This window comes from Candida jiufengensis (assembly GCF_024610255.1).
Source record: "Candida jiufengensis strain CBS 10846 chromosome Unknown scaffold4, whole genome shotgun sequence".
Taxonomy (NCBI): Eukaryota; Fungi; Ascomycota; class Pichiomycetes; order Serinales; family Debaryomycetaceae; genus Lodderomyces; species Lodderomyces jiufengensis.
Window position 1 is genome coordinate 1 of NW_026261559.1, and position 447471 is coordinate 447471.

The 447471-nt window shown below is 27.1% G+C and overlaps 177 protein-coding genes across 177 annotated transcripts; 89 read left to right on the plus strand and 88 right to left on the minus strand. All coding sequences in view use genetic code 12, as the record gives it.

Annotated features, from left to right (window-relative positions):
• Nucleotides 1-62: 62 nt before the first annotated feature.
• Nucleotides 63-639, plus strand: KGF54_001950 (TPS1; the record flags this gene model as incomplete). The annotated part of the gene is made up of 1 exon (XM_051762376.1): nt 63-639. A coding segment is annotated over one exon (577 nt), but the record flags the coding sequence as incomplete, so codon positions are not given.
• A 2605-nt stretch (nt 640-3244) lies between these two features.
• KGF54_001951 (ribosome biosynthesis protein) lies at nt 3245-3712 on the minus strand (the record flags this gene model as incomplete). Its single annotated transcript, XM_051762377.1, has 1 exon — nt 3245-3712. The coding sequence occupies one exon, from the start codon at nt 3710-3712 to the stop codon at nt 3245-3247; it is 468 nt and encodes a 155-aa protein (XP_051620463.1).
• A 105-nt stretch (nt 3713-3817) lies between these two features.
• KGF54_001952 (U5 snRNP complex subunit) lies at nt 3818-4996 on the plus strand (the record flags this gene model as incomplete). Its single annotated transcript, XM_051762378.1, has 1 exon — nt 3818-4996. One exon carries the CDS (start codon nt 3818-3820, stop codon nt 4994-4996), a length of 1179 nt encoding a protein of 392 aa, XP_051620464.1.
• Nucleotides 4997-5000: 4 nt separating this feature from the next.
• KGF54_001953 (origin recognition complex subunit 5) lies at nt 5001-6458 on the minus strand (the record flags this gene model as incomplete). Its single annotated transcript, XM_051762379.1, has 1 exon — nt 5001-6458. One exon carries the CDS (start codon nt 6456-6458, stop codon nt 5001-5003), a length of 1458 nt encoding a protein of 485 aa, XP_051620465.1.
• A 174-nt stretch (nt 6459-6632) lies between these two features.
• Nucleotides 6633-13256, minus strand: POL2 (DNA polymerase epsilon catalytic subunit; the record flags this gene model as incomplete). The annotated part of the gene is made up of 1 exon (XM_051762380.1): nt 6633-13256. One exon carries the CDS (start codon nt 13254-13256, stop codon nt 6633-6635), a length of 6624 nt encoding a protein of 2207 aa, XP_051620466.1.
• Nucleotides 13257-13808: 552 nt separating this feature from the next.
• Nucleotides 13809-14738, minus strand: KGF54_001955 (protein transporter YIF1; the record flags this gene model as incomplete). Its single annotated transcript, XM_051762381.1, has 1 exon — nt 13809-14738. One exon carries the CDS (start codon nt 14736-14738, stop codon nt 13809-13811), a length of 930 nt encoding a protein of 309 aa, XP_051620467.1.
• A 1090-nt stretch (nt 14739-15828) lies between these two features.
• TPS1 (alpha,alpha-trehalose-phosphate synthase (UDP-forming) TPS1) lies at nt 15829-17250 on the plus strand (the record flags this gene model as incomplete). Its single annotated transcript, XM_051762382.1, has 1 exon — nt 15829-17250. The coding sequence occupies one exon, from the start codon at nt 15829-15831 to the stop codon at nt 17248-17250; it is 1422 nt and encodes a 473-aa protein (XP_051620468.1).
• Nucleotides 17251-17302: 52 nt separating this feature from the next.
• Nucleotides 17303-18796, minus strand: KGF54_001957 (uncharacterized protein; the record flags this gene model as incomplete). The annotated part of the gene is made up of 1 exon (XM_051762383.1): nt 17303-18796. The coding sequence occupies one exon, from the start codon at nt 18794-18796 to the stop codon at nt 17303-17305; it is 1494 nt and encodes a 497-aa protein (XP_051620469.1).
• A 683-nt stretch (nt 18797-19479) lies between these two features.
• Nucleotides 19480-20607, minus strand: PTC4 (type 2C protein phosphatase; the record flags this gene model as incomplete). Its single annotated transcript, XM_051762384.1, has 1 exon — nt 19480-20607. The coding sequence occupies one exon, from the start codon at nt 20605-20607 to the stop codon at nt 19480-19482; it is 1128 nt and encodes a 375-aa protein (XP_051620470.1).
• A 708-nt stretch (nt 20608-21315) lies between these two features.
• KGF54_001959 (uncharacterized protein) lies at nt 21316-22350 on the plus strand (the record flags this gene model as incomplete). Its single annotated transcript, XM_051762385.1, has 1 exon — nt 21316-22350. The coding sequence occupies one exon, from the start codon at nt 21316-21318 to the stop codon at nt 22348-22350; it is 1035 nt and encodes a 344-aa protein (XP_051620471.1).
• Nucleotides 22351-22698: 348 nt separating this feature from the next.
• KGF54_001960 (uncharacterized protein) lies at nt 22699-24285 on the plus strand (the record flags this gene model as incomplete). Its single annotated transcript, XM_051762387.1, has 1 exon — nt 22699-24285. The coding sequence occupies one exon, from the start codon at nt 22699-22701 to the stop codon at nt 24283-24285; it is 1587 nt and encodes a 528-aa protein (XP_051620472.1).
• A 1126-nt stretch (nt 24286-25411) lies between these two features.
• VMA2 (H(+)-transporting V1 sector ATPase subunit B) lies at nt 25412-26965 on the plus strand (the record flags this gene model as incomplete). The annotated part of the gene is made up of 1 exon (XM_051762388.1): nt 25412-26965. One exon carries the CDS (start codon nt 25412-25414, stop codon nt 26963-26965), a length of 1554 nt encoding a protein of 517 aa, XP_051620473.1.
• A 156-nt stretch (nt 26966-27121) lies between these two features.
• Nucleotides 27122-29494, minus strand: ACO2 (aconitate hydratase; the record flags this gene model as incomplete). The annotated part of the gene is made up of 1 exon (XM_051762389.1): nt 27122-29494. The coding sequence occupies one exon, from the start codon at nt 29492-29494 to the stop codon at nt 27122-27124; it is 2373 nt and encodes a 790-aa protein (XP_051620474.1).
• A 377-nt stretch (nt 29495-29871) lies between these two features.
• On the minus strand, nt 29872-30689 carry KGF54_001963 (uncharacterized protein; the record flags this gene model as incomplete). Its single annotated transcript, XM_051762390.1, has 2 exons — nt 29872-30239; nt 30680-30689. The coding sequence occupies 2 exons, from the start codon at nt 30687-30689 to the stop codon at nt 29872-29874; spliced, it is 378 nt and encodes a 125-aa protein (XP_051620475.1).
• A 757-nt stretch (nt 30690-31446) lies between these two features.
• Nucleotides 31447-33843, plus strand: KGF54_001964 (chromatin modification protein; the record flags this gene model as incomplete). Its single annotated transcript, XM_051762391.1, has 1 exon — nt 31447-33843. The coding sequence occupies one exon, from the start codon at nt 31447-31449 to the stop codon at nt 33841-33843; it is 2397 nt and encodes a 798-aa protein (XP_051620476.1).
• Nucleotides 33844-35473: 1630 nt separating this feature from the next.
• RBR1 (Rbr1p) lies at nt 35474-35782 on the plus strand (the record flags this gene model as incomplete). Its single annotated transcript, XM_051762392.1, has 1 exon — nt 35474-35782. The coding sequence occupies one exon, from the start codon at nt 35474-35476 to the stop codon at nt 35780-35782; it is 309 nt and encodes a 102-aa protein (XP_051620477.1).
• A 2436-nt stretch (nt 35783-38218) lies between these two features.
• RBR2 (putative lipase) lies at nt 38219-38824 on the plus strand (the record flags this gene model as incomplete). The annotated part of the gene is made up of 1 exon (XM_051762393.1): nt 38219-38824. One exon carries the CDS (start codon nt 38219-38221, stop codon nt 38822-38824), a length of 606 nt encoding a protein of 201 aa, XP_051620478.1.
• Nucleotides 38825-38970: 146 nt separating this feature from the next.
• KGF54_001967 (uncharacterized protein) lies at nt 38971-40683 on the minus strand (the record flags this gene model as incomplete). The annotated part of the gene is made up of 1 exon (XM_051762394.1): nt 38971-40683. One exon carries the CDS (start codon nt 40681-40683, stop codon nt 38971-38973), a length of 1713 nt encoding a protein of 570 aa, XP_051620479.1.
• A 518-nt stretch (nt 40684-41201) lies between these two features.
• KGF54_001968 (uncharacterized protein) lies at nt 41202-43754 on the plus strand (the record flags this gene model as incomplete). The annotated part of the gene is made up of 1 exon (XM_051762395.1): nt 41202-43754. One exon carries the CDS (start codon nt 41202-41204, stop codon nt 43752-43754), a length of 2553 nt encoding a protein of 850 aa, XP_051620480.1.
• A 368-nt stretch (nt 43755-44122) lies between these two features.
• On the plus strand, nt 44123-46963 carry SEC26 (coatomer subunit beta; the record flags this gene model as incomplete). Its single annotated transcript, XM_051762396.1, has 1 exon — nt 44123-46963. The coding sequence occupies one exon, from the start codon at nt 44123-44125 to the stop codon at nt 46961-46963; it is 2841 nt and encodes a 946-aa protein (XP_051620481.1).
• Nucleotides 46964-46998: 35 nt separating this feature from the next.
• KGF54_001970 (uncharacterized protein) lies at nt 46999-47871 on the minus strand (the record flags this gene model as incomplete). Its single annotated transcript, XM_051762398.1, has 1 exon — nt 46999-47871. The coding sequence occupies one exon, from the start codon at nt 47869-47871 to the stop codon at nt 46999-47001; it is 873 nt and encodes a 290-aa protein (XP_051620482.1).
• A 264-nt stretch (nt 47872-48135) lies between these two features.
• NHP2 (snoRNA-binding protein) lies at nt 48136-48693 on the plus strand (the record flags this gene model as incomplete). The annotated part of the gene is made up of 1 exon (XM_051762399.1): nt 48136-48693. One exon carries the CDS (start codon nt 48136-48138, stop codon nt 48691-48693), a length of 558 nt encoding a protein of 185 aa, XP_051620483.1.
• A 406-nt stretch (nt 48694-49099) lies between these two features.
• Nucleotides 49100-50641, plus strand: KGF54_001972 (uncharacterized protein; the record flags this gene model as incomplete). The annotated part of the gene is made up of 1 exon (XM_051762400.1): nt 49100-50641. One exon carries the CDS (start codon nt 49100-49102, stop codon nt 50639-50641), a length of 1542 nt encoding a protein of 513 aa, XP_051620484.1.
• Nucleotides 50642-50771: 130 nt separating this feature from the next.
• Nucleotides 50772-54071, minus strand: PIM1 (ATP-dependent Lon protease; the record flags this gene model as incomplete). Its single annotated transcript, XM_051762401.1, has 1 exon — nt 50772-54071. One exon carries the CDS (start codon nt 54069-54071, stop codon nt 50772-50774), a length of 3300 nt encoding a protein of 1099 aa, XP_051620485.1.
• Nucleotides 54072-54405: 334 nt separating this feature from the next.
• On the minus strand, nt 54406-55782 carry KGF54_001974 (uncharacterized protein; the record flags this gene model as incomplete). Its single annotated transcript, XM_051762402.1, has 1 exon — nt 54406-55782. The coding sequence occupies one exon, from the start codon at nt 55780-55782 to the stop codon at nt 54406-54408; it is 1377 nt and encodes a 458-aa protein (XP_051620486.1).
• A 254-nt stretch (nt 55783-56036) lies between these two features.
• Nucleotides 56037-56825, plus strand: KGF54_001975 (uncharacterized protein; the record flags this gene model as incomplete). The annotated part of the gene is made up of 1 exon (XM_051762403.1): nt 56037-56825. One exon carries the CDS (start codon nt 56037-56039, stop codon nt 56823-56825), a length of 789 nt encoding a protein of 262 aa, XP_051620487.1.
• A 58-nt stretch (nt 56826-56883) lies between these two features.
• On the minus strand, nt 56884-59031 carry KGF54_001976 (tRNA (cytosine-5-)-methyltransferase; the record flags this gene model as incomplete). The annotated part of the gene is made up of 1 exon (XM_051762404.1): nt 56884-59031. One exon carries the CDS (start codon nt 59029-59031, stop codon nt 56884-56886), a length of 2148 nt encoding a protein of 715 aa, XP_051620488.1.
• A 1335-nt stretch (nt 59032-60366) lies between these two features.
• HGT13 (Hgt13p) lies at nt 60367-62263 on the plus strand (the record flags this gene model as incomplete). The annotated part of the gene is made up of 2 exons (XM_051762405.1): nt 60367-61658; nt 61858-62263. The coding sequence occupies 2 exons, from the start codon at nt 60367-60369 to the stop codon at nt 62261-62263; spliced, it is 1698 nt and encodes a 565-aa protein (XP_051620489.1).
• Nucleotides 62264-63542: 1279 nt separating this feature from the next.
• Nucleotides 63543-65525, plus strand: KGF54_001978 (uncharacterized protein; the record flags this gene model as incomplete). Its single annotated transcript, XM_051762406.1, has 1 exon — nt 63543-65525. One exon carries the CDS (start codon nt 63543-63545, stop codon nt 65523-65525), a length of 1983 nt encoding a protein of 660 aa, XP_051620490.1.
• A 27-nt stretch (nt 65526-65552) lies between these two features.
• ZCF19 (Zcf19p) lies at nt 65553-67592 on the minus strand (the record flags this gene model as incomplete). The annotated part of the gene is made up of 1 exon (XM_051762407.1): nt 65553-67592. The coding sequence occupies one exon, from the start codon at nt 67590-67592 to the stop codon at nt 65553-65555; it is 2040 nt and encodes a 679-aa protein (XP_051620491.1).
• Nucleotides 67593-68139: 547 nt separating this feature from the next.
• KGF54_001980 (uncharacterized protein) lies at nt 68140-70254 on the minus strand (the record flags this gene model as incomplete). The annotated part of the gene is made up of 1 exon (XM_051762409.1): nt 68140-70254. The coding sequence occupies one exon, from the start codon at nt 70252-70254 to the stop codon at nt 68140-68142; it is 2115 nt and encodes a 704-aa protein (XP_051620492.1).
• A 4645-nt stretch (nt 70255-74899) lies between these two features.
• KGF54_001981 (uncharacterized protein) lies at nt 74900-76960 on the minus strand (the record flags this gene model as incomplete). The annotated part of the gene is made up of 1 exon (XM_051762410.1): nt 74900-76960. The coding sequence occupies one exon, from the start codon at nt 76958-76960 to the stop codon at nt 74900-74902; it is 2061 nt and encodes a 686-aa protein (XP_051620493.1).
• A 570-nt stretch (nt 76961-77530) lies between these two features.
• KGF54_001982 (uncharacterized protein) lies at nt 77531-79645 on the minus strand (the record flags this gene model as incomplete). Its single annotated transcript, XM_051762411.1, has 1 exon — nt 77531-79645. One exon carries the CDS (start codon nt 79643-79645, stop codon nt 77531-77533), a length of 2115 nt encoding a protein of 704 aa, XP_051620494.1.
• A 4797-nt stretch (nt 79646-84442) lies between these two features.
• Nucleotides 84443-86503, minus strand: KGF54_001983 (uncharacterized protein; the record flags this gene model as incomplete). The annotated part of the gene is made up of 1 exon (XM_051762412.1): nt 84443-86503. One exon carries the CDS (start codon nt 86501-86503, stop codon nt 84443-84445), a length of 2061 nt encoding a protein of 686 aa, XP_051620495.1.
• An 8017-nt stretch (nt 86504-94520) lies between these two features.
• KGF54_001984 (uncharacterized protein) lies at nt 94521-96611 on the minus strand (the record flags this gene model as incomplete). Its single annotated transcript, XM_051762413.1, has 1 exon — nt 94521-96611. One exon carries the CDS (start codon nt 96609-96611, stop codon nt 94521-94523), a length of 2091 nt encoding a protein of 696 aa, XP_051620496.1.
• A 4870-nt stretch (nt 96612-101481) lies between these two features.
• On the minus strand, nt 101482-101766 carry KGF54_001985 (uncharacterized protein; the record flags this gene model as incomplete). Its single annotated transcript, XM_051762414.1, has 1 exon — nt 101482-101766. The coding sequence occupies one exon, from the start codon at nt 101764-101766 to the stop codon at nt 101482-101484; it is 285 nt and encodes a 94-aa protein (XP_051620497.1).
• Nucleotides 101767-112872: 11106 nt separating this feature from the next.
• KGF54_001986 (uncharacterized protein) lies at nt 112873-113568 on the plus strand (the record flags this gene model as incomplete). The annotated part of the gene is made up of 1 exon (XM_051762415.1): nt 112873-113568. The coding sequence occupies one exon, from the start codon at nt 112873-112875 to the stop codon at nt 113566-113568; it is 696 nt and encodes a 231-aa protein (XP_051620498.1).
• Nucleotides 113569-113645: 77 nt separating this feature from the next.
• Nucleotides 113646-115949, minus strand: KGF54_001987 (uncharacterized protein; the record flags this gene model as incomplete). The annotated part of the gene is made up of 1 exon (XM_051762416.1): nt 113646-115949. The coding sequence occupies one exon, from the start codon at nt 115947-115949 to the stop codon at nt 113646-113648; it is 2304 nt and encodes a 767-aa protein (XP_051620499.1).
• Nucleotides 115950-119587: 3638 nt separating this feature from the next.
• On the plus strand, nt 119588-121660 carry KGF54_001988 (serine/threonine protein kinase; the record flags this gene model as incomplete). Its single annotated transcript, XM_051762417.1, has 1 exon — nt 119588-121660. The coding sequence occupies one exon, from the start codon at nt 119588-119590 to the stop codon at nt 121658-121660; it is 2073 nt and encodes a 690-aa protein (XP_051620500.1).
• A 653-nt stretch (nt 121661-122313) lies between these two features.
• On the plus strand, nt 122314-123306 carry CDC28 (cyclin-dependent serine/threonine-protein kinase; the record flags this gene model as incomplete). The annotated part of the gene is made up of 1 exon (XM_051762418.1): nt 122314-123306. The coding sequence occupies one exon, from the start codon at nt 122314-122316 to the stop codon at nt 123304-123306; it is 993 nt and encodes a 330-aa protein (XP_051620501.1).
• A 189-nt stretch (nt 123307-123495) lies between these two features.
• Nucleotides 123496-124752, minus strand: KGF54_001990 (uncharacterized protein; the record flags this gene model as incomplete). Its single annotated transcript, XM_051762420.1, has 1 exon — nt 123496-124752. One exon carries the CDS (start codon nt 124750-124752, stop codon nt 123496-123498), a length of 1257 nt encoding a protein of 418 aa, XP_051620502.1.
• Nucleotides 124753-125671: 919 nt separating this feature from the next.
• On the plus strand, nt 125672-126553 carry KGF54_001991 (uncharacterized protein; the record flags this gene model as incomplete). Its single annotated transcript, XM_051762421.1, has 1 exon — nt 125672-126553. One exon carries the CDS (start codon nt 125672-125674, stop codon nt 126551-126553), a length of 882 nt encoding a protein of 293 aa, XP_051620503.1.
• A 251-nt stretch (nt 126554-126804) lies between these two features.
• KGF54_001992 (ketoreductase) lies at nt 126805-127887 on the plus strand (the record flags this gene model as incomplete). The annotated part of the gene is made up of 1 exon (XM_051762422.1): nt 126805-127887. One exon carries the CDS (start codon nt 126805-126807, stop codon nt 127885-127887), a length of 1083 nt encoding a protein of 360 aa, XP_051620504.1.
• A 194-nt stretch (nt 127888-128081) lies between these two features.
• KGF54_001993 (uncharacterized protein) lies at nt 128082-130376 on the minus strand (the record flags this gene model as incomplete). The annotated part of the gene is made up of 1 exon (XM_051762423.1): nt 128082-130376. The coding sequence occupies one exon, from the start codon at nt 130374-130376 to the stop codon at nt 128082-128084; it is 2295 nt and encodes a 764-aa protein (XP_051620505.1).
• A 5258-nt stretch (nt 130377-135634) lies between these two features.
• RPL7 (Rpl7p) lies at nt 135635-136474 on the minus strand (the record flags this gene model as incomplete). The annotated part of the gene is made up of 1 exon (XM_051762424.1): nt 135635-136474. One exon carries the CDS (start codon nt 136472-136474, stop codon nt 135635-135637), a length of 840 nt encoding a protein of 279 aa, XP_051620506.1.
• A 2890-nt stretch (nt 136475-139364) lies between these two features.
• Nucleotides 139365-142109, plus strand: RFX1 (Rfx1p; the record flags this gene model as incomplete). The annotated part of the gene is made up of 1 exon (XM_051762425.1): nt 139365-142109. One exon carries the CDS (start codon nt 139365-139367, stop codon nt 142107-142109), a length of 2745 nt encoding a protein of 914 aa, XP_051620507.1.
• A 304-nt stretch (nt 142110-142413) lies between these two features.
• KGF54_001996 (uncharacterized protein) lies at nt 142414-144345 on the plus strand (the record flags this gene model as incomplete). Its single annotated transcript, XM_051762426.1, has 1 exon — nt 142414-144345. The coding sequence occupies one exon, from the start codon at nt 142414-142416 to the stop codon at nt 144343-144345; it is 1932 nt and encodes a 643-aa protein (XP_051620508.1).
• Nucleotides 144346-144354: 9 nt separating this feature from the next.
• On the minus strand, nt 144355-145362 carry KGF54_001997 (TOR complex subunit; the record flags this gene model as incomplete). The annotated part of the gene is made up of 1 exon (XM_051762427.1): nt 144355-145362. The coding sequence occupies one exon, from the start codon at nt 145360-145362 to the stop codon at nt 144355-144357; it is 1008 nt and encodes a 335-aa protein (XP_051620509.1).
• Nucleotides 145363-145654: 292 nt separating this feature from the next.
• SIS1 (type II HSP40 co-chaperone) lies at nt 145655-146725 on the minus strand (the record flags this gene model as incomplete). The annotated part of the gene is made up of 1 exon (XM_051762428.1): nt 145655-146725. The coding sequence occupies one exon, from the start codon at nt 146723-146725 to the stop codon at nt 145655-145657; it is 1071 nt and encodes a 356-aa protein (XP_051620510.1).
• Nucleotides 146726-147092: 367 nt separating this feature from the next.
• On the minus strand, nt 147093-148544 carry ADE13 (adenylosuccinase; the record flags this gene model as incomplete). Its single annotated transcript, XM_051762429.1, has 1 exon — nt 147093-148544. The coding sequence occupies one exon, from the start codon at nt 148542-148544 to the stop codon at nt 147093-147095; it is 1452 nt and encodes a 483-aa protein (XP_051620511.1).
• A 4158-nt stretch (nt 148545-152702) lies between these two features.
• KGF54_002000 (uncharacterized protein) lies at nt 152703-154163 on the plus strand (the record flags this gene model as incomplete). The annotated part of the gene is made up of 1 exon (XM_051762433.1): nt 152703-154163. One exon carries the CDS (start codon nt 152703-152705, stop codon nt 154161-154163), a length of 1461 nt encoding a protein of 486 aa, XP_051620512.1.
• Nucleotides 154164-157718: 3555 nt separating this feature from the next.
• Nucleotides 157719-160151, plus strand: SOK1 (Sok1p; the record flags this gene model as incomplete). The annotated part of the gene is made up of 1 exon (XM_051762434.1): nt 157719-160151. The coding sequence occupies one exon, from the start codon at nt 157719-157721 to the stop codon at nt 160149-160151; it is 2433 nt and encodes an 810-aa protein (XP_051620513.1).
• Nucleotides 160152-160963: 812 nt separating this feature from the next.
• On the plus strand, nt 160964-162148 carry KGF54_002002 (uncharacterized protein; the record flags this gene model as incomplete). The annotated part of the gene is made up of 1 exon (XM_051762435.1): nt 160964-162148. One exon carries the CDS (start codon nt 160964-160966, stop codon nt 162146-162148), a length of 1185 nt encoding a protein of 394 aa, XP_051620514.1.
• Nucleotides 162149-167516: 5368 nt separating this feature from the next.
• SFL1 (Sfl1p) lies at nt 167517-168968 on the plus strand (the record flags this gene model as incomplete). The annotated part of the gene is made up of 1 exon (XM_051762436.1): nt 167517-168968. One exon carries the CDS (start codon nt 167517-167519, stop codon nt 168966-168968), a length of 1452 nt encoding a protein of 483 aa, XP_051620515.1.
• Nucleotides 168969-169088: 120 nt separating this feature from the next.
• On the minus strand, nt 169089-172982 carry KGF54_002004 (ubiquitin-specific protease; the record flags this gene model as incomplete). The annotated part of the gene is made up of 1 exon (XM_051762437.1): nt 169089-172982. The coding sequence occupies one exon, from the start codon at nt 172980-172982 to the stop codon at nt 169089-169091; it is 3894 nt and encodes a 1297-aa protein (XP_051620516.1).
• A 247-nt stretch (nt 172983-173229) lies between these two features.
• KGF54_002005 (bifunctional AAA family ATPase chaperone/translocase) lies at nt 173230-174570 on the plus strand (the record flags this gene model as incomplete). Its single annotated transcript, XM_051762438.1, has 1 exon — nt 173230-174570. The coding sequence occupies one exon, from the start codon at nt 173230-173232 to the stop codon at nt 174568-174570; it is 1341 nt and encodes a 446-aa protein (XP_051620517.1).
• Nucleotides 174571-174765: 195 nt separating this feature from the next.
• KGF54_002006 (uncharacterized protein) lies at nt 174766-175176 on the minus strand (the record flags this gene model as incomplete). Its single annotated transcript, XM_051762439.1, has 1 exon — nt 174766-175176. The coding sequence occupies one exon, from the start codon at nt 175174-175176 to the stop codon at nt 174766-174768; it is 411 nt and encodes a 136-aa protein (XP_051620518.1).
• Nucleotides 175177-175602: 426 nt separating this feature from the next.
• Nucleotides 175603-178758, plus strand: ADP1 (putative ATP-dependent permease; the record flags this gene model as incomplete). Its single annotated transcript, XM_051762440.1, has 1 exon — nt 175603-178758. The coding sequence occupies one exon, from the start codon at nt 175603-175605 to the stop codon at nt 178756-178758; it is 3156 nt and encodes a 1051-aa protein (XP_051620519.1).
• A 99-nt stretch (nt 178759-178857) lies between these two features.
• On the minus strand, nt 178858-180081 carry CEK2 (Cek2p; the record flags this gene model as incomplete). Its single annotated transcript, XM_051762441.1, has 1 exon — nt 178858-180081. One exon carries the CDS (start codon nt 180079-180081, stop codon nt 178858-178860), a length of 1224 nt encoding a protein of 407 aa, XP_051620520.1.
• Nucleotides 180082-181935: 1854 nt separating this feature from the next.
• KGF54_002009 (uncharacterized protein) lies at nt 181936-184074 on the minus strand (the record flags this gene model as incomplete). The annotated part of the gene is made up of 1 exon (XM_051762442.1): nt 181936-184074. One exon carries the CDS (start codon nt 184072-184074, stop codon nt 181936-181938), a length of 2139 nt encoding a protein of 712 aa, XP_051620521.1.
• A 1355-nt stretch (nt 184075-185429) lies between these two features.
• On the minus strand, nt 185430-186362 carry KGF54_002010 (uncharacterized protein; the record flags this gene model as incomplete). Its single annotated transcript, XM_051762444.1, has 1 exon — nt 185430-186362. The coding sequence occupies one exon, from the start codon at nt 186360-186362 to the stop codon at nt 185430-185432; it is 933 nt and encodes a 310-aa protein (XP_051620522.1).
• Nucleotides 186363-187708: 1346 nt separating this feature from the next.
• Nucleotides 187709-188854, minus strand: ARC40 (Arc40p; the record flags this gene model as incomplete). Its single annotated transcript, XM_051762445.1, has 1 exon — nt 187709-188854. The coding sequence occupies one exon, from the start codon at nt 188852-188854 to the stop codon at nt 187709-187711; it is 1146 nt and encodes a 381-aa protein (XP_051620523.1).
• Nucleotides 188855-189146: 292 nt separating this feature from the next.
• On the plus strand, nt 189147-189626 carry ARC15 (Arc15p; the record flags this gene model as incomplete). Its single annotated transcript, XM_051762446.1, has 1 exon — nt 189147-189626. The coding sequence occupies one exon, from the start codon at nt 189147-189149 to the stop codon at nt 189624-189626; it is 480 nt and encodes a 159-aa protein (XP_051620524.1).
• A 110-nt stretch (nt 189627-189736) lies between these two features.
• On the minus strand, nt 189737-192583 carry KGF54_002013 (uncharacterized protein; the record flags this gene model as incomplete). The annotated part of the gene is made up of 1 exon (XM_051762447.1): nt 189737-192583. The coding sequence occupies one exon, from the start codon at nt 192581-192583 to the stop codon at nt 189737-189739; it is 2847 nt and encodes a 948-aa protein (XP_051620525.1).
• Nucleotides 192584-194765: 2182 nt separating this feature from the next.
• Nucleotides 194766-196268, plus strand: KGF54_002014 (uncharacterized protein; the record flags this gene model as incomplete). Its single annotated transcript, XM_051762448.1, has 1 exon — nt 194766-196268. One exon carries the CDS (start codon nt 194766-194768, stop codon nt 196266-196268), a length of 1503 nt encoding a protein of 500 aa, XP_051620526.1.
• A 2427-nt stretch (nt 196269-198695) lies between these two features.
• CLG1 (Clg1p) lies at nt 198696-199853 on the plus strand (the record flags this gene model as incomplete). The annotated part of the gene is made up of 1 exon (XM_051762449.1): nt 198696-199853. The coding sequence occupies one exon, from the start codon at nt 198696-198698 to the stop codon at nt 199851-199853; it is 1158 nt and encodes a 385-aa protein (XP_051620527.1).
• A 3283-nt stretch (nt 199854-203136) lies between these two features.
• KGF54_002016 (uncharacterized protein) lies at nt 203137-206751 on the plus strand (the record flags this gene model as incomplete). The annotated part of the gene is made up of 3 exons (XM_051762450.1): nt 203137-203335; nt 203429-205743; nt 206218-206751. 3 exons carry the CDS (start codon nt 203137-203139, stop codon nt 206749-206751), a joined length of 3048 nt encoding a protein of 1015 aa, XP_051620528.1.
• A 54-nt stretch (nt 206752-206805) lies between these two features.
• On the minus strand, nt 206806-208932 carry KAR9 (Kar9p; the record flags this gene model as incomplete). Its single annotated transcript, XM_051762451.1, has 1 exon — nt 206806-208932. The coding sequence occupies one exon, from the start codon at nt 208930-208932 to the stop codon at nt 206806-206808; it is 2127 nt and encodes a 708-aa protein (XP_051620529.1).
• A 793-nt stretch (nt 208933-209725) lies between these two features.
• DIM1 (putative dimethyladenosine transferase) lies at nt 209726-210697 on the plus strand (the record flags this gene model as incomplete). Its single annotated transcript, XM_051762452.1, has 1 exon — nt 209726-210697. The coding sequence occupies one exon, from the start codon at nt 209726-209728 to the stop codon at nt 210695-210697; it is 972 nt and encodes a 323-aa protein (XP_051620530.1).
• A 79-nt stretch (nt 210698-210776) lies between these two features.
• Nucleotides 210777-212684, minus strand: KGF54_002019 (uncharacterized protein; the record flags this gene model as incomplete). Its single annotated transcript, XM_051762453.1, has 1 exon — nt 210777-212684. One exon carries the CDS (start codon nt 212682-212684, stop codon nt 210777-210779), a length of 1908 nt encoding a protein of 635 aa, XP_051620531.1.
• A 158-nt stretch (nt 212685-212842) lies between these two features.
• On the plus strand, nt 212843-213133 carry DAD1 (Dad1p; the record flags this gene model as incomplete). Its single annotated transcript, XM_051762455.1, has 1 exon — nt 212843-213133. One exon carries the CDS (start codon nt 212843-212845, stop codon nt 213131-213133), a length of 291 nt encoding a protein of 96 aa, XP_051620532.1.
• A 259-nt stretch (nt 213134-213392) lies between these two features.
• Nucleotides 213393-215186, minus strand: ACT1 (actin; the record flags this gene model as incomplete). The annotated part of the gene is made up of 2 exons (XM_051762456.1): nt 213393-214513; nt 215177-215186. 2 exons carry the CDS (start codon nt 215184-215186, stop codon nt 213393-213395), a joined length of 1131 nt encoding a protein of 376 aa, XP_051620533.1.
• A 1712-nt stretch (nt 215187-216898) lies between these two features.
• On the plus strand, nt 216899-217347 carry KGF54_002022 (SNAP receptor; the record flags this gene model as incomplete). Its single annotated transcript, XM_051762457.1, has 2 exons — nt 216899-216985; nt 217099-217347. The coding sequence occupies 2 exons, from the start codon at nt 216899-216901 to the stop codon at nt 217345-217347; spliced, it is 336 nt and encodes a 111-aa protein (XP_051620534.1).
• A 604-nt stretch (nt 217348-217951) lies between these two features.
• On the plus strand, nt 217952-218497 carry GCV3 (glycine decarboxylase subunit H; the record flags this gene model as incomplete). The annotated part of the gene is made up of 1 exon (XM_051762458.1): nt 217952-218497. The coding sequence occupies one exon, from the start codon at nt 217952-217954 to the stop codon at nt 218495-218497; it is 546 nt and encodes a 181-aa protein (XP_051620535.1).
• An 87-nt stretch (nt 218498-218584) lies between these two features.
• Nucleotides 218585-220588, minus strand: OSM2 (fumarate reductase; the record flags this gene model as incomplete). The annotated part of the gene is made up of 1 exon (XM_051762459.1): nt 218585-220588. One exon carries the CDS (start codon nt 220586-220588, stop codon nt 218585-218587), a length of 2004 nt encoding a protein of 667 aa, XP_051620536.1.
• Nucleotides 220589-221631: 1043 nt separating this feature from the next.
• Nucleotides 221632-224163, minus strand: RAD54 (DNA-dependent ATPase; the record flags this gene model as incomplete). Its single annotated transcript, XM_051762460.1, has 1 exon — nt 221632-224163. One exon carries the CDS (start codon nt 224161-224163, stop codon nt 221632-221634), a length of 2532 nt encoding a protein of 843 aa, XP_051620537.1.
• Nucleotides 224164-224314: 151 nt separating this feature from the next.
• On the plus strand, nt 224315-225541 carry KGF54_002026 (uncharacterized protein; the record flags this gene model as incomplete). Its single annotated transcript, XM_051762461.1, has 1 exon — nt 224315-225541. One exon carries the CDS (start codon nt 224315-224317, stop codon nt 225539-225541), a length of 1227 nt encoding a protein of 408 aa, XP_051620538.1.
• Nucleotides 225542-225645: 104 nt separating this feature from the next.
• On the minus strand, nt 225646-227403 carry CUP2 (Cup2p; the record flags this gene model as incomplete). Its single annotated transcript, XM_051762462.1, has 1 exon — nt 225646-227403. One exon carries the CDS (start codon nt 227401-227403, stop codon nt 225646-225648), a length of 1758 nt encoding a protein of 585 aa, XP_051620539.1.
• Nucleotides 227404-229186: 1783 nt separating this feature from the next.
• CYB2 (Cyb2p) lies at nt 229187-230869 on the minus strand (the record flags this gene model as incomplete). The annotated part of the gene is made up of 1 exon (XM_051762463.1): nt 229187-230869. One exon carries the CDS (start codon nt 230867-230869, stop codon nt 229187-229189), a length of 1683 nt encoding a protein of 560 aa, XP_051620540.1.
• Nucleotides 230870-231519: 650 nt separating this feature from the next.
• Nucleotides 231520-232314, minus strand: KGF54_002029 (uncharacterized protein; the record flags this gene model as incomplete). Its single annotated transcript, XM_051762464.1, has 1 exon — nt 231520-232314. The coding sequence occupies one exon, from the start codon at nt 232312-232314 to the stop codon at nt 231520-231522; it is 795 nt and encodes a 264-aa protein (XP_051620541.1).
• Nucleotides 232315-233295: 981 nt separating this feature from the next.
• KGF54_002030 (ERG2 family protein) lies at nt 233296-233946 on the plus strand (the record flags this gene model as incomplete). The annotated part of the gene is made up of 1 exon (XM_051762466.1): nt 233296-233946. One exon carries the CDS (start codon nt 233296-233298, stop codon nt 233944-233946), a length of 651 nt encoding a protein of 216 aa, XP_051620542.1.
• A 1964-nt stretch (nt 233947-235910) lies between these two features.
• MYO2 (myosin 2) lies at nt 235911-240539 on the plus strand (the record flags this gene model as incomplete). The annotated part of the gene is made up of 1 exon (XM_051762467.1): nt 235911-240539. One exon carries the CDS (start codon nt 235911-235913, stop codon nt 240537-240539), a length of 4629 nt encoding a protein of 1542 aa, XP_051620543.1.
• Nucleotides 240540-240635: 96 nt separating this feature from the next.
• Nucleotides 240636-240965, minus strand: KGF54_002032 (uncharacterized protein; the record flags this gene model as incomplete). The annotated part of the gene is made up of 1 exon (XM_051762468.1): nt 240636-240965. One exon carries the CDS (start codon nt 240963-240965, stop codon nt 240636-240638), a length of 330 nt encoding a protein of 109 aa, XP_051620544.1.
• A 95-nt stretch (nt 240966-241060) lies between these two features.
• KGF54_002033 (uncharacterized protein) lies at nt 241061-241990 on the plus strand (the record flags this gene model as incomplete). The annotated part of the gene is made up of 1 exon (XM_051762469.1): nt 241061-241990. The coding sequence occupies one exon, from the start codon at nt 241061-241063 to the stop codon at nt 241988-241990; it is 930 nt and encodes a 309-aa protein (XP_051620545.1).
• A 20-nt stretch (nt 241991-242010) lies between these two features.
• NIT3 (putative hydrolase) lies at nt 242011-242916 on the minus strand (the record flags this gene model as incomplete). The annotated part of the gene is made up of 1 exon (XM_051762470.1): nt 242011-242916. One exon carries the CDS (start codon nt 242914-242916, stop codon nt 242011-242013), a length of 906 nt encoding a protein of 301 aa, XP_051620546.1.
• Nucleotides 242917-243808: 892 nt separating this feature from the next.
• KGF54_002035 (uncharacterized protein) lies at nt 243809-245824 on the plus strand (the record flags this gene model as incomplete). The annotated part of the gene is made up of 1 exon (XM_051762471.1): nt 243809-245824. The coding sequence occupies one exon, from the start codon at nt 243809-243811 to the stop codon at nt 245822-245824; it is 2016 nt and encodes a 671-aa protein (XP_051620547.1).
• Nucleotides 245825-246128: 304 nt separating this feature from the next.
• Nucleotides 246129-248237, minus strand: KIS2 (Kis2p; the record flags this gene model as incomplete). The annotated part of the gene is made up of 1 exon (XM_051762472.1): nt 246129-248237. One exon carries the CDS (start codon nt 248235-248237, stop codon nt 246129-246131), a length of 2109 nt encoding a protein of 702 aa, XP_051620548.1.
• Nucleotides 248238-249856: 1619 nt separating this feature from the next.
• Nucleotides 249857-251701, minus strand: KGF54_002037 (MFS transporter; the record flags this gene model as incomplete). Its single annotated transcript, XM_051762473.1, has 1 exon — nt 249857-251701. The coding sequence occupies one exon, from the start codon at nt 251699-251701 to the stop codon at nt 249857-249859; it is 1845 nt and encodes a 614-aa protein (XP_051620549.1).
• Nucleotides 251702-252943: 1242 nt separating this feature from the next.
• Nucleotides 252944-254710, minus strand: KGF54_002038 (MFS transporter; the record flags this gene model as incomplete). The annotated part of the gene is made up of 1 exon (XM_051762474.1): nt 252944-254710. One exon carries the CDS (start codon nt 254708-254710, stop codon nt 252944-252946), a length of 1767 nt encoding a protein of 588 aa, XP_051620550.1.
• Nucleotides 254711-255608: 898 nt separating this feature from the next.
• SUC1 (transcription factor) lies at nt 255609-257096 on the minus strand (the record flags this gene model as incomplete). The annotated part of the gene is made up of 1 exon (XM_051762475.1): nt 255609-257096. One exon carries the CDS (start codon nt 257094-257096, stop codon nt 255609-255611), a length of 1488 nt encoding a protein of 495 aa, XP_051620551.1.
• Nucleotides 257097-257480: 384 nt separating this feature from the next.
• HAT2 (Hat2p) lies at nt 257481-258620 on the plus strand (the record flags this gene model as incomplete). The annotated part of the gene is made up of 1 exon (XM_051762477.1): nt 257481-258620. One exon carries the CDS (start codon nt 257481-257483, stop codon nt 258618-258620), a length of 1140 nt encoding a protein of 379 aa, XP_051620552.1.
• Nucleotides 258621-258888: 268 nt separating this feature from the next.
• KGF54_002041 (polyamine acetyltransferase) lies at nt 258889-259539 on the plus strand (the record flags this gene model as incomplete). Its single annotated transcript, XM_051762478.1, has 1 exon — nt 258889-259539. One exon carries the CDS (start codon nt 258889-258891, stop codon nt 259537-259539), a length of 651 nt encoding a protein of 216 aa, XP_051620553.1.
• Nucleotides 259540-259699: 160 nt separating this feature from the next.
• SAM35 (SAM complex subunit) lies at nt 259700-260428 on the plus strand (the record flags this gene model as incomplete). The annotated part of the gene is made up of 1 exon (XM_051762479.1): nt 259700-260428. One exon carries the CDS (start codon nt 259700-259702, stop codon nt 260426-260428), a length of 729 nt encoding a protein of 242 aa, XP_051620554.1.
• A 33-nt stretch (nt 260429-260461) lies between these two features.
• On the minus strand, nt 260462-261400 carry KGF54_002043 (proteasome regulatory particle lid subunit; the record flags this gene model as incomplete). Its single annotated transcript, XM_051762480.1, has 1 exon — nt 260462-261400. One exon carries the CDS (start codon nt 261398-261400, stop codon nt 260462-260464), a length of 939 nt encoding a protein of 312 aa, XP_051620555.1.
• Nucleotides 261401-261770: 370 nt separating this feature from the next.
• On the plus strand, nt 261771-263162 carry KGF54_002044 (putative Xaa-Pro dipeptidase; the record flags this gene model as incomplete). Its single annotated transcript, XM_051762481.1, has 1 exon — nt 261771-263162. The coding sequence occupies one exon, from the start codon at nt 261771-261773 to the stop codon at nt 263160-263162; it is 1392 nt and encodes a 463-aa protein (XP_051620556.1).
• A 259-nt stretch (nt 263163-263421) lies between these two features.
• GDI1 (Gdi1p) lies at nt 263422-264747 on the plus strand (the record flags this gene model as incomplete). Its single annotated transcript, XM_051762482.1, has 1 exon — nt 263422-264747. The coding sequence occupies one exon, from the start codon at nt 263422-263424 to the stop codon at nt 264745-264747; it is 1326 nt and encodes a 441-aa protein (XP_051620557.1).
• Nucleotides 264748-264812: 65 nt separating this feature from the next.
• Nucleotides 264813-265811, minus strand: DDI1 (Ddi1p; the record flags this gene model as incomplete). Its single annotated transcript, XM_051762483.1, has 1 exon — nt 264813-265811. One exon carries the CDS (start codon nt 265809-265811, stop codon nt 264813-264815), a length of 999 nt encoding a protein of 332 aa, XP_051620558.1.
• A 263-nt stretch (nt 265812-266074) lies between these two features.
• Nucleotides 266075-266356, minus strand: KGF54_002047 (RNA-binding protein; the record flags this gene model as incomplete). Its single annotated transcript, XM_051762484.1, has 1 exon — nt 266075-266356. The coding sequence occupies one exon, from the start codon at nt 266354-266356 to the stop codon at nt 266075-266077; it is 282 nt and encodes a 93-aa protein (XP_051620559.1).
• Nucleotides 266357-266554: 198 nt separating this feature from the next.
• On the plus strand, nt 266555-267961 carry SSK1 (mitogen-activated protein kinase kinase kinase; the record flags this gene model as incomplete). Its single annotated transcript, XM_051762485.1, has 1 exon — nt 266555-267961. The coding sequence occupies one exon, from the start codon at nt 266555-266557 to the stop codon at nt 267959-267961; it is 1407 nt and encodes a 468-aa protein (XP_051620560.1).
• Nucleotides 267962-268067: 106 nt separating this feature from the next.
• Nucleotides 268068-269447, minus strand: MODF (Modfp; the record flags this gene model as incomplete). The annotated part of the gene is made up of 1 exon (XM_051762486.1): nt 268068-269447. One exon carries the CDS (start codon nt 269445-269447, stop codon nt 268068-268070), a length of 1380 nt encoding a protein of 459 aa, XP_051620561.1.
• A 429-nt stretch (nt 269448-269876) lies between these two features.
• Nucleotides 269877-270887, plus strand: DOS2 (Dos2p; the record flags this gene model as incomplete). Its single annotated transcript, XM_051762488.1, has 1 exon — nt 269877-270887. The coding sequence occupies one exon, from the start codon at nt 269877-269879 to the stop codon at nt 270885-270887; it is 1011 nt and encodes a 336-aa protein (XP_051620562.1).
• A 336-nt stretch (nt 270888-271223) lies between these two features.
• LCB2 (serine C-palmitoyltransferase) lies at nt 271224-272900 on the plus strand (the record flags this gene model as incomplete). Its single annotated transcript, XM_051762489.1, has 1 exon — nt 271224-272900. The coding sequence occupies one exon, from the start codon at nt 271224-271226 to the stop codon at nt 272898-272900; it is 1677 nt and encodes a 558-aa protein (XP_051620563.1).
• An 800-nt stretch (nt 272901-273700) lies between these two features.
• DOA4 (ubiquitin-specific protease) lies at nt 273701-275830 on the minus strand (the record flags this gene model as incomplete). Its single annotated transcript, XM_051762490.1, has 1 exon — nt 273701-275830. One exon carries the CDS (start codon nt 275828-275830, stop codon nt 273701-273703), a length of 2130 nt encoding a protein of 709 aa, XP_051620564.1.
• A 382-nt stretch (nt 275831-276212) lies between these two features.
• CSK1 (mitogen-activated protein kinase) lies at nt 276213-277395 on the plus strand (the record flags this gene model as incomplete). The annotated part of the gene is made up of 2 exons (XM_051762491.1): nt 276213-276494; nt 276559-277395. 2 exons carry the CDS (start codon nt 276213-276215, stop codon nt 277393-277395), a joined length of 1119 nt encoding a protein of 372 aa, XP_051620565.1.
• Nucleotides 277396-278066: 671 nt separating this feature from the next.
• On the plus strand, nt 278067-278468 carry KGF54_002054 (uncharacterized protein; the record flags this gene model as incomplete). The annotated part of the gene is made up of 1 exon (XM_051762492.1): nt 278067-278468. One exon carries the CDS (start codon nt 278067-278069, stop codon nt 278466-278468), a length of 402 nt encoding a protein of 133 aa, XP_051620566.1.
• Nucleotides 278469-278568: 100 nt separating this feature from the next.
• Nucleotides 278569-279495, minus strand: KGF54_002055 (uncharacterized protein; the record flags this gene model as incomplete). Its single annotated transcript, XM_051762493.1, has 1 exon — nt 278569-279495. The coding sequence occupies one exon, from the start codon at nt 279493-279495 to the stop codon at nt 278569-278571; it is 927 nt and encodes a 308-aa protein (XP_051620567.1).
• Nucleotides 279496-279651: 156 nt separating this feature from the next.
• Nucleotides 279652-281460, plus strand: KGF54_002056 (uncharacterized protein; the record flags this gene model as incomplete). Its single annotated transcript, XM_051762494.1, has 1 exon — nt 279652-281460. The coding sequence occupies one exon, from the start codon at nt 279652-279654 to the stop codon at nt 281458-281460; it is 1809 nt and encodes a 602-aa protein (XP_051620568.1).
• A 2-nt stretch (nt 281461-281462) lies between these two features.
• KGF54_002057 (ATP-dependent 3'-5' DNA helicase) lies at nt 281463-284817 on the minus strand (the record flags this gene model as incomplete). The annotated part of the gene is made up of 2 exons (XM_051762495.1): nt 281463-281488; nt 281532-284817. The coding sequence occupies 2 exons, from the start codon at nt 284815-284817 to the stop codon at nt 281463-281465; spliced, it is 3312 nt and encodes a 1103-aa protein (XP_051620569.1).
• Nucleotides 284818-285143: 326 nt separating this feature from the next.
• KGF54_002058 (17-beta-hydroxysteroid dehydrogenase-like protein) lies at nt 285144-286649 on the plus strand (the record flags this gene model as incomplete). The annotated part of the gene is made up of 1 exon (XM_051762496.1): nt 285144-286649. The coding sequence occupies one exon, from the start codon at nt 285144-285146 to the stop codon at nt 286647-286649; it is 1506 nt and encodes a 501-aa protein (XP_051620570.1).
• A 576-nt stretch (nt 286650-287225) lies between these two features.
• On the minus strand, nt 287226-291711 carry KGF54_002059 (uncharacterized protein; the record flags this gene model as incomplete). The annotated part of the gene is made up of 2 exons (XM_051762497.1): nt 287226-290896; nt 290958-291711. The coding sequence occupies 2 exons, from the start codon at nt 291709-291711 to the stop codon at nt 287226-287228; spliced, it is 4425 nt and encodes a 1474-aa protein (XP_051620571.1).
• Nucleotides 291712-293211: 1500 nt separating this feature from the next.
• KGF54_002060 (uncharacterized protein) lies at nt 293212-295944 on the minus strand (the record flags this gene model as incomplete). Its single annotated transcript, XM_051762499.1, has 2 exons — nt 293212-294962; nt 295095-295944. The coding sequence occupies 2 exons, from the start codon at nt 295942-295944 to the stop codon at nt 293212-293214; spliced, it is 2601 nt and encodes an 866-aa protein (XP_051620572.1).
• Nucleotides 295945-297309: 1365 nt separating this feature from the next.
• Nucleotides 297310-298869, minus strand: KGF54_002061 (uncharacterized protein; the record flags this gene model as incomplete). The annotated part of the gene is made up of 1 exon (XM_051762500.1): nt 297310-298869. The coding sequence occupies one exon, from the start codon at nt 298867-298869 to the stop codon at nt 297310-297312; it is 1560 nt and encodes a 519-aa protein (XP_051620573.1).
• Nucleotides 298870-299059: 190 nt separating this feature from the next.
• Nucleotides 299060-299764, plus strand: PDX3 (pyridoxamine-phosphate oxidase; the record flags this gene model as incomplete). Its single annotated transcript, XM_051762501.1, has 1 exon — nt 299060-299764. The coding sequence occupies one exon, from the start codon at nt 299060-299062 to the stop codon at nt 299762-299764; it is 705 nt and encodes a 234-aa protein (XP_051620574.1).
• Nucleotides 299765-299802: 38 nt separating this feature from the next.
• KGF54_002063 (mitochondrial 54S ribosomal protein bL32m) lies at nt 299803-300363 on the minus strand (the record flags this gene model as incomplete). Its single annotated transcript, XM_051762502.1, has 1 exon — nt 299803-300363. One exon carries the CDS (start codon nt 300361-300363, stop codon nt 299803-299805), a length of 561 nt encoding a protein of 186 aa, XP_051620575.1.
• A 612-nt stretch (nt 300364-300975) lies between these two features.
• On the plus strand, nt 300976-301956 carry CDC10 (septin; the record flags this gene model as incomplete). The annotated part of the gene is made up of 1 exon (XM_051762503.1): nt 300976-301956. One exon carries the CDS (start codon nt 300976-300978, stop codon nt 301954-301956), a length of 981 nt encoding a protein of 326 aa, XP_051620576.1.
• A 52-nt stretch (nt 301957-302008) lies between these two features.
• Nucleotides 302009-303550, minus strand: ALK8 (Alk8p; the record flags this gene model as incomplete). The annotated part of the gene is made up of 1 exon (XM_051762504.1): nt 302009-303550. One exon carries the CDS (start codon nt 303548-303550, stop codon nt 302009-302011), a length of 1542 nt encoding a protein of 513 aa, XP_051620577.1.
• Nucleotides 303551-305335: 1785 nt separating this feature from the next.
• On the plus strand, nt 305336-306481 carry KGF54_002066 (multifunctional nuclease; the record flags this gene model as incomplete). The annotated part of the gene is made up of 1 exon (XM_051762505.1): nt 305336-306481. The coding sequence occupies one exon, from the start codon at nt 305336-305338 to the stop codon at nt 306479-306481; it is 1146 nt and encodes a 381-aa protein (XP_051620578.1).
• Nucleotides 306482-306547: 66 nt separating this feature from the next.
• On the minus strand, nt 306548-307355 carry PRE6 (proteasome core particle subunit alpha 4; the record flags this gene model as incomplete). The annotated part of the gene is made up of 2 exons (XM_051762506.1): nt 306548-307265; nt 307321-307355. 2 exons carry the CDS (start codon nt 307353-307355, stop codon nt 306548-306550), a joined length of 753 nt encoding a protein of 250 aa, XP_051620579.1.
• Nucleotides 307356-307871: 516 nt separating this feature from the next.
• GLK1 (glucokinase) lies at nt 307872-309317 on the minus strand (the record flags this gene model as incomplete). The annotated part of the gene is made up of 1 exon (XM_051762507.1): nt 307872-309317. The coding sequence occupies one exon, from the start codon at nt 309315-309317 to the stop codon at nt 307872-307874; it is 1446 nt and encodes a 481-aa protein (XP_051620580.1).
• A 638-nt stretch (nt 309318-309955) lies between these two features.
• KGF54_002069 (uncharacterized protein) lies at nt 309956-310921 on the plus strand (the record flags this gene model as incomplete). The annotated part of the gene is made up of 1 exon (XM_051762508.1): nt 309956-310921. The coding sequence occupies one exon, from the start codon at nt 309956-309958 to the stop codon at nt 310919-310921; it is 966 nt and encodes a 321-aa protein (XP_051620581.1).
• Nucleotides 310922-311119: 198 nt separating this feature from the next.
• KGF54_002070 (uncharacterized protein) lies at nt 311120-312331 on the plus strand (the record flags this gene model as incomplete). The annotated part of the gene is made up of 1 exon (XM_051762510.1): nt 311120-312331. One exon carries the CDS (start codon nt 311120-311122, stop codon nt 312329-312331), a length of 1212 nt encoding a protein of 403 aa, XP_051620582.1.
• A 99-nt stretch (nt 312332-312430) lies between these two features.
• On the plus strand, nt 312431-314245 carry KGF54_002071 (uncharacterized protein; the record flags this gene model as incomplete). Its single annotated transcript, XM_051762511.1, has 1 exon — nt 312431-314245. One exon carries the CDS (start codon nt 312431-312433, stop codon nt 314243-314245), a length of 1815 nt encoding a protein of 604 aa, XP_051620583.1.
• A 174-nt stretch (nt 314246-314419) lies between these two features.
• On the minus strand, nt 314420-316831 carry FLC2 (flavin adenine dinucleotide transporter; the record flags this gene model as incomplete). The annotated part of the gene is made up of 1 exon (XM_051762512.1): nt 314420-316831. The coding sequence occupies one exon, from the start codon at nt 316829-316831 to the stop codon at nt 314420-314422; it is 2412 nt and encodes an 803-aa protein (XP_051620584.1).
• Nucleotides 316832-318316: 1485 nt separating this feature from the next.
• Nucleotides 318317-323983, minus strand: STT4 (1-phosphatidylinositol 4-kinase; the record flags this gene model as incomplete). The annotated part of the gene is made up of 1 exon (XM_051762513.1): nt 318317-323983. The coding sequence occupies one exon, from the start codon at nt 323981-323983 to the stop codon at nt 318317-318319; it is 5667 nt and encodes a 1888-aa protein (XP_051620585.1).
• Nucleotides 323984-324317: 334 nt separating this feature from the next.
• KGF54_002074 (translation initiation factor 6) lies at nt 324318-325055 on the minus strand (the record flags this gene model as incomplete). The annotated part of the gene is made up of 1 exon (XM_051762514.1): nt 324318-325055. One exon carries the CDS (start codon nt 325053-325055, stop codon nt 324318-324320), a length of 738 nt encoding a protein of 245 aa, XP_051620586.1.
• Nucleotides 325056-325665: 610 nt separating this feature from the next.
• HSP104 (chaperone ATPase) lies at nt 325666-328368 on the minus strand (the record flags this gene model as incomplete). Its single annotated transcript, XM_051762515.1, has 1 exon — nt 325666-328368. One exon carries the CDS (start codon nt 328366-328368, stop codon nt 325666-325668), a length of 2703 nt encoding a protein of 900 aa, XP_051620587.1.
• A 722-nt stretch (nt 328369-329090) lies between these two features.
• On the plus strand, nt 329091-329867 carry KGF54_002076 (uncharacterized protein; the record flags this gene model as incomplete). The annotated part of the gene is made up of 1 exon (XM_051762516.1): nt 329091-329867. The coding sequence occupies one exon, from the start codon at nt 329091-329093 to the stop codon at nt 329865-329867; it is 777 nt and encodes a 258-aa protein (XP_051620588.1).
• Nucleotides 329868-331527: 1660 nt separating this feature from the next.
• KGF54_002077 (regulator of G-protein signaling domain-containing protein) lies at nt 331528-332640 on the minus strand (the record flags this gene model as incomplete). The annotated part of the gene is made up of 1 exon (XM_051762517.1): nt 331528-332640. The coding sequence occupies one exon, from the start codon at nt 332638-332640 to the stop codon at nt 331528-331530; it is 1113 nt and encodes a 370-aa protein (XP_051620589.1).
• A 4926-nt stretch (nt 332641-337566) lies between these two features.
• On the plus strand, nt 337567-339138 carry KGF54_002078 (QDR1; the record flags this gene model as incomplete). Its single annotated transcript, XM_051762518.1, has 1 exon — nt 337567-339138. The coding sequence occupies one exon, from the start codon at nt 337567-337569 to the stop codon at nt 339136-339138; it is 1572 nt and encodes a 523-aa protein (XP_051620590.1).
• Nucleotides 339139-339421: 283 nt separating this feature from the next.
• On the plus strand, nt 339422-340914 carry KGF54_002079 (QDR2; the record flags this gene model as incomplete). The annotated part of the gene is made up of 2 exons (XM_051762519.1): nt 339422-339588; nt 339846-340914. 2 exons carry the CDS (start codon nt 339422-339424, stop codon nt 340912-340914), a joined length of 1236 nt encoding a protein of 411 aa, XP_051620591.1.
• A 142-nt stretch (nt 340915-341056) lies between these two features.
• On the minus strand, nt 341057-342259 carry YDJ1 (type I HSP40 co-chaperone; the record flags this gene model as incomplete). The annotated part of the gene is made up of 1 exon (XM_051762521.1): nt 341057-342259. The coding sequence occupies one exon, from the start codon at nt 342257-342259 to the stop codon at nt 341057-341059; it is 1203 nt and encodes a 400-aa protein (XP_051620592.1).
• Nucleotides 342260-342881: 622 nt separating this feature from the next.
• SRV2 (adenylate cyclase-binding protein) lies at nt 342882-344519 on the minus strand (the record flags this gene model as incomplete). Its single annotated transcript, XM_051762522.1, has 1 exon — nt 342882-344519. The coding sequence occupies one exon, from the start codon at nt 344517-344519 to the stop codon at nt 342882-342884; it is 1638 nt and encodes a 545-aa protein (XP_051620593.1).
• A 217-nt stretch (nt 344520-344736) lies between these two features.
• KGF54_002082 (uncharacterized protein) lies at nt 344737-347076 on the plus strand (the record flags this gene model as incomplete). The annotated part of the gene is made up of 1 exon (XM_051762523.1): nt 344737-347076. The coding sequence occupies one exon, from the start codon at nt 344737-344739 to the stop codon at nt 347074-347076; it is 2340 nt and encodes a 779-aa protein (XP_051620594.1).
• A 29-nt stretch (nt 347077-347105) lies between these two features.
• Nucleotides 347106-348992, minus strand: KGF54_002083 (rRNA (cytosine-C5-)-methyltransferase; the record flags this gene model as incomplete). Its single annotated transcript, XM_051762524.1, has 1 exon — nt 347106-348992. One exon carries the CDS (start codon nt 348990-348992, stop codon nt 347106-347108), a length of 1887 nt encoding a protein of 628 aa, XP_051620595.1.
• A 221-nt stretch (nt 348993-349213) lies between these two features.
• KGF54_002084 (tRNA 1-methyladenosine methyltransferase subunit) lies at nt 349214-350593 on the plus strand (the record flags this gene model as incomplete). The annotated part of the gene is made up of 1 exon (XM_051762525.1): nt 349214-350593. One exon carries the CDS (start codon nt 349214-349216, stop codon nt 350591-350593), a length of 1380 nt encoding a protein of 459 aa, XP_051620596.1.
• Nucleotides 350594-350634: 41 nt separating this feature from the next.
• KGF54_002085 (uncharacterized protein) lies at nt 350635-353147 on the minus strand (the record flags this gene model as incomplete). The annotated part of the gene is made up of 2 exons (XM_051762526.1): nt 350635-351556; nt 351793-353147. The coding sequence occupies 2 exons, from the start codon at nt 353145-353147 to the stop codon at nt 350635-350637; spliced, it is 2277 nt and encodes a 758-aa protein (XP_051620597.1).
• A 188-nt stretch (nt 353148-353335) lies between these two features.
• EAF7 (Eaf7p) lies at nt 353336-354667 on the plus strand (the record flags this gene model as incomplete). The annotated part of the gene is made up of 1 exon (XM_051762527.1): nt 353336-354667. One exon carries the CDS (start codon nt 353336-353338, stop codon nt 354665-354667), a length of 1332 nt encoding a protein of 443 aa, XP_051620598.1.
• A 343-nt stretch (nt 354668-355010) lies between these two features.
• KGF54_002087 (mismatch repair ATPase) lies at nt 355011-357878 on the plus strand (the record flags this gene model as incomplete). Its single annotated transcript, XM_051762528.1, has 1 exon — nt 355011-357878. The coding sequence occupies one exon, from the start codon at nt 355011-355013 to the stop codon at nt 357876-357878; it is 2868 nt and encodes a 955-aa protein (XP_051620599.1).
• Nucleotides 357879-357921: 43 nt separating this feature from the next.
• KGF54_002088 (RNA-binding snoRNP assembly protein) lies at nt 357922-359865 on the minus strand (the record flags this gene model as incomplete). The annotated part of the gene is made up of 1 exon (XM_051762529.1): nt 357922-359865. The coding sequence occupies one exon, from the start codon at nt 359863-359865 to the stop codon at nt 357922-357924; it is 1944 nt and encodes a 647-aa protein (XP_051620600.1).
• Nucleotides 359866-360902: 1037 nt separating this feature from the next.
• Nucleotides 360903-361517, plus strand: RPL15A (60S ribosomal protein eL15; the record flags this gene model as incomplete). Its single annotated transcript, XM_051762530.1, has 1 exon — nt 360903-361517. One exon carries the CDS (start codon nt 360903-360905, stop codon nt 361515-361517), a length of 615 nt encoding a protein of 204 aa, XP_051620601.1.
• Nucleotides 361518-362158: 641 nt separating this feature from the next.
• ADE17 (bifunctional phosphoribosylaminoimidazolecarboxamide formyltransferase/IMP cyclohydrolase) lies at nt 362159-363931 on the plus strand (the record flags this gene model as incomplete). Its single annotated transcript, XM_051762532.1, has 1 exon — nt 362159-363931. The coding sequence occupies one exon, from the start codon at nt 362159-362161 to the stop codon at nt 363929-363931; it is 1773 nt and encodes a 590-aa protein (XP_051620602.1).
• Nucleotides 363932-364217: 286 nt separating this feature from the next.
• Nucleotides 364218-366242, plus strand: KGF54_002091 (protein-transporting protein; the record flags this gene model as incomplete). Its single annotated transcript, XM_051762533.1, has 1 exon — nt 364218-366242. The coding sequence occupies one exon, from the start codon at nt 364218-364220 to the stop codon at nt 366240-366242; it is 2025 nt and encodes a 674-aa protein (XP_051620603.1).
• Nucleotides 366243-366299: 57 nt separating this feature from the next.
• NAT5 (peptide alpha-N-acetyltransferase subunit) lies at nt 366300-366824 on the minus strand (the record flags this gene model as incomplete). Its single annotated transcript, XM_051762534.1, has 1 exon — nt 366300-366824. The coding sequence occupies one exon, from the start codon at nt 366822-366824 to the stop codon at nt 366300-366302; it is 525 nt and encodes a 174-aa protein (XP_051620604.1).
• A 617-nt stretch (nt 366825-367441) lies between these two features.
• DAP1 (Dap1p) lies at nt 367442-367915 on the plus strand (the record flags this gene model as incomplete). The annotated part of the gene is made up of 1 exon (XM_051762535.1): nt 367442-367915. The coding sequence occupies one exon, from the start codon at nt 367442-367444 to the stop codon at nt 367913-367915; it is 474 nt and encodes a 157-aa protein (XP_051620605.1).
• Nucleotides 367916-368238: 323 nt separating this feature from the next.
• On the plus strand, nt 368239-370137 carry MEX67 (Mex67p; the record flags this gene model as incomplete). Its single annotated transcript, XM_051762536.1, has 1 exon — nt 368239-370137. One exon carries the CDS (start codon nt 368239-368241, stop codon nt 370135-370137), a length of 1899 nt encoding a protein of 632 aa, XP_051620606.1.
• Nucleotides 370138-370397: 260 nt separating this feature from the next.
• Nucleotides 370398-371372, minus strand: TAL1 (sedoheptulose-7-phosphate:D-glyceraldehyde-3-phosphate transaldolase; the record flags this gene model as incomplete). The annotated part of the gene is made up of 1 exon (XM_051762537.1): nt 370398-371372. One exon carries the CDS (start codon nt 371370-371372, stop codon nt 370398-370400), a length of 975 nt encoding a protein of 324 aa, XP_051620607.1.
• Nucleotides 371373-373179: 1807 nt separating this feature from the next.
• Nucleotides 373180-375003, plus strand: KGF54_002096 (uncharacterized protein; the record flags this gene model as incomplete). The annotated part of the gene is made up of 1 exon (XM_051762538.1): nt 373180-375003. One exon carries the CDS (start codon nt 373180-373182, stop codon nt 375001-375003), a length of 1824 nt encoding a protein of 607 aa, XP_051620608.1.
• A 2747-nt stretch (nt 375004-377750) lies between these two features.
• Nucleotides 377751-378779, plus strand: KGF54_002097 (uncharacterized protein; the record flags this gene model as incomplete). Its single annotated transcript, XM_051762539.1, has 1 exon — nt 377751-378779. The coding sequence occupies one exon, from the start codon at nt 377751-377753 to the stop codon at nt 378777-378779; it is 1029 nt and encodes a 342-aa protein (XP_051620609.1).
• A 274-nt stretch (nt 378780-379053) lies between these two features.
• On the plus strand, nt 379054-379578 carry KGF54_002098 (peptidylprolyl isomerase family protein; the record flags this gene model as incomplete). Its single annotated transcript, XM_051762540.1, has 2 exons — nt 379054-379141; nt 379202-379578. 2 exons carry the CDS (start codon nt 379054-379056, stop codon nt 379576-379578), a joined length of 465 nt encoding a protein of 154 aa, XP_051620610.1.
• Nucleotides 379579-379774: 196 nt separating this feature from the next.
• On the plus strand, nt 379775-380596 carry KGF54_002099 (nicotinamide-nucleotide adenylyltransferase; the record flags this gene model as incomplete). Its single annotated transcript, XM_051762541.1, has 1 exon — nt 379775-380596. The coding sequence occupies one exon, from the start codon at nt 379775-379777 to the stop codon at nt 380594-380596; it is 822 nt and encodes a 273-aa protein (XP_051620611.1).
• A 52-nt stretch (nt 380597-380648) lies between these two features.
• On the minus strand, nt 380649-382249 carry KGF54_002100 (uncharacterized protein; the record flags this gene model as incomplete). Its single annotated transcript, XM_051762544.1, has 2 exons — nt 380649-382111; nt 382177-382249. The coding sequence occupies 2 exons, from the start codon at nt 382247-382249 to the stop codon at nt 380649-380651; spliced, it is 1536 nt and encodes a 511-aa protein (XP_051620612.1).
• A 676-nt stretch (nt 382250-382925) lies between these two features.
• KGF54_002101 (H(+)-transporting V0 sector ATPase subunit c'') lies at nt 382926-383519 on the plus strand (the record flags this gene model as incomplete). Its single annotated transcript, XM_051762545.1, has 1 exon — nt 382926-383519. The coding sequence occupies one exon, from the start codon at nt 382926-382928 to the stop codon at nt 383517-383519; it is 594 nt and encodes a 197-aa protein (XP_051620613.1).
• Nucleotides 383520-383627: 108 nt separating this feature from the next.
• On the minus strand, nt 383628-386531 carry RPN1 (proteasome regulatory particle base subunit; the record flags this gene model as incomplete). Its single annotated transcript, XM_051762546.1, has 1 exon — nt 383628-386531. One exon carries the CDS (start codon nt 386529-386531, stop codon nt 383628-383630), a length of 2904 nt encoding a protein of 967 aa, XP_051620614.1.
• Nucleotides 386532-387227: 696 nt separating this feature from the next.
• ECM25 (Ecm25p) lies at nt 387228-389174 on the plus strand (the record flags this gene model as incomplete). Its single annotated transcript, XM_051762547.1, has 1 exon — nt 387228-389174. The coding sequence occupies one exon, from the start codon at nt 387228-387230 to the stop codon at nt 389172-389174; it is 1947 nt and encodes a 648-aa protein (XP_051620615.1).
• A 185-nt stretch (nt 389175-389359) lies between these two features.
• On the minus strand, nt 389360-391108 carry KGF54_002104 (uncharacterized protein; the record flags this gene model as incomplete). The annotated part of the gene is made up of 1 exon (XM_051762548.1): nt 389360-391108. One exon carries the CDS (start codon nt 391106-391108, stop codon nt 389360-389362), a length of 1749 nt encoding a protein of 582 aa, XP_051620616.1.
• Nucleotides 391109-391515: 407 nt separating this feature from the next.
• Nucleotides 391516-392520, minus strand: KGF54_002105 (spermine synthase; the record flags this gene model as incomplete). Its single annotated transcript, XM_051762549.1, has 1 exon — nt 391516-392520. The coding sequence occupies one exon, from the start codon at nt 392518-392520 to the stop codon at nt 391516-391518; it is 1005 nt and encodes a 334-aa protein (XP_051620617.1).
• A 2999-nt stretch (nt 392521-395519) lies between these two features.
• Nucleotides 395520-397448, plus strand: STP2 (Stp2p; the record flags this gene model as incomplete). The annotated part of the gene is made up of 1 exon (XM_051762550.1): nt 395520-397448. One exon carries the CDS (start codon nt 395520-395522, stop codon nt 397446-397448), a length of 1929 nt encoding a protein of 642 aa, XP_051620618.1.
• A 404-nt stretch (nt 397449-397852) lies between these two features.
• Nucleotides 397853-398671, minus strand: RMP1 (Rmp1p; the record flags this gene model as incomplete). Its single annotated transcript, XM_051762551.1, has 1 exon — nt 397853-398671. One exon carries the CDS (start codon nt 398669-398671, stop codon nt 397853-397855), a length of 819 nt encoding a protein of 272 aa, XP_051620619.1.
• A 290-nt stretch (nt 398672-398961) lies between these two features.
• Nucleotides 398962-400137, plus strand: KGF54_002108 (uncharacterized protein; the record flags this gene model as incomplete). The annotated part of the gene is made up of 1 exon (XM_051762552.1): nt 398962-400137. One exon carries the CDS (start codon nt 398962-398964, stop codon nt 400135-400137), a length of 1176 nt encoding a protein of 391 aa, XP_051620620.1.
• A 268-nt stretch (nt 400138-400405) lies between these two features.
• KGF54_002109 (U2-type spliceosomal complex subunit) lies at nt 400406-401383 on the plus strand (the record flags this gene model as incomplete). Its single annotated transcript, XM_051762553.1, has 1 exon — nt 400406-401383. One exon carries the CDS (start codon nt 400406-400408, stop codon nt 401381-401383), a length of 978 nt encoding a protein of 325 aa, XP_051620621.1.
• Nucleotides 401384-401537: 154 nt separating this feature from the next.
• Nucleotides 401538-404954, minus strand: SPA2 (Spa2p; the record flags this gene model as incomplete). The annotated part of the gene is made up of 1 exon (XM_051762555.1): nt 401538-404954. One exon carries the CDS (start codon nt 404952-404954, stop codon nt 401538-401540), a length of 3417 nt encoding a protein of 1138 aa, XP_051620622.1.
• Nucleotides 404955-405709: 755 nt separating this feature from the next.
• KGF54_002111 (uncharacterized protein) lies at nt 405710-407599 on the minus strand (the record flags this gene model as incomplete). Its single annotated transcript, XM_051762556.1, has 1 exon — nt 405710-407599. One exon carries the CDS (start codon nt 407597-407599, stop codon nt 405710-405712), a length of 1890 nt encoding a protein of 629 aa, XP_051620623.1.
• A 956-nt stretch (nt 407600-408555) lies between these two features.
• MNN2 (Mnn2p) lies at nt 408556-410403 on the plus strand (the record flags this gene model as incomplete). The annotated part of the gene is made up of 1 exon (XM_051762557.1): nt 408556-410403. One exon carries the CDS (start codon nt 408556-408558, stop codon nt 410401-410403), a length of 1848 nt encoding a protein of 615 aa, XP_051620624.1.
• Nucleotides 410404-410513: 110 nt separating this feature from the next.
• On the minus strand, nt 410514-413061 carry SEC18 (AAA family ATPase; the record flags this gene model as incomplete). The annotated part of the gene is made up of 2 exons (XM_051762558.1): nt 410514-412904; nt 413041-413061. The coding sequence occupies 2 exons, from the start codon at nt 413059-413061 to the stop codon at nt 410514-410516; spliced, it is 2412 nt and encodes an 803-aa protein (XP_051620625.1).
• Nucleotides 413062-413391: 330 nt separating this feature from the next.
• Nucleotides 413392-413679, plus strand: KGF54_002114 (uncharacterized protein; the record flags this gene model as incomplete). Its single annotated transcript, XM_051762559.1, has 1 exon — nt 413392-413679. The coding sequence occupies one exon, from the start codon at nt 413392-413394 to the stop codon at nt 413677-413679; it is 288 nt and encodes a 95-aa protein (XP_051620626.1).
• A 63-nt stretch (nt 413680-413742) lies between these two features.
• KGF54_002115 (uncharacterized protein) lies at nt 413743-414342 on the plus strand (the record flags this gene model as incomplete). The annotated part of the gene is made up of 1 exon (XM_051762560.1): nt 413743-414342. The coding sequence occupies one exon, from the start codon at nt 413743-413745 to the stop codon at nt 414340-414342; it is 600 nt and encodes a 199-aa protein (XP_051620627.1).
• An 866-nt stretch (nt 414343-415208) lies between these two features.
• MPT5 (Mpt5p) lies at nt 415209-418469 on the minus strand (the record flags this gene model as incomplete). The annotated part of the gene is made up of 1 exon (XM_051762561.1): nt 415209-418469. The coding sequence occupies one exon, from the start codon at nt 418467-418469 to the stop codon at nt 415209-415211; it is 3261 nt and encodes a 1086-aa protein (XP_051620628.1).
• A 3280-nt stretch (nt 418470-421749) lies between these two features.
• On the minus strand, nt 421750-423570 carry KGF54_002117 (ssDNA endodeoxyribonuclease; the record flags this gene model as incomplete). Its single annotated transcript, XM_051762562.1, has 1 exon — nt 421750-423570. One exon carries the CDS (start codon nt 423568-423570, stop codon nt 421750-421752), a length of 1821 nt encoding a protein of 606 aa, XP_051620629.1.
• A 179-nt stretch (nt 423571-423749) lies between these two features.
• Nucleotides 423750-425114, plus strand: NUP49 (FG-nucleoporin; the record flags this gene model as incomplete). The annotated part of the gene is made up of 1 exon (XM_051762563.1): nt 423750-425114. One exon carries the CDS (start codon nt 423750-423752, stop codon nt 425112-425114), a length of 1365 nt encoding a protein of 454 aa, XP_051620630.1.
• A 39-nt stretch (nt 425115-425153) lies between these two features.
• Nucleotides 425154-425912, minus strand: KGF54_002119 (uncharacterized protein; the record flags this gene model as incomplete). The annotated part of the gene is made up of 1 exon (XM_051762564.1): nt 425154-425912. One exon carries the CDS (start codon nt 425910-425912, stop codon nt 425154-425156), a length of 759 nt encoding a protein of 252 aa, XP_051620631.1.
• A 237-nt stretch (nt 425913-426149) lies between these two features.
• Nucleotides 426150-427982, plus strand: KGF54_002120 (uncharacterized protein; the record flags this gene model as incomplete). The annotated part of the gene is made up of 1 exon (XM_051762566.1): nt 426150-427982. One exon carries the CDS (start codon nt 426150-426152, stop codon nt 427980-427982), a length of 1833 nt encoding a protein of 610 aa, XP_051620632.1.
• A 157-nt stretch (nt 427983-428139) lies between these two features.
• PET100 (Pet100p) lies at nt 428140-429834 on the plus strand (the record flags this gene model as incomplete). The annotated part of the gene is made up of 4 exons (XM_051762567.1): nt 428140-428149; nt 428306-429223; nt 429515-429525; nt 429586-429834. 4 exons carry the CDS (start codon nt 428140-428142, stop codon nt 429832-429834), a joined length of 1188 nt encoding a protein of 395 aa, XP_051620633.1.
• Nucleotides 429835-430002: 168 nt separating this feature from the next.
• On the minus strand, nt 430003-432111 carry PDC2 (Pdc2p; the record flags this gene model as incomplete). The annotated part of the gene is made up of 1 exon (XM_051762568.1): nt 430003-432111. The coding sequence occupies one exon, from the start codon at nt 432109-432111 to the stop codon at nt 430003-430005; it is 2109 nt and encodes a 702-aa protein (XP_051620634.1).
• A 2654-nt stretch (nt 432112-434765) lies between these two features.
• KNS1 (serine/threonine protein kinase) lies at nt 434766-437297 on the plus strand (the record flags this gene model as incomplete). The annotated part of the gene is made up of 1 exon (XM_051762569.1): nt 434766-437297. The coding sequence occupies one exon, from the start codon at nt 434766-434768 to the stop codon at nt 437295-437297; it is 2532 nt and encodes an 843-aa protein (XP_051620635.1).
• Nucleotides 437298-438662: 1365 nt separating this feature from the next.
• On the minus strand, nt 438663-438989 carry KGF54_002124 (uncharacterized protein; the record flags this gene model as incomplete). Its single annotated transcript, XM_051762570.1, has 1 exon — nt 438663-438989. The coding sequence occupies one exon, from the start codon at nt 438987-438989 to the stop codon at nt 438663-438665; it is 327 nt and encodes a 108-aa protein (XP_051620636.1).
• A 1335-nt stretch (nt 438990-440324) lies between these two features.
• Nucleotides 440325-444221, plus strand: KGF54_002125 (chromatin-remodeling ATPase; the record flags this gene model as incomplete). The annotated part of the gene is made up of 1 exon (XM_051762571.1): nt 440325-444221. One exon carries the CDS (start codon nt 440325-440327, stop codon nt 444219-444221), a length of 3897 nt encoding a protein of 1298 aa, XP_051620637.1.
• A 50-nt stretch (nt 444222-444271) lies between these two features.
• KGF54_002126 (uncharacterized protein) lies at nt 444272-446866 on the minus strand (the record flags this gene model as incomplete). Its single annotated transcript, XM_051762572.1, has 1 exon — nt 444272-446866. One exon carries the CDS (start codon nt 446864-446866, stop codon nt 444272-444274), a length of 2595 nt encoding a protein of 864 aa, XP_051620638.1.
• Nucleotides 446867-447471: the final 605 nt, after the last annotated feature.

Here is a 447471-nt window from a genome sequence, read left to right on the forward strand (position 1 = left end):
ATAGATAAAACTTAGAACTAATTAAAAATGGTTGAAGGAAAAGTATTTGTAGTATCAAATAGATTACCAGTTACAATAAAAAGAAAAGATGATGGATCATATGATTATTCAATGTCATCAGGTGGGTTAGTAACAGCATTACAAGGATTAAAAAAATCAACTGAATTTCAATGGTTAGGTTGGCCAGGTTTAGAAATTCCAGAAAATGAACAAAAAAAAGTTAACCAAGATTTAAATTCAAAATTTAATTGTACAGCAATATATTTAAGTGATACAATAGCAGATTTACATTATAATGGATTTTCAAATTCTATATTATGGCCATTATTTCATTATCATCCTGGTGAAATGAATTTTGATGAAAATGCATGGGCTGCATATATTGAAGCAAATAAAAAATTTGCTTTAGAAATTTCAAAACAAGTTGAAGATAATGATATGATATGGGTTCATGATTATCATTTAATGCTTTTACCTGAAATGTTAAGACAAGAAATTGGTAAACTGAAAAAAAATATACGTATTGGTTTTTTTTTACATACTCCTTTTCCAAGTTCAGAAATTTATAGAATATTACCAGTTCATTTTCAAATTTTGAAAGTAATAACTTTTCTTCTTTGCTATGATTGTTATCTCTGAAAGTGAATAGTGTTTCAGGTGCTCTTAATGAAATCAATTGATCATTTGACTCATTTACCCTTGTATCTGACAAATTGTTTCTGAAATCTTGTTGATAAAATTTTGGATGGGAATTTAATTGTTGCTGACTGACTTGTAAATCTTCATCAATTACCATTGGTGTTAGTTCATTGTCATTGCTTTCATCGTGATTCAAAAGATCACTTATTAAAGGCTTTGAAATATTGTTTGGTTGATTATTTAATTTACTCTCATCTTTATCCATCTTACGAATGATCTTGTTCAAAGCTTTAGCAATAAATTTACAATGAACTAACTCTATTAATGCAAGTCTATGTGAATTTACAATCTTGGAAAAATTAGTAAATATATACTGATAAAATGCTTTTAACTAAACTATGAATGCAAAAAGAAAGAGAAGAAATTTACCAATAACAGTCAAAAAGAGTATTTACCATGATATAAGTACTTTTACAAATCTAAATTTTAGATTCATTTCTAATCGCAAATTAAACATTTTAAGATTTATTACCAACCCTTGTTTTATCTGTAATAAAATATTTAATTATTATCATAAAACAGAAGAAAAATATTTTGAAATTATTATAACTCGATTCATCATTCTTTTAAAAAATATTTGAAGGAGATTTGTTAATAATTATTTATTTTTGGAAATTATTATTATTAACTTTATTATTTTGAATTAATTATGAAATTAATATTTTGTATTATTTAAATACTAAACACTCAATTGAACTTTAATTGTAAAGAGTTCATTTGCATTGATTGAATAAATGAAAACTTACTTTATTATATATGTTGTAAAATCTCCAAACTGCAAAATAATAACCCTTTCATCTTGTGGTATTTGATTTCTTCAAGATTTATTTTAAGGTCTAGGTATTAAAGTATATTAAAAATACATTTGAAACAATTTGTAATGTCTTTCAAACTCTATGTTATCTTTGATTTTTTCATATGATCAATTCTATATTTTTATTTACATTTTTAAAAAATTGTATTTAATTTTTTAGGGGTTTCTATGGGTGGGGCCACAAGTCAAAAAAATAAACTTTTGCTGAAATTTTCTTTTAATTTCTTAATTAGTTGTTATAACAATATCATTGTCAAATATTTTGAGTAACTTGTTAAGGGATCTCGTAATAACATCAACTTCTAATTAAATTAAATGATTGGGATGCGTTCAGGCTACTCCATAAATGGCAAAATCATTCATCACCTCACTAAACTAGTCTGCTTGTTTAAGTAGCAAACCCACGAAAACAACATTAGATGATAATCATCAATTAAATTATTATCAATAAGCTTTATAATTATCTAATGTTTTAGTAATGAGAGTTGTTTATCAAAAGTTGTGCTCTCACCATATTATATTTCGAGAAATATTATACTTTGAAGTTTATAAGTGAATAGGAATACAATCACAATACTCAAAATTTCCAAAACCTTATTTGTAACAGAGCTATCACCTTACTTTTTTAGTAGAGCGGGTACTTGTTTGATTTTTTGCAGCCAAAAATATGTAGTAGTATCATCGGCGGCTATTATTTTGGACTCTGCATAAAACTCAAGTTTTAAAATCCATTACAATTTATTTTTTCTTTCTTTTTGAGTTCTTTCGATTTTTAAGTTTTAAATTTTATCATCAGTTTGTTTAAAAAAAAGTTTAATTACAGGAGCTAAAAGGTTAATCTATTGTTTACTAATCACAAACAAGCAAAAAGATAATAAAAATTGATAATATTCAAAGTTTATTAGGAAAAAGCTTATTACTTTTTATCTTCTACCAGATACGAAAAAAGAATTAAACTCTTTGTTTTACTGACTAAAGTATTGAGTGCAAGTTTTCCAATCTTTTTCGGGCTAATGTATCATCCGATTATGCTTAACGTCGGATGACTTAAGTAAAGTTGATGACCAAATGTGCATACATGTTCAACAGCTAGATCGTTATATACGTCTTAATTACGAACTGAATCAAGCATAAAAGCAATTGAGATAACTAACATGAACAAGTTGAAAAATCTGATATGCAAAATCCTATAAGCAATTTAAAAAACCCTTTTCCTTGATAATTCTGAAACAACTTGGGGAAATAATTGATATTCGGGAATGTAAAGTTTTGATAACTTAAACAATGTACTTGTAAAAGAAGCAATTACAAGTGGTAAGCCATGACGATAGGAAGAAAATTCAAAATGAATCAGTTTATTAATTCTTTTGACATCTTAATTGATTCAAATTTAAATCTGGATATGTGAGAGAATACGGAATTATGCGTCTGCTTTAACAAAAAAAGTTGACATGTCGGAAAATATATTTCAATGTCTCAATGTAGATTTTACGAAACTCTAAATTATTTCTCGTATATAAATACTAAATGAGACACTTATTTAAAAGTATGTTATCTATTAATATATCAATTTACTTTATCATCTATAATTCTTAATTTGAAACAGTATATACGGATTTATGACAGACTTCTGATCTTTTAATGTTTCAATTCAATTCAAACGACTTTATGCTTGTAAAAAATTTTTTAATCAATTTATTTATCGTCTTATCTTAATATTGTTTTGTTATTTTACCACATATCATCAACATTTTCACTAATTTGCATATTCCCACCAACTTTATTAATCAATTCGTCTAAATTATCAATCTTCCAACTCTCTTTAGTAATCCCCACTAGTACTCTTAATTTATTCCTAGATTTTCTCAAATTAATTTCGAATTTCTCAACTTCTTTATCATTATTGACTAAACTAATTTTATCCATACAACTCTTTATTTGGCTTAAATGGTTATTTAAAGATTGTTGATTATCATATTTCTTCAAATTTAATTCCCAATCCTGTATCAATCCCCGTATATATCCAACAATCAAAAATCTTTGAAATCCAGTTTGATAACCAAATTGTTTTCCCTCGAGGTATTGTTCCTTAGTTGATTGGTCTATACCTTCTTTGTATCCTATATCATAATACTGTCTTTCTAGTCCTAATGTATCATCTGTTTCAATATCTATGTCCAAATCGTCTAAATTTGGCATTACCACTGAAAATAAAGATGAATAAATAGCCTTACGTCATATATTCAGAAAATAATTTTTTTTTTTCGATCGTAAATAAACCAGTCTGAGTATCAAGTCAAGTAGATGAATCATATTTCAATAGATGAAAACAATAATGAATATGATATAGCATTCAACTCAAAGCGAAAACCAAAACCTTTTGAAGACATAGAACCAATTGATAGTTCAGAGGAGGAAGATGATGAAGTACAAGATCAAAATGAATTAGAACCGAACAAACTACCGTTGGCAAATGATGTAGACGAGGACGATATGTTCGCAAGTGAAGAAGAACAACTACTTAAGAACAATCTACCGACAGTTGAAGTTGAAGATGATGATATGTTTGCAAGTGATGAAGAACCATCAACCACGAAGAAACTTCAATTCTCAACCCAAGACCAGATCGAAGAACTATCAGACATGTACTCAAACGAAGATGAATCAGAGCCAGAAGAAGAAGAACATGACGAAGAAACGATCAACTATTATACAAATGCAGAAAACTACGAATCAAACAACCACAAGAAGAAGAAAAAGCAACCCAAAATTGAAAAATTCGATCTTTCGGAAGAAACTCAATCAGGTATAATAGATGAAGAAGGTAATCTTTTGAAAAATGAATCAGAGGAAGAAATAGACGAAGAAGATGAATATATATCTCAGTTTTCCAAAAGTGAAATTCGAAAAGCTAAAAAGGCAGAAGAGGAAAGAATTAAATTTGCCAACAATCAACAAGAAGATACAGAACCGATTGAGAACATTCTTCTATCACTTATAGAAATACTAGAACCTGCTGAAACTTCACTTGAAGCATTAGCTAGACTAAACACAACTTTAAAACGTCAAAAAAAGCAAAAACTAAATATCAACAAAGCAGAGAATGATATAACCATTATAACTAATAGTTGCTCAAAACTACTGAAAAAATCATTGTTTGAAGATGTATATGATGTGACTAGAGAAGAGTTCATGAGAAAATACCAACAAGAAACTGGGGTTGAGTATAAGAATAGAACAAAACGACTAAGAGAAGAAAAAGAAGAAGAAGAAGACGAATCACTAAAAGAAGAAGAAATAGATTATGGTGAGAAAATATGGGAATTCAAATGGATAGATGACCTTACAGATACAATAAATGGACCATATTCAGAATACGAAATGTATCATTGGAAACAAACATATTTCGAAAACAAAGTAGTTGTACGTAAGATCGGAGAAGATTCATTCAAACACATACAAGAAATAAATTTTCAAACTTAATTAATTATTCATCAATTAAATAATCTAATATGGGAAAATTAACAGAATCAGCAATCAGTTTAGCCATACCCCAATCAATATTACATTTCCATCTAATTCTAGCTGCTAAAATATCTGAAGATGAAGTTTTACTTAAGAATCCTAAACTATATAATGTTGCAATTTGATTATTTAAATCTATATTTTTAGTTAACGTAAAGTTGGATTTTTCCAATTCTTTCTTTTGTTCAATTTCTATTACTTCATCTCCCAAGTATAACAAATCATCTTTATCTGATTGATTAAACGATGGTGCAAAATTTCTATAAATCACTGATAATATAGCCAATATTCTTTCCAAATCAACAAAATTTGCAGTTAATAATCGTGAATCAATATCATCTTTACTTAAATGCCCCTGTTTGATAGCTTTAGTACTTGCTCTTTTTTTATATTTAAAGGCTTTAACTTTAGAATACTTATGTAAATCATTTCTTTGATTACCAAAACTTGCTAAATAAGAAGCTAATAAAAAGAATTTTGAATGTAATGGTAAATCTAATATATTTCCATAACTTACTTCTTCTTCTTCTCTTAATGTCTTGAATTCAATAACGTTACAATTAGCTATTATATTTTCATCTGTAAATAACGTAATATTATCTTTATAAATTTTTAAAAATTCAGTAATATTATAAACTCCAAACATTAATGGTTCAATAAATTTATCCCATAATTTAACAACTAAATCTTTTAATTTAGTCAAATCAGATCCAGTATACATAAAAAACAGATCCACCACGGCTTTAACATACTGATTATAAAATTCTAATCTTTGTCCCTCAGTAGAGTTAACAACTTCAAATTCAAATTCACACAACTTCAAACTTTGCAAAATTTCAACAACTTCATGCTCTTTATAAACGGGTAGAAACACCGTAGGGACACTATATGTTATAATTTCTCTTGGTATAGAACCCCCAAACACAGCAACAACAGTTAAATTTTGAATCTCTGTAAATTCTCTAATTTTACAAAAACTCGCTAGTAAATCATCACAATTTTCAAAACATTCATCAAATCTATCCAACACTAATACATGAGGCTCATTATACTTATACTCCAATATAAATGACTCTAGCGAAGATATAAATGTTGCAATTTGATCAGTTTGCAATATTTCTTTTGGTGCTTGTTTTTTAAATTTACCACTATCTTGTCGTATCTTATTATAACATCTTTGTAATAACATATGTTGAGTAATACATTCATCACATTGAATAATTGAATGATTTATATCTAGAACTTCCAAAAATTCTTTTATTAGTAATGTTTTACCAATTGGTTTGAATCCATTTATTAGTACTAACGGTGATGATAATTTTGAGTCTCTGTTTATGAACGCGTTTAATGCGTCTATTTCTTCATCTCGATATTTTACAGTTGACTTTAGATGTAGTAGTTCTTCTTCTGTTAAACTCATATATGCATATGTAAAGTAGTTGAGTCGTGAATTGTTTGTTGTTTGTTTTGATCTAAAAGTAACAAAAAAAAGTGTTGCAAATACTTTGGTATGATATTTTATATGTAGAGACTAAACAAAACAAACAAGAAATACAATTTTAATGCAAATGAATAATCTATTACTTTTAAATTTCTAAATACTATTAACAACTTCTTCCAATAATCCTCTAAGTAATTGTAAATTATAAAAATCAGAAACGTTACTAAAAATTTGAATCTTTTTATCCACTTCACCGTTACTAATAGTTTCAATCCAATTACCAGAACATTTACAAAACAAATCCAAGTTTCCCTGTCTTATTGATCCACATTTATCACATTTTAAATCTTGGTTGAAAAAATCAGCAAAAATTTTCATTAGTTGTGATATAAGTTCTTCTTCTATGGATATTTTGTTATATGGTTTATGACATGATGTACAATTCCAAATTTTTGATTCTTCTTCTTTACAAATATCTATATCTCTAATGTGATTACAATAATCACATATAACATGAGGTATGATTAATGAAGTACTTGGATTCTTAAAAGTTGCTTGTGAACTAAATTCTTTTATGTCAAATATTTGTAGTAATTCTTTTCTCAATACTCTAACTTCAATATACCTTTTTGATGATAATGAAAAAACAGCACATATGAATTTTACAAGTTCTAATGTTGGATTTCTCATCAACAAGTAAGAACCAGGTAATTTGGGGAATTCATATTCTTTTTTAAATTCAGGATTCAAGATTGCATCAATTTGTTTCTTATATAATTTTTCAATTCTTTTGAAAAGTGGTTTTCTAAAAATTTCAATGACTCCATTACTTAAATCTTCAGTTTCAATTTCTTTTGATTGTAATTTTTTTTGACCATTTAAAATATGAGCAATCTGAGTTATTCTTGGTGTTGATGATTGAGTTCCCGTAATGTTTTTTATCTTGAATTGAGTTAATGCATCTAAAAATATGAACATCCAATCCTCAAATTCATCTTGAAATACTATAGGTAAAAATTTCTTCAATTGCCATACACTTTCAATATTTAAGTTTTGAGTTTCTTCACTTGTTATTTCTGTACAAGTTCTACCACCATAATTATATTCATCCATCCATACTAGTATATCCCAATATTTAGTAACATTTAAATCCAAGAAATTAAATAATGGTTTTGATCTAGCAGCTTTTAGTATATATTGACCATAAGCATATGAATTTTCAACAGATACTTTGGTAGTTTGTATAATCATTTTATTCCTATTTGCAAATACAACCAGTGCACCCATTCTTTTTAATTCACTAACTAATTGCAATAACGCTTTTGAACTTAAATTATGAACATGATAATGTAATGATGGATCATACAAATGAGAGTTTTTTCGTTGAACCCAAGTAATTAAAGCATTCATAACAGAATCAGCATTAATGTTATTTTTTAAAGCATCATCCCACCAATCTTTAACCATTGCTCTTAATATCAATAAAGCAGGTGTTGAAAACGAATCTTCTGAGAAAGTTGAAGCACCATTATTATTATCAAATTGTAAAGATTCATCAGCTAAATCAGTTCCTTCAGCTTCATTAATTAATGAGCTTGTTAATATTGTGTTTATAGTTAATGTACCAATTTCAACCTCTAAACAAGTTGTTTCATAAATTTCAGGATTATTTATTGTGGGGAATTCTAATTTTTCTATATCATTTGATTGATCCATTTCAAACCCACCTAAATCTGGTAATGGATTTTGTGACCACCATAAAACGATATTATTTTCACTTAATCTTCTTGCATATTCAACATCAATTAAATAACCAATATTTTCAATTTGAATATTACAAAGTGGTATACGACCATATTTTGATAATGATATAAGATTTTGAATCCAAGATGCTAAAACAAAGTAATGGTTAATAACTCTTTTTGAGATTAAAACTTGCCAACCAACAGCTGGTAGTACTAGTTCACTAATGGCCATTTTAATAGTTGGGAAATTAGATAATGCAGTTAAAAGACCTAAAAGTTTTGAAGTATATGGTGACTGAATTGCAAGTAATGCTTTACTACTTCTACCTTCATGAATTTTATTTATAGCTTGATTTAATTTTTTCAACAACCTGGTTTTATCATGATAATAATTAGTTTCAAATGCCATATCAGAAGGATAATCAATAATTGAAGTTTTACCCAACTTATCTTTTTTAGTGTCAAATACTTCTCTATAAATTTTTGATATATTATTAGGTAATTCTTGAGCATTAGCGGAAGGTTTCAACACAAACATATGACTTTGATTCTCCCATGATTTAAAAATTGTATAATATTCGTAATTGTTAGTAACAATATGAAGTAAATAGATAATATCCATATCAAATTTTCTCAAGTATGCATCATTTTCAATTTTCAATAATTCTTTAGTGTTGAATCCATTTTTCAAACCTTTACCTAATGCACCCACTTTAGTATCATCAAATCTAACAGTATTACCTAAATCAATAACTGCTCGTTCTATAGCACTAACATTACTTTCATAAATCCCCAAAGTTTTGCAACTCTGTATAATACTTTCAACGTCAGATAATTGCTCTTGATATATAGATTGAGGCATAGTTAATTTATATAAATTAGAAGCATCATGACCATTTGGTAAAATGGCATTTGATTTTTCAATTTCACAACCAGTTATTGAATCTCTAATAGTTAAAGGTGATTTGAAAGATGCATAAATCTTTTTGGGAACATGAAAATTAAAAGTGTGAATTTTATCTTCTGCTGAAACATAAACTTTTAAATCTCCCGGATTCATTGGATCATTTTGATATTCTAAAATTTCCCAATTACTACCTGCAATATTTTCAGCTTGTTTTCTAAACATGCCACCAACTGTAGATCTTTGAGAACTTTGAGTTTGAGCTCCAAATAATTTTCGTCTTCTATCTCTACTTGAAGCTTGTACTGTCCATTTTGCCTTTTGGTAAATCAAAAAACCTCTATAATCTTCAGTAATGGAAGGACATTCACCATTTAAAATAGCTTGATTTTTTTCATCTTCTTCAGCATCGACTACCAAATTTGCACGTCCAGCTTTTCTCTTCTTAAGTCGTACAGTGCTTACTTTAGCTTTTATTGCTTCTGTATCAATTTCTCCAAAATCTTCAATATCTTTAACTTTAGTTTCATCTTTTGAACTTTTACCAAAAAAATTTGCAATAGAACTTTGTTGTTTTGAACTATCTCTATTTTCAACTTTTTTCTTTAACCAATCTGGATGAGCTACTCTTGGAACTGGATTTTTAACATTTTGTAGTGCAGCAGGTATAGTTATGATTTTTTGAACAACTGATGCTAATCTTTCATAATAATAATCCCAATCAATTATATCTCTAGGACTGAACTTATTTAATGATGGATCTTTAAGCCATTTCTTCAAGTACATTTCTTTTTTTTCTGAGGAGAATATTGAAACTGGAACAGCTCTTTCAGTAACTGGAGCACCAATTGGTTTAGCACTAATAATATATTTTGTAGCTAAACCTGCATCTTTTACCATATCTTCACCTAAGAAATCACCCAATCTTTTAGCTGTTGTAATTGAAGTAGATTTTTGATCTCCATATTCTGCTAAACTTTTGGACATACTTTTATTTTCACAAATTAATTCAATTAAATCTTCATCTTCAAGCATACCACCTTTTGTATCCAATACGTCTAACCAATTATTTGCAACAGTTGCAACTGCTTGATAACATGAATCTAATGAATCACCTTCTAAAAATAATTTAAAAATATCAGATTGAAAATTTTTGATCAATTGTAATTCACCTCTTCTTTTCAATTCAAACCCCTTTAATTCAGCTAATGAGCCATCGTCATTGAAAACAGCGTATCTTTTCTTCAAACCTTTACCTTCTTCTTTTGATGTTGGTAAAATCATAGCTTTATAAGGACCATCAACTTCAAAAAAGATAGAATTATCTGATCTTGTTTTATACTTGTAATTATCAGGATCAACTAAATCTTGATATTGGTTATTTGTAAATTTTTCATGAACCAAATAATTCAACATAGAACATGGGTATTCTAAAAAGATCTTTTTACCATCTTTACATCTTAAATTGAAATTTTCTGGGAAACTCTTTGGCAATATACACCAAATACCATCAGTATCTAATTCCAAGGGTCTACCAATTCTTTCAACTAATGCTCTAGCCATTTGGATAATTGTTGCACCTGTCAAACAAGTAACACCTGCCATTTCCATGGAATACCATCTAGATCCTTTTCTCATAACATAACCATAAAATGAATTCAAAATAACTTTATGTGCCAATTGTAAAGAATCATATAAAACAACCATTTTATTAGCTTCATCTCTTCCAATTTTATCAGAAACATCAATTTTGTTTACTTTCCCCTTCCAAACTTTTGCCAAACCTTTAAATTCATATCTTCTATCTCTAAAACTTCTAACAGTATCAACATAAAATGGATTTTCTCTTTGACAAATAATAGCTTCTCTAGTAACAACTTGACTTTGCTTAACTCTATGATAAACTTTTCTTGAATAATCACTTAATCTTTTCTTAATAGCTGAGGCCTGCTCTGCATAAGATAATTCATCTAAGGATCTTGGTGGTAACCAAGGTCTTTGTGGTGGGAATTGTTCATTTTGTAATGTACGTTTTATCATATTATATTCATTCATTTCAGCAGGATAATATTCACCTCTCCAAGACCAGGGTAATCTTCTATCACAATTTTTACCAGGTCGATTAAAATCACAGGCTGCACAATCTTCTTCAGATTTCATTGAATCAGGTTGTAGACGATTTGAAGTCATAATATTTGGATACATAGAAGCAACATCAACATGATAAATTAATGGATTTTCCTTCCTTTTGGGATTATTCTTCAAATCTAGTAGTGATTGTTTTATATTATTATAAACTTCATCAAAATTTTCAACATCTTCCATTTTCTTATTATTTTCCACTTCAACACAAAATTTAATTGAGTTATGTAAATCTCGTAACAATTCATCAATAGCTGAAGGATCAACTTTAAAATCAGTAGCTATATCACTTCTGAAAACACCAGCTTCTAAAGATTCAACATGACCACCGACATAAGTTTCAGACTCCAACAAATGACCATCATAAAATCTTTCAATTGGATCAGTGTATTTATTAGGTAACAAGATATTATTTTCATAAGCTTGAACTGATAAAAGCATTTCGCAAAGGGTACCTGTACCTTTTCTTAAAACTTCATCAGGATTTAATGGAATAATCGTACATAATGAAAAAATAAATGGATGTACATATTTATAATACAAGTAATAAGTTGCAACAGCATCAGAAACTGAATATTCAGCTAATAATTGTGGTTTTTCATAAGCATATGGAGTCATTAATTCCGGATCTAATTCAGTTGGATTATAACCCAACTTAACAGTTGTCACTGCTTTTAAACCTTGAGAACCTTGAGGTAAATATGAATCTCTTTTAACCCATCTAAAACAATCCATATGAACACAATATTTTGATTTATATTCGTCTTCATTATCTTTTGCAAATCCAATTTCTTCAAATAAATCTAAATCATGAAATCTTGATCTATTTTCAACAAATGGCCAATCGAAAAAATCACCATTAAAAGTTGCTATTACTGTGGGTCTAACTTCTCTTATATGTTCAAAAAATCTCAACAAAACATGTTTTTCATCAGGTTCATTAAAAATTGTAAATAATCCTGGATATTCTGCTTTTGGAGTATACTCAAAATCTTCAATATCTTCAGATATAATTTCTCTATTTGTTATTAAAAATCCTTCTCCATCAATCATATATGAAATCATCATAATTTGATCTATTTTAGCATCTGGAAATTTTAAAGGTGCTTTTGTAGTTTCAATATCAAAAGCTAGTACAACAGGATCAGCAAATGCAATTAATTCTTTATCTTCTACTAATTCAACTTTTGAATGTTTTGCATATACATTATACCATTTCCCAACTCTTACTTGTTTATCAATTGAAACTCTAACATGATACGGTACATCATATTCCTTGATGTCACTAACTAATTTAGATGGATCTGATGCATCAATTTTCTTTGTGAAATTAAACATATCTCTTGATTCTTTCTTTAATTGATTTTCTTTGATTATAGGGTTTAGTAGTCTTCTTGCAGCTAATAAATCTTGAATATTATGAAATGTCAACTTAATTAAATTCTTTTTAAGTCCCAACAAATGATTAGGTAATGATAAATCTTCTTTTATAACTCTTCCAAAGCTTTTAACATTACAAGTTTCAAGGTACTTTCTCATCCATTCTTCAACTTCTGATTGGAATTCACTTGATATTATATCTATAAAAAAATAAGGATCATATTGTATAGTAGCTTTAAAAGTACCACCTTCTTCATCTAAAAAATAATAGTCAACACCAGAATAACCAGTTAAATAACTTTCACTTGGTATTGTAGTTGAATGCATATTAATTAACCAACCCTTTTTAGGTTTATTACCATCTTTTTCACCATGTTCTAATCTATCAAATCCCATAATTGAATCAATTTGATCTATTCTTGTAACCATTTCCTTTTTTTGAATTGAATCATTTAACATTGGATTATTGGCTTTATATGGATCTATTGGTTGCAGTGGTTGTCTATTTCTAAATTCTGATATTTTATATTTTGTTTTACCATCATTATTCTTAACGTATCTTGCAGAAGTTGAACCTTTAAATTTGGGTTTAGGTAGTGACGGCATTGTCGATTTATATAATTTTTTTTATTCTATGCTATGTTATGCTAATTTAATGCTAATGCTATATGATCATGAGGTTGTTTTAAGTTATGTAGATCTATTGTAGTATTAAAATTATTGTGCTGCAAAATAAAATCTTTTGTAAGTAAAAAAAAAATATTATAATATTAAGACGCGTTTGTGTCATAAAACAATTTTGACAGCCAAATTTTTGAATCAAGACATCAACATTTTGATAACAGACATTCAGCTCTATATTTTGCTTGTAGTCAACTATTGGATTTATTGATTGATGAATTAAAAGAATTTTTTTGACTAGGCTGTTTTTAAAAGTTTTTAAGTACTCTTTTTCAGCAAAAATTGTAAATACTGTGTGAAATAAAAAAACAACCTCTGGTCATGATCAAATATAAATAGAGGTCTGAGTATGAAAGATTTACGTTGCTGAGCTGACTTTGGATCAAAGCATAATGTTCCACTAATGATACTATTATAATGTTTCTATTTAAATATATACATCTCATACATAACTATAACAATATACAACCAGTAAATTTATTTACTCATATAAAGTATAATAACACCTTGAATTAAAACAGAATAAACAAATAAAAATTGTATTCTTATTTTCCTTTGTTTACTAGTAACATTATTATTAACAGTTGAATTAGTTCCATTAGTAGGTAAAATAATAAATCTTAAAGATCTCATTAAAAACACAGATAAACAAATTATTAAAACAAATACAACCAAATAATAAAAAATTCCCAAATATGAACCCACAGTATGTTTTATTACTAAAAGCATTATAATTGAAACATATTTATAACCTGCAAAACTTACAATATCGTAAATTTTAATTTGTGAACAATTTAATAAATATAATCCAATTTTAAAAATTACAACATCTAATATAGAAAATGCTAATGTTTGAGAAGCTAAATATCCAAACAATTGTGGATGAAATTCTCCATTAAGACCTTGAAATGCAGCCCATAATAAAATATAAGTAATAAATGACATTATTGGAATATATAAATCAGGTGCATTTATATCATGAGATGGAGGTAAATATTGATTTATACCAGTTTCTTTTGTACTTATTCTACTCCAATCCTTTTGTTGAAATGGAAACAATATGAGTAAAATCTTTTTAAATACATATGAATTACTAACTTGAAAATAATATTTAATATCTCCTGATATAGTACCAAAATTATCTTGAATATATTGATTTGATTGTTGAAATCCTGATCTTGCAAATTGTGATGCTAATGCTGCTGCTGGATCATTTAAGAAATTAAATTGATTTGGATGTTGTTGTTGTGCACCAGTAGATTGTTGACCTGGATGTTGTTGTTGTTGTTGTGAATGTTGATGAGCATTTGAGTTTGGTAATGGTTGTGAATATTGAGGTTGTGGATGTTGTAAATTAGATTGTTGTTGTTGATATACATCATTGGAGTATCCATATGGATTTGACATGATGAAATTTATGCTATATGAATTGATTGAATTAAATTAAGATTATCAATGAGGTATGTAGAATGTGTTGTTTCTAGACTGTTTGTTTTGTATTGAATATTCGAATTTTGTATGTGTTAATTAATTTTCAATTAACAGATTTGACTTTTTTGCTGTAAAATTCTAGACTTCCTAATTGGGTAGTGTATGATAATACTAATACTATGCCCTGCTCATTTTATTTAATTATTGTTTCAAAGCAATTTAATACGAGATAGACGCATCTAGTGCAATTAATTTAAAAATGTCAAACCAAACAAATTCAAATTTTAGTCCAACGTGGTACTAGTATAAATTCATCTCTCCCCACTCAGCAAAGTATAATTCGGTGTTTGAAATAAATTATCATTAGACTATTAGCCGTTTCTTTTTTTACAAAGAAAGATCGTTGTAATTCAAGTCATGAATTACAAAGAATAGTACAATCAGGAGTTTATTAGTTGACTAAAGCTGAGATTGTAAAAGATATCAACAAATTTGGTCTAACTTTTTAATTTTAAAACAGTAGCAATAGAATGTAAATTTTCAACAAAACTGATTTTGTTCTTTCGATTCGTAACCCCTTAAATTTTTTAAATTTTAAAATATGGTTTCGCCTCGAGGTATAAGATATAATTTTTTAATTAAAATAGCAAAGATAGTAGAAAAGTAATTAAGGTTAAAGTTGAAATGTTTTAAATCAATAGTTCTTTCAATTGTTAATCTCAATTTTAAAAAATTTTTCATAAATCTTCTTAATAACAAGTTTTTAATTGAATAAGTAGCAAACATAAAGAAAACCATTTGATTTTAAATATTTAATTTTAATTATTATTGTGTAATTATTTGAAATATATTTTTTTTAGAATCAATTCATTACAGATTTCTTTTAATCATATCAAAATTTATATATTCTTTAATCAACTATTCAATTCTTTTAACAATTGATATCATTGAATCAAATTCATCACAATCCTCAAACTATCAATTCCTCAAAACTCAATTGATCTCAATTAAATTACTGTTCAATAATTATTCACATTTAATAGATAAAACTTAGAACTAATTAAAAATGGTTGAAGGAAAAGTATTTGTAGTATCAAATAGATTACCAGTTACAATAAAAAGAAAAGATGATGGATCATATGATTATTCAATGTCATCAGGTGGGTTAGTAACAGCATTACAAGGATTAAAAAAATCAACTGAATTTCAATGGTTAGGTTGGCCAGGTTTAGAAATTCCAGAAAATGAACAAAAAAAAGTTAACCAAGATTTAAATTCAAAATTTAATTGTACAGCAATATATTTAAGTGATACAATAGCAGATTTACATTATAATGGATTTTCAAATTCTATATTATGGCCATTATTTCATTATCATCCTGGTGAAATGAATTTTGATGAAAATGCATGGGCTGCATATATTGAAGCAAATAAAAAATTTGCTTTAGAAATTTCAAAACAAGTTGAAGATAATGATATGATATGGGTTCATGATTATCATTTAATGCTTTTACCTGAAATGTTAAGACAAGAAATTGGTAAACTGAAAAAAAATATACGTATTGGTTTTTTTTTACATACTCCTTTTCCAAGTTCAGAAATTTATAGAATATTACCAGTAAGAAAAGAAATTTTAGAAGGTGTATTAAGTTGTGATTTAATAGGGTTTCATACATATGATTATGCAAGACATTTTTTAAGTTCAGTATCAAGAATTGTCCCCAATGTTAAAACATTACCAAATGGTATTGAATTTCAAGGTAGAAATATTAAAATTGGTGCTTTCCCCATTGGAATTGATGTTGATAAATTTGTTGATGGATTAACTAAACCAGATGTACAAAAACGAATTACCACCCTAAAGAAAAAATTTGAAGGTGTTAAAGTTATTGTTGGAGTAGATAGATTAGATTATATAAAGGGAGTACCACAAAAATTACATGCTTTTGAAATTTTTTTACAACAAAATCCAGAATGGATTGGGAAAGTTGTATTAGTTCAAGTTGCAGTACCATCAAGAGGTGATGTTGAAGAATATCAAAGTTTAAGAGCAACAGTAAATGAATTAGTTGGTAGAATTAATGGACAATTTGGTACTGTTGAATTTGTTCCAATTCATTATATGCATAGATCAATACCATTTGATGAATTAATTTCACTTTATAATATAAGTGATGTTTGTTTAGTTAGTTCAACAAGAGATGGAATGAATTTAGTAAGTTATGAATATATAGCATGTCAACAGGATAAAAAGGGGGCATTAATATTATCAGAATTTGCTGGAGCTGCTCAATCTTTAAAAGGTTCAATAATTGTAAATCCATGGAATACTGAAGATTTAAGTGATGCAATAAAAGAATCATTAACATTACCTCAAGAAAAAAAAGATTTTAATTTTGCTAAATTATTTGAATATATTTCTAAATATACTTCAGGATTTTGGGGTGAATCATTTGTTAAAGAATTATATAAATGTAATTCTGACTAGTTAAAAAAGAAAATATATATTGTACATTAAAAAAAAAACTAAATATAATTAATTAATCAAGAAGGTCGTTATTTAAATGTAGTATATTTTCTTCAGTTAATAATAACCTATTGTTGTTATGTTGTTGTCTTTTATTATGTAGTTCTTCTTCTTTATTTGTGACAAGTTGATCTTCTGGTACGCTTATTATTTGAGGTCGTATACCTAATTTTCTTAACAAATTATTATTATTATTCAACATTGAATTAGTTGTGAAATTAAGATTCAGTTGCCTTAATACGTTACTTTGTGAATATAATGAAGATTCAGGTAAATTTGATTTTGGGAAATATGGTTTTTTTGGTGAATGATTATATTGATTTAAATCTTCTGATGTTTTCGTTTGTTTCTTTTTTTTGATTTTTTCATCATCTTTTTGTTCTTCTTGTTCATAATGACTAATATCTTCTTTAATATTTTTAGCAGAACTAAAAGCCGTCATTAAATAAGGTAATTCTTCAGATATTGTAGATTTATACATTTGAGAATTATAATCATAAACTGAATTTCTTTTTGTGTTGTTGTGAGTAGTTATTGAATGAACCATTGGCAATTGAGTAGATGAAGTTATTGAATATTCTGAAAATGTTTCATCAGGACTTTGGGGTTCTTTTCCTGAATTTGATGAAGAATCATCATCAAACAATGATTGATGATGGATATGTTCTGAACGTGAACTATGATGCTGTAGTCCGTTGTGGTGATGATGTTGTTGTGGTATATGTTGTGGTGTTTGTTGTTGAGATGAATGAGCACTCTGTTCTAAAGCTTTCAATTGATCATGTTCTTCAATACTTTTATCAATCATTTTTTCTAATTTATATTTTTCAAACATTTTTTCTAAATCATTAATAACTGCTAAACATTCATATTTTTGATCAAAATCATTTGCTAAAATAGCATCATTTAATTGTTTCAATAAAGAAACAATAAAAGTTTTATAATAATCTATAGTATCATCATCATTATCATCATCTTGATTTAAAATTTCCAAATCTCTACCAATTAGAATTAATTTTGATTTTGAATATGATATTGATAATTGTTCAATTACTTCATTTTTCAATTTAATTATTCTTAATACAAGTGAAGTCAACATAGTACCATCATCAGACATTAAATCTTTAATAGATAAAATTTTAGAACTTTTACTAATTAAATCAATATCAGATGATATTTTAACCATCTTATGATTTAATTCAATACAAGCAGACATAACTTTATCAGCAATTCCAGTATTAAAAATTTTTATATTATCATTTAAATTTTCAAAATGAGTATCTGAATTATAATCTAATGATAAAAATTCCCAACTTTTAAATTTTAATTGAATATTTTCTAATGTTTGTAATATTATAAATGATGATGAACATAATTTATTTAATTTTCTTTCAGTTATTTCTTGAATTAAATGAATTATTTGTGATGATTTGTTTTGATCTTTATTTAAATTTGGATCTTTTATTAATGATATTATTGGATCTTTATATGGTTCTATTTCTGTCATGTAAAATTGTATAAATATATATTTAAGTATGCTTAAGTTGTAGTAATGAGTATAATAAAAATGCTAGTGAATGTTTATGCTAATGATGAATATGCTAATTATGATATGAAATAAATGTTGAGCTTAAAAAGTAGTAGTAAATGTTCATGAATTGAAATTGCACATTGGTCGAAAGGAGTAAAACTTAAATAGTAAATGCTGTACTTGCTATGTGATAACTGAAGTCTATAAAATAATTATGAAATTTGAATAAGAAATTTAATTGAGTTGATAAGATTAGCTATAATTGGAGATAACAAATAATGTAGTAAAATGATAAAATAAAAATGAAAGTAATCAAGTATAAAAAGCTGGTATTTAATTTGTTTGAAGTTGGTTGCAAAGTTGTATTGTATAATAAATAAATATTATTATAAAAGGGTTCTTAATGAATCAAATAGACAAAAAAAAATAAAAATTATTTCTAGTCTAATAAAATCAGTTCATATCAACAAGAAATATATCACGTGATGGGGGTCGGTAATATAAGATTAAACCATTATACAATCATTTAATATTTGCAATTATTTAGATGAATCAATAGAGTGTCAATTCTACAATTCCAACTTGAAGTTACCATAAATAAATAATAAATTATCTAATTATATATATACCAAGTAGTATAAGTATATATATAAAATTCTCTAATGTAAACCTTTTTCTTTTTCAATTTTATAAATTATATCATTATACCAATCATCTAAACTCTTGGTTGGATGTAATGCAATAATCATTAATGTCATATTATCAAATCCAATACCTGTATAATTATTAGCCATAGTTAAAGTATCATTTAAAATATATTCTATAATTTTATTCAATTTCCAACCTAAAACTAATTTATCACGTATTAATTTTATTAGTTGATCATTTTTAAAACAATCCCAAATTCCATCACATGCTAAAACTATAAATTCAGGTTGTTGTAGTTGTGACATATCATAAATTAAAATATCTGGTTCAACAGTTACTTGAAATAATTCTGGTGGTAAATGTATAAAATCTTCATCTGTTTGTTTACTAGTTAAACCATTTTTCAATTTTTGTTTTGTAAAATTTTGTTTATTTTCAATAATATATTTATTTAATGATGATGTCAAAAATGGGGTTTTAAATTTAAAATCCCCCACAGCTCTACTAAGAGCTAATATTTCATTAATTCTATTATTTATAACGTAACCATTTGAATTTTCAATCCGTACTCTTTCTCCAATTAAATTTGGTTTTTGATCAAATGATAATGTTTTGGAACATCCATCATTTGTAGATAGTATACATCTTGAATCTCCTGTATTTGCTACATATATTTTATTATTTATTATTATTGTAATTATACTTGTTGATCCACAATTTATCATTTGTGAATTATTTGATAAATCATTATCTATTTTAAAAAATGAATTTTTTAATATATTCATTACTTTTTGATTATTTGATATTGAGGTATGTTTTGTTGTCCCATTTTGCTTAAATTCTTTATGCTCTATCTCTTCTTTTGTACTGTTATTTTCAATTGAATTTTGTAATTGAATTAATTGTTTGAAAATTAATTTAGGTAAATGATCTGCTAAAAATTCTGAACATTGTTTACCACCATGACCATCAAATACTCCAAATACTGCAATAGATTCATCTTCATTTATTTTAATTCCATGAGCATCTTCCATTGACATTCTATACCCTTGCATTGATCCAACACAATATGATAATTTTGTATATGATTTATAATCTAATTCTTTTTCCTCTATTGGGTGTGATAATAATTGCCCCATCTTTGATTAATGTTTTATATATGTGATGATGTAGAAGTTTGGGCAAGTAGTAATTATTTGAATTATATATGAATGATTGATCTATATGATAAATTAAATGATTATATTATATTATGTATAATTTTTTGTTTTGATGGTAATAATTTATACGTATTATGATTAGTAACTTGATAGATTTTAATAACAAAATTTTTCCCTTAAATAATAAATAAACAAAGAAAGAACTCCGGAATATTTGAATTGTAAGATGAAATAGTTATAATAAAATTAAATCTTTTGATAATTATATAAAATATTAGTTGGTATAATTGGTTGTTGTTAAAATAATTTATTATATGTAAAATAGATCTACTACTTTATAAAAGAAATAAATCGGAAGATAGTTTAACTATACAATTTATTTATTTATTTATTAATTACATCATAATTAATTTAATAAACACCCCTTAACAATAAATTAATATAAAGCTACCAAATAAAATACCCCTTAAGATCTTAATTTTTACCCCAATAAAAAAAAGATCTCGAATAATTTTAATTAATATTATTCTCTAATAGAACAATTATAATATTATTTATTCATACAATGGCAACCAAACAATCAAATATTTTATAATACATTATTCTTTTTCAATTGACAACGTTTTTATACGAAGTTCAGATAGAAACCAACAGCTACATATACATTAATTTTATCCTCAGTAACCAATGTTGTTCCCAGTAATCAATAAAAATTCAAAAGATGGACATTATAAACCACCAACTACATTTCCTATAGGACCTTTCAAAAAATATAAACATAATCCAATAATGGTACCTGACCCAAACATTGAATTTGAAAGTGCTTATTTATATAATGCAACAGCTATAGTAGTAGAAGATCATGTAATAATGTTATATAGAGCACAAAACTCATCAAAATTATCATCAGTTGGAATAGCTTGGTCAAAAGATGGTATTAATTTTACAAAATATAAAAAACCAATAATATATGCTACTGAATCATATGAAAAAGGCGGAGGTATAGAAGATCCAAGAATTATACGTGATCCAAAACTGAAACTATTTATTGTAACTTATACTGCTTATGATCTAAAGACAGCAAGATTATGTGTTGCAACAAGTGAAGATTTATTTCATTGGACTAAAAAAGGACCTATTGTCCCTTCAAATTGGAATGATATAGCATGGACTTCTAACGGTAAAACAATTATAAGAAACAATTGGCTGAAATCTGGTGCAATTTTTAATGAAAAAAATTCAAAAGATGGGAAATATTATATGATTTTTGGAGATTCTCAATTACATTTAGCTGAATCTAATAATTTAATAGATTGGAAAATTACAAATGAATTTAATAATAATATTTGGGCCAAACATATTTTTAATAGAGAAAATAAATTAATTGAAAGTGGACCAGCTCCAATAAAAATGGGAAGTGGAGGTGGGAAAAATTCAAATCAATGGATATTCATTTATAATTCAGCAACAACAGGTGGAGAAGATTTACCAAAAGATACATATACTATAAATGCAATGTTAATAGATTATGATGAAATTAAACAAGGTCCAATTGCAAGATTAGAACATCCAATATTAAAACCTGAACTGATTAATGAAGTTGAAGGTCAAGTTAATAGAGTTGTGTTTTGTGAAGGTATTGTTCAATTTAAAGGAAATTGGTTTTTATATTATGGTCAAGGTGATTCTGAATTAGGTGTTGCTATTGCTCCTGTAACTTGAATAAATTTAGAAAAGTTTTGAAGAATTTAGAAAGTTTAGAAATTTATAGTAGAATTAAAATAGATAAAATGTTAAATTAGAACAATTTTTTTTTAGCCATATTCTTCAAATATTACTCTCTAATAACCATCTCTCTAATACAACTTATTGATATTCAAATGGTTGCAAATTAGAATCAGCTAAATAGATAAGATAAAGACTAACAAGTCGTGTAGAAATCCACAATTATTGATAACAGAAAATTGTTTCACAAAATGGAAAATATATTTACTTACCAACTTTTACATACTTACAAACTAATTTATAAAGCACCTACTACAACCAACAATCAAATGAAGTTAAAAGGTTATGCAAAATCAAAATTATGATCTTGACTTACACAAAGATCCATTAAATGTAACAAATTTAGAAGATTTGTTAGATCAATATCAACAACAAGCAAAAGAAGATGATAAATTATTAAAACATTATGGTAATCAAGTTAATAATGTATTTAAAATAGTTCGTTCTTTACATAATGATGAGTTTCAAGATTTTTCAAATTTTAGAACTGAAGTACCATTAAGTTCTATCAAATTGCTAGCGTTACAATTAAATAAGTTGAAAATTTTGGATTTAAAATATAGAAATGAATCAATTGATCATAAAATTCAACAATTGTCTAAAAGAAACATCAAATTAACTAAAGATAATAAAGATATAGAAAATCAAATAGATTCATTAAGATTAAAACTTTTAAAAAAGGAATCAAATCTAATAAAAAATTACGAAAATGAACTTTTAAAATTAAACAACAATATTCAAGATTACGAAACAGTTAAAATCCAACAAGTAATTACTCAATCTCATAAGCTCCAACTAAACCAATTCCGTATACTTATCGATTCAACATTACAAAAATCAGATAAGAAATTAAAGTTGGGTTATCAACCTATCCTTAAAATTCAAGAATTTTTAGGTTATAATTTATTGTCAATAAATCAATTTTTAGAAAGATTAATAAATTTTCAAATTCAACTTAATTCTATTTTTAGATTGAAATTACCTTATTTAATTCAATTAGCAAAATATTTACCAGATTCTAAATTTTTTGATCTTCTCAAGAGAAAAGAAATGATGATCACGGGTGAATATCAACAACAACAACAACAAAAACAACAACATCATCATCATCAACAACAACCATCCCCGCCAAAACAACCAACTTCAGAAAACTTCTACGAAGAACCACCACCCCAATCACAAGATCCAAAACCAAAAGAAATATCAAACGTAACTGAAAAAATCATAAAATTAGGAGAAGAATATCAACTTCCATTATCTTCAAAAACATTAAATTATCAAAGAAGAGTAGCTAGATCTTCATCAGTTACATCAATTGATCCAGCAGAATTTAATAGTATTCCTACTATAAGAGAAAATTCTTCTCCTATTTCAACAAACACCAAGAAAATAACTATTCCACATAAAATCATTAATAAACCATTTAATAAATTATCTATAAAAGATTTCATTGAATTTCTTGTAATTATAGTGAAAATCATAATTAATTTCCAAATCATTCTTAAATACTTTCAAGTAAATACAGATCAATATAAATTAGAAGATTGGTGCGATATAGAATTAATTCTATCAGAAATCCACAATTACAGTAACAGTAACTTAAATCTACGACTTAACTCAACAGATTCAAAATCTTCAATAAAAACCAAAAATTTCCAACAAGTATTAGAACAAGTTTATTCATTAATAATAAAATCATCATATGCTGAAAAATATCACACAAGTAATAAAATTTTAAATTTACAAAATTTAAAATTTCAAAATTTATTTTTAAATCAACTGAATTCTTTAAAGTTTTATGATGATGATGAATTTGATGAATTTGAAATTAATAATAAAGATGAATGGGATTTAATTAGTGAGATTTTATAAATTCAGGAGAGCTCGTCTTATAAGTAATTTAATATATATAACATTTTAATACCATCATTATCTTCTATGCCATTGCCCTTGCTTTTGATTAGAATGGTTGTTTTAGTGATATAATTGGCACTGTTTTTCAAGTTGTGTAGGAGCTTGTAGGATTCAACTTGTGAGTCAAAAATCATACTAATTAACTGGATCATTAGGAATATGTATCATTCTCATTAACTTCAAGACATTATGTCAATCATTTTACATTGGGATTGTTCTAACTGACAGTACGTTACTCATCTAACCTATTTTGTTACCTCAATGTAATTCTAAGTTCTCAAACTTTCAAATCAGTAAAAACTTTAAATACTCTTACTATTATTTGAGTGCTTATAGCTCGTTGAAATGACCTGAATCAAAGTTGAATAAAAATCAGCTATCCATCTCTACCAAGCAACCTGCCCATTTACAGACATGTATTTCAAGTACCAAAGTCAAAAAAGGTTGTTAGTCAATAAATATAACAAAACACCAAAAAAATCACACTTGCTTCACTCCAGTGTCTAATCTAAAACATAGTCCAGTCACTTAATCACAAAGGTTGGGTCTCAAATTTAGTAAAAAATTTTTATTGGTCCATTTGGTCGGGAAAAAAACGTCTCAGGTAATCAACTTAGATTATTCCCATACTTATGTTGGTGAAACATCTCCCATATATTTATCAATTAATGATAAAAGCTAAAATTTCGAAGTTAATAGATTAATAAATAAATAGCTTTACAATTGTATGGATGAAAGTAGGTTTTAGTGATCAATTAAAAAAGCAAAAGTGTTAAGAATGATATGAAAAAAAAGAGAAAACTATATCTCAATAAAAGAAGATTATTTTGATATGTTAATATTTAGCTGCAAAATATTTATTGTAAGAGTAGTAGTGTTAGATTGATAAAACATATTATATAGATTAAGAAGTTACTAAGTTTTGTGTAATTGTAGTAGTGTATTTCAGCAACGAACAAAAAAATGTCAAAGAAATTTAAAGATTACAACCAAAGAAGATTTCACATTAATTCATAAAAGATCTCATCAATATTTATCATCAATCTATTCGCATCATACCAACTCAATTGAAACACCACCAAAGATGTCACTTTCAGATAAAGAATTATATGAATTAAATAAGAAAGCAGTAACACAAAATTTTAAAATTAAACCAAGAATTAATTATAATACAGTACAAGGAGTAAATGGACCATTAGTTATATTAGATCATGTAAAATTCCCAAGATTTAATGAAGTTGTTAGTTTAACATTACCAGATGGTACAGTAAGACAAGGTCAAGTTTTAGAAATTAGAGGTTCAAAAGCTATAGTTCAAGTTTTTGAAGGTACTTCAGGAATTGATGTTAAAAAGACAAGAGTTGAATTTACAGGAGAAAATTTAAAAATTCCAGTAAGTGAAGATATGTTAGGTCGTATTTTTAATGGATCAGGTAAAGCAATTGATAAAGGTCCAAAAATATTTGCAGAAGATTATTTAGATATTAATGGATCACCAATAAATCCATATGCAAGAATTTATCCAGAAGAAATGATTAGTACTGGTATATCAGCAATTGATACAATGAATTCAATTGCAAGAGGTCAAAAAATCCCAATTTTTTCAGCTTCTGGATTACCACATAATGAAATTGCTGCTCAAATTTGTAGACAAGCAGGTTTAGTTAGACCAACAAAAGATGTTCATGATGGTCATGAAGAAAATTTTTCTATAGTATTTGCAGCAATGGGGGTAAATTTAGAAACTTCAAGATTTTTCAAACAAGATTTTGAAGAAAATGGTTCTTTAGAAAGAACTTCATTATTTTTAAATTTAGCTAATGATCCAACAATTGAAAGAATTATTACTCCAAGATTAGCTTTAACTACTGCTGAATATTTAGCTTATCAAACAGAAAGACATGTATTAACTATTTTAACAGATATGTCATCTTATGCAGATGCATTAAGAGAAGTTTCAGCTGCAAGAGAAGAAGTTCCAGGTAGAAGAGGTTATCCTGGTTATATGTATACTGATTTATCAACTATATATGAAAGAGCAGGTAGTGTTGAAGGTAGAAATGGATCTATAACACAAGTTCCAATTTTAACTATGCCAAATGATGATATTACTCATCCAATTCCAGATTTAACTGGTTATATTACTGAAGGACAAATTTTTGTTGATAGACAATTAAATAATAGAGCAATTTATCCACCAATAAATGTTTTACCATCATTATCAAGATTAATGAAATCAGCTATTGGTGAAGGTATGACAAGAAAAGATCATGGTGATGTTTCTAATCAATTATATGCTAAATATGCTATTGGTAAAGATGCTGCTGCTATGAAAGCTGTTGTTGGTGAAGAAGCTTTATCAACTGAAGATAAATTATCATTAGAATTTTTAGAAAAATTTGAAAAAAATTTTATTAATCAAGGTGCTTATGAAAATAGATCAATATTTGAATCATTAGATTTAGCTTGGTCATTATTAAGAATATATCCAAGAGAAATGTTAAATAGAATTAGTCCAAAAATATTGGATGAATTTTACGGTAGAGATAGAGATCAAGATGATGATGATGATGAAGAAGATGATGATGATGATGATAAAGATGATGATAATAAGAAGAAAGATTTAATTGATGCTTAGAAATTTTCACTACAAAAGAATTAAATAATTTTAAAATAAATAAAGATTATATAGCTTTTTCAATTCATAAATCACCAACGTACTTTTTTATCATTTGTTGTTCTAATATACAAAATTTACATTAAACAAATAAAAATCACACTATCTAAATCCACTCTATTGTTCAAGTCTTTTTTGATTACCAATATAATTAATAGCAGATCCAGCTTTAAAAAATTCAACTTGATCTTTAGACATAGTATGTTTAGCTTCAATTTCAAAATTTGACCCATCTTTTTTAGTAATTAACAATTTTAAATTCCCACCATTATTACCATTTTTAGAAATCATATCTTTTAAATCAATAGTTTCAATTACATCACCAGAAGATATTAAATCATAATCAGATTCATTTGTAAAAGTTAAAGGTAACATTCCTTGTTTTTTTAAATTTGTTTCATGAATTCTTGCAAATGATTTTACTAAAATTATGGATCCACCTAAAAATCTTGGTGATAATGCAGCATGTTCTCTAGCTGATCCTTCTCCATAATTATGTTCAGCTACAACTATCCATGGTCTTTGTTCAGATTTCCATTTCATCATTAATTCAGGAATTCCATATTGATCACCATTTAAATCATATGCTTTATTAACTTCTCCAGTTTCTTTATTTACTGCTCCAATTAAAGTATTATATGAAATATTTTCTAAATGACCTTTATATTTTAACCATACACCTGCTGCTGATATATGATCAGTTGTACATTTACCTTCAACTTTTAATAATACATTAGTTGATAATTCTTCACCAGACCAAGGTTTAAAAGGTTCTAATAATTGTAATCTATCTGATTCAGGACTTACATTAACTGAAGTTTCAGGTTTAGGTTGTGGATTTGATTCAGGATAAAATTCACTTCTACCTTTTAAAAACCCTTGTTGTGGTAAATCTTCACCTTGAGGAGGATTAAATTTAAAATTTTCACCACCTGGTAAAGTTATTGAATCAGTTATTGGATTAAAATTAACATCACCTGAATAAATCATTGCAGTAACCATATCAGGAGAAGTTAAAAAATTCATAGTATTTCTATTTCCATCATTTCTTGCTTTAAAATTCCTATTAAAACTTGTAAAAATTGCATTATTTTCAGTTGAATCTTTTGAAATATCAGTTCTATCCCATTGTCCAATACATGGACCACAAGCATTTGCTAATACTATAGCACCATTTTTTTCAAAAGTTTCAATTAGTCCATCTCTTTCAATTGTTGCTCTAATTTGTTCTGATCCTGGTGTTACAAAAAATGGTATTTTGGGTTTTAAACCTGCTTTTTCAGCTTGTTTTATTATTGATACTGCTCTTGACATATCTTGATATGATGAATTTGTACATGAACCAATTAATCCTGCAGAAACTGTATTAGGCCAGCCTTGTTTTTCAGCAGTTTCACCAAATTTTGAAATTGGAGTTGATAAATCTGGTGTAAAAGGTCCATTCACATGTGGTTCCAATTCAGATAAATTTATTTCTATTACTTTATCATATTGTGCACCTTCATCAGCTTGTAAAAATTTAAATTGTTTATTTGCTTCATCTGCTGCATTTGCTATTGGTTCTCTATTAGTTTGTTGTAAATATCTTTTATGTGCTTCTTGATATGGGAAAATTGAAGTTGTGGCACCAATTTCTGCACCCATATTTGTTATAGTTGCCATACCGGTACATGATAAATTTGAAACACCTTCTCCAAAATATTCAACTATATAACCAGTACCACCTCTAACTGTTAAAATACCTGCTAATTTAGTAATGACATCTTTTGGTGAAGTCCAACCAGATAATTTACCAGTTAATTTAACACCCATTATTTTTGGTGCTTTTAATTCCCATGGAGTACCAGTTAATGCATCAACTGCATCAGCACCTCCAACACCAATTGCAATGGCTCCCAATCCACCAGCATTTGGAGTATGAGAATCAGTTCCCAACATCATTAATCCAGGAGCTGAGAAATTTTCCAATACAATTTGATGAATTATACCTGATCCAGGACCCCAAAATTGTATACCATATTTTTCACCACAACTTTGTAAAAAATCAAAAACTTCTTTATTTGTAGCTATTGATTTTGTTAAATCTTGAGATGCACCATCTTTACCAACTATAAGATGATCACAATGTATAGAAGCAGGTACCGCAGTAGAACTCATCCCACAAGTCATAAATTGTAAAAGTGCCATTTGTGCAGAAGCATCTTGCATTGCAACTCTATCAGGATTTAATTTTAAATATTGTTGACCTCTTATATCTGCTAAATTAGAAGATGTTAAACTTTCTTCAACATTACATAAATGAGAATATAGAATTTTTTCAGCTAATGTTAATGGTTGATTTATAATTTTTTTAACTGTTGATAATTTATCAATTAATTTTGAATATGGTGGAGTTCTTGATTCAAATTCTTTTGGTATTTGATAGTTGAAAGCTTGAGTCGCCAACCCTCTTGAACTAGTATTTTGTATTATATGTCTAGCTTTTAACATCTTATATTTTGAGATTAGTTGGTGCTTGTAAAGTGAATTGAAAATAAAGATATTAAACTGAAAATGTAATAATAATAAACCAATAAATTTAATAATAGATATGATTACTTACATTAAAGACACATACAAAACTGATAAATTTTTTTATTACACAAAAAAGAAAATTTCAAATTTTTCACTTTTCTCAATCTTATGAGTCAGTTGGTTAGTATTGTAATTGCCGCGTTTAACAGATTATTACTTGATTAGTTTATTCAATACTAAAGAAAATCAATAGAGTATTTAATGACATGAGAGATCTTCAATACTAGTCTCATTGACATCTCATTAAACCTATTCTATAACAATTTTTCGTATAATACATGCTCTCTTCTAACCTATTCAAGTCCTCTCCAAACTCTATTAACCCAACCACAATCTCTTATATTATCATCTTTAGCATCAATTTTGAAATTATTATTAATATCATCATATTTATCACTTATTCCTTCACCTGCAGGTTTCGAAATACATATATATCTACCATCAGGTAAAAAACATCTGAGTTGAGATGAAGGATAAGGACATGGACAAAATTTTGGAGATTCAACACATATACCAGTATCTGGACATAAATATTTATTACATTGTTTATTTAACATCATTTGTTCATATTCTTGTGGATTTCTAACTCCTTGATTTGTTCTTTGATTATTTCCTCCTGTTCCAAATTGATTATTTATAAAATCAAATAAATTGGCGGATACTAATGATATAAGTAATAAATGTATATATAGTATATTTTGAAGCATTTTAATATGTGCGATTGATACAGTAGTTGATGTTAGTTATGAAATATGTGAAAGTTGAATGATTCGTTATGATGTTTTAATAATGACACGTAAATAGTGAAAAAATATGGTACTGCAAAACTGGAGCTACCAAAATGCTTCAGAATTTGTCAAATTTGTGAGGTGATTCTGGAACTAAATATACGAAGAAAGAACTATCTATTGAAAATGAAGACTTCCCAATCTTTTCTATTACATCAATCTTGTAGAAGGTATGCTCATTTGTGTATAAAACTTATAGTTGTAAATGTAAAAAAAAACAAATATGTTCCATCCTAGGGGCGAACTGGGAATCGAACCCAGGGCCTCTTCGAAATTTATGCTCAGGTGAGATAACCCAAACGAAGAATCATACCACTAGACATTCGTGCTCGAACCGTGGGCCTCTTCAAAATTTATGCTCAGGTGAGATAACCCAAACGAAGAATCATACCACTAGACCATTCGCCCTAATTTTAAGCAAAAAAAATTGCTGGTTTTTTATATTTTACAGACAGCTGTCCCTCAAAAAAAAATTTAAGTCTACAAGTCCAAAAGAACAAAGAAAGTTCTCATGCTTTTATATTCGATATAAAGCTATATTCAGTGGTTCTATGAGGACTAAAATTCAAAATTCATAATTGAAGAATCTATACGAGCATCAGCCATAAAAAGAAGTAGTTCTGAATCCTTGCTAGTTTTAAAATTTTCTTTTACCGCGATCTCTTGTCAGGATTTGGACTTGAATTTGCTGCAAAAACTAAGTAAAAGAGTTTAATTTTCAAAAAATTTTGTGATGATCGCCAATTATCACTTGTTATGAAGAAGAAGATTCTGAGAAAACACTTCTTAGACATGCTTTTTTAAATAAGACTTGCGCCTATTAACCAATGTTGTTTTCCTAAATATTGTAAAAGTTTTTTTTAGATGAAACATTTAAATTTAATGTATACATTGAGCTATCACACCAACATAATATTACTATAAAAAATCAAAAAGTCGTGTGAAATTTGAAAAATATATTTATTTTTAAAACAAAAATAAACTACATAATCTAATAAATTTAATACATTACCACTTCATTAATCATTATTCAAAATCAAATTCAATTCATTACAATAATCAGTCCAACTACCTTGAAAAATGGCTGGAGAAAACAAGTCACCTGCGAATAATTCATCAACAGCGGCTCAGCCCGTAAATAACTCCGCAATTCCATCAACTTCAACACAAGCACCAAATCAACTACAAGCACAACCACATGCACAAGCACAAGCACAAGCACAAGCACAAGCACAAGCACAAAATCAACAGCAACGTCCACAACAACAACAACAAGTACGAGCTAATCAACCACAATATTCTCAAGCAGATTTGAATCGAATAGTTTTAGAATACTTAAACAAAAAGGGATATCATAGAACAGAAACAATGTTAAGAGTAGAAAGTACAAATACACCAACACCAGCACAACCAATCCCAACAACACCAGCAACTACTACACTAGCAGGACCTAATGAATTGGAAACAAATCAAAATTTAAAAACCAAAATAGATGCAAATGAAAAAGAAATTAAAGATTTAAGAGATAAACAATTAAAAATTGAAAAAGAATTACAAGATACTAAAGATCGAGAAATTAAATTTCAAAAGGAAGCAGAATTAAAAGAATTAAAAATTTTGGAAGCTAAAACTAGAATTGAAAATGATCCAGATACTTATTTTTTAGCTTATTCAATGTTAAGGAAATGGGTTGAAAGTTCATTGGATTTATACAAACCAGAATTATCAAGAGTATTATATCCTTTATTTATTCATTGCTTTTTGGATTTAATCACAAAGGGGTACGACACTAAAGCAAAACAATTTTTTGATAAATTTAAAATAGATCATGAAATTTTACACGGAGTGGAATTAAAAAAATTTGCAGGATTATCATTACCTGAACATTTAAAAGATAGTGATATAGCAGTAGCATACAGGAAATATAAATATAGAATATTAGTTTCCAAAACATCATTAAATCTTTTATTATATTTTTTACATGAAAATGAAGCAGTTGGTGGAGCAATATTAATCAGAATTATAAATCAATATTTAGATCCTGTGCTATCCAAAAATAGACCAGATAAAATAGATCAAGAAGGTGAAGCAAACCCTGAAGAAGGTATATCTGAATATATAGCAGATACAAATGAATTAGAAAAATTTAATGGTACAAAAGAAGTTAAATTAGGAAAATTACCATTAGATGTAGAAGATACCAAAGAAATTGAAGCAGAACTTAAAATAAAAGATGAAAAAATAGAACCAGTAAATGGGAAATCATTAACTGAAGAATTTTTAGAAATGACAAAACCAGATTCTGATTCTCCAACAAAGGAATCATTACCATTACCTATAAAAGATTCAACAGATATCAAAAAATTAATAATGCAAGTTGAAGATTCAAGATCAAAATTAAAATTAGGAGCTATTCAAGCAAGTTCGCCTTCTGTGTGTATGTATACTTTTCATAACACCAACAATGATATGACATGTATTGCTTTCAATGATGATTCAACAATGGTAGCTGCTGGATTTCAAGGTAGTTATGTTAAAGTTTGGAGTCTTGATGGTAAACCATTACAATCAGTATTGAAAAAAGACAGGAAGCAACAATTATTACCAGAAAATTGTAAAAAATTAATTGGTCATAGTGGGCCAGTATATGGAGTTTCTTTTTCACCAGATAATAAATTTTTAATTACATGTTCAGAAGATAAAACAATTAGGTTATGGTCATTAGATACTTTTACGGCTTTAGTTTCATATAAAGGTCACAATCAACCAGTTTGGGATGTTAAATTTTCTCCATTAGGTCATTATTTCGCAACTGCATCACATGATCAAACTGCAAGATTATGGGCAACTGATCATATTTACCCCTTGAGAATATTTGCAGGCCATATAAATGATGTTGATTGTGTTGAATTCCATCCAAATTCAAATTATGTATTTACTGGATCAAGTGATAAAACATGTAGAATGTGGGATGTACAAAATGGTCATTGTGTTAGAATATTTATGGGTCATACAAATGCAATAAATTGTTTAGCTGTTTCACCCGATGGTAGATGGTTAGCTAGTGCTGGTGAAGATAATGTTATAAATTTATGGGATATTGGAACTGGTAGAAGATTAAAAACAATGAAAGGACATGGTAGATCATCTATATACTCCTTAAGCTTTTCAAAAGATGGAACTGTTTTAGTTAGTGGATCTGGTGATAATAGTGTTAGAGTATGGGATGTTCGAAAAAATACAAATGATGCAGGACCAGAACCAGAAGCTTTTATTAATGATAATCAACAAAATGGTAGTGGAGAACACACTGAGGAAAACAAACAACAACAACAACAACAACAACAAGTTAGTAGAAGAGATGTAATTGCAAGTAGTGATCATATGACTGCTTTTTTCACAAAAAAGACACCGGTTTTTAATGTTCATTTTACAAGAAGAAATTTATGTTTTGCTGCTGGAGCTTTCCAAGGTTAATGAAAATGTATCATTTCAGCAAGAGGTTTTTCCAATTTGTAATAATTATGTATAAATAAATTAATGATAAGAATAATCAAATGATAATTTATGTTATCTATCTCGAGCCCTATATTTACAAATCTAGCAACTTTGCCTATTATATATCTATTAAAATTTGAAATTTAAATGTATTGTGACATTAGAATTCAATCAGCTCTACAAAATTCCCCAGATAATTAAGATTAAGATTTTCGAGCCATCTCATAAAAATTTCTAGTTATCATCTTTACGTTACTTCGTTTGCTACTTGCTTATCCACAATCTGTATGTTTCGGCCAAAGAAAATTAAAGATAGTCGCACAAAAGAACTTCAAACAGCAAATAAGCAAACTTTCAACATGGATAAGTGAATTCGTTTAAAAAAAATTAGGTCCACTCATATGAATTTACAATAATTGATTGCATCATAGATATGAGATTTTATGTTTTTTTACAATTGAAAGAATTTTTTGTAACAGATCCATTTGCTCGAATATTTTATTGCTAATTTCATCTTCCTTAAAATAATTTTTGTTTTTTTTGAAATGTCACAATTATACATAATTTGCTTATTTTGTGACAAGTTTGATTGCTTGACATTTCAAACATTGACCGTGGAACCGATCAATTTATTTATTACTTTGTTGAAGTAGCTCAATTGACTTCAAAAAACAGATACAAGTTAAGTAGCGTTTGGAATAATGAAAATTTAAAATTAATGACGACAAAATCTAAATTTTTCAGTTTTGGGGTAATTAATAAACATTAGAATAAAACAATTAATATTTAGGTTGAAGTGCATTAAGATTTCAAATAATTATGGATTTTCAAAAAAGATTGAAACTTAATTAAACATGTGGAGACAAACTCATGTGTCTAGCTTGATTAAGGAAATTAATTGAATTTTCAATTAGCAATGAATCACCCAAAATTTAAACATAATGGAATTGTACCAAATATTTTAATTTGGTTTTATTCGGTTATCATAGATTAAATTTAGATTTTTAAAAAGTATTGTTATTTTTTATATTACTCCTATTTAAACTCTGTTCAACTTATACATTAAATGTTTTGCTATTATCATGATTCAAAGCTAATTTAAATATCAAATTCAAATTAAAATCACGGTATAAAAATTCTTTAATTTCGAAACTTTTCCATATTATCCTAAATTTGATTCTAAAAATAGAACTCGTAAGAAGTCTTCAATTGTAAGCCTACTTTATAGATTTCAATTGGTGAAATTTATAGGAGTAACAGCTATTTATAGTAACTAATATGATATTCTCCTAAAAATTATGGCATGGCTTTTGCTAGTCATAAAATAATTAAAATACTCATTAAATTTTTTATTTTATATGCATAATGTTTTAAAATGTATACAAAAATTATTTATAATACAAACAATTTTAAATAATTCAGAAACTTAGCAAACTAAGGCAGAATTTCGAAGTTTCAATTATATTACGATTATCAATTTCACCTTTACAATATAAATATTGACTCAATTCCCTAAAATTTATCTATCTAACTCTCCTCTTTTTTTTTATTTCGATTTTTCATTCAATATACTACATTAGTTACAAAAACACATATTCAATCATTTATAATGCAATTCTCAACTACTTTAATCTTATCAGCTATCTTTGTTGCAGTCAATGCCGCTGATTCATCATCAGGTGGTGTTTTAGCAAAAGCTACTTCAGCTGTTTCATCAGGAGTTTCATCAGTTACTGGTGGTGCTGCCTCATCAGCTTCATCAAAAGCTTCATCAGCTACCGGTGGTGCTGCTTCATCAGTTTCTTCAGCTGCTGCTTCTAAAGTTTCATCTGCTACTGGTGGTTCAAAAAACAATGCTGATATTGCAGGTGTTGGTGCTGGTTCATTAGCTGCAATTGCTGGTTTATTATTATTATAAGTTTAATTACAAGATATTATTTGCTTTATTTTACTGTTATAAAGTTTTTATTTCATGTTAAATTATATTTAGTTCACTTTAATAAAACTCAATTGTTCCAATTCTAGAATAAATATGAGTCTCTGATTTGTAGAAATTATAATGTCGAGATCTTTTAACTTTATGAGGCACGTTCACTCATTTTCTAATTTTAAAATTTAAAACAGTCGATCAGCAGTTTCACTACATGTAGTACCAGTTCAAAAATAATTCACGTTAATTTTAATCGAATTGAATTGCTAACAATTATTTTGCAGTTGATTAATTAATTATTTTAATTTCTCTCTTAATTAAAATTTACGAGATTTAAAGTAAAAACGTTTTAGAATTTTTGTCTTGGCAAAGAACAATATGATTTTGTACAATGAAAATTTATCATTTAAACCATTGTGGTACCTTAATGACAAGAAAAAGAATTTACGACTCTATGTTATTACATGAGAGATTCAATCAAAAGTCTTGGAATACATTGGTGAGTAGCAATGGAAGTTGTAAATCAATAAATCTGGTTCTATTTTTAGATCTCGATTTAAAGTCTCAGGGGGGCTTTTGATATTGAAAATAACATTCATTGAAAATGTTACAAAACTTAATGAATATACTATAAAAATTAAACGTTTTTGGGTCTAAAAATAGGAGTCTTGCAAAAGAGTTAGCTTAAAATTTAGTGTCTAAATTATAATTTCTAAGCCATATTTTTTACAATAAATGGACCTATTTTGGTCTACCAATTAGTGAGGTATTTTTTTTTAGTTTTCAGGCGGTTGATGATTTTAGTTCATGTTCATAACCACAGTAATCAACATCATAAAGTATATTGTAGTGGGTAATTTTTGTCTTTTACACAGTTTCTCGACTCTATGAATTTTGAAAAATTCTTAAAGAAAATGCAGATTTCCTAAAGCTGAGCTCAAACCACGTTTTAATTACGAAACCTTAAAGATGTTGATGTCAGAGGCAATAGCACAACACAGACTAAAAATCAAAAGCTCTCTGGAGCTGAAAGAACTAAATATGAGTCTGAAACGCTTCTTTAGTCAATTTGAACAAACTAGCTTCGTATCTCTATAACCGCATGTTTTGAATACCTCATTCAGCTTAATGCTCGTGACTAATACTACTAAACCTTTTCCATGGTATCACTGACTCTTTGAAAGCCTAGCAAATAGTCAAAAAGATTGATCCATACTCATTTAGAGGTCAAAACTCAAATTTAGAAATTTATACCCTCATGTTCAAGCTAAAAAGTGTCTTCATGAACAGGCGCTTTTAGCGCTCTTTTTTGTCAATTTTGAAACCATGGCTTTTGCTCTTTAAATCCAAATACTTTTCAAAACTAACTTTCTTTGAAATCGTTCTGCAATTGAGCTTTTAGTTGGAGGTATTAAATCAAACCCTGTTGCAATATTTGATACCGACATCCTAACTGCAAAATCCGTACCTCAATTTTCTAATCCGTATTTATCCGACGCTTAACTATTATTGTAAGGGACAAAGACGGAAAATATTCAAATATTAATAACTCCATCAAGAGTAGCTCGACTTCTCTTTTACGGAGTTCGTTTTGACCAACTATCAAGGAAACTTAAGAATGGACAACTGGAACTAAATTGACGGAGTTATAAATGATTTGTGAGGGGGTAAATCTATTCACTTTTTACTGAATTTAAGGGAATAAATGGTTACTTACCTAGAATCATAAGTGACTTGAGGTTGTCACGTTTTCAATGATATCGAAGTTTCTGGGTGTTCAATCTGATACTTTAGCTTCATAGGTGGGGTAATTAGTGGGTAAAATACGGTAAATATGGCAAATTAATTGTTTGATGCTGTCAAAAAAAAATACTAAAATAATATACACAAGACCACTAAGATGACCAACCAACTTAATTGAAATCTGGGGAAGGTTATAATGCAAATTATATATTCGTGATACTTATATAAAATTGATTATGAAACATTGATTAAATTTTATATAGACTACTAAAATTAGAATATTTAAAACATCAATCCTGTATACAACACACTTGAATATTTAATATTAAATTTCCAAATCAGGAAATAACTTGGGCTTTCAAGAATTTATTTTATTATAACTTCATTATTTCAATATATGAAATATATATTTTTATATAGCCTTGATTTATAATTGAATAAACTAATTTAAAGTTATAATAATATTTTTCAAACATCATTTCTTTTACAACAGTCCTAAAAGAAACTTTATTTTGTGTTTATCAAAAAGGATTAGAAAAAAGTTCATATTTAAAGTTCATAAATTGCACCATTTTTAAAAAATTTATAAAAACTATTTACAAACGTATTAATTTTATACCCACCCGTCAGCTAATCACAAGACTTTCACTATTTTCATAACATATTTCACAACTACAAAAAATGAGATTAACTTCAATAATAACAATAATATCTTTACTTTATACTGTCAAAGCAGCAGATCAATCAGATGTACAATTTTTCACAGCATTAGTTGGAGATTTTCAAGATCATAAAACAGATTATATACGTTTCTTTGGAACTGCAACAGGTATACCAGGAGCTTTATCAACTTTAGCAACTCAAGTTTTAACATATACTGATACTTCATATACAACATTATTAGATTCAAATCAAATAAATGTGGGAGAAATTGAAAGTTATGCATCAAATATTCCTTGGTATACTAGAATTCAAGCTGAGGCTGGTGAGGGAGGTAGTGGTAGTGGTTCAGGAAGTGGTAGTGGTTCAGGAAGTGGGTCATCTAGTCAAGCTACAAATGGTGGTTCTTCTACTAGTACATCTGCAGCTCAATCATCACAAAATAATGGAGCATCAGCTACTTCAGCACAAACTTCATATGATCCCCAAAATTCAATAGATTCTTCAAAAGCTGCTGTAGCTGCTGCCAAATCAGATGAAGCAGCTGAAAGATCTACTGCTTTAGCTGCTGGATTATCAACTAGTTTTGGAGCTATAATTGGTGCTCTAGCTATTGCTTTATTGTAAAAAAAAAAGTTTTTCAAAAAGTTCAAGTCATTGTTTGAAAAAAGACTACAATCGTTTTCAGTTCGTTCAAAGTTTATAGGTTTTTTGAAATACCCATATGTATATTATTTAAAAATTACACACATTTTAATTCACATTTTCAAAATTTAAGCAGTAATTAATAACTCTAAATATTTCAAATTCCATAATAAATTATCATGACAATCAAAAGGTAAATTATTCAAGTCTTTATAGGGTACATCATAAATATCTTGCTTAATGTAATCTATCAAATTTTTCAAATTAATGTTTAATAATTTTAATCCATATTCATATTCTTGATTCATTATTATAAATTTCTTATTACCAGTAAGAATCCTTTCATTAGTTTCATCTTTCGGATCATACTCTAGTAGAAATTTGTATGGTTTTGTAGTTGATGTCTTACCTAGTATGGGATAATTTATAGACTTATCGTCCACTATATAATATTTAAAGTTAATGTATTCTATTTTATGAGTTAATGGAGTTAATGTTGTTCGTGATAGAATTTCAAGTAATTTTATAATGAATGATATGCAAGTGTTGATTTGATTGATTTGAAAATTATGTAGTTCTGAATCATTTTCAAAATGTGGTTGATAATATGAATTTGTTAGTGTTTGTGAATTATAATAACAAATATCTTTTAGGTCCTTATAATTTGCAGGAAATTGAAACCCTAAAATTTCAAAATTCGAAGATGGAATTGATGCTGATGAATTTTGAGTTGGTGAATCAATTATTGGGAAAATATCGGTTATTACTTTAATATCTTTTTTCAATCTATGTCTTATTTCTTCTTTCATTAAGTCTCTGTTTTGTTTTATTGTTTCAATTTCATAATTATATATTTCGATTTTGTCCGTGACCATTTCTTCTATCTTGATGAAATTTTCTATAAACTTTGTTGTATCTGTTGTTTCTTGCTTTGTTTGATGTAGTTTGGAATTTATTGATTCGATTTTTGATTTGATTAATTCTATATCTTTTGAAAGTACATTACATTTATTTTGTAATTGAGATATTAATATGGGCAATGTATTTAAATTTGAATCATCTATATCTTTGATATATTTACTTATTTGTTTCTTTAGTTTGTATTTTGAAGTGTTTAATTCCTTTATGGATTTGTGTAAATTATTGATTGATCTTATTTGATCAAAAGTATATGATGGAATTGATCTTGTAAAATGACTTGACGATTTATTTGGATCTATTAGTATTATTTGATTCGGTAGTATCATATTACTAAAAGTATACCATTTATTATTTAATTCTAAACAAATTGAATTATTTTTGAAATACTCAAACGAATCATCATCTATACTATAATTAATTTGTTGTACTTGATCCAAGTTTAATTTATATTGACATAATAATATCCATTTACTAGTATTTAAAACCCAAAGATTTAATAGAAATTTATGAATATGAGGTGGAATAGAAGGTAATTGAATTTGAAATTGTGGATTCATTTCATCAACAGCTACATTACTCACGTATAGTAGTTTATCATATTTAGGTAATTGAATAGTTATTAATGTATTTAAAATTCTTTTTTGTGAATAATTATATAATTGAGAAGAATCTTCATATTGTTCAATTGTACTTGGTATAGTTGGTATTGTAGTTAATGTACTTCTTCTTCTCCCCAATCTTTTGTATGGACTTATATTTTGTTGTTCTTGTTGTAAATCTATTTGTGATTTTTGATGTGATTCTTGTTCATTATATAAATTATAAAATTTAATTGATTGTAAATCACTTAATTTGTAATTATTATAAGTATGTGATAGTAGTTTATTATTTGATTTTTTTTCTTTATGTTCACCATTCATTTGATGAATGATTTTATCTTTCAATCTATTAGCATGTAATACTGATATTTCTATCTATCTGAATAAATTGTGTTGCAAAAAATCAAGCGAGTGTCGATAAAAAAATGTTAAGACATAATAAAAAAATGTCATTGATCTCTTTAATTATTTCTTAATTTTTCTCTCATTAAATTATACGAAATAAAGTTAAATAAGAATTTTTTATTTAACGAAACTTTATTGATTTAATGTTTTAAGAATATTCGATATATATTTGAATATTATATATCATTTCATTCATTCATTCATTTATTTTAATTGAGATATCAATTCAAAAGAGCTAAAGTTAATTCTTTTAGTTAGTTTTAAAGCTATAAAGTCAGTAATTTTAAAAATCATTCAATTTCAGAATCATTTGATCAAGTATAAATTATAAATTTATTATTTTAAATAATAACATCAATAAATTGGGTCTACCAGCCTTACTTAATTCAATTGTCACGACATCATTAACACATAGCACAACATTTTTTTAATTTATGTCGGAAAAGAAAAGATTTGGATCAAGAATTTCCTCCATATTTGGTCAAAGTTCACCGAGTGACAAAAAATCGTCAACATCAACAAATACTACCCTTAATGTTCCATCATCAAACTCATCAAATATACCAAAATCAAGAGGTCTATCACCATTACCTTCACCAAACCCAAAACCATTGAATAAACCACCATTACAAAATTATTCAAGCGCAAGCACTGTAAACTCTTCATCGCATTATAGTTCAGGTAAATCAATAAATTCAAAATCCTCAAATAGTACATTAAGAGCAACTAATAATAACAATAGTAATATACCCGTAATTCCAATTCAAACACCTCATAATGAGTATCATGAACAAATGAACCATGCACCAGTAACGAGTCATCATCAACCACCACCAACACAACCTCTGTATCAACCATATAATCCTCATACACAATATAGTCAAACACAACCAACTAATAACATACCAAACATTTCCATTCAAACATCACCAGCTAGTGAAAACTACAAGTCAAATCCATCCCCCAATTTATCATCCCCCTCATATTCAAGAAGCATACGTCTGCCAAGTCCGACCCCATCACCAGTTTCAAATAAACTACGAAGAAAACCACCAAGTGATCTAGATAGTTTTGATTTTGGTGGGAATTTAAAATCAACCAATACTTCACAATTACAAAGTCCACAATCTTCAAGTAGATCTGGCATAGTACAAAATCAAGAAAATCAAGATCAAGATCAAGATCTACATTCAGAACCGGAATTGCATTCAGATACAGGAGTTACGGGAGATATTATAGCAGATTTGGAATCTGAAATTGATAATTTTTTACAATTTGAAGATTCAAATTCAAATTCAAATTCAAATGATGCAGAGAGTAGATATTCATCAAAAAGAAACACAAAGTTTTATGAAGAAACAGATGCAATACAAAATGAATTTATTAACGATTTAAATTTAAATAAAAGGAACCTGATAAGATTAGATGATCCTGTTACGGATTTCGATTTAACTAGATCTCATCAATCTAATCAATTACATCAACAATTACAACAACAAGTTCCTTACCCTGTAAATTCAACAATCGCCTCACCAAACGATAGTACTACAACAACACCAACAGAATCAATTGAAAATTCACCACAAATTATCCAAAATTATATGATGGATACAACAAATTTAGAAAATATAAATCCCTTCGAAACAACTTTGCAAAATTCAAATTCAAATTATCAAATTTTGGATTCTTCATCATCAAATAAATCATCAGACACATCAATAACTTCACCTACTCAACCAAAACAATATTTTGATCAATCAATAACACCATCTTCATCAAATGCTCCAGCTGTAGGCTCAACAAGTGCAAGATCATCATATTCAAGAACTCCAACTACAAGTTCGAGAATACCTTCATCAACTTTTATCGGACAATCGCCACCAATTTACTATAACTCCCAATCACCTAACTTCCAACAATCTCAACAGCCAACACCACCACCTCCACCACCACATCAACCACAATTACAACATACCAAAACAGATGTTTCACTTTATTCCAACATTTCATCAATGAAAAATTACAATCCAACAAGTGGATCACAACGTACTTATCATCGTACATCAAGTTCAATGGGCTCCATCAGAAGTTCAAATTCATACCGAAACGTCAACTTAGCCACACTCAAAAAAACATTAAGTTTAAAACCAGGAGAAGGTGAAAGATCCAATTACGTATTAACAATAAGAAGAAATGCAGGTACTGCGTTTAATGAGTCAGGTCCATCAAAATGGAAATTACCAGTGGGGATATTACCAATTGATAAAACAGCAATGAAAGATAATTCCAATGGTAAATATAAGAGATTAGCAGGTAATTCAAATAATTCAAATTACAGAAAAAAGACAAGTGGAGTAGAATTAAAACATGGACATTTAAAACCAAGATTATTAGCTGCTGAAATAGATGAAGGTGATGATTATTCAACTAGTATATCTATTTCAAAACCACCAACTACAAATGCTTCTTCCTCATCGACCACTTTAAAAAATGTCAATTCAGGTAGTCAATCAATCAACAAATCAACATCAAGAGAAAACTCCCTTAAGAGAACAACAACAGATGGGTCTTTATTAACAGGAGATACTCAATCATTAGCAAGTACAAATACTGATAGTACCAAAAATCACAGAAATAGTAGTATCAAGAGAAGTGATTCTGTTGCTTCTAGTGAAAGTTCAGGTAGTATTTCTGAAAAGATCACTACAGGTTATTATCAACATCGTGGTTATAAATACGGAGACGTGGATGATTATGAATATACTGATACTCATCCAGAAAATGATGATGAAGAAGATGATATCACTGAAAAAAGTGATAATGGTACAGATGATTTAATGATTAATAATAACACCAATAATAATGTTAGTAATACTAATGGATATGTTAATGGTTTTGGATCTAATGGATTTATTAATGAAGCTGAAGTTGATGAAAGACCAAAATTAGTATTAGCCAATCCTGATTATAGTTCTGATAGTGATTAATATTTTGCTTCTTCATACGCAAAAAACCCCAAAAAATCTATATGTACATACACTATATTTATATCCAAACGACTTCTATATAATTAATTTAATTTAATATTTAATGACAAAGTTATTTATGATTATCAAGTTATTCTTTGATTGTAGCATTAATTATTTGTTTGTAGTAATATAGTGATATAATTAGTAGTGTACAAATCAAATATTATTTGGTTAGATCAAAATTAATTTTTGGAAATTTCCAACCAACACGTATATCAAATAACAAACAATATAAAATATTACAACCAAAAATAACTTTCACAAATCAATTGTACATCAATTCGATTATCACCACCATTAGTCAACACAACAAATAACCCCCTACAATGAGTGATAGTGGATATACTTTAATTTACGAGCCCAACACGGCCAATAAAATATCAACAAATGAATACAAGAACTTATTAGAAAAGGGAAAAGATGAAGTAAAAGTAGATACAATGAAAAAAATTCTTATAACAATATTAAATAGAGATCCATTACCTGATTTATTAATGCATATCATTAGATTTGTAATGCCATCAAAAAATAAAGAATTAAAAAAATTATTATATCATTATTGGGAAGTTTGTCCAAAATTAGATGAAAATGGTAAAATGAGACATGAAATGATTTTAGTTTGTAATGCTATTCAAAGAGATTTACAACATCCAAATGAATACATTAGAGGTAATACTTTAAGATATTTGAATAAATTAAAAGAACCTGAATTATTAGAAACTTTAGTTCCAAATGTTCGTCAATGTCTTGAACATAGACATGCTTATGTTCGTAAAAATGCAGTTTTTGCATTATGGTCCATATATAAAGTAAGTGATCATTTATGTCCTGATGCTGATGAATTAATTTATAGATTCTTATATGATGAAAATGATTCAGTTTGTAAAAGAAATGCATTTGTTTGTTTAGGAGATTTAAATAGAAATGCTGCTTTACAATATATTCAAGATAATATAAGTGTTATTGATACTTTGGATCCTTTGTTGCAATTAGCATTTATTGAATTTATCAAAAAGGATTCAATACAAAATCCAAATTTAAAACAACAATATACTCAATTAATTACAGAAATTGTTGAAAGTTCATCAAATGTTGTAATGTATGAAGCTGCTAATACATTATCGGTTTTAACTTCAAATTCATCATCCATTTTGTTGGCTGGTAATAAATTTGTTGAATTAGCAACAAAAGAATCTGATAATAATGTTAAAATTATAACTTTAGAAAGAATAAATCAATTAAATAAACAACATCCTGGAGTATTACAAGATTTATCTTTAGAAATATTAAGAGTCTTATCATCACAAGATTTAGATGTTCGAAAAAAAGCATTAGATGTTACTTTAGAATTTATTACATCTAGAAATGTTGAAGATGTAGTCAAATTATTGAAAAAAGAATTACAAGCCACAAGTTTATCAAATGATGATAAAAATGCAGAATATAGACAAATATTAATTAATGCTATACACATATTAGCAATTAGATTTGTTGAAGTTGCAGCAAATGTTATTGATCTTTTATTAGATTCAATAGCTGATTTAAATTCAACAGCTGCATATGAAGTTATTACATTTGTAAAAGAAGTTGTTGAAAAATTCCCACATTTAAGAGAATCCATTATAAGGAGATTAATTTTAGCATTACCAAATGTTAAAAGTGGTAAAGTATTTAGAGGTGCATTATGGGTTATTGGAGAATATGCAATAGATGAACAATTAATTCAAGATGCATGGAAATATATAAGATCAAGTATTGGAGAAGTTCCAATTGTAACAAGTGAATTAAAATCAAAAGATCCAAAACATGAAACTCACGAAGATGGAGAATCAGTACATAAAAGAAAAGGTCCAACTGTTTTACCTGATGGTACTTATGCTACAGAAACTGCATTAACTGCAGAAGTAAGTAACGGTTTTGATGATGATAGTAAAACTCCAATAAGAAAACAATTATTAGCTGGTGATTTTTATCTTGGTGCTGTTTTGTCAAGTACATTAGTTAAATTAATTTTAAGATTACAAAAATTAAAAACTCAATCAAAAATATTAAATGCATTAAAAGCAGAAGCACTTTTAATAATGGTATCAATAATAAGGTTGGGCGAAAGTTCATTAGTCACCAAAAAAATAGATGAAGATTCAGCAGATAGAATTTTCTCATACATTAAGATATTAAATGATGAAGAAGATGTTGAAGATATCACCACCACATTCCTAGATGATACAAAAGATGCTTTCAAAGCACAAATTACAGATGCTGAAGAGAAAAAAGCTGAAGCAGAAGCAAAAGATTTACATGCTAATGCAGAACAAATTGATGATTCTATATTATTTAGACAACTCGACAAAGATAATAAATCAAGTAACAAAAATGTGGATGATATAGTCACTGCATCAGGTAGTGACCTTAAAAAGGAAAATCTATCATCAAGATTAAATAAAATATTACAATTAACTGGATTTTCAGATCCAATATATGCAGAAGCATTTGTTAAAGTACATCAATATGATGTTGTATTAGATGTATTATTAGTTAATCAAACAACAACTACATTACGTAATTTATCAGTTGAATTTGCCACATTGGGAGATTTAAAAGTTGTTGATAAACCAACAACTGCAAACATTGGACCACATGGTTTTTATAAGATTCAAACTACTATAAAAGTTACATCTGCAGATACTGGAGTTATATTTGGAAATATAGTTTATGATGGACAACATTCAGATGAATCAACAATTGTGATATTAAATGATGTTCATGTAGATATAATGGATTATATTAAACCAGCAACATGTTCAGAATCACAATTTAGAAAAATGTGGAATGAATTTGAATGGGAAAATAAAATTACAATAAAATCACCAATAACTTCCCTTAAAACATATTTAGATGAATTAATGAATGGTACAAACATGAAATGTTTAACTCCAGGTGCAATAGTTGGAGAAGAATGTCAATTTTTATCTGCTAATTTATATTCAAGATCAACTTTTGGTGAAGATGCATTAGCTAATTTATGTATTGAAAAACAATCTGATGGTGGACCTATAATTGGTCATGTTAGAATTAGATCAAAGGGACAAGGATTAGCTTTAAGTTTAGGGGATAGAGTTGCTTCTATATCTAGAAAAGGTAAAAATGTAGCTTTAGCTCGTGTATAGAGTATACTCAAAAATTAATTCATTTATTCATTTATTCATTTACTTTTTTTCTTATTTTCTGATTTTAATTGCTTTAATTTCAGTGAATTATATAAATATTTTAATAATTTACTTTTACTACTTTCTTTTAATTTTAAATTTTCATTACTTATATTTTTCAAAGCAGGATCTAAATGTATACCAAAATTAGATTCACATTTTATTGAGTTAATATCAATTTCATTCCCACCATGTTCTATAACATCCAATAAGAAATTGAAAATGGAATTAAAATCACCTTGAATGAAAACGTTGAAACTATCAATATCATAATTTATTGAAAGATTATCCATATATTTTATTCCATGAACTCTTTGTGCTGTTTTGAGTAATAAATGGATTTTGTAATTTGATGATTTTAAAGTGAATAATTCGTTAGCTAGATTGTTTAATTGACTGTTCACCACAAATACCAAAAATGTAATTGCTTTTGAAATTGATATTGGTTGGCCGTATATCGTTATTAGTGAGTCGATATTACCTTCTTTATTTTCTACCACAAGATCTTTTATACCGAATTTATCAACCAATATTTGTTTTAAATTCTTGGCTTCTAGTAGTTGAGATTCTGATTCACTTAGTATTATAGTTATGTGAGTTAGCTTTGTTTGATTAGTAATTGTAACTTTTGGTGCAAATTTCGATAATAACAGCAAAACTTTTGATTCATCTACTGATTGTGACTTTATTGGTTTTGTATCTTTTTTGTCATTTGTTAATTGTAATTGTATTTGTGAATTGTTCGGTATATATGTTGATGATGATTGTGAATCTTGTGGTTGTGATTGTTGGTGATTGGATTGTTGATGGTAGTTGTTGTTGTGATGACGTGATTTTTTTCTTTTTCTATTTTGTTGATTATCTACCATACTATTATTCTATGATTTGAAGTATGTCTCACAACTAATTGAACGTTACTTTATATGATCTGAAACTTAAGTAATCACTTGATAGTTGTAATTGTAAATACATTAAAATCAAAAGAAAATGCTACCAATTCCACTGATACTGAAAATAACCCAAAAGGAAAAAAAAAAGGCATCTTAAATTTTTCAACCATCTTCAAACTGATTATCCATTATTTTACAACTAAATCATTTAATTACATTAAGATACAACACATAACATACAAAATGGGGAGCAAGAAAGACGGGAAAGTCAAAGAACCAAAAGTAAAAGATTCATCTAAAACCAAAGAACCAAAAGTAGCAAAAGAATCAAAAGAATCAAAAGAATCAAAACCTAAATCAACAGATGAATCAACAGAAGATAATTATGAAAAAAGAATGTCAGCAATATTACCATTTGCAAAACCATTAGCATCCAAAAAATTAAATAAAAAAATCTTAAAAACAATTAAAAGAGCATCAAAAGCAAAACATGTGAAAAGAGGAGTTAAAGAAGTTGTAAAAGCTTTAAGAAAAGGTGAAAAAGGTTTAGTTATTATTGCAGGTGATATTAGTCCTGCTGATGTTATATCTCATATTCCTGTATTATGTGAAGATAATGGAGTTTCATATATTTTTATACCATCAAAAGAAGATTTGGGAAGTGCTGGTGCTACTAAAAGACCAACTTCTTGTGTCATGATTGTACCAGGAGGTGGGAAAAATAAGAAAAATGCTGATAAAGTTGATGAATATAGGGAAGGTTATGATGAAATTGTAACTGAAATAAGTATAACTGATTAGAGGAAATTAAGATGAGGTTGAATAAACAAAATTTGTATACTATTGAAATTTAAAAAAAAAGTTGGAAAATAACACTTGATCTCCGACACTATACGTAGCTCTCTCTTCTCTCGAAGTAGATGTTTATTCTTCTTAGTATCTTAATCAAAACAAATTGTCTCAACTTTTGTTTCAGTTAAAATTAAGCAATTAGTTTCAAACTGCAATAAATAACACAAATTTGAAAAATACAAACTCGATTATAAAATTTCATCAACAAATAACAACAACTTGATACTTATATTAAATACACTATTTAGCCATTTCCTATAATAAAACTGTTAATCTATCCTCAATTTACTACTGAAGGATTTAGCTATTACTACAAGAACTCATTTAAAGCTTTGCTAAATTAAAAAAAATCAATATGGGAGCCGAAGGACAATCAAGTACTAGTTCTTCCAAAACAGAACTGCAAGAATCAATGACAGCTATAGATTATATTCATCAACAAGTAGAACTAGAAAAAGAAGCCAAACGTAAAATGCCCTATAGTTTCGATGAATGTACTTATGAAAAAGGAGAATTAAGACAACCAATATTTGCATGTTTAACATGTTCTAAAACAAATAATAATACACCAATAGGTATATGTTATTCATGTTCTATTCAATGTCATTCACAACATGAATTAGTTGAATTATTTTCCAAAAGAGCATTTGTTTGTGATTGTGGAACTACTAGAATGTCTAAAACTCCAGATGGTGCATGTAAATTAAGAAGACAAGATTATAAAAAACAACAATCAAATGGACAAAGAAGAAAATCATCAGTTATGTCTAATGGTTCATCAAATTCAAGAAGTTCAAGTCATGTATCATTACCAGCTGAAGATATCCCAAGTTTATCTAATGTATATAATCAAAATTTTGATGGTAAATTTTGTGGATGTAAACAACCTTATAATCCTTTAGAAGAAACAGGTAATATGATTCAATGCTTTTTCGGATTTCAATGTGGCGAAGATTGGTTTCATGATAAATGTATAATGGGTTTTAAACCAGATGCTTTTAAAAAACCTACACAAAATGAAAATACAAGGTATAGTATTGGAGAAAATAGATTAGATCAATTATCACCACCTGGATTTGCTGCTGAACAAGGAGATGATGCAGCTGAAACAGTAAGTGAAGAACAACATTCTGCTGAATCTAAGGAAGAAGCTGGAAAAGCATATGATGATAATGTTGAAGAAGAAACTAAAAAGAATCAAGAAAGAGAAGAAGGAATGAATGAACAAGAAATACATGAAATGGAAGAAGAAGATTATGAAATGATAAAAAAACTAAAATATTTTCCAAATTTGGATACTTTTGATAGTTTTATATGTTGGGATTGTGTTGATAAATTTAAAGATGTCTTTATGGAATTTGATAAATATTTCCCTAAAGTTATATTAGATAAATTACCAAGATTTGAAGGTATAAACACAGTAGATGAATGGTACAACTTAAAACAAAAAGAACATAAACAAGACCACAAAAGAATCAAAACTGAATCATCACCGTCTTCAACAACACAACAAGAAGATTATTCGATTTTCTTATCAAACGGATTCAAAGATCAAATCAAAACCTCATTACCAAACCTCAAACCAAATTCAAAACTTTCAACATTCCTCAAAAACAACTCATATCTATACGAAGAAGATCCAATCTATGAACCCCCAGAAGATTCAAGTGAAGAAGAATGGTCAACGACAGTATCTTACTTAGATATGTGTGCAGTTGATGCTATACATCAATTACCAAGAGGTCAAGCTATTGAAAGTATACAAGCTTATGATAAAATAAGATCAAAGTTACGTGATTTCTTTAAACCTTTTGCTGAACAAGGTAAGATTGTTACTGAAGAAGAAGTTAAAAATTTCTTTGGTGAGATTAAAGAAGAAGAGAAAAATACAAAATAAAATTATTGAATGATGTACGATGTTTTTTAGAATGAATAAACGATTAAGTTAATGTTAAACAATGACTATAATAATGTTATTAAATATATTGTACAAAACTTACTTATATACATGTATGAACCTTTAATTTCTAATTACTACTCAGTTTTTTTGATTTCTTTTTAGCTTCTAATTTTTCAAATTCCTCCTTCCATACATTATTACCTTCATTTTGGTCAATGTCAAATAAATGATCAAATACTTCATTATACCATTCAACTGGGTAATAAGTTATACCTTCTTTAACTTCTTCTGGAATTTCTTCCAATTGATATTCACAATCTTTTGGGAATATAATCTTATTATAACCTGCTCGTTTAGCACCAAGGGTTTTCTCTCTTAATCCTCCTATAGCTAAAACTCTTCCAGTTAATGTTATTTCTCCAGTCATTGCTGTATCGTTAGGTAATGATTTATTTAAAGCTAATGAAATTAATGATGATGTAAAAGCTATACCTGCAGATGGTCCATCTTTTGGAATTGCACCACCAGGACAATGAACATGAATATGAGCATTTTCAAAAAATTTATTTTCCGTATATTTTGAAATCATATATTGTTTTGCAAATGAGTATGCTATCGAAGCTGATTCTTTCATAACATCTTTTAATGAACCAGTTACATGTAATCCTGCATTTCCTAAATCTGAACTTATTGAATCTGTTAAAATCGATTCTATATAAAGGGCATCACCATCACCTGAATTATTATATGCTAAACCTGTTGCAACACCTGGTTTTAAAGTTTCATAAATTCTATCTTTTGTATATATTTCTGGTCCAATAAATTCTTTTAAATTTTCTGGTGTTACATCTATTTTGATGTTGTCTGGTAATTCTAATTTTATTGGTTTTTCTTCAACAACTTCTTCTTTTGGGGTTTCTTTCGGTTTTTCTTCCTCTTTTGGTTTTTCTTCAGATTCTTTTGATGATTCTTCTTTAGGTTCAATAGCTTCTTCAGCTTTAACAGTAGTCTCAGCAGTAGAAGCTTCCTCTGGTTTAGCTTCAACTTCCTTTTCCAATTTCTCTTGTTCTTTGACATCATCATTTTTAATTTCTTCAATAATAATTTCTTCTTGTTGAGGATTTGTTTCTTCAACTTGTTCAACAATTTTCATAGAAGCTTTACTAAAAATTCTATTTATCAAAGTTTTGACATGTCTTAATCCCGATTCACGACAATATTTATCAATTAGTCTCAGTATAGTGTCTCTTGAAATATCAACTAAACCAGGTTGTAAACCAACTTTTCTACATGCTTCAGGAATTAAATGTCTTGTTGCAATTTCAATTTTTTCATGTTTTGTGTATCCGTTAACTTCAATAATTTCCATACGATCTCTCAATGGAGCTGGGATTGATCCTAAATAATTTGCAGTACATACAAATAAAACTTTTGATAAATCAACTTTCACCTCAATGAAATTATCTACAAAAGCGTTATTTTGTTCAGGATCTAATATTTCTAAAAATGCTCTTGCTGCACCTCCATGTGATGTTGTATCTAATTTATCAATTTCATCAATTAACATCAAAGGGTTTGATGTTTTGGCATTAACTAAAGCCGATATGATTCTACCTGGTATTGATGCAACATAAGTTCTTCTATGACCTTTAACATCATGAACATCTTGTACACCACCAACTGCAATTCTAGTATATTTTCTATTCAATGATTCCGCAATAGATTTTGCAATTGAAGTTTTCCCAGTACCTGGTGGACCCGCAAGACATAAAATTTTACCATTTACATTACCAGATACTTTACCCACAGATATGAATTCTAATATTCTATCTTTGACATCTTTTAATCCATAATGATCACGATCTAAAATTTCTCTTGCTTTTTTAACATTGAATGAATCTTTTGAATATATACCAAATGGAATTTGAGTTAACCAATCAAGATATCTTTCAACAACATTTGATTCCATATCACTTTGAGTCCCTAATCTTGCTCTTTCTGTCTTATAAGCTTCCATTGCTTCTTCCGGCATTTTTAATTTCTTTAAACGTTCATCAAATTTAGTAGCTTTTGAATTTTCACCTATCCCTGCTGCTTTTAATAACTCTTTAGTGTATTCCTTGATTAACATTTGAGCATATTGTTTTTCAGTTCTTTCTCTCATGTTTATATGAGCTTTTCTTTTTATCTCATCCGCATCAACTTCGATTTTTAATAGCTTCAAAGTTTTTTCTAATCTTTTTTGAACATCTAAACTATCCATAATTTCTTGAATTTGCTTAGCATCTCCGCATACTGATCCACCAACATAATCAGCCAACATGGAAGGATCATTTAATACTTTTCTACCACTTTCTGCTGCTAATGGGTTAGGTGAAAAACTTGAACATAAACTCTTGATACTTTCTATTAATGCTTGAATTTCAACATTATTTTTTTCAAATGGTTCATCTTCAACTGGTTGAACTGCAGCGTATGAAATATCAAATTTTTTCAAGTAAGCCGTGGGAAAATTTTCTTGTTGTTGTTCAATATTTTCATTTTTTTGTTTCGGAGTACTCAAATCAACTAATTTAACTCTTCTATGAGGATATGCTAAAATATGTACATGAGTTGAATCCAAAGGTGTTACTTTTGCAATTTGACATAATGTACCAATTTCATGAACAAATTCTTTGTTTTTGATAATATCTATATGAGCATCTTCATCATTGGGATCCTTCACGTGGAATAATACAAAATACGGTTCTTTTGTTTCAACAACTTCCTGTAAACATCTTATAACTTCTGGATCTGTTACTGTAATTGTACAATATCTACCTGGTAAACAAGGACGATCTTTCATCGGTATTGCTAGAAATGGAGTATACAATCCAGTCCTAGAGTTCACGAGATGTTGATCATCTTTACCATCATTTCCGTTATTGTTGTTATTATCATTTTTCCCATCATTACTGTTATCTCCACCACTTGATGAAACTGTATTTGATGATGAAACAGGTGCATTAGGATCTATACTAACTTTAGTTTCTGATTCTTCTACTATATCTTTTGGTTTTTCATCATCCTTTTTCTCTATTTCTTCTTCGTTTGGTTTTGGAGGATCTTCAGTTTTATCATTTGATGGTGGTTCATTTTTATCTTTGGGTTCTTTTGGTAGTGGTTGATCGGGTTTTGATTTATCAAAATATAATGATTCATTTAGTATGCTATGGTTGTTATGTACAAAGGGGTTTGGAATATTTGATGAAGGTATATATGGTATTTGTGATAAAAGTGGAGATAATGATGAATAAGTTTGTTGTGTGGAAGTTGATGTAGTTGCAGTTCGTATAAGATTTATAATTTTGTTATGATTTTTGGTAGACTTTTTAAGTAGATTTCTCCTTATCTGACGACAAGTACCTAACTTATCCGTTCTAATCATCTATGTAGATATACTTGTAGATTTCTGATATATTAATTATACAGATTTTTGGTTGTAAAAAAACAAATAAATATTCGCCATTGAATAAAGAAATTTAAATCGGAATTTAATTTGAAACAAAATATTAAAAGTTATTACTAATACCGGTAAAGCTACCAACTCGAAGCAGAAATTTGGACTAGGGTCATACAAGGCTCGTTCGAGTAAAAATGGTTTATCGACCAACAAAGAATCTAGAGAATGATTTCGCATAAGCATTCTGGAAAATTACAACGGTTCTCAAATAATCATTGATCGTTCATTAAATTGTCTTATAAAAATAGTAATTCGAATATTAGTCAATAGTAAAAACGTTTCTTTTCTTTTTCAAAGGTTCATCACCACCAAAATCATTTTGATTATCATCATCACTACTCAATTTTCTTTTCCTCTTTGGTAAAACTATAGGTTGATCAATTAAATCATTTTTATCATCAATATAATGAGAATCTTCAAATTTATTAATAATATTAAAACTTGTATCGATTTCATCATCAGATGAAGAAATGTTAAAAATTGAATTTTCTTTCTTGATTTTGGTGGTAGACGTATCTGGATCTGTTGATGTTATTTTTTTAATCTTTTTGATCTTTCTGATTTTGTTGTTTGTTGGTGAATCATGAGATTCAAGATTCTTGGTTTTATTTTGCATAATTAATGTAGTTGGAGAAGTTATTGTTGAGATATGTAGATTACTAGTATCTGTATTATTAAAAGTTGAATTATTCGGTCCTGCTGCTGATGAAGTTAAACTTCTTGTCATTCTTGGTCGTCTTTGTGGTGTGAAATCTGGTGATGGACTTTTCGTACTGGTTTTGGAGTTTAAGTCTTGATCTTGCTGATGTGGTGCTTGGTTATCTTTCTCTTCACTTTTATCATCATCTTCGTTATCAAAATTCTCGATATATTTGGATGGTGTCGTTGATTGTCTTAATGCAGTAGGTGATGAAGTAGCACTTGGTCCAATTGTTAAAGTTAAAGCTGTGTTATTTTTCTTTTCATTTTCCTCGTTTTCTTCTTTTTCATCACTTTCGTTATCTTCTGTTAATTTTGAGTTTATATCTTCTGCTGGTACAGATTCTAAAATATCTTTAAATTTATTTTCCATTTTGACCATTTTCTTTTTTTCTTTCTTTATTGGTGTCATTAACTCATCATCAAATATAGTAGTGAAAGTCAGTCTCTTATAAAATGGTACATAAGTTGAATTAGTTGATGATTTAAATTTATCAGGTGTAAAAATCGATTTACCACTAGGTATTCGATTTCTTTGATTTTTGAAAAAATTTGAACTTATAGATGACGACGAGGATGAAGATGTATATCTTTTACTAGATTGTGCGGTTGATAAATTCTTAATTTGTAGTTTTAATTTTTCATTTTCTTTCTTGAATGAGTCAAGTTTGACATCCTTTAATTTTGATTCTGTTGAGTATTGTTGTTTTAATTTGTTCAATTCTATTTCAAAATGGTGCTCTTCATTTGATGATGGTGCTTTCTTCTTAGGACTTGATTTTGCAGGTTTTTTTGATTGTAATTGATTTTGTTGAATAATTCCTAATTTAAGTATAGCGGTTGTAATTTGATATGCCCTAAGCTCATTCGATATTATTAGATTTGATAATTCTTGTCTTAATTCATCATGTGTTCTTATCAAATGCAAATCAACCATTTGATATAAATATGTGGTTACTCTGGTTTCTTGAATAATTCTTATTTATCTTTAATGATTTGAAACTACTTATTGGTTGTTTACTTGATTTTTCATTTGTTTACCTTTTTTTAAGATTTCTTAATAATTTGTGTTTTTGTGTTAATAAAAAAGTTTACGATGCTACCAATCCATTTTAATTTTTTTGCAATATCAGATCAAATGGTTTTTATTACATCATGAATACTTTATAGAATTAAATCAACTAACTAGCAATGAATATATCAAGATTGGATAGAAAACTACTAAACAACTCAAACATATACAATGCATGTAATGGAGATTATCACGAAAATAGAGCAATTAATAGAAAATATTTAGTTGATAATAAAGAATCAATAAATCACAAATTAATTAAAACTCCACAAGGTATAAAAATAATAATAGATAAATCAGCTTCAGATTTAGATGATGTGTTTTTTAAATACGGTAATTCATTTCCACCTGATGATTTGTTAGATATGATAAAGCCAGGCCATTTGAAAATTCCTATAGTTTATAACTCAAATTTACCTTCTTCTGATTTATTAAAAGCTATACATTATTTTGTATCTAAAAAATATAGTCATGATGAAAAAGACACTGTAATAAATGAGGTTGAGAAAAACGGGAAGAGAAGTCGATTGAGAAAAGATGATAAAAAGAGGATACCCAAATATTTAGATTCAATGGATGAACTGAGTTTATTATTTATGGGAATGTTAATTGAATCTTGGTGTGATGATTTGATCACTGAAGATGTATGTAAAATGTTTCTAACGAAAGAACAAATTTCTTCAGATGAGGAAGACGACAGCAATAGCTCCATTGAAGAAACTAGTAGTGATGAAGAAGAGTCAGAAGAGTCTGAATGGTGCGATAGTGACGAAAGGGAACAATTGTGGAAAAGAGGCAAACCTCATGAATTGACTACTACTGATGAAGAAGAGTCAAGTGAAGAGGAGGATCTGACAGAAAGTTCATCTTTAAGTGATGAAGAAGAAGGTGAGAATATTAATGAATAGAATGTTTACGAATGTATAATTTAATGATAATTATGTCCTAAATTTACATTAACCTATTTTATTTAGTTTCTTCCTCCTTGGTCTCTACTTCAATTTCTGGAGTTTCTTCAGCAACTTCTGGAGCTTCACTACTTTCTTTTTCCTTTTTAGCAGCTTCAACTTTTTCTTGATAAATTTTTTCTTTACCAACATCATTAGCTGATGTATCAATATCAAAAACTCTACTTAATAATTCATGAGTATCTTTTTTACTAACCATAAGATTAATATTTGTTTTCCCCTTCCATAATGGTAAAAATAAACTTTCATTACCTTCATCTTCTCTGTTTATAGTTAAAAACAAACAACCTTCTTCTATTTTATCTAAACTTTGTATAAATTGTGGATCTATTTCCAATTTTTTCAATTCTTCAATTTTCGGAAACGCATTAGTGAATAAATACTCTAATAACTTAAGATTACAACTTAAATGTCTTTTTGTTCCAATGAAATGTTCAATAGTATGTAAAGCTTCAGTTTGAACTCTCCATGGACATGCATTACCAAACTCAGATCTTTGACTAACAAATAATTTAATACCACCATGAATTAATTTTAATTTTTGATCATTTATACTTAAAATTTCTTTGATTATTGGTGATACATAGTAGATAGTTCTTAGTGGTTCACCAGTTATATTTCTTACTAGTGTACAATCTTTTGGAAACTCTGGTTTAAAATCATAGAATGGCCAACATTTTTGTAATTCTGGATTTGATGGGTCAAGGAATATGAATGGTTCTTCATTTGCATCTCTTGGTAACTTTTGTTTCTTTGTGAGTGGTTTTTCTGTAGTTGTGGTTGTGGTTGGGTTTGGTGTTTCAATTCCTATATCATTAGTTGCTTCAACTTTTTGCTTTTTGGTATCTTTATCGCCTAGTATATCTACTTCTTCAGCTGAACGTTTATTTGATCCATTGTTCTCCGTGTTATTATCAATTTTTTCAAAAACTGTTATAAAAAACCCACCTGTGTTTTGTAAATGTGGATAAACTCTAACACATTTTGTTAGTTCACTCTTGATATTTTCTTCAGTTGGTGGATACATTGAGTCAGTTAATACTTCATCTTCTCCTCTTTGTTTTATTGTCATATCTTTACCATAAACTACCCAATCTTTAATCCCCTCTCTTCTTTTTAAACCAGGTAATTCTTGACTTACATCTACTAATTTAATTTTATCACCCCATTGTCTCAAAGCTTCAGCTACAATAGCTTCATTTTCAATTGGTGATAATGAACAAGTTGAATAAACTAATCTACCACCAGCTTTTAATAATTGTAATCCACGATTTAAAATATTATATTGTAAAGGATGTAAACCAATAGCATTTCCAGGTCTAAAATCTTTCCAAATATTTATATTTTTCCTCATTGTACCATCACCAGAACATGGAACATCACATAATATTCTATCAAATTTCAAATTTTCTTTAACATTATTTAATTTAATTCTTGGAAATAATTGAGCATCATGATTTACAACCAAAAAATTAGGTGAGTTTAATCTTTTAATTTGATGAACCAACATATGGCTTCTTTTATAGTCTGAATCATTAGCTAATACAAACCCTGTAGGTTGTTCTTTATCATCATTTGCGTGTAATGCTTCTACTAATTGAGCGGTTTTAGAACCTGGTGCTGCACACATATCCAAAACATAATGTTCAGGTTTAATATCCATTAATAATGGAGGTATCATTGATACTGCTTCTTGTCTGCTTATGTTCCCAACTTCAGTTTCAATGACCAAGAATCTTTGAGTTTTGGCAAAATCTTTTTGCTTTTTAATAATTTGTTTACTAACATCAATTTGCCAACCTAATTCATTTGGATAAAACTCAATCTGTTTTGGGGTGATATCAATTCCTTCATATTCTTTACCTTGTAAATTCTTAACATGCCTTTCCAAAAATATATTTCTAATTTCTTCTGCATGTTTTCTATTTCCTGTTATTCTAAAAGTCATTGGTAAATTAGATTGACAAGCCTTTTTGAATTCCTCCCATTCCTGATCTGGTATTATATTCATTGATTTATAATATTTTTCCCAATTTGCATTATCTCTTTCAACTTCTTTCCAGGTTGGATTTGATTGATCTTCTGTATTTTGTCTCTTAAAACTAGTGTCTTTTTTGTTATTTCTTTTAAAATTACGTTTTGGCATTGTAAATGTATTTGATTTGTTTAAGTAATTTGAAATGATCGCTCTATTGAGCATATAATTGAAATACAAGTGATTAATGTAAGTTAAAATTGTTGCAAAACCTTTTGAAAATTTATTTATAATTTTTTTTTTTTGATTTCGTTTGATGAGTTTAAACGAGCCGCATTTATTTCTTAATCCAGACATTTTTATACCAAATAAGTTATGAAGTTATGAAGCTTTATGATGATGAATATGATAAATTGTAAAATGAAATGAATGAAAAATGACTAAAGAAAATGTAAAATTTCAAATGAATTTACCTAACCTTTATAAATTAATTCAAGTTCCTGATATTTGCGACCTTTATAAATTGTAGCATTAGACGAGTAAATTTAAAAATCTATTCAATTATGAAAGACGATTTTTTTACAAAATCGTCTGATGAAACAAAATTTTTAACAATAGGTTGTTGTCTAGTGCCTGAAATTGATTCTGGACTTATCAAGTATTAAGCTACACTTTCAGCACTGGAGGAAAATGGCGTAATAGAATAACAGCTTTCAATGTACACAGCGCACGGCTATAGTTGAAATTGACCTAGCCAGGTAATTACCTTTTGAGCGGAGCTCATTCGTTTGGTCTAGCGAACAGTTATAAAGTCTTCTAATAGGACTAATTGAATTTTTGGCTAATTTGATCTTGTAAAGTTGTACACCAAAAGAATTATCTTTAATAGTAGCATATGCATAATTAATTGAGCCCGAACGTTTTCAGAAACGGAAAGTGACAGTGTTTCATCATTTTTGGATGTCATTTTTTGGTTTTGCGTTTCCAAGCAATTCAAAAATAGAAAAAATGCAAAATGTAAACAATAGGAAAAATTTTTATGCATAAAAAGTTTCTTCCCCACCATTTCTTTTTACTTTTTATTAGTATGTTTTCCAGCGGAACAGATTAAAAAACAATTAATTCTGTTCGTCAAATGTCTACTATCCATATACAATATTCTTAGGCTCACTTTCCACAAATCTTATTGTGAAAAATTAATGTTTTAAAAGTGACGTCAAAAAATATGTCAAATTTTATCTCTCGAGATCTTCGAGATTTTGTGTAATTTTATTGCATCTATATTCCCCCACATTTTAAAATAAAACTTTTCATTATTGCAATAAATTGTATGTAACTCGGATTAATTTCAATTGTCATACGGTGCCGTATAAACAAAAGACTCGCGTGAGAACAATAGAAGATGAAGTATTAGTCTGAAGTATAAATAATGACCTCTTCCTCCAACCTTCTTCTCTTTAACATTTTATAGAGGCATTAAACAAATTCATTCATAAACTGCAAAAAATGGAGTCAACAGAAGAATTTAAAGCAGCAGTATCGGAAAGTGATCACTATGATACACATTCAGAAAAGGAAAAATCATCAAACTTAATAAACCAAGATTTAGATTCCAATTCAAATGAAACTCATTCGTTTTTAGGAATGACAGGTCCAAAATTAAGTTATGCAATATCAACATTTGCAGGAGTTGGATTTTTACTATTTGGTTATGATCAAGGTGTATATGGAAGTTTATTAGCATTAGATTCATTTGAAAGACAATTTCCAGCAATAAAAGCTTCAAATAATAGTACTTTACAAGGAGCAGTTATTGGAGTATATGAATTAGGTTGTTTAGTTAGTGCAGTATCAACGGTTTATCTTGGTGATAAATTAGGTAGATTAAAATGTATGTTTTTAGGTTGTGTTATTGTTTTAATTGGTGCTGCTTTACAAGCTTCTGCTTTTACTGTTGTTCATTTAGCTATTGCTAGAGTTATTACTGGATTTGGTACTGGTTATTTAACTGCAACTGTTCCTGTTTGGCAAGCTGAGTTGAGTAAAGCAAAATCAAGAGGGAAATTAATTATGATGGAAGGTACTTTAATTACTTTAGGTATTGCTATTTCGTATTGGATTGATTTTGGATTTTATTTTATTGATAGAAATGGTAATGATACAAAAGGTATATCTTGGAGAATTCCAGTTGCTTTACAAATGATTTTTCCAATAATGTTATTACCAATATTATTTAAATTACCAGAATCTCCTCGTTGGTTAATGACTCAAGGTAGAGTCAAAGAAGCAAGAACTGTTTTCAGTGCATTGTTTAATTTACCAGAAAATGACGAGAAAGTAACTGCTCAATTAACTGAAATTCAAAGTGCATTAGATTTAGAAAATGACGCAGGTGAAAAATTTCATTTTATGGACTTATTAAAGCAAGGACCTGCTAGAAATTTTCATAGATTAAGCATTGGTTGCTGGTCACAAATATTTCAACAAATCTCAGGTATCAATTTAATTACATATTATGCGGGGACCATTTTCCAAAATTATATTGGTATGTCACCTTTTAATTCAAGAATCTTAGCAGCTTGCAATGGAACTGAATACTTTTTGGCATCTATACTTGGTATCTTCTTGATAGAGAGAGTTGGAAGAAGAAGACTTTTGTATTTAGGAGCTATTGGTCAAGCATTAGTTATGATGGCATTGACAATTGCAGGTTGGAAAGCTAAACAAGCTAAAGACAGAGGTGAATCAGGTACATCTGCTGGAGTTGCTGCCGCATTCTTTTTATTCGCATTTAACAGGTATGTGTTGATGTTTTTTCTTTTTCTCGCTTTTAACTTTTAGTAGTTGGAAATGATGTTTTAGGTGCAAAAATGTTATACTTCGTTACGAACTGAAACAAACATCTTGAATCATCAACAAAACATCGAATTTTCAAGCTTCAAGTCTCGATTAAGTTCTGAAACGTTACTAACCCACCCAAAGTGTATTCCTGGTAAGTTGGTTAGGAGGATCATGGTTGATTGCAAGTGAAATAGGATCTTTACAATCTAGGTCTTCAATCGCAGCACTTTCTACAGCTTCAAATTGGGCTTTTAATTTCATGGTAGTAATGATTACACCAATAGCTTTTGAATCAATAAATTATTACACCTATACAATCTTTGCAGTTATAAATGCGTTGATGGCACCAGCTGTTTTTATATTTTTTCCTGAAACAAAAGGTAGAAGTTTAGAAGAGTTGGATTTCATTTTCAATCAATGTCCAGTATATGAACCTTGGAAAGTTGTATCCATTGAGAAAAACACTCCAAGGAGGCATTATGCTGAGGATGATGATGATATTGAGAAGGCTAATGTTGAACATATAGATAATATTGACTCTCACAGTTTAATGACTAAGTAAATAGTCTAAAATTAATGTACATACTAGAAGTGTTGTTTCATTGTTGAATTTGAATATGATTTCAGAAAAAGATAACTCATGGTACTTTACTACGTATTTTGATAAACTCTTTAGGTACCTATTTAACAAATATAGGTTTTTTTCAAAGCTTGTATCCTGAAACAAATAAGTTACTTAGTTATTGGTTTTTGTGTAACATTTTGATACAAATTTATGTTGCGAATTTTATGCAAAAAACTTAGAAAATGATCAGTACTAATAACAAAACTGCAAAGGAGTTAATGTATTCATGCGAAACAAAAATTTTGAAAGAAAATTGTCTATTTTGATTATTGGGTTTAAATATAATAAAAGTTTTGACCAAATTATATGTGATTAATGATAACAAATCTGCCTCATTTAATGTCAAACATTTTTAATGGTGAAAAGTCTGTGTTTCATACATATACTTTGACTTGTCCAATAAATACTGTAGATCAACTAAACTTTTTGTTTGATTGAGTAGGTTTACTATACATTTACAAACAACGGCTCAATGAATATTAATGAATAAAAGTCCGCCCGACACGTCAATCAACGGAAAGAGTAACGTGAGATGCAAGCACAATTATAGCATCGAAAGTAAGTTCAGTTATCAAAATGCTTAATTCATAACTTGTGTCCCACCGCGTGAATCTGCAATTAGATAACAGAGCTACTTATGTTCTCCACTAAGGAGATACTTCAACTGATGTTACACCTAATTGTAGAATTTCGATTTTGATTTCGATTTTGATTTTGAGTCTAGAGCTGAATAAATTATACAACATTAACCAGCTTGAAATCTTCGCACTAATTTTTTCTGCTTAAACTGTCATTGAACTGTCATTGTAACATCAAACTAAAAAGTTGTCTTAATTATAAATCAGCTTTATTGAAATCAAATGGTTTTGTGTAAGTTCATTTGGCATATCGAAAAGAAATTTTTTTATTTTTTAAATTTAATCAAAAAAAGGTACAATAAATTATTATTTACTCTTATCTTTATAACAAGTTATAATAATTAAATAAAATCATATCACTTCATTTTACAAAATATTTCATATAAAAACCACCCAAAGTCAATCAATTTATCTTCAATTAACGGATCATCCTTTCGTTTTTGATTTAAATCATTTCAATCATTTAACTCTTAATTGCTAAAAAGCAGGTCATTCATCAAAAAATCAATCATTTAGAACACAAGTAACCCTTGATTTGATCTACTTGAAGGGTTTAACAACATTATCGTTCATTGATAATGACCACTACTAAATCATCTAAAAAGTCCGAAGATGATGAACATCAACCATTACTTGCCAAGACAAATATAAATAATAATATATCAAAATCTCAACCAGTTATACAGAAAAGTGATCAAAATAATTTAAGACATGCACAATATTCTTCATCATCACTAAGTTCAGAGTTACAAACATATCCATCATCATCAACTCTGAACCCAATACAAAATAATAAATCAAATATAAGAAGACCAAAATCGGGGAATGCAATAAATAATTTAAATTTAAATTCTCAAAATTCAAATTATACAGAATTTGAAGAATTTTCATCACCCAAAAGAAGAGTATCATTTTCAGCTAATGAATACCTCAAATTAAATCCAGAAAAACCATTATTTCAAAGATTATTAAGTAGTCATCATTCAGTAACAAATCCAAATTCTCCACTGGCTACAACTTTAGATTTTTCAACAAATCAAAATAAAAGTTCAACAAACTTACATCATCCTCAACCTTCATTTTTTCTTAATGGAAATAATTCAAATTTGGCACTTGGATTAAGTTTAGATTTAGAACAACAAAGAAGATTAAGTATTGTTGATATTGTAAACAATTTAAGACCTTCAAAATTAATTGGTGATGTTAAACCATTATGTAATTGGTATGCTTATTATAAAGATAATATAAATAAGATAAAAAATAAAGAAGTTAGAAAATACTATAAAGAGCAGAATTATTTGATTGAAAAATTTCAAGAAATAGATAATTTTTTAGATGCTGGTAAAATTCATTACAACATGTTGAGTAATTATGGACTTGATTCAAAAAATACAACGACTGAAGAGCTAGGTTCCAAAATAGCTTTGGATCATATAGAAGAAATGGAAGAACCATTAAGTGGATCAACAACCCCTGAAAGACAACCAATGAAAAAACAAAGTATTGATGACATGATGAAAAAATCGGATTCAGAAAGAAGTGAAAATAGCAATGGTAAGGCATCTTCCAAATATTCAAGATTTTATGATGTACCAGGTAATGTAGATAATGATGGATCAAAATTTTTAGGATATAATGAAGAAGAAGATAATCTGCAAATTTTAAAAGCCATTTTAGTGAATTTTTTGATCAATATTATATTACTTATTGGTAAAATTATTGTTTCATTGTTGACCAACTCATTATCGGTTATTGCATCATTAGTTGACTCTATCTTGGATTTTTTATCTACTTTCATCATTTACATTGTCAATAGATTAGCATCGCAAAATAATTGGAAGATAAAACATTCTTACCCTATAGGTAGGTCAAGGTTAGAACCTTTGGGAGTGCTAATATTTTCCATTATCATCATCATTTCCTTTTTCCAAATCGGTCAAGAATCATTCAAGAGATTATTTTTTAGTACACCTGATCAAAGAGTTCCTGCAACTATTGGACTTGATGCTGTAGCAATTATGATTATTACTATAATTGCAAAATTTGGTTGTTGGTTATGGTGTTCTAATTCAAAATCTTCTTCGGTACAAGCATTAGCTCAGGATGCAATGACTGATGTTGTTTTTAATACCGTGTCGTTGTTGATGCCTTGGATAGGTCATGCTTTTGATATTTGGTGGTTAGATCCTTTAGGTGCTTTACTGTTGTCAATCTATATTATTGCAAATTGGGGTATAACTGCAATTGAACATATAAACAATTTAACAGGAGCAGTAGCTGATCAATTAGACTATAAAATTATTTTATACTTATGTATGAGATTTGCAGAACCAATAAAGCAAATAACAGCATTAAAAGTATATCATGTTGGTGATAATTTACAAGTTGAAGTTGATTTAGTATTTGCCACTAAAGATTCAAAATTTAAAGATTTAACATTTAAAGATTGCCATGATATTGCAGAAGCTTTACAATATTCTATAGAAAGTTTACCAATGGTTGAAAGAGCATTTGTTCATATTGATTATATGGAAGGTAATTATAAAGGACATCTTAAATAATAAAAAAATTGAATATACATTAAAATCTTAAACTCTATCCCAAATTTGAAAATTTTCATAAAGACTCTCTTCAAGTCCAGACTTGTATACTGAAATTATATCATTTCTTAAACTCGACATACATATATTATCGAATTTTTCAATTAATTTACAAAGTGAATCAAATTGAGTATTTAATGTGCCATCAATATCATCATTATTAATTATTGCATTAAATTGTGTATATTGATTATCCATGGCTAATTTTAAAATCTTGATTATTAATATTCCACTGAAGTAAAAGCAAAAGTGTATTTGATCAGATAAATAAGCAAAATACGAATCATTTGCAATACCTTCAATATGATCAATTGTCTTTTTAGCAAATTTAAAAATCTCTAATAAAAAATCAGGTGAGCTTTTCACTAGAACATGATTAATTAAATCAGGTCTTTGAAATAAATCATTATAAACATTGAGACTATCTTGAGTAGTTGAACATTTATGAAAACAATAAATAAATAAAATCAACATTGAACAAAAATTATAATTAAATTCAACAAATTGTAAAGCTGGTTGTTGCAAAAGGTATTCCCAATTTATAAACCATTCTTGTACTTCTTGTTGAACGTTTTTGAAATTGGTGTCTATATTTTCTGGTTGTTGTTGGATGTATTTATATGTAATGTACAAAATATTTATTTCTGATACCATTCTACCATCAAAATTAGTTGCATTAAATAATGACAATGCTGATTTACAATAATTGATTCTTGTATCATCCAAAATACACATTCTACCTGAAAACAAACAATTGATTACATGAACCAAACATAAATGATTATATATCCTTAGAATTGTCAATTTTTCATAAGGTGGTGATGAATTCTTTGTAGAAAATAATTGAAATGTAGATTTTGTAAAAAATGAAGTCAACCCAATACTTGATAACTGATAAGGATCCAAACTAAATCCAATTAAATTCGAATCACTAGATTGATAATCTTCGGTTAGATTTGAGACTAATGTCGATATTGAAGTTGAATATATACTTAATACAACCAAACTTTGTAAAAACTCAACAAATCCATTATCATTACTTGTAAAAGAAGTACACTTTAAAAAACTTTGATTTAAATCTTGAATTAACACATTTATTAGTTGTTTGTATTTTTGACGATTCTCCTTTTGATCATCACTATCTAATGAATATCTCAAACTTATACAACAACAAGTAGTTAATAATAATGGTGATTTGTACTTGATTTCCTCCATCAAAATATCTGTTGGTATTTTACTTGGAAATGAAACCCATCTTCCATAATTCCTTCTGAAACCCTCTACTAATTCAATTACTTCTGAATGAGTCAATATACCCAAATCTAATAAAGTATTTCGTCTGTTAACATTTGCAATTGTGTCAGGTGCTTTTTCATACAAATTATGTATATTCATAGGACATGAATTTCTATTTCGCATTTCATTTCTTATTAAAGCAAAAGGTGATGATACATGAACTGAATTTAAATTTTGAAAATCTGGTATATTTTGATCAATTTCATCGATATTTAAAATTGAATTCGATCTTGAATTTACAAAAGTATTTTGCATTGAACTTGCAGCATCTAATAATAATTTTGCATCTTCAGTATTACTATTATTATTATTTTTAACAATTTTAAAAATATCATTAACTCTATCCAATATTAATCTTAATTTATCATTTTGATCACCCGTGTAATCATTATGACCTAAGTTTAACTCATCGTTATTTCCAGTACTTACATTCCCATTTTCTTCTTCAAATGAACATAATTTATTGATAAATCTACAACGTAAACATGAATTTGGATGATCTGGTGATCTAAAACATCTTGTCTTTTGTTTTCTACATAATGAACATGCTTTTAAAGTTCTTGATGCTTGAGCTAATCTTCTTGTTTCACTTTCTGCTTTTGTTTTTGCTTTTGATTTTGTGGTTGGTGGTGTTTTTTTACGCTTTTTAGTTGTTGTAGGTTGTTCAAGTTCTTGTTCCGTTGGAATAGTATTTGAATCATTTTCTTGACTTGTTGACTCAAACTCGTTCATGATTGAAGTACTTCAAATGCTTCAGCTTGTTTCGGTGGTAATAAGTTGGCCTATCGATATGTACAAGGAGTTAATTGATGACAATTGATTGATGAAAGTTGATTGTCTTGAATATTTCAGTCGATCAACAAGCGGAATTATGAAACAAAAATTAATTAATATCTTCTTCCGTTGGAATAACGAATCAAGTTATTCACAATTTCAGTTAGATTTTTCAGTAAAGCTCAGTTGAAACAAATTCGTAATACAGTTGCCAATGAACTTAAAAACAGACATACATCATTAAATTCCGGTGAAGGAGCAAATCTGATTTTGATTTTGTTCATGGTGGTCTTGTTTAATTTCTTGTAAATTTATTGAATGACAATTTGATTAAAAAGAGGTTATCAACAAAGCAGAGATTTACATTTGATAATCATTTGATGAATTTAATATATTTTAGAATTGAATTAGCAATAAGTAATAAAAATATAGAATTGAAATGAAAATTAGCAACAAGGATAAGTGAGGACAACCCAATTAATTGAGAATTAACAGAACCTATTATTCACCCTCTGTAAGCTGGATCATCATCAGTATGTCTTGATCTTGATCTTGCTTTTGATGTTGATTTTGATTTTGATTCCCTTTTAGCAGCTCTTCTAACATCTATACCATTAACAATTTTAAAAATCTTCTTTGAATTACGATGACTCAATTCAGCTATACTTTCTTTTGAATCAATATTAATTTTTAAAAACAATTCTTTTAATTCCATTGCACCTTTTGGATTATCCAGACCAGTTACCTTATTTAAAAACAAAGCACTTAAATTAGTACAATTTGAAAGATATAAACAAGTCAAATCTTCAAGTTTATTATCTGATAAATCTAAAATTTTTAAACTATTTGGGAACGATTGATTTGATAACATTGAATAGCTAATTTCATTAGATCTTAAATCTAACTCTTCTAGATGTGAAAATTTATCAAAAACACCGACAATTGAGAAAAATTTGAAATCTCTAAATTTCATAAATTTTATCGAATTTGGTAAATAGTCAAGATTCAAAATTTTATATCCCATGTTGAACATTGATAAAGTAACTAAACTTTTACAGCCATTTAAGTTTACCGGTGGAGGAATATCTTCAATATAATAATTATTTCTTCTTCCCCAAGTTCTATTGTATTTCTGCAAACTTAAAAATTGTAAATTTGGCAAGTTGATTGAAACAGCTTGGTCACTTGAGGTTGATTCAACTTTTTTTGCAACTTTCCTCTTTGGTGCACCAGATGAATCAACAAAAGTATTTTCAATTGTAAAAAATTTGATAGGATCCACACCAAAAAAATTAGCATAAGTATTCAGTTCAATCACTAAACCTTTTAAACAACCCAACTGAGATAAATTTGATTTGAAAACCGTGTTGATTGTATTTCCTGAAAATTTTAATTCTTTTACACAGGGAAATTGGCAGTCCTCAACATCCAAGATTTGACAATTTCTGATACTCACTGAAGTTAATTCATTTTGTAATAACTGAAAAAATTCTTTTAAATTGAAATTTTTTATACCATCTAAATCTAATTTATCAAGTCCTCTGAATGCTGATTGTGATTCAATTTGTAAGGTACTCATAGGATCTTGAATACTCATATTATATAATTTTTGAGGGAAAATGAAATTAGGACCAACAATTAATGATTTGCCATCACTTGAAAAATCTGAAATTTCAAATTGATCATTTTCGAGTTCTTTAACTTCATTATATAGTCGATTCACTTTTTCTTTCGTGATAAAATTGACGTAGGATAAAGTTCTTAATGATTCAGGTAAAATGCACTTGATGAAGCTAATAAAATTAGAGCAATCTTTTATAATAAGTGTTTCCAATTTTACTAAACTTTCCAAATTATTTAAATTTTGCATTCCACAAGATTGTAATTCTAAATATTTAATTGATTCGGGTATTTGAAGATCATCTAATGAATCCATTACTCCTAAGTCATGACAAATAAATTTTTGAAGATTATTCAATGTGCTTAAATCCAAGGAGAAATTTTGGTTCATTTTATTATAAATTGTCAACTCTTTTAGGGATTCGGGTGGTTGAATTTGAAGTGAGTCCAGATAAATTGTAGTTAATATTGTTAAATTACTTGATTTTATCAATTCCAAAAATGATGCTCTTTGATTTTCGCCATACATAGTGTAAAAAGAAATACCTCCTTTATTCATATGGATTCCAGTTACATTAAGCTTTTCAACAACTGAGCTCAACTTAGAATAATCACTTCCATTAGGTAATACAACTTCAAATTCTGCTTGACCAAAATCGATAGTATTTATGACTTGATTGACATTTTGTACGCTTGATCTTGTTCTTCTCTTTGGTGCTGGTTTGGACTTTGACGCTTTAATTAGTTGATTTATTCCATAAACATCTCCTATTATCTTTGAAGGTTTGAAGTTGTATTCGATACATATTTCTTTCAATTTTTCGATTGATCCATCATAGGTTTCACTTGAAGCTTCTATGCTATAAGTTGAATATCTCTCACGTAACGCATATTGTTGTACCGCTGGAATGAGTATCAATTCTTCAAGCTTTTGTTTATTATTGATATATTTAATAATAAGTGCTAATACTTCTTCTGGTAAATTAAGGAATATATTCATTATAAATGAGTCAATAAAATTGTTAAAGTAAAATTGAACACGTAATGTTGTTTGTTTATCTGTGGTAGAATGTTTGAATTTAAGTTGATGAATATATTACGTGTAATGAATTTATAAAAAGTGGTTGCCAATTAATTTTATTGAGGAAAATTAAATTCTTTTTAAAGTTTTTTAAATTTTCTAATAAAGCGACCATCAAATGTTTCAGAATTGTATTGAAATTGATATTCATGTAATGTGCCACGACTTATGATCGATACCCCAAAAATGTACTTTTAACTAATTTGGAATCATAATGAAATTGAAGACATTCAATTCATTACTGAAAACCGAATTAGTTAACGTTTTGTGAGTGACATATCGATGAAAGTCAAAAAAAATCTCACTTTATACTTTATGAACGAAACAATTGGACTCGTAATTCTTCTCCAGAATAGGCAGCTTGTTGAGTTGTGTTGGTTTAAAATCTAATGATTATTTAACTATTCAATCGAAATTTGCTGTCTAACGAATGAGAACTTAATTATCTATTGTAAAATTAATTTGAATTCGGTAACAAATATTTTAAAGTTCTCCATTTGAAAATACCTGATTTCAATGATACATCAGAAAATCACAAAATACTTGTAAAAAAAAATCAAAACCAGACTTTTGACGTGTCTCCTTGTTTACTATCTTTTAGGTTAAAAGTGGCCGATAAAAAATATCATTTTATACTTGCTTCAACCACCACAGTTGATGAGCATTATCCAACATGTGAACTTTTTTCTTCAAAATCTATAATGCTTGAATACTCGTTTACTAGAATTATGAAATTGTAGTTGATAAATTGAAACACCACATTATAAAAATTGAAAATTCATGAATACTAGACAAAAATGATGTTATAATTGAGCCTTAGTTGGGCAAACGTTGAGTAAAATGATTAAATTTGAGTTGAATTTGTGATTGACATAACTATGCAAGCGCAAAGACAATTTTCGATATATTTTGAATTTAAATGAAACATTATCATTAACGAGAGTCTGTTGATATTCAAGCTTCTGATTAATTTTTGATATTAACGAACCTATTTTATTGTGTAGCACGTGAAACGGAGAATATTTTCCGACAGGATAAAAAATAAATACAAATTAGAGCTACCAATTTACTCGCAAATATTTTATTGTTATAAAATTTGTTTCAGAATTAAACTTTTTTTTAAAAATAAATCAAATTAGTGTAAATAATAAAATTAGCATTATTGCAGTTATTAAAAAAGTGCTTTAAAAAATCATATGAATTTTTTAATTTGTATTGAAATTGTTGGGCTACTCTAAAGTTTGTGGGGTTAACAATTTTAATGATTACAATTTGATTGAAGTATATAAATACTATGAATTTTTCACACTAAAATCAAAAATGGATAAATTTATAAAAATTAATTTTTAGTCCACAATTTATTTATTGATTGGGTTTTTTGATGTTAAACATTTTAGATTGATTAAATTTCTATTTTCAGAATCTTTTTTTCACTTATAATCATTTAAATACGGATTCTTTTTTAATTGATCAAATTAATTTTTGATGGATTTGATAAGTTTTTGGACTACTTTATAAACTTATTTTTATATTGAATTCTATGATTTTGAGTAAGATTGTTTTATTTGATTAATAATATAAGTTTTTCCTAATTAAGTTCATTCATGTGATTCCGAAGTTTTCTATATTTCCAAGAGGGATTGTATTGTTAACTTAATAATAGACATAGTCTTATATTAAGTTTTATGCTTTTTGAAGGTGGTTATTTCCCTTTTCCTGAATCATTGTAATAATTAGTGATTTTAGCCACCCGGTTTTTGCTGGACAAACTACTATTCTTTCTTGAGTCTTTAACGTCAATTTGATTTTGATTTAATAGACAAATTCTTTTAGAATTTATTAAAAAGGTTGCTTCTATTTGAGACAATTATGTTGATAGATTTGATCAGTTTGTGTCAAGTTCATAATTTCATGCTTTATAAATTATTGAAACAGAATAGTGATGAGTAAGATTAAAGAAATCTAGAAACAAAACCATCTAAGGTTATGTTATTCATGCCTGAGTTCTTTAAACATTTATTTAAATTTGAATTTGTATTTTGTATCTTTTATTTAAAACTTAAAGAAATTGTAGATGTTCTCTTTTTTTTATTATCTCTAGATAGTGTTTACGTTAATTGAAACAAAGCATTAATCTAATCTCAACAAAATGTAGAGCCTTGTACTAATGAATTGCAGCTGAAACAGAAATAGAGCAGTATAAAAATTGCAAAATAATTATTTGCATTGATAACTTAAAAGGTTTTCTTACCCTATTAATCTCAAAGATATTACAATTAAATCAAAGTAAGTTCAATTTCAATTAAATTTGAAAAAAATCACTTACACGTTACACTTGAATAAGCTATTAATTAAATGCTAAAATAGAAAGCGGGTATGATAAATCTTCGTAAAGGTTTTGAGGGATCAAATTAATGTAAATATTACTTAATATATTTTATTGGGTTGAAATTTCAAAGTTTGTCACAGTTAAATATAAATCTACTTTTAAAAAATTTATAATTTTCGAATATTTTGATCCCTATATGGTATATATTTTGTTACATAAAAACTATTGGCATGATAAGTTGAGTCTTGATGAATTTAAATCTTTAACGATCCAAATAATTGAGACTCATTAATTTTAGTTAAAAGAGAATTTATTTTAAGCTCTTTGATAAATTTGATTGGTTTCCTCTTACTATTTTTTCAATTATTTTATAGTCATCTTTTTAAACAATAAACTAAGTTAATTACATGTTGGATTCTACAAGACCACAATTTTGCTTAATGTAATGTTGACAAGTGTTGCATACTATGATCTTTACCTTGACTTAAAAAAACTTGTTGAGTGCTTTTTAATCGCAAATTGATGTTACTTCTTTAATAACTTTAATGTAATGGATACAACGTTTTAAACTTATTATAGAGTTTTGAAAGGAATAAGAAATTTGATCAGTTTATGTCTAATTCAGAAGTACATGTTACTTATAACTTTTGAATTCATTAGATTGAGTGAAAGCTAGACTTATATTATTTTTAGTCGTTAACACCTATCAAGTGAGCAAATTTGGTTATTTTCAGGTTGGTAATTAATTTAATATATCGTATTTGGACGTTGTACAACAATCAGCTTGTAATTCTACTCTTCTTTAACCTAAAACATATATCAAAACAAATTTTATGGCTCTACAATTTAATGAAGTAAAGAATGTATTATTAAGAATTAAGAAGTCAGTGAAAGATTTACGTAAGGGTCTCAGACCACTCTATTTAAGTAACTGAGGCTTCTAAACCATATAAAATGAACATAGTTTTCACAAATTTAAAACTTTGTATCAATGTAGAAATGACTACAAACTAGGTTAAGATCTTTTTTTTTGGTTCGTAGTTTACAATTATCTTTGATGAAAATAATTTATGATTAGATTCTTGATGGTGGGAAAATTATAAAATAAAATATTTAGAAAATGCTACCAAACAAATCTAAATGTTTCAGAATTTTAAACCCCTCTTTCACATAATTTAATTATTTAATACATTACTTTATAAATTTATCATATGATATTTTCTTATACTAATACATAAAATTTCTAACTACAATTTTATTAAAGTTTGTTGGGTAAATTCAATATTTTTGTTGAGATTACTAAATATAAATAATAGACCATTTTACTCAAAACAAACAAATGAAATTTTCACCAATTGATATAGATTAAAGTCCAACGAAACTTAGATGAATAATTATGCGAGGTGCGATCGGCATGTTTTTTACTACTTCCAATTGGTTATCATTAATTGATAGATTCTTCTAAAATTCGTTAATCTCACAGTTCTAATGAATTTTATTAGTTTTTATTTTATAAACAATTAATGTAATGTTTAAAGATTTAAAATAACCACTCATTGATTTTAATAATTCAATGTCTTCACGTTGAGAAGAATCAATGAATTTTCTTCCATGTAAAACTTTATTCATATTGTACTTTAAGTTGAAGATGTAATGTGAGGTATTAGTTGTCATAATTATTTATAACTGATTCCCATTTTATTATATTAGTATTTGAAGAGCATTAAATTTGCTATCTTTCTGCACAAATCTAATTTTCCTTTTTTAACATGATCAAATAATGCTCAAGATTAGGAATTGCGTTAAGTTAACTCGAGTTTTATTAATTTTAATGAATTGATTCTTTTAAAATTTATTAACGACTGTTTGCAAGTTTTAATAAAATATTATTAGTTTAAATTGTTTTCAAATGAAATTGAAGCATTGAAATTAGTGAATATGAGATATTCTATTTTTAAGGTCCCGTTGTTTAATTGAATTGTGTAGGTGTCTTGCCACATTATTTTGATAAAATTATTATAATAAATGTATTTCTGTATTTTGTATGTTGAACATTTTAGTTTATAGATTGAATGTCTTCTCTATAAGTGATTATTACTACAAATCGATTTTACAGTGCTTTCTGATGCGGAATTTTGGTAATTCCATTATTCTACTTATATTAGGAAAAGTACTTAAAATTCGTTTAAATTAGATCATCATCATATTCAGCTAATGTTTTTGATTGCGAACCACTCAATAAGTTTTAACTTTGCCATCCCTAATTTCAAATATAATTCTTGTTCCTGGACTTGCATAAGCTGATAGATACGCTTTACAACTTCTAGAGTTTGAATTTATCTTCAAAACAAAATTCCTCAAATCAGTAGCACCTTTTGGCTTTTTCAATTTCGTAACATCTCTCAAATGCAAACGTGACAAATTTGTACAATTTGTAATATTTAAACATGTTAAATCTTCAAGTTTGTTTTGTGAAAGATCTAAAGTTTCTAAATTATCAGGAAATGTTTGATTCACTAACATATCGTAATTAATCTTACTATTTATTATACTTAATTGTTTTAGATTTTGTAATGTACTAAATTTTCCTGAAATTGAATTTAATTTAAATCCTTTAATATGTAGATCTTGTAAAGTTATTGGAAAAAGATTTAAATTTAAAATGTCAAAATCTACATTAATTAATCGGATAGATCTTAATACTTCACAACCTAAAAATGAAATTTGAGGAATGTCAATTAAGTTACATATGAATCTAGTTTGCCTATGCTCTAAATTGAGTTTACCCAAATTTGGAAACTGAAATGTTTCTAATACTGAGCTTGAGTTATGTGTTCCCAGCGGTTTAACAATATACTTATGAACTGAACCTGGGGACAAAAACAAAGTTGGATCCATTGATTGATTAATTTTACCATCTTTCTCTATTTTTTTGCCAGCCTTCATTATTTCATTGCGTGTAATTGAAATGTCCTGTATTCTATCTAGATAAGAAAATTTCACTTCAAAACCATATTCAAATTTATTCTTCGAGATACCCAATCGTATCAAAGATGGAAACACTAATTTTTCATCATTATTTATTATATTTGAACTTTGAATATAAACTTCATTCATAATTTTTGGAAGCGACTTTAAGATTCCATTTAAATCTGTCATTGTCAAACCTATTAGTCTTACAGTAGAAAGACATTCTAAGTTAGTATTAGGCTCCAATATAAAACGTTTACAATCAGCCATTGCCAAATTAATTAATCTATGAGGAAACTGAAAATCAGAACCAATAATAAATGATTGACCATCCTTTGAAAAATTTATAATTTTAAATTCATTATTATTACCACTACAAACATCATTGTATATTTGTTTGATATCCATTGTGGTTAGACTGGGCCAATAAATTAACGATCTCAATGAATCAGGAAATGAAGTATTGATAAAATCAAAAAAATTATAACATCCCAATATGTTAAGGGCAATCAAATTAGTAAATTTGTCCAAATTGTGTAAATAATTTAAACCACTACATGATAATAACTCTAAATATTTAAGGGAAATTGGAAGTTGAAGTTCATCTAATGATTGTATATTATTAAGGCTTTCACAAGTAAAACATTTAAGGTTTATGAATTTACCCAACTTCAAATCACCTGCTGGAGAGTCATGAAAAAATAAAGTCAATTTTTTTAAGGATATGGGTAAATAATCAATTAATGAATTTTTATATGGTGTTGATAAAGTTGACAAATTGATTGGTTCCATAAATTCCAAAAACGACTTAACGGTATCAATTTTATATTCTCCTACTGATGAACCTTGAAACTCTATATTATGAAACCACCTTCCATTTTTCTGAAAATGGATGCCGACAACATTAATTTTAGTTAAAATTGTTTCTAATTCTTCAAGTTTTGTAAACTCATTCAAACATAGTTCAAATTGTATGTTTTTGTCATTAATAAAATTGTAAATTGAGTTCGAATTTTCGAAACTACTAATCTTTTTCAGATGCTGCTCTTCAACTTCGAACAATTCCAAAATTTCGTGTAGCTTTCCAATGATTTTTGGAGGTTTAAATTCGTATTTCTTATAAAGATCTAATAAATCATTAACTGATCCATCAATGAAATTAATGTATTTACAATCACTTCCAATTATATATTTTTTATATCTTTTCTTTAGTGCATAAATTTGTAATGGCAGAAATGTTATTAATTCTTTACACTTGTCTTTGTCAACAATATATCTAAAAATTAATGCGAGAATCTCCTCCGGTAATTCGAGAAATTTATTCATCCAAAGATGTTTTGGTCGTAGTTATAATTGTATACAATTTATTAGTGATAATAAGAAATAGTATTTTATTTAGTTAGGCTGCAAATATGTATTTTCATTTTCCTCCCCCCTTAAGTATGACGACTTATTTTTATTATAGTTTCGAATTATATTATAAAGAATATATAAATAGCTTGACATTTCCTTGATTCTTATTTAAAATCAGGCATTTTTGTAATAAAAAGGATACATAAAAGTTATTCTATAATATACTTGAGAATATTGAAACTCTAACTTCACTCTCTCATTTGAAATCATTTTAGTGAAGAATCAATAAAGTAATTAAGACAAGTTTACTATTAAAAGAACTTGTTTTTTATATACAAGTAAAATTATTTGAGCCTAGTTGGTAGCAATTGTAATGCGACCTAAGAATGAAGAAGAGACTAATTTCTACGTCGAACTTAATATTAACTTAGGAAGAAAAGTTAACTATATGACAGTAATGAACATATAGAATTGATGAAAAAGCATTAGCAACAAGAATAAGTATAGACAACCAATTATCTGAGAATCAACAGAACCTATTATTCACCCTCTGTAAGCTGGATCATCATCAGTATGTCTTGATCTTGATCTTGCTTTTAAGGTTGATTTTGATTTTGCTTCCCTTTTAGCAGCTCTACTAACATCAATACCATTAAAAATTTTAAAAATCTTTTTTGAATTACGATTACTTAATTCAGCTGTATTTTCTTTTGAGTCAATATTAATTTTTAAAAATAATTGTTTTAATTCCATTGCACCTTTTGGATTATCCAGACCAGTTACTTTGTTTAAAATCAAACAATTCAAATTAATACAATTTGTAAGATATAAACAAGTCAAATCTTCAAGTTTATTATCTGATAAATCTAAAATTTTTAGACTATTTGAGAATGATTGATCTGATAACATTGAATAGCTAATTTCATTAGATCTTAAATCTAACTTTTCTAGATGTGAAAATTTACTAAAAACACCAACGATTGAAGAAAATTTGAAATTTATCAATTGTATAACTTTTAATGAATTTGGTAAAAAGTCAAGATTCAAAATTTTATATCCCATGCTGGACATTGATAACGAAACTAAATTTTTACAGCCATTTAAATTTACCGGTGGAGGAACATCTTCAATATAAAAATTATTTCTTCTTCCCAAAGTTCTATTGTATTTACCTAAACTTAAAAACTGTAAATTTGGCATATTAATTGAAACATCTTGGTCGCTTGATGACGATTCAACATTTTTTGCAACTTTCTTCTTTGGTGTACCAGATGAATCAACAAATGTATTTTCAATTCTTAAGAATTTGATAGGATCCACACCAAAGAAATTAGCATAAGTATTCAGTTCAATTATTAAATTTTTTAAACAACCCAACTGAGCTAAATTTGATTTAAAAACTGTGTTAATCGTATTTCCCGAAAACTTTAACTCTTTTACACAGGGAAATTGGCAGTCATCAATATCCAAAATTTGACAGTTGTTGATTTTAACTGAAGTTAACTCATTTTGTAATAATTGAAAAAATTCTTTTAAGTTGAAATTTTTTATACCAGTTAATTCTAATTTATCAAGTCCTCTTAATGTTGATTGTGATTCAAAGTGTAAAGTACCCCTAAGATCTCGAATAGTCATATTATATAAATTTGGAGGAAAAATAAAATCAGGACCAATGACTAATGATTTACCATCACTTGAAAAATCTGAAATTTCAAATTGATCATTTATGAGTTCTTTAACTTCATTATATAGTTGATTCACTTTTTCTTTTGTGAGACAATTGGCATAGAATAAATTTCTTAAAGATTCAGGTAAAATGCATTTGATAAAACTAATGAAATTAGAACAATCTTTGATAATAAGTGTATTCATTTTTATTAAACTTTCTAAGTTATTTACATTTTGCATTCCGCAAGATTGTAATTCTAAATGTTTGATTGATTTTGGTATTTGAAGACCATCTAATGAATCCATTTCCCTTAAGTCATGACAGATAAACTTTTGAAGATTATTTAATGTACTTAAATTCAAGGAAAAATTTTGGTTCAACTGATTATAAATTGTTAACTCTTTTAGGGATTCGGGTGGTTGAATTTGAAGTGAATCCAGATAATTTGTAGTTAATGATGTTAAATTACTTGTTTTTATCAATTCCAAAAATGATGCTCCTCGACTTTCACCATGTCTAGTGAAAAAAATTATATGTCCCTTATTCATATGTATTCCAGTTACATTAAGCTTTTCAACAACTGAGCTAAACTCAAAATAATCAACTTCATTAGGCAATACAACTTCAAATTCTACTTGACCAAAATCGATAGTATTTATAAATTGATTGACGTCTTGGATGGTTGATCTTGTTCTTCTATTTATTGCTGGTTTGGGTTTTGAAGTTTTAATTAGTTGTTTTATTCCATGAAGATTTCCAATTATTTTTGAGGGTTTGAAGTTGTATTTGAGACAAATTTCTTTCAAGTTTTCGATTGATCCATCATCGATTTCACCTAAAGCGTCAATTTTGTAAGTTGAGTATCTTTCGCGTAATGCATATTGTTGTACCGCTGGAATGGGAATCAATTCTTCAAGCTTTTGTTTATCATTGACATATTTAATAATAAGTGCTACTACTTCTTCTGGTAAATTTAGAAATATATTCATTATAAATGAGTCAATAAAATTGTTAAATTAAAAACGAACATGTAATCAAGTTTATTTATCTGTTGTAGAATGTTTGAATATAATTTGATAAATATATTACGTGTAATGATTTTTAAAAAGTGGTTGCCAATTATTTTTTATTGAGGAAAATTAAATCCTTTTTAAAGTTTTTTAGATTCTCCAAAAATGCGACTATCAAATGTTTCAGAATTGTATTGAAAATGATATTCATGAAATGTGCAACGTCTTATAATCTATCCCCCAAATTGTACCTTTAACTAATTTGGAGTCATAATGAAATTGAAGAGCTTCAATTCATTATTGAAAAACCCAATTAGTTAACGTTTTGTAGTTTCAGGTTATATGACTTAATACTCATTTTGTTCTTTTCTTTTTACCTGAATATACTTCAACTTTATTGTTATCTACTTTAACAGCTATCTCATTCTTTGGTGGTGATACTGGTATTATATTAGCTTTAAAAGTTAATGCGCCCTATTAGGAAACGAACCTAAATTGTTATATGGGAAGTATGTTTTGTAAGGGACATAATGATGAAGAACTAAACAGTCAAACTTTGTTAACTAAGTGAACTAAACTTGATTTTCTTGCAAAATAAACAGCATGTTGAGTTATATTGCTCCAAAATTATATGATTGTCTAATTCTCCTACCAAAATTTGCGGTATAGTGAACGAGGACCTAATAACCTATAGTAGCTTAACTTGAATGAACTTGCCATTTGAAAGTACTTGATTTAAGTCTTCATACCTCGGTTTAATCCAGATATGTTCACAGAATACTTGTCAGAAAACCAAAACCACACTCTTATCTTGTCCCCTTGTTCTCTATTTTTCCAAAACTTTTCACTTGCTTCAATCACCCGCAGTTGATGAGCCTATTCCAACATGTATACTTCTCCCTTAAAAACCTAAATTGCTTGAAAGCTTGTTTCCTAGATTCATGAAATTCTAGTTGCTAAATTTAAACACTACATTCTAAAAATTGAAAATTCATGAAAACTCAACAAAAATGTTGTTATAATTGGGCCCTAGTTGGGCAGAAGTTGAGTGAAATGATTAAATCTGAGTTGAATTTGTGATTGAAATAACTATGTAAGTTCAAAGACAAGTTTCGATATATATTGAATTTAAGTAAAACATTGTCATTAATGAGAGTCTGTTGCTATATTCAAGCTACTGATTAATTTTTGATATTAACGAACCTATTTTATTGTGTAGCACGTGAAACGGAGATTAGTTACCGAAGTGATAAAAATTAATACGAATCAGAGCTACCACTTTACTCGTAAATATTTTATTGTTTAAAAATTTGTTTCAGAATTAAGCTTTTTTAAAAATAAATCAAATTAGTGTAAATAATAAAATTAGCATTATTGCAGAGTTTAATTAGCTAATTAATTGAATATATTTATATTGCATATGAATTTTTTAATTTGTATTAAAATTGTTGGGGTTAATTTAAAGTTTTGTGGGGTTGAAAATCTTCATAATTACAATTTAATTGAAGTATATAAATATTATGAATTTTGACAATTATATAAAAATGAAAGACCTTTTCTAAAAATCAATTTTTTATTCATGGGTTAAAAAGGTTATGATTTCTGTCAGTTTATCCAACAATCTAATTTTTTGCCTCATAATCTTATCATGTCATTCCGTTCAAAATATTTATTGACTTATAATCATTTGAACACGAATTCTTTTTTAATTGATCAAATAAATTTTTGATTGATTTGATAAGTTTTCGGACTACTTTATATTATAAACTAAATTTTATATTGAGTTCTATGATTTTTGAGTTTGATTTTTTTTATTTGATTAATGGTATAAAGTATTTATTCATTCCATATTTGATTTCAACATAAGCTATTCTTCCATGTGGGTTTCTGTTTTTAACTTGATAATAGACATATTTTTATATTAGGTTCATTTATTTTTAAATATATTTTTGTTTTTGGCATAGTTGTTAAAGTTGACCTTTGCTATTTCTTTTTATAATTTTGATTCGGCAGTAATTCTTTGAGAGTTTTTACTATCAATTTGTTTTTGATTCAATAGACATATTCTTTTAGAATTTATTATAAAATCTTGCTTCTTTTTGAGACAATTATATTAATAGATTTGATTAGATTATGTTAAATTCATAAGTTCATGCTTTATAAATTATTGAATCATAAAGGCAATGGGTAAGTGGAGGCTTTCGATTATGATTTAAGCTAAAGTTGACGAACCAGTTTTGTTCGAATAATTTCAACATAGATTTTAATTTGAATGTTAATATGTAATTTGTATCTTTTATTTAAAACAAATAAACAAGATTGTAGATGTACTCTTTGTAATTATCTCTAAAAAATGTTTGCGTGAATTGAATCAAAGGATTAAAATAATCTCAGCAATCTAGAGTCACGTAGTATTGAATTATAAACAAAAAAGAAAATCAGTATCAAAACTGCAATTTAATTATTTGCATTAATAATATTAAAAGTTTTCTTTCCTTATTAATCTCGAAGATTTTACAATTGAATGAAAATAACTTCACTCGCAATGATACTTGAAAAGAATAACTTACATTTTACAATTAGATAAGGTATAAATTAACCGTCTAAATAAAAAGGGCGTTTGATAAATCTTTTCAAAGGTTTTGAGGGATCAAATTAAAGTAATTACTTATATATTTTAATGGGTTGAGATTTCAAAATTTGTTACAATTAAATTAAATCAACTTTTAAAAGATTTTATTAAGTTTTTTAATTACTATTATGTAGTATAAAATTTGCTATATAATAATAGTCGGTACTAGAAAAGTTGTTTCGTGATTTGAATCTTTAACGATCTCATTAATTGAGATTCACTTAATATTATCTAAAAAAAAAATTATTTTGAGTTTATTTAGTATAAGCTTATTATTTCGTTTAACTAGTTTCTTCTCAATGTTTTTTCAATTATTTAACGAGTAAATTTTTTGTTCAGACTTAGGTACTTTACATGTTGGTATTTACAAGACTATAATCTTATTTGATGTTATGTTGACACGTGTTGCGTATTTTGGCTCTTGCATTGATTATTCTGGAAGTTTAAAAGTATTGTTGAGTGCTTTTTAAATCACGATTTAATGGTGCTGTTCTGAAAACTTAACTAATGTAATGGACATACTTTACTAAAATTTTTTTATGGAGTTTTAAAAAAAGTAAAAGGTTGATCAGTTTATGTCGAATTCAGGATCAGATGTAACTTCAATTTATAACTTTTACAATTAGTAGATTGAGGCACAACCAGAATTGTACTACTTTTCATTGTTTTTAGCACCTATGAATTGAGTAGATTCGGTTACTTTCAAGTTGATTTTTCATTAATTTTCAAATTTTCGTATTTATACGTAGCATAACAGTCAGTTTGTAATTCTACTCTTCTTTGAGATCAAGTTTATATTAAAACAAATTTTATAGTTTTACAATTTAATGAAGTAAAGTATGTATTAATATTATGAATTAAGAATTTAGTGAAAAATTTACATTAGAATTAATAAATTATTTTAAAAATGCTACCAAACAAATGTTTCAGAATTTATATACCCCTCCTTTAACATAATTTAATTAATTTATAAATTATTTAATAAATTTATCATATGACAATTCTTTCATAATAATACATAAAATTACAAACACCAATTTTTTTAAATTTTGTTGGGTGAAGATAATACATTTGTTGAGATTACTAAATATAAATAATAGACCATTCTACTCGAAACAAAAGAATAAATTTTTACCAGTCACATATATAAATTTGTCTGGAATTTTTATTTGAATAAGTGCTTGTGCAAGGTGCGTTTAAATATTTGTTGCTACTTTCAATTGGTTCTAATAATTAATAGGTTCCTTCAAAATTCATTTATTCCAAAACATTAATGAATTTTATTAGTTTCTATATTATAAACATCTAATGTCATGTTTAAAGATCTCGAGAATATGAAATTGGATATTATTATTTAATTATTAATAACTGAATCCTATATTTAGGCTTGCAATCCATTTGTTGGGTTCGTTTTTGCACTTTAATAAGGTTTACTTTTTTAAAGAACTGATCATACAAAAGAATATGTTTAAGTTTTACTTTAAGTTATTTGGGGTTTTATCACTTTTAATGAATTGATTCTTTTAAACTTTATTAATAACAGGTTACATATATTACTAAAATTTTATTAGTTTTAATTACTTTCAAATGAAATTGAAGCATTGAAGTTAGTGATATTGAAATCCTTTAAATTAATTTTGTTTCAGGTCTAAGTCTTTAAAAGTTTTGGGAATTTTAAAGAAATTATGTTGGTATCTTTAATATAATAGATGATTTCTTGTTTGGTGGTGTATCCAGTAGACTAATGTTTTACCCAGCATTTATATAAGTTCTTAAATATTTTTGATTTTTTGTATCTCCCACCAGATATAATATAAAGCTATATACAATTATAGATTATTATGGCGATAACATAAGTGCACATAATATACATATGGTAATGTAGATGTATATATGATAGCACATTACCTAACAATAAATGTATTTCTGTATTATGTATGTTGAGAATTTTAGTTTACTTGTAGAGTGAATGTCTTTCTTTATATGTGATTATTACTACAATTTGATTTTATTGTGTAATTCGATGCAAAAATTTTGTATATCCATTATTCAACTTAAATTAAATAAACTACTTGAAATTCATGAATACACTTTGGTTGGATCATCATCATATTTAGCTAATGTTTTTGATTGTAAAGAACTCACTAAGTTATAACCTCACCATTCCTTACCTCAAATATAACTTTTGTCCCTCGACGTTTATAAGCTGATAGATACGCATTACAGCTTGCAGTTTTGGAATTTATCTTCAAAACAAAATCCCTTAATTCAGTAGCACCTTTTGGCTCATCCAATTTTGTAACATCTCTCAATTGCAACCGTGATAAGTTTGTACAATTTGTAATATTTAAACAAGTTAAATTTTCAATTTTGTTCTCTGAAAGATCCAAAGTTTGTAAACTTTCAGGAAAGGTTTGATTTATTAACATAGTATAATTAACTTTACAATTTATTATACTTAATTGTTTTAAATTTTTCAAATTACTAAACCCTCCTAAAATTGAAATCAATTTGCATTCTTTAATAACTAAACTTTGTAAAGTTATTGGAAAAAGATTCAAATTTAAAATTTCAAAGTCTAAATTAATTAATCGAATAGATTTTAATGCTTCAAAACCTAAATATGATATTTGAGGGATACTAATTGTGTTACGCGTGGATCTAATTTTACTGCTAGATTGACTTTGTACTAAATTGAGTTTTTTTAAGTTAGGAAAATGTAATGTTTCTGAAACTGAGCTAGAATTTTGTATTCTAAGTGATTTATCAATATATTTATGAACTGAACCTGGAGACAAAAACAAAGTTGGATCCAATGGTTGATTTAATTTACCGTACTTTTTTAATTCTTTACCAGCTTTGACTATTTCATTGAAATTGATTGAAATTTCCTGTATTCTAACTAAATCAGAAAGCTCCACTTCAAAGCCTTCTTCAATTCTATTATCAAAAATAGCCAAACGTATCAAGGATGGAAACACCAACTGGTTATCATTATTTGAAATATTCGAGCTTTCTATTACAACTTCATTCATAATTTTGGGAAGAAACTTTAAAATTCCATTTAAATCAATCATTGCCAAACCATTTAATCTTATAGAGGAAAGAGCTTTTAAGCTAGAATTAGGTTCCATTGTAAAACATCCACAATCATTTATTCTCAATTGATTTAACCAAGGAGGAAACTGAAAATCAGAATCAATAATAAATGATTGACCATCCTCTGAAAAATTTGTAACTTCAAATTCATTATTATTACCACTACAAACATCATTGTATAAATATTTAATACCCATGGTAGTAAGATTCGGCCAATAAAATAACGATCTCAATGAATCAGGAAATGAAGTATTAATAAAATTATAAAAATTATAACATCCATGTATGTTAAGGGTAATCAAATTAGTGAGTTTTTCCAAATTGTGTAAATATCTTAAACCACTACATGACAATAACTCTAAATGTTTAAGGGAAATTGGAAGTTGAAGTTCATCTAAAGATTGTGTATTATTAAGGCCATCACAAATAAAAGATTCAAGATTTATAAATTTACTCAATTTTATATCATCCGCTGGAGAATTATGAACATATAAAGTTAATTTTTTTAAAGATATGGGCAAATAATCAATCAAAGAATTCTTATATAGTGTTGATAAAGTTGACAAATTGATTGGCCCCACAAATTCCAAAAATGACTTAACGGTGTCAATATTATACTCTTCACCCAGTGATGTACCTTGAAAAGCTATATATTGATTCAACCATCCACTTCTCTGAAAATGGATACCAACAACATTAATTTTAGTTAAAATTGTTTCTAATTCTTCAAGTTTTGTAAACTCATTCAAACATAATTCAAATTGTATGTTTTTGTCATCAATGAAATTGTAAATTGAATTCGAATTTTTACTAATTAGATGCAGCTCTCTAATTTCAAACAAATCTAAAATATCTTGTAACTTCCCAATGATTTTTGAAGGTTTAAACTTGTATTTCTTATGAAGATCTACTAAATCATTAACTGATCCATCAATGTATTCAATGTATTTACGATCATTTCCAATTATATATTCGTTATATCTTTCCTTTAACGCGTAAATTTGTAACGATGGAACCGTTATTAATTCTTCAAACGTGTTTTTGTCATCAATATATCTTAAAGTTAACGAGATTATCTCTTCTGGTAAACTAAGAAATTTCTTCATTCAAAGATGTATTGGTCGTGATCATAATAGTAGATACATTTTCAGTAAAAATAAGTAATCATGCATATTTTAACAGGATTTTGGACGATCTTACATAAAGATTTTATTTTCTACTTTAAATAATAAATAAATTAATTCTCTCTTCAAACCAGATTACCTTTAAAAATCAAAATATAATAATAATTCATTGATCTTTGATCATATTGAGTTGTCAATGAACATTTTAATTTAAAAACAAACCCAAGAATATTTACCAGTTTTTCATTCATAATCTCGGTCTTTTATGGATATTTGTATTTAGCCTCTTGTTCAAAAAATTTGTTTCAAATTTAATCATTTTTGAAACAGTATTAGGCCTATCAATTAAACTTATACTGCAGGAATTACCAACAAACAGAAAATATATCATAACTGGAATTGTAGAATAAAAATTGTGAAATCATCTTTCAAGACATGTAACTTGCATTGTACACTTTACAATTCAAAAACTCGTATCTTGTTGTGAAATTAAACAAATAAATGTATTTTGATTAACTTTAATGTTTAAGAGGAATTACTATTTTTAAAAATCATTAATTTTGCTACCAATTATTTTCCAATGTTAATAAAAATGTTTCAGAATTTAAACTTCTTGTTCATATCTTTAAGAAATATTACATTTAATATTTATATTATTCATATGAAATTCACAAACGTTGTAGTTAAAATAAAATTAGATAATGGTTTTTAATCTCATGTTTTTTTTGTGGGAAGAATAATAAAAGTGGGGTATTATAAAAATTAATTTTTTTTTTTATCAAAATAATTTATTATAAATAGTCAACAAATTGTTCTTAAAAAATTGTTTTGTAAATGATCTTTCAAATTAGTCTTTTGTTTCGAACCCGAAATTGCTTCATTAGAATTGAATGTTTGTTGATACTCGTTTTTTGCAAATTTATACATAATCAATTGTTTTCAATTTTGTTTTCTTAAACGTTAGTCAATATGAGCTTGAGCAAGAGACTAAGTCAATGTCAAGGTGAATTTCAATGAATTGGTAAAAATATAACATCCTGGAATAAATTCTTTTTTAATTGATCAAACGAAGGCTGATAAATTTGATGAGTTTTTATACTATTTAAAATTCAAGAATTGATATGTTATTTTTGAGTTTCAAAAGATCAATGATGTTATGTTCGAATAGAGAAAAAAATTTAATATTACACACTCACTGCTGAACCACATTTTTGATGTCCAACAATGTGGATAGTTTGATAACATTGTGCAATCATCTGCCTTTTAATAAAATTTTAAAACTCATTTAAACGTATTCGTTCAGAATTTGTCAAATTAAGATAAAAATTGATAAATTTAGTTTGTTTATGTTTGATTTAAAATAAAATTACATTGCTTTTGATTCATTGAGTTTAATTATCGTTCGCTTCTCTTTTTGATTCGGCTAAATTTTTGGAATGAGTAATATGGCCGTCATAAATTAATTCTGAAAATTTCTAATATATGTAATTTGTATCATGTATTTTGTAAATTTACAGATGTAGTTTTTGCAACTCTAAATCCTTAAAAATCTACTATTAATTAATTGAGCATTTCCAACTATAGAAATATTTAATGTTAACTCTTCAAAGCGTTTCTTACATCCAAAAGTTATCGTTTGTTATTAATTATTGCTTATTAGCTCTTTAAAATTACCTTCATCAAATGGTTTGTTTTAAATAATGTTAATCTATTTAATGCTACTTAAGTTAAAATATATTTACTTCGTCTTGTGAATTTATTATTTATAAAACAAAAAAAAAAGTTTGTGCAAATTTTATGAAACCAAAATTATTATACGTTGAAAAAGTTCCCTGTTATTATTAATTTCAAATATAATACTTAATGAGTTCTATTTCAATTAATAAAATGAAATGGGATATGCAATCTAATAGGAGTAAGGAAGTTATTTTGCTATTTTTCAATGATACTTCTTGCTTGTTTACTTCAATCATCAAGTATGAACGTTCAGGAATCAGATGAACTTAAAATAATATTCAAATGATCAATTTCAGGGCTCAAATTTAAATTTTATGTATTCTTTCTAAAGGTGTCAAATGGAAATAGTATTTTGATATTTTTATTTAGTTTAATTTAGATTTAGAATTTAAATTTACAATTTTAATAAAGTTTAAGAACTCTTTGTTTGATGATGCAAATAATGATTTGAAAAATCATAACGTGGTGGTATTTTCCGTTAAAGCTGAATTTATCTTGTCAAAATGGGATGATTCTGATTAATATGTAAGTTACTCTATATTGTTGTATTTCATTGAATTAGTTGTAAGAATTTAACAAACCCTCGGGGCATTAAGTTCTATCATCCATAACTACATCTTGAAAGGTATCTATTGATGTTTGGAACATACTCCAATAGTTAAAACACATAATTTTATGGTTGTTTTCCCATTAATTTCGTAAATTTACATCAGAAAATTGAAATATAAAATACCTTCACTAATACTAATTAGTAATTCATTAACCTTTGATCATATTAAATAGTTAGAAAACTTTTTAATGTGAAGGTAAAATCATGATTATGTATCAAAATTTCATTGATATTTGCTTTTAGTTTATTATTTAAAAATTTTTTTCAGATATAAACAAATTTAGAATAGTTCTACTAAAATAAATTATACTGTTATTACCAACAAAAAAAAAAATGTCATATGAAAGGTTTCGGAATGAAAATTGTGAACTCATCATTTAATACATGTAATTTGTATTGTGCACTTTATGTTTTAGAAACTTGTATCTTGTTGTGTTCTTAAACACACAAGTTTATTTTGACAAATCTCAATGTTTAAGGGGGTTACTATTTTTAGAAATCTTTAATTTTGCTACCAAATAGTAAATATGTTTCAGAATTTAAACTATTTTTAATATTTAAGAAATATTACATTTTACATTTATTTTAATTAATAATCATATGAAAATTTACAAACACTTTGAATCAAAATAAATTTATCTTATGATATTTTAATTAAAATATTGATGTGTGGGGTATTATAAAAAATTAATTGAATTTTTTATCAAATTAATTTATTATAAATAGAATATAAAATAATTTAAAAAAGTTGTTTGTAAATGATCTTTCAATTTAGTGTTGAAAATTACGATGATGATGTGGATTATTTAATAGTACTTTCAAATTCGTTTCAAGCCAATCTATCTTCATGAATTAGCTCTGAATTAAAATATATTTACATTGAGTGTTTTAGCAGAAGTGGATCCAAACAGTGTTAGAAAGTTTGTGGAACTGGTAAAAATAAAACATCATGAAATAGATTCTTTTTTAATTGATCAATTGAATATTGATAAATTTGATTGGTTTCTATATTATTTGAGATTCAAGGATTGACTTTCAATTTTGAATTTTGAAATATTTATGATGTATGTTGTAAGTAAAAACAATAAAATAAAAAATTGAATACTAACTGTTCGCGATGCCTGAAGCAATGGAAAATCCTTTTATGTTTTTATTGTACGATGATTAAATCTGTTAGATACCATTTTGCTTTTTATTAAAATTCCAATACTCAATTAAACATATTCTTTCCGAATTTATCAAATTAAGAAAAAAGTTGATAAATTTAGCTTGTTTATAGTTGATTTAAAATAAAAGTACATTGATTTTAATTCATTGAGTTTAATTAGGTTTTATTGTGTTTTTTTATTTCTGATATTTAAATAAGGGAATTGGTCAAAATAATATCATTTTTGTCGGGTTTCCTCAATATATGTAATTTGTATCATGTATTTTGTAAAATTATCAATGTAGATTTTGCAACTCTAAATCCTTAAAAACCAATTAATTAGCTCAGCATTTTTCACTATTGACATTTTTAATTTAACTCATGAAAGTTTTTGATACATCTAAAAGATATTGTCTATAGACACCAGCTTCTTGAGATTACCTTTATTAAACACTTAATTTCAAAATTAAAATACTTTAATTTAATTTTATCTTGCGAAATTCTAATTTACAATTCAAAGATAAAAAGTATGTGATATTTATTAAATTAAACGTTGATGTTATAAGTAAAAGATTTTTATTATTATTAATATTTAAAATAATAATTAATGAGGTCAGTTTCAGTCAATGAATTAAACGTTGCAATCTATTGAGAGTGTGGGATTAAATTTTCTATTTTTGCATAATGCTTCTTGCATGTGTACATCAATTTTCAAGTATAACAGTTCTTATTAATTCAAGTAAGGCAAGTTTACTTATTTTGTATTGGCCAAGTTGTTGAATTGTGACATTGAAATTGACCAATAAGTTATTATCATTAGCAAATGTTTTACCATTTATATTACCTTTCGGTACCATAGGTGTTGGTATCCTACATTTCTCTATGTATAATTTTATATATTAGAATGCTGATTTTAGGAGAAAAAATCTTTGGATTATTGTTATTACTTTATGTATGATTAAGAGACAACAAAATATAGTTGAATTAAAGTATTAACATATATTTTAGGTAATTGATTATTAATTACTAGTTATATGTTTACTGATTGCTATGTTTGTATCGTATGTTTTGATAATCTATGTATTGAGATTAGACTATTACATAACCATTTCAATTTATTTTATATTTTGAAATAGAAATAACTTCTACTTATCTTTGATTTTGACAGATAAGCAATTCTGAGTTTAAACTTGATATTGATAATTGTTTTATAATTATGTTGTTGAATACTTAATTGATAAATAAATCAGAGTTTATATTAACTTTATGATTTGAGAAAAAAGATTTTCAGATTGATCAATAATTATATAGTTTATGAGCATTTTATGCTAGCAAGACCCAGATCTTCAACATGTACTAGCGGAGCTGAACCTCAGCAATTTTGAGTAATATATAAATTACTTTATAGTGTTGTATTATATTAAACCTATTGTAAGAGTTTAACGGCATCTTCTAGGCAATTAATTATATCACCCAAAACTACATCGCAGAAGGTCACTATTGATGTTTAGAACTTGTTTAAATACTTAAAACATATAATATGGTTGTTTTCTCAAACTAGTGTCGTAGATTTACTTACAGCAGAAAACTCAAATATAAACTAACTTCACATATACTAAATAATAAATCATTAATCTTTGATCATATTAATTAATCAATGAACGTTTTAATGGCAGAACCATTATAACGTATCAAAATTTAATTTATTATCTTGGTCTTGTATTGATATTTGTATTTTGTTTGTTCTCTAAAAAATTTGCTACAGATTTAAACATTTTTAAAAGTAGTATTACTAAAATAAGTTATACTAAAATAGTTACCAACAAACAAAAACTATATTATATGAAAGATTTTAAAATGAAAATTGTGATCTCGTCCTTTAATAAAGATATTGCCTCTTAAAATTAATAAATTACTATCAGCTGGAATTAGATCACCTCTGAATTACTGTATAATAATTCACTTTCTATATTTGCAATAATTACTTTAATACAGTTCTTGAATTAGCTAACGAATTATCTAACCACCATTTTTTATCTACTTCAGTTACTATGTACTTTATTAAATTAATAAAGTAAATTAAAATTCTATACTTGGTAAATTGAAACTGGTCGTTATTTGGATTTCAGTTATTATAACTTAATAATTTATTGATTCGAAGAGATAATTTAATTTTGAAGGGTTGGTAAACTAATTTTACAAACAAGTAAGTTTTTCAAATTTATCTGTTTATTTCACTTGCAAGGTGCACTTCATAAATCAGCAACTTGTATCTTGTTGTCTTTTCAAACGAATATGTGTAATTTGATAAACTTTGACGTTTAAGGGAGATTACTATTTTTAGAGTTTTTTAATTTTGCTACCAAGTATTTTTTTATTGTTAATAAAAATGTTTCAGAATTTAAACTTTTTGTTTATATTATTTAAGAATTATTACATTTAACATTTATATTAATATCATATGAAAATTTGCAAATGTTTTTAGTTTAAAATAAAATTTATCTCATGATTTTATTTATAATTAAATATTAAAGTGGGGTATTACATAAATTTAATTATTAAATAATTTATTATAAATACCAGACAAATTAATCTTAAAAAATTAAAATTTAGTTTAATCAACTTTATTAACTCTAATCAACTTATTACTTTTTAGTTTTGATTTTGTAATCAATGAACTTTCTGTTTATATCGAAGCAACTAATTTACCAGCCTGTATAAATGAATTGGTATTACTGTAACATCATTAAATGGATTCTTTTTTAATTGATCAAATGATTGTTGATAAATTTGATTGGTTTCTATACTATTTGAATTTCAAGGATTAATATGTTATTTTTGAATTTCAAAATATTGGTAATTTTATGTTATAAGTAGAAAAAAAAATTTAATGGATGTTGTATGTTGGTTCACAATTATGGTTTTTTTTGATGTTTTAAAAAGATGAATGAATTTGATAATAATCTGCAACAATCTACCTTTTATTAAAATTTCAAAACTCATTTAAACGTATCCTCTCAGAATTTATCAAATGAATGAAAAATTGATAGATTTAGTTTGTTTATGTTTGATTCAAAATGAAATTACTTTAATTTTGATTCATTGAGTCTAACAATACTTTTAATTTTTGATTTTTTCAAAGATGAAAGGCCAACGATTGTTGATGTTGTCACCAGTATCTAGTTTTATTAAACTTTTTTTAAAGTATCCTCAATATAAGTAATTTGTATCATGTATTTTGTAAGGTTACAAATGTAGATTTTGCAACTCTAAATTCTTTAAAATTTATTCATTAACTGAGAATTTTTAACTATGAAAACTTTTTCATTTCAACTCATCAAAGCGTTTGTTCCATCTAAAAGTTATCGTCTATTACTATCAGCTCCTTAATATAACTTTTATTAATTAGTTTATTTCAAATACCAATGATAATACTATTTTTCACATTAATCTAAAATTTACATAATTTTATCTTATAAATCCATTACCTACAAAACAAAAGTAAAATTGTGTGATAATTTTATTAAGTTACAATCAATATTATGAATTGGAAAAGAGTTCTTTTTATTATTGATATTTATCATAATGATCAATGAGCTGAATATTAATTAATTGAAAGAAAGTTGTAATTTAATGGGAATAAGAATTTAAATTTGATATGTTTTCATAATGCTTCTTGCTCGATTATTTCAATTGAAAAATAACTATTACGTTTTTGTTACTAATACTTTTTGTATGATTAAATTAGCTTGTACACATCGAAAGAGATAGTTTTCAAACTAATTAACTATTTATTTTGATATATTTGCTTAGAGTTTTTAAAATTTAAGGTTCAAAACTTTTCTATAATAATTTGGGAATTTTGAGATCCAAGGATATTTTTTAAGACTTTTACATTTCAATTTATTGCTAGAATGATTGAAAATCGATTTCCTCATTCTATTAATCCTACTCACAATCTCAAGTTAATTGAGTAAGTATAAAAGTTTAAGAATCAGGTAAACTTAAATCAATAAGCAAGTAATCAATTTCAAGACTCAAATTTCGACTTAATTAAACTTTTTTAAATATATCAAACAGAGATAAATAGTTAATATATTCAGTTAGTGTACGTTAGTTGTAGAATTTGAATATAAAATCTTGAGAAAATTCACCGTTTTTTGCTGCAATTAATGATTTAAAATTCACAACGTGACGGTTTTTCCTGCTAACGTTAAAATCGTTTTTCCAGAGTGGAATGAATCTGATTAATCATACATGTAGCTTTGTAATTTTGTATTATTTATAAACTGTTGTAATTTGAAAATTTGAACATTGTGGTCTTTGACTAAATAAATAGATAAAGTTTTAAATAAACTTTTCAAAAAATATTCAAGGGGTAAAAATTACACAAAATCAATAAATATTTAGTTACAAGTAATGAATATAGAAAATTGAACTAAAAAAAAAGCAACAAGAATAGGTAAGGACAAACCAATTATTTGAGAATAAACAGAACCTATTAATCATCCTCTGAAAGTTGGATCAGCATCATTGTTTCTTAATTTTGATTTTAATTCCCTTTTAGCAGCTCTACTAACATCTTTACCATTAACAATTTTAAAAATCTTTTTTGAATTACGATTACTTAATTCAGCTATATTTTCTTTTGAGTCAATATTAATTTTTAGAAATAATTCTTTTAATTCCCTTGCACCTTTAGGATTATCCAGACCAGTTACTTTATTTAAAAACAAATGACTTAAATTAGTACAATTTGAAAGATATAAACAAGTCAAATCTTCAAGTTTATTATCTGATAAATCTAAAATTTTTAAACTATTTGGGAATGATTGATTTGATAACATTGAATAGCTAATTTCATTAGATCTTAAATCTAACTTTTCTAGATGTGAAAATTTATCAAAAACACCGACAATTGAGAAAAATTTGAAATCTCTAAATTTTATAAATTTTATCGAGTTTGGTAAATGATCAAGATTCAAAATTTTATAGCCCATGTTGGACATTGATAATGAAACTAAATTTTTACAACCATTTAAGTTTACCGGTGGAGGAACATCTTCAATATTAAATTGATTTCTTCTTCCCCAATTTCTATTGTATTTATCCAAACTTAGAAACTGCAAATTTGGCATATTAATTGAAACAGCTTGATCACTTGAGGAAGATTCAACATTTTTTGCAACTTTCCTCTTTGGTGTACCAGATGAATCAACAAAAGTATTTTCAATTGTAAAAAATTTGAAAGGATCCAAATTAAAACTATCAGCATAAGCATTCATTTCAATCACTAAATCTTTCAAACAATCCAATTGAGCCAAATTTGTTTTAAAAGTTCTGGAAATTGTATTTCCTGAGAATTTTAATTCTTTTACACAAGGAAATTGGCAGTCATCAATATCCAAAAGTTGACAATAGGTGATACTAACTGAAGTTAATTCATTTTGTAATAATTGAAAAAATTCTTTTAAATTAAAATTTTCTATACCAATTAACTCTAATTTATCAAGTCCTCTTAATGTTGATCGTGATTCAAATTGTAAAGTACTAAAATGATCTATAATACTCATGTTGTATAATCGTGGAGGAAATTTGAAATCAGGGCCAATAATTAATGATTTACCATCACTTGAAAAATCTGAAATTTCAAATTGATCATTTGTGAGTTCTTTAACTTCATTATATAGTTGGTTAACTTTTCCTTTTGTGAGACAATTGGCATAGCATAAATTTCTTAAAGATTCAGGTAAAATGCACTTGATGAAACCAATGAATTTAGAACAATTTTCGATAATAAGTGTATCCAATTTTGTTAAACTTTCCAAATTATTTAAATTTTGCATTCCACAGGATATTAATTCTAGATGCCTGATTGATTTGGGTATTTGAAGACCATCTAATGAATCCATTTCCCTTAAGTCATGACAAATAAATTTTCGAAGATTATTTAATGTGCTTAAATCCAAGGAAAAATTTTGGTTCAGCTGATTATAAATTGTTAACTCATTTAGGGATTTAGGTGGTTGAATTTGAAGCAAATCCAGATAAGTTGTAGTTAATGATGTTAGATTACTTGCTTTTATCAATTCCAAAAATGATGTTCTTTGATTATTACCAAGTATAGTGAAAAAATTATTACCTCCCTTATTCGTATGAATTCCAGTTACATTAAGCTTATTAACAACTGAGATCAACTCAGAATAAATATCTCCATGATATAGTACAACTTCAAATTCTGCTTGACTGAAATCGATAGTATTCAAGAATTGACTGACATCTTGGACGCTTGATTTTGTTCTTCTCTCTGGTGCTGTTTTGGGTTTTGAAGCTTCAATTAGCTGATTTATTTGATATAAATTTCCAATTATTTTTGAAGGTTTGAAGTTGTATTTGATATAAACTTCTTTCAATTTTTCGATTGATCCATCATAGGATCCACTTGAAGCTTCCATATTATAAGTCGAATATCTTTCACGTAATGCATATTGTTGTACCGCAGGAATGGAAACCAATTCTTCAAGCTTTTGTTTATCATTGGCATATTTAATAATAAGTGCTAATACTTCTTCTGGTAAATTAAGGAATATATTCATTATAAATGAGTCAATAAAATTGTTAAAATAAAAATGAACATGTAATCAAGTTTATATTTTTGTTGTAGAATGTTTGAATATAAGTTGATGAAAATAATACGTGTATTGATTTTTTAAAAAGTGGTTGCCAATTATTTTTATTGAGGAAAATTAAATTCTTTTTAAAGTTTTTTAAATTTTCCAATAATGCGACTATCATATGTTTCAGAATTGTATTGAAAATGATATTCATGAAATGTGCCACGCCTTATAATCTTTTCCTCCAAAATGCACCTTTATCTAATTTGGAGTCATAATGAAATTGAAGAGCTTCAATTCATTACTGAAAACCGAATTACTTAACGTTTTGTAAGGGACATATTGATGGGAAACAAAAAAATCACACTTTGTAAACCAAGTAAACTAAGCCCTTAATTCTCCTCCAAATTGAACAGCTTGTTGAGTTGCGTTGCTCCAAAATTATATGATTGTTTAATCTTCCTACCAAAATTTGTGGTTTAGTGAAAGAGGTATTAGTAGTTGGTTAACTTGAGTTCAGCAATAAAAATCTTCGAGCTTGCAATTTGAAAGTACTTGGTTCAGATCATCATATATTAGTTTGAAACAGATAATCACAAAATAGTTGTAAAAAATCAAAACTACACTCTTAGTTTGTGCCGCTGTTCACTATCTTTCCAAAACTTTATACTTGCTTCAATCACCTGCAGTTGATGAACTTATACCAACATGTGTGCTTCTTCTTTCAGAATTTATAATGCTTGAAAACTCGATTCCTAGAATTAAGAAATTGTAGTTGATAAACTGAAACACTACATCATAAAACTCGAGAAGTCATGAATTCTCGACAAAAGTGATTCTACTTTTGAACCTTAATTGGGCAGACGTTTAGTGAAATAATTAAATTTGAGTTGAATTTCCGATTGACATAGCTATGTAAGTGCAAAGACACTTTTTGATATATTTTGAAATCAAATGAATATTGCCTTTAATGAATGTCTGTTGCTATATTCAAGATATTGATTAATTTTTGATAATTACGAACTTATTTTATTAAAGAGCACGTGTAGTGGAGGTTATTTACCGACAACATTAAAACAAATACTGTAGGAATTTCACACAAAACGTGATACAGCACGTGATTGTAATATCCCAGAATAATAGAACCAATGGAAGAATTGATATATAAACACAACATATATTAAATGACGTGAAAGCGATATTTAAAGATAATCTTGCTATGATATAAGATTGATAATAAAATTTGATGGGTATAAGTATAGATAAAAAGTGTAAAAAAGTATGTAGAGAGGAAGGACGAGGTAGGCAAAATTATATAAATTAACTTATATATAGTTCACGTGATATATAAATCTACAAATACGAATTCAAAGCTACCATTTTACTCGTAAATATTCATATTGTTTTAAAATTTGTTTCAGAATTAAACTTTACTTAAAAATAAATAAATCAAATTAAATAAACAATAAAAATAGTTATATTGCAGTTATATACTAAGTAAATTTGTATTGCATATGAATTTCATAAGTTGTATTGAATTTGTTGGGTTAATCTAAAATTTTGTGGGGTTGAAAATCTTAATAATTACAATTTAATTGAAGTATATAAATATTATGAATTTTGCACATTAAAATCAAAAATGAATAATTTTATAAAGAATCAATTTTTAATCTTTGGTCAAAGAATGGTCGATGTTATGCTTGCTTGTATTTTGTCTTAACTGATATCATTTATCAAAAGTTTATTTTCAAAAATTTTGATGACTTATAATCATTTGAATACGGATTCTTTTTTAATTGATCAAATTTATTTTTGATAAATTTGATAAGTTTTCGGAATACTTTATAAATAAATTTTTATGTTGAGTTCTATGATTTTTGATTTTGACTTCTGCAACCTTTCAATTATGTTGTTATGCATTCTTTTTTAATTTCTATGGGTAACACTTTGATGTGGATTTTTATTGTTAATTTAATAATAGAAAGATTTTTATATCGAATTATATGATGTATATGAGTATTGAAGATGAATTTTGAATATCGGGATTACCTAAATAATTATAAAAGCTAAAAATTATGATAGTCCATTTGTTTGACTTGCAATCTCCTATTCTGTTTTAAGTCCTCATGTCAATTTGATATTCGTTCAATAGACATATTCTTTTAGAATTTATTAAAAAATCTTGTTTCTTTTTGAGACAATTCTATTAATAGATTTGATTAGTTTATGTCAAGTTCAAAAGTTTCATGCTTCATGAAGTATTGAAACATAATAGCGTTGAGTAAAATTAAAGAAACTTGAAATATATTAACGTCCGATATTTTTGCATTATTTCAACACAGATTAATTTTAAATGTAAATTTGTATTTGGTATCTTTTGTTAAAAACACATTAAAGAAATTGTAGATGTTCTCTTTTTTATTACTTCTAGAGATTGCTTACGTCAATTGAAATAAAGGTAAATGATATCTCAGCGAAAAAGCCCTGTAGCATTAAATTGCAATCAAAAGAGGAAAGGAGCAGTAAGTCAAAATGCAAAATATTCATAACTAATTGCACCAAATATAATAAAAGTTACCCTCATATAGTTTATGAGTTTCACAATTGAATATAACTAAGCTCAATTGCAATAAAATTCAAAAAAGTAACTTACAGTTATTAAATGGGTCGAAAAATCAAATGTTTAATCAAAAAGCGTGTATGATAAACTTTTTAAAGGTTTTCTGGAATCAAATCAGACTAATTAATTAATGAATTTTATTGAATTGAAATCTCAAATTTTGTAATAATTAATAAATGTAAATCTACGTGCACAAAATTTTATCAAATTTCAGATTTTTTAGTCACTATATAGTATAAAATTAGTTATATAAATGGTATGAGAAGTTGAGTTTTGATGAGTTTATATCTTTGACGATCTCTTGATTGAGGTTTATTTATTATTATTTAAAAAAAATTTATTTTGAAAGCATTAAGTAGTATTAGCTCCTTGATAAATTTAATTGGTTTCCTCTCACCATTTTTTCATTTCATAGTCAAATTTTTAAACACCAGACTAAGTTGATTGCAGGTTGGAATTTACAAGACCGCAATCTTATTTGAGTATATGTTGACACATGTTGAGTACTTGATCATTCTGAAAATTTAAGAATACTTGTATGAGAGCTTGGTAAACCTCGAATTAATTGTGCTGCTTTCGAATCGTAATGTGATATATTATTGCTTTAGAATTTATTATGTAGTTTTGAAAAAAATAAAAATCGTTCTATATCGAAATTATGAATACGTTGTTACTGAGAACTTTATAATTTATTAGAACTGAGAACTTTATAATTTATTAGAAACAATAAAGAAAGGTGACCCTAGATTTGTACTAGTTTTATCTCTTTTAACACCTTTGAAGTGAGCAAATTTTGTCAATTTCGAGTTGTATATAATTTCATATATGCTAATTTGTATTTGTATGTTGTCTGACAGTTGGCATCTAATTGTATTCTTATTTGATCTAAAATATATTTCGAAAAAAAAATTTTATAGTTCAACAATCGATTGAACTAAAGTATGCATTGATACGAATTGAAAGATCTATTAATAAGATTTACTTAAGAGCTTCAGACTACCCTATATAAAAAGGTGAGACTTTCAAATCAACATGAAATGAATACAAATTTCACAAGATTAAAACTTTGTTTTAATACCAAATTAACTAGAAACTAGATTACGATTATTTTTTTGGTTTGAAGCTCACAATTATCTTTGATGTCAATGATTTATAATTAGATACTTGATGCTGTGAAAATTATTAAATAATAGAATATTTAAAAAAGGCTACCAAACAAGTTTAATTGTTTCAGAAATTTATACCCCCCTAAATTATTTTATAAATTTATCATATATTATTTTTTTATTTTAATATATGAAATTTCGAACTACAATTTTATTAAAGTTTGTGGAGTAAATTTAATATACTTGTTGAGCATATTGAATATAAAATATATAAATAATAAACAATATCACCGAAAACAAACAAATAAAATTCAAATAGTTACACATTTTATGATTTTTTATCAAAAAGGACATAGTTCTATAATGCACTTTTGGATTTTTGTTCTTACTTCCAATTTGTTATTATTAATTGATTATAGATTCTTTTGAAATTCATTCATTACACAACTTTAATAAAATTCATTAGTTTTTATATTATAAACATCCAATGTCACGTTTAAAGCTATCGAGAATATGAAATTAGGTGTCACAATTATTAATAATTGATCTCCATACTAGAAGATGAGTATTTTAAATTGGGTGTCTATATTTTGGCTTTTTCTTGCAATTGTCTAAGTTTTCGCTCTTTATATCTATGATTAGATAATAAATAAGTTTAAGACTTACTTCAAGTTTATTCGGGTTTTATTGATCTTAAATAAATTGATTTTTTGAAATTTATGTAAAACTGGTTGCAAATATTACTAGAATTTTGTTACTTTTATTTAGTTTCAAATGAAGTTGAAGCAATGAAGTTAGTGATGTTATAACCCTTAGAAATTAAATATGTTTTAGGTTTATGCGAATGAGAAGTATCGAGAATTTTGAGTAATTTGTTTTGGTAGTATTTAATATAATAAATGTATTGCTGTATTTTGTATGTTGAATGATTTAGATTATTTGTAGAGTAAATGTTTTTCTTATATGTGTTCATGACTACAAATTGATTTTATAGTGTATTTTGATGCAAAATTTTGATGATTCCATTACTCTACTTAAATTAAATAAACTACTCAAAATTCGTAAATACCCTTTTCAATTAGATCATCTTCGTATTCAACTAATGTTTTTGATTGTAAATCACTCATTAAGTTTTAACTTCACCATTCCTAGTTTCAAATATAACTTTTGTTTTTCGACGTCTATAAGCTGATAGATACGCATTACAGCTTCCAGTTTTAGACTTTATTTTCAAAATAGAATTTCTTAATTTAGTAGCACCTTTTGGTTCATCGATTTTTGTAACAACTCTCAATTGCAAATTTGACAAGCTTGTACAATTTGTAATATTTAAACATGTTAAATCTTCAATTTTGTTCTGTGAAAGATCTAAAGTTTGTAAGTTATCAGGAAATGTCTGATTGATTAACATAGTATAATTAACTTTACAATTTATTATACTTAATTGTTTTAAATTTTTCAGATTACTAAATTCTGAACTTCTCACGTAATTGAAAAATATTACCTTACATTAATCATATATGAAAGTGCAGACATTTTAGTTAGAATAAATTTAGCTCATGGAGTGTATAAAAAAATTTGATGCGGGGTACTAAAAAAAGTTAATTTATTTTTCATCGAAATATTTTTATTATAAATTAAACACAAAATAATCTTCAATAAATTGTTTGTAAATATGTTTTTTCAAACTTTTCGTTCCTTATTTTCAGTCAAAAGTTGACTTTATTGTTGATAATAGTTTTAGTCTATTCGATGATTATGTTTCCACTCCCAATTTACTTCAAATTAAAAACAATGACTACAGATTTAAGATATGCACTTTCATTTGATGTTGGGCAAGATAATACATCCACATCTAGGTTTGCACGTTCAATTTGTAGAATTATAACATCATTAAATGGATTCTTTTTTAATTGATCAAATAAATGTTGATAAATTTGATTAGTTTTCATACGATTTAAACTTCAAGAAATGATATACTATTTTTGAATTTCAGAATTTCAATGATGTTATGTTCTATATAGAGAAAAAAATTTAATTTTACACACTAAATGTTGACTCAAGTTCACAATTGATATCAGGGCAGTGGAATTTTTTAGTTGTTGGATTCAAATCACCTTGCTAACAAGCAAGGTGCTAACAAGCTGGTTTTAAATAAAATTCCAAAACTCAATTAAACGTATTCTTTCCGAATTTATCAAATTGAGAGAGAAATTGATAAATTTAGTTTGTTTATATTTGATTTAAAACAAAATTACAATGATTTTAATTCATTGAGTTTAGTCATGAAATTTTTTCGTTTTTTTGCCTTTTAATATTTTTGAAACAGATGCGGTTTGTTCCTGGTATAAAGAAACTTTTTGAAACTCCATATATTAGTAATTTGTATCATGTATTTTGTAAATTTAAAAATGTAGATTTTGCATCTCTAAATCCTTAAAAACCTATTAATTAGCTCAGAATTTTTCACTATAGACACAATATTTTAACTCATAAAAGCGTACAATACATTTAAAATTTATCAATATTATTACTAACTCCTTGAATTCACCTTAATCAAATAGTTTGATTCAAATAATATTAGCATCTTTAATGTTACTCAAACTTAGATTTCATCTTATGAATTTATTATTTACAAATTAAAAAATAAAATGTGATAATTTTATTAGGTCAAAATTATTATAAGTTTAAAAAGTTTTTTATTAAATTTTAAATATAATAGTTAATGAGTTACATTTCAATTAATAGAATGAAATAAACATTCCAATGGGAGTAAGGAAGGTAATTTGCTATTTTTTCACTTGCTTGTTTACTTCAATCATTGAGTGTAACAGGAATCATATTAATTTGAAGTAATATTCAAGTGATCTATTTAATAATTCAAGTTTTGATTTTATGTATTCGTTTTGTAAGTATCAAATGGAGATAGTAATCTGACATTTTTGGTTAGCACAGTTTACGTTTAGAATTCAAATCTACAAATTTGATCTAGTACAAAATTTTTTTGTTTAATGGTGCAAATAATGATTTGAAAAATCATAACGCGGTAGTATTATCTGCTAACGTTTAATTTAGTTTATCAGGGAGGGATGATTTTGATTAATATTTAGGCTTTTTTGTCGAATTACCAAAACCTTCCCGGGATTAAATCCTATTACCTCAAACCACATCACAGAAGGTCGATACTGATGTTAAAAACTTGTTTCAATACTTGAGACAAATATTATGGTTGTTTTTACAAACTGATTTTGTAAATTAACAGCAGAAAATTCAAATATCAATTACCTTCGCCTATACTAATCAGTAGATCATTAATCTTTGATCATAATAATCAGTCAAAAACTTTTTAGTGTAAAGACAAAACAATGATTATATATCAGAAATTCATTCATTGTATTTATATTGTACTTGTATTTCGTCTCTGTTTATAAGATCCGTCTCAGATTCAAACAATTTTAAAAAAGTGTTACTAAAATAAATTATACTCCAAAAATTACCAACAAACAAGAAATATCGTATGAAAAATCGCAGTATCAAAATTGTGAACTGATCCTCAAATAGTGATGGATAATAATCAAATTTCCTCTTAAAATAATAAATTAGTATCAGCTAGAATTAAGCCACCTCTAAAATTTAATCGGTCACTTCTACATATACAGTAATCACTTTGATACAAATTTTGAATTAACTAACTACCAATTTTAATATTCTTCTGTCACCATGTACATTATCCAATTAAAAAAGTAAATTAAAATTCAATAGTTGGTAACTTAAAAATGGTAGTTATTTGGGTTTCAGTTAATATAAAGTAATTTGTTGAGGCGAAGAGATGATTTAATTTTGAAGGGTTGGTAAATTAATTTTGCAAACTAGTTAGTTTTTTATAATTTATCTCTATATTTCACTTACATGTTGCACCTCATAAATCAGTAACTTCTATCTTGTTGTCTTCTCAAACAGATAAATGTAAACTTTGATGTTTAAGGGGGTTACTATTTTTGGAAATCTTTAATCTTGCTACCAAATACTTTCTATTATTAAAAAAGATGTTTCAGAATTTAAACTATTTTTTGTATTTAGGAAATATTGCATTTTATATTTAACATTTATATTAATCATATGAAAATTATAAATGTTTTGGGTCATAATAAAATTTATCTCATGATAATTTTTTAATGAAAATAATAAAGTGTGGGGTATTATAAAATTTAATTATCAAATTAATTTATTATAAATATAAAACAAAATAATCTTGAAAAATTAAAATTAGTTTAATCAACTTTTTTTTACGATAAGTACTTAATAGCTTTTTATTCTAATAATCATTTAGTTTTTATTTTGCATTATCCGCATGGAAGTATAAATTATTAATAATATAACATCATTAAATGGATTCTTTTTTAATTGATCAAATGAATGTTGATAAATTAATTGGTTTCTATACTATTCAAAATTCAAAGATTGATATGTATTTTATAAATTTGAAATATTAATGATGGATATATCGTAAGTAAAATCAATGAAGTTCAAAATTGAATACTGACTGTTCGCGATTCTTGAGGCATGGTAAAATCATGGTATGTTTCTGGAATTGTACAAGATTAAAATCACCTAATATCCATTTTTCGTTTTAATGAAATTCCAAAACTCATTTACATGTATTCTTTCAAAATCTATCAAATTAAGAAATAAATTGATAAATTTAGTTTGTTTATGTTTGATTTAAAATAAAATTATATTAAATTTTAATTCATTGAGTTTGATTATGAGAATCTTTTTTCAGCTTCGTAAATATGATAAATTTTCGAGAAGTTTTTCAACAGCAAAAATGTATCGTTGGTTTATGGGAAATTATGATTGAAGTATTTTCAATATACGTAATTTGTATCATGTATTTTGTAAAATTAAAAGTGTAGAGTTTGCTACTCTAAATCCTCAACAATCTATTAATTAGTTGAGCGCTATTAAATAAAAGACAGTTTTGTTCCAACTCATCAAAGCGTTTGTTATATCAAAAAGTTATCGTCCATTGTTATCAGCTCCTTGAAATTACTTTTATTAATTAGTTTACTTCAAATATGATAATACTATGTTTCACATTAACCAATAAATTTGAAATTTATCTTTAAATTTTTCATTTACAGAACAAAACAAAAAAATGTGTGTGATAAATTTAATTAAAAGTAGTACTATAAGTTGTAAAAAGATCGATTTCATTTAGCATTTCAACATAATAATCATTAATATTAATATTCAATTGATTAAATTGAAATAAGCAATTTAATGGGAGTGTGAAATTAATTTCGCTATTTTTTTATAATACTTCTTTCTTGTTTACTTGTATCATTTAGTTTAAAAGTCCGGGAATCAAATTAACTTGAAGTAATACTTAAGTGATCAATCTAATAGTTCAAGTTTCGATTTTATGTATTCTTTTTGAACGTATCAAATGAAGATAATATTTTAATATTTTTAATTAACTTTATTTACGTTTAGAATTTAAATCTACAAATTTGGCTTAGTACAAAATTTTATTGTTTAATGATGCAAATAATGATCTGAAAAATTATAACGCGTTAAAATTATCTGCTTAAGTTTAATTTTGATTCTGATCAATGTATAAGTTATTTTACATTGTTTCATTTCATAAAATTTATTGTAAAAATAATCCAAGATCTCTCGGGTATTCCATTCACTTACCCAAATTTAGTTCAAAAAAGTCTCTTCTGGTGTTGGAGTGTATAAGTACTTCTTTCATTCATTAAATATAATACCGTTGTTTTTTTGCATACTAAATTGGTAAAAGTAAAGAAGAGAATTCAAATACAGATTACCTTCACATATACTAAAAAATAAATCATTAATCTTTAATAATATTAAATAGTCAATGAACATTTAGATTTAAAAGTAAAAACATGATTGCATACTTAAATTTTATTCATTATCTCGGTCTCTTATTGATATTTGTATTTTTTCTATCAATTAAGAAATATGTTTCAGATTTAAACATTTTCAAAACTGTTATTACTAAGATGAGTAAAACTTCATAATCACCAACAAACAACAAAAACATCATATAAATGATTGTGAAAAAAAATTGTGAATTCAAGTAACTTGCATTGTGCACTTTATACTGTAGCAACATGTACCTTGTTGTCTTTTTAAACATATAAATGTACTTTGATAAACTTTTTTATGTTTAAAGGGGTTACTGTCTTTAAAAAATTTTGATTTCGCTACCAAATATTTGTAATTGTTAAAAAAGATGTTTCAAAAATTTAAAGTTTTTATATTTTAAGAAATATTACATTACATTAGATTAATCATATGAATTTACAAATGTTTTAGTTAAAATAAAATCCGCTCATGATTTCAATATAATGTGAAGTGGGGTACTTTACATTTTCTTCCATTTTTAACAAACACACTAGATTATAAATACTCAACAAAATATTCTCAAAATTTTTTTGAAAATGATCTTTCATATTAGTGTTGAAACCCAAATTATTATCAATATTATTTAGTAGTGTCAGCTTTAACTGCAATGGATTGATTTAAATTATGCTTTTTTAAATGCTCTCTGATATGAGCTTGAGCAAGAGAAGAAACTAATTCAACATCATGGTGTTTTCAATAATTGGTAAGGATATAACATCATCGAATGGATTCTTTTTCAATTGATCAAGTAAATGCTGATAAATTTGATAAGTTTTTATACTATTTAGAATTCAAAAATTGGTCTGTTATTTTTGAATTTCAAAATACTAATGATGTTATGTTATAAGTAGAGAGAAAAATTTAATATTACACATGCATTGTTGCATCAAAATTGGTACCATTATATTTTTGATTTCTAAAGATGTGGCCCGATATGTTAGTAATATGCAATCATCTGCCTTTCAATAAAATTCTAAAACTCATTTAAACGTATTCTTTCAGAATTTATCAAATTTAAGAAAGAAAATTGATAAATTTAGTTTGTTTATATTTGATTTGAAATAAAATTACATTAATTTTGATTCATTGAGTTTTACAGTTATTTTTTATTTTTCCTGTAATTTTTGGTTAAATGAGTTCATGATCCAAACAATCCAAGAATTTGTGAGGTGTTTCAATATATGTATCTTGTATCATGTATTTTGTAATTTTACAATTGTAGTTTTTGCAACTCTCTAAATCCTTAAATATCTATTAACTAAGTGAGCAATTTTAAGTGTAGAAACAATTAATTCTAACTCATCAAAGAGTTTGTTACATTTAAAAGTTATCGTCTTTTATTATCAGCTTCTTGAAATCATTTTTATTGAATAGTGTATTTCAAATACAGTAAAAACGAAATTGTTGCTTTGTGTAGAATTAATTTGTCGTTTTGATCAAAAACTGTTATCGTTTTAATAAATTTAATCTGTCGTTTAATGAATTTGTTTTGTCGCCCTACAACAAATTAATCTGTCGCTTGAGGGGTGGGATTTTAGTCGCACTTATACTATTCGGTTTTTAAACTTAAGAAATGCCAAAAATTTTGACTATACAACTAGAGATTGATTCACAAAAAAACAACAGAATATTTTCACTGGATTTATAGATTAAATTTAACAAAACGAAATTAAAATTTACTAAAAATGACAACAATTCTGTTTTTATTGTATACTGAGTAGTAAACCATTCACCTTTGATCATATTAAGTAGTCAATGAACATTTCATTGTAAAGACAAAACCATAAGTTGTACCAAAATTTCATTCATTATCTTGGCTTTTATATTGGTTTTTGTATCTTGTCTGTTGTCTACAAAATTTGTTTTAAATTTAAACATTTTTATGATAGTATCTCTAACAAGAATTATACTGCAGAAAAAAACCAACAAATAAAATATATTATATGAAAGATTGTAAAGTAAAAATTATGAGCTCATCCTTTAAAACTTGTAACGTACATGTTTCACTTTAGATTGTATCTTGTTGTCAATAAAATATTCTGACAAACTTTGAAGTTTAAGGCAGTTACTATTTTTAAAGTATCCTTGATTTTGCTACCAAATATTTTCTATTGCTTATAAAAATGTTTCAGAATTTAAACTATTTTTATATGATTATTTAAGAAATATTACATTTAACATTTAAATTTACATTTGATCATATGAAATTTACAAACGAGTATTAATTAATTTAGCTCATGATATTTTAATGAAATTTTGAAGTGGGGTATTATAAAAAAATTAATTAAATTTTTATCAAATTAATTTATTATTATAAATACAAAACAAAATAATTTTAAAAATTTATATTTAGTTTTAGCAAATTTATTTACAATAATTAATTTACATTTGAATTTTGATATCATTTCATTGATGTTTTCATTTTTTTTTTTTTCTAAGATCAACATAATATTAAATATATACTATATACACTACTACTATATAAATAATATAAGCACATGATGACACAAGCTAATTTGAATAATACTGGGAAATTTATTTATAAAAACCTCAAAGATTTTGAATAAGTTAAATTAATTTATCAGCATGGTAGCATAAACCGGTAATATTATAACATCATTAATTGGATTCTTTTTTAATTGATCAAATGAATGTTGATAAATTTAATTGGTTTCTATACTCTTTGAAATTTAAGGTTTGATATGAAATTTTTGAATTTTAAAATAGAGTGATGTTATATTATAAGTAGAGAAAAAATTAATTTGCATGTTCAATGTGGGTTTGCTAGTAGCAGCATAGTTTTATTTGATTTTTTAAAAAGATGAATTAAGTTTCATTAATGTTGACAACAAGCTGTCTTTTAATACAAGTCCAAAACTCATTTAAACGTATTCTTTCAGAATTTATCAATTAAGAGAAAAAATTGATAAATTTAGCTTGTTTGTGTTTGACTCAAAATAAAATTACATTGATTTTGATTCATTGAGTTTAATTCAAGATTTTTACTTATTTTAGATATGCCAATTTCTTGAATCAATTATTCTGATAGCAAAATATCGTTGTCTCATGGTAATTTATGACTGAAGTTCAATTTATGTAATTTGTATCATGTATTTTTACAAATGTAGATTTTGCAACTCTAAATCCTTAAAAATCTATTAGTTCACTAATTACTTGTAAGTAAAGATGCAGTTTTATTCTAACTCATCAATGTGTTTGCTACATCTAAAAGCTATCGTCATTTTAGCTCCTTAAAATCACCTCTATTAAAATAGTTATTTTTTTAAAATTTAAATATGTTTATTCAACATTATCTTGTTGATTCTTCAATTACAAAACAGAAAAAAAGTATGTTATAGTTCTATTAGGTTATAATTTATATTATAAGTTGAAAAAGATTTATTTTCATTATTAATGTCAACATAATGATCAATGAGTTAGATATCAATTAATCGTTAAGTATAAAAGTTCAGGAATTAAATAAACGTGAAATAATACTCAATTGATCAAAGTAAGGGATCAAGTCTCGATATGTGTTCTCTTTGAAGGTCACAAGCGGAGATTGTATTTTGATAATTTTAGTTAGTTTAGTTTATGTTTAGAATTTAAATTTACAGTTTCGATACTTCAAAATTATTTGTTTAATGATGCAATTATTTGAAAGATTATAAAGTGGTAGAATTATCCACTAAAGTTCAATTTGTTTTATCAGGGATGAAATTGATAAGGTATTTTATATTGTTGCAGTTCATTATATTATTGTAAGAATTTAACTAAACCTTCTAGGCAATCAATTCTATCACTCAAAACTACAACAAAAAAAAGGTCTCTATTGATGTTTAGAACAAGTTACAATAATCGTAAGACAAGAAAATTTACCAAACCTTAATGTTTGATTGTATAACCAATGAATATTTTAAAATAAAGGTAAATCCATGATTACATACTGAAATTTCATTCATTATCTTGTCTTTAATTGATATCTGAAATAAGTTATTCTGCAGAAATTATTAACAAGTTAAAATATCATATGAAAGATTATTGAACCATGTTTTTATACATGTAATTTGCAATGCGCACTTTATATTGCCTTCTTAAAACAAATAAATGTATCTTGACAAACTTTGGTGTTTAAGGGGGATTACTATTTTTAAAAATATTTAATTTCGTTACCTCTAATTTAGCTACCAATTAATTTCTATTGTTAAAAAAGATGTTTCAGATTTTGAACTTTTTGTTCATATTATTTAAGAAATATTACATTTTATATTTAACATTTTATATTTAATGCATATGAAATTTACAAATGTTTTTAGTTTAAAAAAAATTTATCTCATGAAAATTTAATTAAAATAATAAAGTGTGGGGTATTACAAACATTTAATTGTATCAAATTTATTTATTATAAATATAATACAAAATAATCTTAAAAAATTATATTTAGTTTAGTCAACTTATAAACAATAATTAACTTATTACTTTTTAATTTTAATTTTATTATCATCAAACTTTATGTTTATACGAAAGCAACGGATTTTTCTGCCAGAATGGATGAGTCGGTAAAAATATAACATCATTGAATGGGTTCTTTTTTAATTGATCAAATGAATGTTGATAAATTAGATTGGTTTCTATACTATTTGAAATTCAAAGGATCGATATGTAATTTTTGAGTTTGGAAATATCAATGATGTATATTGTAAGTAAAAACAATAAAATTTGAAATTGAATACTAACTGTTCGCAATGATTGAAGTATGGTGATATTGTTGTGTATTTTTAATCCTGTATGATATTGAAATCACCGAGAAACCATTATTCCATTTAATAAAATTTCAAAACTCATTTCAATGTATTCTTTCAAAATTTATCAAATTAAGAGAAAAATTGTTAAATTTAGTTTGTTTATGTTTGAATTAAAATAAAAATACATTGATTTTGATTCATTGAGTTTAATTTTTAGAATCCCTTTTTCATTTTCTTCTGTATAAGAAGGTAACACAAGTTCATTGATAGCAAAACGTATCGTTGGCTCATGGGAAAGTATGACTTAAATATTTTTAATGTATGTAATTTGTATCATGTATTTTTACAAATGTAGATTTTGCAACTCTAAATCCTTGAACATTTAATAGCTAACTGAGCAATTTTCACTATAAAGACATTCTAATTTAGACTCATCAAAGTGTTTGTTACATGTAAAAGTCTGTTATTATTAGCTCCTTGAAATCACTTTTCATAAATAGTTTATTTCAAATATTTTCACATTACTTAATAATATATATATAAATTTACATAATTTGACCTAATAAATTTTTCTTTTACAAAACAAAACTAAAAAATGTGTGTTGAATTAATTAGATTAAACCTTAATATTATAAAGATTGGTTTTATTATAAAATTTTAACATAATAATCAATAACTTAAAGTCAATTGATTAAATTGTAATCTGAAATTCAATGGGAATGTAAAATTAATTTTGTTGCGATTTTATAACGTTTTTAGCTAATTTACTTTAATCGTTAAAAAATTATGATATTTTTATTGTTAATACTTTTTGTATGGTAAATTTATCTTTTAGGCATTGAAGAAGATTCTGTTTAAACATATTAAATATTTTAATTGATATATTTTTCTTTGATACTTAAAGGTTCATATCATCGTTTTAATCATTTTGAATTTTGAGATCAAAAGTTGTTTTTAAAGATAATTACATTACATTTCATTTCCTAGATGACTGAAAAAGTATTTCTTTGCTCTATCAATCATACTCACAACTTGAAGTTGAATTTAAACAAATATATAAATTTAGGAATTTAATGAACTTAAAATTATACTCAAATAATCAATTTAAAGGCACATGTTTCGAATTTATTTTTTATTTGTAAATGAAACAAATAAAGACAAATACTTTTAATATTGTTTAATTTACATTAGTTATAGAATTTAAATACAAAATGTTTGAAAAAATTCATTGTTTTCTGTTTGATGTTGCAATTAATGATTCACTAATTCACAACGTGATGGTAACATTTGCCAATGTTTGAAGGAGATAATGAGAGTGGAATCAATCTGATTAGCATATATGTAATTTTGTACTCCTGTTCTTCTTTAAATCTATAAACTGTTATAATTTGATAATTTGAACATTATTGTCTTTAATCAGATAAATAAAGATGTTTTTATTCGATTTCTTATCAAACAAAATTTTAAGGGGTAAAAATTACACAAAATCAGAAAAAATAAAATTATTTCAACATGAAACAATCTTTAACATTCAACCAAAAATATTTATATAATTAATTCAATTTTCGTCTAACTTTTTTTTTTTTTTAAAAAAAAAAACATGATCATTTTTTCAACTATACAACTAAGTTGATAATCAACAAAGAGTCATTCAAAATTTCAATACCCAAAAAGTCATGTCGAAAATTGTAACAACAAAAACAATAACACCATCAGATTCAAATGATAACAATTATAAAAAAATAATTACATTCATAAATGATAAGCAACAGAACACGTCTATTCCATTTCCAATAACTTCTTCAACTAATTTAAAAATTCAAAATCCCCAGTTCATGACCACAAATATTGATTCAAATATAGATCCAAATTTAATTAATTCATCATATCCAAATCAAAATTCATTATCCTACTCAAATCAAATTTCATCAACTCCAATAAAGTTATTATCATCATCACCTCTGAAAAATTCATCATCAATTTCATTAACACAATATAATTCATCAAATTCAACATCAACTACTCCACCTTTATTAATTTCAACTCCAATTTCTTCAATCACTACTGAATATAATGATTTACAGTTATTGGGATTTAAAATAACTCAAATGCTTGTAACAATGGGTTTAGTATCTGATAAATCTGAAGGTTTAGAGGATACAGAATTAGATTCGGAATCAGAGTTAGAGTCAGAGTCAGAACTAGAATCAAATTCAAAGAGTTTTTCACAAATTTTAAATAATAAACAGAATTCACTAAAAATTACTATAAACTTAGATATATCAAAATCAAATATAACTTATTCCGTAAATTTAAATTTCAAATACGTATATAAACACAACAAATCATCAGAATTACCAATAAATCTATATATTACAAAATCAGAAATCATAAAATATTTGATGGAAAAAATTTTAAATCAATCTACAACTACTTCACAAAATTTTTACTCAATTGAATCAAAAATTAAAAAATTATTAATTTTAAAAAATATTAAATGTTTTATTAACGGATTTGAATTAGAATTATAATTATTTTTACAAACTTTTTTTTAAAAAATTAAACGGTACTTTTGAAATTAAAACTGTAAAATGTATTTAATTTGTCTCTAGTTTCTAGAATAATGACCAAAACTGGGTGGTACATCACCACTCTCCCAAATAACTTGTTTCGAACCCATTTCAAACTCCAATGAACCACCATTAGCAAATAACTTAGAATGATCAACCCAATTCTTATCCCATTTTTTACCATTAACTTTCAATGATTGAATATATATATTATCACCACTTAAATTATTAGCACTAACAACAAAAGTAGATCCATTATCTAACGTAAGTTTCAAATTTGTTACTGATGGTGATGTTATAAGATAAGTTGTAGTACCAGCTATAGGATATATTCCAATCATACTGAAAATCACCCAAGCTTGCATAGCTCCACCATCTGAATTACCAGGTAATCCATCAACACCACTCCCGAAATTTTGAGTTAAAATATAATTCACCAATTCCGAAGTTTTATATTGTTGATTTACAAAATTAAATAAAAAGGGAGTTAAAAAACTAGGTTCATTACCAACATCAGCAATTTTAGATCCATGTAATGGATATAAATCAGATATTCTTTGTACAAAACTATCATTAGATCCCACTAACAGAACAAGTGTTTGTATATCATGAGGTATTGCAAATCCATACTCTATTGGTTTCCCTTCATATTCATCATCACCCCAATAACAACCACCACATGATAATGGATCATAATTTTTAAAATTAAATGACCCATCGGAATTTTTAGGTTGAATGAATCCTTTATAATCATAACCTTTAGCAGTAGCTTCAGGATTCCATAAATTTTGCCAATTAGATGATCTCTTCAAGTATTTATTATAATCATCGTTTTTACCTAATCCTAAAGCAACTTGACTTAAAGCAAAATCATCATAACTATACTCCATAGTTCTACTAACTGATCTTGTATAATTCCTTGTAACATATCCGTATTTTAACCAATCAGGTAATGCACCACGACCTTGTTTTGTTGAAGCATCACTGGCAAATGAATCATACCAATAAGGTGGTTGGTTTTCAGCATTATTAACCATAGCAGAATACGCGTCTGACCAATTAATTCCAGATATATTTTTAACAAATGCATCAGCCATAACTATATCTGAATTTGATCCACCTTGAGTTCTACCATTTTGATTAGCTGAGCGTCCATCAGGTGTCCAACCTTCATTTAAATATATATTCGTAAGTGATTGAACAATTTCTGAACCTCTACGAGGATTAACAATGTTTATTAATGGGTTTAAACATCTGAACGTATCCCAAATAGTAAAAAAATCATCATAATAAACTTGGGAAGTGGACCAACCCGAATTTGGATTCTCTCCTGTCTTATTTGATGGAATTAAATGAGTTCCATATAAATTGGTATAAAATTTGTCAATTAATGAATTATTAAAACTTGAAATTTGAAACTTATTAAATACTTCATTTAACCAAATTTGTTGAGTTTCTTCAACTAATGAATAGAAATCTTGGTTATGGTTAATATTATCACATGCTTGAGTTGTTGAAATGAATGATATACCAGCATGACTAATAACTTCTTGTTGATGACCAAAATTAAAAATTAATCCAAATGAATCGTCTTGAGTTGTTGAAGAAGTACTAAATTGATTTTGAGTTTCTCCATTTTTATCAAATTTTGAAACTGATTGAGCTGGTGTTGAAAAATTTGAACAAAAATATATAGTCCATGGTTCTTGATCACCCCAACCTCCCTTTATTGTAGTTTGTCCAATGTATCCATTGGTGGTAGCATCAATTGATCCATTTACAAAATATTGTGTCCACCATGGTCTATTTGGAGCAGTTAAATGATGTGAAACATTTACCAATACTTTAGAATCTTGAAAGTTATCATTAAAATTATATTTTAAAATCCCATACCTTTCACCAGCTGTCAATTCAATATTTATTTTACTTGTGGTGTTTACTGCATAATATCCAACTTTAGCAGAATCAGGTTGGGATCGACTCAATGTAACTTCTTCACCATTTGAATAATCTCCATAAAATGGTAATTGAGAAACAACTCCATATTCAGGTGCACCACCAGTTCCACTTTCATGCATCATTGATATACCATTAATAACTCCACCAGGTGCATAACCAGAATAAGGATTACCAAATTTGGAATCCAATACATCAACTCCAATTTTAGCCATTCCAAAAGGACGAGTTACTCCTGGAAACATATTACCTCCATTTTCAGTACCATAAAATAAATCAACATGATCTAATGGATTTATACCATTTTTATTTGAAATTTTAGTTTGTCCTTTCTTTTTAGTTGGTGCTGCTAGTATAAATGAAATCAAATAAAATATTAATATCATTGAATCGATATAGTATCTCTCAATAAAATCATTTTGAATACATTAACATGATATCATTGAGTTTATATGATCAACTAAAAAGGTTTGAAATTATTGAAAAATCACGAAACGTGGGGCAAAAGTATATCTAATTTTTGATCCAATAATGTTATAACAAACTAATAATGGCCCTGAAATTATAATTCATGTTGTAATCTGATAAACAATAACACGTAAATCGGCATAATAAATAAAATATTAAAGTAGTAAAGTAATAGTAAACTAACTATTAGTAAATTATTAGGCTTTATTGAAATCTAACAATATAAGTCAAGTACAATTGATTTAAAACGCAATTATTAAACTCGGTAAATGCCTTTGTATTTTCTTGATATGTTCCATTACTTATTTTGATTCAATCTATTTTTAGTTATGCTATAAGAATTATATATTGTGGCATTTGTTCTGAATCATTTTGATGAGTCTTTTGTGATCAATTGACCAAATTGAGTCTCATGAAGTGATATAACCATTAAGGCGGATGAGTATCAATTGATGAACTAATGTCTAATTCGTCATCATTGAACGAGTACATTAATTGACAAAATAATTAAATTTCATATGCAACATTGATTTAAACAAATTTAGTTGTGAAATTATAAAGACTATTTCCTAAATTATTAATTTGTTATTTCTGATTGTATTGTTTGTTTTTTTATTTAGTTAAATAAACGTTATTATGGAATATTTGATTTTGTGTAATTAGTATACGAATCAATTGGTAGTTTTCTTATTTAATCAATTCCCACTTTCTTTTAGGAATTAATTAGTCAATTATAATTAACATTTTAGTCTTTTCATATATAAAAGTTCACATTATTCGACAAACTAGATAAATTTAATTACTTCTTCAAACCTATCAGACTTTGAAGATAAATCTTGAATTCTTCTTTTTTTTCTAATGAATCATTTTTTTTTTCATTTAAAATCAATTATAAACCTTGTTCGCATTTGTTCAAAATTTTAAAACGTGTTACCAATAATTAGCCAGAACAAAACACAAAATAAAAAGAACAATTAAGTAAAGAAGAAGAAGAAGAACTTTTAAAAAAGGTTCAATTTCTTGATTCGGTTAATTAATTAAGCACATGTGGTAAGTTTATTTTCAAGTATTGTTTATTCATTTCTTATAATTTCTCATTCTAAGGACTTGTTGTCTCTTTGATTTTCAATCTGATAAGAATTCTTTTACTACAGTTGACAACCAAATACAATGAAAAAATTTTTAGATAACTTTGCTGTTATCTTTATTATTTGGTTCATGTAAACCCACATGGGTTGAGTTTATAACGTAGATGAGAGTTCCCACAATTTCACCATTGAATAAATCATAATGTAGATCTCTTAATATTCAAAACATAGTACACATCCACACTATTATTACTAACCAGGAAATTAAATACCGATTCGAAATAATTATGTAGTATTCTTACACGATTATTATAATATCAATACAAACTCTACGGAAGATTAAGGAATCTGACTATGGAGTGAACTATCAAAATAATTAATAATTATATTTTGGTAAAGTATGAAATCAAACTTATAATAAATCATTCAACTAAAATATTTTAATTACTAATAATAATAGGATTATTATATTATACTTGAATTAAAATAATAATAAAAAAGCGAGATGATCTATGATGTAATAGATTTCCTAATTTACTTATTTCTAACAACGTGACTATTGCAGGAACAAACTTATTCAAAGAACGTTAAATCATCCACTAAAATACTAAATTAGGAGCAGGATAGGAGTAGAGTATAATTTAGTTTATTTTTCTTTTTAGGATAAAACCATTTTTAAAGAATTAATATAAAACCAACATCACACAAAAAAAAAACTTTTTCACTAACTAGAATTTAAACTAAACTATACATCAGAAGCGCGATTTAATTGCGCTTCCAATTTTTTTACTTATAGTAATTAAAATAATTAATCACTTTTTTCAAATTTAAAGTGAAGAAAATACTGAGATTAAAATCAAAAACTTGAATCAAAATAAGTTAAAAAATATACCCAAGAGATTTTGAGACCTCATTAATCCCCATAATTTTGTAATAAAAAAGAAAGAAAATAGAAGAAATTAAAAAATTTATAAAAATTATGAGCACTTCTTTTTTTTTCCTTTAAAATTTATATGGGTAAAATTTTATTAACATATCCGAATTATTTTACCCTACAATACCAAGGATATAATATAAATTTAAGAGGTTTTTTAATAAATTATTTTATACAATCGGATATAGTAATAAAGGGTATACTTGAAGATCATTAATGCAAATTAGAGTTGTACATTATAGGCCCCCTCGTTCCACTGAAATTTCGGTTAATAATCGATAAAATTTATTCTTTAAATAATGTTGGAATAAATATAATTCAATATACGAAACTAAAATTAAATTGTAAAAGCCTTCTTTTTTAGTCTATTAATTAAAAAAGTCAAATTTTATCAGAGATGAAACTTGATACAATAAATTATTTACAAATTTCCAATTAATTCTAAAATTAGAGTTTTAATGATCTTGTGCAGTTTTAGTAACACTGCTAGAATAACAAAAAAAATCAATGACTCTAGACTAGATGGCGCAGGAATTAAACGAAGATCCTTACTCTAATAAGGGTAAATTGTAATGTTTCATTTCAGATTTAAATAGATTATCAATGGCTGTAATTTCGTATTGAATTACTTATTTGGTTCTTCACTTGTATTTGATTATTGAAATTATACATAAATAACTGAATTTATTGATCATCAATCTATAAATAGTAGTATTGATTAATAGTAGATCAATATTAGTAATTCATACCATCTATATTATTGTTACTATATTTTTAAGATAGTAGTATTATTTACTAATCATTTAAATATTCCTCTTTTTTCATTTCATCTACTTGTTCAAATTTTTTCTTAATCTTTATTCGATTTCAATTCATAAATATAATATTTCCTTAATACAGTTATTATTAATTACTATAGTGTCATAATATTAAAAAATATCATCATTTTTAGTTATTTTAACAAATATTTAATATTACTACGACTAATATTATAAATCTATAATATTAACATAAATTGTTTATATATAATTATTTATATCATTTATTTACACTTACTTTTCAAATTGTCAATTTCAATCGGTTCAAGTTCAATCTCAACAACTTTCGAACAAATTAATTACAATACTTTGTACTTACCTTGATTAATTATTTGTAATACATTTAGTAATAATACTTTACATCATTAATAATAATTTTCTTTCTAATTTAAGAAAAAAATTAATTTTAAAAATACCTCAAAATTTATTATTTTATTATAATAAATTTAATTGTCACATTCATCTTACAACCAAAAAATACAAGAAAATTTATTTACAACCAACCAACCAAATTATTTATTATCAATTTATATATCCCCACTTGTTTCATATTTGATTCAACTTATTAAAAACTATAGATCATCAATTTTCAATTATCATTATATAAATATATATAAAACTACAGAAAAAACAAGAATATTATACATATAAAATTTATATAAAAGAAAATCACGCTACATTATTAAATTATAAATCAAACAATTTAACAAATCAAAATGGGTGATTCGTCAACTAAACCTCCAGGTAAATTATCAAAATTAGGTAGTAAATTATTTGGTAAATCATCAACAAATTTACCAACTTTACAACTGATTGAAGAATCCAAGAAACAGCAACAACAACAACAAAAATCACCAGAATCTATATCATCTCAATCACAACAACAAAATAATATATCACCAATAACATCTAATCCAACTCAAAAAAACCCTATATCAAATGATGAAGATTTTATACTATCTCAAGTTGAAAATGATGATGTATCAGAATTACGACATATAAAACAACCTCAACCTCAAAAACCAATCACCACCACCGCCACCACCACCACCACCACAACAAACGGAGTAATGAATAATTCAAATAGTTCATCACCGAAATTAACATCAACAAGGTCTCAATCTCCAATTAATAATAATCAAATAGTATCTACAACAACTTCACCAATACTGATTTCATCATTAGATCAAAAATTAAAAAGATCAAATTCAACTACTACTGCAAATTCAAATCAAAATAATTCTTCAATTATAACTGAAAAACCATTATCAAATAGACCATCTCCATCAGTTTCAAGATCATCTTCTAAAAAAATTCAACAATTAAAATCACAACCAAGTACATCAACAACTCCTCAATTTAATAAATCTAAAAATGAATCAACCACTTCCCTTGTATCTCAAACACCTCAACAACAACAACAACAACAACCTCAATTACCAAGATTTGTAATGTTGGAAGATGGAAATCATGAACATCATTTAAAATCAGCTAAAAGACATGAAAAGTTATCAAATATGTTGAAAGATTTATTAGGTGCTAAAAAATTAAGAGATGGTGCTAAATCTGCAGTCCCTGATATTTTACAAGGTGCAATGCAATCTTCAACTTCTCAATTACAATCATCACAAAATCAACAAATTCAACAACAATCACAATCACAAGTAAAACCACCAACTTTATTTGCTGGATTAGTAAATCAAGTTAGAAACCATACTTCACCTTATCATCAACCAGGTACTACTGAAACTGTAAATCATAGCAATACCACCACCACAGGACCTGATTGTAGATCATTTGTTGAAAAATATGGGAGATGTCAAGAAGTTATAGGTCGAGGATCATTTGGAGTTGTTAGAATATCACATAAAAAAATAGAATCAGCTGATCAAAGTCAATTTCTTGAAAATGGATCCACTACAACCACTCAAACAGAAACTACTCCACAATTAACATCAACATCATCAGTTAATTCTTTAGTACCATCTCAACAACAGCTACAACAACAAGAAAAACTATATGCAGTAAAAGAATTTAAAAAGAAACCATCAGAAAGTGAAAAAAAATATAATAGAAGATTAACTTCAGAATTTTGTATATCATCATCTTTAAAACATCCAAATATAATAGATACTCTTGATTTATTAAAAGATGCAAAAGGAGATTATTATGAAGTTATGGAATTTTGTTCAGGTGGTGATTTATATACATTAATTATAGCATCTGGAAAATTAGAATATGCAGAAGCTGATTGTTTTTTTAAACAATTAATACGTGGAGTTAATTATATGCATAATATGGGAGTTGCTCATCGAGATTTAAAACCAGAAAATTTATTATTAACTCAACTGGGACAATTAAAAATTACAGATTTTGGAAATTCTGAATGTTTTAAAATGGCATGGGAAACTGAAATTCAATTTTCAGAAGGTATATGTGGATCATCACCCTATATAGCACCTGAAGAATTTACTCAACTGACTTTTGATCCAAGATGTGTTGATATTTGGTCATGTGGAGTTATATATATGGCAATGAGAACAGGTCGACAATTATGGAAATTAGCTGATCCTCAAAAGGATGAATTTTTTGAAGAATATTTAACAAAAAGAAAAGAATCTTCAGGTTATGAACCTATTGAATCATTAAAAAGAGCAAGATGTAGAAATGTTATTTACCTGATATTAGATCCTAAACCAGAAAGAAGAATTACTGGGAAACAAATTTTAAATAGTGAATGGGGTAGAGAAATTAAAGTTTGTGATGCTGGTGATGCTAAAACTAATTAAATGGTACTTTGAGGTGGATTAGATTATATTTATTTATAGTTTGTTATAGCTTTTTAAAGTCTGTTAATTTTTTTTTTTTTTTTATATTTCGAAGTTTTTGCTTACAGTCACTTTCGCCTATTAAGGACCTATCCAATTTAAAAGGTCAAAAATGTTTAAAATATCAAGATAATTGATTAAACATCACAGAAATTACTTCTTTCATAGATCTGATATGTACATTACATGTGTAAAATCATTCAGATCTAAAGTCTTTGTAGATAAAAGCAATTTGACGCGTGTAAAATTAAGATTTGGTTATTTAATTTCTTTTTTTTATGTAGTGTTGTATTCTCTATTTACTTTATTAAGAAAATAGACGATTTATTATACAACAATAACAACACTTATAACATTTTTGATTTTAGCAACAAAAGCACATTCGTCAAATCACATTTATTATCCAGAAAGTTAGTCAGTTTTATCATACACTTTGTCAGTATCGAAATAGTATTTGATAACTCCCCCCTTACTTAATTTGGAAATATTATATTTAAGTTTATTATATGAGATCAAGATCTAAGAAATAAAAATCACCCTAATATATATCAACAATAAAACAAACCAATTTTAAAAACCTCAATTACTGCAAAAATTTTCCAAATAATTAAATAATGGTAGAATTATCAGATTATCAAAGACAAGAAAAAGTAGGAGAAGGAACATATGGAGTTGTATATAAAGCATTAGATACAAAAAATAATAATCGTATAGTTGCATTAAAAAAAATTAGATTAGAATCAGAAGATGAAGGAGTCCCATCAACAGCAATAAGAGAAATTTCATTATTAAAAGAAATGAAAAATGATAACATTGTAAGATTATATGATATAATACATTCAGATTCTCACAAGCTTTATCTTGTGTTTGAATTTTTAGATTTAGATTTAAAAAAATATATGGAATCTATACCACAGGGAACTAATGTTGGATTAGATTCTCAAATGATTAAAAGATTTATGTTACAATTAATAAAAGGTATAAAACATTGTCATTCTCATCGTATATTACATCGTGATTTAAAACCTCAAAACTTGTTGATTGATAAAGAAGGAAATTTAAAATTAGCTGATTTTGGATTAGCAAGAGCTTTTGGTGTACCTTTAAGAGCTTATACTCATGAAGTTGTTACTTTATGGTATAGAGCTCCTGAAATTCTTTTAGGTGGGAAACAATATTCAACAGGAGTAGATATGTGGTCAGTTGGTTGTATATTTGCAGAAATGTGTAATAGAAAACCATTATTTCCAGGAGATTCAGAAATTGATGAAATTTTTCGTATATTTAGAATTTTAGGAACACCAAATGAATTAATATGGCCAGATATAAATTATTTACCTGATTTTAAACAAGGGTTCCCACAATGGAAAAAGAAAAATTTGGCGGAATATGTACCAAGTTTAGATAATGATGGGTTGGGGTTATTAGAAGAAATGTTAGTTTATGATCCATCAAAAAGAATTAGTGCAAAAAGAGCTTTAATTCATCCTTATTTTAAAGAAACTAATAATTTTTTAAATCATCAACAACATCCTCAACAACAACAACATATACATGGAGATAATATGATTAATGAAACTTTTTCAAAATCTATTATAATGGGGTAATTATTAATTCTCAAAAGCATTAAATCAAAATATTTACATACTAGAATTAAAAATTACAATTTTGGAAGTTATTAAAAATTTAAATTAGAGTTAAAATTTACAAAAAATGTATAAAAGAAAGTAGTCATTATTATCATTATATTATTTATTGGAAAATTCATTAATTAGCAAAGAAAATAACAATCCAGTCTAAATCAATTTAGATCTTATATAATAAGATAATAAAATTAATAAAAGAGCTGAAAATATAATTTTCATTGCGTCATTTGTAGTATTTGATTTTGTTGTTATTGATGTAGGATATCCATGTTTAACGTTATTAATTTCTGTTTCTTCTAAATTCGATTTATTGTCTTTTATTGAATCAACTTTTGATACTCTATGTGATGATGAACTTGAATTTAAATTACTTAAACTTCTATAATTATCTTCTATATCTTTTTTATGTACAATCTTGTCAATCTTTCCTATATCTACGACCAGCGTAGTATCTAATTCTATTTCTTTTGTAATTTTTAAATTTTTATCTTCTAAATGAGGTAGATTATTTTGTCCTTGATTATCTAATTGTATAATTGGGTGTTCTGTGTTTATTAATTCAAATGAATATGCAGTTGCATTATTTGTAGTTTCTATTTCTGACATTATTATTGGTATATCTAAATTTTGACTTGATTTAACTGTGTTGGAAACTTCTTTTGGATTTAGTTTTAATTTGAAATAAATTTCTTCATCTTTTTCACTTAATTTTGTATTTATTAAATTGAATTTTTGATTGTCATAAGTAGTTGTTGAATTTGTATTATCTTTGTCATAAACTTTGTGAATTTTTGAGGTTGGTAAATGCAGATGAAGTTCATTACTTAAACATTCAATTTTATTTAATAAATTTGTTTGACTATAGTTTAATCTAACAATACTATCCTCGATTTCATTATTTTGAATTTTAATCAATAAAATTTCATTTTCTAAATAATTAAAATTATTATTTAATTTATAATGTAAATCTTCAATATCTTGTAATTGTTCTTTAATAAAATTAGAATTACTAATTATTGAAGAAAATGATGATTTCTTATTAATATTAAAATTTTTATTGTACAACAAGACTTCTTCATCTGGTGGTGATGATGCCAAAATTTTATTTTCCATTAATGTTGATGTTTCATCTTCTGAATCATATAATGATATACTGTCTTCATTGCTAGTTTGTAGTAGTGGATTAATTGGACTAAATTCATTATTTTGATGAGGTGCATTAAGACTGACGTTTGGACTTATTGATGATGCTTTTACTATAGGTGATTCGTTTATTTCTATGGGGAATAATGGACTATGTGGTGATTGCTGTATGTACCTGGGTTCATTGGGTATTGGAGTTTTTGTAATATGTAATGGTGATGATTTTGAAAATTTAATTTTAAGTGGAGTGGTTGGAGAACTCATTAAAATTTCAGTGAAATGGTTGATCTGAAGTTTAATCTATATATGATTGATGCTATTAAATGCTTGATAATTTTTTTTAAATGATGAATGATTTAGGTTGGGTATGTAACCAACAAATATTACGTATAAAATGTGTTAATATATGCTAGGAACTTTTTAATTGACCGTATCTCCAATAATGCAATAAAATTACAGATGAGCTAAATGCTGATATGACAGGCTTAAAAACTTATGATGATGACAACTAAATATTAAAGTTATTAAAAGTTTAAGAAAATGAATGATATTAAAAAAATAAAAAAAAATAAAAATATTCTTTTATAATTTGTTATGTGCCACAAAATCAAAAAATTCCTTCTACTATAAAATACGAGAGTAAAAAAGTTTATTTACAAATTGTATTAATTTACACTACTCAATACTACTTAATTAGGAATAGTAATTGAATTATGTTTTTTATCAACAGAGATATTTATAAATAGATACTATGTAATGAGATTACACGTTGCTGATCTAAGAATGTTTGCTGTCTTGTAATTAGTTTTCACAGAGTCAAGTCTTGATCAATGGTTTCAGAACAGTTTTTATCGAAGTCGGTAGAACTAAAAACGTTAGACACAAGCTAAGCTAAACAATTCATTGTTAGACATCACAAGGATCGACAACTAAATTTTTAGCCACAACCTTTGGATTTCAACCTCAGCTTTTAATCTAAAATTTAATATAATCTTTTAAATATTTTAAGTAATGTCAAAAATTTCCCAATGTCGTGTAAAAAGTTTTCAGTCAATAAAATTACATTTTAAGACAACCAAATTGAAATATTGTGTAATAATAAAATTATTATTCTACTAACAATAGAAACATATTTAATACGTAACAACAATACCCGTATAATTGATTAAAACCACATCTAATAATGTCATACGAATCACATAAAGGAGGAAGAGGTGGATCAGAAAATAGTAGTGGTGGATATGATTCACATTCATCAGCATATAAAGATGATTATTATCAAAATGGTTCATCATCATATAGAGGTGGGTATAGAGGACGAGGTAGAGGAGCACCATATAGAGGTAGTTCAAGAGGTTCATATAGTGGATCGTATTATGGTGGAAGTAGTAGAGGTGGTAGTAGTTATAGAGGTGGATCTTCAAGAGGTGGTTATTATAATAAATATGGGTCAAGTTATAATAATTATGATAATCGAAGTGGATCATATACTGAATATAATAGTCGAGAAGATGGTGGATATGGAGAACAAGATAAAAATATAGAAGAACCAGAAACTGAAGAACAAAATGAATCAATAGATCAACAATCATCACATCATAGTGGATCTTTTCCATCATCATCATCATCATCATCATATAGAGGTAGTTCATATAGAGGTGGTTATAAAAGTCGGAATGGTTCATATAATGGATCATATCAACCACATTCATCATCATCACATTCACCAACAACTCATGAACCTCATTCAGGTGGAGATTATTATAAACAAGGAGGAACAGTAGATAAAAATTCAAGACATTATAAAGAATTTTTACATGAAAAAAAATTAAAAGATTTTACAAATCCATGGATTAATATTTTAAATATTCAGGATGAAAATTTACAAAATAATTTAGAAAAAAAATATATTGAACAAACAAAATTAGATGAAACTATTTTAAATTTACAAAAACAAAAATTAAAATTAGAAATGTCTATGAAAAGTTTAGAAAATTATGGTAAACGTGAAGAACTTCATGTTCAATTAACTTCTGAAAAATTGGATGAATTTGTATATATATAAAGTTTTAATTTAATTAATGATGATGATAATGAAAAATACCATTACTGCGAGAATTACTCGATCTCTCTCATTGAATAAGCTTAGAACTGAAATTTGCCGAAAATAATTTGTATTCTCTAAATTGGTGTTTGTATTTTTTAAGGATAGTTTCAAAATTATCCGGACTTTTTCCACAACAAAAAAAAACATTAAAAAATATCAATACAAATAACACTTCTTTTAATTCTAATATAATATCATACACCATCAACATGTCATCATCAATTGATATCTTCAAAACAGTAGATGATCTATTACAATCAATAACAACAAACAAAATAGCATATTATGGATTATTAGTTGCATTATTAGTTGGTGTATTTAAATTAACTACTTTCACATTATCTTTTGGTACACTTTTATTTGAATTATTTATAAAACCATCAGTTGATTATAAAGTATATGGAGCAAATAGTGGGAAATTTGCAGTGGTCACTGGTGCATCAGATGGAATTGGTAAAGAATTTGCTTTACAATTGGCTAAAAAGGGTTTTGGAATCGTTTTAGTTTCTAGAACTCAATCTAAATTAGAAATTTTAGCTACTGAAATTGAAACCAAATATAAAGTTGATACTAGAATTATTGCATTTGATGCAACAACTGATTCAGAAGAAAACTATGAAAAATTAAATAAATTAATTTATGATTTACCTATAACTATATTAATTAATAATGTTGGACAATCTCATTCTATACCAGTTCCATTTTTAGAAACTACTACAAAAGAATTACAAAATATTATAACTGTTAATAATTTAGCAACTTTAAAGATAACACAAATTGTTGCACCAATAATTGCTAAAACTGTGGGTAAACATGATTCAAAAATAAAAGGTTTAATATTAACAATGGGATCATTTGCAGGTTTAATTCCAACCCCATATTTAGCTACTTATTCAGGTTCAAAGGCTTTTTTACAAGAATGGTCAAATGCATTAGCTGGAGAATTGGCATCTGATCATATTGATGTTGAATTAATTATATCTTATTTAGTTACATCAGCAATGTCCAAGATAAAAAGAACTTCACTTGCTATACCATCTGCTAAAAAATTTGTAACTTCAGCTTTAAGTGGTGTTGGAACAAGAAATGGTGCACAAGAAAGGTTTGCTACTTCTACTCCATATTGGGTTCATGCTTTAATGCATTTTGGAATTGTTAATACTGTTGGTACTTATTCAAAAATTGCAAATAGTATTAATTACAAAATGCATAAAGATATTAGAATTAGAGCTTTGAAAAAACAAGCAAGATTATCTAATACTTCTAATTCTGGTGTTGAAAAAATTGAATAAGTGATGATGATGTATATATTGTTTATTAAATATTCTAAATATAAAAGAGAAAATTATGAATATAATGTTAAATATTTCGTACATTTATTAGTATAACGTAAACTAAATAAATACAAAACTAAAAAATCTCTCAAAGATTAAAGCCCAAAAACTAAGCAAAAAGAATTGAAATAAAAATAAGTCAGTAAAAAAAATTAATTAGAGTGTCTATGTTGAAAACCCCCATTTTGATAATGAACTGAATATTGTTGTTGTTGTTGTTGTACAGGATACGGTATTGTGATTGGTGGTAATGATTGATTTACTTGATTTAATTGATTCACTTGAGTTACTTGATTGATTTGATATTGATGATTATAAAATTGAGGTTGTTGATGAAATTGTGCGTATGGAGATTTTTGGAAATAACTATTTGGTGGTTGATTATATTGTTGTTGTTGATGTTGTGGGTTAATTCTTGGAGTAGCTGGGATTGAAGTTATAGGAGGTAATTGAACTATATTTTCTTGTTGAGAATGATAAATTGGTTGCGGTTGAGGAAAACTATTAAATGGAACTATTGATGGTCTTTTCGTATATGTATTGAATCTAATTTCATCTATTGATTGTGATCTAATTTGATTTGGTGATTGTTGTTGATAAGGTTGTTGATGGTAGTATTGATGTGATGGAGGTGATTGATGGATTGGGTTTACTTGATGGATTGTTGGTGGTGTTTGGTTTGGTTTTGGCTCTACTTTAACTTGTGGTTCTATTTTTGCAACTTTTGTTTCATCAACCTTTTTAATATTCTTCGGCGATTCTTTTTCAGCTTCTTCTTTAATTTTTGGTTCATCTTCTTTTATTTTTGTTACCTCATCTTCCTCATTAATATCATCATTAGCTAAACTTTCAATAACTGATTTTTTATAATTTCTTAACACTTTATCCATTGGGAAAGTACAATAAATATTTCTATTATATCCAAAAATACGTTTAATTGAAAGGTTACCATTACCATTATCTAATCTATCAAATTCATTAACAGGATTTAAATTTTCAAATTCTAATTGAATTATACCATTATAAAGATCTCTTTCAAATGATCTACAATCAGTATATATTGAATAATTTTCAATTTCAATTGGTAAGAAATATATTTTCATATTACTTTTATACCTTGGTCTTGCTATAATTTTTTTAAAAAATAAATTATTGGGGATTTCTTCATTTTGTCCCAAAGAATGTAACATTTCATCTGAATTTTCTTCATCATCAATTAAATTAAAATCACCAGGTTTAGCAGTTTCTAATTTTAATATTGATGATCCATGTATATCATCAGTAGTTGATCTTGTAATTCTTATTAATGTGAAATTTTTTGATTGAAATAATGTATTGATTGCAGTATCTAATGAATTAAAAGTTGGAGTTTGTTGATCAATTTCATTTGTAAATGATTTCAAAATCTTATTTGAATATTCACTTAAATCAACTACATTATTATCTATTAACTGTAAACCTTTTGATACTAAAGAAATAGATGAATGATTACCACCATGGTAATTTATTATTGATTTGTGATTGTTATATTGTTCAATTAAATCTTCATATTGTTTTGTTGATCCAAAATCATTAAATAATTTATAAAGTTTCTTATCGTCAGTGAATGGTATAAGACTATGATATAAATTAAATAAATTAGAACATGATGTTAATTTGATCTTTATACCTGCTTTTAATGATTTAATATGTAATTTCAGTTGTTTTGTATCTGTTTTTTGTCTCTTTGTGGAATATTTTCTTCTTATAGCTAATTTAACAAAAATTTTAGAATTTAATATCTTTTTGTTAATTTTAGATTTTGGGATATGATCTCTTAATAATAATAATGGTTTATTTGAGTTTGTGGTTGTGGTTGGTGATAAAGATTGATCTTTTAATTGTTTAGATTTTTTAGTGGTGGTAGTAGTTGATGAGTCCGATGGTGAACTAGGAGTTGAAGGATTAGTTGAAGTGGATGAACTAGTGTTATTACCACTATTATTCTCCTTTTGTTGTTGAATAAAATTTGTTGTTGATTTTAAAGTTGGAATCGATGTTGTAGATGTGGCTGGTGTAATTAAAGTATTATGATTAAAATTATTTAAGGTACCATTATTATTATTATTATTATTATAATTATTATTATTATTTATAATAGGTGGTAAAGTAACTGAAGTTGAATCAATTGGAGAATTTGATAATGATGAAGATGGTGAAATTATTGGAGCTATAACTGAATTGGTTGTAAATTCTTTATTAAATTTATTATTTATAGTTTCAATATTATTATTATGAGGTAATTGATTTATATGAATTCCAGATCTTGGTTGTAAATTATTATTTATTATATGATTTTTATAATTTTGATTTCGTAAAAAATGAGCTTGTCTTTGAGCTTCTTGTTGTTGTCTATTATATTTATTAATAGCTTCATCAGCATTTAATAAATCTATTAATCCAGTCATAATTTTGGATCTTACTAACTAAATTTTTTAGTCTGAGATTTTAGTGTATTTGATCTAATTTAAAAATAGAACCTCAAGTTGAATGAACTTTAGGTGAGAATATAACTTTAATGAACTTGAAATCTAATGATCTAGTATATAATAAATAATATGAAATCTGAAAGAATAAAATATTTTAAAAAAATGATGAAAGATTTATGAAAAAATTGAATTAAATTTATATTAAAAAAAAAATTAAGGAAAGAGATTTGAGACATACATGAATTTATATATAATAGAAATTATAAATTATAAATTAAAAATTTAATTATATATAAAAAAAGTAAAAGATCTAATACAAAATTGAAATAGAATCAAGTTTCATATAAGTATTAGAACACAAATTCATGTATAATATGATTGTATTCATGTATAATTAATTAATTTTGAATTGTGAATTTGAATTTTTGAATTTCGAGTTAATTTTGAATTTTTAGGAATTTAGGAAAATAAAAAATAGAATTTAAAATTATGCATTAAATTGTATGTCATAATACTAAAAATGTATTATCAAATACAGACTAAGTAACAGACAATGTCTTCAAGGATTAACTATTCTATTATTAATAAAAATATAAAACAAGTAAACTAGCCTTAAATTTAAAATATTAATAAAAAACTAAAAACAAAAATGTTGATGTTATTTTGCAAAACAACTTATTTTCGTCTTTAAGAAGTCTTACATTATACATAATTCTAAGACACAAAAGTTATCAAGTGTTCATAATTTTAAAATTAAACAATTAGAAAAAACGAATTAATAATTTGTGATCGATATTCAATTCCGTAATTTTTTTGTATTTTTATTTATAATTGAAAAATTATATTATCCTTCTTGTTATAATCTCATCCTATTGTTTATTCAACAACTATTGTTCTCTAAGATTTTGCTATAAGTCGGTTTGGTTGAAGTATTTGAAATGTCGAAAACTCGTACCGATTAAAAAACAAAGAAATATTATAATTCTGGTTGATAAGTAAAGAATAGCAAATATAATAAATTTATAATTTAAAATTAAACGCAATTAAACTTTTTAAAACACTAGTCCAAAAAAAATTATTTTTATTTATTACTTTTTAATTTTAGAGTTAGTGATTTCTCAATTCTTAACTACTATACTTAAGCCATTAATTTTAGATTAAGACACATGTGGTGGATTGATAAATAAATCCGTTAATAATTATTCAGTCTAAAAAACTTTAAAGAATCAATTTTTAAATTTTTTTTTAGTTTTTCAATTCAATTTTGTATAATTGAATGTGGCTAATACATTAATTCTTAAGAATTTGATCAACCGAAAGTTTAAAGTTTTATAAATATTTTAAAGAAATATTTTCAGCAATTCAAATAACTTTATTATATCAGTCTATTGTTTATGTATATATGTTTTTGTTATAAAGATTTACGGAATAATACAAGAAATTGATTCGGTACATAAATGGGGCTAATTTCCGAATAACTGTTAAAGCCTTTTTCATAAAATTGTAAAACCTGAAAATGATGAACCGTAATAAGAGGACTGATTATGAAGATGCAAATATAATTAGTAAAATTCTAGAAATTCTGGTTAATTCCATGCATATCTTTCTAGAAAAAAATTAATAAGAATTTGGGATAAAAATTAAATGAAGTCAATTTAGATCTAAAAAAGGGTATTAGTTTTTTTATTTATCAAATGTATAACGTTTTAAATATCATTTATCTATTGTAATAAATGGTACGAACATATGATTCAAGACTACATTTTCTGCAAAAGAAGTTATATATTTTTTATTATTATTTAGTTACAGGAATTTTATAACATATTGTACATGTTTATAGAAAATCGGGTCTGGTGGGTAAACAAATTATATACATCACATCGGAAACTACGAATTAAACAGAATAGTAAAGAAGTTAATAGAACATCTAAGAACTTCCAATTTGATTTTTGCCATTTTGAAATATCGACTCAACTTAATGAGTTTGAGTTTGCTGCTAATTTGAACAATTAAAGTTGAATTCTAAAAAAGTTAATTAGAGTTATAGAAATTTGTTCAATTTTAAGCGAATAACTTTAAAATCAATTTAAATGCTTTTAAAAAAAAAGTTTAAAATATCTTATTGAGGATAGAAACAATAATTGATGACATCAATCTGAAATAAAATAAATCTAAAACAAGAATATAGTCAAGATAGAAAGAGCTAAAACAAGGGCTTTCGTTATCAACAATATAAATCAAATACAAGGCTGAACTAATCTAATTATATTTTAAGGCGAAATTGTCTTAAATTTGAATCAAAAACAGTGGGGACTTGAAAATACGTTTGAATGATAGCTTAACTGATCCTTATATTTGAAATACTAGATCATTTTCAAAATAAAATTGAATCCATAAACTAATAAGTAAAACGTTTTATCATAAGTGTAGTAGAAATTAAGTAAAATCGAAGTAAAAGTGATCTACAAAATTATAAAATATTATAATATTATAAAACGACACCCCTAATCTAAAACATCAACACCCTACGTTTTATTTTAATTGATTTTCAAAAATAAAAGAATTTAATCCATTTGGTGAACCTTTTTTAAAACCCCTAGTGTTTTTATCAAGTACTAAAAATTGTTAAATTTAGTGTTAACAATTTGAGCTAAAATGTATTTAGTGTATATTTTTCTTCAGCCCATGTGAAACACTTTATTTTCATTTAAGAGATTTGAATTTAAATCGAGGGTTAAACATTTTCAAATAGGCTAATAATAGATGACGATCTAATTTGTTTATAGTAGAAATATGTGCCGATTTTGGTAATATCCATTTCCATTTTCAGCATATGATTCAACAAAGCTACGCTGGATAAGGCTGAACAAGCAAGTTTTCTTTTTAGGTATAAATTTATGGAAGTTATGGGATTATCACGATTTTCTTATCTTTAAACTATTTTCCGATTTTTGTGAATATAGGGACAACTTTTTAAATCTCACCTTTGTGCAATTACTGTTAGATTAGTTAAACTTTCTATCTTTGTCTCACAAAACTTTTAGATGTTTGACATGTTTATTTTGTGTATTCAATTTAACTTTTTTAATTTGTTAGTCATAAATTTATCAAAAGTTAAAATCCCCTAATTTGAATTTATCTTGAGTTTTTTTAAACTTTAGATTTCCGAAACTTTCGAAACTTTTTAATATCTTGTGTAAATTTCGATAATTCGAATTTAATCAAATATATATACTAATTTTCAAAGTTTAAGACATTATCTTACTTTCACTAGCCCAAGTGAGACTAAAAATAAAAATGAAATAGATTTATTAAGGAAAAAAGCAATCAATGATAAAGACAGATTAAGTAATAAAAATAGACTTGCTTGTGAAAATTCAAGAATTTAGAACAAAGTGAAAGGTTTTTATTTTCCTAAAGTTGCTGTTTTTTTGTAAAAAAAATTTCATCTATTACTGGTTCAAAAAATTATTTAGTAGATGCAATGGAATACCGTTTGGTTGTCTAATTTCAGAATTTGGTGATAATTTTTTTTTATCTCTAAAAGTATTACAAAACACAAAATATAATTTGTGTAATTTTATATCCTATGTTTGTGTAATGTATTTAAATTTTCCTCAAATTTTTATTTTCTCGTACATTTTTTATTTTAATTTTATTTTTGCAATTTTTTTAAATTTATTGGTCTCTAATTGTTTTTTTCAGTTGCAATTTAATACGTTTGATTGAATGCGCTAAAAAGTTTTAATGAAATTCTGCAATTTATAAACACTAACTTTTATCTAAATATTTAACTTTCATTTTTAGATTTTACTTGGCTGGAGCTAAATGTTGCTATAGAATCGTTTATATAAATTTGAAGTCTAAAAAGTCAATAACGAGTAGTTGAACTGATCTGTATCCTCGAAATATTTGAAAACGGGCAGCTACACCCTAAAAAATTATTAATTTTGTAGAATAACAAGATAAAATTCGGAATGTGGCTAGAACAAAACAATAATAATTTCAAATAAATTTGAGGCTAAACTTTGGTAATGAGGAGAGTCAGCACATGTTTAATCTTAATTAATTTTATATTAAAAATCAGTTTTATTCGGAAACACTTTACCTGCTGTTTGTAGATTCTTAAAAATTTGAGTAATAAAACATTTGCGTTCTATTTATTAATTAATTTAATTAAAATCAAATTGACGTCAGTCTATCCTCTATTCAAAATTAAAAAAATTAAGTTTGATTAAGGGCTTATTGAATTTTAGCAGTTTTTGATTTTTGTCTAGGAGTTTTAACTTCGTTATTCTCCATTCGTTAAAAATTGACTTCAGCCCTTATGGCTAATTAAATATCCTATTGTTACTTTAATTTTTTGACTGTGTTAATAATCATAACCAGACTAAATTACCCGTCATTTTTTTTTAACGAAGATCAAGATATAAGGTTTTCACCTTTTGAACTATATGATACATCTTTGAGATTTGGTTAGACGAGTTCAAAGTTATTTTTACTGAAAATTCCATCAAGATTTTGGTTTTCATGATATCACCAGATTTTATATACGTTTTGCATAAATTTTAGATTCAAATTTCATATCGTAATTGTATATAAAATGGAGATAAAGATCTAAAATATTTTTCGGAGATACTAAGATAATCATAAAACGATAATCTTGTTATCAATTAACAATAAAATAGAATAGATAAAATGATGATGTAAATAATTGTCTATTCTCATTACACCATGAGCTTATCTGTGGGTGAATAAAGTAGTATCATTCTTATTGTCTTATTTTTGCAAATTTAATAAACTACTATTTCAAATAGAGTTACTTCATTAAAACTTTAACTGCCCCAGCTTTATAATTTATGTACGACTTCATAAGACAATAAGTTTTTAAAACAAGTCCAAAATTACATCAGCCTTTTGCCTGCTATACAGTGTTTGGTAATGTCATGTTACATCATTCAAGTAATCCAATATGATTTATCTAAAGAATTGAAGATCTGAGTGCTAGTCACGACGACTCTGTAAGAAGTGAAACGAGGAAAACTGTGATGATAAGTTTAAAGATAAAAGTATAAATTTACATTTATTATTATTATGAGTATCTAGTATTGACTTTAAAACTATATTCCCATATCTAACTTTTCCTTGATCTAAATCATTACTTAAAATCAAATGCATTTATTTCATACGCATCTATCCAGTCTTATTTCCCTTCTATTTAATTTCCTAAGTTTCTCTTAATTTTGTTGATCAATAACAGAATCAATATCATCAACTTCTTTTAATTTGAAATCTTGAGCTAAAGAAATTTCAACTTTATTTTCATTATCATATATAATTCTTGCTAATTTAGATTGTGGACCCCAACCATTTATTGGAGGATTTAATTTAAAAGGTAATAACCAATTTGTAATTGTTAAAAAATTATCACTTAAATTTGTTAATTCATGAATTATATCTTCTATACATATTATTCCTAAATTTTCAAATTTATCTTCCACTAATTGATTATTATCTAATTTTATGATTTTTTCTTTTGGTTCTTCAGTTGATTGTTCTTCGTCTGATGTTTCTGTGGTGGTTATTCTTGCTCTTTTTTGAAATAATTTACGTATTGATGATAATGATGGTTGACCTATGATAATATATGGCGCAATTAATCCTAATAATTGTATGGTTTGCTTGTTGGCTTTTATAAATACACCAGTATTTGATTCAGTTAATTTTAAAACTTGTAATATTTGATATGCCTTTTTTGGAATTTTTAAACCTTTAGTATGATTTGGAATTCTTATAATAAATAATAATTTATAATCATCATTATCTTGTATATCTTTTAATGATTCCTTTTTCAATTTTTGATTTATTTTATTAATTCTTTTCTTTTCTATTTCATTTGATTTTTGATTGCTTAATAAAGTTTCTGCTCTTTTAAAATTTTTTTGCTTTTGTTTTAATTTAAGTTGTTTTGATACTTTGATCTTGTTGGCTATTTCTTCTTGTTTTTCTAATCTTTTTCTATCAGCATTTTTACGCTTTTTTAATAAAATCTCCGGATTTGAGTTCAATATAGCCATTATGACGTTTATTTATTGGAGTATGTCTATTGGAAACGGTTGATTTAAACTATTGATTTGATAGATGGGTTGGTTGTAAATATTTTTTTAAATTTGACTGAGATGAGAATTCCTAATTTTTTTTGGAGTTACAAAACCAAAATTTTTGATAGAGCGAAAATAAAAGATACTCCAGTTTTCTTCGACTAAACTTTCATTGAAAGGCTCGCACGAGTCGCGTGTCAAATAATTGCCTAGTACGATTATCTCTAAATCTAACTTGAGATATTATGTCATCAAGAAAATAAAAAGCTGATAATTGAAGACCAAAATGTGATAATTTAAGTAAAACTGAAGTAAGTTCTTCTCAAAAAAAGAAAAGTGGGAATTCAACAGAACCCTCAATTTTCAAACTTTTCTTACCCCTTGATACAAATCTTGTTTTGAACGGGTAAACCCAGACGGATTCAGAAACTAAATTGATAACATGCACATCTCATATCTAATTCCTTATCCGCTAATTGACAATTTACGACTCGATAATCGAGATGTAATTCAGATCCTGAAAATATAATTACGATCCAAGTCCAGTTTCTCGATACTCGGTTTGTCAGGAACAACTGAATTCAGATTAGATTTGTCTCAAATTAGACTGGTTTTACAGATAAACATGTACTTGAACAAATACATTCTTTGATTTCTAGTGCATAGATCTAGATTTACAGACATTTGATTGTTTAGATTGATAAACAAACGTTTCTCAATAGGGTAATTCTTGATTGTTTAATTAAATGTTAATTGTGTTAAATGATAAACATAAATCTGCAAAATTACTTTTCTTTTAGATTTATGTTGTTAATTTTGTAATTTAAAAATGTAGAAATACCGATGTGACCTTATCAACTTGACATACTTAACAAATGATAGCTTGATAAGGTGATTTATTTATTGAAGATATGCATTAATTAAATGAAGCAAATTTAAGAAAACATACATGAATGTAAAACATATTTATCACAATAAGAATAATAAAGAATATTGTCGAATTTGAGACTATTGAAGCGAAAATAAACATAAGATTAATCTTGAAAGATGAATAAATTCTCTAAAATGGGTAGACTGGTGTTCATCAAGTGACCGAGCCAGCCTTTCATTAACTCTACTAAAATTGAAGTGATAAACCGCGTGCCATGAACTTGTCATTTCTCAGGTAGTCAAGCAAATCCATCAATTTTCTAAAATATATTCGTCACTTTGAAACTTCAACCGTGAGTCTTTAAGAAAATATCTTGACAGACATGACGTCAAAGAGGGGAACTTTTAAAGTGAAGTTTTATCGTAATATTCTAGACCTTCGTAGTGTTCATGATCTAAGGAACCAAGCTCCTATTGTAGCACTCGGTTTGAGTGAAAAATTGTTTAATGTCTTTAGTTTGGAGGATAGAATGGCCCTATGGTGAAATAAAAAATATTCAAGCTTTTTTCCAAAAAGATATATACTGTATGACAAAAAAGAATGGTAATGAAAATTGGTCCTGACAGCAAAAAGCAACTATAAAAGGTTGAGATCAAGTAAACTATTGTATCATATTTGATACGGTACTTTACAACCTAAAAGTTACTTGATAAATGTACGTCATAAGTAAATAGTGTTTTGTTAAACGAAAGGGGGGTACTGATGATCAAGAAATATCTGGACTTGTGATCCCAACTTTTTTTGTTACAATTTTGTTACGACTTTACTACGTCTTCATGTGCAGTTTTTGCAAATTCATTATTTTACATGTGAGTTAATCAAAAAATAAATGAACTTAAGACTAAGTCAGAATATTAAATTTAAACGGTCAAGATAATAATGCATTTAAATTCTAAAGTGAGACCAAATTGAATCATTAAAAATAAAATATACGAGAATTCAAATGATACATTAATTTTCTTTACACATTTTTGAAATCTGTTGAATTTTTAGATAAATAATAAATTGTACAGATAAACTTCGTCAAAAAGTTTAAATTTGCTTCTCCTCAGTTCAATAATAATAATAAAGAGATAAATGTGTCAAAAAGTAAATTTATGTCTAATCAAATTTAAGAAATATTCATTTACCGTTTAAAACCTTATTTCGCCTTGACAATATTGATTGATCAAAAATATTAATTCACTACTTGATTACAAGATTAAGATGTCGTAGATATCATATCCTGAGGCTAATGAACTCGTGAGATCCCAAAAAATTGGCTGATCCAACGATAACACTAAAAAAAAAATTTCATGCTAATATTTGTAAACTCTTAAATATAACAAGAGAAAAATAATAAATTATTATAATTACGAGATGATCATCCTGAAACAATTAAATTGAATTTCTTTTCGATAAACCAAATTTAAAGTGATGAATTTAAAATCATTTCATTAATTTATTTGTAGATTAAGTACTCATCCAGTGTGAAAAACATGTAATAAAATTAATTGAACAAATATTAAAATATTACTATATTTTATTGTAAATAATGAAAATATTTTGGTACCTTGAAATTTTGATTGAATCAAAAATCCTGCATATAATACTTTAATTTATTTATTATTTTAATTAATTAGTAAATCTGCTAATTAATATTATTATGTAATTTATTAGTCTGTTATAACTATTGATTTGATCTGATTTTAATTTTTTCATTACATTTCAACCAAAATTTTCTAACAACTCAATTTTATAGCATTTTTTCATTCATTCTTTAATTCAATTATATACAATTATACTACTATTGTAAATCAATTACTTATTATATAATAATATTTATAGTTTTTTTTTTCATTATCAAAATTTTAAATTTTTTTTAGCATTGGCATCTGCATTTTTTTATTCAATTTTAAAAGGGATAAAAATATTATCAAAATAACTAATGATTTAATGAATTCTTATAATTATAAACAAGATCAAGTAACTAATTCACTAAATAATCAACAATTGCAACAACAACAACAACATAATGATTTACAACAATCAAATTATCAAAATCAACAATCAATACTGGGACAACAACATAATATAAATGAATATAATATGCAGGATCAGAATTTATCTTTACAACAAGGACAACAACAACCTAATTATCAATTTCAAAATCAAAATCAAAATCAACAGTATATACCTCAAACTGATTATATAAATCAACAACATCAACAACAACAAAACCAAATACCTATTAAACAATTTAATCAAAATCAAGGAGGAGTTCAATTCACAAATACAAATCAAACTTATTCAAATCAATATCAACAGAACACCGTCGTACAACAACCTTATTCTATAAAACAAGATGGGTTGAATATACAACCACAAAGGTCACAAACTAATAATAGAAATTATAATACATTAACAAATCAACAAGCAAATATACCTTTTTATAATAAACAAATGCAACAACAACAAAATCAAAATCAAGCAGATTTATCGGTTATGCAACAACAAAATTATAATTATGATTATCCGCAACAACAACAACAACAACAACCACCACCACAACAGAATTATCAACCTCAATATCAACAACCAACCACCGCATTACCTATAAATCAACCCTCCTATAATCAACAAAATTATTTACAACCATTGTCAGAACTGATTCAAGAATCAGTACCACCAGCACCACCACAAGAAGAAGAAAAACCAAAACGAACAAGAAGTAAAAGATCAAGAAGTTCAAATTCAATATCATCAACATCAATTCCACCAGAAAATGAATTAAAACAATTGGCAAAATCAAAATTAAATATACCATTATCAGAATTAGCTTATAAGATTAAACAACTCGAGAATCAAGAAAATCCTCAATTAACAATTGCAAGTTCTTCATCATCAAATCCAATACCTGCTACAACTTCACAAGAAAATATAGAAAGTAATAGAGAAACTCAAAGACTGATTTTTGGAATGGTTTGGCTTTTAAATTCTTGTGAAATTTCTCCAACTGCTGTTATTCCACGTAATAGAATTTATGCAAGATATGTACAAATATGTGCTGATAATAGTTTATCACCTTTATCACCTGCAAGTTTTGGTAAATTAGTTAAAATATTATACCCCAATATAACAACAAGAAGATTAGGAATGAGAGGTCAACTGAAATATCATTATTGTGGAGTTAAATTGAAAGGAGATCAAAATATGCAACTGCAACTACAACAACAACAGCAACAACAACAAAATCAACCACTGTTATTACAACAACCACAGTTAATGAGTGGGTTTATGGGTTCTGTTGATTCTCCCATATCATCAGCAAATTCATCAATAAGTTATGATGATTCTCCGAGATCACTATCACAAATAAATACTCCTTCATTTACTCCAATTAATTCACCTTCAATAACATGTTCATCATCAACTTCATCTTTTAATTTAGCTGATCAGTTACCACTGGTTTCTCATATGAAATATATACCAGATTTATTTAAATCATTAAATAATGAATTGGTGGCACCTGATTCAAATCCTTATGTTCCCATTGAATTACCATCTATATATCCATACTTACCAAAACAATCAGATCGTGATATTGCAGATACATTATATTCATTATATAAAGTTCATGTGAATTCAATATTTGAATCCTTAAGATTTATGCAATTAAAGAAATTGTTTTCAAGTTTCAATCAATTTAATACCATATTGACTATACCAGTTTATAAATTATATACAAGTGATTCATTATTAGAATGGATTCAAGCATGTGATTTAATAATGTATAAAAAAATGATTAGAATGTTAAGTAAATTAAGTTTACAAATAATGATACCACAGGAAAATATCAACCAATTGAAAATAATTTCATTAAATTATTTAAAAACATTATCCAACACTATAATTAATCCTAAAAATTCCAAAAATTTTATAATAATGAAATTAAAAATGGGTAAACATTTTATTAATTTATTAAATAGATTAATTAAAATTATAGAAACTGGAATAACTGCTTCCAAAATATTGGTAGATACAAATGAAAAACAATCAATGTTAAATGATTGGATGAAATTAGACCTTACTGAAATAATATCAAGAGAAATTCCATGTAATGAAACAAATATAAGTACTTTAAATTATATAATGAATAATGAAATATTTGAAATCCTAACAAAATCAATGTCAATTAATAATTCACAAATTTTAATTCAATTTTTTGCAGATTTTTTAAATAATTTACCATCAAAATTTTCAAATATAAATTCAAGATTGTTCTTATTATTAACTTCAAATTTTTTAACTACTTGTTTGAGAGAAATTTCATTAGTTAGTGGAGAAGGTTTTGGTGCTTGGTGGATAGTTAGATGTTGGATAGATGAATATTTAGCTTGGATAATGGAATTAGGTGGGTTTTTCCAAGATGATTTAAAACTACAATCAGAATCTTTAGGTGGTGGTGGAACAATCCCTCAACAACAACAACAACAACAACAACAACAACAACAAGAGTTCACAAGCACCACCGACCAAGGTGATAATTCTTTTGGTGCAATTGACTTGTTGGAAACTTCATTTGAATTTGAAAAATTACCACAGTCTCAACATGATCAACTGGATGCGACATCTCAACAAACTAAGCAATTGACTGATGCTTTAAACTTTGATCCTACTGTTAGTAATTTATTAGGATAATTATATAGCATTTTACATTATTAGATTTAAATTATAATTTTTTTCAAATGTACGAAATTTTAAAAATTAATTCGATCACAAAATTGGAATCTTGTTTAGGTACAGCATACCCAAGAATTTGCATTCAAGATTGATAGATCTTACAAGATAAGACACCACTTGAAGTAATAGATGCATAACTAAATTTGATGGTATATATCAACATTATTTTTCCGTTCAATTGTTCTCAATTCTTTGCCAACTGCAAACTTTTTTTTTTTTTACAACCAAAACTAATAAAATTGGTTGCAAAACTTTTTACAAAATGTCAGACCTATCAAAATTTGATACATTTAACTTAACAGATCAATTATTAGAAACAACAATAACTCCCAAACCAAATTCAAAAGATGATACTAATACAACATTAACAACCCCACCACAACAAACAAAAGATTATTGGAAATTTAGATTATCTATTAAATTAATTCAAGATATTTATGTATTTCCAGAAGATGAAAATTCAAAAAGAGAATTTTATGATACTATATCAACTGATTTAATTAAAGTTTATGGTAAAAATAAATCACCTGGGAATAGAGGTATTAAAATCAATTCTAATCTCGGTAATGAATTAAATATTGGTACAAATTTAATGGAAATTGGTACACAATCTTGTTTATTTGAAAATGAATATAAAGGGAATCTTTTATTTTACGTTTCTAAATATTTTGAAATTTTTAAAAATTATTTTAGTTTATTAAAAATTAATGATTTGGAACAAAAATATTTGAATTTAATATTTTTAGTATTTTTTAATTATTTAGAAGATAGTGAATTTGCAAGTAAGATTAATAATTTATGTACTCATCAAAATCAAATTCGATTAAATTTTGAAAAACAATGGTTAAGAGATAATTTAAAATTATATATGATTGAAGTTTTTCAGATTTTTTTCAAAAATTATTCATTAGCTTCTGAATTTTACAAGAAGATGCAGATAAAATGTTGTAAAAATAATTGGAAATTCTTGGAAAATTTAATTAATCTTGTTTTAATTAATTATTCAACTTTGAAGAATTACAAATTTGAAGAAATTGGTTTAAATTTAGATCCAAAATTTGCTATTATTAATCATAGTTGTTTACCTAATGTTTTACAAATTGAATATCAGCCAAAAAAATTTCAAATAATAAACACACTCCCATTGAAAACCGGTGATGAATTATGTATCAACTATATTCCAATTAATGGTATTCCTCAAGAAATTCGAAATTATCAACTTAATTTAAATTATTATTTCAAATGTGGTTGTAAATTATGTAAATCAAAAAATGATATTTTTTTCACAATGCAATGTAATGAATGTTTCAAACCAATAAAATCATCAAGTTTAACATCAGTTTTAACAACTAGTAGTGCAATCCTCAAGGAAACTTCATGTTCAAAATGTTTCCATCCTTTTGATACCGAGATATATACAAGACAAATATTAATTCGTAATTTTTTTATGGCTTTAATGTTAAGGAATTCAAAACTGAATTATAATTTTAATGATGATGGTTATTTTACAATGTTACAAAAGGAATTTACAACAATGATTGAAAATAATTCTGTAACATATTTAATTAAACAATTGTTTGAATCAAAGGATAAATTTATAATCCCACCTGAAAGAATTCCATTTGTTAAATCATTAATTGATGAAGTTATGACTGGTAAAGTATTTGCATTATATACATTCCCATTCAATTTAATTGTTGAAAAAATAAGTAAAGAATGTTGTGAATTTAATAATTTTGAATCAGGTATGGAATACTTGAAATATTATTCTAGGGTTTTGTTTGCTATAAAATTACCATCTGACATATCAAATCAATTGTTTTTTAATGAATGTTTATACTTGGAAATTTCTGAAAATATCGAAAAGTTAATGCAAAAATTATATGATGAAAAAATAAACACATATTTTGGAACTTTTAAAGAATCAATGGAATTATTAGCAAGATGTCAATTTTTCTTTTTAAAACATGTTAAAAGTAAATTTAAAATTATTGAAATTGAAGAAAAAATTAAAAAATTATGTGAAATTTATCAACCTATTAAATCAACAAAATCAGTTCATTCTTGTTTAGAACAATTGTTCATTTACGCAAATGCAAATATTTTTATAACAAAAACAAGATTTTTAATATTCAATGCTAAACAAGAACAAGTTACTTTGTTTCATACATTTGATTCAGATGATCATCTTTGAGTTGGGTGTTTAAACATCATTTAAAGCAACACAAACAGCACCTTTATGATGTCCATTATATTGTCTTACAGTTTCACTATTTGATAAATCCCATAATCGAACATAATGATCAGAACAAGCAGTCACTAAATATGCACTATCTGCACTAAATGCACAATCCCATACCCATCTTTGATGTCCTTGTAATGTAGTTTCTAGAGCGAAATTTTGTTCTGTTGACCATATTCTAGCAGTATGATCTGCTGAACAAGTTGCTAAATGTTTCATATCTGTACTTAACAAAACTCTTGTTATATATTTTGAATGTGATCTAAATTTAGTAACTGGTGTTAAAGAAGTTAAATCTTTTTGATTTTGCATTTTCCAAACATAACAATTACCTTTATTATTTCCAGCAACTAACATTGATCCATCACTTGCAACACTTAATGAATTAATAGGTACATCGTCTTCAGGTATTAAATGGTGAGTACATTGATTTTCTCCCAAATCCCAGACTCGAATATTTCCATCTTGATCACAACTTATTAATTCACCTTGATTTGGATGTATAACTACTTCATTTACTGGACAATTATGTTTATAATTTCTTTGTACTGAAGGAGACCGTACATCCCATACTTTAACTGTTCCATCTTCACTTGATGTAACCATCCATTTATTATCTGCTTGAAATGCTAATGATGTAACGTTTGTGGTATGACCTTCAAATGTCATTACTGGATTATTATTACTGTTATTTGAATTATTTGATGATGATGAACCTTGTTGATTACTTGTCGTACCACCATTTGAGACATTGTTTGAACCTCCATTACCAGATGATCCATTCTGTCGTATATCATATAATTTTACATATAAATTTCCAGCAGCTGCTAAGTATCTTTTATCTGATGTTATTTCTAATCTGTTGACTTGTGAATCTGGATGTTGAATTGTTCTTGAACAAACACCTGTTAGTGCATCCCAAAATCTTATGGTGTGATCGTAACCCGCAGACGCTAGTATAACAGACATTATGTACTAGGTAAGTTGTTGTTGTCGTTGTTAGTTGTTAATTATTTACAGTTGTTCTTAAGAGTCAAGATTCATTTTTCAATATTTCATTTTTGTGTACACTTTTAAATTTTCAAAATTTTCGAGATAGTCAATAATAAAAATTGATCTGTTACCATGAGTGGATCAATTGTCAAAATATTACCGGGAGTTCAGTAGGTTTTAAATGATTGATCTTGGAAGCGAGAGCGGCACATTAATATTACAAATAAGTAAGAAATAAATTTAATCAATTATACGTATATTATTCTATTTAAAAATTGGTATTGATTGCTTCTTTTTGCGCTGGTGTTAAAGAAGTTGGATAATCGACTTTGAATACAATTTCTAAATCCCCTTTTTGTCCTGGACTCTTACTAATTGGCATACCTAAACCAGGATAAGTTGTTGTAAATCCTGGTTGTACAGGATTTGACCTACTTAAAGGAATTCTTCTACCATCTATAGTTGTTACATCTTTTTCAAACCCAGTTAATGATTCTTTGAATGTTAAATGTACTGTCAATATAATATTATTACCATCTCTTTTAAAAATTGGATTTGGTTTTTCCTCTATTACAAACTGTATAGTTTGTCTTGCTCCACATTCTGGTTGATAATCTCCTTCATTTGAAAAATTAATTTTTGTACCTGATTTCCAACCTGGTTTTATATTTATTTCTAATATTTTTTGTTCTCTTGATCCATTTGGATCTTTTCTTGTTATTTTCATCTTTTTGGTGGCTCCTTTATATAAATCTTCTAATGATACTGGTAATGGCATTGATACTGTATCTGGATCTGGTCTTGGTTGTGATCTTTGTCCAAATCCTCCTGGCATTCCTCCTCCTCCACCTGATCTGAAACCTCCACTACTTCCAAATGGTGAACCACCTTGTCCACCTTGTCCTCCAAATCCACTTGAACTAAATGTAAATCCATCATCACCCATTCCAAATCCACCCATTTGGGAAAATATATTGAATGCATCAGCATTTGAAAAACCTCCACCACCTGATGATCTAAAACCTCCTCCACCTGGAGCTCCACCGAATCCACTGAAACCACCACCTGCTCCACCTGCTCCACCAAATGGATTACCTTGATCTGCTGCTGGTGCATTACCTCTTGCTGCTTCTAAACCATATTGATCATATACTTCTCTTTTGTCAGCATTCGATAAAATATCAAAAGCTTCTGAAATTTCTTTGAATTTTTCTGTATCACCAGTAGGTTTATCTGGATGGTATTTTAATGCTTGTTTTCTATAACCTTTTTTGATTTCTGCTTCACTTGCAGTTGGTTCTACTCCTAATAAATTATAAAGTTTTTTGTCTTTGACCATTGTGGTATATAATTATGTGTTATGATGAGTTGAAATTTTTTATCGTTGTTTCTTTTTTTTTGTCCCCTATATATGTGAGTTCTTCTCCAATAAATCAATTGATAATTATGATAACTTTGGAGGATAAGAAACTTGTTAATTCTGAGGAGTTTTATTTCAGTATTTCAACTTAATTATAGCAAACATTTTTTATCATTTTGACATTTCCATTTTCGCATGCGCTACCTGAAAGGTCGACCTAATATTTCTAGAATCTTCTAGTTTAGCATTACGTATAAATACGGAAGTATGAATCCTAATTGACCCAAACAGATATCCAATTCATTAAATTATAAATACAATCATTAAATTACATATTACATACGTCCTATACTTTTAATGCTACATTTTCCTTTGTGATATATTTTTCGAAAGGTTTTAAAGCATTTGCAACGTCTTGTTTAACGAATTTTTCAGTTTGTTCTGGAGCCCTACCAACAAAAGTTTTTGGATCCAACAAGGAATCCAAATCATTCCAAATTGGTTTGAAATATTCTGTGTTTCTAACTCTTTCAATTAAATCATTATCACCACCTTCTTGTTTTACAACAGCTGAAGCTTGATGTGATAAAACTCTAATTTCTTCATGACATTCTTGTCTTGATCCACCTTTTTCAACCATTGCCATAATAATATTTTCAGTAGCCATAAATGGTAATTCTGAATTGATTCTTCTCTCAATAACTTTTGGATAAACAACTAAACCAGAAGTGATATTAAGCATGGTAGATAATAAAATATCAACAGTTAAAAAAGCTGATGGTAAATTAATTCTTCTTATAGCTGAATCATCTAAAGTTCTTTCAAACCATTGAACACTAGCAGTTTGTATAGAATCAGAATATAACCCACCTAAATGTCTTGCCAATGAACAAACTCTTTCACATCTCATTGGATTTCTTTTGTAAGCCATTGCACTTGAACCAATTTGAGATTTTTCAAAAGGTTCTTCAACTTCCTTTAAGTTTGCTAATAATCTAATATCAGTAGCAAATTTATGTGCAGTTGCTCCAAATGATGCCAATGGAGCTAAAACGTCGATATCAATTTTTCTTGAATAAGTTTGACCAGTAACTGGATAAACATGTTCAAATCCCATTAATTCAACAACTTTTTGATCTAACTCCTCCACTTTATCATGATCACCATGGAACAAGGACAAAAATGATGCTTGAGTACCAGTAGTTCCCTTAACACCTCTTAAACCAATATCATTTCTTGCTCTTACCATATTTCTTAAATCCCATAACAATTCTTGTAACCACAAAGTAGCTCTCTTACCAACAGTTGTTAATTGAGCGGGTTGAAAATGAGTCCACCCTAAAACTGGTAAATCTTTATATTCCAATGCAAATTGACTTAATCTATCAATTACATTAACTAATTTTGGTATTAAAATATCATAAGCATCTCTTAAAAAGATTAAATCAGCATTATCAGTAACAAAACATGAAGTTGCACCTAAATGAATAATACCAGCAGCTGAAGGACATGTTTCTCCAAATGTATGAACATGAGCCATAACATCATGACGTACTTTACTTTCTTCTATAGCTGCATCTTGAATTTCTTTATCGGTTATTTCTAAATGTTGAGACATTTCATCTATAGCTTCTTGAGTGATCATATCTAATCCAACTAATTTCTCAGCTTTTGCTAAATTCAACCATAATTTTCTCCATGTTGAAAATCTATTTCTTAATGAAAAAACTGCTGACATTTCTTCAGATGCATATCTTGAAGATAATGGAGTTGAGTATTTATCGTATTCTGAAACCATATTGAAAGAGGAATTATTTCAGTTGCTATTGTTGGTTTAAAGTAAACTAGTTGATTCAATTGACTAAGTGAATTGATTGTTCTACTGGTATTGAATTTGTAGATTGAAGGTTTAAAGATATTTAATTTTTCAATATTTGGTCTTCTCTTAAATTTTTAATTAAGACATGCAACAGGTGTAGAAAAATTCCCCGTAAATTTATTTGTTAATTTAAAGTTTTGACTCCGAAAAAAAATATAAAATATGTTTCTTGTCATTTTTTATGTTTGGAAAGTCTTAAATATGACGTAAAAAGAAGAATACATCTGTAGAGCTTCCCGTCCAAAAGGAAGCATATAATCTCAGAACTGACTCATCCAATAATAGGCTAGCCAGAGTATTGTCCATCGAAGATGCAGATTGTGATTTGATAAACTATGATTGTTCTCTTCAGACTAACTCTTATCTTTGTTTCCGTTACTTACTCTAAATGATTTAACAATATTTTACTTCACTTGTGTAAGAACTATCGAGTATAAAATGCTGTAGCTGAATAAATAGAGGAAAAGCAAGAGCTGAAAATTTTACAAACATTGATTCTGCTTTCTAAACAATACATCATACAAAGTTACATTTATTAAAATTGATTTGAAAAAATTAAACAATGCTTGATTTGTTATCGTGAACATAAAAAGATTTTCCCACATACTTTTCGACCTCTGATTTAGCAGCTTTTATGAGTTGACAATGTATAAACCATATTAATTTTTTTCAATTATATCATGAATTATATAATTCATCTTTGGAACAATGTATCAAAAGAAAAACTAATTAACCATTCAAAGTCAATCTTTAATATATAAAAATTGATATATCACCAAATAGCCTTGATCCAGGATAGTGAAACGTTCTGGATTTTAATAGACTAATTGACAAACCAAGGGCCCAACAAGGCTGACAAGAAGCTCTGTTTTTTGGTCAATATATAATACTTGAACGTTTTAATACCACAATCATATTACTTACTATCTAGATATAAATACGTACAACAATAGCTGCAAAGTAGCCATGTAGTTGATTTACTTTATACCAAAATGATTGTTGTTGTTTTAGAAAAGGTGTAATTAAAAAAGTGAACTGTAAAATTAAATTGGTCTTGTTTTATTTTTTTGTCTTTTATACATATTAATTTGTTATGCTAGGACAGGTAGATATAGAAATTGCACCAAATCTGGACAAATATGCATAAAAAAAATTCTTCTTTTTCTTAGACCTGAAGGGCTAGATTTTTTAGAGTTAGATTTTGTGGGAATTGATGAAAATAAGCTTTTACAAGTGCTATATGTATTAAAATACAATTATACAAGTTATAGATCGTAAGAACAATACTCTCTAAGTACTGTCGAATGCATTTGAGGTGTTGAGCTTTGAGAAAGCTTCTGAATCAAATTTTTCTGTTCTCTACCATTTACTTTCAAGAAACTTTAAATTAACAGGTCTATCTTTCAAAATTCTAAATGTCATTGCGACTTAAACAAGATTCTATGAGACTGAAAATGACATTATTGACAAAAATCTACTTCAAACTAAGAAAGTAAACAAAGCTAACAATCTAAAAAGGGTTCAGACTACAATTCTATAAACCAATACGAAATACAAATTAAAAATATACATTAAAAAAGAAGAATAAGGTCCAACCTTAGTCTTATATGTCAAAAAAGAATACCAAGCTTTACAGAAAACGTCTTAAATTCCATTATTATTTTGCTGTTTCTATTTTCATTGTGACAGATCATGTCAATTTGATTGATATCCTTTTTAGTTTAAAATATTTAAACACTCAACGTATCCTTATCTGAGCCCTGTTCATGGCAAAATCGAATTTACGAATAAAATCGTTTCAATCAAAGCGAAAAGATAATACCAAGTTTTCCACATATTTTAGCATTCGAAGTAGACTGATTAAATCTCCCAATTGTTTAAAGCATTTGAAAAATTCTAAAAGAATACTTAGCTAATTATTGTCAGAGTCAGTACTAGAACCAGTACTATTCAACAAATCTAAATTTTCAAGAACACCATATAACATCACCCCTATTGAAACAGATAGTAACTCCATTGAGCAAAATTTCATTTTAAAAGTCATAAATGTTCCATAATTCACGAAGAAACTTGCTCATCTGTAACTTCTATTTTTCAGCTTGGTTTAAAATAAATTTGGACTTCACGGTTCCATCAGACAAATTACCAGCATCAAACATTAAAAGTAAAAAATTAATTCGAAATATTTCATAAATCAAGTTTAAATGTCAAAGACTAATCAAATTTATTAATACATGTAAGTTTTTATAAATTTGAAAAGAATCCAATCTCAATTATGAAAAACTTCATCAAGCCTGATATAATAATAATAGGAAATTGCTATAATGCTACTATACAATGCAGAAGTGATGAAGTAAGAATATTTTTTTTTTCAGAATTTGTGGAAAATTCCTCTTTATTTATAAGAAAAAATCTTTTGAAATAATTTAGCATAACAAAATTTAATTTATATCTAATTTTAAAGCTTATTACTTAACACAAAATTCAAATAAGATATATTTAATAAGAATAGCAGTTAACTTAAGAAATTATAGACGTAAATACCTATTGCGTTACTTCATCACTTTAATTCTAAAATTTTGTTGATACTCAAAGGTTATATGTACTCAACGTAATTGTTCTATTATAGTCTTTTAGTCGACCTTTTGAGACTCACGTTTAGTTAATGATTTCTACTTTACCCCTCTTTTAAACTACTTTTCGATCTAGGCAAGAAGACACAAACTCGTTATTTCCAACCTGAGAGCAAGATTTGTTATTTAAGAGCTTTCACTTTAAAGCGAATTTCAACTTGTAAAATATCTTTAATAGCAGGAAATACATGAGATTTCATGGCAAACATCAGAGCACAGAAATTACTCCTCAATTTAGTTTGTACCTCGCATGCATGGAATTAAGTTTATGGATTTTAAAAAAAACTAATGTGCTTTAATCATGGATATCTATATAATTCTTCTGTTTCTAACATATCACGGCATTTAAATACCGTATGTTTATTGTTTGCGCAATAGATTTTACAGTTTCTCACTTGCTCATGTAGTACAAAAGATCCCTTAAAGCGGCTGATGATTCAAGTTATATCTTGGATTTGATGAAAAAATTGGGGTAGGTTATGTTGTTGATGGAAAGAGAATATTTAGTACGTACCACGTGACTCAGATAAGGTGTCAAAACCACGTTACACAAAACTTTAAATAATCAACTTATTATCAAAATCATTTGTAACAACGAATACGACAGATCTTGCGTTAATACATTATACTCGACTTTTTCAATGCTCATCAATGAGTCAGTGGTCTAGCTTACTAGAAATTTTGTGGTTGTATCACGGTTTCAAACCTTCATCTTGTAACCTGAGGTTTTCCCGTCTTTTTCCTATCATTAAAGCATAAATATAATAAAATTTCTCATCAAAGTTTTTATTAAAAAGATAGATTATCTCATATCTTATGTTTACAAATTTAACGATAAAAAATACAAGAAATCCAAGCAAAGACTCAATTACGAGTGCCAAGACACATTATCCTTGATAAGAAGAAGCGGCTAGGGTTACCAAATTACAACTTTCAATTCTCATACGATGTTTTCGTTTCTTAAGTTCGTCAAAAGAACTATGCTTATCACTTTTACCCCCCACATTGGCCACACGGGATGAATTTTCAATGACTCCAACTCATTGATTATAATATTGTAGAAATTGTTTTTCCTATTATCACATTTGCAGCTCGAATCAAAAATGATAACGATGGCTAAGAAAAATAATAAATATTAAAATGCTGATAAGAGTTTATATATATTAAGATGCGTTTCCAGTATGCGTTGATGATATTTGAAATATGATTGACAACCACCATTGACACTACTGCTACTTTTATCCATACAATTATTAGTCATGCAAGCAACAACATCAAAAGTAGAATCACATATACATAGTGTTGTATCAAATCGAGGTCAATTAAGACATATTGATCCAAATAAAAATTTAGGAGATGAAGATCTTTAAGACAAATTGGTTATAAACAAGAATTAAGAAGACATTATTCTACATTTGAAACATTTGGAATTGCTTTTTCTATAATGTCATTATTACCATCAATTGCATCAATTTTACCAATTTTATTATCAAGTGGGTTATTGGGAGCTTGGTTATCATGGTTTTTAGCAAGTTTCTTTATCTTGTTTATAGGTATGGGGCTTTCTTTTCACGCATCAGCAATCCCAACTTCAGGTGGGTTATATTATTATACAAATTATTATTCTCCAGAATCAATTCGAGTTCCTTTAAGTTTTCTAATTGGTTGTGCAAATACATTAGGTTTAGCTGCAGGAACTTGTGCAATTAATTATGGATTTGCAGTTGAAGTTTTATCAGCTATTTTTATACAAAGAGATGGAGATTTTGAAATTACAGATGGTGCTTTATATGGCCTTTTTGCTGCTTGTGTTGTTACAAATATTATAATTGCATCAGTAGCTACAAAACAAGCAGCTAGATTACAAGCTTTTGCAGTTTATCTTAATATTTTTTTAATTGTTATTTTCCTTATAGCTGTTCCAATTGGGTACTCCAAAAATTATGAATTTAATTCTAGAGAATTAATCTTTTCAGATTTACAAAATTTCCGTGAATGGCCAATTGGTTGGAGTGTTTGTATTAGTTTACAAGGTGCAGCTTGGGTTATTGGAGCATTTGATTCAGTTATTCATTGTTCAGAAGAATGTAATAATCCACAAAGAGCTATGGCTTGGGGTATTTTAGGGTCAATTGGAGCTTGTGGTGTATTAGGAGTTGCTATTGTTACTGTTTGTGTCGCTTGTATTGTAGATGGTGATATTCAAAGAGTTTTAGAATCGTCAACAGGTTCAGCTATGGCACAAATCATTTATGATTCATTAGGAAAACATTGGGCAGTTGCATTTATGGCAATGATTGCAGTTGGTCAATATTTTATGTCAACATCAATTGTTATTGCAGTAAGTCGTCAATCATGGTCATTTGCAAGAGATGATGGATTACCTATTATTTATAATTGGGTAAAATATGTTGATCCAAGAGTTAAAGTACCAGTTAGAGCAACTATTTTTGTTGGTGGACTTTGTTTAGCTTTAGGTTTACTTGTTTTTATTGGACCAGCTGGTGCAAATGCATTATTTTCATTAGGTATATGTTCAAATAATCTTGCTTGGATGATGCCATCATTGTTGATATTATTACCATATGGTAGAAAGAAATTTGTTCCAGGTCCATTTTGGTTTGGAAAACCACTTTCTTATACTGCAATGACAATTGCTTGTTTGTGGGGGGTTTTCATAATGGGATTATCATTATTCCCAGATAATATTGCAGTTGACAAAGAAACAATGAATTATACAGTTGTTATAAATGTTGGAATGTGGATTTTATCATTAGCTTATTATTTCATATATGGTCATAAGATTTATTCAGGACCTAAATCCAATTTAGAAGATGAAGGTGATTATGCTGAAAGCTCAGATGTTGCCATGATAGAAGAAATAGCTACTGAGAAAAAAGTTTGATGAGATTATGATGTGTTGAATAATTAAAACTTATGATCTTTCGTTTTTTTGTATAGAGTGTAATTGTTGGCTTGAAACGATCTGAAACTCATTGGCTTGTTTTACGTAGAATACAGACAAATCATGAAACTACATGTATAAAATCGACCTAAATATTGTAAAGTTTAATTAAAGAGACTGACTAATATATATAATGACGCGTTTTGGCCAAGGCTTCAACATTTTTTCCAAATTAAGTTAAATTTGAACAATTTTCGTTTAAACTTTTAATTTTCAAAAACCTTAATTTCTAATTATTCCGCCTTAATTGCTTTAAAATTTTAATACCGATATCAAATGTAGATTAATACATAAAATTTATAAATCCAAGTAGATCAAAAACTGGGGTAAGTCTCTTTATTCTTATTGTGCCAAATGTTATCGAACAGATACGATATACTATACATCAATTTGGTGTTTATTTGTCTATTGAAAATTTCAAATCTCTTCCTAATTTATATGAACAATAAAATACTACAAAGTTGCATTTACGAATAAGCCACCTTAAGCCACCTTGGAAAAAAACAAAAGAAAGATTGCATTTACGAATAATAACCATTATGAGAAAGTCCCTTTAGCTAAGGCAATTCATCATATATAAAATTTCATTAGTGAATCTGGTATATTCTAAGATGTATCACGTACTTACACTTTTCTTTGGTATTCTAAATTGGTAGTTCATTTAAACTAAAACATATGTGAATAAATCGTAAATCATGTCGGCCTTAAACTTAATTTTATAACCGTTCGTACTAAAAAGTTTGGGGGAATTAAGGACTTTTATTTTATTTATTAATTTAATTTAATTAATTTATAAAACAATCAAACTGAAAAATATTTAAAACAATAGAAGATTAAAAAGTAAGACAAGAAAAAATCAATTAGTCAATTATTAAGATGGGGGTGTTTACTAAGAATAATAATAATGACGTAGTAATTATGTTTAAAGTTATTTAACTGACAAATATATTTCCTTGTGGTTGGTAGCTACAATAATATGGTTTGCAATCCTGAATTTAATTACTTATTTTATACAATAGAAAACAAAGCAAAAGAAAAAAAAGGGTATACTATCATACGAAGTAAAAAGTTTATTTGAAATTGGAATTATAAAATAGAAATTCGATTTGAAACAATATATATTGGGGCAGTGAGGAAGTTAAAGTTTCAATTAGTACATATACGTATAAGCTAGTAACTTTACGCATTCTATGGAATTTGCCCTTCCTATGGTTCTGATTTGATCATAGATTAGGTAAAGAAATCTGAAATTATGAAAGCAGGGGCGATGTTTTTAGTTTACTTTGCCTTTGTACCTATTCAAACCAATCTTGGTTTGATGATTATGGCAATTTTATCAAATCTTCACCTTTATAGATTTAATTTATGCACCCTATTTAGCAACTTTTTACTACTTATAGACAATTTATAAAAAGAATTGGTTTCAGATCAATTTCATCGTGTGTAAAAGACGAAGTTGATAACAAAAGTTTATTTGTCCTTAACTTTTTGTGCTTGTTTAAGGTTATAAATAGATATTTCAAGAATGTTTCAGATACGGGGTGCGAAATCACTTAATTAATCGATGAGCTATAAATTGGAGGAAGAAGTTGGATTAGCTAATTGAAAGTGACTCAATTCCCATGCATTTCGTTTAAACTTCCCTCTGAATTCAAGTGGCGAGTTAAATATATAATTTCGTTACTCATTTGATGTTGCAAAAGTGTCGATGACATGACGATAACGTGACGATATTATGACGATCCTGTGTCGTAATAAAAAAAAATAAAAAAAGAAAAAAAAAGAAAAAAGATATCTAAAACATTTGTTTAACTTCGTAATTTAAATAACTTATTAATGTATTATCTATAATTGGATTTATTAAATTATTATTGTTCTAAAATCAATTGGTTAATTTGATAAAAGGAATGATAAATAGCAATGACATTCCTTGATCGTAACTATAGATGATCATTTCTACTAGACAAGAGAAAGGTCAATATTGATCATTCAAGAAATCACACTATTACCATTTCAAGTTCTTGATTTATTTGGACCACTAATAAAAAAGGTAATTGTAAGCGTTTGTTAAATTTTTCATGTTTCTTTTCCCTTTATAAATTCTCAATAATATTAATATTTCTTTTTTCATATATACATTTGCTCGTTTTTTGAAATATCCATTTCATGAAATTTTGGAATTTCTATTGAAGTATGAAATTTTTACAACTTCAATAAATCCAAAGAGAAATTTAATAGATAGATGAATTTTTTAGTAAATCGTAACATATAATTAAAGTGATTAAGCAAAATTTCATTACTAATAAATTTTAAAGTTTGAATAATCTAATTTAGTAACTAGTAACATGATCTTGAGATCAAGGGTTAATTGACTACCAAAAAGTATAATCAACATCTAATTGAAATTTGATCAAAAACTCCTTTCACCAAATTCCCATCAAAACAAATGTCATACTCAATAGTAAAAAAGTTAAATTTTCAAACGCAAAATATAAATTCTTTTGTGTCTTTATTAATGTTTCAAATGGGGTGCTGATTCAAACATATAATTTGAAACAAGCTTTTTTAATTAATTTAATTTAAATTTTTAATTTTTTTTTTTTTTTTTTTTACNAACTTATTTAGAGATTATTGAAATAATGTATTTTAAATTAATTTACAACATGAAATTAATAAATAGTTGTAGTAAGCTAAAGTATCAACAATTAACTATAATATATTACTCATTTCCTAAGTGTCATTTATCATTATGAAATTCAAATGATCAAAATATATTGTAAACAAATAAATTGTAAACTAAAGAAGAGATATCCGGATTAATTGATTATATATTTTATTAATCCAATGGAGGAAATAAAGGATCATTAATGTTTCATATTTGTTGTTAGTTGAAATGCTAAAAAATAAAATGTAATATTATTTACGTGATCATTTTGTCAATTGGTTTCAGATTTCCTTATAATGACTTTAAATTTCAATTTGTAATACTTTATTTAATAATATTATTATTATTATTATTATATTTGCCTTTTTTTTAAATTTATTAATTAAAATCAAATAAATTTCTTTTTTGTTGCTACCAGTTTACAAATTTCCTTTTATTAATTAATTAGTGTTAATTAATGAATTAGTTAGTACTAAATTAGTCTCTCTCTCATTAAAAAAACCATTCAATTTATTTTTTTTTATCTCTCTCTTTTAAATTAATTTATCATAAATTTAAAATTTTCTTTTTTTTACAACCAACTTTTTTGAATTCAATCAACTACTTTTATTTTTAATCAATTTATATATTAACTATTTTACTTTTTCTTCTTTTTATCTATATATTATTATAATTAATTCACTATTTCAAAAATCATTTATTTAACTATACTATCATTTAACAATTCAACAAACTATAAACTACTTAATTTTCAACAGTTTTTAGAAAGGACAATTTAGAAAAAAATTTTATTTATTTATATTAATTATATCAACTAATTTAAAGAAATAATGTATACTGAAGATAATCAACAACAACAAAATTTACAACAACATCAAACTCAAACTCAACAACCAGATTCAACTTCATCTCATCAATCATCAACATCTGCTACTAATAATTCATCATTATCTACATTATCATCAAATAATTCATCTAATTCAGTAGCAACAGTAGTATCAGGAGTTACACCTTCACATCATCATCATCATCACCCACATCATCATAACCATCAAAATCATCATCATCATCAATTTAGACAAGTTTGTTTTAATCCATCTACAAAAGTTTTAAATCCAACTCCAACTAATACTTTGCCATCATCATCATTAAATGCAACTACTAATCCAAATTCTTTAATTACACCAACATCAACTCCATCAAATGTTCATCAATCACAACAGAACAATAGTAGACAAGTATCATCTACCAGTCATAAAAGATTATCATCATCATCACAATCATCTACTAATTCATCTGATTCAAGTAAACGCATTAGATTAGATAATAATAACAATTCAACTTTAGGTAGTTCAACCGCCACCACAACAAATACTCCAATAAATAAAACTCCAAAATTTATACGTAAATTTAGATCTAGATCTTTACCAATTATAAATTTTAATTCAAATAATTCAGCATTTTTTTCTCATAACTTAAGAAGAAAACATAATTTTAATAATCAACAACAGCAACAACAACAACAATCACAGTCGCAACCAACAGCAGCCCCAAACCAACAACAACAGCAACAACAATCTGTTTTTTCAACTATTCCTCCATTGCCACCAATCAATTTACAATCACTTAAAGAAATTGATTTACATGAAATTTTAAAAAATCCACAATTAAGACATGATATATTATTTGATCCTCAATTACAATTTAGACCAAATTTAGATGGTGAAAGAGGTAAACGTAAAAAATCAATTATTGATAAATATTGGTTAGAAATTCAAAAAGAATGTCAACAATTTTTTATACCAAATTTAGATGCTAAAACTATTAAAATAAATAGATTACCAATACTATTCACTACATTGAGAGATATATTATTATCATTATTACCAACAAAAGATCGTCAACAAGTTAGTGAAATTATGGATATTGATTTATTAGTACAACAATTACGTCATGGATCATTTGATTTTGTTGAAATGAGTAAATGGTTAGCAGAAGTTTTTAAATCTCATTGTGCACCAATGAGAGATCAATGGGTAATGGAAATGAGTACAAAATTCATTGATGCAGCAAGTTATAATAGTGTCGGATATTTAGTTGGTGGATTAAGAATGATTTTTCAAATTTTGGAAGCAATGAAATTAGATGTTGCAAATCATCAAATTAGAATTTTAAGACCTGTTTTAATTGAAACTGCAGTTGATTTTGAACGTGATTATTTTCAAACTTTAATTAATCATCAAAAAATAAATATTAATGATTCATTAAATTGGTTTTATAAAAAATTTGTTAAAAAGACTGAAGATACCAAAATTGAAGTTAATGAAAATAATATAAAACCAATTGTAATAAGTTCAATAATAGATTTATTATCATGTCGTCAAATGGCAACTGAATTTCCATCAACTTTAACTTTTGATCATACAAGATTAGTATTATTAAGAGCTGATGTAAGACAATTAGTTTGTGTACAATTATGTGTTGTATTATATAAACAATTGGTTGTTAACTCAAAATCAAGTGTTTCATTATTATCACAAGATCAAATTACAAAAGTTCAACAAGAAATATTGGCTATTGTTACTGATGATAATGGTAATATAAAATGGACTAAAAATATTAATGCTATATCTTTACAACTTGTTAAAAATTTATATCCACAAGGTAATAATGAAAATTTACCAATTCATTTAGTTGAATTTAGTCATAATTGGTTAATGAAACATATACAGCCAAATTCAGAAGTTTATGGATTAATGGAAATTAAAATTTTTAAAGAATTATTAAATGAAATAATGTCTTTAGTAATTTCAGAATCTGAAAAAGAAGAAAGTAAGAATAATACAATTAATTCAAACAACTCAACTACCACCACCAACAACAACAACACAACCAATAATACATCAGAAATGAAAAACATAGCAACAAGAATATCAACATTAGTTAATTTCCATTGGAACGTATTTGGATCATATTATTTAGAATATATTAAAAATCAATATACTAAATTACAATTATTACAAGCAGCAGAAGAAGAAGAAAAAAGACAACAACAATTAAAATTAAATGTTGGAAATTCATCACCAAAACAACAAGATGATAATTCAGTAATATTGGATCATTCACAACAATCACAACAAACTAGAGATCATAGAAATAATACTAATGGTGGTCAAAACACCAATAATAATAATAATGGAGAAATTGATTCAAATAGCAACAGTAATAATCCAAATTCAGCTCCATTAAGTATGTTATCTTAGTTTTTATATGACATGTCATGAAACGTTTTTTTTTACATTTATCACATAATTTTATTTCACAATATAGGTTTTATTTTGTTTTTTTAACAAAAAAAAAGAAAGTGCATTTTATTTTATATTATTTTATATTTGGTTGTTTCTTAAATTATATTTTATTAGAGATTATTATTATTTTATTAGTTTTTTTTTTAGGATATTTTTAAATTTTGTATATTATTATTATTATTTTTAAAAAGTATAGTAATACATGATGATGAGTTTTAAATTCATAATTGTACTTTTATTTTGTATCTGACTCCTCTACATTTTTCGATATGTTGTATCTATAATATCTGAATTGTTTGCCATTAGATTAAAAAATTGTCTCTGTGATGGTGAAAAGCTAATTAAAATTTTTAAGCATTTAACGTGTTTTGTTAAATTGAATTTTTACTAAATTTGTACTGTGATAATTTTAAAATCTTAACTCCATAACTTTATTTTTTTTTTTTTACAACCAAAAAAAGTAAATATCTTGATCCCCATATTTAATTTAAATTCTACACTCAAAACAACAAAGTACTAATTGGTTCTTAATTCTTCACTCAAATTGAGATTTAGAATACTCATTGTTCAGATCTAACCTCAATCACTAACATATATTCTTATACTCAGATTATTCATAGGAAAAATTTGTTAAATCTATACGGGAGGATAAATTAAACAAACTAAAACAAATCATTCCGTTTACAAACTATACGACCAAATTCAGATTTTCTATTTATCTCATTAATATCATATACTAAAATCAATTAGATCAAAATAACAATACAATGGTTTCTACAATTATAAAAGTTCTAATATCACCAGCAACAATAACATACTTAATAACAAAAACAATTTTCATAAATACATTATATTTACCAATTCTATATTTATTTTCAATATGTATCTATATTCCATTATTCAAATTACCATTTTTAATTCCATTAAGATACTTATTAGAATTGGAACAACCTCAAACAAAATATTCAATTGAAAGGTTTCCAATAGTTTTAGAAAATCATTCATTGAACTGGTTAATGTCACAATTTAATCTATTTGCTATAACAAGTTTTCATTTTGTTTTAACTTCAATTTATATTGGTTTAGGTGTGGGGATAATAATGGGATTTCAATTAAGTTTTATTTCTTGGTTTTTCACTTTGGATTTAAGTGGTGGTAGTGAAGGTGTTGTTATTAAAGATTCTGTGCCTATTAAAAGGGAAAAAATTACAAATATATGGGATCAAAAACCTATTCCACAGATTAAACAGGAAAAAGAAGCATCAATCAAAAAGGAGCAATTTATAAAAAAGGAAGAAGATAATAAATCAAAATTGAAGGGAAAAATATTCCAACAACAACAACCCCAATCACAACAAAGAATACTAAAGACTGAAAATAACTCTCAAAATCAAAATTATTTTGGTAATGATGATGATGAAGAAATATATATTTATCCAACTCCAAAATCAGATTTCGAATTAAATTCAAATAATCTTTTATCAACTTTACGTAATAGAAAATTACATCAATCTCAACAACAACAATTATTACAACAACAAATCCAACAACAGCAAGCACTCCAGCAACAACAAGCATTGCAACAACAACAACTACTACAACAACAATTAAATAAAGTCCAAACTTCACTATCACAAGGTAAAAAAATCAGTCAAACAAATGTAATGCAACCTTCTCGTTTTGAAGAAACTTCAAGTAGTTCAGGTAATGATATAGATATTGTAGATGTAGATGATGCCGAGGATGAAGAAATTGAACGAGAAAATCATAATTTAGAATCAGTTCAAGAAGAAGAATCTTCTGAAACTCAAGATTATGATAATGAAGAAGAAGAAGAAGATTTTACAAGAGAATTATCGAGTGATGTTGATGATCGATCTCATGGTGATGTTAATGATTCTACTAAGTTGACTAGTTTTGGATTAAGTGAAATTAATGAAGAAAGTGAATAAGATTAATTTAGTTTTGATATATACTTAGTTTTAATAAAATTTCGATTAATTGTTCAGTGCTACTCCATGCAATTTATTCTTTAAAAATGTAATATTATCTATAATTAGTACTCATTGTAATTCTCTTAATTTGAACTTTTTTGCACCAAAACTATTATAAAATTTTACTTTGAAATATTCTGTAGTTTTGTTGTTTTCAATATTACATAAAACTGACAAATGCTCAGTAGATGTTAATTGTTGCTAGCCAGGACCAATCATCATCATCTCAAATAGAAAATTGGCTAGTCTATTAATTATTAGCTGGTTACAGATCATAGGTAGAAAATTGAATCTAGATGAAAAGTAAATATTTACCTTTCCTTTTCCGTATGGTTGCAAACTACAAATTCTCCACAAATAAATTTTATGGTTGCAAATTACAAATTTTCCATGAATTAATTTTAATTTAAAACTATGTTGTACTCACTATCATTATAGATTTTCATTTTACCATATTAAAACCTTCAATAACCAAACTTAACCGGGGTTAAGAGACAAAATTAGTTTATTAATCTTTGTGATTATTATCTTAAATGTACTAAATCTTAAAATTTTGAGATCTTATTTGCAAAATTTAATCACAAGTATAAGCGCTTTTATGGAGAAAACTTTAAAGTTTAGAAAGTTTTTGAGAGATAGTTACGTTTCAATTCTTATCATAAAACGGCATTTTGATGAGATTTTCATATATAAAAGTGGGGGGTAAGTTTAGTTTTTGGTTGTCAAGAAGGTAAAAAGCAATCATTAATTTCAGTTAATGACAAATAAAAATGAATTGGTTGATCTTGAACAACAATTTGACTGAAATTTATGGGAAAAATAGACGATTTTAAAAATTTGAAAACGACTAATTTAGATGATTCATTTTTCTAAAAAATTTAAGGTACAAATTTTTAGTCAAAAGCAAAAAAGGATAAAATTGACAAGAAAAAAAAACTTTAGATCCTTTTTTTCAACTAAAAAATTTGCGTATGTATTAATTTAAGATTTTTGATAGATTTACGATATTAAAGATTTAAAGATTTGATTAAATATAGATTGTTGATCTTTAAATTTATTAGGTCTACGCTCTTCGATCTTAATCTGATTAATTCAAATCATGCTTACGAGATGTATTAAATAAACTTTAATTTATACAGTCATCTATAAATGAAATACTCAATACTTCTATTAATTCTAGTCTTTGAGATATGAAAAATTGTGAAATTACATTTTTGAGGTTCATACAGTTACGTGAATTTTACCCTTTAGAGAAGACAAAGGAGAATAAAAACTTTTTATATTTTTATTATCGTATTCAAAAAGGGAATTTCATGTTTGTATACCAAAATTAAATTTTACCGTAATCATCCAATTTGTGTAAGATTGTTTTGTAAAATCGTAAATGTATTAAGTGCAATTACTTATTAATTACTAACAAACATATACAGAGATAATTTTAATGATGGATATACAAAATTTATCCACGTTTTTAGACTACTCTAAGGACTTCCGAGAATGATCAATTTGAAACATAAACTTTTTTAATCAAATCTTGTTGATCTAGTACTTTTTGCATTCGTCTTTAAACGGTTTGTCTTACAATAAGGGTCTATGCTAAAAAAAATTCATTTGAAACAAGCCACTTTAAATCATGATTCAAGTGACATTTAAGTAACTTTTTAGAGCTCGTTTAATTCTCAGGTTCTACGATATATCATTGAACATCTTACATTCGAAGTTCCTGAGTGTGAGCTAGTATCATCAAGTAGAAGAAATCATGGCTTTGAAAAAATTTCTAGATATTTATCGTGAATAGTTTTAAGTAGGAAATAAAATAATTTTGAAAATAAAATATTTAGCACTAACTACATAAAATAATAAATTATTCAGATCACTACTCTCAATTTCCTCCACTTTAATTTTACTTACTATCATATGAAAGGCTAAAACAGGGAGCCGATTTAATAACAGTTTGTTTGCTTGACACTAATTTCGTGGAAGCTAATGTTTACGCATTCATTTGACGTATATTCTTTATGGTTAAAATCCAAATTTCATCTATGAATAAATATACAATAATTGAAATAAAGTATTTGACGTAAACTTTAATGAAAATGCGTTAAACAAATATTTCCCGAAAGCAAATGGCTCAAGTTAAAGCAAAGTTATTTTAATAATGGTGAATGAAGGTGAGTAATTGATCTGACAGATACGATTAAACTATAAAGTTAACGATGAAAAAGTTTAAATTATTTTAACTTTTCGAAAAAAAAAGTTTAAAATTATTTCATGCACTCTGAAACATAAGAACAATTAATGAATTGAATTGTGAAGTTATTCCGAAAAGAAGATCAATACACGGCTTAAAGAAATTCAAGAACCAGCTCAACCACTTTTTTTGAATAGAAAAGAAGTTTGAGAGTCTGTTTGTTATTTTTTCAATACTTTATATGTATTGAAATGTCTGTCCATCTAGCTAGTTAAATAATCACAATAAACCTCTTTTTATGATCAACTTTAGACTGGTTCGGTTAATTATGTAACTTAGTTCCAACCCCTTCAACCAAATAAAGTGGCAAATTCATTCTTCTATGAATTCAATTAAGTACCTATTACGAAGAAGTTTATAGAAATCTATTTGCAATATAACAAAAAATTTTTTTTTATATTCAGCCATTGGTTATGAGAACTTTGAAAATTAAGGTTTTATTAAGACACAAATATAACAACAAGACCAAAAGCTAAAAAAGCGTAAATGTACCGCCACTTACTCTTATTTAATAAAAATAGACACATCTATTAAGATTCCTTTCTGATACAAAACGAGCTATTTATTTTTTATGAACATCGTTTTCTAAAAGGAGTCACTACAGAATCTCACATTAGTAGATCTTTAATAGTAAATTTAAGATTTTGGGGAAAGAAGGGAAAAAAGATTTACTGTATTAATTAATTAAATTTGATAAAAATATTGTAATCGTGGATCATTGAAAGTCAGTAGAAAGCGTTGTGAATTCAGTACGATCACAAGATTATCACTCGGACATAAACTAATATTGAGAATCAAAAAGGATAGAGTGAATAAAAATGTTAAATGTATATTAAGTTGACAGTGGTAAACAATTTTGTGGTAAATTAATAAAAAAATTAAAAAAAATTTATGATAATAAATTTAGTTCAAACTAAAATTCTGAAACGAAAATTTCTTATTGTTTTGTTCAATCGTATTAAGATCTGGGGAAAGTATATGAGAATCAGTATACAAGTATAACGTTCAGTACTGCGGTTTTGCTTGTCGTAACCAATCTTTCTTTTGCCTTCTTTAAATTGCAATTTCATCTGACAGGTTTTAACGGGGGATGCAGATACTAACTTGTTTCTTATTGTAATTTCATATATCCAAAAAAATAAAGCTTTTTATATACGTGAAAAAACAATACATTTAAAAAACTTCGAATGACAATAATCAATATTAATTTTAATAAATCTTACATCTTCGACACTCAATAATAAATTTTATAGTTTTGTAACGTTTTATACCCTTAAAAATTATTTAATATTTCAAAAAAAATTATTATCTTTGATCTTTTAACACATTCAACATACTTCATTAATGAACTACCTTGGTAAAAACTTATATTGTTATTCTGTTGTTAATATGATACATATCAAAACAGGTATATTGAAAAAATATATTTATTATTATTAACTTGTTACATCTAATATAGTAATTTTAAAGTTTTCTTTTTACTAAATTAGGGTTCAAATGTAGATTCACATAATCAACATGGAATTTTTAACAAAACTACAATTTTTTTTTAAATATAAATACTTGACGATATATTTCTTAGAATTTTTTATTCTATATTTTTTTGTACTTTTGTTTTAAGAATCTTTTAGTTGATAATTACTGATCATTAAAGTCCTTTCTAGATTATTCATTTGGAAAAAATTAGAGAAAAATTTTCAACATCAAGGATCAACCTAAAGTTACTACTTCCGAATTAATTATTCACATCACCATCAATAATAAAATACAATTTATTACATTAACTTACGAATCATACATAAGGTGGTCAAAATTTCATACACTTAAAAAGTTAAAAATTATTCATATCGATAGGAGAGCACGTGATTCAGTTAATATATATATATATCATCAACTATAACCATTTACGATACACCAAACTTTAAATCACCTTTAGCATTAAAAAGATTTACAAAGAAGGTTTACTAAGGAACACAGCCATCAATCCATTCAATAATTCAACAAATAACACAAAGAAGGGTTTATTATATTCAATTTTATCCCAAATTAACAGATAAGAATAAGTTTCAGAACCACTACATATTGTTAATAAAAGCAGAATTAACATATAATTGAATAAATATAACAATCAAAACTATACAATTAAAGTTCAAGGTACATTAACAATAGAAATTAAAAATTTTTTAACTTCCTTCTCGAGATACTAAAGAATAAAAGAACAAAAGTTTAAATCAACTTCTTATTGTTTTTCATTTTTCCAGCACTCATCGTCGAATAAATTAAGAAGTTTTACATTATCGAAAATTAATTACTAATTATTGACCTGAATATTCCATACAATTAAAAAATATTGAAATTTCTTTTCAGATCAACTCATATACTCGGAAAAATCAACCAATTGCCTTCTTTCGTATCAAAATTAAGTTACGGTCCTATTGCATACTTCCAATACATTACATATCAATTTGAATTTCATTTTTCCCTTTCGATTTTTGAAGATTTCACAGTTTGCAAAAGATATAAAAGATCAATCAAATCTCATTATAAATTTTTATTGATTTTCTACTTTATTAATCAACAACTTTCATTCATAAAGACAATCTCAATTTAATTTTGTTTGTTTTATTATTAGTTACATTTATCAACTGCCATCATCAATAAATTCTTGACGTTACATTTCCGAAAACATTGCTTTTTTCTAGAATTCTTCCGTTGTTGTATACAGGTCTATTTACAATTCCATTAACAATTTTTTAATAATTAATAAAATTACTTCAATTTTTGCTGCTTTTTATTATCATATCACCAGTTGAGTCAAGTTAATCAGATCTTGTTACCAAATCTCAGTACCCTTCAAGCTTTGTTATTTTTAGATTATTTTAGGTCAGTTTTACGCTAAAATTTTAGATCATTTGAATTTGAAGAATAGAAAAATTAGCCACTTAATTTTGTGTCATTTCGCTATTCCGTTGTTTCAGATTTCCATAATATCAACTTCAACTATATATTCAAATTAATTTGCAATACTAATCAACTTTTTCCCCAAATACTTCAAATTTCTTCCCAGTATTACTTATGTCAAATTTATCATTACAATCAAATTCATTCAAACTTAATATACCAAATTTTAATACTACTTCACCTTCAAGAACTATAAATCCAACTACTACTACAAATTTCCACAAGAACTCATTATCAGATTTATCAAAAGTTGCAATAAGTGCATTATACTCAGTAAATAATTTTCAAGATCAACAACCAAGAAACTTAGTAAGATCAGATTCAATAGATTCAGATATGTCCTCAACTAGTAATGATAGATCAGTATCACCAGTTGGTAGACAACCACAAGTTATATTTGTTCATAAATTATATAATATGTTGAATGATGATAATTTACAAGAATATCTTCGCTGGTCACCGAAAGGAGATTCATTTTACGTATTTCATGGTGAAAGATTCAATAAAAATATTTTAGCTGTTTTTTTCAAACATACAAATATGTCATCATTTATAAGGCAATTAAATATGTATGGGTTTCACAAAGTTAATGAAGCAGCAAAAGATAAAAATGGAAATGATTTTACGTTATCAGATTTAGAAAAACCAAACAATAGATGGGAGTTTCGTCATTCACAAAATTTATTTAAAAAGGGGGATACATTATCATTAAATAATATAAAAAGAAGATCTTCAAAAAATAATATTAATTCTCAAAAAAACGTTATAAATTTAGAATCAATTGCACAAGCAGCCATTACAAAAGATGAATCAAACGAAGAACAAATTTCACCAAAACAAAGAGAAGATGATGCATCGCCAAATTCTTCATATTTTCAACCAACTCATATTCAACCATTCTCAATAAAATTACAATCTCCAATGACTCCAAGTTCAAGTAGTTTATCAAATAATTATCAACATAATATCAACTTAGTGGCACAACAACAACCAATTTTTGCAATAAATCCACAAACCCAATTACCACCACCTCCACCACAACAAGGACCATATGAACAATTAACTCAACAACCATCAATGGAATATATACACTCAAATGAACATTTTAATGTACCACAAAGAACATCCATAATCGATAACAATAGCAACAACAACCAACAAAAACATTTTGATCATATATATGAAGAACTCAATAATTTAAAAAGATCAACTAACGAATTATATTCAATGTATCAAATTCAACAAAATGTGTTAATAAATTTTTTAAACTTATACGAAGATAATAAATTAGATTCAATAACAATATCAAATTTAAAAAATTGCATTACTTCATCACCACAACCTCAACAACCTCAACCTCCACATGATTTAATGTTAAGAAAAAACTCATCATATAGTCCATTAAGTTCATCAAGACATAATTCTACTCCATTTTATAGAACAAATTCATTACCTTTAACACAAGAAGAAAATTCAACAAAATTGCCAAGTGTTGAACAACTAAATATAAAAATTAGAAGTCCATATACTACAAATGGTCCAGAATTTAAAAAAAGAAAATTATAAAAATATATAAAAAGAAAAGTGAATTTGCAAAAAGTTATTCAGTTCTTTCATAGTTAGTTTAATAAATTGTTTGTCTTTAGTTCGTGTTTTAAAGTATGCTTTATGTATTTATAAAAATATCTATCCACATTTTTCTATAACTCTATTTAATGGGTTGATGTATTCCTTTTCTAAATCTTCTTTAACATAAACTATATAATAAGGTGTAGCAGTATTTGATTCTAAAAAGTTAAAAACTTCAGAATCCTGAACTTCTGTTATAATTTCATCATTATACTTTCTAAAAACATTATTTTGATATGGATCTTTAATATATATCCAATAATGACCATAACTTGCTTCTCCTCTGTGTATGAAAATTGCAAAAATTGAATATCCGATTTTATGATAGTCATTGAATTGATTTGATATTTTTTGTTGTATGAAATTGATTTTGGAGTCGATTTTAACTAATTGATTTTGCAAATTTGAAATTTCATCGGATATGACTTGTAATGTAGTTAATTCAATCGATAATTTATCATCTTGAATAATTTTATTTTCTAAATACTTCTTTGTTACGATCAAAGTATCAATTATAGTCAATGATGTGGTTTCATCTTTCTGTAAAATTTCATTTTTCTCTTTGGTTAATTCATTAATTTGATTTTTCCAATTAAACACTTCTGATCGCTTATTTATAATTACCTCATCTTTCGTATCTAAGTATCTATCAAGATATATTTCTGAACTGAATGGAATTGGTTCAATACTTTTATAAGCCATCAATTTTTCTCTATCAAACATAACTCTTTGGACATGAAACTGCATAATTTCTGGTAATTCAGTTATGGTGATTGATTTTTTCACCAAACCTTCCTCCAATTTAACTAAATCTTCATTAAAATAATTATCTAATGCATCATAGATGGATTTTGGATGATCACTTACATTTATAATCAAACTATTGAATCTTTCAGTTGACTCTCTTATTGAGTCTGGTTTATCAATTGGTTGAATTGTTTGTTTTGTTTTACCATAAAATAATTTCTTAATTAGATCAATTTGTTCACCATCGTCTTTGTCTATATGGTCTGGTGGTAATGCAGATTCAATTTGAAATACAACATTTTCAATACATTCAGTAACATCTTGCTGTCGGCCTAATTCGATTGTACTTTCCATTTGATCAGTAGATATTGGTAATAATTTTGTATTTTCTGGTGGTGGTGCTGGTGCTTCCTCTTCATTATTAGTTTCAACTTTTTCAATAAATTTTTCTTCAATCAAATCTTGTGGTTCAACTGTATGAGTTTCAATATGTACTGGAGGATCAATTGAATCTTTCATATCTTCATCTTCATTATCAATGTCAATTATTGTTTCTTCCTCTACTATTCCATTGTTATCATTATTCTCAACAATTTCAACATCACTATCTACAATCTCAATAACTTCTGATTTCTTTGGTTCTTTTTCTTTAAAATTGACTGGTTGTGACAATGGCAAAAATGATAAATATGCTAACTCTTTACTTGGTTGAACACATCTTTTATCAGTATGTATCATTTGTTTAAATAAATTTTGTAATTGATAAACAAATTGATTCGACCTTAAAATTTCCAGCTTTTCAACTTTCCTACCACCAATTTTTCTATTTTCATCAACTTCATCCAAATTAAAATTATCAGCATCAAAATTTAAAATTAATTCTCTTAATGGCTTGATACAAAAGTAGTATTGTAATAAAGAATTTAAATAACATGTATTACCAATATTGTCCAACCCAGCTGGCCAATTTTCTGGTGGTAATAATGAAGAATCAATTTTACCAGTTTTCAAAAAGCTTAGTAAAATTTCTGACTTTTTATCTTCTCCAATTGATCGTAAACAATGTCTCAAAACTCTGATATCCACTTCATTTGATAATAACTTTGTTTGGAATTGATTTATAATTTCAAATGCTGACGTTTTGTCAGTTGAATTCAAAGTTTCATATGATTTTTGTATTGTATATTTTTTCAAGTCCGGAATCTTAACATAATCTGGGTACTTTATTTCTAAGTAATTCAACAATAAATTACTTCTTCTATTTATTGCAATAGATGTTAAAGATTTATTCAACATTATAATTTCACTAGAATTTGGATTCATATTTTGTGTCATTATATCATCAACTTTAAATTCAAATGCAGTAATAACAACCTCATCTTCAGTTATTTCTTCTATACCTAATTCACTAATTGCTAAATTCATTGGTATTATCTCATATGCTAAAAACTCCTTTAAAGTATCAGAATTCAATGCAATTGCAATTCTTTTTAGATGATTTTGATAGTATTGATAATTCTTTGGATCATTTTTATATGCATCCTTATACATAGCAATTAAAACATCATCTTGAACTGTATTTCCTATAGGATATCCAATATCTTTTAAAGATTGTTGATAATCCTTGAAACCAAAGAAATTTTCCAGTTGTTGACATTTGTTAATATATGATTTTAATTTTGAGGTTTGTGAATTGTATTGGAAAAAATTACTTGCATCTTTTAGATAATCAATGTAATATAAACGATTAGATGGGTCTGACCTTATAGAGTGCTCAAAGCATTTTATAATTATATCATCTATGAAATATGCTGATGCACTTAATGCTATGAAATATTGAAATCTGTTTGAGTAATTACTGTTGAAGTTGTTGATACTTGTATTTTTATCACATTCAGGTATTCTCGAAAACACTTGGATCATGTTGTCTGAAAATGAGTATTGATGAAAGCTATTGGTGTCATCTTTTAATAATCTTGATGCAAAAAATATCAACTCCATCAGTTTTCTTTTAAATGATTCTTTCAACAGTGGTAGTTCATTGAGATGCGGTGGGATGACTTGTTCTTTATCTTGACTTAATGTAAATGATAACTTATTAAGTAGTAAATTTACATCAATTGAGGTTTCCATTGCAGTACCTTTTAAACTTATTGTTCTTTGAGGACCATCAAAAGTTAAAGGTCCTTTTAAAACCTTGATCAAAGTCTGGAAACAATTTACAGAAGTGGGTATAACATCTTTTGACAAATCCGGATGACGTTCAATATATGATAAATACCTTTCTTTTATTATTGTTTCATCAATTAATGGTTTAAAATCTTCTTCTTGATCAAATTCTGGCTTAAAAATTGAAACTCTTAATATTTGATTGTTTGGTGAGTTTGCACTTTTGTAGTATGAATCGTCCAAAATTTGATCACTTTCGTTGAAATTATCCCACATTAAATCTAAATCATGTTCAGTAATTAATTTTTTTGGAATTAAATGGTATTGAAGTTTATCAAATGTATCGATTGCAAAAGGATTTGATACATTTTCTAATATTATAATTCTAAAATGATTTATTTGGTCTGGTCTAGATTTACTCGTTATCAAACCTCTAAGTATTGTTACTGTTTGATTAGTTTGATCTATTTGAAAAGTTTCTGTTGAAGGACTGAAATCAATTTTCTCATTTAAAATCCAAGTTTGATCATTATGATGACTAATATTCACCAAATTCTGTAACTCATTTGAGTAATCAATTGGTTTGTTATTTAATAGACTATAATTGAATTTATGTAACATTGGTATTGACCATTTTATATCATCTAATATTCTATTTAATGTTTTATAAGGGTAGGTAATTAAGTCTGTATATGCAATATTTGTTTTTAGTAGATTCAACTCATTAGTCTTTAGCTGTGATTCATTATATTGAGGTGGTGAATTTGAAATTGGAGGCTGTGGAATTTGATCATCGATAATTTTATCACTATTACTACTTGTTTCATTTGATATTATCAAATTTGACGAATCAGCTGGAGATCTAAATGAATTCCTGCTTTTTAATTGAGTTGGTGGTTGTTCTTGTGAAACTGTTTTAGTACTTGATTGATAAGTTAATGGTGAATTGTTTTCTGAATCTGTAGATTCATTCGTTGGTTGTTGCTGTTGTTGATCTTGTTGATTAAGATCCGTTATTGGATCTCCTTCATACATTTTTAACAACTATACTATCCCCTCTACACTTCTCGAAGGGTAAATGCTATCAATACTAATTGGTTGGTCGTATAAATGGTGGTTGCTTTTATTAATAATTATTTGGTTGTAAATAGTTAACAAAAGAAAAAGAAATGTATTATCAATAAATCTGGAGAGAGAGTTACATTAATATTACGACGTAATTTTTCACAATTTAAATTCAAACATCACATAGATATATTATAGAAACGATTATCCAAATGTCATGTCATCACCTCAACCACCATCTATAGACTTTGAAAAAATAAAAGCCAAATCAGATGGATCAATCACTGGCCTAGTATCATCTTCTTTTCAAGAAGTTATACAAAATAATCCATATTTTGCAGCAGGTGGAGGATTAATGTTATTAGGTACAGGATTAGCATTAGCAAGATCAGGAATTGTAAAAAGTTCAGGGTTTTTATATAGACAAATGTTAGTTGATTTAGAGATACCGTCAAAGGATAAATCTTATTTATGGTTTTTAGAATGGATGTCAAAACATAAAAAAAGAAGTTCAAGACATTTATCTGTTGAGACTAATGTTATAACTCATGATAATGGAGCTATAAGTACCAACTTTTCATTGGTTCCTGGACCTGGGAAACATTTAATACGGTACAAAGGGGCATTTATGTTAGTTAATCGTGAAAGATCAGGGAAATTACTAGATATGACTAATGGTACACCTTTTGAAACAGTTACTTTAACCACGTTATACAGAGATAGATATTTGTTTAATGATTTATTATATGAAGCGAAAGCAATGGCATTAAAAGCAAGAGAAGGTAAAACAGTTATATTCACATCTTGGGGTCCAGAGTGGAGACCATTTGGTCAACCAAGATCGAAAAGGTTAATTGGATCAGTTATATTAGATGAAGGAATAGCAGATACAATATTAAATGATGTAAAAGATTTCTTAGTTAGTGGAGAATGGTATCATAAAAGAGGTATACCGTATAGAAGAGGTTATTTATTATATGGACCACCAGGTTCGGGAAAAACTTCTTTCATACAAGCATTAGCTGGAGAATTAGATTATAATATTTGTATATTAAATTTATCAGAAAATAATTTAACTGATGATAGATTGAATCATTTAATGAATCATATACCTAATAGATCAATATTGTTGCTAGAAGATGTTGACGCTGCTTTTAACAAGAAAAGAGAACAATCAAATGATCAAGGTTTTAATAATGGAGTTACTTTTTCAGGTTTATTAAATGCATTAGATGGAGTAGCAAGTGCAGAAGAGTGTATAACTTTTATGACAACGAATCACCCTGAAAGATTAGACCCTGCATTATTAAGACCAGGTAGAGTTGATTTTAAAGTGTTAATAAATAATGCAACAGAATATCAAATACGCAAGATGTTTTTAAGGTTTTATGAAAATGAAGATAAATTATGTGAAGAATTTATTGCAAAATTTAGAAAATTAAACCTAAAAAATATAAGTACTGCTCAACTACAAGGATTATTTGTTTATAATAAAAGAGATCCAAAAGCTTCTATCGATATGATTGAAACTTTACAAGATCCTAACACGGTATTTTAAGAGAAGAACAATAATTAACAATTACACCAACAAAAGATTTATAAAAAAAGACATAATATTGTAAATAGAAATTTTAAAATTGTATTATATAGAATGTACATACACTCATAATTAAAAAGTTAGTCATTAATATCATTGCAATTCATAATCATCAAATCTCATTAAAATTTTGGTTGTAAAAATACCACCAATTTTTTATAATCCTCTATATTTCTCATGAAGTGATTCATCAGCTAAATCCAAAGTTGTTTCATTAATATCATCAGATTCATCATCAAAAGATTCTTCATCCTTATCATCTTGATAATCTAGATCTTTACTGTTATCTCTTTCAGTGATAGTTTCAGTTGTACCACTAATTCCACTGCCACTATCTTTATTATTACTCGATGAACCTGAACTAGATAATCCAATTCTTTTAGAATCATTAATTAAATCATTAATATATGATAAATAAATTAAATATATTAACATATCACTATCATCATTTTTAATATTAAACTTTAAATCATCTATATTTATACCTCCCTTGGTTGTATTTGTATTTAGTTTTGAATTTAGTAGTTTCGTAAATGATTTTGGGTTATATGATTTTTTGATCGCCATTTTTGATATCTTTCAATGAGGCAATTCAGTCAGTTAATAAATTCTTGATTAAATTAATTGATTAATTGATTAAAATACTTGATCGATTGAAAGATTGGTTGTAAACAATTTTTAGATCTGATAAAACATGTATTACGTAATTATCATACTTTTATTACATAATAAAAATATAATTCTTATGTAATAAATTATAAATACAAATAATACTACCTAAATAAGAATATTAATAGAAATTTAGAATTTAATTAAAGCAAGTCAAATTTATAATTTATCCGTACCAAAATTAGAATCAAGGGCAAAGTTTAATCTTATCTTTGACAAGTGATATCAATTAATTTATTAAACTGATTATTATCGAGGATATAATTAGAAGTGGAATTGCTTTTTGTTATTAACTGAATCTAATTAGTTTGTGTACTTCATATTATGAAATTCTTGTCAATTATATCAATATCAATTTCAATACTAAGTTTTACAAATGCAATTGATTCAACTATAAAAGTTCAAGATTCTAAACAATTAGCTAATGCTTTAATTAAAAAATCAGAAAAAAATTCAATAATAAATAAAAGATATGAATTAGATTATTCAATTTTTGAGAAATATAAGCAAGATCAAGATAATGAAAAAGAATGTCCACCATGTTTTAATTGTAACTTACCAAATTTTGAATGTACTCAATTCTCAACATGTAATACATTCACGGGGATGTGTGAATGTCAACCAGGTTATGGAGGATTAGATTGTTCTGAACCATTATGTGGATCATTATCACATGGAAATAATAAAAGACCAATAAGAAAAAATAATCAATTATGTAAATGTGAATCAGGTTGGTCTGGTATAAATTGTAATTTATGTGAAAGAGATGATGTTTGTGATGTATTTATGCCAGAAGGAATAAAAGGAACTTGTTATAAACAAGGTATAATTATAAATCAATTTCATCAAATGTGTAATGTTACAAATAATAAAATATTAAAAATATTAGATGGTAAAATTCCACAAGCTACTTTTTCATGTAATAAAACTTCCGAAAATTGTAATTTTCAATTTTGGATAGATCAAAAAGAAAGTTTTTATTGTGATTTAAATAAATGTAAATTAGATTATGATTTAGCCAAAAATCAAACAAAATATAATTGTGAAACTATAGCATGTAAATGTTTACCAGATAGAATGCTTTGTGGTGAAGCAGGAAGTATTGATATTTCAGAATTTTTAACAGAAACTATAAAGGGACCAGGAGATTTTTCTTGTGAATTAAATGATAAAAAATGTAGATTTTCAGAACCAAGTATGAATGATTTAATTCAATCAGTTTTTGGAGATCCTTTTATTACATTAGAATGTAAATCTGGTGAATGTGTTCATAAATCTGAAATTCCTGGTTATGATTTACCTCAAGATCCAAAATTAACTTTAGGTAATATTTTCCTGATTATTGGTGTATTATTAGTTTGCTTGTTGTTTGTGGTCACAATCTTGAGGAATATTAATGAATCTGCATTATTTAAAAAATCTGGTAAAAATGGTTATGAATCGATACCTGTTGATTCAAATCTAATGATGAATTCAAATTTTGAACCAACTACTTTATCATTTGAAAATATTAGTTATAAGGTTAACAACAAAGATAACAAGAATGAACAACAACAAGTGTTGAATAATATATTTGGGTTGGTTAAACCAAGAGAATGTTTAGCCATTATGGGTGGTTCAGGAGCTGGTAAAACTACTTTATTAGATATATTAGCTGGTAAAAATAAAGATGGTACTATATCTGGAGAAATATATATTAACGGGAATGTTATAGACACAAAACATTATAGAGAAATTGTGGGTTTTGTTGATCAAGAAGATCATTTAATTCCAACTTTAACAGTTTATGAAACAGTTTTGAATAGTGCATTATTAAGGTTACCAAGATCAATGTCATTTGAACAAAAACAAGCTCGTGTGTTGGAAGTATTAAATGAATTAAGAATTATTGGTATAAAAGATAGAGTAATTGGATCAAATTTCAAAAGAGGTATTTCCGGTGGTGAAAAAAGAAGAGTTTCAATTGCTTGTGAATTAGTTACCTCTCCGTCTATTTTATTCTTGGATGAACCAACTTCTGGATTAGATTCATATAATGCAAGAAACGTTATTGATTGTTTGGTAAAATTATCAAGAGATTATGATAGAACTATAGTATTCACTATTCATCAACCAAGAAGTAATATAGTTGCATTATTTGATAAATTAATATTGTTAAGTGATGGTGATTTAATTTTTTCTGGTGATATGATAAAAGCTAATGACTTCTTTACAAAGAACGGATATAAATGTCCTTTAGGTTATAATATAGCTGATTATTTAATTGATATCACAGTTGATCACAACAAGATAGTCAAAGTATCAAATGCTGATTCAAATATAGTTACAGCAACATCAACAGATTTACATGACTCAGATATACCTGATGCTCATCATGATTTTATAACAAATAGATCATCAAGTCAAGTAGATACAACTCAGGAATGGGAACATTTTGCAATTCATCGTGATGAATATAATACTGATATTATCGGTTCAAGAAAAACAGAAACTGGAGAAGAAGAAACTTTATTAAGATTAAGAAATAAATTACATTCATTATTTATTGAATCTTCATTAGCTAGAGAATTAATTGATGAAATAAATGAAGGCAAAGAACATCCAAAAGAATTTGATTTAAGAAAACATGATATTTTCAAAAAAGCAACCATGTGGCAACAAATTGCAATATTAAGTTCAAGAACTTTTAAAAATTTGTATAGAAATCCAAGATTATTATTTGCTCACTATTTGTTAAGTATGTTGGTTGGATTATTTTGTGGATACTTATACTATGATGTTAAGAATGATATTAGTGGGTTCCAAAATCGATTAGGTTTCTTTTTCTTTATTTTGGCATTTTTTGGTTTTAGTTCATTAACTGGATTACATTCATTTGCAACTGAAAGAATCATTTTCGTTAGGGAAAGAGCAAATAACTACTATAGTCCTTTAAGTTATTATTTGAGTAAGATTATATGTGACATTATACCTTTAAGAGTATTACCACCAATCTTGTTGATTAGTATAGCTTATCCATTAGTTGGATTAACTATGGAACATAATGCATTTTTAAAATCTATATTAGTGTTGGTATTGTTTAATGTTGCCGTTTCAATAGAGATGTTGATTGTTGGTATATTAATAAAAGAACCAGGCACATCAACCATGATTGGAGTTTTGTTGTTATTATTGTCATTGTTATTTGCTGGATTATTCATCAATAGTGAAGATTTAAATATGCAAATAAAATGGTTAGAATGGATATCAGTATTCCATTATGCTTATGAATCCCTTTCAATAAATGAAGTTAAAGATTTAATGTTGCGAGAAAAGAAATTTGGATTATCTATTGAAGTACCAGGTGCTGTTATATTAAGTACTTTTGGTTTCAAAGTTGGTGCATTCTGGCATGACGTTTCTTACTTAGGTGGATTATCCGTTGTTTTCTTGGTATTAGGATATATTTTCTTATATTATTTCACAATTGAAAAGAGATAGAGGTAGTTGTAATGTTATGTTTTATATTATCATTATATAAATAGACTTTCTTATGAAACTAAAGAAAAAAAGAATTGAAAATGGATATTTTAATGTTTATTATTTTTTATTTAACATAATTTCTTCAAAAATTTGTAATTTTAATTCTTCAATATTTAAATTTGATTTTTCAATATCAAATTCAAATTCTTGTAATGGAATTAATGTAGTTGTTGGTTCATCCAATGGATCATGATAATTTGCTAAATAAGGATGTTTTAAAGCTTCATCAACTGTGATTCTTTTTTCAGGATTAAATAACATCATTTTTTCTAATAAATCAATACATAAAGGATTTATTTCAGTTGAAACATTTTGTAATTTTAATTTTCTTAAAGGATGTTGTTCACAAAATTCCATAAAATTAATCTTGTGTCTTGTTGGTAATGATTTCAAAAAATTTTTAGCTCTTTTTGATTTTATAATTTCTAAATCTTCATCATTTGGTGTACCAATAATTTCAAAAATTAATTTTAATTGATTTATATAATCTGAACCTGGGAAAATAGCTTTATAAGTCAATAATTCAAATATAATACAACCAATTGACCAAATATCTATAGCTGTTGAATAATTTGAAGCATTAAGCATAATTTCAGGAGCTCTGTACCATCTAGTAGCAACATATTCAGTTAATAATGAAATTTTATTATTTATTTCCATAGTTTGAAAATTATTATTATATTTAATTAAATCAATTCTAGCTAATCCAAAATCACAAATTTTTAAATCACAGAATTCATTTATTAAAATATTTGATGGTTTTAAATCTCTATGTATAATACCAGCTGAATGAATATATTTTAAACCTTTTAAAATTTGGTATACGAAAAATTGTAAATGTTGATCATTTAAAATATGTGTTTGAATAATATTATGTAAATCACTAGGCATAAATTCTTGAATTAAATAAACTTCATTAAAATTTTCGTAATTAATTGGTTTTTGAATATCATATAATTTGATTAAGTTTTCATGTTTGGAAAATTTTTTTAATAATTTAATTTCTCTAAGTGTTCTTAAACAGAATAATGATCTTTCAAATGGTTCGATTTTCTTGATGGCTACTTTTGTATTTGTTGGTAAATGAATTGCTAACGCTACTATACCATATGCTCCTTCTCCTAATATTTTAATAACTTTGAAATTTTGAGATATGTTAAATACAATTTTTCTCAGTTGAGTTTTAGGTTGTTTTTGTTGTTGTGGTGGTGGTGGTGCTTGTGGTTGTTGATCAGCTTGTTTAGAAACTTTATTTCTTGTTATAACAGCAGTGATAGTCATTTTTGAGGTAATTTATTGATCCGTGAAATAAAAGTTTTCAAATTTAATAAGAAATGAATCTATTATTTATATTATTGAACTGAAGAAAATGACGAAGAATTGAATGTATGAAAAAAATCTATGATGTTTACCGTATTTGAAAGTAAGAGAAAACTGAATAATAAATTGTTGTAAACTTGCAAACTAAAGTTTATCGTAAGTTTAAAACTTAACTTCTTTTAAAAATAAAGTACAAAGATTCATTAATATTTTATAATAAGTTTAGTAAATGATCTCCCCCTTTGTTTCATAATTTAAATTATCATACTCTATATATTGTACTGTATATAAACTAATCAACCAAATAATAATAATAACAATAATATAGATGAGGAGGTGATGGATGAATTTCATATTTCCTTAATTTCAATTTATTAAATTCTTATTGTTCTCAAGTACTAATTTCATGTTTCAGATTTATTTAATTACTTGCATATAAAAATTTCTTTTTTTTTCTTTCTCTATCTTCGCCTCATTTTTATTAAACTTTAATTTTTTGATAATAATAATAATATTTTTTTTATTATTGCTATTGATTTAAAAGTATAAGAAAGATCACAATACAAAGATTTATATACTTTCACATTCAAAAGTTACAAAATAAATATTATATAAACCAGTTTTAATTTTCATTTTTAAATTCATAACCTCCTTATAAGTATAGTAGAAGAGTTTGCATTCTAACTAGTTTGCATTTACGATTTCGAAAATTTTAACTTCATAAATGACTTCTTATTTGACAAATGAAATTTTAAGGTTATTTTGAAAAAACAATTAAATTACATATGATTTTCAAGCTTATAATCTTGAAACATCATTTTTAAACAAAAGGTTTGATTGTTAATCTAAATTAGTCCATTTTTGTGAATTATTAACTAATTTAGAGATACGATTGAAAATTTAATCTTCTGAGATTTTGTGTAATTTTGGTTTTAAGATGTAAATATTATTTTTATCTGTTTCAAGAAACGAAACTACTTTTACATAACAACTTTAACATATACTAAAGGTTAAAATATTGATAATTTTCTTCTTTTTTTATAAAATAACCAGCTCCTGTTTTATTCGACTATATGTCACAAAACGAATAGTGATTATTATACTTCCTTCATATCATATAATCTTGAAACAAAAAATAAATAATATATAGGACTAGAGAAGCTTTTTCTTTGGTTAATGAAAATTATTGGTCTAGAACCACAATTGGAAAAAGGAATGCTAAAGAGAGTAGGTTTAAGCCTTTCTTTATTATGGCAATGAGATAAATACACTTAATTGAAAATTGTACTGGCACTTCCAGATCGTGTAATATATTTGACAAATTTAAATGACTAAAGAGTTAAAGGAAAACTATTTCTGCGGCGACTATAGTCACCAAGCATAAGTAATTCTTTATATCTTTTAAATAGTTTGGCTTTTAATATCACGCACATTACTATTTATACCTTTGTAAGCTTTGAAAGCGCTAAGTTTCTTTGGATCATCATTAAGCTCAGCACGATATTTTTCTAGAGTTTTCATATGACTCAAAACATAAATTGTGATTCGTAATTATAAAATGTGAAGATTTTCTGAATATAGTATCAACAATTACAAATTAAATGAAAACTCTAGAAGCACTAAAAGATTAAGTCATCGAGAGTTGAATAGTTATTACTTTGATTAGATTGTAAATAGTACTCAATAAAGCTAAAAATTTAATAAATCGAAACCATAGTTGCACATTCAATGCAATTACGAATAAAAAAACATATAGCAGCAAAGTTTGAAACGAACAAATGAGAACAAATACCATTGAGTCTGACTACTAACTCTTTATCTGTAAGCTGGATCATCATCTCTTGGTCTTGCTCTTGAACTTCGTTTTGAACCACTTCCTCTTGTAACATCAACACCATCTACAACTCTAAATATATTTTTATTAGAATAATTTGTTAAAACTCCAAGATTATCATCTGATTCAATGTTAAGTTTTAAAAATAAATCTCTCAATTCAATTGCTCCTTTTGGTTCCTTCAGTCCAGTTACTCCATCTAAAATTAAACGAGTTAAATTTTTGCAATTTGATATATACAAACAAGTTAAATCTTCAAGTCTGTTGTTAGATAAATCTAATTTTTTTAAACTATCTGGAAATGTTTGGTTTGATAACATTGAATAACTAAGATCAACATTTCTCAACTTTAAATCCCTTAAATTATTTAATGTACTAAATATACCAATAATCGTATTGAAACTAAAATCGTGAATATAAACGGATTTTAATGAAATTGGAAAACAATTAAGATTTAAATTTTTAAAACCTAAACCAGACATTTCAAATTTTGTTAATTTGCCACAACCAGCTAATGAAATCTGAGATAAATTTGAAAAATCATTCTGATAAACACTACGTCTTCTTTCCCATGAAAAATATGTTTCTCGGTGCAACATCAATTGTTCCAAGTTTGGCATGTTGAGTGTTACAGAAAAAGGTTCAATACTTTTGCTACTTTTAGTAGTTTTTTTTGATTGTTTACCTGATGCTTTGTCAACAAATGTTGAATCATAATTAAAAAACGTGATTGGATTGACTATCGGACGTCCATAAAGTACATCTAACTGATTAAACATGAAATCTAAGAATTCTAAATAATCCATTTGATTTAAATTTGTTTCAAAAAGAGCTTCGATTTTATTATTTGAAAATGTAATTTGTTTCGAACGTGGAAATTTACATTCACCAACAACTTTAGCTATTTTGCAACTATCAATTTTTATATTTTCCATTTTATTGGACAAACCTGCAAAAATACCTGCTAAATCTAATAACTTCATACCATCTAAATTTAAGTCATCAAGGGATGTTAAGCTTTCATTAGATTCTAAAGCAAAACAATTACTCCCATGGATGTGAAGCTTTTTTAGTTTTGAAGGAAATCTAAATTTTGAATTAATAATAAATAATTCACCGTTGCTTGAAAAATCTGAAGTTTTAAATTCATCATTTGTACCATCTTCAACTTGTTTGAATAATTGATTAATTTTATGTTTTAAAGTTGTGTTAAAAAATGTTAACTCTTTTAATGACTCTGGGAACAAACATTGTAAAAACCCAATAAAATTACCACAATGTTTGATAGTAAGTACTTTTAAATTAATAAGTTGATTCAAATTATTCAAATATTTCATTTCACATGTATTTATGTCCAATATTTTAACACTTTCTGGAATTTTAAGTTCATCTAATGATTCCATAACACCCAAACCTTCAAGATTTAATTGCTCAAGTTGATTCAAATTTCTTAAGTCGATTCTCTGTGATTTATTCTTTTGCTTATACAATGTTAAAGTTTTAAGTGATTCGGGAAATGGAAAATTGAATAATCTCAGATAAAAAGTAGTCAATGAATTTATTTCACTTGTTTCTAATTTTTTTATAAAATTATGTACATCCTCCTCGTTGAAATTGACATTTCCTGTGTAAAAATCTGAACGATCAAACACACCTCCTCTTCCCATATGAATTCCAACCACGTTAATTTTATCCCATACTGATTTTAATTCGGCAAAAGTATTTGATGTATCTAAAAGCAATTCAAACTCAACATCACCATAATTAACATCAACTACTGACCTTGTAACTTCTTTAGAACTTGACCGGGTTATTCTTTTCCTTTTCTTAGGTACATTAATAACTGATTCGGACTTAATTAACTCTTTGATATCATCAATTTTACCGGAAATCTTCGTAGGTTTGAATTTGAACTTGTAATATAGATCTTTTACATATTGAGCTGATCCATCTCTTTGAGAACCATCAATTGTACTTATTTTGAAATCGGAATATCTTTCACGCAATGCATATTGTTGTAGTGGTTTGACACCAACTAATATTTCAAGTGTTTTATCATTGTTGATATATTTAATAATTAATGTTAAAACTTCTTTAGGTAATTTTAAAAATATATTCATATTTGATATATAGTAGTAGGTGTAATACCAAATATTTTAAGTTGGTTGTTTGAAAAAAAAGTGTGTTATACATATTAAAAAAAAATTTGGTTGCCATTTTTTTAATTTTTATCAAATTTAGACGTGATTTTATTTAAAGCTACCAAAACATGTTTCAGAAATGATTTTCAAAATTAAATACCCCACATCAAATTACCAAACGGCACATTTTAAATCAAATATTTTAAGTAATGTTCCAAGGGAGAAGTCAAAACATGAATCTAAATTCCTTTATCTCGTTAAGTACTTAATCATGACAACTAATTTGGAGTTTACAAAAAGTTGAAAAAGCTAAATAAAAACTTGAACAAAAGCTCGCTCCAGATATTATAGTTCTTAGATCAAATAACCGTATGAATAAGCTTCAAGTCATATATGATAATCATTTTAACTCCATTAAATTGCTGCTTTTAATACTAAATCAGCATATTTTCAAATTAATCAATATTCTTAGCTTTCAAGCTATGGAACCAATTCTGATTCGAACAAGCTAAAACAGTTAACTGCATCCAGGAATGATAATTTGTAACCTCAGCGCTGATGTTTATCAATGGAATTGATCATTTTGGCAAAAACTCCGTTATATACACTAAATAAATCTCATTTTTTTCCAAAAAATAAACCACATTTGAACTTAAATGCATAGATCTGAATCTCAACCTGTATATCAATCATCTACCAATGATCATTATGTTCTGCATATTGCAATGATTAGAATTTTCAATAATAATTATAATCGGTCCTTAAACTTGCTATCTTTCATACTTTTATAATCATGCTAATTCTTGACCTTAAAACACTTAACGCCTTATACTTCACTTAGTTCGTTGATTGTAGTCGGTCTTGTTGAGCTTAATCAATCTGAGGGCATTTTGTTTACAGCTTTATCCCCATCATGCTGTACTAACATAAAACTTCTCCATTTGGCATGTAAAAGTGGCTTGTGACTTTAAATCACTATGTTTCCCTGTTTCAAACATCCAAATTATTAAAACTGAAGCTTCGATCATATGAAACGCAGTGTTTAATTGACATTAGGAACTAGTTTTGGTAAATGGTCCTGGATTGAATTAGGTAAACCTACTTGCTAAAGTTGTTAATGGAATTTTTCATTTGTTTCTACTTGCTAGAATGAATCACGTGACAGGACAATATTCTCCGAGAGTCAACTTGTTACTATAAAGAGGGGGTTGATAATTCATTGTATCATCGTCGCGAGTTTCAGATTAATTAAAGACATTGATATTACGTTAAACTAGTATCAGCATCAACTTTTGTAAGCAATTAAATTAGATATACAACATTAATTAATCAATTTATCGAGGATGTACATTATTATTTTCTCTTAATCTATCTTCTATAGCTCTTCGAAGTACGAATTGTTGTTGTAGTAGTAAATTATGAATATCATTTCTATAATGTAATGGAACACCTCCAATTGACTTTAAATTTTGATACAAGTTATCTACGATTCCCATACTTTCTTCAATTTTTGTTCCTGTTGGTACCATTGAATTTGCATCGGCAATACTAAATTGAACTTCTCTCAATTTATCTAGACCACCTTCTTGTTCTGGAGTATTTTCATAATTATCAATTTCAAAAGCAGTATCAAAATCTGGATTTGTTTTTTTGTAAGCTCTTTTGACTTTTTTAATATGTGGTCTAGTTAATATATGGTGAGTATTGTGGACAAATTGCCAATTAACTGTAATTGAGTCATCAATTTTACTAGCATGTGCACTTATACGATATGAACAATTACATCTTTTAGTTTCTGAAGCTTTTCTAATTTTTTGAACAGATTCATAACTACCAGCACATTCACAAACATAACTTTCTGTCCATTTGTACTTGGTGGCTGGTTTTCTCTTCTCTTTTACATTAACTGGTGATATTTTCCTAACTAAAATAAACCAAGTTTCGTATTCTTCTAAAGTATTAAATTTTAATTGTATCTTAGGTTCTGATAAATTAATCGGTAGACTATTTGGAAATATTAGTTTTATAATTCTTAGTTCTGCACTAATTGATTCATCTAAAATTTGATCTATAAATTTCTGGTTGTTTATCATTGTTTGATAACTTATCAGGGAATAAATTTCAAAAACTTTGTCATTGATATTTGGATTTAATAAAACTGATCTCCAATATTCACTAATGATTTTGGTATTATTTAAAACATTTTGAACAGAGTCTTGATTCAAAAAAGTATTAAACCATTGAGGATGTGGAAATTGAGTTTCCATTGAACTCGTTTAATTTTAAGTTGTACTGAATTGTTAATGATTTAGCTGTAACATTCAAGTTTCATGTGTTGATTTAATTAATTCAATTATGTATAAATATTTATATAAAGCGCGTTTGTTTTATAATTATAATTTTAGTTTTAGTTTGGTTGTAAAAAAATTACCCTGCCTAAAAAATTTATTGCAAATTCCATCTCTAAAGTATTATAAAAAAAATTCTTCACCAATTTGTTAAGTAATTTTTCTTTTTTTTTAATCAACAATAATTATTGATTGATTTTAATTAATGCCAATGTTGATAATAACAAGTTGTTACCAAAATTGTTTCAATTATCAGCATTAGTCTCAATTATTCGAAAAGATCAGAGAATGAAAGGGTATGTCATTTTGAGTCAACAAACCATCAAAAATGAAAATCAATAATATCTAAATGATTACAATGAATGATATAATATTTTAGCTGAGGATGTACATGCAGGACAAATTGTTAAGGAATTCTTCGTTTATGATTTAATTTTATTAGATTTTCACATTTCGATTGGTTTACGTTATCAATAACGACTATTAGAAGTAAAACTGACAAATTTATTAGTATGTTTTATATTTAACAAATTTTTTTCAATTAATTTTACAATTTTATTACTATGATGAATATGTTCCTACATTTTTCTGTCCGGTGAATCAAACATGATCCAATGGATAATTTACATGCATCACCATCTGACTTATTTATAAAATTAAAAAGTTATTTGAGATTGGAGATAAAATAAAGACGAGGTTTAAATACTAACAGGTAACAATTAGAGTTCAATTTTGCTTGTGAACTAAATGATATACGTATATCCTTTTTGGTTTCTACGTCCTTTTTGAAATTAAATAGCTCAGATCAAATTGTGGAGTATTAAGAACTATCCAAACTGGTCAAGGACTCAAAACTTCAAGTGAAAGTATAATTCTCAATAAATTTGATCAATTTACAAAAGTTAATGATATAATGATGAAAACCTAATTTTATCAGTTCTGCTTCTGAACCAAAAATTCATGAAGATAACACTTTACCAAAGCTCAAAATCTGATATATTATTTAATTTTTGTGAATTGATTTTTTAAAATTATGATGAAGATTTTACTTTGTGAGTTTTGAACTTGGGTTCTAGTCAATTTTAACTTCAATGATCTAAATGTATGTTCAAGCAAGGAATCTAACTCAAAAAATTATATCGTATCATTTAGAATCGTACCATAGAGTCACATAGTATTGAAAGATTATGTCCTTATAAATTTCAACAAGTCTTCTATTCTCTCTACTTATTCATTGTTTATGTAATTTACATTTTAATAAATACTTATACACTAAATATAACAACTTTACCATCAATACCAGAAGTTGAAACTTTATCACTTGAAAAATTCTTAATACTTGAAATAGTATTTTGATGAATTGTGCTTAAAGCTTTACCACCACCACTTACCTTGTTAGAAGGTTTTGCTCTACCTTTTAAATCCATTTGTTTAAACATATTTAAAGCTTGATGTGATGAAATTTCTTGATCTTCTTCATTTGTGGTGGTTGTATCTTTAGTCAAATCTTTTTGTTCTTCTATTTGATATGATTCTTCCCAATTTGATTCGTTACCTTTGTAAACTACTAAATTACAATTGAATCCACCTACAACCAAAGAATCGTCAGATAACCAAACTAATGATTTAAAAGGTAAATAATTAGTTTTCAAATTCAAAATTGATTTTGGTTCTAAACCTTCACCTTGTGGATAAACTATTCCAATTGAAGAATCATGACTAACCCAAGCTAATGCGTCTCCATTAGGACTAAATTTAACTCCATGAATCCAACCCAAAGTTTCATTTGTAAAATCTCCACAAAGTGTTTGGAAAGGTAATTTAGTACCCCATACTGAAGGTTCTGGTTTGGAATCAATTCCCTTGATGTAAGCTGAGAATACTCTAACATGGCCGTCAGTTGATCCTGAAGCTAATAATATCCCATTTGGATGCCAATCTAAACTTGTTATTGTTGACTTGATTGGTTTTTTCAAATGCTTGGAAATCCACCAATCATTTTCTTCTTCATAATAACAAATAGCAATGATTCTATCACTTGAGCCTACGGCAAATTTTAATCCATCGGGTGACCATCTACAAACAGTTGCAGCTCTGTTGATTCTTAACAAAACTAATGTTGGTTTATATTCTTGTTCACCTGGTGGTTTTTCCCAAACTAAGGCATTTCTATCTTGTGAACAAGTTAATATCTTGGTTCCATCTGGTGAGAAATCTATACTTGTAACTGTTTTATCATGACCTCTCAAAGTTGTAATTAAATGAGGTTTTTGAGATAAATTTGATTTGTTAATCTTATATAATTCAATTTCATTTTCTTTTGTAATTGCTAATACTGAACGATCTGGTGAGAAAATATGATCTTTAATTGGTAAATGACCCAATTGATAAATTGCTGGTACTTTTGACATTTTTGAGTAGTATTCAATTGACTTTTTAAATAGTTTAGGAGTTGACTCTCTACTAAACTTGATCCTTTGTTAGTTGTAAAAAGCTAAGATAAATTAAAATTACTGAAACTTCGGAATTTGAATTTGTTAGCAAAACTGGTTTGGTAGCAACTGTTTCACCAAATCGAAAAACTCAATATTCAAAACTTAACAACTTGATATACAAATCGACCAGTTACTTCATTCAATCAATTTCTTTTTACATAAAACCTTATCGCATTTCAAAACACAATATACTAGAAATTAATTAACAATGGCATCAGAAGATTGGAGAAAAATAGATATAGACGCATTAGAACCAGAAAATCATTTAACAAAAGAAGAATTAATTCCACCAAACTTACCCCAATATACAACAAATCAAATTCAAGAAATTGGACAAAGTATAAGATCACAATTATCACAAGGTAAATTTCAACAGGCTTTAGTAACGGGACTTGATAATATTCCATTTGCTTCATCACCACAAGAAAAAGAAATTCATCAGCGAACAATTTTCGAGGTATTATGTTCAATTAAAAACAATAGTAATTCACCAAATGATATTAATAATATTATAAAGGGATTAAATCAAGAACAACAAGATAATTTGATAAAGTATTTATATACTAATATGTCTACACCTTATGGACAGAAACAAGGTGGATTATTATTAAATTGGTTTGAAAAAATTGTTGAAATTGTTGGAATTGGATCTATTTCTAGGTATTTAACCGATAGAAGAACTGTATAAATAGTCAATAAAAGTTTGATGAAAGAGAATTTTGGAGTTGTTGTAGAGTATATAATGATTAAATAAATCTGTATTAAGAATTATATGAAGAAGAAAAATATAAATTGTAATTAGGCTTGAAGTGTTTTTAAAGGTGATGATTTATGATTGTTTACACTATTGCCTTTCATTTTACTTGCGCTATGCGGTGAGGATAAATTGCTCTTTTTTGTAATTGGACTCAAGTGTTGTTTATTTGAAGGTTGGAGAACATTTTTATTTTTAATTGGAGTGCCAGAAATTGAATTTTTATTTGATTTTGCAGAAGATTTATTTTTAGCTTTTGGAGTTGATGAAGTTGACCTATTATTTGAATAAGTAGCTTTATTGTGAAAATTTATAGTTGGTTCAATTACTGAATCTTGGAAAATATCATTCGGATTGAAATTTGAACCACGATTTGGTGATGAACTGTTTATAAATAACCCATTATTACTTGTAAAACTATCATTCATGATTGTACCCATTGATGATGGTGTACCTTTTAATCTTTTAATTTCTGCATCTTTTTCTGAAATAATTGAGTCGTATTTTCTTTTCAAGTTTGATAAGTTGGCTTTGTTTTGAGTTTCATTGGATTGTAATCTATCATTGAGTGTTTCCTTTTCCTTTGTTACCTTATCAAATTTATCTTCCAAGTGTAATACTCTATCAACTTTAGATTTTAATTTCAATTTTATTGTCGATAATTCTAGATTCAAATTTTCATTTGTGGTGAGTTCGTTTGACAATTTTGTATTGTTAGATTGTAATGATTTTGACAACTCAGATTCCTTTTTCAATGAGTCTTCTAATTGTTTAATCTTTCGATCTTTCTCTGAACTAAATGATTCCAAATTTAATATTTTAGCATTGAGTTCATTTTTTTGAATATCAAATTTCGATTGTTCATTTTTTAATCTCTGTTGATGAGTTTCGTGAAGATTATTTAATTCAGACTTTGTTGATGAAACAGATGATCTTAAATCTTTTTCCAAATCTTTTGCATTGTTTAATTGATTTTGTAATTGATTTATTGATGAGTTTAATTTGGTCATTTCTTGATTCTTCTCATGTATTTTTTCCTTCAATTGCTTAATTTGTTGTTGACTGTGTTCTACTTTACCTTCTGTTTCACTACCTGAACTCTTTAAATTTGAAATTTCAGTATCTTTTGCCACAATTGAGCCCTTGAGAATATCTATTTCTGTGATAAATTTTTCCCTTTGTGCTTTTTGAGAATCTAAATCATGTTTTAAGTTTACACATTCAGCTTCAAGGTAAGTTAATTCAGACTTTAATTTATCTTGTTGATTGATCATTTCATTAATTTCTTTTTGATATATTACTTTTTCATCTTCAAGTTCGACTATGCGAGCATTTCTAGAAGCTAAATTTTGCTTGTTATCAACTATAGTTTCATTTAAAGATCTTATACGATCATGTAAAGTAGTTGCTTCATTTTGTAACTTTGAGATTTGATTATTTAAATCTTGCCTTTCTTCACCTAATTTCGAAACTTCATCTTTTCCTGCTTCTATAACTTTTTCAAGCTTCAACTTTTGTCCTTCGAGTGCTGAAATTTCTTCTTCATTTTCAATCTTTAAAGCCTGAAGGGCCAGAAGTTCTTCTGAGACTTTCACCAATTTTTCAACATACCTTAAATTCTCTTCTTTAATTGAATCAATAGTTTCAGTCTTTTTCAGATTCTCGGATTCTAATTGTACCAAATTATTCTTTAATTTCGTAAAAGTTTCAACTAATTGAGTACTTTCTCCTTTAAATCCTGAAATTTCTAATTTAATATCTTCAATTGAATTAAAATATTTCTGTTTTAATTGTTGTTGTTCAGCTTCTAAAGCTTGTATAATTAAAGTTTCTTTTGATGGACCTCTTCTTGGAACCGGTGGTTTTCTGGGGGATCTTATTTTGGTTATTATTGGTTTTGTAATTTTATTTGAAACTTCAAGTGGCTTTTTGTGGTAGGTGGAAGTTGATTGTTGAATTGTTGGTACGTGAGGAGCTGATAATGGTCTCATTATTTTTCTAGGACTATGACGACTTGAAGACATTGTTGGTAAAGTATAACTCGGAACTCTTCTTGTAACATTATCAGTTTCATTTGAAGTTGTAGGTAATTTGAAGTTTTTGACAACATCAGCTACATTGTTTAAGTTTGATTTAATTAATGATAAATCTCCAAACTGGTCTAAATTTAAAACTATCTTTAAGTCTTTGTTTTTGAAAATGTAATTTGTGATCAAATTGTGAGATCTTTTTAGATCACTTTTGGATTTGTTGACCATTGTTTGAGTAATTGATGAAATATTTGAATTTGCAAAAATATTTGAACTTAAACTTGAATTTTTCTCATTACCCATTAAATCAACAAATGTGGTTTTTGTATTGTTGTAAAAAAAAGTCATAATCAAACAAGATCTTGAAGAATTCTCATTGAACTCAGTACATTTACTTAATCTTTGTTTCAAAATATTTTTAATTAATTCTTGATTTGGTTTTGTTCTCTTTAATTTGTTTTCGAAATTAGTGATGTATGAGAATGGAATTTTTTTGGATTCAGTACCATCAGTAACATCCAATAAGTCAGATAAATATTTATTATTTGAGATTTCAAAAGATGAAACAAATACTGGTGATTCCAATTCATTTAATTTCTTCAATTTTAAATTGACTAATTGTTTCAACATTGTAGTTTTACCTGAATTTGTTGGTCCCATCAATACAATACATGAGTTATGTGAAGTCTCAATTAAGTCTTTGTAGTTGTTCTCATTATGCTGGTAAATATATTCAAAATCATATGTAGTATCATTAAATTCGATTGAGTTATTGTCTAATACATCAAAACATGGATATTCATTATAGGTTTGAGCGTTGTTCTGTCCCTTTATTTTTAAATAAAGTGGGATTGCTGACATTATTGAATAACACTTTCAATATCTAATACCGGGTATGACTTTTCAAAGATGTTTAAGAAAAAGATGTTAATTTTAAAAATATTTTAATTAAAGTATAAACAAATAATATTTGAAAAGTAAACACAAAATGTATACAAAATGTAAACAAATAAATTTTATGTCTTTTTTCGGAAAGTCGCCAATTTGAAACATGATATAAATTCAGACGACAATTAACAAACTCATATTTGATGGGATACATGAAAGTGCAGTGATAGGTTATTTGTACATAAATGAGAGTAGTATCATAGAAGCAGTCTGTAGCGACTATAACTTACTGAAGATGAAAACTGTCTAGGTCGTTCAATTTGCACGCAAATTAAAGAAAAATAAAATGTCATCGAAGTTAATCTTTGATCTATAATGAAATGACTGAGTCAAGACCGACTCGTATAATATCCTCATACATTTTTATTTTATCAGCTTGAGATTGTAAATTAGTTTGATTTTACAATGTGCTTGAATTTGATTTTTTTGAAAAATTGACAAATTCAATTGAGCCCTCTTGAAATATTATTAAATAGTCGGTGGTCTTCAATTTTATTTGGTCTTATGGCAGTCTGCTGAAATATTGAGATCAATTGCATTACCTTAAATTCTCATTTTTATATACATTGAGAAGTTATGTTTGTTGGAAGAATTAAAAATAAAATGTGGACAAATATTAGGAAAATTGGAAACTGTTAGTTCGTTGTAATTCAGTAACGATTAAGAGGTTGTCAAGTCAATTGTGAAACAAAGAGTGGGGACGATGTGCATATGTATGTGACTTAAAAGGTCCAAATAGTCTAGGAATTAAAAAACTCCGAAAGTATGTTTTCGTAAATGTAATTCAAAACCTCTCGAGAATACTAGGTCATTCTTACTTTGCATTTGACCTTATGCCTGGTACGGATATGCTGAAAATGTTAAATTCTAGTGGTAACAATAATCAGAAATTTACTAAATTTTTTTTTGCCTCCTTTAAAACAATACAAGGATCTCGTAAATCATTCCTTTTTTAAAAGATTAGGAAATGTACAAAATTGAAACAAAAATAAAATAATAAAGACAACTTCAAACAAATATGACTTGAGTTAAAAGTTGGATTATATTAGTATTGATACCGAGTTTGATTGATAAATTTCTTATAGATCAAAATAAATTGTAATAATTATTCCTATAGTTATGAAGTTATAATAATTTATTATATTTCCGAAACGTAAAACGATTTTTCAATTTGTGGGGAGGAAAGATCTAAGTACCTTAAAATTATTTTTAGTCGTGAAATTAGAAAAACAAAGTAAAAAAAATACTTAATTTTCTGACACCCAAACCTAATTTCTACTGCTTCGGTAGTAATTTCACTTTAAAATATATCGGAAGAAGTAAAAAGTATCAACTGAAACATTTGTCTCGAACGTTTGATAAATTGGATTGGGGTCAATGTTTTAGTTGGTTTTGATACTTTTATAGATTATTGTTTATCGGAAAAACTAATAAATACAATAGATTATTGGGTATTGACTATACTTTTGATTGCCGAGTACATGCCTATGAGCAAATTAATCAAAACTAAAAGCTTGTTGTTATCACACTAGTTAATGTAGTACTAAGCTTGTAATTAAGCTCTTAGTATTATCACCTGAATATTTGATATATTATATCTCGCCTTATATAATAAAACGGTTTTTAACTTTTGTACTACATTACAAAATAAGTAATAAATAAAATTTAGCAGATCCAAAGATTAACTAAATATTCATCTTCAATTAATTTACCCCAATATGCTTGAATTACATAGGAAAAAATTTTAGTCTTAGTAATCATTTGAATATATTGGTCAGAATACTAAATTATGATTTATCATATTCTCCGGTTTACATTTTTATCTATATCCATAACTTTAAATCAGATCTAAAAACAATCACCAAAATTACCCCAGATATTTCATAACCAAAAGTATATCTGGTGAAGCTTTTGATTTGTGATATAAAAGAAGTATCAAATCCACTTCAATCAGACTATCATGAAGCTTTAACAAACAGATTACAATTACCGATTACATTCACTTTTCATCTACATTCATACTACTTTAAACTAACAATAAACCAAGTACAACTAAAGCAAATTCAAAATTCTTAACTTTAAATCCTTTTTCAAGATGAGTTCCTCATTAACAGACCATGAAAAAGGAACAACACATCATATAGAAAGTGCCACATCTTCAATAGAACATAAATTATCAATATCAGAAGAAGAAAAAGAAATATCAGAAGAACATAAACAATATTTAATAAATAAACATGGTACATATAATTTAATTCCTTTACCATTAATGAATGATAATGATCCTTTAAATTGGTCAAATTTTCAAAAATTTTTACAATTAGGTATGGTTGCATTTCATGGATTTATGTGTACTTTTATGGCTTCTGGTGTTGTACCTGCTTTTGGTGCATATTCTGAAATTTTAGGTAAACCAACTCATATAGTTAGTTATTTAACTTCTTGTCAAATTGTCTTAATTGGTAGTTTTCCAATGGTTTGGGTTCCAATAATGAATAGATATGGTAAACGATTATTATTAATTATTTCAGTATTTGGTAGTATGTGTTTTGCTATTGGTGCTGTATTTTGTACAAGTTATGGTAAATTAATTGCAATGAGATGTTTTCAAGCCATATTTATAAGTCCTGGTTTAGCTGTTGGTGGAGCTATAGTAAGTGATACTACTTTTGCACATCAAAGAGGATCAAGATCTGGTGTTTGGTCGATTATGGTCAATTTAGGTACAATGGTTGGTCCTTTATTAATGGGATTTGTTGCACAACATGTTCCACCAAAATATATTTTTGTCGTTTTTGCAGTTACAAATTTCGTTCAAATGATTTGTTATATTTTATTAGGTAGAGAAACTTCATTTAATAAGCAAGATATGTCAAGAAATATTAAAAATCCATACAAGCAATTATTTAGAAAAAATGCAATTTTCCCAGAGAATAAAATTACACCATTGATAATTTTAAGACCATTAAAATATTTATTAAATTGGAGAGTTTTTATTCCTACTTTTGGATATACTATGTTATTCATGCATGCAAATATAGCAATAAATGTTGAGATTCCACAAGTTATGATTGCAAAATTTGGAATGGGTCCACAAGCATTAGGTTTACAATTTATTTCATTTATTATTGGTACTGTTATTGGAGAAGCTGGTGGTTTTATATCTGATATGTTAATTAAATGGGGTAGAAATAGAGGTAAAGGTTCAAGTTTTAGATTATGGTTAACTTATCCTGGTTATATTTGTGCTATTGTTGGTCTAATAATTTTTGGTGTATTAATACAACGACTCAAGCATTACAACGTTGTGGTTGCAAACGTTGGTCTTGTTATTGCTTCATTGGGCCTTCAATTAGCCACTTCTCCTATAATTGCTTACTGTATAGATTTTGTTGGTCCTAGTGAAGCTGGTTCAGTCGTTTTATTTATTACATTTTTTAGACAATTATTAGCATTTGTAGGGCCATTTTATTTCCCTGTGATGTTTGAAAACTTAGGTTTTGCTAAATCTTATGGAATAATGGCTGCTTTGATTGGGGCTTTAGGTTTGATACCTACATTAAGCTTACAATGGTTTGAATCAAGAAGAGGAAGATGAGTTAAAATACTTTAATATCTGTGTACTTTTAATTCTATACAATTTAAATTTATATATTCGACTATTCTTGATTTGGCAAATCAGGCTGTTGATACCCTTTATTCACTGGAAGCAATTTGAGACTGCAGTTGTCTACTCATTTCTTTTGAAGTCTTTAAATGTAAATTCTGAAACATGTCAAGAAATAGATCACCAGATCAAAAAAAAAAAAAAAAAAAGCACCAATTTTGCATGACTTTCTCCCACAATTGCCTACTCTAGAGGATTTTTGGTTTCTTGTGAAGTCGGTTTAGCTGTTTAACCCATTACACTCTTAAGACAATTTTAGTAATTTGTCCAACTTTTGTTAAGTATGGACCACAATAATTTTATAAATTATGATCTTTTTTGGCTGCGAAAAAAAAAAATTTTTGTGACAAAATTCACAATTGTACCAGTTTTTAAACCAAGTAGTTGAAACTTGATGATTATTGAGAAAAGTCGAGAGATGATTATTGAAAAAAGTCGAGAGAAAAATGCTTTGTAAGTGTTCAAACTTTTGGCAATTTGCTCGTAATAAAGAAGTACGATGCTAAAGTACTCTACTTTTAAAAAACTTAACTTTCGAAGAGCTATGATATTTACTTTTAGTATATATCAGATCCGTACCGCAGTAAAGCACAAACGGTAGCGCAGAGACACCTAGATTTTAAATTTCTAATATTTGAGTAGAATAAAAATCATATTCAGTCCCTTAAATAATTTGAAGATAAATGAATATTCTACCCTCAACCGATCAGTCAAATGAATAAGATTATTTAATACAGTCTGGTAAGTTTAATTAAATATATTAATACACAGTTTAATTAAAATAGATGACCTGTCAGATCTAATTAATGAGGCAAAAAATCAAGAAAAATGAGATAAGCTCTTACCACATGGGTCGATCTGAATAAGTAAATAACAAAAAAAAAACTTTTCTTTCTGCAGCTACAATCTAAAAATTTGATGCCTCATATAATTAATTTATTCTTTCTAAACTAATTTTGAAAGAAAAAAAGAAATAGGAGAAATTTGAAATCATCACAAAACCATCCAATTTTAAATAGATTTATAGATTCAAAACACTTCAACATTATTAACCAGCTACGAAGAGCAATGATTATTGATTATACGAGTTGATATATCTACACAATAATAGTTAATTATGATATCAAGGGATACCTTCACTTGCTGTTAAACAAGACTAGTAAACCATAGAAACAATGTATAATTGACACATGTCTTCATTAACATTAAAACTTTCTTATAATAAACTTAAATTTGTGAGTTCATTATATTATTCCATATTAATTCTTTAAAAAAAAGAAATAATAAATTGAAAAGAAAATGAAGAAGAAAAAGAAAGAAAAAAAAATAACTGTCATACAAATTTTTTAATTTAAACGACAGTGTTTTATCATTAATGGACATGTCGGTAACAGTATTTTAATTTTTTAGTCATTTCAAATTTTTTTATTTGAGCTATGATCTCTTTGATCAGTTGTGAGTTAATCTTTCTTTCAAAAAAAGTAATTCAATAGTTCTTTATTATTATACTATTTTACAGGTTGTTAATTGAATTATTAACAATAGATTAAAAATTTATGTCATTAAAAAAAAAAAAGTAGTGTAAAACGTGACTAATCAAAAGTTTTTTAATTTGTGTTCATTTTGTTAAATTTATTTATTTATTAGTTAATTATTTATTTTTCTGTTGTGAAAATTAATTATTGGAAGCGTCGTTGAATAAAATTTTTTTTTGCCAGTCCCTTTTATAATTTTTTAACCTCTTCTTCTTCTTCTTCTTCTTTAACTTTTGGTTCATTCATTTCAATACTTAATAACTTTTATATATATAATTAATTTATATTTAAAAATTCATAAGTTTTAATCTATTTATAATTTATTCATTCATCGATTTACCATCAAAAAAAATCGTTATATACATTTATTAATTTATCTGTATATTTATTTAGGTAAAGAAACAACAACATAGTGAATAAAAAGATTAATACTCAAATTTTTATATAAATATTATATTTATCAATATTACAAAAACCAAACTAAATTATATATATTTAATCATTTTAGATTAATATATTAAAATAATAAAGAAGAAGAAGAAGAAGATAGAGAAAGATAGGATTTATTTTCATTTTAGCTGTTTATATCACTTAAGGAAAGAATTTAAGTAACAACAATTACGTTTTTTACTTGATCATTATCAACTCATCAGTTCAAAACTTTTTTCACTTTATTATCATAAGAACTTTTCATTAAGATTCTTATACTACAAAAATTTTTCATTTTATCAATTAGAATTTCAAATTTTATTATCATAATTATTATTATTATTCACATTTTTTTATTTTAACAATTTATAAAATATATTCATAAGGGCCAAAAATGAATGCTACTTATTATCCACCTCAGGTTTCAGGTCATAGAGCTACTTCATCATTTCATTATGCTCCAACTACTACTACAAATTATCAACAACCAGCCCCACCACCACAACAACAATCATATTATCAACATGGACATAGTCAGTCTTATTATCAACCACCAACTCAACAAGTTTATAATCAACAACAACAATTATTACCACCACCTCCACCACAACCAATTCATTTCCAAGCCCCACCACCAATGGTTATGCCTATTAATCAAATAATTCCACCACCACAAGCAGTACTGCAGAATATACCGAGTCAACAACAACCACAACAACAACAAGAAGTAAATGGAGGTATCAACTCCGTATTGGAGTATGATTTAAATCAAATGTCTTCATTTTTAGGTTGGTGTACATTTGGAATGTTAAAACAACAATCATCACCTTCAAAAGATTTTGAAAACTTAATTTCATCAGTGTTATTTGCAACAAGATTACCTAAATCTACTATTATAATTGCGTTAGAATATATGAATCAAAGATTTTCATCGAAATTATTAAGTGCTAATTTAACTGAACATGAAATTTTTAATTATCTTGTTGTTTCATTAGTATTAGCTAATAAATTCAATGATGATAATACATTCACTAATAAATCATGGTGTGGAGCTACTGGATTACAATTAACTATATTAAATTCAATGGAAAAAATTTGGTTAGAAGAAGTTAAATGGACATTATCAACAACAAATTTCGAAAGAAATTTACAAGTATTAACTCAATGTTGGAAAACTTGGTGTGAAAAATATGGAACAGATGCAATAAAATCATCATCACCATTACTCCCTTCTACAACAACAAAAACTCCAACATCAACTTCATTTTTAATGAATCCACAACAAGTTTATTCAACACCTACAATATCACCATCATCAGTTAATTTTATAGATCAATCGTCATCACCTTATGATAATTATAGTTATCAACAACATTACAATCAACAACAACCTTATTTAGGTTCATCGCCAGTTTATCAAGATTTTGCCAATGCTCAATATAATCAATATTATCAACAACAATCTCAACAACAATATCCATATCATCATTATAATAATTTTATAAATCAACCTAATTATAACGTAGGTCAATTTTATATGGCAACTTGTTGAAAAACGATAGTTAACAATAATCCAAAGAGTTTTAGCCCCAGTGTTTCAAAAAAAAATTATATTTACTTTTATTAATTTAATATTTGCTGCCTTTTATTTTATTTCATTTTTTAATTTTTTTTTTTTTTTTTTTGAAATTTATTTTATATAATTTATATATACTTTTGTTTTTTCGTTGAGTTTTAATTTGAATTTTGACTATATATTTGTCTTCTTAATTTCATATGTTTCAAGATGATTCAAAATGTTCAATTGTTTGTTTTAGATAATATTCGCGTTAAATTGCGAATAGGAATTTTCTTTAAGACGTGCAGGTTTAGCACGAGAAGTGGCCATTGTCGACCCGTTTCAACCCGAATGAACAAGTCGAATACAACTTGCATTTTAAATTTGCATTTTTTAATAAGATTCATTTACAGCTTTATAACAATCAGAACTAATCTAACGAAATACGTCTTTTTGTCCAATAGAATTCTTAATAGTCAATTATAATCAAATTTGTAACCGAAAACAAAGTTCAAGTTACGGCCATGCAAACAAAAAAAAATAAGCTCAAATTTTCGATAAAATAGACAAAGAAAGTTGTCATATTTTGTCATAATTTGAACTATTTTCAAAGTTTAATTTTGATCATCTGAAACCGCAAAGAAAAGTTACAAATACTTGGTAAAAACCAAATTAAACTATCTAGAAATATGTTTTGATGCTTAAAAAGTATATAAATGTGATTTGGGCTAAATTGAGTGGTGGTGCGTAAAATTAAGTTGTCTCAAAATTTGTTAAATTTGGTGATTTTGATGCAAATTCCCTGATTTTCTCGACTCACCCATGTGAATTTTTGCAATTTTTCTACAATTCAACACAACAAATATCAATTTTAAGTCTATAGAGTTGGCTTTAAATTGAGCTACAAATCAAGCATCAGAAAATAAAATTAATTTAAGAATTTTATCAGAGAGTTAATTTTATGACAGCCACCTCAAAAATATAAATTTTGGGAAACTTGACATCGTGGCATCAGAATTAGTGTTTCAGAGTTTAAAAATATTCCGTCAGAATTTTGACAGCATCACCTTTCGCTATAGTGTGATCAAAATAGAAATTTTGAGTTCTAACGATGCTTAATTTGGCAAATTGTGTTTTTGGAGTCCAAATTTCAGCTTAACTGAGGTCCAAAAATTTTAGGAATTTTTGGTAAATGCACTATAGAAAGCTTAAGTATTGTGGTTAAGATCATTAGACCAGAAAATTTTCAATACAACGTAGTATTTTTTTTTTCAATACTTTATCCATTTATAAAATGTGCAGGCGCCTTTTTGAATCTAATAAATGAACTACATTCGAGAGGAAGAAAAAAGATGTTCTCAAAATCTAGCTTTAGTTACTAATTTATAACCCATTCAATTCTTGTTCTAAATTTTACTTTTTTAATTTTAAAGATCGTTTTAGCCAAGCAAATTAAATTTTTACCAAAGAAATATAATTACTAAAATTGAAAGGGGTTTCACCTAGAAATTGTTGAATTTAAAGCATTGCAGTTAATTTTTCTTGAATTTGATAATAATAAAATGAGCTGAAAAGGGAACGGGTGGATCAGGATGAGTTTGGAAACACCACTGTAGATTGTAGATGACCCTGTGAGGTGCGCTTGCTATTTAACGTTCCTTATTCGACTAAGTTTCATTAGTCTGCAAATACTTGCGGAATTATGGTTTTAATTGTACGAAGACCAACAAGCTTGAATAAATGTTTTTCTTCATAACCTTGTGAATTATTACTTATAGAAATCCTTTGATGTTAATTGAAGTTGAACAAAATGCAATTTGCAGAATGGAGAATAAGATTCGTTTTTTTCGTAAATTAATTTTAGAGTCTCGTAAAGTTTTAAGCGATTTGCAGTACAGCTTAAATACTTGATCGAACAGTTTCATATCATGTGGTTGCATTTTCGAGAAGTAGTACGAAAGGTTTTCAACTATAAAATCGAGTACACAGTTCATTAAACCTTCAGTAGAAAAAAAATATTGAATTTTGATATAATGCCTTCAATTGTTCCAAAATTAAACGTCATGCAGCTATACATTCATAAAAGTGAGGGAAACCCAGCTGTTTCTACCTCTTTAATAATTGATAATAATTTATCCGCTCGGTGGACAGTGTCATAAGTTTTGAGACATACTCGACATAAAATTTATTATATTTATATAAATGGCTCAATTTTTTAATTTCTTTTTTTTTTCAAAAATCTCTGAAAATTTGAATTTTTTTGGATTTCTACGTATCTGGTATAATTCTAATGGAAATGATAAAATCATCAGTTTTTTTATTACAATGTAAACAGAATGCCCATATTGGTCATTAAATTCAAATTATAAGATGATGTTCAAACAAACGTATAGTAAAACCTAAAGTAAGAACTAAGTAGTAAAGTAGTGCATATCAGGAACTGGTTCGTAAAATAAATTAAAGTTTCGTAAATATTTTAGAGATCTACAGTAAAATTTTAGTTTTACCCCAAAATATGTCAGGATATGTAGTATAACTATTCAACATATTATAAGAGTAACTATTTAAAATTTAAATCTTTAACTAAATGTATCCTGAATATTATACTTTCAAATCTGTACCCCCTCTGAGTCTTGCAGTCTTTTACTTACATTATGTGCAATATGTAATTTAAAGTAGGCACAAGATTATGCCATATGCATTTTGGATTAAAAAATAAAAATTTTCTACAAATAAAGTTTGTTGACATATCAATGAGCAATTTTCCCCATAATTGATTAGAATGTATAGAATCTGCTTCGAAGATCAGAACAACAAGAACATGGTCTAAGAACCTTCTGAGATAATTCTCGAAATTGAATTGATTCACATATAATTTCTTGACCTGGACCCCAAAGTAATCTTTCGATTCTTCATCAAAATTGTCTTAGCTAAAATAAAATCCCGGTATTATTATAACTCCATTTAAGGTAAAATTAATACACAAACTCATATTTGAAATATAATAATAATTATAATCAATTAGTAAGAGGGATTAACGCAAACTTCACAAAGATCGTGCTTCAATTTTTTCGAAGAATAAAACTTTATAAATACTTGAAAATAACTTAAGAAGTTATACCGACCCTCTATTTAATACTGCTTTATTTTTACAAAAACAAATCACATAAATTATTTTATATAACCAACCTAGTTTAAAACTCCAAATATAGTTACACAAAACTAAACTGGTCTAAAAATATTTTGGTAGCTAATTACTGATTAAATATTTTATAAAATGCATTTTTATAATTCATTTTTATCCATCTTGTCAGTCACGACATTATTACTTCAATTCGGTAATGTTTTAGGTGTAAATATTCCAAGATCAGCTTATCAAAATGAGCAAGTTTTATCATTAAGTGATGATGAATATGAGAAGCTTTCAACTGAAAATCTAAATAGAATTATTGAAGAAAAAAATTCGGAATTAGTTGGTCAAAAATAGTTAGCTTCTGTTGATAATAAAAAAAGAGCTTTAATTATTTATTTACCAAACCCAACAGTAACTTCAACATTATTTTGGACAGGTGAAAGTATTTCAACAGAAACTTCAACTCAATTAACTGGTTGGGGTTTAACTGATTATGTTAAAATTTATTATCCATCAACCACTCAAGAACTCTCTACATCAGCTGGTCCTATAACAGCTGCTACTTCATATGTTACAGAAACTAATACGCTGAAAGTCTCAGAAACAAAAATAACTAAATATACAACAATATATGGTACAGATTCAATAATTCAAACTGAAACCATAGAAGGTGCAAAAACAAATACCGTGAGAGTCATTTATCCACCAAATCCAACTAGTTTTACCACGTACTTTAGTTATAAGACTTACTTAGAGACCATTACTAAGACGGCCACTTTTGGAGGTACTAACACAGTCCACGTTGTTTATCCAAGAAATCCAACAGTAACTTCAACACATTTTGGAGATGTAACAGCACGTCTGGTTAGTGTTGAGACTGGTGATTTTGATGGTACAGATATTCGTCATGTAATTTATCCACCAAATACTACTAAAACCACTACCGTGTATGGAACTGCAGAAACTATTGAAACAAGTACTGAGTATGGTGGTTTCGGAAGTAGAGATACAGTTAAGGTTTTATACCCACCAAACCCGACTACCTATATCACAAATCAAGCCGCTGTTTCTTCTACCACTACTCAAACAGGAAAAATTGGTGGAACAGATACCGTTAGATTTTGGTTACCATCATCCACTATCAAATCAACTAAGTATACAACAGTTTATGGAACTGATTCAACAATTCAAACTTCAACCATAGAGGGAACAAAAACAGATACAGTACAAATTATCTACCCACCAAATGAACAATATTTCACTACTTACTTCAGTTACAAAACTTTCCTTGAAACTCAAACTATAACTGCAACTTTTGGAGGTACTAACACAGTTCACGTTGTTTATCCAAAAAATCCAACAGTTACCTCAACACATTTTGGAGACGTTACAGCACGTCTGGTTAGTGTTGAGACCGGTGATTTTGATGGTACAAATATTTATCACGTAATTTATCCACCAAATACTACTAAAACTACCACCGAGTATGGAACTGCAGAAACTATTGAAACAAGTACTGAGTATGGTACTTTTGGAAGTAGAGATACTGTTAGAGTTTTATATCCACCAAACCCAACGACCTATAGTACAATTTGGGTAAATCCAACAAATATTCCATCAAGTACTACCCAAACTGGGAAAATTGGTGCAACTGATACAATGAAAATATGGTTACCATCATCAATTGTTAAATCAACTAAATATACCACAGTTTATGGTACTGATTCAACAATTCAAACTTCAACCATAGAAGGAACTAAAACAGATACAGTACAAATTATCTACCCACCAAATGAGCAATATTTCACTACTTATTTCAGTTACAAAACTTTTCTTGAAACTCAAACCAAAACTGCAACTTTTGGAGGTATTGATACAGTAAATGTTGTTTATCCAAAAAATCCAACAGTTACCTCAACTCACTTTGGTGATGTAACGGCACGTCTGGTAAGTGTTGAGACTGGTGATTTTGATGGTACAAATATTTATCACGTAATTTATCCACCAAATACTACTAAAACTACCACCGTGTATGGAACAGCAGAAACTATTGAAACAAGTACTGAGTATGGTACTTTTGGAAGTAGAGATACTGTTAGAGTTTTATATCCACCAAACCCAACGACCTATAGTACAATTTGGGTAAATCCAACAAATATTCCATCAAGTACCACTCAAACTGGGAAAATTGGTGCAACTGATACAATGAAAATATGGTTACCATCATCAATTGTTAAATCAACTAAATATACCACAATTTATGGTACTGATTCAACAATTCAAACTTCAACCATAGAAGGAACAAAAACAGATACAGTACAAATTATCTACCCACCAAATGAGCAATATTTTACTACTTATTTCAGTTACAAAACTTTCCTTGAAACTCAAACTAAAACTGCAACTTTCGGAGGTATTGATACAGTTAATGTTGTCTACCCAAGAAACCCAACAGTAACTACAACTCACTTTGGAGATGTAACAGCACGTCTGGTTAGTGTTGAGACCGGTGATTTTGATGGTACAGATATTCGTCATGTAATTTACCCACCAAATACTACTAAAACTACCACCGTTTTTGGAACTGCAGAAACTATTGAAACAAGCACTGAGTATGGTGGTTTTGGAAGTAGAGATACAGTTAAGGTTTTATACCCACCAAATACAACAACTTATATAACTGGTCAACTTGCTCCAACTGCCGTTCCTTCAAGTACTACTCAAACTGGTAAAATTGGTGCTACTGATACCGTAAGAATTTGGTTACCAAGAGTAACAGCTTAGTTTGCTAAGTCTGATTCACAATTTTTTGATTTTTGACTTCACTTTATATATCGAGGTCTTAATACTAGGCAGGTCCCTTAATTTTTATAATATGTTTTGATCATTCTTATATGTCGTTTGATTGTCTATTTTATAGATTTTTTCTAAATTGTATATGGCTTAATTAACTAATATATATATGCAAATGTTAACAAATTCCCGTTTTCCAACGACTTCAGCCGTCTTATGTACTGCAAAGCTAGTAGTGAAAAAGTACAAGTCTAAGTATTAGCTTCATACAACTTCAAGCATTGAAGTTAGGTATACTATACCAATCGCTTGGCTCATTTTACGCGCACTTGTAGAAATACCCGAGATTTTAAAAAGCCCAATTTTTGAAAAGTATACAGATTTCTGACCATAGACCAAAGAAACAAAACTACTTATTTAACCCGTATTAAGGAGAGTGAAAGAATGAGAAGAATATCTTTAAGATTTAAAAGTTATAAGTCTCCGAATTTTCACAAAAGTGAAGGAGCTTCCACAATAAGAATCAAAACTCCCGAAAAACCATCCACTACAACTTCTCCAACATCATCATCATCAACAACTTCAACAACAACAGACTCATATAAATCCCAAAACTCCCCCTTTGTAAAAGAATTAATTCAAACAGGCAAACCAAATTGGTCAAAAGCCCCACCACAATTAAAACAAAGATATAAAGGAATACACTTGATACTATTATCAATTCCCATAATTGGAATAAGTTCATATGAATTACGGGCAAGATTAGATGGTAAATCAGTTAAAAAAATGCAAACTGGAGAAATATTACCTGATGGAACTATTAGAGAATTTAATGAATTTGAAAAATATCAAAATGAGAAAAATAGCTTGTTTGGGAAAATATTTGGGTTGGATTTCTTTTTGGATGGATTAACTAGTAAGACAATGAATAAAGGTTTAGATAAAAAGGAAATTGGGAAAGAATAGTTTCTAGATTATTTATTAAGAGAGGGGAAATTGAAAATAACTAAATTAAGTTGATTACCTCCAAATGGGTCGATTTTCATCTAATGACTTTAGCAAATTTTCATCATCAAATCTTGAACCTAATGATGATAATGGTCTTTCAGGTGATGTACAATTATAATCTAATCTTCTTGAAAAAGTTAAATTTGGAATTTTCATTTCATTTAATAAAGAATTCGGTCTACCAATTATCGTGGTGGTAGAAGAGCTTGCTCTTGATCTTGTTCTACTTAAATGGAAAGGATCATTTCTATGATGATACGATAAACTTTGTTTTGTTTGAGTTTGTGGTGAAATATCCAAGTTATTACGAGGTGTTTGAAATTTTGAATGTCTTAATTTACAAGGAGATTGGAAAATTGGATGATTTGAACAGATTTCTGGAATTTTGGTATAACCTTTTCTTTTGATAATTTTTGGGTACCCCATTTCCATATAATTTGAATTCATACGAGGTAATTTAGAAGGTTGTCTAATACTTGAATTTAAAACATTATTAAAATAACTATTAAAATCAAATGATGAAATTCTTGATTTTGGTTTTTTAAAAATTATTGAATCTTGTAATGTATTGTTACTCAACTCTGGACTTTTAACTAATGTTCTTTCTTCATCTTCTCGTTCATCATCATTAATGTTGAAACTGTCAAATACTTCAATTAATGAGTTTTTTAAGTTCCTACCACTTGGTTTTGTTTTACCTGTGAAAATATCTATAACTTTATCCTTGTTCTGAATACTTAATGGTAATGTAACAGATTGAACATCTACATTAAAATCAATACCTAACCCATTGTTCATTGGTCTATCCAAATTATCATTGCCGGAACTTCTTGATTTTGTTTGAAATGGTCTAAGACCTTTGGAATGATTGGTTTTTTTAATCATCTCCTTCTTCTGCTTTTGAAAAATAGATAAACTTGAATCAATTTTCGATCTTGATATCAAATCATTAACCTCCATCCATTTTGGTTGTAAATTTTTATTAAACAAATTCAGAGTTTCCTTATTAGTAATAACATGTTCAACAATAGCACTTTCAATCAATTTAATGGAGTTTGAACAAATTTTATATCTTGATCCAATGTCATCACTTATAACTGAGTTACCTTCAGTACTTGCAGAGTCACAAAATGTTAAAACATCAATTAAGTCATCACATTCTTGTTCAATTTGTTTTGTCAAGTAACTAAATATATCATTCCATTTCGAATCTATTTTTTCATATTTCAATTTTTGAAGTTGACTCGTTAAAATTCTCCATTTATCTAACATTGATTCATAACTTTGTAAAACAAACTCTCTTGATACTTGAAACGAAGACGAATGCGAACATATCATATTAAACTCTTCAACTTTTTGAGGTACTATATCTAATGATACTTTTAACGGCAATACTTTTGATTCAATTAATTGGTATTCCTCATAAATTTTTTCATCTAAATCATTAAAAGTCGGTAGTTTTATAGATTTTATTGAAAAAGTATGACTGTTATTAAAATCATTAATTTTCATCTTGGTAACAATATCATTTAAATTATATTTTGGTAAGACTTTTCTTGGACTTGATAAATTATAATCTTTCAATTTTTCAATTAATTTTATACAGTCTTCAATTTCTATTCTCAACAGTCTTATAACTAATTCAATTAATTCATGATAATTTATAGATATATCTAAATTTTTTTTCAATATAATCAGTAATTTTTTAACATCTAATAGTATATCACTTACTTCTTCAAATTTTTTTATTAGTGATTGAGTTATAAACAAGTTTGAGTCAGATGATTCAACTAATAATAATAATCTTGATATAATGGAATCAATACTTTCCAAATTTCTGAATAAATCAGTTAATACATTTTTACCTTCATAATACCATTCTAATAAATTTATAGAATTTTTAGAAACTTCTTTAATATTATTAAAAACCATAATTAAATCATTTAAATATAAATCAATATCTTCCAAAATTTTATTCATCTTAAAGGAATCATGTTGCAGTAAAGTTATTGGTAATGAACCTGATTCTTGATTTGGTTGAGTTAAGTTGATCAATTCTTCAAAAAATGAAAAGTTTGGTATTGAAGATAGTAAGTGTGATAGTTTAATTTGTGGGTTTCTTGAAGTTGTATGATTCATAGTAGCATTGATCGTTATTGCAATGAGTATAAATGATTTTTGTAGTCGAGTAAATTGACGGTTGCTTTCTTTATATTAAATATAATATGTTGTAAAGTCAATTTAAAGTTAATATACAATTTATTGAAATTTATAATATGAGGTGGCAATTATTATTCAATTAAGGAAATATTTTATTCATATATATATCCCTTTAGTTGTATTAAATGAGATCTAATTATAAATCTTGTTATGTAAGAATTTAATATATTAATAAGAAGTTGTAACAAAGTGTATCTACTATAATAAAATAAAATATAAAAATATGAAACAAGTTAAGATCAAATTGTAAACAAAAGAATTAATCAAGTCACGTGTAAGGTCATGTGATATTCATAATGGTTTAGATAAGAGTACTGTTTTTTAAAACTTACTAATATTCTTATACTTTATTCATCAGTTCTATTCTTACCTCTTAATAAATTAGTCTGGTCACATAAATATCTTAATAAAGAACAAACTTACTTTCTATTCTTTGTACAAAATCGTATGAAGATTTAAATTGTTTCATTACTCGAATAAATAAATTTTCAAATTGTTTGTTACAAAATCAAATAGATTCGTATTAAACTTTTTGTACTACTATTTAATTTATTTGATTTTTGGAGATGAGTTTTTGATATCAAATCACTTTACATTACAACAAATATATATTCATACTAAAACCAAATTTACCCAATATACAATACAGAAACCAATTGCATACATTACAAATCAATCAGAATTAACTTAAACGCACTCAAAATCGTATAAAATGGGAAAAGCACCAAATAAAAAATTCACAACCAAACCAAACCCAACTGGTAATACAGTAGCAGCAGATAAACACTTAAATTCAGTTTTCAAATTCAATACCAATTTAGGCCAACATATCTTAAAAAACCCTTTGGTGGCTCAAGGTATAGTAGATAAAGCACAAATAAGACCAAGTGATATAGTTTTAGAAGTTGGTCCAGGTACAGGTAATTTAACAGTACGAATATTAGAAAAAGCTCGTAAAGTAATAGCATCAGAAATGGATCCAAGAATGGCTGCTGAATTAACTAAAAGAGTTCATGGTACACCACAAGAAAAAAAATTAGAAATTATACTAGGAGATTTTATAAAAATGGATTTACCATATTTTGATATATGTATATCAAATACTCCTTATCAAATATCATCACCTTTAGTTTTCAAATTATTAAATCAACCAAGACCACCTCGAGTATCTATACTAATGTTTCAACGTGAATTTGCAATGAGATTAGTTGCTAAACCAGGTGATGAATTATATTGTAGATTATCTGCAAATGTTCAAATGTGGGCTAATGTAACTCATATAATGAAAGTTGGTAAAAATAATTTTAGACCACCACCACAAGTTGAATCTAGTGTTGTTAGAATTGAAATTAAAAATCCAAGACCTAATATTGATTTTAATGAATGGGATGGACTTTTGAGGATTGTATTTGTTAGAAAAAATAAAACAATTGCTGCTGGTTTCAAATCTTCTAATGTTATTGATATATTAGAAAAAAATTATAAAACATATTTATCAACACAAGAAAATGGAGATGGAATGAATATTGATTATAATTCAAATTTAAAAGATATTATAAAAGAAAAAATTACTAAAGTATTAACAGAAACTGGATTTTCTGATAAAAGAGCTGGGAAATTAGATCAAACTGATTTTTTAAAAATGTTATATGCATTTCATCAAGTTGGTATACATTTTGCTTAAAAATCCATCATAGCATTATTGCATTTATTTTTTAATTTTATTAGACTAGTCTATAATTTTAATCTATTGATTTAATTAATTACCTTCTTTTAGTAACTTTAGTATTATCTTTTTCAATAACTTCACCAACACCTCCCATTTCTTCTAGATTATCTTCAGCAACACTAATAGCTTCTCTTCTTTCCCAAAATCTATCTTCACATAAATCAAATGCTATTTTCTTTAAATATTTACCTCTAGCGTCTCTATGTGATGATATTGACCATTCTAAAAATTGTGCACCTGTACGAATATAGAAAGCACGTAATGATTCAAAAGGTTTTGGATGGGGCAACCATGGTCTTTGATCGGGGAATTCTTCTTCTTCTTCTTCTTCCTCAGGTACTTCTTCTTCTGATTCTGATTCTTCTTCTTCATCTTCATCATGACCATTTTCTGCATGTTCATCGTCATCTTCATATTCATCTTCATCATCATCATCATCTTCTTCATCTGAATCTTCTATAGCTTTTTCTAATTCAGATAAATCTTCCCAAAATACTTTTACACCATCTAATCTACCTAAATCAATTGAATAGAATGAATTTAAATTAAATTCTTGATCTCCTCTTTCAAATATACCTCCAAATATATATAATTGATCATCTACTACACATGTTGTAGCATTAAATCTTGGATGTGGTAATTGATTCAGTACGGGGTATTCTATCATTTGTTTTTGGTCTTCTTCTTCTTCTTGATCCTCGAGTTCTTTTGATTTTTGAATCTCTTCTAGTTCTTTTTTATCTTCTTCCTCATCATTTAAATTTGCTTTCTGTAAAATAGAATTCAAAATATCTTCTAAATCTTCATCTCTAGTTTTTTCCTTTATGACTTCTTTCTTTTTATTTCTTAATGGTCTTAAAGTTAAATTATACCACCTATTATTTTCAATATGATAAGAATATAATTGATTATAAAATTCAGAATCTAATTGTTCTTCACTTTCTTCATAATCATAAACTCCTCCAAATAATATACCTCTATTTTTATGGTAAACTAAAGAACAACCAACTCTTGGACTTGGTAATTGACCTTGTTTTTTCCTTCTCTCGAACTTTATACTTTTTAAATCACTTTTCATTTTTAATATCCAACAATCATTTAGTACTTTCCCCTTTTGTAAACCTTTTCTTGCTTTTACTTTTGTATAACCTCCATAAATTACACCACCTTCATTACATGGTATAAATGAATGACCAGATCTTGCATCTGGTATAGGATGAGTAGGCGGGAATTCAACTTGATACCATTTAAAATCAGTAACATCAAATACCCATAAATCATTTAAATAAGTAGTAAAAGTTCCTAAATCTCTAAATCCACCATGTAAGATTATAAAATTTTTCCAAACAATTAATCTATGACCTGATCTAGCTGATGGTGATTTTTTCAAATCTAATTTTTGCCATTCCTTTGAATCACAATCTAATATCCAAGTATCTCCATAATGATAAAATGTTGATTGTTTAGGTGATGAAAATTCTCCTCCAAATAATAATGCAATACCTGATGGATGTGAACACATTGCATGAGATGATCTAGGCAAGGGGGAGTTTTTTGATATTATTTTTCTCCATATATCGTTTTCTGTTGAATATGTGAATAAATCATTATAAAAATGTGCATTATTATTACCTTCTAAAACAGTTTCACCACCAAATAGTAAGATTTCCTTTTTGGTATGTAAAGGGTTTGAGATCATTGTTGGGTTTAATCTCTTTGCTGGATGTTTTTCTAGTATTTCAATTTTTACTTCATTAAATTCTTCTTGTTCTTTTTGATAATTTGCTAATATTGTATCAATATCATCATCTTCTTCTTCTTCACCACCTAATTTTTTAGCTAATTTTTTATTCTTGGTTTCTGCTTTTGCATCGTTTTTCTTTTGTTTTTCTGCCGACCTTAACTTTTTGGCTTCCTTGGATTTTTTATCCTTCTTGGCCATTATGGAGTGAAGCTATTGTGAAATATTGGTTGTGAAAAATATGGTTGCAAAGATTTAAATTTGAAAAGAACTAAAAAAAAAAAATTACAAAATCAAAATATACGAACCAAAATAATCATAACAAAACTTACAACCAATTAATTAGAAGAACTTAGTCAATGTCAAGCACAAATACAACTACCACAAGTGACTACTTCATAAAACAAAGAGATCTTTTATTACAAGAAATATCAAACAATGTAAATGACGTTTATCAAAATATAGAAAATTTAAATAGATCATTAAATGAATCAATACAAATTGGTAAAGAATTTGATGATGTTGGTAGATTATGGAGTTCATTTTATGATGGTATAAATGAATTAAAGGAAAGAAGTGATAGATTTGAATTGAAGAGACAGGAAAGAGAACAACAACAACGTGGTGATAATTTGGAAAGTGAGGAATAATTTTGATGTGTAGAGTTAGATAAGGTTTTAATGATTAATGAATAATGAATTTTTATGAACAACCATCGTAGACGCGTTCACCCTCTAATTTCGAGTACTAATTATAGGAATATCAACGATTTCTACAGTTCATCTCCAAGAATTACTATAAAAAAATGAGTTTAAAATTTTTTAAAAAATATATAAAGATTTTTTATTTTAATCAAATTAAGAAAAGATAATACACAAGAATAATACCTTGAAAGTATAATAAATTCTTTTAAAAACATTTGTGATGAACAATTGATGGACCAGATTCGTCGTATTCTTGTTTTGAGATCCACATTTGTTGGAAAGTTGATAATGAAGCCAAGATAGAACCACCAATCCAGACTGAATATTTTCTTTCTGGTGGTGCAATAATTTTAACCTTCATTGATGATGGAGCTAAAGCAGTGATTTCTTTTTGCATACGTTCAGCAATACCTGGGAACATAGTTGTACCACCTGACATAACAATATTACCATATAATTCTTTTCTAACATCTATATCACATTTAATAATTGAGTTGAAAGTAGTTTGATCAATACCAGCAGCTTCTAAACCTAAATCAGCTGGACGGAATAAAGCTTCTGGAGCTCTAAATCTTTCATTACCAATAGTAATAACTTGACCATCTGGTAATTCATAAGATTTTTCAATAGCTGATGATTGTGATGAAGTTTGCATTTCTTGTTCAAAATCTAATGCAACATAACATAATCTTTCTTTAATATCTCTAACAATTTCTCTTTCAGCAGTAGTAGAAAAAGTATAACCTCTTTCTGATAAAATTTTCATTAAATAATCAGTTAAATCTCTACCAGCTAAATCAATTCTTAAAATACCATGAGGTAATGAAAAACCAGCATAAATTGGAACAACGTGAGTAACACCATCACCTGAATCTAAAACAATACCAGTAGTTCTACCTGATGAATATAATGATAAAACAGCTTGAATAGAAACATAAAATGCTGGAACATTAAAAGTTTCAAACATAATTTGAGTCATTTTTTCTCTATTTGATTTTGGATTCATTGGAGCTTCAGTTAATAATACAGGATGTTCTTCTGGTGCAACTCTTAATTCATTATAAAAAGTATGATGCCAAATTTTTTCCATATCATCCCAATTTGAAACAATACCATGTTCAATTGGATATCTTAAAGTTAAAATACCTCTTTTTGATTGTGCTTCATCTCCAACATATGAATCTTTTTGACCCATACCAACCATAATACCTTGATGTCTTGGTCTACCAACAATTGATGGGAAAACAGCTCTTGGTGCGTCATCACCAGCAAAACCGGCTTTACACATACCAGAACCATTATCAATAACTAAAGCAGCAACTTCTTCTATAAATCGTAGTTAGTATTTGAAATTATTCTTTGGTGATTGATTTATTTCAAAGTAGTAGAAGTAAATTTCAAAATCAATTTCGTTGTTGATTAAATTGCTTATCAAATTTCAGAAATTACGGTCTACCTCAAACACTGAAAAAAGTTCTGATTTCGTGACAACATTTATTCAACAATCTGGCCATTTGAAGATCTTCAAAATATAGTCGACGATCTTATCATTATAATTTTTACACTGAGTAGTCCAATCTCTGTAATTGATCAGTGTCGATAAGGTTGTTGTATAACTAATTTTTTTGATTTAATTGTTGACGATATTTCTTGTTCCGTTCGTTAAAAAAAAATTAATCTCGACCAAATATTATACCTAATATTGCTATGCTTTAAATCTCCAACAAAAGTCGTTGAAATTGATCGAGGTGAACTTTTCATTTGAACTATACTTCTTTACATTATATTGATTGCTTGAGGTACAATTGTATAATTAATTGGCTGAAATTTTGAAACTGTAAACATTTTATTGTCGAATTGTCGACCAAACGAAAAATTGAACTTTGAAAAATACTTAAAATTGAACTTTATAAAAAATAAATCAAATCAATCAATCAATTGAAGTCATTGATCTTTATTGATAATAATGTGACTAATTAAATTACATACCACCGTCCATTTTTGTATTATTCTTTTATAATCTTTTTTTAAAATGTATATATATAAATCTAATTAAAGAAAGTTGATTCTTTAAAGATAAAAAATTATATTTTCAGTTAGAAAAAATTTGAAATTTTATAAAAACTTGTGCGAACAACCAAAAAAAAAATTGAACGAATTGAACGAACTAATTTTAAATTAATAAAAAATAATTTATTATTAATTAATTGTTGGCAAAAAAAAATAAACTAATTACTTTTATAATTAACACGATTAGATAACGAAAATGAGAAGGATAATAATATACATATATATAGTATAAATAGACGATACTATTATATGATATAGTTCAGTCGATAATAGTTTTTGCTACTCAATTTTGGCAGTACTATTGATTTAATCGAATAATAATCATTAATAATCTTAAGACGTGTCATATAATTTTTCAAAAGCGATTTACACGACTTTCAGAATTAAAACTCAATGATATAATAAACATTGTAATACATGAAACCTGTGTTCCCCTATTGGAAAGTGAAAATCAATGATGATATCAATGTCTCTATTTCCAAAATCGATCACCTCTGTAGAAGTGATTTTTCGTAGATACAGATACCTTCAAATTGAATTATTTAAAAATAGAATATATCTTCAAGTTTCAAAATCATCATATTATTAATTTCTCCTAATTATAATGATTTAAATGATCATTAATTATTAGTATAAATCAAACTTTATCTCGACTAATTCTTTAAAGTCAGGTCGAGAATTGAATGGCAAATTTTACAAGTCGGCTGTTGCGGTGATAAAAACATTGTAATTATTATTCACAATCGAAATAATCACAAAATCAAATTTTATTAATTAAATTTTATAATCTGAAACTTTTAGATTTATATTAAATGAAAAGAGGCTGTATAAATTTATTAAATAAATGATTGTCTTGAAGTTTAATAATTAATTAATGGAACTGGCACTTGAGATAATCATCGTATTGTTCTTTGTAGAAGATTTTCCTTCTATTTGGTCTAATACAGACTAATTTACATTTTCATAACCAAATTTCAAAATATACGTTTCATTAATTTTCCTATTAGATAAGAAAAACATTATGATTATAATTACGAATTTAATTAATCAAAAATAATAGTAAAACTTGATTAAGACTAAAAACTTATTGACCATCTAAGAATCTTTCTAGTCATATGTAAATGAATGTTTTGTATCACTATTCATTACATATCAACCCAGCTATTATTAGCAAAAAAATTTATGAATAATTTATTAAAATATGATATTAAATATATTGATATTGGAATGTTTTGAATATTTCCATTTTTAGAAGTTTAATTACACTACTAAGGAAAATATAAAAATATGTAGAAAGAAAAAAATGAAAAAAATTAAAATTTTCATTCAGTAAATTTATAACTCAACGAGTGTAGAAATTATCTCTGGTTTAAGAATCAATCTATCTACATATATAATCATTTTGATACAGTTACAATTTGGTAACTATTGTACTGTAACATATTAAATATTATTAACCTATTTGAAACGTATAATAATATCTAATACTTAAACAAATTAAAAATCATTCTCGCATAACCAAAAAGAAAAAATAAAATAAAAAAAGTCATACAAAAACTGATCTTATTTTATACCCGTTGAAAATTAATAGCATTAAATTAGGCTAATACATCAAAATATCAATAATACATCTAATACAATATGTCATCGTCAGTACCATATGATCCATACATTCCAAATCAAACTACTGGAGATCAATCCAATTCAAGAACAGCAGCTATACAAGCAGTATGTATATATATCTATTTGAAGAATTTAGGGGTTGATATATAAGTAATCTTCAAGTATCGATCCAAACAGTAATCCAAAATTAATATACTAACGCACTAATATTATTATAGCAAATCGATGATACAGTTGGAATAATGAGAGATAACATAAATAAAGTAGCAGAAAGAGGTGAAAGATTAGATTCAATAGAAAATAAAACTGATAATTTAGCAATATCTGCTCAAGGTTTTAGAAGAGGTGCTAATAGAGTTAGAAAAGATATGTGGTGGAAAGATTTTAAAATGAGAATGTGTTTAATATTTGCTGTTATTATTGTTATTATTGTTATTGTTGTACCAATAGCTGTTCATTTTAGTTGAGGAACTTAAAAACTCAAACACTGAATCAAATTCTTTCTTTGTTAAGGAGAAAGGATTCAATTTGTTTCTTTATTAGATGACAGAAATCTCATGAATTATTGAAAGTTTAATTTTAAGTTAATTATTAAGCATTTATTAAAAGCTTATTTATAATATATTAAATCATATTATTGAAATATTATTTCAATTTTATTAATTACATATTGTTTATAATGTATAGTATCATAATTTTTTTTTGGATTTTTAGAAATTGATTGAGTATTTTTACATCACTTTTGTATTGACAAGATCTATGGTATAAATACTTTATGTAACCTATAAACAAGTTCACGCTTTAATTATTATATAAATATTATAATAGTAAAACTTAACACTGTATTACTTTGAATAAAACTTTCCAGTGCAAAAGAAGTCAATTTCATTCAAAATTCAGAGTTAAAAGAAAATGAAAAAAAAAAAAAAAATTCAAAACCAATAAAAATTTAATTTTGTATGAAGAAATTAATAATAGAGTATTTATCTATTATTTACTAATATATTAATTAAAGAAGAGTTTATTTTTCATAATTTTTCACTAATCATTTCATCAATTATATATTCAACAATGTTAAAATCATTATTAAGACCAACAACAGCATCAATTCGTTTTACTGCTTTAAAACCACAAACATATAACCTTATACGTTCATTTTCATATACAACCCCACAATTTTATAAAGCAAGTAAAGAAGATCATGCTTATCCATATTTACATGAAAAAAAACCAATAGATACAAAATATACAGAAGAACATGAATATGTGAAATTATACGATGATAGTTCTGCATTATTAGGAATAACTCAATATGCAGCACAAGCTTTAGGTGATGTAACATTTGTTGAATTACCAGAAATTGGTGATCGTATTGAAAAAGGTGATACTATTGGATCTATTGAATCAGTTAAATCTGCTTCTGAAATATATAGTCCTGTTTCTGGTGAAATTGTTGGTATTAATTCAATATTAGAAAGTGAACCTGGTTTAATTAATGAAGATCCAACTGTTGAAGGATGGATTGCTCATATTAAATTGGATGATCCAAAAGAAATTACTGAGAATGATTCACTTTTGAATAGTGAAGATTATGCTAAATCTTTAGAAGAAGATTAAATGGTGATTAAGAAGAAAAAACAGTTAGTTAGCTTTTTTTAATAAATAATATATATTATAATGTTACTATTTCAAGCTACGTAAGTTTTATAAATCTAATTCAGATGAAGTTCCCTTAACTACCCCTAAAACACTATCAGGTACATATTTAGGTATGAAATTATCTTCATGTAACATACCAAAACTTTCTGTTGCATCTCTACCTCCAAAATTAACAATAGATTGTGATCCACCTGGATGATCATTTAAAAATGAAGTTAAATCAACTACTACATTTTTAATTATACACCAACAATCTGATGCAGTGTTGTGTTTGGCGATTTCTTCTAATGAAAATTCTTTGTTTGGGATTGTGAATGCAGTTGGTTTTTTTGATGCTTGTTTTTGTGGTGGTTGTGATTGTGGTTGTGATTGAGGTTGGGTTTGAGGTTGTGCTTGAGTTATTTGCTGCTGTTGTTGTGGTTGTTGAAATGATGCATTTGAATTTGAATTATCATTCAAATCAATAATAATTCTTTTACTATTTGGGTCAATATGTAAACTAATCATATTTAATCTTTGAGTAGCTGGTTGATCAGATGAATCAACTGGTGCTGCTGTAATTTGTTGTTGTTGTTCAATTTTTGAAGCAGGTTGAGATGATAATTTTTGGAATGAATAACTTGAAGCTTCATCAGCTGCTAATCTACCATAAACAACACAAGCTAATAAAGAAGAACCACCTAATCTATTATGACCATGTACACCACCTGCAACTTCACCTGCTGCATAAAGACCTTCAAATGGTTTGTCATCAACAGTTAATACTTGAGATTTATCATTGATTTTAACACCACCCATTGTAAAATGTAATACTCTTGTTATAAAAGATACATGATATTTTGCATCTGGATTATATACAAAAGGAGTAGTTGGGAAGAATTTTTTACCATATGGATCTTTAATTTCTCCACTAGCTGCTTTATTGTAAGTATCTAATTGTTGTTTCAAAGTTTCTTCACTACATCCAATTTCTTCACATAATTGTTTACCAGTAACAGTTCTCATTAATTTTCTATCAGTATAATGCTTTATATGGAAACTTAAATTTTTTTCACTTTCTTCACTTAATACTAATCTAATTGGTCCATTACCCATATTATTTTGTTTTTCCATTTCTCCACTTACCCAATCTCTAGTACCTAATTCATCAACAAATCTTTCACCTTTACCATTCAACATTATACCACCTTCACCTCTTAATGCTTCAGCCCCTAAAAATAAGAATCTTGGTTGAGTTTTTCCTTCAATAACATCTTTATCATTATAATCAATTAATCCAGTTGGATGAACTTGAACTTTATCCATATCTATTCCAACACCATTGTTTTTCATTATAATTTTTTGTCCATCACCAGTTGCATGAACACCATTAGTCGAAGGTAAATCAATAATATCAGGTCTATATTTTCTTAATAATGAATTTTTGGTAAAATCTGCAGCATATCCACCAGTTGACATAATTACCGGTCCATACATTTCAAATTTAGATTTATCTTTTAAATTTTTATATTTAACACCAATAACTTTATCATCACCTTCTTTTAATAAATCAATAACTTGACAATTTTTTAAAATCTGAACTCTGTTTGGTTCATCTTCACTTAATTTTTCTAATGTTTCTAATAATCTATATGTGATAGCCATACCTGGGAATTTTGAATCATGACCACGATGAGTTCTTGGTTGTGAATGCCCACCCAATCTTGAAACAACACTAAGATCTAAATTAAATATCTCTTGTAACCAATGTATAGCATCAGCAGAGTTATAAGTTAATACCTTAATTAAATCGGGATTAGCTCTATCTTTTGCTGTTTTCAAAGTATCTGCATAAAATTGTTCAACTGAATCCTTAATATCTAATTGTACTTGAGTTCTTGTTAATGCTCCATTTATACCTGATGTTGCTTTTCCAGAATTTCCCGATAAAAATCCTTGTTTATCCAATAATATAACATTCGCTCCTCTTAAATAAGCTTGATGTGCTGCTGATAAACCTGCTAAACCTCCACCAACAATAATTATTGGATTTAATGGACTTTCTGACATATTTTAAAATTTTTGTACTGTATAAATTAAGTGAATAAATGTGATGCTAGAATCTATAAAATCTGATTTTGAAAACCTTTTTGAGTAATGCACTGGTGGGTCAAGATTTAATCGAATATTCAATTATAATCAAATAAATAATGATTGAAATATTCAAAATGAGCGCTAATTTAATATTTATATTTCATTAATTCTTTGTGAAAATTAAAATTAGTGTGGGGAAGAATATTAAAGCGGAATATTAATACGAACTTTTCTTGGTGTTATTAAACTAGTCAATCTAACCGACCTAAATTAGGTCGACAGTTTAAATAAATCGACGCGCTTAAATTACTAAATCAAATCAAAATTAAACTTTTGCTTTCAGACACTTTTTTTAAAAAGATTTGAGTTTGCATAAACTTACGTCAAGAAGTCAAATTAGTATAACTATCTCGGTACTATATCTCCAGACCCTTTACTTCATTTCATTGAAATATGACATTTTTGACCCTTTGTAGTAAAAAAAGTTTCAACTTTGATATAATTTTTCAAATTGGAATTTCTCTAAGTTTTTTAATTTTTTATGTCTTATAATTTCTACCCCTTAAGTATGGAAGTTTTTTGATTGAACTTTTGTAAAAGTCCGAAACAGACACTAAATTTAGCCAATCATTTAGTGTATATGTGTAAGCTAATGATCGATAACACTTATAAATACGGAGTGGTTCAGCATAAAAGACATCGATCAAGTGTCAAAAAGAAGCTCAATATTCCATCATATAAAACGTTTTACTTTCTCAATGGACAAAATACTGGGAAAATAATTGTAAGATTTTGTAAAGTACAATGCACGTGACCTTAATTGTGTCTGGAAAATATTTCCTAGATAGTTCAAAAATTACATGAAACAAATTTTGTTATTTTGCAACCAAAGTTTTACATTCACAAACTGGGTTTCAAAGTATATCATTACCTATTCTATTTACTTCTATCCTACCTCAATAGTTGAGCCATTATCAATAACCGAAAGCAATTAAAATCAAACCACTCTAATTTTTAATCTAATGAGAAATGTATTGAAATGCAAAAGAAATATCATTAAATTGAGATTCACCAGCAATTAAACTATCTTCATTACTAGCTAGTTTATCATGATTTAAATGATTCCAAGTAGTAGCATCACCATAAAGCATAGCTGGACTTTTTACAATTTGACCTTTTTCTATTGTACATCTTTTACAATTATAAGTATCATGAGTATCACATTCAGTATTTGGTTGATATTGAAATAATTGTCTTAAATTATCAGCACTAAATAATCTTTCAACATCTTCTTTTTCATCTACTACACATGAACTTAAAGACATTTTCATTGATTGTCTTTGGAAAATTTTTTCTTCTATAGTACCAGTTGATATAAATCTGTAAATAAAACAATCTTTTTTTTGACCATCTCTCCAAACTCTTGCTAATGCTTGTTGATCAGATGCTGGATTCCAATCTGGATCTATTAAAATTAATCTATTTGCTCCAATTAAATTTATACCACAACCTCCGGCTTTTGATGATAATAAGAATATAAATTCCGAACCTTCTGGATTATTAAATTTATCAACTAATTTTTGTCTTTTATTTATATTCATAGTACCATCTAATCTTAAACATCCATATTTCTTGTAACGACACATTTTTTCAATTAAATCTAAAGTTTGAGTATAATTTGAAATTAATACAATTTTATCATCAGTTTCCGAATTAATTCTATGTAAAAATCTTTCTAAAATCATAAATTTCCCACTAAACCAAGTTTGAATTTCTCTATTTCTACCACCACCACCTCCAGACGATATAGAAGATTGATAATCTTCTGGAATCAAATGTTCACATCCTTCTAGATCATCTGGTAAATCTAATAAATCTGGATGATTACATAATTTTTTCAACATTCCTATAGCTTTTAAAGGTTGTGAACCTATACCTTTTAATAATTTTTTAATTTCTGGAGATGTTATAAAATGATGATATAATTTTTTTTGCATTGGTGATAAACCAGTGAACAATACATATTCATATTTTATTGGTAAATATTTTGATAAAATATCATTAGTTCTTCTAATAATAAATTTAGAAACCATAGTTGATAATTCTACCAATTTTGCATCTCCCTTCTCACGTTCTTTATCAGTTGCATCAGCATCTCTACCTCTTAATATAGAATTTTCAAAATTTTTTCTAAAATCATTTCTTGTACCTAAATATCCCGGATTTGCAAAATTTAATAATGAAAAATATTCAGATAAATCATTTTGTATAGGAGTTCCTGATAATATAACTCTTCTTTCACACCTTAGTGAGTTCAATGCTGTAAAAGTTAATGAATCTCCATTTTTCAATCTATGACCTTCATCAGCTAACATTAACCCTACTTCTGTACCAGCTAATTTATCAACGTTTCTACGTAATGTTTCATATGATATAATTAATACTGGTCTTACTACATTCCTACCCCTTGCAGTTGACCATTGTTGTAATGCAGTACCTAATTCATTTGATTTTGTACTTTTACCATCTACCGCTAGTGGAGTTAAAACACCTTCACCTAACCATTTTATTATTTCATTTGCCCAATTTCTAACTAATGATGAAGGACATACTATTATACATTTTTCAATTGTTTTCCTACCTCTCGGTGATTGCTTTAATAAAGTCCACATTAATGCTAAACATTGTAAAGTTTTCCCCAACCCCATTTCATCTGCCATTATACATCCTTTTGCTTTTGGATCAATTAAACCTGAAGTACATCTATAAAGAAATTTAACACCCGCAATTTGATGAGGTCTTAAAATTTTAGCTAATTTTGGATCTATGACAACTGGTACATCTGGATATTTTGCTAATTGCTCTTCTGGGTTTGTGACTATACCTAATATTTCAGCTAATGATTTATGTACTCTTCTTTTTTTGGTTGGTGGTTGACTAATTTCTGATGATTCTTCAGGTTCAATTGATGAACTCAGGTGATTTGATTTTGGAGGTTCTTCTTCGTCTAATTCTTCAATTTTGGGTATTATATCAACAGTTGGATCATATAAAACTATAGCAAATTCAGAGGTTGGATCATGTAATGCACGAGGAGGTAGTATTGGAATAACTTTATTTCCCAATGGTGGTGGAGGTGGTCTATTAAATTCATTTTTCTTGGTGTTGTTTTTACTAAACGGTATAGTGAAGGATCTCTTAAATTTAACATCATTATTATCAATATTTATTTGATTCATTGATCTTGGTAATAAAGCACCAAATTTTTTAACTCTTATAATTTCCCCATTCTCATTCACATTTGCATCATTATCGTGACTTTGGTTTTCAAAATCATCTATTGCATAGTTTGTTGTTTTACGAGTGGATCTAACTGGTCTATGTGAAATTATACCACTTACTGTTTCCAGTCGCGTTTTGAAGGGAACTTTAAAAGGTTTTGCTAATCTTGTCGCTGAATCTGTAACTTTTGCTGGTCTTTTGTCCTTTGGCACACCTGCACCTGACCCCAATGGTGTTGTAAATTCTTTTAATGGTTTTCTATAACCCATTTTGACTTGATGATATGTGTTTAAGATCTTATAGTAATAGTAAAACAAAAACAATAATAAAGTATACGCGATTATAATAATACACATTTCATAGCACAAAATCAAAAGTAATATATCCTCGTACAACTTTTCTTTTCAACTCATCAAAAAAATGGATCAAATATTAGCAAAAGCCTCAAATCAAGTAGTATCATTTGCAATTAGATCAGGTATATCAATTGCATCAGGGTATGCTATAAAATCAATATCAACATTTTTAGATAAGATACCTGAATCACAACAAAAGAAATTATTAAAACAACGTCATAAACTAAAATTAAAAATTGATATTATTAATATTACAATAAATTTAATAAAATTAGCATCAGCTAAAGGTAACACAGTATTAGAATCAACATTAGAACTTATAGATGATTTATATTTACAATTTACTGATTTTGATGAAAATTTAAATTTGGTTGTAAATAACTTATCAACTACAAACACTAAAGAAAGTGTAATTAAAGTTGAAAATTATATGAATAATTTATTGGTGGATATAAATGAAGCTATTCCAATACTAAATTTATCATTAATAACTTCTGGTATAAACCTAAATGGAAATTTAAATTTTAATGAAATATCACCAGGTAGATTATTACAAGCATCGAATTATTTAGTCAATAGTACACCCAAAATTGGACCAGTATTTGATTTGAATTATTATACAATTTTCTATAATCCAAGTAGATTAAAATACATTGATGGGGAATTAGAGGAATTAGATTGTATATCATGGAAAGAAACTTTTGCAAGAAGTTCAACCACTATTGAAAAAAAAGGAGAATTTTCATATTTTTTAACAATAACTGAAGATTTTAATGATGATAGATATCATGAAGATGATGAATTACCTCAAACTAGAAAAATAAATTTAAAAAATATTTCAACTATGTTTTTCACAATTTCTGGAAAATTATTAAAATTAGAAAATAAAAATTCCCCAGTTTTAATTTTAAAATTAATTGATGATAAAGATAATGAAGAGTGGATTGCATTAGGTCAATTAAGTAAAAATGAATTTGACGACGAAGAAGAAGAAGACAGCGAAGAAGAACAAGAATCAACAAAACCTAAAGTATTAAAATCAAATTCATTATCATTATTAGAATATATAATAAGACTTGCAAAATTACAACAAATTGAACAAAAATCAATACTAGCTATCCCTGACGAAATCATAAAATTATATTTACAAGATTACAATAACAATAATCAGAATTTACCAAAATCAATTAAACAAAAATCAAAAGAAGATCAACATAAGAATGAAACTAATTCAAAAATTACTCTAGATTCAAATATAAATAGGCTTAAAAATTTAGAAATTAATAAATAAATGTAAGTAAAAATTAATTTATTATTTATTATTATTATTAATACATTTATCTCATTACTATTATGTGAATATATTTCTCTATTTCAAAAAGCTTTTAAACTTTCTCAAACTTTCTCATTATTATTTGGAGTTGGTGTTTGATTATTAAAAATTGGCATGAAATAATCATTATATAATGGTATATCATCACTTTCTACCATTTGCTTAAATTCATTACTCATTATTCCATTATTATTGGGGAAATTTGCTTCATTGGTAAATGGATTATTATAATTGTTGTTGATATTACTGTTGTTGATATTATTGGGCATTTTGAAATCAGGCAAACCGTCAAATTCAAGTGGATAAGTTGAATTAAATTGATCATTATCTTTATCGTTGCTATTATCACCATTATTATTATTATTGTTATTATTATTATTGTTATTATTATTATTGTTATTATTATTATTGTTATTATTATTATTGTTGTTATTATTGTTGTTGTTATTATTTGAATAGTATGTTGGAATAGATGATGATGTAGATAAATTTCTTTGTAATTCACTAACACTATCATTATTATAATTGTTTTGATCTAAATTACTTAATGGATCATTATCAGTTATATTTTCATCAAAAAAATTTTCAGTATACATTTCACTTTCAATTTTACTTAATTGAGAACCAAATTTGTTTGAACCTAACCCAGTTTTACCAAAATGATGATGTGCTGTATTATGATCATCTGCTACATTGTCATCAAATGTAACTCCTCCACTTGGTGGAAAAGCTGTTGATGTAGTTGATGATGGTATACCACCATTTATAAATGATGTACTATGATTTATACTGTTGTTTACAAAATCAAATGATCTTGTTGAAGAATTTGAAGCTATGGATAAAACACTTTCTGGTCTTTTAGGTCGCGTTTGTTGATAATGTGATTGTTGTTGATGATTATGATTATTATGATCATTTAAATTTGAACCAAAATTTATATTAGTGGTTGATTCTGATGCTGATGCTGAAGTTGAAGGTAACGATGAATACAGATCTAAGTTATAATTTGTTGTATCTATTGATGGTCTAACTGGTTTTGGTTGATAAAAATCTTTATTATTTTGTGGTAATCCTGACAATGGTTGATTTTCATTATCAAAACTTGGACCTCCAACTAATGGAAATAATGGAAACATATTATCAACATCATCAGTATTTGAATCATAATTTGTTGGATCTATTAATGATGATTTTTTGGTCGAGTAATCGTTGTTTTGTTGTTGTGGATTTTGTGAATAATGAGTTGGAATTTTATCTGGGGTTGTTTCATTACTAAATTCTTCATAATTTTCATTTTTAGAAAACATATCAAATAATCCATTTTTTGTATCAAATGGTATTAGTATATCTTCTATTACAAAATTATCATGTAATTCAGGGTTTATTGGATGGTGTGATGGTTGTGAATTATTATTATTTGCAGTTGTTGATTTATGATCTTGTTGTTGTTGTTGTTGTTGCTGTTGATTATTTGTTGATGGAGTAGTAGAATTTTGTATACTTCCTGGTGATGAATCACTTGTATTTGATTGAACTGAAACAGATGTAGATCTTTTTCTTAAATCATTATCTAGTAATTGTTTTCTTTTATTATTCTCAATTATTTGATTATCTTTTGACTTTTTAATGGAAGTTGTAGATGATGAATTATTAATTGAACAAGTACAATGATTAGTTTTATGACAAGCACAATTTATATCATGATTTGAACCATTTTTTGATTTTTTACCACATGAACATGAAACATGTAAATTTTTTAATTTTCTATTTTCTCTACAATGTGAACATTGAGTTGCAGGTCTTCCTTTTGGTTTTATCATTGTTAATGGTTGATCAGTATGTGTACAAGTTGTTACTCTATGACCACGTATACAACGATCGCAGGCATATTTCACCCCATTAATTAAAACCATAATGAAATGTTAAAAATGAGATATATTGTAGATATATGAATATTCAATATTTATTGGTTGTAATGATGATGAAAATGATGATGAATAATATATATTGAATATTAAAGGCACAAAAAAAATTTAATAATATAATATATGAACTTGAGATATAGAAAAAGTTGTGGAGTTAAGTTTATAATATTGTTTTTGATGATACTAGATAATAATTCTATCAACTCCACTGATTAATAAATAATAATAATCTTCTTTGATAATAATATTAAATCTGATATAATAATAATGAAACTTGTATTAATTAAATATTATAAAAATTAATGGATTAGAAACTTTTTTAAAAATAAAATTTTGGTTGTAAAAAAAAAAATATTTTATTATGTAAATTTTCTTTTTAAAAAATATTGTAGTACTTTAAATTAAGTATCTGTTAAATATATTAATAACACTAATAAATATAAGTAACAAATTTCTAAAAAAAAAATGAATTAAAGATACATTGGATTGATAGAAATACTCCTTGTAGTAAAGCTAAAATAGAATAGTATATTCGTAAAATACGGTTCTTTCAATATTAGTTGTATTTATGAAAAAGTATTAGATAATGGAAAAGTAGATATAAAGTGGAAATGTAAAAAAACAACCAAAATTTTACTAATACAAACAAATTCATTATAGAATATTGATATAAAGAATAAAGATATTGATAAATTTAATTACAATAAAAAATTAAAACCCACAAAACTAATCTCATTATTATATATTTTATAAATGATGTAGTTATCATTATTTTCTAACATATTCTAATGTAATGTAAAAATAATAATAATAAAACACATGAAGGGTTAGGAATAAAAGGCAAATCAATACCGCCATTTCAATTAATATGTATGTTTTAAAAAATTATTTAATCAATATTTATCAATAAAGTAGACAGTATGTAGAAATTAAAATTAAATAGGGCGTGTAAAACGGCTGAACAATCTAAAATTAATTTCATACGAAAATTCTTAAATGATTGTTATGATATTTATCAATATTTTCAATTTTAATTATAAAATTATTCAAACAATGCTCATAATCCATTTAGTAAATTTTACTGTTAGAATTTAAACAATTCTTAGAAGTTTATAATTTCATTTCGAGGAAGAAAAATTATAATTAACAGCCAAGCAAAAGTCCCTTTTTCTTTTTAAATTTTAAGAAATAAGGGAAGAAAGAATTTCAAAAGACTATTTCTCAACATTAACTAATCTACTAACTTAATAAACTTTTCAGATTAATAAAGTTATGTATATTGAGTTAAAGAAATTGGAAAGTTATTTTTAGTAATTAATTTGAGCTATTAGTGCTATTAAGTAGTTAATTAATTTAGTTAAGAGGTGATAACCCTGAAAAAAAAAAAGATACAAAAATTTCTTTGATCAGTTCGTATCTTTAGATCTCAAATTCCTTTTTAAGAATAAGGCTAGTGGCTTTAAAAAGTATAGCCTTCGATAACCTGCTTTTTTTTTGTTATGATTTTTTGATAACTAATTTAGTCTTTAGTTTAAGTTTTAAAACGTTTATCTTGAATATCAGCTATCTTTACATTTCTACTAAAACATGTCTCAAAAATAAATAGTTTATTAATTATTATAATAATGCAAAAATATCATCTATATAAACTAATCTATATTGTTTAAACAAAATTAATCTATAATTTACTATTATTTTTAAATGGTGGATTAGTTAATGGTTGATAAACTTTTCTAAATAATTTATCTTCAGGTACAAATCTTGAACTAAATGCATTTATATCTAAATATTCTTCATTTAATTGATCTAAAGAAGTAACACCTAATAATCTCATATTCATTGTCATTTCATCTTTTAAAATTTGTATAGCTTTTCGAACACCTTCATCTCCATATGTTGACATTGCATATAAGAATGGTCTACCAATTCCAACACCTTTTGCACCTAAACAAATGGCTTTTAATATATCAGTTGCTCTTCTTACTCCTCCATCAATATAAACTTCGAAATTTTTATCTAATCCCTTTTTTCTTAATACTGGCATTGTTTCCATAAGAATTTCAATGGGAGCTTTTGCATATTCTAATTGTCTACCTCCATGATTACTTATTACTATACCATCTAATCCATATTCTGCTGCTAATATTGCATCTTTTACACATTGTATACCTTTCAATAATATTGGCATTTTAGTAATTGATCTAAAAAATTCAATATCTTTCCAATTTAATGAAGTATCAATAAAAGATGAGATAGCTCTTGCAGCACCTTGAGAACGATCACTTTCTTCATCACCTTGAACATTACTAACATCTTCAATATCTTTTGATCTCATATCTTTTTCTCTTCTACCTAATTGAGGTGCATCAACTGTTATAAATAAACCTTTACAACCTCTTTTTTCAGCATGTTGAACTAATTTTTTTGATATTTCTTTATCTGCATTTACATATAATTGAAACCATTGAGTTTGTTTATCTGTAGCTTGATCTACAATTTCATCAAATGAACAACTTGCTAATGTAGGAATCATTTGTATAACATCTTCTTTTGCTCCTGCTCTAGTTAAAACTTTTTCACCATCTGGATGACCTAATCTACCTAATGCAGTTGCAGTTATATAAAATGGTACTGAAGTGGTAGTACCTAACATAGTAGTTGAAAAGTCAATATTTGTAACATCAACCATAACTCTTGGTTCAAAAAATATTCTATGATAAGCATCATGATTTTCTCTCATTGTTATTTCATCTTCACATCCTGAACTATAATAACCCCATGCGGTTTTTTCCATTGTATTTCTTGCAACATATTCAAAATCATTTAAATTATAAATTTGTCCTAAATCTGGTTTATTACGAACATTTTTCAATCTTTGAATTTCTTCTGGTGGATTTGGATCTCCATTTTCATCATATAATAATTCTTCATCTTCTTCTTCTTGAGATTCTACTGTTGTAGAAACTTGAATTTGTCCTTCTGTAGGTATTGGATCCATATCATCTTGTTCATCATATTCAACATCAAATTCATCAACAATTTTTCTACCATTTGTTGAAGTTGAAGATTCTTCTTGTTTAACAACAGTTGTTTTAGTTTGTTGTTTCTTTTTTGGTTGAATTTTTCTTTTTTCAACTTCTCCTTTATGAAATTCAGGTTTTAAATATTTTGTTAAAGTATCTGGTGGATGAACTGGATCAAAAACTTTTGTTGCATCTTTACCACCATATTTTAATATTATAGCTTCACCACCTGGATGTTCTGGCATAAATTCAGTTAAATCATAAGCTTTATCATGAACTATTACCCAACAATCTTTTCTATTATTATGTTTACTAACTTCTTCTATTGAAAGTACCATATTTTGTGAATGTTAGTTATAATTTGAGTCTGAGATATTGTAAAATGAAGTTGTATAACGTAGATGCTTTTTTCCCAAAATTAATTAAAGATATGTTTTTATAATTAATATAAAAATAAGTTGTAAAGTTTTAATTCGATTGTAATTAATTAAGTGGGGTTGAAAAATTAATTTGTATGTAGTTTTAATATTGTATTAACTATTATCATAATTTAAAACCAATAATTTAATTCAAAATGGTAATCAATTACCTAAATTAGAAATATTTTCCGTAATTCTGACTATAACTTCTAATCGGAGTAACAAAATCTTATACTTTTAGTTTTGTACTATTCAAAAAAATTGTCTGATTTGTCTCGAGCTCTCTTCAGACACTTTTCTATTTTGAACTTCTGTTATTCTTATTCTGTTAGTTATTTCTTGAACAGTTGCTTGATGGAAGTCAAAATTATGACTAATAAATATAATAAATCTTGTGTTTAATTTTCAATTGAAGAAGTCTATATATCATCTATATTTAGAGTCAAATTTCATGCAAATCGAAGGATTAAATTTATTATAGTTTAGAGATCAGCGCATTAATTTGCGTTTTATGAAACTTTAAAAGTTTAAATAGAATTTGATTAACTATTATATACTACTTAGCTCTATTAATTATTATATAAACGAGTCAATGATCCATTAATAATTTCTAAAGTCATGATATTTCTAAATCTTTCAATATTACCTTTTTTAATATAACCTAATGAAATATTATTAATTAAAAATCTTGCAATCATTAAAGCAAAAACAATTGAATCATTAGATCTAACGATTGATGAATATTCAGTAGCATCAGTTGAATATTCAATTTTTGGTTTACCCAATCTTTCATTTAATTCATTCATAAAAGATTGACATTTTGAGAATAATTTAGTAATGAAACTCATACTTGCTGTAAATCCATAAAGTTTAAATGTTTGTTCATCATTATTTATTACTAACAATGCAAACCAATTTGAAATTCGAATTGGAATTAGAATCATTCTCATTTCTGTTAAATTGATTTTTTGACATTTATCAACTAATTCATCAATTTTACCAGTTAATAAGTTTTTTTGAAACTTACAATCAAATACATAAGTTTTTTCTTTTTTACCACCTTTTGCAATTAATCTTAAATAAACTTCAATAATTTCTCTTTGGATTTGTTTATTTGGTCGTAATGTTCTTAAATCTTTATTTAAAATTTTAGCTTTATATTTTTGAGTGTATTTGGTATTTAATTCTGTTTCGTCTTTTGCTATACCTTTTACTAATACTTTTGAATATTCGTCACTACTTAATTTTCTCATAGCTGGTGATGATGATGATGATAATGTTTCCTTTTTGGTAGGTCGTTGGGGAGTGGGTGCAGGTACAACCCTCGTTTGGTGATGAACAGCCCTTCTTCTGAAGCGTGGCATTGTAGGTTGATTTGATGATTGTAAGAAATGTTACGTGTCAGTGTCAAAAAAAATCCTATGCAAGAGTTTAGTATGATATATATTTTAAAGTCTCGTCCAAATTAACAATCTCTTAAATAATAATTTAAATCTGAAACAAGGGTTAGTCGTGTGATTACCTTAAGACCAACACATTTTGATGTGATTAATACGGTTCAATTTCTCGGCTATGACTCAGGGGCACCATTTTTAGAGACCTGAAATTTGTCAGGGTTCCATGAATGAGTTGAGTCAGGACAATAACAAGAAGGAAATTTTTATTGTGAGATAGTTTGCTCAAACCTTGATTAAATTTAAAGGAAAAAGTCACACTCATTAAACCAAACGAGATTAACTCTTTGAATGTGGAAGTGCGTCTTTTAAAGGGACGTTAGAAAACTTAGCGTAGGTCAACACATAGTTTCTTTCAATAAGCTAAAAAACCAATTGACTACAGAAGATTGTTGAATAGACTTGTCAAGCAGCTCATCAAAGATAATTGCTAAACAAGTTTCGATGGAAGCAATAAATTTTGGAGCTCAAGCAAACAATTCTATCTTGTTTCTAAATTTAGCATTCACAATGCTCGAACTTTTTCATAAAAATGTTATACGATCATTTGGACTAGTTATAATTCTAAAACATGAAACAAAGCTTTTCGTACTTGGCAAGAGAATCTCACAATTTTGTACCTTCAAATCTTAAAAGGGTAAGTTAAACCTTTGATCTAAGCAAAAATTTTTGAATTTTCACGGATAAAATACAATTTTTTTGCAACTTTCTCGGTAATTTTAAAACAAAAATTCCAAACATTAAACGGTCGTATAAAATTTGACATGAAATTTTTGGCATCAAACTTTGATACGATCAATACAATAGATGAATATAAAAATATGTACATATCCAAGATGACTTCCAGATAACTCAATTGACTCAACAAATACTAAACCAAAGTCATCAATCATGAAGTTATTATTACTAGGTCTTATACCAATTGCAATGTATTCAATTATGTCATCATTATATTATACATGGTTACCAACAAATTATAGATTTGATAAAGATTTACTACAAAGTTTAGTTAATGAAACAATTACATTACATCCAAATAATGCAACAGAAATGATGATTGATCTTGGTGCTAGAATCAAAAAAGAATATCCTGATATTATAAATGAATTAAATTTTAAAGATTGGGTTTACAATAACGCAGGTGGTGCAATGGGAATGATGTTTATATTACATAGTTCAATCTCGGAATATTTAATCTTTTTCGGTACTGCAATTGGTACTGAGGGTCATACAGGAGTACATTTTGCTGATGATTATTTTATGATTATGAAAGGTGAAGAAAGAGCAGGAGTACCTGGTAAATTAGAACCTGAAATTTATAAACCTGGAGATTGTCATCATTTAAAAAGAGGTGAAGTGAAACAATATACAATGCCTGGTGAATCTTATGCGTTAGAGTTAGCTCAAGGTTGGATACCGGCAATGTTACCATTTGGATTTGCTGATACTTTAAGTTCTACTTTAGATTTTGGAACTTTTTCTAAAACTTGTTATTTGACTGCTAAGGATATGATTTCAAATTTACTTAGAGGTAAATTTTGATTTTAGAGTTTGATGAAGCAGAGATCAAGTTTGTATATAGAATTAATCACGGAAAAAAAGCTTGATTTGGAATGAAACTTCAAGAATTATACTACTTTTAAGTCTATTTACTAAAAAAATCTACATATTAAAGTACACATACTATTAGAGAAAAATACTTCAAGTAGAGTGGGGTGCTCTACTTTAGAACACCTACCTAAAAAAGCACACCTTGATTTTTGAAAAAATTTTACGCACATATGTACTTTTGTGTAGCAATAATACACATGATATATACTGCGTTACGGATGTATAGAGTATTTTTTCTTTGGCAACTTCATTTTGAAGAAGTTTGAACTTAAACTAGAGGTAAAGACACAACCACTATTCCAATTGACCTCAGATAACCAATATTAGATTGTTTTTGGAGCGGAAAAATCTCATTCAAATTTTGAGCAATGTAGCTTCAAAATTGAGTACTTCAATACGAAAGTTAACAAACATTAAAAAGATTGCGCTTAATTAGCTGCAAAAAATTTGAAATATCAATGTTTCAACTCAAATCAAAATTTCCAAATTGTATTTTGATTTGTCTGGCAGTTTTAGTATTTAGTTTCAAATATAATATCAAATTTTGAGTTTGATCGTAGCTGTTTTGGGTGGGTTGGAAGGATAAATAATTTTCTCTCAAAAAAGTGATTTTTTTTTGAATCCGATTTTGAGCACATCATAATTGGTCTTTCACCACCAAACTTTATGAAGAGATAAAAGAATAGTATCTCAAACCGCCAGGTTTAAGATTGAAGCTTCAAGATTAAATCATGTTTGGTCAGGTGTGCTCAAGTGCTGAAAATGTCCCAACTTTTTTTAGGGATTTTGGATTTGACCATAAGTGACTCAATTTTGAGGTATTACTCATAACCAAATATTTACAGCTTATTCAGAGAGTGTTGAAATGGATGTATTCTGCTATGGTGGTTTGTACAGCATAACAACATAGTTATAGGCTGTTCTAGTTTGTATGGTATAGCTTAAACTCTCATACAAAATGCTATATAAATTACACAAAAATCAAGGTGTGCTTTTTTAGGTAGGTGTTCTAAAGTAGAGCACCCCACTCTATAATAAAAAGTTTTCAAATATTTGAGACTATTCATATTTAATTAAAAATTTTAATTCCGTTATAAAAATTTGACATATTATTTACACAAAACTCTTATAATTTTAATCTAGAATTTCAAATTAAAATTAATAGAACGCGTCTAATATATTGATATAATTTTATTATGTGTTGATTAAAGTGCTTGGAAGTAAGTTCAAGTATGCTGTGTACTTTTTAATAATAATCATTATCGTATACCTCAAGGCTGTATCTACTATCAAAATTTGTATCAAAATATTGGTGGGTAAATATCACATGCAATAATATTCGTCTATTGGTGTTTATTATTATTATTTAAGAATATTAAATTTTGACCAACTGAACACTACTTTTGTCTTCTTTGAATTCTCGTATAAAGATTTAAGTCGACGTCGTATTAAAAAATTTGAGATTTCTCGTTGTAAATTGAATCAAAAAAAATTATGAAACGAATTTGAATCGTCCTTGACGAGACTTTTCTCAGAACTGACCTTTACTGCTCTAAACAACAAAATTAGTTCATTTGAATCTAAATTGAACAAAGACAGTTTTTAAGCTAGCTTCAAATAGCAGTTATACCAATCAAATTTACTTTCAAGTTTAAACTTGTATTACTTTTCAATCATAGAAAAAGAAACTACATAATAAAATTATTTTAATATTCCACGTAAATAGTAATAAAATAAATAAATAAATAAATAAATATTTACAAACAAAAAAAATTTAATATTTGATCTAATCAACAATTTACAACTAAATTTATTGATAAACTTAATCTTACATTGTAACAACTATTAATAGACAAATTCCCAATCATATAACATTATCATAATTACAATCAATCATGGTATCACTATATGATGAAGGAACCCGTTGTTGGTATCCTGATAAAGAATTAGGTTGGGTTGGAACAATAGTAAAATCAAATAAATTAGAAGGTAAAAAACATATTATAAAATTAGTGTTGGAAAATGATGATTCAACCATTTTCACAGTAGAAACAGATAATTTATCAGAAGATAATGATAAATTACCACCCTTAAGAAATCCTCCAATTTTAGAAAGTACAGAAGATTTAACAAGTTTATCATATTTAAATGAACCTGCAGTTTTACAAACCATTAAAATACGTTATTCATTATTAAATATTTATACTTATTCAGGTATAGTTTTAATTGCAACAAATCCATTTCAAAGAGTTGATCATTTATATTCTCAAGATATTGTACAAAATTATTCAGGTAGACAAAGAACAGAATCAGATCCTCATCTTTTTGCCATTGCGGAAGATGCTTATAGATGCATGAAAGAAAATGGAGCAAATCAAACTATAGTTGTAAGTGGTGAATCAGGAGCCGGTAAAACTGTTTCTGCTAAATACATAATGAGATATTTTGCATCTGTTGAAGCTGATGCACAACAAGCAATTGGTCATGATCATAAAGTTGAAATGTCCGATGTTGAAAAACAAATACTAGCAACAAATCCAATTATGGAAGCTTTTGGTAATGCAAAAACTACAAGAAATGATAACTCATCACGTTTTGGTAAATACTTGGAAATTTTATTTGATAAAGAAATTTCAATTATTGGTGCAAGAATAAGAACATACTTGTTAGAAAGATCAAGATTAGTATTTCAACCATCTACTGAAAGAAATTATCATATTTTTTATCAAATTTTAGCAGGTATGAATTCTGATGAAAAAAAATTATTAGGATTAAAAAATGCCGAAGATTATAAATATACAAATCAAGGTGGTATGCCTCAAATTAGTGGGGTGGATGATGCTAAAGAATTTCAAATTACTAAAGATGCATTATCTTTAATTGGGGTTGATGATTTAAAACAAATGGAAATCTATAAAATATTAGCTGCTCTTTTACATCTTGGTAATATTGATATAGCAGCTACTAAAAACGATGCACATTTATCAAGTGACGAACCAAATTTAGTCAAAGCTTGTGAATTATTGGGTATAGATGCAAATAACTTTGCCAAATGGTGTATTAAGAAACAAATCACAACTAGATCTGAAAAAATTGTAAGTAACTTAAATCATAAACAAGCTATCGTTGCTAGAGATTCATTTGCAAAATACATATATTCAGCATTATTTGACTGGTTAGTTGATTACGTAAATACAGATTTATGTCCAGAATCTGTTGCATCTCAGATCAAATCATTTATTGGTGTTTTGGATATTTATGGGTTTGAACATTTTGAAAAAAATTCATTTGAACAGTTTTGTATTAATTATGCTAATGAAAAATTACAACAAGAATTCAATCAACATGTATTCAAACTAGAGCAAGAAGAATATATAAAGGAGCAAATTGAATGGTCATTTATTGATTTTGCAGATAATCAACCATGTATAGATTTAATTGAAAATAGAATGGGTATATTAGCATTATTAGATGAAGAATCAAGATTACCAGCGGGTAATGATCAATCATGGATTGAAAAAATGTATCAAAATTTGGATAAACCACCAACTAATAAAGTTTTCCAAAAACCAAGATTTGGTCAGTCTAAGTTTGTGGTTAACCATTATGCATTAGACGTTACTTATGATATGGATGGATTTATCGAGAAAAATAGAGATACTGTTGGTGAAGGTCATTTAGATGTTATGAAAAATACCAAAAATGAATTGCTTAAAGATATACTTAGTATTATTGATAAAAATGCTAGTGCATTAGAAGCAAATAAAGCACCAACTAAAGGTAAAATGATGAATAAAAAACCAACTTTAGGATCAATGTTCAAGAATTCATTAATAGAATTAATGAAAACTATAAATTCAACGAATGTTCATTATATAAGATGTATTAAACCAAATGAAGAGAAAAAAGCTTGGGAATTTGATTCATTAATGGTGCTATCACAATTAAGAGCTTGTGGTGTTCTTGAGACTATAAGGATTTCATGTGCAGGTTTCCCTTCAAGATGGACATATGTTGAGTTTGCTGACAGGTATCATATTTTAGTACCTTCAAAAGATTGGATTAAAGTAATGAGTGGTGAAACAACTCAAGAATCAGTTACTGGTTTATGTAATCAAATTTTGCAGACAAACACTGAAAATAAAGAGAAATATCAATTAGGAAATACTAAAATCTTTTTTAAAGCTGGTATGTTGGCTCATTTTGAAAAATTAAGAACTGATAAATTATATAGATCAGCAGTTATGATTCAAAAGAATATGAGAAAACGTTTCTATAGACAAAAATATCTTGAAGTTAGACAATCTCATATTGCATTACAAAGTATAATACGTGGTTTTGAAAGAAGAAGATATATTAAAGAAGAAAAAGAAAAAGCAGCAGCAACATTATTACAAACTTCAATAAGAGGACATTTAGCAAGAAAACAATACCAAAATACACTCAAATCAGTTGTTACATTACAAAAATCAATCAGAGGTTTACAAGCAAGAAAGAATTACAAATCATTACGTACTGAAAAATCTGCAACAACAATTCAAAAATCTTGGAAAGGTTATCAACAAAGAAAAGAATTTAACAAAACCAAGAAATCAGCTGTAGTTATACAATCTGCATTCAGAAGACAATACGCTTATCGTGAATTGAAAGCATTGAAAGCTGATGCTAAATCAGTCAATAAATTAAAAGAAGTATCATATCAATTAGAAAATAAAGTTATAGACTTAACTCAATCATTAACATCCAAAATTCAAGATAATAAAAAATTGATGGAAGAGATAACAAACCTAAAAGATTTATTATCTCAACAAGGTCAAGTAAAAGAAACATTGAAATCAAGAGAATTAGAATTTAATGAAAAATTTGATTCAACAAAACTCGAACATCAAGAAGAAGTTGAAAATTTGAATCGTGAACTAGCGACTATAAAATCAGATTATTCATCAGCTGAAGAGAAAATAAGACAATTAATTAAAGAACAAACAGAATTAAAAGAAGAAGTACAACGTACAATTGAAGAATTAAATAACGCTAAATCGGATCTTGTAAAACGTGATACTATAGAAGTTGACCTTAAATCTCATATTGAACAATTGAAATCAGAGTTAGCACAATTACATAATCCCAAAAGTCGGAATACGAGTAAACGTCACAGCAGTGCGTTGGCATGGAATTCACCTAATTCCATTGATAATCCTAGGCCAGTATCGGTTATTGCCATTTCAAATGATGATGATGCTAACATTGATGATATTAATGATGAGTTATTTAAATTATTAAGAGATTCAAGACAATTACATCGTGAAATTGTTGAAGGTTTATTAAAAGGTTTAAAAATCCCACCAGCTGGTGTTGCAGCAGATTTAACAAGAAAAGAAGTATTATTCCCATCAAGAATTATAATTATAATATTATCAGATATGTGGAGATTAGGATTGACTAAAGAAAGTGAAGATTTCCTTGGTGAAGTACTTTCTTCAATACAAAATCTTGTTTCTGTATTAAAAGATGAGGATGTTATTCCCCATGGTGCATTTTGGTTATCTAATACACATGAATTGTATTCATTTGTTTCATATGCTGAACAAACTATAATTGCAAATGATACATTATCCCATGAAATGAGTGAAGAAGAATTTACAGAATATTTGAAATTGGTGGCAGTTGTTAAAGAAGATTTTGAATCACTTTCTTATAATATTTATAATATGTGGATGAAGAAAATGCAAAAAGATTTGGAAAAGAAAGCTGTTTCAGCAGTTGTATTATCACAATCATTACCTGGATTTATGGCTCCAGAAAATTCACCATTCTTAAGTAAAGTATTTTCAGCAAGTGCTACATACAAAATGGATGATATTTTATCTACTTTTAATACATTATACTGGTCAATGAAAAGTTACTATTTAGAAGCTGATGTTATTGTGAGAGTTATTACAGAAATGTTAAGATTCATAGATGCATTATGTTTTAATGATTTGATATTAAGACGTAATTTCTTATCATGGAAAAGAGGATTACAACTCAACTACAATGTCACAAGATTAGAAGAATGGTGTAAATCTCATGATATAGAAGAAGGTTCAGCATGTCTTATACATTTATTACAAGCAGCAAAACTTTTACAATTAAGAAAAAACACAGCTGAGGATATTGAAATCATATATGAAATATGTTATGCATTAAATCCAGCACAAATTCATAAAACAATAAGTGCATATACAGCAGCAGAATATGAAACACCAGTAGCACCAGCAGTTATGAAATTAGTTGCAGAAAAAACCAAAGAAAGTTCAAGTGATGATTTATTCTTAACTATGTCAACAGATGGTCATTTCGAAGATCCTTTTAGAGAAATTGAATTAAGACCTTTTTCAAGAGTTGAAGCTTATGTTCCCGCATGGTTGAATTTACCTGTAATTAGAAGAATTGTTGAATTAGTTGCCAAGAATGCTTCAGTTCAAGAATCATCATCTCATCATCTTAATAATCATGAAAATGGTCTGTATGTAAACAATAAATAAATGATTTGATTAGTTACTTAGCTTTTATTTTATACTTTTTAATAAATAATTTTATTTACATTCAGTAGTCATAACGTCATTATATCTTTTCTCTGGTTATACCAAATTTTCATCACTACCTTTCAATTTCAATTGTAAAGCATGTAACCCTTTTAATTTAAATTCATCATCCAATACTTTATAAACTAAACGATGTCTACTAGGTAAATTTATCCCATTAAATGCTTCACTTTGCATTTTAACATAAAAATGAGATTCTGTTCTGTTTGAAGCACCTTGCATACCTGCGTGTTTTGCATGTTTATGTGAATCATTTCGTATCTCTAAAAAAGAAGGTTTAAATGAGTTGGTAAGTTTTTGTTGGATTGATTGCTCTATAGGTCCTATATTCGAGGATGACATTGTTCTTATGAAGCTTCTAAACATTAATTAATGTGGTTGGTTATGGAATTATAATATTTTGAAAATTTTAGATTTTTGTAATTCTTTCAAGTTTTAGATATCAGATCAGATCTCAAAATATGTATAGCTTAAAATCAATTACACCATCACTAATACGATCCACCTCAATAAAACCAATAAGATACTTCGTCACATCTAGAATACCAAGAAATCAAGAAATAGAAACAGTTGATCTAGCATTTGAAGAATTTATCGGCTCTAACCCTGAAAAATCACCATTAGTAATATTACATGGATTATTTGGATCAAAAGCTAATAATAGAACAGTAGCAAAACAGCTATCGGAAACACTTGCAAGAAATGTATATACTTTAGATTTAAGAAATTTTGGATCAAGTCCTCATATAGAAAGATTAGATTACCCAAGTTTATCAGCTGATGTTGAAAAATGGATCACGAATCAAAACTTTGAGTCAAAACCTATCTTGATTGGTCATTCAATGGGTGCTAAAACTGTAATGGCATTGGCTTTAAGAAAACCAAATATACCTCAAATGATAGTTAGTGTAGATAACGCACCTATAACTTTCGGTCATACTGATTCAAAATTCAATAAATATATAAATCAATTAAGATTAGGTATTGAGAAATATCATTACACGAATATTAAAGATGTTGATTCTAAATTAGAAGAAGTTGAACCAAATAAAGTAATAAGACAATTTGTATTAATGAATTTAAACAGAGGTAAAAAAGACGATCCAATCACTTCTAAAATCCCCTTAGAAATAATAGGGAACGCAATAAGTAAAGGAATGATTGCAAGTTGGCCATATAGTTCTCATGAAAATAGATGGACTGGGCCTGCTCTATTTATAAGAGGTACTGAGTCGAATTATATACCTGATGAAGTTATACCAGAGATATCTAATTTTTTCCCAAATTTCGAAATTAAGGATATTGATTCTGGTCATTGGGTTATAAGTGAAAAACCAAAAGAGTTCATGGAAGTATTAACAGACTATATAGAACGTCATGAAGATGAATAGAAAAATAGAAATTATAAGTATTATTTATCACTAACTTTAACTGATCCATCCCCTACAAAATCTCCATATATATCAAATCTTCTTTGATAATGGACAGGTATACCTTCTCTAGCTTTAGTAATCAAATCTTTATCTAATTCAGCATATAAAATTTCTTCACCTTCACCAGCTTCTGCAATAATTTTACCATAGGGATCAGCAACTAAGGAATGTCCATAAGCTTGATAACCACCACCTTCAACATCTCTTGCTGGTGAGCATAAAACAGTAAATAATTCATTATCAACTGCTCTACTTCTTGCTAATAAATGCCAATGTAATGGTCCAGTTGTAGTATTAAAAGCTCCAGGATAAAACATTGCAAATGAATTATTAGGACTTCTTGAAGCTATTGAAGCTAATTCGGGAAATCTTATATCATAACATATCCCCAATCCAACATTTCCATATTCACCTAATTTGAAAACAGTTGCTTTATCCCCACCAGTTAATGTTAAACTTTCTTGAAATGTTATACCATTCGGAATATTTATATCAAACAAATGAGCTTTTCTATGTTTTGCAATAATTTCTCCCGTAGGATTAAAAGTCAAACTAGTATTATAAATTTTATCATCATCACTTAATTCAGGTATTGATCCACCAACAATATATATTTCATGCTTTTTAGCTAGATCTGATAATAATTTTGTAGTCTCTCCCGAAGGTATGGTTTCAGCGTACTTTCTGAATTGGTCCACTGCATAAGGAGAATTGAAACATTCAGGTAACATTACTAAATCTATTTTTGGTTGTTTTGAAACTGCTTCTTCTATATATTTTGTTACTTTAGCTAAATTTGCCGATTTATCTGATCCTGCTTTCAATTGTAATAAAGCAATCCTTAAAGATTTACTTAATGGTGATTTCAAAACTGGTGATGTCATATTGAATTGAGTTGCGGTTAAGTATATATAGATGGTAGGTGATAAATAACTAAGTCAAGATTCAGATTATTACTAATACTTTTCAGATCAACAAATGTTTGATTACGTAATTTTGTGGGTAATATTTTCGCAGCCTAATTTAATAAACTATGTACTCCTCGATGAAAGAGATAGGCGATCTATTTGTAAAATAAATCGTTGAAATTCTTTTAATCGATAGTTCAATTAATAGTGTGAGCGGCTAACAAGTTATAAAACGATTGAGCCTTCAAATACTATTCCACTTGAGAATTATTAACTATCAATTTGAAAATAGTTTCATATATAGAGCCAAGAAGATTTTGAAAAGTTTCATATTAGACTATATGAATTTTGATTCATTCCATCTTGAACCAAAACAACCATTTTATTAACAACTGATCAAGTCTCATCAAGTGCTCTTCAAATTGAACACTTGTTAATGGAAACATTCTTCAATACTTCTTTACCTTAATTATTTAAGTAAAATTTAAAGTTTTTCCCCCACAAATTTTTTTACAACCAAAAATAAAAAAACATCATTAGATTTTTTTTTTTACAACCAAAACTCAATTTAATTCAATTCAATTCAACTTTCAACTTTTTCGTATTCTCAGACTATCTACAAATCTAAAAAAGAAATTGATATATATTATCTATAGTTTAAGACTCAATTAATGATTGATGGAACTACTTTATTCATCTGAAGTTTTGCCGCTATAGTTGAGTAAAATACCCCCTTAAGATAAGAATAGACATATATACTTAAGACTAATAGAATATAGGAGGTGTAATAGTTCTTTAAGATAAGACTAGTTGATTTACGGATGGAATCAGTTAATCGTGAATTTCATACTGGTTCAGCCTTGAAATAATGAGTCAAGGTGCAGAAATAGAATATTCAATTAATTATTCAGATCAGAATGTGGAAAAAAATCCAATTTTACCTTACTTACATACTTTCCCAATTAGTAATGAGAGATATAAAATTAATGAAATTAATGAAAATAATGAAACTATATATAGTGCTTTAACAACTGTGACAAATGCCTACAATGTGAATAATTATCTACAACCAAGTCTTCAACCGGTATATTGTCCAAATCCATTAGCAAGAATTGAATCATTATATCATCTGTTAACAACAAATTTAAGTAATCCTCCAAATTCAATTTCTAAAGAATATGATTATACTAAAGTAAGAGCATCAACTTCTTATTCCAGATCAACTTCAATACCAGCCTTACCTTTTAGTGTTCCAACTCAAATCAGTAATTCACAAGAGTATAATTTTATTAATACTTGGAATAATGATCAACTTAAAAATACATCTTTCACACAAGATGATACTAGTTATTTTTTAGATAAACAAAACGTTTTAGAGACTTATGAGGATGAAGAATTGGCATTAAGCTGGTATAATTATGTAAATCAATATCCTAAAAATTCAGTTTATGCAACAATTGGAACATCACCAATATATACAAGAGCTATAAACCTGGCATCATCAATGAATAATATAAGATTAAATGAAGAAAATATAGGAATATCATCAAAATTAGATAGTTCAATTTTTCCATATTATTCTAAAACAAATTCAGAAAAACTAAATGAATTGAAAGAAAACTTAAATTTAGGTTCAATAATTGATGCAAGTTCTCAACCTTCAATTAATAATTATGATAATTTAGTTGTTTCAAATAGTTCAAGAAGTTATACTGAAATTTTAGGTAATTTCAAATTTGAAAAATCTGAGAAAGATCCTTTAGTTTATGGAAATCAAAACTTTAATTTACCATCTTCACCAATTCAAAGAGTTGTATATCAAAAATATAATTTGGAATTTGATGAACAAGAAATTGGGGAAGAGTGTGAATCACCCACAAATTCTCAAACTACAATAAATGATAGTCCCATGATTTACCCAATTACCTTAAAGTTTATCATCCTCAAACATAAGTTCTCAAAAATTTGTGAAAGACCATCATATTTAAGAACTTCATCATACAGGAGAAAACATAAAATCGAAATAGAAGAAACAGATTTTGGTGACGATGAAGACTACGACCCTCCATTCCATTCAAAAAATAATGATGATCCAAATCCACTTTCTTCAACAAATTCAGAAATTTATGACATTGGCCCAAAAGTATTACCAAAACCATTTACTGAACAATTCATAAATTTGAAAAAAACAAAATTTAGACCATTATCTGAATTAACTGCATTAAAATGTTATAAATTACCTACCAAAATGATCACTAATTATGATTTAGATAACAAATTGAACAAAATGAAAGCAGTAAATTTTCCAAGAAGACCCAAAACAAGTCATGAAGAAAATGTAAAAACAAATACCATTTTATCAATTACATCGAATACCATGCCAATCAATGCAATTTTGAATTCCGATATATCGACATCAACTACATTAACTGCTGAAACTACCTCTACGGAAAGTTCTACAACCACTTCAAAGTCCAAGTCTAAAAAATCAAAAAAAGATAAAAAAGATTCAGATTCAAAAACTGATAGATATTATTCAAGATTAAACATATATGAATTATCTAAAATCCTCAACTTGGAAAAATTCGATATATCCTTAACTCGTCACATTGAATTATCAGTATTGGAAATTTTTGGCAACTATTGTAATTTCAAACTTGGTCTACAAACATGGATAAGAGATACAACAAGAGAATTGAGAATTCAACTAATCCAAGAGTTGTATACATACACCAGTGTATTTTATCCTGAATTAGATCTTTTCAAATTAGAAATTATTATTAGACGTGGTTCTTATTCAATGATGCAAACTAGATTAAGAAGGGAAAGAAGATTGAAAAGAGCTGGTAAAAAAAAATACAAAAAGAGAAAAACAACAAATTGAATCTTGTAATTACAAACCGCTAATGATTTTATGATGATTAAATTTATTACTATTGTTTAATCAGTAAACGAATAACGATTAATGTTTAATGAGCTAACGATTTTATGATTAATGATTAATGATTAATGATTAATGACTACAAATGAAAATTTGCTTTGAAAATTAAAAGTTATACACAATTAAATTGTATTACTATGATAACTACTATGTATTATTAAATAAATTTGTATTACTATTGAAAAATATATACAACCTTAGAAATGAATCAAATAAAATTAATAAAACTAGATATAAGTTTCTCTTTTTATTTATCAGCTGGTGAATGCATAATTTGAGTAACAAATTTTCCTGAATATCTAGTAATACAAGCAACAGTTAATACATCATTTTTTATTGATGTTGTCATTAAATGGTTCAAAATAACATGATTTGGGATAGATAAATGATAAGCTTCTTTGTTTGATGCATAATATGAACTATCTGCTCTTCTTAATGGTGGTCTCTTATTTATATAATTTGAATTAACATTATTTGTAGGTACTGATTGGTTGACAGGAGGTATTGGACCATTCGGTAATAAATTTGAGGATGAATTTGTTGAATTAGATTGATTTGATATTTTATTTAACAAAACATTATTTAAATGAGGAGGTAATTGAGGAGGTTCAGGTAATTCATAATCTTCAGGTTTTAATTTGAAATAATCATAATTTATAAACATTTCTGGTATATCATTTGAATATTGAATTTTAGTGTTTGGTTTTATGAATGAGTTTGATTTTGATAAATCATATGGTTGGAATTGATGATTTGATTGATTGGGGGTTTGTTGTTGAGAATTTGATTGATGTTGGTGATGTTGTGGGTATGGGTAATTGTTTGATTTTTGTTGATCAATGTGTTTTTGTTTTAGTTCTGCTTCTCCTTCATCTAATACTATGTTGTCATCGTTGGTGTTAATATCATCAATGTATTCAACATGTTCAAATTGTGAACTTGATTCCTTCGATATCTTATGTAATAATTCATTTGATTTCTCTTGAATTTTTTCAAACTCATACTTCCCCGCTGATCTTGGTTGTGATGGATGATTATATGATCCATTAACACTATCATTATTACTATGAGAATTATCTATTGAACTTGATATAATATTTGCATCATAATCAGTACTTGCACCAATGTGATTAGATTGGTTTAATGAGTGATTAAATAAATGAGTATCATCAATAACTTCAAACCAATTAAAAAATATACCTTCTTGATCTGTTGCTGTTGGTAATTGATCACTAACTCTATATTCATTGTTTATAATATATAATAATTTATGAACCCCCAATGGTAAATTAATAGTTGTAACAAATTCATTGGGGTGATTCATCAGTGGGGATAATTTAATAACATCTCTCCAGTTGGAGAACGATCCAATAATTGATATTTTACCAATATTCTCCTTATTGGTGTTGACCCATTTAATTTCAATTGGAATAAGTATATTATCATTATGATTGTTACTTTTGAATTGTTTATTTCTGTGTTGATTTTGATTATCATTATGATTGTAATTATTTAAATACAGTTGATTATGATAGTGTTGATTATGTAGTTGTTGTTGTTGTTGCTGTTGTTCTAGATTTGGCGATGGTGAATGACCACTTCTTGCTATTGAAGCAGCTGATAGCATTCTTGCTGTTGGTGGGGGTTTGTTGTAATAATGGTTTTGTTGGTTTTCAGTTTGTTGTTGTTGTTGTTGAGTTGACGACTGATTAGGTTGATTTGAATTTGTTGAAATTTTTGTAAAATCAACTTTTGATAAATCAGGGGTAGGAGTTTGAGATAATTGATGTTCAAATTCTTGAATATCATCAGAATCTTGTATAAACGGTTCATCCAATTCCATTTGATCATTTGGATCTGATTGTGATTGAGAATGATTAGAAATATTAATATTTTTATTATTTGCATTAGTAGTATATTTATTTGTTTTCTTATTATCATCATAAAAATAATTATTATCTGGTAAAATATTTCTTGATAATGAAGTGGATTCTTCAACTAATCCTTCGTTTAATTCATTGAATTCATCTTCTATCAAATCATTTGAAAATTGATTATAAGGTTGATTCAGTTGTTGAGGAATTATAGAATTTGGCAGTTGAATTGAACTTGATTGATTGTTGGTGGTAGATGATGATGTAGTTGTAGTTGGTTTAATAACTTGATGTAATATTAAATCACTAAATTCTTCATCTAATGAATGATCATTATTATTACTTGCAGTTGATTTTCTAATTTGATTACTATCTTTCGGACTTAGCTTTCTTGGAATTGATGATTGATTTATATTAGTTGAATGATTACCATGATTTGAATTATGATTAAATTGACCATTAGTTGACGCGTTATTACCCATCTTTAATTAATTAATACTTTATTTTTTAAATACAATAAAAAGGAATGATAAATTGTAATTATACTATAAAAAGATTATGATTTTTTAGAATGTTGGTTGTCTCGAGAAAAGTAATACAAAAAAAATAAAAATAGATTGTTATTTTGTAAGTGATGAAAATTTAAATTATGATGTAAGGTAATTCTATTAAGTAACAATTTATGATAATAATTAATAACAACCATTTTTTATTATATAAACTGATATTAATGAGAGATAGGTTGATTACTGAAGACGGGAAAAATCAACAAAGTGATTAATCTCTTTTGCATCAGAATGAAGAGATGCTTTAAGTCAAATTACTAAAAGATACATCGATTTTAATGGTGTGAGTTTTGAAAAAACACTTAGTAAAATATGAATTTACGAGTTTTAAGGTTAATCACTTTATCATGATTGAAAAAATATGAGGAAATACTAATTATGAAGTTTGGATTCAAAATTTCTCCTCTTCGTCTTGTAATAATAACTTAAATACAATTAATTAGCTCACGGTTAGTATAGAGTATGATCTTAAAGATAAATAGCAAAGTAGCAAATAAGGGTTCAATTTTAATTAATATTTTTTTCTTGCAGCTGAATCTTTATATTTTTGATTAAAAGTATATTAATCAAGATATATATAGTCTTCAATTTAATGTTTAGTATTTATTTTTAGTAAAATGTATTTAGTATATCATTCAATGAGTTTAAAAAGGAAAAATCAGCTTGGCAATTAGTAGATAATCATATGAATTGAGTTTCTAGAAAATGCAATATAATGACTTACATAAATTCAAAGATTTACAGATTTAGTAATAATTAATAGTACATATTAATTGAGAAATAGATTTTGCAGTAGTCTAGTAAATGAAATTCTTTCGAAATTTAGGAATTATGAATGAAGTAGGAGCTTGATAAAGTCAATTGTATTTAACATTTAATTCGAGACATTTTTGCATTAATTTGCATATCTTTATTTCTTACTTTCGATATATTACTTAGTCATACTATTTAAAATAGTTATCTACTTCTAATCAACTCAAGGAAAATTATACTATACGATACAAATGAGTGAAACTCTTTTAAGCTCAATTGAAGTTTTAGTTTCACAGGTTCAATAACTCTGTTAAATTTTCTTATCTGAGCGAATGCCCTAAATATAATAAATTATTATATAACAAATTTGCAACTATTTGCAAAAATTTAACAATAATTTAGAAGTATTATAAAAACAAATTGACATATATTCTATTATTTAATCAAGAGGTAACAAAGTATGAATTGTGTATGCAAATAATTAAGAACTGATCCTCAAGTTTTAGTTCTTGATTCCACAAACGTTTTGGTTGTCAATTATTACTTGCGATTCGGATTTTTTAAATTTGCCATATGGAGATAATTCAAAATTACTCCATTTTGTCCTCCCATGTCTTTTTTGGCTCCACGTTTTGACAGTTAGGCCATTTGAATTCAGAGGTTCATTCATGAAATATCTACATCTTTACTTTTGATTATTAAATTATGTAAATGCAAGTAAGGTATAAATCTATTTGTCTAAAAGATTTCTCTAAAATAAATCTTCTATCTTTATAATTTTATTAGTTTCTCTTCTCCGTTGATTCTTCTTCATCATCATTTATAACTTCTTTTTGACTTTCTTGATCTGGTTTTTTAGCACCTTCTCCAGAATATGCATATTTAGAAAAAGCTCTAATTCTAGCACCATAAAAGAAGAACAAATATGGAATTAAACAACATGCCAAAGATATGAAAGCCATCAATGAACTTGCCCATTGATAACCTAATCTATGATACATTTGGATTGTAAATAATGGCACACAAGCACCCCATATTGATCTAACAAATGTCTTTGCGGCTAATGCACTTGCAGCATAATGTTGATATGAATCGACAATATAGTTATTTGCTGGATTATATAAACAACAGAATCCAAATCCAGCTGCTAAACCTGCAAAACATGGTCCAGCCCAGGAAACATGAGGATATGATGACCAAGCGAAAATGAATAATCCTACTGGGACAAACCAACATGAAAGCATCATTGGAATTAATCTTAATTCTGCTGGAGGTAATTCTCCTCGATCTCTATATTTTTGAGCTCTCTTGTTATAATCTCTGTTGAAAAGTGGTGCTAAAGCAGTAGCAATTAAAACACCAACACCAATTGGAATAAACATAATACCAGTCTTTGATGCTGACCAACCTTTACCTTCCATGTAAACAACAGGATAAGCAAAGAAGAACATATACAATAAACCATAAACAACAGCCATATAAATTGTAATTAAAAATACAATTAATTCACTTAATAATAAGAATGGTCTTAATAATGAAACTTTTGCAACTTCTGAAAATTTTCTAACTTCAATTTCATTTAATGATCTATATCTTGAATCACCGGTATCTTTTCTTAATTTTTTAGCTCTTTTTTTCAATAATATACCATGATGAGTTTCTGGTACGACTACAATGAAAATAGCATAAAAAACACCAGCAACTATCAAGAAAGTCCAATAAATCCATCTCCAAGTTGATGTAAAGTCACCTAAAAGACCACCAAAAATTGGACCACATACAGGTCCTAAGAATGGTGCAGCTGAAAAAATAGCCATTGCAACACCTCTTTCTGGACCATCCCAAATATCTGCTAATGATCCACCAATTAATGTCATTGGTGCACTGAAAGCAATACCATCTATCAAACGACAAACAATTAAAGTACCAATATTTTTAGCAGCACCACATGGAACAATAAAAACAACAGCAATTCCCAAGGTAACCACATATATAGGTTTTCTGCCAACTTCTTCAGACATTGGAGCAAAAACTAAAGGACCAAATCCAAATCCCAAAACGAACATTGTTACAGATGCTAAAATTATAACTTCTTCAGAAACTCCAAAATATTTAGCAGGATGTTCTAAATCACCAGTAACTATAGCTGAACCCAATGCAACAACGAAACAAATAGCTCCTAATAAACCAGTATAAAGCCATTTTATTCCAAAACTCAAAGATTTTGGATTTCCTTTATCGTGATCAACAAATTCAACTATTCTTAAACCTGAATCTTGATCGAGTGGATATTTCCATGGATCATTTTCATTGAAATCTGAATTTGGATCAGGGTGTGTTAATTGTCTTTTAAAATCATATGGTTCTTCTAATGGACCTAAAGCACCAGCACCTTCTCTTAATTCTGTTTTGATTCTTTCTAATCCTTGATTATTTGTAACTAATCTTGTTAATTCTTGTTCGTCTTCTGTGTTATTTGTTCTTTTACGTTCTAATGAGTTTTTACGATGGTTGTGGTGGCTATTATGTTCTGACTGTGGTTGATTTGTAATATTACTTTCTCCATATGGAGTTATTTTATTTGATTCTATACTAACTTTATCTGATACTGAATCTGTATTTGACATATTAAATTAATGAAAAAAAAAATCAGATTTTGACTGATGAATATAAAAAGCTTAGTGGAATGAAATTGTGGAAATATTCAATTCTATTTATATTGATCAAATTTTAAATCAATAAACAATGTAAAAAACTTTTTGCATCATTTTTGTATATAAAGACGGTTACAAAATTATTACACAAAACGGAAAAATTTTTCAACTTAATTTTTTTTATTTTTTTTTTTGGCTTTTTCAAAATTTCTGTTTATCTTTAAAGTTAGTATTCAAAATTCCAGCTAAACCTTATTACAATAGAGTCAGTAGTTAATGCTATCCGTGTAATTTTGATTAACGATTACGGATGTGAGTAAGTAAAGTCGATTGATTGTGTATGGAAAATTGATTTAATTCTTAATGAGTACAATACAAAATTAGCCGTTTACTAAAAATAAATTATAAAGATCTAAGATTATAACATTTCTAACAATTTTTTAAATCCAGTGAAACGTTGGAGAGAAGTCACTAAACAGCTGTAATCAAGAATAAAAAATCAAAGATCCTGAATGTGTCAACTTAACCGAAACACTGTTACATTATAGTAATCTATTTTCTAGTTTGCTCCTTATTTTTCTATATAAATTTTTCTTGTAGAAGGAACGGCTAATTATTCTTTTTTTTTTTTTATTTTTTTTTTTTAAAGGAACAAGCAAAAATTTAAAGCCGATTCTAAAAATATATTTTTAACACAATTAAAATTATGAAAATCTATACCGTTTATGTGAAACATTTAAACTTCTACACAAGGCTTAGATATGTTAAGTATATCCTGCGTTATTGTTTTAATTTAAGTAGGTTAATTTTACCTAATAAAACTATGAAACAAAATTATACAGTTGGTTTTGTACAACTAGTATTTTAAAAATGTTTCAAGTTTAACTATGAAACATGAGGCTTAATATTTTTGCAGTACCTTAATTTATAACGTTTTATCTATTTAATCTATTTAAAAATCTATAAACGTTCAGCCATAGCATATACGTAATGTTAAAGCCACTATGATTCAAATAAATATGAGAAATAGAAAGATAAGGTACCAAAAATTCTTTCACTACAATCTAGTTTTCATTTTTATTTTTTATAATTTAAAATTAATGTATTAATCTATATGTTTATTAATATAATGCAAAGTTTATAATATCTATATATAATGTATAATTAGCATTTTTCTATTTTTTATTTATTAGTTCTTATTATTATTTCTATTTCTTAATGGCCAAAATCTTGCATTTGTTCAAGATCTACTTTATTATGTGCGTCCATTTTTGGTGAATAAGCGTATTTTGAAAAAGCTCTAACTCTTGCACCATAAAAGAAAAACGCATATGGGATTAAACAACAAGCTAACGATATGAATGCCATTAATGAACTTGCCCATTGGTAACCTAATCTATGATACATTTGAATTGTAAATAATGGTACTGTTGCTCCCCATATTGATCTAACGAAAGTTTTAGCAGCTAATGCACTTGCAGCATAATGTTGATATGAATCAACTATATAATTATTTGCTGGATTATATAAACAACAGAACCCAAATCCAGCTGCTAAACCTGCAAAACATGGTCCAGCCCAAGAAACATGAGGATATGATGACCAAGCGAAAATAAATAATCCAATAGGTACAAACCAACATGAAATCATCATTGGAATTAATCTTAACTCTGCTGGTGGTAATTCTCCTCTATCTCTATATTTTTGAGCTCTTCTATTATAATCAGAATTAAAGAAAGGTGCTAATACAGTTGCAATTAAAACACCAACACCAATTGGAATAAACATAATACCGGTTTTGGAAGCTGACCAACCTTTACCTTCCATGTAAACAACAGGGTAAGCAAAGAAGAACATATATAATAAACCATAAACAATAGCCATATATATGGTCATTAAAAATACAATTAATTCACTTAATAATATAAATGGTCTTAATAATGAAGTTTTGGCAACTTCTTTAAAATCTCTTTCTTCAATTTCATTAAATGCCTTGTAAGTTTTATCCCCAGTATCTTTTCTCAATTTACTTGCTCTTTTGCTTAATAATGTACCATGATGAGTTTCAGGTACGAAAACAATAAATACAGCATAAAAAACACCAGCAACTATCAAAAAAGTCCAATAAATCCATCTCCAAGTTGATGTAAAATCACCTAAAAGTCCACCAAAAATTGGACCACATACTGGTCCTAAGAATGGTGCAGCTGAAAAAATAGCCATTGCAACACCTCTTTGTGGACCTTCCCACATATCTGCTAATGAACCTCCAATTAAACACATTGGTGCACTGAATGAAATTCCATCAATTAAACGACATACTAATAATGTACCAATATTTCTTGCTGCACCACATGGTATAATAAAAATAACTCCAACGAATAATGTAACAGCATAAATGGGTTTTCTACCTATTTCTTCCGATATTGGAGCAAAGACTAATGGACCAACACCAAATCCAATAACAAAAACAGTAACAGTAGATAAAATAATAACTTCTTCCGAAACTTTGAAATGTTTTGCTTGACCTCCTATGTCACCAGTTACTATAGCTGAACCCAAAGCAACAACGAAACAAATAGCACCCAACAACCCAGTGTATACCCATTTTATAGTATTACTCCAATTCTTTGGATTATTTACATCATGATCAACCCATTCAACAATTCTTAAACCAGTACCTTCATCAACTGGGTATCTCCAAGGATCCATGTCATTGAAAGTAGAATTTGGATCAGGATGAGTTTCTATTTTTTTAATATCATAAGGTTCTTCTAATGGACCCAATACACCAGCACCTTCTTGTAAATCAGTAACTATTCTTGATAAATTTTCTTTACGGGTTTGTATTCTTTTTAATTCTTGTTCATTTGGATCTGTACGTTGATGTTGTTGATTTTCGAAAGCATCACCATAAGATGTTACTTTTTCTGAATCAACACTTCCATTATCTATTGTATTAGATTCTTCTGAATGTGACATTGTCATGTAGTATATTAATTTTGATTGATTAACAAGAAGAAGTTTTGAAAAATTTCATTCAATTTGGAATTGGACAGAGGGTTGTATATATATAGTTGCTAAATAAAATTCGGTATCTATGGTTGTTGATCTAAATAAGTTAATATTTTGCAACCGTTCCTTTTTAATACGTTTTGGCAAGTACGTACTAATAGTTAAAATTCAATGTAACATTTACTAAAATTATACACCAATACACTAATATAATTAACGCATATCAACTTTGATTGTGTAATTAATTTAACCCATTAAACATGGGAAATAAGAATCATCTAAAGTATGAATGTATTATGTACAATATGGTAATTAATTTTAAATATATTTGTATAATATTAATTATTTACTTATTACCTCAAGTCGGTTAATAAAAAATAAAAATATTGAAATTAAAAATAAAAAAATTACTAAAAAAAAAAATAAAAAAGTTTAATATTCAGATCGGCAATAAAATTGATAAGTTTTAGTTCCTTTAATTTTTAGTTCCTTTTTCTTTATAAAAATTTCACCCTTTTTAGGTTCTTGTCGTGTATTTCGGTTAGTAAAACCTAACTAAATAAATGATCCAGCCTTTCCATCGGTTTAATAATTTATTTATAAATTTATAGGTGATCTCATTAAATTACCAAACTGAGTGATTATATTATTATTTCTCATGCAGATTTAATGTATTAGTGCTATTAATTTATTAATTAGTCTATTTATCAGGTTTTATTTAGATATTAAATCCCGGTTTCCCAGATAAAATTTATTTTAGTATTAAGCTTTATCTGAATTTATCACTATTTGCATTCTGCGCTGACCTTTATTTAATTAAGCAGACCCCAAAATATTTCTTGTATTGCTTTTATAATTGATCACTCTAAATGAAAATCTCCTCTTCAGTTAGCAATAAATCAGTAGTAGAGGTATTTGCAAAATTTGAAGAAGTTAAATCTATTCGTAAATGTGATAAAATATTTGAAATATGTTTGAAATATTCATAACCTGAATAATCTTGAGTCAATTTTATCGATTTTATCAAGGCTTTAGCTATCGTAATTAATTTAAAACTAACCCCTGATCCATTGAATTGGAAAGAATTTAATGGCAAGTTTTTTGATACCTGACAAAACTCTTTCGACATTGTTATTGGAAATTCATTTGATAAACAACCTATTCCATTAAGCATGTTATTTTCATTTGCTATATTCCAGGTTAAAATCGACATCCAGTATTTGCTTAGAAGAATATTGGCTTTCTGTATATCTGGAGCGGCTTTTAATATTTCAATTTGTTTGAGTTGATTTTGAATTGTACATATCAACCTTAACGATTCTTCATTATTTTTTATACTTCTGAACTGTTCAAATATTGATTTGTTGGGAATAGCAAATATTTTAATTAATTCTCTAAATCCACTTAATAAAACTGAATATTCTTCATGATTTAATGAAGGAAATGGAATTGAGGGCTCTAATAATACTGGAATTGATTGTTCTAAACACAAGAATCTTTCAGTAACTAACAATAAATAATATATCTTTCTCATTCTATGTACTTCAGCAGTTGATACAACATAATTCTCAGGTTTATCCAATCCCATCATTTGAGCTAAAGTTATAGCTTCTCTTAAATAACATATCGCCTCGGGTCCTCTATGTTTACATGTTATTGCAATATGTAAAAAAAATGAAGTTAAAATTGATTCTAATGTTGGTTGCAATTTCTTGACTCTTATAGCTTCTGATGCAAAATCTATATTGATGATATCTTGTGGAATATATTTTTGATTTGTTATGAAACTTACTTGATTAGTTATAGTTGCACATACAGCACATGATAATGCGTAAGCATCTGGATCTGATCTTGAAATTAATTCAGCAACTGATATAACGGGCCATATACCATAATACCAAACTTGATAAACATTCAAACAAGGTAATAGTTTTTCTAGTGGTATTAAGGGAACAAATTCATCATTAGCTAAAGCAGTAGTTACAGCTAGTTGATTTATAGCATCTCTTGTTTTTTCATGAATCTTTTTAGGACCACATTTCTTTTTAATTCTATTATTTGTACATTTTAAGGAATGGGTTAAACATCTATTGCAAGGAACTTTTAAATCGCATTTGACTTTTCTGACAGAACACGAATCACAAGCTCTTGCAAAAGTTTTTTTTTTTGGTTGTTGTTGCTGTTGAGGTTGAGGTAGACTTTGTGAAGATGTATTTGTGATTGTTTCTGTCGAGAGTGGAGTAGATCTCGATGATTCTGATGATGGTTGAGTTAATGATGGTTGAGTTGGTGCTAAGAATGCTTCAAGATCAAAATTGTAGCCTTCTATAGTGTAATTGATGTCACTTTCCATTATTGTTCTTCATTCCCCACTTTTCATAATATTTGGCAACCCCGAAATGGAATTATAAAATTTGGTAAGGACTTTTTCTAAAAATTTTGGTTGATTCTATGACTAAATGCACAATTTAAATATAGCTAAGTACTATTAATGTTGAATAAGTCTAATTTGACTTAATATAACTGTCTCTCGTAGTAAATGGAGTAATTCTATATTTGAAGCCCTCTGTTGTTGATCTTTAAATATTGCAAATTTATGATTTTTGTGTAATTTATATCTAAAGTACTATGTTTCGAAAAAAAAAATAATATAATATGTAAAATCCGCGTATGTTTCATAATAATAACAACATCATCGAAACCAGTGGATAAAACTCATCATTAACTAAAATTCAACATGGAGAAGAATGAAGAACAGCAAGAATTGTCAATAAAAGAAGAATACCAATTATGGAGAAAGAATTGTAGATATATGTATGAATTTGTTAGTGAAACAGCATTAACATGGCCATCACTAACTATACAATGGCTTCCAAATCATACTATTGAAAATGGCATAATAAATACAAAATTATTACTAGGTACTCATACTTCTGGGAATGATTCAAATTATTTAAAAATAGCAGAAACTCAAATATCAGCGGGTGAAAAAGCCAACTCAAGAATAAAAATAGTTAAAAAATTTGAAAATCAAGAAGAAATATGTAGAGCAAGATATATGCCACAAGATTTAAATATAGTGGGGACTATAAATGGAGCAGGTGGTGTTGATTTATATAATATAAAAGATAATAGTCCAACTAGTTATTCACATTTCCAACCACATACAGAAAATGGGTATGGATTATCATGGAATCCTAATGAAAAAGGATTGTTAGTGACTGCATCTGACGATAAAACTGTTTGCGTGAGTGATACAAATAAAAATAATGAAACTATATATAAGAAAGAAGGTGATGATATTTTTAATGATGCAAAATGGCATTTTTTTGATAAACATTTATTTGCATCAGCTTCAGAAGATGAATATTTATACATATATGATACAAGATCTACCGATATTGTATCAAAATTCCATTCTAAAATTTCAAAGGGAATAAATTCAGTTGCATTTTCACCTTTCTCACATAATTTATTAGCTATAGGAAATACAAATTCAAATATTGGTCTTTTAGATTTAAGAAATTTGAAACTATTACATACAATGATGGGTCATACTGAAGGTATAACAGCACTTGAATTTTCACCACATAAAGATGGTATATTAGCTTCTGGAAGTCAAGATAGAAGAATTATTGTATGGGATTTATTTAAAATTGGAGAAGAACAACAACAAGAAGATGCAGAAGATGGATGTCCTGAATTATTTATGATGCATGCTGGTCATACTGCTGGAGTTACTGATTTATCTTGGTGTCCTTTCAAAGAATGGACTATTGGATCAGTTGCTGATGATAATATCGTACATTTATGGGAAATTAATAAGACTTTGATTAATACTGAAGAAGTTGACGTTGACTCGGACTTTTTAGAGTAATTTTAATAAATATAAATGTATATATATACTTCTTGGTAAATAATTACTCATTATATATATAATTCAAGACATTTCGTAAATCTTAATGATGTAAGATAAATCACGGTTAAATAAAATTAAGTCGTGTGAGAAAATTGGTATTTGGTACTAAGACAGTACTTAAGTTTTTTGCTGATAGAAAATCAAAATTAAGAGTGAATAAAAATCAGAAGTAAACCAAATTATATAATCAGTGACATCAATTCAGTTCATACAACAAAAAATTGTTATGTCGGACTTTCCACCAAACTTATCTATAAGACCATTGACTATAGAAGATATAGATAAATGTGTACAACTAGAAAATAAAGGATTCCCGAAAGAAGAAAGGTGTAGTGAACAAAAATTTAAATATAGATTAACTGTTGCCCCCGAACTATGTTCAGGATTATTCATAAGAGATTATGATTATAAATATAATTTCATAAATTTACCAGAAGTTGCTGAAGAATTAGAGAAAGCACATGACGAAGAAGATGATTTAAGAGAAGATGAAGATTTCCCCGCTAAATCATCAGTTTTAAAAGAGACATTAATAGGTCATATTATTGCAACAAAAATTCCTGGAGAAAAAATTACTGAAGAATCAATGGAATTGGGTACACATACTGAAAAATCAAGGCACATAGGTATACATTCAGTAGTTATTGATCCGACATGGAGAGGTAAAAATTTAGGTCCTTTATTATTACATGATTATATTCAAAAATTATCAAATCAAGATGTTGGTGATCAAGTTGTTATAATAGCCCACAAGGAATTGATACCATTTTATGAAAAAATTGGATTTAATGATAATGGTGAAAGTAGATGTAAATTTGCAGATACAACTTGGTACGATTTATCAATCGATTTGGTAGCAAAAGATGATAATTATTAAACAAAAGGAAATAGGTCGAAGTTGGTACTAGCTAGAGAGAGAAAAAAAATATTCACACTATTGTAACAATAATAATATAAAACTACAGTCTATACATTTTTTACATTTCTTATATATAAAATCACTTAATATAACGAAACTAATTATAATTGTATACTAAATGAAGATACCTGAACCATTGACTAGATTGTTTAATTCAGTACCTTTAAAAATCATTAAAGATGAAAACACAATCTCAAAATTTGATAATCCTATACCATTATCAGATTCAGTTCCATTAGTACTTGGAGTTTACAACACATTTCAATACAATGAATTAATACTACCTACAGATCCAATTTCATTAGCCACTTACCTAAGATTAATTCAAAGGAACAATTTACAATTATCATCATCGTCGACAGGTCTTACAAAAATTCCATTTCGTGGATCACCTTATAATTCATTACCTATATTAATTGGAGACTCAATTGAAAGTATTGAAAAAATTCAACAAAATATTTCAAAACATTTCGAAAAAGAAGAATATTTTATTAATGATTTTTTGGATACAAAGCTTTACGATTTATGGATTACTTGTTTATTAGTTGAAGATATTGATAATGAAACATATTATAGAATTTTTGGAGTTAAGGATTTTGAAGTTTATGATTTGAAGAGTGAAATACCCAAATGGAATAATTACAAAGTACGTTTCCCAACATTGAACTTGAAAAAATTCTACGAAATACAACTAGAAGAATTTAAAGATTACGTGGAGTTAGATAATTTAAAATTAGCTTCTTTCATTATAATCATCAATGAGTTTCTTCCATTCACTAAAATTGCAAAATTGATACCAACAGAAGTCATAGAGAAAAGCTACGAAATACTAAATCAAACTAATTAATCATCATCAATCAACTTTTTTTCATTAAATAGTCTATCTAATTGCTAAAGAATCTACTCCACTAGTTACTAAAGTTTTTATATTATTATCAATCAATTTCTCAGCAGTGTCAGATAAATGCTTCTTTGGATCCTGTTTACCCACGTATCTAGTTTTCAATTGATCTTCAGTTAATTCTTTTTCTTCACTAACTCTTTGATTATATAATTTTGCTATATTTACCATTTTTTCCGTACTTTCTAGATTTTCAATTTCTTTATGATTATAATCCCCCAAATTCAATCCAGATTGCCAATTCTTTTTATGCAAGTTAAGTAACATATTGGTTTCATTTGATGTCTTGTGATAATCAATATTTAATGAATAATAATGACGATTTAATCCGTGAATTAATGCTTGTATTGAAGGTTTATTCAAATGTCCAACATTTGAGGTAGATTGACGAGGTTCTTGACCCATCATTAATGTGGTTGTATCAATTGTTCTAAAAGCATCTATAACAACTTTCCCCTTTACTGATTGTATTGGATCTATAACTACTGCAACTGCTCTTTTATTTAACTGTTCAAAACTTTGTTGAGTATTTACATCAACCGATGATAACCAACATCCGAACCCAGGATGTGAATGATACCAACCAACAACCATTTGATCTCTACCGGTTTGTCTTAACATATCCATCATTTTAGTTTGGAAAACATCATCAACTGCTTCAACTGAAACTCCAGTACCTGATTGCGGCATGGCAAATACATCATGTACATGTATCGTAAAATCATCAACGAATTCCCCCAACATTAATCCCATAACCTCCATAGGTACACCTGCTCTTCCATGTTTTAACATTTTTAATAATGCTAAAGATGATATATATACAGTTTCTGAGTTATCAATTGCTGGTCCATCTGATTGTGGTGGTACACCACCTCCTAAACCTGCACCTTGACCTAATAAACGTTGTAATCTTTCCATTGTGTTGTTGTTTTAGCTGTCTTAATTGATTACTAGTGGCAACAAGAATGTTTCAAATCTGAAATATTGAAAGAGAGAAAAAAATCAACTTTATCAATTTTAATCACGTGTAAGGTCACATGACTAGATAGATTACGTTTCAACCTTGTTAATGAAGATAAGTATTTGACAACTAGTCTTCTCCCAAACCATTTAAATATTAAAAAAGGACTTGATCCTATTTGTTGTAAAGATATTAGTTCTAGTACCTGTTTCTTTTTATAGTTATGATTATTGACTATAAATACGATGTTGCAAAATTTCAAAGTTTATACGGCATTAAAAAAAAATCTAAATTTTCACTTACAACTTCACTCAAATATCTACAACCATGTCAGAACCAACGTCACTCAAAGGCAAGAAATACCCTGCAAAGCAACATGCAAGAAATGTTTTAAGTCAATTGCAAAATAAAAACTCATCAAAGGCACAAGATGCTAAATTTTTCATTAGTGGAGAAGTTCTAGAAGGATATAAGTATTGTGATCAAACCAAACCATTTAGACAAGATAGATATTTCTTTTACTTATCCGGGTGTAATATTCCAGGATCTCATGTATTATATGATAGTGAAAAAGATCATTTAACTTTGTATTTACCAGATGTTGATAAGGAAGATATAATGTGGTCTGGGTTACCACTTTCATTAAAAGATGCTGCAAAAAAATATGATGCTGATGAAATTAAATATGCTGCTGAAATAAACTTGGATTCAAAAGCTTTCACTACTGATAACAACCTCAAGAATCAATATTTAATTGAACAAGATCAAGATTTTTTTTGGGCATTAGATGAAGCTCGTGCTTTCAAAGATGAATATGAAATTGAATTAATGAAACATGCTGCAAAAATTACAGATAATTGTCATTATGCAGTTATGTCAGCCTTACCAATAGAAACTAATGAAACTCATATACATGCAGAATTTATGTATCATGCTTTACGTCAAGGTTCAAAAAGTCAATCATATGATCCAATATGTTGTAGTGGAGAATCATGTTCCACTTTACATTACATTAAAAATGATGATGAAATAACACCAGAAAAAAGATCTGTGTTAATCGATGCTGGAGCAGAATGGGATTGTTATGCTAGTGACGTAACTAGATGTTTTCCTATAAATGGAGAGTGGACAAAAGAACATTTAGAAATTTATAATTTAGTTTTAAAAATGCAAGAAGAAGCTTATAAGTTAATGAAACCGGGAGCAAATTGGGAAGATTTACATTTAAAAGCTCATAAAGTATTAATAGAGGGATTCTTGGAGTTGGGGATTTTTAAAAAGGAATACTCAATTGATGAATTATTTAATGCAAAAGCTAGTGCAAGATTTTTCCCACATGGATTAGGTCATATGTTAGGTATGAACACTCATGATACAGCAGGTTATGCTAATTATTCAGATCCTGACGAATTATTATGTTACTTAAGAATAAGAAGAGAATTACAACCAAATATGGTTGTTACAAATGAACCAGGATGTTATTTTTCACCATTCTTGTTGGAAGAAACTTTACAAAATCCAGAAAAAAATAAGTTTATTAATAAAGATGTACTTGATAAATATTGGTATGTTGGTGGTGTTAGAATTGAAGATGATGTATTGATTACAAAAGATGGATATGAGATTTTTACAAAGATTACTAAAGATCCTGAAGAAATTAGTAAAGTTGTTAAAGCCGGTTTGGAAAAGGGTGAAAAAGGATTTCATAATGTTGTATAGATTACATTTATATCTTTAATGAATATTAATGTGATACATAATAGTAATATAATAGTTATAATCTTGTAACAATGTGTAGATATCTAATCTAATCTCTCACTTCTTACACAGCAAATATAATAATTTATTTCTAATGCATGAGGTTCAAAATTAAATTTTGTCTTTGTGATTTCTGAGTACACTAAAATACAAATTGACATAATTCCAAAATCACTCAACATATTACAACCACATATCCTAATCAATTGACTTACCAAAAATGGACGAAAACTACGACGTCATAGTCTTAGGTACTGGATTAACAGAATGTGTATTATCAGGTATACTTTCAGTTGAAGGTAAAAAAGTTTTACATATAGATAGACAAGATTTTTATGGAGGAGAATCGGCTTCATTAAACTTATCACAATTATATGGAAAATTTAAACCTTCTGCACAAAAACCTGAATTAAAGGGAAGAGATAGAGATTGGTGTGTTGATTTAATTCCTAAATTTTTAATGGCAAATGGAGAATTATCAAATATTTTAGTTCATACAGAAGTAACTCGTTATATTGAATTTAAACAAATTGCAGCAAGTTATGTTTATAGAAATGGTAGAATTGCAAAAGTTCCATCTAATGCGAAGGAGGCTTTGGCATCTTCTCTTATGGGGATATTTGAAAAAAGAAGAATGAAACGATTTTTGGAGTATATTCAAAATTATGATGAAGATGTAGCATCAACTCATCAGGGATTTGATTTAGATAAAAATACAATGAATGAAATATATAATTATTTTGGATTAGAAAATGGTACAAAAGATTTTATTGGTCATGCAATGGCTTTATGGTCAACAGATGATTATTTAAATGAAGTTGCAAGACCAACTTATGAAAGAATTCTTTTATATGCACAATCAGTTGCAAAATATGGAAAATCTCCATATATTTATCCATTATATGGATTAGGTGAATTACCACAAGGTTTTGCAAGATTGTCAGCAATCTATGGTGGTACTTATATGTTAGATACTCCAATTGATGAAGTATTATATGATAATGATAAATTCGCTGGTGTTAAAACAAAAGAAGGTACAGCAAAAGCTCCAATTGTTGTTGCTGATCCAACATATTTTCCAGAGCTTGTTAAAAAAACAGGTTCAAAAGTAATTAGAGCAATATGTATATTAGATCATCCAGTACCAGGAGTTGATTTAGACTCATTACAAATTATAATACCACAAAATCAAGTTGGTAGAAAACATGATATTTATATTGCTGTTTTAAGTGATGTTCATTGTGTTGTACCAAAGGGACACTTTTTAGCCATTGTTTCAACAATAATTGAAACTGAAACTCCTCATGTTGAATTAGAACCTGCTTTCAAATTATTAGGACCAAGAATTGATACTCTTATGGGAATTGCTGAATTATACGAACCAACTGATGATGGAACTAAAAATGGTATATATCTTTCCAAGAGTTATGATGCTTCTTCACATTTTGAATCAACTACGGATGATGTTAAAGATATATATTTCCGTATAACTGGTAAAAATTTACAAGTTAAAAAAAGAGAGGAAGGTGTTGTAGCAGAAGAATAGGTTTTAAAGTCAATAATAATCATTAAATAAATATAAAGTAATAAATTAAATGCACTATACTCTTTTTAAGATTCTCTTGAGAAAATGTTTCCACCTAATGAATTTCTAGGCATTTCAGATTCAGTCAAAAATTTTGCTTCAATATGACCACCAATCATTAATGTGTCTTTAGTTAAATCTATAACACAACGATGTCTTCTTAACATATCTAATCCAAATAATATACCAACAGAAGTATCAACAATATAAAATGAACAAGGTAATTCAACACCTGCAATTTCAATAGGTACACTATGAATTTTACCACCAATATTTTGAGTACCAACTCCAACAGCTTGACCTTTAAATCTTGTATCAATTAATCTTGATATCCCACATTTTTCAGCAATTTCAGAACTAATAGTAGTCATAGCAGCGCCAGAATCAACCATTGCAATTTGTTCAACTCCATTTATTTTTAATTTTAAATGAAGCATATTTACACTTGTGAAACTTTCAGGACTTATATCCAAAGCTAGTTTCATATTTTCTTCAATTGCTTCTTGTTGAATTAACTCCAAAATACGTTTTTGATTTTCTGGATTATCTGGATCTTGTTGTAATCTCAAAAGTTCTTGTTGATTTGATGATGTTTCTCTTTGTTCTTCTCTAACTTGTTCAACCATTAAGTTTCTAAATTGTACTGGATCATTTACCGCATTATAAAGACTAGGTTGAGCCATTCTCATATTGTTTAAGGCTTGTGGATCTGATAATACTTGTTGTCTTACCATTTCAATACGTTCATGAATTTGATTTGATTGTTGTTGTTGTGGTGGTTGTTGTTGCTGAGGCCTTGGTTGTGATTTTTTACTTAATACGATTAAATCATTATTCACTATTCCCAATTCTTGTAAAGTCTTGTCTGAATCTAAAGTTTTACTATTTAATTTTAAATGTTGATCTTTTGGTTCAATGTTTGTTTCTGCTTGTAAATAAGCTTTAAAATCGGATAATGATAATGATTCTGGTACGTCAATTGATAAAATATCTCCACTAAATTCTAGCGATATCGTTAATTGCATTTTGGTTTGTTAGTTAGGTTGGTAAGAATAATAGCAAAATTGAATAGGTTGAATAAATTGTGTAATTTTCTATTATATAATTTTCAGTTTTTTGCAACAAGATTATATGTATAAATAGAGATTAATAATACGAAGGCAAAATTGAAACAGATTTAAAAATTTATATCACTAATACATTTTAAATTATTTGCTTATATACTCATTTAATCATTATAAACAACTTCTACATGTCACCTTATTCATTCAATATTCTACTCTACAAATTATTGTTTTCCAGAATGTACATCAGGTACAATCATTGCAATATGACCACCATTTAGCAACATTTTTTTAACAATTTGTTTATCATCATCATTATTACTTATTACTTCAACATCTTCTAATACCATATTTACATAATCATCGAATCCAATTAATGTACCATAAAATTCTTTATCACTTGTCATTAAAACTCGAAGTTTTTTACCAATGGATCTATCTATTACTTCTAATGGTAATACTTGTTGTGGTATGGAATCTGTTGTTCCTTCTACTGGTTCTGACATGTCTCGTTGTAGTGTATTATTATTGATCTAATGTAGAAATTGAACAATAAATAATAGACTTTAATACTCAATTGATCCTTTGATATATTATTTATACGCCTTTTAATAATTTGATACAAAAAAAATTCTGAATATTAATTTGCATAAAATTTAATCTACATACTATATTATTAAATCTAAACAAGAAAACATATAGACATGAATTCGCAAGATTTTTCATCTTATCAAATGAAGTCGCCTTCAATAGCTTTACCTCGGCATTCAATAAGCTCACCATCGACAACAATGAATATTCCACAACATAAATTTCCCAAACCAGAATCAAACGGTTTACAAATTGAAACTTCTTCATATAACTCAAATAGACCTAGAAGGTTATGGGTTAAACGAGGTATTCAAGGGAATCCAACTACTGTATTAGCAGAAAAGGATAGTATAATAGATGATTTAAAATCGCTAATAATAAATAAATACCCAAATACAATTGGAAGATTTGATGATGCTGCAAATTTAATACTAAAAATTCATTTTAATAATTCAACATTGGCTTCCACTTCTCCCAGTACGAAATTAATAGATTCAAAAGATTTGATTTTGGAGCCTGATCAAAATGTATGGGAATTATTAGATCAATATTTTCCTCAAGGAATGCAAATGAAAGATGCTTTAATAATAGATAGTGATGGAACAGATCAATTAGAAACTTATGCAAAACCATCACCACAAACAGAAACCACTACATTCAAGAATTTCCCATTGGCAAAGACTTACACTGCTGGCAGTAAAGATAGATCTATGTCACCATCATCAGTAACTAATCAAAAAATTTTACAACGTTCAAATTCTCAAAATAATGTTCCTACAAGTAACTCAAATCCTCAAGCTGTTTTATTACTACCTAAAAATTTTTCAATCAATAATAATAAAAAATCATTAAATGAATCAACAGAATTAGAAACTAAAACTGATGATCAAACACAATCGACAGAAAAAGCTTCATCTCCACCACCTGACCTAAAGACTATAACAAAAGAAACCAAGCCTGAAAAAACAGTAGATCCAGCATTAGATAAAGTACTACCATCAATTTCGGTACTTGTAGTAGAAGATAATGCAATTAATCAAGCAATTTTAGGAGCATTTTTAAGAAAAAGGAAAATAAAATATCAAATTGCTAAAAATGGACAAGAAGCAATAGATAAATGGAAAAAAGGTGGATTTCATTTGGTATTGATGGATATTCAATTACCAGTAAAATCAGGTATAGAAGCAACAAAAGAAATTAGACAGTTGGAAAAAATAAATAAAATTGGAGTATTTGATGATAACGAATTAAATAAATTAGCAATAGATGAACTTAATGTTGAAGATAAATTAGATTCTTCTACATTTAGATCACCAGTTATAATTGTTGCATTAACTGCGTCATCTAATTCTTCAGTTGATAGAAAAAATGCTTTAACTGCTGGTTGTAATGATTATTTAACAAAACCAGTTAATTTAGTTTGGTTACAAAATAAAATTACTGAATGGGGGTGTATGCAAGCTTTAATTGATTTTGATGGTTGGAAAAGTAAAAATAATTGGAATAAAACTAATTCATAGAGTATAGTTAGGTTTTTAGGTTAGACTGGTAAATTCATAACAGTTTTTATTTCGTTACTATAGTGTGATCTATCATAGATATTTCTAATCTAAATGTACTTTATCGTTAATCTACTTTATAAATTTCATAATTTCTATCTTCATCACCAACTAATTTAATCATATAATCATATTTAGGTAATTCCCAATCAATATGACCAATAGATAAAATAGTTAAGTCTTTAAATTTATCATCTAACAATAATTTATGACATCTTTCCATTACATCTGAATCTTCCATACAAGAAAATGCTTCATCTAGTATTAAAATTTCAGGATTTTTGATTAATGCCCTTAAAAATAATGCTAGTTTTTGATCTGTCATGTTTAAATTTACAAATTCTGTATTACCATTTGCTAATATTCTATCTTTAAATTTATCAAGTATGCCCAACTTATCAATTTTCTCATTCGGTTTAAAAATATAATTTGAATTCCCAATATTAGGAACTAATCCATTATATATAATATCCAACATTGTTTTATTATGTTGAGGAACTAACGCATGTAATTCAGGTGAAGACATACCGATTTGATTATTTACATCGAAAAATGTAATACCTGACCCTGTTTTTCTAACTTTATCGTTAATTTTAAGTACTGATTTCCAACTTTGTGGATGATCTGCTGTTATTAATGATAATAAAGTTGTCTTTCCTGTTCCATTATCTCCCACAATTCTCCATTTAGTTCCTTTGGGTATTTTCCAATCAAAATCATGGAATATCACCAAATCCTTGTATGCTACTCTTGCGTTTGTAAATTCAATATGTATTGGTTTTTTATGGCTGTTATTATCGATTGGTGATAATTTTGTGGGTTTGTTCGTGGTGATTTCTTTTTTACCCTTATAGTCCTTTAATCCTTCCTCGTCAACATAAGCTACATTCTTGATCCATTTGGGTACATCATCTTGTACTCTTAGTCCCAAAACAATTGCAATATTCAAATGATCATTCACCTTACTGAGAGCATCACTAACTTTATCTGTATTAGATGGATCTAGTCCTAAAAATGGATCATCAATAACCAACATTTTTGGTTTCGACATTAATGACTTGGCAATTCTGGCTCTTCTTAATTGTCCATTACTTAATGAATTAATCCATTTTTTCAGTAAATGATTTAAATTGAATAAAGTTAATAGCTTCTCAATGTACCCAGAATCAATATCTTTGTTTGTAGTATTGTAATTGTTTAAACCAGTAATATAATTGAAAACAGAATTAGTATCATCATTAACCTCTAGAATTCCCTTATATGAATAAGATTCATACCTAGCTGATAAATGAACAGTATCTAAACCAGATTTATCTTTAAAATTCAAAAACGACAATTGACTTGAAAGCTCAGTGATTGTAGGGTAAGATCTTGATAATGGTGGAAATGATATGAATTCACCAGATATTGTTTTTAACATCAATGTCTTGGAAGGACCTGTTAACATAAATGAATCACCTTGATTAATTTGGAAATTTTTTATGGGATTCTTAAAAATGAATGGTGCATTTTTTAACGTATTTGATTTGAAGTTAGCATTTTTGATTAGCAATAGACAATTTTTTAGACTAGATGACATTAAATTCTCCTTTCTACTTGTTCAATGGTTTAATGAATCATAATTTTTCAAAATATTTAAGCACAAACGGAATTATTTAACTAAAATGGAATTATTATTTTTAAAATAAAACTTTAATAATACCCCTTAAGCATTTAAATCTTAAAATACCCCTTAAAGGACAAAAATAAATAAAATTATTTTCATGTTCACGTCATATGTAAATTTAAGAAATGTCTCATGTTGTAAAGTCGATCAACTGAAACCATTATTAAACCAACTCAACTCAATTTAAAACTAATTATCACCTAATTCACAATGGATGTTGTAGAACCAGTTCCTGAATCAACTACGATCACGTCTGAAGTACCTAAGCCAGAATCTGATATAAATAAAAAGACAGAACAAACTATGGAAAATTTAGAAAATGAAATAGACAAAGCATATGGTGTAGTAGAATCTAAATTTCAACAATTTTGGTCAAAAAATTCTCATTTATTACAAAATCAATCAATTGATGAACACAAGCAGCAATTTGTGAAACAATTAAATTCAATGAAAGAAAATCTTAGTCACAACAAGAATATTCAATTAGTTACTGAAAATTTTAATAATTTTGAGAATCAATTAAAAGATTTAAATCTCGAAGGGAAGCTAAATATCAAAGATATATCAACAAAAGCAAATCATGCATTAGATGTATTAGATTCAAAATTAGAAATTGTTGAAAAAGAAGCTAGTAAATATGTTAATTCTTTTACTTCCTTTTTTTCACAAATTATATCAGTTGCACCAGAAGAATCGAAACCAGAACCTGAAAAGGAAGTAATCTTCAATTCATCATTAAATCAATATACAAATTATGGGACAACTCGTTACGATAGTGACTTATTAAAACTTCATACTGATAAAAGTTATTATATAACGAAGGATGAAGATGATACTTCTCCAGATACAAATTTCAATGCTGATGATAAAACAAAAGAAATAGAAGAATTATTAAAAAAATATCCAACAACATTAACTAAACTAATGAATGAAATAGTACCAATACAAGTAAGTTATAATAAATTTTGGTATTTATATTTTCAAAATGAATTAAAATTACAAGAATTAGATAAACAAAGGAAAGAATTACAAACTAAAAAAGAAGATGAAGAATTTGATTGGGATGATGATGATGAAGATGAAATGGAAACTCCAGAAAAAGTATTATCACTGAAAGAAACCAAACCTGAAATAAACTCTGAAAAAACAGATAAAAAAGATAAAACTCTCGAAAAAGATGAAGATGAAGAAGAAGAAGACGAAGAAGATGATTGGGAGTAAATAAATAAAGCCTTAATTCTACTACTTGTTCTAATCTATTAATACTATATAATTATTAATGTATAAACACAAGAATGAATTATTCAATTTTCATGTAGTATCATATAAATATCTCGTATATAAAAACTGTTTAGACAGAAAAAAAAAAACGTCAAAAAAAAAAAAACTCGAAAATTTAAATACATACAAAAGAAAATAAAAAATATATATATACTTTACTCCTATATTATTATTATCATTATTTAATATATTCATATAATCATATATACATCACCACCATAAACCATTATCAGTAAATCATCTATATTCAGATATTGATTAATCATCAATAATAATATGAAATATTCAAAATATATACCCAATGCTCCAGAAGATAATAGATCTATTGAAGTAAGAAGTAATTTAGAATATGGAAAATTAACTTCAAAAAAATATTTACATATATCAAAACATCCAATTGGTGAACCATTACCTATTCCAATAGATGATGATCCTCCTTATGCAATTTTATTATCAACTTATTTGAATTTTTTAATTTTAATTATTATTGGACATATTAGAGATTTTTTTGGTAAAATTTTTAAACCACAAGAATATGAACATTTAGTTGAAAAAGATGGATTTGCTCCATGGTATGATGGATTTGAAAGTTTTTATGTTAGAAGATTGAAAACAAGAATTGATGATTGTTTTGCAAGACCAATTCATGGAGCTCCTGGTAGATATATAAAATGTTTTAATAGAACTGGTGATGGGAAAATTGGTTATTTATATGATGGTACTTCAAAAGAATGTTTAAATTTATCATCTTATAATTATTTGGGTTTTGCTCAATCAAGTGGTGTTTGTACTAATTTTGCTTTAAAATGTGTTGATGATTATGGAACTTCTGGTTGTTCACCAAGAACTTATTCTGGTACTACTGATTTACATCGTGAATGTGAAAGAGTTGTTGCTGATTTTGTTGGTAAAGAAGATGCTATTATTGTAAGTCAAGGTTATGGTACTAATGCTAATTTCTTTGCTTCAATAGCTGATTCAAAAACTTTAGTTATATCAGATGAATTAAATCATGCATCAATAAGATTTGGAATAAGATTATCAGGAGCAAGTGTTAAAGTTTATAAACATAATGATATGAAAGATTTGGAAAATCTTATAAGAAATCAAATTGCTCAAGGACAACCAAAAACTCATAGACCATGGAAAAAAATCATTATTGCAGTTGAAGGTTTATATTCTATGGAAGGTAATATGTGTAATTTACCAGAATTAGTTGAATTAAAAGATAAATATAAATGTTATTTGTTTGTTGATGAAGCTCATTCAATTGGTGCTTTAGGTCCAGAAGGTAGAGGTATATGTGATTATTTTTCATTAGATCCTTCAAAAGTTGATGTTTTAATGGGGACTTTTACAAAATCTTTTGGAGCAACTGGTGGATATATTGCAGCTGATAAAAAAATAATAGATAAACTAAGGATAAATTATATAACTCAATCATATAGTGAAGTCGTACCGCCTCCTGTATTAGGTCAAATAATATCATCATTAAAAGTTATAAAAGGTGAATTAAATCCTGGTGAAGGACAAGAAAGATTACAAAGAATTGCTTTTAATTCAAGATATTTAAGATTAGGGTTGAAAAGATTAGGTTTTATAGTATATGGAGCTGATGATTCACCAGTTATACCATTACTTTTATTCCTACCAGCCAAAATGCCAGCAATGTCAAGAATGTTATATGATTTAGGTATAGCAGTTGTTATTGTAAGTTATCCAGCTACACCATTAACTCGTGCAAGAGCTAGATTATGTGTATCATCAGCATTAACAAAAGAAGATCTTGATCTAGTACTTTTGAGAATAAGTCAAATTGGTGATTTAATATATTTAAAATTTAGTAGTGGTATAGCTGGTGGTTCAAGTATAAAAGGTCAACCCCCACGTTGTTCAATTGAAGAAGTTTTGGCAACTAATGTAGAAGAATGTAAAAGGCCAAAGTTAATATAGAAATAAAAAGTAAATAGACAATAATAATATAATTTTTAATTTAATTTTACAAAAGAATAATAATCTTTTGATATTTGTATTGATAATAAGAAGTATGTACTCCAATTTTTGAGCTACCAACTCCCACGAAATCTGGAACATAGAATATACTTACAACCAAATCTATACTTATCCTCATCTACCTTTCATATCAACACCGTCCACATCTACCATCAACTATAATTATCACTTTTTTGATGATACCCGACACATATATACCACCACTACGATTTAACTCAATCCAACCAAATCTATATAGAGGAGCATATCCAAGAGAACCAAATTTCAAATTCCTAGAAACACTAAAGTTAAAAACAATAATATCATTAACTCCAGAACCAATTACTTTAGAAAATGATCCACAATTATACGAATGGGCTCAAACCCAAGGAATTAAACTCGTATATATAGAATGTGCATCTGGAGGTAAAGGTAAAAAAAGATCAACACCATTAGATTATGAAAATGCTATAAGAGCATTAAATATAATAATTCATAATAAAAATCAACCAATTTTTATACATTGTTTAAATGGTGGACAAATTACAAGTTTATTAGTTGCATGTTTAAGAAAATTACAATTTTGGTCATCTATTTCAATTTTTAATGAATTTATAAATTTTACTACAAATATAACTGTAAATGATCGATTATTTGTTGAAAATTTTCATGGAACTGTTGATATTGATTATGATGATAAAGTTAATTGGTTATGGGTTGGTGTTAGTAAACATTTAGTTACTAGTCATCCTAAATTAAAATTACATTCTTTGAAAGAATAAACAATATGCATTTTTGTTTAATACTTGATTTGATGAAACTTTTGTAAATTTTGTATCATCAAAGTAATACCAATTAGATTGTTTCTTGACGTATGATGTATAATGACCAGTTGTTAAAGAACCAAAATGATTAGCAACTCCAAATAATTTATATTTAAAAGGTGGGATTTGATTTCTTATAGGTAAAGAACCTAATTCATTCATTCCATCTGTTGGCCAATAATTAGTTAAATCTAAAACTTCATCTACTGGATAAGTTACATAAGTTTCTAATTTTTTGATAGAATTTAATTGAATTTTAAATCTTTTAAAATTTATTATAAGTACTTGAGGTAATCTTGTAATTTCAATTTTTTTGGTAGATTTTCTATGAGTTTTACATTCTGGACAAAACCATTTATTATTATCATCTAATAATTCAGTTGTTAAAAATTCATCAATACAATTTTGTAAATTTACTTTTTCTTTATTGGGGACAGGTATAGATAATATTGAAAAAGCATTATATGAAGTTGATGTAAATTTACACGTTAAACATTTCAATCTTGATAAATATTGACCTTGGAATTGATCAACTACAATTGAAAAATTTAATTTAAGGTATCTTTCCCATTCAATTGTTGATGCTTGTCTTATTGGTAATATTTCTCTACTTTTCTCTTGTTCTGGTGTTAATTCAGTAATTTTTTGTTTTTCTTTAGCATCTAGTATAGCCATTTGATTTAAATCTTCATGAATTCCATCAAGTAAAAAATTTAAAAATTCAATACAATCTTGTTGATCACAACTTTTAAATTGTTGTGAAAATTGTCCCATTGTTTTTTTAAACCTTGTGGGATTATAAACCCCATTCTTGTTTTTTAACATGTTGAGCATAAGATCAGCAAATGCTTCTGTAACTTGACCTTTTGTTCCTAATATATTCTTGTAGTTTATATGTTGTTTATATGATGTAAAAAAAAATGGTGTTAATGGTGTTGACACAAGACATTGAATCATACAATTCATATAACAAGAATTACCTAAATTGACCAACCCAGTTTTGAAATCAATTTGCGATGGATTTGAACCGTTTGAATTGGTGGATGATTTATTAGTTGATATTGTGGAAGATGAAGGTGGTGGTTGAATTAAAGATCGTAGTTGTGGTTTATGTTGAGCTTGAGTGTTGGCGGGAGTTATGGAATTAATTTTATTTGGTAAAAGCGGAGGTTGGGAAATTGGTGGTTGAGATTGTGGAGATTGATATAATGAATTTGATGAAATCGTCGTAAGTGAATGATTTCCATTGCCTAATTTGCCATTTGAATAAGAACCATTGAGCAGGTTTGTCAGTAGTGAACTTAAAGAACTTGTTCTGGAATTTACTAAATATTCATCTTCTACTCCACTTATAGTTTTGCCTCCACATTTGACCCAATCGTCAATCCCACCTGATAAATAACTTGGTACAGTTTTTAATCGTGAACTAAGATATTTATTTTGAAACATTAAAATATCTATCAATTTTTTAAATGGATTTTTACCAGGTATATCATTAAATCTCCCACTTCCTGAATTCTGATCATAAATCACTATATTATCAAATTTATGTCTTTCTTGAAACATTTGAAATTGTTTATGAGGGGTTCTGGGAAATTTATCCTCTAATTCTTCATCATTCGTTACATTCTCCATTATAACTGGATCTATATTTATTGAATTCTTTAGATGCTGTCTCTGGTATAATTCTCTGGGTCTATAATCTATAACTAATACATTATTTAATTTTTGCAACTCTTGTGGCGTAACTTGAATTTTATATCCTTTTATTGAATTTTTCAATTTGAAACCATTTTCAACTTTTTCAATTATAGTTTTTTGAAAATTGTTATATAGATCAACATCTCGACTCTTTATTTTTGACTTGATTTGATTAAAATAATTTAGTATTAGTGTTGATATAACGTATGAAACGTCATAATCGCAATATCCAAGTTTGTCAAATAATGTTATTTGATAATCTAGCTGTTCTAATAATGTAACTAAAATATCAATTTTTGACTTGTTCAGATTTAGTAGTCTATTAAGAAGCCTTTGTTGGATCACTTCCAATTCTGATTTTAACATTTGATGATTGTTATATAGTAGGTTGTAAATTGTAATTGATATTTACAAAATGATTTGAAATCTAATCTATTTTATCACTCAACTACCAAGTGATTTTTGATATTGATGTACGGGTGTCATTTCTTGTAGTCAAATCTTTAGATCAGTTAAAGTAAAATAACTTGTAAATTCACCTTGAATCCCCAAGTAAGACATTTTTGGATCTTTATTTAATAGTAATTAAAGATTTAGATATGTTTGCATTACTTTTTTGCATTTTTTGCTAATTTTTATATGTGTAATTTTACGTCATTATTTTTTCGAATTGTTGCAAAAAAAAAACAAATTTAAAACATAACAATTTTATAAAAATTATAGTATACATAAATTTAATGAATGAAAAATGGCATCATTGAGAGGAAGAAATGGTTATTTTGAGTCTTGTTCAACATATACAGATAAAGAAAATTACTTTCTAGTTGATTCAAGATATGAAATTGTTAGAATTTTAGGAAAGGGTTCTTATGGGGTTGTTTGTTCTGCAATTGATACTAAAAGTTTGAGTACTGGATTGGAACATAAGATTGCAATAAAGAAAGTGACGAAAATCTTTACAAAAGATATATTGTTGGTAAGAGCTATAAGAGAATTGAAGTTTATGAAGTTCTTTAAAGGACATAGAAATGTATGTTTTATTTTCTCATTTGTTTATTTATCGATTTGTTTACTAACATAGAACACTTTGTTAGATTGCAACATTACTTGATTCAGATGTTGTTTATGTAAAACCATATGATGGACTTTATTGTTTTCAAGAATTAGCAGATTTAGATTTAGCAAGAGTTTTATATTCAAATGTTCAATTATCTGAATTTCATATTCAAAATTTTATGTATCAAATTTTATGTGGTCTTAAATATATTCATTCAGCTGATGTTGTACATAGAGATTTAAAACCTGGTAATATTTTAGTAACAACTCAAGGAATATTAAAAATTTGTGATTTTGGTTTAGCAAGAGGTATACATCCAAAATTCTTTAAAAATAGAGTTGCAACAATAACAAATTATGTAGCAACAAGATGGTATAGAGCCCCTGAATTAATATTATCATCAAAAAATTATTCAAAAGCAGTTGATATATGGGCAATTGGTTGTATATTAGGAGAATTATTTGGTAGAAGACCAATATTTCCAGGTAAAAATCTGAATGAACAAATATTTGAAGTTGTTAAAGTATTAGGTAGTCCATCACCAGAAACAGTTAAAAAATATAATTGGAAAATTGAAGGAATATTATGGTGTAAATATAAACAAGTTAAATGGCCAACAATATATCCTTTTGCACCAATTGAAGCAATAAAATTATTAGATAATTTATTACAATGGGATTATAAAAAAAGATGGGATGTTGATATTATTTTGGAACAAGAATTTTTTAAATTTGTTAGAAATGGTGAAGAACCTGATTCAAAATCAGTATTTGATTTTAGTTTTGAAGAACCAACAAAAATTCCAAGATTAAAAGAAATTTTAGAAGAAGAAGTTAAAGATTTTAGTGAATTATGTCATAAAGTTGAAGATTAAATAAAATAAACATATGAAAAAGATTGAAGTAAAGGATAAATAAATTATACTAATAATTATATAATTTATCCGTAATATTATTGTATTTGTTTCAGAATAATTAATATTCCCCACATTTCGAAAAAAAAAATAAATTGTAAAAAGTTGTATAGATTCATAATTTTCAAAAAAAATATACGAAATTAAAAAATTAGGCTAATTTAATTACAATTAATTCGTACATCATTATCAATCACTTTTGAAAAAAAAAGAAACTATTACAACTTACGAAATTGTAATTATTGTAGTCTAATAAAGAAATTATAAATTAATAAAAATTTGATAAAATAAGGAAATTCAATTAAAATAATACTTTTACTTACTACTACATAAAATGTAATATTATAAAAAAGTCCGAGCCGAGGAATACGAAAATTTAAAATTTATTAGGGCCAGATAAAACGATTTGCAGCAATTAAATTCGTAAATTAATAATAATAATATAAATTAATAATAATAAACAATACTATGGAGATTAAAAAAAGGACTACTAATTAACAAGTGTTACAATATATATATTAATCAATTTGTCAGCAATTTTTTCCTATCTTCTTTTTTCAAAAATTGTCTAATTTGAATTTGTATTAAGAATCAACTACCATTTAACATCAATAAGTTTAATAAAGCTCAAAATGGCCACTTCACATCCAGATTTTATTCCAATTAAAATGGAAACCTTTATTGAAGGTGAAAGTGAACCAAGAATAGTTCAAGTTGCAGGTAATGATAAAATTGAATTTAAAATTCCAGGAGGAGTTAAATATTATACAAAATTTTATTTTCAAGTTAAAAATAGAAAATTAGAAAATTTATTATATAAACAAATTGTTAAAAAAGGTGGTGTTACTATAAGATCAAGAGAAATTCCTTTAGGAAGTTATGAACCAAGTGATGAAATTCATACTATTGATTTTCCAGAAGATGAAACTCCAGGTGGTTGGTTAATGAGAGCAACTTATTATGCTACTTCTACTTATTCTGCTGGTGATGAAATATTAATTGTAAATGATTGGACTTTAGAGATTACTAAATAAACTTAGTTAGACATTAGATTATCATGTGTGTATTAAAAGAAACTATCTATATTTTATAGTAAATTTAAAGTATGTTCATTAGTTTTCTGTTTTCTGTTTATTATAATTTAACATATCCTGAAGCATAAGAAACACTACTATCTCTTGAATATTTGGCTTGATTACTTTGTGAATATCCAATCCAGTTGAATCCTTCTTCACTACCATATTTTTCTAAAAGTTGTAAAATAATTGAAACTGGTTTTTGCCCGCAAATTGTATTACCAGTTGTATTTATATATTCAATCCATTTTTGTGAAGATCCTTCAGATGCTATACTTAAAGCCAATTTATCTAATAATTCAATCGATTTATAAATTTCTATATCTTTTGGTTTATACTTGAGTGATGTTAAATTCTGATCAATATTATCAAATGTAACATCTTTATTTGAAATTACTTTAGTATAACCAAATCTTGAACCCCAATGACAAAAATCAGAACTTATAACAAAATGATTTTCTTCATTTGATAAATACGGATATAACGCTTCAACTAAATTTTTTTGTAAATTTAAATCTAAACCACTAATTAAAATTGGTATAATTTTTGGTAAATTACCTGATTTATGACCTTGATGATATATGAAAGGTGCATGCATTTCAAATGAATGTTCATCTTCATCTACTTCTTCTGACATTAATTTAAATGTTTTATTCTTTAATAATTCTTTAATGGTGGCGGTGTCAACTGGTAAATCTCCAAATGGTGTTTGATAAGCGTCAAATGGTGAAAGTAACACATTGTTTTTAAAATAAACATGATGTGATGGTCCTAATAAGAATATTCTTTTAGCTGAAGTTGAATCCCAAACTCCAAACGTTTCTGCTAATCTTTCTCCAGAATAAGTGTATCCAGCATGTGGTCCAATTAATATTCTTGCCCCCTTAATTGGATTGGGAGTGGCATAATTTTGTATTTGATTTTTGAGGACTCTTGGATCATTGCTGTACCATGAACCAGCATGAGTAGCTGGTCGTACATTCATTAAAGAGATAAGAAAAGCTGTCAATAAATTTGTAATAATTAAAATTTGGTTGTACAAAAATGTAAATATTTACAACCGAATTCTCCAAATCTAGATCAAAATTATATTGAAATTTTATAATACTAACAACCAAATGATCAATTGAAACTAGGAAATATGAGTGCTAAATTATTTACAAAATCAAAGAGTAATGAATTACAAGTTGAAATAGAACAAGCATTTAAAAAATCAAAACCAGTAGGTAGAATAAAAATTGTACTTAGGAAATTATTAGCAAATATTATATTGAATAACAATGAAATGATTAATTTAATGAAAGATATCATACCATTAATGAAAATAGATGATCTAGAAGTAAGAAAATTGTGTTGCGAATATCTAGTCACATATGCATTAAATACAAGAGATTCAATGGAAGCATTACCATACCTAAGGCGATTTAAAGATGAATCTTCACCAATGTTAAGAGCATTAGCAATTAAAACAATGACATCAATAAATATACCGGATTTTGTAGAGTTAAGTTTAAGTTCAATTCTGAGACTGTTACAAGATAAAGATCCATATGTACGAAGAACAGCTGCTTTTTCAGTTGCAAGATTATTTCAATACACGGGAGAAAAAACTAATTTAGTGGAAGATTTAAATTCATTATTATATGATAATGATTCAATGGTTGTTTCAGAAGCATTAGCTGCATTAAGTTATATAACAGAAAGAAGTAAAAAATTAAATTTAACAATAGATAAAAATCATTCAATAAAATTAATATCATTATTGAAAAATGCAAATGAATGGCAACAAGTATATATTTTGAATTCATTAATGTCATATGTCCCTCAAAGTGAAAATGAAGCATTAGATTTAATTGAGAATGTATTACCATCATTACAACATGAAAATTCATCAGTTGTGCTAAACACTATAAAAGTTATAATATACTATAGTAATTATGCAAAAAATCCTGAACTTCATTTACCAATACTACCAAAAAGAATAGGATCTTCATTAAATTCATTACTTACAAAACCTTCAGAAACTCAATTTTTAGTATTGAGAAATGTAATATTATTATTATTGGGTAAAAAATTTGCACAATTTGATATTGAAACTTTTTATTGTCGATTTGATGATCCAATATATGTTAAAGATACAAAGTTAGAAATCATTTATTTATTAGCAAATGAAGATAATATAGAATCAGTGTTGGATGAACTTGAAGAATATGCCACTGAAGTTGATGTATCAATGGCTAGAAAAGCAATAAGAGCATTTGGTAATTTAGCTGTAAAATTAGAAAATGCAGCTGATAGATGTGTTGAAGTATTGTGTGATTTAATATCTACCGGAGTTACATATATTGTACAAGAAGCTGCTATAGTTATTAAAAATGTATTAAGAAGATATCCTGGAAAATATAGTCATGCAATTGATGAGTTAACTAATTATTGTCATTTATTTGATGAACCAGACGCTAAAGCAGCTATGATATGGATGATTGGACAATATGGTACTAACCCCAAAACTTGCTTAAAACAATTTACATATAAAGAAGATCCAGTTGAAGTTCAATTAGCTATGTTAACAGCAACAGTTAAATATTATTTGAATTTTCCTTTAGAAGGTGAAGAAATGTTATTAGATATATTGAAATGGGCAACTGAAACCACTGGAAATCCAGATGTTAGAGATCGTGGGTTTATATATTGGAGATTATTATCATCAGAATTTAGTAGTTCACAAGATGAATTTCAAAAAAATACAAAAGATATTATATTCAATATTGATCCAAGTATTACTTCAGAAAATGATAATGTTAACCCGAAAATATTAGAAGAATTAGAATTAAATTTTGGATCCTTAGCTTCAATATATTTAAAACCTGTATCTAGTGTATTTAGAACTGCAAAACCAAAAGAATTACCTTGGGGTCCAACATTACAAAAAAACAGTTCACTTGGCTAAATTTAAAATTTTAACATTGGGTGAAAATCTAACTGTTTGTGCATCTTTAGTTATTGTATCATGTAAAATACGTGGTAAACCTGGTTCTGGTCCATCTGGTAATTCATTTGCTAATTCCAATAAATCAATTCCTAATAATGATGCTATAACTATTAATGATGCCGGTCTTGATATTACAATCAGTTGTTCACGACATGTATTACCTACAACACATAATGGACAACCCCATTGACATTGACAATGTTTAATTCTATCGAAAGTAGTTTGTAATAATTCATCAATACATTCAAATGTCTTGTAAGAAAAACCTGAACCACTTCTATTTCCCTTTGTATCATAAAATATAAGTCTTGCTGGTCTTTTCCTTGTAGATTCAGTTGATTTAAATTCTTTTGTAGGTGCTTTACATTCTGTTCCCATTTCAAAATCACCCATATTTGTATTACTTTTTGATGTATTTATATGTATTGGTAACATATTCATAATTGCATGTTCAGCTGCATGAATACCCCCAGCTGCAGATAATTTTTTAGCAATAATTATATCAATAGCTAAACGAGGAATATTTAACCAACAACCTTTTGCATATGATATAACTGGTGGATTATCAACTTCAACCACTTCAAGAATTTCTTCTTTTCTATTTACTTTAAAGAATCCAAATACTCTCATTGTTACTTTAATAATTCCAAAAAATACAGGTAAATCAATTGCTTTTGTAGCTAATGGTTTTACTAATTCTACTTCTTCTGGATCTACATCAGAATAATCTCTTTGTGATGTAGTCCAATCAACATTAACTCTTTCTACTTTTGCGTATTTTTGATCAGAATTAAATTCTTTAACTAAATATGATTGACCTTGATGTAAGAATATACCTCCTTCATAGATTGTAAAAGTAGTTCTTTGCCATTCAACTTCTTCAATAACAATATTTCTTCCGTTAGTGATATCAACAACTGCAACTGTAGTATCATCAATAGCTCTTATTGGAACTAATTTACTAGGCTTTGGTAAATATTTGGTGTTTGTAACATATTTCTCACCAATATCTTTTAACAAATGTTCATTCAAGATTTTTTCAAACTCTTTAAAACTTCGTCCATGAGAAAACCATCGATAATCATCATTAACATCTATGGGATCTTCATAAGCTGCACATTGTAAGTGTCTTTCCAATATCAACAGTCCATGTTCCATATCTCTTAAACTATCAACACACAAGTCTTCATAAGTATTATGAACCAATTCTTCTGAATTTTCCAAATAATATTGATCTACTGGAGATCTACCTACAACAAATATAGCTAAACTACCTTTAGCATTTTTCGCTCTACCTGCTCTACCAAATTGTTGATGTAAATTCAGTTTCAGCATTGGGAAACCACATGTAATTACAACATCCAAGTCAGATAAATCAATCCCCAATTCCAACGCATTAGTAGCAACAATAGCTCTTAATTGACCTTCGAACATTTTCTTCTCTATTATACGTCTATCAGACTTACTATACCCACCTCTATAAGACATTATTTCACTTTGATCAATACCACATTTCGAGTATGAATTTTGTAATAGATATCTGATTTCTCTCATTACCGATTCAACCACAACTCTAATGGGGCAAAATATAATAACTTTGATTCCTTTTAATTCAGTCAACAACGTAAGTAATAATCTAGCCAGTTCTGAAACCATACTTACTCGTGGAATTAAATTACTACTTGAATCAGCTGGGCCCTTTTCACCACGTTGATTCATTAATACAGGTGGATTCCAAATCAATAATTTTTTTTCACACCTAGCACTTCCATCATCTGAAACATGGATAACATTATCACTATCTGGAATTGCACAAACTGTTTTAAAATGATTTGTAGGATTGTTTATTGTTGCTGAACATGAAATAAATTTAAAACTCGAATCAAATTTATGTTTAATTCGTTGTAATCTTGCCATGACATATCCAACATTGATACCAAAAGTACCCTTGTAGATATGTAGTTCATCAACAACAACATATTTCAATGCCCTCATGAAATCTGCCCAATTATCAAATTTATTATTTGGTAAAATTGAAGCATGAATTGTATCAGGATTCGTAAACAAAATATCAGATTCTTTCAGAATTCTATTTCTTTCAGCAAAAGGTGTATCACCATCATAAGTATTAATTATTATTGGACGTCGACTATTACTAGGTAACTGATTCAAAAATTCTTGAAAATGCCGTATTTGATCTTGTGCTAATGCTTTTGTAGGGAAAATGAATAAAGCTGTTGTCTTTCTCCCTTTCAATCCATTTGTTATATCCCATAATATTGAATTAAGTACTGGTAATTGATATATGAATGATTTACCAGATGCTGTCGATGTACTAACGATTACATGTGAATTAGTACTTTCATCTAATAATGCATGTAAAGCTTCTGCTTGATGTGTATAAAGCGAATCAACATTGCTAAATATAAGTTCTTCTAATTCAGGGTGAAATTGTGGTGGATCCTTATACCTTGCAGGAGATTCATAATTTAGTTGATGAATAGCTGTAATTTGATCACCATATGATTTTGAATTTTTCAAAGCTGCTATCATATCATCAGATGTCATCAAATTTTTTTCCTCAATAACATTTTCTCTACCTTCTAATATCTCAACTATATCATTTAAATTAGGTTCTTCAGGTATTAATGGTAATGCTCTTTTGATTAATTTATCTTCTGCATCTTCTCCATACAATTGTATATAACTTTCTAAATATTTTTTAAACCTACTATCTCTACCTTGAATCATTTTCGTAAGATTCACTTGTTCTAATGGTACTATAGCTGACTTGGTATCATTTAAGAAAAAACTTTGACGACGCGTCTCTTCAAATCCTTTTGGTTTATGACCTTTTAATTTCTTCCTACCTTTAACCATCTTACCAATTCCATGAATCTTAACATCTTGAAAATCAAATATTAATAATTGTTTACTATTTGTTGGTTTATCTTCATCATATCTATCAGCAACTGGTTTTTGATCATAACCTTTTTTACCAACTTTAACTTCTTCCATAAATGAAACCATTATTTGATTTTCATCAACATAATCAAAAAATACTTCATCTTCTGGAAATAAAAATTTAATAATTGCTAAATCAGTTTCTGTTATAGTATTATTTAATTTTTGAATTAATTGTATTGAAGGTATAATACTACGTGAATGTGAAGATAAAAATGTTAAATGAGTATTTATTTCATGAAATATTTTAACTAATCTTTGAAAAAAAGGAGACCAATCGTCTGTAATAGGACTTGGACTCTTTGATGTATTAGCTGAATCTTGTAATGGGCTTGATGCTCTTCTTTTCATACAGAATAAATTTGGTTGCAAAAAACTACATTTCATAAATCATAGATAATAATTTATCATAGTAATTAATATTTGTGTAATAGAAATTTACGGTTATAAAATATTATAAATCTGTACCTTAATTTTAACAAGGAATTTGTAGCAATTTTATGTTTAATAATGAGGATAAATTTTAATATGAGTGACTTAAGTTTAAGAACGTTTTTAGTTATTGATCTAAACTCCTTTTGTTTATAAATAAAAGAATATTACTTTAATTGAAACATTAATTATTTTTGGTAATTGATTTGATCTGATCTTCAATTTAAATTAAATACAAATTAATTATGCAACAAGCATTTTCAAAATTAAAATTAAAAAGTAAAGGTAATGATGTACCTCAAGCTGATCCAGCTTTAACTCCTGGTCAACCACCAAATACAAAACAAATTTATCAATCAAGATTAAATTATGGAGTTAATTTTGGATCAAGTTTTGTTTTAGAAAAATGGATATTTTCAGATTTATTTTCGGAAACTCAAGGTGATACTGAATTAGATGCTGTTTCATCATTAGTTCAAAAAAATGGAATTGATGATACAAGATCAAAATTTGAAAATCATTGGAATAGTTATGTTAATGATGATGATTGGAAATGGTTAGTTGATAATCAAGTTACTTCAATTAGATTACCAATTGGTTATTGGGAAGTGGATGGTGGTAGTTTTACTTCAGGTTTCAAATTTGAAAAATATAAAGGAGTATATACAAATGCATGGTCAATTATTAAATCAAAATATATTGAACCAGCTTTAAATAATAAAATTTCAATTATAATTGATATTCATGGATTACCAGGCGGAGCTAATAATTCAGGTCATTCAGGAGAATCTGGATCAGGAGGTGATTTTTGGAGTGATAATAAAGCCCAAGTTGCAATGGCTAAAATGCTGGCTTGGATTGCAAATGATTTAAAAAATTATGAAAATATTGCAGGTATTCAATTAGATAATGAAGCTGAATTTGCTGATCCTGCAAAGAAACAATCTACTTATTATGCAGCAGCAGCTACTGAAATTAGAAAAAATGACAAATCAATTCCAATTATTATTTCAGATGGTTGGTGGCCAGATCAATGGGTTAAATGGATTCAAGGAGAACAAGGTGATGATGGCTATATTGGATTTGTTGTTGATGAACACGTTTATAGATGTTTTTCAGATTCTGATAAATCAAAATCAGCTGAACAAATTATAGATGATTTAAATAAAGATGTCTTAACTAATTTAACTGATAATGGTAAAGGAGTTGATTTTATTATTGGTGAATGGTCATGCGTTTTAGATCAACAAACTTGGGATAAAACTAAAGGTAATAGAGATGAGTTAGTTGTCAAATATGGTCAAACACAATTACAAATATTTGATCAACGTTCATCAGGTTCTTATTTTTGGACTTTTAAATTTCAATCAGGTAATGGAGGTGAATGGGATTTCAAAACTATGACAAATAAAGGAGCTTTAAAACCACCACCAAAACCTCAAAATCCACCATCAAATGATCAATTAAATCAAGCATTAGATAATGCTTATAATAATCATGTCAATTATTGGAAACAACAAGATCCAAATGGTAAATATGAACCAGAATTATTTAAAGACGGTTTTAGTATTGCTTGGAAAGATGCTGATGCATTTGCAAAATTTAATGGTTCAAGAATTGGTAGAAAAGAAGCTTTAAAAAGATCAAGATTATTAGAAACTATAAATTCAAAAGGATCTTCTAAATTTTTTTGGGAATGGGAACAAGGTTATGATGAAGGTATAAAAGAATTTTATAATAATACTTTATAGATTTACATTTCGGCCCTCTATAGAATAAGGTAGAACTGGAAGATTTAAATACAATTAACTCAGATTTGATTTTATTGTTTAAAAATATAAGATTTACATTCTCTTTATATCTTAGTATTTAAAGCTGTATTTACTAAGATAGTAATTATTGCGTAGATTAACAGCACATATGTTGAGCTGGTAGGTGTTCTTGATAAGTTCAACCATTGTTTATTTGAAGGAGATATCAAAGTTTTGATGTAAATATTCTTTTACTGGACTTTACAAAGAGACAACAACTGAAGATCAAATTGAAAGCAATTTGAATTGTTTTGTCTGATTTCATAGTCATATCTGCAACAAAGAATTCGATCACTTGTAGTATTAAGAACTTGAAGTAAGAGTCAAAAATTTACACATACTGATATAAAAGTTTAGGCTGAATAAATAAATGCTATGATATATTAAAAATTGCTCTATACACAAGACAATGAGTTATTATAAAGAAATGAATAAAATGAGTAAGCAAAATTAATGCAAAGAATCTGATCGTTTATTGGAAGTTGAAGTCAAAAACGAGAAGCGTGGAAATGCAACTCAAAGAATGACCAAAACAATAGCACTAAACCCAGCAATAACGGTTGACACTTTCAAAATAGAACCTGAACCTTCATATATAGTACCAATTGAAGGTTGAAAATTCGTTGAATGTAAATTTGGTGATGTGGAGGTTGAATCCATCATTGATGTGGCACTTGAAATTGAGACAAGCTCTGAATTGATTTCAGTTAATTCATTTGAATTAGTCAAAGTTAACGTAGCGTTTTCTGCAATGACCTCTGGTGCAAATGATGATGAGTCAGTTGTTGAGTTTGACAAAGCTCTGAATGATGAAGCTGAGTTTGAATTTATTGAAGAACTTGAAAAGGACTCAAGTGTTGGTATAGTTGTCTCTATTGATGATGAATGTGGCGGAAATGTGAAGTCTGTAGTTGCTGATAATGAACTTTTGAAAACCACTGTTTTTTTTAGTGATGCCTTCTGCGTTGGTCTAAATTTTTTATCAGATTCCGCTTTAATAAAGTCCTTCAATAATGTCCTAAGCTCAGGGTCTATTGGTGATGAATCTAATACTGAGTCCCATGAAAAATTTGATGAGGTCGGATCTAATGATTCTAATTGATCTTCCTCAAGTAACGATAAAAATGGTAGATTTGTTGTAGTAGTATTTGAAGAAGATGACTCACTTTGAGAAGTGATTGACTTTGACTCAACATTTTCTTCTGTTACCTTCACAGTCTCTTCTGCTTCAACATCTTCGGTTAATACAATAAAATTTTCTGATGTCTTAATTTGTGATTGATTTTTAGTTGCATTAGTTGATTGTTCAACTTCGTTTTCAAATAAAGACTTGTAGAAATCTTTTACTGTTTTCTTTGAACTTAACTCAAAAGCTCTACCCAATACTGATCTAACAGCCTGTTTCACATCATATTCATAAGGAGAGTCGATAAAGTCTTCCAATAACGATCTATTAGTCTGATCATCTTCAGCTATTGTTCCAATATTTAACAATTCTCCAACAGCTTGTTTAATTTCTTGTTCTAATGGTGATGCCACATAACTTTCTAATAAAGATTTCAATTCTGATTGATCCTCAAAGGTCTCAGTAGTTCCATCTAATAAAGTTCTAACAGCTTGTTGTACATCAGATTTTTGAGGAGATTCAACAAAATCTTCCAAAACTTTGTTATCCATTTGATCTTCATCACTAGAATTTGCTTTGGTGGTACCATCCAATAAAGTTTCAACAGCCACTTTGACTTCAGCAGTTTCTGGAGACTCAACATAATTTTCTAATAATGATCTGGTAGTTTGATAGTTTTCAGCAATTGGTTTAACATCCAACAAACTTCTCACAGCTTGCTTTGTTTCAAATTCTGATGGAGTTTTGACAAAACTTTGTAATAATGATTTCATTTGTGAATGTTGTTCAATCAATATTTCATTAAAACCACCTAATAATGCTCTAACAGCCTCTTTTACATCTGATTCTTGTGGAGATTGTACAAAATTTTCTAACAATGAAATTGTTGCATCTTTGTAGAAACCTTTAACTGTTTCCTTTGAACTTAACTCAAAAGCTCCACCCAACACTGCTCTAACAGCCTGTTTCACATCATATTCATAAGGAGAGTCGATAAAGTCTTCCAATAACGATCTGGTTGTCTGATCATTTTCAGCAATTGTTCCAATATTTAACAAATCTTCAACAGCTTGTTTCATTTCATTTTCTAATGGTGATACAATATAATTTTCTAATAATGATTTCAATTCTGGTTGATCTTCCAAGGTCTCAGTAGTTTCATCTAATAAAGTTCTAACAGCTTGTTGTACATCAGATTTTTGAGGAGATTCAACAAAATCTTCCAAAACTTTGTTATCCATTTGATCTTCATCACTAGAATTTGCTTTGGTGGTACCATCCAATAAAGTTTCAACAGCCACTTTGACTTCAGCAGTTTCTGGAGACTCAACATAATTCTCTAATAATGATCTAGCAGTCCGATCCTTATTAGCTATTGGTCCAACATTCAATAAACTTCTAACGGCTTGCTTTGTTTCAAATTCTGATGGAGTTTTGACATAACTTTTTAAAAGTGATTTCATTTGTGATTGTTGTTCAGTCAATATTTCATTAATACCACCTAATACTGATCTGACAACCTCTTTTACATCAGATTCTTGTGGAGAATGTACAAAATTTTCTAACAATGAAATTGGTGCATCTAATTCTGTTTCAAGATAATCAAGTAATGATTTGGCCTTCGGGAAAACTTCAAAATCTAATTCAGTTTTCGACTCTTCCATAATTTTTATATCAACTTCATTTTCCCTATTTGATTCTCCATCATCTATTATTGCCACAGCTGTTGCTTCAACTTCGATGTTCAATCTTGTTTCAAAAATTTGTGTTTTCAAAGTCTCAACTGATATTGTTGTAATTGTTGTTTCAGCTTCAACATCCAGTACTGTTTCTGTTTTATTTGCAGATTCCTTGATTGTTTTCTCTTCAGTATTCAACACTGTTTCATTTGGATCATCCAATATTGCAACGGTTACTGTTTCTACCTCAAAATCTAGCTCAGTTTTTATAGACTGTATTCCTGAATATTGCGTCTTTAAAAGTGCATCCGAGTTCGTATTAATTGTTGCTCCAACTTCAATCTTACTTTCAGTTTCCAAAAATTGTTCTGCTACCCTTGTTGTATCGACTTTAATGTCCGACTGTTTTCCTGAGTACTGTGTTATTGAAGACTCGTCCAAAGTTGCTGTAAAGGTTATTTTGGTTTCAATTTCCCTCTCAGTTTCATTAGAATCATCCAGTTTAGACTCGACAGTTGATCTAGTCTCCGAGACCAAATTTGTTTCTGAAAAATCTTCTAGTACTGCCATAACTGTTGTTATAGCTTTAATATCCGATTCTGTTTTCAAAGACTGTGTTTTCAGATACTCATCTATCATTACCACACCTGTCGTTTCAACTTGATATGTACTCTCAGATTCAATTAATTCACTCTTTTTGGAACTGGTAGTTGGTATAATTTCAAAATTCAAATCTGTCTTTATTGATTCATTCACTATGACTTTTGTTTCAGCCTCAACATCTCTTTCAGTTTCAATAGCATTGGTTGTCTCATCGGAACTAATTGTTCCAATGTGATCGTCTAATGCACTGAAATCTAGGGTAGTGGAATCTAATGATGAAGTAACTAACAGTTCAGGTAATGCGGAAACACTTATTGATGATGATGGAGCAATTGTAGTTTCTGGAGAAGTTGTTGAAAAAGTTGTAACAGTACTTACTAAATCTCCCGATTGCGATATAATACCTGAATATATTTTTCTACTACCATCAGAATTATCTGTCCAAGTAGTGGTGAATGATGTCGGTGTTGGAAAAAAACTAGTACTGCTAACAAATAAACCTTGACTATTAATGCTGATTTGAACTACACCAGTTTGTGTTACTAATCCATTTGAATTCTTTGTAGTTATTGTTGTTGTATATTCAGTTGGTTCAGAACCTGGAATTGATGGTAACTCTTTACAAGGTCTGCATTGAGCTGGTTGTCCTGGGTTTGGTGGAGGTCCATTATATTGAACTGAGCCCAAAATAGTTGAAGGTAAACCTGCACCATCGTCAGTTACAACTTCAAATTTTGAACTATCATATCCTAAACCAATATTAAATTTTTGCGATAATACTGCTGTACACAAGATTGTTAGTAGAAAATTTGCAAAACCAAATAGATATTTGTTACATACCTGCATCTTTCAAAGTTAAAATACCAGTTTTGGTGTCATATTCAAAAGCACTCCTAACTAATGATTTAGCAGCTAGTGGAACAGTTAAACCCACTTTATTAGCAACTCCATTCACTATTCCAAAGTTCCTGACATAAAAAGTTTGAGTTAGTGATATACCCTCAACAATCAATGAGGATTGACCATCTGCTAAATAAATTGTTTGACCACTAGATATAGGGTAAAGTGAATTGGCAATATATATCGAGGAAGAAGCTTCTGCTGTGATACAGCCAGTACCTTGAATTGATGTAGTTTGCAAATAAACTTGATTGTGGAAACAAATTTGACCATTATTATGAATTGTTCCGTAAGTTGTACCTAATATAACTTCACCAGCAACTCTTTGATTTTGAGGAAATACTAATAACCCATTATTATTCCATTTTGCAGCAGTTAGTTTAACTTCACTAGGAAACATTCCAGAAGCTGCTAGATACATTTCTCCATTGTTCGTAAAAGATGATCCAATTAATTTATAAGATGATGAAATAAATGATGCAACTGAATTGAATGAAATTATACCATCATTTGTAATTGTTCTAATCAAACTTGTCATTTCAACTTTCAATGAGATAAATGGTGTAAAACTTGATATATATAATCCTGCATTAGGTTGTACATGAATATCTGCAGCAAAATTCGAAACTGCATTGTTTATAACAGACCAATAAGCACCTGAATGTATAGTAACTTCTCCAAAAGTGTAGTCCATGAAACTACTACTAATTGTATTTTCTTTAATTTCTAATGCAAAAATGGATGCGAAAACGAACAAAAGTAAGAAGTATATCTGATTTGAGTACATTGGTTAGTGATTTGTTCGACTTAGTGAAATTAAAAACATGGGGCATATTAAACATATATACCAAAAAGTTCAAGATCAGGAAATGAAAAAAAGAAATTTGTGAATACTCAAACTACAAGTTGTTTCCCTTGAAATTGCTGCAAAAACCGAAAAAAAAAGAAAATAATTATTTTTTAAATTTTGTTGCATTATAGAATATATCATAATTTCGTTTTGTACATCAAAAAATAACCATTACTCGTTAAGACCAATACCCAAAACTGAGCTATGGTAAAGAGTATTGGTAAGTTATTAGACTCTCAATATGACGATTGGAGTGCTATTGATCCAGAGTCTTGCAAACTAGGAAAAATCGAGAAACAATTTCATAAAAGACAGTTTCTGAAATCTGAACATAGATCTTTGTAGTTTTTCCCCAGATAAGGCCAAGATGAGATTTCAAAACATAGTTGTACGGGGATTTAGGATCACAAACCGAATGAATTTCTGGATGTGGTAGATCAAGTTGAGATAATACACAAAACAATTGACTCATCTTGTTTTTGTGCTGTAAAATCTGTAACACCTTACAAAAATCTATAAACAATGATTTCTTGTGTTCCTCGGTGCTAAAAATACAATTCCTTTTGAAATCTGAGATTTATTCAAGACTTCGGGAAGCTATCAACCGCTAAACGACTGTCTGTACCAAGCTCTTACTCAAATTACTTGAATATAATTTAAAGGTCAAAATGTTTTTGACTGATACCGGCAAAATTCGTGAAGTATGATCTCCATTTCAAATTGAAAGTACTTCAATATATTGGGGAATGTCTAGTTTTTGTTTTTTGTTGCAAAAACTGAGGATCTGCAATAGATGAACATGGGTTTTTTAAGCTTGCAAAAGTCCTACAACTAAAAAGAATATTTGAAGCGTTGTGAAAATTTGAAGGCAATTTTTACATCAAATGGTTGAGTTAACGATTCGTTTTTAACTCACTCGTTATACAAAATTTATCTCAAGAATAATTTAGACCATAGAACAGTGTACAATAACAAAATTTTTTTTAGTTAAACTCCAAATACTTAATCTATACACTATATCAATATCTATTTGACTTTTACCTAAACACTTTAAAGTTACGTATTCTACAAGCGCAATTTGATTTCTTAGACGTAAATTTTTGTAAAATAATATGGGATAAAATCAAGACTGAACATGAGTTGACCCAAATATTTGTAATCGTGGCAATTTTTCAATCCTCTATGAAACTGAAGTAATGCCATATTAAATACGACTTATTGGATTGAGAACTTAAATTGCTCAACACAATGCAAAATTCTAAAAAGTCTCGTGCTTTATGCACTAGTATATGGACTCATAGTGTTTGAAGAAATTTATTGATACTCCTCTCTTTGAAAAAGACTCTAAAGATAGTTGACAACGATCCATTTTGCATAACAGTAACTAATTCTTTCAACAGAGCCATCTGCTCTGGTAACTACCCACGAAGTAGTGTATTCAGTTGTTTGTGGTTTTGTAAATGTAGTAAAAGTGGTTGTTAATGAACCGTGCTGTGAAACAATCCCTGATTCAGTTTCAAAAGATCCATCTTCTTTAGTAACAGTCCATGTGCCCGTAAATTGACTATTAACTTCTGATTCAATTTTTGGCTCAGCTGTTATTACCGAACTTATTAAATCCTTTGAGTTCAAAATAATACCTGATCTCACTTCATTACCGTCTTTCATTAAAGCTCTGCCAAATGGACTGAATTGATCATCAGATCTTGAACCTTCCGAGTCGTTCGATAGTGCCCTACCAAATGGATTGACCTCTTCATCCAATGCTGGTTCAAGTTCTTCATCTGATGCTGGTCCAACTTCCCTGTCTATTACTGGTTCCATAAAGTCTTGCAATAATGCACTGACCGTTGATTTAATAGATGATAAATTTGAGGATAATTCCAAAGATGAAGTTGTTGATTCTGACAAGTCTGATGATGGAACTGCCTCAATGAACGATGACCTTGATTGGGATGTAGTAGTATCGGACAATAATGACGAGTTTTGAGATACAATTGAATTTTGTTCTTTTGGATTTTCAGTTTTTGGATTGTCATCTGGTATATCGCTAGTGCTAACTTTTGTTTCTACAAAGGCTTTCATTGTTGATGATAAATTTTTAGTGACAACAACATCTTCAACTTTTGGCTTGACAACATTTGCTTCAACTTCAATGTTAGATTTTGATTCAACAGAATGTATTGACGTTGATGTTAAACCTGTTATTATGTCCGCAGATTTTTCTGATTTTAAAGACAAATCTGTAGTTGCTATTGTATCTTCGCTATCTGGTGTGATACTTGATACAGCTTCAGCACTTGTTTTTGTTATTGTGGAACTTTTCGATATTGATGTACTAACTAAATTTGTTGAAGATGTACTTTGGGATACAATTGTACTCAGTACTACTGGAACTTCAACTTTAGGCATGGTTGTTGATGAAACTTGACTAGCTGCAATAATTTCCACGGAACTTTGAGATTTTGATGGTAAACTTGTTGTCGATTCTGGAGAATTTTTTGAGGTTGATGATGAGCTTGTTGTTGGTTTTGCAGAACTTTTTGATGTTGATGAAATACTTGTTGATTCAATTTGACCCCCAATTTTGAGCACGACGTTTGGTAAAACTTGATTAGCTGCTATAATTTCAACGGAACTTTTCGATGTTGATGATGAAGTTGTGGAAAAAGTTGTGACAGTGCTAACATAATCTCCAGATTGAGATACAATACCTGAGTGAGTGTTTGTAATACCACCTGAAATAGCAGTCCAAGTTTTGTTGAATATTGTTGGAGTAGGAAAAAAAATTGTTTTACTAACAAATGAACCTAAACTATCAGTATCAAATTCAATAATACCAGTTTTTAATAGTGGTTTTCCATCAAAATCTGTAGCAGTAAATGTTGCTGTAATATTCGGTGGTTGAATCCCTGGAATTAATGGTGGTGCTTTACAAGTTATGCACTGATCTGGCTGTCCTGGATTTGGTGGAGGTCCATTATACTGAATAGATCCAAAATAAGTTGATGGTAAACCTGCACCATCATCTGTTACAATCTCAAATTTTGATTCGTCATATCCCAAACCAATATTAAAATATTGTGATAATAAACCTGTATATAAGTTTGTTAGTAAAAATGAACTTTAGTTGGAAAAAATTAGTTTCATGAAATTTGCAACCATTATAAAATTGTTTAAATTTGTCACGTGTTTGTTTTTCCTTAGAATAAAATGAATTAACATACCTGCACCTCTTAATGTTAAGATACCAGTAGTTGAACTGTAATCCCAAGCATTACTAATAAAGGAAGCAAATAATGGAATTGACAACCCAATCTTATTTGCAACCCCATTAATTTGACCAAAGTTATGAATATTGTAAGTTTTAGGTGATGATAAAGCTTGTACTATTACTGATGATTCACCATCAGCTAAATAAATTGTTTGACCTGTGGAAACAGGATAGAGTGAATTGGCAATATATATTGATGAAGAACCTTCTGCTGTAATACAACCAGTGCCTTGAATTGAAGTTGTTTGTATATAAACTTGATTATGAAAACAAATTTGACCATTATTATGAATTGTTCCATAAGTTGTACCTAATTTAACCTCCCCTGCAGTTCTTTGATTTTGATAAAAAACCAATAACCCGTTGTTATACCATTTTGCAGCAGTAAGTTTCACTTCACTTGGAAACAAACCAGAAGCTGCTAAATACATTTCTCCATTGTTAGTAAAAGAAGAACCAGCCAAATTATAAGAAGATGCAGTGTATGATGCTGCTGAATTAAATGCTATTATTCCATTATTTGTGATTGTTTTAATTAAACTTGACATGCTAATTCTTAATGAAGTAAAAGGTAATGTACTTGATATATACATGGCTGCATTCTCTTCAACATAAATATCTGCTGCAAAATCAGACAAAAAATTATCAATGACAGACCAGTAAGCTCCTGAATGAATTCTCACCTCTCCAAAACTAAATGCCATGGCACCGCTTGCAACCGTATTATCTTTAACATCAAATGCTATAACTGATGAAATGAACCAAAATGATAAAAACCATTGTTTGTGAAACAACATTTGCATATGAATCAAAACTATATTTAGTAAATTTCACAATTGTGTAATTGAAGCTATTATATTATGAGAAAATTAGAGCAAACCATATATATATGAGAACTTTTGTGTTCAGCTTTTCGTATTTTATAATTAAGAAAATTTGCTAGATTCGAAATACTAGAAGAATTATAATATTTGACGGGTTTAAAATCGAGTGAGTTATTTGTTGATTAATAATCAACCATAAACTGACTCGTTTAGCTGCAAACCACTGAAAAACTATCAATTTGAAGATAAGGCGTTAAAAATAATTTCTTTCATAACAAAATGCCCATGAGCTAAGGAAATATGGCATTCCTGTGTCAAAATTAGCGGTTTTTCTTAATTAATCGTCAAAAGAAGAATCATGTCAGACCAAATTTGTTTATTTTGCATAAGAAAAAATTCGCGAGCTAATGTAGTATAAATTTGTAACGTTACAACACATAATAAAATACATCTTGTATTATTTTATTTCTTTGATGGATCTAATTTTGACAGTTGTTTAAATAATAGAATAAAAATTTTTTATTTAATCCCAGCCCTTCTTTAGAGGAGCAGGTTTTGATTTCAAGTTATATTTGTTGTCGTTGTTGAATTTGTAGAAAATTAAAAGTATTAATGATGCTGTAGGTTATTTAGGAGTTTCAACGGCTATTACTGTTGCCGCTTAATATTACTTAAGGAAATAATTACTCTTCTGAAATTTACTCTAGATGAGACTTGAAAAATCTTGTCTATCATGTAAAGAAAATGCGAATTAGAAATGATTTAAAAGTTGACATATTTCAAATTGGAGTATTTACACAAAATTAATGTCAAGAAATTACTAAGAATTTATTTGAGTGATGTTTTATAATAAAGATTATTTAAAAAAAAACTTGGAAGACCTCGTAAAGACTACATCTGCCCCATAGAATTTTGTTAGCCAAAGATCTTATTTACGAAAATGGATACGATACTGTACAATGTAAGTAGCAGTCTTCGCCTAGTAAAGTATTTGTGAAAAGCTTACTAGGTTCAGTTATTCATAGTTATATATCTGACACACAAGGTAATTAATCTTCTGTCATATCCAAATAAATAAGAATGACGAGATATGACTATTTTTCTTGAAACCGAAAATTGGAATGAACTACATCATGCATAAAAGATTATCCGGGCGTATACATTCAAAATTCGAATACTACCTAATTCAACAAACCAAGAAGGATTATTTACGTTACAATTCAAATTTTTTATCTTATTATATCATTTAAAAGAAACAACAACAATTCTTAAATATTTTCAAGTTAATACTAACATCCGAGCACTTCCCATGTCATTATAATTTTTGAATGTTGATAAATTTTTTTATTCTATATCAAATCCAAATGAAAACCCAGTATTTTCAGTTAAATTTTCCCATTTCTTACTTTTACCAGAATCATTGCAATGTTGTTTTGCTTCTAATTTTGTAACTTTTAACAAAGCATCATTTAATAATTCATTTTGACCATTATCGACCAATAACTTTTGTAAAATTTCAAATATTGGTAAATTTACAGTTAGTTCTCCACAATCTTCATTCAAATCAACTTCATAATTTAAACTAATATCTAATTTTACTTGGCTAATTAAATTTTTAACATCATTTAAAGTAAATCCAGAAATTTGATTTGGTTTATTTTTTAAGAAATTTAAAACTTGTGATAATTTTATTGGTGGAACAAAATTTTGAGTAATTGCTATAGAATCATCAATATTTATCACACTATGCCACCAACCCAGTGGTACATACATACATTCACCTGGGAAAGAAATACCAATTTTCACATCATCTAGTCTTGTTGAATCGTTATAAAACCCCGAAATGACCCACTCTGCTATACTTATTGGTGATGTAACTTCACTTTCATCATCATCTGTTGAAACTCCTGGTGGGGTCGTGGTTGGTGGTAACATAATCCATAATTTTCTTCCCTGGATTGAAACATTCCATGCAGATGTTGAATTTGGATCCTTATGGAACGTTGAGCCTGATCTTTTAGAACCCATGATTAACCAAGCATGATCTGGTCTATAATCTTGAAACAACTTGAAGATATCAGTATCAAATATTTTGGGGGTAGTATATTCTTTACGTAATGTTTTCATTGCTTCACTACTACAATCAAAAAGGTATAAGGGACATTCATCTTTATTTGATTTCAAGTATTGTGAATATTTAGTTAAATCCCATAAACAAGATTCTTGTCGAAATTTTACATCAGGAAATCTTTTTAGGAGAGATTCAAACGTCCAATTTGGCCACCTCTTTGAATCTTTGCTTTTTAGTATAAATGGTGTATCAACATATTTCTCAAATTCTTCTACCCCAAAATTGTCTTCATAAAATCTTGGAATTCCTCCACTTGCAACAGAACTATTACAATCCAAACTATTTAATTCCTCTTCTTTTAGTACGTTTATGAAAATTTCTTCATAATTTATTTGTGAGCACTGATAAGGTCTATATATCTCATCACAACATAACAAATTGTTAGGTAATTTCAAATTTGCAGGATTGGTAATTCTTGTAACTGTTTGTTTCCATGAACCTAGCCATGATAAATTATCAAATTTTTCTGCATTTTTTATATATATTTGTTTCCATTTCTCTTCATCGTATAGCAATGCATAAAATATTCTACTAGTTTGTGATAAATTAATCAACGTCTGTATATCATCAATGTAAGAAATAATTTTCAAAATTAAATCGTTAGGTAGAACCCAAAATGAACCTAATAAGTTTTTTCTTTTTAGTATCAACTCATTATCATCAACTATATATTGATTCCCACTTGGCTTAACATTTAATGGATGTGGATTATTAGCAATAGTTAAAGTTGAGATTAATCTATTAAATTTTTGCTTCTTTGTTGGCGGTTCCATGTAGTTGCAAAAAAAAAAAAAACGGTCAGATGATATAAACTTGAAAAATTTCTTAAGTTTGTGTTTTAAAATATTTAAAATATCACTCCACAAAATTATTTCAATTTATTTTTTTAAAAAAAATGATTAAGCAATGTTACTTAAACAACTAACGAAAACAACAACCACAACAAGAATAATACGTAGATTAATGACTAGTCCAGCAGAAACAGAAACTCAAAAACCAATTATATTTGCACCTGAAACATACCAATATACAAAAGGTCATTTACAAGAATCGGATTTATTATCAAATCCATTAGATCAATTTAATAAATGGTTTAAAGAAGCTCAAGAAAAATTACCAACAGATTCAGACATTATTATAGAAGCTGTAAATTTTTCAACAGCTAATTTACCAAGTGGTAGAGTATCAAGTAGAATTGTATTATTAAAAGAATTAGATAAATATGGGTTTTTAGTGTATTCTAATTGGCAAACTAGTAAAAAATCAAAAGATTTTAATTCAAATAAATATGCTGCATTAACATTTTTTTGGCCTCATATACAAAGACAAGTTAGAGTTGAAGGTATAATGGAACATGTCACTAGAGAAACAAGTGAAAGATATTACCAAACACGACCAAGAGGTTCAAAAATTGGAGCATGGGCAAGTCCTCAAAGTACTAAAATAAATTCAAGAGATGAATTGAATGATTTAAATGAAAAATATGAAGAACAATTTAAAGATTTAAAAGATGAAGAAATTCCATGTCCTGAATTTTGGGGAGGTATTAGAATTGAACCATTAGAAATTGAATTCTGGCAAGGTGGATTAAGTAGATTACATGATAGAATTAGTTTTAGAAGAGAAGATTTAACCAAAGATTGGGAAATTTTTAGATTAGCACCATAAATTAAAATTTATAGAACATTATATATATATATACAAGTTTAGTTTTTCTTCAAGTGACCTCTTTCATACAAAAGAGCCGATTCTCTTTTTGGTATCCATTCTTTTTTTCTTAATTCTCTTTGATGATCATTTTCATGTTTACCAGGATAAATAATTCTTTCATCAATTGGATTTAAATCAGATTGAGGATTTTCAACATCCTTAATAAGTCCATCTTGTCTTTTTAATTTCTTTAAGAAAGTTCTAATTTCTCCAAAACAATTCATACACATAAAATGAGATCTTTTTACTGCTCCACAAGCTGGACATCTAACTATATTATTTAATGGTTGAATTTGTTTATTTCCAGGTGTATATAATTTTACTCTTTTTCTTCTATATGACATTTTCTTTTTTGGTGCTGCTTTTAAAATGGTTCCATTATCTATCATAAAAGGTGGTTCTTCTGAATTTTCTAATTGGTCTTGTAATTCTGATAATCTTGGATCTGTTTGGTTATTAGGTACTAATCGTATACTAATTTGTGGTAGTATTCTTGGTAAAGCACCCCATATTGATTGTGGAGACGTCACAGAGCCAAATCTTAGTGCAAGGGACATTTTTAGGGTTAGTTTTGGTCAGTAATTGATAAAGTGGATATTTGAAAATTTTTTAATACTGCAACACTTTTTCTTAGTAGTGTGTGTCATGTCGTAAGATATAAAATGTGACACTAAAATTTGCATCCCAGAAACAGATCCAAGGTTGAGGAAAATCTATTGACTAGTATTAAAGGCTGGTTGTAAAAATCGTCTTTGACAAAAGCTTTAAAACGAGCTGATGATTAACTGAATGCTACGTAGCAGAATGGTGATGTTAACAAGATTTAACACTGTAGTGTTTTCCTATTAGAACATCCTAGCTACACTTCAATCAACTAGATTTTAACTTAGGGCAAAGACTTTAGTAGAACAAGTGCTACTCATTTCAAGTCAAATTATATCACAATAAGCACATAACTTAGTTTTGTTCAATATCTATCTTCTATCTTGTATCATATCTAAATGTTGAGCGTGTAAATACCAAATAATAAAAATTCCCATTTATTATCTTAATTAAATTTAACGCGTACATAATGAAACAATTTGTTATTTTTTTTTCTTTTATAAATTTCTTTGATTTCAAACTTATATTACAATTAAATTATACAATCTCCACCAACCACCACCAAGATGTCATATGAAGATAGATCAACACAACCTAAGAAATATGTTGGTTTTGATACCATCACCACTCAAATAGAAAATAGATTATTAAAAAGAGGATTTCAATTCAATATTATGGTTGTTGGTAGATCAGGATTAGGTAAATCAACACTTGTTAATACACTTTTTTCATCAAAATTAATTCAAAGTAATGGTAGAAAATCAGTTTATGAACCAATTGAAAAAACAACAGAAATAAAAGTTACTCAACATACATTATTAGAAAATAATGTTCGATTAAATATAAATGTTATTGATACACCTGGATTTGGAGATCAAATAAATAATGAAAAATGTTGGGAACCATTAGTTAAATATGTTAAAGAACAACATTCACAATATTTAAGAAAAGAATTAACTGCACAAAGAGATAAATTTTTATTGGATACAAGAGTTCATTGTATATTATATTTTATACCACCAAATGGTCAAAAATTAAAACAATTAGATATTCAAGCTTTAAAAAAATTAAGTGAAATTGCTAATGTTGTACCAATTATTGCAAAATCAGATTCTTTAACTTTGGAAGAAAGAGATGAATTTAAAAAATTATTACAACAAGAATTTATGAAATATAATTTTAATATTTATCCTTATGATTCAGAAGAATTATATGATGAAGAAAGACAATTAAATGAAGATATAAAATCTTTAATTCCATTTGCAGTAGTTGGATCAGAAAATGAAGTTGAAATTAATGGTAAAAATGGTCAAGAATTTATAAGATGTAGAAAAACAAAATGGGGATTAATTAATATTGAAGATGTTAGTCAATGTGAATTTGTATTTTTAAGAGATTTTTTAACAAGAACTCATTTACAAGATTTAATTGAAACAACAAATTTAACACATTATGAAACTTTTAGATCAAAACAATTAATTGCTTTGAAAGAAAATGCAAGTAATCCAAATAGGCAATCACAAATTAATCAACAAGCAGTACACTAAAAAGGAAAATTCTTTTTTTTTTACATTCATACATATTTTACTCTCTACTTACTTACTTTTCCATTTTAATATATACACCGTCATAAAGACACATTGTTAAATGACTTAATTTTTTTGGTGGATATTCACTATTTGGTTTCAAACTTAAAGTAGAATAATTTTGAGCTAATCTTGCAATTACATAACTTGCCTCAGTTAATGCAAATTGTTGACCTAAACAAATACGAGGACCTCCATTAAATGGTAAATAAGCCCATCCCAATTTTCTTGTACTTTCTTCATACCATCTTTCAGGTCTAAATTCTTTTGAATCTTTACCATAATATTTTGGATCAACTTGTGTAGCAGAAATATTATAAACAATTGTAGATCCTTTTGGTATAAAAATTTTAGATTGACCATCTTTACCACCTCCAAAAGGTAATGTAGTATTTTTTGTAGCAACTCTTGCATTTCTTGGAACTGATGGATATAATCTTAAAGTTTCATTTAATATAGCTTTTAAATATTCACATTTTTTTAAATTTTCAAATGTTATATCTTCAACTTCTGTACCAAAATGGTTTAGGATTTCTTCACGTAATGTTAACCAAAATGGTGGATTTTTAGCTAATTCAAATATCGCAAATGATAATAAACCCGCAGTAGTATCTCTTCCAGCTAATAATATATTTAATGCTTGATCTCTTAATACAATTGGATCTCTTGTTTGTTTTGCTAATTCATATAAAAAGGTATAATTATCAGATTTTTCTAATTCTTCTTGTGGTAAACTTAATACTTTATTAACATAATGATCACTAAAATCATGAACAATCTTATTACATTCTTTAAATTCTTTATTGTTTAGCATCCAATAAAATCCTTGTAATAATGATCTACTTGATAAATACAATTGTGAAGTATTAAATGCTTTTGGAAATAACTTTCTACTTTCGAAATCAAGATTAGTTTGATCACATCCAATACTTTCATCTTGTAATGAAGAAACACTTGATCCAAATAAAAATTCAGTTGCTGAATCAACAGTAAATCTAAAAAATAATTCTTGAATTTCAAAAAAGTCCCCCTTATGATTATTTATATGTTTCATTAAATATTTGAAATGAGGTTCTAATGATTTAACATGAGCAATTTGTTCTCTTGCAAATTGTGGTCTTAACATAGCTCTTGAATCTTTCCAACCTTCAAAATCTAATGTAAAAATACCTTTACCTAATAAAGGTTCAAAATACCATAATCTTTTACCTAAACAAAAATCATTAAATTGAGTTGCTAATATTGATTTAATATTTTCAGGATCTTTTGTAAAAACTAAAGGAGTACCAAATACTCTTTCATGATAAGTTGGAACATCTGGATTTGAAACTTTTATAAAATTTTCATGACCCATTTCTAAAGAAGTACCATTGTTTTTTCTTCTTAATGCTTCTAAACCATTTTTAAATCCCAAAAAACCATCTGATCTATAATTTGTAAATGGTTTTGCTCCTAATTGTTTTATAAGTAATTGAGTATGAATATATTTAATAATATAATATACTAGTATTAAACCAATTGGTAAATACCAATGATTGATTAATTCATTACTCATTATTAATTGATAGTAAGTTGATTAAATGAATGTATAATTTAGAAAAAAGAAAAAAAGAAAAAGTAGTAAGATTGTAAAAATATCTACAATTATATAATTTGGTGGTAAAAAAGTATAATTTATTAAATTGGAAGTAATAAATATTACACAGTACATATTATTATTTACATAGTTGAAATAATAGTTCGTAATTACTGTAAAAAGGCTTTAAGGTATTAAGATCTAGACTAAAAATTTTAATTTATTTTGTGATTGTTTGTTAATTCTAATCACCTTAAATCCGATTAATAAAAAATTCATTTTTTTTACCCCTTGAAATAAAAAATAAAATTATTGTTTTAGATATTTGAAATGGATTGCAAGTAAAATATTATAATCATTGATTCAAGGCTTTTTTTATTTGATACTACAACTCAATCAGCAAAAATGAGAGATCTATCTTCAACTGCTCATAATTTTTCTTATTCTTTATAACTAATTTAAGTAGAACAAAGGGACTATTTTACACTAAAATTTTAGGGAACAATAGAATAAAATCTCCCCCTGTTTAAACTTTGACCAATTATCAATCTTTCTTTTCTAATACAATTATTCTTTGTAAAAATGTATACTTTAAGTACTTCACTTTACAATAGACTCCCAATTTTGCTTTCTCATGTTTGTCTTTATTTCGTGAATGTATCGATAAATCTTCTCATTTATTATTGTAGATCATCTCTGAGATTTTCGATGTAACTTATACACCAATTTAATGCAAAACATTTCATTTTCTTTGCAAATTTTTATTTCGGATTGCAACAATTTTAAACTCATTATTCGCTGAGTTATCGTGGAGATGTGCCATCACTGTAATCGATAATTAAAAGAAGTTCATTTCTCGTACCTTAAGGTTGGGGTAATTTTTGGATTTACAAAGGATTGTTCAGGTGCTTGTGTATATTCATCATTTATGAAAATTCGTGTAACACTTTTAAAACTCGATATTACTAATGTGCTTAAATTTTCAAAAAGAATATCAGTTAATGAGCTAAAGCAAAAAAACGAGAACTTTTGAGAGCATAGATCTGTGGAAAAGAAATAAATAAAGCACAAATTTGAGAAAATGATGGCAAAGTAGATCCCAGACACTTATAAAATTTTTTTTTGTAATTTTGAATTTTGTATTAATGATTCAAATTATATGTCAAAGTCCCTGTTCTTAGTCGAATGAGTAGTAGATTTGATGCTTTCTCGAAGACGTAGGGATCTATTTCTTCTCTCTTGTACAAAACGCTCAGTCATGAAAAAGTCGGGGACTAGAGAGAAAATCTTTTTGCATAAAATTATAAACTCTCACGGTATGTTAGTTCAGCTCCTTAACCAGTGACAGACTTGCAACACGATTTTTGTTCGGTTCCTGATTCCTCGAAATAATATTTAAAAGCAAAGTTGCTACCAAATGACGTTTCAGATTGGTTTAACAATAGCTTTTCTAGTTCTTAAAATAGTCATACATCACAAAAATGTAGCGTTTGGAGCAAAACTAATATGTGAATTATCCAACAAGTTTTTTTCTTCTTTATAGGAAACTTATAACTTTGAGAGTTACTGTTAGATCAAATTACAGTTGAAATTACTTTAAAAATTTAGCATCGCTACCAATTAGTTTAGACGCGTCTAGATTTTTAAATCCTTTACAACCAAAAATGAAGTTACACAAAACATATAAATTTTTATAATTATATATCATTTATTTTACTATATCATCATCAACTAACCAAAAAATTTACAACCAAATCAATCAATATGGGAGTCAAAGGTCTAAACCAATTAATTAAAGAGCATTCACCCTCTGCATTCAAAGAATTCCAATTAAAAAATTTATTTGGTAGAAAAGTTGCCATTGATGCATCAATGTGTTTATATCAATTTCTTATAGCAGTTAGACAATCAGATGGTCAACAATTAACAAATGAAGACGGAGAAACAACATCACATTTATCAGGTATATTTTATAGAACTATTAGATTAGTTGAAAATAATATAAAACCAGTTTATGTATTTGATGGTAAACCACCAGTTTTAAAAGGAGGAGAATTAGAAAAAAGATTATTACGTAGAGAAGAAGCTCAAAAACAAATGGATCAAATTAAAGATGATGGTACAGTTGCAGAAGTTATGAAATTTGAAAAAAGATTAGTCAGAGTAAGTAAAGATCAAAATGATGAAGCAAGAAAATTATTGGAACTTATGGGTATTCCTATTGTTGATGCACCATGTGAAGCAGAAGCTCAATGTGCAGAATTAGCTCGTGGTGGGAAAGTTTTTGCTGCAGCTTCTGAAGATATGGATACTTTATGCTATGAACCACCATATTTATTAAGACATTTAACGTTTTCAGAAGCAAGAAAAATGCCAATTGATCAAATCACTTATAAAGAAGCAATAGAAGGATTAGATATGACAAAAGATCAATTTATTGATTTATGTATATTATTAGGTTGTGATTATTGTGAAACTATAAAAGGTGTTGGTCCAGTTACTGCTTATAAATTAATAAAAGAACATGGGTCCTTAGATAATATCGTTAAATTTATAAATGAAAATCCAGATAAAACAAAATATAAAGTACCAGAAAATTGGCCATATGATGAAGCAAGACAACTATTTTTAAAACCAGAAGTAACAGAAGCTAGTGAAGTTGAATTAAAATGGAAAGAACCAGATGTAGATGGATTGATTGAGTATATGGTTAAACAAAAGGGTTTCAGTGAAGATAGAATTAAAAGTGGAGCAGAAAAATTGAAAAAAGGTTTAAAAGCAGGAGTTCAAGGTAGATTGGATGGGTTTTTTACAGTTGTTTCAAAACCAAAACCAAAAGAAGATCCAAAAGATAAAAAAAGAAAAGCAAATGACAAAAAGGGTGGAGCTTCAAAAAAGAAAAAAAAATAAAAACTTCTTTAATTCTCTATATATACTAATATAATAATATAATATAATACTTAATTAATTAATTAATTAATCTTTTGATTTTGGTTTTTTCTTTTCAGCTTCAGCTTCTTTTTCAGCTTCAATCTCATCAACATATTTTTTAATTTCATCAATTGTTAATTTTTCTATTATTGCATTTGGTTTCATTATGGAAATTTCGATATTTTTTGCTCCAGTTTGTACAACCTCTAATAAAGATTTTACAGTTAATTTTATAGTTTCATCATCACTTAAATCTTCTTTATATTGTTTTTCCAAAAATTCTTTTACTGTTTTGGAAGATCTTCCAATTGCATGAGCTTTCCATGCATTAAATACTCCAGAAGGTTCAGTTTGATATAATTTAGGTACATTATCATAAACATCAAATCCAGCAATTAAAGTAGCAATTCCAAACGGTCTTGTACCACCAGATTGTGTATATTTTTGTTGAACTCCAGCAACATATTTAGTTAAATATTCAACACTTACAGGATCTTCTAAATTTAATTTATGTGATTGAGCTTCAACTCTTGCTTTATCTATTAAAATTCTTGCATCAGCATTTAAACCAGCAAATGCTAATAATATATGATGATCTATTTTACATATTTTGGAAGGTGTTGTTCTTGGATCTTGTAATTTTAATGTTGTTCTTCTTTCACAACCTAAAACTACTATATTTTTACCTTTTACTCCAACTGCACAAGTACCTCTTTTAACAGCTTCTGATGCATATTCAACTTGAAAAACATGTCCGTCAGGTCTTAAATTGAAGTTAGTATGTTACTTAGTAAGTCAATTGAGTAATTTATACATACGAGAAAATCGATAATGCACTATCGTAACCACTCATTTCTTAGTTGTGTTTGTTGATAAAAGTAATTGATATTTTTTTGCCTCTTGAAAAAAAAAAAAATATGATACGCTTCAGAATCAATATGGCTAAAAAAAATAATACACCAAAACAAATTCCAAATAAAGACGTTTTTTCAAGAATATCATATTTGTATAATCTTAGTACTACCTACGACGCTTTAAACCCAATTTTATCAAGAGCTTACAGTAGGAATTTGATTGCAATTTCCAAAAAAACAACTTCAAGAGTATCACCAAGTGTAAAAAGAACGCTATGTAAGAATTGTAATGCAGTATTAATACCAGGTCTAACAATGTCAATGAGAATAGAGAACAAAAGCAAAAATCAAACACCTCATAATGATGTGTTTATAAAGAAATGTTTATATTGTGACACAGCCAAAAGATATCCAATTGGAAAAGACCTAGAGTATATACCCAATCATCAAAGAGTAGAAGAAGATACAAATATGTCATAAATATACATGAATTTTACTTTAATTGTCTAAATTATTTATTCTGCTGTTGCGGCACATAAAGCAGCACCAACACCTGAACCATCTTTTGCAATTTTTAAATATATTTTCTTGTGAGAACCTTTTAAAGGATTTATAACTTCAATTGATTCCATTATAGCATCTCTAAAACCTGGATAGAATTCAACAACTGAACCATCACAACCAACTTCAAAATCTCTATCATCATCTTTATATTGATCCTTAACACTTTTTACAATTGTGGCTAAAGGAATTGCAGATAATTGAGCAGCTCTTCTTGATATAGCTCTTGTTAATCTTTGTATAACTATTCTTTCATCTTTTGTAGTTGGTAATCTCAAAGCGTTTTTCAAAATTAATTCAGACATTTTTAGGTCTGTTGAATCATCAATTTGAATATATGATAGAACTTCAGAATCTAATAACCATGGTTCAGTTATTCTATGTGGTAAACTTCCACCTCTTTCCTTGTATAATTCTTGGAAAATTAAACCTCTTTCAAAAAGATTTAACAATGCTACTCTTAAAATTTCCCCTAAAAACATACCACTAATTCTTTTTTCAAATAAATGATAACCTTTATTAGCAGTTTCTTTGTCTACAATTTCATCAAATATAGTATTTGGTAATATTTGTAAAGTATTATCAAATGATCCCCATTCAGTATTTATTACCATACCTTTACAATTTTTTGGTGGATTTTTTAATTTTGGAATATCATCTATGGCAGCATAATAAGCACCATTTGTACCAGTTCCAAATATACAACCAATAACTGTATTTGCATTTGTCTTCGTTGGATCATTTTCATAAGCTCTTGATAATAATGTTCCAACAGTATCATTAGCTAATGCAACAACTTTGACATTAACTTCTAAAACAGTTAAATTAGCTTGTAATAATTCAACAATATCTCTATTAACAGTATCTGGAATATCAAACCCCTTTGTCCATCTAATTAAAGTACCTTTATCCAAAGCAGTTTGTTCAACAGGAAATGAAAAAGTGAAACCTAATTTTAATGGTTCTTTACCTTTAGTGTTTGCATCATCATGATGTTCATCCAAAAAACTTTGAATTTTGGTTGCTAAAAATTGAAATAATTCATCAGCTTTTTGACCTTTCATTAATTCTAAGGGAATTCTATATTTATTTTGTTTTAATTCAAAAGTATGATCACCTTTTAAATCAATTGAACAAACTCTAAAATTTGTACCACCTAAATCTGCTGCTAAATATATACCAGTTTCTTTACCATTTGGAATTTTTGTTACAAATGTTGGAATCATTGGCATATGTTCTCTACTTTGTTTTGGAGCTTTCAATCCATCTTTCATTGATTTTTCAAAATATTCTGAAGCTTTAATTAAATAATCATTATCTAAATAGAATTGATTTTCAACTTCTCTAACTGCTAATTCAACTTTTTCTGGTAAAGTCATATTAATATAACGACTTGACATTATAATAAATAAAATGAATAAATTTGTGAATAATAAATAGGCTGTAAAATAGTAAATATATATGAATTTCTTTTTTTCAATAGGTTAAAAAATAAATAAAAGAAATAATTGAATAGTACTAAGCAAGATATTATTCTGGTTATGAAAGTTTTAAAGATATTAATTGATGATTTTTTTTAATTTTTTTCTTCGGATAGTTTTTGAATAAACAGCAATTTTAGTTAAGAGATTTAATAAATAATTACAACTTTAAAAATTTCTTGAATTTAGGTACTTTCAACTTCAGGTCTGTGATTTATTACAGTTTCTTTCTATTGATTACTTATTTATTTATAGTTAACTAGAGTAAGTTGAATCAATTCTCGAGAATTATATAAAAAAACTGGGGAAAATTTCAAATTGTATCTTAAAATAAATTTTGTATTATCATCCATTTTTGTGTAAGTATCGGACTTCTGTTTTACTTTCTATGATTATGATATATTTGAAATTAATTTGGTCTTTATTAGTTAATTGATTGGGGTAAGAAGTTAAATAAAAATCAACTGAATAAGCGTTATTTAATTATCTTATTAGTGTAATTCCAAATTCTAATTTAATCAAATATATTTATATTTTTAAATCTTGAATGAATTTACATGAAACAAAAGGATTATAGATGTCATTCTGCAGGATTATGCTTGTGTCAAATCAATATTTATAAAAATAATCTCAATTGGATCAGATCAAATGAAGTTATTGAGAATGTAATTCATCTTATAATGAGATATGGTGGTTATAGCAGAGGTTATGGAGGTAGTTCAAGTTATGGTTATGGTAGTTCTTCAAGTTATGGAAATTATAGTTCCAATAGACAACAATATAATCGTCCAGTAGCTTCAAATAAACAAGGAACTTTATATACTAGTGATTATTATAGAAATCCTTCAAATCAAAGACAATCTCAATATAAGCAAAATACCAATAGCTATGGTAATACATCAAATTATAATAATCAAAATTATAGAAATCAGCAGAATTCTTCGTATAAACAAAATCAACCAACTAATGTTAATCAGAATGTTACTGTAAATAAACAAGGAAAAGGTAGGTTTGGTATGGGTAGAGTAGGTGGATTTTTTAAATGGCCATTTATGTTTATGATGTTTAATAGAATGGGTAAACGTCATCATGAACCACCACCACCACCACCTCAACAACCAGTGGTTGTGAATGTTCATGGTCCACCACCTCAAGATGAGCAACTACAAACAGATCTACCAAAAGAAAGACAATTAAAATCAAGAACATTGATTAGTAAAAATAATCAATATGCAAAAGATACAAGTCCAATATCAGAACATTCACAATCAAGTAATTATGAAACAAGAACTTTTGGACATTTGGCATCAGATAATAATTCTTTGGAAGTTAATTCAACTTCTTCATTTAGAGGTGAAAATTTAGTTTCTTCTAAAACTCCATCTAATGATAATAAAGAACTAAAAAAACCTTATTCTCAACAAACAATTGATATGAAGAGACTTTTACAACTGACACCACCTGCTGATTTTAATAATGGTGTTGAATTTGAAGAACAATGTCAAACATCTTTTCAACCATAGCTGATAGTTTTAAATAGTTACACAAAAGTTAATGAACAGTGCTACCAAAAGGATTGTCTAAGATTCTTTTCTCTCGTAAATTTTTAACTCTATAATATTCTTAATATAGATGAAATGTAAACATCATGTTAAAAATTATCTCCACCATTTATACATCACAATTCTACACTCAAAACCTTATTATAACAGTAATGCATAATGAGTATACCACCATTTAGACCATATGGAGGAGAAGATTATCGGGTAGTAAGTGATTTATCAAGATTTGATCATGAAAATAATATACCAAAACTACGATCAAGAAATACTACACCAACAAATACAGAAATTACACAATCATCAAAATTAACTTTAGATACTATTATACCATTATATTCAAGTAAAATTGATGAAGGTCCAAAATATAAATTTTTAAATGAATCACAACCAGAAAAAAGAGTTAGAATACGACCTAGACAATTTTCAATTGCAATTCAAGTACCTCAAGATCATTTTAAACCTAAACCAAAACCACCACCAAAAGATTTTGTAAGTAGATCAAAATCAGAAAAAGAATTTTTACCATATCCAGCATCAATAAATGAACCAATAAATGAATTACCACAATTACCTCAACCACAACAGAAATTAAAACTAGACCCAAATCAATTTGATAATAATGATTCTGCAAGTATATTGTCAAGACAAAAACAATTAGAACATGAATTAGTTAAAACTGTAATGAATAGACCTTTATTATCATTTAAAGCAGATCGATTTGGTGAACAATATCATGGGAAATATATTACTATTACAGTTAATTTCTTGTTGTATTTATTTGAAATTTGTTGTAGTATAATTGAAATCGTATTATCTTCAGTTTTATTAGATCATGATCATAATATATCTGTGGGGATTTATAGATATTTTGTTGCTGATGGAATTATATCATTAATTATTGCATTATTATTTACATTACAAGCAGTTAATTACGAAAAAAGGAATGGGAATTTCTATTGTTTAGCTGCAACTATTATTAAATTGGTTTCATTTATTTTAGTTATTTCATATGTATTTCCTTCGGATAATGCTGCTACTGATAAAATATGGCTGATTAGGAGAGCAATCGGTTCGTTTATTATAATATCTACATTCTTATGGATAATAAACTTAATCATGTTTTTAACTACATTATATATATCAAGATTAAATTTATTAGAAGAGTTGAATTTTGATTATGGTCATAGAGGATTAAATGATGAATTCAATAGAAGTAGAATTGGAGAAAAAAATTATCATGAACAATTACCACCACAACAACAACCATTAAAAGAATTTTATTTAAACGAGAATGGAGAAATGTATGAATTAAATGAACATGAAAGAGAGTCTTATAAAAATAAAAATAAGATCTTGGTTTATACATTTTAGATCTATCACATAACAAATCAAATTTTTGCAACCAAGTATAAAAATCTAAATCTAACGCATTCCTATCTTCACATTTCTAATTTTGCCATTAATCAAAAGATGAAGCTTCAAATTTTCAGACTAGTTATCTATTTACAATTAATCAATGCATTATTACTCCCACATCATTGGCCTATAGTAAGACCAAAGTTATTTTCATTAAAGACTACAAAATCAAGATTACATGGTCATTTACACCCTTTAGTCCCAATAAGACAGCACAATCGAGAATTTACATTTAGAAATTTAGGTTATAATGATTCTTCATCGTCTCAAAATTTATTGTTTATACCAAGAGAATTAATTAATCCTGAAATGTTTTCTGCCTTGGGATTATCTAATTTGTTTACAAATTTTACAAATTTACAATGGATTAATTTTACATCAAAAGATCAAATATTAATACCACAAGAATTTAAAACTTTTTTCATATTCAATACGAGTTTAATTAAAGATTCATCATTTTCTGGATTTGAAAAAATTCAAAATTTAAAAGATCATAAGAATTTTCTTTCTTCAAATAATCTATCAAAGATGTTAAATAGAGTTATACCTTTTGATATGCCTGAATTACTTGATTTAATAGATTATTATATGGTTTTACCAAATTTACCCCACTTGACAAATTTAACATCATCAGTATATAACGAAGGATTATTAAGTTACCCATTAGATCAATTACCTACTTTCAGACCACAATTAAGTGATGGAAAACCAATGATTGTTTTTATGTTTAATGAAACTGAACCACAACCACCAACGACTGAATCAGCTACGTCACAAAGGGAAAAATTATCACCACATCATATCATGTCAATTAAAAATTATTTAAAACCAACTAGTATATCTAGCTTTTTTGATAAATTTGCAAGTTCTTGGATAAATCAAGTTGGTTATGATTCATTAATAAAATCAGTATTTTGTAATATTAACCCTCAAGATGAAGATCATTCATATTGTCTTAAAATAAGAAATTCAATGGTTGATTTCGTACCTGCTTTTAAAAAATTTATTGCTAAAACTGATCCAAATATTATTTCAAATTTCCAATATCATCAAAATAATCCACAAGTTGAATCATTAGCGGTTAAACAAGTTCATGATAGATTAAAATCCAAAAAGAATGCATTGGAAATGACAAGTTATCATTTAGTTAAATATCCAAAAGAAACAATTGAAGTTTTAGATGAAGCATTTGATTCTAAAATTGATGATAAATTTACAAAAATTGAATCAAAAAAGGAAGATTGGTTAGATAAATATGAAGAACATAAATTAAATTTTTTAAATGAATTAGATGATAAAATTTATTCATTAGATGATAAAAAGGATTTAATTACTGATAAAATTAAACGTAAAAAGAATTATCTTGCAAATTGGAAGTTTAAACCTCAATTATTTGATAAATCAGAAGCTAGAGATTTAGAAGATGAGGATCAATCCGATAATGATGAATTTTTAAATGATGAAGAAGCATTAGAACAACCTAGTGATTCAGAAATGGACAAGTATGCAAATGATCATAGTTATATTAGTAAAAGAAGTGATTATTTACATCATATAACCACCAATAAAAAACAAGATGATGCTATTGGAAATTATATAGAAGATGGTGGATTTTCATTACCACTAAGTCTTTTAAAAAATGTATACAAAGATCAATCATCAGTTTTAACTCCACCACCAAGAAGAACAACTTATAGTCAAGTTATAAATTTAGAAACTTTAAAACCACTCAAAAAGAGATTCGAGTTAGTTGAAAAAGATACTGATGAATTTACAAAAGATTGTAAACCAATTACTTGGTATAATATTTTCCATTATAGTATATTTGGAGAACCAAAATTTTGTAAACCAAGAGAAGAAGAAGAGTAAATTGATAAAAAAATGAAATTTTTTATATTTTTGTTTTAGTCTTTAAATACATGAAACTAAATAAATAAAAAAATGTAACTAATAATCGTGCAATTGAAATGAATAAATGAACTTAAAAATAGTAATAAAATGAAATGAAATTTTGTAAAAACATATTTTTTTCTTTTTAGTTGTTCACCTAAAATTTGTTCTTTGATTTGGATTTCTTGCTTGATATTGATTTGTATTACTATATGAAGTTTGCTGGAAATAAGGATTATGAGGACTTGATACTGATCCTTGATAAGCATCAGTTTTACCATAACTGAATCCATTATTGTTTTGATTATTTATATTTGATTGTGACGCACTTTGTGGTAATGCATTATATGGATTCCCCACTATTGTTGAGCCTGGTTGAGTTGGTTCCATAAAACTTATTGAATCTCTTTTTGATTCATAATTTGATCCACTTCCTGAAGTTGATGATATTCCTGGACCACTTAAATTTCTTGTTCTTTGATAAACTGAATCTTCTTCATAAGAATCTTCATCATCAAACATTGTTGATCCATTTTTGTTTTTATGTTGACTATGTTCATGACCTTTCATTGCTGTTGCTCCTAATGCCATTAATTCCATATCATCATCTCCTCCTTTACCTTGTCCTCCGTTTGGTAAGAATGAAACACGATCATCTTTCATTGGTTGATATCTTGTATCTGGATTTTTATAAATTAATGCTAATACACAAGTAATGATGGTGAATAATAACAAAAACAAAGCAAATACTGCATTTAATATAAAATAAACAACCGCCATAACTGATGAAACAACATTTGGTTGACCAAAAATAGCTGAGAAAAACATGAAAAATAATGCATTTATAAAATTTATAACACTGATTGTGATATTAAAAGCATTTGTTCTTTTATCCATAAACGGACGAATCCAACATAATACAACCAAATAAATTAATTCAATGGCCCATATAATTACTGATTGTGGTTTACCATGTTTTTGTAATACTGCAACCAATAATGATTTAATAAAAATATAAAACAATGAAACTAAAATAAACCAATAACAATCAGCTTTAAATTGAACATACAAAAATCCAAATCTATTTAAAAATTTAGAATCTCCAAATAATAAATATGCTGGATTTTTAAATTGTCTTACTGATTTTTTACCTTTAAGGAAAACTCTTATTGCACCTTGGAATAATAATACAACTGATAAAACTAATAAAAATACTGCAACAACAGTTGTACCTGCAGAATCTCTAACAGTTAATTCCCAAATACATAATAAACTAATCTGTGGTAATGCAATAATTAATAAACGATATATAGAACCTTTGATAATTGATGACCATTGTTGACGATATTCATTGAATTTACCTTCATTCATTAATTTGGATCTTATTAATATTTCAATAATTGCTTTAAATAACATAAGACAAACAATCATAACAAATGCGAAAAAAAATACAAAAATAATACCAGTCATAAAAATATTTGTAATTTCAATACTTAATAAATAAGCAGCTCTTTGAATACCTCTTAAAACCAAAATTTTCCCAGATAAACTATCGGATTTTTCATCTGTTGAATATAATGCAGGATCTAAATTATCTGAAGTTCCAAAAGTATCTGAATCCAATAAAACACTAGCTCTTTTTTGGATTCTATCATTTCTTGTTTGTTGACTAAAAATAATTTGATCAAAAATTGAAGAAATAGCTCTTTTAACAAATTTTTTTTGTACTGAAATAGATAAATATTGTGATCCAATAATATCAGTTGGTGTACCACCAGTAGATTGAACATACCAATTAGCAATATTTTGAACAAATCCAACTCTAACTAAACCTAAAGACCACATGAAATTTTGAGCCCAAGCAGCAGCAATTGGTGGAACTCTTGCAACAGCCATCATTGCGGTAATAGCTAAAGATTGGAAGTAAATAAATAATGACATTGAATTAGAAGCAATATGAGCAGCAGTATTTGAATGACCAATAACTGATATAACACCAGAAGTAATAACACCCAAACCAGCAACTGCAGCAATTGGCCATGCAGCATATTTAGTTTGAACAGTTTTACCATTTGATAAAGTTGCTTCAACACAAGCTAATTGATCATAAGTTTCAATATCATAAACTAAAACTTTAACTCTTGCATCTAAATCTGGTATAGTATAAGCAACTCCAGGAATTTGTTTCGTAACAGATTCTCCTAAAGTATAAGAAGAATCTAAATCTAAATGACCAGAAGTTAAAGGACAAAGTGGATTATTATTTGGATTATTATTTTGAGTATAATCTAAATCACATAATGATATATTTCTTTGTAAAACATTTAAACCATATGCAATAACATTAACATAAGCACCAACTTTCTTATTATCAATTGATGATATAGCAGTAACATCAAAATATATAGTTCTATTATTTGGATAAAATATAATATTAAAATATGAAGCAGTAAATTGTGAATTATCCATACATGTTAATAATGAATTTGATTTTATAAAACTTGTTGCTGATATAAGTGAAGTAAGAAATACTATAAAGGTAAATGCTATTTTATAAAACAACATTATTTGTTAGTTGATATAATATATGAAGTTGTTAGTTTATAAGATGTTTTGTATAAAATGAGTTAAGATTCAAATGGAAAAATGAAAGTTGGTTGTAAAAAATTATGTATGTATAATATATATTATGTGGATTAAATTTAATATTATAGTTAATTTAAAAGTTAATTATCTCCTCATGAAAATCTATAAATTGATATTAGACTTGATTAATTCTATAAATAAATCGTATAAAATATTAGTTTGATGAAATAGATATTTGATTAAAAAGTGATTGAATAATGATTAAATAAATCTGTTGTAAGATTTCTATATTAAAATTAAAAATCTAAAAAAATTAAAGATCAAAAGAATTTTTTTTATTTCTACTTTTTTTTTATTTTTTGGTTGTAAAAAAAAAAAATAGATTTTTAATTTTTTTATTTTTAGAAATATAAATGAATAAATTTACTTCCCATAGTTTACAACAAATCATTTAATCATCATGTACTATACAAACAAGTAATAAAAATAATGTATTATATCAACATAATATGATGACGTTTTTCTGAATATTTAAATAAATTTATATAAATAATTGTTTTCGTGTTTATTATAACTTTCAAGCTTTTATTTTATTTTAATTGATTGTTAGAATAATAATAATTTTCTCGATATTCTTATACATAATATTTTCTTCTTTTTCTTAATATATGTAAAGTATGTAACACGTGACACGGATATATAATTCCAGATGGCACAGTTTCTTAAATTTTTATATTGTGCTACACTAATATATTAAAATTGATAACCTATTACATTAATTAAATTCGTAAATCTTTAATAAAATTAAAAATAATACTTAAATACAATCAAGGGGGTTAGAGATCCAAAATTTCATGTTGAGAATCTTCGATTTATACGACTTGATGATATCTATCTTCTTTTATTATCTTTTTTCTACAAGATTGAGTACTTTATTAACTAAATTAATTAATATCGGTAGTTTCAAAAAATTCCAATACTTTGTAAATTAAGAAAATTATTTTAGCAATAAGGGGCGCAATCAACTTCTGAATATTTTTTATTTTTTTCTTCAATTTTACATCAGCCTTGATAATTCATTACTTTTTGAAGTTTAAGTTGAGAATTCTTAGCTAAATTTTTAGAAACGGTAAAATTATAATGATTCTTGGATCCAATTACTTTAATTCTCGATGATTAAAGTTTTAAACAAATTCTAGTTCAATGATGTCATAAGATTTTTAAAAAGAGTAGATTTCTAAACCAATTTGATCTGAATTATATCACAAAATTAACAATTTTTAGTAATTAGTACATTTTATAATTTGAATTTAATACAATAAAAATTATAGATCTAATTGTTTTGAGTGGAAATGCAAGGTTTAACCAAACATTTTTAATAAAATGAAATAATAATGTTGTTTCACGCATAAATTTTAAATATCTTAAGTTAAAATGTACTAAATAAAATTTATAAACGAATATCTAATATGGAATACCATTAGTAAGTCTTTGAAATTCATCATAACCTTTAGTATAAAAACTTTCCATTGATTTTTTAATTAATTTTTTAAAATATAAAGCAGCTTCTTTATCAGTTTTTGTTGGTACAAATCTTGATCTTAAATTTTTTATTGTTGTATCTTTAAAACATGGTAAACCAGATTCTAACATTGGTGTTATTGTTCTAACAATAGTTTCCAAATATGGACGACAAGCTAAATAACCTTTTATACATAATTCTTCAAACCATTTAAATGATTGAGTTTCATCATTCCCACCTAATACCATAATCATTTCATGAGTTAATTTAAAAGGAGCAGCTTCAAATTTAACACCACCTGGTACAATATCAAAACAAAATCCAAAATCAATATGTAAAATATGACCTTGATCATCATACATAATATTACCATTATGTCTATCTTTAAATTGTAAAAGATAAGAAATTATAGAATATGCAGCTAATGATTTAATTAAATTATTTCTTGCTTTTTGAAATTCAATTGAATTTTCTGGTCCAAATTTTGTTATAAAATATTCATATAATCCATTAACTGCTTCTCTACCTAACATATCTCTTGATGTTGAATTTGGTAAAACATCAATAACACCACAACCAGGTGCTGTAGCAGTAACTCTATAGGGAAATACATAAAGATCTAAACCTGAATCATTCCAAATAGTTCTAAAAATTGAAATTAATTGTAATGCTAAAACATCTTGTCTACAATCATCACCAACTTTAAAAATTGCACTTTGCCATTTTTCAATTTCAATAGTTTGTTCTTTTCCTTTTTCATCATAATCAATTAAATCTTTTTTAATTTTAAAAGTTGCCATAAATGGAGCTTTTGCATGAGATTGTAAAGGTCTACCACTTTTACGATTAATATCAACTAAAACACCATCTGGATTAGAAGGTAAATAAACACCTGGCTCTACTTTAATTAATGCCATTTCTTCATCAATTTTGGCCTTTTTTTCAGCTTTTGTCTTTTTAATATATGGTTTTAATTTACCTGAAATATCAGTAACTTCATTAAAAAATCCAAATTCTTTATGATAAAATTGTAAATCTTCTTTACTAAAAGTTTTTAACATAGTTTCTTGAATTCTATCTAATACAGGTTTTAAATCATCTGGTTCAGTTGAATCTTCATCTTTAAAACTATTTGCTAACATATTCCAAATAATTTGATGAGCAAATAATTGTGAGACTTTTGCAGTTTCAATAATAAATCTTTCAACATATCCCTTTGCATCAAATCTTAAAGATTGAACAATTTGTGGAACATAAAAAAATGTTAAATTAACATCGTGACTTTCTAATGATCTCATAGTATATTGTAATATGAATGAATTTGCACCAAATGGTGGTAAAAATAAAGTGATTGCATCAATTGGTGATAAAGGAGCCCAAAATAATAATTGATATGATGGCATATGAGTACCAGCATTAATACCAATGAAAAATTGAACAGCATCTGGATAATAAACAGCAGGTAATGGATTTTTGATAATTAGTTGTTGTAATAAATCATCATGATTTTTATGTTTATATCTTAATGCAAGATTTATAGCTAAAATAGGATCAAGTTCATATGCTCTAGTAATCAAAGAATTATTAATAGCTGTACTAATAACTGAACCTGAAGAATCATTTGGATTACTACTAGTTAACCAAACATTAAATTTATAAATCTCATCATCAAGAAAATGTAAAAATAAATTTTTTTTCATTTCAATTTCACCAGATTTAAATGATGATACAGCACTTGCCATTTTAGAAACTTCTCTCATAACAATAGCTTCACTTTTAAATTTTAATTTATCACCACCAAATGGATAAGTACTTCTTTGTCTAAACCAAGTTAAAGCACCATCAAATATTAAATTAGTTAATTTTCTACTTGATCTTGAACCTAATCTAATATGAACATGTAAAACTTCAAATGAAAATTTTATTAATTCAAATCTAACCAATCTTGATAATGGATGATAACTTGCAATTTTTAAATTTTCTAAACCAACTTCAACAAATCTTGTAAATAATTTTAATAAATGATCACTTTGATTTAAAGTTGCCTCAAAATTACTTGAAAATAATTTAATTATTTCTAAATGAGGTCCGAAACTTCTTTGAGCTTTTTCAGCTAATTTATTAACAATAGTTCTATTACTTGGTGCATATTCCATCTTATCAAATTCTGCATGATTTAAATCATGTTCTTGTGAAAATAAACCTTTTCTCAATTCAATAGATTCTTCCCATTTTTTAGCTAATTCACTTATTAATAACATACTTAATTTTGGTTTATCTTTCATAACTGCAAACCAAACACCAGCTGCACTAATCATTACTGTTGGTTCAAACATCATAAATGGAATTTCAACCATATATCTAACTAATTCTGCATTGTTTACATCACTTAATAAAGTTAATCCTGCAATTTCTGATAATAATTTTAATACATCATCATCAGTAGCTGATTTTATATCTAATTTGATCTTGTAAACTTTGTCTCTAATTGCTTTGAAAGCTAAATCAATATCTTCATCAGTTCTTAATGGCAATTGATTCATAATTCTGGTTACAAAATTTGATCTCCAATTTAATTGAGCAACAATAGTAGGTAAACTATCTAAAGCTGATATATTTGCATAAGTAATAGCATTCAATTCTCTATCGTGAGATGAAATATTACCAGACATTTGTAATGCAAATGATAATCCAAATTGAATTGGTGTATCATAATTTAATTCTTCATTTGATGATACATAAGATTGAATTAAACTCTTGACATCGACATTTGATTTATACAAAAGAAGGTTAATCCAATGTTTTGATTTTTCATGAAATCTATTGAATGTTGAACATCTCCAACCATAATCATCTGACATTTGAATTTTTATTCCAGTACATCTAGCTCTAAAAGAAGTTGTAGGTTCATATTCATGAACATCAGCATCAGCAATACTTTGAAATAATAAAGTTAAAATATCAAATAATGCAAATAATGATTTTTTATGACATAATGAAGCAGGTACTTTATTAATTAATAAATCACAGCATTGCATGGCTGCATCTTGCATATCTTCAACTGGATAAGTACAATAAGTTAACATGGTTGTTAATTGTGCAGCAATATGATCAGCTGTAAATTGTTTATTAGCACCTGAAATTACTAAAGTAATATAATCTCTAACAACTTTGAATGCAATTGGACCTAAATATTTTTCAATACCTGATGATTTAATTGAAGGATCAGTGAAATATAATAAAATTTTGGAACAATTGCCACTTTTAACTCTTAAACTTTCACAAAATACAGTAGCTGATAAGAACATTAATTTTGGATATGACAAAGTACGATGAACTTCAAAAATATCACCTAAAAATGATCTATGATCTTTGATATTATGGTTTGATGAACCTCTTCTCAAAACAGTGTTTAATTCAATTGAAGTTTCGGTTCTATCCCAAGATAATTCTGAAGCTAATGGTGGTGAATTATATGCAATTCTTTCTAATTCTGTTTTAAAAATTTGACTATTTTTGGAATTAACATTATAACCATGAACAACCATATTAAACCAAATATTTCTAAATAAATTAATAGTTTCTGTCTTTTTAATGTCTAATGGTTCTTGACCTAAATTAACATCTGGTAATAAAGCAGCTAATGGTTTTAAATATATTGCAATTTGATCACCAACTTCACTAATTTCAGTATGTGGTCTATGATGTTCTAATTGTTGAACATCACCTTTACTAATTATAGCTTGTAATAATTCATGTAAATAAACAAAATATAATGGATTTGCTTGTTTCAATTTAGTTGATAAAATACATTTAGCTTCAGTTAAATTTCCTAATAATACCATATTTTTCTTTTCTAATGCATCAAATGATAATTTATTTAATAATCTAACTAAAATAATAAATTCACGTTCTGGTAAAAATGGTGCACATGAACTTAAACCTTTCAAAATTAATGGACCAATTGCTGAATCAATCTTGGCTACTTTTTGAGATAAAATAGTACATGCTAATGCTGGAACAGATTCATCATCACATGCTTCTGAAACTTCAATAATTGCAGTAACTGCATTTTCACAAACTTTTTTATAATCATTTTCATCAAATTCATGTGAATTCCCACCTTTACTAAAAACTTGAGAAATTGAAGAAATTGAAGTTCTTCTTGATGAAATTGGTGATCCATAATCTCTTGCAAATCCATTTTCACCAGAAATATTTTTAACTGCTCTTCTAGCACTTTTAGAAGGTAATTGTAATCCTTCATTACTAACAAATAATAAATTAGTTAATGAATAAATAGTAGTAACAACAGCATCTTGTGGTAATTTTTTACTACCTAAACCAACACTTTTTGAAGCTTCTAAACAATAATGTTGTGGTAATTTTGGATTAGCAACAACTGATGTAAAGACTCTAGTTAATAATGGACCAACAGTTTCATCTTTATAAACTAATAAAGCACCAAATTGGAAAATAGTTAAACCTAAATCTGAATCTAACATAACTTCTTTAATTTCAACACAAGATTTAAATAAATTTCTTGAAGTTTTAATATCTAAATTATCAGTAAACATACCACAACTTAAAACTTGTAAATCAAAAGATTTTGATAAATAACCTAATTTTAAACGATTATAAGTTGAATAAACAATAAAAGTTTCTCCACGATCTAAAAACTCTAATTTTCTTAAAGCTAAATCAGTTAAAATTTTAATAATTTCCATATTAGCTCTTGAAAATTCTAATTTTTTATGATCATTATTAGCAACTTTATTTAATAAAAATTGAATTAAACTTTCATCAGTATTACCAATAATTGAATTAATAATTGAAGTCATTAATCTTGATAATTTTTCTAAATATAAAATTGGTGAAAAATCAATACAAAAATCACGATCTAATAATCCTTTATATTCATTTGGTTCATCATATAGAAAATCTGAATAATTTTCAACATCACTTAAAAAATCAAAATTATCAATACAAGCATCTAAACTTGTAAAAATTTTAAAAGTTCTTGAACTAAAAGTTAAAAATTTTGCATTTCTATTTAATCCATCAATAACTCCAATTAATGTTAAAAAATTTGATAAATCTGGTTCAACATTATCAAAGAATTTTTCAATAAATTGATGGAAAATTTCAACAACTTCATCAAAATATTGTTTATTGGCTTGAAAACATAAATTAATTAATGCAACAGTTAATTTTTCACCTAATAAAGTCCAAGGAGAAATTGCAACTGAATTTGAAACAATATTATAACTAAATTTTTGATCAGGTAATTCAAATAAATAGATCTTAAATTTATCAATTAATATCTTGATTTGACTTTGTAACTTAATTTGTTTCTTTGTTGAATCACATAATGCAATTAAAACTTCATATTCTTTTGGAGCTATTGCAACATTTGATAATTTATCAGTATTTTTTCTATTATTATTAAAAAATTTAGGAGTTGAAGTTAATAATTTTGAAAAATCATCTTTTTGAATTCCAGTATTAATTTCTTTTAAATTTGAAGGTACATTTTCAACAGTTAGATCTGCTAATTTTTTTAAAGCTTCAGCACGAATTGAACCTCTATTAATACCGTAATAATCCATAATGAATTAAAGTAGGTAGTGAAAAAAAGATGGAAAGGAATGTAAGGTTGTTTGTTGAAGTTGTAAAAAAATTGAAATTAAAGATTAAGTTATAAATTAATTTAAATTAAAATTTAAATACGTTTCTGTCTTTCTTGTTGTTGCAAATAAATATAAAATAAATTTGCATGTGCCCGATCTTTATTCAATTTAATTAGTGGTGGAGATAAAAGAAATTAAGGAGAATAAAGAGAAGTTACCGACCGAAAAAAATTAATATCTGAATGCTACCAATTAGATCAATTCATTTACCATTTATAGTAATTTTTTATTAACTAGTAGTACAAAATATCTATTATGAATATGTTTCAATTAATGTATCTCTTAAATTACCACCAATAGCATCTGGTTGAGCATCTTGTAATCTGAATATTGATTCAATAACTGATAATTCTGGTGCTGTTGTATCTGATCCTGCAACACTTAACCAATCATTTACAACCATACCTGCACCAACAACACTTGAACCTCTATTTACTGTACCTGCAACTAATGGAACTTGTAATAAACTACTTAATTCTTCTTGATCCTGTATTGAAGTTTGTGGATGTACTAAACCACCTTGATTACTTAAGGAACAATATGATCCAACTAATACATTACCTGCAATAGTTTGTCTAAATACTTCAACTCCTAATACATCTGCTATTAATTCTTCAGTTTCTCTTTCTATATCTGGATGTACTAAAGCAACATAATCATTACAACATATTACATTACCTAAAGCTGATAATCTTTCTTCAACTCTTTGTATTTTTACAGTATCAGGTAATGAATTTCTTAAATGCATTAATTCTTGATCTGTTGTTTGTGTTGGGACTAATAATCCTCTTCTATTCCCAGCTGTCATTCTCCCCACTATACGAGTACCTGCTATAGTTGTATGTACAATTGGTATAACATCACCTAATTCTGCTTCAAATGCTGAATAAAAATTTTCTGATCCTCCTACTGCTACTAAACAATATGAATTTGTTAATTTTGCAAATACTCCTACTTCATTTGAATTTTCAAATTGTGTTCTTGTAGCCATTGTATATTTATTGATATGTTAAATGTAAATTGATATAATCTGTTAAAATTATTATGATATTTAAGAATGTATTTAGTAAATATCTCTTCTCTGAAATTTTAAAAGCAAATCTTAAAGTAGTGGCAAATAGCACAAAAACAAAATTTGTATTGGTTTTGTGTTTCAAATTTCAAGATATGTTTATTTTTGTTTTTGTTATACCTTGAGTCACAACAATTTTAACTAGTTTGTTGGGTGTGATAATGGAATAAAGATTAAAGGCTTCAGTTATAAACTTTTCCAGAAACATTTAATTTTGTAAGCTCAGTGATAGTCATGTAGACTTTAAATTCGAACAAATTGTAGAACCAGCAATAAGTATGGAAAACTTAAAGTTTACATTAGGTGGATGTTATTAACTTAGAATTGGTATAGGAGTATCAACTTATTCTTTCCTAATTGTGTATTTGTCATCTTTTGAATTCTAATTCCGTAGAGTATGATTGTTTCAAATTTTGCAACAATTTCAAAATTCCTGCAGGTAGAGTATCAAAAAAAATATCTTTGTTAACAAATTATTAATTTATAATTAAACTTTATTATTTATTTTACTTTTTTCTATTTAATTTTTTTAATCAAGACCAGGGCTTGCTAAATAATCATCATCGTCATCTTCTTCTTCATTCCATTGATTTTCACCATCCATATCAATATCATCAGCTTCATGATTTGGTAAAACTTCTAAACCTTTTTCACCAACAACAACTTTTGCAATTTCTTTATCTTTAATTTGACCTCTTAATAAATAAATTGCTAATTTATTTAAAATTTCACTTTGAATTAATCTATTTAATGGTCTTGCACCTAAATCTGGTGACCAACCATTTTTACATAAATAATCTATTGCTGATTGATCTAATTCTAATTTTATATCTTTTCCATTATCTGCAAATCTTTTTTGAATTTCTGCTAATCTAATATAAACTATTTTGGCAATTCCCTTTCTACTTAATTTATTGAATATTACTATGTTTGTGATTCTATTAAGGAATTCTGGTCTGAAATGTGATTTAACTGCTGTCATAACCATTTCTTTTGTGGTTTCATTAATTTTACTTCCTTTATTTGCTTCAATATATTGTGCACCCAAATTTGAAGTTAATATAAAGATGGCATTTGAACAATTAATGACTTTACCTTGACCACTAGTTATTCTACCATCATCTAATACTTGTAATAATATAGTTAAAACATCTGGTGATGCTTTTTCCACTTCATCAAATAAAACAACTGAATATGGTTTTCTCAATAATCCTTCAGTTAATATACCTCCTTCTTCGTACCCTACGTATCCAGCCGTTGTACCAATTAATTTTGAACCAGAATGTTTTTCTGATAACTCACTACAATCAATTCTTAAAACTGCTTTTGGATCATGAAATAAGAAATTTGAAATTTGTTTTGCTAATTCAGTTTTACCAGTACCTGATTGACCCAAGAATAAAAATGATGGTGGTTGATTAGGATTAGCTAAACCAGACCTTCTTAATCTAATAGCATTTGATATAGCTCTTATAGCTTCAGGTTGACCAACAACTTCTTTTGATAATTCAACTTCCATATTGACTAATTTTGCATTTTCAGTTTGTGATAATTTTGCAACTGGAATACCACTTAATCTTGCAGCAGTTTCACAAATTTGTTCTGGACCAACTGCATTTTTAGTAAGACTTTCCAAATTTGAAGTTTCTTCTTCTGCAACTCTAACTTCTAATTCTTCAATTTGTTTTTCAACATCTGGTATAGCAAAATATCTTAAATCAGCAGCTGTAGCAGTATCATGTCTTCTTTCTGCGTCACTAGCTTTAATTTCTAAATCATCTAATTTTCTTTTTGCAGCAATTAATAAATCATGACCAGCACGTTCTTGTCTAAATCTTTCTCTTAAAGGACCTAATTGTTCTTCTATTTCAGCTTGTTTTTTTCTAGCTCCAACTAATCTATCTTTTGAAGCAGCATCTGCATCTTTATCTCTTTCTAGGGCATTAATTTCAACTTCTATTAAATGTAATTGTCTTTCCAAATTATCCAATTCTTCTGGTTTAGAATCACGAGCAACGGCCACTTGAGCAGCAGATTCATCAACTAAGTCAACGGCACTGTCAGGAAGTGCTCTATACGTCAAATATCTCAGCGCAAGTTGTGCGGCAACAACTAAAGCTGAATCTAAAATTCTTACTCCATGATGAATTTCATATCTTGGTTGAAGCCCTCTTAAAATTGCAATAGTTTCAGGTACAGTAGCAGCAGGTACATCAATACTTTGAAACCTTCTTTCAAAAGCAGCATCTTTAGAAATATATTTTCTATATTCAGCAAAAGTAGTTGCACCAATACAATGTAATTCTCCACGAGCTAAAGCAGGTTTTAATAAATTAGCAGCATCATTTTTACCATCACCCATTAACATATGAATTTCATCAATGAATAAAATAATAAATTCCTTTGACTTGGCTATATCTCCTAAAACACCTTTTAATCTTTCTTCAAATTCTCCTTTATATTTTGCACCAGCAGTTAATGCACCAAGATCTAATGAAAATAATCTTGCATTTGCTAAGATATTTGGAACATCTCCATCAACAATACGTTGAGCTACTCCCTCAGCAATAGTGGTTTTACCAACACCTGGATTTCCCACCAACACTGCGTTTGATTTTGATCTTCTTGCTAAAACTCTAATAACTCTTCTAATTTCTTCTTCTCTACCAATAACAGGATCAATTTTACCTTCCCTTGCCTTTTCAGTAAAATCTTCACAATATTTAGCTAAAAATTCATAATTTGATGAAGAATCAGCTTGTCTTGAATCAATTCTTTGATCACCTCTTAATTCAATTGCTTGAGTTTTAATTGCATCTGGTTTAACACCAGCTTCTTTAAAAATATCTTTTATTGATGAATCTTCCAATAATGCTAAAAGTATATGATCTTGTGCAATATAATAATCCTTTTGTTGAGTTTTAATCTTTGCAGCATTTTGTAAAACTTGTCCAGTTTGATAACTTGGTCTAACTTCTTCTGGTGGTGGATTTTGACTTGGTAATCTAACTAAATGTTTATTTACAACTCTTTCAAATTGTGGCCATTCAAATCTTGCTTTTTGAATCAAAGTCTTTAAATAAGCTGTTGAACCTTCTACATCATCAGTTGGTATAAAAGCAGCTAATAAATGAATTGGCATCAATTGACTATTTTGATGATCTTTACATATAGCAACAGCATTATTAATAATATTTAATGCATTATCTGTGTATCCTCCAGTATCTTCCATTTTTATATATAATAGAGGAAAAATTAAATGAAATTAAAAAGTAATTGAGTTGATCAGGTTATATTTATAATTCATTGAATTTGAGAAGGATTGCTTCAACTTTCGGAAAAAATGCGTGATGTACTAAAGTTCAAAAGAATAAATTAAAACTTAAAATTTCCATTAATTTCTCGCAGGTTCTAGCTAAATCTTAGCCATTTGTTCAACTCGTAAATTTGAATGCAAGGCGATATCAAAATTGGTCTGATAGTGATTTGATACAGTTTTTTTTCCTTTGCCATTTGAACCTGCTAATGCCTTGGACCAAATCATAAATGGCGTTATTTATTGTATTTTAATTTGGAATAACCAAAAAAGTTATGGATTTCTCGGAAAAATGTTATGACACAAAATTGAAGTTACAAAAAAATATGAAACTCTAACAAAGTTTAATAATTATTGAACTCTTATAGTATAGTTTTTAAACAAAGTATAATAACTAAAATTCCCAATTACTATACTTGGAATCAAAATTATTTATTAAAAATGATAGATCCAAATATTTAGGACTCTCAAGGTGTTTATGCTCACAAGATCATTAAAAATCTTACGACCTGCATATCACTATCTAATTATTCTCAACCCATAGATCTACTCATTTGGTATGCAATTTGAAACCCATTTACACACATTGAGATATATCCAGGCTAACGACTGGCCCCTTAGGTTAAAAAAAAAAGTAAATGAGATTAAGGTTAATCATAATAGCATTTATCTCTGATTTTCATAGCATTTTTGCAACAATATTTACTGAATTCATCAACCTAGATATATTACATTCATCATCATCTCAACAAACCCCACCAAAATTCAAAAAAGAACAGCCAAAAACTTACTCAATTGAATCACTTGATAAATTAGTATCACAACATTCAGACCTATTAAAAAACAAACAAAATGTATTTTTTCTAAAATCAACAAATAGTTCATTACAATATGACAAGAAAGAAAAAAATTGGATAGAATTTATTAAAGTAGATGCTCAATATGTACCAACATTACACAATATGAATTGGATTCCTATAACATCATGTCTAGAATCCATTCATGGAAGTGGTGGTTATTTAAGTAGATTCACAATCTTATATTTAGATACAACAATAGAAAACTATTTAGATTTATCAATTGGAATACCTACATATTTTGCATCAGGTATAAGTTTAGCAATTGGAGTAAGAGTAGGTTATGGTAAGTTATTAACTTTATTATTCAGTTGTTCAATAAATCCAGGAGAAATTGGTCAATTATTTATTAAACCTAAATATATAATTACACCGAATTTGAAAACCGTATTGTGGAAATTTAAAAATAAAAAAATGAATTCTTTGAAAATAAGATTTATAAAGCCGTTTAAGATGCTTGTTTTGGAGACTCCAGAGCATCAATGTTGGGTTAGTCGTGATATTGAAGATTTACAATGTTCTAAGATCATTGGTGATAAAATCGACATAAATTTATAAGGTAAAACGTAAAATGAGATTTTTAAAACAAGTCAACTGGCAAGATTAGAGTGGAATATCGGGAAAAGAATATCAGACTTTGTATCAATGACTTTAATTTAATTGAACTGTTATAAAACGTTTATAGAATGATTGAAAGTCAAAAAGAAAAGAAAAGTATACATTATAAACTAGCCCTTCCAAATCCTTACGACAGTATTAAAGTTTTAGATGTTACAGAAATTTTCAAAAACCGAACAAAACAAAAATTTTAGAATAAATTGAAATGACTGAGGACTTTACTTCACAAATTTGCGGAGTATTTACAAAATTGAAAGATGAGATTAAGTAGTTATGATTAAAATAATAATAATGTCTCTTTTTTTAATTTAGTACATTTTTATCTCTCGATCATGTACTGATATGTTAAAGGGCTTTACATTATTATACTGAGACCTGCATTTTTAAACCCGATCAAATTTGGTTTCTGTGGTACGACAAAGTCCTATCTATGATTCTCAACGATACTCTCTATTAATTGGAACTCTATGTTTTAAATCAGAATTCAAAGATTTTCGTAATAAAAGATTGACAAAATAAAGATAAAGCAGCATGTAATAAATTGGTGATAAGTCGTAGATAAAAAAAGACATTTTCTAAAGGTAACAATAAGAATGATATCATTGAAAAAAAAAGTAGAAGATTTGTTACATACCAAACGTTTAATTTTAGAATTATAATGTCAAATATTTTTAAAATATGTGGAGAAATTTTAATAATTAAATTTTTGATTGATTGATTGTAATTAAGCTCAAGAAATATTATCTTGACATTTGTCTAAATTACTTAAGAATAGGAGTACTTTGAGCTGATCTTAATATTAATACTTCATTTATTATTTGAAATATTTTGAAAAGATAAGAAATTTATTTATTTATTATTTTTTGCAAGTAGACAAAATTATTTAAACTTCATAAACAATAAAAAAAATATAATAATAAATTAAATAATAATAAAAAAAATAAAACCGAGAATCTCAACGGTTTTATTGAACCTGATTGCACTACTTTGTGCTACAGTAATTAAATTTTAATTATTATAAAAAAAGGGGGGATTTTTAATATACAGTACTTTTTTCTTTCATAAAAACAATAAATGCGGAGTAAAAAAAAAATAGTGTAGATTTCTTTTATAACATTTTTTTACATTATATAAAATTAAATTATTTTTATCAGCAAGATGAGGTTGTAAAAAAGGGAGTAATTGAGTTAAATTATTTTGAATTTGTATCATTTGTATCATTTTTTACTGTAGAAAGGGACAAATAGAATTAACATAAAGATTCTATAGTTTTATTAAAGAATTGTGTTAGTCTTGTAGGAAGTAATCTCCAATAGCAAATGGATAGCTGAGTAAAAGTATAATCTACATATCTTTTTTTTTAAATAATTCTTAATCTATTAAACCCTAACAGTTAAAATAAAAAATATATACAATATACAATATATACGTATATGTAATGTAAATTAATATCTATAATAAATCCCAAATAAAAATAAAAAACATAATAAATGAACTGAATTAAAAAAATGAACACCAAAAAAATTAATCATAACATCAAAAATAAATTTGTAAAACCATCATTAAAACTCTCATTAAAAATTCATGAAACACCTCTTTACTATTCATTACTAAATCTTCTAAATTTAAATTTTTTCATTTTACTTAAATAAGTTATTGAATTATCCATTATATTATTTATTGAAGAACCAATTGAAGAAGTATTTGAAGAAGTTGAATTATTTCTTGTAGTTCTTGGACTATTATTTAAATCTTCTAAAATTGAACTAGATGAATTATTTGAATTTATTTGATCTAATTGATCTAATTGAGTTAAGTTTGAAGTAGTTGATGAATTTGAAGGGATTGTATAATAATCATAACCCATTTTGGTTGTGGTGGTTGTTGTTGAAGTGGTGGTAGTAGTAGTATAGTGTGATGATTGTTGTAATGGTGGTGGTGAAATTGGTGGAGTTATTGGAGTTTTTATATTTTTTGTTGGTAGTGTTGTATTTGATCTTTTCACAGTTGGATTTTTAAAGTTTGAATTATTAGTTATTGTATTGTTGTTTCTACTAGTAATTGATGAAGTTTGTTCTGAGTTTCTTCTTATTAAAAGTGAATTTTGATAATCAATATTATTATGATTATTATTACAAAATTTATTATGATGATGATTTTTAACATATTTATGATATAGATTTGATAATATTTCATTTATAATATGAGTTTTACAAATTTTTAAAATTTGAAGAGTTGGAATTTCATTTTCATTTAGTTTACTAGTTATCTTATGTGGTAAATTAATTTCATAATCTGAATTTGAATTAAAATATTTATAATATAATATTGACCATTTTTCAATTATTAAAGAATTTGTTGATGTTGATGCATTTGTTATAATTGATAAAAATTGATTAATCTCCAAAATAAAATGTAAATTTTCTTGACAATGTATTGATTTTAAATAATTTGAAAAATTAGTTATACTAATTTCATTTTCTTCTTCATTAATATTATGTGGTTGATGTATTAATTCATATAATGTTGGTATATTTTTTATATTTTGTTGGTAATTAGTTATTGGTGAATAATAAAGTGGTATATCATCTTTATTATCGATAATATTATTATTATTATTATCATAATTACATGAATTACATAATATTGAAGAATCTATTGAATTATGTCTTGTATTTAAAATTGTATTTGGTTTTAGATGATAATCAGTCATGAATTATATAATATAAGATTATATAAAATGGTAAGGTAGTTAGTTGAAAGTAATCGATAATATAATGAATATAAATAAAAATTAGAGATTATAAATTTAATTAAAAAAGGATATAGATTATTATATATAACAAAAATTAGAATAATATCAAGAACAATAATAATGATATGATAAAAAAATAAAAACCGTTATTTTATTAAATAAAAATAAAAATTAAGAAAATTAACTTTAAACTTTAAACTTTAAAAATTATATTTTTATACATAACCATTGTGCAGGAAATTTGTTTTTTGTGGTTAAGCTAAATGTCGTATTGGATTAATTCTTTATTGTCTCAATATTTTTTTCTAATATATTTTATTTATTATGCATGATTGTGTACTTAATTAACAATTATAACTTCACTAAGGTTAATAACTTCACTTCAAAAAACTTTGGCCAGCTACAATTTTGTAATTCAGTATCAATCAAGTAAACTCCACGTCAATATATCGGGTATCAAGAATAAATATGAAATGAGAACGTGTTTCAAAAGTTAAGATTTAAATTATAGTAAAATCAAGATTTGAAAACTAAAACCTAATTATAATCTGAACTATATTAAACATCAAATAACCAATTTTAGTAATTAATCAACTTTATTTTACTTCAAAATAATAACTATTTAAACTTTTATTGTTCAGTTTAAAGTTATTGGATTTTTATTATTAAGGTACTTTTATTGTTAGATCGATAAAATTTATTAGTCTTTGCATTAAATAACTTCTATATTATAAAATTCAATACTCCTCATTTTTCAAACGTTTTTTTATTAAATTATCAATTCAAATACATAAATGATATATTAATTGAATTTTGCATTGAAGAACGTTCTTTATAATGTGAGAATCAATTTTATAACCATCTCTCAAATGTTCTATCATGGGTCTCATAATTATAACCGAATTATTACTGAAAGTATACTAACCGGTGATAATTTTTTATAATCATTTTCTTTTATTTTGAGTCTACTGATTATTTAAATCTAGAAGAAACAAAATATTAATAATAATAATCTATCATATTAATCAAAAAATCAATGATACTAAATTTATTATAATAATTTAATCAAATACTTCAATTTGAAGAGTTAAGAAAATATTTATTATTATATTTTTATAATAACAGTTGGGTTCAAGAAAATTTCTTTACGAATTTTATTATAACTCTCTTATAATTATTACTACAATAATGTTATCTTCAGTATCTTCAGTTTATTTTGCTTTTCTCTATAATTCTAATAGGAGGATTACCTTTGAAATAAGAAAAATTAATAAACTAGAAAATCTTTAACTTTAATAAATTATTCTTTGCAAGCTGGAAAAAGAAATAGTATATAAAAAATATTTGAAAGTCTATATTCAATAGCTAGTAAAATTGTGTTTACTACACAAGTTTTTAGTAAGTAAGTAATATAAGTTGGAGCAATTAAGTATCTCTAACTTAAAAATTATAGAACACAAGATTATTTTATGTAGAATATCTTTACATCATGTCATAGATGTAAAAAATATTATTTTACTTATTATTATTAATTTAAAGTTTATGAAGACATTTTGATTTAGTTAAATAAAAATCGCGTTCTACTTTAAAGTTTCAAAAAAGTATAAAAAATAAAAGTCGTCAAACTTTAAACATTAAAACAATTCAAATGCCACAAACAAAAAAATTTGATAAACTCTATTTGAAAGAGAATAAGCCATAATCAAATAATCAATAAATGTGTGGTTAGAGGTTATGTCAATGTTTAATAGATTAGAAAATAACGGTTGCTCTGGTTTGTATCCTTACATAATATTTAGTTTAACTCCATTCGTTTGTTTTATGAAAGTTAACGGTTAATTTGATAACAATTGTAACGAGTTCATAACTAGTGAAGAAATCAGACTTTTTATTTTATACTTTCTAATACTAAAATTTAAGTTAATAAATATTTCATAAATTGAGAGATTTATTTTTTTTATTTTTTAATTCTTATTTAAAAACGTTTTTCGTAAAACTTTAAAAACGTTATTTTAAAACTTATGAAATGCGGAGTTTTTTTATTATACAACAGAAATAAAATTTCTTTTATAACAAATTTCTATTTTTATTATTCAAAATCAGTTCAAATTCATTTCTTTCTAATGTGTTGATTTAATTATAATTAAATTTGTAAATTAATTATTTTACCCTACTTGAAAAAACCTTAAATTTTATCGATATAAACAATAAATAAACCACATTACTTTGTGTTTAAATCACTTAAAAAATGTCTCTTTTGTTACAAAGATATGATAACATAACCTGATAATTTTATAATTGCTACATTTTCTTTATATTCTCTTTATGTCTCTATTCTTTGTTTTATTTTCAACGGTTTTCAGGAGTTACTTAACCCTCTAAACATGTAATTTGACTGGAATTAGAGACTAAAATGTTCGGTTATGGATATTTTTTTTTATTGATCTGATTAATAACAAGCATTTATAGTACTTAGGAATTTGAAATACATTCAAGAAACTTATGTATTCATGATCTTGTAGTTTCACATTTAGACCACTGTAGAATGAGTCAATTTTTAAGTAACAATTAGAGCAGATCATCAAAAGTATCTACGAAAATTTAATGTCTCGAGAAATTTAATATTGTAGATCTTTAATCTTTTTCTCTTTTAACGTTATTGATCTCCAATCATAAAGATATTAATTTACGAATAGGAATAGAGATCAGTGAGTATTTCTGTTATTGGATGAAATTTTGAATCTAGTATTTTTTTCTTGAACATGAGTTTCAGATTACTGGTTTAATTTTAATTAGCCAAAACAAAACGCAAAATCTCGGAAACTAAGAAATTTAAAATACTCCAGTTATTTTTTTAATTTTTTTAGTCAGGAGATTTAAAAATGTCAAAAGTTAATATTTAGTTTTATATTTATTTTGTGTGTTTTTTTCCGGAAAGTGGTTGCAAAAAAATAAATCTTAGACTCTTCGTGAAGGTATGAGACATTGATTTAATTTGTAATTTATTAAGTCAAAAGTAATGACTTCATGAAGAGTCATGAGGTGAGCCAAGTTATAGTTCTAAAGAATTCAAGTAACACAGCTTACAATTTTTAAAACAATATTGAGTAAATTCAGCACTGAATAGATTTTGTTTGTTTTATTATTTTTTTTTCAATACTTTGTATGTTTAATCAACGCCCATTTGGCTTGCTCAATAAGAGGGAATAAACTAAATTTGAGAGGGTTAAGTCTGTTTCTTGCTTTATTTGAGTTAATGAAGTATTTTCATTACGTGCTTGTGTGCATTATTCTGAGCACCACTTTTTTTAAATTGTTCAGCGGAAAGTTCTTCATTTTTCGGACCCGATTGTCGAAAGGGCAGATACTTTATATAAAATTTTAGGTACTTGTTTGACTCAATCATTCGACTTGGTGTTAAGTCAGAGTTGCATATTAGAGAATCAGTCTGATTCGATGTTCTTGTGTCCCTTTGTTAATCTATATAGATTTTGTTGATTTAGCTCGAGACTGTATGTTTAGAGCTTTAAAGCAATATGTAGTTAGCTTGGGTTTATTAGTAAAAGAACATCATTAATAAATTCCGCAATAATTTACGAATGTTGAGAGAAATTTTAATTGGAAAAAGTAATCGTATAAAGAATTTAATTTACAAGTCACACTTAATTAGATTCGATTCTTCTATCTGATCACTTCAATAAACGTGGAGTTATTTTCGTGTTTGAAACCTTCACCATAATAATTTTCAGATTTGCAATCTTGGTAGAAATATTCTTTTAGGGAAAGAAGAACCAACCGTTTTTAACCTCAGACCTATTTATCCTCCTAAGTTTAGACCAAAGGATGGAATTTCGTTCGTGTTTATGTTCTTGCTTCACTAGTCTCGAGCTGCTACATACGCTGGTTGATGATTTAATGATTGATATAAATATATGAGCGGACTTTCATTTGTATGAACAAAACGTTATAAACACCGTCGCTATTTGAAAAAACACCGTTGTATAAACCCAATTTGGAGCATTATTTCGGTACCGTAAATTATAATGCCGCTTTTTGAGCCATTCCTACGAAATTTAAACAAGGTCACTAGCGCTTGGTTAAAAGATATAATTTTACAGCTTATTATGTTTTTACCCATGACTAACTAATGTTGAAGCTATTTAGTTAAAGTTTGGTCGAGGTCATACATGTAGCTCAAAAAAGCCATTTACATTGAAGGGTTCAGTCATTAGATGAAACTCCGAGAACTTCATAAATTATATGATTACATCACGTTAAGCGGTAAAAGTTCTATTATTCCGTCCTTGTGGTGTACACAGTTATTTACAAACTTAAGCTACTGAGTTGAACTGGATGATTTTATCTCCATCAGTTTGATTCGATGGACTTAGGACCCATTACTTCTTGATTGAGATCATTAAGTCCCTCACTATTCAACCCGAAAACGGTGATCAATTTGATACAAAATTTGACGTGAAAAGTTTAATCTAAAACCAAAAAGAAATTTTATGTTAACAGCGGAATTATCTGAAAAAACAAAATAATATATCAAAATTTCAAAACAATACGAAGATTAATTATTAAAGATAAAAAAATGATTCAAATTGATACAGAGATTTACTCAAATAAACTTTTCGTGATCAACAACTTGTAGTAATTACTTTAATCATTTATTAAGTTAGACTTTTGTATATATATTCAATCAAATCCACTATCATTTTCAATTCAAGTTTGATAATTATTTTTCATTTAATTTTTGATACCTAAATTTAATCAATGCCTATAACATTAAATATCCAGGTTGATAAAATTTACAATAGCTATCAACTCATAAAAATCATATAACATCAAAAAGACATAAATTTTAGATATTATCAATTACTTATGGAAGATATAGAAGAAGAAAGTAAGCTTGGTAATCAAGTGGAAAAATTAACTGGAGATAACGAAGATATAGAAAATCAAAACCATTTGAGAAAATCGGAATCAATTAAACTGAAACTGTTATATCCATACACAATATTTGAAAAAAATGAGAAAATCATATTAATTTTAATTTTAAGTTCAGTTGGATTTTGGAGTACTTGTAGTTCTCCAATTTATTTCCCTGCTTTACCCACGTTAACTTCATATTTCCATACGTCAGAATCAATAATGAATATTTCGGTAGTTTGTTATCTATTATTTCAAGGTATTACCCCCACAATATCTTCAAATCTAGCTGATACGTTTGGTAGACGACCAGTTATACTAGCTAGTTTATTAATTTTTGTTGCTTCATGTATTGCCTTATCTCAAACTAACGTCTATTGGTTATTAGCCGTACTTAGGTGTATTCAAGCCGCTGGAATAGCTCCAGTTATTGCAATTAGTTCAGGAGTAAGTGGTGATGTATGTACACCAGCAAATAGAGGATCAATGGTTGGTGCAACTGCTGGTTTACAATTACTTGGCAATGGTATTGGTGGATTATTTGGAGCTGCTTTGATCTCGGGTTTCGGTACTTGGAGAGCTATATTTGTATTTTTAGCTATTGGTGGTGGTGTTACTTTTGTTGGTGCTTTTTTCTTTTTAGCTGAAACTTCAAGACAGATCGTAGGTAATGGGACTGTTATGCCTAAGAACTTATTGAATAAAGCCGTTTTAATTTATTTACCTTTTTTTAAAAAGAAAATGACTAATGATGTTGCTACTATTGAACCAAAAAAAAAATTTGATATTTTAGGACCATTCAAGATTTTCATCAAGAAGGAAGTCTTCCTCATTTTGCTCCCGCTGGGAATCCAATTTGCGGTATGGTCCATGGTATTGACTTCATTATCTACTGAATTAGAAGGTCCAAAGTATGATTATAGTGTTATGCATGTTGGTTTAATTTATTTACCTCAGGGTCTTTCTTGTTTTGTTGCTTCTATGACTGCTGGTAAGGCTATGAACTGGTATTATAAATACAGAAAGAATTTATTTGACAAAAGAATGGAGAATGTACCAAAAGATCAAATTCCAGCTTTTAATATTGTTGCTACGAGAATCACACTTACTGTTGTACCTGCTTCTTTAATGATCATAGGTTTGATAATCTTTGGTTGGTGTATTCAATATCGAAGACATATCATATCAATAATAATATCAACTATCCTTATAGCATTTTCATCATCAGTAATGATTGCCATTTGTACAACATTATTAGTAGATTTGTACCCAAATCAAGGAAGTGCATCAGCAAGTTGTTTAAACTTAATGAGATGTTGGCTAGCTGCTCTTGGAGTTGGTGTACTAGACAAGATGATAGCAAAATTAGATCTTGGTGGAACATATACATTAATTGCTGGAATATGTTTGATTTTAGATTTATGCTTGGTTTATGTACTTTATTGTACAAATAAGGAATTAAGAGATTTTTCATCAAATCAAAGTACAAGAGTTAGTAGTACTGAATCTTCTATAATAGAGTAGATCAGACATTTATTTATTTGATATATTCATTTTACTAAATTTTTTGTTTGTAGATTTGTTTTTTTTTGCAGCATTATGTGTTTCATATTTTAGTTCTGAAACACTACGTTTTCCGAATATAAAATTAATTCCGGTAAAAAAAATAAAATATTATATATACAAGAAATTGTTATAAACAAATTGCAACATCAAAAGCTTGTCCAAATGAATATGCCAGTGAGAACGAATACCTTGAAGTGATATTAGGGCTAGATAATGCTAAAGTTGTTGTTATTGTTCAAAGATGGAAGATGAGGACATAAGATCGCCAAATTTAACTGCTCAAGATGGAAGTAAAAAAGAACCAAGAATCGATTCAATCTTACTAGATTCAGTTGCTCAACCGGCACCATACACAATCTTAAATCGAGATGAAAAAATCATTATTGTCATCATAACAAGTCTTTCAGCGTATGGTCAACTTTATCAACATCGATCTATTTCCCAGCATTACCTCAATTATCAACAACATTTAATTTATCTCCACAAATCATCAATATTTCAATAGTTTCATACTTAATTTTTCAAGGTATAACACCAACAATTATAGGTACAATATCAGATTCTTATGGAAGAAGACCAAGTCTTCTAGTTTGCTTATTGAGTTATTGCATAGTTTGCGTAGCTATAAGTTTCATAGACGTTTATTGGGCATTAGCTGTTTTGAGATGTTTCCAAGCAGCTGCTATAGCTCCAATAATTTCAATAAGTTCAGCAATAATGTCAGATATAACAGAGACCAAAGATAGGGGTAAATATATTGGAGCTAATATTGGATTACAATTGGTTGGTCAGGCTTTTGGATCATTGGTTGGTTCTTTATTAATTGCCAGATTTGATACTTGGAGAAGTTTGTTTGTCTTTTTGGCGATTGGAAGTGGGAGTGTTATGGTTATTGTTATGATTGTTTTGCCTGAGACTAATAGGAAATTAGTTGGGAATTTATCTGTTACACCAATTAATATATTAAATAGAGCACCTATACTTCATTTATCATCTTTTCAAAGAAGGCTCAATAATGCTACTGAAACAATTTTAAAAGGTGAACCAATCAATTATTTAGATCCTTTCAAGATTTTATTCCAACCTATGATATTTATGGCGATGTTAGCTAGTGGGTTTCAATTCACTGCTTTTACAATGTGTTTAACATCAATGTCAACTTTGCTAGAGGTGGATTATGGTTTTACGATAATTCAAGTTGGTTTATGTTATTTGGCACCTGGGTTAGGAACACTAATGGGTTCATATATAACTGGTAGAATTATTGATTTTTTATATGCAAAACAAAAGAATAAACATACTGCCGAGTATAGTCATTTGCAGGTTGATGAGAGACCAAAGTTCAATTTGGTTGAAAGTAGATTCCAAACTTCGGGTTATACCACCACCATAATAGCTTTATTCTTGGAAGTGTTTGGTTGGTGTTTACAATACCAGATTCACATTGCACCTATGTTAATATCAACTTTTTTCATATCAATTGGAACCGTCTCATTTATAAGTAGTATGAATACTTTATTACTAGATTTATTTCCTGACAAAGGTTCATCAGCTACTGCTTGTCTAAATATCGTCAGATGTTTACTTGCTGCTTGTGGAATTGGTGTTTTACAAAATATGGTTGATGCAATAGGTCTTGGAGGTACCTATACCATAATGTCAGGTTTCGTATTGACATCATTTTTAGTTCTACTATTTATCAAAAAACGTGTATCACACCAACTTAAAGATTAAATGTATATATTTACAATCATAAATAGAATGTCATGTATATAAGAACTGTATCTATATATAGCTTTCATTATTAGCAAAACAAAGATCTATAAATTTGTATATGGGTTAGAAAAAGTGTAGATGTAAAATGTTTGAAAGTTGTTTATTGTGAAGCACATTGAACTCCTGGACCAGCACCTTGTCCATCTTCGTCATCATCATCATAAGCAGTTCTTCTTTGTTGATGTCTTGCAGGATCGTACTTACTCATATGTTCTTCATCAACTTCTGCACCTTCTGGAATCTTAATTTCTTGTCTTGGTGGTAAAATTGTTGCTAATTCTTTCAATTTATCTTCATCAGCAAAATGATTTGGTGGGAATTTAACTGAAAATTTGAGGATTAAATTACCTTTACCACCATGTCTATAAATTGGCATACCTTGACCTTCAATAATTTTTAATTCACCTGGTGCTATAACTTCACCTGGTACAACATGAATTTTAATCCAATCACCGGATATGTGTTTAAATGCAATTTCTCCACCTGCTAAAGCAGTTAATAAATCAATTTCATATTCCTTATATAAATCATTACCTTTTCTTTGAAATTCAGCATTTGGTCTTTCATCAATAACAAATATGACATCACCTGGAGTAATACCTGGTTCTTGATCACCTTCACCACTAAAAACAATTCTTTGACCGTCTTTCATACCTGGATCAACGTGAACTTGTAAAATTTTTCTTTCAGTTGTTGTTTTTTTACCTTTACATGATGTACATCTATCTTTTGGATCACATAAATCTCCCGTACCTTGACATTTATCACAAACAGTTTGAAATCTTTGAATCATTGGTCCCATTTGTCTAGTAACAAATTTCATACCAGTACCATGACAATCTGGACATTCTTTAACTTTACCTTCTGCTCCACCTCTACCATCACAATCTTTACATAATACTGTTTTATTTAAAGCTAATTTGGTAGTTTTACCCTTATATAAATCTTCTAATGTACATCCAATACTATGTTTAATATCTTTACCTCTTGTAGGTCTTTGAGCTTGACCACCAAATCCTCCACCAAAAAATTGTGAAAAAATGTCTTCAGCATTCATTCCTCCTGGACCTCCTTGTCCAGATAATCCTTCTTCACCATATGAATCATAAACTTCTCTTTTTTGATCATCTGATAATACTTCATATGCATGGCTAATTTCTTTGAATTTTTCAGCTGCTTCTGGTGTTGGATTTTTATCTGGATGATATTTTAATGCGGCTTTCCTATAAGCTTTTTTCAATTCTGATTCACTTGCAGTTGGTGAAACCCCCAAGGTATCATAAAATTTAGTATCTTTAACCATTTTTGTAATTATATTATTTTACTTAAAATTATTTAAACAATTGAATTTAGCTTGTTTTACTTAATAAATAATGAAAATGACTGCTTCTTTTAATGAAGTTATTAATATTTAAAATTGATCTATAAAATCTAATTTGAGAAATTTGATCAGTAAATCCTAATTAAATAATATGATTAAATGAGATGAAGGCAATATCAATTTAGGATGCAACTTTCTAAATATCTTTGTTTTAAAATTTTTTTTTTTGTTCTGTTTAAAAAAAAATTTGGAAAGGTATTTTTGTGTAATTTTCTACTTACTAATACTAATTATTAACTCGTGATTTGATTGTCTTGTCGTTAAAGTGTATATTATGACTTTAATGTTGATGATTATTTTAATGAATCTAATTTATCAAATGATTAAAGGTCCTAGGCAATATACATGAATATATATATATTTATCATAACTGATCAAATGAACTTAAGCAATAGTTTCTTTTTTTTGCTTTTTCTTCTACTTTTTTACTCTTTTTGCAACCAAAATAAGAGAAAATTAAAGAGAAAAAAAATAAATCTCAAATTTTAAAGAAACTTCTAGAATAGTTGAGTTCTAAACAAATTTCACCAAACTATCTTTTACATTAACCAGCATGTTCAACAATTTGACTTACTAATTTACCATTTTGAATAGTTGAAACAAATTGTTCAGGTACCGCTAATTCTTTAAAATCATTATTTGCTTCTGGTACATTAATATTTAATGCAGTTGTAGAACTTGTAAATACTTGACATTGATTTTGGATACTTTCATTTGATAAATATATTGTACCTTCATCTGATTTATCAATACTTATCATTGGTACTAAACCAAGTACTTGAACACCATATTTAAAAGATTTTATAATATCAACTCCTGATATTAATGAATCTACAACAATTCCAATATTTTTAGTTTCGGAAATTGATACTGCATTGGCTTTACCTTTTAATTGTAAAGTTATATCAGAACAATTACCAATAAACACAGATTGATGCATTTCAACTTCAATAACAATAGGACCAGATACATCTGTTTGAGTAAAATTTTGAATAATCCATTTAGTTCCATCAACTAATTCTTTCTTCGCAGGTTTTTTGACTGGTGATGGAGAAGATTCAATAATCGAACTTGAAGTAGTACTTGCTAAATTTTTTGGTTTCTTTGGTGCAACTGGTGGTTGTTTTCTTAATTCTGGATTTTTATGGGTCATTTCTGATTTATCAACTTTTTTCAAACCTGAAGTTACATTTGAGCCTTGATTTAATTGAGCAAATACAGCATTCATACCACCTTCTGATGGTGTTGTAGATGAAGTGTTATTTGAAGAAGTTTCTTCAAAAAATGAGGCTGGAGGTGGTGGAGGTGGGGCTGGGGCTGATGAAGATACTGGCGCTGAAGATGATGAGCTAGTAGTTGATTTATCGCTTGAGCTTTCAAAATCTTCAATAGCTTGAGCAAATGGTTTACCTTTTGGATTCCAAGAAGGTCCTTGAGTATGATACTCTTTGACATAACCTTTTAAATTATCAAATAATTTAGCAAGTTGATTTACCCAATCAACATTAGAACTATCTTTATCTTTGTACTCTTTTAAAACTCTGTCAGACCAAAATTTTGCACTATCTTTAATATCTGAAACGTATGAAACTGGTGTAGGTACACCAAACCAAAAAAGTACAGCTGCACTTTCACTTAAACTATTTAAATGGTTAAAAAAATTTGATCTTCGATTATCATCTTTTATAGTATTAATTTTTGTAATTTTTTCATTTAATGGAGTCAAGAGTTTAGTGAATGAAGGATCAGTAAAATCTGGTTTTTGTGATTGGGCAACAATTGATAAAAATTTGATTTGATCTTGAAATGCTTGCTGGAAAATTTCAGCTGATTCACCAACTAATGGATCAATTGACTTGGAATTTGAAACAAAAGGCGAAACATTCTCTTCAATAAATTGTCTAAATGCAGTGACTGATTTATGTTCTGGGGCACTTTCTTCTGAAGTGGAGGTGGTGGTAGTTGTTGTTGAATCTTTCAATGCAAGTGCTGTTTTATCATCAGATTGTGATTGTGAAGCAATTAGATTATTCGAAGACGAATCAGTACTGTTTTTATGTTTGTTTGCTTCTTCTTGAAAAACAGTTATATCTTCAAGACGTGAAGTGGCAGCTTCTAATCTTTTCAAGATAGTTACAATATTGTAACCTTGAACATTGAATTGATTTTCTTCACCAGACATTGTCGTTGAATATGTAATTAAGAATGAATTGTTTGCAACTAAAAAAGTCGATTCAACGATAATTCTAAATATGAAATTGAATTGAAATGGTTCGCGAAATTTGAAACTCTTACAAAATCAATTTTTCAAGAAGTATTACAACCTAATTAAATTATCATACAGAGTACAACTGCCAAAAAGTAGTAATCATTAAATTTACAAATAACAGCCTCATACAATGGCCCCATCAAAGCTAAAGCCTGAAGAAGAAACATACCCACCTCAAGAAATCCATTACCTCAAAGACATTAAAATAGGATCAAATAAACCAGAACCATTTTATCAAAATTATCAACCAAATGTACCTATTGCAATTGATCTCGGAACTTCAACCTGGCGAATTGGTTTAACAAACAATCCAGAACCAAATAATGTATTCCCGGGTATAATATCACGTCATAGAGATCGTAAAGCATTAAAAACTTTAACAATAATAGGAAATGATATATTTGGAGATTCTGCATTAAAATCAACCTTGAAAACTCCATATGATGGACCATTAATTACAAACTGGGATTATATTGAATTTATGTTGGACTACTCATTTGAACATTTGGGAGTTACGAGCAACAATGGGAGATTAAATAATCCTATAATAATGACTGAACCAATAACTTGTCCATATAATCAGAGAAAAACGATGTATGAATTATTATTTGAAGCTTACCAAGTGCCTAAAGTCTCTTTTGGATTAGATTCATTATTTTCATTTTACGCAAATACAAATGGTAAATCTACAGGATTAGTTATTGGCAGTGGAAATCAACTGACTTCAATCATTCCAGTGATTGATGGTAAAGGTTTAATGACACAAGCTAAAAGAATAGATTGGGGTGGTGATCAATCACAGCTGTATTTATCAAGATTACTAAGTTTAAAGTATCCATATTTCCCAAACAAATTGAATCAAAATCATACAACCAATTTATTTCAAGACTTTTGTTATATATCCCAAGATTATGATGAAGAATTAAAACATATACTAGATATGGATGTACTAGAGACTAAAGATGTAGTGGTACAAGCACCAGTAGAGATAAACGTATCTACTGAACCTAAAAAGAGCGATGAAGAGTTAGCCAAGCAAGCTGAAAAAAGAAAAGAACAAGGTAAAAGATTACAGAAACAAGCTCAACAAAAGAGAATTGAAAAATTAGTGCAAAAACAAGAAGAGTGGGACTATTATACTAAGTACAAAGAAGATAATGCAAATTTGAGTCCTGAAGAATTTGAAGAATTATTGATAAGAGATGGATTTGAAGATTTAGAAGATTTTAAAAAGTATATGGCTTCATTAGATAGATCTTTGAAAAGAGCGGCAAGTCTAAATGATGATGGTGAAGATGATGACGAAGAAGAAGAAGTAAATACATCTAGAACGTGGCCATTGGTGGATATACCAGATGATCAATTAACAGAGGATCAAATTAAAGAAAAAAGAAAACAAAAATTACATAAAGCAAATGTTGAAGCAAGAGAAAGAAATAGAGAATTGAAAAAACAAGAAGAAGAAGCAAAATTGAAATTTGAACAAGAACAACAAGAATGGAGAGAACGAGATTTAGATGATTGGAGTAGTGCTAAAAAAGTCAAAGTAGCTGAATTAATTAGCAGGTTCAAAGATAGACAAAAATTATTAGATTCAATGAAAGATCGAAAGTCAGCTGCTGCTCAACAAAGAATGAAAAATATAGCAGATTTAGCTAATGATGACAATGGTTCAACTTCAGCAGCATCCAGAAAAAGACGTCGTAATGCTAATGCTACAATTGACAATGATCCAAATGATAATTTTGGAGCTAACGATGATGATTGGAATGCCTATAGAGAAATTTCAAACAAAAGTGTGGAAGAAGAATTAGATAAAATTAATCAAGAAATTATGGCAGTTGAAGATGAATTATTAAAATATGATCCAAATTTCCATCATGAAGATACTTTTGCAGCTGCTAATTCATTTGATTGGAAAAATTCAGTACTTCATAAATTTATACATGGACCAAGATCAAATATAACAATAGCAATGCAAGCAGAAGGATTAAGTCCTGAAGAAATTGCAAATCATCCTGAAATAATAAGGAAAAACCATCAAATTCATTTAAATATAGAAAGACTAAGAGTACCAGAAGTTTTATTTCAACCAACAATGGGTGGTTTAGATCAAGCAGGTATAAGTGAAATTGCAAATGATTTGTTGGTGAGAAGATTAGGAGGAGATTTTGCAACTTCTGGCGTATCTTATAAAATGGCTCAAAATATATTTTTGACTGGTGGCTTAGCTTTAATTCCCGGTTTTAGTAGTAGAATTGAGAGAGATTTCAGAGGTTTCCTACCAACAGGTGTTCCATTGCATGTGAAAAAAGCAAAAGATCCTTTATTAGATCCATGGCATGGGATGTATAAATGGGCGAATAATGAAGAAGATTCAGGAAATGCTTATGTCACTCAAGCTGAATATGAAGAGCTTGGACCGGAATATATAAAAGAACATGGTTTAGGAAATGCATGCATTTTATAAGTATTCTATAGGAATTTTTCAAATATATTCTATTTAGTAGCATTTGGATTGATACCTTTCTTTCTCAAACTTACTTTTTTGGACTTTTCCATTATGACATTATCTTCTTCGTTATCAAAAGTAGCGAAATCATCATGAATGATACCTTCTTCTTCAGCTTCAGCTCTAGCAGCATTTTCTTTTTCTCTTGCACCAGCTTTTGAAACATCATGAGGTGATGGTGCTATCTTTTTGAATTTAGCAACATAAAATCCATCAACATTATAAGTATGTGGATAATATCTTCTTGTTAATTTTAAACTTGGATTGAAATGTTTACCTCTATATGACATAAAACCTTCTTTACCAATAGCTAAACCAGTTTCAACTAATTTCACATTTGGTCTTTTTCTTAATGCATAGTCAACAACTGATTCATTCTCATCAACTGCTATAGAACATGTAGAATATACAATCACACCACCAGTTGGAGAGTTGGCATCAACAGAATCAATAGCAGATAATAATAATTGTTTTTGTAAATGAGGAATTTGCATAAAATCTTTTTCAGTTCTACTCACTTTAACACTTTCATCTTTTGCAATAACACCAGTACCAGAACATGGAGCATCTAATAGTATTCTATCAAATCCTCCTATAACTTTTGGAAATTCTCTTGCATCGTAATTACATACTATTGTATTTTTACATCCTAAACGATGTATATTTGCAATTAATGACTTGGTTCTTGCTTTATTTGCATCATTTGCAAATACACAACCTGTGTTTTTCATAAGGGCTGATATGTATGTTGTTTTACCACCTGGTGCTGCTGCCATATCTAAAATACGTTCATTTTCTTGTGGATCTAAAGCCATTACCGGTAAAAATGATGAAGCAGCTTGTAAAATATAATGACCAGCCAAATATTCTGGAGTTGCACCAATTGGAACTTGGGAATCAAAAATTTGTAAACCAACTTTTGTCCAGGACCCAATAGGTTGTAAATTTACACCACGGTTTACTAAAGCTTGTGCTAAATCTCTTCTTCTTGTTTTTAAAGTATTTGTTCTTATCGTTATAGGTCTTGCAATTTCATTAGCTTCGAAAAACTCAATAGCCTCTGCTGGTGAAAATAAATTAAATAATTTATCTGCTAAAAATTCAGAATATCCAAAATACTCACATATATCTTTGATCAATCTTGTAACATATTCAGCTCTTGATTTCCCTTCTTCTGCTAATGTCTTGAAATTTTCTAATACTTTTACAATTTCTAGCATTCTTGTTCTTACCATCGTAACATCTTGTGGTCCTTGAGACATTATTTCTTCTTCTTCTGTTGTTGGTAAAACTTTGGCTCTTGGTTGTACTAAACCTTCCTCTAATAATTCCTTTTCTGCATCTTCTGCTTCTTCTGCTTCTTCTTCGTCTAATTGTTTAGAATATAATTCCATATTTTGTGCATTTAAACCTTCCAAATCTTCATCATCTTCATCATCATCTGAAAACATATGTTTTACACGATCTTCTTCGTCTGAATCAAGATCTTCTCCACCTTCGTAGTCACCATTTTCTATATCAAATTCGTCGTTTAATTCTTCTTCTTGATCTCCTTCTTCATCAGATTCATCAAATAAGGATTTTCTGGCTGAAGCTAATTCTTCAAGATCAACTTCTGGTAAGTTTTCATCTTCTTCTACTTCTTCTTCCTCTCTTTCTCTACTTGGTTTCTTTGATTGCTTGGTCTTTTTGTCGTCCTTACTGGATTTGGTTGATTTTGGAGTTGTGCTTTTTTCATTCTTCTGTTTTTTATTCAGTATTGGTTTTATTTCATCTGTAGTCTTTCTTTTCTTATTTACTTTATTTTCTTTCGAAGCTTGAAACTCGTCATAAGTCGGTGGTAACCCTTGTTTATTCTTAGCTCTTCTTCCCATTATATATATGCTGTGACGATCTCGTTAATGTAATTGTTTATTAATTTATTGAAGTGTTTCAAATATTAATTCTGAAAAATAAACCCCGATGAGATGAGAAATCAAAAAAATAAATTTACGAGTTATAAATCTTGAAACAAGCCAAAATTAACTATTAAATCAATTGGTTTCAACGACTAAATATAGATACACACATTTAATTGTTCAAGCAAATATAGCCAATGAGTAATAATATAAGTCTTGGTCAACATGTCTTAATAAGATTACCATCAGAAGGTTTGAGAGTAATACAAATACAAGAATCAGGTATTATTAAATTAGGTAAATTTGGTTCATTTCAAGTTTCAAATATAATTGGACATCCTTTGGGTACGTCATTCGAGATTACAGATGACAATGGTGTCAAAGTTATTAAAAGTTTAACAGAACAAAGTACCACCGCCGAAGAAATTGAAGATAGTGAAGAAGTTCAAAAGGATGTCTTAACCAAAATGTTCAGTAATAGTGCAGAAAATAATCAAAATATTATAGATATTGGTTCAAAAGTTCAAAACTTAACAAAAGAAAATATTGATGAATTAAAAAAATCAGGAGCTTCTTCACAAATTGGTCAATTAATTATTGAAAAAATGATTGCAGGTCATGAAGGATTCGATAAAAAGACCATATTTTCACAACAAAAGTATTTAAAAAGAAAACAACAAAAATTTTTAAGAAGATTTACCGTGGAGCCATTGACATCGTCAAATTTTTTGGAGTATTACATCGATAAAGACCCTTCAAGAATATTGAATATAAGTGTTGAGACTTTGGGGTTAATGATGACTTATAGTAATGTAAAACCAGGTGGAAAATATTTAGTAATTGACGAAACTGGTGGTTTACTAGTTTATGCCATGCTTGAAAGAATGGGAAATGAAGGAACGATTGTCTTATTACATGAGAATGAACATGCCAACACAGTTGCATTAAGATACTCAAGTATGCCAGAAGAACAACTAAATAAGATAGTAAAACCTGTCAATTGGTTACAATTTGTAGAACCAGAAACTGAAAAGATAGACTGGAAAGATGAAGACCCAGTACCGACCAAACCGAAACATAGAGAACACTATTTGAAGAAGAAAGAAAGAGCTACAAATGTTAATGATGTAATAAACTTAGTGCTAGAGGGAAATTTTGATGGATTTGTATCAATGACAACCTTACACATGCCAGATGTATTGGAATATATAATACCAAAAATAGGTGGTTCAAGACCAGTTGTCATTTATAATCAATACAAAGAGCTCTTAGCAGAAGTTCAGCAACAATTTACAAACGATCGTAGAATACTAGCGTCGTCGATATTCGAAACAAGAGTCAGACCCTATCAAACAATACCTGGCAGGATGCATCCATTAATGACAATGAAAAGTTTAGGTGGTTATGTATTATGGGGAACAAAAGTTATACCTGATGATTCTGTTCAAGCGATTGGTAAAGGTGTGAAAAGAAAAAGAGAAACTTCCGAACAACCAATAGATTCAACTGCCGAAAACACCCCAGCGCCAATATCAAATCAAGAAATAGAAGAAAATGTAGATATAGATGTTTCATAATTTAATATATACATGTTCATTAACTTGTCATAAAAATTCGTTTACTCATTTATTTCCTCATCACACAATGATTTAAGCGTGTTCAATTTTCGATCTCTTTTCCATCCAATAACACATCTTATACTGTCAGCTGAATCTTTACGTAAACCAAGTCCCCATTCCTCATTATCCAAAATTTCTCTTACAAATTGAACTTGACTAGCATATCCAACTTCAAAAACAAAACCCAAAGCTCGAGAAGGTAAAACCATATTATTTATTAATTGATCATAAAATTCATTATCACCTAAAAGAGCTAAAGATGGCTCGTGTAATTTAACTGATTTTTCAACTCCAAATCTTAGTACTGATTTATTGTAATCCTTAGCTAAAACATATGGTGGATTTGATGTAATTAAGTCTACGGGATTTTCTTTCAGTTCATGTAGTTCAACACCTAATCTAGGGTCAAATAAATCTGCTATTTCATAATTTAAATTGAAATTTTCAATTTGTGAGCTAGTAAGACTTTTCATATATTTTTCCATGTTTTCTTCTGATAATTTAATAGCCTTTGGTGAAATATCAAATCCAGTGATATTAATGTTTGATCCATGTTGTAGGAATTTATGGTACATTAATAAAGGAATACAACCAGAACCAGTGCAAGCATCAATTACTCTTAAATTATTCAAACCATAATCAATTAATAAATCAGTTAATTTATTAGTCCATTCGGCTGTCTCCCATCGAGGTATCAATACTCCTTTTCGACACAAAATATTCAATTCACCAAAAGGTTGTGTTTTTAAAATATATTGTAATGGAACTAATTTTGATCTTTGATTTATAGCTTCAGCCCAATCTTCTTTTGGTAATTCTTCTTTAATCCATTTTAATTCTAATTGAGCTTTTTCAATACTTCTGTTTGCCTTGAGTAATGGTGGAAGATATTGTGACAAATTTCTAGCTTTTCTGAATAATCTATGAGTTATTCTTGACATAAAATATAAATACCATAATTATCAATGGTCAATTAAAGTAAGTTTAAAACTAAATGAATATTCAACATAGAAACTGCAAAAAAAAGTATACGAGAGAATTGATTTGGCATATTTTTTAGGTGCAAAAAAAAATTGAATCATTTTACCAAAAGAAATATCATTATTATTTATCTATATACAAACTATATCTATGACATACCTTTCTTTATATAATACATATAAGCTCTTTCGTGAACATTTTCCGCAAATGGTGAAAGAACTTCTGAATGACCAGGTCTTGCAATTGGGTCTCTTAAATAAACTGCATGACAGGTATCAAATGAAATTTCTATATGAGATGGTAATATAGCGAAGGCACCTAAGAATGGTCTTGGAGTCCATGGTGTGAAATATGATTTTGATGGATCTTTACGTCCATGTAAATGTTTTTGCCAAGGTAGATTTACATTTGCTTTTGATTCGTCTTCTAATATTTCTTCTTTATTTAATGATTTGGCTGATGTTAATTTCTCGGCATATGATGAATCATAAAAGTTGGTTCCAGCACTTGAATTCTCAAAATTTAATCGTATTCTTTCCCATTCACTTTTTTCTAATTCTCTTAATATATTATTGATTTTTCTGAATTCTATTTTTTCATCTGCAGATTTTTCAATTTCTTTTGAGAAATAATTATCTAATTCTGCATCAGTTAAATTTTTAATGATTGAACTGTTGTTGTTCTTTAAAGTCTCATAAATTTGTATACATTTACCTTGTGCTATTTTATTTCCATATGCTTCGAATGTTGTTTCAGTAACTTCTGATGATGTATTACCTAATTCGATTATGTCCTTTAATATTGAGTTTCTACTAATTCTCTTTTGTTGGGTTTTCATAATTGACTCACTATCTTGTTCTTTATTTTGATTTTTTTCTTTAATTTCAAGATTAGCTATTGAGTTTAATGATTCTGGTTTATTTTGTTGCATTTCCCAAACTTTTTGTGGGTTCTTTTTAGCCATATTGACATAATGATTCCAATATCTTATTTGCTTATTATCAATACCAATTGATTTAGTTAAACTTGGTTTTGATTTTCCTAATGCATATAATACTCTTTCTGGATCAACTGAAAATACATCACCACTTTTTAACGGGAATGAAGGATGTTTGATAGTCACTCCATTTACTTTTACATAACCTCCCAAAATAAATTGTCTTGCTTGTCTTACGGATGATGCAAACATACTCCTAAATAATGCAAATTCTAATCTTTTTTCTAAAGTAGCATAAGTTTGTAAAGTAATTGGTGTTGGTGCAATATCTTGACCACCTTTTAAAGATGCATCTAATTGCGAAAATGTCTTTAGTTCTGGTTCAAATAATACTTTCTTAAATCTTTTCTCTTTTAAATGTTCACCATGATATGATCTTGTTTCTGATTTAGCAGCCCATTTTTGTTGATATAAAGTTTTACCCAAATAATTTATCGGTTGTTTCCTATACAAGTTGAATAGGTTTAGTCTATTCATGGACATACCAACTTGACCCCTAACCATTCGTGAGACATTATCCAACTTCCTAGGCATGTTTGAATATGTTGAACTGAAATCCTTAGTTGAAAGATCAAGCTGAAAAAAAATTATCACATAAAAAAAATTTCAAATATTATCAAAGTATAGAACGAGAATCAAATACAGAACAAACTATTATTACAGTTATGGTAAACAAACTATAGACCAAATACAACAATTAATATAATTCACTCAGAACTTCAATGCTGGTCGTTGAAAAGCCACTTAGGCAACGATCATCGAACTCAATACCTTCATCAAGAAAATGGTCGATCGAGGAAGAAATTAAATTATTTAGTCTACTTTGTGAATTTAAACCGGCAGGTAAACAAAAACACGAGAACATTAAGATCATACTAAGTAACATAAATGAAGGCATTGAAGATCCAACAATAGATCCACCATTCACAGAATTAGATATAATAGATAAACTAGCTCAATTATATGATCTACCTAAAATTGATATACTAGAAGATGGTAGTGAAGAAAGTAGTACATTTAATGACAATAGAACTGATCTAGAAGATGAAAAAGAGCAGGTAGAAGATGATGATGTGGTAGAAAATGAGAACGAAGAAACAAATGAAGACAAAGAAGATGACAAAGCAATTGAAAATGAAGAGGAACAAGAAGAAGAGCTAGAAGAAGAACAGAATAAAACGAAAGAACGAGTTAAGAAGAAAGAGCCAAAGAAAGAAATTGAAAAAAGTAAAAAGAAAGAATTGATAGATACTAAAAGGAAAAATAAAGTCGAAGACGTCAAACCAAAAGAGAGTAAGACGAAAATAGAAGAGAATGAAAAGAAATTAGATGCAAAAGCTAAAGAAGAATTTTCAAATAACACCAAAGAAGAACTAAAATCTGAAAATGAAGAACCAGAATTGTCAACAAATAACCAACAATCACGTAAACGTAGAACAAGAAGTACGAAAGAAAAAGAGAAAGAAATTCCCAGCAAAAGAAGAAGGTTACGTTCAACAGATTTGGATGAGGTCTCGCCGGAAAGTGAAGTCGTAGATAAACTGAAAGGAGAGGCTGCAGAAGAATCTGATGAAAATGTGGAAGAAAAGGAAAATGAGAAAAAAGATGAATCAGAGAATGACCAAACAGAAAACGAGGATAAAATAGTGAAAGAAAATGAAGGTATAGAAGCAAATAAGGAAGAGGAAGACGAGGAAGAAGAACAAGAAGAAGAAGCAAAAGAAGAAGAAGAAAGAGAAGAGGAAAAAGAAGAAGAAGAAAGAGAAGAGGAAAAAGAAGAAGAAGAAGAGGAAGAAGAAGAAAAAGAAGAACTGGCTCCTGCAAGAAGAACAAGAAAAAGAACGATGGAACAAGAACCACCCACTACACCAGTACCTTCCAAAAGAACAAGACAAACTACTAGGCTTGAAGAAGCAAATGAAAAAGAATCAGTTGAAACCCCTGTATCCAAGAAGAAAGCCAAAACAATAAATCCAGCTTCACTGCCTGCAATTGAACAACCTACTCGACTATTACCTAGAAGAAGAACTAGATCGATGAGAGGATCGAAATAATCTATTTAATCAAGCTATAATGTTATATATGTGATATATTTGTATTATTAAGTAATTCATTTTCATTCTTTTTAAATTTTTCAAAATACCTCTAAGCATTATTACTGCAGTCATCAAAGGTACAGGTTGATGTAATGCCCGAAACCAACGTCAATCTTGAAAATGTAAACTTAACGCCTTTGTTTTTACCCCATATTTCGAAACTTATATGTTTCAAAGTCGCATCTCAAAAAAGGTTACGCGTCTCGACTGATTAATTTTCAGGTCAGAATTGTCATGAGATCATAAGTTTAAGAACCATTAAAACAGAACCATTGTATCAAATAGACGGACTCGATGTTCAATGTTACTTGTTTCAAGTTCAAAAAAGTACGGTAGAATCTTTATAAAAAATATAACGAAAACAAGATGTCAAAGATTAGCAACAGTTGCAGCAAATTCCAATACTACATCCAAGGTGTCAGGAGAATTAGAAAGCTGGGATAGAGGTGGACGCATAGATAAAATTAATAGTAAGAAACCAAAAGGAGAAGATATAAATTTTACACCATTATATGCATCAATGAAACGTCTAATAGATCTGAATCCAGGATGTGTTAGTTTTATTCAAGTTGGAAGTTTTTATGAAATGCATTTTGATCAAGCAGAAGAATATGGACCAAAATTGGGTTTGAAAGTTGCATATAAAAAGACAAGTAATCATGTTATACCAATGGCTGGATTCCCATTATCACAAATTAAAAAATTTATGGAAATGTTAATTCATGATCATGGTGTTAGTGTTGCAATTATTGATCAATATAATAATCTAAGTAAAACAAATCAAAATCTTATACATAGAAAAGTTTCAAGGATTGTTTCACCTGGAACTTTAGTTGATGAGTCTTTTTTAAATTTTAGTCAGAATAATTATTTGGTTTCAATATCGTTCCCACCAAATATGATGAAATTGCCTGCTGACCCAGATATGATTGTTGGATTAGCTTGGGTTGATGTTTCTGTTGGTGATACGTTTGTTCAACAAACAACTTTGGGAAATTTAATATCAGACTTGTCTAGAATCAATCCAAGTGAAATATTAATATCCAAAGAATATATGGAATCTTCAAAATCTTTCATTCAATGGTTTCCACCTTTACAAGAACTTAGGAGATACTTTATACGGTTTCATAATACTCAATACTCGGACTTAAAACTACAATTTAAAGCTACAGCACCAGCTGTTAGAAAAGCATTAGAAGATTTAAGTGTGAGGGAACAAGCTGCTTTAAATTTAGCTTTATCATATGTCAATGTTAATTTACCAGACGCGGAATCATTACTTGATCTACCCGTAAGATACTACAGTAAAGAAAGTCTACAAATGGATTCAAGAACAAGAGAAGCATTGGAGTTGACAGAAAGAGGATCAGGAAGGAAGATTTCTGCTAGTGGTACATTATTGTCGACAATAAGAAGAACTTGTACATCATCAGGAGCCAGACTATTAACTCAATGGTTGAAATCACCTTTAGTTGATGTTAAAAAGATACAAGAAAGACAACAATACGTTGAATTATTTCTTTCAGAAACTCATTTGCGAACTGGGATTAGACATCGATTACAAAAAATAGCTGACTTCATTCGTGTAATTCAAAAATTATCCGCTGGTGCAGGTGATGATATGACAAACTTAAATCAAATTGCTGATACATTAGTTGATTTAAACGATTTAAAATTTTATTTAAAAGAATTTAATGACAATAATGCTGAAAAATCTCTGGTTTTAATTAACTTTTTAAAAGATTTTGATATACCAATGCATGTAGCTGATACAATTCAAGATGCTATTATACAAGAAGATTTTGGCTTTGCTGAATCTCGGAATGAGATTGCTAATGAAGAGTCGGCAAACGATGACTTGGTAGAAGATGATGAAGAAGCTAATACTTTCACGAATAATTTTATGAAGCAATATAGAATTAATCACGAAGAGTCAACTTCACAATTATACCTTAGTATTAGAAAAGATTACAACGAAGAATTGAGAAAATTGCATTTAGAGTTAGATAGCATAGTTGAAAAAGAGAATGAATTTTTGCAGAACTTGTCAACCAATCTTCAGCAGTATGATCCAAAAGTCACCATATCTAAAAAGGATCAATTGGGGAAATTATACAATGTCTTACTTATCTCAGGTAAACTGTCGTCAACGAAAAAGATATCAGAAGTTTTGCATCACGATATTATTCTGCAAAAGAAAACATCACTAATATATAGACCCTCAACTTGGAATAAAATACAACAAGAGTTACATACAAAACAAAATTCGATAAAAGAAATTGAAAATGAAATAGTTCAAAATTTGCGTAATGTTGTATTGAATGAAATTTCAAAGATCAGATCATTAGCTAAAGCAGTTGATTTTCTAGATGTTACTTCTTCATTTGCAATAATTGCAGAAGAAAACGATTGGGTACGACCAAATATAGTCAAAAATTCAAAATTACAAATTTTAAAAGGTCGGCACGTTGTAGTTGAATCAAGTTTGAAAAGTTCTGGTAGTATGTTTACATCAAATGATTTATTATTCAACTCCACTAAAGCAAAATTATGGGTTGTTACTGGTCCAAATATGGGTGGTAAGAGTACATTTTTGAGGCAAAATGCATTAATTGTTATTTTAGCTCAAGTTGGTTCATTTGTACCTGCTGAAAAGGCAACTATTGGTATAGTTGATAAAATCTTTACCAGAATTGGAGCTTCAGATGATTTATATAATGATTTAAGTACTTTCATGGTTGAAATGATTGAGACCAGTAATATTTTAGCTCATGCTACCCCCAAGCTGTTAGCTATAGTTGATGAAATAGGAAGAGGCACAAGTGGTAAAGAAGGATTGGCTATAGCTTATGCTACTTTAACTACATTATTGAAAAAGTCAAAATGTAGAACATTATTTGCGACTCATTTTGGAAAAGAGTTAGATAATTTATTGAAAGTACAAAACGAAGATCAATCACAATTAAAGTTTTATAGAACTAGAGTGTTGCAAGCTAATAATGAAAAAGAAGGTGGTATACCTATAATAGATCATTCATTGGAACCAGGTATTAGTGAACGATCTTATGCTTTTGATGTTGCTAAAAAGGCAGGATTTCCGGAATTTGCATTGAAAGAAGCTGAAACTATATATAAAAAATTATCTAAATACCAATTTAGTAGTAAATAGTTTACCCGAATAGTAACTTTGAGCTTTTTATTTATTAAATGCTTTATTGATGTGGAGGATTCTGTTGGTGATTTTGATTTTGGGTTTGAAATTGCTGCAATAATAATTCTTGTAATCTAGCTAATTGAGCCGGATCAACATTTTGATTTGATTGTTGTACTCCGTATTCTTGTTGTGGCAATTGTTGATATGGATATTGTTGTGGTTGTTGCTGTGGTTGATTATATTGTGGTTGTTGTGGTTGATAATACTGATTCTGAGGTAATGAGTACTGACCATATGGCGATTGTTGTTGAGGCATACTGTATTGTTGAGGATATTGTTGGTTTTGATGTTGCTGAGGGTATTGTTGTTGCTGTTGATGTTGATAAGGCATAGCATGTCCATATGGTAATTGTTGTTGAGATGTATTTGCAAAGTTTTGATTTGGATTGAATGGCATACCATATGAAGAAGGTTGAGGAATATTATATGACTGTACTGGAGGTTGAGTGTGTTGAGTATAATTTTGATTTCTTTGTTGGTACGATTTTTGATTATTGTTTTGTCTCTGATTAATTGGAGAATATGAAGGTATATGAGCTCTTTGAGCACTAACATGATTATCATTCTTTTTATGCATTGATTTATTTTGGTTGTTATTGTCTTTTGAAACTTTACCTTTATTGTTTTTCTTTTTCTTTTTAGCTTGTTTAGCAGCTTGTTCTTCTTCATCATCACTGAATTCTTGTTCTTCTTCGGGAATCTCTTCATCATGACAATTACTTGCATCCGTTCCCTTTAAATGTTTGATTGAATCTGTGTACAAGAATTGAGAATCTGAAACAACGTAAAATACCATCTTACCTTTTAAATCTTTAAATTTTGCAAATTCTTCTGGTGTGTTGAATTTTACACTGTATATTGGCTGTTGAACTCTTCCGAATATTTCAAATAATGGTCCGATTACTGTACGATCTTCAAAACAGAAAATAGATTCTTCTTTTAAAATTCTGAATTCTCCAGATGTTTTGGCAGTTATTAATATGGAATTATCTACTAATCCTGTTATGGTACCTATTTCTTCTATTGGTGCATTTTCTGGAATTTTGTAATCTTCCGGAAGTGATGGTGCTTTTTCTGTTATTTCGTTAATAGATTTGATTGGACCATCATTTGTTTCACCTTCATCGTCATCTCCAACATCTTCGTTTGCATTATTTGCGTCGTTATCTGACATTTCTTCGTCACTTGAGGTGTCTGATTCTTCTGATTCGTCATCATCTTCTCCGTTATCTTTACTTTCCTCAGATGAAATATCATCAACATCAATCTCGTCATCAGAAAAAGCCTCTACTTTTACATCTTCTTCAATCTTATTATGATCATCTACTTCCTTGCTCTCTGACTGTTCGATCTCAATTTCTTGTTTATCTGCATCCTCTTCCTTGTTGCTGTCTTCGATAATTTCATTCTCCACTACTTCATCAGTTTTAATTGCATTGCTATCCTCTTGTATCTCTGGAATAGTTGAACTTGCCTGACCAGTTTCTGTGCTTTCGTCCGCTAATATTGCTCGATCGATTTGTTCAATAGGTTCGGAAGACAAACTATTCTCAATTTCGTGTGTATTAGTGCTTTCTTTCGTGGGTTCTTTAGTTTCTGATTCTGTTGATTGTTGTGGAGTATGCTCATTTGATTCAATATCAGTAGCTGAGTTTTGTTGTTTTGGTTCATTTGTTTCAGTTTCATTACTTGATTTTTGTTGTGATGACTTATTGGTCTCATGTTCAGCAATTGAATTCGGCTCATTCTTCTTGGTCTCCTGATCGCTATCTGATTGAAATTCTGACGATAGTATATTGACCTCTACTTCATTTGCATTTAAATTTGGATCAGATTCCTTTACATCATCTTTCTTGCTGCTTACTTCTGGTTCAGATTTGTCTATCTGTAATTTCTCGTCTGCCACTACTTGTGGTGCATCAGTGTTTGTATTCTCAGACATTTGTTGAATTAATGTGACGTTTGATAGTTAAGCACTGAGACGATGATCATCTCACTATATTTTTATGTATTGTGATATTCTCGTTTCAGATCCATTACACAAAATTAAGATTTATGTCAAAATGGAAAGACTAAGAATAAGTGTGTTTTTTTAATACTCTACTCATGTGATGATAATCAGTGAATTTGAAGTCAAGTACAATCAGCTTTAATACAAAAGTCCATTTCGTAAAACATAATTAAATCTTCTTGTCCTGAACGTGCGAGCTATTTGTCTAAGAGCGAAGTTTTAACTGTTTAAGCATGACTGTTCAATGACAATTCAGTAAGTTGATTCTGGTAAAATCTTTAACGAGAATCCTTGAAAATACTGCTTCGTATTGTAATTTTTTGCGTCAACGTAGGTTTTTTGTGATTAGTATGGGTACTACATACGTAAATTGAAATAATTTGGTTGCAAATCATGCAAGAAAATAACAAATCTTTGACTGAAAATTGACCGCTTCTATTAAGAACCACAGATGCATTTGATTAATCAGTAACAGCTTCAGAACTCAACGAGTAGTATAGGCTCATCAGACATTTCACCACCATTCTTTAATGAATAGTTCCCATCACCGATGTTAAGAAAATCATATCACATGGTAGCAATTTATGTACTTGTTAGGGTTTAAACCCTGATCAGGATTGCAAATTATTCAACTATTTTATCAATCATGACCTCTAGAGGGTGCCGGCTAAAGCAAAGTGGCAATTCTTACTTAGATCATTCAGTTTGCTTCTACCTCCTACTTTTCGTTTATTCAATTCAATATGATATATAGTAGTATGTATTAAAATGGTCTCGACTTGTCGTAACTTTGATTTTGATTTTTTTTATACGACAAACGCATCAAAGTGAAAAAAATGTATTTTTTGTATTTTGTGTGTACTGAAATTTTTCACTTTAAATTTTTTTCACTTCATTTTTAAAACTCATTAATCAAATCCTTCCCTTAAGTCAATCAACCAACCAAGGTTTAAACCAAATTATCAACAATGGGTGCCTACAAATATTTAGAAGAATTACAAAGAAAAAAACAATCTGATGTTATGAGATTCTTATATAGAGTCAGATGTTGGGAATACAGACAAAAAAATGTTATCCACAGAGCATCAAGACCATCAAGACCAGATAAAGCTAGAAGATTAGGTTACAAAGCTAAACAAGGTTTTGTTATTTACAGAATTAGAGTCAGAAGAGGTGGTAGAAAAAGACCAGTTCCAAAAGGTGCTACTTACGGTAAACCAACTAACCAAGGTGTTAATCATTTGAAATACCAAAGATCATTAAGATCAACTGCTGAAGAAAGAGTTGGTAGAAGAGCTGCTAATTTAAGAGTTTTGAACTCATACTGGATTAATCAAGATTCAACTTATAAATATTATGAAGTCATTTTAGTTGACCCACAACATAAAGCTATTAGAAGAGATCCAAGATATAACTGGATTGCTAATGCTGTTCATAAACATAGAGAATCAAGAGGATTAACTTCAGCTGGTAAAAAATCAAGAGGTATTAACAAAGGTCACTTATACAACAAAACTAAAGCTGGTAGAAGACACACTTGGAAAAAACACAATACTTTATCTTTATGGAGATACAGAAAATAAACTGCTTAAACAAGTATTGTTTGTTTATGAATTTGTTAAGGCTGTTTTTTATTTGAGGAATTACAATAGTTTATATTTAGTATAAAGTTCATAGTAAGGATAATAAAATTTCGAGTCTTTATGAAAACTTGAAAAATTAACATTGTTCTAAAGAGCTCTCTGTGTAATCCATGCTTGATCAATTGAAGAGTGTTATGATCTAAATGACCTACACTATGTATTTTAAGCATCAATAAATATTATAAAGATGGTATTATCTTAATAAGAGTCAATTATTTAATAATAAGAATCTATTAATGATTATAATACAAATATAATTTTTATATGCAATACCAATTAAATTTCTTTATTAATTTTTATTATTTGAAATTTTCCTCTTCCCTTTAACAAAGTGATTATTAATATCATATAATCTATCAGTTGATTCAATTCATTCTACCATATTATCAGAAATATCATTAAATTGATTCTTAGTAAGGACAATTGATATCATTTATTTGAAAAATTATATTACGTTTCATTTAACTTCCAAATTTTTGTTCACAATTTAATTTCGATTCATAATCATTTGATTTCGCAACATTAAAAGAATTTTTAAATAATAGTCATAATTACTTTCAAATCAATTAAATTATCTATAAATGACCGAACATAAACAAACTGCCATTTTATCAGTTTATGACAAAACTGGTTTGTTAGATCTTGCAAAGGGTTTAGTTGACGCAAATGTTCGTATTTTAGCTTCAGGAGGTACTGCAAAATTAGTAAGAGAAGCTGGTTTTCCTGTCGAAGATGTTTCATCAATTACTCATGCACCAGAAATGTTAGGTGGTAGAGTTAAAACTTTACATCCAGCTGTTCATGGAGGTATTTTAGCAAGAAACTTAGATAGTGATGAAAAAGATTTAGAAGCTCAGGGAATTGAGAAAGTTGATTATGTTGTCTGTAATTTATACCCTTTCAAAGAAACAGTATCAAAAATCGCAGTTACAGTTGACGAAGCAATTGAAGAAATTGATATTGGTGGAGTTACATTATTAAGAGCCGCTGCTAAAAATCATCAAAGAGTTACTATTTTATCTGATCCTAAAGATTATTCAAATTTTTTAAAAGAATTAAAACAAGGTAAAATTAGTACTGAAACTAGAAATAGATTAGCATTAAAAGCTTTTGAACATACTGCTGATTATGATGTTGCTATTTCAGATTTTTTCAGAAAACAATATGCTGAAGATGTTTCACAATTACCATTAAGATATGGTGCTAATCCGCATCAAAAACCAGCTCAAGCCTTTGTTTCACAAGGTGATTTACCATTCAAAGTTTTAAATGGATCTCCAGGGTATATTAATTTATTAGATGCTTTAAATTCATGGCCATTAGTTAAAGAATTGTCAGCTTCGTTAAATTTGCCTGCTGCAGCATCTTTCAAACATGTTTCACCAGCCGGAGCTGCTGTTGGTTTACCTTTATCAGATGTTGAGAAGAAAATTTATTTTGTTGAAGATATCGAAAATTTATCACCATTAGCTAATGCTTATGCAAGAGCTAGAGGTGCTGATAGAATGTCTTCATTTGGTGACTTCATTGCATTGTCAAATATTGTTGATAAACCAACTGCACAAATCATTTCAAAAGAAGTTTCTGACGGTGTTATTGCTCCAGGTTATTCAGATGAAGCTTTGGAGCTTTTGAAGAAAAAGAAAGGTGGTAAATATTGTATATTGCAAATTGATCCAAATTTCACACCAGAAAATTTGGAGAATAGACAAGTTTATGGTGTTACTTTACAACAAAAAAGAAATGATGCTATCATAAAAGGATCATCATTTAAAGAAGTGGTTTCCAAAAATAAAGATTTAACTGAGCAAGGTGTTATCGATTTGACAATTGCTACAATTGCATTAAAATATACACAATCAAATTCAGTTTGTTACGCCAAGAATGGTATGGTCATTGGTTTAGGTGCTGGACAGCAATCAAGAATTCATTGTACAAGACTTGCAGGTGACAAAGCTGATAATTGGTGGTTAAGACAACATCCAAGAGTTTTAGGTTTTAAATGGGCAAAAGGAGTCAAAAGACCAGAAAAGTCAAATGCAATTGATTTATATGTATCAAATCAAATCCCAACTGATGAACCAGAAAAATCAGAATATGAATCAAAATTTGAAGAAGTTCCAAAACCTTTAACTGCAGAAGAAAGAAAAGAATGGATAAATAAATTAAATAATGTTGCTTTATCATCCGATGCATTTTTCCCATTCCCAGATAATGTTTATAGAGCAGCAAGATCTGGTGTCAAATTTATTGCTGCTCCAAGTGGTTCAGTAATGGATAAAGCAGTATTTAATGCTGCTGATGCTAATGACATTGTTTATGTTGAAAACCCAATTCGTTTATTCCATCATTAATTATAATTTAATATAACGCTTTTATTATATGTGAATTGATTACTTTACTCCGAAAATACTCTACCTTTAATAGCACTTCTACGGTTGAACTGAATCAATTTTTTACATTTTGTTAATACTGTTTCAAATTTTATTTATGCAACACGTCAATCAAAAGATTAACGTTTTTTTTCACTGAGAAAAAGTCTTGAAAAAAAAAATATAAAGTCAAATAGATAGATCAATTCTTCAATCCTTTACATTCCTTTGTACTAAATCATCTTAATCATTTGGATCACAATATACAATGGCTTCATCAGAATATAATTATGATGAAGAGGGTGAAACCTGGCCATTTTTCATATTGGCTTTGTTAACATTTATATTAATACCAGTTACAATAAGTTATTTCGCAAAATTAATAAGTACAACTGATCCGACCAAAATTAACTCCACTATTACTGGATCTATTAAAGAAAATGCAGATAGCTTGGAAATTGATAATTTAGAAACCTTGAAAGAATTTAAAAGTAAACAAAAATCATCAAAAATTTTCAATACATCATTACTTTTTATAATTATTGGTTGGATAACTGTAATATATGTTGGAAAATATTTAACAAAAGAAACAAATATGAGTGGATTGTTTGATCCTTACACAATTTTGGATGTTTCATTTAGTGCTAGTGAAAGAGAAATCAAAAGTCATTATAGAAAATTATCATTAAAATATCATCCTGATAAGTTACCAAGAGACCTAACTGAAGAAGCTCGTCAAAAAATGGAACAAGAATACATTAGGTTAACAAGTGCTTATAAGGCATTAACTGATGAAGTCACTAGAGAAAATTTTATAAGATATGGACATCCAGATGGTGAACAACCAATAACTCATGGAATTGCATTACCTCAATTTTTAGTTGAAGGAAAATATAGTTCAATTGTTGTTTTAATATATTTTATTTTGATTGGTATTTTATTACCTGTGATTGTTGGAAAATGGTGGAATAATGTTAAAAGTCACACCAAGAAAGGTTTACATATTAATACTGCTGGCAAATTTGTTAGAAAATTTGCTGATAAAGATCCTGCTAAAATTTTTACTCCGGATGTTATATTAGATTATATTTTAGAAAGTGAAGAAATTAATGAAATTTTACCAAATTTGACCACTAAAGAAAGAAAACAATTAGTTCAAGATCATTTTGACAGGAAACAAAGTTCTCAAGAAAAACAAAAAATTGAATTAATCGCCAAAATTCCTTTTTTAATTGATGGATTTATAGATATTGCAACCGTATTCAGATTACAAGACGCTATATTCGCAGCAGAAGATTTGAAAAAAGCAGTTATTCAAGCAGTTTCACCAAACGGGAAATATCAAGAACTTTTACAATTACCTTATGTTGATAAAGAAGTAGTAACAAAACAACCAATTAAAAAATTAGGTAAATTATTTTCAGTATCAAAAGAAGAAGCTCAAAAGGCATTAGGTATTAAAGATAATGCAAAATTTGAAACTGCATTATCAGTTGCATCACAAATTGCTTCATTAAGAATAATTGAAGCAGAATTCAAAGTACCAGGAGAAGAAGAAGTAAATCCTCATTCAAGTTGTCATATATCACTCAAATTTTTAGTAAAGTCACCAAAATTAAAATCATGTCCAGAAATTGATGAAGAAAGATTAAAAGATGAAGAAACTTTGGAATATATGAAAAATCCTTTCGTTGTAAATGAACAACAACCAAAATTACCATTTGCATATGCACCACGTTTTCCTTTACCAATTCGTCAAAATTGGTCTTGTTTCGTCATACAACAAAAAGAAAATAAAATATTGGAAGACACAAAACCTTCTATATTAGAAAATATAGATTTATCAAATTTGAATTTAACACAAGAAGAATGGGAGTATGGTTCAAAATGTACTATAGGTACTTTTAAAATCCCAATACCTGCACCATCTGGAAATGTTGGTACCTATTACTATAGAGTGGTATTAAAAAGTAATTCATATTATGGAGTTGATGTTGATATTCCAGTAGATTTAGATGTTGTACCATTACCAAAAGAAAAATCATTAGCAGGAATCAAGAAATTAATGGAAAAAAGACAAAAAGAAGAAAATGATGAACTGGAATCTGAAGAAAGTGATAGTGATAGTGATATCTCAGATCCTGAAGAAGATAGTTTAGCTGGTGCATTAGCTGCTTTAAGAGGTGAAATTACTAAAACTAAAAAGAAAGGTAAAGATGATGAAGATGAAGATGAAGAAGAAGATGAAGATGTGTTTACAGATATAGATACAGAAACAGAAGATGAAAGTTGATGAATATAAATATATATATATTTGAAGTTTAAATTATTTACAATTGTAGTTTTTGTCTCATACCGAAAGTTTTAAAATATATGCATCAGGATTCTCCAAACCTTGATCTTTATAATAATCCTTCACTATATTTTCGTCTTTAACAAATTCCTTTCTTTTATACCACTCCAAAGCATATTCATTAGTGACATGTACATGTATTAAAATCTCATGAATAAATCTCTTTTTAGTTTCTTCAATTATCCAGTTCAATAATTCAGTTCCAAGTTTTAAACTTCTATATTTTTCCAAAACTGCAAAACTTTCAATATATACGCAATTAGGAGTTTTCAGTAAAATTGAAGAATTTATAGATTCTTGATATAAAGATTTGATGGAATTGTTATTAAATGTTTTAGCTCTTATTGCTCCAACAGGTAATTCTGCATAAAATGCTAATTGTACCATAATTTCATTTGATTCTAAACTTAATTTATACCATGATTCTGGATATGTTGTAGGTAATGATACTTCGTTGATTTTTTTGAATACCCCTATGTTATTTATCGTTAGATCATCCAATGCGATTATGTTTCTGCTCATTGTGAATTGATAATTGTGATAATTGAAAGTGGTTGTTTAAAAGTCCTCTGGCTGTAAGTATATCAATTTTTTTTCAGATCAAATTTCGCAGTCAAAACTTATTTTAATATTTCAATACAAAAAATGTTGCAAATGTTATCAAGATTTTTCACGCATTGGCTATGAAGTCATATAGATGATACTTGTCTCTAAATTAAAGAAAACCCGCTCAAACTTTGAAGTTGAATCTCCTTTGAAAGTACCCAAACCTTGGAATCAACATTGAATAAGATTTTGATCAGTTCAAAACTTCTAAACAACCTACTTGATCCAATGAATCAAAGCTTCTAATTGGAATTGTTTTACTATGAGCTGATTCATCAAATTTTTTACTAAAAATTACAAGATTAAAAGATAGACTCAATTGTTAAATTTTTCATATGATAATTAATTATATGAAATAATAAGACCAAAAAAAAGATTATTATGTTAGGACTATTAAAAAAACTCCGCATTTGAAATATTATTTAACAATAATTATTTTTAGTAATCTTTTAAAAGACACAACCACATTTTAATCAATAGTCGTCATTATTCACTTTCAACTACTTGCATTATCAATTGACTCAAGACTCCTAATGATTACTGAAATTATCATCTTTCTTATAATTATATATTTTGCTAAAACAATTTATACAGAATTTTTAGCAAGTGGTAATCCTTTTTCATCATCAAATCAACAAGAAGAATCAATAATAGAAGGTAAATTTACTCCTAAAACATTATATAAATATAATGGAAAAGATCATCCAAAGATTTTTATGGCTGTAAAAAGTAGAGTATACGATGTAAGTCAAGGTTCACAATTTTATGGACCAGGTGGTCCTTATGAAAATTTTGCTGGTAGAGATGCAAGTAGAGGATTGGCTTTAAATTCATTTGATCCTGCAGTATTAACTCCCTTGGATGAACCAATTGATGATTTAAAAGATTTAAAGGAATTGGAAAAGGAATCTTTGGAACTGTGGGATGAACATTTTGAAAATAGATATAAAATTGTTGGTACTTTACATGAAAATGGAACAGTAAATGAAGAAATTAAAGGTCTCTAACTAGATATGAAACAAATGATGAACACAAGTATTAGAGAAATAACTTATTTATATAAAACACCTATTTATTAGTACATAACTTAAATTATAGTAAGAGTAGTATAACATTCATTGTCTCTACATTTTATTTCATGACTTTATAGATATTCTGAGACACGCTTCAATATAATTTTATATTGAGAGATGAAAAAAAAAAAAATGTAAAAGTATTCTAAAGTAAGCGTTCAAATCACTAAAGCCTAGGGCCAAAATAAAGAGGTTCAATTTATTTTGAAATCTTTTCATTTATTTAATTTCAATATAGAATTGAGAATTCTGAAAAAATGAGTTATCGAGGAAGAGGAAGAGGAGGATATTCTCATAATAATACTTTTCAAAATAGAAATTCATTTGCAAATCAACAACAAAATGTTGATTCATATGTAGCAGCCAATGCTTATCCAATACAGATAATGGGATGGAATGGAGCAAGTTCTCAAGATTGTGTGAATTTCATATCAAGAAAATGTCGAGTTGTCGTTAGTAATTATAGTGTGGATCAAAATACTGGAGTTTTAAAAGGTTATGTAAAAAATGAATCTCAAGCTAATGATTTATTAAGTTGGTCAGGTGTAAAATTTGCTGGTCAAACATTAAAATTTTCAAAAGGTCCTTCAACTTTATCTAATCAAATGGGTGGAAATAGTAGTCCGAATGGATCAAGTACAATTGAAACAATAACTGCATTTTTAAAATCAAGATATCAACCAGAGCTTAAGATGCTAAATTTAAGTAATGTGAAACAAGATCCTACATTGAATGCATTAGGATTTTTTGGCTCCGTTTCAGTATCATCTAAATTTTTCCCAGCATTAATGAAAATTGCAAATGATTTAAAAATAGAAGTTGATAGTGTTGATTTATCAAATAATGAATTAAACGATTTACAAGCACTTTCATCAATGGCTCAAACTTTTCCCAAATTGAAAAATTTATCACTTCAAAATAATCATTTCTCAAAATTGAAAGTATTTGAAACATGGAGACATAAACTAAATTTTTTAAGAGAATTAATATTATTTAATAATCCCATAGTTCAAACATCGAATCCAAACGAAATCCAAACCATAAAATTAGAATTAATGAAAGGTTTCCCAAGACTCGTGGTACTAAATGGTGAACCATTAAGAAATGAACAAATATTAATAACTAATACAACTTTCCCATTTGAAAATTCTCAACCAATGTTTTTCCAAGATGGAGATTTACAAAATTTATCAACTAATTTCATTACTAATTATTTAAATTTATGGGATAATAATAGAGCAGATTTAATGATTTTATATCAAAATGAATCTCAATTTTCAATGCAATTAGATACTGGTCATCCTTATTTAATTGAAGATTCAACAAATCATGCAAATACAGATTTTGGGAATTATATACTGAATTCAAGAAATTTGACTCGTATATCTGCAGCTAAGATAAGGTCAAGTAAAGTTTCAATAGGTCAAGAACAAATTTTTAAAAGTTTTCAACAACTACCTAAAACCAAACATGATTTAGCAAGTAAACCAGAAAGTTTTAGTATGGAAGTATACAAGTTTGCACCATTAAATGGAGCAATAATCACATTACATGGATCATTTGATGAAATTGCACAACCAGAGTTACATGAAACACAACCACCGTCAGGTCCAAGAAGTACTTCAAGATTTCATTCATCAAATAATGGAAACAGAGGTAAAAAAGTTGCCTTAAATAAGAAATCATTTGATAGAACTTTTTTAGTCTTACCAGGTCCAAATGGAAGTATGATAGTAGCAAGTGATTTATTATTAATTAGACCATTTTCAAATGAATTACCATGGATTAAAACACACTCACAAGATCAACAACAAAGTCAACAACAAGCATCAATACAACCACAAATAGTTCAAGCTCAACAACCAGGAATATCACAACTAACTACATCAGCAACTCCTCCAGCTTCATCCCCAGCCCCACCAACATCACAACCCTCATCACAACCAACAGCAACAATAGCAGATTTACCTCAGGAAGTAAAAACTAAATACACTCAACCACAACAACAAGAATTAATCATTAGAATTTTAAATGAGACAAGATTAAATTTTGAATATAGTATAATGTTATGTGAAAGTTCTGGTTGGAATTATGAAATTAGTTTAAATAATTTTAAAAATTCTGTTTCTACTTTACCAAGAGAAGCATTTATATAGACTATATATTAAGATACTATATATTAAAATAAGTAATAAAAAGTTCGTCATTCTAGTATAGATTAACAAGTATTTGTAAAATAATTTTGAACGGGAAAAAGTTTCGAAATTTAATAACGGATTGCTACCATCCTGCTTCAGAATTTCAAATGTAAAAAGGGATAAAAGGAAACTAAATATTTCATTAAAATTTATTAATTTTATAAAGTTTTTCATTGATAAATCTATATATAAACTACCTAAACCTAACTTAAATAAATTTATTCAAATCTTTTTTCTAATTGAGATAATAAAGTAGCAGCATCTTTACCAAAATTTCTAATACCTTGAGATAATTTTTCAGTAGCCATAGCATCTTCATTTAATTGTAATCTAAAATTAGCTTCATCATCAACAAATGTAACTTTTTTAATATCTTCAGCTTTAGCTTCAGAAGCATCTAATACTTTTGGAACTTTATCATCTGAATTATATAATTCTTCTAATAATTTAGGTGCAATAGTTAAGAAATCACAACCTGCTAATGCTTTAATTTCTCCAACATTTCTAAATGATGCACCCATAACAATAGTTTCATAACCAAATTTTTTGTAGTAGTTGTAAATGTCTTTAACTGATTTAACACCTGGATCAGTTTCAGCAGTATAATTTTCACCAGTTGAAGCTTTATACCAATCTAAAATTCTACCAACAAAAGGTGAAATTAAAGTGACTTTAGCTTCAGCACAAGCAACAGCTTGAGTAAAAGAAAATAATAAAGTTAAATTACAATGAACACCATGTTTTGATTCTAATTCTCTTGCTGCTTGAATACCTTCCCAAGTTGAAGCAATTTTAATTAAAATTCTATCTTTATCAATACCTTCTTTTTTATATAAATCAATTAGATGTAAAGCTTTTTCAATTGTTTTTTTAGTATCAAATGATAATCTTGCATCAACTTCAGTTGAAACTCTACCTGGTACAATTTCTAAGATTCTTTTACCAAATTCAATTAATAATCTATCTAAAGCAATATCAGCTTTTTCTTTTGGATTTGAACCTTTATCTTCAGCATATTTAATAGCAACATCAATAACATCTGCATAATCTGGATTTTTTGTAGCAGCTAAAATTAATGATGGATTTGTTGTAGCATCTTGTGGTTTATATTTAGCAATTTGTTCAAATTCACCAGTATCGGTAACAATTGTTGTACCGGTTGCTTTTAATTGTTCTAATGAGTTTGAAGACATTTTTGTTAAATTATTTGTGTATGTTAATTAAAATTAATTGATCGATTAAAATGTTTATAAAATGAATTGAGTAGTTTAAAAAAGGAATTGATTTAAAATTGAAAAATTTAACAATAGTTAGCGAAAAAGAAAATGAATGATATTTATAATAATATTATTATAATTTATAATTATTTATAATTGTTGAAATTTTTTAGTGATTATTTTCCGGAGAGACCATCAATTATTTATTTATTTATTAAATTATTACTAAAGAAAAGAGTTCATATATAAATAAATTTGACGTAAATCAACTTATTCGATTAATCAATCAATTTCTAAAGCATTGAGGTCAGATATGAACTTCATTAATACTCAATTGATTGTCCATTTCACTCTGTAAAAGTTGAATAGTTTAGGATCCTCCAATTTTAAACTATTGTGTATTTAATAACTTATATTTTTTTTTTCCTTTGATTCATACCGGACTTTTTTTTAAATAGAATTGCTATTTAATTAATAATAAAAATTTAAAACCTGGCAAGTTAAATAATTTAATAATAACACCCTAAAAGTGAGACATTATGATTAATTATTTGACTTATGATGATGCAATATTTCATCAATTCTGTTTCTTCATCTCAAACGAAATACAATTTTTAAAGTCTGAGTGAAGATTCTGGTAATACATTTCCGATGTAGGGACTAGTAAAAATGGTAGTGCGAAATTTCTTAGAAAAATTCATTTCATTTCCCACGATGTTTCAAATTGTTATTGAGCACTTTTTCAAAATAGATGACTATTCAACAGAATCCAATTTTATAGTTAAGAAAAGTGATTGACAAGTTTGACATGGCGATATGGCTAAACTTTTAATTATCTTATGAATCGTTATTTTCATTCTATTCATATTTCGTCACAGAACTTAAAAGACCCAATCAAAGTACTAAATTGAGCTCTATAACAGCATAAACTTAAATGAAATATTAATTAATAAAATGGGGTTTCATCTATAAAGTATCAATCACGTGTTTCGGAGATCAAACTACGAAAACTTTTCTTTAAATTTATTAATATTTTTTTTTTTGTTGGTACCTCATTAGCATGTGATAACACAAATTCATAAAAATCTCCAAAAAAAGTCATTTTAATTTCATTGAAAGGTTAATTAATTAATATATCTAATTGATACGTTTCGTTTACCTAGTTACTTGTTACTTTTTATACTGTGATAATGTAATCATTTCTTAACAACTTCTCATACGTATAGATTAATAATATAATTTTGTCAAGTTAAAAAATTTAATTAAATATTTTCTTTTTTAATTTCTTTTTGACAACCATATTTAATCATATTATATATACAATAGAATATAAAATTCATATAAATTATAACTCAGATCTTGAGATTTTGTTTCATTTAATTTATTTATATCTTTCTCCTGGATTTACGAATTTAAAAATTTATAAGAGAAATCAAAACAAATAGAAGTTTTCTCAAGGACCCTTTGTTTTTTATTATACTTAATCATTTTGTCATATTAAGCAAAAAGGAAAATAAACTTCATTTTTAAAATTACATCATTTGAATTTATCCGCTTATTATTGTAATATTGTTTAAAATTCTAAAACACAACAAAAAAATACAATATACTTATTTAATAATAGAAAATACCACGCTTATTTTTTAATTCAAATTCGTTTAATTTTAATTCAGTTATCTAATCATTATAAAAACTAATTTCCATTTTTATTTATGTTTCAAAGTTGTTTCTTCGTCTAATTTAATTTAAATTATTACATTATATTCATTAAGAAAAATATATAATGGTTGTTAGATATATAATTTCTGGAGTATTAAATAGAGTTCCAATAGTTAATCATTTTACAAGACAAACAAATACAAGTAATCCAAGTACTCCAAAACATCTAGTGACTTCATCATCAAGTTCAGACGAAGAATTTTATGATTACGAAGATCAAGAAGAAGACGAATTTGAAGACGAAGACGAAATTAAACCAATAAATATTCAAACTTTATCACCAAAAGATAAAATCCATTCGAAATTAATTAATAATAGAACTACTTCATCACCTATTCCTGAAATGTCGTTACAGCAACCTTCATCAACAATTTCACAAGATGAAACTGAAATAATATTTGACTCACCAACAAGAAAAAGAGTAAGTGCAATAGATAAAAGTAATATATTACCAGTATCATCAAGATTAAATAAAAGAAAAAACAATAAAACAACAAAATTTGAAACTCCATTTGATTCAACAACAACAACAACAACATCAATTGGAGGAGATTCAATTTATGCATCGGCAGTTCAAACATCCTCGGAAACAGAAGAAGATTTAGAAGATTCAAAAGTTCAACAATATTTAGATGATCAAAATTCAAAATTTAATGATTTAATTTCAAATAATATTGATGTTGTTTTAAATGAAGAATCAATAAATAATCAATCACAATCACCATCTACACCAACTCAAGTATTACTTAAAATGGCATATGATAATAGAGGAGCTATTGCAAATTCATTATTCCAATATGGCAAACAAAGAATATCTTCAAAATTACCATATATTCCATACTTTAATCCCAAAACCAATACACAAGATGATCAAGACAATACTCCAAGACTTGAAGAACTCAATTCATTTACAACTCCGAAATTAGGTAGTCCATTATTAGATTCAAATAGTGAATTAATTAGATATGCAGGAGATTTAGAAGAAGGACAAAAATTAACAGAACAAAATTTAATGGATCAACAACATTTTGATCATTTAATGTCAAATTTAGATGATGAAGTTAAGATTGATATTTTTTTAGATTCATTAGATAGAGAAACAAAATTAAATTTATATCAACTGTTACGTAAAGATTTAAATATTTTGGGTGATGATTCAACTCCAGGAGAAAATATTAGATCTATATATTATGATTCAAATATGTCAACTTTAGATAAAATACAAATGTTCATTATAGTGTCAATTAAATTATTTATGACAGGTATTAAATTATTTATACCAATTACCAAATACATGATATACAAATTTCAAAAAAATGATTTTTTCATATTCAATTCCAAAAATTGTAATAAATTTATTGATTTTATATTAAAATTTATGAATTATATTGATTTGAAATTAAATTCAAATGAACAAATTATAGATAAAATTTCAAATCATGATTATATACAAACTGAAGAACATTTTGAAGAAATGATTAATGATTTTACTATAAGAACCAAACAAATGTTTAAACCAACATATATAAAGGATAGATTGATATCAAAAGATGATTATTTCAAAAGAGGATTATATGACTATCTTATATCAAGTAGTGGATATTCAAATTCAAATTTTGATACGACAAGTTCAAAAAATTATGAAAATGATCCAAGATATGCAATTTATTATAAACAAAATCAAAAAGATGATTATAGTAATAATGGAAATTTAAATTCAAATATAGAAATGAAAAAAATCATTAAGACCAAAAAATCAAATCCAAATTTATACAGGTCAAATTCTCCAGTTAAAAATAAATCTCAATCAGTTAATAGTAATGATGAAAATATTTCATTCATGGAAGTTGCTGATAAATTTATTGAACAATTAGAAACTGGAGTTTAAATTTTGGTAGTTTTGATTATTGGAAATGGTGGAACATTATATTTAATTCATTAACAATTTGCTTTTTTTTGCTTTTACTCGTTTTATCTACATATTCATTCATTCATTCAACTCGTCTAATTCATTCATTTAATGGAATATATCGGTGTTATATTCCTCATTTTCTTTCTTTCATATTACACTTTATTAGATTTTAGAATCTAGATTGTTTTTACTATTACATTGTTTTAGAATTACTAAATTAGAGATTGGTAATGTTAGAATTTTTTAACTATTATATTATTTCTTACTAGACTTCAATACACATTTCTTATTTTGCATTTAACAAATTTACTAGTAGCCACTCATTACACCTCTTTGCACTATTTGGTTGGGACTTGATTAGACTAATTGAAATGGTTATCTTTTTGTCATAAATTTATGCACACTATTTAATCAAGTGTAAATCATAATTACGATATTGTTGCTCTTCAACACTAAACAATGAATCAGTAACTGGGGTGTTCAAATACACTTTCTTATCGTACATCACTACTCTACTAACTACACTAGTACTTATGCAGTATTTGCTAATTGTTATAAGCAAACAATAATTTCTAGTTCTGAAACCTGGGGTTTGCATATCCTCATAATATGGCAACAGAGCAACTTTTAATAATGTAAAAGGTATGAAGTTTTTGTAGCCGTATATCTTTTAAATTTTATTGAGTAGGTCTACTCCGTTTAAAGATTCAGAGAACAGAGCAATTTTAAGTTAGGAATTGATCATTTTATAGGGTAATTTCACTATACGTGGTGTAAATTAGATTAAATTGGTTGCAAAATTTGATAAAAATTCAAGATCAATTAGTTTTACACATTACATCTAGAAGAGCTTAGAGCTTTTCATCATACCACATTTCTAGACAAATAAGTATGAATAGACGCCCCATTTGATGTTCATTTACTTAGACTTACATACTTCAAGCTCTATTAGTTGATTTATTGATTATAAAAGTAATAAAGATGTAAAAGATTATAATTAGATGTCAGAGATCCATTAATATTGAAGTAGGGATGTTAAGCTATTGTAATTATACTTCTTTTTTTTTAATTTGTGATAGTTCTAACAATTAACTAACTAATACATTTTGACACTAAAACTTAGAGATCTATTGTTTGCATTGTTCAATTTAGTGTTTTGAAATTTAATCTTTACATAAAAAATAAAAACGTTTTCAATCGAAATTAGAATTCCATTTCACAAATTCTAACTAAACTCAATTCACTTGACAATTAATCTATCTTTTCTGTTTAAAGCAATACGAAATCCTGAATTTATTGCTTAATTTAGATATTCCATAGATTATTAGTAAGATAAATTGATAGACATAAAATGCAGTAATTGTAAAAAGATAAGTATTCAAAGTAGAATGCACAAAGAGTCTTTTGTCTAAATTGATAGTGAAATTTTGATCAAGATTCAAAAAAAAATTAAACAAAAAACAATAGAAAAAAAGATAAAGAAATCTCAAAAATTAATGCAATATTTACTAAAAACAGTTAAATTCTAAATTTTATAATTCTACACTTTTTTACAATTTTTCTTAAGGGGGTGGTGGTGATTATTCAAACTATTAAAGTATTTACGAAATTAAGCTTTATATTTATCAAACGCGATTGATCAAACCGATATAAACTTTTTTAAACGATCAACACGTTCAACTTGGACTGTTGCAACTTAAAAGAGTTAAATTAAATATTCAACAGTATTGATGTTAAAAGATTGACGTTAAAATTTTATTTTTATAGTAATTTATGTAAAATAATTTTTGTGTATTTATTACTATTAGTTAGGTAGTGTAATTTACAATAATTAATCAATTAATTAAATAATTGAACAGACAAATAAACAAAAATTAATTAAATAGGGGTAAAATTAAATTTATTATATTTTTATGCTTGCTATCTTTTAATATTAATTTACTATATAAAAATTTTAGCCAATCAAATTATTTAGGGTTTTTTTATAGTCTTTTATGGTAAATTCGTTTTACTGTACACCCGAATATTAATAGACCAACTCATTTATATAATTATAACAATAATAATCTAAGCAATGAAGTACAAACTTTTGTAGTTATATTGAAGAAGTGTCATTACCAATGTTAAAAGAAATTATTAATAGTACTAATAATTACAAATAATGTAACAATAAATGAAAAAGTACGTGCGCTTTTTCAAATATTTTCTGTCTATTGTCTAATTTTTTTTAAAATGTCAAATTTATTGTAAATAGTATAAATAGAAAATTAAATTCTTCCTCAATAAAAAATAATAAAAATATAAAAAATTAAATTTTTAAAAAAAAGGTCATTCTTTTTTTTTTTCATTCATTAAGAAAAAATTTTTTTCAACAACTTTATTTTTTTTTTTTGTTAGGCTTTTTATTATTAAAGTAACAACAAATCAAATTTTGTTAAATTTTAAACAACAAAAAAACATCAACAACATCTTATATATCACATATAGTTGTTAATAATCAATATACTATCAGTTCATATATTCATAGATATATATTTCAATAGGAGTTTTGAACCAAGTTATTGAGTTGATTTTATTGAAGTTTTTATTCATTATTCAAGTTTAGACTCTTTCATTAGTAGTTTAATAAGAACAACAAACTTCGAAGGCGAAACTTTTTTTCCCAACATCGCTACCACATTTTCATTTTTGTCATATTCACACTACCAGACATAATTTTAATTATGGCATTGTGTCCAAAACCATATTCATTTGAAAAAAATATTAATGCTGCTACCAGTTCACATCTATTAACAAGAACCAATAAAGGTAGTAACACTAATAATAATAATAATAATAACATCACCATCAATAAATTAAATAATAACAAACGTGGTTGTGAATATTCATTTCCATCATCATCATCATCAAACAAAAGAATATGTTTACAACAATTGAGAAATAATAACAATATACCGAATAATTATTATTCATCTTCATCTGAAGATGATGATTCAGAAGATGAACAATCTTGTTATTATGCTGATCAGATCAGAGCAAAAAGAAGAGCATCATCAAGAGTTTCATTCTCATTAAATTCTGAATTGTCAAAAGCGATTTTTCAATATAGTGATGATGAAGATGAAGAAAGTGATAGACAACAACAACAACAACAACAACAGCCACCACAACAACAGCAAAACAAAAGGTCAACTATTTGTCCTAGAAGATCATCAGATTCATCAATTAAAATCATGAGATCAGATGAGGAACATGAAAATTTAGATTGTAAATTCACCTCAAGTCCTGTTGGATCAAATTTATCATTAAAAAAAATGCTTGTACATAATAGTGATGAAGAACAGTTTGATGAAGAAGAAGAATTATTTGAAAGTGATGCTAGTAATCAATCTGTTGCTATTGCTGATAAAAATGCAAGATCAAGATGCTTTGAGTATTTAATTGGTGCAATTGATGAAGCATGGGCAAAGTATTGTGATGCAACAACTTATGTTGAAGATGAAGTACATGGTTATATAACACCAGCATCATTAGCATCAGAAGATGATGATGATGATAAAGAGTTAATGAATTTAAAACAAAGATTAGTAAATTCTAAAAATTTTTTACAAGATCATATAGAATCTTTTGATTTAAATGATATTAAAAAATTTTGGAATCGTTGGGATATATCTAAATATCAAATGTTAGATGTAATGGAAGATGAAGATGATATTTTAGAGGAACTTGAATCAGGAAGGTATTATTTTTAGTTCAATATGTATTAGTATATAGTTTAGGTCACTTGTAATAGTTTAATTATATTTATTTTCTTGCTAAAGCGAAAGAATTCATGTACTCTTACTTCAATTTATAATTGGTAAATGGATCTTATCTAAATTATTTCTTATCAAAACGATCTAAATCAGCTACCATTCACTGGATCAAAATTTCAGACAAAATTTCAGACTCCGATTTTTTTCAACACGTCAAAATTTATTATTTTTCAATTTGCAATTCTTTTTCATTATCGATCAATCACATAAAATGAAATTCTCACTTATCGCTGTTGCACTAACTGCATCAATTGGATCAGTATTAGCGTCACCACCAACAGCAGATCAATTAAAAATAGGTATGTTCAATCTTTAACAACAACAATCTCATAATTGAATACTAACTTTTTCAATCTTAGATATCACAAAAGAAGTAAAGTGTTCACGTAAAACCCAACCAGGAGATAAAGTCTCAGTTCACTACAAGGGAACATTAGAAGATGGTACAAAATTCGATTCATCTTATGATAGAGGATCACCATTAGGGTTTTCATTGGGATCAGGTCAAGTTATAAAATGTTGGGATGAAGGATTATTAGATATGTGTATTGGTGAAAAAAGAACATTATGGTGTGATTCTTCAATATGTTATGGTGAAAGAGGTATTGGTCCAATTCCTGGTGGGGCTAATTTAATTTTTGAAACTGAGTTAGTTGGAATTGCTGGTGTTAAAGAAGAAAGTGAAGAAGTTGAAGATTTAGAAAATGATGAAGAAATTAGTAAAGATGAATTATAGTAGTTTTCAAGAATAAATCGTTACTTGTTCATGTATCAGCAAAATGATCTCTAAATTGTACGAATTATACGAACACTGTATATGTACATTACATATTTTTACTTTTTTGGTTGTAAAAATAAATCTGATGATAATTCCAAAAAAATTTGGCAACCAAAAAAAAAAATACTTCAAAAATACCCCAGATTTCAAAATTATGTCAAGATTTTTAAAGCCATTACAAGAATTTCTAGCATCAAAAAAGGACTTTTCAATTCTTTACTCATCCAATTCCGTAAATCCATTTGTTACAAGTTCAACAGAACGAGTTTACGTCTTAGATTCATCTTTTAATCCACCACATTTAGCTCATTATGCATTAATTGAAGAACTGTTAAAAACTAATCATGACGATATACCAATTGAGAATGAACTGCTTTTATTATTGCTATCTGTTAAAAATGTGGATAAAGTTCATCCACAACCTGAATCATTTGATAAAAGACTAGAAATGATGTATTATATGGCAAATCATATTTCGAAAAATCATCCAATAAATGTATCAATTGGAGTAACAAATCATGCAAAATTTGTAGATAAATCATTATCAATATTAAATTACTTGGAATCACAAAATATAACAATCCATCAAGGTTTTAAACTTACATTTTTAATTGGATTTGATACTTTAATTCGTATATTTGATCCAAAATATTATTTACCTGATAAATTATCAAATTCATTAGATCATTTTATGAAAATGACAGATTTATTTTGTTTAACTAGACAAAATGAACATATAAGTATAATACAACAACTGGGATATGTTAAAGATATCTCAAAAGGAAAACATGATGAAATTCCAAAAAGTTGGTCAAATAATATCTTTTTATTAAAAAATTTGAATGAAGATATTGCTCAGATTAGTAGTTCTAGTATTAGAAAAGAAATTAAAGAAGGTAAATCGAATTGGAAATTACAAGTTCTACCTGAAATTGAGAAATATATCACTGAGAATAATCTTTATAAAGAAGACTAACTAAAATTACAAAAAAAGACTAATATTCATACACCTATTCATTTGTTTATACCTAATTTATGTACATTGAAAGAATTAAAAAATTAATAGCAACAGCTAATTTCAAAGTATTATCACAAGTTGATTTAAAATTGTAAGAATTTGAGGTATTTTGTTTTTGAATTTTTCCTCCAAGTTTGGAAGTGGTTGGTGATGATTTAATTTTTTCAAAAGTCTTGTCAACGACAGTAACTGGTTTTGTTGCATCATTTGAAACATTACTTTCTTCTCCACCATCGATCACAGTTTTATCTTCTTTTGTTCTCGATGTAATTTTTTCATTATCTGAATTTGTACATTCTATTTTACCACCTCTTACCACAAGTAAAATATTAGATTTTGACCATTTATTACAATCAAAATTTGGTGAAGTAGAAGTTACTATTGCACTCCCCTTGACTAATTTCAAACTTTTAAAATGCATATCAATTATACAACCTTTCATTTCTAATGCACCACCAATAATTTTCAAATTTGGAAAGAAATTGATTTTTTCAATTAAACTATTATTCACAATTACTAATCCGCCTTCAATTTCTTCCAATATTGGAAATTCAATAAATTCTAAATCCTTATGCTTGGATAAATTTAAAGTACCGCCAACTCTAGTTAATTTTAGAAATTTAATAGAACTAAAATAATTATTACTTAAAATTAATGAATTTTCAACAATTTCTAAATTATCTAATTGTAATTGTTTAACATTATTAATACTCAATTCTTTAACTTTTTTCAAATTTGGTAAATTAATTTTAATCTCATTTGAATTTGCACTTAAATGTAATAATTCAGTAATTTTTTCAACATTACATTCAATAGTATCCAAAAATCTATTATTATTAATATCCAAAATCTTTAATTCGTTTGTTAAAAACCCACTAAATCCAGTTAAAGAAGTATCTGATATTGTAATACTTTCAATTCCTTGAATTTCATTATTAAATTGTACATTACTTAAAATTGGTAATATTTCCCAGCATAATACACTTACTTTTTTCAAATTGGGAAAACTTATTAAAGCTAATGAAGTTAGTTCATATAATTCAAACCATCCAGTTATAATATTTAATTGTGGACTTTCTACTCTAACTAATTCTGGTGATTTGTATATTGTTAGATTCCCATCAATTTTATTTAAATTAGTTAATGTTATTATAGGGTAATTAAACTCAGATATAAAAATATTCCCAATAATGGTTTCACATTCAATTATGGAATTTAAATCATCTAATGAATGAACCACAAATTCTTTTCTTTTACAATGTAATGGAATATTATCTTCTTGATCTTGATTATCATCACTATGATCACCTAATGCAGCGGCAGCATTAAATTCTTCTTCTTCCTCTAGTTTTAATTCTTCAAATTCTTTAAAATTGGAATTGAATTCTGGCAAGTGATCTGGTACTTGTAAAGCTTTGAGTATAGACAGATTTGATTGTGTGATGTTTGAGGGAACTAAATCATTTGTATTGACTATTCCTTGTTCAGGGTTTGTTAGTATGCATTCAACAAAATTGGGGAAGCAAATATTTACTTACGTGGGTGATCGTCCGTATTACCTACTGTGAAAGCTAACGTATTAATAAAAATTGATAAAAAGAATGTTCTCATGCTTATACAATTTTTGAAAAAAATCATTTGTTTTTTGTTTTATAAATATGGGGTACTTATATCTTTCATTTATATCATTGTTGGTTTAGTGTGTATCAAAGATTTTTTTTTTGCAGCCATTTCGCATAACAAATTATTATCAAAACAATCTAGATGAACCGCAAGATCAGAGTCTTAGCACTCTAATATTTTGAGATCTAAGATTTGATGGCGTTTTTAAATACTTTTATGATGAAGACGAGGAAAATTATTGTTTCTAATTGTTCAGTCAACTTTGCTTTTAAACTATGGAATATATCAAACTAATTTCAAACATCATCAGGAATAAGAAGTTGAGAAACTATTTAATATCTTCCTAAACCCAATTCAAAATTATTGGCAAGTTCTCACAAATGGCCATTGAGCGAAATTGATTGAAACATTAAACTATGGTAGATTTTAAATACTATTTATGTAATAAATATATTAAGTATTGAAAAAAAAAAGTGTTTCAGATTTTATGTTACGCAAAAAAAGAAACGACGACATGGTAATTTCTCCGACAATCACCAAAAATTTCAATTATCTTAAGCAAACCAAATTATCGAAAATTTATAATAGTCAAATAGGTCACATATTTTAAAGAACTTTATCAAATAATTGCATTCGCATATACCACCATACCCAATCATTAGCCATGTCATATATAACATCATCAATAGTAATAACATCACTGTTAACAGTAGGTGGATATATGTTATTTACAGGAGCTGGTGAATCATTTAATATTGGAGAATTTTTAGAAAGTACATCACCTTATATGTGGGCATCTTTAGGAATTGCATCATGTATTGGATTTTCAGTAGTTGGAGCAGCATGGGGGATTTTCATAACTGGTACTTCTATAATTGGAGCAGGTGTAAAAGCTCCAAGAATCACTACAAAGAATTTAATTTCAATTATTTTTTGTGAAGTTGTTGCCATTTATGGATTAATTATGGCAATTGTATTTAGTGCAAAATTAACAAGTGTAAGTTCTGAAATATTATATACAAAGGAAAATTTATATACTGGTTATGCATTATTTTGGGCTGGATTAACCGTTGGTATATCAAATTTGATTTGTGGTATAGCAGTTGGTATTACAGGTTCTACTGCTGCTGTTTCAGATGCGGCTGATAGTTCATTATTTGTTAAAATATTGGTGGTAGAGATTTTTGGATCTGTCTTGGGATTATTTGGATTAATTGTTGGTTTGTTAATGACTGGTAAAGCACAAGAATTTAGTTAATTTAAATCAATATAGACAGAGTTAGTTGTATAACAGATTAAAAAAGAAAATGAATTTACTACAATTCAGTCACTTCCATCCTCTTCAGTTGTTCTATTCACTAACTATCTATGTATCTACCTCCATAAATTCTGGATTTTTCTTCAATATTACAATACCTTCTAATGAATTACTTAAACTTATCCACTCTTCTGTATTTTCCAATTCTGCACGTTCACCATAATTTAATAGCACCGGGGTTGATTGTGTGACCCAACCTGTGATTGTTTTGGGTTTACCTGCTTGACCAACAACATCAACTGCTTGACCAACTCTTACATTTACTTTCAATGGTTCTAAGTTTTCATCAACTGTAATTAACATCCTTGGTTTAACTGCTGGTGTTAAATAATATAATAATTCATGAGTGGTTTCAGTAGTAGAATCATTCAATATAAATGCTCTTGGATCTAACAAAGCAATTGCAATTGTTAATAATGAAGCTAATGATGTATTTGATAAAACAGTTCTTTCTAAATTGTATGGGGATAATGTTAATGTTCCTTTACCTAAGTGTAATATACCTTGAGCAATTCTCACCATGAATAATGATTCTGGAGATTTTATATAGTATGAAGCTAATTGTCTTAGTAACTGAGCTAATCTTGCATTATTTGTACCAGCACCAACTAAACCCATAGAATATATAGCATTTTGAGCAACTTCTAAATCTGGATCATGTGAATATCTTGATAATGTTTCAAATACTTTCATTTGTGGATTAGAGACTGATACTAATCCCATGGCTAAAGGAACAGCTCTACGTATTAATGAGTTTCCATAATGCATCAAATGACTGAAATGACGTAATGACATATCTTGACCAATATCTTCACCCATTGCAATACATGCTAATCCAAGAACCGCAATACCTTGATATAATTCTTCATCTTCTTCAACTTCATCACTATCATCGTCTTCTTCTTCTTCTTCAGTTTCTTTCTTTTCTGATTTTGATGACGACGATGCTTCAGCGTCTTCTTTCTTACTCTCCGGTTGTTCTTCTGCATCTTCCATTTCTACGTCCCCATCAGCTTCTGGTTTAACTCCTTCAGCCTTTTGTTGATCTTCTTCTGATTGTTCTAATTTCTTTTCTTCATCCAATTGACTCTTTGGTTTACCTGTACACATTTGCAATAAAGCTTGAATTTGTAACACATTACCCGTACCTGCATATGCACATATATTTACCAAAACTTTCAAAGTTTTACTTATTGGATGTTCGATAGCATCAATAGTTTCTAAAACATCTTCAACTTGTTCAGTTTTACCCATGTATAATAAACCCAAACCTAATGCCATAAACTTTATAAATTTATTGGTCAATTGTGTAAAATCTCTTTCTAATAAAGTTTGTAAAATAGTTGAGGTAATATCTCCATGACATGTTCCAACGAAAGTATGACCTAAAGCTAAAGCTGCTAAACATGATACTTCTAATGGAGCATCTAAATCAGATACTAAAGGTAATAATAAGTTCAACACTTCTTCATTGGCTGATCCAGCAAATGCTATACCCAAACCATTAATAGCGGAAGTTCGATATAATTTATTTGAATCATGAACATATTCTTGTAATAAAGCAAGAGCGGCATCAACATCATCATGAACATTAGCAGACACTATACCTGTACCTAATAAAGCACCAGCTTTGACTTCTGGATCATCGGAATATGTATATTTATCTAAAACTTGTAAACCTTCATTCACATTCCATTGATGAAGTGAACCTAAAGAAGCTGTAGTTGAAACCATACCTTTTCCTTTTGTTCTATATATCCATGACTTATTATCCTCTTCTGTTTGCACTAATTTATCTTTACCAAATCCAAGATTGATGAAAGAATTTACAAATGCTGCTGCAAGATTTTGTTTAGCAGAATCTATTGAACCTGATGTACCTAAACCAAATTTTGAATTTTCTAAATGTGATTTATAAATGTCTTCTGGTACTTTCGGTTCTAATAAGTTTAACTCTTTTATAAGATGTTGGAAATATTCTGCCAATTTTGTATTACTTATTGTTTCTTGAACTTCTTGATTATCTTCAGGTAATTTGAAGCTACTATTTTGTTGTGATAAGATGAAACCTAATTGTTTATGTACTAAGTCATCTTTAGTAGAGTCAAAAACTTGCTGTATTAATTCATCATCATCTAATTTGATGGCTATAGTTAATGCTTGCGTTAATTGGCCATGAGCTAAATATATGGCAAATGCAGTATTTAAAAATGAAATATCATCTGGTGGTGCTAAATATGGAACAACACTTGTAACATAAAGACAAGCTCTTGCATATGTACTATCATCAACAAATTCCGGTAATTTATCAATTGATTCTATTTCTAATAATAAATCAACAGCATCAGCTTCAGCATAATGATTTAAAAAGAATGGAACTATCTTTAATGCTAATTTAGTCAATTTTGATATTAATTCTTCATCAACTCCTAAGTTTTCTTGATATGATTCTCCTATTTCTAATGCTAAATGACGTAAATACTCATGACCCCAATCTGCAATAGTATCATCATTTGACAATATTCTATATTTTAATGATTCTTTTTTACCTTCATTTGAATAAGTCATTGCTAAAACAGATAAAATATCCGCTAATTTTGCAACAATTTGATTACTTTTACCAAATTTTTCAGTCCATTGTTCATATAATTCTGTTAATGATGGATAACTTGGCCTTAAAAATTTCAAAGGTTTTGGAACTGCAGTCATTGACGTTGTGGATTCTTGAATAAATTTTTTTAATGATTCTAAATATCCATCGTATTGTTTTTCATCGTGATTTGTTTCATTTAGTCTTTCAACTAATAATTCTAATTCATCTTTTAATTGTTGATCTTCTTCACTAAGTTCCTCTTCTTTCTCTATTGGTTTTTTGATTGTAGATACATCTTTATTTGGTTGTTGATTTGATTGAGTGGTACTATCTTTTGATGTATCTTGAACAGGTGCCATTGTAAACAATTAAATGATTTTAACTGTAGATCTCAATGATATATTTTAGATGATCAAAATGTTGGTTGTAAATTCTTGATAATTCAAATCTGAAAAGTTAGCGACCATTTTAGATTTTTCTTTTATTAGTGGCAAAACCTGCATATATAATTTAAAACGTCAAACACAGGTGGTAACTACCAAATGTACTGAAGTTGTGGAAGCTTTTAAGACCCAGTAATTACATCTGATTAGAATTAAGTTTGCACGTTAAGCAATTGATGATCTTTCATATACACTACAGCTATACATTTGATTTTTTTTGGCTCCAAAATCAAGTCATTTGATTGAAATGAAAATATTTTCTCAATCATGAGTCAAAAAATCGCCAACTCTGCTCCATCGAATAGTTGTTAGAGAATTTTTTGGATAGATAAGTATTTGAAAGACCATTCATACTAATCAACATACAAATGAGCCCATTTGGCTTGTTGGAAGGTTGCAAATAAGAAGCATCTAAGCTACCAGTTTAGCTACATCTATATACAGGCTCAATATTTACTTTCTCGTAAATCAAAAAAGTCTAAAAACAAAAAAATAATATTGTAAATACAATAAATTATTATTGCTTGAAAGGGTATTTTTTTCAATAAGACAGCGTGAGATCCGAATCAAAATCAATTACAACTTCTAAACTTCAAACAGGACTCATCAATAATGGATAGGATATTCTACAATTCAAACATACGAGATCCAATTACAAATTTTCCAATTTATATCTTTGATACTTCATATTTACCATCAACTGAGTTAATAAATTATAATGAATTTATACCAACATTAATGCAAATTTTACCAACAAAACCTTATGTATTGGTGATGTTTTCAAGTGGATTAAACAAAGTAAGTTGGGTTTGGGGTTTGAAATTTATCAAAAATTTTATGAATAATAATAATAATTTACAGAATTTAATTAAAATTTTCACGGTTCATGAATCCTGGTTCATCAAATCTATTACTTCAGTTATTCATAATTTTCAATCTACTAAACAAAATATTGAACATATAAATAATTTATTAGATTCTTTTACAATTGAGTCAAAAAAGCTGTCAAAAACATTTCAAACTGTTGTTATACCGTGTTCAAATTTAAGCGAATTAAGTAAATTTTTGAATATTACAAATTTAAAAATATCATTGAATATATACAAATATGATCTACAACTAGAAAATGAAATTAACTTAAAAATCAAATTCAATCCAACAATTAATCCTCATGTCACCTTAAATTCAAATAATCATCCTATATTATATCATCACATATATCAATTACTAAACATTATTGAATTAAACTGTTGCAAAACTGAACTCATTTTTTATAAACCTGGGAAAAAGGTAAATATTGATATTCTATATCAGTGCATACTAAGAAATCAATTAATATCTATAAATGACTGGGACTTATTTTGTATCTCAGGCACTTTTAAAAGAATATTATCAGAAATACCACATGCATTAATTTCAGTCAATTCTATTCCATTACCTATACAAGATGATTTTGAGTATACTCAATCAACATTTAACATAATAATATCATCACATAGACAATCACAAGAGACGGAAAATTACGATCAACTTTTGCTACAACTATTTGACATATTCAACAAATTGATCGTTAATGAAAGTAAAACAAAACACAATATAACATCGATAACGAAATGCATGAGCCATTGCATATCACAAGAAGTAGTATCAACAGATAAAAGCTCAATTTTAATAATACAAAGATTTATGAAAAACGTTCTACAATACTGGGATAAATTACATACAAATCACTCATACAAATCTATTCAAGAAATAATCAAAGTAGAAAGATCCAATCAAACCGATTTTGAAAAATCTTATGATATAAGTTATGACATAACGTACGAAGATGGAAGTGATAGTAATGACGATGATTCAAGAATTAGTTTCAATACTCATTCAATTTTAAATTCAAATTCAAATTTAGCTCCAGATGAAGGATCAGAAGGAACTAACAGCACTGACACAGAGTGCGAAGAATCAAATCCAAAATTACCTCCAAGACCACAAACATTAGAAGAAGAACAACCACCGAAGACACCAAAAAGACCAAAATCGTCAAAAGAATTACCTAGTACCCCAATTAGTCTACCAAAAGAATCATCTAAAACTCCTAGTAGACTACCTAAAGAATTACCTACATTACCACAACGAAGCAAACTTTCAGTACAAGAAAAAGAGGTTACGAAATCACAACCAATATTGGTACAATCTAAGGAAACAAATCAACCTAGTTTAACTACATCCAAGTCACTCACCACAAACATTAATAATTCATCACAAGAAGACAAAGAAAACATAGAAGAATCTCACTCATCAACAACAATTCTTAACCAAACAAATTTAAAACGTCAAAATGAAAAACCTTTAAATAACGTATCAAATTTACAATTTTTACAATATCCACCACAAAAATATCATTTCACTCCAACAATTCCGAAAAGCAAAAATGTAGTACTTGAAGAAGAAGTTGAAGTAGCCGTTAATAAGAAGCCAGTTATACGTGGACGTAAAGTTGGTCAATTGGCTAAATTATTTGAAGAAAGGAATGAAGGGTTTAAGATTTTGAATAATTTATAGAGGCTTGGAACATTATATAGTCTTGAATAATTTAAATAATATAATTATTATATTAAGTCATAGCTATAGAGTGAAAGTAATCATTATTAGATAAAACACCAAAAATATAAATAAGCACCAAAATATAAATAAGCACCATTAAATACTCTCTCTCTTATTCTCTCTTTCATTTTTTATGTTTTTAATTATTCTCCAACTAATCTTGAATCAATATTATCCATTGATAAATCTCCATTATCTTGATAATGATTTGCATGACGACCAACATTAGTAACAGCAGCAATAGCAGCAGCGGCAGATCCATCATCATTTAAATTATGATGATGATGTAATTGTTGTTGATATTGTTGATATTGTTGTTCATCTAATTGATGTTGTTGAGCTTGAGTTGCAGCAACAAATTGACGTTGAAATTCTTCTTGTTGTTGTTGCTGTTGTTGCTGTTGGGTTTGTTGTGGTAATTGTTGGGATTGATGTTGTTGTTGAACTTGTTGTTGTTGCTGTTGTAATTGATGATGATTTTGTTGCTGCTGTTGTTGTTGATGATGGTGTTGTTGATGATTTTGATAATTATCATATTGTTGTAAGTCTTGACCATCATTTAAAAATGCATTTGCACTTGCAGCAGCAGCAACAGCAGCAACAGCATCCGAATCATTGTTTTGGTTGCCTGAATTATTGTTTACATTCGCTCCATTGTTTTCATTAGTTGTAACACCATTAGTAGCAGAACTAGCAGCAGCAGCGGCGGCGGCAGCGGCAGCAGCTTGTTGTTCAGCTTTTTTCCTATATTGAGCATTTGCAATTCTTGAAGGATTATTGAATCCAAATCTTGAGGATTGTTTTTTTAATTTGCGTTTATAACCTCTAATTTCATTATAAATATCTTCTCTTTTAATTAAAACATCAGGATATTGTTCTTTAATTTTGGATTCAATATGAGATGGTTTTGTACCTAATTTATATAAATCTAAGATCAAAAGATTTAATTCATCACTTCTTTTACGAAGCATTGGATGATTACTTAATGGATCTAATTGTGGATGATTATGTTCATTACATGTAGTTCTTAAAGTCCACATACCAGTAACTTTTCTAAATGATGCAGTCATTGCAAATGGACATTTTAATTTTTTGGTTTTAGTATCAGGATCTAACATATAACCATCACCAACATCGATTTGTTTTGAAACATCAATTTTTTTTGATTTTTTGTGACGATAACGACCACCTAATTCACAAGTATAATAAATTGCTTTTCTATTTGAATGAGCAATAACAACACCAAATCCATTATCTCTTGCAAATTCAGCAATGAATTCATTTAAATCTTCACGATTACTGAAAACTTGTTCAGGATAAGGACGTGTAATTAAATATCCTTCAGCAGTAATGGTATTTTCAGTGACTGGATAAATTTTCAGTTTTGCATCAATGATTGGATCTGGAATTTGAATATTATATTCTGATAATTCTTCAGCAGTTGGACCTGTTAATTCCAATTGTTGTTGCTGTTGTTGTTGAGGTTGTTGTTGATGATGAGGATGAGTGTAGTTATTTATACCAGCAGCAGTCGCTTGTTGTTGTGCGTGTTGTTGTGCTTGTTCATGTTGTCTCGCATATTGATCTGGATCTTGTTGCAATTGTGGAGGGATTTGAAATTTTCTATAGTCATCAGGATTTTGATGAATTTGAGAATGTTGTTGTTGATGATGATTAACTCTTCTACTTCTACTTGTACTTTCTTGAGGATTTGAAGATGTTTGATAAGGATTTGTTAATTGTGATTGATTATTATGTTGATGTTTTGAATCATTTAAATGAGATGTATTATCAATTTCCTCTAATTTTAATCTTGTTGAATGATGGGGATCAACACTATTTAATAGTTGTTCATCGATATTACTTGGAAAATCATCATCTGCAGCTGACATTGTACTTGAAACAAACTAAATTTTAGACCTATAATATTATTTTGCAACAGTTTGGTTTAACACTACTTTGTTTTGACTTGATACAAGGGGCGTGTAGTTGATGATAGATTTTTTTTTTTTTCAATTAATTTTTTTTTATTTTAGTTGTTCGTGTAAATTCGGAGAAAAATAATTTTGACGACTATGTCATAACTTTAATCTAAATGACAAGACAAAGACTAGCACATATTTGAACTTCAACTACAAAAAACTAACATTCATTATATTTATCACATTATTATTATCATTAATAAATCTTATATACACCTAAACTTTCTTTAACTAACTACTTGAACCAAAAACCTGAAAAAACCAGCCCAATATAATTTTCTAATAACATTAATAAAACTTTTTGTTTAATAAATAATTTAACTTTCATCACAACTATCTAAATAATTTTGAGCCCAAGTAGGTAAGATAAAAGAACTCGAATGAATAAATTGATTGTAATATCTAAACAATCTACTTTCTTTTTCCCTACTAAACGTTTTCAAAGGCTTCGTCAAATTCAATGTTTCATCCATTGTTGCAATCAATAAACCTAATTGACCAGAAGTATAACTTGGCATATAACATTGACAATAGTTGACATTTTTGAATACCATTTTAGATTTTTTAATTAAATTTTTCAAATACTTCAAATTAAGCCAAATATTTTCAGATGATTGCATTATTACTATACCTCCAGAATTTAATGAATTTTTCAATAATTTGAAATAATTAATTTGAAAAAATTCTTCTGCTGGACCTTCTGGATCTGATGAATCTGTTATAATAATATCGAATTTTTCTTTGGTTTCTCTCAAGAATTTGAATCCGTCATCAATTATTAATTTCAAATTGGGATGATTATGATACTTTGCCATTTCTGGTAAATATTTTGTCAGTAATTTTATAACCATATCATCAATTTCAACCATTGTTATTGATTCAACTGTTCCATCTTCAACATGTTTAATTAATTCTCTAATGACTCCACAATCCCCTCCACCTATTACTAAAACTTTTTTAGGATTTGGATGTGACATTATTGGTACATGAGTAATTAATTCTTGATAAGCAAATTCATCTTTTTCTGTACATTGAATAATACCATTAAGTATCAAAACATTACCAAAAAATTTGGATTTAAAAATTAAAATATCTTGATATTCTGTTTTAGTATGATATAAAACCTCTGATATTTCTAAACCAAATGCTTGACCAGGAAATGATTCTTTAGATTTTTCGTAAAACCAATATGATTTATCTTTTGGATGATAAGTTATGGTATCATGCTTAAAAGCTGATAGATCTATTGACTGAGCCTTTAAAGATATTGGATCATTTTCAAAGGATGTAGTGGTTTTAGTTGATGTGGAAGTAGCTGACATATTTAAATTAAATTTTATCTAATTTCATGAGTCACAGGATATGTAAAGTATAGATTATTTATTGGCGGATCTCTTTAACACGGCATGCGGGATCTATATTTCAATACTAGAATTCAAGGTAAATTAGATTAAATAATGAACATAAACTAATTTATAAATCAGATGATCTTGGTAACAAAGTGGTTGTAAAAAATTTAGAGATAAATAAAAAATTATAAGAAAAATTTTTGTATTTTGTGTTAGATAAATTATTTTTATCACACGACAATTACGCACATTATATTTAGTATATTAATATCGTCTATTTGAAGTTATTGAAAAGTGTGGGGATCTATTTTTTCATTCATGTACAAATGAACAGTAGAGTGGTCAGTTCGAATGGACCTCTACAAACACATAGAAAGCAGTAAATGAAAATTATAATTCAAAAAGTGAAGAACTTCCCGATGAAGAATTTCGTAAAGTGGTACTTGAAATAATGCATACAAGCACGTAATGATTTTACATCATTATCAAAATAGAACAAAAAACAGAACAAAAACAAGAACAATCAAAATTGGGTTTTAGTCATAAACAGCTATGAAAATCTAAGTGAATTACATAAATAACTTTTCTCCCTCTCAATTTTAGTTTGTTTCTTCATATTTAGCGAGCTAGATGGACAATTAAAATGAACATATAGAGTATTAAAAAACTATTAAAGCATGGGAGTAACTTAATCCTAACTATATACTGAGTTTAAATAGCGGTATATAGGATCTTTAATGCAATAACTATGATATTATACTTGATTTTTTCAACAACTTGAGTGAGGATGTAGAAAATTAAGATCTTGACCTTGCGTGAATATAAGTTCAATATTTCGAATTGAACCAAGCTTTTTTCATTAAAAAACCCTTTTTTTTAATAAGTCCGATTTGAAAAAAGAAATTAATACGAATTCATCAACATCTTTAAGTTTGTGAATTCATTACCGCATCGATAACTCTATGTTTGTAGAAAAATTGTACGAATACATTATAATCGTAAGTACTGTACTAAACTCGAGTAAAGATTATGTATAACTCCACAATTCAATAAAGTGTGTATATACACACAAACTTAGCAAATCAATTTAAAACCAAATTTATAACAAATTCTTTAAAATCAACGGCACTTAATTACAGTTTGTAGATCATGGAAAAATTCTTAAATTTTGTTCACTTGCTTTTAAAATACGATACAACCATAAGTGATTAACTAAAAAATAAATTGCCGTTCATCTTTTCCACTGTGTAACGGATAGAAATTTATTTGATTTATTTCAACAATTAAGTTCAGAAGATTACTGTGTTGATATCAATGTAACATATGATCTTGAAGAACAAATTGAACTAAATATGAAGATCTTTGGTAAATTACAAGGGTCAATTTAAGACCTTGAGCGCAAAAAACTAGAGACTGTAGATAGTTTTGTTTGGACAAAGTTCTTGTTATGGCTGAATTGAGACAAAATTTCCCTCGAATTTTCAAAATTGATAAAATCAATTTGGAACTTGTGCATTGTTTTACTATTATTTTTAAAGATTTGTTCGCTACATTAGCGATCGTGGGAAAAATTATATAAGGTTGTCTAATTTTGTTTCTGTCTCACTTCAATTCTCTCGAACTACACTAATAATGTATGAACCAAAGAATGAAACCTGTTCAATCAATTACAGATTAATAATTTTTCAATTGATCCCCAATCATTTTTAAAGATTGCTAAAAAAGTTTAAAAAGTTAAACGGCATATTAAAGCTTATTGTTGAGTTAAACTTAATCTACAAATTTAAAAATTTATTGAAATTACCATTGTTAACATAAGTAATATTGTTATCATTATGAGATTGAACTAAATTTGATATATTTGTTGTTGTTTAAAAGTTCTTTTTCATAAATCTTATTGTTTTGTTTTTTTAGATTAATTTAAAAATATTCTTCTTTTTTCTCGTAAATTTAATAAAATATTAATCTTTAAATCTATCAAAATTTGATAATTTATAATACAAAACCAATACAATAATAATATTAGTATTATTATTATCATTAAAAACAATATAATTTCAAATGAAGATCATTCCAGATAACCCAAAATTGTTCCGTTGTTCCTTTAATTTGAGTATACTTGATTAAATTAAAGTATATTGGTGAATGTGAACTACTTTTCTTTAAACATTAGTATTCAATGTATAAATATATGGCAATTTACCTTGTTTAAATTTCCCCTCTATCAAACGTATTTTAGAATCTATTATTATTATTATTATTATTATTACAGTACAAATTCAATAATAATAATATTTAAACATATCAATTTGTTGTATATTCAATTTTTTGTTTTACAAAAGTAATATCATTTTATTATTAACTCCGATTCAATTACTCATACTATTCATTGGGTCTTTACAACTATTGAAAAAGTTATTATTATACTCATAACTAATTCAATTAATTTATAGGTTGAGAATTGCAATTACTTTGTTTATTAATAGACACATAAAAAATTACATAATAAATTGCATAATCATACACTAAATAATTACATAATCATTACATAATTGACTATATAATATTCAAAATTTCACTAATTAAATTTACTATACAAAACAAACAATAATAATTTAATAAAGAACTAAAAAAGGAGTGAACAAAAAAATTTTATTTTTTATATTAATTTAGTTAATATTAATTTTGACAACCACTTTTATAAATCAAATATTTTCAACAAATTAAGTCATATACATTACTATAGTAATACTTTATATTCAACAGAAAAGTTAAGAACAATTCGGTATTATACACATCTTTGATATATTATTTAAAATTTAATTTTGACATATATTTATCAATATAGTATAAAGAAAAAAATAATTATTTCCCTCATTACTAATTATAATAAGATATAAATATTAAAACAAATTTTGACTACAAAGAATTATAATATAGAAGTATAGCGGATTGATTATTATCTATCAAAAATGAATGAAAAACATCATATGCTGTCGTTAAATTCAAAATCAAAAATTACTTCCTATACGTCAACTTCAAAAAGTTATACAAATAATAATCAAGAATTTTCATCATTAATTTCTTTTAAAAATATTTATGATTTTGCTATTTTATCATTATTTATAACGATTATTAAATTTATTTATGAATTTATTACATTTTTTATACCTTCATATACTTCGATTATAATTTTACAAGATCCTTTAAAAGATTCAAAAAATTCAGTATTAAAGCAACAACAACAACCTAAAAATCAACAACATCAAACCCAATTATTTCCAAGTATTAATCTTAAATATAACAATGAATCATCAAAAGAAGAAAAAACTGAAGATTCATTGGTTCCAACAACTTGTTCTATGGGATTAACTACAAGATTATTACCAGTTAAAAATTCAAAAGGAGAATTAGAATGGGTATTTACAGAAGATGATTCAAATAAAAATAATGAATTAGATGCTTTTAAAATGCCACAAAATTATGCACCATATGCTCCACCACCACCACCACCAGCACCAAATCAACAACTACAACAAGAGCAAGCCAACCCAAGCCCATTGAAATTTGATCATCATTTTAATAATAGTAGTAATGAATTATCACCAACAATTTCAAACTCATCAAATGAAACATCATTATCATCAAAATTAGAATCAAATACTAGTAGTCAAAAAGAACATTCTATTTCACCAAATAGTAGTTCATCTCCTTATGAAGGTGATGGTGAAAATGATGTAGATGAAGAAATAGATGATGAAAATAAGATATATCAATGTCCTCATTGTGATGCAAATTTCAAAATTAGAGGTTATTTAACAAGACATTTGAAAAAACATTCAACAAATAAAGCATATTCTTGTCCATTTTATGATCAAAGTATGTATGTTGATAAAAATAATATTACTCATAAATGTCATCCAAATGGTGGGTTTTCAAGAAGAGACACTTACAAAACTCATTTGAAATCTAGACATTTTGAATATCCAAAAGGTACAAAAACAAAAGATAGAGGAAACAGTTCAGGAAATTGTGGATTATGTGGAGAATTTTTTAATAGTTCAGAAATTTGGTGTGAAATTCATGTTGAAGGTGGAGAATGTAAATTTTTACCAATTGATTATAAGGGTAAATCAAGAATTAAAAATAGATTAAGAAAAAAATTACAAAAAAATGAAATTATAACTGATCCAGAATTATTACCATATGCTTCAAAAGTTTATGAAGAAGTTAAAGAACAAAAAAAATTAAAAAAATTAGCAAAACAAGAAAATAAGTTGAGACAATTACAAAATCAAGCTCATTTTCAGCATTTTAATAGTAAAGAACAACAAGTGAGTAATTCAGAACTACAACATCCACATCCAACACAATCTTCGACTAATAATCATATTGATACTCCAACTTCAATAAGTTCATCAAATTATGAGACTTCTTCGATCCATTCTCCTTATACTCCACAATCAAGTAAATCACCATTAAGTTTAATGACAAATCAATATGTAAGACATCAACCTACACCACCTCAACAACATTACACAAGCACAAATTCCACGACATCATTAACACCAGCTCCATATCAATTTGATCAAATAGCTACCGCACATCAAAAAACTCCTCATATTCAAAAAGAAGATTATGATGATGAATACTGTTTAGATATTGATCAATTAGATTCAAATATGTATTTAACAAATTCACAAAAAAATTTAAATTTAGAAGTTTTACAAGCTTTAAAATTACAACAACAATATCAAAGGAGAGTTTTCAATGATCAAAATTTAATGCAACGTGAACAACAATTATATCAACAACAACCAACTCAAGTTCAATCTGTTCATCCAAGTCAACAATCTTATCATCCTTATCAACCTCAACAAGTTTTCCAAACTACAGGTTAAATTGCAAAGCGAAAAACTGTTTCGGTCATTTCTTTTTTTTGATGATGAAATGAGGTTATGAATTTATGTTGTGATGTCTTACTTTTTGCTTTACTTTCAAATTCTGGTTTTATACTGGTTATATTTTTTCTTCTTCAGTTTATGTATTTTTATCATTATAGTTATTCAGAGTCAGATTTATAAAAATGTTTCGGTCAGTTCATATTTTTAAATGGTTTGATTTCGGTGCTTATTTTTTCAATTTTTTTAAAGAGTTTCTATATTTTCGTTTGATTTTTAGAGTGATTACAAAAATTTATATTGGTGTTTTTAAAATAATTCTAAATTTGTAGCTAGTAGATTTTTTCTCAATATTGTCTTTATTAAACTGTACATTCTGTTTGTGATTGACTATCTGAAATCGTTTATGATTTAAAAATATCATCAATTAAACTCTTTGGTTTTTTCTTTTTTTTATTCTTTGTATTAGTGGTTGTCAAATAAACAATTTTTTTCCTTTTAGTTGATTTATTTGAGCCAAAAATATCATCAATTGTTGAATCTGAAATTGCTTTTCGCTTTTTGGTTGTTGGTTTCAGAGTTTTTGATGATGACGGTGATGTAGTATTCGAAGATGGTATATCGGTATCACTTTCTTTAACTGGCTTGATTGGAGGTGTAGTTTCTTCAGCTACGTTTATGTCATTAATTTTATCATTCTTACCTGTACTGTCATTACTTGCTTCAATTTTCTCTAGTTCTTCTAAGTTAACTTCCTCACCCAAATCATCACCACCATTTTGTTCGAATAACTGATTCATTGTAACATTATTTAGTCCATTTTGTTCTTCAATAGTAGTAGGTATATAATGTTTTGATTTTTTAACACCAGGTATATCTAGCAATAAGCAATATATTTTAGATAAGTTCCCAATAAAAGCTAGTCCTAAAGTTATAAATTGTCCAAGCACGAGTATTGAATTATAATTCCAATACGCAGTTCTTGAAATTTTTATTATATAATTTGCAATTTTTAAAATTTCTTCAGATTTATATTTTATTTTTTTTTGATTTTTGATTCTATTGATGTCTATTTGTAACTTTAGTATCTTTCTCAAGTTTCTGTGGATTATATTTAGATATTTGAACCAGTTTTGTTGTGAATGTTGATTTTTTGATCTATAGTGAAGTAAATTTAGTAGTTCGTATTCGTTTGTTAGTTGTTTAAATGTATCATTGTCCATTATTGTTTCTGATAGTTCATGTGTATTAGCAAAATATAGCCGACTTTTAAATTTAATAGGTTAAGTTTGTTTTTAAAGCTTGGTGGCTAGTGTTGTAAATGTATAAAATGTTGTTAATAATTAATTAAAAGTAAATACCAATGTAAAAGAATACTTGATTTAACATTCTTTACACAAAGCTAAAATATTAAATTTTGTATGAGAGATGATTTAATACAAGAAGAGATTTTAATATTCAGTTTAATTAGAAACAAAACTCAATTCAGAACAATTATCAATATATCATCAAAATGACTGATCAAAATTCAATTATAGCAGAAGTAAGAGCACTTCTAGCAACTTCACAACCAGACAAAGCATTACAAATACTATCACCACACATTAACGAAAACCAAAATTCAATTGACTTTTTACAAATTCTAGGTGAAACATTACTAGAAAATAATGATTTAGAGCAAGCTTATAACGTATTGACAAAAGCTTGTGAATTGGACCCCACTGCTGAAAATGGGATAGAGAAGTTTTTATATTTAGGACAAATTATTGGTGGATTTGATGGATTAAATTATATAAATATTGGATTGAATAAATTACAAGATACAATGAATAAATTAGAAAATAACGAAATTACAAATGAAGAATTGCAATCAAAAAATTACAACAACAACGAGGAGTATATAAAATGGATAATAAACAAAATAAATTCAGGTATATTTGCAAGTATAGAGATATGGATGACAGATTTATGTATGGAACCAGAAGCAGAATCTAAATGTAATGAATTAATAGAAACAAGTTTAAAAATCGACCCTAAAAACCCGGAAACTTTCTCACAATTATCATCAATTAGAATATCACAACAATTAAAACCAGAAGCTATTGAAGCATTAATACATTCGTGGGATTTATTTAAATTAAAAAAAACAAAATTAGAAGATTTTGCTAATGAGAAAACAACACAAGGAGAAGATAATTTTGAAATTGGTATGGAATATGTTGAATTGATTCAACCTTTAATTACATTATCTAAATTTGCTATTGAATTGGAACAATATGATATAGCTACTGAAATCATTCAAAATATTTCTGATATAAATGATACTATATTGGATGCTTATTATATTGAATCATTATCTAGTATATTAAAAGCCAAACAACTCGCATTAAAAGAATTAAACCTATCAGAAGATCAAGATTATAGAGACATATCAATATCACAATTAAGTCAATCTCAAAATGAAGAAATCAAACAATTGTTGTCAGAAGCAAGAAGTACATTAACATCAGCATATAAAATCATAAATAGCGAACAAGTAGAAGAATGTGATCCATTAGTCGTTGAACAAATTAATGAAATGTTACAAGAATTAGGTGGACCAATAATTAGTGAGTTGATGCCGAAAAAGGATAAACATGATGAAATTGATGAAAATTGGGAAAATGAAATTGTTTCTGACGAAGAATAAAATATTTAGAAAAAGTACATCTATAGACTAGCTCTGGAATTTAATGTATATTAATGCTTTCAACAGTTTATTTTTTCAGTGACTGAAGAGTAATTCAAAATTTGTTTCATAGTAAAGTACAAAACAAAATAAGCCTCATCAAAAATCTCTTCGTACAAAGAAAAAGAGTAATCCAAATAGTATATGAAGTTTACGTAGTATTTACTCCATAATTTGCACACAACCAAACATCCTTTTATTTAACTCCCCTTAAGAACTAAATAAAAAAATGACAACGAATCATAGACCAACACTAATAAGTAAAAAAGGTAAAAACATTAAAATAAGAGATCTGATAAAACATGCAAGATCATTCCCACAACAACCTGGTTTAAAATTTAGAAAAAATTTACAAGGTATACCTATTGAAATTTTAAATAATGCTGTTAATGAATTGAAAGCTGAACAAGACAAATCAAAACTGGAGGATAATGATGATAAGAAAGTCGATGATGTTGTTGCTAAATTCATGGCCAATAAAAAAATTAATGATCAGAAGAATATTCAATCTAGGATACTACCCCCAGCTAAAATTATTACGAATGAAGTGCTAGATAATGGCGAGGATAAGACAAAGAGTAATAACAATGAAAACGAATATGATAACAACAATGACAATAACGACAAGACTGATAACGATAATAACGACGAAATACTCCCAAATAATGAAGATTCAAATATAGCAAAGCCTAGTAGACGACTAATAGAGTATGATTCATCAAGCTCAGAAGAAGAAGAAGAAGAAGAAGAAGAAGATAAAGATGAAGAGAGCTCAAAAGAAAAAAATAAGAACCTAATAGAAGTTGTAGACTTAGAAGCAGTCGAGGATACAATCAATAAGGAAGAAGAATCTCATTCAGTAAATGAGTCCAAAACTACAATTTCAAATAGTAATGCTAAAAATGATGAGGCAATATCAGAAGAGTCAACATCGGAAGAAGACGACGAAGAAGAAACAGCAGAATTATTAGCAGAATTAAACAGATTAAAACAACTAAAAAGTCAAAATCAACAACAACGACATCAACAACAACAACCAAATCAAAAACCGTTGCTCGATAATGTACTATCTGACTTACAAACTGCAACAACTAAGAAGAAAAATTGGAGATCATCACCTTTGAAAACTAATAAAGTGACTAATGCAAGACAAGTAGTTACTGATTCTAATTCTAATCAAAAATTCTTATCTGAATACATTAAATAAGATAAATAAACGAATATAGAATAAAGCAAAAATTTGTAATCTTGTAACGAAAATTTTAAAATTTGTATTATTTTAAGAAAAGTACATATTTCTAGCAATCAATATACAAGTATACCTATAATCTAGAATAGAAAAATAATCATTCTTATCAAGTTCAAGTCAAATCATCATCATCAACTTCATGATTTGCGGTATCACCTAATCTTGCGTGTAAATAAGCAATATCTTCTTTTAAACTTGATTCTTCAACAGTTTTAACCAATTCTTTTGTACATTTTGCAATGTCAAAACTTATACCAGCTAATCTTTGTTTAAAATTTTTATCAGCAAATTCCAGATCAATTTTATCTGAATTTTTACATAATATAATCATTCTATGATAACAATCTTCTAATGATTCAACTACCCATATACCATGTTCTTTTAATTGAGCATTTCTTGTTTGATTCATGGAGGTGTTTGTTGCTTCTGTCATTTGTGATATAACTGAAACTATAGCTTTTGATTTTTCTCTTAATTCTCCTCTGGTTGCTTTTGGTTTCTTGATAGCAGCTAATAAAGTTTGAATTGTATTAATAACTTCAACTGTTTGATGTTCTAAATATAATAAAACTTGAGTTAAAGTATTGTCTGGATCATCAATATCAAATAAATTTACATTAAAAGTTGCTGCTGCCATTGATCTTCTATATTCTTGTTTATGTCTTCTAGCTTGTTCTTCTTCGTCATCTTCATCATCATCTGGTTCTGCTATTCTAACTTTTGGATTTATTACTCTTATTGTTGCATTATCCTCTTCTTCTTCTTCTTGTGAGTTAGATCTTTGGTCTGATTTTATGGTATCTTCTCCAGATGTAATATTTTTATTTAATTGAGTATTTTGATGAGTAATTGTAGATATTGATTTATCTTGTACATTTCTAGGGGGTTGTTGTTCAACTTCAGGTTCTTCCTCCTTTTTACTTTCTGCATTAGCTGATGTTTGTTCTCCAGCAAATTTTTCTCTTAATGATTGGAAAATTCCTTTCCCTCTACCAGCAAACAATGAACCACCACCAGATTCAGCACTATCAGAAGAATTTGATCCTTTTTCCTCACCATCTTTTGCTTCCCTTTTACCATCATCTTTTGACAAAGAACGATTTACAGTAAATGGATCAGCAAGTTGTCTTGGTTCATCATTTTTGTTGTTGGCTGTCCTCCCTTGATCTGGTGAAGATTCAAATTGTTTAACTCTATCTAAAAGACTTAACTTTTTAGCTGGTGATGGGGATTTGGAAGTTGAATATTCTCCCGATGTATTTTCAATTTTTTGACCAATACTTCCAAAAGAATTATTTTCATTTAAATTTGGACTTCTTTCAACTTTAACTCTTGATATACTTTCATTAGTGTCATTAGTATTTTCATTTTGAGATCCAAAAGAATTATCATTATCACTTTCCTTTTGTAAAAATTTACTATTTAATGCATTTGGGATTTTTTGTTGTTTAGCCCTTTCTCTTGATTGATCTAAAAAAGGACTTTTATCATCTAGCTTTTTTATATTATGTTCTGGTGAGGATGTATTTGAGTTAGTTACTGATTTATTTTGAGGAAATTGATTGGTTGATCCACGATTAGGAGAATTACTATTGCTTTCCAAAACACTATTATTATTACTACCTGTGGCTTTTAATTTATTGGCCATTTTCAAAGGTCTTACACCAAAGTTCTCATGAATTATATTAGCTGATGGTTTTTTCTCAACTTCAAGTTTTCTTAAATTTGTTGATTTTTCATTTAATTTTGAAACTGATATTAATTCACACAAAATACAACTCATTTCACCTAATGCTTTCTCAACAATAAATTTTGGAAATAAAGTTTTGTAAGTTGCGTGATATCTTGCAGAAGTTAATGCATAAGCAGCAGCTTCACGCAATAATACTGATTGTTCATTACTATTTGGTACATGATTATCACCTTGAGTTGCAACTTCATTTAATACATGTGCTAATTTTGAAATTTTTTCAAACATTATATTAGGATCAACATTATCACCATTTATATATAACAAGAAAGATTCTAGTAAAGCTTGAGCATCACTTACTAATTTTATTGAAATTAATCCATGAAGTGAAATTAATGGTTTTAATTCAAATTTAGATAATGCTGATTTTTTAATATCATTTGCAATAGTTTTTGATCTTGAATCTTCATATCTTCTTTGCCAAAGTTTGACTTGATTTTTTAAATCAAGAGTTGATAAGTTAGTCGCAGGATTTGTTGGTTGAATATTTTCTAACTTATCTAAAAATTCATTAATATTATTATCAGAAACTTTTAATTTTGTTGCTGTTGGTGAATTACCAGATTTATTCATAATTTGTGATGATCTATTAACTGGTGATGCATTTTTCAAAGCTTGATTTTCTAATCTTAATTGTGCATTCATTGATTTAATCTTTTCAAATTCATCTTTGACTTTATTGTTATTATTTTTTGATTTACTTAATGCATCATGTTTTGAAATCCAATTTTCTTTTTCTTGACCTAATGATTCTAATTCTTCACTTAATGATTTATTTTGTTTTACTGAATAATCATAATCATCTTGTAATGAAGAAAGTTTTTCAGTTAAAGAATTTTTTTCATTTTGTAAATTGGTAAATTGAGTTTTATATTCTTCCAATTGATTTTCTAATTCTTTAAGTATGTCATTCTTTTCTTCAAGTTCTTTATTTACATTCAATCCATTACTATGATGACCATTTGTATGTGAAGGACTTGAATTATGTTTGTTATGTTCATCATCGTCATCTTCTTCTTCATCACTTGACCAAGTTAAATTGGCCTTTGTTGGAACAACAGTGGTTGGTTGAATACCAATTTGATTTGGAGTATCCGAATTAATATTTTTGCTTGAAGTCGTATTATCTTCTGGTTTTTTAAAGTCTTCTCCTTTTTGTTGTTGTTCTTCCATTAATGGTAAATGACTACTTAATTGACGTGAAGCTTGACGACTATGACGGATTCCATTGTTATTGTTATTGTTATTGTTGTTATTATTATTATCAGACAAACTATGATGTAATGAAGGTACTGAATTTTTTCTTTCATGATATGATCCTGTATTATTATAATTGTTATTATTGTTTTGATTACTATGACTTGAAGATATAGATGGACGCTGATTATGTGAGATATGTTGTTGTTGTTGGGGCTGTGGTTGATTATCAATATGTAGACCTCTTCTTTCAATTTCAAAAGATATATCAGCAACTAAATCTTTAAATCTTGTTTGAGGTAATGAAGCTAATTTTTGTCTTGCTTGATTTCTTTTTGGATGAAATGATTGTTTTGGTAAAAGATAATCAGGTTCTCCTCTACTTTCATCAATTCTTCTTTTTAATTCATCATAAACATCAGTACTTAATTCTTTAAATTGTGCAGATGATAATTTTAATAATTTTTCTCTTGCTCTTTGAGCTCTTGATGAAGTTGATTTTGATCTTGTTTGTTGATCATCTGATATATCAAGAAATTGTTTTAATACCTTGTAATGATGTACTAAATCTCGTTCACTCATGATAATTGTAACTTAATTTTTATGATATGTTATTGAAAATATATATTTGTAAAAACTTTAAGGAGTAATATATTCATATATATAATCAGTGTTTTTTTTGATCTTAAAAACTGAAAATTAGATGATGAAGATGATTAATAAATTGTTCAGTTAATATAATGATAAGATGGAGATGATTAAAGAATTGATTGATTGATTGATTGTTATATATATACAAAGATAAAAAAAAATGTGTCGTAAAAAAAGTTATACAAAATAAAAAAATTTGGTTGTAAACTTTGATTGTTGTTTTTTCTTCTCTCATACAAATTTTTTTATTTTTTTGATATTTTCAGAAAAAGGTTTTAAGTTAAAGATCGATCTTTTTATTACACAAATCTTAATCTAATAATTAATAATATCAAGCTACTCAGAGGTTTCTAATTGGTTGAGTGAGATTTTCGATAATTTGAGTACCTTAATTAATAAACCAACTTAAGATGATCAAATTCAATTAACTTATATAAATGATTATTATAAAATTTTAAAATTGATCAGCCACTATAAAAAAAAATAATTTTGTGTGTAAATTTTTGTTGATTTATATTTTTGATTTTGTGTAAATTAATTTTTTATTTTTAATCTTTAAAACAAGACGCGTCTTATTTCTTCAATAAATTTTAATATTTACTTAAAAGGGTCTACATCTAAACTAAAATTATATAACAATCTAATCTATTATCCAATGATTTAAACTACGCCTAAATAACTGTAATCTAACTAGAACAAGAACATTGTAACATACTATAATCATCACCTTTATTACCTTGTAAAATCCAATTTTTTTCTAATTCTTTTAATTCTGTCCCCCATTGTTCTGGATTAAATGGATTTGAACTCATTTTTTGTAATTTTTCCAAATATGTAATATTTGAACAACGAGAATCTTGAGCTTGTTCTATTACTTGATTAAGAATCCAATTTCTTGGTAAGAATAATGGATTATATTTTGTAGAATCAGGAGTATTTGTTGTTGTTGTTGATTTTTGTTTATAGTCTTGATAAATTTTTAACCATGATTGAAATTCTTTTATTAAGTCTTCTTTTGTATTTCTATTTTTATTTGAATCATAATCTTTTAAAAATTCTGTAGATATTTCTTCAAGCAGTTGTGAATCAAATTTAATATTTTGTAAATTTAAAAAAAATAAATTAAAATCAATTTGTAATTTATATAATATTTCCAACATTGGTTGAATTATATCAATATTTTGTAAATCTGGATTTTGTTTATCTATTAAATTTAAAGATAATCCTAATCTTTTGAAAAAAGTTTCAATATATTTTAAAGTATATGAATATTGATAAATTTCACCACCAATTTCTATAATTTTAGTTGCTCTTTCTATAATATCTTCTTCCCATTCTTCTCTTATACCTTGTTTAAATTCAGGATTTTTTAATAAATTAAAACCAGCACCAATTAATTCAGCTAAATCTTCACCAAATCTAGTTAAATTCCACCATATTGCAGTAGGAACATTTTTATATCCATATCTTGATTGATGATCTTCTGAATTTGGAGTATAATTTGGATCATATTTATCCATTATTGAAAATGGACCAAAATCTATTGTTAAACCTAATATTGAAGTATTATCAGTATTTAATACACCATTTAAAAATCCATAACATTGACATATTGCAGTTGTTTCTGCATTTCTTATTATTGATTCAAAATACATTTTATCATAATCTGTTAATTCACCAATAATTGAATTATTTTTAGGTAATTTTAATAAATCAGGTTTTAAATTTTTAATTCTTTCAAAATTTTGAAATTTTTTACCATTAATTGTAAATAATTCATTAATAACATAATCAGAAACTTCTCTAATACCATCTCTATCACCTCTATACCTATACAAATCAAAAGTCCCCAATCTAATCCAACTTTCTGCAAATCGAGCTACTATTGCACATCTTTCTGCTGCATGTCTTTGTGCTAATGTTGTAGGTAATGAAGTTAATGATAATGCTCTTGTTGTTGGTATACCTAAAGCATTTAAATGTTCTGATATTATATATTCTCTTATTGATGATCTCAAAACTGCTTTACCATCTGCAAATCTTGAATATGGAGTTTTACCTGCACCTTTTAATTGTAATTCATAAATTGGTCTATTTTTTAATTCTTCTTCTTCATTTGTTATAGTTTTGGGTAATTCAAATAAATTAACAACTCTACCATCACCCAATTGACCAGCAAATTGACCAAATTGCCAACCAGCATAAGCTTGTGCATAAGGAAAAGGTAAATTGTATTTTGTAATATTTTCTTTATCATTATAAAACTCACCACTTACGATTTTTTGAAATATTGGTTCTTCAACTTCTTCCACAGTTAAATTTAAATCTTTTAATGCTTTTGGATTTGCAATTAAAAATTCATAGTCATTTCTTTTTGTTGGTAATACCCATGAAAATCCACCACTTATTAAATTTCTTGGAGTATTTGTTATATTATTTTCATTTCGTAAAGCTATTTCCTTTGTGGTTATTCTATTATCTGGTGATACATTAGATGTGAATGATGATGAATTTTGTTTTATTGCTAAATTTAATAATTTTGACGGGGTTGATGGTTTTGTTGAATTACTTGACATTCTTTTTATAATTCTAAGCATATAATTTGTGAGATTTTAATAATAAGTATTGGTTTTTGTAAAGAATGTTGCAGATAAATTGTATATACAAGTTTCTAAATCTAAAAATTTGGCTTGAAAATGTGGAGAATTTGAATATTTATGAGTTTGATTCTAATTTATAATACTTGATAGTTTCAACAATCCTGAACTAGTTTATTAAATAAAGAGTAATCAGTTTCAATTATTATATTTATAATTCAATTGAATTATAAGACAGTGAACTTATATATGATTAATAATGTTTTATCATAATTACATCATAAATTATAAAACGTTTAAATCGTGTGAAAGCTTCAATTATTCACGTGATCTAGATATGATTTGTTTGTTAACAACTGTTAATATGCATAATATATTAAAAGGGTTTTGACAGATGATTTACCTTACTTAATTAGTACCTAATATTTGTTGTGTATTATTGTGTTGTCATTAAGTTAGTATATGTATAATTGATTGGCAAATATTTTGAAGTAATAACGGTATTTTTTGATTCCTGGGGGTTTTATACAATTCCAAATACTTTTCTGATTGATCAAATTTTCTAGCAATTTAAATCGAGTTCTTGAAATGGATTCTTGAACTTTTAATTTCATGAACTAAAATATAAGACTTAATTTATTCTTTTAATGAACTATTCTCTTGTTGCTCTTTTTTTTTTTCATTAATCTCAAATTTTTCATACTTTCATTCTCTTAGACAAAATAAAAACAAAAAAATTTGTTTGACAATTTTGAATACGAAGTCTTTTTATTATTCAAGTTTTAGATTCATGTCCATACGTGTTTCAACAACAAATTAAGAGCAAAGTCAAATATCAATTACATTTACCCAAAATAATCAGAGATATTTCACTCAACTATTATACATCATCATTTAAATTTAGCATTTTAATCAAATCAAATCAAATATAATTCATGACATTAAAATATAGATTAAGGCTACTATTAGTTGTCGTGATATTTCTAATAGGTATCCATCTTATATACACCAAAACCATCACAACTAATAATTTTCAAAATATACTAGATAATTCAATTATAAATAATTTATCACAACAACAACAATCATCACAACAACAAAATCAAAGAATAAAACCAATACCTGGACAACAAATAGATCCAACTAAAAAACCTCAACAACAAGAACAATTAAAATCTGACTTTAAAAAAAACCCAAAGATTCAAGATTTTACTATATTTTTTGACAATTTGGAGAAATACTCGATTGATCAACCATCAATTAAAGATAAATATAAAACAGTTCATGCAGAAGAATTATTTTCATCTAATGACGATTTCTTGTTTAACAAGGAATACTTGGAAAATGTATTAGATATACCCGAGGCAACTTATGATGAATTAAAATCCAAACATTCACAATATGTAAATAAAAGAATACCTGAATTATTAGAGAAAGGAATATCGACATTTGGTAATCAAGTACCACAAAATAAAGAAGAATGGGATAATTATCATGGATCATCAGGTTATGTTTTAGTGGGAGGTGGAAAATATAGTTGGTTATCCTTTTTGGTGATCAAGCAACTAAGAGAAGTTGGATCAAAATTACCAATTGAATTATTTTTATCGTCAAAAGATGAATATGAAGAAAAATTTTGTAAACATTTGGAAGCTAAATATAATGCAAAATGTAATGTATTTAATAAAAAATTATCAGATAACTTATTCAAAAGATTTAAAATTGGAGGGTACCAGTATAAAATGTTGGCATTATTAAGTTCAAAATTTGAAAATGTATTATATTTAGATTCTGACAATTTCCCAACTACAAATATGGATTACATATTTGATACAGATTTATATAAAAGAAATCAGTTATTATTATGGCCAGATGCATGGGCAAGAACTACTAATCCAAAATTTTATGATATTGCCAACGTTGAAATAAAAGAAAATAAATTAAGATATTCACAATATGATATAAAACAAGCTGGTGGTAAAGAAAAATTAAGACCCTTAACAAGCTATTCATTTGAAAATTCTTGGTTCCATGATTTCGAAGGTACATTACCTGATCCAACATCAGAAACAGGAGTATTTATAATAAACAAAACAACTCATTTAAGAACATTATTATTGGCATTGTACTATAATGTATTTGGACCAGATTTTTATTATCCATTATTAACTCAAGGTTCAGCAGGTGAAGGAGATAAAGAAACTTTTATAGCTGCTGCTCATGTGATGAAAGAACCTTGGCATCAAACTTTAAAACAATTTTTATGGACTGGATATGTATCAAAAACAGATAACAAATTCACTGCTAAAGCTTTAGGTCATTATGATCCTATAAAGGCAAAAGAAGTTTCTGAAAAATTAGAATCTGGGGGAGATGATTCATTAAGTGATGAAGAAAAAAAAGTAAATGTTGTATTTATGCATTTATCATACCCTAAATTTTATCCAAATTGGTTAGTAGATAATCATAATTTAATCTATAAAGATACTGCTGATCATATAAGAATGTACGAAATGGTAAATGAAAACATTGGATATGATTTTGATTTAAGAATGTTACAGTTTTTCACAGAAGCAATTTGTCCAAATTATTATGGTGATGATGGATTAGCTACTGATAATGATGTTATATTAGATAAACATAATACTTATATGGGAGATTATTTGAAGTATATTAAAGATGATGAGGAAAATAATATTAAAAGATGTAATGATGTATTTTTACCACATTTACGTTGGTTAAAAGAGACTAAAAAGAATTATGGACCTCAAGAAGTTTGGTGAGTATAGCATTGTATTAGATATTTAATTATTAATAAAACAACAAATTAATGAATCAATCAAAAATATATTGAACTACAAAGATTTCTATAACTTGTATAAATTATTCTATTCTAAGAATTCAATTTTTCAACAATATTTTCAACAACTTCATCAACACTATCTCTAGAATATTTACTAACCATCAATACATCAATTAAATTTTTAACTCCAATATTAATTTCATATCCAGATAATTGTTCCAAAATATTCGATCTATCTTGAGGTGTCATAAATCCTAATTTTTCCAAAACTTTACTTATTTCTTCAATTGTTTTAACTGGTGGGACTGCAATAACATCATTAAAACTATCTATAAGATTCATATGTTTTAAAACCGAATATTGTGAAGTAGTACCAATAATTAATAATTTTCTACCTTTTGGTGGTTGTTTAGTTAAATAAACCATCAATACTTGTAAAACATCATTTGAAAAACGAGGACCAATAGGATTATAATTTATAATATTTTCAATCTTATCTATAACCAATACATTAAGTGGGGATTTATGAACATCTCTGAAAATATTATCAATTTCTTGGATTTTACGTTGTTCTCCCATACCAACTAAAGTTTCAGCTGATAACATTTTTACAAATGGGAAATCACTATTTAATGCTAATGTAGTAGCTATAGCAGTTTTTCCAACTCCTGGAGGTCCATATAACAACACGCTTCTTAAATTTTCAGTCTCACTTGATTTAACAACATCGATTATAGATTGACCTTTTTCAAAAATATGTCTTATAGTTTGATTAAATTGAATTATTCCATGTTTTGCTTGTCTTGATAAATCTTCTTCATCAGTACCAAAAGCTGGTCTTATATCATTTAAAGCTAATAAAAAATCATTTCTTGTAATTTGCATATTTGCAATAGATTCTGCATCTATTTGTGCTAATGATCCCTTTTTGGTATGACGTGATATAGCATATGATTTTGCTGAATTACATAAACCTTCAATTTCTGCACCTGTAAAATTTTTAGTTAATGAACTTAATTCATCAAAATTAACATCTGAAGTTAATAATTTATTTTCTTTAAGTTTTTTAGTATGAATTAAAAATATATCTTTTCTACCTTTTTCATCAGGTAAAGCAATTTCAATTTGGATTTCAAATCTACCAGGTCTTAATAGTGCAGTATCAATTAAATCTAATCTATTAGTCATACCAATAATTAAAATATTATTTAATTGATCAACACCGTCCATCTTGGATAATAATTGATTAACTACATTATCACCAACCCCAGTACCATCACTTTTTCCCGACCCTCTTTGTTTGAAAACTGAATCTAATTCATCAAATATAATAACATGTAAATCTGAATCCTCACCTTTTAATTTATATTCTGCCTCTGCATCTTTAAATAAATTACGAATATTTTCTTCAGAAGCACCAACATATTTACTCAACATTTCTGGTCCATTAACAATTTTTGGTTCTTTACCATTTAACATCTTGGATAATTTACGAGCAATTAATGTCTTACCCGTGCCTGGCGGTCCATATAATAATAACCCTTTACAATGTTTATAATCTAATAATTCAGCTATATCAGGTGGTAATATTCTTGAATTAAAAGCTCTTCTGAAAATATCTTGAAATTCACTATCCAAACCACCAATTCCTAAATCTTCTAATTTGAAATCTGGATTTATGATTTGTTTCCTTGAACGTGATCTATGCTCTACTGCACCATTACCTCCAAATATTCTTGATTTTAAACTTTTGCTTTTAGAAATTTGAATCTTAGATCCTTCATATGGGTAAAAAACTATATCTGTTGATTTTATGAAAATCCCCTTTGTACTTATATCACTTGAATCTTTGAAACTTGGTAAATTATCTTTTGTATTCACATCAATAACTTGTACTTGTTCAATTTTTATAGAATAATATATCCCATTATAATCCATATAAATAACTTGAGTAGGTTGTAAAATTTGGTTATCATATTTTTGATGGAAAATATTTACTAAATCATCATGATTTAAATTTGCATTATTTGATTTTGCTTTTACAAAATCAATTGATAAATCTATAGCTCCTAAATATTGTTGTTGTTGACCACTTTGGAAAATATCATAGTTTTCAATATGAACTTTTTGATCAAAGGAGTATTTACCCCAAGTTCTTATGTTTCCAGATAATCCAATATAACCAGGTTTAACTCTATCATCTTTTGCAATTGCATAAACAAATACTCCATCTAATATAATTGGTGCTCTATCTGGTATATGTTGAAAATCTCCAGGATTTACTGCAACTCTATTTGATAAAACAACATCGTTACCTGGGGCATTACTTACTAATAAAACTTTTTTAATAGATTCAGTATATTTTGGTGGCGTTTGTGATAAATGAGGTTGTGGTATAGCTATATTATGATTTATTCTTGGTTGTGTTGGTGAAGTTGGATGATTTGATACTTTATGAAATCCAAATTTCTCCATCACAGACTTATATTTTTAATTTAGTATATTATCAAGGAAGTAAAAATGAATTGACTGAAAGATAATTGATATTAAAATAAATGAAATACTAATTATTTGAATATAACTTCGTTTCTAAATCAGTCTTTTTCTAAATACATACGTATTTTCCGTTGATTGTCATTTATGGAAAGACAGAAAATAGAAAATATCGACAAGCAAGGTTTTCGACACTAAATCGTTCTTTGTATTAGATTAGATAAGTAACAGACTCAATTTGAACCACAATTAATTTGTCAAATTATTCATTACAGATCAAGTCGATATATTGATTGAAAAGAAAGACAAACTGCAAGCTCCATTGCAGGCAACTAAATCAATTGGTCATCTACCTGACAAAGACTAAATCTAAAATACTCGAGTAAAAAGTATCAATTTCTTCAAACCAAATTGCAGTTTCAATTAATTCAACCGTAACAACCGATAATCAAAAACCATAAACCTTGCAAAAAAAATGTCATTAAGTAAAGTTCCAAAACAAAAAGGTATCTTACATACTTTTGGTTTTAATTTAACGGCATTTGAATTCACAGATAATCCAGATGAAGTATCAGAAAATATAATAATATTTATTGGAGGATTACAAAATGGTTTATTGAATGTTCCTTATTTACCACAATTAGCCAAGTCAGTTTCAAAAGTCAAAGGTAAAGATAAAGAAAGTTGGAGTTTAATTCAAATACTTTTATCATCAGCATATACTGGATATGGAATAACTAGTCTTTCAAAAGATTCACAATAAATTCAAAAAGCAGTAGAATATTTTAGAGCATCAGAAGGTGGTCAACGTAAAAAAATAATATTAATGGGTCATTCAACTGGGTGTCAAAATTCAATTCATTATTTAACTAAACATTTATTATCGGATAATTCTAAACTCACAGAAAATTCTAACATTGATGGAATTATATTACAAGCATCAGTATCAGATCAAGAAGCAATTTCATCAACTTTAGATCCAACAAAATATGAATCATTAATACAAGAAGTTCAAAATGAATATATAGCAAAGGGTAAATCAAATGATATATTACCTGAAAAATTTAGAAAGACAAATTGGGGAGTACCAATAACTGCATATAGATTCAATTCATTATTTTCTAAAAGAGGAGATGATGATTTTTTTTCATCTTATTTAACTGATGAAGAACTCGGGGAAAGTTTTGGTAAAATTTCTAAACCTTTATTGTTAGTATATTCTGGATCTGATCAATTTGTACCTGCATCAATTGACAAGAAAGAATTAGTTCTGAGGTTTCAGAAAGCTACACCCATTGAGCTTTGGAGTAAGTATAGTAAAATTATTGATGGTGGTAGTCATAACTTAGGCGATGATTCTGAAAATGATCAAGTTATTGATGAGTTGATTAATGCAGTTACGAGCTTTATTGAAAATGGTGTTTAGTACATACCATTATTTTTCCCTATAATAGTGGTTAACATATATCAAAGTGCTATTTATAGATCTAATTACGTAATCGAATTATTTATCTGATCTCTCGTAAATATTATTGCGCTACCAATTAATTGTTTAAAAATACCCCTTTTGTATCAGGAAATTGTTTTAAAAAAACAGAACCAGAAAAAAATAATTAAAAATTAAATTAAGGTTGCAAAATTAAAAAAATAAGAGTTTCGTAAATTTTAAATTTTAGTTTCTATTTTTTTTTTTTGCAGCCGAAAAAAAATAATTTTGAAACACAAAATCAATTTTAATAGTTGAGCAATAAAAGTAATTTCTTGATTAGGTTATGTAATTGAATTTGGATCTAAATACAAAATAACTTACTAGAACTTACCAGGTCTATTTAAACGATATCGTTTTATTTATATTTAAAATAAGACCATCCAAAGCGCATATAACTAATTGAATAAATTATAAACAAAAAATAACTAAAATATATTAATTATATAAAAGTACATTTCCTAAAATGAAAGATAAATATATATATAGACGATATTAAATCATTAATCTGTAATTAATATCAAAAGTAACTTAAAATATATTTGTTGAAGTAAAAGTGGGATATGAAATTTATGAAAAAAAAACTTTATGAAAATTTTATGGAAATTTTGGAAAAATAAAATTGTAGTTAATAATATCAATAAATATAGAATATAAAATATGAATATGATGATGGTATAAATATATTTTTTAATTTTTTTTAATTTTTAATTTTTAATTTTCTTTTTTTTTTAATTTTGTAGCTTTTGTGTTAAACTTTTATGGTTTTAAATATAGTATTACATGTTCATTTTATACTTCTTTTTTTACCAAGTTTGATTATTGAATGAACTGATGGTTGTGTTATTACCAGTTGTTGATGGGTTTAAGATTTGAGTATTTGATGATGATGCTGTAGTTGTAGTAGATGACCAAGATGGATTATGAGAATGATAAACATTTAAACCATTTGAATTTCCATTTGTTTTGTCAATACCTCCTGATCCAACAGTATTACTGTTATAAGTAATTCCATTGATTGGACCACCACCCACGTTATTATTCATCATTTGTTGTTGTGATTGAGGTGGTTGGAATTGATGATAATTGTTATAACCACTTGGTAAATAACCTGGATTTGGAGTAAATGATGGAGTTGAATTAACTGAGCTATTATGTTGCTGTTGTGGTTGAGGTAAGTTTAAAGAAGAAATTGATGAATTACGATTATGAGTTTGTTGTTGCTGTTGTTGTTGATGCTGTGGCTGAGGTGGTTGTGCAGGTTGATGAGCCATTGGGTATAAGTTTGAATAAGATGAATGCAGTTGATGATGATGATGATGATGTTGTTGTTGGAAAAATGGATGATACATTGGATGAGGACCATTGATATAAGGATATAAATTTTGACCAATACCACCAACACTATTACCATTTAAATTTGGAGTTGCTCTATTGCTGTATTCATCATTATTTTGTTGAGCTGGTGATGGAGCAACTGATCCATTTGAATGAATAGATGCAGTTGATGCATTTGGATTCATTATATTACTGACATTATTGACATTATTGACATTGTTTACATTGTTATTAGCATTATAGTTATTACTATTATTGACATTAGCTTGATTATTAGTATTATTTGTAATTGCTAAATCATTAATCTTGTTATTTGATGATGAATTTGAAGTTGATGAAGACAAATTATAAAGATTACTTGGTAATGAATTTGTTCTAATTGTTGAAGTTAAATTATTTTTTATTGGATAATTCAAATTATTGTGGTTCCCATAGTCAACTGAGTTGCCACCATTATGTTGATGGTTATTTGATAATTGATTTAAATAATTAAAAGATTGCAATTGTTGTAATTGAGGTTGATATTGTTGATTTGAATTATGATGTAAATTTTGCTTGTACATCGCACCATCACTTGCTACAAATTCACCGTTTGCATTCATTTGACTACCTCTTTTAAGTAATTTATTTATTGAACCATTAGATGAAGATGAAGATGAGGAAGATGATGTAGCTGATGATGAAACATTTGATCCATTATTATTCAAAATTATATTAATTTTAGATTGAATTCTTTTACCAAATGATGAGATAATTTTACAATTTTGAAACCAATATTTGATAATAACAATTAATAAAACATTTTGATATTGAGTTTGTGGTTGTTGTTGTTGTTCATCATTATTATATTCATTTGGTAAAATCAATGATAATTTAGAAACTTTTGAATAATCAATTTGTGGATTTATTAAAATATCAATCATTGTTTGAATTACATAATTACCATAAGGATCATTAATTAATAAATTTAAATCATCAATTAATATTTGATAAGTTAATTCAAATTTTAAATTTGCAAATTCATAATTTAAAATTTCATTATTATAACAATTTTTTAAAAATTTTTCAACAACATTTGAACTAAATTTTGAATTACATAAATTTTTAATACCATATTTTAAAAAGTTTTTAAAAACTTTATAGTTTATTTCTAAAGAATTTATTGATATAAGATATTGTAATACATAATTACCAAATTGATCATTAATTAATTTTGAAAAATTCTCAAAATTTAATATAGCATTTGAAAATTCAATTAATTGTGATGAAGTTACATGGTTTAAACATTTTTGTAATACACAACATCCATGTTTATGAGTTGCAACAATATATAAATCTTTTATAATAGACTCATAAATAAATTGACAATTTATTGGTTGATATTTATTTAAAATTTTTTGAATAACATGATTACCGTTTAAATCCTTGATTAAGTCAACAATATAAGGTTTTAAACCTTGAATCAATAAACTCAATTGTAAATTGTTGTTTAAGTTATCAATAATTTTTTGTAAAGCTCTTGTACCATGTTGATTTATTGAAATTTTGAATAAATTATCTTTTAAAATTTCTAAAATTAAATTTAAATTTGATTCATTACAATACAGGATCATCTTTTGAATTAAATAATTACCAAATGGATCAATAATCAACTCATACATATAAGGATATATTTCATTAAAAATAATTTCAAAATTATTTAACCTAACTTGATAATTTGAAATTAGTGTTTCATCAATTTTTTTTTGTAAAAATCGACATCCATATTGATCTTTTGATAATTTTAATATTTCCGTTTTTAATTGAATTAATGGTAATTTATTTATCGAAACAAGATATTCTTTATCAATTTTTGTTGGTACTCTAATAATTGGAGTATTTGAAGTTGTAGTTGATGAGTTTAAATTATTATTATTAAAATCACTGTTAGATCCAACAGCACCACTCAAAAAGTTGTTATTATTTGATGATGGTGGAGTTGATGAAGTTGAATTAGTTGAATTAATATCACCAACAAAATTTAACATAGTACCGCTACCAACACTAATAATACCTAAATTTGAGCCATTATTTGATTTTTTTAAAAAATTTTCTTTATTATCATTTGAATAAGTAATAATTGGAGGTGGTTGTTGTTGTATATTATGTTTTGTAGTTCCTCTATTATTATTTGAATCTAATGATAATTTTTGAAATGAAGATATTTGTGAAGAAGGACTAGATGTAGTTGAACTTATTGAATCATTATTTGATGAAGGAGGTATAATCAATGGAGTTGAAATTACTTCATTATTTAAACTCCCACCACCATTACCTCCATTATTAATACCAATTTGATTATCTATATTAAAATTTGGTAAATTTAAATTATTATTTAATTTATTTGAAGAATCCCATAAAATTGATTTTCCATTTAAATTATTTGTATTAAATTTTAAATATGAACCATTTGATGATAAACTACGATTATGAGTATTATTATAAGAAGTATTTGTAGTTGATGATGAAGAATTGGTATTGTTTGATGAAATACTATTAAAAGTTTGAGGAGTATTTGGATGTTGTTGCTGAATTTGAAAATTATTATTTGTATTAATATTATTATTAGTATTAGTATTAGTATTTGATAAATTATTATTTGGTGGAGTTGTAGGTTCAATAATTGAATTCATTGAATTTATAGATAGATTATGATTATGATTATAATGATTTTGTTGATAAGAAGACATTGATAAGATGATAATTGTCTTCTTTATTGAATATTGTTGTATATACTAAATATATATATTAAAAAAGGGAAAGTTTGTAATGGTTGAAATTTTATATTTATTATATATAATATTTAAAATTAATATTAATATAATAATAATAATTTAGTACAAAATTAATCTATCTAATTTTTTTTCTACTGTCTTTTGAAATCATTATTAGGATATATATATAGGAATTAATATATATATTTGAGAAATGTCTTGATTATTCAATAAAATGTTTATATATATAAGAATTTTTAAAAATTATTAACACTTGTATATCACATAAATTAGATAGATCAGTAATTTGTAGATCATTATATTCTATTATATCCAAAAAAGTTAGTTCTTCTTCAATAAATATATTTAGATATTTGAAAAGTATTTGAAAAATTATTTGAACATATTAAAATTTACACCTCTCAAAATTAGGATTCAAAAATATTTAATTAATTAATATTAAAATTGTAAGGAGACAAACTATAAAAAGTATAGTACTAATTGAAAGTCTAGACTATATAAATCTAATAATAATAATAATAATAAATATTAGATTCATACGTTTCCACACTAATTTATCTAATTTCTTAAATAAACACTGGATTAATTGATAAAATTTGTTGTTAATTAATATAGACTAATTAATTTCAAATTTATCTTACATTATTTTTAATAATCTTTATTAAGGTAAAACAATATTATTTGTTTCAAATCCTGTTTTAAATTATGGATAATTATAAATACAATAATTGAAAAAAAAAAAAAGACAAAAAAGAAAAAAGCAAAAATAAAATTATAGCCTTTATTATATACAGTACCATATTAACTATTTTATATGAATGTGAAAATTATATCAAATTACATTGAAAAAGTGTCAGATCAAATATGCCTTAGATTATTATATTTCAATTGTAATACGTTCAATTAAATTACTCTATTTTTGCTATATAATCACTAATATTACAATCAATAGTAGTTTAATAATGTATATACAAGTTATACATGCTAAATAGGTCGATGAGATAGCTGAGTTTATATAGTTCATATGATCAAATCTGTTAATTTCTGTATACGATAAGATTAAGTTAATACAATATTTACAATTGACTACCATTAAATGAATTTAAAAAGTTTAAGTCTATTTATTTTTTATTTTGATCAATATTATTTTTCTTATTTTACTTTTTTTTATTTTAATGTCTGATCTGATTTTGGAAATAAATAAAAGTAAATACAAATTAATTATTCATTTTTAAAAAGTAATTTTTACAAAGAATATTAAGGAAGGTCTGAGGTGATTTATATATAAGTTTATATAATTTTAATTAGACCAATTTAAATGTTTGATTTTATAGCTAATTTAATAATTACATTTGAGCATGAGTTAAAAGGACTTATTAGACTGTTCGTCTTTTTTTTATATCTTTTTTATATTATATTAAAACTGTTTCAATTCTAGTCCTTTCGAGTAACAAATCTATTATGTTGTACTGATTTTGAAAAGTCTAAACTAAGTCTCCGTTAATATCTCATTTTACAACTCTCTCTTTCTCCTAAATTGTTAACGATTAAATGAGAAATTTTTATTTCTTTTTCAATACTCGAATGACTGTGATTTTCAAATTTTGTGATATTTGATCAACGAGTTAAAAAAGTCTAAGAATCAATTTGATTATTAAATATAATAATATATTACGCTCGATCCAGGATGAAACGATTCACGACCATAGAAAAAAAAGGAGAATCATATCTTATTTGGATATAACCCCAACGAAAACATTTTTTATCCGTAAGATATAACCGTTCATAACATTTTTTAAAATATTATACATGACCTGATCATAAAAGGAGTTCTTCTACTCAACTAGTAAATGAATTTGATGCTATGGTTCTACTCAATTAGTAAAATAGATTGTATACTTTTTATTTCTCAGTTTTCTCTCTATCTATTATCAAAATACACATCATTTTACAACTTTTACTCATCGTCAATTATTTGGGTCCTATTTTAATATAACAAAAATAAACTTTTGAGAATTGAACTCTCGAAAATAGAAAATTTTAAGGGACATCTTTATAAATCAGGAAGTTACTATTATGGGAAATACGAGCGGCTCGTCTTTTTTTTACTTTTTTTTCACTTTTTTTTATTTTTAAAATTTTTTTTTTTTTTTTTTTTTNTTTTTTTTTTTAAAATTTTTTTTTTTTTTTTTTTTTCGAAATTAAAATTAAAATTAAAATTTTTAAAACCGACTCAGAAAAATTACGAGCGGAGTTAAAGGTCTTTTTAAGTTTTAATAGATTAATTATGTAAGTAATAGTAAATTCATTTTTGCAGCATTTTTTCAAATAAAGTAGTCACTTTATTTTTGAAGATGCTACTTAATTAGTCAATCAATAATAAATTAACTGCTATGTATTATGATGGAATAGAGCTGCTTTGCGATACAAAGACATTTAAAGTACTAACTCTCGAAAATTCACTAATAAAGAAATGTAATACTAAATAAGTAAACTGTTTTAAACCATAATTTAGTACTTCTTTAACAATAAACTTTGCACTTCTTGTTATTCAACAATGAAGCTGTGACTATAGTATTTGTGGTCGTATAGCCATCAATCAAGTTTTCGACACTTATTCGTATAAATTAATACTTGATTTTGAATTGATCTTGAAACTTCCTTTTAAGCAAACTCATTAATCAATACCCAAATTTTCCCCACAAATTAAATAAAAATTAAGCTTAGAATTTAAGTTTTTTTAAGATTTCTGAGACTTCCTATTTCATGAGTAAATAAAATATTTTCGAGATTAATTTAGCTTCAAATTGAGTATTTGAAACGTTTACAGAGATAAATTAAACTACTTTTTTATCTTTTGCAACCAAAGATTTTTTAAATATAGTTTATGTCAACTCTCAGCCATGTGTTCTCTACTCCATTGTAATATTCAATTTAGATTCATGAAAATGAGCCATGATATATTAGATGATTTATTTCAAGAAATGACAGCGACACTTATCTAAGAGCGATTCTAGTAAATTTGCTTTTGTACTAATTTCAAAGTTGCAAGCAAGTTTCAGGTCTAGAATTACATTTGCAAAGGGATTATCCAAATTGCATTGATCAAGTCAAATTAGCTCTACATTTAATAGTAGACAACGTATGCAAAAATTAAGTAAGTAAATACATCTATCTTAGAACTAAAATGGATAAATAACTATCACCAAAAACCCACTCAATACCCTAACTAATCCTACCTAATATACCAACGACCAGCAATAACATATTTATTTAAAATATCACTACTAAAAATATATTCACCAACTTGTAAATTTTTATCATTTAAAGTAATACAACTTTTAATTCTTCTACTAATTCTTCTTTTTTGTCTTTCATCAATAATTTGTTTCCTTTCTTCTAATTCTTGAGTTGTTGGGAAATCAGATTTCATAAATCCAGGAGGTGATTCAAATTTATCAAATATTTGCAGTAATTTATCTTCTAATTTCCAATTTTCATTCAAATTATAAAATTCTTTATATTGATTAAATTTTTTTGAATCTTTTATTTGATGCTTTTGTAAGAATTGACTAAATTCATTTGGTTTGTAGTTTAGGTTCTTGTTGAAATCTATGAAATCCCATGATATTTGTTTTATTGGATTTGAGTGTAGGTTGATTTTAAAATTTGAATCTTCTGTAAATTTTTTTGTATAATAATCTTGTAAAAATTTCCTACGTAGATTTATTGTTGTAATTGTAGGTGGAATTTCAATTATTGGAGAAGGTGGAAAAGATTTATCAGATAAATAATGAGTCGTAGGAGGTGGTGTTGAATATATGTTCATTTCATACTCATTTTGTGAATCGGCAATTACTTCCTCATCCTCTAACCCTGCTTTTTCCATAATATCGTCAACTTCCTTCTCGATTTGTGCAGATATACTAAGTTCTTGTTGACTCAATTTAATTGGTGATGTTGATTCTGCTAATGGTGGTGACAAATTAATAATAGGATTATTATAAAATGGATTATCTTCTTTAAGTTCAATACTTTTTTGACGTTTGAAGAATTTTGGAGCTCCCATTATTTCTTTCCGATCATTAGCTTTATTTTTGATTGGACTTAATTGACGTTTTGCGGTAGTTGTAGCTGGTTTCATATTCTTTTTAGGACTAATTATTAATTTTCCATCTGACGAATATTTCATTATTGGTTTATTGACGTCAAAACTAATATTTATGGGTGATGAATTTATATTTTCTTGGTTTGTTTCATCTTCAGAATCACTGTATTGAGTTGGTAAGATACGTAAATTTTCAATCATACTTTTAGCTTTTCTTGCTTTTGCTGGCTCTTCGTTGCTGATAGGTGGTTTCGATGTAATGTTTGGTTCATACACTGATTTTGATTTTAGTAAGTTACGTTTTGCTGGTGATGAGGAATTAACATTGCTTTTTTTTAATGATGGTGGTGAAGATTTATTATTGATCTTAGGTAATGATGCAGTTCTTGAAGATAACGAATTTGTATTTACTTTTTTGTCAATACTTTCTTTGTTTATTGACGATTCATCTTCCGTATCACTATATTGAGTAGGTAATAATCGAAGATTTTCAAACATTGATTTAGTTTTTCTTGCTTTTGTAGGATCTTCATTATCAGTACTTGAAACTGTTAATTTCTTTGGTTCATAAACTGATTTCGTTTGTAGTGATATTTTTGTAGGTGATGAAGAAGTAATACTAATGATACTATTATCTCTAGATTTCAAAGTTGGTCTTGAAGCTAATTTATTACTTTCTAATTTTTTTATTTCTTCATCTTTCAATTTTATTTGATCATCTTTCGACTTCAATTGAGACTCCAATAAACTTATTTTAGTAGCTCCAAGATCTAATTTCGACTCCAATACGCGTATATCATCTCTTAATTGACGAATTGTTGATTGATCTTCACTTCGAATATTCTTTAAGTCTTCAATAATTTTATCTTTTTGATTGAATAGTTTGAAAATATCACCAAATGAATTTGACAACTCGGCATTGAGTTGCTCTGGTTTTTTATCATTCATAACCCATTGGTAGTATCTTTTTGATAAGGTTTGTATCGTCAAGGGTTAGTGGTTGTGTTGTAAACTCCAGACACAAATAATAATAAAAATCAAAACATACAAAATAAATATTAGTGATGATTTAAAATATAACAAGATTTTATAGAATTACAAAAGTGCAATTGAATTAATTAAAATAAATGTTTGGACAAACGTCAAATACAACTCCATCATTTGGTGGATTTGGATCTAACAATGCCTCGTCATCTACCGGTGGATTATTTGGTGCCAAACCAGCAACAGCTACAGGTGGATTATTTGGCAACACATCAACATCAACATCACAACCACAACAAAATACTTCTGGTGGATTATTTGGGGGCTCATCTACTGGTACAAATACAGGGGGTGGATTGTTTGGGAGTAATCAATCAAATCAGCAACAACCACAACAACAATCTGGTGGATTGTTTGGTTCAAGTAATACAAACACTGGAGGTGGTTTATTTGGAAGTCTGAATCAACAACAGCAAAATCAACAACCTTCCACCGGAGGCTTATTTGGGGGTCAGCAAAATCAACAACAACAACCAGCAACTGGAGGACTTTTTGGTCAACAAAATCAACAGCAGCAACAACCGTCAACATCTACAACAGGAGGATTATTTGGATCATCATCTAATACATCAGGAGGTCTTTTTGGAAATAAACCAAGTACAACAACAGGAGGAGGATTATTTGGCTCCAGCAACAATACAACTACACAACCAAGTGGTGGCTTATTTGGGTCTAATAATAATACAAATACAGGAGGAGGACTCTTTGGAAATAGTAATACAAATACTCAACAAAGTGGAGGACTTTTTGGAAATACAGGTAGTCAGCAAAGTGGAGGATTATTTGGATCAAAACCAGCAACTACAGGTTTATTTGGTCAACCACAACAACAAAATCAATTTCAACAACAATCACAACAACAACAACAGCAACAACAGCCACAATTGACAGCAATGACAAGAGTAGGTGATTTGCCAGATAACGTGAAAAATGAATTGCAACAACTTGATAGATACATAAATACCCAGCATTTAATTGCAACCACCTTAAATTCAGATATGCAGAAACATAATGATCTTATATATTCAATACCTAAAGATATATTATATTTACAAAATAAATTACTATCAACCAAACAAGCATTAAAATTCGACACTAATCAGCTAGTAGAATTAAAAAAGATGAATAATGAAATAACAGACGATATAAATAATATCATGCAATTAATCATACAATTAAGTACTCCAGGTACAAAATTATCAAGTTCAAATCAATTAAATGAATTTTTCATCAAGAAGATTAAAAAATATTACGAAACTTTAAACATATATGAAGAAACAATAAATGAATTAGAAAATGTGTTAAATGGATTAGAGAAAAATTGTAAAGAAGGGTTTGGAAACTTAGAAAATATTGTTCAAGTTATAAAATCTCAATATGCTTTATTTATGGACCTTTGTGAAACAATGGCTCAATTAAATAATGAAATAAATAGACTAATTAAATAGATCACTAATATTAAAAAATGTACTATAACTTTATATTCATTAATCGTAAACTATTTCATAATCTTCATTAACTTTAGAACTAACTTTATCGTAGTTTTGTTCATTGATTTTTCTCATCATTAATTCTTCAAATCCATTTGATCGATCTATACCATCCCAAAAATATCCAGCTGGTATATCAAATCTATTAGGTAAATTCACACCTTTGTTGTATACATATTTTGATTTTGATTCATCTTCTACTTCTTTCTTTTCGTCCATGAATGCATATATTGGATCTTCAAAATTTGAATCTAGTTTTGACTTAAACTTTATCGATTCTTGCATCAATTGATCAGATTTTGACGTCTTGACTTCAGTTTTTAGTCTGGAGTCTTGTTGTTCTTGTTTTCTTTTATTAAATTCTTCCTCAGCTTCTTTGATATCTATTATTCTACCTGATGAGTCACGATATACTGTTTCTTGAGGTTTTTTTACTACAACTTGTTCCTTTACTTTTGATGACGATGATGATGATGATTTTGGTTTGGTAATTGTACCATTATCTATTCTTTTAAACCCTTTGTTCTCTTGTATATTCAGTACAGTTATTGGTTTGGACTCTTCGTCTAATTCTTCTTGAGGTAGTAGATCAACCGGGTCTTCTGATTGTTGTGATAGTATCGGTTCAATTGTCTCTGCTTTATTTATGATTATATTTGATGTTATTTGAGGAATTTTTTTCTTCTTTTTCTTAACTTTTTCAGGTTTTAATGAATTGCTACTCATATACTTTGATAAATAGTCCGCTCGTGACATTCTTTTTGGTGTGTGATTTCAGTTATTTATGGTATAAATTGCAAATTATATTTGATACCTAATATGATAAATTTATTTTAAAAAGAACACAAAAATATATTAGTTGAAACAGGTTAAATATATTTACTATTCTTATTTATAATACTAGTGTACTATTCCTTTAAAACCACAACTATTCATTATACCACTTCTCATTCTCCATTTAAATTATATATCCATTAAACTATCATATGACTGATGCCTCCAACTCCAGCTGAAATACCTGGTTATTATTTTGATACCACTAGAGGAAGATATTTTAAAGTAACGAATGGGGCAATACCGACAACTAATTCAACAACACCAACAGAAACAACAAATTTAACAAAGTATCATAACAACTCAATACAAGCTGAAAAAAGAAATCAAGATTTTGAGCAAGAAGAATTAGAAGAATTAAGGCTAGAGAATAAAGTGAAGAACAAAAATAAAAAACAACATTCTCAAGATATATACAAGAATCCAAAAGTACCCAAGCCTAATAAGAAGAAATTTGATTTCAATGACAGAAATCAGAAATTTACATTTGATAATCTAAGTTTACTAAATTTAAAAACTGGACAAATAAATTCTATTGGTTCATATTTAAATGATAATGTTATGAATAGAGCTAAATTTATTAGTCCTAAAAGATGTGTAGATGAAAATAAAATTATACTACCACAATGTCATATTTATGGTTATGAAGACTCAGAGTTTGTAATACTTCGATTAGGACCACTTGCTTACGATTTTGATGAACTCGAATCATTTAATGTTATAAATGGAAATATAGGTGCAGAAGTCTTTGACACCAAGAGAGAAAGAATTTATACTCAAAAACAACATTGGTATTGCAAAACTGTTACTGGTATAAACGAAATGACAACCAGAGCAGATTTTTATCCAATATTTGGATCTGGTATAAGTAACAATGACTCCGATTTTAGAATTATTTGTAGTTTTAATCCTCAGGTTCTCCAATTATTATCAGTTTTAAGGACTTCAAATTTTGATTCAGTATCTATTATAAGGTTCAACGTTTTTAATAGACATACCAATGATTTTACTGACTTAACATTTCCATTAATTAAGTTTTTAAAATTCAACTTTAAGAAATTGCACAAACGAGGTAAATCTTTAGAACATGCATTAGGTCTACATTATGTTGAATTTACAAATTACCAAAAAAAAAGTATTGATGAAATTAATAAATTGTTAACTTCCAAAAATGTCAATCACAGAAAGAGGACTAATGAGTTAAATGACTTTTTATCATACCATGATGGTATAAGACCTGAATTTATATATTCTAAACCTAAAGGTAAAAAGGTTGATATTGAAAACTCACTAGAAATTGGTAAAATATTTGACAATAAATTTTTCTTGGTGTTCAGCGCTGGAGAAATCATAAGTTGGGATTTTGACTACAAAACTAAAAAATTCACAAATTTTAGATTATATACAACATCATTGAAAATACCAGTTGGATCATCAATTGAAGTTTTAGGATCAACTTTATATATCAACACTAATTCTCAAGTTATTACGTTAGATTACGAAAATTCCAAAATTCAAACTTACAAATTTGGATTTATTAGAAAGATGTTTATTTTGAACTCTAAGAAATGGATAATTGTGGATAAAAAATCTATACAAATATTTTACCCAGCTACTAAAAAATCAATTAAAATTTTAAGTTATAATAATGGCAATGATGTAAATCAACAATTTGAAATTATAAATGATAAGAAAAGGGATAAGATATATCTAATTTTTAATGTTGCAGGTAAAACAACCGATGAAAATGGTAAAAATTACAAATTTTTAGATTTAAACTCATTTGATGATGCTGGTAATTATAATGGACATAATAAATCAGAAATTATTGATTTAAAAATTGATTTTCAATTCTTAAAATATGGATATTTTAAAGATTTTATTTTAAGTAAGATTATTGATTTGGGTGAAAAAGATGGTAGATTACATATTGGATTTCATCATGAAGATAAGAAAGCTAAAAACACAATATTTGAATCATTTTTAATATAAATCGAGAGGAGGGTTAATGTTCATTTAGATATAATGGTTCGTTTCAAGTCAGAATTATACCTGCATATAGCATTAATATAAATTTAATTTGCAACCAAAATTTCAATCACTACTCTAGATTTGAACAATCAATCACAGATCCCATAAATTTTTTGATATGATTCTTTGTTCATATAATATATTATGCATAACAAGTCAATAAAAAATTGATTCCATTAAAGTATCTTTATTCATTATCCAATGACAACAATAGCACCCAAAAACATTACATCTCGCAAACGATGATTATCGATACTCATCAAAAACATTACCATCCAAGTTAGTTCCTAAAGGTTCAGCTTCAAATAAATCTTTAATTGAATCAAATTTCCATACAATCAATCAACTACAACAAAAGAGATTTTATTCAACTAATCATAATTCCAAAAATGAATTAGATCAATTTATTTCCAAAAAAACAAATGATAACGGAACAATTGGTTCTAATGGTAAATTTCATGATTATGCTACTGTTATTTTAGATATTATTAATTTTTATTTCTTACCTGATTCACCACATTTGGATGAAAGATTAAATGAATTAGAAAGATTATGTAAAGATGAAATTTTTTCAACTGATGAAGATGAAAATGAAAATGGTAAAGAACTAGCTATGGTTAAAGTTAGAAAAAATAAATCAATTGCTAAAAGAGAAACAGGTAAAGAAGAATTATACTCAATTGAAGACAATGAAGATGATAAAAAATTAAATAGTAGAAAAAGTTCAAGAGCTAACTCATTCATCAACGGATTAAATAAAAAATATAATTCAATGTTCAATATGAATTCAAATTTAAACTCAAAATTAGATTTAAGTTTAAAAGAACAACAAGATCCTCAAGATGAACCAACTTATCATTTTGGAGATGATGATCAAGAAGATGCCAAAATTTTAGAAAATTATAAAATAGATGAAGAATTTGAAAATCAATTTCTTTTACCAAAATCTAAAAAATTAAATCCAAAAAGAAGACCAAAATTTTCAACAATGAGATCATTTACTCAAAAAATTAAAAATGAAGATGTTGGTTATAAATTAACTTCAATTTTTAGAGTTTCTTCAAATGATGATGAAGAACAAGAAATTCGTACTGGTTCAAGTATTAAAAGTGATTCTGAATTGATGCCTGGTGGTAGAAAAAGAAAAGTTAAAATTCAAGAACAAAAAAATCAATATATTTTACCAACTCCTACTTTAATTAGTATGAAAAGAAGTATTTCAAGAAAATTTCATCTTTTCAGACATTCTTGATTGTTCATAACTATATAGTCCTGATAAAAAATACCTCTTAAAATTTTGAAATAGTTGCAATTGTACTCTAGTTTATGCTACCAAAATTCTGACAATCTTCTCGCGATAGTTAAAACCAAAAATCAAATATACAATCGATTTAGTTATCTAATCAGACCATACAATTTCCCACTAACACAACCAACAATGAAGTCAACATATGTGAATAGACTTATACACAGCGTAACGCGTACCCAACTAGAAACAGCAAAAGTAAGTACTAAACCATTAATTTAATAATCATCAAAAACTATTTACTAACATTTTATCAAGTTTGGTTTTTATTTATTAACACCAATTTTAATAATGTATTATGTAGGTTTAGATACAGATAAAAAATTTAATTTACCTGGGTTTTGGCCAGATCCAAAAACATTAAATCAAATTCCTAAAGAACCTCATGAAATTCAAGCTGAAGTTGCTCGTATTAGGAAAGTACGTGCAGAAAAAAGACAAAAATTGGAAGCTAAAGCTAGAGAATTGGGGATAATTGAAGATGATGATGAAGAAACAAGTAAATAGTTGAGGCTGTTATTTGAGAGGAATGGGAGAGTTGTTAAATGTTGGAGAGTTTTGAAGATTTTTACGAATTTTGTAAATAGTTAATTTAATGAACAAGAATGTATTTAATGATGAATTTAAATACTTTATAATTTTACTTATTTATTTACTTCATTTGACCTTACTCCACTATTTATTTAATTTTGATTCAATATTTCTTAAATTATAATTTAAATCATCAATAGTAGCTTGAGACAAATTAATTTGATTGTTGTTTGAATAATTCAATAATTTTACAAGTGATGATTTAATATCAAATTGATAATTCTGAGGTTGTTGGAATGATTGGGATTGTTGGGAAATTGGGAAATTTTGATATTGTGGTAATTGAATATCTATTAATTGTCTTTTAATTTTCCAATTTTCTAGATTATTTAATTTATGTTTTTGACTGGTGGTTGTAGTTGTCTCAAATGGGAAACTGTTTATTATTTTGTTTTCTAAATCATTATCTACTTCCATTTGATCTCCATTATCTGAATTTGTAACAGGACTATCAAATAATGAAATATTATTCGCAGTATTAGAATCGGATCCAATTAATGACCAATTACCATTTTCATTATGTTTAAAATCATTTGTAATTAATTCAACAAATTCTTCATCTTTTTGTTCTTGTTCTTGTTCAAAATCTATTTCATCTATTTCGAAATCACTATGACTTTCATCATCTACTAATTCTGATAAACAACTATCTATTATTTCTTCAATTGACGCATAACTTAATGTGATTTTACCTCTTTCATTTACTAAACCTATTAGTTCATCTATTTCCCATGGTATAACTACATTTAAATAACTCATTAATGATTCTAGTTGTTTGAAATTTTTTTCACTATCATATCTTGTTAATTGATCATTTAAAGTGAAGATTATTTCATTTGATTTTAATTTATTGACTTCACTTGGCCATTGATTTCCTTTTAATTTTAGTAAGTGGGTCTTTTTCCAAGACTGATATATACATTCTTTTGAAACCATTGACCAAGCATTTTTAATCCATTCTATAACTTTGATCAATGGTATGTGATAATTTTGTTCAGATAAAACTTCTAATGGAATTGAATTTGAATTAAATTCATATTGTTGGTTGTTGTTGTTGTTGTTGTTGTTTTTATTACTTTGTCGTGATATATTTCTTTGTAAATTTATCATTTCCTCATATTGTTGTTTTCTATATAATATTTTAAATTCTTCAAGTATACCAAAATTTATTGGTAAATAATCAAATTTTATACCACTAAAATTTGTATTATATGGGTTTTTATGACATGTTTCATTTTTCAAATAAACTAGTTTTAGGTGTTGGAACTTTAAATTTATAATTCTGTGACTCGAACAATCATCTAAAATTATAAGAATTTTCCTGTTGGGGTTTAAATTATGTAGTTTATGATCTAATGTTAAAAGATAATTTTGAAACATTTGTGAAGTAATCCATTTATTTTTATTTGATTTGTAAAAAATATTGTAGTATTCAGTTAATTTATTCATTAAATTATTATATGATATATTTTCAATTGATAATGATTTTAATTGTATTATTGAAGATTTTGAAACATCAAACTTATCATATTTCCCTACAATCATTGGAGATAATTTTTCTGATCCATCTATATTACAACCTAATAAAATAGTTAAAGAAATTTGATTTGATGAATGAGATTGTGGTAATCCTTTATCTAAAGAATTTACATTAAATATTTGATCTAATGGTAATTCATAAAATAATTGAAATTCATCTAATACAAATATATCTTGTGGTGTATAATTATTTTCAACAATTAAATCATTTAAATATTGTTTTAATTCAATTTTTTCATCCAATCTCCAAACTTTATTTAATTTATAATTCATATTATTTAGTATCTCTTTTTCATCTCCTGTTATATTTATATTTAATTTTTTCATAAAATGTGTACACCATTTAGCATTAAAAACTCCATTACCCAGTTTTTCCAGTTGTGGTAATCTTGTCCATATAGCATGAGCTGTCAGTTGTATTATAGGAGTTGTTATAGGTATATTTTCCCATATTGCTTGAGTAACCCATTCAGTTAAAATTTTTCTTAATAATGGATTTGTTTGTTTTCTTCTACGAACTAATTTAAAATCTCCCTCCTTTGATGCAATTAAATCATTTTTAGAACTTAAAATCCTTGATATAGTAGTTTGTGATGGTGGTTTTGTTGATCCATATTCTTTCATTGCCCATATTGCTAAATCAGATTGAGTCATTTGTGGATTTGATTCTGCTTTTAAACAGATATCAATTTTTTGTTTAATTGTGTAACCCATATTTGACTTGTACTATATAAATGACATTTGTTTAGTTAATTGTAAAAGCAAAAGGTGTTTAATTCAATGATAAATGGTTGATTCAAATTTTTTAAACCTGTTTGAAAATTTGGTTGTAACGATGATAATTTTGATAGTAAATTTTAATAGATCTTAATTATTTATGATTGATAAAAACTTAAATTTATTTTCTAATTTTGTGTAATATTCTATTTGAATTTTATGCGTTTAAAAGGAATTGCTAATTAATTTATTAATTTAATTGGGGATTTATTTAAGGATTGTGAAAACATCAATAGGTATAGATAGTGGTTTTAACGTAAGTTTTATCAAATTATAAAAGGACAAAGTTACGATCAACTTCAATAGAGAAAAGTGAAATAATTACAAAATATACATTTTAGTTATTATTATATTTTGTTTTATTAAAGAATTGGACCACATCAAGAAATAAAACAAATTTGATATATTTAATGTTGAATTCACTTTAATTTGGAATTTGTGAAAATTTCAGAGACTACTTGATCAGCAAAAAACAATTGAAAATTGAAAAAGTCTCAGGTTAGCTTAGTAACCATATTTGAGCAGTATAATCAAGTAGAGTCTGACACAAGAATGAATGAGGTTGTTAGTAACAAAATTACTCATGATTTATAGTCTATATTGGGCTTGTTAAAGATACTGAATTAATAACTCTTATAATTTGATGTTGCTCTAATTTTGTTGAATGATCCACTTGACAAGTCTGTAAGTCAGTTTCATGGTTGGACATGAAATATTCAAAATATGCCTATTATTAAACATTCATCATCATATGTCAGTATATTCAGTTCGTAGAAGTACTTAAAAGTAAAAAGAAACTGTTTCTATCAATCGAGGAAGCAATGGGGTCAAAATGAACTCCCTTGTTTTTACACATTTATTTGAATTTTGATTTTGGTTGTAAAAAGATTTAAAAAAATTATTTGATTATTAACGCAAAAACATTTAAAAATATGAGTTTTGCAAACTATGAATAACTCAAACTTTATTACAATTGACTCATGTCGACTTGTTTATTGTTATTTTTATATAAATAACTCAAGTCAAGAAATTTAGTATCATTTCACAATCAATAACTTTATAAAATTATATTTTCTCAGTTGTTATATAGATAATAATTCATTAGTATTGCAATAGAAAGGCACATATATTAATTAAGATTAATAAATTAATTAGTGTACCTTAAATTTTCAACGGAACCAACTGTTTACGATAAAATAGTAGTGTAAATTAGACTAATTACTTACATAGATTAAATTTTCAATTAAATTATTAACACAGATTTGAATAATTTATTTTATAATCAAAATAATAAATTTATTAAATCATACCATTCTAAAATAATTGTTAATAAATGTAATCAAATGTTCATTACTTTTTTAACTCATGATATTTTGTTTTTTTTTCAACGATGTATTAAAGTTGTTTGATCTTATGGAAATCATATAAGCTTTTTTCAAACCTTTCCTGAAATATTTGAAAAATGTAAACATGTTATTTGAATAATTTTTTCAAATTACGATATTTTCAAAATCTCAATTATTGTTGTTTTGTTGTTTGTCTGTTTTGATTTTTTTTTTCGTCTCTACTCCACGTTGCAATTAATATCAATTTTTTTTTTTTTTCTTTTCTGTACTACTTAATTAAATTAATGACCCTCATTTTATAATACAGTATATAATTTGTACTACCCACAATTCATTGACTAAAATAGAAGAGCTTTATGAAACAATTTTACAATAATAGAATGAAGAACCACGTTTAATATTAAACTAATTCCATTAAAAGAATTAAAGCAAGAGTTAAAGCAAGAGAGAAAGAAAAGTAATATATATAAAAAACTGTAAATTTAATAATCAAATAATTAAGAATATTAAAATTGATAAGCGGAGGTACTTTTTATTCTTTATTGATATATTTTGTACCACAAATTATATTTACTAAATTAATTTACTAGATTAATACCACAAATTAAAATTAAATTAAGTTGAATTGAATTGAAACAAATTTTCATAATAAATGTACAAATAAATATTTAGATACATCTCTTCTTTATTTCAATTTAAATTAATTATATTCCCATTAATTTCATTTTAAAATATAAATAAACGTCTGTTACATTTTTAGAATTTCATTAATTAAACTCAACATCATAAAATTTAAGTTTGTTATTTTTTCCCACCCTTGAAATATTTGAACAAAAAAAAAGAAATCTTTACTTCTTTAATTAAAAGAGAGAGATTAATTATAACAAAATTAATAATAATTAATAGAAGAGCAAAATTAAATAACATAATACAATATTAGAATATTATTATTATAATACTACTATAGAATTCAAAATTTAAACATTAAAGATCAAAAATTTATTCACAATATACAAATACAAATCTCATTTTAATACCCTAATAATAACAATATAACATTTATTTAACTGCTATCTATCCATCAAAATACTATTTACTTATCAATAAGTAAATTGGAAATTATTTATTCTGATAAAGGATTTAATCTCAATCATTTCCTTAATTAATATAATAATATAATTTGTCATGAGTTTATTAACAAATAGAAAGAGACCAAGGGGTTATAGTGAGAATTTTATAAATCAAGATCAATCCAATAGTAGTAATAATAATAATTCTAATGATATAAATTATCAACAACAATTACAACAACAACAATATCATTTACAACAAGTTCAACAACAATATCACCAGACGCCTCAACAACAACAACAACAACAACAATCACATAATTCTTACCACGTTCTTAATAATAATAATCAACAGCCTTCAATTCAAAATCAATTAAATTTTAATTCATTTCAAAATTCAAATCAATTTAATTCATATGATTCAGATTTAACATTAACAGACTCAACTAATATATCTAATTTATCTAATTTATCAAATTTATCAACATTTAATGAATCAAATTTAAATAATAATTATTTACAACCAAAAAAATCAAAATTTAATAATCCTTTTTTACTGGTTGAAGAAAATGATGCAATTATTGATGATAATGATGATGATTTAAATACTTTTATATTAGATGAAGAAGAAAATAGTAATAGTATTAATAATCAGGAGAGTAAGAGTTTCAATTTTCAGGAAGAAGACAATGATGATGATGATGAAGAAGATGATTATGATGAAGATGATATTATAATAATTGAAGAAAAGAATATAATACCGAAAAGTAAACGAAATAATAGTGATTCAATACTTATTAATAGGGATGCTCAATTAGCTTATAATTTATTTAATGTAAATAATCAACAACAACAACAATTACAACAATTACAAAATTATGAATTTGAAATTGATGATAAACTATCTAATTCCACAACCATCAACAACAAAAAACAAAGAACAAGTTCATTACCTCAGTTACCTCAAGTTAAATGTTTTTATAATAAACTACCAAATAATTATATTTTACAAACTCCAAAATTAGGTAATATTAAAACTAATATAATACCTTATCAAAATAATTTACCACCATGTGATGATGAAAATGGTCATTATATTATAAAAATAAATGATCATTTTGCAAATCGATTTATTATAATGAAATTATTAGGTCAAGGAACTTTTGGTAAAGTCGTACAATGTTATGATAAAGTAAATAGAGAACATGTTGCTATAAAAATAATTCGAAATATTCAAAAATATAGAGATGCAGCAAAAATTGAATTAAGAATACTATCAACCCTTAAAAAATTTGATAATTCCAACAAGAATCATTGTATACATTTAAGAGAATGTTTTGATTATCGTGGTCATATATGTATTGTAACTGATTTATTAAAAATATCATTATATGATTTTTTAGAAAATAATAAATTTATTTCATTTCCAGGTAGTCATATTCAAGCTATTGCAAAACAATTGATTAGATCAGTTACTTTTTTACATGATTTAAATTTAATTCATACTGATTTAAAACCAGAAAATATCTTATTACATGATGATTCTTTTACTAAAAAACAAATTCATTCATCCACAATTACAACTGCATTTATGAAATTAGGTAATAATTCAAACTTAAAAAAAGAACCAAGATTATCAAAAGTTTTAAAAAATCCTTTAATTCAAATTATAGATTTTGGAAGTGCTGTATTTAATGATGAATATCATAGTTCAATAGTTTCAACAAGACATTATAGAGCACCAGAAATTGTATTGGGAACAGGCTGGTCCTACCCTTGTGATATGTGGTCAATTGGATGTATATTAGTTGAATTAATTATAGGTGAACCACTATTCAAAACTCATGATAATTTAGAACATTTAGCAATGATTGAAAAAATAGCTGGCTATAAAATTGATAAAGAAATGGTTAAATTATCAAAATTAAAAGAAAATGAATGTGGATTAGAATTTTTCACAAATGAATATATTATTGAAAATCATAACAATAACAACAACAACAATAACACCATAAATTTTTCATCAGATGATGATGATCATTTCAAAAGAAGAAATAGAAGATTATCAATAAATAAATCTCCAACTAATAAATCATCATTTTCATCATCAACCACCACTTCAACTACAGCAACTACAACTTCATCAACAACAACATCAGAAGAAATAGAATCAGAATTAATAGAAGAGGAACAAGAAACAGAAGTTAATGAAGAAGATGAAGAAGAAGATGTAGAAGATTCAAAAAACCCACCCCAACAACAACAATTCAATTCAAATAATTCATCAGATGAATCAGATGATGATATAATTTTCGATGATGAAAAAACATTAGCAAATTCATTATGTTTAAAATTCCCAACAATATCAACTCCACAAAAATTTATAAATTCAGTAGAAGAATTATCTCGTATTGATTTATTTATATCAAAAAGAATAGGACTTTATATAAATTTTGATTATTCATTAAATTTAAATTTTGAAAAAAATAAACATTTAATAGAATTTGGTAATTTTACATTTTGGTGGTTTTTCATTGATTTAATGAAAAAATTATTTATAATTAATCCAAGAGATAGAATTAATGCATTAGAAGCTTTAAATCATCCTTGGTTTAATTTGGGGATTGAAGATGAAGGTACTGTTTAATTTGTTAAAGATAAATTGTTGTTTTTATTTTTTTTTTTTTTAATTACTATTTTAATGATTTGAAATTTTTCTATTTTAGTTCGTGATGTTTTTAGTTTTTTCTTATTTTTTTGGGATAATTTTCTTTTTAATATAAGACGTTTTATATTGTGTTTTGTTTGAAACTGGTATTATCTTTAGTTCTGTTATTACATTTTTTAATTTTGTTATATTAATTAAAAACTAAAGTATGTCTTAATTACTAGTACAAAGTTAATTTGTTATCTTTTTTATTTTTACTACTTCAAAATATTATACGTTTACTAGAGTTAAATGTCCATCTATCTAAATTTGGTTCATTTTTTCACACATTTGTTTTAATTGAAATTATATCTGAAACAATTTCAGGTAGCTTAGCACACAAAAATCTACAAAATTGCACAAAAAAAGCTCATACAATTTCATAATTAAGTGTAGCATTAAATATAATTCTTTTTAATTTTGATGGAATAAAGTACTAAAATGAGAAGACACAACTAGAGATGAAAAATTTGATTAATCTTTTTGGTAAAATTGAAAAAATCGTGAAATATACAGATGACAAAAGGATACTACAAGAGTGAATTTTAATCCCACTATTTTAACATCATGTATTACTTAAAGGCTAATTGAGATATTAATAAAGTTCACCCCCCCTGATACAGAAACGATGAATGGATTGAAAACTATAAAATTCGTTTCATATCAAGTCAAAGTTCAGACCTTAAAGAATTAAATGCATCAATTATGAAATCGAATAAATACTTCAAAAATAGGTAAAAACTTTCAAGTACCTCATAGCAAAATAACTATACGGAGATATTCAAAAATAGTATTTAGCAAACTTGAGTATGAAAGTACTGCTATTTATGAGTGATACCTTTTTTAAGATAAAATTCCTTTCAGAAATAGTTAGCTATACCTGGATATACATGAAGTTTTTTAAGAAAAATTCAATAATGTCAACACTCCAAGATTTTTACTCAATCTAGGAATAGACTTAATCTCAAATGTTGTAATCACTTTGTTTTAAAATCCACGTAATTAATTATTAATTTAGTTGAGAGACTCAATTAAAAAATTAGTCTTCACCCTGCTTTACCTAAACTACATTAATGAATCTTGATTTCAAAAAAAGTTCTACTTTATAATATTATATATACAAGTACCTAAATTTTTAATAATAAGCGATTATATTATCATTTCATATAATAACAAATTCTAAAATCCTTAATTGAACATAACACTCTAATAACAGATTGACAACAAGTAAGAAGTCCCCTTTTCCTAACAAAATTGTTTCATGAAACCATTGATTTTATCTTATTAATTCAAAAGTATTATTTCTTATGATAAAAATGGATAAAATTCATTATATTTTTTTAAATAATAACCAGTAGAAACACCACCTAAAACTAATAATAATAAAGGAATAGGTTTTTGAAATCCAGTAGGAATAGCTCTTGATAATCCAGCAATAAATAATAATGAACTTGTTCCAACAGCTAATTCTAATCCATAATTTGAATTATTTTTTAATAAATATCCTGAATATCCATATAATGTTGAAACTGCTAAACCTGCAACTAATGATGGTAATGAACCTTTACGAAAATAACCCATTAAACCACCAACGGCACAAAGACCTGATAATGTAAATGCTGGATGTTCCATTGTGTAATAATTTATTGAATCAATTGATTGATATTATATAAAAATAAGTAATTAATTTAAATACGGAATTGAATTCTATAATATATTAATTCAATAAATTAAATAAAAAAGGTGTGTAAATTGGTTAAAAACCCAATGTCATATTAATTTACCGAAAAAGATCGAGATTAAATTCTGTGTCTTACTTTTATTTGTTGTTAGTAATAAAAAAAAAGGTTGTGAATAAATCAATAATTTTTTTACATTTTAAGCAAATAGAATAAGAGAGAAAGTGATGATATGTATATAAATATATTCGGATTTTAATTAACGAATGATAATCATTAATTTTAATCAACATTTTAGAGATATTGATTTATTGGATAAAGAGGTAGTTTTACAAGCTATAGAATTTTTACTTGATGAATAATTTATTATATCAAAGTGAAAAATTATCACCAAATTTTTACCAACCTTTAATCCATTTTCAATAATAATACAATTTTTAATATTTCAGAATTCATGATTATTGGTTGTAAGGATCGTACTATGATTTACCAATATCTAATTTATATAACCCTCCTTAATAATTTCAGCAAATTAAACAAGCTCTAATTATCTCCTTTTTCTTTTTTTCTCTCTTTTCTATTATTCAATTCTTAATTTAAGAAAAATAAATTGTGATCTTTTTTTTATTTTTGCTGTTGAATAAATTATTATTATCATTTGATTTTATTAGAGTGAAGTAAGTGAGAAAGTGAGAAAGTGAGAGAGTGAGAGTGGGAAACAGTGAGTGAGTGATTTCATTTTCCTTTTTCTTTTTTTTTTACAACCAAAAAATTTTACACACACATTAATTTAATTATTATAATTAATATTAATATTAAGTATTATCTTCTTAGATTTAATTAATTGATTAGAATTTCTCTACAAATAATAACTTTTAATTTGAATGTTAACTCTTTCTCTCATTTTCAAAGGTTTAACTATATTAACTTTTAATCATTCATAATATCCTCTATATATATATATATAAAATAATAACCTACATTAATATTATTTACTATATAAAAAATTTTGTATAGTAAAATTTAATAATCAAAACATTTACAAAAAAAAAAAATATTTTTTTTTACAAATTAGTTTTCAGTAAAGAACAAATATTAATTTATAATTATAACACAATGTAAAATAGCTATTAGGAAAAAAAACTTGATAAAGTTCGTTGTAAAAAAATTATATCTCTCATTCAACTCTTTAATAATAGTTCAACAATCAATCAAATATAGATTGGTAAATTAAATTGATTAATCATAATCATTTGATTTTACAACCAATTATTTCATAATTTTGAATATGAATATATCATCTATGCTATCTAATGATAGTATTAATAATAATAATGATGCTAATAACTTTGATCATATAAGTAATTATAATAATAATTATGTAACGCCATCAACTAATAATAATGAAAATATTAATGATAATACTAATAATAAATCATCATTATCATCAACACCATCAAATATATCATCATTTATTAAACCAAACAATATAAAATACGAGTTGCAACAACAACAACAACCAATTCAAAATAATTTTAAAACTATCAAAAATAACAATTCATTACCTATACTATCAAAATCGAATTCAATAATTGGTGATATACTACCAACTTTTGATTATGACAATGACGCGTCTAATACAATAGATTTAAATTATCAATCAAAATTTGAATCAAATATTAATATTATAAATGATTTGGATAAATTACAAAATTTGAATCATAATATTAAATTATTAAAATTTGATGAAATTAAATTAAATAATTATTTAATAAATACTCATCAATTTGCTGCAAATTATATTGATAGAGTTGTTGCAGAAGATATTTCTTCAAGATCAAATAAAATTAGTGATACAAATAAAAGTAAAGAGTTGGTATTAATTGATCATTCAAAACCTTTACATCATAATAGTACAAGAGGTAAAGAATATAAATGGGGTTCAACAAGAGAAGTTCATAAAGTTGAACATAAATCAAGAAGAAAAAAACCATCAACCACTACAAACAATGATTTAGAAAAATCATCATCACCAACTACAAATGGCTCTGGTTCAAGACATGTACCAATAAAACCAAAAGGCTCAAGTAATGTTCCAATTGATCTTAATGTAAGACGAAGTTCAAGACCAAAAGCTAAAAGAAAAACTTATGAAGAAGGTGAATTTGATGAACTTGATGAATTTGATGAATTTGATGAAGATGACGAAGAAGAAGAAGAAGATACAAAAAAAGATCAACAAGGTGGTGATTTAAAGAGACAAAAATTAGACGATGGTAAAGCAAAATCAATGTCATCAAAAGAATATAAAGCATTCATGAGACAATATGATACTACATATGTTGCAATATGGAAAGATATGTCAAGAAAAGATGGACCAAAAGTTAGTAGATTGATTCAACAATCAACTCAAGCAAAATTAATAAATTTGAAAAAAACAAGTATATTAGCAGCACGAGAAGCTAAAAGATGGCAATTGAAAAATACTAAAAATCAAAAAGATTTAACAACAAAGGCAAGAAGAGCAATGAGAGAAATGTTTAATTTCTGGAAACGTAATGAAAGAATAGAAAGAGAAGCTAAGAAGAAACATGAAAAAGATTTAGTTGATAAAGCTAAAAAGGAAGAAGAAGAAAGAGAATCAAAACGTCAATCAAGAAAATTAAACTTTTTAATTACTCAAACAGAATTGTATTCACATTTTATTGGTAAAAAAATTAAAACTGATGAAATTGAAGGTAGTGATTCAGATCCAAGAATTAAATTGAATCATGATAAAACTCATTTAGATAAATTTGTTGGAGTTGAAGCTGCAAATAATGATATTTCAACTTTAGATTTTGATAATGATGATGAAGATGCATTACATAGAGCTGCTGCTCAAAATGCTCAAAATGCTTTAGCTAATGCCCAAAATAAAGCAAGACAATTTGATGAAACTGAAGCTGATCCTTTTAAAAATCCTGATACAAATGGTCAAGAAATGAATTTCCAAAATCCTACTTTAATGGGAGATATAAGTATTGAACAACCAAAAATGTTGAAATGTACTTTGAAAGAATATCAAATTAAAGGTTTAAATTGGTTAGCTAATCTTTATGAACAAGGTATTAATGGTATATTAGCAGATGAAATGGGTTTAGGTAAAACAGTTCAAAGTATTTCAGTTTTATCATATTTAGCAGAAACTCATAATATTTGGGGTCCATTTTTAGTGGTTACACCAGCATCAACATTACATAATTGGCAACAAGAAATTACAAGATTTGTACCAAATTTCAAAGTTTTACCTTATTGGGGTCATGCAAAAGATCGTAAAGTATTACGTAAATTTTGGGATAGAAAATCCTTAAGGTATGATAAAAATGCACCATTTCATGTTTTAGTTACTTCTTATCAATTAATTGTTTCAGATATTGCATATTTCCAAAAGATGAAATGGCAATATATGATCTTGGATGAAGCTCAAGCTATTAAATCTTCACAATCATCAAGATGGAAATCTCTTTTGTCATTAAGTTGTCGTAATAGATTATTATTAACTGGTACTCCTATTCAAAATTCAATGCAAGAATTATGGGCATTATTACATTTCATTATGCCAACATTATTTGATTCACATGATGAATTTAGTGATTGGTTTTCAAAAGATATTGAAAGTCATGCTCAATCAAATACTGGATTAGATGAACAACAATTACGAAGATTACATATGATTTTAAAACCTTTTATGTTGAGAAGAATTAAAAAGAATGTACAAAGTGAATTAGGTGATAAAGTTGAAATTGATGTTTATTGTGATTTAACAAATCGTCAAAAAAAATATTATCAAATGTTAAAATCTCAAATTTCAATAATGGATTTATTAGATGTTGCAAATTCATCAAATAATGATGAATCCAGTTCAACTTCCTTAGTTAATTTAGTTATGCAATTTAGAAAAGTTTGTAATCATCCAGATTTATTTGAAAGAGCTGATGTTAAATCTCCATTTGCATTTGGGAAATTTGCAGAAACTGGTTCATTTTTAAGAGAACAAAATGATCTAGAATACAATTATGCTACTGAAAATTTAATTGAATATGATTTACCAAAAATGATTTATGATGAACTTATGACACCAAATTATGAAAATAGTAATAAGAAATCTGTTTTGGAAAAATTTAGTATTTATAATCCAGAAAATTTAGATACTTTAGGGAAAACAGATGCTTTAACAATACTCAAATATAAGCCGATCACAAGACAAAATTTAATAGAAAGAGCAATTGATCAACAAACAACTCCAATAAATGATTCGCTTACAATTGTACAACCAACCAACTTATCAAATGAAGTATCAATCAAGGTTTATGAAGATATGTATTTGAATAGACAAGATCCAGCATATACACCAATAGCATCAGCACCACCAATCACAATAAATTGTTCATCAATGAACTTCCAAAACAATTTAAAACAAGAATTATTTAATACCAAAATAAGATCATCATTATTCCCAATGTCATTGAATGAAGAATATCGTTATATGCAAAATAAAATACCATATCAATTATACCCACCAAATAATTTATTACCAAAATCATTAAGTAAATTTAATAATTATTCTCAAATTAGAATGCCTTCAATGGATAGATTTATAACAGAATCAGGGAAATTAGCGAAATTAGATGAATTATTAATTAATTTAAAACAAAACGATCATAGAGTTTTGATCTATTTCCAAATGACAAAAATGATGGATCTTATGGAAGAATATCTTACATATAAACAACATAAATACATTAGATTAGATGGTTCATCAAAATTAGATGATCGTAGAGATTTAGTTCATGATTGGCAAACAAAACCAGAAATTTTTATCTTTTTGTTAAGTACAAGAGCTGGTGGATTAGGTATAAATTTAACAGCAGCAGATACTGTTATATTTTATGATTCAGATTGGAATCCAACAATAGATTCTCAAGCAATGGATAGAGCTCATAGATTAGGACAAACTCGTCAAGTTACGGTTTATAGATTATTAACAAAAGATACAATTGAAGAAAGAATGAGAGATCGTGCTAAACAAAAAGAACAAGTTCAACAAGTTGTTATGGAAGGTAAAACTATGATAAAAGAAGAACCTAAAAATAGTAAAAAAGATGCTGCATTTTTATTATTGGGTGGTGATGTTGAAAATTAAGAATGAATAATTAATGTATATATATATATATATATTATTTAATACATAACTTAAAAATTTAATTTCATTTCTAAATCATTTAAAAATTTATTATTTGGTAAATTAAATTTTTCATTTATGATATTATTTTCTTGTTTATGTAAATTTATAGTGGTTTCAGACGCTTTATTTTTTAATTTTTTATTTTCATTAGTTAAATCATAAATTTTATTAAAACTTTCTTCCAATTTTTTCTTAAGTGCTTCTTGAGTTAATTGAGAATTTTCATTTTCATTACTTTCATTATCTTGATCTTCTTCACTATCTTTATAACTTGTTAATTGAGTTGATATTAAATCTGTTATTCCTGATACATTACTTTGTACAGAATTTATTGAAAATCTATTATTTAATGGAAATTGTCCATTACTATTACTTTTTCTGTTTAATTGATCTAACGTTGATTTATTATAGCTTTCATACTGATTTAAGTTAGGTAATATGTTAAGATAGTTATCATCATATGAAACTTTTAATGGTGGTGATAATATTGAGTTTTGTTGATTTGAATCAGAAGATGATTTTGATATTAATGATTCTCTGTTAGCTTTCAAGTTTTGTTTATTTTCTTCAAAAACTGTTAATAAACCTAGTGGTAATCCAGTTGATAATCTTTTATATTTTTTCTTTTGTTTTGGTTGTGGTTGTTGAGATGAATTGACTTGTGGTTGTACTTGTGATTGTGATGGAGAATTAGCTGATGATGGTAACGAAAATCTTTTTTTGAGTGAAGAGTTTTGAAATGTTTTTAAGTTGAATGAATCTCTTGGAGTTGTAGTTTGTGAAGGTGATGATAAATTTGATAATGATTTTTGACTTACCACGTAATCAGGATTAATTTCTTGATTTAACTCTAACAAAGTTTGTTTATGTAATAACTTTAAATTACTCAATTCTGTATTAAATTGATTAAAGATTGAAATTTTCTCTTGCTGTTCTTCAAAATTATCAACGGATAATGAACTATTATATTTTTGGAAAAATCTTAAATTTTGATTAAAATTTGAAACTTTTGATATAAATTGATTTAAATTCAGATTTAAATTTGTTTCTTCTATACGATCATGAATTTCGATCTTGTGAATTTCATATTTTTTAAACATATCATTTATGTTTTCCATTGTTTTGTTGTAGTCCATCAATACTTCAGCTAAGATTTTACATTTCTCTAGGTTGTTGACATCTTTAGATTCCTCACTAACTTGAAACTGATCCATTAGATTTAACACAAAGAAGTTACCTTGAGCATTCTCATTAATTGTAATCAATTGACATATAAACAATTTTCTTAATTGATTGAACTTGTTGATGTAAAACACTACTTCTTGAACTTCATTATTGTCATCATTTTCATATTCTTGAGTCAATATACCAAGATTAATGTTATTTATGACACAATATTGCTCAAATATTTCACCATTTAACATTGGTATTAATTTCATTATTAAAATATTTAGATTCATTATCAAGAAATTTAATGAATTAAGTAAAAAATTGGATAATTGTCTTTTATTTACTTGTAACTCTAAATTTAAATTCGATCCCTTGATTTTGATTATGTTGAGAATTAAATTCTTGTTTACCGTATAATTTGATTTTAAAAACTTGTTCAAGAAGTTTAAAATTTTATTAGTCTCCACAACCACCTTGAACTTTTGTATTTTTATTAATTTTGATGATAGATATAGTATAATTTTGAATAATTTAAACTGTAATACGTTGTTCATGCATTCTCTACCCAATTGGAGATTTTGCTGTTGTTTCAACAAGAAGATTATTAAATTTGTAAATATTATAATTATTCCAAAATTGCTATATAGTAAATTATATGTGACTCTATAAGATGTATTTGTCACAATTAATTTTGTACCATCATCATTTATAGTGTATTTGAAATTTCTGAGTTGTTGTTGGTCTAGATCCGACTTTAGTACTTGCAAACTTGATTCATTTTCCGATAGTATCATTGAATCTTCTAATAAATTTGATATAATTAAACTATATCTAAATTTTTCCCAAAATTCACCCATTTTTTTTTCCATTGAAAGATACTTTTTTATAAATTTCAGTAATGATTCAGTAGTTGGGTTGATAATTGTGCCTGATTGTTGAAGTACTTGAATTGCATTTAAAGATTGTTGCAGATGTGATCTATGTAAATGTTGATGAGGATTTAGTGGACTTTGATGTACATTATTATGTTGCTGATTATAATACGATGAATTTGAGATTGATGAGTTTCTTCGCTGAACTGATTTCATATATGAGGGATTTGGTGGTATATAATCATCGAAGCTTTGTTGCAAAGGTTGTGAATTATAATTACTAGGTTGTCTATTTTGTAAATAATTTGGTGGTTGATGTTGTTGGAAATTTTTATTATTTGTGGATGTTGCAACTGAAGAAGTTGGTGATAGAAAAGTTGAAAAAGTTGTGCCAGTATTTGGTGTAAAATCTTCATCAATACCCCAATCACTTACTTCTGAATTTAGTAGATTAGTGGTTGCATTATTGGTGTTTGATGGTTCCTTGGTGGTTGTGTTGGATGATGATGATGATCTGTATATAAAATTATTCGATAGTGGATTGAATTTATCAAAATTCATTTAGTTTTTAGTTTTCTTAATTTAGATTTCTTGTAAACATGTAAATCAATTTGTGGAGCAAAATGGTATTAAAGAAAGTGAATGATTTAATAAAAATTGGAATTGAAAATAATAAATAAATGATCAGACTATCAATTTATGTCTTGATCTATATCTGTTGATCTATCTTCAGACCAGCTGAATAATCTATAAATTAATAAATATATAAATCAATTTGGTTGTAAAAAAAATATTAAAAATTAATTTGTTTATGGTTTATTATTTTATTTATTTTTTACTTTTTTAATTTTTTAATTTTAATTTTCTGGAGAAAAGTAAAATTAAAATTTAAAAATTCGCATAAACTTACGTATTAAAATTAATGAGACTTCGCTTTAAGTTAGCACGGGTCTGTTTCAAAGTGGTAGTGAGTTTAAATTTAACATGATGGAAATTTATAAAATAAGTCGCGCTAAATTCATAATATAAAGGGTCCACTGAATTCTGTTTCACATGATTTTTCTTAATGAACAATAGAAATTTAATTTGTTTCGTTTATAATTCAAATGTTAGATTAACGATTTAATTTTAAGTTCGAATCTATAAATTATAATTTTCAACAAAGA